The sequence below is a fragment of the Nomascus leucogenys genome, chromosome 5 (genome assembly GCF_006542625.1).
Source record: "Nomascus leucogenys isolate Asia chromosome 5, Asia_NLE_v1, whole genome shotgun sequence".
Classification (NCBI taxonomy): Eukaryota; Metazoa; Chordata; class Mammalia; order Primates; family Hylobatidae; genus Nomascus; species Nomascus leucogenys.
In genome coordinates, this window is record NC_044385.1 from 95,408,349 (window position 1) to 95,985,064 (window position 576,716).

A 576,716-nucleotide genomic window follows, 5' to 3' on the forward strand; every position below is an offset into this window, starting at 1 on the left:
AGAAGATGCTCAATTTGAAAGCAAAATATATGAAGGCAGAATTTTTTGTCTTTTTTTTTCATTGCTGTATTCCCACTGCCTAGAACAGTGCCTGGTATTTGGAAGACACGTAAAAAAGTGTTTTTCGGAGTGAATACATGAATGAGAAAAAGGGGGAAATTATTGAGGAAATACTGAAAATTATATATTAACCAAATTACTTATAGTACATATTAGTATATTAAAGTCTTTGAAGATTCTTACATCAAATAAAACTTCTTTTGATTACATTTTAACAACTCTATTAACTGACAAATAAAACTTTTTATCTAATGTTTTATACCTAATTTCTTACAGAAACTTTCAATACCCAGAAAATTCAGTTGGAATATATTTTCCAATGGATATATTTTTGAAAACCACATTGTTTACAAAATTCAATTTATGGCTGGGTGTGGTGGCTCACACCTGTAATCCCAGCACTTTCGGAGGCCAAGGCAAGAGGATCATGAGGTCATGAGATTGAGACCATCCTGGCCAACATGGTGAAACCCCGTCTCTACTAAAAATACAAAAAATTAACCAGGTGTGGTGGCAGGCACCTGTAATCCCAGCTACTTGGGAGGGCTGAGGCAGGAGAATTGCTTGAACCTGGGAGGCAGTTGTTGCAGTGAGCCAAGATCGCACCATTGCGCTCCAGCCTGGGCAAAAAGAGCAAAACTCCGTCTCAAAAAAAAAAAAAAAAAAAATTGCAAAATTCAATTTACATAAAGTGATCCAATTGCCCAAGAATGACTTTTAAATACAAGTTTTTTTGTTTTATGTTGTTTAGAATGCCAAATTTTAATCTTAATATATATACATTCAATAGCACCATCTTCTCACCCTAAAAATGCACTATTATAGATCAATGAAATGAGTTACATCTCACCGGCTACTTTCCTGTCATCCTTATTTTATATTGACAAGGTTGTCTGAATTTCTCTTTTGTGATCCCAACTCATTTATCTTTTCTGATTGTTTCCTTTGCAAGAATTGTCATTTCTGTTTCTACAAAGAGATCTATTAATATTTGTTCAACATTCAGTTTGCTAAAGTCTCCTCCTCTTCTTACTATTCTTAGAACAGCTAGTTACAGGCCCACAACTCTTCTGAAACTGCATTTTAAGTCTAGTTCTTGGCTTCTAGTCATCTTGCCATTCTTCTTCTTTTCTCCCATGCTATTCTTTTTTCTGATTTGGAGGAACCTAACTGAAAATGGCACACACAAATTGACATTGACTGGTTACTCTATTAGGCTTTATAATGGACTTCAAAAGAGAGGTATAATCTCTAATTCAACTGTTACCACTTAATAACAAAGGAGATTCATTGATTCTGCAGAGACAAAACACCAAGCACTCAGAAAAACCCAATTCACTTAAAAAATTAAGGCTGTATTATTTTTCAGTAAATCTTCATTATATTCTGAAATAAGACAATATTTTACAACTCCTTTGCAAGCACCTTAATGAAATGATTTGTACATTGACAAATTAAGTTATTCTTCCTTTCCTACTTTATTTCTTGGCTTTCCTTTCACTTGATTTCTTTATTATATATTGTAATAAAATAATAAGCACATCTGGAGTCTATTGTTTTAGTTCAACAGTTCATATAAAGATTTTAAAGTCAGTCAAATTATTTCTTAAATACAAAATATTTCTCAACAATTTATCAATTATTTTCTTCGTATGTCAAAAGTTTAAGTGCATCAATTATGCAGGCTGTAATCTTAGTCCATTTTAGCTACCATAACAAAAATAGCATAGACTTTATGGATTAAACAACAAACACTATTTCTCGCAGTTCTGAAGGCTGAGAAGTCCAAGGTCAAGGTGTCAGGAGATTTGGTGTCTGATGGGGGCCCACGTCCTCGTTCGTAGATGGTGGTTTTCTTGGATAGTGGAGATTTAAAAGATATATACAACCACACACAGATACAGTTCCAACTATACATATATATGATCCTATTCATATGTAAAGAAATTCTTAGTAAAATATATATGCAATTGTGTCTATAAAGGTATACACACACATTTATCCAGATTTAACAACAAAGATAGGAATTCTGTTATAAAAGGAATAATAGCTTGTCAAAGTAATAAACCCAGAAAGCTTCACCTCCTCATAAGCAGAGAGGATCTGTTGATATTCAAGGTTAAAGATAAAGTCTTTTTCTCCAGAAGGAAAAACAGGCAGATATACTGGCTGTCCCTGTATAAGCACTGAGTGGCATAACTTTGGAGTTCCTCTCCTGTGATGCAAACCCACTGCATGCCCAGATATCTGGTTCTCACTGTTTGAAGACTGGGATTCAATAAATGTGTACTAAGATGCTACTCTGGCTTGGTGTTTTTGGTGTGTAAAATAATACACGGTATGTTTCTCTGATCCAGCAGTCTGAAATATCTCTCAATATATATAACGCTATGGCAGACTAATTTATTAGCTTGCAACTAGAAAAAGACCTCAAGCCCTTAATACTTTATTATTTCACATATAATACTTACGATATTCTACCCCTCAAAAAAAAAAAAAAAAACAGAAGAATCTGTTCTCAAAACAGATGTATCTGTTCTCAAAACAGTATTACTTAACATCACACATCACTCTAAATAATATAATTAAGTAATTAATTTATTTTTCGAGACAGGGTTTTGCTATTTTTGCCCAGGCTAAATTTGAACTCCTAGATTCAAGTGATCCTCCTGCCTTAGCCTTCCAAGTAGCTGGGCCTATAGGAATGCACCACTGTACCCAGTTTATAGTTAATATTTAGAGTTTTTCAAATCTTTTAAAATATCCAGGTGTGCATGGGTATAGTTTATGATAATATCCAAAAAACAAGCATCTATTCTGGTGTAAAAAATCAATAAGCTGTAATGAAATTAAAACGTCATAACCTAGGATGATAATGATGCAAATATGCAATGACTTCTACTACTGACTATTCAGAAGCAGGCCAAGCTTTATGATTAAAAACACAATCTTTCACAAGACTGACCTCACTTAAGACAATAGTCACAAATGTAAGAGTTCTCAGGCTACATTCAGTTTTAACCATTGGCTACAAATCTGTAGGTAGCTGCAACAATTTCAAATTCAATACTTTGTTAGAATAACTCACAGGATTCAGAAAAGTGCTGTACTTATTATTCTGATTTTATTGTAGCAAAAATCACAACCAGTCAAAGGGAGAGACTCAGAGGGAGAGGTCTGGGAGAGTGCCACTTGCAAAGCTTCCATCATCACTAGGATCATTAATCACTTGGCACATCAATACATGACAGTATGCAGAGTATAGCCAACTAGGGAACTGCCTATAAGCCTCAATGTCCAGGGCTTCTCTTGGGGTTTCATTATGTAGGAATGATTGAATCATAGACTGGGAGATTAAAGTCAATCACTAGCCTTTTCTTTTCCTGAGATTAGGCTGACCCTCTAATTACATAGTTGGTCCTTCTGGTGGTCTGCCCTCATTCTGACTCATTTTGTTAGCATAAACTTTGTAGAGGCCCACCATGACTCAGCTCATCAGCAAAATAGTTTGAGGGGCCCAGCATAAACAACAAATATCCTTAGGCAATCCCATGGATTTAGAGGCTACCTTCTAGAAACTAGGAAAAAAGATCATCCAATTATTTTTGTTTACAGAGTATATTTTACATTTTATAAAATATAAGATATTTTACATTTTATAAAATATAAGATATTTTACATTTTAATAAGAAATAAACATACAGAAAAATGTTTTATAGTATATGTTTAATAAATGTTTTATTGAGAAATGTTAATATCATCTTGAACAGGTAAAGTTCTATAGAACTCTACTTTTTACATCAATATATTATTCAAAGAGGCAGATGTGGCCCTATCATAAGCAGAATATCAAAAACTGATGTATGTTTTAAAAAGTATACTCCTCTATTTGTAAAGCTAAGAGAATATTATCATTTGAAGTATCCAAGCAGAAACAGTATAACTGTCACTATCTGAGATGGCAGATTAGATGACTTCTAAGTTATTTTTCTATATTCCAAGAATGTTATTTTGAATTTGTGTGGTATATTGTTCTGTGTGTTACACCCATTCTGAAACTGTTTGCATCACTGATTTCAAAACATACTCCTTTTTACTTCCAATATTTCAATGAATGATACCAGTATCTGATTAGTTTCACGAACCTAGAAACCTAGGAATCACCCAAGACTCTCTCCCAACTGCAATCCATCATCGAGGGCTTTGAGGTACACTCCAAAAAATAACTTCAAATTTTTCACATTTGTTCAGTGTTACTATCACTGACTTCATCCAAGATCTAATAATCTCTGAGATAGACTGCTAAACTACCTCATTCTGAGCTCCAAATGTGACTCAAATATTAAGGCCACAAAGTGAGAAAATGAATAATTAACACGAAACTGCCAGTCTCAGAAAAACAAAAGTGTTATAGAGACTCATTTATTCTAGTACATAAATATTTATATAATCAAGTGTCCCGTCCTAATAAATGTAATCTCAATAGTGCCCTCAAGTATATTCTAAGCCAAACCATCTTTCTTTTATTCCTTTTTTTGTCCTTGGTGTGGGCACTGAAGAAGAAAATGTTTAGAGCAAAGCAGAAATTACTGGGCAAGCTACTTAACAAAGTCCAAAAGAGTCAAATATCTCTTTTATCAATAAGTTTCATCTTCACATACTTCAAAACAAATATGAGTATTCTGTTCTTTATGGTGTACCATTTGGAGTAGTAAATTCCATTGACAGTGACTTTAGGCAATGTGACTGAATAAACGTTATTAGGAAAAAAGCACTCTAGGTGTGTTTAAGCACTATACTTTTGTATTAGTTCCTTAAAGGGCATATGTTACAAAAGTTCTACCTGAAATATCTAAAGTGACCATGAAAATTTCCATGGCAGAACTTAATCCATCCCAGAAGTGATATGCTCTTGTGAAAGCTAAAATGATAACATCGTATCTTCCTTTTGTCTCTTCAGTAAATGACACTGTTAGGGAAATGATTGTCCAGTTATGTCAAAGTCACTGAGGCAATAAAATGAACTTTATCATTCACATCTAAAAAAGAGAGTCACTGAACTGTACTAAAATTAAATCCACATTTTATTTTTTGGAATGGACAGAATATGAACAGAAACTGAGCTCCAGTAATTCCAATTTTGGAACAGAAGGTTACTTCTCTACTATTTCAGAAGTTTTGAAGAACAAATAAACTTTAGATAGAAATTTCTGAAATAATGAATCAAATGCATAATTGCTGAAAATTCTTACAAACATAAAATTTTGTCTATTTAATGATTTAACATTCTGGTTTGCAGTTTTTTCTTCCCTACTTTGGAAGTAATCAAACTCCCCAGGATAAAGACCACAGTTCTTCTACATATATATATATATATATATACTTTAAGTTCTAGGGTACATGTGCACAATGTGCAGATTTGTTACATATGCATATATGTGCCATGTTGGTGTGCTGCACCCATTAACTCGTCATTTACATTAGGTATATCTCCTAACACAATCCCTCCCCCCTCCTCTCACCCCACAACAGGCCCCAGTGTGTGATGTCCCCCTTCCTGTGTCCAAGGGTTCTCATTGTTCATTTCCCACCTATGAGTGAGAACATGCAGTGTTTGGTTTTTTGTCCTTGCAATAGTTTGCTGAGAATGATGGTTTCCAACTTCATCCATGTCCCTACAAAGGACATGAACTCATCCTTTTTTATGGCTGCATAGTATTCCATGGTGTATATGTGCCACATTTTCTTAATCCAGTCTATCATTGTTGGACATTTGGGTTGGTTCCAGGTCTTTGCTATTGTGAATAGTGCTACAATAAACATACATGTGCATGTGTCTTTATAGCAGCATGATTTATAATGCTTTGGGTATATACCCAGTAATGGGATGGCTGGGTCAAATGGTATTTCTAGTTCTAGATCCCTGAGGAATTGCCACACTGTCTTCCACAATGGTTGAACCAGTTTACAATCCCACCAACAGTGTAAAAGTGTTCCTATTTCTCCACCTTCTCTCCAGCACCTGTTGTTTCCAGACTTTTTAATGATTGCCATTCTAACTGGTGTGAGATGGTAACTCATTGTGGTTTTGATTTGCATTTCTCTGATGGCCAGTGATGATGAGCATTTTTTCATGTGTCTGTTGGCTGCATAAATGTCTTCTTTTGAGAAGTGTCTGTTCATATCCTTCACCCACTTTTTCATGGGGTTGTTTTTTTCTTGTAAATTTGTTTGAGTTCCTTGTAGATTCTGGATATTAGCCCTTTGTAAGATGAGTACATTGCAAAAATTTTCTCCCATTCTGTAGGTTGCCTGTTCACTCTGATGGTAGTTTCTTTTGCTGTGCAGAAGCTCTTTAGTTTAATTAGATCCCATTTGTTACTTTTGGCTTTTGAAAATGGCCATACTGCCCAAGGTAATTTATAGATTCAATGCCATCCCCATCAAGCTACCAATGACTTTCTCCACAGAATTGGAAAAAACTACTTTAAAGTTCATATGGAACCAAAAAAGAGCCCACATTGCGAGGTCAATCCTAAGTCAAAAGAACAAAGCTGGAGGCATCACACTACCTGACTTCAAACTATACTACAAGGCTACAGTAACCAAAACAGCATGGTACTGGTACCAAAACAGAGATATAGACCAATGGAACAGAACAGAGCCTTCAGAAATAATACCACACATCTACAACTGTCTGATCTTTGACAAATCTGACAAAAACAAGAAATGGGGAAAGGATTCCCTATTTAACAAATGGTGCTGGGAAAACTGGCTAGCCATATATAGAAAGCTGAAACTGGATCCCTTCCTTACACCTTATACAAAAATTAATTCAAGATGGATTAAAGACTTAAATGCTAGAGCTAAAAGGATAAAAACCCTAGAAGAAAACCTAGGCAATACCATTCAGGACATAGGCATGGGCAAGGACTTCATGGCTAAAACCCCAAAAGCAATGGCTACAAAAGACCATATTTCACAAACTCTCTTATTGTTAGGTGTGGCCACGTGGTTAATTTTTGGCTAATAGGATGAAAAGAGGAGTGCCATGGGTCAGCTTCAAATTTCTTCAAAAGACAGCTGATATGGGGGTTTTCCTGGTTGAATTTGTTCTTTCCTCACTCCTGCTGCCTTTATACAGATGTGATGACAAGTGCTAAAATCCTAATGTACCCCATAGAGAAAACTGATGGAGTTCAGGTATATCAGTGATGGAGTGAAAGGGTCTTGGGGTCTCCATGAGGAAGAGTTGCCATACCAGCCCTGGTACGCATACCTTCAGACTTTATGTGAAATAGAAATATACTCTTATCATCTCTCATTTATGACACTCTTAATTTGGTCCTCCCAGTAAAATCTAGTCCCACTAGATACTGTGACATTTCTGTGGGAATAAAGATATTCAGGGCAGTACTACTCAAAGTGTGGTCTGCTGTGAATTATTTGTTATAGGTCTTTGATAGGCTAAGTACAGAAATAGGCAATAAACATTTAGAAACTTTTTGAGGACTTGACAATGACATATTTTTATTTTTTTTTTAAAGTAGTAATCTGTAGTCGCTTGGATTTTTAAGGTATGTTTATCACAGATAATTTGAGACTGCTTAGGTGATATGTATTGTTTATCTGTTATTTCCATTCATAAATAAAGGTTGCATGGATGAATTGTGGGCTTTATCTAGAAAAACTAAAATGGCTAAACAGATATGGAAAGTCATTCTTTGTCTGCTCTATTTAGATTGATCCTGAAAAACAATCATGGAACTCACTTCAGCTATTTTTAAAATTATATTTCTTGCATTAAACATGTTCTAAAAACCTAATATGAAACTCTTATATGATATTCTAGAGACTCTAATAGAGATGATGACAGGTTCTTTGCTGAAATATTCGTCCTGGGATTTCTCCAAGTTAATGACATGAGTGTGTATAGTGATAGGTCCAACTATGGAAAAGTATCTACCATAGAACAGGTTAACTTTGGCCAAGAAAACAAGTCAATATTCGTTGCAGTTCTTGAATAACCTGGAGGGAGGGAGGGCGAGGAGGAAAGGGTAAAATGGAGAGAGAGAGAGAAAGAAGAAGGACTGAAAGTTGTTATGCTTCCTATAGCTCCTGTACATGTGTGGTAGTAGTGGGATTTTATAGTGGAATCAGTTTATGGCCCAACAGTCAAGCTACTAAATAATTACATCATACTTTAGAAAAAAGTAAAATGAAACTTGAAGACAATAATTACTACTTTTCTATAAAAATATATATATGTAGAAATGTAAATATTTCTCTCCCAAATGGCTTCTGTGAAACAAAAAAGAAAAGCAAGCAATGCGTGCTTCACAAACAGAATTTTCTTATTTTGTGTCTTTATGATTTTCCAGGCAATGTGCAATTCATTTCAATTTGTAGCTTTATTTATTGCTCAGTTTTGTTTCTTTATTTGCTATCGAAGATTACTTTATAAAGTCTATCAAATATACAACTTAATGAGTACTTTGGATTCTCTTTTTACTGCTGACCATGAACAATGCTGGAAAAAAAATAAAGAAACAGCTTTATTATTACCTACTGCCACTAAAAGATAAAGCATGGCTTTGTTATTAGGGGGAATTGGATGTCTTTTCCAATCAGATATGAAGAGAATATAAATATTGAGGGTAAACAGCATTTAAGAGAGAAGTGTAGATATAATTAAATTACAATTCTCAAAACAAAACACTAATGCCTTTACTATGAACAAGATAAAAACATCTTGAAACAGCAGTGATGTATAGCCAAGATATTTTCACAAGGAGTACAATTAAATTACATTTCATTAAAAAGTAGCTAACACTATAATTATTGGATGTGTCTTATAGAGAAATGACTAATCTTTTTTATGTATTTACTTCATCCCAGGTACTATATAAAATCATATTAAAGAGTAACAACCCCATTTCACAGATAGGAACTGGCACCTATTTAGTATGGCTTTCAAGAATAAACAATTTTATATTACAATAAAAACAAAAGAAGAAAAATAGAACTAAATAAAAAATAATAATGACAATTACAGCAAACAAATGCAACAATAACAAAAAGTATTTTAAAAAAACTAAAAATGAAGATTGTATTCTTCCTAGTTTTAGATAGATGTTCAGCACTGGGAAAGGTATCATTGGATTTGTTTTTTTCTAATTGAAATACAGCTATACTGTTGGCAGTCATTAACTTCAATAAACTTCTCAGGCAACTATGAATTTTTTAAAAAATTTAAAGTTCTGAAAGAATAATCAGAGTTTGCTAATAAGAAACATTATGCCTAAATTTAACATTCACCTAAATTGTATTGTAACAAAATGAAAATGTTAACTCACCTTCTTAAATACAAAACATCACAATGTGTAACAGAAATTTCAAACTCCTTATCCCCTTTAAAGAGTACCCTTAAAAAACATCAGGATGAAAAAATTAGAAATAAAAACATGAATTTAGAAGATCTATACTATTCAGAAATGAAAAATTTGGAAAACCTCACTGTATCAAATCTGTAAATATTATGGTTGCTTTCACATAGACTATTTTTAGAGTTTAAAGCATAAGATCATGCTTAATGCCTTAATAATTAAAAACAATCATCTTGACTTTTTTCTCCTTTGATCTGCATTGCAATAAAAAAGTGATTTGGATAGAAAAATAAAGTCTGTAAAGAAATACATTTAATTTGTATATTAGTATTCAGTAATTAACAAATGAATGTTAGAAATCACTTTTCACTGGGAAAATTAAATTTGTTTACATTTTGTGGAAAAACCAAACTGAAATTTTTGGATTAGCTAAAATATTTTAGAGACAATGTCCACTCTTTCAAAAAGAGTAAAGAATCTACCAAGGTCTGTAACCTACATCTTAAAGATAGTATCTGAGTTTTGAGCCTCAAATTATCCTGTGTTCATATATTGGAACAGGAATAGTTTGGTTTTCTGAAACTGGCTATAAATGTCAGAGTTAATTCTTGTCCTTGGAAATATGTATTATCTACTCTAGTTAACCTTTCATTCAAAGAGGTAGTATAAAAAGACAAATAACTAGAATTCATTGAGCCTACAAAAAATAGATGAATTGTTTCATACCTGTATGGATGTAACCTTTTGCTTAAGAAATTCTCAACATGTGGCAGCATTCACTTTTAAGACTTGCTTCTTTTATAATATCATAGCGACATTATGGCAGGTTAGTTAACATTCACCTAACTCAAATTTCTATTTTGCTACCATTATTTACAAAACAAACAAAAAACCCAAGCATTGTACCTCATCAGATTAACAGAGTAGTTCTCAAGAATCCAATTTATAACTTTTGCTTGTATTTTTGATTCAGGGTTTTAACTAGAAAACAGTAAGATAGTTTTGCTGAGTTATACAGAATATTTAAATGTATGAGATAACTGGCCTTACTATATTTATCCTATTTTTTATTTTCCTGCTTCCATCTCAGTGCCAACCAGATGACAGTGGAAAAACTAACCAAAGTCTGCCAAATATTTAAAGAGGTATATTTGAGCCAACACTAGTGACCACAGCCCAAGGTTGGAATGGAAGTTTAATAAACGAAAGATAAAAGCTCTCTGCAACAGAGAGGGTAGCCCGAGTGGGTTGCTGTTTTTACAGTTGAATTCAAAAGCTTTTATAAAAAACTCTTCTCATCTCTGTGGCTGTTTGAATAACTTCCCTTACCTGGAAGGCTGTCTGTATGATTCCCCCTTATGTATGTAGTTGTGGGTATGTCTCTAGGTAGGCACAACGCACAGCTTCTCTTGTTTGTATAACTGTGGATTTGCTTCGGTAAGCTCCCCTCCTCCCTGTGTAAGTTTCCACGGATCCCACTGTGTATATGGCTGAAAAGGGGAGGAAACTTTTTCCTGAGAGCTCACTGATCACACAAAGAGCAAAAGGCTCCTGTGCTGGACTCTGCCTGCTTATCTGTGCAGGTGCAGCTTGAGTTTTCCCCAGGCTGCTCTATTTTTGCCTGTAGCTGTGATTTTTCAGGCAGGCTACTTCTCCCAGCCTTAACTGTTTACCTAATTGAATTTTCCCTTTCTTTTTCCTCACTTTGAGTTTCCCTATCAATTTAATAACTTGCCATAAATAGTTATTGTTACATTTCTAAGGGCCTTTTGTATCTGATTTTTGTTTTGTTTCAATTTTAAATACTTTTCAAGTGTTTGCTAAGGGCTAGTCACTGAACTGTAGGGGCCAAGGGCAAACTTTCCCTTCACTCTCTGACGGTTTGCTGAACATCATCTGACAAAGGTCAGATTAATAGGAGAAATGGCATACGCATTTATTTGATCATAATTTCACATGACATGAAAGCCTTCAGAATGAAGACTCAAAGATACTGGGGAAACTGTTTTTATGCTTAGGTTAAACATATTATGAAAAGCCATGGAGAAATATTATTGGAGGACAAGGGTATAATCTAATGCTAAAAGACTGGGTAGTGAAACACAACAAGGTCTGTTTGTTTAGATTTTTCTTGGCCTCTGTGTGCCACATTCTTTCCTTCTGGATATGGGGCAAGGCCCTCTCTGGAATGGGGTTTTTATGACCTACAATCAAATAAGTTAGGCCAGACTATTTCTCTTTTTTCTCTTTTACTTTCAGCTTTTTTTGTTTTTAGAGATGAGGTTTCACTCTGTCAACCAGGCTGGAGCTCAGTGGGCTTAAGGGATCCTCCTACCTCAGCCTGCCAACTATCTGAGACAACAGGCATGCACCACCATACCTGGCTAATTTTTTAATTTTTTTTTTTTGGAGAAAAGGTCTCATTATATTGCCCAGGCTGGTCTTGAACTTCTGAGCTCAAGCAATATTCCTGTCTCTGCCTCCCAAAATACTGGGATTACAGACCTGAGCCACCACACCTGATGAGATAATTTATTTACAGCCAATTTTTACATAAAAAGGTGGGGGAAAGTAAAGATCATATTTAATGACTGGCTTTAGAGGAAAGGGGTTCTGATTTCTGTGATCTGTCTTGGACAAGAGGGATTCTAGTTACCTTGGTGAGCCCAGCAGGAGAATGAGAGGCCAGACCAGAGAGCAGGAGAAGGTCAGAGAGAGCTGCTTCTGCGGCCTTTATGTGGTGGTGTTGTTTCCTGAAACACTGAAGGGCTAAGCCATTTAAATATTTTTTACAATTAACCCTATCAATGTATTCACAGATGATTTTGACAATTAAACCTCTCAATGTAATTATAGATTAGGAAACTCAGAAACAAAGAAATAAGGTTTCTAAAGTTCTATGTCTGGAAAAAGGCAGAACCTCAGCACAAGGTTCACATAATAGTTAGGGGATGTTGATCTCTTAGGTTTTGGAAAAATTAGCATCACATTACATATTTATATGTTAAAACATGATACCTCTTTTACTCTGGAATCACCTTAGCTTTTCTTTTCGTATATTCTTTGTGTGATCTGAATTCAAATTATAATTTTTTAGCTACCAAGAAAAATTTCTGAATATATAAGAAAATGTTTTTGTTGAAACATATATTATTGAACTTGCTACAAATGAAAGGAAAATATAAACTGACTGGTAGTTCATCCAGTAATTACTACTATTTGAATTTTGATCTACAATTTATAGTTCCAAAGAAAATAAAAGTAGATTAATTGATGCATATAGTTTCTTTTTCTGAAAGACTTACAGTAAAAAGGCACCCTAAATTTTTCCAAATATAAACTACTTAATACTGTTAACATAAAAATTCAATGACATTAAATGGTTTGCATTTCCTAGGCTATATTAATCAGAGTTCTCCAGAGAAACAGAACCAGGTTCTGCTTCTAGATATATCGTTTTCTAAACAGAACGTGTGTGTGTGTGTGTGTGTGTGTGTGTGTGTGTGTATGTGTGTGCATGTATGTGTGTGTATATATATATACACACACATATATATATACACACACATATATATATACACACACACACACACACACATATATATATATATACACACACATATATATTCCCAGAAGAAATTCTGGGAATTTCTTCACTGGCATTTTATATATAATCTCTTTAATATAATCTCTCTATATTATATATAGAGAGATAAATATATATATTTCATTGATTCATATGTATCATATATATGGGAGCTTTGTTTTATGAATTAGCTCACTTGATTATGGAGGCCTAAAATCCCTTGATCAGCCATCTTCAATCTGGAGAGCCAGAGGAATCCGTGGTATAAGTCCCAATCAAATCCTGAAGGCGCGAGAACCAAGAAAGCCAATGTTTGAGGTCAAGAGATAATGGATGTCTCAGCGTAAGCAGAGAAAGCAAATTTGTTCTTTCTCTCCCTTTTTGTTCTATTCAGGACCTCAGTGGATTTGATGATGGCCACATATGTTGGTGAGGGCAATCTCCTTTACTGTTTACTCAGCCTACAGACTCAAATACTAATCTCTTTCAGAAACACTGCCACAAACACACCCGGAAATAATGTTTTACTAGCTATCTGGGCATCCTTTGATTCGTTCTTGTTGACACATAAAATTAAACCTCACAGAGCGCTTCATTAGAAAACAATTTGGGATTTATTTCTGAGCTTCTGAAGAAAGGAACTAGCAGAAATATCTTCCTCTTACCAAGAGTTAGTGGTGGTAGGCTTGCAGAGGAGAGGGGGAAGTTGCTTAGAGAAAAATATATATAATTGCTTTTTATTTCTTTCTCCAACCTGCCTCAGATGTCTCCTCCAAGCCTTTCTATTCTTATAAATGAGACTTTCCTTAGTAAATTTATCTTTATCTCCCAAAGTAATTTGATGTTCCCTCATCAACCTCTTTTATATCTGGCACTTAAATCCATCATAGAACTTACACAAGCTACAGAAATTATTATCTACATATGTTTTCCTTCTCACTGTTATCCTCGATGTAAAGAATGATGCATTTAAGATGATGCCTTCAACACTGATTTGGATTCCTGGCATTATAGAAGGAATCAATAAATATTTGCCAGATGAATATATTGCATTATGAATATATTACATTTATCTTTATTCTGTAAATAATACAGAATTATTCATTTTAATATGGCTCTGTAATTTGTACATGCTTATATAATTTCAAAGCCAATTTTTTCCTGAAAATTTCTGAATTGTTATGATAGATATTCTGTTTAAATTAATAGCATAATATATGAATAGTAGCATTAGACTAATGAAGTTTTTCTATTACTAATATCTTTTACAGCCAGAGATACAATTAATTCAGACTGTAAATGTACATCTAAGAATGTGAAGCATTTATTAAAGAAATGTAGTTATATAAGCTAAACTACTGAACAGGAAACACATAGGAAATTAAAGACTAACCACCTAAACAGAAACATTTTGTTGACCTCTAAATCTGCTCATCTGTTTCTATGCTTCCTCATAATACTTAGGGGCTGTTAACTTCTTAGGTTTTAGAAAAATTAACATCATATCACATATTTAGATGTTAAAAGATGACACCTCTTTGACCCTGAAATCACCTTAGCTTTTCTTTTACTACATTATTTGGCATTGTTTTGTTACGTCAATTCAACAGTCAAGGTTTTCGTCTCCATGATTACTTTTGCAAATGTAATTTGGTGAGAAGATCAGAGCAAAAATCAATCAAAGCAGTACTTGGACAGGCAATTTAACTATTCTCCTGAATATTACACTTCATGGACTGTTTTCTAGAGTCCTTTAGGAAGTCAGTTTTTTAAACTGACATCAAATTAGCTTTCATGTAATTTCCTTCTTCAAATATTTAAATTAAAAGTGAATTCCTGACAAGGATCTTTTACATGCATTGTCTAAGTATGTCATTAATATAATCTAATTATTGCATATCACTTATATCTGGTATTAGAAGTGAGGAAAAGGAAAAGGTTTTCGAACATTTGAGAAACTATAGGTATTCAAACATATTATTTTTAAAAGAACATCATTTGTATCTGTGTGCATGGAAAGTATGGGGTATGACTTGTAAAAATTGTAAACAGTCTAAGCTCAACTTTCTAAATTACAACTAAGCAGAAATTGACATTCAAAATTATGTTTAGCTATCTTAACTAGCAAAGATTATCTGTCCTAAATTGGGGAATAATGTGATAGAGTAGAAATGTACTAGTTTTTGCAAAAATATCAAGTTATAATTGATGTAGCAATTTTATATACAATTAAATACATTATATATTTTACTGTAAGTAATCTGGTATCCAAAAATAAGCATAATAGTTTAAGCTAATATGAAGCATTTTTCTCACAATTATGTTAGAAAAATAGATTGACAGATATATACCATAAAATTGTTTTTAGTTCTACAAAGTGTAGAGTGTATCTCTGAAAAAAACAGTATTTTTAATAGACAGATAATAATTAATAATACATACAAGAGTAATTTACAAATATCAAATGTATTTTTATATTTTTGAGTGGGTGTGTTATGTGCTTGAGGAAAAAGAGTATTAGTGTTTTTTTCATAGAATAAAAATCAACTTTTAAAGTACTTATATCAAAAAATAATATTTTTCCTAAGTTTGCAAATATAACTTTCAAAGTCTTAGTGCTTTAGTTATAAATCTAGGAAATATTGATAATCTGTTTTAGGGAAACCTTGATTAATATGTGCTTATGTAAATTTAAATACATTAAAATTCCTTAAAAAGTCTCATTTACAGCTTATTTTAACTCCTTGAAACCTTTTAATCTACATTCATAAATACAACCTACTTTTATTTTAAGCTTTTGAAGTACTTATCCTAAGACAGAAACTTCAAAACATTAGTGAACTCTAAAACTACAACATATTAAAATTATATATTAAATGGTCACTTTGTAATATTCAAAATTATTTGTAAATGTTGCCATTTTTAACTTTTCTGCATACAATTTTAAATTTAAAATTACTTTCTAAATTAGAATATCAGGTCAATTTTGATTGAACTTCTAACATCACAATCTGATGATACACCATTTTAAATATAATCCCTCAGTTTAGTACCAAATTGTGGTCGCTATGAGTTTGATCTACTTCATCATCTATATATCAATCCTAAACCTTTCAGATTTCGAAAACACAAGTTCATCACTAGGCAGTAAAATAGGTTTGCCTCTCTAAGCAAGCTGGGTTTTAATTCTCACATAAACTGAACTTACTATCTCAATAACTGAAGTTGGTGAGAGGTGCTGATTGATAAAAGTTAAGAGATTTGACTGTGAGACCAAGCCTACTTGTGTTGTCTCCAGTCTCAGTGGGCTAAAAGAGACAGTAAAACAATGGGTGTAGGAAGAATATAAAATCTACTTTTTCTTGCATCTTCCTTTTTAAAAATTGTACCTTTTGGAGCTGTAACTTTCTGCTTATCATATATCCCATTTTATCTAGCTAATTACTATTTCTCTGCTGAGGCTTGGGAGAAATCCAAGCAGTCCTCTTCTTCCCCATCTATTTTCAGAACCAATTAAAAAATAAAAAAGGAAAAAGCAGTTGAGAACTAAAACATTAATCTTATTCCTGATAGAGCTGACACTGAGGTGCATAAATTACATGAGAGAGCTAAGCAAGGTTGCCAACTCTTCATCTGATGCTTTCATTGAGAAAACCAGAAACTAGAGTTTGCAGAGAAATAATTACTGAAATTGGTGTTTCACAAAGTTTAATAAGCTACACTAGGGTATCTGTTAAAAAACGAGATCTCATTTAGTAGCTCTGATTGGGCCCTCAGATGCAGCATTTCTAATAAGCTCCTAGGACTTCGGTTAGTAAGGACCTAGTCCGAATTTTAGGAAACTTTCTCTGTAAAGGACCAGACAGTAAATATTTTAGACTTTGTGGGTCATGGTGGTCTCTTCTGCAATTCTTCAATTCTGCTAGTGTAGCTCAAAAGTAACCACAGCCAATGCAATGTAAAGGAGTTGGAATGACTGTGCTTAAATAATACTTTGCAGGCATAGATATTTGAGTTTCAAACAATTTTCATGTGTCATAAAATATCTTTCTTTTGATATTTTTGTCAACTATTAAAGAGGTGAATACCCGTTCTTAGCTCATAGATAAGATAACATGCACTAGGATTTTACCTGTGCGCCTATATTGCAAACCCGCAACCTAGATTTTTGTCTTAAGGTGGCCTTAGTAGAGCCGGATAGAGAAAAAGAGCAAATGTCCCAAAGCTTTCATAGAGAAACAACTGGAAAAATAGAGTAATGTCGATTGTAAGAAGAAATACAAATTAAAAATCAGAGGCTTAATTCTCCCTGTTAAGAATAAGAGACAAAATGTTCTGTCCCCTCCGTTTTCTCAGAGTTTTTACTTTTAAAAAATGTCAAATTCGAAGTAATTTTACTATCATTGAAATATATAAAAATCCTTTTGAAATCTAAATAGGCCTTTGGTGAGTTTTATAATCTAAGGATGTCTCTCTCAAAGACCTGTGAGCCGTTCCTTTGAAATGTAAGACATAAGGAAGAGAGCATCCCTAGTTCCCAGTTTCTGTGGGAGGTTAGGAGACTAACTTCCCTTAGCACATTGCTTCAAATTGCCAAATTACTGGCTGTCATAAAGTTTTGAAAAATTTGCTTTTCTTGTGGGTAAAGCTAATTGGCTAACACAGATGGTCACTCCAACTACCAGATAAAGCTACAATGAATTATGTGTTACAAATGGTGTTGTCAAGTCCTCTTACTTAACTAGATACACTGGCTAGATTTCTTTCTGGTTTTTGTAGTGTCTTAGTGATTGCCTATGATGTGCATCCCATTCTAGTTAAATCTCATTCAATAATAAAATAGATTTATCAACTAACTTTGTAGAGAGAATTTCTTGGTTCGGAGGTGATTTTGAGAATTAAAATAATAGTCTATGCAACTTTATTAATTTGTCTCCTACAAAGATGTAACTTTCCCTTATAAATATTCCACTATTACTCTTTGAGATAATTTTAAAAGGCTATGAGATAATTTCAAAAGGCTATGAGATAATTTCAAAAGGCCTAAAATTGTGCCATCTTATGAAGTACAGCTGCCTCATTTGTAAAACTAATATCTTGAGATTAGCCAAATTTTGTATACATATTTTGCTGTATGTGTCTAGAATTTGATAGGCATGATAATTAGATACTTCACATATACACAGATATTAATTCAAACTACATTCACAGATCATGTACATGGATATAGTTGGAGCATTTTAAATTTATCATTTTATATTAACTTATGGCTTTTGGTAATTGAAAAAATTATTGACAATTCCATATTATCATACTTGGAAAAATATAAAATATCTATATATTCAGAATATATAAACATAAATAGTGAAAATGTAACCATTTATTTTATTTATTCAGAACAGATATTGAGTCCTATACGTACCAGGCACTGCGCACAGCACACATTGCCTGTACCCAAGAGGCTCACAGATGTAAGAGAAGACAAGCTAATACATGTGTGATTACATCATGCATCAATAATGTTGGAAAAATCATTCCCAGGTTACTATGGAAACACATGTCAGGGGCATCTGGCTTAATTTTGTGGATGTTATGTCTGAATCCTTAAAAATGATGTTAATAGAATACATCTTTTGTATGTTCCTAGTAATGTGAAGAGAGATTTTTCCCTAGACACTCCTGGTCTGGGAAGATACTCTTCTGAAATTCATTTATTATCCCTCTAAATGATAGTAAAATCAAAAAGTTGTTGTCAGAGACTTCTTTGGCTTATTGACTTCTGCACCCTTAGGACTAATTCAATGGAAGGAGAAACTTAAATCCAAAATGTCCTTAAAGGCATAAACCCTCTGAAAATTCACAAAAATTTCAAGGAAGATATGGTAACATCTAGCTTGGGCTGGGCTGGTGTGATCTGGGTCTTGCAAAACAATATTTTTCAATAGACAGATGATAGGTAGGTAGACAGATAAACTCAGCTTATCCCATATAAATTGATAGAACTTTGAGGTCAAGTAGAAACTTAGCATATATTAAAGAGGCCACATATTGGCACATATTAAAGAGGGAGTGAGTAAATAGCATCAAAGAGACAATGATGCAGGGAGTCTCCACTGAAATGGCAGTGACAGAATCTACCTATAATGCAGTAGGGGTAAGGTCGTAGAAATTAAGGCTGAGAAAAGGGATTAAGGAAGTTTAAGAGATCTAAGAAATGTTGCTCTCATTATCTATAGGACAAAATCCAAAGCAGTCTCCTGAGATAAAACATAGGAATATGAAATTAATTTGTTAATAAAGATGGAATGGTCTTTTTAAAGGTATTTAACACTTAGGGATTAATTTCTTACTGGGAAAGTTTTATAATTTATGTCACAATAAACAATAAGTGTAACTTTCTCAATGTACAATTGCCATCACAGGTTGCCTGTCTTGTAATTGAGTAAAGCTTTATCTTTTTATTATTTTTGTTAGTAAACTTTATATTTTTACAGTTAGTGAGATTAAATGTTTTATATTTTGGACACTATTATTTTAAAAAGTCTGTTTACATAATTTGCCTACTTATAAATAGATTTTAGTTTTGTTTCCTTTTCAAATTTCAGGGCAAATGTTATCTATTACTGAGTTAAATTTTAAGGGGGCATCGCCTTTCTTAAATTAAAAACTCCTAAATTTAACAGAAGGAAATCAAGGCTTGTAGGTTCTTATAAATTTTACAATTAGGCACTAAGCTTGTAATTAAACTAAGTCTGAATAATGAGATTAATATGATAATAAATTCAAACCCAAGTAATATGTTCTATTGTCATTTAGCCTCATATATAAAGAATCACAACTCTTTTTTAATAAACATCTTTTTGTCAGTTTCTTAGTTACCTATTTTTGGAAATTTATATTTTTGTGCAGTACAGTTTGTTGAGTTTTCCTTTGTGATTTCTAAAGTATACTTTTCTTATTAGTACAAGTTATGTTCTTACATTCACATTTTAATTCCTTTGGAAGATTTAAGAGTTTATTCCAACAAAACTTACTTTTCTCTCCATATTTGTGATATCACATTGACAGTATACTAAATATGTGCATCCTGTTTTCATTGATCTTTTGCATGTAATTTTTACACAGTAATTGCTCATGAATTTGCATAGGCCACTTATACTTTTTTGTATCCTTTATTAAAATTTTGTTTTTTATTTTATTGATTAAATGTGCCATAAAAGCTCAGGATAAAAAGAAATGTTTTTTAAGCTACAAGGATGGTGTACTCTTAAAACTGAAGCTATTTATTTGTCGTTTGAAATCTCATATGTATTTTTAAATCTAGTTAATTTGTCAAAGACATATTCACTCAGCCATTTAGTCTGCACAGCTTTCTCAGAATACTATTTTGTGCAATGGAAATGCAACTACTAGGAAGGCAGATAGGTTGCCTGTCAAAAGTTTTACATTCTCCTGGGCACAATAAGAAGATAAACCTGTAAACACACAAAAGATTTGTAATAATCATTACAAGGTAGTTGAGTTGTTTTTTTCTGTTTTGTAATGTTTAAATGTTCTGATATTAATATTATAATTACATTTGTTTATGAGATAATTTGACTTGATAGCCCAGATTTTTTTTATTGGTTTGTTTTACTTCTGGGTTTGTTCTTGGAAATTATATGTATATTTCTCTATGGCTTTCTGATACAATTTAAGAATTATTTTCATTAGTAATGTATTCAATTGAGTTTAAATACTAATTATGCATTATTCTCTTTAGACTTCAGAGAATAAGTGCAGGAGAAAAACCAGGGTAGTGAGAATGAAACAATGAAATTTTCATTAGCATCTTCGAAAAGTATTATGAGGGTTCTAAACGTTTTGTGAATGTATCAGTCTGCTGGGTCTGCTGTAACAAAATATCACAGGCTGGGTGGCTTAAACAACAGAAATTTATTTCCCACAGTTCTGGAGGCTGGATATCCAAGATCAAGGGACTGCATGGTTGAATTTCTGGTGAGGGTTCTCTTCCTGCCTTATCGATGTCCACTTTGTCTTCACATGGCCTTTCTTATAGTGCATGCCAGCAGAGAGAAAGGAAACAAGCCCTCTGGTGTCTCTTCTAAAAATGACTGTAATTCCATTAGGTTAGGGCCTTTAGTTATGATTCTCTTTTAATAAAAATTATGTCCTTATAGTGCCCAGCTCCAAATGCAGCCACAGTGACATTTAAGGCTTCAACATATGAATTTGGAAAGACATGAACATTCAATTCATAACAGTGGTATAGGACCTAAATTTGGGGAGAACTTTTCTAATGATTAAGGCAAAAATAAAATATGATTATTTACATAATTCACAATAATCCTAAAAATATAACAGTGACTTAGTCAAATTAAAACTATTCCATATACTGTAGCCATTGAACTGTCATTTAAGACCACAGCATTTGATACAGTGAAGTAATGCTGAAATCAGAATTAGCCAGGAATGCTTTTAGAATACCCATTTCAAATTCTCAATTTAGTCTCCAGAGTAATCTCATTAAAAGTATATGCATAGTGCCTGAATGAATTAAATGTTTGTGTTCAAAGTATAATAGAGAAAGTCTACCATGGATTGCCTTTAAAAAATTGTCAATTGATTTTGTAGATGATAGGACTTATTATCTATTAATAAGCAGTTCAAAATAAAACTGTATTTTTTAATATCAAACATAATTCTTAATTTTTGAACTCTGGGTAAATGAAGAGAGGAAGAAGTGTGATTTATAATTATTTACATATATAGTTTTCTTTTGAAACCATCTTTAATGTATTTGTAAATATCTTTTTATTTAGAATACTATCAGAATAGTTAAAACTAGATTTTTTTTTTTACATGTATTCATGAAAAACACAGGCACACACACCAGGATTAGAGATTTACTAAGGTGGGAAATCATGTTCACACATATAACTTTTACTTTATATAAGGTATTAAAAGACAATGGCTTTCACATTCTATATCTATAGTTATAAAATGTTAATTTAATTACTGGCACATTAATTAAATTAACATTTTGTGGTACTGAAATTTCAGTATTGGCACATCCAGTAACTCTTAGTTAACTAAAGTATTTGATTACATATAATTCACATTTTTCACTAACAATATAAGTTAAATAATACATGAGAGACAGAGAAAGGAATATGATAAATGTCATTATTAATTATATTATGTCAATTTTGATGAAATTCCTTTGAATTTATCAGGAAGTAAAATAGTGAATTCCACCCTAATACATCACATTTAAAAAATTTACAATTAATGTATTGAAAATGTTGTTAGTTAAATTTTAGTTTAGTTTATTTTGTCCTAGAAAAACACTTCATAATGGCTCTGAATTCATTATTCAAACTACTCCTTGTGGTCTCCATATGATAAATTTTTATATACACAATTACTGCATGCAATATAAGCAGAATTTGATTAACAATCTGTATACAAAAAATGATTGAATGTAGCAAATTAGTTTGGAGAAATTCTCAGGAAAATAAAACCATTTATAAAAATGTTAATGTTAACTTTTTGAATATGACCACTACAAAATTTTACTGTTTTTTTAAAAAAGAAAGAGATCAACTTATCTTTTCCTCTATTCTTTAAAATTTGAAAATTAATTTATCCATTTCAGACTGCTAATATTATCTATATGCTCTGTCTGTTGGAGAAAATATGTGAGTAGGATAAATGGTGTACACTGGGAGGACAGTGCAAAGGGATGCAAGCCGATGCTATCAGAACCAACCGGAAAAGGCCAAGATCCTATAAAATATAATGTACTAAAACAAAGGTGTACTTAATTATGGCTACGTGATACCACTCGGTGTACTGCATACCTATGATCATGAAAATAATGCAACATATTTTACCTGACATAAATTTACTATTTTTTATCACTGTTAACTAGATGTTTTAATTACAAATTGAATAGATGAGAAAAGTAGACTCTTTATAAATAGGAATTTTAAGATTCAAATTTTTTTTTTTTTTTTTTTTTGAGACGGAGTCTTGCTCTGTCACCCAGGCTGGAGTGCAGTGGCGCAATCTCGGCTCACTGCAAGCTCCGCCTCCCGGGTTCATGCCATTCTCCCGCATCAGCCTCTCCGAGTAGCTGGGACTACAGGCGCCCGCCACCACGCCTGGCTAATTTTTTTTTGTATTTTTTAGTAGAGACGGGGTTTCACCGTGGTCTCGATCTCCTGACCTCGTGATCCGCCCGCCTCGGCCTCCCAAAGTGCTGAGATTACAAGTGTGAGCCACCGCGCCCGGCCGATTCAAATTTTTTAAATGTATACAATAGTAAAATGTTATCAGTACTCTTTTGATCACATGACAGTTTCTAGAATATAATGACATAAATAAATTTACTTAGTTGATTGTTCTATAAAATGTTATCTTTTAAATTTCTTTAGTTAAAAAATATTTTAAGTTTTTAAATAATGATTTTTAATGCCTGTAATAGTTAAATGGTATCAGTACTATTTTGAACACATGTAATTGTAGAGTATCAATGGAATGAATAAATTTATTCAGTTGCTTCGTTCATCTTATAAAATGTTATAATTTTTATTTCATTTATAATGTTTCCATATTTTCAGGCGAAAACTAAGTTATCACCTTTTATCTAAATTTTAAATTAAAAGAAATGTTTTAATTTCATTTTGAAAGGTTTTTGATAGTTTAGTTTTTTGTTTGTTTTTGATGGATAATAGTTAATAGTTTACACTGTTCATTAAATCATATCATATTAGCCATCTCTAAAATTATATCTGAGTATAGGGAGAAAAATTTACAAAATAAAGATGGGAAATAAATAAGTTAAAATTAGTTTTTCACAATTACATTGAGCTTAGGAAAAATATTCTGTCATAAATATAGGTCTTAAAATACACAAATCATATACTATATTTAAGAACACATGAGTACAATCTTCATTTAGGATGCACCAAGTAATATTAACACATGAGAATGTATGTCCCTTTTATGCTGATTTTGCTGAGGGTTTTAATCATAAAGGGATGCTGAATTGTTTCAAAAGATTTTTCTGCATCTATTGAGATGATTATGTGATTTTTGTTTTTAATTCTGTTTATGTGGTGTATCATATTTATTGACTTGCAAATACAACAAAAACAATGATAAATAGGTGGGACTTAAACTAAAAAGTTTCTGCACAGCTAAAGAAACAAGGAGCAGAGTAAACAGACAACTCACAGAGGGGGAGAAAATCTTCACAATCTATACATCTGACAATGGACTAATATCCAGAATCTACAAGGAACTCAAACAAATTAGCAAGAAAAAAATGAATGATCCCATCAAAAAATGGGTGAAGGACATGGATAGACAGTCTCAAAAGGACATATACAAATGGCCAACAACCATATGAAAAAATGCTCAACATCACTAATGATCAGGGAAATGCAAATCAAAACTACATTGTGATACCACCTTACTCCTGCAAGAATGGCCATAATAAAAAAATTAAAAAATAATAGATGTGGCAGGGATACTGTGAAAAGGGAACACTTTTACACTGCTGGTGGGAATTTCAACTAGTACAACTACTATGGAGAACAGTGTGGATATTTCTTAAAGAACTAAAAGTAGAACTACTATTTGATCAAGCAATCTCAGTACTGGGTATTTACTCAGGAAAAGAAGTCATTATACAAAAAAGATACTTGCACACATGTTTATAGAAGTACAATTAGCAATTGCAAATATATGAAACCAGCCCAAATGCTCATCGATCAATTAGTGGATAAAAAATTGTGATATATATATATATATATATATCTCATATATAGTATTCCATTTGTGTGTGTGTGTGTGTGTATATATAATGGAATGTATGTATATATGCACACATACACAATGGAATACTATATATGATATACACATTGTGTATGTGTGCATATATATGATATATATACTATATAAAAAAACAAGCCTTTGGTAACTCTAGTTATTGTATGCTATAATACAAAACAAATTACCAATAACCATTCCCGAACAACATATGGCCAGACATTGTTCCTGTATAAGTTTAATGTTTTGTTTCCTACTATTCTGTTTGATCTACTAACTCTTTCAAGATATATATATAGTATTCCATTGCGTATGTGTGCATATATATGATATATATACACACACACAGACACACACACACACAATGGAATACTATTCAGCCATAAGAAGGAATGAAATAACATCATTTGCAGCAATCTGGATGGAATTGGAGACCATTATTCTAAGTGAAGTAATTCATTAATGGGAAACCAAATATTGTATGTTCTCACTCATAAGTGGGAGTTAAGCTATGAGGATACAAAGGTATAAGAATAATACAATGGACTCTGGGGACCTGGGAGAAAGGATCGGAGGTGGGTGAGGGATAAAGGACTACAAATTGGGTACAGTGTATACCACTCCGGTGACGGGTGCACCAAAATCTAACAAATCACCACTAAAGAGCTTAATCATTAACCAAACACCACCTGTTCCCCTAAAGCCTAGGAAAATAAAATAGAAGAATAAAAATAAAAAAATAAAAAATAAAAAATGGGCAAACGACTTGAATAGACATTTCTCCAAAGATTGTATAAAAATAGCCAGCAAGCAATGATTGGGGAAATGCAAATTAAAATCACAAAGCAATAGCTATCATCTTATGCCCATTATGAAGACTACTTTCAGAAAAGAAAAAAAATCGTTGACAAGGATATTCTGCACACAGTTGGTGGGCATGCTAAATGGTGTGACCATTATGGAAAACAGTATGGTGCTTCCTAAGAAAAATCCAAAAACAATTTCAATTACCACATAACCCAGCAATTCCACTTTTGTTATATATCGTTAAAAGGATTAAAAGCAGGATCTTGAAGAGATATTTGCACATCAATATTTGTAGCAGCATTATTCACAAAAGAAGTGAAAACAACCAGTGTCCATGCATAGATGAATGGATTAAAAAATATTGCACACACATCCAATACAATTTTGCTCAGCCTTAAAACAGGACATTCTGTCATATACTACAACATAGATTAACTTGGAGGCATTATGTGAAGTAAAATATAGTAGTTACAAAAATTACTGTATAATTCCAGTTACATGTAGCCTCTACAGTAATCAAACTCATAGAAACAAAAAGTAGAATGTGGTTGCCAGGGGCTGGAGGGAGAGGAAGAAAGGGAGTTGTTTAATGAGTATAGAGGTTCAGCTTTGCAAATCAGTTGGCTGCACAACAGTGTGAATGTGCTTAACACTACTGAATGTACACTTGGAAATACTGAAGATCGTAAATTTGATGTTACACATTTTTCACCAGAATGTAAAAATAATCATTGATATTACCCTATTATTTTTTAGCTATAATGGCATCTTTTTTCTGAAATAAACTGTGTCTAATACATTTGACCATGAGTTCATTTTGAGAAAATTCAAATTTCCTAATGTTTCCTTAAGACAAACTGTTTCTTAATATTTTCATTGGTTGTTAGGTTTCAAATATTTTTGGCCACCTAACAATAAAAGTCAATTCCATAGTTTTCATTGATTTTTTTATAAAAGAGGGTTGTCTTGCCTCTTCTAGCTCCTATACTAGTCTCAGCACTCTTATTAAGCAATGTGTGTTTTCTGGGCACCAGTGATAACTGTCTCAAGTGGGTGAATACAGAAGAAACAATAATTAAAATTACATTTGGTATCAGGATAGTATTATGTTTTTATGGAGATAAATACTTCTTTAAATTTGAAAATCGGACAATATAATTGCCTGTCTCTGCAAGTATATAGCTTGTTGACTTTATCCTTACATTTGATTTAAAATTTATTAAAAATACACTGATAAATGCAAATTTTTTGATCATTTATTAATTGTAATTAAAACTTACATGGACCTATTTATTAAGGACATTGTGTAATGTTTCCACTTTATATTTTAAACAATTACAAACATGTGGCTTAAAATAATGTACAGATCAATGTAACAAGTTTGAAAAATGGGTGATGATAATATGAAGTCTGCCTTCTTTCTAGCAATAATCATAAACACTCCAACTTAATGGATCATGTATTTTTCTTTTGAAATTCTAAGTTTGTTTAAGAACAAAATTCTAAAGGAGTTCAACATGCAATGGATATATATATCATTCAGAATCACTAGCTTCCATGCTTACACTGAACTCAACATAAGGCAAAAGCCCAATAGTTATACTGAATCTTTGGCTCAGTGTGTTAAAAAAGCAAAGCAACATGGTAAGCCTAATGAAAACAATCCTTTGTGTTTGCCAGTTTCAGATTGCCAATATGGTTGCAATAAAATTCAACCATTATCTCTGATAAGATATGCAGCTTTGATTAGTAGGACAGTTTGTTTTCCGAATGCAAGATACAAGCATGAATCTGTTTCTCTAATTGTTCTCATAGCTTAGGAAAATGAGGCAGAAGCAGGTTTGTTTTAATAAAGCATAATTCTGCTTCCTGGTATGACCACATATGATTAGAAGAACAGTAAACCAATCAGATTCTGTCAGATGAAATATTCTGTCTTCTACTCTTGGCAATCTCTTGGATATTGCCATAGACTATAAAATGATTGAATGAGTTGTGGTCATGAAATTATCCATGTCACAAATATTGGTCTCTCCTTTCAACTGCTCAAGAAAAAACAAGCCTTTGGTAACTCTAGTTATTGTATGCTATAATACAAAACAAATTACCAATAACCATTCCCGAACAACTAACATATGGCCAGACATTGTTCCTGTATAAGTTTAATGTTTTCTTGTTTCCTACTATTCTGTTTGATCTACTAACTCTTTCAACATCAGTAGGTAATGCTACAGAGATCCTTGTTCTTGAAGAGTTTTCATCTCTGGAAGTTCTCATTCTTGCCATTCAATATAAAAATAACCACTCCAGCAAGTAAAATCTTTCCAAGTAAAGTATCAATAAGTCAAGGTTGCTTGATGACTACTACACAGGCACCTGCTCTCCCAATATTCAAGGAAGCCATCTGTTAAAAAAGATGAAACACAAGAAAGTTTTCATAGAAAAATATAAAACTTATAATATATTTTAAAAGATTATCTACATGAAAATAATAAATAAATGTGCTTGTTTTCCCATTTTAGCCAGAAGTAGTACAATAAAAATGAAAACACTGAAAATGGCATTTTAAAAAAGCAATGATTTGTATATTGAAAATTTTTAAGCCTACAATTTTTATGGAGTTTTTAAAAACAGTAATAGAACATTTAATGATTTTTATTGAAATTAACCTGCTATAGAAAAGTTTCCATCAAAGCTCTATTCTGGAGTTTGCATGGACACATTTGTGATAATATTTCATAGTGATAGCTTGGAGTATATTTTAGATGAAATAGCTATTACACTTACTGCAATGATTTTGAAGTTATTTCCCCAGATATTGTATTGAATTAAATGTGTTATTCATTCATTCTAGACAGAGACATACAATGAAATAAATTCAATATTTTGTCATAAATAGGCCATAATTATAATTGCTATATGCTTATTAAAAATTTTCCATCTTATGACAATCACTGAAATGAGAACTATTTTTTTAATAATGCTGAATATGAAAATGGTTAGAAATATATTTAAAACAATAATTTTTACAGAGTTTGTAATGAAAATTTATTCTTTGGAGACAAGCCAACATTTTGATAATTTGAGCTTTTTGATATCAATAATTTTTATTACAGCTTTCTAAGAATATCAGGGTAGACTAGAAATTACATGATATTATTTCAGAGTGAAAAGAAAGTGTATAAAATGTAAGAAATAAAATAGCTGCAGACAAGCCTCAAATCACATACATTATCTTATTGATTGAAAAAGGACATATTCTTACACTCTAAATATGAAAATTACCTCCATTTTCTACCAGTTATTTTGAATGTATTTATTGTTACCCATCATCCCACTGTAGGTTAAAAAAATCCACATATTTATTTTTTATCCTTTTAATGGGTTATTTGTAAAAGCTAATTTAATGTAACATCATTTGTCTTCCTCATAGAATTATTGCATAAAATGAGAGTAGGGAAGGAGCATGTGAATATATTCGTGACATAGTTGTGTGAAGAATAATTTTTATAGGTCACCACTCTTATCTTCGTAATCACATCTTGTACTGTTATCTCCATGAGAGAGATGAGTGAATACAGTATCAGGAGACAATATGTTAATCCCACAGCATCAATGTATGCAAACCTAAGTTTACCTGACTCCAAAATGCATGTACTTTCCCTGGTCTTTCTTTTATTATCTAATGATTTTCATGGATTGTTTCACATCAGAGTAATTTAAAAAGCATTTACAAAATACAGTCATGCACTGCATAGCTGTATTTTCATCCTTGAGGTTCTGGTCATGGATGAACTACATATACAATGGTGGTCCCATAAGATTATAATGGAGCTGAAAAATTGCATCGTCTGGTAATGTCATAGCCCTCTTAACATCAAAGCACAATGCATTGCTCAAATGTTTGTATTAAAACTGGTGTAAACAAACCTTGTTGTACCACTTTTTTGAAAATAGAGAAAAGCTCATAGAGTAAGGATATAAAGAAAAAAAATTATACAGCTGGACAATGTGTTTGTGCTTTAATGTAACTATTACTATAAAAGAATCAAAAAGTTTTTAAAAATTTAAGAGTTTAAAAAGTAAAAAAAATTACAGTAAGCTAAGGTTATTATTAAAGAAAGAAAAATATTTTAAAATACGTTTAGTGTAGCCTAAGTGTAGAGTGTTTTTCAAGTCTATAGTAGCGTATAGTAATGTCCAAGGCCCTCACATTCACTCATCACCCCATCACTGACTCACCCAGGGCAATTTCTAGTCCTGCAAGTTCTATTCAGGTTAAATGCCTTATACAGGTGTGTACCACTTTTTATCTTTTATACCGTATTTCTACAATACCTTTACTATGTTTAGATACACAAACACCATTCTGTTACAATAACCTAGAATACTCATTATGGTAACATACTATACAGCTTTGTAGCCTAGGAGCAATAGGCTATATCATACAGCCTCAGTGTGTAGTAGACCATACCATCTGGGTTGGTCTAAGTATGCTCTGTAATATGTGCACAATGATGAAATTGCCTAAGGATGAATTTCTCAGATTGTATTTCATTTTTAAGTAATGCATGACTGTATATGATCACAAGCCCTATCACTAAATGGAAATGAGATTAATATTGGGTAATTGTATTTTTGGAAACTTTCCCAAAGGCTCCCTGATGTCCATTCAATACTCAGTACTGTGTACTAGACTACATATAGAGTGAGTAGCTTAACTTTATATCTTCATCTACATCTATACCTCTATATATATGCATGTGTGTATGTGTGCATGTGAAAATGAATCCTTTTTGTTTACAAAAAACAAAATGTGATATTTCCCTTGTGTTTCTTATGTCAGTGAATGACACCCCTCTCCACCCAGTTGTTCAAGACAGAATCCTTGACCCTTCTTTTTACCTCACTCAACTCTAAATCTGAATCATCAAGCCCTCTAAATATATCTCCAACAAGTTTAATTCTATCCATTTATTCAGTCTTCCACATAGCTCAGGTTACATAATGTAAACCACATCTATCTCTCAAAACTTAACGATTCTGTTTCTTGCTCAGTGAGACACACCACGTTTTCTTCCTCTGGCTCTTACAAATAATGTTCCTTAAGCCAAAGCACTCCCCATATTTTCATCTGGTTAGCTATTTCTCATTTGTCAGGCCTCATTCCACATATTTTCTGAAAGAAGATTTCTCTGCCCAGTGCACTTGAGTTCTATCATAGTGCTATTCTCTTACCAAATAATTAATCATGCTATTTTAAACATTTGGTATTTTTCTACATAAGTACATTTTAAATGTTTAAGAAAAGTTTTCTTTCCTTTCTCTTGGTCCAGATTTATTTAATATATATTTTTAAAAATCTGCCTTTGCTCTCCCTCCAGGGGTTGTACCTTTCAGCATGAGTAATATGATAACCTGAAAAGGTTGGCCACAGAACCAATGAAATAAAAGTAACGCTGAATGTAGATATTTCACCAGGCTTCTCTGTAACAGAATTCTCAATATATCATTCTCAATATATCTTATGTATCTATTGTCTACAAATAAATGAAATGCATACACAAAAAGTATACTTAGTTGCAACAATAGTTCTCAATTTATTTGAGAAACATTCATATTACCTCATACTCCCAGCCAGCAACTATGCTAGTCTGTAGAGACAGGATAATAAATGACACATTGTCTTTGATTCCTTACAACCTGTAGATGAATGCAGCATGATAGTACTATGACAGTATACCAAGATAATACATTATTAAAGGGCAATTTTACTTAGGCTAAGAGAAATGGGATAAAGTTCTCTTTATGTCTTGAAGCACGTGCATTATTTTTTCAAATCAAACACAAAAAATAAGCCCAGTGTTAAATGACAAAAGTCAAATTTATTTAAAACATAGATACACACGTGTATCTATACATATGGTGTGTGCATGCAATCTCTGTAAAACAAAGGCACAAAACTGTTAATCGATTCCTAATCTATTTCCAACTCAAGCTAACCTGAGTATTTTTCCAAATATTCACATATTTGGATATTTTAATATATTTTGCTTATTTAATAATCAGCCATTTGAGGCTGCTAATATTATATGGAATAAGCAATTTAGTCCACTTATAGGACATATAGAGTGAAAGTGACAGGTATTTAGCAAATATGGGAAACTTTTCAAGTAGGCTAGAATCCTGAAAATTTTTAAAGGGATTTTGTGTGGGTCTGCTGCTCATCCCCTTGAGAATCTTAAAAATATAAATAATGAGAAGATATGGAAGCAAAATCTTAAAGTAACTTAATAGTTTTAAATTTAATGTTTATTGTATTAAAATAAAGTTGTTATAAAATATTTTAAATGCCACTTTGCTGTTTGTAAAATACTGTATGATCCAAAAAAATATAATAAAATACAGATGAAGGACAATAGTCTTTAGAAGTCTTTTACCTATTATTACTACATATATTTACCTATTATTGCTACATATATTTACCTATTATTACTACATATATTGTTTTGATTTCAATTTTAGAGGAATGATAAGCATAATGTCTCTGTATTATAAATATGTATTCAGATATTATATTACATCATTTATATAAACATAAACTTCCTTTATTTAATGTTCTTTTAAGTGGAACATTTAAAATACACATCATTTAACTAGTACATTTCCTTAGCAAATGAACAATCAATTAATGCATGTAGGGTTTGCTTTGGAAACACTAGGGACTCAGAAAGGTACAGAGTCAAAATATATCCTTCAAAATTTTAGTGCAATAATGTGAAAAGCAATCATTACTTGCTTTTTTTTTTTTTTTTTTACATACAGTGCTCTCAATAAGAAATGCTTCTTCTCTAGCAATTAAAGTAAAATGTAGAAAATAACAAGACTTAGATCTCTTGATATTTCCCCTTCTTTTCTCTACTCCTCCTTCTTTTTTACTTACTTGGCTAAATGTACGTATTTTTGTTGAAGTCAAGAGTTTTCCTTTAGAGGAGAAGAAATTCATAATGTAGGTACCTTAGTCTAGCCATTAGGAATTTGGTTTTGTACTCTGAAGTTAGTCTGACTAAATATTGTTGCTGAACGCATACCATCAAAACTGGCAAAATCATGGAAATCATGTTTCGTTAAAAGAAAATATCTTTAAAACAAATGTACTTTAATCAGGTTTTCAAGTTCTTTAGATAAACTGTAGTCAATTTCTTTGACCAAAATCAGATCCTTCCACCCACTAAGGCAATATGAGGAGATGTGGTTATCATTCTGCTTCAATTAAATAAAGCTTTAGAGCTGCACTGCACTCCTAGATGGAAACTATTTATTTGAACAGTATCTTACTTTTAGATTTCTGGTAAAAGTGAGAAACAATAGAAATATTGAGAGATTTGGAGAAGAATGAAAGTAAAGAGAAATCAAATATGTAAGGACACAAGTCAGAATGTATCGATTCCCTCCATCATAAGCAAGGCCACAGTAGCTATGCAGCTAAGATGTTTTTCACTATAATTAGTTTGCCCTGGCCTCATCTTCCCATCACACTCACACACACCAACATGCATCCTCTAGTTATGTGATTACAATTGGAGCTGCTTCATTCTAGCATGATCCTGAGTCTCTAACTACAGTGTGTATGTAAGGCATAATGCCTCACCTAAGATAAACCAGTCATTTTACTCCAACTTCCTGGACAAAATGATTGACAAGGAGTGGGCACTCACTACATGACAGGCTATGCAAAGCCCTTTCCTGTTTATTCTTTTAATTGAACTGGGATTTTTAAAAGGTTATTTTTCTGTTTTAAGGCTGTGGGGATTATTACTTGGACTTTCCAGCAGCACCACCAGGTGAAAAATTCTCTCTGCAACAGATAAAAATGGACCTAATAAGCAGTAACAAAAATGAATGCCAGGAAGGTTGATTTCTGCAGCCTTTATATTGTTCCTAAAACCAAACATTATAAGTTAGGGTTTTGTGAACCAATATATTACACTTTTATTTTTTGCTTCAGGTAACTTAAATTCAGATTCTGTTTCTTGTTGTGGAAAATGGAAATCTTATTAAGTATGTATGTCACTTTTTACTATACATTTTATTGGTATTGTAGTAATAAAAGTACACAAGAATGTATAATTTAATGAACTTTTTACAAAATCAACCCAATATTGGATAAAAACAATCATTTTTGGTTTAGGGTAATTAGACTAGATTACTGTTTGTATACCCCTCCTCCACAGAAAGTAAATGAAATACATTCTTACCCTTGAGGTGAATTATGCTGATGACAATCTTACCTGTGTCCACTCATTAGTTTGTGGGTCATAGGATTCCATAGTGTTGAGGTATGTCTGTCCATCATAGCCACCAACAGCATATAATCTGTCACCAAGGAGACAGACCCCAACAGCATCTCTGGGCATACTCAAAGGAGCCACCATGGTCCAAGTGTCTGTTTTGGGATCATATCTAAAATCCAATGACAATAGTACATAACATATTCTAATCACATTCAACTTTTACTATAAAAGTTTTACTTTTTACAAAGCCTGTCATGAAAAAGGAAACTTTTTTTTTCTCTAAAGCTCAAATATTTGAGCAGGTATTCTAGAACGAACATCCATTATGTCTAGCTTTCTAAACTTTAAGGTATTTTAAAAATGCATCCAGACTCAGATGAATGCAGATTCATTCAACAAAAATAAATGTCATGTCTTTCTACAAAAAAGTGTTGGATATATAAATAACTATTATCCACAGTAGAATTAGGGTATTTAAAACAGATGTATGCAGACTCCTATGGTAATGAAGCAGAAGAAATCATTAAAAATCTGGGAGAATTGTGGAATACTCGATAGATGAAGTTTCCTTTAAACCAGTTCTGAAAGTCTAGCGTAAATTTGCTAGAAAAAAAAAGGAAAAATTTGTGCAAAAATAACTGTAGTGTTTTGTTGTTGTTTTTTTTTTTTTTTTTTTTTTTTTTTTCTTTTTTTTTTTTTTTTTTTATTATACTTTAGGGTTTTAGGGTACATGTGCACAATGTGCAGGTTTGTTACATATGTATCCATGTGCCGTGTTGGTTTGCTGCACCCATTAACTTGTCATTTAGCATTAGGTATATCTCCTAATGCTGTCCCTCCCCCCTCCCCCCACCCCACAGCATGTTTTTTGTTTTAATGTATGTTCAGCTTTGAGGACACAGATAAGTAGTGTGACTAAGTTCAAGAAAGACTGAGGAAGTGGTGTGCCTCAAGATGTAAGTTTTGATTAGCTTATGGGATGTTTGATTCCCTGCCTAAGAAGGTACTTTCAGTTTACTCAATTGAAAAATAGCCTTTGAAACTTGGGGAAATAATTATAACATGAACACAGCTGGGTTTAGTGACATTGCTCAGGATTCACAGTGAGGGAGAGACCAGAAATTCAAGAGATCAAAGTCAGAAGACTGAAGTTATTGTTTTTAAATTTAAACAAAAAATTTATTTTCAAGAAAATTTGATAACCATATACTACATACAGATATTTTATATTTTGAGTAGCAAAACCCTGAAGACTCCTTTAATGAATACTCTGAATGAATGAAGAAATCGTACCTTTGCCTTTGGCCCACAATTGCAGGTTCTGATACAAAAACAAAAAGGGTGGTAAGAACCCAGAAGAATGAATATAAAATAAAACTGTGAGAAAGGATTTTCTGACAAACACAGCAAATAAATTATTAGTTTGTTTTCCTGCTCCAATTTTTTTCACCCATTCAATATTTAACTCGTAGACTCCTAAAACAAATGAAGAAACAAAAATACCTATACTTTACTGAAAATAAGGTTGCTACAGAAGATCTGGAATTTATATTTCACAGAGAATATTCATATTACCCACAATGTTATGTGATTTTGCACACTGTGGTTGGGGGGTTTGTGCATTGCCAAGATGATGTGTAAAACGAGGTGTTGGTCGAATGCTAGAAAACCAGGATCACCTTGAAACATAGGCTGCCCAGCACATAAAAATTTAATTTTTAGTTCTGTATTTAATAAACACAAAACATCGCAGATAGACGCAGACATACATAGACACACACACCAACACAAGTACACAATCTATGCCATCAAAATCTCCTTTTAAAATATTTAAACCTTTTCCACAAACATTTTGAAATATGCAAAGATTTTTAAACATGAGAAAATAAAAGATACCACAAGGGAGAAAATAGTTCAATCCAGAATGTGGAATATTTTATAAAGTAACTGACTGAATATTTAATAACCAATAGCAAAAGATAAAAAGTAAATAATTAGGAAGAAGTAACTGTTCTAAGTTAAATACGAGTTAGAAATATAACAAAATATAGTGAGTAGCCCTTACTGAGATCCTAATTCAAACAGACCAACTGTTAAAAAATGTTTGAGACTTTTTGGAATATCAGTGAGAACCCAAGCATTACCTTTTAATAAGCAATTATTGAAGTTTTTATTAGCGGAATAATAACATTAGAGTTACATTAAAAAATAAAGTCCTTATTTTTTTTTTGTTTCTGGAATAATTCAATAATGTTTTGGGTTGAAAACATGTTTGGAAATTTCTCTACAAAACTTTAGGGAAAAAGGGAAGGACAGAGGGCAGAAAAATGGATGAAACAATAAGAACAAATTTTTGATAGTTGTTGAAGCAGGGTAATGATTATAGGGGAGTTAATTGTATCAGTTGCTTTTTGTTTGTCAGAAAATTTTTCTAGTACAAATAACTTTAAGGTGAATAATTTGTATAGAATACAGTCTGGATTTTGTCACCATCCTGTCACACAAGCAGTTTTTCTGAATTCATATTATCCTCATTTAATTATTATTCAACTCTATAGAATTATGTTAAATATTGTCTGCAAAGCAGACTTTATCATGTTGCAAATATATATATATACACTTAATAGGTCATGGGAACTGAGAAAATAGCAAATGTTAGTGTGCTAAGCAATAATAAACTAATTTCCAGAGGTTTAGTTCTTCAAGTAAAACTCAAATGTTGCAGTGGAAATTTTAAAAATATTCATTTGTCCTACATTTTGATACATATTTAAAAAATACTAACCTGTAATCAGAAATATATACACATATATTTTAAATTTTCTAAAAAGTAATTCTATAATTTTATTGCATTTGTTGGAAAATACAAATCTTTGAATTAGATGTGCCTGTTTTCAGTAGTAGGTAACATATCTGAAATGTGTAATAACAATCTTTTAATTAATATCTGGTAATGGTAATAATATTTAAGTTTATATTTTACCAGTAAAACCAAACTAAAACAAAATCTGAGTCACCTGACATAGACACACTCTCTCAGATATTTAGGAAGAGATCACACAAATTTAAAATCTCCCAGTAGCCATTGTTCTTGTTCTCAAAATGATGACTTTAAATTGATTTTTCTATATTCAGGAACTCAGAGATTTACCTCTCAGCCTGGGACATACAAAGTTATTATCCCCAAAATGAAATAAGCAATCTACAGATGTATAAGCATTGTCCAAACATTTACTAATAGTGAACTCTGTCATTTTCAGGTTATGTTTCTGAAAATCTTGAATTCTAAGCAGCCATTTTTTGCCTCTAGTTGCCAGTTTTTTTTTTTTGTTTGTTTTTTAAATAAAGTGGTGGGTGTGGGGTCTTACTGTATTTAGGCTGTCTGCCTTTCCTGCATCTTACCTTGGCCTTCCTGGTCAGAGTGTGAGCGCCGTATCAGAGACTCTATTAAAGTTTATAGCCCTCAGGCAAAAGAAGTGCCAGTATACAGTGGTTGAAATTAGCTACAAAATGAAAACTTGTTAAAGGCATATGATAGTCACAGAAGAAAAGTTAATTTCTCTTTGTAAAACCAAACTGAATTTTTTAAGAAACCATTAATTTTTCAAGCATAAGTGTCATTTTCATACTTTAAGGATAATAATTGGCCTTAACATTTTTGAGGAAAATTGTTTTAAATATAAAAGCATTATTTTGTTAACAAATAGAATTGAGAATGTTTCTTTTCCCAAGTTTGTACAGGAGATATTTAGATAGAGAGCAAATTAAACAATAAAGAAGTGATTTATAGTCCAGTAGGTTTGCCTGTAAAACAAACAAACGAAATCAAATTAAAAACCAAAGAAACAAAAAAAGAAATAAATGAAGGTCCATGCTGTGAGAATGGATAGCCTGCTTCAAAAGAGTGGCACATAGATTTCAAGTATATTAATCACAAAATCTATATATTAATTAATTTTAAGAAATTAGATGTGACTTGAGCAATAGAGAGTGACAATAGTGTTGGCTAAAAATAAATATTTTTATTTTTTCCTGTAAAGAAAACCAACATTTACCAGGTTTCATGACATTATCAAAAGAAATGTTTCTAGACTTTAAAAACTATTTATATTCTGAAAATATGAAACAATTAATTTCAATACAAATTATTTGTTTAGAACTGCATAACGGTAATAATGTTCCTAATGAACATTTTCATTCAGATGTTTTTGTATGTATGCATTTCTAATGGATATTAGCAATGGGATTTCTGGGTCGAAGAGAGTGTATACTTTGAAATGTGGTAAATGTTGACAATTGGTATTACAAAGAGGCTGTGTTAATTTACACTCCACTCCTACCATCAGTGTAATGAGCGTGTCAGTTGTTCTGTTTTCTCTCCAACATGCAGTATTATGTGTGTTATGTGCTTTTTCATTTTAGACTTTCTGGTGGGTAGGTGATGGTATAATATTATAATTTTAATTTGCATTTCCCTGATGACTAATGCCATCCAATCATTTTTTTTCCCAGTAGTCATTGCCTACCTGGATATCACCTCTTGAAGAGTTCTTGTTCAAATCTTCTGCCTAGTTTTTCTGTTCTTTTAGAAATGATATCTAGAATTTACCTATATATTGGAAACAATGCCTTTGTTGGTATATGTATTGCAAATAGTTTCTCTCCAACACTCTTTACCCTCTAAATGCACTCCCAGCACTCTCCAGCAACTCTTTACCCTCTAAATGGTATCTTCTGAAAACGTTTTACTGTAATATTTTCTTTATAGATGATCCTATGTAGGTCCAGGTTAAGAAGTCTTTCACACCTCATTTTTTTTGAAGGTGATCTCCTGTGTTGTATTCTAACAGCTTTATTGCTTTATGGGTCATATTTAAATCTAAAATCTAGCATGAGTTGATATTTAATGTGATATGCAATAGAGGGTAAGACTACAATTTTCCACATGAGATATCCAAATCACCCAGCCACATTTGTCATACTGGCGGCCTTTCCTCGCTCCTCTTTGGTTTCTCCTTTGCCATAATCAAGATTCTTTGTATGTGTGATTTTGTTTCTGAGCACAAATCTATTCCATTTGTCTACTTATTTATAGTGTATTGTTACTACAATGTCTAGTTAAAATAATTTAATAATAAGCCTTTATATATAGTTTTTCAAGGTTGTCTTGGAACTTAGGACCCTTTTCACTTTTATTTAAATTTTAGGATCATATTTCCAATATACACACAACCACAATCAAACTATACGAAAAAATTTTAATTTAAAAAAGACTGCATTAAATTTATAAATTTTTTGTTTGTTTTTTGTTTTTTTTTTGGGGGGGGTTTTGTTTGTTTGTTTGTTTTTGAGACAAGGCCTCAGTCTGTCACCCAGACAGTGGTGCAATCTCGGCTCACCACAACCTCTACCTCTGGTGCTCAAGCAAACCTTCCACCTTAACCTCCAGAGTAGCTGGGACTACAGGCACGTGCCACCATGCCTGGCTAATTTTTTATTTTTCTTATTACTGTTTTTAAATTTTAGTGAGATGAGATCTCACTATGTCACCCAGTCTGGTCACAAACTCCTGGGCTCAAGTGATCCACCTGACTTGGCTTCCCAAAGAGCTGGAATTAAAGGCATAACCCATCATGCCCAGCCCAGTTAATTTTTTATATTGACTGAGTATATAGCAATCTTATTAATTCAATCTAACAGTTTCTAGTTTGATTCATATGAAATGATTCGATATTTATCACATAATCTTGAATACTGGCATTTTTATTTATTCCTTTCCAATTGTTGGCAATTTGCTTTCTTTTTATTGCCTAACACTGGCTAGTTGTTCTGTTAACATGTCTAATAAAAATGGTATTAGCAGTCATTTTTCGCTTCTCATTCTAATGAAAATCACAAAACATTTCAATATTTGACTATGAATATTTTGTAGATTCTCATGATCAAATTAACAACATTAGTTTATTTTTCAAGTTTGGTGAGCATTTTCTATAATGACTAGATATTGACTTTTATCATTTTTTCACTTATTCAGATATTCATTTAATTGTCAATGTATTAAGTTACATTTATTACTCTTTTCAATAGTAAACCAAATGTGCCTTTATGTGATAAACTCACATTGGATTTATATACATGCTTTATCAAACCGATTCTGTCCTAAGAGAACTCTAAGAATTAAAGTTTTAGGGTAGATCCTAATATATTTGAAATGAAAATTTTTTTTTCACATTTTAGTTTATAACATATAACTTTCTAAAAAACATATAAATAATGGTAGTGGTATAATGGTTACCCTTATAGACAATATTTGTTGGTATACATGGTATTTCTACCAAATTTTACGCTATTCTGGGTCATAGAGTAAACCTCAAATGATTACAAAACCTTGAAATGGTTTTGAGTTCACTGTTAATCTTAACCCCAAGACAGAGGAGAAAGCAGTCAGCACAATGTTAGAAAAAATCTCCTCAATATATTCAGGGTGTTTCAGGCTCTTATGCTGATGATGTGCTTAATGTCTATTTTAAATGTGTAGTCTTTTCTGATGTACTTGTTGATATTCTCCCAACTTTTTAAATCCCCTTCTTAAAAATATAATGGGCATAGAAAGAAAGACGGAAAAAATAAATTTCTGCTTCCCTTCTCAATATCTGTTGTTCATTTTCAATGCAAATAAATTTTAAAGTTAATTTGATTTCAACTACTGTATAATGATGGATGAAAAGTTCTATTTTGACTTACGTCATATTTTATTACATCAATTTTTCAAGGTTGAGGAAAGGAGAAATGAGTTGTTGACAGAACAAAAAGAAAACAAGAAAAAGCTAAACAACTCTTTGACTCCTTTCAGATGCAGTTGTCACAATAAACACAAAATAAATAGTTAAAAATTATTTTAACTATTGTCAGTCAGCAGAACATGGATTATACCCAGGAAATCTGAATGCCAGTTTAAACAAATTTTAAAAATTTGATACACTTAACAGTTCAAAACTAAAGAACAATAGATTATTTATATAATCACTTCCTCTACTAATATGACAGAAAACCATAATTAGCAATATAAATCCAAATTATTTTTATTTTGTTTATTTATTTATGTATTTTTTGAGACAGAGTCTCACTCTGTTGCCCAGGCTGGAGTGCAGTGGCAAATGATGGCTCACCTTAGCCTCAACCTCCCCAGGCTCAAGTGATCCTCCCGCCTCAGCCTCCCAAGTAGCTGGGGCTCCGGGCATGTGCCACCACACCTCACTAATTTTTGTTATTTCTAGTACAGATGGGATTTTGCTATGTTGTCCAGGCTGGTCTCAAATCCCTGAGCTCAAGCAATCCACCGTTCTCAGCCTCCAAACGTGCCAGTATTACAGGTGCGAGCCACTGCACCTGGCCGGTATCCTTCTATCTATATAGAATAATGCATGTTTCATTTATTCATGCATATTTGTATTTCCACAGAATCCTTCTTCCTCAAAACATGCAGATAAATTATCATGATGCCAGAAGAATTCTGGGCAGCATATCTAAGGACAGCAGGTTATTCTGTCACCTCCTTTCTCTGTTGCTCCTCCTAAGCCATTGAGGGAAATAGCAAATCACTATTCACTATTGGTATAGCTATTGTATCAACTAACAATTGCTGTATCTACTTATAAAGCAGGGCTCCTAAATACTTAGGTTAGCATAGAATCCTTGATATGGTTAGGCTTTGTGTCCCCGCCCAAATTTCATTTTGAATTGTAATGCCCAGGTGCTGAGGGAGAAACTTGGTAGGAGGTGATTGGATAATGGGGGTGGTTTCCCCCACGCTATTCTTGTGACAGTGAGTGAGTTTCCATGAGATCTGGTGGTTTTATAACTGTTTGGCAAATTCCTCCTTCGTGCACTCTCTCTCTTGCCTGCTGCCATATAAGACATGCCCGCTTCCCCTTTTCCCATGATGGTAAGTTTCCTGAGGCCTCATCAGCCATGTGGAGCTATGAGTCAATTATACCTCTTTTCTTTATAAATTACCCAGTCTAAGGCAGTTTTATTTTATTTTTTTGAGACGGAATCTTGCTCTGTTGCCCAGGCTGGAGTGCAGTGGCGTGATCTCGGTGCACTCTAAGGCAGTTATTTATAGCAATATGAAAATGGACTAATATAATCCTCATATTAACATAGTCTATCCAAAATTTGAGCATAATTTGCTAGCCATTAGCAAACATTATGAATGCACAGTAACAGAAAAACAATGACAACAACAGACTAGCTAGTTCTTTCACGCTGCACTCATGCAGCTGACTCCAGCAATAACATATTGAATGAGAAAGGGTTTGGGGGCGGAAGGGGAAGGGGGAAAGGGAGAAGCAGCACATCACAATAATACATCAAAATTGTTTTGATATTCATTTGTTAATAGTGTTTAGATAAGATATAAGGATATACTTTTCAATTAGTATTTGAACAATTGCTTACCTCTTGAGGCCCTATCTATCTCAAAAATTTTCTGCTTAAAGTATATGGAAATAATACTCTGCCAAGTTGAGGCAAATGCACATCTGGATTTACAATACCAAACAAATTTCTACCAAATTTTATGATATTCTGGGTCATAAAGTAAACCTCAAATGATTACATTTGCCTTTCCATGAATCCATCTCAACATCCACCCATCCTTCTGCTCTATCAGTCTATCCATTTATCTTCTATAATTTCTCTATCAATTCATTTGTCTGTATAACAACCTATTTACAGTTTATCTCAAGAAAGTTTTCCTTGTGGAAATACTGAGGTTCATTTTTCTTAGTGTCTGATTGATTCAATACATTCTTGTTATGTGCCTATTCTGTGCCAGAAATTGTACCAAGCACAAGAATATAGAGGTGGGTGGAAAGCTATCTTGGGCAGTATCAGCACATGGCACACAGTTTAGTTAAAAAAAAAAATGATGTAAAAAGAATTTTAATTATAATGTTAATAATTGGTACAAAGAAATAAAACTCAATTTTTCTTTCTGGTCAAATTTGCAATATGAAATGATCCCTCTGGCAACTATAAGAAGAATGAATTAGAAGATGCAGAAGTGGGTATTACAAAGTCTGGTATAGAAGGTTCCTATTATCTTGACACCCTTCTTTCACCAGCCCTCATTACCGGGATGCAGATGTGAGGGCAAAGGTGGTTCTGATCTATTATTACTCAGCAGTGGGACTGATGCCTTTGAGCATATTTTCTGATCTGTTGCCTAGCTTCCAATTTTGTTTGGTATCTTAAAGGTTTACTTATTTATTTGTCTCTTTCTTCTAATACTGTAAGCTCTGTATAGCATAGTGCCAAATACATGAAAAACAATAGTTGCTGACTAAATAGGTAAATGAATGAATGTTCTTTGCCTAATAGATCACATCTTCTGGACCTAACTTCTCCTGAAACTCAATGCACATTTTGGACACTGATTTTGTCCACCAAGATGCTCTTACTAGGGCGAGGCTCAGTCACAAAATTAGTTTTCATCTGTTCCATAAACTATTCTAAAGTCCTCATTCTCATTCAGTCCCTGCCTTCTACCTTCTCTGATTTGAGGTGCCAGTATTATTTGTGCTTAAGACATCCTGAGTGCAAACAATTTTTGATAAACATTATATAACTGTACTTAACACCACCATTATATAATAGTTTACATTTCTATAGGAAATCATTGTGATATAATAAAATGTGATCTATCCATCTCTCTACAAATTCTTCCTATTTCTAATGATGTTTGCCTATGATTATATACTACAAAACATTTTTACATTCTATGTGCAAAATGGTTCCACAGAGGCACAGTTGCATATCTTGATTTATTGAGGAGTTACATGTGAAATCAATATAGACAATATGTTATAAAAAGTGCAAAAGTGCTACTAATCTGACGGGTAGTATGAGCTAGGATAAGAATCGTGATAATGCTGTGTGCTTCTGCATTACTTAAGCTGCTCATATCCACTGCACTCCTATAACTCAAAATAGCCATGCTTATTTAAATGTAATTTTCCAACATAAATGTATTCCTAGACTGAATTATTTATGCCTCTGTTCACAAACAACATTTCAATACATTATAAAGTCAAGTTGGATGAGAATATTTGGATGAAATATCATTTCATTAGCAGCATTTATATGAGATATTCAAGGTAAAAGTAGGAAGCTCATCATATTCATCTCTTCATTTACTCAAGAATTTAGCAGAGAAAATGTAAATGAGTCAGTTGTCAGTCTATTAGCAGCATTTTAAAAATAAACGATTGTACATTTGTGAGTATAAAAGTATAAACCTATTAGGACTCTGGCCACTGTCTTCATTGTGACACGTGTAGTTCCTGATTTCCGTGGACTAGAAAATATTAAAGTGAAAATGCAATGAACTTAATGCCTTTCTCAACGTGTATACAGCCATAAAGCTACAGTCCATTTCACAGAGTAGCAATATTGGTAAATATTGTTTCTGTATTTTATTCAATTTGAACACAGCCTGCTTACCAAAAACCATCTCTTGCCAATGGACTTATCCTCAGTAAAAATAATTACACATCCTTAGGAAAAATTTCATATATGGGAAAGAATATCCTTTTTCTACCATCTATAGCACTTACAGGCCTCAATCAGGATACAGACTGTGTTTTCCTAACGTAAAAAGGAAAATTTTTCTGCTGTCAGTGCTATCAGCCAGACATCTCGCTTTTCTCCCAGATACAAGTTGGGACACTGCTCTCCCACTCCCATAAAGCTTTCTGTGGCCATGTTACTGGTTTGTCATTGTAGTACAAACAAAAGAGAATTCTACTACTTGCAGTTGAAAGCTTTAAGGACCAGTGAAAAATTTACTACTCTCTGGCTTTTTCCTTTTGACATAGAGACCAGCAATGATCAATATTCTAGGTTATTTTTCATTTTGAGTACCAGAGTGGTAATATCACGGATATGTAGCACGAATGAGGAAGAAAAGCATCATGGTATTAAACCACTGAGGGTTTTAAAGTTATTTGTTACAGTAGAGTTACTTATCTTGTACCAATTGATAAACCAATTGACCTAAATATTCCCTATCCTCATTTCCCCATGGATCATTATGTATCCTATGTAATAGGAAATATTACCATGCATCTTACTAAGGACTCCAGTCCTTACTGCACACCAAATAATAGTTCTAAGTAACAAACAGCCCAAAGAGAACTCAGCGATAGCTGTGCCAGAAGTCTCTGCATTGCATTCCTAGGCCTGAAGCCAAGGTGTCATCCTACTCTAGCTTCTATGCACCTGGTCAATTTTAGAAAGAGTTATAAGAGAACCTATGTTTCCTTCATACACCAGGATTATTAAAAATATAGCTCCAATCAGTCTGTCTTATGTTAAAAATGGTATGTCATAAAATAAGAACTTAATAATTCACCCTTGAGAGTTTGAAAGGGTAGTAAAACAAACGAACAGAAGAATAGAACACAGAAGCAAAATATCCAATATTTTTAAAAGCGTTAACAAATATTCACGTTTCATAAATCACTCAAAACTTCGTTTTACTGTGTGTTTTAAAAGTATATCAAGAAGAAATTTAAAGATTATTTAAGGACTTGTGAAAAATCATTGTAGGAATTTAAATAAATATTAGTTGAAGGGAGGAAGCAAGGAATAAAAGAATAAGAAAATAAAAGAAAGTACGTATGTGTGTGTGTGTGTGTGTGTGTGTGAGAGAGAGAGAGAGAGAGAGGGACAGAGAGAGGGAGAGAGAGGGAGAGAGAGAAAGGAGTTAAAAATGTATCTCTAGGTGTTGAATTTACCCTTCCTAAATAATGCAATTTTTCCAATCATTTGAATCAGGCATCAATGTGATTTGCACTGTCTCTTTTGCTATAACAGTATCCTTGGGGTCTTACCTTTCTACATAATCCAGTAGCCGGGAACAGTGATTTGAAGCAGGAGCATCATGACCTCCTACTGCATAAAGAAAACCGTCACATGTGGCCACTCCGACACCCCCTCTCCTCTTACACATGGGAGCACACATGTTCCACTTATTTGTATGAGGATCATAATATTCCATTGAACTCAAACAGGAACTTCCATCACGACCTCCAACTGAATACAACCTAAAAACACAATTGGAAAGATGTGATTTAATATTATGGTCTGGATGACAAAATATAGAAAAGAAAAGGTCCTTTAAAATAAATTTTCACAGTATGAGGCTCAAATGTGTTGGAAATATATTACTTTGCAGGGAGATTTTTTTAAAGATAATAAATGATCACATATACTAGAAACTTCTATTTTTGTATAGAAATTGCAGTATACTAGATGAAATTAAGACAATTATAATTTTAGCCTCTATTTCTAGAAACTTGGATAGATTTAAATTGCATATTGCAAAAATAAGTATTAGTATATTAGTTTAATAAATATTAATGGTTATTAAAATACAGAATAAAATATAAGACAATGAACATAAACAGGAAAAAGGCATTATCCTACTTGTTGATAAGCAAGTGATTTGGCAGTATGTAACACATGCCTGTACCCTGTGTTCCATCCTCACAGTTTAGAACAATAAATAAATGTAATAAACTAAAAGTATTATCTTAACAACAACTTTCTTACTCAGTGCCTATACTATAGCTAAAGACAAGACTTTACAGGAAAAAAGAATGCAACAATGTTAGTATGATTGAAAATTGCTGAAGTTTACTTGATACACTCATCTTGCTATAATTATTTTATTAATGAGAAGTATGATAGAACCCCCCAAAATAAGTTATGCATCATAAATGATACTAACATGATTTGAATACATTGTCTAATCCTAATAAAATAGTCCTTCCCCATTTAATCATACTCATGATTTCATCACAGTAAGGCACAGCGTTGTATTTATTTACATATCCATTTGCTCACTACATATTTTTGAGTGTTTAGTCTGTGCCACACATTGTTAAAACTGTTATTGATACGTCCATGAACAAAACAGGAAAAAAAATCCATGCATTCAATTCTACTGAAGCAGGGACAGACATAATATACAAAGTAAACATAAATATCATTTACTGCTGGGGAAGGTTCAAAGTGCAAGGGACATAGAATCCAGAAGCAGGATCAGTAATGCAACTGGTGAGGGTAGAGATTGTGGATACAATTTAAATAAGTAACCAGAAAAGGTCTCACTGAAACCTTTTGCAAAAAAAACCTGGAAGAGAGTGGTAGTGATTGGAGGTGAGTTCAGGAATATCCGGGGAAGGAAGATTTGAGGATGACTAAATACTGAGTGAAAAGTTTCAGAAGCAGGAAGGAAGCCAGAGTGGCTGGGGCAGAGACTGAGGTGAGAGTGGTGGTTGAAGGTGAATGGCAGCTTACAAAGTGCATGTAGACTTTTCTCCTGAGTACAACAGGAAGCCATAGTGGTTTTTGAATAGAGGGAGAATATGATTTGTTTGTGTTTTAATGAGATTAGATGTGTGAAAGGAAAATAAATCCTGGGACTCCCAAATCACTAAAGCCAAAGGGAAGTCAAGCTGGGAACTCCTTAGGGCAAACCTGCCTCCCATTCTATTCCTAGAAAAGATAGCTACTAAGATAAAAAAAAAAAAAAAAAAAAAAAAAGCTATGTACCTCCCTCACAAGGAATTTCCTTGTGGACAAAGGACAGCAGACAGAACTCAAAGTCATCCCTCTGCTCACAGAGATAAGTGAATAACTGAGTGCCTCCTTTGGAAAGGCTAGTCAGAAACTCAAAAGAATGGAACCACTTGTCTCTTACCTACCTATGACCTGGAAGCCTCCTCCCCATTTCAATTTGTTCCACCTTTCCGGAAGGAACCAATGTATATCTTGCACATATTGATTGATGTCTCGTATCTCCCTAAAATGTATAAAATCAAGCTGTGCCCCAACCACCTTTGGCACACATTGTCAGGTCTCCTGAGGCTGTGTAATGGTCATGAGCCCTTAACTTTGGCAAAAAAAACTTCTTAAATTGACTGAGACCTGTCTCAGATATTTTGGGTTCGCAGATGAAATTTTTTCTTTACGGCCAGGCGCAGTGGCTCACGCCTGTAATCCCAGCACTTTGGGAGGCCGAGGCGGGTGGATCATGAGGTCAGGAGATCGAGACCATCCTGGCTAACACGGTGAAACCCCGTCTCTACTAAAAATACAAAAAATAATTAGCCGGGTGTGTTGGCGGGCGCCTGTAGTCCCAGCTACTTGGGAGGCTGAGGCAGGAGAATGGCGTGAACCCGGGAGGTGGAGCTTGCAGTGAGCAGAGATCGCGCCACCGCACTCCAGCCTGGAAGACAGTGAGACTCTGTTTCAAAAAAAAAAAAAAAAAAAAAAAAAAATTTTTTTTCTACTATGGACAATATATCCAATATAATATATTTATAAGTAGACTTAAATCTATAATATTCAATCTCTAAATACATGCATAGGAAGATAGTATTACTTAGCTTATAAATCAATCAGGATGTAGATTTACAAATTCATGCTCTAATATATAATAACTCTAAAATGTGGTACGTAAAATTATTTTAAGTCCTGGGAATGTTTTTCTAAAGCTGTTTATGTTTCTCATAATAGCTGCCATAGTGAAATATATCTGATTGCCCAAGTGTTGCCTTTATGTGTGTAATACCTCTTTGCTTGATTACTCGCAAGTAGTCTGCTAACTCTCAATCTTGTGGTATGCTAAAATTAACCAATAGGAACATTTTAAAAAACAAGTATTGAACAATTTAGCTTGCAAAAGCACCCAGAAGTGAAATAATTATTCACTTACAAGTTTTTAATCATTCTAAACACCTTATGAAATCTGAACCTCACTTATTTCTGTTTCATTTAAATTGATGATTTAACTCAAAAGAAGTATGGAATAACCCTAAGATATTAAAATGTAACTAAATGTATTTTGCAGGGACTTTACTTATGGGCATCTTTCTGTGAGACACCTAGTACAGCCCTCGTACATAGTTTATAAATAAACATGATATGAACTTCTTATTCTCTATTGTTTTAAAGGAAATGTTTACTTCAAGCTGCTTTATTCATAAACATTACTCTGATAAATTATACTATTGAGTTATTTGAACCAAATATTGTTGATAATTAATAATAAAATAGTTCTAGGCAATAATAGATCACACATTTTCTGTTTCTGAAATTATTTCAAAAATTATATGTAAACATATACATAAATTTTCATTAAAAAGTAGTGATGACATACAACCTACCAAGACTAAATCATGAAGAAATATGAAATATGAACAGACCTATATCTATCTAATCTAGTATCAAACTACACATAGGTCTGTTCAGATTTTGGATATTGAATCGGAAATCAAACTTCCCAACAAAGAAAAGTCCAAGAGCAAACAGATATATGAATAAATTCTCAACAGCACCAACCATCAGAGAAATGCAAATCATAACTACAATGAGATATCACCTCACTCCAGTTGGAGAAGCTATTACCCAAAAAAAAAAAAAAAAAATGCTGATGAGGATGTGAAAAAGGAGAAACTTTTATACATTGTTTATGGCAATGTAAATTAGTAAAACCATTACTAAAAACAATATGATAGTCCCTCAAAAAATTACAAGTAGATTCACCATATGATCCAGCAGTCTCACTATTTGGTATATATTCAAAGGAAATGAAACCAGTATATAAAAGAGACAGCTGCACTTCCATGTTTATTGCAGCACTATTCACAATAGCCAAAATACGGAATCAACTAAATGGTCAACAATGGATAAATAGATAATGGAAATGTGCTCCATTTGTTGGAACACAACGGAATACTATTCAGCCATAAAAATAATAAAATCCTAATATTTTCCATAACATGGATGAGCCTGAAGGGACATTACGTTAAGCAAAATAAGCCAGGCACAGAAAGACAAATACCACATTATCTCACTCACATGTATATTCTAAAAAGAATGTCTCATAGAATTTGAGAGTAAAATGGTGGTTATCAGAGACTGGAGAGAACTAGTGGTGGGGTAGATGGAGAGAGGTTGGTCAATGGGTACAATTTTGCAGTTAGGAGAAATAACTTTTGGTACTCTATTGCACATTAGAGTGACTACAACTAACAATAATGCATTGCATAGTTTGAATAGCTAGAAGAGAGGATTTGAATGTTCTCACAACAAAGTAATGATATATGTTTAAGGTGATTAATATACTAATTACCTAATTTGTTCATTAGACAATATATACAAGTATCAAAACATAGCATTATAACCCACGAATATGTATAATTATTAGGTGTCAATAACAAAAAATAAAGCAAGCCCAGGACCAGATGACTTTACTGGTACATTCTCACTGTAAATCAAAAATAAAATTCTAAGGCTCCCAGTGATATGAATAGACCCTTCCTCTTGGCCAAGGGCACTCCCGAGTTAACCTGAAAATCTCATTCAGGCCATGATGGAAGAGGAGGTTGGACATGCCTCATTAAACCCCTCCAGCATTAACATCAACATACCTCAAGTCTGATATGAAACATTTACAATCTATTCTCTCTGAATGCTGCTACTTGGATATTTCATCTACATGATAAAACCTAGGTCTTCACAACCCCTTATCATAATCCAGACATTCCTTACTGCTGATAATAACTCTTTCAGCCAGTTGCCAGTCAGAATTTTTTTTTTTTTTTTCGAGACGGAGTCTTACTTTTTGCCCAGGCTGGAATGCAGCAGCATGATCTTGGCTCACTGCAACCTCTGCCTCCTGGGTTCAAGCGATTCTCCTGCCTCAGCCTCCCAAGTAGCTGGGACTACAGGTGCCCATGACCATGCCTGGATAATTTTTGTATTTGTAGTAAAGACAGGGTTTCACCATATTGACCAGGCTGGTCTCAAACTCCTGACCTTGTGATCCATCTGCCTCAGCCTCCCAAAGTGCTGGGATTACAGGCATGAGATACTGTGCCTGGCTGCCTGTCAGAAAAATGGAAAGCCTGCATATGACTTGGAAGTCCCCAACCCTGCCTTGGAGTAGCCCACCCTTCCAGATTGAACCAATGTAAATCTTGCATGTAATGGTTGATGTATTATGTCTCCATAAAATACATAAAGCAAGCTGTACCCCTGATCACCTTGGGCACATGTTGTCAGGACCTCCTGAGGGTGTGTTATGAGTGTGTCCTTAACCTTGGCAATGTAAACTTTCTAAATTGACTGACACCTGTCTGAGAAATTTTGGGTTCACATCACAAACACTTAAAGAAGAATTAATGCTAATTCTTCTCAAATTCTTTCATATACTGAAGACAGAACACTTCTGAACACATTCTGTGAGGTTAGCATTGCCCTAATACAAAAGCCAGACAAAGACACTACCAAAAACAAACAAACAAACAAAAACAAAAAAAACTAGAGGGTAACATCCCTATGAATATACATACAAAAATTATCATCATAATACCTGCAAACTGAATCCAACAGTACATAAACCATGACCAAATAGAATTTATACCTAGGATGCAAGGATAGTTCAACAGAAAAATCTTGATTAAAGCCATACATACACCACATGAATAGAATAAAGGATAAAAATCACATGATCATCTCAATAGATGCAGAAAACGCATTTCACAAAATTCAGCACACTTTCATGATAAAAACTCAACAAATTCGGATAGGAAGAAATGGCCTCAATAAGAAAATTAAGATGCTATATATTAAACCAAATTTGCCCAGTAAAAAATCTATTATGCAGGAGGAATAAGTGAATTAATAAATATTCCACGTATTTTTTTTGAACTCCAGAATATAAAAACATGTTATTGATACATGCAGGAGGGAGAAAGGGGGAAGGTCCCTTGAGAATCTCCAGCCTGTTCACTGTGTGGATGGGGTGGAGGCTTGGGAAGCTCTTACATTTGCAGGGGGGAAGAGCCTGGACTCTCCTGTTCCTGGGTGGGGACTTGGGATTCAATCTGTGAGATGGGGACCTGTTAACAGAAACCCCCCTTGCTTTGCTGAGTTTTTTTCCTTTTCACCCAATAAATTCCATTGCCTTTCATCCTTCAAGGTGTCTACGTGCCTAACTTTCCTGGCTGTGTGATAAGAACCCATTTTTTTTCTACATTTTGATTATTAAATTTACTGGTTACATTAAAGAAGTTAAACACTTAGCCTGTCAGCATATTTTTTCACTAATAGCATATATAAACATATATTTTATTTGCAAATAGCAAAGTTCACAGGTTATAATATAACTTATTTCTTTGATGTAAGTACACATTTTATGAATCCTCCCCCAATAAAAATCCAGTAACATAGGGATTTTAACACACAAGAAGTTTATGTAATGCCTTGGTAAATATGAAATAATATTTGGCAGTTCTTTTTGTAAAATAAATGCTTTATATCTGCTGTTATTTTATAAATTACTAACTAAAGCTCCATTGTCAGTGGTGTCTTTCATTTAGTATATGGTGTGTCCTATGGTGTGTTCTTTTCATGTCATTCATAAATTGATATGTCCTCAGATTAAAAGTGTAATTATAATTTTAATAACATAAAAAATAACAATACTAAGACAGTTAATACTATCAAGGCAAAATTACTTGAAAATACACTGAATTTTTTCTCAAGAAAGACCTTCGAAAAAGACATGAGAAAATAGGAATTTGTGTAAAAGAAATAATATTGTTATTTTGGACTACTTCATGGATCCATTATTAAAACCAATAGATTTCAATACTTTCAAAAAAATTAAAATATGTACTTTTGAATATATGCTACCAACCAGCATTGTCTGCAATCCATTTATTTGTGAATATAAATTAAGTGTGAATTAGGCCAAGAACGAGAATGTAAAAATAAGTAACAATACCTATTACTATAATTATTCTTAAAAGCATAAAAATAACCAAGGCATTTAAATAATGAACTCTGAGCAGTTCAAATCTATGCTACAATATACACACAAGTCTTCAGGAATAATTATCAGGTCAAACACAGTGGCTCACGCTTATAATCCCAGCACTTTGGGAGGCCAAAGTGGAAGGATGACTTTAACCCAGGAGTTCAAGACCAGCCTGGGCAACACGGCGAAACCCCATCTCTACAAAAATTACAAAAATTAGCTGGGCATGTTAGCACATGCCTGTAGTCCCAGCTACTCAGAGGCTGAGGCAGGAGGAACACTTGAACCCAGGAGGTCAAGGCTACAGTGGGCTGGAATCATGTCACTGCACTCCAGCCTGGGCGACCGAGCCAGACCCTGTCTCAAAACACAAAAACAGAAACAATCATCAAAGGTAATCTTCTTAGATCTCCCCCTCACCATCTATTTACTCATAGTTTAAACTGATTCCCTGCTTCTTTCACTGAAATGACAAATTAGATGTTGGGAATTTGAAGAGCATAGAATAATCTGATGATGGAAGTCAATGCACTGGCAGCATAGGAAGTGACAGCTGACAGTTTCACAGCAAGAAAGGCAATGTGACATTTCCACTTTGAGTTGAAAGATGAGTAAAAATCTGTAAGATTAAAAAAAACGGGGGAAGCTTTACATACAAGGAAAGCATTATATGTAAGGACCAGGGGCATGAAAGGTCATAGCAGTTGATGAATGAAGAGTGACAGGTACGTCATCTAGATGGAAGGGGTGGTAGTAAAGGAGGGGATGAAAGAGATGCAGCTTGTAGGATAAGCAAGTTAGATTTAAAATGAAGGGAGTTGCATGCCATGTTATGGAGTTAAGATTTCATTACAAGGCAGTGAGTTAAGGACAGAAAAGTAACATTCTTCAAAACCATCAGCTTCATAGTTCCATTTATTATAAATGTTGACCAGTATATCCTTGCATGCCAGGAATTGATAGGAGATCCAGAAATATTGTTGACTAAGTGCACTTTTCTAGGACCTTGCTGAGAATTGCAAGAATCTGAGTCTTCCCTGCTATTTTGCCTATTTATGTGTTTACCAGCATACAGATAAGTTTTACCTAACGTTCAGCCACCAGGTTTCAATGTCTTGAGGCCTAGTTAGCAGGTGCTCCTCTAAGTTAGTGCCATACATTTTATATTTTATTACATACAATACAGCAGCTCAACAAAACAAATCCTGTATTGATTAGGATATGTGTTTGAATGTGTGTAAACATAGTTTTACAAGTGATGAGACCCAGGCTGCATTGCTAGAGTATGAGCATTGTCAAGAACTGTGAAGAATCAGAAATTCTTTTATTTTTACTTTTATTTTTATTTTTATTATTATTTTTTATTATACTTTAGGTTTTAGGGTACATGTGTACAATGTGCAGGTTCGTTACATATGTATCCATGTGCCATGTTGGTTTGCTGCACCCATTAACTCGTCATTTAGCATTAGGTATATCTCCTAATGCTGTCTCTCCCCCCTCCCCCTACCCCACAACAGTCCCCAGAGTGTGATGTTCCCCTTCCTGTGTCCATGTGTTCTCATTGTTCAATTCCCACCTATGAGTGAGAACATGTGGTGTTTGGTTTTTTGTCCTTGTGATAGTTTACTGAGAATGATGTTTTCCAGTTTCATCCATGTCCCTACAAAGGACATGAACTCATCATTTTTTATGGCTGCATAGTATTCCATGGTGTATATGTGCCACATTTTCTTAATCCAGTCTATCGTTGTTGGACATTTGCGTTGGTTCCAACTCTTTGCTATTGTGAATAGTGCCACAATAAACATACGTGTGCATGTCTTTATAGCAGCATGATTTATAGTCCTTTGGGTATATACCCAGTAATGGGATGGCTGGGTCAAATGGTATTTCTAGTTCTAGATCCCTGAGGAATCGCCACACTGACTTCCACAATGGTTGAACTAGTTTACAGTCCCACCAACAGTGTAAAAGTGTTCCTATTTCTCCCCATCCTCTCCAGCACCTGTTGTTTCCTGACTTTTTAATGATTGCCATTCTAACTTGTGTGAGATGGTATCTCATTGTGGTTTTGATTTGCATTTCTCTGATGGCCAGTGATGATGAGCATTTTTGCATGTGTTTTTTGGCTGCATAAATGTCTTCTTTTGAGAAGTGTCTGTTCATGTCCTTTGCCCACTTTTTGATGGGGTTGTTTGTTTTTTTCTTGTCAATTTGTTTGAGTCCATTGTAGATTCTGGATATGGTACTTTTTAAAGTTCTTTACAGGACAGTGAGTGGGATTTCACTAAGCTACAGCAATACATTGGTGACTGCTTTTCTTTCTACTTGCTAAGAAATGATGGTGTCTATTGCAAACTCCTCTTGACACTTGCTACTATTATAACACACAGCTGGTAAATGAGGTTATGAAGCCTGATAGGGTCTACCTACCTCTATTTATTAAAACATACCCAAATTTATGAAAAGAATCTGACAATTTTAAATATGTGAATTAATTTAGATCAATTCATCACATATCCAAACTTGGCAGAGTTCACCAACCCAAAACTGTCAGTTCAACCTTAATCCCTCCATATTTCCTCTGCTCCCACTCTATGTGTTTTATAATGCTGCAACTTATTTGTTATTGTTTTCTAGTTCCTTTTAGTATAATGTAAGCTCTCTGAGGGCAGAATTTATCTATCTTCCTTGATACATCATCATGACCAGTACATGTTTGTGAAATTTTTTAAAAAATGAATGAAGCACTTGTTTTTAATTCTAGAAAAAATAGTGATTTATCTGTGGAAACTTATCAATGAAAAAGCACCTGTTTAAGTTCCACTGAAGCAAGACTTTGATAAATGGCAGGGAAAATTATTAATTATGTGTCTCAGGAACACAAAAGTAGGGAAGAAAGAAAGATTAATTTTAACTGAGTGGATTCAAAAAGGGTTCACAGGAAAGGTACAGATTAAACTATGCTTTGGATGGTAGAAAATATAAATAATCTTATTTTGGTTTTAAGCAAAAGCAGATCTTAATATATTTTAACATTTCTTGACACTATTGTTTTCAAGTACAATAAACTCAGTCCTGTTAATACTGATCTTGCCACACAAATCTTGCACATAGAGAGCTAGACTTGGGTTTGTTTATCAATCTAGAGAGTTTTCAAATGTATTCAAAGACCAAGTGAATATTGACCAGGAAACTAAGTGGACAGTGAATAGTGGACAGTCACAAGTTAATAAGAAAAAGCAATGAAAGGGGAATCTAGATAGAAACATGAGTAAGTGAAAAGGCAAAGGGGTGTGGACAATCTAGGTAGGTTCAGGGAACTGGAATGATTTGGTACGGCTGAGACATCAGGTGGTTGTAAGGCAGGTGTCAAGAAAAGAGAATGGAGAAAGAAAGTGAAGTCTAAGCCATTAAAACCACTATATTCCAGAATGAAGAACCTGGAAGTGACCATGCTCAAATATGGCACCAAAATGAATTGTTGAAATATATTTTAATTCTGAGGCATAATTTATTAAATAATACATTTCAACAACTGGCATATATCTTAGCCAGTCAACTATTGTGATGAAATTCTACTAATTGTACAGTTTCCTTGAGCAATTAGAAACAATTCTTCAACCAGAGTGAGTATTTATAAAATTGAAATGAAAACACATCACTGCTCTTTTTTTAAAAAATATTTGCAATATTTTTACCTCAGCCAAGTTACTATATGATCTCTTTGGGGCCACTCCCTTTCATTATGTTCCTGCCAAACTTAAATTTTGCATTTTATATTCAAGGACTTGATACAAATTTTTCTTTCTTATTAGAATGATTCCCCCCATTAAATATCCATTCTGGATATCTGATAAATCAATCAGGTCCCTTAAAAATCATCTCTTTCAGTATGTGAATTAAAATTCTCCTGAGCTTATTAGTAGCCCCAACTGAGATTCAGTAAACAGCAATTTCTTTTGTCTTTCTTTCTTTTTTAATGTATGAGTCTAAGATTAATTAAAACATATACAATTTTGGGTGCCACCTTTGAGAAGAAGAATACCAAAATTTGAATAAAAAATAGAAACAGAATATTGGAAGGCATTATTCAAGTGATGGACCTTGAGGCTTAAGGCACTGTGCTAGATATTAGGACATAATAGAAAAACAACAGACAATGAATCCTGCTTTCAGGATGCTTTAAGCCATCTGTGCTTCAGACTGAACAGAAATTACAACTGCCTTGTAAAAATTATATTTTTGTTTGTTTGATACAGAGTCTCTGTCGCCCAGGCTGGAGTGTGCAGTGGCGCGATCTCAGCTCACTGCAGCCTCCGCCTCCTGGGTTCCAGAATTATTAACATGAAGCTTTGCATGCCTGTAATTCTAGCATTTTGGGAAGCCAAAGTGGGCAGATCACCTGAGGTCAGAAGTTGGAGACCAACCTGGCCAACATGGTGAAACCCCGTCTCTACTAAAAATGCCAAAAAAAAAAAAAAAAAAGCAAAGCATGGTGATGCATGCCTGTAATCCCAGCTACTTGGGAGGCTGAGGCAGAATAATTGCTTGAACCCGGGAGGCAGAGGTTGTAGTGAGCTGAGATTGCGCCCCTGCACTCCAGCTTGGGTGACAGAGCGAGACTCCATCTCAAAAAAAAAAAAAAAAATAACATGAAGATTTGAATGAATAAATGAATGAATGAATGAATCCATTTTGCCATAGTAAATCATGAAATAAACTCTGTTTTTATATGTTTTGCAGATTCTTAAGGGGGTGGTACTACATAGTTATTAAAATTCAAGCCTACTTATAAGATGTGTTCAGGCAGAATCAGTGTCTGTTTGTGAGCTAAGAAAATTTTTTAAAAATCACAAAAAGACATCTTAGCTAGTAAAAGAATCAAGCCAAGACAGCTACCAAAGAAGAAACAAAAAGAACCACTAATGTATATATTGTTTGGGGAATCTGAGGTTATATTTGGCCAAGCACCACACATCCACGTTTATTCACTTTTTTTTGTATTTTCTTTATTCACCAAGTAAGTCTGGCTGTGCTGGCATATGTACCCCTTAGCTTAATCTGTCTTACTAGAGGACTCACTAAATTTGTTATATGAAATTAATGCAATTTTGGTCTTGAATCCGTCAGAACACACTCATTAATTTTAAGCCATAAGCCAATTTCTTGTTTTTTTTTCCACAACAAATAATATCATAAATAACCTAAACTTAAGATAAGTGTTCATTGTTTTTTATTACTCTTAATTGGAAAAAGTGTTGAAAATAATATTTAGGGAAACAACAGCCAGGTTAGAATGACACATTAGTGTTATGTGATAGTGAAACAAGGCGAAAAAAATCACGTCAGCAGAGGTGAGGGAAAAAACAAAAAAAAAATGTAAGAGGGTGGTGTTAAAACAATTTTCTGCTATGGGTCTGAAGTAAAAGGTCATTTTCTAATGATTATGTTTCTGTCTGAGTAACACAGGAAAAGTACCCAGACATTAACAGCCAGTCATCAAACCACAGAATTTTAAAACCGTTAAATCACACCCAGGGGGAGGAAAAAGATGCCAAGTAAAAGCTCTACTAATTCAATTTAAAGGAAAAAAAATTCAAGTAAAAAATGGTACCATTCAAAACATTTTCACAGAATAGAATTAAAATTCATATTTAATTAAAATGTAAGCAATTTTGGCAATGTAAGAATTAAAAACTTCAAAAAGTATTGATATCACACTCTGATATTTTTTACGAAGAATGATACTAGAGCAAAACAGGATTTCTTAATATATGATGTATGCTAGCTGACCAAAAAATACAAGGACAGGAAAAGTAATCTGAATAGTGATTTCTATGTATAGTCAATTTAAAAGGGGCAGTAGAAGAAACTGGATAGACAATTTAGTCATAACAATGTGTAAGAAATTGCCACAAGACTCTGCATTAAATATTTTCTCCATTTATTTCTGATTAAGATTGGAGAATATTTACAACAAAATACATATTTTAAGGTGATTCAAAGTAAAGTCATAAAGAAGGTCACAAAGCTATAATGCAAGCTAATTATCCAAAAAATATGGATAAGTAATGTACTAACACTTTAATATGTGTGTGTGTGTGTGTGTGTTTTCATTACAAAATAATGTAACAAGTGAATAAGATAATGAAAGGACAGGATACTTCTCACCCATATGGGGCAAATTTGCTGTGTTAATGAGATACCCATTTTAAAAACAATACCAGGAATAAATCTATTGCTGTCAATGTAAATGGTAAGAAAAAGCACTAAATAACTGACTGTTACTTATAAATAGCGATTAGAAAACATAAAAAGGCAAAAAGGATTACACTTTCCTCTATTATCCTCTATTAGAATTATAAAAATTAACATCCAAGAGAACATCTATTTTTTTTTTAAGATAAAGGATCTTGCTCTATCACCCAGGCTATAGAGCAGGTGGCATAATCACAGCTCACTATAGCCTCGACCTCCTGATTCAAGTAATCCTCTCACCTCAGCCCCTCAGCCTCTCAAGTAGCTTTAACTACAGGAGCATGCCACCATGCCCAGTTATTTTTTAAAATTATTTGTAGAGATGGGGTCTCACTATGTTGCCCAGGCTGGTCTCAAACTGCTGGACTCAAGCAATCTTCTCACCTCGGCCTCCCAAAGTGTTGGAATGACAGGGGTGAGCCACTGTGCCTGGATGGAGAACATTCATTCTATTATCGTAAGTTTTACTATCCATGAATAGATATACCCACTGGATAGTTTTACTTTTAATATTTAATATTGAAGAATGTTAAACTTTATCACTGACTTCCAAACTGTTTTTAAAGAAAAATATTGTAATGCTTAAGAAAAATTCATTTTCAAGAGAAAATGTGAATATAAGAAAAAGTAGTATTAATAAATGTATATATTTACATGTTATACAAATTGGTGTTAATAAAATGTATGTATTATTAAATATATACATTTTCTATTGAGTAAAGTGACAACATTAACACAAATGAAAATATTTTTTTCTATGAATGTCATTAAAAGGCACAAAAGAATAAAAATTGTATTGAGAGGAGTGAGAGGCAGAAGGTAACTATTTCATATAGAAACAATTCCAAGAAATTTCTTTTAGAAAATGTGCAGATAGGACTGAAAGTTGGTAATAAAATATTTTAATTCCTTCTCCTAGAAGTCTCAGTATTCCTCAGAAGGTAATGGAAGAACAATCAACCACTTTTTATGCAAGCAGCCCATTACTATAGGCTGTGTATGATTTTAACTTCTTCTCACTTCTACACAGCAGCCTTCCAAAGCAGGGGTGATAGTAGGATTTGGAGTTTTTCTCAGCAACTATAGCCAAAAGAAGTCTAGCAGAAGTGTTTACAGATATTTTTTGATATTGAGAGTGATTATAGTGTAAAGTTTGATAGCGAACACTTTATACATTACTGCAGAAGAAAGCTTTACCAAATACAAAAAAGAGATTGAATTGACAAGTAGCTATTTGCTTTAGCTTTTTGTGATTCTGGTTCACCTTTTCTTTCTTATCTAATAGCTTTTTAAAAATAATAATGGATAGCGACACTAATGAAACTTCTAGCTAAACATTTGAGAGCAGGATTTTGAGAGCAAATAAATGTACCTTGAAAAAAATTAAGAGACTTAAATATTATGTGACAGGGAAAATCACAAGTAGTAAATAGAAAAACAAAATAAAGTAAAACAAAGCATGTAGAAGTTTTTCCATCATATAAAAGTATTTTATTTTTTGACCTAAAAATGTATACTTTAAAGACTTTAAAGATGATAAAAAGACTTTAAAGATGATAAAGACTTGAAAGATGACAAGATAACACACTCGAAATGAGGTGGTTATAAAGGTGATTTGAAGGAGGGGAGTCAAATAAAGATATCGTGTAAGAAAAGTTAAAATGCAAAACTTTTGTTTTTTTTTTGAGGCGGAGTCTCGCTCTGTCGCCCAGGCTGGAGTGCAGTGGCGCAATCTCGGTTCACTGCAAGCTCCGCCTCCCGGGTTCACGCCATTCTCCTGCCTCAGCCTCTCCGAGTAGCTGGGACTACAGGCGCCCGCCACCACGCCCGGCTAATTTTTTTGTATTTTTAGTAGAGACGGGGTTTCACTGTGGTCTCGATCTCCTGACCTCGTGATCCGCCTGCCTCGGCCTCCCAAAGTGCTGGGATTACAAGCATGAGCCACTGCGCCCGGCCTAAAATGCAAAACTTTTAAGTCTGCATTGGAGATACAAACGATCATAAACAAATTGGCATTGATTGAATTCATTTAATTTTTTTTAACTGGCGAAGGAGACTTATGGCAAAGAAATCAGTCTTAAAACACACATAGGACCATTAACATAAGTATGTACTAAAATATATCTCAAATCAGAGAACTAGAATAATGGGAAAAGGAACAATTAAACAAACAAGTCTCAATAGATTAAAAACTTTTCTAAGCAGAAGAAAGAGTTGAGATTGTTAAAATAAATCTCCGAGTAGTAATTTAAAAGAATGAGAAGTAGGCTTCAGATTGTACCCCCAGAAACATTCTGATTTTTGAGGAGGAAGTACAAACTTTTTAAGCTGTTGTCTCTCAGGTCTACATCCTCTCCTGTATTTTCTGCTTTTGAAATAAGGGCTAAATCTCTGAAAACCGCTTTTCTGAAAACCTGGTTCCCTGTTAGGATCTGACATCAGTGGGTGGCAGAGACTGAAAGAGTAGAGGAGAGTAAAGGGTCTTGGTTTTTTGTTTGTTTGTTTGCTTTTTTTTTTTTTCTCACTGTAGCAGCACTGTAGCAAGAGTTGTTCTGTAGCACCAGACACACTTAGTTTGCAGTTTTTCTAAGACACGCCATCGGCTTCATTGAGACTACTCTAAGCCATTGACACCAGCAGATTGACATCCTCTTCTCAGAGCTCTGGGTCCCAGGTCTTTCCTGCTGAGACTAGCTCCAGCTAAGCAGTGGCCCAAATAGCAGTTGACTGAATTTCCGTGCATAGGGCCCTTCCCCAAGCTTCTAAATCGTAATCATTTTAACCATGTCTTTTAGTTCTCCAGCCCCAGGAGAGGTAGCTATTATTGTGAGTTAATTAAATTACAATATAGTGTTATTTTGTTGATTTTTGGTTAACTAGTAAGTTTTTTTACTTACTCAACAAAACTTTATATTTAATATTAAAATACCTTTATTTAGAATGACTGATAAATGACTGTTCTGATTTCTGGCTCTTGACTGAATGTTAACTAATATAAACATAGTAAAAACATCTATAAGAATAAAAGCTTGGGTTATAAAAACACATATGAAAGATAAAAAAAATCACTGAACTTACATATCTCCCCCACTCCCCCAAAAAGATAGAATATAAGTAAATAATATCTATTGAATTTTAAAAATACAAGGCAGAGATATTAAATTACTTAAGCTAATTTGCAAATAATGTGAGAAGACACAGGAAAGTCCCTTTCAGACATAGAATCTAATAAATTACATAATCAACACATACTTCCTGGAAAGTAATAATAATAAAGTGAGATGCATTCACTTGGAAATGATTAATTTTCAGAATACATGAAGAACTCCATAAATCCAAATGAAAAAGAGAACACACAGAAACAGAAACAGAGAAAATTTTGAAAATAAACTTCAACAGAAGATATACAAATGACTAATACATATATTAAAGATGTTTGATCACATCAGACATCTTTAATATATGTATTAGTCATCTGTAGATCAAAGTAGAGAATGTGATAGCATTAGTCATCAGAATGGATAAAGATAAATAAAAGACGAGTCGGATGTTACCAAGTCAGTAGGGCATATGGAGCACTCAGAATTTAAAAATCTGTTAGTGTGTGGACAAATTAGGAAAACCACTCATAAACACGTTTGAGCAGTATCTACTAAAGCTGAGCACAAGAATAAGTAAAGCCTAGTAATTTAAGTTCTAGGTCTACAGCCAGCTAAAATGTGTATGTACATTCACCAAAAGATATACATAAGAATATTCATAACTGCATTATTCTTAATAGTCAAGAAGAGGAAACAACTGAAATATCCAACTACACTCAGTAGTTGAGTGTAGGAGAATGAATAAATTAAATTGTAGTATAATAGTTGATATAGTTTGGATATGTGTCTCCACCCAAATCTCATATTGGAATGTACAGCCCAGTGCTGGAGGTGGGGCCTGGTGGGGGTAATTGGGTCATGGGGGCAGATTTCTCATGAATGGTTTAGCACCATCCCTCTTGGTACTGTCCTTACAATAATGAGTGAGTGCTCATGAGATCTGGTTGTTTAAAAGTGTGTAGCACCTCCCACCTGGATCTTTTGCTCCTCCTTTCACCACGTGATGTGCCTGCTCCCCCTTGGCCTTTTGCCGCAATTGTAAGTTTCCTGAGGCCTCCCCAGAAGCCGAGCAGATGCCAGATCATGCTTCCTACATAGCCTGAAGAAGTGAGAGCCAAGTAAAGCTTTTTCTTTATAAATTTCCCAGTCTCAGGTATTTCTTTATAGCAATGTGAGAATGGGCTAGCACAGTAATAAAGAAAAATAACCTCCAAGAACAACTATTAATACTATAATTTGTTAAATTCTGAATTTAAAGACAAGAGTAAGCAGAACTAAGTCAAATGAAAATTATTAAGAAAATAAGAAAGAAAATAAACATAGCCTCTGTGTATGCTTGTTTGACTAAAAAACAAAACCATATAATGACACTGGCAAATGCTATGACAAGATGAAATTAGTGATAATACTAACAGAGAAAAATAACAAATTAGGACAATCACAATATAGAATGAAGATATAGCAATACTAAATAAATGATTTGTGGCAGTGATGAAATTAGAAGTGATATGTGACTGCCATCTGTTAAATTTTAGAGTATCGGTAAAATAGAATATTAAAGGTACCATATATAATAGTGTACATAAAACTTCTACTGTCATTTCTTTCTCATGCTCAAGAAAATACACTTCTCATGATTAAAGTCAATTATAGCAGATAAACTGTACAAAGCTTCTTCATGCCATGATGTTATGCTAAAATAAGATATCACAAAAATGTGAAATCATTTATAAGCAACTTTGATGCAAAATCACAGCTAGAATATGGAATTCAAAAATTAAAGAATTAATGCAATATGAGCAAGTAGGAATTACTTAGATGTGTAATATGATTTATAGTTAGAGTATTTATGCAAATTACCACATAAACAAATCAAATAAGAAAACAATCATCATCTTGACAAATTCATAAAATGTATGCTAATTTTAGAAAATAAAATTTCCACTATGGAAACTACAGACAATAAAATACTGCCTTTAACCTTAATCAACATATGTATCTCAAATAACAACTGATATCAGAAACGATAAAGCACTATAAAGGTTTTCCAATTAAAATAGATAAGGATGCCTGATATCACTACTATTTAGGTAATCATTCTAAAAATATAAACAACACCATAAAAAGGAAATGTATACTAAGAAAACAGAGAAAAAGTTTCCTTACTAGTTTATTAAATGTTTATCTTTCTAGGAAACCTATTATTATAAATTGAATAGTAAATATAACAAACATATGCATTTGTTAAATGGTTATATATAAATTATCTTTTATAATTTAATTATGTAATAATGTATAAATAGATATAAACACATAATATGTAAAATATTAAAAAATATAAACATGAATAACCTCAGAAAGAAAGAATAACCATGCCAAATTTAAACAGCATTAAAATACAAGGAGAGTAATTTTGAAAGATAAAAGTACAACTATCTTCTCAAAAGAAAATATTAATATTTCAAATTTAGAGATCCCACATCTTTCTCAAATTAATCTGTAAATGTTTATTTACAGGGAAAATTCTAAAGGGATGTTTAAGAGTGACTTTTTAAAATCTGAGAAATGTATACCAAAGTTTAAATAAAATAATTGAGAGGATAACGAACCAAAAGAAATTTTGAAAATTATTATAAGGAATATGCCTTACCTTTGCATTAAACAAAATATATAATGTGAATATGTATTCACTGTATATGTGTATCTGTGTGTATGCACGTATACAGTGTTAAGTCACTTTTTATGAGCAAATTCGACAAAAACAAAGATAAATAAATGGGACTTAATTAAACTAAAAAAGTTCTGCACAGCAAAAGATACAATCAGCAGAATAAACAGACAACCCACAGAGCAGAAGAAAATATTCCCAATCTATACCTCCAACAAACGACTAATATCCAGAATCTACAAGGAACTCAAACAAATTAACAAGAAAAAAACAAACAACCCCATTAAAAAGTGGGCTAAGGACATGAATAGACAATTCTCAAAAGAATGTATACAAATGAGCAACAAACATATGAAAAAATTCTCAATATCACTACTGATCAGGGAAATGTAAATCAAAACCACAATGGATTTAACCACCTTTCTCTTGCAAGAATGGTCATAATCCAAAAATAAAATAGATTTTGGCATGGATGTGGTGAAAAGGAAACACCTTTACACTGCTGGTGGGAATGTAAACTAGTACAACTTCTGTGGAAAACAGTGTGGAGATTCCTTAAAGAACTAACAGTAGGATTACCATTTGATCCAGCAATCCCACTGCTGGGCCTCTACCCAGAGGAAAGAAGTCATTATACGAAAAAGATACTTACACATGCATGTTTATAGCAGCACAATTTGCAATTGCAGAAATATGGAACCAGCCCAAATTCCTATCAATTAGTGATTGGATAAAGAGATTGTGAGATATATATATATATATATATATATATATATATATATATATATATACACACACACACACACACACACACACATACCATGGAATACTATGCAGCCATAAAAAGAAATGAAATAATGGGATTTGCAGTAACCTGGTTGGAACTGGCGATCATTATTCTAAGAGAATTAATTCAGGAATGGAAAACCAAACATAGTATATTCTCACTCATAAGTGGGAGCTGAACTGTGAGGATGCAAAGGCATAAGAATGATACAATAAGAGGGAGTAGCCAATATGGCCAAATAGAAACAGCTCTGCAATCGGCTCCCAGTGAGAAGAAAAATGGCAAGTGAATTCTGTATCTTCAATTGAGGTACCAATTTTCTCTTATTAGGACTTACTAGGTGGTTGGCTCAACCCACGGAGAGTGAGGAAAAGCAGGGTGGAGCAAAGGTCCACTGGGAGATGTACAGGGCACTGGGAGCTTCCTCTCCTAGCCAAAGAAGGCAGTGAGGGATTGTGGTAGCCCTCTTTGAAAACCATGCTTTTCCCATGGGTCCTTGCAATCCACAGATCAGTAGGTGCCCTTGTGAGCCCATACCACCAGGGCCTTCAGTCACAAGCACAAAGCTATGCAGACTCATGGTGGCTGCTCGGGTGGGCAGCTGCTGGAGCAGGCACTGGACGCAGGAGTATTTGCATACTTATGCTTTTGGAAACTCCCATGAGGCAGGAGATCTGTCCACTCCTGTGGGAAGGAGGCTGATGCCAGGGAGCCAAGTGGCCTCGCTCCCACGGAACCCCACAAGCTAAAATGTACTGGCTTGGAATCTCTGGCAGCCAGCACAGCAGGCTAGAGACTGCCTAAGAAGATGGGTTCCCAGAGAGGGAAGGGCTGCTGCCATCACTGTGGCTCCAGTCAGCTATTTCTCTCTGCTGCTGGTGACAGCAAGGCTGGGCGGTCTGGACTGGGAGCAGTTTCTCACAGGGGAACACAGTGACTGGGTCAGTTCGTGGCCAGACTGCTTCTTTAAGCAGGACCCTGATCCACTCTTGCTCACTAGAGGGGGCCTCCCCATGGGAATTTCAGCATCCCCAGCCAGGGATTTATGAAGAGAACTCTGATATCCCTGAGAGGAGCCCGTAGGAGGAGGGGCAGCTGCAGTATCATGCATCAGTGGTCTTAGTCTTTTCTGGCTGCTGGCTCTGGAGAGTAAGGGCAGCCCAGACGAGGGGGATGTTCCCCAGCACAGCACACCTGCCCCACCAAGCTGCAGTCAGACTGCTTATTTAAGTGGGTCCTTGATCCTGCTCCTCCTGACTGGGTAAGACCTCCAAACAGAAGTCTCCAGACACTTCATACAGGAGTATTCAGGCTGGCATCAGGTTGGCGCCCCTCTGGGACAGCTCCATGAAGAAGGAGCAAGCTGCCATCTTTGCTGGTCTGCCACCTCCAATGATGGTATCTCCAGGGGCAGGAGGGACCCAGGCAAAGAGCGTCTGGAGTGGACTCCCACCAAACTGTAGCATTCCTATGGAAAAGGGGCCTGACTGCTAAAAGAAAAACAAACAGAAAGCAACAATGACGACATCAATGAAAAAGACCCCATAAAAACCCCATCCAACAGTCAGCAGCTTCAAAAATCAAAGGTAGATAAACCCATGAAGATGAGAAAGAATCTACACACAAAAATGCTGAAAACTCAAAAAGCCAGAGTGCTGCTTCTTCTCCAAATGATAGCAACATGTCTCCAGCAAGTGCACAGAACTGGGCTGAGGCTGAAATGGACGAATTGACAGAAGCAGGCTTCAGAAGATGGGTAACAACAAACTTCACTGAGCTAAAGGATTGTGTCCTAACTCATTGCAAAGAAACTAAGGACCATGATAAAACACTACAGGAGCTGTTAACCAGAATAACCAATTTAGAGAGAAACATAAATTACCTGATAGAGCTGAAAGTCACAACAGAACTTTACAATGCAAACACAAGTATCAGTAGTTGGATAAGCCAAGCAGAAGAAAGAATATTGTAACTTGAAGACTATCTTGTTGAAATAAGGCAGGCAGATAAGATTAGAGAAAAAATAATAAAAAGGAATCAACAAAACCTCTGAGAACTATGAGACTGTGTCTAAAGACCAAACCTACATCTGATAGGGGTACCTGAAACAGATGGGCAGAACAGAACCAAGTTGGAAAACACACTTCAGGATATCATCCAGGAGAACTTTTCCAACTTACCAAGACAGGCCAAAATCCAAATTCAGGAAATCCAGAGAACCCCAGTAAGATATTCCACAAGAAGACCAACCCCTATACACATAATCATCAGATTCACCAAGGTCGAATTGAAGAAAACAATGCAAAGGGCAGCCAGAGAGAAAGGCCAGGTCACCTATAAAGGGAAGCCCATCAGACTAATAGCAGACCTCTCAGCAGAAACCCTATAAACCAGAAGAGATTGGGGGCCAGTATTCAACAGTCTTAAAGACAATAATTTCCAACCTAGAATTTCATAGCTGGCCTAACTAAGCTTCATAAGTGAAGGAGAAATAAAATATTTTTCAGACAAGCAAATGCTGAGGGAATTTGTCACCACCAAGCCTGCTTTGCAAGAGCTCCTGAAGGAAGCAGTAAATATGAAAAGGACAAACTGTTACCAGCCACTACGAAAACACACTTAACTATACAGACCAGTGACACTATGAAGCTACTACATAGACAAGTCTGTAAAATAACCAGATAGCATTATGATGTCAGGATCAAATTCACACAACAATATTAACCTTGAATGTAAATGGGCTAAATGCCCCAATTAAAAGACACAGAATGGAAAGCTGGATAAAGAGTCAAGATTCATTGGTGTGCGGTATTAAACAGACCTATCTCACGTGTAAAGACATACACAGACACAAAATAAAAGGATGGAGTAAAATTTATTGAGCAAATGGAAAACAGAAAAAAGCAGGGGTTGCAATCCTAGTTTCTGACAAAATAGACTTTAAATCAACAGAGATCATAAAAGACAAGTCCTTGAAGAGGATTGACATATTGTTTGCATTTGTAAAAGGATTTCTCTGGAAGCCTTCATAAATAAGACTGAAGAGAAAATAATTAAAAAGATCAGACTAGAAGCTGTTACAGTTTTCTAGGCAAGAGGTGATACTAGCTTTGTTTAGATCTGTGGTTCTCATGGGGAAGACAGGGCCTGTATTTTGCCACTTCCCAGGAGATAGTAGACAATGTCTGGAGATATTTTTTCGTGTCACAATGAGGTGATGGGTGAGGGGCAGCTAATGGGTGGAAACCCAGGACACTTCTAAACACTCTGAAATGCATAGGACAGAAGACTTCTTTCAACAAAGACTCATCTAGCCTCAAATATCAATAGTGTTGAGGTTGAGAATTCTTGATTTAGAGGGATAGGAATGAAGATGCTTGGAAAGTAAACTAGTGTAATTATGTACAGAGAGATATATTGAACACCAAACTTTTAGTAGTTTTTTGAAGGCTACTCAACTATTTATTCAAAAATGATATAAATATTCCTGTGAAATATATTTGATACTTCTTTAAACATCAGTTAATGTGAAGAAATTTTGGGTTCCATTGTCTATAGAGAGAGCACCAGTCTTTATTTGTCAATTTAAAAATATCAACAGCTTAAAACGTTTTAAAACAATTTTTACCAGCTTATTAAAACTTATCTTTCAAATAATATTTACTCAATAACTTTTTTTCCAAGATTAAAAAAATGAGAAAAAAATTTACTTACTTGCCATTCAATGCTGCTACACCAACTGTGCTCCGAGCAATTGACATACTGGCTACAAATGTCCATTGTTGACTCTGTGGATCCCACCTTTCCACTGTATTCAGATAGCTCCAGCCATCATGGCCTCCCACAGCATAAATAGGGCCTTCAAGTACTGTTACACCTAAAATATTAGATAAATGAATGTTGTGCCTATAGTTAATATCATATTGTGCATTTAAAAATCTGTTAAGTGGGTAGATCTCATGTCAAGTGTCCCTAACACAATAAAATGAAAAAATTTAAAAAATGGAATAGATTTATTTCACAGTGAGATTTTAAAAATCAAAGCAACAGTACAAAACTATGCATTCATTCAGCATAGACTTCAGTTGTTAAGAAACTATTCCAATCTCGTAGAAACTACCTATCATTAATTGAATCATTCCATTAAAGTGAAAACAAAATTGGGAGCCAAAAATAGTATTATGACCTAGATGCTTTATAAAATAATACTAATTCCCATATTTATGACCATATGAAGAAACAGATGCTAAAAATCAAAGGTAAGATGTCTTGGGCCTCTACTTTTAAAGAGCATTTCTACACTGCTATTTAAAATACTTTGTTACTTACAACAATGTTACCTTAAAGCAATGTAATATTACCAATTTGAATTTCAGAATAGTATTCTCTGTGCTTTGGCTTCCCAAAAAGGTTAAAATAAAGAAAATATGACATCTTTCATATTATTAGCTAAAATTACTAAACACAAGCAATTAAATACAATTAATAGAGAGCCATCCATGGGAAGATATATATAACTAGTACTCATTGCTTTTCTAGTAAACTCACATCTTCAAAAATAAATTTTCTTAAATGCTCAACAGTTGCTAAATATTTAAATATAATGTAAATATTGATGTGCTCTTTAGCTGTAGAGAAATTCTGATGAATATTTCCTAAAAGGGTACAATTTGAAGCCTGATTATAAAGAAGTCTGAAGCATCTGTGATTTTTACCCTATTACCAAGCTGACAAATTAGACTGCCACAAATTTATGCATATTGATTAAGACATGACTCCTAGATCAAAGAAGAAATACAGTTTATTACTCATAGCAACAGCAATAGTCAGAGTATCAACAATTTTTGTTTCTGTTGCTGGTTCCCCAAGCCTCAATTCCCATAGGGTGATCCAAAGAAGGTAATCAACGTGACCTTAATGTTTCCCTTCTCTTGATCAAACTTTAGACAGTTTCATCCTGTGTCTACAGCCTGACTTCATTTTCCTTAGAGCATTTACTTTAGAAAACTTATAACTGTAAATTATTTCTCTGCTTCTTTGAGATGTAAATCTTTGATAAAACCTCTTGCCAGTTTCACAACCCAGGACTGTCTTTCTCAAGGACTTGGGAGCTGCAGTTCCTTTGAAATTTAGTCATTAAGGTATTCTATCTCCCAGACTCCTGAAAGTATAGGAGCCTAATTTCAGTTGGTACCTTGCCACAGCTATAAAACTGCTTTTTGAAATAAAGATAGAAGAAAGTTAACCATTTTTTGAGTAAGGCCAATTAGCAAACACAGATTGCCTATGATCGAACTATCCAATCTAGTTCCCAAAAACTCTACCATCTTTGTTTTAGAAGAGTTGAGTTCAGTCACAGTTTTATCTTCTCTTCCTTATTGCAAGCCTTCAATAAAGTATTTCTTGCCTGTTTACAACTGCCTCATACAATTTTTGCTTTGAGAAGGGTTAATTGAAACCTGTACATGTAGTAGGTTGTATTATAGAAAAGAACTATAATTTATAACGAGCAATAAACATGCATACCCATTGCTCGGGAAGGAGATATTATCTTTATGCTTTTAAGCATGACTGCATTTTATTTTGGAGACAAGAACTATCTCTCTATTCTTAGTCTTTCTGTTAAAATAACCTCCTTTTAAATATATTCCACAACAAAAGACATTCAGTAACTTGACTTTAAAGATGTGCAGAAATATGAGAGACCCATGAAGAATTGTCTCCCAAAACTGATGTGAAAATAAAATGACAACTCATTTATACATTCATTCATTTACTATTATTCATTGAATGACCTTTATGTGTCAGGAATTATTATTGGCACCGAGGACACAGTGATGAATTAGGCAAAGTCTCTGCCCACAGTGAGCTCCTGTATCAGTCAATGAATCAACTAAAATGGAATAAGTGTATTGTTCCCAATAAGTAAGCATGCTTCACACATATTACACAATTATACAATTATAATTTAATAAAAAATAAATGTAGCCAAATAGCATTAAAAATGTTCTAAAACACACATTCAACTTAGGGATGTTATTTTACACAACTCTATTCATATAGAGGGATCGTGTTTTGAGTGCAGGCATAGTTAAAAAGCATAAACTTCAAATCTTGTTCTTTCATTAGGTAGCTTGACATAGGAAATGGGGATTAGAAAGGATGAGTAAATGTGAAGGTTGAGGTTATTTCAAAAGGATATGATATATCTCATAGGCTTTTTAGAGAAATATAGGTAGATATTCACATGTATCAACAATAATTAACTACATGGAGATCAAAGTGAAAACATCAGTGAAGTTTTCAAAGAGATCCTGAAATCAACTTTTTACTGAGCACCAATTAGATACAGAGTAGACTTTAGAATACGTGTGTGCCTTGGGTTGGGTAGAAAATATTTTGATTGATTTATGCTCTTCTGGAGAATATGATATCTATCTGAAAGGACCAGATCACTAGGATAATTTAATAAACAATAAATTTGAAGTTTGTTATAAGAGCAACAGAAAATCACTGAGATATTTCATAATAGGGATGTTATAGCTGTGACAAATTTATTCTGGATGTTTTGTAGCAAATTGATTGGAGTCAGGTTAGGTGTAGGGAGATGATTAGAAGAAAATTTCAGAAATTCAAAAAGTACAAGGTGTTGGATTGAATTAACAGGTTTCAGTTCAAACAGATCAAAGTGAAAATATTTGAAATATACTCGCATATATTCTGGGAGTCTTGCTGTTGGAATTTACTAATAGAATGTATAGGGGTATATGAATAGAAAGAACAAATCAGGGCTGGACATGGTGGCTCACGCCAGTAATCCTGACACTTTGAGAGGCTGAGGTGGGCAAATCACTTGAGGCCAGGAGTTCGAGACCAGCCTGGCCAACAAGGCAAAATCTCGTCTCTACTAAAAATACAAAAATCAGCTGGGCATGGTGGCTCACGCCTGTAGTCCCAGCTACTTGGGAGGCTGAGGCAGGAGAATCACTTGAACCTGGGAGGCAGAGATTGCAGTGAGCCAAGATTGTGTCACTACACTCCAGCCTGGGCAGAAGAGTGAGATTTTGTCTCAAAAAAACCAAAAAACAAAAAACAAAACAAAAACAGAAAAAAAAAAAAAACAGAAGAAAGAAGAAATTAGGGATAAATAAATTGGTTAAATAATTGGGTAAATTTTAAGGGTAGAAAAGTTTGAAAATTATTTTTGGGGAAAGCTTGAGAACTCTATTTTGGATATATCATGTTTAAAGGGACTATTACACATTTAAGTGGGGCAAATAAATAGGTAGTTAAATATACATGCCTACAGTTCAAGACAATGTTAGAGGTATATGTAAAAATGTTGGAGTTATCAGCAATTATATGGCTTTTAAAGTCATAGTCCTAGATATAATCAGTTAGGAAGATACTATGAAGAGAGAATGTAACAGAGACCATAATCTAGCTTTAAGTAGCTCTAGTATTCGTTACATGAAAACAAAGAAAATAGAGAAGAAATGGCCAGATAGGTGAGAGGAAATTCAGAAGCTTCTAGGATTTGTAAAGTAAGAGTGGAGAAAGTTTCTAGGAGGATGGGCTACTCATTGGCTTTCGTATTTCTGACCAAGTGCATATTTCTGTAGGATTTGAAAATAGGTTCTGCACATGGTTTAATCTATTTTGGTTACTACTTAGTGATATATCCTGTAAACATCATCCATATGTGCCTTGTTTTTCTTAATTGCTGAGAGGTTACATGACTTTATAAAAATGTTTCACTCAAAGTATAATATATATGATATATTACATTAATATACAATATATAAATATATATTAAATTATATTGTATATGTAATGTAAAATATGTAAGTGTTCAGTTTGATGGTATTTTATCACAAGAATATCCCTGTATACCTACTATCACTTCCACTCCAAAACCTCTCATGCAACTTCCCAGTCAATATACCCCCCAAAAGGTAACAATATTTTTTTCAGTTAATTCCTCAAATAATAAGTTTTTCCTGATTTGAACTTATAAATTAAGTAATATAATTTAAAAAATTATTTAAAGTTATCTGTGACATTTTTAGTCAGAAATTAGGTGAGATAGTAACATTTTTAAATTACAAATATTATTACAGTGTATGATTATGCCACTTTTATAGCTCCATTCTATTGTTGATGAAAATTTGATGGTTTCCAGTTCTAATATTTTAAAAACAAAGCTGAAATGTACACTTTCTTGACGTACATATGAATTCATTTTACCCAGATGTAAAATTTCTGGGTCATAGAATATACTTACATTGAAATTGAGTAAATGCATCAAAAAAGTTTTCCAGGTTTTTTTTTTAACCGATTTTTATTTCCCCCAGTAAAGGAGAGGAACCCCGTTGTCTGATAATCTCTCCACAACTTGTCACTGTGAAACATTTTAATTTTAGTCATTCTGATGAGTGAGTAGTGGTATCTCATCATTCTGTTAGTTTTCACCAAGTTGATGACTGCTAACACTAAGCATTTGTTCATGTGTTTTTTGACCATTTGAATCTCCCTTTTTGTGAAAGCCTGTTAAAAACCTTTTCATTTTTAATTGGATGTCTCTTATTAATTATATCATTTTATCAATTTGTAGTAGTTCTTGTAATCAATTTTAACTATTATGGATATAAATTGTTAATTTTAAAAATTATTCTTTGTTAATATTTGCATTACAGATCTTTTTCCACTGTGAGGCTTGCATTTTCACTTTCTTGATCTTGTTTTTTGATGAAAAGGAGTTAAGTTTACTTGATTTAGGAAAAAGTAAAAATTTTCTGCAGTAGCAGAAAAAATAATTTTTAAAGAAATAATGTTGGTAGAATTGATATCCACAAATATAAAAATGGACCAGGACCAATACACAAAAGTCAATCTAGATGGATCATAGGATTAAATATAAAAATTAAAAAAATAAACTTTTCAGAATACAATGGACAAGCATAACTAAAATAGATAAGCATAACAATGACTATTGAGGAAGACAAATATTTCTCGAACAGAACATGAAAATACTTGTTCTAAATTTTAAAAAATTATAAACATAAAAATTAATATCCTTTTGCTATTTCATATGAATTTTTAATTTTTTTTGCAATTTTCCAAATTTTCCCCCAATATCCTAATGAAATATTGATTGAGATGGTATTGAATACACAAAATTTTTTAGATAATTAATATCTTTACAGCATTGTCTCTTCTAATCCCGAACATGGGATATAGCTTCATTTTATTAAGATTTTAACTTCCTGAGTAATGTTTGCTTGAAATTTTTATTAGAACGTTTTTATATCTATTACTGAAAAGATCACTTTGCATTTGATTTCCCTATGTTATTGCAATTGGCATTTTTAAATTTTCTATTCGTTTCATCAATCAATAAAAAGAAAATAGTTCTTATGTATTGACTATATTCAGTAGCCTTGTGAAATATTTGTAAATAGTTATCATAATAATCCACTTTTTTTGTATTTTCTATGTATACAATTATGTCATCCCTAAATAATACCAGTTGTATTTCTTTCAATATAATTACTATACATTTTAGCTCTCTATTTTGGCTTACTTCAGTGACATTATATGGATACATATTTGGCATTTAAAATTCTGCTTGCTGAATTGATTAAGTTGTCAAATATTTCCTTTTATTCAGTAATGCTTATTGCTCTAAAGTCTAATTTATCTAATTAATCTAATTAATCAGCTACACTAAGAATTATACAAACTCTAATTAATCTAATTAATCAGCTACACTAAGAATTATACAAACTCTAATTTATATAATTAATCAGCTACACTAAGAATTATACAAACTCTAATTTATATAATTAATCAGCTACACTAAGTTTCTTTCAGTTCCAATGTGCTAATCTTTGACTTTGGTTATTTAATCTATTTATACTCAATGTAATAACTGATTTTATTTGATATAATTTTAATATTTTCTTGTTTCATCAATTCTTTTTCTCATTTTCTTTCTCCAATATTTTTGTTGTTGTTATTGTTCTATAGGTAAAATATTTCATTTTTTTTTCCTTTTCCCCATGTGTCACCTTATTGTTGAGAGAACACAAATGATTGAGTTTGTCAAACAGGTAGTAAGATTATCACATAAGGCTCACACAAATGAGAGACCACAGTCATAATCAAGATTTACAATAATATCAAGGAAAAAAGGTATTCTGAAGCATATGAAAAACTGATAGATGTCTAGAACTTTTCTATCTAGGGAATTCCTTCCTTTCGTTCCAGGGTCTTGATGCATTTGTGTGAGCCTCCATAAAAGGGCTAAACTCTAATTACTGCCTCTGTCATTCAGAGACTGTAGCCAGCTCTAGCTGCCATATTTCACTTTGACTTTTTGACTGGAGAAGGAAGAAATAAATAAATTTCTCCATAAATGCATGGAGAAAGTCGAAACAAATGTTGAGTTAATCTTTGTACTCTTCCCATCCCTTTCACATCCTGTTCTCAAGTCCAGGCTTCTTTAGTTTCTCTCTGATGACTTCAAGAATTTGATTTGTGTGTTTTATTTAGCTGTTACAGTTATATATATTAGGAAGCTTACTCAGATAGCAGATACTGCATCAAGGCCAGAAGTTAAATTTGTGAGTTAGCTTTTAACTTTATTTTTAATGTAAAGATTAAATAATGTAATACAATCAACTGTATTGATTGTCATTAATGTTTTGGTTTTTGTTTATACGTCAGTAAGAGTTTCCTCCAGTGCTACCATTTATATAGGCAAGTTTCTATTTCTTTCTATATTGTAATTTATTTACTTTAAACTGGGGACAACTAGAATAATTATCTCATGGTGTTATGATGAAGATGATAAGAATTAATATGTAAGACACTTAGAACAGAATCTGATTCATTGCACTCACTCAATTTTTGCAAATCATTGTAATTGATATTGTTGTCTTCGTACTCAAGCCTCAGGGACAATATAAAAAAGAAATTCATGAAAGAGAATAAATATATATATATATATATATATATATATATATATATAAAGGTCCTATAAGCATATAAAAATGTTCAACAGAATTAGTAAGTAGAACAACCAGTATATTAAAATAAAACATCTTTAGGAGAAAGTTTTAGCCACCAAAAAAGTTTAAAGCATGACAATATCAAATGTTGCTAAGAACATTAGGAATTGAGAAGTCTTATCTATTGCTGATGAATTGAAACTTAGGAACACAATTATGAAGATAAATTTAACTATTCTTAGTGAAAATATTGTAATCTAGCTTTCATAGAAATATGAAATATTTTATAATTAAAAATATATTACTATACACAGCAAAATATACTAATTAAATACAAGGACTAGCAAATATTTAATATAATATGCCAAGGAACATTTATACTATCCATTAATCTTTCAACGCAGGTATCTATCCTTTGCTCTAAATACTAGAAAGTTTGCCATCTCTCTACTGGAAATACAATAGAGCCTATATTCTAGAGGAGAATATAGACAATAAACATACAAATATTGAAGGATTTATATATTACTATCTTTTAATTAACCAAGGTATTGCCAGTGAGACTATCAGAGGTGGGGACAGAGCAAAATGCAAATGAGTTCTGGTTTAGGAGTCTTCTTGGGCCCAAATCCCAATCCACTGTTACCACTTATATTAGTCCGTTTTCATGCTGCTGATAAAGACATACCCGAGATGGGGAAGAAAAAGAGGTTTAATTTGACTTACAGTTGCACATGGCTGAGGAGGCCACAGAATTATGGCGGGAGGTGAAAGGCACTTCTTACATGGTGGCAGCAAGAGAAAATTAGGAAAATGTAAAAGCGGAAACCCCTGATAAAACCATCAGATTTCGTGAGACTTTTTCACTACCATGAGAACAACATGGGGGAAACAGCCCCCATGATTCAAATTATCTCCCTCCCACAACATGTGAGAATTATGGGAGTACAATTCAAGATGAGATTTGGGTAGGAACACAGAGCCAAACCATATCACCACCAGTATGACATCAGAGAAAGATATTTAAATGTTTTGTGTCCTAGTATCCTCATCCTTAAAGAGTATGTAACTCATAGCATTTGTGTGAAGATTAAATAGAAAATGCATATAACAGTGCTTGGCAAATGATAAACTTTTAATAAATTTTAGTTGTCATATAAATCAAATAGTCAGGATGGTCTGTCTTAGGGGTGGTCACTAAATCTAAGAAATTAAGAATTGCGAGCAGAATGATAGAGCAAGTATAAAATATGTCACTACTCTAAAAACTTAAATTCCTCTCTCAAACATCTCTAACTATAATTAAATTAAATTGTTTAGCAAGTAACATGTTCCCAGGATTGTTGTTTATTTTAAATATCTATGTTTTGAAAGTATCCATGTTTTCCTGGAAAATACTCATACTTTATGCTTCCACATTATAAAGGAATATATTTTTGTAGATTACCACAATATTTTCAAACTCTAGCTGCCTTATGATGTGATTCTCATATTTCTTGCATCTGTAATGATTTCCTTGCAGAATGGGCTCATTAAGTAGGGTGAATAATTGGACTAGAATAATTTCAAAATCAAAATGATACATTCAACTACTTCCTAATGGTTACTAAAATATCTTTACAGATGCAGCAAGGTTATGAGTTTAAAAATATTTTTCTGTGTTATGTTCAGTATCAATATTAAAACTGCATTCTAAAAATAATTAATAGAAAGAAGAGAAACATCTGAAGTCATTTTTCATACAACTCAAGCTTAATAATTACATGATGACTTCTGATAATTTTTAAAATGTCTTTTAGATGTTTTATGTTGCCAAAATGTACTTTTTCCAGTACATATAATTATTTATAATTTTTGGACTGTAGCTTCTTGCATATATTCCCCTTGAGAATTCTGCAGCAAAATATTTACCAGAATTTTTCTATAGAAGTTTTTAAGATAGTTTATTGAAAGAAATAAACTATCGTTAATTTTCATGTAACATGGCACACATTAAAATCAAATACTTCCCATATGGGTTATAGAACACATAACTATATCCAATGAAGATGCTGGCCTTTGAATATGGAGAAGGAATTTAGGAAGATAATCTGTCTATACAGATCATTCCCCATAATGCTGTCACATTTTAGCAAAAGGTAGAGCCTCCATAATTTCTCTGAAACTGTTATTTCTGTATCAATGCAACCAAATTAATTTGTTCTGAAAAAGAAATTATTATTTTTCTTTACACTTGTTAATATTATCCATTCAGAATATTGCTAAATATATTCTAAGCTCTAAACTGTTTCAATAAAAAAGGGTTTTAATTATGCAAAATAATAACAATGAAAAGCTAATTTTTAGTATTGCTTTACTGTTTGCCTGTTAGCCATTAATTGTATCTTAATTTGAAAAGCATTAGCCTGTAAAATGTATTTCCTTTTGTCTAGGTAGAATGTATTCATTTTTAATAATAATGTATTTAAATTTATTTTGATTTAATCATTGTGTTAAATTACTAAATTATTATTCATCATATTAGTCACAAAATGTATCTAAGTCACCAGTGGCTTCATAATATATAAATGACCTTCCAGGTATAACTTATTTTAAATCTTCCTTTCAAAATTATTTGTAAAAATCCTCATCATGTATAAAGTATCACCCAGTAAATATGCATAATCAGTGATTAGGGTGACTGAATTCCAATGCTCTCAAATAGTTTTACTTCAGAAACAAGAAATAATTAAGTGATAGTTCATAAAATTGAACACTTCAGTGTTTTTCTGTGCAATGAATTAAACAAAATAACTTGCATATTAAGGAAAGAAGAAATGGATAAGTAAAATTATACACATTTTATATAAATTACTCTATAAAATTTTTCCAGTGAGAAATTAAATATCCACGTATGTGTGTATATATATGCATGTGTATATATATATGCATATTTTCATGAAAATTGCCCCCAAAATATATAAGCATATAATATACAATATATATAAATACGCTATATAAATTTCTATATCTGTGTAAGTACTATGGAAATATTAACAGATTGACTCATATACTATTTTAAAATGCTGATCATGGGCCTAACACAATGTAGAGTTTTGTATAGATAGTTTTCACATAATTCTTCTAAATTATGTAGCATTAAGATTTCTTTTTTACTTGAGCCATAGAAAAAAATATAATTTATAGCATTTATATATAATTTATTTCATTCTTTCTTTGGCTGACAATAGTGATTATCCGTCGTGGTTGCACATTGAAATCACCTGGGAACCTTTGAAAAATACATCTGGAATATGGTGATTCTAATTTAATTGAACTGGGATGAGGTCCAGACACAGAGATGTTTAAAAGTTCCCTGAGATGATTTTTATGTCATTCGCAATTGACAATAACTGCCACAGTGAAACATGACGATAGTACTAGTATCATTGCAGAATGTCCCCAACCAATAATGTGCCTACACTACAGGCCTCTAATATCTTTCATTCATGTCGTGTGTGTGTGTGTGTGTGTGTGTGTGTGTGTATCTGTGTCGGGAGCATGTGGGCATGTGTTATGTGTAGGTGTATGAAATTAAGGCTGTCAGGTAAGTTTAGCAGTTTGCTAACTTTTGATTTTATCGTTATGCAACTTGCATTTCATGGATTCATTCTTCATCAATCCATATTTCCAATACTTATGATATACCTTCCATAAGTTCATACCCTCACAGAATGTACAGGTGGATATGAAGGGGAAAGACAGGCCTTGCTGAAGGACACAAATAGGTGCTACCTTATACCTGTCCATGTAATAAAAGGAATGGTTCTTGTCCAAGGTGAAAAGTGATGACTGAGCTAATATCTGGGGGAAGATTAAGATTTATGTGGGGATGAGGAATTCTTGGCAGAAGAAACACTCGTGTTGTGATAAGAAGAATTAGAGTATTTCTGAGGAACTGAAAGAAGGCCTATGTGGCAAGAAAACTGGAGAGTCAAGGAAGAGGCAGAATGATGTACGATAAGGCTAAATGGTTAAAAGACCATACAGTGTGGGGCCTTGTATGCCAATATGACTTTTTTTATCCTAAGAGTAATGTGAAGTTACTAACATGTTTTAAACAGACATGACGTATCCGTCTGTATTTTTCAAAAAATGTCACACTGGCTGTGGTGTGGAAAAATGAGAATAGATGTGGCCATGCCAAATAATGTATGTGAGAGGTGATAGTGTCTTGCTTGTCCTGATGTGATGCAAGTTGATTAAGGAAAAATGAAGGACTCAGGAAATATTTGCAAATTAAGAGGATGTATTTATGAATTTCTTTGCTTACACTCCTCCCTCATCTATCCATCAACACAGCCTGTTATTCAAAATTACAACCTGGCAATGTGACCTTGGAATCATTATTTAGCTTCTTGTGCTTCAGTTTCTTATCTGCACAATGGAGTAGTTATGGTATCTAACCCATAGGGTTGTTACAAGGATTTAATGAAGCGATACATACAAAGCACTTAGAAAAGTGCTTGGCACATCTTTAACATTATATCAGTATTCAATATGTTGAAGATTATCATAGCAATGTATCAAGACCCTGTATCTTCTAACTAGACTGCAGTTTATAGTATCACTGTAGAGATATGGGAAGAGACTATTGAAGGAATCAGTTAAAGATTTAACTATTGCTAATGCACCCCATTGCCTCTATTTCTGAGAACTCTATGTTTGGTTTATCTAAGCAATTAGAAATATTGTACCAGAATCTTCCACAATATTGTCCTGTCAAAAATATTTTAATAAGTAAATTAGCAAAATATATTTTGTTAATTATATTAATATGTCTCATGAAAATCTCAAGGATGATTTCATGTGGTACATAGACATTGTTTTAAAGTGGAATGTTATAACATGAAAATAATACAAATCACAATTGTTTGCAGCTTTGGGATTCTAGCTCTAAATGTCGGCTTTCCATGTAGCTAAGTGTTGTTTTCTTTTAAAACAAAAATCACAGTTGAGGTGACATTGGTAAGTGCTGTAGGGCTTACAAGCTCAAATGGGAGGTATCTCAGAAGATGAGGCCACTGCCCTGGGGGTTTAAAGGTTGGGTAGAATTTTGACAACCATAGATGCAAGCCATTTTAAGTGTAAAGGAATCACTTGAGTGGAACATAGAAAAAACTCAGGCTATGTATGGCCATAAGCGAATAGGTACTTTATAACTGGCTGTTGTAACAACCATTTAAATGTGCTCACTCATAACTGAATACAGCCTCTCCACATCCACTGCTGCCTTTGCACCAAAGCCACACTTCTTACTAACCATTCCTGGAGAGTGACTATGCATGGTGGAATTACCAATACAGGCCCATTCTTTTAAGACATGGGTCTTCCTGAACTGGAGACTTTGCCTCTAGGATGCCTGGCTGAACTTTTCTTGGAAGTGTATTGCAGTCTGAGATTCTTCCTACCCAATCCTCCTTCCTCCCATTTTGCCTTCATAGGAGTTAGTTCTAAAGTTTCTCCCCACTTTCTCCAGCTCTCTTCCTTTTTGTCTTTCAGGAGTGTTTACTCTAATAAATCTCAGGGACTCTTCTGCTCAGTGAACCCAAACCTTCATAGCTTTTAAAATAAAAAGGCTGTAAAAAAGGCTGAAAGAAATATGTTTAGTACTAGGATATAGAGGCTTTGATAACCAATTGAAGTAAAGATTTTATGTGAGACTGAGGAATTGAGTCTGGAATTTTCACAAGAGGATGACATCATTAGAACTGAACTTTCATTCATTTAACCTGGCTCCAGCCTTTAGGATCACTGTAGGGAATATGTGAGGAGACAAGTGATGATGCTGTTACAAACAAAAACAACTGTTCTGTTTAAATGAATGAATGAAGATGACAAAGTGTAAATGGAATCACTGCTATTAAAATGATACAGATGGGAGACAAATCATAAAGATAGTATTAGTAGGGCCAGATCTAGATTTTATTTTTCAATATGACAGATAAATCAAAATGAGAATATTTGTTATTTTTTTCCACAACAGAAATTGAGTTTAAGCTATTCTATTCAATCATTGGCAAAAGCATTAAAAATTCAGTAGGTGTAATGTTAATGTCTAGGCAATTGTCCTTCTTGAAGATTATTGTCTAGTGCATGATAGCAGGGTTCCGTTACATACACAGGATTCTGTGTATGCCAATATTAGCATCTTGACATTCCATGTTCATTCCATAATGGCATAGAAATAATTGAAAAAAAATTTTTGAGACAAGAGTCTCACTTTGTCACCCAGGCTGGAGTACAGTGGTGCAATCACAGTTCACTGCATCCTTGACCTCCCAGGCTCAGGCGATCTTCCCACTTCAGCCTCCCAGGCAGCTGGGACTAGGGGCATGTGCCACCATGCCTGGCTAATTTTTTGTGTGTTTTTAGTAGAGATGGGGGTGTCCCTATGTTACCCAAGATGGTCTTGAACTCCTGGGCTCAAGCAATCCACCTGCCTCAGCCTCCCAAAATGCTAGGATTACAGGTGTGAGTCATTGCACCCAGCCAAAAATTAATATTCTGAATGTACTTCAGTAGGGGTTACCCTTTAAGAAATGATAGGATTATTAATAAAATTAATGAGACTCAATATAATTTTTAGGACAACCAACTCTCTGAGAGTTGTAGTAATTATTCTCAAAAATATATTATTACATATTGATGTTATTCAGGGATGTTAAAAATGTCCAAAATACATGAAATGCAGCTATACTTCTTTTCTCATTTGTTTACAATTTAATAAGGGACAAGGACATATCCTTTTTGTATATACAAATATCCGAACTTACCATAACACCTACCAAACATTTGAAGCTCAATAAATTTTGGCAAATAAATGCACAAAGTTTGTGTCATATGAAAATCGTTATCCTTATATATTTTCCAAATTTTAATATTTTACTTTCCCAACTGGATTGTAAGGTTTTTAAGAACAGGGACTGTGTTTTACACTATGCACTCCTCATAGCACCTAATAAACTCTCCTAACTCCAATTCATTCTTCATATTGCCACTAGAAAAAAAAAAAATCATCCTAATACAAATGCCATCAGGCACCTTCCTGCTCATACCCATGTTTTACATTCTCTCTGTTGTTGCACAATGGCTTTTTTTTAACCTGGCCTTACACCATTGTTCGAGTCTTATTTTTGTTACATTTCTAAATCCTTTATCATTTGGTGTATTTTGCTATTACCTGAATGTTCCCTGAATTTTAACACTCTGAACCTCAGCTCATCTGATGAAATTCCACTGTTCTTTCAGATCTAACTCAAATGGGCAGTTTTCTGTAAGGTTTTACATCGTTTTAGTAAGATTTTCCTCTTCCTGTATCTATGACCCTGCAATACTTTGCTTACTTGAATCCTTATTATGAGATGTTACAGACTGAAATGATTTGGATATTTGTGTCCTCCAAATCTTATGTTGAAATGTGATTCCTCATGTTGGAGGTGGGGCCTGGTGGGAAGCGATTGGGTCATGGGGGTGGATCCCTCAAGGGCTTAGAGCCATCCTCTTGGTTATGAGTGAGTTCTAGCTCCTTGAGTTCACAAGAGATCTGTTTGTTTAAAATAGTGTGGCACCTCCCATTTCTCTCTCTTGATCCCACTCTTGCCACGTGATACACCAGCTTCTGCTTTGGGATGAAGGAAAAGAGGAAGCTGGTATATCACGTGACAAGAGCTTCCTGAGGCTTCACTAAAAGGTTTGTGGATGCCAGCATCATGCTTCCTGTGCAGCCTGCAGAACCATGAGCCAATTAAACATCTTTTGTTTATAGATTACTCAGTCTCTGGTATTTCTTTATAGCAATTGAAAAGTGAAATAACACACAGGAACATTGGATAATTTGTAAACACATGGTATTAAAATATTACTTACGTAGCAACATTTTACAAGCTTCTACTTTATATTTGTTATATATTTCAAATATGATGGACCTGAATTAGTAGATATTATTTTAATGTAACTAATACATCTTTATATTTGAATTAATCTCCAAAGTAATTTTAAAAAAAAAGCACTGCAGGAAAAAGTTAATTACATAATGCATTTAACGTTAAAAAGTCATTCAACAAGATTATCTTGCCTCAGTCAGATGTACAGCCCATTGCTTACACTTTTATTGTATTTCAATAATTGCTAAATTAGATAAAATTGAGGAAATTACTCTGCATTTATAGTAAATAAAATGAAACATGTGGGTAGTGGAAAAATCATAGGTTTTGAAAGCTGACTGTTTGCATTCAGCCTAATCACCATTAGCTGTGGGATTTTGTGAAAATTTCTTAATCTCTTTGATTCTCGCTGTGTGAATCTTGTTTGTCCCAGGGGCCTCACTGTTTTTCCTTGCCATTGGGCCGTTAGTGGAATTTATTTAGTTTGCCTCAGTGTATTCCCCTTACTTCAGATCTGGATGATTTCCATCCCTTCACTTCAAAAGGAACTTGAGCCACATAAGTAAGTTGTCCCCACCCTTCCCAGGAAGCATCTTTCACCAAATGAGGCAGCTGTTAATAGTCTTTGTCACACCCTTACTCTGAGACCATAATATCTACATCTATTGAGGTTGGATAACTCTGTGGTGCTTATTGATAATTTATGTAGCCATACCTGATACAGAAAGGGATAATACTAGTGCAAAATATTGGGGGATAAAATGGAATGAGTTTGAAGACTTCTATATATTTTTATATTAGATTTTGTGACTAAAATGAATTTCTGCTCCATATTTTATTGATTGTCTCTTTAAATTCTTTATGGTCATCATTAACAAAAAACTTTGCCCTCCAATAGTAGCAATTTGCAGAAACTACTTTTTCGTTATTAACCAGACTCTGACAATTAATTTGTTTAAATGGAGCTTTTAAAACTTGCTGTATATATAAACACCAAAGTAATAATCACTAAATTCAGAAAGATTTTAGCAGAAAAAAATTGAAAAATTAGAAAAATAGAAAACTTAAGATTCAACATGCTAAATTAACATGGTAAATTAAGAAACTAAGAATCAAACTATCTGGGATGATTCAACGGGAGTGTCAGCTGAGGATTCCATGATGTGGCCACTGTGGTGTTCTCCAGCAGTTTGGATAAATCCGTATTGACAAAAACAATTCTAACTAAATGTATTAAATATCAGAGAACCATGAAAATAATTCAAAGATAATCCACATGTGAATAGTTAATAAACCCCCTTTGTTCTGCACTGGCTAGGAATCTTTAGCAAAGACAAAATTGTCACTAAGGTTATCCTACGCAAATATCATCAACTTTTTTTGTAATTAAACAGAAACAAAAAAAAACTCCAGTTATTAGGCAAAGTATCTGGCAAAGTATTTTCTTGGTATTCAATTAATTCTTGTCATGCTTTGGTTAGCATTGTTTATAAACCAGTCAGTCCCTTCATTAGAATTCTGAGGATTTTTACCCAGTCCAAGTGACATGATCCTAGATCTTTTAGAAACCTACATTCAAGAATACTTATCAGAGTCCTTTTTTATCATTTCCATGAACCTCCTTGAAGACACAAAACTTTAGGATTTTACTCACTAGTAAGTAACTTACAGAAAATGCATAAGAATGTGAACAAGACCAAATATGGTCATTGTTAAAGATGCAATTAAGACAATTTCATTATTTCTGTGGCCAAGATAATTTAACATAATAATCAAAATTTTGACTGATAAAATATATCAAGATGTATTCAAATTTTAGGAATCTTATAAAATTTTGGAACACATATTAATAATATATCCATAAAAATATAACTCAAAGGTTAAGCATCATTTATTATTTGACAATAGTCCCCATATAACTTAATATGTCAAATACGAGTGTTTATTATTTCTATTTTGGATGCTTCACTGGCCTGTGGGGCAACCCCAATAATGTTAGTTTGAAATCAAGAAGACTTAATTTTAGAATTTGAAATTTGATTTGCAGAAGGCTGTCAAATAGGTTAAAGGTTTAAAGCACTTAATCAAATAAGATCACATGTCAGCCTGGCAGTGGCTTATGCCTGTAATCCCAGCATTTTGGGAGGCTGAGGCCAGAGGATCACCAGAGGTCAGGAGGTTAAGATCAGCCTGGCCAAACCCCCTGGTGAAACCTCGTCTCTACTAAAAATGCAAAAAATTAGCTGGGCATGGTGGCAGGTGCCTGTAATCCCAGCTATTCAGGAAGCTGAGGCAGGAGAATCGCCTGAACTCAGGAGGTGGAGGTTGCAGTGAGCCAAGATCATGCCACTGCACTGCAGCCTGAGTAACAACAGCGAAACTCCATCTCAAAAAAAAAAAAAAAAAAAAAAAAATCATAGGTCATTGCAATAATTATCATTCTTTTAGCTAAAGTGGTAATAAAAGGATTTTAAAAGTAAAAACCTTTATTTCTTGATGGAGATATTTAGTTTTTCAAACCATCAAACTATAAAAAGATCTGAGATAGCATGAAAGTATCCATCTCTTCTCTCTCTTTTTTTTGGAGTTTACTCAAAAGGTGAACAAAAATCTTTTACTATCTCTTATGAATGATACATTAAATTCTTGTTCAAAAGATAAACCAATTTTTACTTTTATATTAGTGTATTATCAATACAAAAGCTAATTTTAATAATCCTATAAACCAATTCATTTAATCATGGTCAGCTTTTGACCACACAAGATAAGATTTCCATAAACCTTTTATAAGCTCGTATAATTTTTTTCTGTTTTCCTCAACTTTTTAGATCCATTTTATCTGTAGCATTTTTCCTTCATTTTGAAACATTTAAATAATCTCTAAACCAGACAAAATGACTTTTTCTTACACAAAAATCACATCTTCATACCTTTTAAAATAAACTTTTTCACTAAAATCACATCTTTTTTTAATAAAGTCTGTATATAGAATTGTCATATCTAGTAGTTTTAATTACATATATTAAGTATAATTTTCACTGTTAGTAATCCTAATTTCCAGTGAAAAATTTAGGAAGTAATTTTGAACTGTTTTATAAGATCATTTATAGAAAAGAACCATCTCGTAATTTTTTTAGAAAGCTATTTCCTCAATTTTTTTAATGACAGATCTAATTATATTTAGCTTTTCCATACCATATAAAAATAAGATGACTGAGTAATAAACCTAAACTATGTTTAATAATTAATGTTTCAGTACTTTTATTTACCTAGAAAATACTCATTTTATGATTATTAATTAAATATAACATGACTTAAATAATTTAAATTGCTGAAAATAAGTTTGAAAGGATGACACAGGTACCCTCCCTAATGTTTCCCCTAGGTGTTCTGGGTACCAAGAACTTACATGGTACCCACAGATGGAAACTAAGGACAGGGCTTGTCTATGTCCAGAATTTACATACCAGGTGTAGAACTCAGGAAAGAGAACACCTCCCAGCAGGGAGGCAAATCTGGGCCGAGGAAGATGGGTCTATATTAAGATTCAGTCTGCCATGTAGCTGTTGACCAAAGCACAGAGTACATGTTTCCAAACCTCACCATGGCCAACTGTCCAGACCTCAGAATCTAGAGACTCAAAACTAAAGACGTAAGCTCACAGTAAGATGTGTGCAAGGCTTTGGGGGTGCCCAGCAGCCATCTTTGACCGCATTAGCACATAAACAAATCAAGCAGGTATCAAAAATATTACAGAACCAGTAGTTTTATAGCCTAAGAACATGTAGCAGACACTGTATAAACCTAACCAGAAGACACAGACAAAAATGTCTAAATTATATTTAATAATGATAATTTGGAGACATTTCTATTTTATTTTACCAATTTTACAGCTAGTTTTATTTACTAAACATTACCTTAGATCACATAGAAATATTACATACACAGAACATAAAGACATATAGACAGAGAAAAAGTAGATCTTATAACTTTCACTAAGATTTTTATTTGCCAGCTTACAGATAGTCCGAATGTGGAAAAGAAAACTACCTATCTTCTAGTTACCTGCTTCATTGCTCTACTCAATTGTTAGGTAGGCAACCTTAAATTCACATTTCTAAAAGGATGACTTTTAGGTGAAATAAGATAGAAAATTTATATCTCAAAAACTCAGAGCTGAGACTTCATGCCTAAATATTGTATCGTCATTTGCCCAAACCAAGGAAAAAGACCACAGGTAAAGGCCCAGTTAAGACAAGATTGCCAGGCAAAGCACCTGAAACAAAGAGAAGACTGGTTAGGCAAACTTAACAAATTGTCATTAATTGTTATTAAACTTAATAGTGAGAGTTTCTAGTGACTCAAACCCTCCTCTCTTCCAGTGTACATAGGCAAAAAGACACCCTTACGAATGGAGGTTTTCTTTAAACCTCTTCTTTTACAGAAGGTTTCTAAATAGTCTGGTAAATGTCAAAAAGGTAAATTTTGAATACCAATTTAGTTCAATAATCAGACTTTTTAACTTAGCTTCTGATTCTTAGCTAAAACTACTACATTCAGTGCTCAGCCTATTAAGGAGCAAGGCAAAGAAAGCATACTCTCTGCCTAGACTCAGTATGGATAACTGAAAAAGAAACCAGGGATTGACAGCCTTAGCTGAGGACCTACCTTTTATAAACACCTTATCCAGAATTATTTTCATCTTTGGGGCAGGATAGTAACTAAATCAAAAGGTTAGGAGATTTTATTATTATTATCATTATTATTATTATTTTGAGACAGAATTTCACTCGTTTTCCCCAGGCTGGAGTGCAAGGGTGCAATCTTGCCTCACTGCAACCTAGGCCTCCCAGGTTCAAGTGATTCTCCTGCCTCAGCCTCCTGAGTAGCTGGGATCACAGGCATGTACCACCACACTCGGCTAATTTTTTATTTTTAGCAGAGACAGGGTTTCATCATATTTCCCAGGCTGGTCTCGATCTTCTGACCTCAGGTGATCCACCTGTCTCAGCCTCCCAAACTGCTGGGATTACAGGCATAAGCCACTGCACCCTGCCACAAGATTTAATTTTTATCATCAATTAGTCACTTAAGCAGTTTATCTGCTTTTTATAAAAACTTTTTTTAAGAGGCAATACAAATACTGAAATATTTTTAGATGTTTCTGCCCATCAATAAGCATCGCTGGATGAGCCTAAGGGGCGAGTCCTCAATTTTAAATGCACTTTTTAAAATACAATATAGTTTATTTTGAATGTCCCACTGTAATTTTAAATTATCTTTCGTAAGATTCTGCCATTTTTGTGATTGCTGCTTCTGGGGCCTAATTCTGGGAGCTTTGGAATCAGAGAGAAAGTTTACCCACAACAGAATCTCCCATTGTTGCCGGAGAGCAATGAACAAAAGGGGCCCAGTTGACACCTCACTTGGTCACTCAATGTTCCTGGGAGTTGCCAGAAAAAGCTTAACTTTAAATCCCACTTCTGGCACCATCTGTTAAAAGAAAACCTTAAGACAAATTAAATTTGAAAATGTTTAATTGAACAGAGAATAATTTAAGAATCTGGCAGCATAATGAACCAGAATAGGTTCAGAGTGACTCCGGGGCTGCCACATGGTCAGATAATACTTGTAGACAGAAAGGAAAATGATATACAGAAAACAGAAATTGAGATGCAGAAATAGCTGGATTGGTTACAGGTCAGCATTTATACTTTATTTGAACACAGTTTGAACAGTTGGCTGCCTGTGGTTGGCTGAAACTATTTATTAGTACAAAAATAAGCTACAGCCTGTTTACACCTCCAGTTAGGTTACAGTTTACTAGGTATGATGGAACCTTAGGCTAAACTTGATGTAAGGAGGCAGATTTAGGTTAAACTTAGGCTAAACTTGATGTAAGGAGGCAGATTTGGGTTAAACTTCATTTAACAGTATATATAAGGTTGGTGGACAAGAATTAATTGAATACCAGGAAAATACTTTGCCAGATTTTCATGCTACATCAGTCAGTACTGAAATTGTTAAGATATGCCCTTTGGATAAACTCCATGGTCCAAGTCAAATTACCAATGATAACGCATTTAATAAAGAGTGCTATGCACTGGAATTGGAGAAACAAAATTTGTCCTTGAAAGGATATAAGTCAAATGTTAAGTGTTGACTCATGGGGAGTCTGAATGGCTGTCTGTTTTTCCTGAATCCTTTAAGCTTCCATTATTAAAAGTTCTGCACTCAATGACTCATCATGGAATAGATAAAATGATCCAAATTATATTAAAATATATGTTGATGGGTGACTGTTCTAAATTGCTAAGATGGTTTATGATCAATCTTTAGTTTGTCAAACCCATAATTGTTGAAAGATAATCACAACTTCAAGTATATTTCTGTTACCATTTGATCATTTAGACAGATTTCATTCAATTACCATTTCTCAATGCACCTTTTCTGGTTGTTTAGAAACTTTCCCATGCAAGAGGCCCAATGCTAACAGTAGCTAAAAGGTTAGTAGAAAATACATTTCCCTCATGGGGCATTTCTAAAGAAATCTTCAGCAATAGAAGTACTTATCTCACTAGACAAGGTGCAAAATCTGTAAATAAGGTATTACAGACACAATGACATTAGGCAAAGCTAACTGAATTTTCTTGGTCAAAGGTATTGATGATTGATGACAATCAATCCACTTCCCATGGAAAACATAAACTGATCCTTTATGAGATAGCCATTGGAAGGCCTATTCCCTAAAATTAGATCAGCTTCTCAATTCTGACATGACTAAATGCTGCAAGGCTTTAAAGCATTATGCCAAAGTGTATTTTCACTACGTAAAGGATGCTTTTCATGATTCACCAACTGAGGACAATCAAACTCTTCATGATCTAAAATCCATGCCTTCTGGAAACAACATCAGGTAGAGTGTCCTTGAGGTCCACACTGCAGGAAAACTTCAGAACTTTGAACATTGGGCTCATAATCTCACAAATCAGAAGGGCTGCTCCAGACTCTTGGAACTGTGCACCCATTGAAGACCTTAAGGTAAAGCTAATCAGGGAAGTTTCTCCCCAGAAGCAGACAGCATCCTAGATTGACAGCTTTCCCAAGATCATAAATTAAGACTTCTCTGCTATCATGAGACTCTTACCTCAATTTTTTCTTATGTCTCTATGAACAATAGAACTGGAAAAGGGGTCATGTGTGCACCCATGGGGTATATCTTTATTTGTGGAGGATTTTGTGTCCAACCTTATGCATAGGCAAAATTATGCTTTTGATTGATGGGAAATGAAGGACTAATTTGGATGAGGAAGTTTAATGATAATTTTCTTGTTCCATAATCAGTCAGAAGCAGAACATTTGTCCCGTCCTCTTAACCTACATGGTAAGTTTAAGAGAAATTGCCAGGAAACATTTACTCTTCTGGATGGGCATCCTTTGTTAGGTTTCTTTTTCCATGATTTGGAATAAATGAGGCAAGAATTAGAAATGCGTCCCTCATAAAAGGCTCTATAGCAGATTCTACCTCAAAGGCCACGGTTGCACAACAGACTTCGTTAAATTTTCTTACTAGAGTTGTGCTAGGTAACAGAATTGACCTAGATTACTTACTGACTGAATAGAAAACAATCTGTGCAGTTGCTGACACTTCTTGCTGTACATGGATGACTAGTTTGGGTATTATAGACTCAGTTGCAGAAGGTTAATAAACTAGCTCCTAGATCTGGCTCATTCTTTGATCTATTTTAATTAGTTGGTTTGGTTCATGGAGACTTTTGCTAAGGAGCATCCTCTAAACTCTTGATAGTATCTTCCTGATGGTCACAATAGTAGTGTCCCTGGGGCACTGTTTTCTCTCAAAAGTTGTTAATGTTTACATGTATGCATGTGTAGAATATCAAATGTTCTGTCTTTGACTGAGATGACAAAAACTCAAATAAATGTGTGATCATGAGGACACTTTAACCTATGACCTGAAACCATAAATGACAGTAATTGGTAGTAGCACTAAAGCCCCGTTTTGGTCACACTCTCACCTAGGTGAGAACCTGACCAAAAATGTAGAATTGTTAAACAAAATGATGGGAAGCCAATGTTCTGAACTGAGCTCTTGCACTAGGCCCCCACAGACCAAATTAAAATGGAGTCACTCATGCTAAATTCTATGTAATCAAACAGAAATGTTAAAGAAGATACAGAACAGAGCAGTGTTTTATTTTTCTCCAGAAAATAGGAGATTCCAGCATAATAAGAAAGTCTCCTCTGTTGTAACCCTTACAAAAAGTAAACTAAAGTAACCATTTTATTTTCTCTATTGTTCTGTTTTCCTGTTTCCACCTTACAAAACCCACTGCTCTATTGCCTAGCGGGATTTGATACCCAATAAGTCCACTTTCTATCATAACGGAATGACATCTATGCCTGAAGTTTTGATCAATCCCTCAAAATTGAGAGGTTGACAAAATGGGGGAAATCGTTAAATTAAATATGCTGCTTCCGTGCATATTTTAAGTTTGCCCTAAAGGTTTCTTTATTCGTAGTGAACTGTATAAATCACAGAATTTCAGCCAATCACAGGTGATCAACTGTTAAAACCATGTTTAAATAAAGCAAATGTCCAGCTGTCACCAATCAAGTTGTTTCCATACACTGTTATCTGTACATCACTTTCCTTTTTCTTTCCATAAATATTATCCAACCACATGGCAGAATTGCTCTGAATCTATTCTGGTTCGAAGGGAGGCCCAATTTTCAAATCATTCTTTATTCAGTTAAACTCTTAAAATTTTTGTCTTAAGTTTTACTGATTTCTACTCAGTAGAAGAGATATGACCTTATCTCATCTATAAATGAATAAAGTCCTAAATTCATACCATTCTACTAAAAAGTGGCACAAAGAAAAAATACTTTGCATCACTATCATAAGTAAGTATGTAAGAGTTCCAAGAAACAAAAGATTGAAGCCAATGTAAGTCTTTGGGAGAAAGTCTTCCAGACACTTGCTGCTCAATGAGTGATCCTGGCACCAAGAACATCAGCATCATTTGGGAACATGTTAGAAATGCAGAATACCTCTAAACTCGATCGAATCAATTCTAATCTGCATTTTAAGAAGATTCCAAGGTAATCATATGCACATTAAAGAAGTATCTATGTTCTTCAAAGAGGAAAACCTATAACCTAGAAGATGCATAATGCAATCATTTGGGATATGCAAATAAAATATTAGAAGTTATCTTTTCTCCTTTTCTCATGCTTTCATGTATATATTTGCTTTTTTTTTTTTTTTTTTTTTTTTTTTTTGAGACCGAGTCTTGCTTTGTCGCCCAGGCTGGAGTGCAGTGGCGCGATCTCAGCTCACTGCAGCCTCTGCCTCCCAGGTTAAAGTGATTCTCCTGCCTCAAACTCCTGAGTACCTGGGATTGTAGGCATGTGACACCATGCCTGGCTAATTATTATTTTTCAAGTAGAGACGGGATTTTGCCATGTTGGCCAGGATGTTCTTGAACTCTCGGTCTCAGATTATCCACCCTCCTCAGCCTCCCAAAGTGCTGAGATTACAGGCATGAGCCACCACACCTAGCCTATCTATCTTTGCATGTTTTATAGTGATGGTAATCTTAGTTCATTAATACATTAATATACTTTATGAATAATATGAAACACATATTGACGTAAAAGCTCAAGATTTGTATACTAATAGATACCTTATACAAAATGTTAAAGACCATGTCTCGGACCATCCTTTGCTTTGCTATCACATAAGTACATACTAATTTCAGGTAAGATAATGAGAGCTTGATTCAAAATTAAAATTGTTTTATAATGAGAGTCAATACTAGGTAATATTAAAAAGAAAAAACTATTTAACTCCTAGAATGTCCATGTCACAATGTCCATGTCACAGAGACTGATAATTGGCCACCACACTTTCTCTCCTTGTCCTATCCTAATAGAGCCACTAATTTTTAGCTGGCTATATAGCCATATAGGAAGATAAAAGATAGAATTTTTAGTCTTTTACAGCTAGATAGAGTGATTTGACCAGAGCAGAGGTACACTTTGGAATGGCATCCAATGGATAGAATTGAAGCAACCACCCAGGCAATAAGCTACCCTCCCATGTGTTGCTAAACAGAGGAGGAACAAGCGAGAAGACCTCTGATGCTCTAAGGGCTTTAAGCTGAATGGTGGTTTTGTTCCACAGAGGCTCATCACAGAAGCTCATCTCCTGACTTTACCACAGGGAAAAATTTGTTTCACTTAAGTTATTGCTATTTTGGATTTTACTCTTAGCCTTAGCTGACTAACAGATTCTAACAGATTCACCTGGGGAAGAACATTAAACTTCTTTGCTTTTGTAGATGATACCCAAATCTTCAGCAATCTCTATCACATGTACTAATCTGCTTTGGAAAAAATCCTATATTCCAAACACGTCTCAAAACTGATACAAATAATCTGTAAACAGTAAACTGCCTCATGAATTTAACATTTCCTATATATATGAATATTATCGACCATGAAATAAGATTTCAAATTTAGCTTGGAGGACACACACCATATGGAAAAGATCAATCAAATATAGGAGGAATTAACCCTCAAAGGTATAAATTTTTCATAAACTGCAAGAGTTGTTTTTCATTACTATACATTAGCTGTTTCAAATATGCAAATGTTGAGTTCCTGTATTTGTCTAAAGAAAGTAGGTTCTCTCTTTCTCTCTGTGTGTGTGTGTGTGTGCATATACTATGGAAAATAGAGTAAAAAATGCATTTCACATATTTTTAAACTCCCAATTTTTATCTTTATATTAAGTTTATTTCACCTAATTTTATATATATATATATATATATATATATATATATATATATTTAGAGTGCTTGACTCTGTTTATAACTAAACGAGCAAAAAATAATAATGATACTTCAGTTACTTAAGAAATATGAATGGAAAAGAAGGTGGGAGAGAAAAGGCAGTATGTATAAATATCCTCTGTCTTGTCAAGGAGGAAATTCTGAAAAATATCCCCAGTAGATTTTCCCATATTTCATTGCCTAAAGCTCAGTCACAAGTCTGTCTTTAGGCTACTGACTGGCAAATGGATTAGATTCTCTTAATGACATTTTTGGGTTATAATATTGCATTAGGTAAAAATGGGGTTATTGTAGAAAAGATAAAATGAGGTAACTAGCTGGTAGATTGGCAATTAGCAGTGTCTGGCCTAAAGATTGCAAACCTAGACAAGCCTGACTGGAATAAAACAGTTATGGATAGTAGCAATGTTAGTACAAACTAATTTTCTGGGAAATAATTAATATACTTTTACATATTTGGTTTTCTTCTATAAATTGACAATGAACAGCACAGACAATTTTGGTATACATTACCCGTATCAAAGGGGCAATTGGTATTTTTGTAGAGTTTTTCTCCCTACTTCAGAAAAGAAACAAAAAAGGTACTAGGTGTGGATATATCCTACTTTAACTTAATTATTGCTATATTTATTAATGGCTTAATTACTAAAAAAAGTTGGAAATAAAAGACAGATATATTCCATGACTTTTTGTTTCAGGCCAACCTAGAATTATTTGCTTAAAGCAAAATATATTTTAACTGATGTAAAAATTCAAAAAAATTAAAAACATGTACACAAATTTTGAGTAACAGAAGGATCATTAGGAAAAACGTAAGTTTGTTATACAGGACTTGCACACTACAAATTTTACACTTTTACAAATAAAAACTCTGTTTTAGCAATCTCTCTTCTCTTTTAAGAAATATCATTTTTCCAGGCATGGTAACTCATGCCTATAATCCCAGCACTTTGGGAGGCTGAGGTGGGAGAATTGCTTGAGGCCAGGAGTTTGAGAACAGCCTGGGCAACATACTGAGAACCTGTTCCTACAAAAATAAAACTTTTAAAAACAGGAAATATCAGTCTATACTAACATAATCACTATATTAAATCCTTACATTAAAATTAATTTTGCAGAATTTTAACAGATTGATCACCCATATAATGATAACATCAATAGATTATATTTCAAGAATAGCTTTGAGAGCTCGTTCTTTCCTTTCGTTTTCTCAGTATTTTGTCTTAATTAATTCTGACATCATATTCTTCAGTAGCCTTCTAATTCAACTTACTACCTCCATATCCACGCTCTTCAATGATTATTGATGTGTCTATCAGATTAGTCTTCTAGTGGCATAGGCTACTGCTACTCAAAAACTTCAAAGATTTTCCACTCTCCAGGAAATATTAAAGAGAAAATCTCATAATATGACAGAATATTTTAATCAATATCTGGCCTCAAACTTTTTTCAAATTAGATCAAGGATAATTTGTAAAGTAGTATATTTACAAAATATCTAAGTTAGTAAAATACAATTGTTTGTATGTTTCATCTATGTTCCATACATCATATTTTACATGATATTTCTTATGTTGCACTCTGTGCTGAGAAAGATCTTCTATGGTAATACCTAAATATCACCCATCATTCAAATACCTACCCAAATATCCATAGATCAAGCTTTCTTTAACTTACCAGGCTGCAAAGAATGCAACCATGGTTTGATAATTTTTTGTAAAGCTTGTATTTTTTCTAGATTGTATTAAAAGAATTTAGAGTATGGAGTATGTGTCTTCTAAGAGACTACAGAATCTGTGAAATATTTCTTTTTGAAATATGTGAAACTATTACATTTCACAAAGCATCTACATCTGTGATTTGGACCTAGTGGACATTCAATTAATGCATGTCCACTAGAGGTATGAGTGAACAAAGCATGGAGGAATAAAGGAAGAATGAAAGAATTGACCAATCAGGGAAACTTAAGCTTAGAATACCAAATTAATCCTCTTTACTGTTTTTAAATGATGCATGTAATGTTAAAGATGTGGAAAGGGTTGTACAATAGTTTGAAAGAAAATTAAAAGATAAAGCATTGAGAAAATTTCCTCCGTGAAAAAATTATACTGATTCTGCATTGTATTTAATTTAATTTAATTTACTTTTGACTATATTTAAATCTCTTATACATTGATGTTGAGCAGATATGAATAAAAACCTAGTAATTATTAATAACTTCATTAGTGAATACACTGTTTATGTTTTTATAGATTACTAGTTATTTCTTGACTGAATTGAGATTTTTTGAGTTTATTCTAGATCCTCCTCACTAAAAGCAAAAATAATGCTTGAAATTTAGGTGCTTATAGAAATTGAACAAGTGTGGTTCTTATCTTTACAGGGAACTAACATTCTTTCCAATGTTTCTATTTATGATTTTACACCATCAATGATATTTTACTTTCACGTAATGCAGTTTTTATACAAGCTAGCAATGTTTAGGAACTCATGGAAAGTTAAATAAAAATGAATATGACAAAGTCTCATTCTAGAAGCTAATAGGATAAGTGTGAAAAATTGCTTAATTTTTATCTACAATGATCTGTGCTAAAACATACCCACTATGTACCAGGGGTACGGAGGAGAGAATCACTATCAATCATTGCACAGGGTTGTAAGTCCAGGAAGACTTTAGCAAGGAAATGACATTAGGCCCAACTGCTAAGGTTTGAAAAAGATTTTTTCTCTAGGCAGGGACTAAAAGAAGAGTGAGTCTGGGTAGAGGCAACAGCTTTTACAAAGTAGGTTATAAAACTGCTTTGTGGTGTTTCCAGCTTGGTAAAATATTTCATGATCCAAATCTCTGTGTATAATAGTAGAGGGGAGTGGCAGAGTAGGATAGCATAAAAGGCAAAGGAAAAATACTGATGACAGTGACAGGAGACAGACAAATTCCTAGGCAGACAGGAGTGGGTCCCTGGTGAAACCCAACCTTCAAGCCAATGAGAGCCAGAAGCCCGAAAACCAGGCTGCTGGTTCTAGATAGCATCTGTGACTGGAGTGAGAACGTCTATTCCTGTTTGCCACTCTTTCCAGATTGTATTTTTCTGAAAAATGCTTTTTAACTCATCAAATGCTGCCGTTTCCAAGGCTACCTGCAGCCTGTGCCTCCTCATTCCAAACATATAAAAGCCCGGGACTCAGTCACACACACAGCTACCCTCTTTTGTGCCCCCTTTCACAAAAAAGAGGGCTGCCCACTTCAGGTCTCCTTTTGTTGTTGAGAGCTATTCTGTCACTCAGTAAAATTCTTCCCTGCCTTGCTCACTCTCCAGTATTCACATACCCTCATTCTTCTTGGTCATGGGAGAAGAACCCAGAACCTGCTGAATGGCAGGAACGAAAAGGGGTGGAACACATTCTTAGCTGGCTTGCCAAGCTGTGGGCAGTGACACACTCCTGTTTGCCAGACTATGGGAGTGAACAGTGGTGACCCTTCTGGAGGCCCAGACCCCAGGCCTCTCTGAGCCAGAGCTGTGACATGCCCTTGTTCACTGGGCTGTGAACAGTGGGAATGAGATAGAATTGTTGGACTTCTTCGGGGGTCAGACCTTGGGACTCCTCAAGAGAGAGCTATAACACCCCCTTGGGACTCCACGATTGCAGGAGTCTGAGTTTTCAGGCACCACTGCATTTCCCTCAGCCAGATGCCAGCACCCAAGGTGAAAGCCAGTCATGGCATGCCTGGTCCAGATGTGGGCTAAGCCCGGATCCCAAGGTGATCACAGAATCTGGGCCAGGGAGCAAGCCAAGTGCAGCCTGCTGGCCTGAGTGGGCAGAGTGAGCCAAGCAGGTGTGAACAAAACTCATGCAGAAGCTTTGCTGGCCACAGAGGTTTCTGGCTTGCGAAGTGGCACTAAAAGTATCCTATGTCATTGATAAGCTGTGAATGCATTGTTAAGGAGTTTATAGTTTCTGGACAGGTAAACAATGTTTTAAGACATTAACTTTGTTTTTATGTATTTTTTAAATTTTTTTTGTTGAAAAATGAAGTCTTACTATGTTGCTTAGGCTGGTCTTGGGCTCCTGGCCTCAGGCAATCCTCCTGCCTTGGCCTCCAAAAGTGCTAACATTACAGGTGTGAGTCACTGTCCTAAGACATTAATCTTTCTATTGTGGAAATGAACTGAATGAGAGAGATGAGAGTCTAAAGTAATAAATATCTCTGCTCTACAATAGAACGATAAATAAGATCCTAATCATTCTATTTTTTACTACTATTATTTTTGACATGGAGTCTCACTCTGTTGCCCAGACTGGAGTGCAGTGGCACAAGCTCAGCTCACTGCAACCTCCGCCTCCTGAGTTCAAACAATTCTGCCTCAGCCTCCCAAGTAGCTGGGATTACAGGTGCACACCACCATGCCCAGCTAAGTTTTTGTATTTTTAGTATATGCTAGTCTATTTCTTGTTTATATATCACAAGTATGAATGGCATAAGCAAATGTGAAACATATTATCTTTGTAGTGTTCTTTGGGAGCTGTGATCTGCTAATCCCACTACTGTAATATGTGGTCAAGACAATGCTGGTCTGCTGCCGTATATACTTTTGGGCTTTACCAACCTTTTCTTCTCTGCCTGGTAAGTCTTCAGATCAAGACTTCTCCAACTAATCACCGCTATCTTCACCTTAATCTGAGTTTACTACCTCTTCCATGCCTTGCAGACTTTTGTTCTGTGTTGCCTATTCTCTCTCTACAACCCATCGTCTAACACCATGTGCCTTTAGCAACTTAAAAAAAAAAAAAAAAAAAAAAAAAGCACATGCTCTTCCTCTTTGGTTTCTTAGAATAATGGTAACTTTTTTATCTATTATGTTTAAAGTTGGCTTAAGCAATAAGAATCAACTACCACAACTTACTTTTAATGAGCTACTTATCTTTATCTCCTCATTTTAAAATTTTTTAGAGGGATGCTGAAAGGTTAATATACCTCTAGAAATTTCTAGATGTAAGGGGCAAGGTTAGAAATTCCATCTATAGACTTTTCAACTAAGGTCTCTTGTCTGTCATTTCATGCTTTCCTTACACTTCTAGCAGCAACTGACCTTTGTTAGCATAGATTCACTTTAGCCGCTTCTAGTAAGAAGTAGTTATGAAAGTCTAACTTGAGAAACAGATATTCTTTTTTTCCTTTATTGCCAAGAGATACTAACAGTGAAGATATGTGGGTGCATATTGTCCTAGAATAAAAATATATTTGTAATAGAACAGCAAATTTTTTCTCATTATTGTTGGGGAAAAATAAATTAAGCATTACCTATATAAAAAACAGAAGTACATAAATTTGACAAATTTTTCTATTATTTCTCAGTGATATAGTTACACCTCAAATCACACCTCGTTAAATCTCAACAATTTAAGGCTGTTTATTTCTCAATGAACTAAATTGAATTAAACTGTGCTCCTGTTTTCTAAATCTACTCTAGTTTGTCCATAATATTTCAAATATTATGTTGATCAACACTAATGCTCTAAAAAGTGTATTACTTTTAGAATTTTTCTTTTAGAATATTTTCTTATACCTACTATGTATAAAGTATCTTGTAGGTAATAGGATTTGGTTCCAATGGTAGCTGTTTTTAGTTGTTTCTGGATAAACAAAGTGTTGTTTCTGAATAAAATGCCTTAAAAAGAGCCTGTGTCATCAACCAGCTTCCAGTAACACAGAAAAAAATTAAACATTAATAAACGTCAATATGAGATAACCTTCATTTGATAAATATAAACAAAGCACTAGAGTGTTTGATTCAAGAGATGGAGAGAATTTTTTAACAAAGTTGATCAAAAAAGGTTTCATTAAGAGGAATATTCTTGGATTCTTGAAAAGCAACAACAATTTCAGGAAGTAGAACTGGATGAGAAAGTGTTTGATGTTTTGTAGGCCATTACATGGGCAGAAAACAGAATAAGCAAAGGAAAAACAATAAAACCCTAAGGTTTGGAAAGTGGTGTGCAATGTCCTCTGATGGAAGCATTTGTTTTATTTTTGTACATGCATAATAGATATATTAATTTATTTTTCTTAAACTAAAAAGGTAATATCTGCTATACACTTTAAGGGAATATAATGTAGGTAAAGTTTTGTAATAATGTAAAGTCCTCTGGAAATTTTTTATGTTCATCATGTGTAATGACATTTACTATTGGCTCTTATTTGCACATGAAAATTGATGAATAGTCAGAAAGTCTGATCAAGCATCAGTACTCTGTGAATTCACTTTGCTCTCTCCTCTATGTCCCAGTTAGAAGAGAATAGAACTTCCTATATTTTTCCTCTATGAGATATGATTGCATATTTAGTATTATTGTTAGAGTACGTTTCTTAAGGATGTCTATCAAATAGTGAGCACTCAGTAATAAATGGTAATAAGAGAACATGTAGAATTGCCAATCTAAATATATAATTTTTCTTTTATTTATGATAATTAAATTTGCAGAGATAATTTCATTGTGCACCCTCTAGCTCCTACATTATTAGGTGATTCTACAATTTAGTCAAGGTCTTTTGAGTATGGAACACAGAACCTAAATTAGTCAATGATACTCTACAATTAAATTTAATAAAATTTTTGAAAATTTCCTATATTTCAGGCCAAGAGTTACTAAATATATAGTGTTCTGTTACTCTATTACATGCAAAGCAATGTGAAGGCAATATCATGTTTATCATGTCCACAATTTTCTCTCTGGCACCCAGAGAAGTCCTTGGCTATATATATATAGAATAAAATTTACTGTGGGAGTTTCAATCTAATATAATAAAATATCAAGTTGAGCTTAAATTATCTGTAAGTACCATAACAAATTCAGTGTTATTTGCTAATTATTTTTCACAAATACAATTGTGGTAACTAATTTTGTTGTAAAAATAACAAAAATAATGTTAACCTTTCTTAAAAAGTTTGTACCAAGCAACGAAAAAATCCAGTTGAGTGCTCAAAAGAATAGTAACACAGCAGCATTACTCTTTTTAAACATATTTAGAATCCTAATAATCAGGCCTTTTCAGTAAAGGAGAAAAATTGATCATAATAAACTATTTTTTGTAACAATATACAAATTCACGGATACAAATAGAGTTCAAGATGAAATAAAATGTTTCAAAAGGTTTTCATAAAATTTATGACATAAAAGTACAAATACATAGTTGCAAAACTACATGCATGGATATAAAGTATTGTGATTGATTTTAACTTGTTAAACTTTAATATATTGTATTTTTGTATATTACTTATAACAATATTAATCTTCCTATGCTTTTGCTATTCTTTCAGAATCTTAAGTAGTACAATTTGGCAGAATAATGGAAATGACTTTTGCCATATCCTCTGTCTCTTCTCAGTTGTGAAAAATGGTATGAGTTAATTTTTTCATTGTTCTTTCCTTTTATCTCAAAGTTTAAAATGCAGTGTGAATCTGAATGATTAAAACACAAGCACAGCTCTGCTTTAGGAGTAGACATTCTTTTATTCCTTTATTTTCCTAATAAACTTGCCTTCACTTAATAAAAAACACACACACAAGCAAGTAGAAATAGCCTATAGTATTCTGTTCAATTGTAATAAAATAATGCAATAATATTTTCCTGTATATTAACTTTGCAGAATCTGTTGCTTCTGAGGAAATCATTGAACTGACTACCTGTGTGTTATCTTTTATTGTACAAGTCAGCTTACCATTAAAACTGCTACTGAATTCTATTTGAACTTCTACATTGAAAACTGTGTTCTAACTGAAACCATCATGAAATGAAAAGTTGCTGAGATACCATTTTTCATTTTTAATATTTCTTGAACAGAGGCTTCATGTCTTGTGGAAGGGGAAATGCTTTTTGGAACAAAGTTTAATCTGTATTAAATCTGACAATCTAATCTGTATTTCTGAGCTAACAGGAAAAAAAATACCAATGCTTTTTTTAAAGTCGTTTCCTGGGAGTGCTGAATGAAAAAACATGTCTAATGAAACTAATAGATAAGACACTACTACAGGCAGATGGAGTTGCTAATGCATTCCTGCCTAAATATATGATGCATTGGAAAGTTTGCTACCTTTCACAAATGACATCTAAAGAGATGCAGCAAGGTTACACTGTTGGTCAGTTGTCATAAAAAAAAAAAAAGAGGTACTAGTGACTCAAACGTCTGAATATTTGAATAAAAAATTTATATTATATATATCTTGTAAAAATAAGCATCTATTAATATAATAATATTCACCCAAATAACTGGTAACTATCAAGGTCAATACCTTTCAATTTATAGCGTATACTCTTTTAATTAAAAATTATTAATGTATTCACAAATATTTGATTTTCTATATATGACAATTGTTTAAGATAACAGACCACAAAAAACAAGAAGAGTTTTCTATTAGGGCTTACATTCTAGCCAGGGTTATTGGAGTAAAGATTTGGAGAAGGGTCATTTGATTTCACTTAAAATTCAAAAATATTATCTTTTGTTTTACTTTCATAAAGGGTTATTTTTTGAGAAATTATGTGAACTGTATTTTTCCTGAATGCCTAAGGGTTTTTTTTTTTTTTTTTTTTTTTTGAGACAGTGTCATGCTCTGTTACCAGGACTGGAGTGCAGTGGCGCCATCTTAGCTCACCACAATCTCTGCCTCCCGGGTTCAAGCAATTCTCCTTCCAGGGCCTGGAAAGGGGCTCTCCCAATTTTAGGTGGTAACTGCATTTTTAAAAAATTATTATTCTAGGCCAAGCATGGTGGCTCACGCCTGTAATTACAGCACTTTGAGAGGCCGAGGTGGGAGGATCACAAGGTCAGGAGATCAAGAACATCCTGGCTAACATGGTGAAACCCCGTCTCTACTAAAATACAAAAAAAAAATTAGCCAGGCGTAGTGGTGGGTGCTTGTATTCCCAGCTACTAGGGAGGCTGAGGCAGGAGAATGGCGTGAACCCTGGAGGCGGAGCTTGCAGTGACCTGAGATCGCGCCACTGCACTCCAGCCTGGGCGACAGAGTGAGACTCTGTCTCAGAAAAAAAAATAAATAAAAAAGTAATAATTGTTCTTATGGAGAATCTCATATTTAACCTCCACAAAACATAGCTCTGCCCCAGGCTCGTTTAGCTTACTATGAAAAATGAACTTGATATATTGCTAGAAATATTTATACACAAATAATCAAAAGGGGGTAGAAAATGCAAAAAGCAAAGCAAAATGAAGCAAAGCAAAACCACCTCAAATCTGCAGAGAATTCTAGAACAAGCTTTGCCACTAATGAGCTGTATGAACTTAAACAAACTAATTAATCTTTCTAGTTCTCAGTTTTCTCATTTGTAAAATTAAGATTCTGAAGTAAATATTCTCTTAGGTACCCTCTAGGTTTTAATGTCTATTATTCTAAATTATATTTTTGTTTGATTGCTTTAGCATTCCATTACCACATGCACATAGAGTTGGCAACTATTAGGGCTGAGAAATTTTCTATTAAATGTAAGTTTAGCATGCACTTTAAGTAGACAAATGAAATATTTACATGACTATGCAGGTTAAAGGCATTTATAAAAAAATATATATAAAATAAGATAAATTTCCCCAGAAAAACTTACAAAAACAAAAGCAAGCAATAAATTAGCATTCAAAATTGGAATAACAGGAATCGAGGTGGTAACTTCTGTAAATTAATATTTTTTCTCTTCTGTTAATAGCTCTGTGTGATTTACCCAAATGACTAGATTGTCCTCATGTTTTCTAAAATCAAATCTCAAAGCTTTTTAATTCAATAATAAAAGGTTATCAGGTAGTTTGTACCTTTTGATATGGTTTGGCTATGTCTCCACCCAAATCTCATCTTGAATTGTAGCTCCCATAATCCCCACGTGTCATAGGAGGGACAGGGTGGGTGATAATTGAATCATGGGGTGGGTATTTCCCATGCTGTTCTCGTGATAGTAAGTCACACGAGATCTGACGGTATTATAAAGGGCAGTTTCCCTGCACATACTCTCTTGTCTGCCATCATGTAAGATGTGCCTTTGCTCCTCCTTCACCTTCCACCATGACTCTGAGCCTCCCCAGCCATGTGGAACTGTAAGTCTATTAAACCTCTTTTTCTTTCTAAATTACCCACTCTCAGGTATTTCTTCATAGCAATATGAAAATAGACTAATACACCTTTATTATTTGAAATTTGGGCTAACTTTAAGTATATAGGGCCAGACATAGACAAGAAATTACCCCAAATTAATATTTGGTTATTAAATTTAAAATTCTAATTGAATTATTATCTTAAATGGGATTATAGAGGTCATATTAGATATTATCCTTGTATCTCTTGTACTGCAAAAGGATATTTGTGATATTTTAAAATATTTTCATGAGATAATCCAATATCATTTAAATTAATTTATTTTCCAATAAAATTTGTGGTTTGCTCCCCAAATATGCTATCCTCTCTTTCACATTTGTGTTTTTACACATTTCACTTTTTTGGCTGAAATGTAATTTTTCCTTTTATATTTGCCTAACTATTCTTCATAGTTCAGCTTATGCATCATTTCTTTTTGGAAATCATTCCTAATTATCTATTCTGACTTGAAACAATATGATCAGAGCACCCTTACTCATTGTAAGTATAACTCTTTATTTAAATTGTTCATTAACTAATCTGGACTTCCTACTCATGTGTAAAGTCCTTGAATACAATACCTTACTTATCTTTTTATTCTGAGTATTATAGTGTGCAGCAGTAGCATTTTACTGGTAGTTGAATGCAGGAATAACTTAACAAGTAAACATTCTTAGACAAATGTTCCTCATATTTAACTTGACTACTTCTACTAGTCTAAATTTCTTTAGTGTAATATTTATAATTCATATTATAATTAAAAATTAAGATAATTATAAAAATGTATAAAATAGAGATGGATATATCTGATTAAAAATAGACACTAAAGAAGATAGTAAAACAATTAGAGAGATTTAAAATGCAGCCAAGGATGAGGTTGCTATAAAATTTGCAGATATTTGTTATTATCAGACTGAAAATTTCATTCTAGACTTTTAAACCACAGAGGAAAACCTAGGCTAGTTATATAATCTACAATGTCCTTGGGCTAAAAACTGACCAATTACTCAGGAAGATAAAATTAATACTGTGACTCAGATCAAACTGATATATGTCTCAAGGTATATAAAAGGAAAACCGTTAGTATTCAAAACCAGTTTCTAGTTTAAAGGGCCAGTTTTCTAAAAGGTATGCTATAGGCCTTTAGCATCGTATGAAAGCACAATATAGAAAAAGAAATCATTTCTATTCAGTCCACAAATTCTTAACATCATTGCCAAATATAGTATCTTATATTCCTTAATAGAAAATTATCAAGATGGATAAGACATAGTTCTTGATTCTACAAGAGATATCTATGGATTTCAGAGAAATTGTGTTGAAGATTACTCATACATTTTGTGGTATAAAATTTTGCCTCTGGAAATGAGTAACAGGTTATGAAAAAGCTTGATTAGTGAATAAGAAACAAGGCACAAAATCTCTATAACTGAATAATTTTATGTGTAAGAGAATGTTTGCAACAAGTGTATAAAACTAGTGTTTGTATCTACTGTATATAATATTGAAGGCAGGTATTCCTTCTTTTTTTTTTTTTTTCTGAGATGGAGTCTCGCTCTGTCACTGAGGCTGGAGTACAGTGGTGCAATCTTGGCTTATCACAACCTCTGCCTCCCGAATTCAAGCAATTCTCCTGCCTCAGCCTCCCGAGTAGTTGGGACTACAGGCGCATGCCACCATACCCAGATTTTTTTTGTATTTTTAGTAGAGACAGGGTTTCACCGTGTTAGTCAGGATGGTCTCAATCTCCTGACCTCATGATCAGCCCACCTCGGCTTCCAAAGTGCTGGGATTACAGGTCTAAGCCACCACACCCGGCCAGTTATTCTTTCTTATTCTTCTTTTCTGCAACACCTGATGGGATTCCTAGCATTAAAAAATCTTCAATAAATGTTTATTTGAAAAAGTACATAATGCACTGAAAAGACACCAGGGAATACCTAACTTACGAATTCAAAAGGCCACAGAAGACCAAGTATATAATGAGGGTTTTCCTAAGTTTTACAATTTATAAATCAGAGTATATAAGATTGCATTCTGTTAAAAAAGGTCTTCCTTCCTTCCTTCCTTCCTTTTTTCCTTCCCTTCCTTCCCTCCTTTCTCCTCCCCTCCCCTCTCCTCTCCTCCTGTCCTCCCCTCTTCCCTCCTTTCCTTCCCTCTTCCCTCCTTTCCTTCCCTTTTTCCTTCTCTCCTTTCCTTTTACCTTCTTTCCTGTCCTTTTTCCTTTTCTTTCCCCCCCTTTTTTTTTATTTCTCTTTTTCTGGGATTACTAATGGTGTCTATAATATTTCTAACAGAAACTGATAAAATGAGAGAAAATGAATAATAATTCCAAAATATTCGAAATTGTAAACACATATGTCTATATCTTTATCAAATCTGCATTAGTAGTAAGAAATGTAACATTATTATGATTTTCTGTGCAGTCAATATTTATGCTGGAAGTAAAGATGGTAAAGCTATCTGCTCTAAAAACTTGTTTTATTTCCTATGCAAAATCTCCATTCCATTCCATCCCATCCCCTCCCCTCCCATCCTATCCCATCGTATTTATACTATTTTTTGAGACGGAGTCTTGCTGTTGCCCCAGGCTGGAGTGCAATGGTGCGATCTTGGCTCACTGCAACCTCCACCTCCCAGGTTCAAGCGATTCTCCGGCCACAGCCTCCTGAGTATTACTGACGCCCACCACCACACCCAACTAATTTTCGTATTTTTAGTAGAGACAGGGTTTCACCATGTTGGCCAGGCTTGTCTCTATCTATCTCCTGATCTCAGGTGATCTACCCGCCTCGGCCTTCCAAAGTGCTGGGATGACAGGCATGAGCCACTATGCCCGGCCATTTTTTCTATTTTATCAATCAGATATCCGTAAGTATAGAAAACTGTGTGTCAGTGTGTGTATTTGTGTATGGGATTTGAGTATGTGGATACAAGCATGCATTATTGAGAGACTTAACTTTTTATTTGCATCTCTAACTTACCTCCTTTTTGTTGTTTTCACTGTGTCATTATTTTTAAAATGTTTGATACCTTGTATTGAGTGGATATATTTAAATTTTGTTTCCTTGTGAAAACTTACAAAACTTTGAAGAGAGAATCCTTTTAAAGAAACATATTGTCTTGGTTGAGTAAGAAATGTGATTTCTTAAGTAAAAGAGACATGAAGAGGGCATACACATATGATATATTTAGAGAAATAGTGTCTGCACTAAGACAAGTGCTCAAGACAATGAAAGCTGACAGCCTAAAATTTGATTTTCTAGTCTAATGAGTTATATTACAAATATATACAAGGATTGTATTATGCTGATTTTTTTTCAGTCCATTCATTACTCGTTGTTATATATATGGTTTCTAAAAGCCAAGGAAAAGACTGATGATAAATTTCACTCTGAATTCTCTTTCTTCATATATATATATACACACACACACACACACACACACATTTATATATATTACATATATATTTAAGAAATATTATTTCAAGTACTTCATATTGTCTTGAAAATACTATTTCATATTTTAACATCACATTTCCCCCATGTGGTTTATGAAACCTCATTGATTCTGTTTCACTGCCACATAAGCATTTCTGGATACAAAGCGGCAGATTTCTCCGCTCCACCTTTGTCGCACCCCCTGATCTAACTGGAGCATCCCCAGATTGTAAGTTTCTTCCGGCATAATATAATGGACCAGAAGTGGAATCAGACTTCTTTTAAGCAATGAGGATGAGGGCAATTTTGTGATACGTTAGGACTGCCCAAATCTTTCTTTGCAGGGGGAGACAGTCCGTGTTTGCTTTTTGGCAGAGACCATATACTGACTGACTATGTGTCCCATAAGGTCAAGAACTCTGTGAATGTACAACAGTTTATCTTCTACCTTTCCTGAAAGGGAAAGGAGGTCTTTGAATCCTAACACTAGAATATGCTTTTTGAGATACTCCTTTTTTTCTTTGTTTTTGTCAAATATCAAGTTCATGAGAAGGAATTTTGAGGTTCATATTCTTGCTAAGATTGGCAGAACCCACAACGCATGAAAATGTCTTTTTGTTTCTTCATACTTGAGAAATAGCTTGACTAGGAAGTAAGTTGAAAACCTTTGCCTGTCAGAAGTTTGAAGTATGCTTTCATTATTTTCTAGCATCTAGGATTGATACTCAAAAGCCTGATACCAGTCTGATTCTCATTCCTTTTAGCTGACAGGAATTTCATTGCTGTTCATTCATGCTTGTTGTTCTCATTACCTTAGGTTTTGTTTTCTTTTCCCTCACTATGGGAGATATTGTAATCATCATTTTACCCATGATATTCTGAAATAGGATACAAAATTTGAAACACATAAAATCCTTTTTCTTTGTCACTCATTGTTTTTCTGATTGCTTTCTAGGAGAATCATTTTAGAAGTTCTGTGTTGTACTTTAGATTAATTTTCTCAAATTATTTTTTATTTTTCTTTCTGACTTTCACTTTACTTCTCTACTATAATGGCTATAAACAGGATATTAACTTTCTAATTATTGCTTTTTAATCTCATCTATTTTCCCATAATTTTAATATTTAGTCATTTTATTGATTTTAAAGAGATATCAATTTTATATTTTTCTAAAACTTTTATTCAATACTCAATTGCAGCAAACATTTTAAATTTGAAGAGAAATTTCTTACACTTTTCTCTCTTTTGATAACTTCTTGTTTTCAAGGGTGAATATCTTATGGCATCTACTTGGAGACACCAAATAAATTTGTGTTCTTTTTCTGTTTTAAGCTCTCTCTTGGAAGATGAATTATGTCTGGTTTTTAAGAAAATATAGTATTGGCTGGGGAGCCAAGATGGCCGAATAGGAAGAGCTCCAGTCTACAGCTCCCAGAGTGAGCGACGCAGAAGACGGGTGATTTCTGCATTTCCATCTGAGGTACCGGGTTCATCTCACTAGGGAGTGCCAGAGAGTGGGTGCAGGACAGTGGGTGCAGCGCACTGTGCATGAGCTGAAGCAGGGTGAGGCATTGCCTCACTCGGGAAGCGCAAGGGGTCAGGGAGTTCCCTTTCCTAGACAAAGAAAAGGGTGACAGATGGCACCTGGAAAATCAGGTCACGCCCACCCTAATACTGCGCTTTTTCAACAGGCTTAAAAAACGGCACACCAGGAGATTATATCCTGCACCTGGCTCAGAGGGTCCTACACCCATGGAGACTTGCTGATTGCTAGCACAGCAGTCTGAGATCAAACTGCAAGGCGGCAGCGAGGCTGTGGGAGGGGTGCCTGCCATTGCCCAGGCTTGCTTAGGTAAACAAAGCAGCTGGGAAGCTCGAACTTGGTGGAGCCCACCACAGCTCAAGGAGGCCTGCCTGCCTCTGTAGGCTCCACCTCTGGGGGCAGGGCACAGACAAATGAAAAGACAGCAGTAACCTCTGCAGACTTAAATGTCCCTGTCTGACAGCTTTGAAGAGAGTAGTGCTTCTCCCAGCACGCAGCTGGAGACCTGAGAATGGGCAGACTGCCTCCTCAAGTGGGTCCCTGACCCCCGAGCAGCCTAACTGGGAGGCACCCCCAAGTAGGGGCAGACTGACACCTCACACGGCCGGGTACTCCTCTGAGACAAAACTTCCAGAGGAACAATCAGGCAGCAGCCTTTGCGGTTCACCAAGATCCGCTGTTCTCCAGCCACCGCTGTTCTCCAGCCACTGCTGTTCTCCAGCCACTGCTGTAGATACCCAGGTAAACAGGGTCTGGAGTGGACCTCTAGCAAACTCCAACAGACCTGCAGCTGAGGGTCCTGACTGTTAGAAGGAAAACTAACAAACAGAAAGGACATCCACACCAAAAACCCTTCTATACGGCACCATCATCAAAGACCAAAAGTAGATAAAACCACAAAGATGGAGAAAAAACAGCAGAAACTCTAAAAAGCAGAGTGCCTCTCCTCCTCCAAAGGAACACAGCTCCTCACCAGCAATGGAACAAAGCTGGATGGAGAATGACTTTGACGAGTTGAGAGAAGAAGAAAGCTCCAGATGATCAAACTACTCCGAGCTACAGGAGGAAATTCAAACCAATGGCAAAGGAGTTAAAAACTGTGAAAAAAAAATTAGATGAATGGATAACTAGAATAACCAACACAGAGAAGTCCTTAAAGGAGCTGATGGAGCTGAAAGCCAAGGCTTGAGAACTACGTGAAGAATGCAGGAGCCTCAGGAGCCGATGTGATCAACTGGAAGAAAGGGTATCAGTGATGGAAGATGAAATGAAGTGAGAAGGGAAGTTTAGAGAAAAAAGAATAAAAAGAAATGAACAAAGCCTCCAAGAAATATGGGACTATGTGATAAGACCAAAGCTATGTCTGATTGATGTATCTGAAAGTGATGGGGAGAATGGAACCAAGTTGGAAAACACTCTGCAAGATATTATCCAGGAGAACTTCCCCAATCTAGCAAGGCAGGCCAACATTCAGATTCAGGAAATACAGAGAATGCCAAAAAGATACTCCTCGAGAACAGCAACCCCAAGACACATAATTGTCAGATTCACCAAAGTTGAAATGAAGGAAAAAATGTTAAGGGCAGCCAGAGAGAAAGGTTGGGTTACCCACAAAGGGAAGCCCATCAGACTAACAGCAGATCTCTCGGCAGAGAGAGTGGGGGCCAATATTCAACATTCTTAAAGAAAAGAATTTTCAACCCAAATTTCATATCCAGCCAAACTAAGCTTCATAAGTGAAGGAGAAATAAAATACCTTACAGACAAGCAAATGCTAAGAGATTTTGTCACCACCAGGCCTACCCTAAAAGAGCTCCTGAAGGAAGTGCTAAACACGGAAAGGAACAACCGGTACCAGCCACTGCAAAAACGTGCCAAAATGTAAAGACCATCGAGGCTAGGAAGAAACTGCATCAACTTACTTACGAGCAAAATAACCAGCTAACATCATAATGACAGGATCAAATTCACACACAACAATATTAACTTTAAATGTAAATGGGCTAAATGCTCCAATTAAAAGACACAGACTGGCAAATTGGATAAAGAGTCAAGACCCATCAGTGTGCTGTATTCAGGAAACCCATCTCACGTGCAGAGACACACATAGGCTCAAAATAAAGGGAAGGAGGAAGATCTACCAAGCAAATGGAAAACAAAAAAAGGCAGGGGTTGCAATCCTAGTCTCTGATAAAACAGACGTTATACCAACAAAGATCAAAAGAGACAAAGAAGGCCATTACATAATGGTAAAGGGATCAATTCAACAAGAAGAGCTAACTATCTTAAATATATATGCACCCAATACGGGAGCACCCAGATTCATAAAGCAAGTCCTTAGTGATCTACAAAGAGACTTAGACTCCCACATAATAATAATGGGAGACTTTAACACCCCACTGTCAATATTAGACAGATCAACGAGACAGAAAGTTAACAAGGATACCCAGGAATTGAACTCAGCTCTGCACCAAGCAGGCCTAATAGACATCTACAGAACTCTCCACCCAAAATCAACAGAATATATATTCTTCTCAGCACCACACCACACCTATTCCAAAATTGACCACGTAGTTGGAAGTAAAGCACTCCTCAGCAAATGTAAAAGAACAGAAATTATAACAAACTGTCTCTCAGACCACAGTGCAATCAAACTAGAACTCAGGATTAAGAAACTCACTCAAAACCGCTCAACTACATGGAAACTGAACAACCTGCTCCTGAATGACTATTGGGTACATAATGAAATGAAGGCAGAAATAAAGATGTTCTTTGAAACCAACGAGAACAAAGACACAACATACCAGAATCTCTGGGACACATTCAAAGCAGTGTGTAGAGGGAAATTTATAGCACTAAATGCCCACAAGAGAAAGCAGGAAAGATCCAAAATTGACACCCTAACATCACAATTAAAAGAACTAGAAAATCAAGAGCAAACACATTCAAAAGCTAGCAGAAGGCAAGAAATAACTAAAATTGGAGCAGAACTGAAGGAAATAATAGAGACACAAAGAAACCCTTCAAAAAAATTAATGAACCAGGAGCTGGTTTTTTGAAAAGATCAACAAAATTGATAGACTGCTAGCAAGACTAATAAAGAAGAAAGAGAAGAATCAAATAGACACAATAAAAAGTGATAAAGAGGATATCACCAACGATCCCACAGAAATACAAACTACCATCAGAGAATAGTACAAACACCTCTATGCAAATAAACTAGAAAATCTAGAAGAAATGGATAAATTCGACAATACACCTGCCCAAGACTGAACCAGGAAGAAGTTGAATCTCTGAATAGACCAATAACAGGCTCTGAAATTGTGGCAATAATCAATAGCTTACCAACCAAAAAAAGTCCAGGACCAGATGAATTCACAGCTGAATTCTACCAGAAGTACAAGGAGGAGCTGGTACCATTCCTTCTGAAACTATTCCAATCAATAGAAAAAGAGGGAATCCTCCCTAACTCATTTTATGAGGCCAGCATCATCCTGATACCAAAGCCTGGCAGAGACACAACCAAAAAAGAGAATTTTAGACCAATATCCTTGATGAACATTGATGCAAAAATCCTCAGTAAAATACTGGCAAACCAAATCCAGCAGCACATCAAAAAGCGTATCCACCATGATCAAGTGGGCTTCATCCCTGGGATGCAAGGCTGGTTCAACATATGCAAATCAGTAAATGTAATCCAGCATATAAACAGAACCAAAGACAAAAACCACATGTCAATAGATGCAGAAAAGGGCTTTGACAAAATTCAACAACACTTCATGCTAAAAACTCTCAATAAATTAGGTACTGATGGGACATACCTCAAAATAATAAGAGCTATCTATGACAGACCTACAGCCAATATCATACTGAATGGGCAAAAACTGGAAGCATTCCCTTTGAAAACTGGCACAAGTCAGGGATGCCCTCTCTCACCACTCCTATTCAACATAGTGTTGGAAGTTCTGGCCAGGGCAATCAGGCAGGAGAAGGAAATAAAGGGTATTCAATTAAGAAAAGAGGAAGTCAAATTGTCCCTGTTTGCACATGACATGATTGTATATCTAGAAAACTCCATCATCTCAGCCCAAAATCTCCTTAAGCTGATTGATAAGCAACTTCAGCAAAGTCTCAGGATACAAAATCAATGTACAAAAATCACAAGTATTCTTATACACCAATAACAGACAAACAAACAGAGAGCCAAATCATGAGTGAACTCCCATTCACAATTGCTTCAAAGAGAATAAAATACCTAGGAATCCAACTTACAAGGGATGTGAAGGACCTCTTCAAGGAGAACTACAAACCACTGCTCAATGAAATAAAACAAGATACAAACAAATGGAAGAACATTCCGTGCTCATGGGTAGGAAGAATCAATATTGTGAAAATGGCCATACTGCCCAAGGTAATTTATAGATTCAATGCCATCCCCACCAAGCTACCAATGCCTTTCTTCACAGAATTGGAAAAAACTAATTTAAAGTTCATATGGAACCAAAAAAGAGCCTGCATTGCCAAGTCAATCCTAAGCCAAAAGAACAAAGTTGGAGGCATCACGCTACCTGACTTCAAACTATACTACAAGACTACAGTAACCAAAACAGCATGGTACTGGTACCAAACCAGAGATATAGATCACTGGAACACAACAGAGTCCTCAGAAATAATCCTGCATATCTACAACCATGTGATCTTTGACAAACATGGCAAAAACAAGAAATGGGGAAAGGATTCCCTATTTAATAAATGGTGCTGGGAAAACTGGCTAGCCATGTGTACAAAGCTGAAACTGGATCCTTTCCTTACACCTTATACAAAAATTAATTCAAGATGGATTAAAGACTTACCTGTTAGACCTAAAACCATAAAAACCCTAGAAGAAAACCTAGGCAATACCATTCAGGACATAGGCATGGGCAAGGACTTCATGTCTAAAACACCAAAAGCAATGGCAACAAAAGCCAAAATTGACAAATAGGATCTAATTAAACTAAAGAGCTTCTGCACAGCAAAAGAAACTACCATCAGAGTGAACAGGCAACCTACAGAATGGGAGAAAATTTTTGCAACCTACTCATCTGACAAAGGGCTAATATCCAGAATCTACAATGAACTCAAACAAATTGACAAGAAAAAAAACAACCCCATCAAAAAGTGGGCAAACGATATGAACAGACACTTCTCAAAAGAAGACATTTATACAGCCAAAAAACACACGAAAACATGCTCATCATCACTGGCCATCAGAGAAATGCAAATCAAAACCACAATGAGATACCATCTCACACCAGTTAGAATGGCCATCATTAAAAAGTCAGGAAACAACAGGTGCTGGAGAGGATGTGGAGAAATAGGAACACTTTTACACTGTTGGTGGGACTGTAAACTAAACTAGTTCAACCATTGTGGAAGTCAGTGTGGCCATTCCTCAGGGATCTAGAACTAGAAATACCATTTGACCCAGCCATCCCATTACTGGGTATATACCCAAAGGATTATAAATCAATCATGCTGCTGTAAAGACACATGCACACGTATGTTTACAGCGGCACTATTCACAATAGCAAAGACCTGGAACCATCCGAAATGTGTAACAACGATAGACTGGATTAAGAAAATGTGGCACATATACGCCATGGAATACTATGCAGCCATAAAAAATGAAGAGTTCATGTCATTTGTATGGTCATGAGTGAAACTGGAAACCATCATTCTCAGCAAACTATTGCAAGGACGAAAAACCAAACACTGCATGTTCTCACTCATAGGTGGGAACTGAACAATGAGAACACATGGACACAGGAAGGGGAACATCACACTTCGGGGACTGTTTTGGGGTGGGGGGAGGGGGGAGGGACAGCATTAGGACATATACCTAATGCTAAATGATGAGTTATTGGGTGTAGCATACCAACATGGCACATGGATACATATGTAACAAACCCGCACATTGGGCACATGTACCCTAAAACTTAAAGTATAATAATAATAAAAAAAAGAAAATATAGTATTTATGTATATCTTAACTCATAGCCTAGGAATCTTGATAGATGGTATATAAATAATAAATATTAAGCAATAAATACTTGGAGCTCCAAGTACATAGAAGTGATGAACAAAATGAAGATTTTAGAAAGACTTGATCAGAGATCAGCCTATAAGACAGGTAATCTTTAAATTGCAGAATACAGGGGACCTTTTTCTCATTTATTAGTTATAAACTCTATTATTCTAATGATATTACAATGGCTATTAGAAAAATGACAGTCATAGTTCTAGCACTGTTTTCCTCTTTTTGCCTCTCAGGAGAATTCAGAAGAAAAAGATAAACACTTGACTCCACAGTACTCTATCTATCTATCTTATCTATCCATCTATCTGTCTGTCTGTCTGTCTACTTATTTACTTACTTACATATCCATCTGTCTATATCTATGCCTATATTAAAATCTGTATCTATCCTCTAAATTTAAAATACTTTGATTAAATCATTCCATGAATTTATTCCACAGGAATCTTTAGGATTGATCGTCTATGCTATCAATTTCACTCAAGACGTTGAATTTCAGAATTTTTTTTAAATTAATTTTTAAAATTGTTTTACATGTCTGTCTTTTATTTTGTATGGGTACGTTGACAGAATAAGTCTTATTTAATAAATTAAAAATATAAAAAATCAAAATATTACATTATTATTATTACTTACTTATTTTTTTGGCAGTAGCATGTTAGAAAAAATATGACTATTGAGTCAAGGAATCTGAGATTAAACCCAAAGTTTTCCTTGTAAAGTGATGTAAAATAGGGAAAGTTAGTTGACTACTTCTTTCATCACTTTTTGTACAATTAAAATGACATAAACAGTATTTGTATTATAGGGTAGTTGTGAGAATTTAATCAGTTAACAAATAAATAGTAGAACGAACAAATGACCATTTTTTCCCTCTACTGTCCTAATATCTGATCATTCTTACTTTGGAAACATATATACACATCAGTGTTCTTGGAAAGCAAGGCTTGCTATTTCTCTACTGATGACAATAAGTTGAGCTACTTCTGTTTCCTCACCTTGAAAACGTAAGGCCAATAGTGTGCTTCCAACAAGAGACTTTAAATCTGGAATGACCAAAGCAAAGAAGGAAAGAAAGATTTTGTTTTGTATTTGTTTTGCGTTGTCAATGGTTGAAGCAACATTAAGTTTGGAAGAGAATGTAACTTAGAGCTACCTAATACATCTAGAGTAGGTAGAGGCAGAGACGCCAGCTGAAGCATCCAGCATCTTTCCATAGAAATGTCTTTGTCCTCACCAGGCATTCACCGAGATGTAACTGTGGTCTCTATTTAACTATCAAGCTTCTTTTGGTTTTAGCCAGTTGTGACACATTTGGTCAATTTTCTAAGCTAACCATTATGTTTTCAAAAGATTCCTGTTATTTATGCATCACTTAGTTTATCGTTGCTGTACCCATATGAAAACAACCTCTTATAGTGACATTGTCAGGAATTGCATGAATAACAACCTTCAAATATCTACTAATAATAAGAACACTGGCAAAAATATTAAAATCAAACTCTGGAAACTAAAAATAAGGCTGGGAACAATATAGGAAGCATGTATTCAAGAAAAACAATGAAATCTAGAGAACAGTGAGGTTTAAATATGCTTATTTTTATCTCCTTCTCTGTAATGTTGTGGTTGCCACCAATCCTCTACAAAATATTTCACAAAACTTAATATGAGAAAACATTTCCCAGTTCATCCATGATGCCAATATTACCTTGATACCTAAACCAGACAGAGACGTGATAACTCTAGACCAGTATCTCTTGTGAATATAGATATGAAATCTTCCACAAAATACTAACAAATAAAATACAGCAAAATATAAAAAGGGTTCTACACTGTGACTAAGTGTAATGTATTTGAAAAAGACAATGTGTATTAACACCTGAAAATTATTAATTTAATATACTCTACTAATTGAAAAAAGACAAAAATCACATGCATATTTCAATAGATAGATACAGGAAAATCCAATACCTTTTTCATGATAAAAACATTCATTGAACTAGGGGCCGGGCAAGGTGGCTCACGCCTGTAATCCCAGCATTTTGGGAGGCCAAGGCAGGTGGATCACCTGAGGTCAGGAGTTCAAGACCAGCCTGGTCAACATGGGGAAATCCCATTTCTAAACGCAAAAACAACAGCAAGAACAAATAAAACATTCATTGAACTAGGAATATAAGGGACCTTTCTTAGCCTGATAAAAACATCTCTTTATTTTAAAAAAAGGAGAAACATATTTAATAGTGAAAGTCACTTGTATAGTGAGTGCTGGAGGGTCAAGCCAGTGCCATGGGGGAAGCATACACACACAGACACACACACACACACACATAAAAAAGAAAAAATAATAAATACAAAGAAATATATTAATCTATTAAATATGTTCAGCCAGATTTCAGGATACAAGTTAAATATACAAATACAAACTGTATTTCTATCCACTAGCAATAAAAAATCTGAAAATGAGATGAAGAAAACAATCACATTGATAATAATATCAAAATAAATTATTTAGGAATAAATTTAGCAAAATAGGTACAAGACTAGGGACCTAACTCAACAGAATGACATCTCATATACAGGATTGGAAGATTTTTTTTTTTTTTTTTATGTGGCAATACTCACAAATTGATCTGGAGATTCAATGCAGTCAATATTTAAATCCCAGGTACCAATTTGTAGAAATTGATAAGCTGATCTTTTTAAAAAAAAATATGGAAATACAAGGGATCCAGAATATCCAAAAATTCTTAAAATAAAAACCAAAGACAGTGTGATCACACTACATGATTTTAAAAACTACTACAAAGCTTCAGTAAACAAGAAAATGTGGGAATGGCATAAAGATATACACATAGACTAATGTAATAGAATTGAAAAATACAAAAATAAACCCTCACAGTTATGGCCAATTGATTTTTGACAAGGGTGCCAAGAATTCAATGGGAAAGAAAGGTCCTTTCAACAAAAGAAGCTAGGACAACGTGCAAAAGAATGAAGTAGAACTGCTATATCATGACAAATACAAAATTAACTCAAAGCGCAGATGATATTTCTTAATTTAAGATCTTAAATGTTTGAAATCTAAAACTTTAAAAAGACAACATAGGCATAAATCTTCATGAACATAGATTAGAAAATAATTTCTTAGATATATCAATAAAACCACAAGCAAAATAAATAAATAGTATTTCATGAAGTTAATAACTTCCGTGCTTCAAAAGGCACTATTAAGAAAATTGCAGAGTGTCAGGAAAAATAGCAAATGCATGCTGGGCTTAATACCTAGGTGATGGGTTGATAGGCACAGCAAATCGCCATGGCACATGTTTACCTATGTAACAAACCTGCACACCCTACACATGTACTCCAGAACTTAAAACTAAAAAAAAATAAAATTCATAGAATGGGAGAAAATATTTAAAATTCTTAGTCTGATAGAGGCCTTCTAACCAGAGTATCAAAATGTAAAAGGAACACTTATAACTCAACAATAAAAAGAAAAATAACCCAAGACAAGAATGGGAAAATATTTCAATAGAGCTTTCTTCAAAGAAGGTATACAAAAAAGATTCTCAAAAATAATTAGAAATGAGAAACTAGAGAAATGCTTATAAACCCACAATGAGATACTACTTCAAATATACTGGGATTATTTAAATAAAATCACAATTTTCGGCAAAAATGTGAAGAAACTGGTACCCTTATACATTGCTGGTGTGAATAGAAAATGGTGCAGCCACCTTGGAAAACAGTTTTGCAGTTTCCCCAAAAGTGAAACCAAGAATTAACCACAGGACTCAATAATCCCACACCTAGATATATACCAAAAACAATTGAAAACATGTGTTCAAACAAAAAGGCATATATAGTAGAAGTCATAACAGCCAAACTACAGAAACAACCCAAATGTCCTTCTATTGATGATGTATTAACAAATGTGGTAAAGCTTAATAATGGAATATTGTTCATCCATAAAAGGAATGAAATATTGATATACACTACCTGGAATTGACTTTAAAACATTGTGCTACATGAAAGAAGCCATACACAAAAGGCCAGAAATCATATAATTATTTTTACATGAAATATTCAGAATGAGCAAATCCACAGAGATAAAAAGCAGATTAATTGCTGCTAAGGAAAGACTGGGTTATTAAGACTGACAATGTGTTGGGTATAGGATTTCTTTTCAGGATGACAAAAATGTTTTGGAATTTGCTAGTGGTGATGTCTGCTCATCTCAGTATATTCAAACACACTGATTTCTGTACTTTAAAATATAATTAACTTTATGATATGTGAACCAAACTAAAAGCAGAAACAACCCCTACCATATATTTAACATATAAGATATTGGATAGCATATAAAAAATCCATAATAAACAATCAGTTATGCTTTACCAATTTCTCCTCAAAACACTTAACTGAAATAGTGCATTGTAGTAATGTCTTATTCAATTTTATACGATATAAAATATCATGAAAAAAGATAATATATAGAATTATATGCTTAAAGACTTAAGTGATAAAATAAAAATTCATAGCATATTGAGAAAAGTGTGGTCTTAATTTGTTTAATTCCCTGGGCAGATCTTTGCTCCCTTGATGTCACAGAATTTAAATGAATATAATTTTTATATGTTACTTTATCCAGCAGAATGATCATTTATTGATAGCCGTGAAACATTTTAAACCACGTAGTTTTAGCAACTACAGAACTCAGGTGACTTTCTTATAAAATCATGTAAGATTTTTTTTTTTTACGTAAATCAAAGAGAAAAAAGCTGGATAAGTCAAAATACATTTTGAGGTTTCACTTTTTTCAATTTTTAAAATTTTACTTTAGACTCTAGCTTCTTTTCACTTGAATGTATAATATGTTATTATATATTCAATTTTGTAAAACCTCTGCATACTACACATAGATACAAATTCATGGTGTGGCAAATAAAATGATACATTTTAGTTTCTGAACAAGTAGAAAACTAGCACAAACTGTTGGTTTCACACTCAAACCCAATCCTGCCGATTATACTGAAGAGAGAGTAATCGTATATATTTGAGAGCCTAACATCATTTGTGACATTCTGAGTGAGACAAAAATTTAGAGCACTGCCTTGAGAGAATATCTGGGAGGAAAACTTGTTATGTTCTTTTTTACTACCCCATATTGTTCCCTTAGGAAGAGTTACTGCATGTTTCATATCGCTGAAGTGATGATACGTCAGTGTCGGTGCAGAACTTGCCAGAATTGGATTGTTAACATCACAATGCCATCAGAGCCCAGCTTGAATGAGGAATTTTGAATAGCAGAGGCAAACAGACTTGCTGGTCAGGAATATTACCTTCTCATTTAAGCTACGAGCTCTAAGGTTAAGGCATCCTCAGATAAGAAAGAACATCTTAAGAAGATTTATGTGCAAATGGAAGTAAACAGATGCAACGCCTGAGGCCTACATACCAGGGATAACAGCAAATAGGTTGAGCGAAGTCAGCTTACAGGGTTAGGGCTTCATGCCCAGCTGTAATTCCCCCAGCTACTCCTGATTGTTTTAGTAAGATACAAAAACATATCATATGCCTTAGCCCTTCATACAGTTACCCAAAATATCTGATACTGGCCACATGAGTACTCAGATAAAAGAATTATGTATTTCAGAGGCCGCAACTACCATTAACCAGCATTAGAAGAGAAAGAGAAAGAAACAGAGGGTTAAGAAATGGTGGGAGAGAGGAATAGAAAGAAGAACAGGAAAGAAACAGTAGGAAAAAAAAAGAGAAAAAGGATGAACAACAGAGAAAGAGGAGAGAGAGCTAAAAAAAAAAAGAGCTGAGGGAAGGAGAGAGAAGGAAGATGAATCTACAATAAAGAAGAGTTAAAGAAGCAGGTAGGAATTTGAAATAGGAACAGTACGTAGCCTAACAGAGATAAGGGAGAATATGAAAACCACTAAGAAGAAAAAAGCAATTATAATGAATTACCAATTAGGGATACCAAGAATGTAAAAAACAAATTTAATTGACATTAAGATACCAATACATGAAATATATACCATGATGCACACAGATTAAGAACAATACAGAAGGCTGAATATTAAAGTTATCTATCAGGAAAGGATAAAGACAAAAATATAAAATAAAACTTAATAATATGATAGATTAAGGAATATCAACATCTATGCAATGAAAATCCCTGGAAGACGAAAGAAGGTTAAATCAAAGGCTGAAACTTTACATTAGAAGATCAGCAATCTTAGGCCAAGGATGTTTATTGTATTTGAGTATGATACATAATACCGAACTTCCTATGATTCAACTGACCATAAAGGAATATGACTGATTATAAAGGAAGCACTCTGCCTCATCAGGGGAACACAGATATCTTGTGCCCCCATCAATCTGGCTTCAACTGACTGAATCTTTTATACTGGCATGTAAATCAAAGGCAGTCTTCTACCAGGGCATTGTCAGCCATCTTTCCTTCTCTCTTTCTTTCCTTTTCTCCCTCTTCCCCCATCAATATGTGTATATTTAATTTCTTTAAATTTTACTTTGGATTGATGGTGGAGTAGACATGAATGCAAAATACAGTGCTGGGAACATGAACATTGAACAAGTATTAATTTTGCTTACCTGTGAATGTCTAAATCTGTGGATTTGCAATTAAACTCTGTTATCTGTCTAATATGTATATTCTAAATACAGGAAAGGAAGCACTTAGTCAATTTGCTGGCATATTTTAGATCTTCAAAAAAATGTAATTTGTACTTCTCCTTACAATCTTCATAAGACAAAGTGTAAATTCAAGAACTGTTAGTCTTTATTCAATTGCTCTTTATAATATGTATATAGGACTTTACAATTTACAAAATGATTTCATAGTGATTTTAATTATTATATTTTTGTCTACTTAATAACCTTGAATTGGTGGCAAATCACGAAACGAAGGCTGAGTTTAAATGCTGGCCCCAAATCATGCAAATAGAAAGTGATAAATTCAAGATGCACATCGAGATCTGAATCCAGGTATAGTTCTCTCTAGTTCCTGGTTACCCCATAGCAGGGAACAGATAAATCCTATCACAATGACTTATGGTGCCAGCGAATGTGTTGCTCTTTCTCTAAACCTTTATTGTCCAGATTTTTCAAGGTGGAATCAATTAGGTGCAAAGACGTAGATGTGCTTATTCAATAATGTGAGAGAAAGCTACCTTAAGTTTCACTCAACCCACATGAACTGTTTTTCCTTCTGGGTTGCACTACTTCAGCCTTTCCATGGTACTTCATTTTTCCATATTCAACTGTACATATCGTATGATCTTTGAGGACAGCTTGAGGTCTACTTTGAGGATGGCTTGGAGTCTACTCTTTTAGAGAACTTTAATATGTATCTCAACAGTTTAAATTAAGATTAGTAAACACAGGAAGATGTCAAGAAATTTAAGTAAAAATTATGCTTCAAATAAGCCCATAATTTACTTAATGATAATGATAATTGATGACATTGTCATAGTTTGGATGTTTGTCCCCCCAAAACTCATGTTGAAATTTGATCTCCAGTGTCGGAGGTGGGGTCTACTGGGAGATGTTTGGACCATGGGAGCAGATTGCTCATGAGTGGCTTGGTGCTGTCCTCATGGTAATGAGGTCTTGTTCTATTAGTTCCCTCAAGAGCTAGTTGTTAAAAAGAGCCTGACACCTGCTCCCGTCTCTCTTGCTTCCTGTGTAACCATGTGATCTCTGAATGCATGGCCTCCCTTTGCCTTCTGTCATGAGTGGAAACTTTGAAACTTTCACTAAAGGCCCAATATTCCAGCTGGAAGAACAGTGAGCCAAGAAACTTTTCTATGTTAATTACCCAGGTTCAGGTATTCCTTTATCACAACACAAATTTACTAAGACAGGCATCTATAATATATTTTACCATATAGTTACATTATCACTAACATGTTTCTAAAAGTAATACCAATAAAGTAAGAGATCTTACCTAGACCATGTCTATGTGTTGACATTGGTGGTAAGACAGTCCATGTCTTGGTTTTGGGATTGTAACATTCAACCGTGTTCAATGTCTTTAAGCCATCTCGACCTCCAATTACGAAGAGTTTGTCATCAATAACAGCCACACCAAACTGCAACCTTCTGCCGTTCATCATCCCTGCCTGGATCCACAGATTTGTTCTCAGATCATACTTCTCTATAGTTGTAGCTCCTGATAAAACATAAAATCAAAAAGTCACCAATTGCTATAAATCCAACAAACAGCCTGCCAAAGCAGGGTACAAATGAGGATGTGAAAACACTCTTGTCATATTCATTTTTTTTTTAAAAGAAAAAGTGGCAGAAAAACAAAAGGAGTAGTAATTCAACTACTTTATTTTCTCTTCTTGGGAGACATGAATGATCAAAATAGACACAAATGTTCATCTTGTTTGAATTACATAATGGTCTCATGCTAAACTATTGAGTCTATAGAAACATTGGTGAGCATGACCCAGTTCTTTCAGTGGATTTTACAACTTCCCTCTATCACCTTTGTCATTTAAAAATGTAGCATAATACCAGCTTGAAAAATATTTATGAAAGCCCTTTTAAGTAATTAAGCTATGCATGTTATTTGGATAATTTCTGAAAGTTAGTTCAATAAACTATTACCATATTTTTCTTTAAATTTGTCATACACCTTAAATAACTGAAGGTTTTAAAAGTCAGTTGTAAGATATATAAGCAAATATTTGCTATGCTTTTTAAACCAGCTTTTAAAAAATAATCTGGGGAATAGCTTAGGCCGGGCACAATGGCTCACGCCTGTAATCCCAGCACTTTGGTAGGCCAAGACGGGCGGATCACAAGGTCAGGAGATCGAGACCATCCTGGCTAATTAACAGTGAAACCCCGTCTCTACTAAAAATAAAAAAAAAAAAAAATTAGCCGGGCATGGTGGCAGGCGCCTGTAGTCCCAGCTACTCAGGAGGCTGAGGCAGGAGAATGGCATGAACCCGGGAGGCGAAGCTTGCAGTGAGCCGAGATCACGCCACTGCACTCCAGCCTGGGCGACAGAGCGAGACTCCATCTCAAAAAAAAAAAAAAAAAACAAAAATTCTGGGGAATAGCTTAATAGAATTTTATAAAATGATCCTCTATCCTGAACAATCCTGTTAGAATCTCTAAATAATGTAGCTTATATTTCTTAAAAGCTTTTTACATAAGTTTGAGAAATGCAATAACTCTGACTAATAAAATAGAAATTGAAAGAAGAAGCTAAATTGCTGGTGAGATTTGTTTTAATGGGTTTAATTACCCAATTCTCATTAAAAATGCCTGTGTAGAACAAGCTCGCAAATGTTTATATGATATAAGCTAACAGACACTGATCTTGATGTAGTGTTTGACTTAATGCTCAGACTCACCTTCACCAATGTTACACCTTCAATCATGAAACATTTCTACAAAGCAAATTAACATTCTTGTGTACTTTCACTTAAGCACTGATGATCTATTTTACTTGTAATAAAAGTTTGCAAATCTAGGGAATATATTCCTCTGGGGACTCATTTACTCTTTAGAACCTAACTAGTAATGAACTAAATGAACATAAACACTTTCATAACAGAAGTTTTGCTAATTAAAGTAGAAATGATACAATTTATGCTCAATTTTTACTTAAAGGTAATAGCAATAATTAGATATGTCAAATCTGCTTTCTGATATTGCTAAAAATATAGGTTCATTCCAATATATAACTAATTTTGAACTATTAGGAAATTATTGTTATTGTTAGGATAAAAATAAATTGCAATGTTCACAAAAGTTATTCAATACTGTTCATTAACATGTATAATATTTTAAACAAATGTATTTATTTTATATTTTAATATATTTATTATATTGGATATTGAATGTTTTATTCATTTGCCTTCAAATCAAAATTCTAAAGCAAACTACATAGTTGAATAACTTCAAAGTCATCTGGATTCTGAAAGTTTGATAACTTTTATATTATATGAATGCATAACTAAAAATTAAGAGTTATACACAGGTGGCCTGGTGCGTGGCTCACGCCTGTAATCCCAGCACTTTGGGAGGACGAGGAAGGTGAATCATCTGAGGTCAGGAGATTGAGACCAGCCTGGCCTCAAACTCTGTTGAAGCCCCATCTCTACTAAAAATACAAAAAATTAAAAAAAAAAATAGCCGGGCATGGTGGCTCATGCCTGTAGTCTCAGCTACTCAGGAGGCTAAGGCAAGAGAATCTGTTGAACTGGGAGGCAGAGGTTGCAGTGAGTCCAGCCTGTGCAACAGAGTAAGACTCAGTTGCATAAAGAAAAAAAAAATGGTTTACACAGGTATCTGTCTCTTGTGACTATTTGACGGACGATGGCAGAAGAAAGTAATCTAATCCTAATTAACACAATCTCATTAGGCTCATATTTTCTGGTATGAGTGGACAAGGAAGAAAGTATTTGAACAACTGTACTTCCCACAGACTCCAAAGCCTTGCTCAAAACCTTTGCAGGGAATTTGAGGTCCAGTTACCTTCCTCAGAGGAAATAGTTAGGAGTGAGTGAAATTAAGACTTCTGAGCAAGCAAAGGGGTTGCAATTCAAAAAAGAAAAGTCAGGAATTGATTTGGATTTCAAAGCCTCATTCAAATAAGCTAGGTAAGTCTTAAATCTCAATACGTGACAGGATTTTTAACCGTCACAGTTTTTCCTGTAACTTCAGTCTTCAGAAGTGACCTACTCACCTATCCTAGTAGCTACAGCAGAAATAGGAGCTCATTTCCATCTTCATTATTCAAATTAGAGTTTATATTAACTTACTATGGCTACTGTTAAAAATATTTCCAATTTAGTGACAAATAACACAGATATGTTATCCTACAGTTCAGGAGGTCAGAAATTTGGAATGGTTCTTTCTGCACTAAAATCAAAATGTTGCCAGGGCTCCGTTCCTTTCTGGAGGCTCCAGGAGAAAATCAGTTCTCTTGCCTTTTCTATCTTCTAGAACAGGTGTCCCCAACTTCCAGGATGTGGACCAGTAGTGGTCCGTGGTCTGTTGGGAACCAGGACGCACAGCTGGAGGTGAGCAGCACCCTGAGCTTCACCTTCTGTCAGACCAGCCACGGCATTAGATTCTCATAGGAGCGCAAACCCTATCGTGAACTGTGCATGGGAGGGATCTAGGTTGCTCATACCGTATGAGAATCTAATGCCTGATGACCTGAGGTGGAACAGTTTCACCCTGAAACCAACCTCCACTCCCCGACTCCGTCCATGGAAAAATATTCTTCCACCAAACTAGTCCCTGGTGCCCCAAAGGTTGGGGACTACTATTCTAGAGGCCACCACATTTCTTGTTGCTCCATCTTCTATCCCCAAAGTCAGCAACATTGCATTTCTCTGACATTGACCCTTGTGATTACAATGGGCTCATACCAGTTTAATCAGACATAATGTAGAATAATCTGTTTATGTTAAATTCAGCTGCTTAACAACTTTAATTCCTTTACAAGCTTTATCCCACTCCTTCTGTGTAACATAACATATTCACAGGTTCCAGGGTTTAGGATATGGACATTTTTCTGGGTGGTGGGGAGGTGCATTATTCAGCTTACCTCAGAAACCAAGGCCTATTTATACACCAGTCTTCAATCTTGCTTAGTTATACAAAGTTAAGCGACACAAAATGAAAAAGGATATTTTATGTTTGTAGAGCTTACTCATATAAGCCAATACAATTGTTTTTCTTATTCAAATGTCAGCAGGTATTGTAAATGTTTTATCTTCTTTTTAAGAATAATAAAATTAAGGTATGCTTTCTCTTTTTTAAGGAAAATTATTAATAATAATATCCTTTATGGAATTTCCTCACCAATGTACTTTATTAGCTGTCTGTCTAAGCCACCTAATTCTATAATTATTATTAATTTATCAGTTTGTGAGTTCTGTTGTTTTCTTTTGTTTATAATACTGTATGTCTTCTAAACATGATATATTTATGTGCAATTTTATAAACTTGATAATTTATTACAGACTATATGTTAGTTAAGAGATAGGTGTGTAGCATTTGTAGTAATAACAAATTTTGACACTGAGTTACTAGAAATAATTCCTACAATGCCCATTGATTATTTTCTTTTTTTATTTTTATTATTTTTTTATTTTACTTTAAGTTCTGGGATACATGAAAGAACATGCAGGTTTATTACATAGGTGTACCTGTGCCTTGGTGGTTTGCTGCACCCATCAACCCGTTATCTAGGTTTTAAGCCCCACATGCATTAAGTATTTGTCCCCTTGCCCCCCTACTCCCTGACAGGCCCTGGGTGTGTGATGTTCCCCTCCCTGTGTCCATGTGTTCTCATTGTTCAACTCCCACTTATGAGTGAGAACACGCAGTGTTTGATTTTCTGTTCCTGTGTTAGTTTGCTGAGAATGATGGTTTCCAGCTTCATCCATGTCTCTGCAAAGGACATGAACTCATTCCTTTTTATGGCTGCATAGTATTCCATGGTGTATATGTGCCCCATTTTCTTTATCCAGTCTATCATTGGTAAGTATTTGGGTTGGTTCCAAATCTTTGCTATTGTAAACAGCACTGCAAAAAACATACGTATCCATGTGTCTTTATAGTGAAATGATTTATAATCCTTTGGGTATATACCCCAGAACTCCCACTATTGAGTGAGATTCTCAAAGTGGGGGGGATAAGGGAGGAAACCATCCCTTATATTGTCTTATGCCCAATTTCTGCCTCCATAGGAAAAAGAAGTAAAAACTAAAAGGCAGAAATGAAATCCACAAGCAGACAGCCTGGCGTCACACCCTGGGCCTGGTAGTTAAAGATCGACCCCTGACCTAATCGGTTATGTTATCTATAGATTACAGACATTGTATAGAAAAGCACTGTGAAAATCCCTGTCCTGTTTTGTTCCGATCTAATTACCAGTGCATGCAGCCCCCAGTCACGTACCCCCTGCTTGCTCAATCGATCACGACCCTCTCACATGCACCCCCTTAGAGTTGTGAGCCCATAAACAGGACAGGAATTGCTCACTCAGGGAGCTCAGCTCTTGAGACAGGAGTCTTGCCGATGCTCCCAGCTGAATAAACTGCTTCCTTCTTTAACTCAGTGTCTGAGGGGTTTTGTCTGTGGCTTGTCCTGCTACATTTCTTGTTTCCTACAATGTCCATTGATTATTTTCTATAAAAAGTATTTATAAGGCTGGTCTGAGTGCAATTGTGTTTACAACTAATCGATCATAACCAATTACAGATTTCTTTGTTCATTCTCCATTCCCACTGCTTCACTCGACTAGCCCTAAACAGAAGTATTCATATAACCAAGAGAATTCATGATACATATATTATTAAGAGCTACTTGACACTTTAGGGATATTTTAATTGAAATATTATTCTTAAATAAATATTGAGTAAAGGTGTTTTGTGTAGGGAGTTTTAAATAAGATATTAATAAATAATATTTAGTGAATATTTCCTTTGCTCTAAGAGCTTTACCTACATTACTACATTTCATTTTATAAAAGCCTGATGAGATACATATTATTATTGTGTCAGTTTTACATAATAAAAAACAAATTACAGAAAACTTTAATTACTTGCACAGCATCTCTCAGTTAACACCTGGTACACCCACAATATTGACCTGGCTCTAGACCCCACTCTGAGAAACCCTTCTTTTTATGACTTCATCCCACATGTAAAAAGAGTTAATTGCAATTAATATATGCAGTGGGTAGAATTTTAAAAATTTCCCTTCCTGAGATTGCATGACCTATTTTCCAGAACCTGTGCCTACATTGAAATATCAGCCCATGAACTGCTACACTATATAGCATTGTTGACTTTACAATGGGAATAATATCTCGCTGGCCCTGATGACGTGATCCCTTGAAAGTGAGAGATTTTTTTCAGGCTAGTGGTAGAAGGGGAAGGAGAGCTTTCTCCAGTTAGTGGCAGAAGGGAAAATCAGAGAGTTTGAAGCATGAGCAGGACTTGACTTACTGTTCCTGGCTTGAAGATGGGTCATATAAGAAGGAATGCAAGTGGTCTCTAGAAGCTGAGAGTGATTCTGACCTGACAACCAGCAAGAAAACAGTACCTCAGTTCTACAACCACAAGGAATACATTTTGTTAACAATCAAAATAAATTTGGAAAAGCTCCAGATAAGAGTATAGCCTAGGTAACACCTTGATTTCAGCCTTTTGTGACCTTGAGCAGAGAATTCAGACATGCCATCCCAGGCTTCGAACCTACAGAACTCTGAGGTAATAGATGGCAGTTGTTTTAAGCCACTTTTTCTGTGGTAATTTGTTACAGCAGCAGTACAGTATAGTTCTTTCAAATGTGCATTTTTACAATTTATAAAGTATTGGTTTTTCAAGTTCAATAATTTAACCAGAAGATATTATATATAATACAAATACGAAACTACTTTTCTCATGACAAAACAAACAGTAGACTCCTTTCTCAAAATATAAAACTGAGAAAAAATGGTCAAGATGTTATCCAAAGTGCAGTTCTGGGTCTCTCAGGAGATATTCACTTATATAGACAAATATAATTTTTTTTTGGGGGGGAAATAGTAATTAATATTTGTACACTCTAGTTTGGCAATACAGACAGCAGAATTTGTCCCTACATCTATAATTCAAACAAATAGCAACCTCGCTTATCTTGCATACAGCACAGAATTCAGTGATAAAAAGTTTTCTCAACTGACAAAAGAGATGTCACAAAAAAGCTCCTAAAAAGAAAATAAAGCGCTCTTATCCAACTCACCAGAGAGATCTTTACCTGTTCTCACAATGACTTTTTACTGCAATTTTAATGCAATATTAATAACTGGACTTCCAAGCCATTTTACAAACTCATAAAGTAGAATGATTTAGGACAATTTAAAGCAGCAATGGGTGGCAGAGAGAAAATAACCAGGAAAAAAGAATGCATCGACTTAAGTAGAACAATCACTTATGGTTATTAAACAACAGCAACAAACGATAAAACCCATATTATATAATACCTAAAGGACAGCTTGGCCTAACACTTTGGTGACCTTGATGCCATCAAATCATTAGGAAGAAGTTGTCAATGTTTGATGTATTGTCTTTTAAAAAGCAGGAAATAGTGAGACTCATTTTGGAATAGTTTAAAATCAAAAAAATTTTTATGATCCATAAAACATAAGACTTCAAGCTTTAAAAAATATTATTATAAAGAATTACTTATTTTTTCAATGTTTTATAGTATAAGCATTTCATTGACTTTCATGTATTCATATTTCTATGAAGAATAAAGCTTTAGTATAACATTTTGATACTTATATAAAAGGTATCATTGCAGGAGAAATATTTTTCCAGCACAAATAAAAGTCTTTATTTTTTAAGTAATTTGTTATACCAGTGGCTTTGAAAACATTTCTCAATCATTATAATAATTCCAAATTTGCCAAATAAGCAACCAAAATATTCCATATCAATCCCTGATAAAATATTAATAGAGTGACACATAGCTATGTATAGACATATAAATTTAAGTTTACCGTTAAACTTAATGCTAGATGTTGAAGTAGATCTATAAATTTCGAAAATCCAGCATTTTGCTTGCTATTAAACTAATCTCATTGAAATGAGGAAGTACAAAAAGAAGTCTACTTCTTGGCTCATAACCAAGGAAATGAAGAATATAGACCACATTTCTACTGTATGTATTACATGTAATAGTCCACCTTAATAGCTAATAATTTTAACCTTTAAAATGTTAGAAAAAAGAAAACACTTCTGGAAGTAGGTAAATCAGAGAAGCAGAATACGAGTCAATACAATATTTAAATAAAAATTTAAACCATTTAGATAGTGGAAAGAAGATAATAACCTATTTAAGGTAGCACCATTAAGAGCAAATAACCTAAAAATAAAATTAGCAAGGTCAGTGCCAGCTCTACATGAAAAAAACAAAAACAAAAACAAAACAACACTAAAATTCTGTTGAGAGATGTTTGTTGAATGAATGGAAAAAAAGAAAAAAAACAAAACTACACTGATTCTGAATGATATTACTTATTTCACAATTAATTATATAACATTTAATATATTAATAATGATATTTGTACAAGGAATTTATAAAATTATACTGGCATTTCTTTGGAAACTTAACTGTGCAATACTAGGAAGTAAATTCTTTAAAGCCAGACAATTTCTAATAGGATGCTCGAGGGGAAAAAGCCCTATCAGACATTAAAAAGTATATAACTATAGAGTTTTCTTTAAACAAAATTACTGATGAAGAAGAATAGCTACATTAATGAATCTGAAAGACAGCCAGAAATAACCCTAATACATATGAGTATTTTTAATGTAATAAAAGTGGTTATACACATCAATGGAAAACATCTTATTATATAAAAAACTAAGATAATTTTTTATTCTTTTGAGAAAAATAAGTAAATCTTACTCCTTATACCAGAATGAATTTCAGATGAATTGATTACTCAAGCACAGTTCACATGGCCACAACTTGATAAATGTTTGCTTCTGTTCTCTGGGTCCTCATGTATTAACCAAGAGAGAGTTTAAGTTACCTTCCAGGATAATAGTCACAGTCTAATAAAAGCTTAAGAGAACTACAGATCAAGATGGCTGACTAGACTCAAGTAGTATGTACCTCCTCCACAGAGACAAACCAGAGTAATAAGTATATACTCACACTGTACAGGTCATCTAGGAGAGAACACTTGGATTCATCAGAGAAGAGATGGAAAGTGCCAGAAGTAAGTAAAGATAGTGTTCCAGGCAGCTTACCCAGCTGGGAACCAACTGAGATCCTGGACGTGGGGAAACCGTAAGATAGAAACCCACAGAGCTCAGAAATCGGCTTTAACAATCTGGGCCATGGGAGAAACCCTTGACCAACCACTAGGGCCTCATGTCTGATACATGGAGCTACCTAAAGATTCTCAGAAATGTTGCTCCAGAAAGGGAACCCACACAGAAACTCAGAGGCATTTGAGCCTGGAGTAACCTCAGTGGGAAGCCATTTTGAGAGTGCAGATACTGGGGACCTACAGACATGACTATAGCCGCTGCAATGATCCAAGGAGGAACTGGGGAGAATAAGCACACCCACGCAACCTCTGGTAGGGTACTTGCCACTCTGCTACAAGTTGCTGATCAGATTAAGACACAAGTGGACCATACACTCTACAGCTTCTTGTTCACGCTACGTGCCTTGGTGGTGCTCTGACCCTGTCTAGTTCCAGGCCCAAGATGTCATTTTGGGAGTTTAATACCGGGCCGAGCCTTGCCTTTGGCCTGAGTTCAGGCTGACATGAGTGCAACTGTCACCTGACCAAGGACTGACAGAGAAACCATGTCATCCCACGCATATCTAGGACAATACTCACTGCTCTGCAAGGGGCTGATGTGAGATCCAGTTGTAATTGGACTGCACTCCCCATGGCTTCTTGTTCACACTGCTTAGTTGGATGGTGCCCTACCCTCTCCAGGCCCAAGATACCATTTTGAGAGTTTAATGCTGGACCGAGCCCACCCTTGGCCTGAGCTTGGGAAGATATGGCAGCAGCTGCTGCCTAGCCAAGAAGGGACAGGGAAATAAGGCCGTCCTAGGTATGCCTAGGACAATGCCCACTGCTCTGCAGGGAGAGTGCTTTTCTCCCTTCTCTGTTGCTTCTGCTCCCACAGCTACCTACTGCCTCTTACTCTTCAGGACCACCTCCTAGACTGCTGTTGTTAGAATGAAACATGAGCAAACCACGCTCCCGATGTAGCTCACCTGAGAGGGCCCCCACTCTCTCCAATTATAATCCCACACCTGGCACCATTCTGAGTGTTTAGAGATGTTGTTTGGTGACTGGTGGAAATGGCAGGCATTTTATTCTCAAGACTAAAGAGACTGGAGAGCTTGCTCTGGAATGGGGAGAAGGACTTCCAGAGCTGCAATGAGTGGTGGGTGTGGAGAGTGCCCCAGCAGTTGGCACTGGAATTAGACTCTCTCCCATTACAGGACTGGAGTGCAAGGAGTGTTGCTGAAGCTGAGGTTTCTTGCAGACGGCAAGACTGCAGTCAGGGCAGCTTTGGAACCTGAAACCTGTCTGTGTGGGTCATTGCTGGGTGTCCCAGCCTGCTCTTTTGGTCACTTGGGGTACAGTGCTCCTTAGCTCTGAAGAATAAGAAGGAGGCAGATGTTGCCCTCCTGGAGATCTAAACCTTTGTGTGGTTTGACCCTAAGGGAGGATAGAGTGCAGCCACTCAAAGACCACCATGGGTTGATGAAAATGCAAGTATAACACCAGCTGCTGAAGGGAACACCACCGAAGCCCAGGAATGGATATGGAAAGTGGGTCACCTCTTTCCCCCCACACCCCACCTCAGTGTACTGCTGCAGACTCAGCAGTGGCCCTTCCCACTGGGCCCAGGAAGTGTGGGTTGAAAGAGACTGTTTCTTGGGCTTCTTTAGCAGCTCTACCCTGACTAAAGGTGAACATATCCTGAGGGAGGGTGCTTTTCTTCCTCTCTGTTGCTTCTGTTCTCACCACTGCCTACTGCCTCTTACTCTTAAGGACCACCTAGTAGACTGCAGCCTGAATTACATCACCAGACAAAATTACATTACTACAACCAACAACATCTTAGAAAGCCACTACACAAATCTTTCTGCAACTAAGGAACCCCTACAGAGGCCTGGCACTCTGAAAGCACCCAGAAATTAAGTTAATAAATGAAACACCATATATGGCACAGTCATATCCCCAAGGTAAAAAATAGAATAAAAAATCAGGAAGTCACATCCAAATGATAGCAAATTAAAAAAAAAAAATACAAAGTGTCAGCTCTCAGAAGAGAAACAACCAGCACGAAAACTCCAGCAATACAAAAAGCCAGTGTTTTGTCACTTCCAGAGGATTTCAGTAGCTTCCAAGCAATGGATCCTAACCAGAATGAAATGTCTGTAATGACAGATATAGAATTAAGAATATGGATGGCAAAAAAACTCAATAAGATCTGAGAGAAAGTTGAAATTCAACACAAAGAAGCTGGAAAATAATTCAAAATTTAAAAGATGACATAGTTGTATTGGAAAGAACCAAACAGATTTTCTGCAATTAAAAAGTTTACTACAGACAAACAGAGAGCCAAATCATGAGTGAACTCCCATTCACAATTGCTTCAAAGAGAATAAAATACCTAGGAATCCAACTTTCAAGGGATGTGAAGGACCTCTTCAAGGAGAACTACTCAATGAAATAAAAGAGGATACAAACAAATGGAAGAACATTCCATGCTCATGGGTTGGAAGAATCAATATCGTGAAAATGGCCATACTGCCCAAGGTAATTTATAGATTCAATGCCATCTCCATCAAGCTACCAATGACTTTCTTCACAGAATTGGAAAAAACTACTTTAAAGTTCATATGGAACCAAAAAAGAGCCTGCATCACCAAGTCAATCCTAAGCCAAAAGAACAAAGCTGGAGGCATCATGCTACCTGACTTCAAACTATACTACAAGGCTACAGTAACCAAAACAGCATGGTACTGGTACCACAAGAGAGACATAGATCAATGGAACAGAACAGAGCCCTCAGAAATGATGCCGCATATCTACAACTATCTGATCTTTGACAAACCCGACAAAAACAAGCAATGGGGAAAGGATTCGCTATTTAATAAATGGTGCTGGGAAAACTGGCTAGCCATATGTAGAAAGCTGAAACTGGATCCCTTCCTTACACCTTATACAAAAATTAATTCAAGATGGATTAAAGACTTACATGTTAGACCTAAAACCATTAAAATCCTACAAGAAAGCCTAGGCAATACCATTCAGGACACAGGCATGGGCAAGGACTTCGTGTCTAAAACACCAAAAGCAATGGCAACAAAAGCCAAAATTGACAAATGGGATCTAATTAAACTAAAGAGCTTCTGCACAGCAAAAGAAACTACCATCAGAGTGAACAGGCAACCTACAGAATGGGAGAAAATTTTTGCAACCTACTCATCTGACAAAGGGCTAATATCCAGAATCTACAATGAACTCAAACAAATTTACAAGAAAAAAACAAACAACCCCATCAAAAAGTGGGCGAAGGACATGAACAGACACTTCTCAAAAGAAGACATTTATGCAGCCAAAAAACACATGAAGAAATGCTCATCATCACTGGCCATCAGAGAAATGCAAATCAAAACCACAGTGAGATACCATCTCACACCAGTTAGAATGGCCATCATTAAAAAGTCAGGAAAAAACAGGTGCTGGAGAGGATGTGGAGAAATAGGAACACTTTCACACTGTTGGTGGGACTGTAAACTAGTTCAACCATTGTGGAAGTGAGTGTGGCGATTCCTCAGGGATCTAGAACTAGAAATACCATTTGACCCAGCCATTCCATTACTGGGTATATACCCAAAGGACTATAAATCATGCTGCTATGAAGACACATGCACACGTATGTTTATTGAGGCACTATTCACAATAGCAAAGACTTGGAACCAACCCAAATGTCCAACAACGATAGACTGGATTAAGAAAATGTGGCACATATACACCATGGAATACTATGCAGCCATAGAAAATGATGAGTTCATGTCCTTTGTAGGGACATGGATGAAACTGGAAAACATCATTCTCAGTAAACTATCACAAGGACAAAAAACCAAACACCACATGTTCTCACTCATAGGTGGGAATTGAACAATGAGAACTCATGGACACAGGAAGGGGAACATCACACTCCGGGGACTGTTGTGGGGTGGGGGGAGGGGGGAGGGACAGCATTAGGAGATATACCTAATGCTAAATGACGAGTTAATGGGTGCAGGAAATCAACATGGCATATGGATACATATGTAACAAACCTGCACATTGTGCACATGTACCCTAAAACCTAAAGTATAATAATAAAAAAAGAAAAAAAAAGTTTACTACAAAAATTTCAAAATACAATTGGAAGCCTTAACAGCAGACTAGACCAAGCAAAAAAAAGAATTTCAGAGATCAAAGACTAATCCTCTAAATCTACCTAGTCAGACAAAAATAAAGTAAAAAGAATTTCAAAACATGACCAAATCCTTCAAGAAATATGGGATCATGTAAAACAACAAAATCTACGATATTAGCATATCTGAGAGAGAAGAGGAAGCAAGCAGCTTGGAAGACATATTTGAGGATATAACTCGGGAATAGTTCCCCAATCTTCCTGAAGAGGTACACATGCAAATACAAGAAATCCAGAGAACTCCCGCGAGATACTATGCAAGACTATAAGTCCCAAGGCACATAGTCATCAGACTATGCAAGGTCAATGCAAAAGAAAAAAATATTGAAGGCAACTAAGAAAAAGGGTCATATTACCTATAAAAGGAAACCTGTCAGACTAATAACAACATACTTCTCAGCAGAAATCTTACAAGCCAAAAGATATTGAGGGCCCATTTTTAGCATTCTTAAAGCAAAGAAATGCCAGCCAAGAATTTCATATTCTCCCAAACCAAGCTTCATAAATAAAGGAGAGATAAAGTCTTTCCCAGTCAAGCAATCAATAAGAGAATTAATCAGCACCAGATTGGCTCTATGAGAGATGCTTAAGGGAATTCTAGACATGGAAATGAAAGAATTATACTTGCTATCACAAAAGCACACAGCCCATAGACCCTATAAAGCAACTACACAACTGAGACTACAAAGCAACTAGCTAACAACATGACAGGGATAAAATCTCAGATATCAATATCAACATTGAACATAAACAGCCTAAACACTCAATTTAAAAGACACAGAGAAGTAAATTGGATTAAAAAAAAAAAAAAAAAAAACCAAGACCTATCCTTCCACTGTCTTCCAGAGACCCATCTGATGTGTAATGAGACCCATAGGCTCAAAGTAAAGGGATAAAGAAAGATATACCATGCAAATGGAAACAAACAAACACAAAAATGAGCAGAATCACTATTCATTTATCAGATAAAATAGAGTTTAACAACAGAAAACAGGAAAATGAAGGGCATTAGATAATTATAAACGGTTCAATTTAAAGAGAAGACTCAACTATTCTAAATATACATGCCCCCAACATTAAGGTACCCAGATTTATAAAACAATTAATTCTAGACCTAAGAAAGGACTTTGACAGCCACAAAATAATAGTGGCAGACTGCAACACCTTACTGACAGCATTAGACCGATCGTTGAGGCAGAAAACTAACGAAGAAATTCTGGACTTAAATTCAAGACTTGAACAATTGGACTTAATAGACATTTACAGAATACCCAACAGCCACAGAATATATATTCCTCTTGTCTTCATATGAAACATATGCTAAAATTTACCACATGCTTAGCCATAAAGCAAGTATTGATAAATTAAAAACAAATTTTAATTATATGAAGCATCTTCTTGGATCACAGTGGAATAAAAATAGACATAAACACTGGGAGAGTTCTCAAACCATACGGATACATGTATTTTAAACAACTTGCTCCTGAATGAATTTTGGTTAAAAAACAAAATTAGGGTGGAAATTAATTTTTTTAAAAACAAATGAAAATAGAGACAACATTCCACAACCTCTGAGGTGTGGCAAAAGCAAGGTTAACAGCATCTACATCAAGAAGATAGAAATATCTCAAATTAGCAACCTAACCAAACATCCAAAGGAACAAAAAAAACAAGAACAAACTAAACAAAGCTAGCAGAATAAAATAAATAATTAAAATCAGAAAACAACTAAATGTAATTGAACTGTATGAAGAATCAATGAAACTAAAAGTTGGTTAACAGAAAAAAAAGAGAGAAGATCCAATCAAACACAGTCAGAAATGACAAAGTTGACATCACAGCCAATTCCATATGAACACAAAGGCTCCTCAGATAGTGCTATGAACACCTCTATGCACACAAACAAGAAAATCTGTAAGAAACAGATAAATTTGTGGAAACACTACCTCCCAAGACTGAGCTAGGAAGAAACATTAATCCAGAACAGACTAATAAGTAATGAAACTGAATCAGTATTAAGAAACCTATCAAATAAAAAAGCCCTATACCAGATGGATTCACAGCAGAATTCTATCAGACATACAAAGAAGCGCTGGTACCAATCTTACTGAAACAATTCCAAAAAATCAAGGAGGGAGGCCTCCTCCATAACTCATTTTAGGAAACCCATGTCATCCTGATAGCAAAATCTGGTAAAGACACAACAGTAACAACAACGAAACTACAGGCTAACATACCTGATGAGCATAGACACAAAAATCCTCAACAGAATACTAGCAAATCTGAATCCAGCACCAGACCCAAAAGTTAATTCATCACAATTAAGGAGGTTTTATTACTGGGATACAAGGATAATTTAACACATGCTTATCAATAAATGTGATTCACCACATAAACAGAATTAAAACCAATAACCATATGGTCATCGTAATAGATAAAAAAAAAAAGCATTACATAAAATCCAACATCCCTTCCTGATAACAATCCTAAACAAACTAGGCATTGAAGGAATATTTCTCAAAATAATAAGAGCCATCTAAGACAAAAACGCAGTCAATACCATATTGAATATGCAAAAGCTTAAAGCATTCTTCCTAAAACCTGGAACAAGACAAGGATGTTCACTATAAACCCTCTATTCAACACAATACTGGACATCCTGGCTAGAGCAGTTACGCAAGTTACAGAAATAAAAGACATCCAAGTAGGAAAAAAAAGTCACATTATCTCTCTTCACTGATGATATGATTCTATGCCTAGACAACCATAAAGATTCTATCAAAAGACCCTAGACTTACCAGTTTTTATTGCATCTCTTTGATTCTTCTCTCTTTTCTTCTTTATTAGTCTTATTAGCGGTCTTTCAATTTTGTTGATCTTTTCAAAAAACCAGCTCCTGGATTCATTGATTTTTTGAAGGGTTTTTTATGTCTCTATCTCCTTCAGTTCTGTTCTGATCTTAGTTATTTCTTGCCTTCTGCTAGCTTTTGAATGTGTTTGCTCTTGCTTCTCTAGTTCTTTTAATTGTGATGTTAGGGTGTCAATTTTAGATCTTTCCTGCTTTCTCTTGTGGGCATTTAGTGCTATAAATTTCCCTCTACACACTGCTTTAAATGTGTCCCAGAGATACTGATATGTTGTGTCTTTGTTCTTGTTGGTTTCAAAGAACATATTTATTTCTGCCTTCATTTCGTTATGTACCCAGTAGTCATTCAGGAGCAGTTTGTTCAGTTTCCATGTAGTTGAGCAGTTTTGCGTGAGTTTCTTAATCCTGAGTTCTAGTTTGATTGCACTGTGGTCTGAGAGACAGTTTGTTATAATTTCTGTTCTTTTACTTCCTTACACCTTATACAAAAATTAATTCAAGATGGATTAAAGACTTAAATGTTAGACCTAAAACCATAAAAACCCTAGAAGAAAACCTAGGCAATACCATTCAGGACATAAGCATGGGCAAGGACTTCATGTCTAAAACACCAAAAGCAATGGCAACAAAAGGCAACACTGACAAATGGGATCTAATTAAACTGAAGAGCTTCTGCACAGCAAAAGAAACTACCATCAGAGTGAACAGGCAACCTACAGAATGGGAGAAAATTTTTGCAATCTACCCATCTGACAAAGGGCTAATATCCAGACTCTACAATGAACTCCAACAAATTTTCAAGAAAAATACAAACAACCCCATCAACAAGTGGGCAAAGGATATGAACAGACACTTCTCAAAAGAAGACATTTATGCAGCCAACAGACACATGAAAAAATGCTCATCATCACTGGCATCAGAGAAATGCAAATCAAAACCACAGTGAGATACCATCTCACACCAGTTAGAATGGCCATCATTAAAAAGTCAGGAAACAACAGGTGCTGGAGAGGATGTGGAGAAATAGGAACACTTTTACACTGTTGATGGGACTGTAAACTAGTTACACCATTGTGGAAGTCATTGTGGCGATTCCTCAGGGATCTAGAACTAGAAATACCATTTGACCCAGCCATCCCATTACTGGGTATATACCCAAAGGATTATAAATCACGCTGCTATAAAGACACATGCACACATATGTGTATTGCGGCACTATTCACAATAGCAAAGACTTGGTACCAACCGAAATGTCCAACAATGATAGACTGGATTAAGAAAATGTGGCACATATGCACTATGGAATACTATGCAGCCATGAAAAATGATGAGTTCATATCTTCTGTAGGGACATGGATGAAGCTGGAAACCATCATTCTCAGCAAACTATCACAAGGACAAAAAACCAAACACTGCATGTTCCCACTCATAGGTGGGAACTGAACAATGAGAACACTTGGACATAGGAAGGGGAACATCACACACTGGGGCCTGTTGTGGGGTTGGGGAAGGGGGGAGGGATAGCATTAGGAGATATACCTAATACTAAATGAAGAGTTAACGGGTGCAGCACAACAACATGACACATGTATACATATGTAACAAACCTGCACATTGTGCACATATAAAAAATATACACACACACATATATATACATATATATACACATATGTATGTATATATACACATGTATATACACATGTATATACATATGTGTATATGTATACACATGTATATACATATGTGTATATGTATACATATGTATATGTATACATATGTATATATACACATATGTATACATATACACATATATGTATGTGTGTATATATACATATATATGCATGTGTATATATGTATATATGTGTATATATGTGTATATGTGTATATATATATATATATATAAATATATGTGTATATATATATATAAAGACCCTAGACTTGATAAACAACTGTGGCAAAATTTCTGCATACAGAATCAATGTACAAGAATAAGTGGCATTTCTATACACAAATAATGTTCAAGGTGAGAACAGAATCAAGAATCCAATCTCATTTACAATATCCACAAAAAATAAAATACCTAGGAATAAATCTAACAAAGGAGATGAAAGATATGTACAAGAACTACAAAACACTGCTGAAAGAAATCATGGATGATACAAATGGAAAAGCATTCCATGCTCATGGATTGGAAGAATCAATATCATTAAAATGTCCATACTGCTCAAAGCAATCTACAGATTTAACTCTATTCCTATCAAATTTCCAATGTTGTTTTTCACAGACTTAGAAGAACTTTTCTAAAATTCATATGGAACCAAAAAAGAGTCCTAGCATCCAAGGAAATCCTAAACAAAAAGAATAAAGTTGGAGGCATCACATTACTTGACTTCAAATTATACTATAAAGCTACAGTAACCAAAACAGCATGGCACTAGTAAAATATAAACACATGGACAAATGGAAAAGAATAGAGATCCCTGAAATAAAACCACACATCTACAGCCAGCTGATCTTTGACAATGACAACTAAAAAAACAATAGGGAAAGAATACCCTAATCAATAAATGGTTTCGGGAACACAGGCTTACCATAAGCAGAAAAATGAAATTGCACTCCTACCCCTCCACACATACAAAAATTAACTCAAGATGGACTAAAAACTTAAATGTAAAACCTCAAACCATAAAAATCATAGAACAATACCTATAAAACACCCTTCTAGACATTTGCCAATATTGGCAAATAAAAAAAAATACTATGTCCTGAAAAGCAAATGAAGCCAAAACAGAAATTGACAATTGGGAGGTAATTAAACTGAAGAGCTCTGGCAAAGCAAAATAAACTATCAACAGAGTAAACAGATAACCTAACCTACAAAATGGAGAAAATATTTGCAAACTATGCTTCTGACAAAAGGCTAACATTCAGAATCTTGAAGACACTTAAAAAAATCAACAAGTAAAATTAAAAAATGGACAAAAGACATGAACAGATACATCTCAATAGAAGACATACACGTGACCAAGAAACATAAAAAATACTCAACATCACTAACCATCAGAGAGATGCAAATCAAAATCACAATGAGATACCATCTCATACCAGTCAGAATGGCTATTATTAAAAACTCAAAAAAGGCTGGGTGTGGTGACTCACGCCTGTAATCCCAGCAATTTGGGAGGGCAAGGCAGATGGATCACGAGGTCAAGAGATCAAGACCATCCTGGCTAACATGGTGAAACCCCATCTCTACTAAAAATACAAAAATTAGCTGGGCGTGGTGGGGTGCGCCTGTAGTCCCAGCTACTTGGGAGGCTGAGGCAGGAGAATTGCTTGAACCCAGGAGGTGGAGGTTGCAGTGAGCCGAGATCCCACCACTGCACTCCAGCCTGGCAACAGAGTGAGACTCCGTCTCTAAAAAAATAAATAAATAAAATAAATAAAATTAAATTTAAAAAGTCAAAAAATAACATATTGACAAGATTGTGAAGAGAAGGGAATGCTTATATACTGTTGGAGGGAATACAAATAACTTTAGTCCTTACAGAAAGCAGTTAAGAGATTTCTCAAGGAACTAAAAACAGAATTAGTATTTAACCAAGTAATCTCATTACTGGGTATACACCCAAAGGAAAAGAAATCATTCTACTAAAATGACACCTGCACTCATATGTTTACTGCAGCACTATTCACAATAGCAAAGACATGGAACCAACCCAGGTGCCGACCAGTGGTTGAATAAAGAAAATGTGGTACATATACACCATGGACTACTATGCAGCCATAATAAAGAATGAAATCACGTCCTTTGCAGCAACATTGATGCAGCTGTAGGCCATTATCCTAAGCAAATTATTACAGAAACAGAAAACCAAATACCACATGTTCTCGCTCATACGTGGGAGGTAAACACTGGGTACAAAAGGATAGAGAAATGGAAACGAGTAACACTGGGGATTCCAAAACTGGGGAGGGAGGAAAGTGGGAAAGTGTTGAAAAACTATCATCCATCAGGTACTATGTTTACTTTTTGGGCAAGGGGATCATTAGAAGCTCAGACCTCAGCATCACACAATATACCCATGTAACAAACCTGCACATGTATCTGTGGAATCTAAAATTTTTTAAAAAGCCATAAATGAACTAGAATATTAAAAAGTAGGTGATTAACTTTTACTTCTAGGTGGCCCAAGATGAAAGATTTGTGAGGGAAAGCCACAAAACCCAGAAGTTATAAAGTACATTTTAGTAAATATATAACCACCAACCATCTAAATATAAAATATATCTACATCAAAAATATACAAATAGAAAAACAAAAAACTGAAAGATAAAGAAATTAACTATACCTTTTAAGAAATATGGAAAGGCTGTATTTTGTTGGTATCTAAAACACATTAATCAAGAAGAAAAATAGAAACATCAAAATAAAAAAATATGCTAATTACATAAGCAGGCAATTAATGTGAATGCAATAGGTAAATACCAGAAGATGTACTTAGGCTTTCCTAATAATTAAATAATTTTATATATTTTCAGTAGAAGATATATGATTTTGATGTTCACATCTAAATCAGCTGGTTGACATTAAATCAATGCAACATTTTAGGACAGCTGTGTGTGAATGCAATTAAATACGTAGTAAATTTAGAGAATGGATAATTTTTTTTTTCTTTTTTTTTTTTTTGGAGACCGTCTCCCTCTGTCACCCAGGCTGGAGTGCAGTAGCACAATCTCGGCTCACTGCAACCTCTGCCTCCCAGGCTCAAGTGATTCTTCTGCCTCAGCCTCCTGAGTAGCTGGGATTATAGGCATGTGCCGCCATGCCTGGCTAATTTTTTTTCCTTTAGTAGAGATGGGGTTTCACCATGTTGGGCAGGCTGGTCTTGAACTCCTGCCCTGAAATGATCCACCCGCCTAGACCTCCTAAAGTGCTGGGATTACAGGCACCGTGCCTGGACTGGAAGTTGAATTTTTTATATGTAGCTACCTATTTTAAATGTTCTACCATAAATATTTCTTAACGCTATAATTAAAGTTGTAGTTCATTATTTTTAAAAGCAGCTTTTGTTGCTGATAATGATGACACAACAAAGAGACTTTTAACAAGGTAAGCCAAAACTTAAACTTATTATTTCTATCATTATTAGTTAGCTACATTTTTATGGCAAAGAGCTCATATTTAAAACAACTTTACAACAAAATTAAAAAACTAGCCGAGAGTGGTGGCACATGCCTGCAGTCCCAGCTATTCCGGAGGCTGAGGCAGCAGAATCGCTTGAACCCAGGAGGCGGAGGTTGTAGTGGGCCAAGATGGCGCCACTGCACTCCAGCCTGGGTAACAAAGCGAGGCTCCATCTCGGAAAAGTAAAAAAAATAAAAATAAAAATAAACAAAAAAAGCTTTACAACAAATCAACACTCAAACATTATTGTGAGACTATTTTACGTTTTCATCTTAAAAATGCTTACTGAACATAAACTCATGCTACTTGACATTTTCAAATAAAATATTTATTTTTATAACATCATTTGCCAAAAATAAGCAAGTCCTTGTTATTTATGTTATTAAAATGCCCTATGCCCCAGTAAATGTCTTCCATATAATATGTGAATTTTTCTAGCTTTCATTGAAAATGTAGACACTGGAATGAAAGAAAAAGATGGCAATCATGACAATTAGGTTCTAGTATTCCTGATTGTATGGCAAAAAGAGAAGTCAGGAAATGTCTTTGCAGACATGTAGTAAAAGAATATGAGGTTCCAGTGATCTCCACCTAAACTATAAGCCTGTAAAAAATACATGTTTTCCTTTTTCGTAAATGAGCACCCGACCTCACTAAGATACTCTAATTGAAGGCTTTCTGTGATTCATTGAGATTTACTCATTTTAAAATGCAAGATTACATTAGTGCCACATTAGGTGACTTCTATTTATCTCTAAATCTTTTACTTATTGTCTGCAAGTCTGTATCATAGAAGTAATTTAATTTTGCCCTAGGGAGACTATTTCTCTTTTCCAGAGAATAGCCACACGCTGGAGAATTAAGATCAGGTATTCATGAAATATATGCAAAGCACACTCAGACTTATTAACCCATGGATCTACTAAAGGAGATTTAGTGTGGAGGAAAGATATGTTTATTATCATTTGCTGTACATTCACAGGGAGATTGACCAAAAAGAATGTACTGAGTACTCAAGAATTTATAATTATGGTAGGCCTTTTATTATAACACATGAATTTTTTATTCAGTCTGCATTCATACAGTCTCCATTCCTAGAAAGACCTACAGAATATACAATGATGAGGTTCAAACCCTCTATTAAGAGGCAAAATATAGCTGTTAGTCTGAATTTAGAAATATTTGACCCCTAAGTTTTACTCTGAACCACCCTCAGAAGAGGACCCAGAAATATTTACAGCTGAATGAGTCACTGAGATTTGTCTCTTTCTGGTGAAGATAAGACTGTAAAAGAAAACTTTGCTTTTCATCTGACAGCCTTATTTTATTCTTGGATTAAGAACATGGCTTCTGGGGGCTAGAAGTCCCTTGTCCAAACACTCACAGGGGATGACATAAATAAGAATTTAACTTAACTCATAGGCATCTTTTTTAATTCTAAAGATGGATGCAAACGCAGATACCCTGTCTTAATTTAGTTCTTCCCTTGGGATGCTTGGGGAAGTATGGTTCTCCTCTACAATATCCCTTAGCAAGACAGTAAGTGGCTATGTATTTCAGAATAAAATTCTTTGTGTGTGAAATGGAACTGAGCTTTGGCTGACATGATTTTATTCATAGTTTTGAGTTGTTTCTATAGCTGTGTGCAAACTGATGACCTTGAACAAGTAATCTCCGGTGATATACTTCAAGTTCAAAGAAAAAATGTTGAAGTGGAACCAAAGTGACTGAATGTAGTCACTGAGGCAAACATCAAGTAGGGCAGTACTCAGAAGGGCAAATATGAAAAAATAACGCTTCTTTTATTATATTGCTTTTCTTCAGAAAAAGTCATACAGTATTGTAATGTTATTTCTTCAACCTAATTGCAAATGGTCGGGTTTCTCTGACAGAGAATTGTAAGTGAATCATTTTCTTTCTCAAAGCCATAGGATGATTACTATTAATTAAATGCTGCAAAAATTATCCAGTTACAGAATTGCTGTATAAAAGGCTGTTCTTTAAAAGTTCCTGATAGTGTAGCTTGTCCAGTTCAAGCCAAGAGAGTAAAAATAAGGTCAAGATATCTCATTTTCCATTTTTGCCTTGCAACAATACAGATAATAATGCAAAGAATGATGAGATGAATTCAGGATAAATGATCTGGCCAAGTCCTTTGAACACAAAGAGACAAATATCAGGTGTTTAATCCTTAAAGTTATATAACTTATTAATTTAAATTATATGAAAATTCGAGGCATGCATAAAACATTAAAAGACTATAATACACTCTCCATAATAAAATGATTCAATAGAAAATCTCTGGGAAATTAAGCTTTTATTTATACTCAAGAATTAAAGCTTCTCACTTGCTTATATTTTTCTTCATCACCTTCCCACCACATTCTTATTGTTAGGCAGACTGAGAACATTTGCTTTGAGTTCACATGAAAGATTTAGTGCTATCTGAACAGACACCTGCCTGTTAATCAGAATCAGTAATTGACCTATGGCTGTAAGTAGTCATTCAACAAGGAGGTAATTCCAAAAAAAAAAAAATGTAGAAATAAAAGAGGCTTTTAATTCTCCTTCACTTGTCCACTCAGTTAATCAGTACCTGAAGGACCGATCACTGCTACTGTGGCCTTAACATGCCATCAGCATGCTTAGGATTTCTTTACCTAGGCTCTGCTTTTTGTTCACAGCTATCATGTATAAGGTGATAAACAGAACAATGTGATAACAAAATTTTATTATTATTTTCTCTGCTTTGGCTCCAAAGATCAGTTTGAGAGCGTCAGCTTTTTACTTGGCTTACTCTTGCTTTAGAATGAAATAATCTGTTATAAATGCCTTTGTCAATGCCAGAGGGCTCTCTGCTTGCCAGCTGTCATTCAGTATGTAGGAAAGTTCACTTGGCATTGTTTTCCCCTGTCAAGAAGAGAGCAGGCCCTCTAAGAATCTTGATTCTCCTTTAGCCAAATCAAAAGAGGGCTGCTCCTTCATGGGCTTGTATCTATTAAGTAGGATCTTGCAGGGCCCATCAGCCCCATACCCTGTCATTCTAGTTCTATTTCTCTATATTAAACTGTGTAATTTTATATTGTCTCCTCAAACACAGATAGTCCTCACTTCGTTCTGACATATATGAATTTCAGTTACTTATGGTTTAGTTAAGTAACACCAGTCCACCAATAACAGGGTTCACATATCGGTTATCATAATGTATTCACTGTGAGTAATTACATTAAGCACAAATTTTACTACTAACTATTCAGTCCACAAGTCATTACTTAACAGATGCACATCACCATCAGTAACTCATCGTGTCAATTCTGTCAAAGTCTGGAGGTGATCATTATCAAGTTCATGCACAGGCTTTTGTGTTTACTCTCTGTCTCCTAGTGATAAGCTTGCTATCATTTTACAAAAAATAAAAAGGATAATTGAAAAAGGGAATTGGCCAACAGAGACGTAAGCGTAGTATAAAAAGGGAAAGTGATAATACTAGAAGTGAAATTTGAATAGCATAACAGACTTTCATACCAAGTTAGTTGAGAAACGCCTCTGGAGATTCAACCTCATCTTTTACTGCCACTACAGGGATGCCTGTTCAAGAGACATGCAGGCCGAATTTGCTCTGACTACATCAAAGAATGCTCTTAGGTAGAAAAGCAGGTAGAACAGGAGGTTGCCCGTGCTGTGACACTGCAAACTTGCACAGAAACTGCCCACTCCAGCTGCTGATAAATTAGATTTGGGTCAAACAAATGTGACGTTTGGCACTAGAAATTTTCAAGAAAAATACAGTAGAGGTTTATTTTCTTCTATAATAACAGTCCTAAAACTCTTTTTTTTTTGGAAAGGGCAATAGTAAAAGTCATAAGCTCTGTGGATCACCTTGTGTGTTTCCTTCTTGCAACCACATGACCACTAGAGAGTGAACACAGCCATAGACAACAGGTAAACGAATAGGTGAAACCCAATGAAAGTTTATGAACAATAAAATTTGAATTTTAAAAAATAAAAATTTCATTATGAATTTTTTTTCCAATCATTGTAATGTACAAACTATTCTTAGTACATAAACCATACAAAACAAATGGTAGGCTAGATATGGTCATAGATTGACAAACCCTGCTTTTAAAATATCCATAAATCATAAATTATTAGGAGAAAATAAAAATTAAAAAGCTTAACAAATGTTCCCTCGTCATAATAATTTGCTTATTTATGTCTTCTTTTTTTTTTTCTTTTTTTGAGATAGAGTCTCACTCTGTCGCCCAGGCCGGAGTGCAGTGGCATGATCTTGGCTCACTACAACCTACGCCTCCCAGGTTCAAGCAATTCTCATGCCTCAGCCTCCCAAGTAGCTGGGATTACAGGTGTGTGCCACCATGCCTGGCTGATTTTTGCATTTTTAGTAGAAATGTGGTTTCATCATGTTGGCCAGGCTGGTCTCGAACTCCTGACCTCAGCTGATCCACCCTCCTTGGCCTCCAAATGTGCTGGGATTACAGGGGCGTGCCACCACACCTGGCCTTGGTCATAATACTTTAAAGAGCTCTTCATTTTTAGAAAGAAATTAATTAAATTTTCAGATAGCAACTTGTATATCTGATTTAACTTACCAAAGTGGCCTTCCTCTCTACATAAAATATCAGCACTGTCCCCTCATTTTGTACTCTCCATTCCCCCATTTTTACTTTATACTTCTGCACAAATAATCATCACATAAACTATTTTTTACTAACATTTTTGCTTATGGCCCTATTAATAGAACTTAGGCTAACACATGGCAGAGATTTCTATAGTTTTGTTCACTAGCACTAAAAACAGTGACTAGGCCGGGCCCAGTGGCTCATGCCTGTAATCCCAGCACTTTGGGAGGCCAAAGCAGGAAAATCACAAGGTCAGGAGTTCGAGACCAGCCTGGCCAACGTGGTGAAACCCCACCTCTACCAAGAATTTAAAAAATTAGCTGGGTGTAGTGGTAGGCACTTGTAATCCCAGCTACTTGGGAGGGTGAGACAGGAGAATCGCTTGAACCCTGGAGGCGGAGGTTGCAGTGAGCCGAGATCATGCCACTGCACTCCAGCCTGGGCGACAGAGGGAGACTCTGTTTCAAAAAGAAAAAAAAAAAAAAAGAACAGTGACTAGAAATTAGTAGGCACTCAATGAATATTTGTAGCAGATTTAGATAATCCCAAAAGAATGAGTTTATAATCTGGAAACCCAAGAAACATATAAGGAGCAGACAGAAAGGATACCATTTTAATTATATTTCAAAATTAATAATTTCTAATTACTGAAACAAACATTTTTAAAAGGTCATGTTTCTGATTTGGGAGAAAATACCAGCAGCATTATCAGAAAGTGACATTGTCTATTCAACACATGAGCACCTAAACAAATAATTGTATGATACGATTATAATTAGTCAGACTTCCAAATATATGAAGTAATTACTTATTTCTACCCACGCTTCAGAGGTGGGCATTGCAATGGTCACCAGTAGAAATTCTTGAGTCACTTAAAAGGAATAGCTCCAATAGAGCCAGTTACAAAAATATTACAAGTTATGTGCAACAAAAATACCTCAAATTACAACCTTATAACAATAGGCCAACTATCTATTAAGAATAGCATAATATTTGTGAAAATAATGATGTGTATAATTGCTATAAAATATACTCAATTATATTAACCTTATAATATAGAATAACTGGTTTAATATAATTACCTGATAAAGATTAAATTGATATTGATATTACATTTCTAATAAATTCATATTAGAAACTGGACTAGATATATATACATGCATATATAGCACCATCTATTAAAACATTAAATCTAGTGTGGAAATCTAGTTTTAGCTCAGTGTTTTGTTTATGATACAAAATAAAATACTTTGTTTTCTTTTGTATAATTCACTTTTATACAAAATACAAAATAAGTAATTAACTGTATTACTCTATTCCCCACACTACATGGATACTGGGACTTTCTGAAGCATTAGCATTTTCACTTCTCTTACCTCTTGCTTGCTTACTCCAGATAAACTGAGCTTGGCATCTCTCTAATCATTGAAATTGTCTCTCTCTCTCTCTCATATGGTTGGGTTCCTTGAGTAATGTGAACAGTTGATATGACTCCAGTGTAATAGAGTAAATTAAATGTTCTTATCCATTTGGGTATTTATTAATAAATTTTGCTCTCAGTATTAAGTCACCTTTTGGTGTGTATATCATTATGTGTGTATATATATATATATGCATATATATGTATGTATATAAGTCTACAAGTGTATGTTTGTATTTCTGAACCACATTAAGTGCTGCATGTTCATAGAAGCATCCTTTAAAAGTCAGACATCAAGACTACTTGAGTGTGAAACAGTGCTAACATAAAACTTTTCAAAAGCTTTGACGTTAAATAAAAATACATCCTATAATTCTGGTATAGCAAAGAATGTTTCTATGTATAAAATTTCCCAAAAGTCCAGGTTGTTACACAATATATGAAATGTTATTAGTAGAAAAGACCACGAAAAAGCAAATAGATTTATTAATAAATAGCCATAATGAAAATAACACTATGTTGTAATTCACTCAGTGACATATTGACACAGTTCCCAAAAAGTAAGACAATATTTTCTCTGATGTTTTTCATGAATACGTTTTTTACAAGGTGAATGACTTATAATCAGCATATATGTGCAGTGACCACAAAAATACTTGTACATGACTGTTTACATCAGCTTTATTTATAATAGCTAAAAGTGAAAATATTTCAGGTTTTCATCAACAGGAGAATGGATAAACAGATTACTATTAATTAATTAAAAAGAAGATAGGGATATGCACAACATAAATGAATTCCAAAAATAATACGCTAATTGAAAAAATGTTAGATAAAAGAATACAAAATGTGTGATTTCCATTTATATGAAGTCTACAAATAGGAAAAACTAACATAGGTCGAAAAAATATTCAAAGGAGTAGTTGTCTTTGGAGATGTGGAAGGTGAAATTGACTGGGAAGGAATATGAGTGTGCTTTCTGGGGTAGTGGTAATGCTCTATCATGTTTGGTGTTTGGTTTAAATACCTGTATGCATTGTGAAAACTCACTTAAAGGACCACTTAAGATTTGCACATCTCAATGAATGTAAATTTTGCCAAAAATATCTTTAAAAAATTGAAATCTAATGATAATATGTATCCAGATGTGTTTAGGATCAAGTTCATTCATGTTTTCAATTTTGAAATGCATTAAAAAATTGATGAGTGATAGAAAAATGATAGATGGATACGTATGTGATAAAGCCATGTTGCATACTAGTAACAATATAATTTAGATGAGAATATGGATGTTAACTATATGATTGTTTCTCACTTTTTTATGTTCAGAAATTCTATAATAATATGTTGATAAAATAAACATGATTAAAAACAGCTTTTTTCTACATAATTGAATTGGTCAGGCTACTGAGAAGCCAGGGATGGGAGGATTTTAAAGCAGGGTGAGATAAGCAAAGACAAAGGGGATAAAAGAAGATAAAGCAATGTATGCGTATGAGTAGTACTGGGAGCGGAAGGGAGCTTCAGATCTGGGGTGGTGAGTGGTAAAATATGATAAAGTTTAGAAGTATACTGGCAAGAAATTTTTGAGGGAAAGAAAATAGGAAAAACCTGCCAGTTAAATTACGTGATGAAGAATAGTTTTGTCATGGGCAAAGAATATTAGTCCTTACCTGGGGAATGGGGATCTAATGAAGGTTTTTATTGTATTTTATTTATATTTATATTTTGTATTTTAATGATCATGCTAAAAGTCATGATAAATTAATTTGATAGTAGAGAGCTGGGTGGATGGGACTGGAGAGAGAGACTGGAGATAGGGAGATCACTATCTAACGTATTTCTGTGTTGTAAGAACAAATAAATCCATTTAAGAAGCACATGTTTTATCCCAGGACTACAGGGCTGAGGTGATAAAGTTTCAACTAAGGTAGTAGAAATGTGGACGTAAATCAGACAGCCCTTGATAACTGATTAGCTACAGAGGGCAGAGCAAATCTGATAACTGAAGTCTGAAGCCAAGTTAGATGGAAATATTACTGATAGGGTATATCCCAGATAGTATATTAATAGTTCTCTAACAGTAGGAAATATAATGACCTTGTATTGAATTATAGAAGTTTTATTTGACATTTATACAATATGGCCTAGAAATACTTACTTACAGAAAAATAAGATTTATTTATTTTGTGTCTAAAAGCTGCTTTTGTTAAGTGAACATTATGTTAAGTGAACTAAACCAGGAACAGAAAGGCAAATATAGAATGATCTTACTTTTGCATAGGAGCTAAAAAAGTCAAACTCATAGAAGCAGAGAGTAGAAGGGTGGTTACTAGGAGCTGGAATCTAGTGGTGAAGACTGGAGAAATGTTGGTCAAGGAACACAACATTTTAGTTTGGAAAAAGGAATAAGTTAGAGATCTATTATATAATAGTTCTCTACGACATGACTATAGTTAATAACAATGTATTGTCTATTTGAAAGTTGGTGAGATCATGCCTGTAATCTCAGCACTTTGGCAGGCCAAGGCAGGCAGATCGCATGACCTCAGGAGTTGAAGACCAGCCTGTCCAACAGGGTAAAATTTTGTGTCTACTAAAAACACAAAAATCAGCTGGCCATGGTCATGGGTACCTGTAATCCCAGCTACTCAGGAGTCTGAGGCAGGAGAATCGCTTGAACCTGGGAGGCAGAGGTTGCAGTTAGCCAAGATTGTGCCATTGCACTCCAGCCTAGGCAACGAGAGCAAAACTCTGTCTCAAAAAAACCCCTAGCTGTTCTCAGCAGGGAAAAATATTTGAGGCAATTTATATGTTAGTTATCTTGATTGATAACTGAGTCGATCTCAATCAAGATAACTTAATCAACTGAGTTATCTTAGTTACCTCAAGATCAACTTAGTTGATCTCAATCAAGATAACTTAGTTGATCTCAATCAAGATAACTTAATCAACTTAGTTATCTTGATTGAGCCATTCCACAATATACACATATTCAAAGTATCATGTTTTAAACCTTAAATATATAAAACCCTTATTTTTAAATTGAAAAATAAGTAAAAGTTTTTTTTTCACTTAAATAATGTGTTCTTTTAAGAGAATATATGGCCATGAAATTTAAATTTTAAAAAAAGAGTGTTTTGGATACTTATAGTAAGATTTTTATTTTAATAAGAATATATTAATTGAGACCTTTATAAACTTGTATTCATTTTTCTGGACAAAATGAATTTCGTCTAGAAAAATTTTCTGGACATTCATATGTACATTTTTGGACATTTAAAGATACTAATTTCATGGTTCTTCATGCTTATAATTAGAATAAAATTTTAAAATGTGGGCTGAATTTTAATGTAATATCTGTTACATTAGAGTTTGAAAGCATGTTATTAAAAGGTAAATCTCAATGGAAATTAATAAAACAGAATTTGAAAATAAGGTAAAATTATAATATATTTATAATTTTGGTGTATAAAATTAATTTATAAAACATGAAATGGAAATAAATACAATAGAGCATATTTAATTTTTTCAATTATATAATTTCTTATATTTCAAATATGTTTTCTAAAATCATAAGATAAGGTTTATTTAACTGGCCTGAGATTTTTTCCTTCACACACTGCACTTGAGAACTGATTCTAATCTTCAGTAAAATTTTAAATAAAAATAATATAGTAAGAATTAATGTATGTCAAGTATTTAGCAGGCCTTTTTAAAAAGTCATTCTTAGTGTCAGGGCATGGTGGCTCACGCCTGTAAGCCCAGCCCTTTGGGAAGCCAAGGCGGGCGGATCATGAGGTCAGGAGATAGAGACCATCCTTGGTGAAAACCCGTCTCTACTAAAAATACAAAAATTAGCTGGGTGTGGTGGTGCATGGCTGTAATCCCAGCTACTCGGGAGGCTGAGGCAGGGGAATCTCTTGAACCCCAGGAGTCGGAGGTTGCAGTGAGCCAAGATCGTGCCACTGCACTCCAGCCTGGTGACAGAGCGAGACCCTGTCTCAAAAAAAAAAAAAAAAAAAAAAAAAGTTATTCTTAGCACATCTCATCATTAACAGGTTAAATGTGAGCAAAAGAGAAGAAGAAATAATAGAAATTTTGGAATTACACACAATCCTAGATTAAAACTCTACTTACTAAATGGTAGAAACTAAGAAAGCTTCTTAATCTCTTCAAATTCAAAATGAGCTTGGAAAACACTCGCAAGATAAGTTTGTTGTTGGAAGTAAATAAAATTTTGTATATGGTGGTGTTTGGAAGGAGGTATTTATAATATATGTCATTGATGTGAAAATGGCAGATAGGATACAGGACTAACTTGCAGCTCCCACTTGGATGGACAGAACAGCAGAAAAAACATAATGAATTTTTGCTTGAAGAACTAATGCAGAAACATAACAGGAAAACCAAAGGAATTCACAGACCATTTGAAAGAAGTGGCTTGCCACAGCACACTCCGTGAACAGCTAGAAAACTGAGTGCCCAAAATGCGAGAGGGGAAAGTCCGCCTCCAAGCACATACGCTCACCTGACTGAGGGAACCTGAAGATCCAGATCACAAAGGAAGTATTTAACCTTATTTAGAGCTGAAACAAATGTAGAGAGCCAAGTGAAATATAAAAATAGAAGAAGAAGTAGGATGAACCTTGTAGGCACACTCGGTACCCAGAGAAACCATTTCTAACTTCATCTCACAGGGGTTCTTGGGGAAAGCAGCCAGTGGAATTGGGAAAGGACCACAGGGAGAAGGAAACCTCCAGCTGAACTTTCTAATAATTTTGACTGAACACCAATATTCCTGGGTACAATCCAGGGCGGAGTGCAAATGGGAAGTACAGGCCATAGGAACACAGAGGCTAAAGCAAGTGGGGAGGGATGAGGCCTAAAAACCTTGCTGGCTTTCTCAGCAGGGAGGTTTGTAGCCTGGGGCAAGATCTCAGCCCTGCTTATCAGCTGCCTGGATATAAACTCCATGCTGATGGTGGGGCAAGATGGGAATAAGGCTGGCCTTGCTGGCTGTGTAGGACCTGGGTGAGGCCTGTCATTGCCAGCTTTCCACCACTTCCCTGGCAACCTGTATGACACAGCAGAAGCAGCCATAATCCCCCTGGGAAAGTAACTCCATTGGCCACAGTGGCCACAGCAAGCCCTGCCCAAGGAGAGTCTGAGCTCAGATATGCCTAACCCTGCACCCACCAAGCCTTTCTCTACCTGCTTTGGTAGTCGAAATGAAAGATATAATCTCTTAGGAGCTCTAAGGCCTCGCCCATTGCCTGAGAAACCCAAAGTATACTTATCCAAGAAATCTTAGGGCAAGCTTGTATCAGCTGATGCTCTCTTGAAAGTGCCACCTCCTTGCTGGAGGCCAAGAAACTGCTAGCACAACCAGCATTTGAGGAAACCAGCACACTAAACACAACTACAACCAAGGACCCTCACACAATTCACTTCACTCCCCTACTACCTCCGCTGGAGCAGGTGCTGGTGTGTATGTCTGAGAGACCTGAAGACAGATCACATTACAGGACTCCACAGACACTCCCCAGTACCACCCCAGAGTACAGTAGCTCTGCTGGGTGGCTAGACTCAGAAGAGCAAAAACAACCACTGCAGTCCAGCTCTCAGGAAGCTCCATCCCAAGGGGAAGGAGGAGAGCACCATATCAAGGAATCATTGTGCAGGACAAAACAATCTGAACGCAGCCCTCGAGCCCCAGATCTTTCCTCTGACATAGTCTATCCAAATAAGAAGGAAGCAGAAAAACAATTCTAGTAATATGACAAAGCAAGGAGCCATAACACCATCAGAAGATCACACTAGCTCACCAACGATGGATCCAAACCAAGAAGAAATCTCTGAATTTCCAGAAAAAGAATTCAGAAGGTTGGTTATTAAGCTACTCAAGAAGGCACCAGAGAAAGGTGAAAAACAAGGTAAAACAATTAAAGAGCTGTGAGGCAAAGCATCAGATAACCTATGAAGAAAAATCTATCAAATTAACATCAGATGTCTCAACAGAAACCCTACAAGCTAGAAACTACTGGGGTCTTATCTTTAGCCTCCTTAAACAAAACAATTATCGGCCAAGAATTTTGTAACCAGTGAAACTAAGCTTCATAAATGAAGAAAAGATATAATAATATTTAGACAAAGAAATGCTGAGAGAATTTGGCACTGCCAAGCCAGCACTACAAGAACTGCTAAAAGGAGTTCTAAATCTTGAAACAAAACCTCAAAATACACCAAAATAGAACCTCCTTAAAGCATAAATTTCACCAGGCTTATAAAACAATAAGACAGTGGGAAAAAAAAAAGAAGGTATTCAGGCAAAAACTAGCATGATGAAAAGAATAGTACCTCACATCTCAATATTAACATTGAATGTAAATGGCCTAAATGCCCCACATAAAAAATACAGAATGGATAATAATTCACCAACCAAGTATCTGCTATCTTCAAGAGACTCACTTAACACATAAAGACTCACATAAACTTAAGGTAAATGGGTGGAAAAAGATATTCCATGCAAATGGACACCAAAAGTGAACAGGAGTAGCTATTCTTATATCAGACAAACAGACTTTAAAGCAATGACAGTTTAAAAAGGTAAAGAGGGACATTAAATAATGATAAAAGGACTTGTGCACCAGGAAAATGTCACAATCTTAAATATATATGCACCTAACACTGGAGCTCACAAATTTATAAAACAATTACTACTAGACCTAAGAAATGATATAGATGGCAACACAATAATTGTGGGGAACTTTAATACTCCACTGACAGCACTAGACAGTCATCAAGACAGAAAGTCAACAAAGAAACAATGAACTTAAACTATACCCTGGAACAAATGGACTTAACAGATATTTAGAGAACATTCTACCCAACAGCTGCAGAATATACATTCTATTAATCAGCACATGGAACATTCTCCAAGATAGACTGTATGGTAACCCACAAAACAAGTCTTATCAAATTTAAGACAATTGAAATTATATCAAGTACTCTCTCAGACCACAGTGGAATAAAATTGGAAATCTACTGCAAAAGAAACCCTCAAAATCATGCACATACACGGAAATTAAGTAATCTGATCCTGAATGATTGTTGGTTCAACAGTGAAGTTAAGATAGAAATTTTAAAAATTATATAAACTGAATGATAATAGTGACACAACTTATTAAAACTTTTGGGATACAGCAAAATCAATGAAAAAGGAAAGTTCATAGCATTAAATGCCTATATCAAAAAGTCTAAAGAGCACAAACAGACCATCAAAGGTCACACTTCAAGGAGCTAAAGAAACAAGAACAAACCAAACACAAACCCCAGCAGAAGGAAAAAAAATGACAAAGATCAGAGAAAAACTAAATAAAATTGAAAAAGAAAATACAATAGATAAGTAAAACAAAAAGCTGGTTCTTTGAAAAGATAAACATAACTCATAAACCATTACTGAGATTAACCAAGAAAAGAAGAGATAAGATCCAAATAGGCTCAATTAGAAATGAAACAGGAGATATTACAACTGATAACACAAAAATAGAAAAGGTCAGACAGGACTACTATGATCACCTTTACACGCACAAGCTAGAAAAGCTAGCAGATTTGGAGAAATTCCTGGAAATATACCACTGTCCTATATTAAACCAGGAAGAAATAGAAACTCTGAATAGACCAATAACAAGGAGCAAGATTGAAATGGTAATAAAAAAAGTGTCAAGAAAACAGAATTCCAGGACCCAGTGGATTCACAGCTGAATTATATCATATATTCAAAGAAGAATTGGTACCAATTCTATTGAAACTATTCCAAAAGATAGAGAAGGAGAGAATCATCTGTAAATCATTCTACGAAACTGCTATCACCCTAATACCAAAACCAGGAAAGGACATAACAAAAAAGAAAACTACAGACAAATATCCCTAATACACATACATGCAAAAATCCTCAGCAAAATACTAGCTAACTGAATCCAACAGTATATCGAAAAGATAATCCACCATGATCAAGTTGATTTCACACCAGGGACACATGGATGGTTTCAGATATGTAAGTCAATAGATGTGCTACACAACATAAACAGAATTAAAAACAAAAAATCACATCATCATCCCAAGAGATGCAGAAAAAGCATTTAACAAAATCCAACATCCCTTTATGATTAAAACCCTCAGCAAAACTGGCATAGAGGGGACATAAAAGCCATCTATGACAAACCCACAGTCAACATTATACTGGATGAGGAAAAGTTGAAAGCATTCGCCCTGAGAAGTGGAACAAGGCAAGGATGCCCACTTTTACCACTTCTATTCAACATGATGCTGGACATCCTAGCCAGAACAATCGGACAAAAGAAAGAAATAAAGGGCATCAAAACTGGTAAAAAGGAAGTCAAACTGTCGCTCTTCACTGATGACATGACTGTATACCTAGAATACTCTATAAACTCATGCAAAAAGCTCCTAGAGCTGATAAAATAATTCAGTAAAGTTTCAGGATACAAAATCAATGTACACAAATCAGTAGCACCATTATAAACCAACAGCGACCAAGCTGAGAATTAAATCAAGAAATCAATTCTTTTTAAAATAGCTGCCAAAAAATACTATAATATATTTAGGAATACACCTAAGCAAGGAGGTGAAAGACTCTGCATGGAAAACTACAAAACACTGCTGAAAAAAATCATTGATGACAGAAACAAATGGAAACACATCCCGTGTTCATGGATGGGTAGAATCATTGGGAAAATAATCATACTGCCAAAAGCAATATAAAAATTCAATGCAATTCCCATCAAAATATTGTCATTCTTCATAGAACTTAAAAAAAAAATTCTAAACCTCACATGGAATCAAAAAAGAGCCTGCCTAGCCAAAGTGAGACTAAACAACGACAAATCTAGAGGCATCACATCACCCAACTTCAAACTATATGATAAGACTATAGCCACCAAAACAGCATCGTACTGGTATAAAAATAGGCACACAGACAAATAGAACAGAATAGAAAACCCAGAAAGAAAGCCAAACCCAGAAAGAAAGCCAACTGATCTTTGACAAAGGAAACAAAAACATAGAGTGGGGAAAGGACACCCTATTCAACAAATTTCGTTGGGATAATTGGCAAGCCACATGGCAAAAAACTGGATCCTCGTCTCTCACTTTGTACAAAAATCAACTCAATATGAATCAAAGACTTAAATCTAAGACCTAGTCACTAAAAATGTAGAAGATAGCTTCAGAAAAATTATTCTAAACATTGTCTTTGGCAAAGACTTTATGTCCAAGAGCTCCAAAGCAAATGCAACAACAACAAAAAAGATAAATAGATAGGACTTAATTAAACTCAATAAGTTTCTGCACACCAAAGGAAATAATCAGCAGAGTAAACAGACAACCCACAGAGGGGGAGAAAATCTTCACAAACTATGCATCTGATAAAGGACAAATGTCCAGAATCTACAAAGAACTCAAACATATCAGCCAGAAAAAATAAATAATCCCATCAAAAAGTGAGATAAGGACATGAACAGACAATTCTCAAAAGAACATAAATAAATAGCCAACAAACATATGAAAAAGTGCTCAACATCACTAATGATCAGGGAAATGCAAATCAAAACCACAATGCGATACCAGTTTACTCCTCCAAGAATGGCCATTATGAAAAAATAAAAAAAAATAGATGTTGACAAGGATGTGGTGAAAAGGGGAACACTTTTACACTGCTGGTGGGAATGTAAACTAGTACGACCGCTATATAAAAAGCAGTATGGAAATTCTTTAAAAAATAAAACTAGATCCACCATTGTATCCAGCAATCCCAATACTGGATATCTACCTAGATGGAAAGAAGTCATTATATGAAAAAGATATTTGCACATATGTGTGTTTATAGCAATACAATTTGCAATTGCAAAAATATGGAACTGGCCCAAATGCCCATCAATCAATGAGTGGATAAAGAAATAATGGTATATATATACACTTGCAGTTCTGGATATATATATATATATATATATATACACACACACACACACACACACACATATATATACACATATATATACACACACACAAACACACACACACACATATATATATATATATAGATAGCTACACACACACATACATGTCATGGAATACTACTCGGCAACAAAAAGCAACTAAATAACGGCATTTGCAGCAACCTGGATGGAGTTAAAGACCATTACTCCCAGTGAAGTAACCCAGCAATGGAAAACCTAACATCATATGTTCTCATTTATAAGTGGGAGCTAAGCTATGAGGACACAAAGTCATAAGAACAATACAATGGACTTTGGGGACTTGGGAGGGATGAAAGGGTGGGGGTTGAGGGACAAAAGACTACACATTGGGTACAGTGTACACTGCTCAGGTGATGGGTGCACCAAAATCTCAGAAATCATCACTAAAGAACTTATCTATGTAAACCAAACACACCTGTTTCCCACAAACCTATTGAAATAAAAATAAATAAATAAGTACATAAATTGGGGGGGAGAAAAAATGAAATTACAATTAGTTAAATATATATATATGTATGTATTTATGTCATTGATGTAACATCTATTACTTAAAAATAATCAGTTAATGAGGAAAAGTATCCTAGATTCATAAAATTGTTTTCTGCTTGAAGGGTCCTATGGGAAGAGTTGTGTAGGTAACAACAATCTTCTAATTACATTTTGCTTTTCACATCTTCAAAATATTACAAAGGTGAATTTCATATTATCACAAAGTTTATATTGATAAATAGTATATTATACTTCAAAGTGAATTTATAATTCATAAATACATGTGCGAATTGTCCATTTTGGATATGCATTTAGATCAGTTAAATTAGTTGCAATTTAAATTTAGTAGATGTTTACTGAAAGTCTACAATTGATAACAAATGTTATCACAATTAATAGTGTTTCTAAAATTAGAAAGTTTCTGTTGCCAAGTTGTCTATCATTTGAAAAAGAGAATGTATAACAGGAGAACAAATGAGTATTCAGTAATTTGTACTTGTAGTTTTGAATATTTGCTAATAATCCCTCAGTTCTAAGGCATGTATCAATTCCTGTTTAGGTTCCAGATTTTGAATTACACTCACTATTAGAAGTGTGGGATTTGATCAAATTGTTAACGAATAGTCATTTACATTGTAATTAGAGATGTTCTAATTTAATACATGATATAATTTAAAATTTGAGGTGGGATTATTATTTGCATTTTAGAGATGTAGAAGTTATAACTGAAAATAGTACTATTAAATTTGTGAATACTCCAAAATTAATTGACTATGACAATGTCAATGAGTCTACCTTACAAATATCCAAAATGTTTGAAAAATTTCAGAGTGTTAATGGTTTAGTAATAGACAAAATACCTATGTTTCAAAAATTATAGGACATAAATCAAGTGAAATAATCTATGGAGAAAACTTTAGAATAAAAGAGAAATAGGATGCTTCTGACTGTTGGAGAATAGAAGACTCAGGCTGAAATGCCCTCTAATTCTAATACCACCCCACCTGGGCAAATTACAAAAAAAATTATTTGCATTTCTCGTCTTACATGAAAATAAGAGAAATTTTCAAGGGCATAGTCAAATGGCTGAAGGAACAGTGAGGTGAAACGAGGGAGAGAGCTAAAGGAATACAAAAGCCAGCATCTCTTGTGGACAGAGGTTTCCAACAATAAGATCTGGAGCATCTGCCTTGGGCCAAACACAAGGTGGGAGAACAAGGAACCAGAGATGCTGCATTAAGCCTGGATGGTTAAAGGGGGCCGGCATGGCTCTAAGTTAGTGATGCCTTTGGTTCTGGGTTGAAGCAGATTCAGGCTCATTAGAGGAAGGCATCTGCAAAATTTAGGCCCCTAAGAAGTCCCAGAGAGTAAAGAAAATTAATTATGACTTTAAAATAATATTACCTAACACAGAAGGAATCAAACTAACATGAGTGAGAGTTGTCAGAAACAACAAACAACAGATTTAGACCCCAATCTTTCAGATGTTGAAATTATTAGCCACAGGATATAAAATAAAATGTGTAATTGTTAAGAAATAACGGACAGAATGAAAAAAAAAAGTGAAGTAGGAACATTAAAATTCATAAATATATAAATCTGAAAAAATTCAAGAAGTTTCAGAAGTAGACAACCTCAAAATTACAAATACACAGGGGCTTCTTTTAAACATGATGGAGTAGTTTGTGTCAGACAAACTGTTCCCACATGAGTAACTATAAAGCTTTAGTTCATAGTACAAAATTTAGCTGTTTTAAGACATTAGAGACTAAAAAATACAGCTGATACTTAAAAGCCTGAAGTCCCAGAAAGAGGGGATGTGAATGGAAATGAGCCTGACATTCTTTGCCATTTTTGCCTTTAGAAATGATTGATTCACAAGCAGCTCTAGGCTTAGAGACCTTGCAATACATGTGGGTTGAGGCCTCTGGGCAGTCTGATGGGGCCGAAAAGACACAAATTGCAGCTCAGGGCAATCAAGGCAGTCAAGACCTGAGACTCCTGTCCCTCAGAAAAGAGAATGGCAGGGCCACACGCTTGTCTTCTCTGGGCATTTGCTGATTTCGAAGATGTACACAGCAAGAGGCAGAAATCCAGGCAGAAAATGGAAGCTAAGATGCTAAACTTAGCTTATAAATAGTTGTAAGGCATAGATTTATCTCAGAACCAGGCAAAGCTATTGAAAGCCAAACAAGAGTAAGGCAGTCCTCACAAACGCTAACTCTTAGTCTCAAATCATCCAATTCTTGTTTGGAAGAAGGCAATTTTCTCTTACTCTAAGTGTCTGCGTAAAATAAAGTAAATTATGTCTTAGAAAACTTAATGTTATTCAAAGCATCTATATATTTTCTTATACAATATCCATCATTCTTTCAAACATTGCCAGGTGTGTTATGCTACCTACTAGATATTTACAGCAGACTTCTGAAGTATTAACATTATTTCCTTTAAAATAAAGAAAATGACAGGATTGTACCATAGGCTGTTACTACTGACCAAACTATGATCAAGAAACTGCAAAAAAAATGCAATAATTAGAAGAGAGGTATTAATATATCAGTATTCATTATTATATATGTGACTAAATGCATAAAAAATGAAAATACAAAAATTTCAATTTCACTACTAAGAAGGGAAATATAAATGTAATGACGAACACTTGGGGATCGATTATACGATTCTTTATATTTTGTTATGTTAAAACTTACTCATATAAAAAGGTTTTTTAAGACAAAATTTTTTTGACAAGACAGTAAAACTGGCACTCTGTATAACTTGGTAATATTATAAATTCTTATATATTTTTGAAAAATAAATAAGCTTATATATCACAACGGCTTTTCTTTCCCACCCGCTAATTTTTCATCTAGGTGTATATTTAAGGAAATACTCAGAGATTAGGATAAACTTTTATGAATGTGGGTGCTAATGGTGGTATTATTTATATAAAAAATAATTGAATACCAGCAAAGTGTTCAATAATAGGGTTAAGCTCAAGTAAACTGTGACATTTCCATGTGAATAATAATTAGAAAGCAATTTGAAATGTCTTTCAAAAATTTAATAACATAATTTCACACATACAATGTAAGTAATGACTACAAGCAACAAAAGTAACAACTTCAAGAATGTTAGTAAATCTAAATATACCTATACTTAGGTACCTAGCTATGTAATGTCTGAGAGAGGAAATTGAATACAATAATAAATAGGTATATTTCTATATAAATAATATGTATGGATATATAGTTATACTATATATATAGACATACATCTCTCTCTCTCTTTCTCTCTCTCTCTCTCTCTCTCTCTCTCTCTCTATATATATATATATATATATATATATAAAATATTTTTTGAAGTAAACATCAAAATCACTATCCGGATTCTGTCTTTTGGGAAAGAGACTATCCCAGATGGAAGATATTATATTGTGTTTTAAGGAAGTTTCTAAGGCTTTCCTACTTCAATAATAGTGTATTCGAAGCTTTAGTACCTTCTCCCAGGACCAATATTCTCTTTTATGAGTGCCTATATTCATCCATGTGATGACAAACATTTTGCCCTTTTATTCTCTTGATTTGCTATGTACTTGTAAAATAAATCTCATTTCTTTAGGCTTCTGCATTTTCATATTTACAGGAGTTGCTCTTTTCTAAAAATAAACTATGAAAACCATCTAACAGCCATAGGATATCTTTTTGACAGACAACAAATGAGAATGTGTCATTTTCTATTGATTACATAAGTTTTTTCCCTTCAGCTACAATTTTGAAATCTCAGTTCACAGTGATTGAAATAAGTTTTTTTTTTGTTCTGATTTATCTTAATAACAATTTTAAAAAATATGTTGGATATTTGGTCATATTCTATTATTGCCAATTCCAGCTTTTTAAATAAATACTTGAAATATCTTATGGTTAATTATATCATTTATTAGAAACAAACATGAAAATTACACTTTTTGCGTATTATTTTTCTTGTGTACTTATTCATGAAAATTAAGACAGACATAAGAAAATCTGAAGAGGACAAATTTTTGGAGATTTTTCCAATAACTCTAAAAATGTAGGAATAAAATCTTCAAATGCGTATGTTTAGTTTTTAAACAAATGATTCATTTTCTTTTGAAGGACTAAATTAGTAAACACAATTAAACTTATAAATTATAACTTTCACCATTCTTATACTTCTTTATAATTGTCTATTTATTTATCTGGCTTCTACATGAGATTCTCAGCTTCTCAAAGACAGAGATTCTTTTCATAATTGAGATCCCAGCAAGAATTTGCCTTGCATTTCACATTTCTTAGCATTGAAATAGCATTCTCAGTATATCCAACAAATTGTTTGGCTTGTGTTAAGTGATTCAAATCTCTTTTTTATTTTATATGAACTCTTGTACATAATGCACAAGAAATGAATAAGGAACTTAAAGATGAATAAGAAGCAGAAAGCAACTACAATTAAAGAGATATTTAATTTCTCCCTTAATCTTAAATTACAACAATTAAAGCTGAGTTTACGTAATTTTTTGTGGTATAACCATTACAATATTAAAGCTGCATCACGGTATAACACAGGATGTATAGTTATATAAATCCAAAATTATATACCTTTGTTGTTATCCATTCCTCCTACGGCATACAAAGTTCCAACTGTAGATTTTCTGGGTTTGGTTCTCGGACTTTGCATTAAAGTTCTTCTTTCTGGCAATAGATGGTATTTCATTGCTTCTAGAATCAGCTTTTGACATTCCAGATCATTCTTAAATAATGCATGATTTTCTAGGTCAGCCAATATCTGTGAATAATACACAATAGCTGTTAATAATGTTTTCAAAGAGATGAACATTATGTCATTCCTTAAAATTAGAAGTTGAATGTCTGTGATATTATCCTTATATTGAGCAGGATGCAAGGTGTAGTAAGAATTCATTACAGTAACAAATAAAAATGTGTAAAATGAATGGCTTTCAACAGAGACAGAATGGATATTATTTTTGATTCAATATTATTTATCATTTTACCACACAGAGTAAAAAAAACACTTATAGTGATCAGCTTTTCCATTCATTTTCTTTTTATGAAAGCTGTCTGAAAATCAAGTATAGTTACTTGTGTTGGCCATAAACATGTCAGGTGAAAGACATTTAATTTGTTGAAAATAGACTTCAACAAATTAAGCCATTACAAGCTTATCATAAGTGTTCATATATTTAATTTAAAATGTTTCAAATATAGTTTAAATCTCTTTTAAATTCAAAATAACTCAATAAAGATGAAAAAAATTTCCTCATAACATCTCTTTAATTATATAAGGAATTTAAAAGTTGTGTATCAGGCAAAGTGATAGTTTCCAATAGTGAAAAATTTATACCAAAATTCAGCACCCAAGAGACCAATAGAGTGAGACTAGTAGTTTTAAAGTATATTGTGTCTATTTTTTTGCTATAATAGGTTATTGTCTCTGCAAATTATTTTGTGTACATTTATTTGCACACATCCAAAGTATCTTTTATTTTCCTCTTTCTCGCTCTTTAGATTATTTTTCTCCTTGATTCTTTCAGTCTCTCCTTTTCTTTTTTAATGGATCCTGTTTAACTTTGAGTGACAATAAAATGTGTCCCATAGATTTAGAAAATAAATAAGTAGAAAATTTGGCATTTACTCACTGATCTTTTCTTGTACATTGATAAAAATATTGTACCACATCTGTACACATTCATTCATTGAATGAATAAAAATGGTAGCATGTGACTAATTAAACACTATAATTATGACTTTAATTAAAATGTTTAAGCCTACCTAATATATAAAACTATTAGAGGTGCCACAAAGAGTATAGAAACACGTAAGATACACAGTATAATTTTTTTTCCAGACAGAGTCTCACTCCGTCACCCAGGCTGGAGTGCAGTGGTGTGATCTCGGCTCACTGCAACCTCTGCCTCCTGGGTTCAAGCAATTCTCCTGCCTCAGTCTCCTGAGTAGTTGGGATTACAGGTATGCACCACCATGCCCAGCTTATTTTTGTATTTTTAGTAGAGACAGAGTTTCACCATGTCGGCCAGGCTAGTCTCGAACTCCTGACCTCAGGTGATCCACCCGTCTCTGTCTCCCAGATTGCTGGGATTACAGGTGTGAGCCACTATGCCTGGCCCAGAACAGTTTTAATCTGAATAAGAAGCGTAATATTAGTTACTAGATGCTTTGGAATTACATAAGTGAAGATGATTAATTACATTCTTAGCTCAGTTTCCTTTTGTCGTATACTAACACCTTAGCCGCCTTTCTACCCACTTTTATTTTGAACATTAACTTATATATATGTATATATATACGCATATATATATACGTATATATACATATACGTATATACATATATATGTATATACGTGTGTGTGTGTGTGTGTATATATATATATATATATATATATGTATAGAAGATCTCCAATGGAAAGTTTTGAAAGGACTACTATTTTTAGTAAAATTTTTTGTTTTTATTCACCAAAGGGACTATTTCTAACAAGGGCCCAGCGATGTTCATAAACTTTATGTTTCTATCTATCTTCAATGACTCTTGACCATCTGTGTGTCAAATATACAGTTTCTTGTGTCTGACTCTTCATTGCCACAGAAGAAAAATAATTAACCTCTACAGTACTAAATTTATGTATATGTAAAGCTGGCTCTCATGAATTCTCATTTTTCTTCTCTCCTTTTCATCTCTTTTGGGAACATTTGGGATTAGTTGATCATAAAGATACTATTCTTTCATTTGGAACACACATTAGGAATAGCTTAACTAGATAAATAGTTAAAACATTACAAATAAAAAATAAAAATCTTTAAACTTTTCCCCTTAAATATCACCTCTCATATTCAACATAGTATTGGAAGTCTTAGTCAGAACAATCAGGCAAGAGAAGGAAATAAAAGGCATCCAATCAAGGCATCCATCCAGTCAAGTTTCTCCTCTTTACTGATTATATAGTCTTATATCTAGAAAAACCAAAAGACTCAACAAAAAACTGGTAGGTTTGATAAATAAAGTTGCAAGACATGAAATCAATATACAAAAGTCAGTAGTGTTTCTTGTTTCTATATGCCAATAACAATCTAGTTGAGAAAAAGAATCAAGTAGTCCATTTTATTTACAATGACTAAAAATAAAACTAGGAATAAATGTAACTAAGGAAGTGAAAGATCTCTACAGGGAAAATTACAAAACACTAACGAAAGAAATTGAAGATAACACAAACAAATAAAAAAAATCCCATGCTCACAGATCAGAAGAATTAATATCATTAAAATGACCGCATTGCTCAAATCATTCTATAGGCTCAACACAACCACTTTCAAATTACCAAATTCATTTTTTCACAGAATTGGATAAAACAATTCTAAAATATATATAAAATATCAAACCAAAAAAGAGCCCAAATGTCAAAGCAATCCTGATCAAAAAGAACAAAACTGGAGGTATCACATTACCTGACTTAACCCAAGCAGCACGGTATTTCTCTAAAGATAGATATATAGGCCAAGGGAACAGAATAGAGAGGCCAGAAATAAAGCCACATATTTACTGCTAACTGATCTTTGAGAAAGTCAACAAGAACTTACACTTGGGAAAGGACACCATCTTCAATAAATGGTGCTGAGAAAATTGGATAGCCACATGCAGAAGAATGAAACTAGACTCCTGTCACCATATACAAAAATCATGTCAAAATGAATTAAATGCACAAATGTAAGTTGCAAAACCATTAATATAAAAACACTAGAAGAAAACCTAGGGAAAGTTTTCATAAATAGTGGTCTAAGCAAAGGATTTATGACTAAGACATCAAAAGCACAGGCAAAAACAATAAAAAGACAAATGGGACTATATCAAATTAAAAAGCTTCTGCACAACAAAGGAAAAAAATCAACACAGTGAAAAGACAATCTGCTTAATGGGGGAAATATTAGCAAATTATTTATCCAACAGAGGACAAATGTACAGGAAACAAAAAACAACTCAACAAGAAAAAACTAATCCCATGAAAAAGTGGGCGAAGGACATGACTAGGTATTTCTCAAAAGAAAACATACAAATGGCCCAACAGGTATGTGCTAAAATGCTCAACATCATTAATCATCAGAGAAATATAAATCAAAACCATAATGAAATACTATCTTATCCCAGTCAGAATGACTATTTAAAAAGACAAAAAATAACATGATGGTATGAATGAGGAGAAAACGGAACTTACATAGTGTTCGTTGGAAGGTAAACTAGTAAAGCCACTATGGAAAACAATGTGGAGATTTCTCAAAAAACTAAAAGTAGAATTACCATTTGATCCAGCAATTCTACTACCGGATATCTACCCAAAGGAAAAGAAATCAGTATATCAAAGGATACTTGCATTCACATGTTTATTGCAGCACTATTTATAATAGCAAAGATATGGAATCAACCTACGTGTCCATCAATGGGTTAATGAATAAAGAAAATGTGGTATATATACACAATAGAATGCTACTTCGCCATAAGAAAGAATAAAATCATGCCGTTTATAGCAACATGTATGGAACTGGAGGTCATTATCTTAAGTGAAATAAGCCAGGCACTAAAAGACAAATATCACATGTTCTCACTTTTATGTGGGAGCTAAGAAAATTCATTATATGGAGGTAGAGAGTTGAAAGACAGATAACAGAGACTGTAACGGGTGAGTGGGAGATACGCAGGACAAGGAAGCCAACTGAGTTAAAGGGTAAAACTCTCAGTAAGAAGGATTACATTCAATGTATGATAGCAGAGTAGAGTGACTATACCTAACAAAAATGTATTGTTCTTGGGTGACAGACACTCCAAATACCCTGCCTTGATCACAACACACTATATGCATGTAACAAAATTTCTCATGTACTTCATAAATTTGTACAAATAAGCAAAAAACAAAAAAATAGAAAAAAAATTAGAAATGTACTCCTTTTTCATGTTTCTTTTTGCAAAATTATAACAGAATAAAAAAGTGAATCCAAGAGTTTGGAAACAGCTTAGGTTTTAGAAAAGTAGATTCATGACATAGATTCAAATATCTTTAAATTTTGGCATATGAATGCAGAGAATAATTTATATTAAAACGAGTTTATATGCTATGCCTAGTATTTTGATGACTCTTTTAACTAATTAGGGTGGATTAATTTTAGCTTACAAGTAACCGTAGGCCTTCTTGACTTTAGTACCGTGTAAAAATAATTTTAGCATAGTATTTTTACATAAATAGGACTTGAGTTTAATTTCTCATATTTTACACTTAAAAATTATATGTTAGTGGTACAGTAAAAGTAATTTTAAAAATGATTTATGATGTCCAAAGTACAAGATTGATTAAATGAAATTTCAATAAGTGGTATCTTCTACTGAGGTTTAATCTTGTGAATTCTTGTACAGCTACAAATCAAAAAAGGCTTACTGTGTTAGCTTATACTTTTTTTTTTATATACTTTAAGTTCCAGGGTACATGTGCACAACGTGCAGGTTTGTTGCATATGTACACATGGGCCATGTCGGTGCGCTGCACCTATTAACTCGTCATTTACATTTACTTGGACAACTTTAAGGCAATAGACTAATGTTATTGATTAATTAATGATAATTTGTGAATAACTTCAATTTCTAAGAAAATGTTACAAATACATGCAAAGACATATAAGGATTATATCAAATTTTATAAATAATGGATAATTATAAAAGAAAAAATAAATTCTATAAAAATAAAGTATTGAAAGATCATCAACTCTATGTGCCTAGGTTTATAATATTTTAAAGTAATAAATTTAAAAAAAATACAATGTTCAATGTCCATAGATATACACGTAAAAACATATTATGAATTATTTGTTTCAATATATGACATGGCAAATAAAAATAAATAAGAATAAAATTAAATTAAATTAAAATGTGTCTTGTATTTAATAAAATGACCAAGGTATTCTGTATTCAAATACTATTTTCCTTTTTATGAATAAAATATTGTGTAAAATGTAACTTTGGCCTACTCCTACGCATTTTGACAAACTATTTATAACCACTGTAACCTATTGTTGTATATTTTTAAATTATTACTTGTAACAGTTTCTTGCTTATAAACACCATAGCCTGTGTTTGCATTTCATCTCTGACAACACTAATGACTTCATCTAAACCTAATTACCTTTAAAGGCCCTACCTCCTAATAGCATTACTGGGGGAGGTTAGGACAACCACATGTGAGTTTGGGTAGGACAGAAATATCAGCCCATAACAGATCCTACTAGGTGCGATTGATCATAATTTTATTATGAGTACTACCCAGCTTCCTATTGCCAGTTTGTTATAAAATGTTCATTTTCTGAGTAATTTGATTCAAGCAATAAGGTTTTTCTTCTGGGTTTTTTATTTATTTTTTAAGACAACAAACATCGCAGTGTATAAGAACCAGAAATCTAAATCCCTTCACTTCATACGGACAAAAGAAATTTCTGTTTTCTTAGCACACATCTTGGAACTGGTACAGGACATGCTTCTTTGTTCCTATGTCAATTTATGGTGAAAACTAAAAAAAAAATAAGTATTTGATCCAGGAAATATTTGCTCCCACAGGATGAGACATCTGTGAACCCACAAAAATAGCTAGCAAGACTAGAACTTGACCTTCAACACTTGCTTCAAGAGCCTAACCTTGCTGTGCACACTAATCCTAAGCTATTATGATATAAACTGTACATAAGCCCCACCATTTTACCACAGTGCAAAGGCTGCTTTAAAATAACCCAGGCCAAGCACTGGAATCATAAATATCTTCTTGTGACTTATAGAGGATACACAAAGGCTTTGTATAGGCAATATTCTTTCATAGTGGAATAGGTATAATAAAGTCTCCTTGCTTATTACAAAACACATTTTGTTGTCTTATAGGAATCAACACTGAACACATTTCACCAATAATAGTTACAAATAAATTGCAAATTCAATGAATGTACTTCTCAGAGAAGAAAATCAAACAGAATGAAAACTTACCCACTTTGTCATTCTGCTGTACCTTTTAGTGTTACAAAAATATGTTTCAACTATTTATATTATGCAAAAAATTTAGCAGAAATAAAAGTTAGCTAGTTTTTGGTATTGTTTACTCTGTGAGCAATTTCAACTTAAATATGAAACCATATTATGTAGTTGAAATTAAAAGTATCTATTATTTTATTTCATGTATATTGTTTCTGTATACCTGGCAAAATTTCAAGTACATTTTATAAACACAGAAAAAATGAGATACTGTCTTTCTATAACTTATACTAGCACTTGCTCTTTGGAAAATGATGATAAAATTGAATACTAACACGAATATTTCTATGAAGGTAACGAACAAAATATCTTGAAATCATGTGGAGTATCAAGGTAAAACATAATTAAGTGGAGTTACAATGGAATACTCTATTTCTGTTTTAAATTCTCATTTCTAATATTACTGCTTCAAGATCCTGTGGGCTCGGAGATGTAGATTTTTGAAAGAAAAATAGATCTTAAAAAGTCAATATTTGAGGTTTGCCTCGTTAAATGTAGTAAACGATAACATAATACTTTACTATAATACATACAGGACAATATCTCTTTGCAAGAGAAAGAAAAACATTAATAAGTTGCTTTATAACCTAATTAGGTAACCTGGAGATAATAATATACTTCTATCATATAAGAGAACAAACTAAATAACAAGTTTTTAAAATCCTGTTCTATGCTATCCAAATGAATTAAACATTTCCAGTGTTCTGGTTTATGCATATACAAATTTTAGGATAAAAGGTACAGAGCATAAGACTTTTCTACAGGCAATGTGTTCTTTCGTTAATAACTCTGTTAGCTAGGTGGTCACTTTGCAGATATGCCCTATCTCCTTATAACCTTGTCAGTTTTCTTTGTGATTAAATAATAACTGATGTGCTATATGGCAAGCCAGTAGCTTTAGGATCAAACATGACCAGGAATCGTATAGGATAATCTCACTTTTCAGAATTTACCAATATGAAAAATCAGAATAATTTAGCCATTTATAGCTAGAGCTTCTGACAATACATTTGTTAGAGCATTCCAGCTGCCAGAAATGTCATGCACTTTTAATTAGAATAAATATTTTCCCTTCAGTTACCTGTTTGAAAACATTATTTTCTTTCACATACTCTTCTAAAGTTCTATTGGCTTTATTAACAAGTTCATTTTGGTTAGAAAAATATATATATATATATATATGAATAAATACATTTGTTTAAATATTATTCATTGTAAATAACCATTAAATTTGTTACTATAATACACCATAATTTACTTGTTGATGGTTTCATACATTGAACCACATGATCAAAATAGTCATATGTTTAGCCACATCAAAGCAGTGTTGAGTGTTTTAATCCTGTGTGCACACTCTTCAAATTGCAGCTTTCCAAGAGTATTATATGATTTTATTTGAAATGTTTGTAATAATACATAAATTATGATGCTAAATGTATTTCAAATAATCTTCTGAAAGTATTGCTTCATAAAAATAGGATGCATCATTCAAATATCTAGATTTTGCACTGTTTTTGCAATCTCTCAAACAAAAAAATAGAATCAATTTTCGTGTCTTTTTAAAAAAACTGTCGTCTTTCTGTAAAAATTATCTAACGTGTCAAGAAAAATACCCTCTTGTCTGGAATCCTTGTCATGATTCTCTGCACTATATTGCATGCATAGATGCTGCTTGACATTATAAATAACTTTTACAATACTATCATAAGTAAACAAAACAAGATACATGAATTTATTCTTGCTGGATGACCTACTTTTATTACATAAATGACACACACTCTAATTTTATAGTAAAAGTCAGAAAACATTTACATTATAAAAACTTGCATTACAGACAACCTTCTAAAATATCATTTAAGAAATATAAATTATAGCAACACCCTACTATACAGTTTGTGTCTAGAAATAAGAAAAGACCTACATCATAAGCTATTCCTTAAGTAAGAGTAATACTGCATTAACAAAAAAAACCACATAATTCAAAGGCAAGAAAATAGGAGCTGTACCAAGCATAGCAATCACACCTATACCTTTCATCTGGTCATAGAGTCTGCTGCAAAATAGAAGGCAATATTGAATACATACTTAGAGAAAAATAAGTTTAAACATATTATAGACCAAAGAAAAAGTACTAACTCTCCTAAAACTATATCCTTGAGCTATCATAGTTATGAAAACATTCTCACATTCATGATAAAGTGACAAAATTTCATGTACTTCATCTTATTTCATAATATCTCAAAATTTTGTTTTCCTACTGGATCTTGTGCTAAAAAATAAACTCATAGAATTTGAATCTATAAAACAAAATTGATTCCTATTAGAAGTGACAGTCCTTAGAGAATAAATGACAGTTTCATATCTTGCCTTTCAAGTTTTGTGCCTGACAAAATGAAAGCCATGAATAATAAAATACTATCTCATAAGCTGCAGAAAAATGATTTTTATTTCAATGTCTTATAAATATATCTAATACAAATAAAATAATTTTATGTATTTGCTTTGAAGAAGTCTAAGACATTCCACAGGGAAACAATGATCATACTCAGTGCTAAATGAACCCTGAGCCTATTTAAGGTGCTGGTGAAAGGAAAGAGTTCAGTCATCACAGAACTTTCCAGGAACACAATAAATCGTGAGCCATGGCTAGGACTGTCAAACTGTACAAGTGAAAACAGAAAGTGCCTCATACCTAGAGAGCTTTGTTTGACCCTTCCCCACCTTTCAGACTTTATGTTCAAAGACATACAGAGAGAAAAATGGACAATTATGCTGAAAACTTGGCAGTATGAGATAGTTTGTTCACCAAAGCTCGTAGCACTTCATTAGTTACTATTTGAGTAGATGTGATTGCCAACAGCCTTAGTTTCCACAAGTGGGACTTACTCTACCATTGTCAGTATCAGCCTGCAGCCTGAAAGAGTATACCACCCAGGAGTAGATAGTTCCTCCTCTTACATTTAAAGTCCCTTTTAGCTTCAGTTAAAAATAACTTTGGCAAAGAATTGAATCTTGAAATTTTAAGAGACTGTAGTATTTCCCAATCCATCCTACTGACATAACTACTATTCTGGCCAAATTATTTGAGAATATTATTTATATTTAAAAATGAAAGAAAAGTAGATACAACAGAGCATTCAAAATCATCTTCCATGGCTGTCATTTCAAAATGAAAACACAAATTAATGACATGCTAAAACTTACATCAGATACATCTGAATGATTCCTCCTCAAGCATTTGAGGAAACAAGAAAAAAATGCATATGAAATAAGTAGCAGCTTCATTAATTTTATTCTGAATACAGAAATAGTTGATTGCCCTAACATGAATGATAATTGGTAAGCTGACAGTATAAGTACAGAAGAATAATGACATAATCAAAATAAGTAGAGCTCACAAAATTAACCCAAATGAAAGTTCTTATTAGCAACAAGTAAAATGGGTTTTGTGATGCTATACTTTTTGATTAACTTTTATTTATTTAACATGGGTTTACTGTTCCATATTTTGAAAGCTCAGAATTTCTAAAAGTAAAATAAGTTAACCTTCCACCCTGTATGAACATCACCTTCATCCTTAACAATTTAATTGCACCGATTTGGGCTCAGGGCTTTTCCTTCCTTCATTCCTTCCTTCATTCATTCATCAAATATTTAGTCAGTGCTTATTTTGTCCAAGGTGCTATAATAGTTCTCGAATAACATCATTTTCACTCATCACTAATCTATTTTACTCAAGTCCAACCTTCTCTCTGTTTCCCTAAAACATCTTAATTCTTTAATGTTTAGGCTATATTTAGGAGTATACATTAGTTTGTTATTGTTTGTAAGACATTATTCAACAAATTTAGATGAGTATGCCAAAAATTCTATAATATAACTCTTTTTAATCTATAGTCACTTTCCCCAATATGCTGAAGCACATTATTCTACATTTTATATGTTAGCTCTTCTGATCTCTTTCTTCTCATTGGAATAGATCATGCTATATTCTTAAGCCAAGCACACTCATGCTCTCTTTCTATCCTACTGTCCTTAATGCCTTTTTCCTCCAGGGCTTCTATTAAAATATGACCCGTATCTTCAGAGTCTAGTTTAAGGTCCTATTACTTTCATGAGGATTTACTTCATCACTCAGGTTATGGTCAACATTTAGTTTTATCAGTCATATCAGATTTTGAACAGTTACCATATATGTAGTCACTTAAAGGCTTCAAAATATGCTAAATTATAATCTTGCAGAAAATCAGAAAAAAATGTTATTTATTGTTGGTACCACTAAGAGAGCTAAAGGCCCCATGATTTGCTCAAGAACTATTTAAGTGATTGATCATTTACTATCATTCATGAATCTATTAATTTATTTTAAATAATTTATTCATTACCAAAGTTTGAAAATATATAATACATAAGCAGAAATATGTTCAATATCACATCTCAAATTCAATGCATAAGTTAATAATAATTATATTTATGTCTATTAGAAAACTCTTTGCTAAACAACCAACCAAATATCTATATTACTAAATGATTTATTCCAGACCCAGTTGATAGCATGTTTATTTTCAGTCACATTCAATAGCAAAAATCCGTTACAGAAATAATTTGGGCTCAAGGATATCACTGTAAGATGATTTGACCCTTAACTAGGAAACATTAACCTGAATATTCCACTAACAATTCAAACTCATATATTTAAATCTGAACTTATTTTTCCTATTACTCTTCTTCTTCCTGTAATTGACTTTGTCTTCTATTTTTATTGATGATTTAGGGTACTTAATTACCTGCACTTCATTTTTAAGCTTCAACTATTTAAGCTACTTCAAACTTCTTTTGAGAATATGATATATGAATACATATTTCCAAAATTTGTTTTCCTTCCTGAGATCACTGGCTCATTGATAATTCCACTTTGCAAAGTTCTTTATCTCTTTGGTCAACCTCACATCCAAACAGTCACCAAATACTGTTGATTACTGTAATATTGTCTATGACCCTTCAATTTCACTACTCCCAAATACTGTTGATTACTATGAAACTGTCTATGACCCTTCCATTTCACTACTTGCTTTCCATTCCAAAAGCCGCTTCCCTAGTTGAAATTCTCATTAACACTTTTCCAAATTTTTGAGAAAGATCAATCATTTAAATTCTTATCTTTGATACTAGATATCATATACAGAATTCAAACTACTCCCAAAGCATCCTAAAACATACACATTGATCATTCACTGTCCTGCTGTCTTGTTTTAATTCCATGTACTACAACTGAAAGTATTTCCTAATGTAACTTTAAGCACCTTGTTTAGGCTCATTTGTCACTGTGCCTCCAGATCAACCTTCTACATTGTCAAGGCTGTTCTATGCACTATCCTTCACAATAACAATTTTCGCACTTTGTCTTTAATGTGGCTTTTTCCTTCTTTTGAACTATCTGACTGACTCCTAGTTTTACCCTGTGTTTCTAAATGGCGTTTGAAGGTTATCTTTATTTTATCTATAAACAAATCTCCACAGGACTAGGCCTTATCTTCTACATGTTCTGTAATTTCTTCAATTCACAATTTATTACTGTATTGTTCATACTTAGTCACCAACTGAAAAACATACATATATACTACTTTTTATTTTTTATGCTTTTATAGGTAGCTGTCCCTTTTTTAAGTACTAGCTGTGTTTACTTAAATTTAATGCTTGAAATTGAAAGAGTATATTTTTATAAAATTCTGTTACTTATAATCACATTTTGCAAGAAGATAATTAGAAAAGGATGTATTCAAACATATGCAGATTTATCATGAGAAACTACTACGCTTCCTTTAGTTCTTTTACAAAATTATTTCTGACCGGGCAACACAGACTATAAGAATTTGTAGGCCATCTTTGCAAACTCACTGAGGAGCCTGATGCAGACTCAAAATCAAAAGAATGTAAGTTGCACATTCATGCTTTTTGAGGACAGTATGAGTCTTTTGAAAGAAACACTTACTTGATCTGTAGCACCAGATTAATTGGAGACATTTTTGACTTTAGAGTTGCATGAAGTAATAACTTTCAACATGTTAAATATGTATTGAGCTATTAACGTAGCATTTGATACATATTTTTGATGCATCAATACAATTAATCTTAGAATAAAAATATTAATAGATATTGGTATTTCCCTTGCTCCTTCCTTTTCTGGACTCCTCTCTCTTTCTAAATATGTCTAGCATGCTCCTATGTCCCTATTCTCTATTATAGACCTTTCCTGTCCCAGACAAGCTCCCAAGTTATCATTTATACTAAGTTTCTGGGTCAGCCTTTCTTGCAGAACTCATCTATCTGCAACTCATGAAGACTAAGATGATCACTATCATTAAGAAAAAAAATCTTAAAAACATTTACCTACTAGTAGTCAGATAGTTTTACTAATTAATAGTTTGTAGAAATAACTGCATTTCAATACTTGAAATTATTACTTGAAATTGATGAACTGTATTAGCTAAATGGAGTCTTAAATCATAACCTGGGTTCAAGCCATCTTGTTATGAGTAAAATGCTTGTAAAATAGAAAAATTATTGTAACATGCATCTATGCATATTATCCTGCATCTATTTTAGTTTTTCTTATAAGAAATTGCTGTGAATTAAGAGATAAGGGTAAGCACGCACAGCCTTAGACTGACTAGCTAACGAGAAAAATGTACTAATTTAATGGTCATCCTTAAGCATAGCTTCCTTGAGAGGGACAAATCTGCAAGACTCCTTCACACTCCATCCAGAATAGGTAATGGCCTCACGTCTGTAAAAAGCATCTGGAACTGTAAGAAATGTTGAGAATTCTTCCCTTACTTCTCCCACATTTTATTTCAGAAATGTTAACTCGGATGGTAGGACGGTCCCAGAAATACCTTGACACAAATCTTCAGGACAGCAATTGAAGAGACAGCATTCAGTTGATTAATTGGAAAAATGAATTTTCTGATTTCAACGATGATGTGGACCTAGTGTTAAACTTTGGTTTTGTTTTAGCCCTATTTCAATTATCTTTAACTAAAACCTTTTAATTTGACTCACACTAATTATAAGGTATCAGTCAGCATTTTGCTTCCTCATTTCACTAAGAGAAGATGGAGAAAAAATTTTAATCACTATATTTGCAGATTTCCAGCTTTCTTCAGATTTACTCTGATCAAAGCTCAACATACCTCTTTTGATCATCAGTGAAATAAGTTCCTGTGAAAACATCAAGGTAGATGCATCATGTAAGTCAATAAGGGATTAAAATAATTCTCCCAAGTAAAGAAAATTCCACTGGGCATATACTTTGTAGAGTTTCTAAAGTTTAGGTATGAAATGAGTTGTTCAAACATCTTTACTGAGAAAAAACTTCAGGAATAAATGAAAATATATTTATTAATCTTGATACCAAAGGCATTAATAGAATTTAGAATGTGTCAAACCCTATGCCAGACACTTTGGAGTGTGCAAAGATAATTTATTGGTTCCTAACTTAAAGTAATTTATAATATAATTGAGCAGATGGTTATTATTTTCTAGTACTTACAGTTAAGCCGCAGTATATTAGGCTGTGCTGAGAAAATTCATGCTATATCTTCATCTGACAACCTAGTTTTCAGTTGGTTGACTTTTTCAAAACAAGAATTGTTAAACTACTGATACGGTTTGACTGTGTCGCTACCCAAATTTCATCTTGAATTGTAGTTGCCCTAATCCCCACATGTCATGGGAGGGACCCAGTGGGAAGTAATTAAATAATGGGGGCGTTCACCCTCATGCTGTTTTCCTGATAGTGAGTGAGTTCTCAAGAGATAAGATGGTTTTATAAGGGGCTTTTCCCCCTTTTGCTTGGCACTTCTCCTTCCTGCCACCATATGAAGAAAGATGTTGTTGCTTCTCCTTCTACCATGATTGTAAGTTTCCAGAGGCCTCCCCAGCCATGCTGAACTGTGAGTCGACTAAGCCTCTTTCCTTTATAAATTACCCAGTCTTGGGTATGTCTTTATAGCAGCATGAGAATGAAGTAATACAACTACTTACACTTCTGTTCTTTACACATGGCCCTCCTGGACTTGCATATCAGTAGAAAGTCATTGCAAGCAGCTACTTTCATCAATTTAATGTGTAGATACATACTGGAAGATAAGTGTTTAAAGTGGTATTCACCAGTGAATGTGGTAATATAATAAGTTTCTTATCATGAGAACTTGCTGTATTCTTACCATGCCAGATACAGTGTAACTCTAGAAGAGCCCCACCTTGTTTTTCCTAGATATAACTGGATAAGGTATGTTGTTTTTGTTTTGTTTCATTTTTGCATCCATATTTCATTTGTAAAATGAAGACATTACATCTTCTTCAAAGTATGTGAGAGTAAATAGAATATGGAGACTTTGCTTAGCGTAAGGCTTAATAATAATTACTCAACCAATATTACTAACCCCCCTTTCCCTTTCCCTTCAGTGCTGTCTTCTCATAGATTTATAAAACCTATTCCAAATTAAATAAGGGAAATTACTTCCCATCTCAGCAAAAGATAATCCATCCTGATCCTAGAGGCAAAATTTAACTTTGGAAATGATTTTGATTTTGTAATCCATAAAGTCTTTGACTTCTAACTTGTAACACTATTAATTTATCAGGCGGTCTTAGTCCATTGTGTTGCTCGAATTGAATACCTGAGACTGGGTAATTACAAAGAAAAGAGGTTTATTTGGCTCATAGTTCTGCAGGCTGTACAAGAAGCATGGCACCAACATCTGCTTATGTTGAGGACTTCAGGCTGTTTCTACTCATTGAGGAAGATGAAGGCGGGCCAGTGTGTGCGGAGATCACACAGCAAGAAACAAAGAAAGAGAGAGAGTGTGGAGGTGCCAGGCTGTTTTTAACATCCAGCTCTCCCAGGAAAGCATAGAGTGAAAACTAACTTGCTACCACAAGGAGAGCACCATGCTACTCATGAGGGATCCTCTATCATGACCCAAACACATCCCACATTGGTTACCATGAAGTTTGGAGAGACCAAATATCCAAACCACAGCACAGGCACATAAGAAAGGCTAAGGACTTAAGGAGATTTATGATTTTCTTGGCAAACTACAGTAATTAGATAAATAGAAGTTTATATAATATTATTCCTATGCATAATATTATCAGTTTCTCTGAAATTATAAATGCTGCTTATTAATTAATGCCATTTGCATTTATGAGTTTCTGTTACTAACAATTTTCCTCCAGTTTCTAGAACACAAAATTATAATTGGTTCTTAAATAGTCTTTTGAATACATTAAGGTGATCCATTTTTACCACAAAACACTGTTATATGTGAAGGCCATAACTGCCAGAGGTAGAATGAGAATTCCAGGAAAATTCTTAATTGTAACACCCAGTTTTTCATCTCTCAAGTAACTATTTTTGAAATGGCACCAACTGGAAATATTGGAAATATATTTTTATAAGAAAAAAATTGTTGGCTATGAATATTTAATGAAAACACTTATTTGTATTAATAAATATATGTATAGGAATGTAAGTATTACATATAGGAATTACATATATGTAATACTCTATCATATATATGAAAGCATTTATAATTATAGCAGAGAGTGTTAGAAAATAATATGCTAAAGTTGAAATCTATATTGAGAACTGAGGAATTGTTCATCAGTGGAACTAGGTACTAGTCAAGAACCATAAAACAGACTGTCTACTAGTTAGAGTGTAGAGAGACTTTGTGTCAGAGAGTGATGCCAGAATAGCTGCTAGACTAAGTATTTTATCACTAGTACTAATTTTAGAGAGATAGATAGATTGATCTATAGATAGATAGAGATGGAGATAGACAGAGATAGAGATACAGGTAGAGATAGAGACAGAGCTAGAGATATGATACGATATGGTTTGGTTGTGTCCCCACCAAAAATCTCATCTTGAATTCTAATCCCCATAATTTCCACATATCAAGGGAGAGGAAAGAGACCAGGTGGAAATAATGGAATCATGGGGGTGGTTTTTCTGCTCATGATAGTGAGTTCTCACGAGATCTGATGATTTTATAGGGCTCTCTCCGCTTCACTCAGCAATTTTCCTTCCTGCCGCCTTATAAAGAAGGTCCCTGCTTCCCCTTCACCTTCTGCCATGATTGTAAGTTTCCTGAGGCCTCCCCAGCCATGCTGAACTGTGAGTCAATTAAACCTCTTTCATTTATAAATTACCCAGTCTTGGGCAGTTCTTTATAGCAGTGTGAAAACGGACTAATAATATATATATATATATATAATATTATATATATTATGTATTATATATGTTATATAATATATATGTGTATTGTATATATTATGTTTTATAATATATGTGTATCATATATATAACATATATAAGCTTTATATATGTTATATATATAATTATTGCTATTACTTTCTGTTGGCAGAGAGTTCTTCATGGGCCTGTCATGTCTCTGCCCAGTTTGTGAGCAGAGGCATTCACTGCATTTCTTCTGGACTATCTTTTCAGGAATGTTTGAATACTATGCAACTTTGGAAGCTAGAGATAGTATCTTCTTCTGAAGCAAAGGACAGATTTGTTTATTGTTCAGTTGAAAAATAAATTTAAAAAAACTTCCTTCATTTCAAAGGGCAGGTATACTCACTGCCCATTCCAAAATATTCAGGTTCTTTAAGCTCAAGGTTCCTTTTTTGTAATGCATCCTGTTACACATACAGGTGTCACTTGGTCCTCTTCATGTCACAACGTGGTAATTGTCATGCTAATTGGCATTTGTGGAACTGAGGAAAATGCTGATTTTCTTGCTGCTACTATTGCCATGAATAACACAGTCTTTTGCTCTGATCCAGGAGTCTTCTATTTTCTGCCAGCATCCATTAAACCCTGGCAGGTTGATTGTTAGCTTGCAAGCAGGGTAAAATCGCAAATCCTTACAATTCTCAACACTACTCTAGGTCTCAGCCCTTCTCACATGAGTGGATAACAGTATGTTCTGAATTCCAGACATTCCAAATATTTTGCTCATCTGTCTGTTAAAAACTTTTATCTGCAATCACCTTACTTTGTTATTACACTATACTATAATCTTATATAATAAATACTTAGTGCATATTTCCCTAAACTTCTGTATTTTTTGTCCTTAATCAGTAAATTAAACTACAATGATAATTAATTAATTCCAGGAAAATGCTAGTAGGCATCAAGTTATATTTCTTGTCTTTATCGAATTTGCTACTTTCATTTCAAGATAAAATTTGGCCCATTTTATTCCTTACAATTTCATAGTAATCCTTTTTCCTCCCCAAGATCATGGCTGCTGTCTAAGGCCAGTCACTTCTCTTAGCATTTGATATAATGACCTAACTTGTCTACTGTTCCAACCTTCCTCATACAATCATGCTGTTTCCCTGAATAATAATACCTTTAATGGCTCCTCCAATGAACAATAGTAAATTCCGAACCTGATAGAACACCATATAAAACTCTCCGTTTTCTGTCTCCTAATTCTTATAGTGTATTCTTTCATTGTGCTTGCATGACTTCTATGCTGTAGATTTGCCAAACATCTTGTAATAATTTGACTATAACATGTATTTTATGCTGCACTGAATTTGTTCCCTTTACTTAAAAACCCTCCTTCCTGAGTCCCTGACAAACGTTTACTTCTCTTCCAAGAAACAACATACGTCACCTCCTTTATGAAGTCTTCTCTGATGCCTGGGCATATTGACTACTCCTCCTTTTGTGCTTCCTATTATCTTCCTACTTGCCTCAAATTTACCTTCAACATGTAGTTGCACATATTTATTTCTGTCTCTGTCTCCCCCTAGTGGACATATTACTTATTATTATATGCTCCATGACTAGCAAAAGGCCTGCCACAGAGTTCACATTAATGTGTGGTGATGAATAATTAATACATTTAAAACACATTATTGATAAAATACTCACAAGAATATGTATTTCCCTAGAATGTATCCCTATACTTGATTTAACTTTCCTATTCATTTGTATATGCTCAGTCAGAAAGGAATATTGGGCACTTAGCACAGTATTTTCTATAAAAGATATATCATAAGTTGAATGCTTGATCTCTGAAGTATTTCAGGGTTAAATTTAAGGTAAATCATTTAACTAACTATGCAGTAGAAAAATAGTTAATATAATTTTAATATTTGGAAAAGACTTATTGATATGGTTGGCTAGGAAACAACATTAGAATGAAATGTATTTTGCACATGTACCCTAGAACTTAAAGTATAATATAAAAAATATATATATATAAAATGAAATTCATTTTAGCATGAAAAATATACTCAACTGGGTGATTCCTAGTGCCACGGGTATATATTTTATACAATGCTTCTAATTAATTACAAGGAAAACAAAGGAAACATGCTATGTATTCTGAATTTGAACAATAACTGGTTTTCAACTGACTGCACCAGTTGTTAGATACATCAGCAGAAGCAGATGTAAATAAGGACAGAGGCCACGCCCTAAGGCCAGTTCTGACAAGTTTGATTTAGACACCAATGGGCACCAGCAGCTACCACAGAGGACACCCAGAGGAATTTCAGCCGTGTCGTCCAGGACCCAGAGAATAGTATGTGGAAGAAAAACATCTCCATCCACTACTGTTAAGACATACAAGCCTCTTCCTTCAACAGACACCCTCTTAGGGAGGAGAAAGACTGGGGGTTGGGTGAGACTCCTTGAGAGAGGAGAGATAGCCCTAATAAGGACTTTGAGCTTCCAGTTTAATGAAAGACATAACTGTTAACCACATGTAGTTGTTTCTAATTCTTCTAAATATTATGTATAAATCGTTCTGCCATTAGTACAAATGCAAGCTTCAAAACAAGATGACATTCATTATAAAAATTAAATTACTTTTCTCCTTGTAAAAATATTAGTTAAAGTGATTAATTCTAAAATCTAGAAGAGTGTATTTAATTAGTTGTTGAAATGAACATTTATCATGTTCCTGCCCATTATTTTAGAGGCATAGTCTTAAAAGCATAAACACAGATACAATTTTTTTTCTGAACTATCATAATTCACTAAAAAAAGACATGTAGCTATAAGAAAATAATGAAAATTTTTCTATTAGTGGAGATGACTATGATAAAGATATTCAATGTACTGAAGATAGGTGTTATGTGATAAACACTTTCAGCAGGAGGTCTTAAATAAACTTAAGCAATAATGATAAGTACAGGTTTGCCAAGCATGGAAAAGAGTAAGGCTATTTCAGAAAGAAAGAATACGTCCAGAGGAATGAAAGAAGGAAATCAACTAGAATACCAAGTAATAATACGTATTCAAAATAAGATATTCTATTCTTAAAACATTTCTCTTGTTCTTTCTCTGTCTATATCTATCTTGATTCACCTTTTCATATATGTGTCCATCCAAACTTCCATCTCATACATTAAATTACATAACCCTAAAGTCCCTCTTACTCTTTTCCTTTTCATTCAACACCATCAAAGCACTGTATAAAACTTGCAATTTTACCTTCAAAATATATCCAGAATATATTTAGACTGTAACTGTAGAACAAACTAAGATCACCACCGCCTCAATAATTGTAATACCTTTTGACTGGTGTATCTGCTCCCATCCTTCTTTTTAGGGTTGCTTATATTTCATTTCTTCCTCCTCATCCATTTTGCACTATTTTTTTTTTCCTGTTCAGTGCCTTTGGAGACTAAACTTTCTGGAACTGCATCACTTGACTTCCTCGCTGATTTGCTTTTGGCTGGGTCTAGCTAATGGGAATTATAAGCAGAAGGTCAGGGGGTGAGAGGAGAGGGAAGAATATTTTTTTTTCTTTACTCCCTGCAATACGTGGCTGTAGTGGTGTCTTTTTATGGGTTACAAGCTCCAGTAGGGCAGATGCTGTGACAGCTCTGGTCCTTCCCTCTAGGATATGCTAAAAATGTTCCCGCATTTTCTCCATAGTTCGAGTTCTCTGAGTCCTCAATATCCCTGTGAATGAATTGTTATATCAGGTTGCAATGTGAATGAATTATTGTATAAAAGGGATATGCTCAGTAAATCTATCTAAAAATTATTGACACTTTAGTGCCCTCAGAAAGGTTTAGAAACAGTACAAACAGAAACCAGTTAGATTTGCAACAATCAGAATTTTCTTAGCTAAATTTAACCAAGGAGAAGAAAAACATAAATTAGTAAACATGACCAATAAAACATTAATATGTCAGTAGAACATGTTTTTCATAGGCAAATCTAGTGTCAACTTCAGGTAAGTTTAATCTAACTGATCGTTGTCACATTGTAAGCATACAGAAGCAAGGACTCACCTCAGGAATAATAGAAGAAATTACAACAGAAAAGCTCCATCTATCATCTGAAGGCCTAAACAACAACTATTTAGTATGGTACCATCCCTGACTTATTCACCCATTACAGATTCACTCAGTTGTTAGGGATTAGAAACAATCTTATCATTAGTTTGAAGCTATTTAGCGTGTTTATATGTGTGATATAAATTTTGACTTAATGAAAGGCTCATCCACTAATAGCAGCCAGAAATATTACACAAAATATACGTTAAGTGTCTATTAATCTTCAGTACTACACTAGGTACAATTAAAGATACAGAGTGGTAGAATATATACTTTCTATACACAAGATATGAAAAATCTAAATGTTCACAAAAGCATTTTCAGGACAAACAAGTAGAAAACCAACATGTATGAGCGTGACAAGTATTCTTGTATTAAGCATGTAACTGACTCAATTTCTAATGGTAAGATTCTCAGAAAAAAAGAGAATGTTAGTGGCATAGTAAGATAGTTGCCTCTTTAAAAAAATGAACAAATTTGTCTGGATGATCTATGAATAATATAGTATAAAATTTTAGCATGTATTTAAAAATGAATACGTTGAAGGGAATGTTTATAGATTCATAAATCCAAAGTCTTAAATATAAGTCTGACTATAATCCTTTTAAGCTTAATAAACATCAACAAGTTATTCAGTTTCATTAGTTTTAATTCCTTTATGTATAATATAATTTTATTTTATTCCTCAAAACATTATATTAAAATGAGATCAAATATTTACAAATATTTTGTACATGTTTAAATCATGTATCATTGTTTAAAAATACTGTTCAAGGTTTACAAATTCTATTAAGATGAACAATAAATAAAAAATGTGCTTTTATTTTATCAGATTTATTGAACTCTTATTAATTCCTAATTATAATTAGATATCTTTAGAATTACATATTTAAAGGAAACTTACTAATAGAATTCTTACTAATAAAAACATATGAAGGAAATTTGGCTAAGTATAAGCTAACTTTCCATGTAAAATATTCATAAGGGTGTTTATAAAAATAATCAATTGATTATACCTCCTGTATGATATTGTCCATATGGTGAGTTATGATCACAATACACAGACAACAGTGAGACTCTAATCATCAGTAAAATAAAATATGTTTTTAATAGCATCTCTGAATTGTTTTAGAAATGGCCAAAGTAACGCTAACTGGTAAATATTATTTTATGTGATACTTTCTGATATTTTTAGTCTGCCCTGTCAACTGTTAAGTGAAATTACTTCATGAACCAATAATACAGCAAATTGCTTTTAAGCCTCTAGTATCCAGATTATCTGCTGAAAAAGTCTGTTTATTTTCTTTCCTTAACCCTTTCCTCTTTAAATTCTCCACCTTTTTGTGGCTTTTGCTTCAAAATTTTTATAGATACTTTATCTGTCTATGAACATTTTGCTAGTATTTCAAATTACCTCAATATTTTTATCAGTTTTTAAAATAGCATCAGTGATTTCCTACCACACATCTATATGCAATGTTTTACAAACAAGTTCATGATTTCATATTGATGTTTATCAGTTTTTAAAATAACATCAGTGATTTCCTTCTACATATATATCCAACGTTTTACGCATATATATGCATATGTATATATACACACACACATATATATGCAATGTTTTACCAACAAGTTTATGATTTCATATTTGGTCCACCTAATCTCTTATCCTGTCCTCAAAGACAAGAAAAATAAAAGCAAGGCCTGGTGCAGTGGCTCACACTTGTAATCCCAGCACTTTGGGAGGCCAAGGAGGGTGGATTACCTGAGGTCAGGAGTTTGAGATCAGCCTGACCAACATGGAGAAACCCCGCCTCTACTAAAAAAAAAAAAAAAAGTACAAAATTAGCCAGGCATGGTTGCGAATGCCTGTAATCCCAGCTACTTAGGAGTCTGAGGCAGGAGAATTGCCTGAACCTGGGAGGCGGAGGCTGTGGTGAGCCAAAATCGCACCATTGCACTCCAGCCTGGGCAACAAGAGCGAAACTCTATCTCAAAAATAAAATAAAATAAAATAAAAGCAAATACTTGAAGTTGATTAGCAATGAATATTATTGTTGTTTAGTTTTACAAAGTACAAAATATTTGAATTAGAATAAGGGACTCTAATATTTTAAAACATGAGTATCACATGATAACATAATAAAGATTTTGAACAAACTTTGTTAGAGAAGCAAATCACATATAAATTGTAATTAGAAGAAAAATCTTGAGGTGGATAGAGGGAATACAGTCCTCATTCATAATAAATGTATGTAATTATATTGTTTTTACACACACATACACACACACAGGAGAAGGAAGAGAGAGAGAAAGAGAGAGAGACAGAGAGAGAGAGAGAGAGAGAGACAAGCAAATATCAGAAAAAAGGCAGATCCAAGAATAAAATCTTGAACTTAGGATTCTGAGGTTCCATTTTACCAAAGGCACAGGGCAATGTGAAATGGTAAAACATATACTTTAATTCCTACACTTAAGGTATGTGAGAAATACTTTCAAAAGCATGTCTTAAATTTTGGTTTGCTGTCATTAAATGTTCTTTATTACCATTGGACCATCACAACTCACTAAAGTAAGTATAAGCCAAATATAACCTTAATAGAAAGTGAAAGTTTTATACCTGTTGTTATGTACTGAATTGCATCCCCTCAAAATTTATATGTTGAAGTGTTAACCTCAAGGTGAGTATTTTAGAGAAAGGGCCTTTAAGGAGACAATTAATACTAAATGAGGTAATATGGGTGAGGCCCTAATGCATTAAGACTGATGTTTCTATAGGAAGAGGAAGAGAGAGATCTCTCTCTGTTTCTTCAGAGGAAAGGCCATGTGAGGACACAGTGAGAAGGAAGCTGTCTGCAAGCCAGGAAGAAAGCCCTCACCAGCAACTAAATTTGCAGGCACCTTGATCTTGGATTTTAGCTTTCAGAACTGTGACAAAATAAATTTCTGATGTTTAAGCCACCAAGTCTATAAGATTTTATGTAAGCCGAAGCACACTAATACACTTGATTTACAACAATCTAAGCAAAAAGTATGTTTTTATGTTAAAATTTATCTTTTACTCTATGTGTATTGTTAGCTATCTTTGAAGATTATTCTCCAGCTTTGCAATGTAATTACTAAAATGTTTTTATTCCACTCTAGTGAAATGTCTTAAAGACCTTCTATAATGTTCATGGTAATTGTCAGTACTTAGTCTTATGTAGTTGTATTGGCATTTTGTATATGTTGTAATTATTCACTTTTATTTTTGTTTTTTCTCATATATTCCAATCAGTACTCAGAGATACTGAAATGATAAGATATTTAGTAGTTACATTTTAACTAGAGAAACTAAAATACTAGGAAATATTCTAAACCCAAGTCTTGGTCTAGGAAGCAAATAGAATAGAAAACTATAAATACAAAGTATGTCAAGTACAGAGAATTAAAACAAAAGAGGATCCTAGAAGGAGACTAGGCACCAGTAAAATATTAAGGTCTGAAAACATATGTCATTTGCTTCTCATTTTTTTTCTCCTAGGAGAATTTGGTGTTGAATGAATTCTGAATAGAGTCTATATGAAAAAAAAACATAAGAAATAAAAAATTTTGCATTTTTCATGATTGGTAAAACCTGGACTTCAGCTTGCAAAACTTCTTTTATATTTGAATTTATGATTTTTTTTTTTTTGCTTTCCATGATTCTTAAGAATAGTCTTAATACTGTGGAAGCACTGAATGAATGAATTCATCTGTATTTCTTTGTTTCAGTTGTCACTTTCTCAATACAAATATTTATGTTCAGTGTCTATTGGATGATGCAAAAAACAGATTCAGTTGTTCTTGCAACAGAAAATGTCTTTCCATACGGTTCCTCTCTGGACACCTGTATTCCAACATCTTGCATTCTTTTCAACTTAACTGTCAGTAATAATTCTTTCTCACTAATATTTTAATAATTTATTTAGGCTGATATTCTCTTTTCTTGAGCTATGAACCTTGCCTTGAAATTGTTTTATGTATTGTATATGATAAACAATTAGTTGTTAGTTATTAATAATATGTTGAAAAGCTCAAATTACATATGAAAACTGTAATAAGCAATATAATAATTTATACTTAGATTTGTCTCAAAGAATAGAGTCATGAAACACTCAAGTGTCACCCAGTCAATGTTATTCTGAAAAAAAAAATTCATTTTCTGAAAGAATATCATTTTTTACAGAATCTATCTCTTACTCTGGGGACTTTTATAAAAGCAAGAAGTAGGATGACCTTGTTTACTGGGTAAAAACTGGCATGGTCATAAAAAAGAGTAAAATGACTTCACTTCTATTCTTCTATGAAGAATAATAGTCTGTGCTATTAAAGCACTCATCTGAAAAAATACATTAAATTAAAATATTATAAGAAAAATCATTAAATAGGTATGTTATCTTCATAGGTAAACATATATGTGTAAATGTATCACATTGATATATATATATGTACATGAATGTATACTATATATACATATAAATATACACACAAAAGAAAAATCAAAACTCTGAAACTTAAATATGCCAAAATGATGAAATTTTAAAAGCCAAATTGTAATAACTTTCAGCATGTATTGCTGTGAATTAAGTTGTGTTTCATGTTCCCTGTTTTTTCAATATTTTATATAGCACTATATAAAAAATCAAATTCAATTTTTCAAATACAGTTACTGGTTCAAAAAAAATTCCATACTCACAAGGTAAAGACTACTAATAAAGTTCAAAGTCATCTGTTTAAAATTTAACTATACATTAATAAGCAACTGTTTTCAAAAATCCTTTACATTACAAGATGCAGCCAGTTATTAAGTGCCCAATGTATGCCAAATATTGGAGATGAAAATCTTAAGGAACTTACAACATATTAGGGCAAAAAGACACATACCTCTAAATGATCTAAATGAAATATTATCAATTCTAGAAAGGGTGTTAAAACAGAATGCTGTAAGAACCCTGAGGAAGAGCACCAGTAGTAGATAAGGAAGTCTTTCTTAGGAAAGTGAATCTTGAGTTTTTGTTTTGTTTCGTTTTGTTTTCAGATAAAGGACCTTGCTCTGCTGTCCAGGCTGGAGTGCAGTGGTGTGATCACAGATGACTGTAACCTTGAATTCCTGGCCTCAGGCAATCCTCCTGTCTCAGCCTCCTGAGTAGCTGGGGCCACAGGCATGCACCACCACATGCATGTATATTGTTTAATATTTTTGTAGAGACGGGTACTTGCTACATTGCTCAGGCTGATCTCAAACTCCTGGCCTCAAGCAGTCCTCTTGTCTCAGCCTTTCCAAGTGCAGAGATTGCAGGCCTGAGCCACTGCACTCGGCCCTGAGTTGAGCTTTTAATGGTAAACCAGGTGTTCATTAAGTGTATGCATGTCTGAGTATGAGGGCCAGAGTATGGAATTAGATGTAGGAAGACTTCTCATGTGCTAAACCAGAATTTTCAAAAGGCTATGTTGCTTTCTACAAGTAGTTTAATAACTACATTGAAAAAGGTTATATGCTAAATGACGAGTTAATGGGTGCAGGAAATCAACATGGCACATGGATACATATGTAACAAACCTGCACATTGTGCACATGTACCCTAAAACCTAAAGTATAATAAAAAAAAATTAAAAAAAAAGGTTGTAACTAAGAATAACATATATGATTCTAAGGATATGGTATGTTATCTACATGTAAATGATGTGTGCATTTCAAAGTCACTGAACATTAGGATTTAATTTGTGTTTTTAAAAAATTTACTCAAGAGGGAAGGCATCGTGAAGAATGAATACAGGTGGGAAAAAATGTCACAGGAGTTTGGCAATTTACATGGAGTCCGTTGCATAAAAATGATAAGGCCTAATCTAAAGGCAATAATATCGTACACAGAAAGTGGAGATTTAAAACATTTTAAAGGTGCACATTTTTAAAATTTCTTGGTGACACAGGGAGTAAGAAAACAATAGCTGTTGAGAAAACCTTTATTTAAAAAGAAAACACATTTCTAGGCATTGTTACTGGACATGGAATAAGGACAAAATATCATTCCACTCTCCTAAGAAATTGATCAGTCAGACGAAATGGGCATTTACTATTTAAATAGATCTTTATATTTCTGGCGTAATTTATTTATCTGCCCAATTTCATATGTATTTTAACATATTCTGAGAGTAACGAACATTAGCATGAATGTATATTACCATGAGGTAAAATCTAATGGTTAGGATAAAAATCCCATCTTTTATTTTTATAATAGATGAATAGTATAAGTAACTAATTGAAACAAGATTTCAGGTTTTATTGTGATTAAATATTAATCACTCCCTAAATTCTTACCTCATATTTGCCATCTCTTATTCTTAGCCTTCTTTTGAAAAGAGTACAGCACTTACACGCTGAACTGTGGCAAATTGAGAAGTTGTTTAATGGTTTGGAAAACCCGCACAGCTGAGTGAATCGAGAATAACACATTCATTATTATTTATGACTCTATTTCCAGGTCTTTTCAGGTCGGCTTATTGAATTCACTGAATATCTGGTTTTCCAGCTCAGCAAAGTCAATTTTATGATAGACAAACTCATATAAATTAAAGAAAGCTAATTTTAATAGAAAAAAACTAAAACACCACCAATTTAGGATCATTTACTCTAAATGAAAACCCATTACTTATTAAACTTTACCATTAAGAATCCCAAAGTTAAAATAAAAATCATCTAGGACAGTGATTCCCTAGTGTTTCTGTGGATCATCCTTTGCATTGGTCTTCAATAGATTTTACTTGGAATAAATGTTTTCCAGAAAAGCAAGGGATTCTGCGAGTTAGAGTTAAGTTCAGTTTTAATTAAAATTCTTGAGAGATGTTATGGAGACAATCTTCACTGTAAAATTTCAAAATGAGGATGTGGTGTAATGGGTTTATGGGTTTATAAACTATTGTTTTGACATGAAATGCCTTTGTAACGAATACCTTCAAATAATATTTGCCCAGGGACAAAGCATTGGGAAATGCTTATCTAGGGCAATTCACTGACCACATTTCAGACACAAATTTAGAGATAATAAGAGGGCTTTGTAATTCAAAACACCACGTTTTGTTGTTGTTTTTGTAATTTATAGTTTTAGCAGAAAAATGTGTCATTATTTTCTGAGGGAAACATTTTCTGACCTAAATTATCACATGTTTAATCATTACACATATATTTAATTTGTGTTTAATGTGTCTAAATATTGGACAATATTAACTCTAGGCTACTTCAAGTGACAAAAGAACAGCAAGAGATAAACTGTAGAATTATTAGGTTTTGAATTTTGGGAAAACTTTACAATAGGAATGGATAGCCTCAGAAGCATTATTTTATTAAAATCCAGGTGGAAATAAAAGCAAACAATTAAAGGTGTCCTTAACAGAGTCTATCACATAGTTTTCTTATATTATAAAGTATTTTAAGTATTTTGAGAAAATAATATGTACTTTTAAATATAGATTTGCTGGTCCTAAATTCTATGTATAATAATACATGACAATTTAAAAAGAGCAATCAAAACATTATCTTCCAATAAACCCTCTCTTCTAATTTTACTTTTGGCTTATCATTGATGAGCTCTGCCTCACCCGCAATCAGTATTTGTTTATATCAGTATGTGTATAATCAGAATGTGTATATATATATATATATATACATATATATATATATACGTATATATATATATATACGTATATATATATATATATGTATATATATATACATATATATATATGGAGAGAGAGAGAGAGAGAGAGGGAGAAAGATTGAATACCCAAAGGAATATAAATCATGTTGCTATAAAGACACATGCACACATATGTTTATTGCGGCACTAGTCACAATAGCAAAGACTCGGAACCAACCCAAATGTCCAACAATGATAGACTGGATTAAGAAAATATGGCACATATACACCATGGAATACTATGCAGCCATAAAAAGTGATGAGTTCACATCCTTTGTAGGGACATGGATGAAGCTGGAAACCATCCTCAGCAAACTATCTCAAGGACAAAAAACCAAACACATGTTCTCATTCATAGGTGGGAATTGAACAATGAGAACACTTGGACACAGGAAGGGGAACACACCAGGGCCTGTTGTGGGGTTGGGGGATGAGGGAGGGACAGCATTAGGAGATACATAATGTATATCTCCTAATGTATACATATGTATACATGTGCCATGTTGGTATGCTGCACTCATCAACTTGTAGGAGATACGAGTTGATGGGTGCAGCACACCAACATGGCACATGTGTATATATGTAACAAACCTGCACGTTGTGCACATGTACCCTAGAACTTAAAGTATAATAAAATATATATATATATATAAAAGAAATTATGTGATTACTTCAGTAGTATATAATACTTTGATTCATGGTACTTTTAACATTTCCACTCTCATTTATGCTATAATATTGCTGTGACATATTCTCAAAATAACTTCCCCTACCACTACAACTCTTTTCTATTTTTTTCCTATTTTTCTCTCATTCATCTAACATATTGTGTTTGAAATTCCACATATTCTATCTTCTCTTGGTAGCAACACACAGAAACGTCTCATGTGCATGTGTAAATACTCACAACATATGCACACAAATCACTTAAAGGTTATAAGCGACCTATATATTAATCATTTGAAAAAAAGCATGGACAAACCTTATGTTAATGAATCCAAGATCAGCAAAAAGTGTTTCCTGACCATTTTAATAGCTTTTCATAAGGACCCAAAGGTGTTTAGCAGCTTTGAAAGTCCGTTTGCAAGTCTGTAAAATCCTTTATTCAATTAAACTTTTGTTTTTCACTCTGGTTGGACATTGAGGCAAATATGAGACCAACCCTTAATAAAAAATTGTACTCTTTTCCCCTTAGTGAAAGAAGATCCACATTTCTGTCAGATCCAGTTGGAGTAAAATCTGATCTTTAAAACTAAAGAAGATGGTAATCACGCTGATTCTCAAAGTACTCATTTGTCAAATGGGAATAACAGTATCAACTACATGGGGATTTTGTAGAAATTAAATGAGATAAAATCATTTGGTAGCTAAATAAATAAATGCCTTTAAGTTCCTATCATACTGCTGTTCTTCCATCCTCAGTGTCTTTAAAGGAAGCTTCCAAATTGATTAATTCAGGATATTTTTATGATCTTCCAGGTTAGAGAGCAAACAGGGAAATGGCATTCATTATTGTAGAAATATCTCTGTGTATGTTCATATCTGGCCAACCTATGTTTGCAGGAAAACCTGATTTTCCACTAGCTCTATGAACTTCGAAAATCACTTAACCTCTTTGAGCGTAGTATTCCTCTGTGTAATAGAATTAATAATCTTTACTTTGCATCTGTTTTTAATATTAGAAATATATGTAATATGCTTATAATGACACATAATTCATTAACATTAGTTATAGAAGTGATAGCCCTTCTTTTATATGAAGACATTTTATAAACAGAAAATATTTTCATTCATTCCTCCTGCACATCTGTTGTGAAAGTACATATAAAGTTATAATGTGTGATAGCTCCAGTTTGAAAGACGAGGAATGGAGAATAGACATATGCTACATTTATGTCTATCGCCCACTGTTTGTTAATAGTGACATCAAAATAATATTTTATATCTTAATTTTAATAAATATTACTTCACTAAGCAAGATAAAGCAGCTGAACCAATAAGAAATAAAATTCCAGGTATAATGTATAGCCTTAGGAACAAACAAGCCAACAGGACATCTCTGATCTGATGTAACCATTTAATAACATGCACAGGTGGCAGCATCTCCCTATATCTGATGACAGAAGAGTTGGAACCGAGGGCATAAAAGAATGACATATCCTGAGAAGAGGCATCTGGTCACATTCTTGACCTACTCTAATATGTGTCCTACTATTTCTGATTTTGTGCACAATATAATTCCAAACTTCCCACATTTCAACCAACAGTAGAAATGGGTAGAGAGGAATGACTATGCCAGAGTCAAAGGTACCCACTGTCACAGCATCTGTCATTAATTGATAACTATCATTGGCTTTCTGGCTAATAGCGATCATTGGCTATTTCTTCCCCAAAAGATTACCCTCCCAGACTCTAATAGATACTAGCTGGCATTAGAATCCAAGCTGGGAGATTTGCAAAAATTCAGTACTTAGCAGCAAAATTTCTTTGTCTAGGTACGTGAATGCATGTTTCCACTTCTTTGTAAGAGCCTGTTGTTATGATATGCTCACATAATTTGAGTTCCATAAATTATTTTCCTGTTTTTTTCTCCTGTACTAATCTCAGCAGCCAAAGGATATATAATTATCACTTATTTATAAAGCTTCTCTTTTTTTCAATTATGGTAATGTGTTTCTAACTTTCCATTCTTAATATATGACCATAAATCCCACTTCTACACTTACTGTTAACACTTCATACTGCCTACTGTTCTTTTACTAAATGTCCTAATTCTCTGTTTTATATTTTTAGTAACATATGGATTAGTAAAAATGTTGATTGTGATTTGGATTCAAATGAGGAATCTGATGAATGAGATAAGCCTCCCATTTCCCTCACACAAATTATATATACAAACAAGTTTACCTATCAACTTAGAAGTTAGAGTCACCTTCAAGCTTATTTTTGGATAACTTTACCAGCCAGAAACTCTGAATTAACAATGCTGTACATAGAGAATTTTGTAGCAAATTAGTTTAAAGATACAAGACTCAGAATCAGAGAGAACTAGCCACTCTTCCTCTAAGTTGAGTGAACTTCACGTTCTTATTAATTTTTCTGTACCCTACTTAACTCATCAATAAAGTTAAGTTGGCTCACTTGGTGTCTAGAGGCTTCTAAGCTCCAATTATTACATATTCCATAATTCTAATTGCTAACTACTGTTAAATCAAAACTCTCTACTATTCAGGTATGTTTTATTCCTCTGCAGAGGTTGAAATACCATGCACTGAAGCTTTGAAAATCACACAAAATACGCATTTACATCAATGGATTATCACATTATTGCATCGTATGTCAAATAATTGATAGGAGACACTGTATTATGATTAGGCATTTACATATATTATCTAATTGATCTTCGCAAAACTTCTGTATGGCAGTATGATCACATTTTATAGATAAAGAGATTGAATATCTGAGAAATTAAGTGATATTATCATAATCATACAAGTGGCCATGAGTCAATAAGGGGCAGAGATAGGATTTAGATCCACGATCCATCCTCACACATCATTTTCCACCATCAAATTTAACTTAAAAATAGTATTTGATAAAAGCATTTAAAAATGTGAATACATAATTAAAAATGTGTTTTGATGTTTACTTTTAATATAGGGTTTTTCAGTACGTTGAATCTATTTAATCAGCATCACACATCATTACCTGTGGTGGAAGCAGTGGCAATCTTATAAAGGCAAGAAGCATGCTCAGGTCATTGCATCTACTCTGCATGTCATACTTGACCCACATCATCAATGCATGGAAGATGGTTTCTTCATCAGGAACATTGACATCATCACTGGCCAGTAGTTTATGGAGCTCCTCAGCTGGAAGGAGTAAAAACTCTTGATTTCTGATAACTTCCATTATGTTTTCCTGCAGGGAGAAAATATCTTGGCATAAATTCTGTTTCACTTTTATTTAGCTAGTAAAGCATTTCAGAAAGAAATAAGAAAAGTAGTCAATATCCTTTGTTCTCATTATAACATAATCCTTGAGACTCAATCCTTCAGAAACTGGAAGCTGTTAAGATGAAAGCATTGTAATTGTAATTGAAGTGTAAATGTATCCCAGACAGCACAGATCTTGTAATAAGTGGAGGATTATAATGCTAAGCTTTGTTATGCAGGCAGAATGTACTAAGTGATCAAATGTTCAAGTTTCAAGTGTACCGCTATATAAGATTTGGTGAACAGGAAAAAATAACATTTCACATTTTTAAAAGCTTGACTACATATGTAGACAAATATATGAGAATCAGAAAATGGCACTAAAATTGCACAGATAAAAGTAGCACTGTAAGATGCACCATTGTTTATTCAAAAGAGAAAGATAGGCCACTGAGGTCACAAAATCCAGCCAGTTCCACCCTGCTATTATCTCTTATTCCTCCCTCCTCTCATGACAATTTCTTTGGCTTAATTCCCATTTATTTTCTTATTCCCATTTATTTTCTTCCTGATTGCTCCCATAACCTCCTAATTACACTGCCTAACTCTATTCTTAGTTTCTCAGTTTCATCCTCTATCATGATGCCAGAATAATATTTCCAAAACATAGATGTGCTCATGGTTTTATTCTGAAGTTTTTGTTTTGTTTTGTTTTATTATTTCTCCTTATCTTTTGGTTCAAATTTCTTGTTTAAGCAAGCCGGTGTTCATAATCTGACCTTTTCTGGTTCTCTTTGTTTTTCAACTTGCCATCTTGTTTGACACGTCCTCCCTTATTTACTCCATTGCTTAAAATGATTTTTATCAACCTTGCTTTTCTAAATTTCTGTCACATTTCAAGATTCAATTCAAGAGCTACCTATTATATATGGCTCCTCAAGTTTCTATTGAGTCTCATTTGACCTGGCCACGCCTTCACTATCCCCTTGCAGTGTGTAGTGGGTATACCCCTGCCACAGCAGATAACACACTGCAGCCTAATCTTTGGTAAACTTAGAAATTTTTCACAAATTTTAAGCTGTAAGACCCTGATTTATGTAACCTTGTATATCTAGATCCCGGCACGAAGCCTGGAAAACAGCAGAGGAGCAGTACATATTTGCTGAATACATGAATTGATAATCTCTGTAGAGAAAAATAAAATTGTAGAAATGACACAGGATAGTCCAGTGTTTTAACAACATATTTTAAAAACGACTTGTCAAAAACTTTCTTACATTTTAAGCAAAAAGGCTTCTGTGGACGATACCTGTTTAGAGAAGACAAGAGATTCCACTGTTTGGCCTTCTGTGCTCCACCTCTCCCCATGTCTCCTGGGACAGCTCCAAGATATAGCAAAGGCTTCTCAGGTTCTAGTTTTAAAGTCACAGTGGTGGTAGCAATATCCACAGGACACATATTTTAGTATAAAAACTGCAGTAGAGTGACACTAAGACTCTTCCAAAGAAGGCATTGTGACTATGCTAAACAGAGTAGAGGATTTGGCAAGTGACCATTAATCTGTATGTTAGAGCAGTTTCAAATTTATTTTTTGAGGAGAAACCTGGCCTATGTTACAGTATATCCTTGGAGCTGAAGTAACTTCAGCTTTCACAAAAGGGCACTAACTTACTTTCTTTCAGGGCATCTGTCATACATTTACATTAATTGTATAATAATAATACAATTTGTAAATAATGCCTAATTGTATAATAATAATACAATTTGTAAATAATGCCTTTATTTATACTAATTGACTTCCCAGAATAACTGAAAGTAGTTATTTTGGTTCCAGGAAATTGTTTTGTTCCTTGTGTTTCCTTTGGGCACTATGTAAATTACAGATGCCCAATAACTATTCAGGTAATTAACAAATTAAGTGTTCTGAGATGTTTTGCCATCAGATATTTCAAAAAAAAACTACGTTAAGCTTAAGATGTTCTGAGGAATCTTTGAAAGATTTGTCCATCTGTTTTTCCAGTTACTAAAAAATCTATTCCTCCATTAAACCACACACAGAACTCTATAGCTAGGCCATCAGAATATAGTGAGGGATATCATAAAAAAACAGCTTTATGAAACTCCTAGTGGTGTCTATCATAAAGATACCGTTCAAGGCATATTTCATTATATTTTATAGTGTCCTCTTTATGATGACCCTTGGGAGAAGTTTCTTTCAGGTTTCAGTGGCAAGAATAATTGCACTTCTCCTGAGTAAATTGGTTTGCTTTTATCATGGATGTTGTAAATTATGAAATTGATCAGATTTCTCTTTTTATTTGGCCTCCAGAAAACTTAGAGTCAAATTGAAATCTATCTGGTAGGAAGGCTATAGACTTTAATAGTTTGATTTCTTTTTCAGACAGCTCTGATAATAGTTTCATTTAATACCACTACAGCATTTTTTCTTTTCTTTTTATTTCTGCATCTAACTTAAAGACTATTTCAATAATTTTGTATTTGTATAAGTTACACTAAATCTTTTGGTAACCAGCAGCATTGTTTGTACGAACTGCTATAAGGAAATCGGACCTTAGGAGCAGGTATCAGATCTTTCACACTTATGTACATATTATTATGTAGGTGTTATTTTTTTTCCTTTACATTTCGTTGAATTTCTCAAGTTCTCCTTGGTGTTTTCTTTTTCCATCAAGGCTCATTTTAATGATACTTTGTTTATGGTACCTACAAAGTAGGTTCTGGAAATTAATTGTTTTAACATCATTATGTGCTATTGCTAAAAGAGGAAATATCGATTCACATTGAGTTTGTAACATTGCTCTCATATGTTAGCAAACTCCTTATTGTCTATGAAGATCATATAACAAGAGGCCTGTTTGCCTTTTGTACAATCTCTTTCTTAGGTTTATTCAATCATCCGTTCAGCATAGGTTTATTGAAACCCTGATATATGGACCTGATAATCGTCGTGAGGACAAAATGGATTTGAATAAAAAAGCTCGCCATGTGGAGACAACTAGAAAAAGTGCAGTATCTGGAAAATGATAGCAGTCAACTCTCTAGAATCCAGCTTTTCAAGTGGACCTAGAATATTAGAAAGGAGTTTAAACCAGAAAATGGGAAATGGAGACATATGGTATTCTGGCCAGTGAAAACCATATAAAGACATAATAGCAGGGAGCATAATAGCACATACTATAGTATGTGATGCCATAGTTGTCAATTTGATTGACAACAAGCACAGGAAATTTGTGGGAAATAACATTGAAAGGGTAGTTTAGGTGAGATAATAACGGAATAGAGATAGTCTAAAACTTTGATGGTCTTATATGTATGATATTATCATTTAACTATATTGCATCTCATATGAACACACATACATACATACACACATTTTCTACATATGGCTTAAAAACGCTTATTATAAAGAAAGATTTTGGCAACAAATGTAAGTTGCCATTTCATAAGACAGGATAGTTACAAAAATAAAGACCAAACTATTATCTACTATGGCTACTTCATAATATTTTCAAATAATTTTTCTAGCTAAAAAACTGTAGTTTTGTTTTATCCTGAATAGACAGAAGTTTTGTACCAGTTTTTTTTTGTTGTTTGTTTAATTATTTCCTGGACTTAATATGAACATATTTTCTAATATTCATTTCTTCTGTGCATTAATTAAATGATGGTCTTCCCCCATTAATTATTGCTAATAATATAAATATAATTCTTTTGAAACTTTATTAGAAATACAACTTTTTATATGAAAATTAGCTGAAAACTAATGGTAATATTGTATCAAACAATATAAGTAAATCCCTTCAACTATCATCTTTTTGTTATTGAGTTTAAAATATGGATATTAAACTATAGCAACATATTTTATTATTGTTTAAATAACTTTAATTTTGTTTACTTCATGAGCAGCTAATATCAAACCAACACACTTTGTGTACTATATGGTTAACTCAAGAAATCTCTCTCTCATGGAAGTCTACTGAGTTAAGACTTATGTCTTGCTATCTTATACTCTGTGACCATTAGTCAATTACAGTAAACTCCTAGTCACGGTTCTAAGCATTATGGTAGGAAAATAAATCCTTTGTCAGACCACTACATAATCTCTGGCTAGATTTCAGTGCACCAGAGGATATAGAATTTATTTAATTATCCATCTAAACAGTTATTGGTTAGAAAGATGAGTTCTTAGGAGGCTCATAATGCCAAGTACCTGAAAAAAAAAATGGGGATCCTGGAATTTGGCTACATCCTCTGGTTGAGGTTGATTAGGTAAGTATGAAAAATGTAATCTTTGGGTCTAATGTTTTGGGTCTAAGATTTTAAAATTTCTAATTCTTTAAGCATCCTTTGCAAGCAAAGTTTTGAGAGTTTCATGATATGTGCATGGTTCTACTATTTTAAGGATTGAGATAGAAAAATTCATCTTTTGACTTCCGAGGCAATGTTTTTCCTGTTATGTTATGTACTAGATTGAAATGAAATTTTCAGTCTTCTATTTCGTTGGATATAAAGGTACAATGTAGGCCACAGTGGCTGTTTCCCCAGAGGGCACAGGTAAACCTTGACCACAGCTTTGGTGTTCTCTATCGAGCAGCTTTTTCATTTTTTACAACAGGGCCAGGCTGATAATTTTCTAAATCTTTAAGATCTGCTTCCCTTTTGACTTTAAATTCTGTCCTTGAATCATTTCCATTTTCTTGAAATTTACTATAAGCAGTTGATGGAAGCAACGCGGCTCGTTCGATACTTGGCTTAGAGATTTCTTCTGCCAAGTGTTTTGACACTCACAAGTTCTTCTTTCCACAAAATGCTGGGATGCAAACACAATTCAGCTAAGTTCTTTGCCACTTTATAACAAGGGTCACTTTTCCTTCAATTACCAAAAACCTATTCCTCATTTCAATCTGAGACCTCATCAGGATGACCTTTACTGTCATAGTTCTAGCAACATTCTGATCACAATGACTTAGATAATCTGAGACTTTCTCTACTGTTCTCTTCTGAGGTCTCACCTAAATTGCCCTTTACAGTTTGTTCAAGGCAGTATCAGCTTATTCTAGTATGCATTTCAAAACTCCTCCAGCCATTATTCATTATGTAGTTCCAAAGCCTCTTCTACATTTGTAGGGATTTGTTATAATAACTCCCTACCCCTCGGTATCGATTTCTGTCTTACTTATTTTCTGAGCTTCTATAAAAACCATCTTAGAATGGATAATTTATAAACTACAGAAAATTATTGCTCACAGTTCTAGAGACTGGAAAGTCCAAGATCAAGGCACCAGCAGATTTGCTGTCTGGCGAGGGCTCCTTCCTTACAGATGGCATTTTCTTGCTGTATTCTCATATGGCTGAAGGAGCAAAGAAGCTTCGGGCCTCTTACAATGGCACTAATCCCATTTATCAAGGCAGAGACCTTATGACCCAAATACCTCACAATGTCTTCCAGCTTTTAATATAACCACAATGGGGATAAGGTTTTAACATATGGAATTTAGGGGGGACACAAATCTTAGCAGCATCCCTTCCAAAGGTTATATTTAATATTAACCTAAGAATATGACCTTAGGTGGAAATAGGGTCATTGCAGATATAGTTGATTAAGTTAAGAAAAAGTCATACTGGATTGGGGTGGACCATAATCTAATGACTGTGGTCTTTCTAAGAGAAATTTTGAGATCCACAGATACACAGTGAGTAGAACTCAGGGTGAAGAAATGAGAGACACAAAGGGAAGAAGGCTATCTGAGACGGAGGCAGAGATTATGTGTAGTTATGCTACCACAAACTGAGGAATAACAAGGATTGTCAGTAACAGAAGCTGGAAGAAACAAGAAAGGATTCTTCCCCAGACACTTTAGGAAAAAACATGACACTGTGGATAATATGACTTTGAATTTCCAGTCATTAGAACTGCGATTAAGCCACCCATTTTGTGGAACTTTGTACAGCAGATCTAGGAAACTAACACACATCATTGGAGAGATCTATAAAAAGTATAATTTTAAAAAACTTACTTTAAAAATCTCAAATAAACTTAAGAAAGCATCACAAATGTTTCCAATCTTTAAAATAAGAATTTCTAAGTTATTTCTTTTATAGACTAATTCCCTTAAGAAATACTAGTTTTCCCATGTCCCTTATGGAGGATAGCAAATATCAAGAGTTGTAAGTAAAATCCAGGTGAGCACCTTAAGAGTAAGGCTGCATATATGTTGCATAGGTCATATATATCTCTCTATATAATTTTCTATTGCTTTTTAGAATTTAAACTTTCTAAAAATGCAGAGTTGAGAAAGGCATCTCCCTTCAAGTATCATGAGTTTTTAGTAATAATTACCTTAATGTTGCTGCACTGACATACTGCTGTCAAGATTCTAATTTTTTTCAGGGTTTAAGACGTATTTTACTGGGCTTTGCTTATTTGCCTTGCCTGAATTTTTAATCTCTGTGTCAAAGTTGCTGACGGAACTGTTGAACACTACCTTAGGATTTCAAAGGGAATGGAAACTCTTTATGAGATGGTCACAGCTTGTTATTTTACTGGGGAGAATGCTGAAGCTAAGAGGAGCTCACATATAGTCATACTCATGGTCAAGACAAGGCTGGGATTAGAAACTCAGCTTTTTGACCTTAAGCCTATGACACTTCCCATTATACTATGTGGCCTATTATTTGATTAATTTTTTTCTGGTTCTCCTCACCCATCTATTTTGAGCTTAATGTGTTACTTTGACCCATGTAACATATATGCACCCTTACTCTTAAGGTGCTCACCTGGATTTTATTCACGACTCTTGATATTTCTGGGTCGCACGACATGGCATGGTGATTATGACTGATTTAATTTGGAGAGTTGGACAGGATTTAGTGTCAACTCTGCTACTTACTAGCTGTGGAACATTAAGGAGTTGGGTTTCTTGTATGTAAATGAGGATGAAAATAGCATCCATGATAATGCATTCTTATCAGAATTAGGTATGAAGACTAAATTAAATTTACTATCCTTAGAGGAGTGCCTGTCTCATAGAAAGGAACACGTAAGTGTTAGTCATTACTATTCTGCATCTGATCCTACCCTTCACTTCAGCCTCCTCTCACTAGCTCTAGAGGCTACATTAACATCACTTTATTTATAATCTATATTTCTGATTATTCAGTCATTTAAGCAATAATATTTTATGGGATTCTTTCTCTATGCCTAGTATATGTTTAATATTGGGAATATAAAAATTAAAAAAAAGAAAGGCTCTGGCCTTAAGAATTTTACTTTCTAGTGAGGGGGACACTATAGTATTATAAGATAATTACATTCATTTTATAATAAGAAGAAAAATTTAGTGGTTTGAAGAGGGTGACAATGGAAGTGAAACAAAAGAGACCAGACTACATTTTTGTCCTTTCTGCAATAACAATTTCCAAAAAAATTGTTTGTAGTAGATCATGGATTCAGAAAGCACTAAGAAAATATTGGTGTCATCTGGTCCAATTCTCATTATCTAGACAGAATATCAAATAGGAATTACTGCTATCTAACATATTCTTAAATTGGAAACATTCTTTGAAATCACTTAATTTAATTTACATTCCATGCACTTTTACTGTGCACTGATTACCCAGTAATTATTTTCAGTGATGGGAAACCCACGACCCAGTGAGAAAGCCCGTATCACTGCTGAATAGCTCTATTAGAAAATTGTCCTATTTTTGAAGTAACATCTGCCTTCTTGTAATTTTCTTTCATCTAAGGGCAAATCAATTACTATTCTGTTTGTCACCTTTGTAAATCCTTGTAGATTAATATTTTTTCTTCCATATATATATATATCTATCTATCTATCTATCTCCTGGTAAAGGCTAAAGAACTACCATTCTTTAATCTGTATAAAAGGTCCCAATTTTCAAAACCAGGAAAGGATGCTAGAACTAAAGGTATAGTTTTAGTTGAACCTATATATGTCTCTGAATATACCTGCATTTTTCTCATTGCTTTAGAAATGATAAATAAAACAACAATCAGCAGATTTTTTTGACTCTATATTGCTTCTTTGCATTCATTTTAATCTTATATATACAAACATATACTTGTTTAATTAATATTATTCAAATTATACAATGAAGAAAAGTATTCAAAGAGCTGTTAATATGTACAGGTTTAACGGCATTTTCCTGTTTTCTCTATATTTTGTTATCAGCTCTTAGAAAATAAACATAGAATACAATTTCTTTAAGTAGTCAAATTATATGTTAGTTTCTTCCTTAATAATGGCAGTACACAGAAAAGTTACTAAATACCATACATGTTTTGTTATTATACACATAAACTCTCTGCCGAGTTTCCCTTACCTAGAGCAAAATTACCTAGATACAACTCTGCTGGACTGAAGTGAATGGCTGCCAGTTTTCTTTACTAATTCTATATCACCCACTAAGTGGTTGCTCCCTAATTCATAGTAATTATATTTTTATAAAATATGAGAGTATTAATTTTTTAAAAAGAAGCATTTTATAATTATCTCAAAACTGTAGTATCAGAAATAATTTCTGGTGACCATCTTTCAAGATTATCACACAGGAGAAAATAAAATTTTATTATTTTAAGTCCCTTAAATATATGATTCTGTGACTGGAAGTGGTCACAGACAAAATGTTGTTGAATAGATAAGAGGAGTTAGAAATTATAGTGGAAACAGCATTGACTTTTTCATAAAAAAGGAATGATATTCCAATTCTGATCCTTTCTAGTTATGATTTCCCAGGGAAATGCATTTAATAATTCTAAGACATCATCTCCTCACCTTGAATATAGATTTTATAACCACATCGAGTTAATAAACATTTTTTCTGGTTTGTTTTGAATATCAATTGATATTAAAAAATAATATTTAAACTTTGGAATGTTATGCAAAACATTTGCAATTATTTTGGGAAGATTCTTTAACTCTTGTAATCATTTGGTCTGCTTCTCATACTGGATATATATTGGTCAACAGTTTAATATGTGATACCTATTGTCTACTAATGTAGGAGAAAGGAGTCTATAGGAATAATTTATAAATTTTATTTAAAAAAAATACTCCAGTCAGCTAAACAACACTACTTCTATTTTTTTGATTTAACAAAACTAATAAACTTCTCAAATACGTTAATTATTTTGCAAAGTTTAAATATGCATGTGTAAATTATTAGAGTAGTAGTATTTATTTTTATAATTAGTAATATTAGGTACATTAATTTCCTGGTAGAGTCTAAACCTATCTTTTCTGCCTCCTTGATAAATTACCAAACATCAGCATTTGCCAATATTCTTTAGGTGTCTAGCAAAGTCATTGAGAATGACGGGAGCTAGAAAGTTTAGGAGAAAAGATAAATCTCTGTATAATCTTTATAAAAGCCATATGTTTTTGACAGCTTAGAAGAAAATAGTATCATTGAAAATTAAATCATGAGACAATAACATACCTATGTATTGAGGTCTGTTTCTTTTCATTGCAGTAAACTGTCCATGGCACCTGATCATATAATTTTTCTGAAATGATTTCCAGTGCTTGATGAAAGAATAAAAACAATGCTCCTCTACAACCTTACTAGAAAAAGAAACTTGTAATGCAAGATAGCATCTCTGCTTTTCCTGCTCTAGGACATCTTTCAGAAAAGTGGCTGGAAGAATCTACTTTGATCTGTAAGAAAGTATGTATATTGTGTCAGGTGGTGCTCATTCTGTACTTACAGAAAACTGAAAAAAAGTTTATACCTTATCTTCTCAGAAAATAAAAAAAAAACTTTCCAGGAACTAAAGAATTTTATTGTCAACCTAAGATTTATTTAGTCTTTTGTCCTTATGCTTATAAGCATAAATGATACTTCAGGAAAGCCTGTTATATGCATAATCAGAAACAGCTAGACAGTTGGGATAAAAAGTATGTGTAGAAAGAAAGAAGTCAGTACAGAAGTTACTTACATAACCACATTGACTATTTTGTAAAAAAGACAGCATTAGCATTATTCAATGAGGAATACATTACAATTTTGCAATTTAAGGTCTAAATGGTCTCCACAGAAGCATGTAAAATTTTAATTATGATTTTGCATTCATTTATTGCTTAATAAAAGGATTTAGATTATTTCCCTTCTGGGCTGAATAATTTACTAGTTGCTTACAACCAACATTAAAAAATCACAACACTATATATTCTTATATTAACCTATTTTTGAAGCTTTTCTTAACAGTAAAAATAATTATAATAATTGTCGAAGAAATTCAGGAGGAAATGAAAAGCAAACTATAAAAATTAACACCAACAAAACCCTAAAATGGAAACTAATGAAAGAATATACTCTACTTTATAAAAAAATTGGAATGAAGTGTGATGATCCTCTTGGTAGCTACACAAATTTATAAGAAATATTTTTCAAGAGTTTGTCAAATAATAATTTAGTACCTGCCTTTAATGTATCTCTCAGCAAACAAAAGAACCACCAGCTACATTACAACATATATTGTTATGTATGATGCACTAAATATGAAAGTTGCTACAAAACATAAATGCATGGAGCATTAATATATTTTGTAACTAAGATGCAGGAAAAATAAACAAGGACTGAAGTCCATACCTCACATTTTCATCCTGGACGGTTTCAATTCTGGAAATAGCTATTTATTATTTCTTCAAGCATTATAAATGTACAATTATTTACTTATGTATTTATAGGTATTTGTTGTGCATGAAAGAGCACCCTTCTTTGGGAAACACAGTGTTGGAGCATAGTGACCAACAGACAAAGGCTGCCCAGTGGCCATCTTACACATTACGCTCCAAAAGACACATAGGATGTTTGCTAATAAAAATCAACTGGAAAATGGATTTCTATGGGCAACCATTTTCCTGATGGCAACTGTGGTACATGAGATAGAGACCCTAAGGGATGCCTTCCTGTTTTTTATAAAGAACATGTATTTAGAATTTTTTGAAGTCATCGTGTTACTTTTATTCTATGTTCTTTTATGGCCACCAGACCAACTTCTATTCACATTGCCTTGAGGTCTGCACAAGAGAGGTCATCTTTAGCCATGATGGAGTTGTCCAGGATTATATCATTGGCCAGTGTAATCCTGCCTGTGCAAATCTGAAAGATGTGCTTCTTAGTTTTTCAATCAGGTAGGGGGAAATCACACTTCTAGTCAATACGATCTGGTCTAATAAGTGCTAGCTCCAAAGTTTCTATTTGGCTTGTGGCCACAATAACTTTTATATCTCCCCTTGAACCAAATCCATTCAACTGGTTCAACAGTTCCAACATTATTGGCTGAATTTATCTCTCACCACCAAAATTTGAGTCATATCTTTTTGTCCTAATGGCATAAATTTCATCTATAAACACAATGGAAGGTGCATGTTTTCAGCAACTTGAAACAATTCCCATAAGAAATTGGGAATTTCATCACTTCAGTACTTCTAAAAATGTTCAAAGCCAATCAATCTCCACAAAGTGGCTGAGGTTTGGTTTGCAACTAATTTGGTCAACAAGGTTTTAGCTGTGTCAGGTGGACCATAGAGAATGATCTCCTCAGGGGACTTGATGTTCACATTTTCGTAACATTCAGGATGTGTGAGAGGAAGCTCCACAAATTCCTTAATTTCCGAGATTTGACTGGCCAATCCTCCAAATTGGCATAGGTCTCCTTGGGGACCTTTTCCACCTTCTTCACACTAACTAGCACCTCTATCATGACATGCACCTTGCGGGTTAGCAGAACCAAGCAGCTTGGTTCCAGCAGATCCTTGTCTACAAATGACAGAATGCTGATGTAGTGTTCTGAGCTCACAAATGTAGACATGGTGGTATGATTGTCATCAATCATCTCTTCCAAGATTCCTACTGATGTCAGAGTCTCCCTCAGATCACCCACTTCTGATCTTGCTTTCTTCTTCTCGCTTTTCTTCTAATGGTTTCATTTGTTCCTTATATCTAATGAATTATTCCTCCATGAGAAGGTAGTCTTTAATTCTAACTTCAATAATTTTAACAGGCACTGAATGTGAGGTGTTACCAGTTGCAGTTTGCTGGCAGCATCTGGTCCCTTTGTTTTCTTATTTTTACCCACTCTAGTTGGTACAAGAGGTTCACCCTTCTTTTCTTGTCTGTGTTAGGATTCTTGCCTCCTCCAGTATCTTGACCACCACTCTGACTTTGACTCGTCTTGCCTTGGCCACTCAACCTGCCACTGTCACGGTGCATCTCTCACAGAAGCCCATCCCACTGGCACATTTAACAGAGCCATTAAATAACTTTGGTATTTTTCTGATTTTGTAATATAAACGGGTTGATTTGTATATTAGTTTCCTATTGGTGCTGTAACAAATCACCATAAATTGTGTGGCTTTAAAAAATACCTATTGATTAAACTGCAGTTCTGAAGGTCAGAAGTGCAGGCAGAGTGTAGCTCAGGTAGTTTTCTGCTTCAGGTTTCACCGACTGAAAATCAAGATGCTGGCAAGGTTCCTTAATTTTTGGAATATTTGGGAATAATCTGTTTCTTTCTTTCTTTTTTCTTCCTTTTTTTTTTTTTTTTCAAGGTCTTGCTCTGTCACCCAAGTTGAAGTTTGCAGTGGTGTGGTCTCGGCTCACTGCTGCTACCATCTCCCAGGTTCAAGTGATTCTCCTGACTCAGCCTCCATAGTAGCTGAGACTACATGTGTGTGCCACCATGCCTGGCTAATTATTGTATTTTTTAGTAGAGACAGGGTTTTGCCAGGTTAATCAGGCTGCTCTTGAACTTGTGACCTCAGGTGATCCACCCACCTCTGCCTCCCAAAGTGCTGGGATTACAGGCATGAGCCACCGTGCCCAGCCAGGAAAAATCTGTTTTCAAGCTCATTCACATTGTTGGTAGAATTTGCTTCTATGTGATTATAGTACTGAGGTCCCCTGTTTCTTGCTGCTGTTGGCTGGAGGTCACTCAACTTTTAGACACTTCTCACATTGGTTTGCCCCACTTCCTCCACCTTTACACACAGCAATGGCAGGTTGAATCTTTCTCATGCTTGGAATCTCTCTTGCAGCCCCTTCAGCCTCTTCTCTCCTTTCTTATTCTCCCATATCTCTGACTGGCACTTCTGGCTTCCTCTTCTGCTTTTGGAGACTTGTGCCATTACACTTGACTAATCCCGGATATTCACTCTATCTTAACTTTGGTTAATTAGTCATTCTAATTTCATCTGCAAAGTACCTACACAGTAATAGCTAGATAAGTATTTGAATAATCAGGACACCTTGACAGATGGGGGAATCTTTAGAATTTTTCATACCACAATGTGCCTGCTTTTCAAATTTATCAATTTTTCATGCTTGTTATTAAAAAAATAGTGCCTGAAGCTGATGGATGACCCTCAGTCACTCAATAAAATGTTTTAGTCATTCAATACAAATGTATCATATATGCTAGGTACTCTACTACAGAACATAAATACAAAGATGAAAAAGGGATGGCTTTACCCTCAAAGTATTAAAATACTTTATTTTTTGAGACAGAGTCTCACTCTGTTGCCCAGGCTGGAGTGCACTTGTGCAATCTCGGCTCACTGCAACCTCTGCTTCCTGAGTTCAAGCGATTCTCCTGCCTCAGCCTCCTGAGTAGCTGGGACTACAGGCACACACCACCACACCTGGCTAATTTTTGTATTTTTTAATAGAAACGGGGTTTCACCATATTGGCCAGGCTGGTCTCGACTCCTGACCTCGTGATCCGCCCTCAGCCTCCCAATGTGCTGGGATTACAGGTGTGAGCCACTGTGCCCGGCCTATTTAAATATTTTGTAAGGCTTTTTATAAACTGAAGATATGGAGAAGACAAACTTTGTCATTTGATCAATAGAATAGTACTGATAATATTAGTGGTATTATCTAGTCAACTGAACCCCTAGAAAGGATACCTGATAATTTATTTAAAAATCTAACAAGAAGACATTATTTAAGAAACATTATTTACAGAAAACTTTTTATTTTCAGGGGAACCTTGCTCTTTAGTAAGTGGCCCTGACTCCCTGGCCAAACTTAATCTCTGAGTCAAATTAGAAATCTGACAAAAAAGGCTGTAAAAAAGCTGTGGAAGCAGTTACCTGGCTATTATTCATGGTTCCCTGGCAATATGTCTTAAAATTTTTGGACACGCCAAGCACTGAATTGGATCAAATGATGCTTTCAGTTAGCCCTAGGCCAGACCTTGCCATCAACAGACATTCTGCAATGCAAACTAATTGAGACTTGTGACTTTATTGAAAAACTACACAGAACACTTAGAGATTTATTTGTCCAGTAGCCCAAAGATATCCTTGAAATGTAGTTAAATTTGCCTTCACAATAAATGAGAAAATATTGTCAAACCTAGCGAGGGACATTGGTTCCTTGCTAGGTGTGTCACTAAATGCCCCTTTCCTCCAGAGTGCGTTGACTGCCTAAGGAGGAGGTGAAAGGCAGGCTGTCAGAGGACATGAACACCTGATACCCTCACCATCCTCAGTTAATGACTATTTGAGTCCCAACAGGTTTGAGCCACCCATGGTAAGTCCACTGCTGCCACTGAATAACATGTCTCGTAGTGGATATAAAAGCCCTGCAAGCCACCTTGTTGTCCTTTGGGTCCACAAAGAAAGTATGAGAATAGCAGATGATGAGATCATTAAACGGATTTAGATTTACTGGTTTATCTGTACCATTCCCTGTGGTTACTGAGTCCAGTTAAACCTCAGGAACTCACGTCAATAGAACTTCAACATAACCCAAGTTTTAACTGACAAATTCCTCACCATGGAAAAAGTAGTCATAGTCAAATCAGCAAAGATTGACCAGTAGAAAGTGCAGCATAAAAGTGGTCATTGGGTGCCCTCTCCTGATCAGCCTAGGCAAGGGTCTTCCCCAAGAGATCTCAGAGTGTGGTTAATAATGAGATCTCCAAGGAGATTAATGTGCTCTCCACCAAATAATTCCTGCCTAGATGGCCCCCTAGGGCCTGCTCCAGGATAGCCTCTATTACTGACACAAATGCTACTCCTTCCTGCCCTCCCAGTAAGCCTAAGGATGAATTGTAGAGCCCTGCAAACTTTTACATGGACCTCAGGACTGGGCTTTAAAACCAAGACAAGGAGTTTGCCTGAGTTCCTGTGCACCCCAGAGGAGATCAGAGGTCTTATGCCAAGATCAGAGTCTAACGGAGAGGTGGAAAGAAGTGTACTGCTTGGACCTTTTGGCTAGGTGGTGCACAGGTGACAATGACACTTGGAACACTTGGCACTAGGATGCAGGGAAACAAATAATACTCTTTGCTTTTGGATCTGAGGTCAGCACCAATGAGACCCTTGTCAGGCCCAGATACGAGTGAGTTCTTTTGAACCTCTATAAACTTCAATGTTATGGCCCCACTATTGAATATGTTATTAATATATACGCATTGTTGATATATACTTCTGCCCATCTTTACCCCTAAACCCCAAAAGGACTTGCTGACATTAGGGATATCTTAGTGGGGCATGTGGAAAACTGCGAAACTATCCAACTAATAATGCCTAGTGCCATTGCCTCTCTAAAACAATATTAGTGGTCTGATGAATTAAAAAAAAAAAAAAACTATCCTTGAGATAATTTTTTCTATTCAATGCCACATGTGGCTTGTGCACAAGGCCTGGAGACTCACCATTGATTATAAGTGGTCCAATGCTGTATTCAGTCTTTGGTGCCAGAGACATCTGACATGTCTGTCATAAGGATTATTACTCAAGCCAAAGGAATTTGGTCAGCTGCAACTGACATCACAAATGCAATAAAAATTACACATTTTTTTTTTTTTGTGATTCCTCTACAAAGGGTGTCTAGAGTTAGCCAGAAGAAAGAAACACAAGCCAAACTCAGGAAGATTGTAAGGAGGAAGAATATATCCCCTCAGGCATGGAGCAACCCTCAGGTGATAATCCCAGGAATGAGAAGAGCCTCATAGTTGCCCAGGACTTTGGTATAAGACTGTTGATTGGACAAATGCTTTCTTCTCAATGTTCATTATCATAAAATTATCAGGGAAGCGCAAAAGCAGGTTGTTTTAATATACAAAGATGGCAGTAGACTTTCACAGAGCTCTTTCACTTTCTAAGAGCTGTTGTTCTTTTACATAATACAGTCTACAAAATCTTGATTGGCCTGACATTCTACAAAACTTCACAGGCATCCACTCTATTGATAATGTCACCATGGTAATTGGATTCACTCAGTAGAAGCTAGCAATTATTCTACGTAACCTAGTTATACACATGTATGCCAAAAGTTGAGAGATGAATTTTATGATTTTCAAGGATCTTCTGCATCTGTATACTTTCCACTGATTATCTAGTCTGGACCATAGCAGTAGACATCCTCTAGGTAAAGAGCAATGTTCAACCAGAAAAAAATGAGGCACAAAATTTATTGGATATCTTTGAATTTTGAAAGCACCTAGGAATGTGAACCAACTCGATTTGTTGCATGGCTCTTCAGACTATCCATTTCTAACAGGGCGAGGGCAAGCAAATCCAGGTGGTTTTGCAAGCTTCCCTGAAGTTTGCACAATATGATGTGCAAATCAGTTAGTTCTGGAAGTCTACATGGGGGTAAGAATGTTGGGAAAAGAAACAAGCTACTCTCATTGATAAAATCCTGGTTCACTCATCTAAAATGGTGTGGCAAGGTCATCCTCTGGATAAGAAGCACATGCCTATTCTTCACCTCAATCTTACGGTCTTAAGTAGGGCCCCTTACAACAAATTTGTGAAAAAGGAGAGAATTCAGTCCTAGGTGAGAAGCGCATTAGCATAATATATTGATGCTAGTCATAACAGTTATACAAGGAAATCCATCTTGTAGGCAAAGCTGTGAACAGCACACTTGGATGCCTACTCTGAAGAAAAAGTAAGACGGCCTTAGTTAGGAATATACATGGCTTTCTAGGCACTGGCAAATAGCTTTGCTAGCTGTTGAGACGCCGGAAACGAACAATAGAGAAAGATCAGTGGGAAGGAGGTCTGGGATAACCAAATGACAATACTGGAGTGATCACAAAGAATCTTTCTTGAGTGCTTAGCAGACAGTATCCATTAGAGAGAGGAGGCTTTCCACAATCTGGCAGACAGAATAATTTGTACTATGAACTACAGCTATTTTCACTCTTTAGCCATTTCAAAGTTGCTACAATAGGCCCACAAGCAGAGGACCATGACAGCAAAATGGAAGTTATGAATGGACTTAAAAATATGAGCTTTCCCTCACAAAGGCTGAACTTACTATAACATTGTTAATTCTTAATATGGCACGCTTCTTTAGGAGAGATAAGCCAGCTGTTGGAAGTAAACTACATAGGTCTCCTTCAACCTTGGAGCGGGGCAGACATTTATATATTCTGGAATAGATAAATACTCTGGATATGGGTTTGCCTCTATGCCCTTCAGTAACACTGAATTGCCTATAAAATTTCTGATTCATTGGTATCATATACTCAAAAATATTCCTTGGAAAAATGAACCTATTTTATGACAAATACAGTACAACAATGGGCTCATGAACATAATATTCATTGGTCTCACCATATACCTCATGAAACTTCACGTTAAACACCAGCTTTGAATATAGCTCAATGCATGCTGCAGCATGGTTCTCCAAGATACAGCATATGAATTGAACCAACAGCTGACATTTGGTTACGTATCCCCAGTTATTAGAATTTACGGGTAAGGGAAACAAAATGTGGATTTAGGATTAGCCTTTTTCACCATTGTTCCCAGTAATCCACTTATGAATATGTGCTTTCTTTACCCACACCTTTAGGATTTGTTGAGGAAGAGATGTCGAGTTTTAGTGGAAAGGGCACTTTTGCTGGTAGACACAGTAAGAGTTTTACTAAACTAGGATCCAGAATATAAACCAGCCAAACAGAGTTGGTTAACATAATTTGGAAGAGACAGGCATCATGGACAGAGGGAAACACTTTGATCTTTGAGAAAAAGAAGACAAGATTATTTGGCAGATAATTCCTTTCCTTTTATCCCATTGATTGACAGCTCTACATCACAGTAGTTCCACATGGCCTGTTTAGAAGACATCTGTCTTTATTAAACTACCAGTTCCATTTTCCTGTTAATTTGTGAACAGCTGAGAGATACATCACCTTGCATTTGGTTTCCCTACTTCCTGTCCTCCTTTCCTCTTCCGCCTCAAATTTGTAGTCCTGAGACTGCATATCCCAAAAAAACCTTGGTCCGTTAGCTTTGTCTTTGGTTCTGTTCTAGGGAAAACACACATCTTCCCTTTTGTGAAAGAATCAATTATTTATCTAATTATTACCATAAACAAAAACAAGAAACTCATGTCATATTTACATTTGTAAGACACTGTACATCCAAATAGATAGAATAGAATGGAAACAACATTTACAGAGCATTGGTTAAATGCAAAGGCTTATTTGGTTAATTTATATTATTTTGGTAAACATATTTCAATTCTTAATTGTGAAAACAGGAAAAAAAATGAAAAAGAACCCATATCACAAGAAAATGTCCTACCATTATCAAGAATATAAATGTAACTAATATTTATTTTACCGTGTAGGCACTTTAACCTAAGTCACCTTTACACTTAACTTTGTTTGTTGGGATAGTACTAAGGACTAGAGTAGGCAAATTAATTTCCAAGAATGAGTTGAGGGATAAATTAAATGTAACAATGAAGGAAGAGTTGCAGACAATTTGAAAGAAGTGTCTATGATATGCTTGGGTGACAATGATGACTCTGGTCAGGGATAGACAGATGACATATTTTTGGCAAAAGAGAACAAAAAATACAGCAGAATGGGTTTAGGGACAAGAGTACTTTCAGTCAAGTGATGTGTTTACAATCTTATTGTAACATTTTAAAGGGTAAATAATGATCAAGTTTTTGAATGCTGACCTAAATTTTGAAACAAATTTGCAATGTGGTTGCAAAATAAATTGATGATATCTGTTGCAGTAATGGAAAAGTTCAGGAGATAGTTAACATATTGTGGAGCACAATGAGTTTTTCATGTTCTTTCATTTTTTTTTTTTTTTTTCTTTTTTTGAGACAAGGTCTCGCTCTTGTTGCCCAGGCTGGAGTGCAATGGCGCCATCTCGGTTCAACGCAATCTCTGCCTCACAGGTTCAAGCGATTCTCCTGCCTCAGCCTTCCGAGCAGCTGGGGTTACAAGCATGTACCACCTTGCCTGGCTAATTTTTTTGTATTTTTAGTAGAGACAGGGTTTCTCCATCTTGGTCAGCCTGGTCTTGAACCCCCAACCTCAGGTGATCTGCCCGCCTCAGCCTCCCAGAGTGCTAGGATTACAGGCGTGAGCCACCGTGCCCAGCCCACAATGAGTTTTTTTTATAAGACTTGTCACTTTTGAAATGATAAGGCACAATATATTGGAAATATTTAACAGGAAGCCAGAAATGTAAGTTCATGAAAGGTAAGTATTGAACAGATATGATCTGGAGACTTTTTAATTGATGAAGTTTGAAATTTCTTTCATGTTTGTCCAACATGGGCTGGTCCCAGAACAGGAAGAAAAGGAGATTCTCATGAGATAGAGAAGGCAATGACAGGAACATTTTAAGGAGAGGTTAATTAACAAAATATAGAAAGCTCATGGACAATGAGAACTGAGATAAAGGATTTATCCTGGTATACTTGAAGAGTATTTTCAGTCAAGTGATGTGTTTACAATCTTATTGTAACATTTTAAAGGGTAAATAGTGAAGAATTAAAATAATTTTGGAGAACTACAGTACTGAAAGAGAGAATTCAATACCATAGCTTTTCCATTATTTATATAATGAAAAAGTATGTATGATTGCTTGTTAAATATTTCCAAAATAGTGTGCCTTATCATTTTAAAAGCAACAAGTCTTATTAAAGGATCTATTATGGAGGATCTATTCAAATAGATGGATCCTCAATGGACTCCCTGTGGCTAACTGACGTGAGTTGAAGCAGAAGCAAGCAGCCACGGCTGGGTGAGGGATTGGTCACGTACTCTAAGTTCTCAGAAAGATGTGGTAAAAGTATTACGGGACTTCTCTATAGTGAAGCCAAACCAGTTCCTGTTGCTGGTGCCAAGATAAACTGCAGCCAGAACCCACCATACCCCCACTTGCCTTTTGAAAGAAATATCTCACAGAGATTTCAGGTTTGAGGCTTGGAAACCAACCAATTCCAGCTCATTTGAACCAATCCACCAGAGCGCATCTGCCCCAGCCAATCAGAACTCAGCTGTGGTGGCCAGTCAGCACTTAGCAAGTTTGAATTACTTAATTGCATAAAAAAGCCTGATTGAAATCTGAGTGAGAACTTTTGCTATAAAACCCAAACCCTTTCTTCATTCTCCAGAAAGCACTTTCCTTTTATACCAGAGGGGCTGTGTCTCATTTGCAAACTGCTCACTGGAATAACATCTCTTTTTTGCAGATTCCTTTGCAGAAAACCCTTGTTCACAGTCTTTTTTTTTTTTTTTTTTTTTTTTTTGAGATGGAGTCTTGCTCTGTCGCCAGGCTGGACTGCAGTAGTGCAATCTCGGCTCACTGCAACCTCCGCCTCCCGAGTTCAAGCAAGTCTCCTGCCTCAGCCTCCCGAGTAGCTGGGATTACAGGCATGTGCCACCACGCCCAGCTAATTTTTGTATTTTTAGTAGAGACGGGGTTTCACCATGTTGGCCAGGATGGTCTTGATCTCTTGACCTCGTGATCCACTCACCTCAGCCTCCCAAAGACCTGGGATTACAGGCGTGAGCCACCACCGTGCCCGGCCCTCACATTCTTGATATATATTTTTTTTATGTTCATTGAAGAAATATTTACTATATGCCCTATGTATTTAAAGAGACACACTTGAAATGATCAGTAAAATAAATTTAACCTATATATTATATTAATATACAGACCAGAGAGATTTTCATTTTTTAATTTGAACACTAAAATGATCTTAAAGAAGATTCATGAAAATAATTTAATATTTATCATTTAATAATAAAAAAATGCATTAAGGTTAGAAGTTTAAACTTTGCTGAAGTCAAGAAATATGAAAGTAGAATTCCTGACAATATTACCTTGTTTAAATTTTATGAGTCTCAACCAGGGTATTATTAGGTACAGCTGAAGTTATCATTACAAAGATTCTCACCTTGAGAATAATAGAATATGAATATAAAAAAGTATATGTATTTCAGCGAGATTTCTATTGTGCAAATCCCTCTTCAATATCCTTATAAATCTCCAATGTTCTCTTTTCTCCTGGCAAAGCAAACTTTCTACCAACTGAAAGAGCTGAAGTTGACTAGTAACACAGTCTTTACACTAAATTGAAATTATTCTTTATGCATCTTATTCCCATTAGCCCTGGTACTATATAAAGATACAACTTTACACAATAATTAGTAACCCATTTTTTATACGTGCTATTCTCACAATTGCTCTTAAAAGTCAAAATCTATGTGGCCATTCATGATTGCCACTTGTGAAAACTCAAACGCAATTTAAGTAAATAATCCAACTTTACACAGTGTTATGAATGAGGAGGACTTCAAAGCCAGACAGTCTGGCTCCAGAATTTACGCTTAATCATTAAGTTATGTTGTCTTTCACTATGGCTTAAATAAAATGCTGCTGAACTATACTGAGTTTTTAAATCACTGCTCATAATATGATTCCTTTAATTGTCTTGGAATCTTCATTACCAATGATTTGTAGTTAATCTGTTATCTCTGTTGACTTCCATAACTGCATTTTCTACAATAATAATATGTCTTAATAAAATAACTAGAGAATGGAAAAACTGCAAATCTAACTATATCATGGCTACCCTGAAAGAGAAAATTAAGAGAGCATTGAAAACTGCTTTTCTTACAACCTTTCTGTTTTCTGTAAATTCAGTTTGCTTCCTACCTCCAAACCACATACAGAACATAGAAGTGATTATCTGGGTTGATTCAATTCCAAAGTTAGGATAGATTATGTTTGTCATAAATCTTCAAGCAATGGTTTTGCCTAGTCCAACAGAATGTGATGCAATCTACATGTTGGTTTTTAAAATGTGGTGTGAAGACCACTTGCTTATATGTAGTAACAATGCTGATAATACAGAAGTGCTGTTGGAATTGTATAAAGTTAAAATCATGCCTTTAATTTTGAACTAATTTTTTAAAATTGTATGTCAATAAGAGCACCATGCACTGAACTTGGGGTGTTCTTTCTTCTGTTTATAGTCTAAATTGACCAAATGCTGGCATTAGTTACATATCCCTTATTATTACTAATATTGAAAAATAATATGACAATTGCCCCTTTTCATGAATTAAATTATTGATAATCAACTCCATGATAGAAATGGATATTAAATTCTGGATGTTAAAAAGTAAGACCAAATTCAATTGATCTAGCCTATTGAGAAAGCCTTGAATTCCTGCCAACTGCAAAAGATTTGATATGGTTGCAAAAATAATAAACTTGTGATTTCATGCTTTAAGTTTTTAAGCTATTAATATATTACTTAATTCTAATAATTCAGTGAACAATAATATCATTATTTTCCTTTTTTAGATGAGGACAGTGAGGTACAATAAGGTTTCCTACTTTGAATAGCTTTTCTAAGTGGGCATATTAAAATTCAGGGAATCTACAAAAGTTTATGTTCAGGATCACATGACACACTCTCCTTGTCTAAAATAATCACTGATAAATGGTTTGGAATAGAGCTCTGGATGAAATAAGTCAAAGTTTTGAAAATGTACACATGAGAGATTCTTTGTAAATTATCACAGCAACCCAGGAGATCATTTAACATGATGACCATGCTAATCAATTGATGCCCCCAAATTAACCCAGTGTTTCAAAATCTCTCAAGGAAATAAAGTAACTGTAAAGAATGTTGATTAGCTAAGTGGCTTCACATTGGGAATTTTCAGTAGGTAAATACACTATACATTTTCTTTCCTTCTCAATACCCCATGAGAACTATTCACTTATTAAGCAATTACTGGGGTTCCAGAGGATTCACCTAATAAGTATTGGATAAGACTGGACATTTTAATTACAGAAGTGAAGCTATTTCTGTGGCTCAGGATTCCTGTGGGAATTTTTATTACCTAAAACTCATTAGAAAAATAATGGTCTTTGTCTTTGGTCTTTGATTTTATTCCATGGGCAAGGAAAGGCATAGGTTCACAGGGACAGTTACAAGAAGAATCTCTGTGTTTTTTTTTTCTGCACCCTTCAAGACCTACCTGATTAAGGTATCAGCTATATTTACAAACCAGGAAAACAGAGCTAGAACATATAAGTTAATATTAAAACTGTTATCCTTTAATGTTGTTATATTGTTTTCTTTAATTCTGCTTGTTTGTTTTGAATTTTCTAAATTTTATGGAACTTATTAATTATGAGAGAAAATACAATCTTAGGATTACATTTTTATTATTCTCATTTTATCTTGAATAACAATTTCTTTTAAATATGGTTTATTTAAAGCTTCATTCTTTCAGGCCTAGAATAGCATGCTAACAAAAGAGACAAAAATTTATATTCTGACTTTTCTACATGATCCTTTCTTCACTTATAATAAAAATTCATTTGACTGAATTTATTATGCATACTTTTGACATCTTGCTCCATCTTATCAAATCTACTGAAGACAGTATAACTCTCACTGGAATTGAAAAAATATAGTTTGAATTTTAGGTTACATTAGCAAGCTTTCTCAGTTTTTAGGAATATTACTAAATTACCATATTTTGAAATCATCTATGCTATTCTGCAAAGAAAATTGAGTTTTCACTTTTCTGATTAAAGTACTTATTTTCACATTAATAATATTGTCTATGATTTTCAAACTTTCCTTTAAATCTTAGAAGTATAAAACACTTTTGCAATCTGTGTCACTTATTTCTTAACAAAGTTTTTCCTTAATCCCTACCTCATTTAAAAACAGAGAAGCAGTTGGTAGGTTGGTAACATAGGTCCATTGGTGGCTTATGTTTGTGAGCAAAGCTCTAAAACACAATGTTAATTTTTAAAAACGATTTGACATTTAGGTGTATTAAATAAATATATCACCATTTATAGATGAACCATGGGTGTAAAAGAAAAAGTATGAATGTTAGATTGACAACTCAAATACCACAAGCAACACTGACATTGACACTGCAAGTGTGTCCAAAATGGCAAATGTCTATTGTAATATTCTGAAGTAGAATCTTTCCTCTATTTACATGATAGTTGTGTGCTTTGAGAAATTCTTAAAAATTGTAAGAATTTATATATTACTTATATATTAACGATTGTTAATAACGTTTGTGTTTATATGTAAATTTAGATTATGAATAGCTGTTTTACTTATATAAATACTTGGCTAGATATTGAAAGTCATGGGTAGAGATAGACAAGGCAGCAAGAAAGTTAACTGCAATATGGGTAATACAAACTCTATTCTGTGGGAAAAATTGGAGAGGATAGAAAAAGGGGATAACTAGAAACATGCTGACTGAACATAATAGAGCATGGTAAAAGAAGGTTTTGGTGGACTTGTAAGGCACTGGATCTTGATATCACAGAGAATGGGAAACCAATTCACAGAATTCTCAGGTTTTTAAATAGGACAATGATTAAGTTTATATAAAAAGAAGACTCTATTAGCAAGATGTGGGATACGTTAAAATGGAGCAACATAGATTAGAGGACATTTTAAAGACATTTCAAAATAAGATTTTTCACATATGGAAGTTACCTGGATGGTGGGAGTGAAGAAAAGGGAGAATCTATTGCAGTCACCAATTTATTAGCATAAGTTACCATGTAGATAGTGAAGCCAATATAGGAAACTTCAGGAGGTGGGATGAATGTGTTGGACAAGATAATTACTTTAATTAGAATATACTAAATATCAGTAGTTGTCATATACAGAGATTGAGATTGAGGAATGAGCTCTGGAACTCAGGACTGAGATTGTAGCTTGTGGTGTAGTTTGTAAATAACTGTTGAAGCCGTGGGCAATGGGTATACCAGCAGAGTATAGATTTGTAAGAGAAGAGAAGAGACGCCAGAATCATGGGGGTTGGTGTGGAATGGGTGAGTGAGAGGGATGGAGAGAGAGTAGCCAAGGAAAAACAGAAATAATTTCAAAGGGCCAAGAAGATGGGAAGATGCAGATTAAAGTGTAAGTTTCGCTTACTAGAGTAATTTATGTTTGAATACAATAAAGAAATGGTGTGAGAGAAGATTTGACAAAAAAAGTTCCTGAAATAGTTATTCTTTCTACATCTCAAATTAACATTTAAATAGTAAATTCTATAAACCCAGGATAACAATTATATAGTTTATTTACTGCCTAAATCTAGTATGCAAAAAACTTGAAGAGAAGACGTAAAAAACACTTTCACTAAAATATAAAAGATTCATTTATAGACAAAGGAAATATATGATATATTTCATTTATGAATTATTGCATATTTTTCAAATGTTATAGCTTGTACAATTATTGACCAAAAATAATGCCTATGAATTTCCACAGCTTATGTAGACATCAATTTCCAAAGTCACAGGGAACACTGGTTTATGTTATTTTTGTCTCCTTTGATAAATGAAGGCTGAGCAGAATAATAAATTCCTTTTTTATCAATATTTCCTTGGACTTCATCTAGTAATGTAGAGTTTATTATAGTATATGGTTCAACATTTTACAATGTTAAAAGAGTATTTTTCCTTTCTTAGGCTACATTATTTTCCATATATATTAAATATTCTATAATACTAATTTACTAGGTATAATAAATATGACTAATTTAATATTACTTATATAATTAAAGGCAAATTTAGTTCCTAAATATGGCTTCATCTAAATTAAAACAACTTCTAATTATTTACTTCATATATTTAGTATACATGTATATAGTATTTATGTAAAATAAATATATATATATCCTATCATATAATAGAATTCTATGTGAAAACGAGAACAAATCAGTGGATGTTCAAGACAGAAAGAGAGAGAGAGAAAGTGGAATATATTTGTAAGTTAGATGCTTACTTGTCATATTTTAGCCCAGAGGAAATCTTAACTGCCTCTACTTTATGGCAAAGCTTGCGCAGAATAAGCACACTTATAGATGCAGAGAGGATTTATGCCAAATGGACCTACATCCCTATAAATAATGTTTCTAGACTGAAGAAATAACCCAAGTGTAAAATATTTTACATTATACGATTCCAAAGAATTTTTTTAATCACAAAAGAGGCTAAAACTGCAAATATTTGAAATAAAGAAAAGAAAGCCCATTAAATCTAAATTAAATCATTATTGAGCAATCCAAAGCAAAACATTCAGATTTTTATTGTTTTTCTTTTGGGGATAATTATTTTTAAAAAATCAAAAGTCCAGATATTTTCTCATTACCTTCCAAATACTTTTTCAATAATTTATTACATAGTAATAATTTAGAGCAATAAAATTCTCCTATTCATTCCATGCATGAGTTTTGGGGTCTTAAAAATAATTTTTAGAAAAGACCCTATAATTTAAGATACAGCTATATGAAGATAATACACAAAATTGTATACTCTGAATGTATTAAAGATAAATAGAAAATCTAGTAAAAGCAATTTATTATACCCCAAAACGATCACTAATTAATATGTCATAAATGTTTTACTGTTTTTGCTGGTTTGGTTTTGTTTCCCTTTGTTTTTCCCCAGGCCTCCGTCAGGCATTCAGTCATCTGTGGAGTCTTCCTTAAGTTCCTCTTACAGCGTCAAGATCCTTCCCTTTGTTGTTTCTAAAAGGTTTGGCAAATCTCACTGTCTGTCTGAAACGTTTTTCAGTAGAAAAAATAATTGTCATATTCCACTTTGCTATCATCATCTATAAAATGAAGCATGTATGGCTAGTTCTTAAAGTATATTTACTGGACTTCCCTGGCCTCCAAAATTTAGTAGACTGCTTCACAAATTCCTTATGTTTGCACACCACTTGGTAAATGGTCAGTGCACCACAAATAATTTTATACTAAGTTAAAAATACATTCAAAGATCCATGACATCATTTAGATAAAAATGAAATATAATATTTAAAATGTATTAAATAATTAATTTATATCAGTCAAAAGTGTTATGTTGTTGAAGTCATTACAAATATAGACACCACTCTATGTAGAATGGTTTGCTTCTAGGTTAAGGCCCATGTCAATCATACTAGTCATTTCTTGTCTTACTTTGGACTGTTTGATGTATTAGTAATTCAGAGTTTACCTTACATGTTATTAGGAAAGGCAACAAGGGTTTTCAATTGTTTGTGTATTCATAGCACGGCCATCAAAATTCTTTATTAAGAAACCACCTACTATGTTTCAGGTATTGGATGGCTGTGGAGATAAATATTAAACAAAGCAGACAAGGTCAGAGAATGTTCTAGATTTCCTATCAAACATAGACTGAGTAATTATGGGAAAATTTCTTAAGGACCATTATAAATGGTTTATCAGACACAAAATTCATATAAAACACTCAAATACTGGAAAACCAAATATTTTCACTGGATAGACATGATGAAGTCCAATTTCATTAAAAAGATGAAATCATGACCCTCATACCCATATAAAATAGACATAAGTAAAATGGTTCATTTAACTAATTAAGAAGGGAACTGATAAGGTGTTAAAATTAGTTCAAAGGAGAAGCCAGAGGACACATATATAAGCAATCAGGAAATAAGCAATGAATTTGTTAGCATGTGAAAAAGTGACTTCTGAAGGAAACTTTACTTCCATTGTACAACATTTATTTACACCTCTATAGGCAAGAAAAATCTGCAGTACTATCAGCAATGCAATTACTTTGAGAGTAAAAGAGTTTAAAGATCAGTATAGAATCAGACAACCCAGAAGGTGCACTAGATAACTGCTAGCATTCCCAAGAATTGTTAGTAATCAGTCTGTCTTTCTCTCTGTCTCTCTCTTTCTTCTGTCTCCCTCTTTCTCTTTAATTCTCATTTTTTTCATTTTCCATTCCAATATTATTCACAATTTTTATAATAGATAACAATGAATGGATTCATAATACATTTTTCTTTTAAATTGTACTATTTGAATATTATTTTTAGTATGTCTAGTTAAACAATAATTTCTGAATGTTGGGAGAAAATCAATTGTTGAAAAAGCATCAAACTCACTTTTTTTAAATCAAAGAGTGATATTTTTGGAATTCCGGTATCAAAAATTTTGACCCTCTGGCTCTGAAGTGGATAGTTTACATTCTTCCAGATACGAAATATATTGCTGAGTAGCTCAATTTAAGCAAGCTATTAGGGGTTATGTTAACGGATTCTCTTTACAAGTATTCAGTACTTACATGAGTAGGCTCAAATCTACTTGGCTGCAGCTAGGTATAGGAATATCATCAAGAAAAAAAAAAAAGCCCAAAGCACTAATAGTAACTCAAACAATGCTAAGAAAATCAGTTCTACCATTTCCTAGTCCTGAATCTTCTGTGCACGAAGGACTAATTTATGTTGCGTATTACCACATCAACTGTGGAAATACATGGTTTATGGTATAAAGCATATAGTTGAGCCACTAAATGAAATATATTACATTTCATTGATTTGAAACCCAGTTTTTTTCTATTGTAATCTCTTTCTTGGTCAATTCTACAAAATCTCCCAAGTTTACTTGTGACATTCCTTCAAGGTAGATTAGGCTAGACAACAACCAATCTTCATTCCTAATTACTGCCCACAGTATGTAAAACAACTAATTTAAATAACAGGAAGAGTGGTCCCTAAACTGGGGCAATCTGAAGTATAAGCAGAAGTGTAAACCAGATCTCTGTTCTATTTGGTTGAACTTCCCCAACTAATTTTAGGAAATAATTAGAATGAAGAGTCTCAACTTGTTAAGATAAAGATGTGAAATTGCTCTTTGGAAATGGAACCTCAAAACAATGAGGGAAGAAAGCCTTAAAACTGGTGATCATCCATATATATAATATGGGGTCTTCTCTCCTTAGCTGTGGTCTTTACTCAAAGCTTCTCTTTGCCATGTCAATAGAGCAGAAAAAGTTGATAGTTTCTTCCTGTTTCATCCAAGCTCTGCTTGAAATCCACTGTCATAATGTAGTCCACTTTTACTAATAAACCGAGTACAGGTCTCTCTTCTGATATAATGGACTTCTGATCAATAATCTCAGAATAGAAGAGTAACACTCATTACTGGCAGTATCAGAAAAAACTGTATTGTATGTGATGGCTTTCTCTCTTTGCACTACTCCTTGCAATGACAAACTCAATAGCCATTATTCAATCATAATTTTCATAACTTCTTTCAACAATGTATCAGGAAGCAATCATTTTACAAAAGAAGCATCAGAAATCAACCATTCTGCGCAAATAAAATAGTATGGGTTTGACATTGAGAATTAACCACTCTTGATCTGTGTGACAGATTTTCCTGCATACGTATGAATGGATTTCATAAGTAATAATCCATCTGATAACACTTTTTCCCATCTATTATACTAGTCAAGACTATTAAACAAATGAATAATGGTTCTTTTTCAGCAAGAAATATTTGTGATAAGCTAAAGATACTTTTCTATCATATGAATATCACATAGGTGCCAAAATCTAATCCACACTCTGCACATTGCCTTATTTAATTACAAAAACAAATATCTAGAGTGTGTACATATAGTGGCAACTGCATTTTTACATCAGTTTCAGTGAAATAAAACTTAAATGCCATTTTGTAGGAAGAAAGTTGAAATTATAGAGTTGGCTCAATTTTTTAAAAAACAAGGAAATTAATTTTTACTTCAGGAGAACCATATCCATTCTATTCTAAGGCAACATGCTTCTTCTAAGAGAGCTGACATTACCTCTGGCTCCAGAAGAAGAGTGCGTGATGTAGACTAAACCCAGTCTATTTTATATGTCTGGCCACAGTGGTAGGTTCAGGAATGAATGTGTCCTAAATAAGGCCAAGGTGGACCAATCAGTATAGTTCTATGAATACCAGGGGACTATTGTGGAGGTAGGTTTGCTTTTCCAGGAAATTGATGTAATGATAACATGAGCCATGCTGAATTTGGGGTTGGAGTTAACTCAACAGAATACAAGTATGAGAGAGATAACTTAATCTCTAACAGAATAAAACATTAGGCCATACCTAAAGCTAAACTCACCCTTTCCCTTTTCAGTTAAGTGAGACAAATTTTAATTGGGTTTTTGCCTGTTTTAAAGGAATGACCTGCTACTTTTGGTACAGGAATTTTGCTAATAGCTCATGCCACTGTTTTTTTGAGATGCTCTTTTGCTATTTCCTACTAACTTTAAAGTTATTCATGAACTCCTTCACAACTTTTCTATGAGTAAGGCATGCAGCACTGAATTCTACTTTTTCAGTTTCTTTTTTAATATTATTTTATTAAAAGATTCCTGACTGATTTCCCCACAGTATTTCCATGCCAGTCATCTCCAGGTGCAACTATATTGGGAGGTAGCAGGTGGCTGAGTTTGTAAGAACGCAGCTGTTGTAGTGTTTCCCAGCTCCATTAGGCCAAGTCACCGCCAGACTCTGCCCCTTATCTCAACTCTGCTGGGATTTTCTGTCGTCTGGCCTTTTTTTTTTTCAGCTATAATCCACTGCCACAGTCCCTTAGCTGTTCCTGAAGAGGCCCCATGCTGCTTGGGTGCTGCTGGGAGACTACCTGCTTGCTGTCTGTGATCTCCCTTCAGTGGTCACCCCAGGACAGCAGCCCTCTCCTTGGGCAGACAAGGTTAGGTGCTGGTTGTGGGCAGCATCGTGAGCAACATGTGCTCCCAGTGGGGGGTCTCCTTTTGACCTCAAATGATATTTTTGTCATCAACAAGCAAGGCTCCTGACATCACCATCTAGCCCCTCATGGGATAATGCACTCCACAAACTGGAGTCCCAGGTGCTTCCACACCCAGCTGTGCCCCCTCCCTGACAGTGCTCATACCTTATCAGAGGTCTCGTACAGATTAAGACCTTTGTGTTTTTCGTGTCGTCAACTCACTCCCCCTATGCTCCCCCTTCAAACTGGACTCCAAGTCACTTTACCCACCAGGGCTTAGGGCAAGGAAGCCACAGCACTTCTCCAGCAAGCCCAAGTTTGGCTTCCCAGGAGGCAGGGAGCTACATCCAAAGCCCCTTGGAGACCACCTTCCAAGCTTGCCAGCATCTCCCAGGTCCACTAGTGCCTGCACTACCGTAGCCACTGCTCCTTGCTCAGCAGGGGAGGGGCACGGGGCAGGGTTTCATCCTCATAAGCAGGCACTTAGGGACCTCTGGGTCTGGCGGTGCACGCGATGGGGAGACAATTGAAAGATGCTGCCTGAACCTGCTGCTTCCTTCAGTTTTGTTGTTTCAATGATGTAAACAGAGCTATGTACCATTTTGTACTAGAAATGATTACTTTTCATATATTTTGGAAAATGTGATTCCCAGGGAAAAGGTGCAAAAGTTTATATGTGCAAAACTTTAACAGACAACCCATGTAACACTAGGAGGGAATGGATTACTTGTTCAATGAAATTGAATTACAAAACTACAATATTGTAGTTTCTATTTACACTATTCTTTTTAGGTGTAAATCAACGTGCAAGTGGCTACACATATAAATTCACTTATTCCAGAGTGTAATGGTTAATACTGAGTGTCAGCTTGATTAGATTGAAGGATGCAAAGAATTTTTCATGGGTGTGCCTGTGAGGGTGTTGCCAAAGGAGATTAACATTTGAGTCAGTGGACTGCGAAATGCAGACCCACCCTCAATCTGGGTGGGCACAATTTAATCAGCTGCCAGTGCAGCTAGAATATAAAGCAGGCAGAAGAACATGGAAAGACTAGACTAGTTTAGTCTTCTGGTCTACATTCTTTCCCCACTGCTGGATGCTTCCTGCCCTCAAACACGGGACTCCAACTTCTTCAGCTTTGGGACTCGGACTGGCTCTCTGCTCCTCAGCTTGCAGACCACCTATTGTGGGACCTCACCTTGTGATCCTGAGAGTGAACACTGCTTAATAAACTCCCCTTTATATATACATCTATCCTATTAGTTCTGTCCCCCTAGAGAACCTTGACTGAGACACAGAGCACACATCTTCACATTATACATTTCTACTGGAGTTTTATTCAACAATAAAATTTCTAAATTATGGTATATAACTTAATAATCATTATTATTATCATATGTTTAGTGATTTCCATGGATCCATTTGTCTCCATGGAATAGACACGCAAAAACTGTTTTCATTTTCTGTTTCCTCAGTGGCTTTCTATTGATACACAAGGAATAATCCAGGGGATTTTCTGCTAAGGCAACAAAATACAACAAGCTTAGAGAAAATAACTTGACAGCAGAATCCGCAGTATTTAAAAGCCAGGTGATCATTATTTATTAATTTTAGCTAAGCACTAAAATGTTATTTTGCCAGATAATGAAACATGATATCTGTAGTTATCAAACAGAATCAATTCAGCCAATCTGCACTGTATTCATGTGCTTTAGCTTATTGTTTTGTTTACTGTACAGCACTGTAACTCATTCAGAATTGTCATATATAAACTATATATATATATATATGTATACATGAAAACAATCTACAATCCTTTCCTAGAATTTAGGTAAGCATGGGTCATTTAGGATAGGAATTCTTAATCTAAAATCTATCAAGCTGGCAGCAAAATAGATAAAAGATATAAACAAATTTTCTACATTAAAATTAGGTGTAAATGGTACTAACCTTAAGAGAAAGCCTCATTAATACAGGAGAAATACACATGTAAACAACACTAACATATCACTTTTTGGACCTCAGAATGTCATCAATCCAAACATTTTTCAAAATCTCTCAAGAAGCAGGCACTCATGATACTGCTGATTGGAAGGCAAAAATGATATAACACTGCTCAATGAAATAAAAGAGCATACAAACAAATGGAAGAACATTCCACGCTCATGGGTAGGAAGAATCAATATCGTGAAAATGGCCATACTGCCCAAGGTAATCTATAGATTCAATGCCATCTCCATCAAGCTACCAATGACTTTCTTCACAGAATTGGAAAAAACTACTTTAAAGTTCATATGGAACCAAAAAAGAGCCCACATCGCCAAGTCAATCCTAAGCCAAAAGAACAAAGCCGGAGGCATCACGCTACCTGACTTCAAACTATACTACAAGGCTACAGTAACCAAAACAGCATGGTACTGGTAACAAAACAGAGATATAGACCAATGGAACAGAACAGACCCCTCAGAAATAATGCCATATATCTACAACTATCTGATCTTTGACAAACCTGACAAAAACAAGAAATGGGGAAAGGATTCCCTATTTAATAAATGGTGCTGGGAAAACTGACTAGCCATATGTACAAAGCTGAAACTGGATCCCTTCCTTACACCTTATACAAAAATTAATTCAAGATGGATTAAAGACTTAAATGTCAGACCTGAAACCATAAAACCCGTAGAAGAAAACCTAGGCAATACCATTCAGGACATAGGCATGGGCAAGGACTTCATGTCTCAAACACCAAAAGCAATGGCAACAAAAGCCAAAATTGACAAATGGGATCTAATTAAACTAAAGAGCTTCTGCACAGCAAAAGAAACTACCATCAGAGTGAACAGGCAACCTACAGAATGGGAGAAAATTTTTGCAATCTACTCATCTGACAAAGGGCTAATATCCAGAATCTACAATGAACTCCAACAAATTTACAAGAAAAAAACAAACAACCCCATCAAAAAGTGGGTGAAGGATATGAACAGACACTTCTCAAAAGAAGACATTTATGCAGCCAACAGACACATGAAAAAATGCTCATAATCAATGGCCATCAGAGAAATGCAAATCAAAACCACAATGAGATACCATCTCACACCAGTTAGAATGGCAATCATTAAAAAGTCAGGAAACAACAGGTGCTGGAGAGGATGTGGAAAAATAGGAACACTTTGACACTGTTGGTGGGACTGTAAACTAGTTCAACCATTGTGGAAGTCAGTGTGGCAATTCCTCAGGGATCTAGAACTAGAAATACCATTTGACCCAGCCATCCCATTACTGGGTATATACCCAAAGGATTACAAATCATGCTGCTACAAAGATACACGCACACATATGTTTACTGCGGCACTATTCACAATAGCAAAGACTTGGAACCAACCCAAATGTCCAACAATGATAGACTGGATCAAGAAAATGTGGCACATATACACCATGGAATACTATGCAGCCATAAAAAATGATGAGTTCATGTCCTTTGTAGGGACATGGATGATGCTGGAAACCATCATTCTCAGCAAACTATCACAAGGACAAAAGACCAAACACTGCAGGTTCTCACTCATAGGTGGGAATTGAACAATGAGAACACATGGACAGAGGAAGGGGAACATCACATACCGGGGCCTGTTGTGGGGTGGGAGGAGGGGGGAGGGATAGCATTAGGAGATATACGTAATGTTAAATGACGAGTTAATGGGTGCAGCAAACCAACATGGCACATGTATACATATGTAACAAACCTGCACGTTGTGCACATGTACCTAAAACTTAAAGTATAATAAAAATAATTAAAAAAGTGAAAAAAAAATAGTAAATGGATATACTTAACGACAGAATGATGTGAAACATATATAAATATAATTGGTAAATTTCTATATTGATAACAGAATATTAAAAAACAAAGAATCTTATCAGAATATTGGTATTTTTTAGAAGCCATATACACAATATAGTGCAAGCAAAAAGAACAACGTGCAGAAGAGTGTGTAGGCTATTTCTGAGTAAAATATAAGAAAAAATATGAAATAGAAACACGTATGTATACATATATGTGTGTATGCAAGTATATGTGTATTGTTTGCACATGTGCATGTGTAAGTGTATTTTATGCATAAATATATATGTATGCATATACACACAGATTTGTGGGGAGAGCTTGAAGAAAAAATAAAGTAATAAAAAGAGTAAGCTGCAGCAAGTCGAAGATTTTTATGAGAAGTAGAGTTATCTGAATATTCTTCTATGCCATTTTCACAATTAAATAATACAAATATTTACATTTTAAGTAAATAAAATGAAATGCTTAAAACCAAAAGGGATTCCTAAAAACTGAAATTAAAATCAACCAATTCACAAAATTATATATGAAGTGATAGGAGAGAATTTTATAAAATGTACAAAAGAAATTCCATATTACATTCATAATGATTGTAAATGTCTACTTTTTAAACTGCCTATAAAAGTGGCCTAGAATTAAGAACACGCCCGTCCCAATGAGCACATTAAGTAATCAGATCTTGACTTCTAAATACTATTTACTCAGTAACAGGAACAAGAAACCCTTGGAAGAATGGTTGATTTCGTTTTTGTGGCAAGGAAATTCCATAGTATTTTGTTGTGCCAGCAAACAAGGAAGTTCTCAAAAATTACAACTCACACACAAACACATAAGCATATACACACATGCAAATGTACACAGACTTTTATAAACAAACATAAACCACTTTGATAATAATTAAATGCATTCTTCCATATACAGGTCTTTGCAAGGTTTTTTTGGTTTGTTTTTTGAATTTTGGTATCACATAACATTCCACATATCTTTTGAAGTCAGTAAATTCTCAATTAAATTCATGGTGATAACCATAAAACACTGTATTTTCATTCACATGTGAAGCTTGCTGATAGCTTTGTCTTTTCAATTATTCACTATACTAAAATTGTTGAAAGGTACTTTACTGTCTACATATCTGTATTCATACATGTACTCCACAGCACTGATTCCTAAAATTGATATTGATATGTTGTAAGGCACCCCACACTTGCTATTTTGATCAAAAAGGCCAAATAACTTGCAGAATTTACATTCTCAATAATAAACGTGGTATTTCACTTTACCTTATATTTATTTATTTATTTTTGATAACCTAATAAGACAAAAGCAGAATTTCTTTGTGGTTTCGTGATTGTTTATCTGAAATAAATTTTGTTCATATGAAGTACTGCTAAAATAATTAAGCTTTAATAGTTTTGTAAATTTTATTTATTTTAAAATATAATTAAATTTTAGAATTATAGCTTCTTTAGTTTTTATGTATTGCCATATTTTAATTAGTCGATTTATCTTTAAAAATGATTTGTAAAACATTACAAAGAGTGATTTTTTTATTAAATACTACATATTTTCTCCCAAAATAGTACTCATATTTCATTTAATATAGTATAAACTTTTATATGCACTGTTTATTTTTTACCTGGACAACATCATCTATTGCAATGAAATTGAATTTTGCACATATAAAATAAACAAAGTAAATGCTTTTTTTTTTTCTTTACCACCCTTGCCAGCACTTCCTAATGGGATAACTTACACACTTAGTTAATGGCAGCTAACTGCAGATGTTTTCAATAACTGGACATGTTTCATCAAACAACAAACCAAATATAATTACAGTCTTCCTTAACAAGACAATGTAATAAAAGGTCAGGTTGAACTTAGTTTCCAATTTTCAACTGTTGCTTTTCACTCCTGTAAAATTTTTCAAATCCTTGTTCTTCCCAAAAGCCATTTTGTGAGATTACCACAATGGCCTACAACAATTATTCCAGTTTTTAGTGTGTCCTTTCTCTAGTCAATTAATTACATTCTCCTCTCCATCATTTTTATAAAACACAGGTTGTGTAATCCTCAACTAGAGCTTCTTTACTCTTCATCACCTCCCAATTTTCTAGATTTTTGTCCTTACACAACCTGTGATTAAACATATCAAACTCTTCCTAATTCTGACCAATATTTTGTATCCCTGTGAAATTTCAGAAAGTGATTTTGTGTCCTGGTTGTACGTATCTGAAAGATGAACTTTGAAGAAGTGGTCTACCTTGTCTAACATCATAATGGTCTAATTTGCCATTTTGCCTGATGAGCAGCAACAATCTGAGAGTTGGCTATTCTACTCTTTAATACTATACTTAATTAAAAGAAACATCGAAATGGTATTCTCTATTCTATACTGAGAAGAATGTTCTTTCAAAGCGTCTGTGTTTCCTATGCAATATTCGTTTCCTCCATTTATTTATAGAAATCTGTGCTTGTTATTAAGGCTTACTTTTATTATCATTATCATTATTTTGAATACAGAGATTTGTATCTGGGACTGATATGTATTAGGACAGACATAAATTTTTCTTTACTGGATCCTTCTTTTTAGCTGACATGGTTTGAATTCTATCCACAGAATTTAAACTGGATGCTTAGATATTGCTGATGTATGTTTCTTCTTGTTCAGCTCAGAAATGGTTGAGTGGAAAAGATTAATGAAACAGGTGGTAGAAAAATGTACTTTGGGTACATTAATGACACCAATTTTCTCTCCAAGCAAATGGAGTCCTTGATGCAACTAGCATGGCCAGCCTTGTCCAGAGGTCTAATAGGAAGTTAAGGATAGGGTTCTGAGATTTCAACCTTGCCCCATTACTGGACAAGCAAGTCACAACAGCCTGAAGCAATCCTCAGATCCCACCTACCAAAACAAGCTGCTCAGATATTTGGCATTCTGTTCTATACTTGGCCCTGTCTCGTATTTAGGTTTAGGTTATAATTTCTGGCAAAAAGTAAAACATAAAAATAAAAAAGGTCACATATATTTATTTCAGTTCTGACTATTCCATTATTCTAATTAGGCTGATGGAGAATAAATGGAATATACTCATTTATCTTATGGCCCAGCTGTGTCCTTTCATGTCTCCACATTAGAAGCCACTTCTTCACATAACTCACTTGCTTGCTTGTATCATGATGTAAAGAACATATATGTAAAATTATTACTTGTCTTTTTCATTTGGCCTAACTTTATTAGATTAGGCAGCTGTTTTTTCTTTGGAAAACAATTTACAATATTGTATTTTTATAATTCTCTGACTCAAATATAGATAACATTTGCTTTGTTTTTGGTTCTTTCTATTCATTTGAGTTTTTTTTTTAAAGGGTTCTGGAAACAGCTTACCACCTTTCCCAGAATGCCAACTTACTAAAATATATGTGAGATTGCCAGTTTCCAAATTTTGGAAAACAGTATATGATTACTATAATCTTATAGCATCATTTTAAAAGAAAAGTCGGGAAGAAAATGAATGTTAAAAGATCTGAAGAATTAATCCATTTGTGATTCACAGTGCTATTTTAAGAAATACTTAGTCAGTACCCAAAAAATGGTATAATAAAATGATATTCTGAAATTAAATGCGACCATGAAGAATTTGGCAAAGTTACTTAACACGTATCAGAAAAGGGGACAAAAACAATGTAAAATATATCCTTGGATTGAATTAATTAAGAAAACTATATTGAGGAGCAATATAACAATGTATAAATGGGCTTTTTTGATATTTATGTTTGTTTTCACACGTCCTTAGAAAGTGTTGGACTTTATATAAATTTATGGCAGCCTTGAAATCTTTATGCAGATATACCTTTTCACACTTAAAATGCCACAGAACAAAAAACTAAAAATCAGTGAAAAACGTTCTTGTTCAAAGAAGTTTTCCATTCACAATTGCTCTTAAGAAAAATAAGAAAAGGTCAGTAAAAATATGTGTTTACATATTATCTCAGACAAAAAACACCTCTAAACATTAATTCTCCTCTGTATGCACTCATAAAGATTGCACATGAAATAAACAGGGATATTAAATAAAAAATACATAAGCAGTCATAAATGCTAACTTCTATCCTGTTTTAATGTATCTATAAGGTCTATTTTTGCATAACAATTAACCAACTCATGCTGTTTTAGCACCAACTTGGCAGATAAAATGAAGAGCCTCTGTATGTTAAAATGTAAATGTTATTAATGACCAAATAACAAGGGACGACTATTTTTTCCAGAATAAAATTTGTCCAGTAGAGAGTTAAACAGTGTTGTAATTACAAGAGCATTTTCTTTAGAATAAACTAAAAACCTATTTGGCACAAAGAAACATTATAAACATCTTACTGGAATCTGATAAGATAAGGTTACACAGCAGGTCAAGTCACTCCTATTGTCTGCAACATCATTTATAATGAATGTCTCTCGTAGAAAATCTATTAATGCAGACATAATCCCTGTCCTCCATTGTGAGTGCCATAATGGGATTCTATCCAGCTGATCTCAGTCTTGCACAGCAGTGGTTCAGGTGTTTCGAATGAGCATTTGCTACATAAATGTTGTCATATATGGAAGGAGAGTTGCCTAGTCTAATTAATCCAGACTTATAATTATTTCTGAAGTGATTTATAGTGCTCCAGATCCATGCAATCAATCTTTCTTTACAACTGTGTCCTCCCTATTTAATAAAACGTGGCCATACCAATGCATTGTGAAGACAAACCTTCAAATCCTAACCCTCTTCCTGTTTCCAACTATTCTATATATTGTGGGGAAGCTTATTCCTCCGTTTCACTTTTACATGTCCTCACTCCAATAATCATTCATTTGTTCATTCAGTCAAAACAATATTTTTTCAAATTTTAGTTGAGGTGGATCAATAGCCTCTAGCTTTTAAAAAATTGGTGTCTAATGAAAATTCGGAATAAATAATATACAAAAGATGTAGTCAGTTCCGCATAGATAGAAGAACGAGGTTATACAAAAGCATAGTATAAAAAAGCCTCCCCCTTCTGGGAGGCTAAGGGATAAGGGAGCACTTAGGGAGTTATAGATTTTTGTTGAATGATTGATTTTTTTTTTAATTTTTAAAGAGATATGGTCTCACTGTCACCCAGGCTGGAGTACAGTGGTGCAATCATACCTCACTATAGCCTTGAACTACTGGGTTCAAGGCATTCTCTTGCCTCAGAATCCTGAGTAGCTGGGACTAAATGTGCACACCACAGTGCCTGGCTAAGTTTTAAAATTTATTTGCCTTCCTTTTTTTTTTTAATATAAAGAAGATCTCACCTTGTTACCCAGGCTGGTCTCTAACTGCTGGTCTCAAGGGATTTTCCTGCCTTGGCCTGCCAATGTGCTCGGATTACTTGTGTGAACCATCACACTGGCCTAGGAAGTTATCTTTCAGAGTTGAAAATTAAAATTTCAAGGGTACAGAGGAGGAAAAGATAAGGCATATTTGGTAGAAGAGAGAATAACATGTAAGGACACAAAGTGGTGAAGTATGAAATGGTGGAGAACAGTGAATATCTGGTATAGTAAAATAGCAGGTACTACAGGGAAATGTGATCACATAACTGGAAAAGTAGGTGCCAGTTTATAAAAAGACTGTTTGCTAATAGCTTATACTTATTATGTTTGACAGGAACTGCTTAAGATGTTAAGTTGGAAATAGATTTAATTAGATTTGGATTTAAGGAAAGTAATCTCCTAATTTAAGAAAAGTAAATAATAAAATGTTATTTCATTTTCATTGGAAAATGTATGATTTAATTCAGCTCCTGTGTAGCTCAATAACAAGCAAAATTAAAAAATATATTTATAGGGAATACAGATATATTTGGTAAATATACTACAAAGAACAAATTTCCAGAAAACACAAAACTCTCACTATTCTCAAAGGAGAGTTTCACCATTGAAAGAGAAGCAGAGAGGATTTCAAGGCATGCAGAGGTAGAACTCCCTATTCCTTAAGTTGGGTAGTACTTTCATAGAAAGTTACTAGAGTTTTATTCCTTATCACATTAATATATACTCTCAATTTCAAATATTATATAAAATATTCAAAAGTGAATAAATAATACATAAAGATGAAATATTTGAAAGCATTGCAAATGAATTTCAATATTACATAATGAATTATTTAAAGAATTAGGTGGGAGGAGACAGAAGATGGAAGCAAATGCAACCCTCTCTGTTGTTCCATCCTCCTTACCCTCCCCAGAATGAGACACTTAACAGAGAGGTGAACTCCAGATAGAATGGGAAGGAGTCAGGTTCATCAAATGGTAAAACAGAAAAAGTAGTAGTAAAGACTGTCCCCAAATTCAAGGTCAGAGGAACCCTCAAATAGACATAGTTCATTAACGTTAAATACTGATGAAAATTGGAACAGAAAAACAAAATTAAATATTTAAACCGTGGAGTCACTGGCCCACTTTGCCAGAAATAATTTTGTAGCTTGGTGGAGGGTGACTCTATGCTGCAAGGGGGATTCAAGTATGTCTCCGTTGGAGTAGCTTAGAGGTGGTAATCTGGTTTGGAGGGCAGGTGCTAAGGTTCTTGTCTTCTTGCAATTGCAGGGAAAGCACACAATACTAAAGAGTGTCTATTATAGATCAATCAAAAAATTACATTCTTAAGATGCTTTTATTTATACATATTATTTTTAAAGTGTCATCTTGAATAAAAATGATTATTATTACTACTATGTTATCTTTGAGGTGATTTTAGTAGGTGCTTCTGGGAAGGAAGACACATTTATAAGAATAAAATAGTTGAGGAAAAATTACAATATAAGGAGGAGAGTTAGTGAGAGACAATATAGTACTGATGAACATCTAGAACAGCTGCTGTGATGATGCCAGCTGCAGTGGAGGAGGTGCAGCCAGGGCTACATTTGCCATGGAGCTGGCAGAAGCCTGGAACAGGCAGAAGCCCTGCTGCCTTCTGAGTTGGCAGGGCAGGAGTTTGCACTTCCCAGGCGCAGCTGCAGCTGCCCAAGCTGCAGCTGTGGGCCCAGGCATTTCTGCACTCCTGGGGGCCTGGGAAGGCCCACCCTGTCACCACAGGCTTGAAAGTACCTGCCCCTGCTGCCTGGCCTCTTCCTACTCCCGGCACCTACTCTGATCTCGGAACAAAGTTGAGGCTAAGCCCGAGGGCTGTTGCAATTCAGCCAGGTGTGTGCATGCCTGCAGCAGTGCTGACATGCCAACTCCCTGCTGCCTCGACCCCCTCTGGACCTTGGGCACCAATAAGCATGGGAGGGAGGCCAAGGGAGGCGGAGCTTGGTGCTGGCTTGCAGGTGCTCCTCAGCACAAACAGCCTGGGCGCCATGGATGACAGCAGAAGGCAGACAGGCTTTTGTGTGGAAAGGGGTAGGTCCCTGGTGAAATCTCACCTTCAAACCGGGGATGCACTGAAGCCTGAGGGCTGTGCTGATGGAACAGAATGGAAACTTACTGTGCTTTTTCCAGGCCTGCCCACGGCTGCCCATGAAGCAATCAGCATTCACTTCTTCCCCTCTGAAGCCCGTAAAAACCCCCAGACTCAGCCAGACTCGAGAGTCATTTGGACGACCAGCTGCAGAAAGGAGCTACTCACTCCAGGGTCTCACCTCTTCTGAGAGCTGAACACTCATTGGGACACCCTAGCTGCAGAGTGGAGCTACCCACTGCAAGTCTCTTCTGAGCTGTTCTATCACTTAATAAAGCTCCTGTTTGTCTTGCTGACCCTCCACTGATCCACATACCTCCTTCTTCCTGGGCATGGGACAAGAACTCAGGACCCACCAAATGGTGGGGCTGAAAGCTGTAACACAAACAGAGCTGAAACACGCCCCTTGCTCATCACGTTGTATATAACAAGAAGGAGAGAAGAGCAGTGGCCCTTTAGGGAGCCCAGACATAAGAGCTCCCTGAGCCAGGGCTGTGACACCCTCTTTGGGGCTCTGTGATTCCTGGCATCTCCTAGCTTCCAGATACTACCATGTTCCCCAGTGCCAGCTGTGAAAGCTGTTTGTGGGACGCCCGGTCCAGCCACAGCCTTGCAGGGAGCTGGCACCTGTGCCAGCAACTAGAGCTGCCCACCCTGCTGCAGTCAGCATGTCCGGCTGTGCACAGTGGCCAGATCCTATGCTACCTCACTCACACACTCCTTGCCACTCTGCTCTCCCTTGGCAGGCATGGGTTCAGGCTGGTAGTGCAAGTTGGGGGCAGCCTACCAGGCTGAGTGGGCCCAGCAGGTTCAATCAAAACTCAGGCAAAGGCACCACCAGACACAGAGGTTTCCAGCTGGTGAAGCAACATCCCAGGTATCCCGTAATAGTATTATGGTTAAAACTTCAGATTTTTTGTCTAGTTTTCGTAATTCGAATTCTAGCTCCAACACTCATTGAGCACAGTTCAGTGAGCTAATGACCTTGTCTGTGCTTCAAAATTTTAGCTGTAAAGATGCTACTTACAGCACTATTAGGATGAAAACAGTTAATATATGTAAAACACTTAGAACATAGTCTGGCATATAATAATCCATTACTATAATTATTAATATTTTAGTGCAATCATGAAGAAATTGTAATTCTTTGCTTTTTCTTGCTCCTCTTTGTATTGTTAAGAAATATTATGCAGCACTTATAAATAAGACACATGTATGACAGTATCACTAATATCACATGTGAACATTGACACTTACTGCTGAAGGATTATTTAATTTACTAGAAGAATATGACTTTGTATGATTCACCGTATCTATCTGAAATTATATATTAATTTGCAGAAGACTGATAGTTGTAAATGATTTTTGCCCTCTGAAAAAAATAAACTCTAACATTTAAAGTTTTATTGCCTTATATGACATTAACTGGTTTTGTCTTTGCAAGTTTATTTCAACATTATTTTTTGTAGTGACTTCAGTCTCCTTAAACTTATATTACCATCATGTTGTTACTCTCATTCATGAGATAAATATGAGATAAATTATTTGCTTGTATACTGTGTGATTTACGGTTTTTACTTTGCAATAGAGTCATGTTTTAACTTCTTGAAAATGTATACCTAGTTGTTAATAAGTTCACCAGCTACATTTTCACCTCATATAGCAGCATATCAACAATAATCAAATACAATACATATGCATTCACTAATTAATGTTGGACCTCCTTTCAAGTCAGTCTATATAGCAAGTTCATTCTCTTTTAACCTTGCACAATATTCTGTAAGTTGTAAATATTATCCCAATAAACATTTCTAGTATTTTATTGTTAAAGTAACTTTAATCGTCTCAGCTGTTTGGTTTGATTTAGGGGAGATTCTGTCAAACATCCTGTAACATGTGTTTTCTGTGATGTGGATTGATCTGCAGAGTCAAAGGGTGGCATATTGCCCACACCTAACCAGTCAGAAGTGCAACTGATGGGAAATTCAAGGATTATTATATAGCTCAAGTTATTTAAAAAGCATATATTAAATGCCATGACTTTTAAAAAAATAAACATTATGGGAAGGCTAATTGCAAGTATGCTAATAGTTCAAGTTAGAATAAAATAATTATATCAGTATACCAACAAAGCACCTGAGTATCTATAAAATAAGAACCTCAATTTCCTCATAAAATATCTCATGTCCATAGATCAGTAAACCTAACATTTTTAAGATAGTAATACCCTCCAAATTACCTGTAGACTAAATGTAATGCCTATCAAAATCCCAGCTGGCTATTTGCAGAAATTGGCAAGATAATACCAATTTCATATGAAAATATAGGGAACCAAAAATAGTCAAAATATTGGAATAAGAATGCCAAGAATTCAGGCCAGGCGTGGTGGCTCATGCCTGTAATCCCAGCACTTTGGGAGGCTGAGGCAGGTAGATGGAGACCATCCTGGCAATCCCGTCTCTACTAAAAATACAAAAAATTAGCAGGGCGTGGTGGCGGGTGCCTGTAGTCCCAGCTACTCGGGAGGCTGAGGCAGGAGAATGGCGTGAACCCAGGAGGCGGAGCTTGCAGTGAGCCGAGATCACGCCACTGCACTCCAGTCTGGGCGACAGAGCAAGACTCCGTCTCAAAAAAAAAAAAAAAAAAGCAGAGAATTCACACTTCCCAATTTCAAAATTTTCACCAATTTGATTTACAGTAAATCAAGAAAGTGTGATACTGGCATAAAGACACGCATATTAATCAATGAAAAACAATTGAGTCCAGAAATAAAATCTCATATTTATAGTCAATTGATCTTGGTGAAAATTCCATGGAGAAAAATGTTATTTTCAACATGTGCTGTTACACATGCAAAATGTATACATGTGCACACATGATACACACATGCAAAATAATAAAATTACACCTTTACTTCACACCATATAAAAATTAACTCAAAATGAATCAAAGAGCTAAATAGAAGAGCCAAAGTCACAAAAGACAACATATGTGGGAATCTTTGTGACCTTGGATTGGTTAAAGTTTCCTTAACTGCAACACCAAAAGCACAAGCAATAAAAGAAAAATGGATAAATCTGACAACATTGAAATTTAAAACTTTGTCCTCATTGAGAAAACACTTTCTCATCAGGAAAGTGAGAAGCGACCTGTAAAATCTAAGAAAAGGTTTGCAAATCATATAGTTCACACGAGATTTATATCTAGAATATTTAAATAACTTTTACAACTAAGCAATTTTTCAAAACTCAATTAAAAATGGTCAAAAGTTCTAAGTGACATTTCTCCAAAGAGGATATACAAATGTTCAATAAATTCACAAAATTTACTCAGTTTCATTAGGCATAGGAAAATCACAAACAAAAACCAGGAAATACTATTTTACACATACTAGGATGGCTATAATCAATAAAAAACAACACAAATTATTGACAAGTATATAGTTCTTCATATACTGTTGAATGGATTATGGAAGGTACAGCTAGGTTGGAAAACAGTCTAGTAGTCCCTCAGAATATTAAATGTGGAGTTACTGTATAACCATATCACTCCCAGGCACATACACCCCCAAATGAAAATATTATGTTCACACAGTAACTTGCATATGAATGTTCATAGCGGTCAAGCTATACTCACAGGATTAACAAGAATGCCGGACAGAAATATAATTAAGCATTAATTAGGCTACAGTTTGGGCCACGTCCTTGTGGTTTCATAGAAAGTCACATAGCACTACATACTAACAATTGGCACCCCCATTGTTCCCATAGATAGAATTTCAGACATTAGAATCATTAGGCTTTTGTTTAAGAATTGCTTAAGATGTTTTTCAGATCCTGAATTCCAGTGGAAAAGCTGATGCCAACCTGTTTGAAGACTCTCATAGAGGAAAATCATCAGCTACAGAATAATTTCTTCATCTCCTTGTCCCATAACTTCACCTTGCACTTTCCCACCAACTGATAATCTCCACACTTTAGCCCATTCAAAAACTTAAACATCCTAGTCCCTAGCTTTTCAGGGAGACAGATTTGAGGGTTCCTCATATTTTCTCATATGTCAGCTGTATGAATAAACCTTTGTCTGCTGCAACCAGCTATCTCAGCATATTAACTTGCCATAGGCATTGGGCTACAAACCTATTAAAGTTACAGCAGCATTATTCATAAGGGGCCCAAAGTGTAAACAACTCAAATGTCCATCAACTGATGAATGGATAAATAAAACGAGGCATATCTATACAATGCAATAATATTTCACAATACAAATAAATAAATTATTGATACATGGTAAAACATAAATGAGTCTTGAGTATATTATGCTAAGGGAAATAAATCAGATCTCAAAAAACCACATATTGTATGATTCCACTTTTATTAAATGTCCATAAATTGAATATCTATATAGATGAAAGTAGATTATTCCTTGCGTAAGGAAGTAAATGGAGAGGGAATAGGTAGAGGTATCTTGGCGAGGTGATTGAAATGTTCTACAAGTGATGGTGACAGTTGCACAACTCTGAAAATACTAAAAGACATTAAATTGTACAATTTTAATTGGTGAATTGTATGGTATATGAGTCATATCTCCACGATGTATTATAAAAGATAGAAATTTGAAAGTAGAAAAATATTTATTCATTATTCACCAATTATTGATCACCTCTTATGCTCAAATAATGTTCTGTTTGTGGGGACAAAACAGTTTTATTACTTAATGACAATATGGCACTTATCAACATTATCCAGACATGCATTTGCATTTTATAAAATTTAAGATTTAACAAGTTATTTGGAGAATCATAAGGCTGCAAAGAACCACAAAGGACCATTTTGGCGATCTTAAACAAACTTCATTGCTTCACAGTTAATGATAAACATGTCAAGTGAGCTACTCAAAGACACCCAGTTGTATTAAACATTGTTAAGAAGTCAATCCTTCTAGTTTTCAAGAATTGAAATTATTCTGTGTTTTATCTCATTTTATATTCAAAGTAGGTATTGAAATCTCAAATGCCTTCAGTAATTGGGAAGATAATAAAAAAATTTAAATAATCGAGGTAAAAATAAGACTGTTGGCCTACATTAAAACAGAAGAGTAAAAACATATTCAGGGTAAAATTAATAAACAAATAAAAAGGGGTAGCCTAGGCTTTTGGCCTATGGTTTAAAGAAGGACTTGATAAGTTATCTAGTTTAGTCTATGTGTACCTAGTTGGAATTACTTGGATTATTTATGCCAAGATTTTGAACATGTTTTTCCTTTAATTTTGGTGGTGCTCTATCATCTCATATATTGTTTTAAAATTGAACTTCGATGAATGACATACATTCTAATATTTTATTAATTAAATTTTAGATCAATAATACTAAGAATATATTATGCTAGTTGTGAAATAATTTCATTATTAGTCATATTTTTGGGTTAAAACAGCAATGGCAACAAAACTATTTGCACGGGATTATGGACTTTTCAAAATCAAATTCTGATAATACATTACATTGCCTTTTCTAAATAAAATAATGGCAACTCTTGATTACCATATATACTTCATGGTTTTGTTCTTCAATCAATAAAATAAATATATTCTAATAATTTTTTTGATATTGAAGGCTACTATTAACAAAGAATTGATGGTTGGCTGGTGTTATCCTGCTCACTCAAGCTGATTGGGGAAGTTGGTAAAGTTTTCAGCTGTTAAAGTATCAGAAAAATTATTTATTTTAGGTTGGAAATAGTAGCATCACTGATTCACATCTCTTTTGCCTAGGTTTCCAAAGATACACTTTGAGAAATTTATAGATCTTGTTGTTTAACTTATGTTTATTAGCAAGTTTTATATGAAATAAATCACTCATATTTCTGCCTTCATGAGATAAAATAGGATAATAATCCTCAGAGAATTTTATGATGTAAAAAATGTGAAAGAAAAAGAAAGGGTATCCATTTACTATGATGGATTTCAAGTTAGTTCATCAAACTATTTTTTATTCTAAATGTTCTAGTAAAATAGTATTCTGCGCAAAGTGATGTTTCAGTCTATTGACAACTAAAACATTACAAAGTATCAAAAGCTTTTCAAATGCACACCACATCATTGGTCACTTAAAAACCAAGCTTTAGAGTACTTGGGAATAGTTGAGATTTTCAAGTTTTCAATATTTTATGACATACTCTCTCATAGTCTTTCTGAAAAATTAAGAAAATACAATTGGTGACTCTCCTTCCAAAGAGTACAAAACTATATAAATGCATCCTCAAATGATACTTTCCTGCACATACAACAAAGCAAACTTAACTAAAAAAGGCAATATGCCATTATTGTTTATATTTTATTTACACTTTTCTAGTTCTGTGTCAAATTTATAAGAGCATAAAATGTGAAAGTAGGATAACGATCACACAAGTGTAAAATATATGATCTGTGGAAAGTGTGAATTTTTAAAACAATTCAAACTAAGGCTGTTATAGAATTCACTCCTTAAAACTACAGCCTTTTTCTGATTAATATATTCAGGTGTCTATGTATGTAAATTTATGCATATATGAGTTAATCAGTGACTACATATAAAAAGCCTGAATTTTAACTTCATCAATTTTCTTCTGATACGGGTGTCTATTTATGTATGTAAATTTATGCATCTATGAGTTAATCAGTGACTACATATAAAAAGCCCGAATTTTAACTTCATCAATTTTCTTCTAGTTCAACTGCAATATATAATATTTACTTGTACAAGTACCTTCTACATTTCATGGTGTGTACTATTACCACCTTAATTAGTTAGTATCATTTATTCTTATCCATATATCAGACATCAAATTAGAAACACTACTTTGTAAAATGATAATTTACTTACTCTTTTTTCAAATATAACTGCAGAGAAGCTAATTTCCATCTCTGTATATATATTTGGCAACCTCTTCATGTAATTTTAATTTTAGATTCAATTAATGTGAAAATTGTCTTAAAAAATGGTTACTATAATATAATATCTGGCCTGAATATTTATTCAGTGTTAAATAAATCTACTAAGATTTACTATTGGTGAAATAGTTAATTTTGCTGAAAAGTGTTTGCTCTTCATTATCTTTAAGAAATCACCAAGGTAATTTATAGATTCAATGCCATCCCCATCAAGCTACCAATGACTTTCTTCACAGAACTGGAAAAAACTACTTTAAAGTTCATATGGAACCAAAAAAGAGCCCGCATCGCCAAGTCAATCCTAAGCCAAAAGAACAAAGCTGGAGGCATCACGCTACCTGACTTCAAACTATACTACAAGGCTACAGTAACCAAAACAGCATGGTACTGGTACCACAACAGAGACATAGATCAATGGAACAGAACAGAGCCCTCAGAAATAATGCCACATATCTACAACTATCTGATCTTTGACAAACCTGACAAAAACAAGCAATGGGGAAAGGATTCCCTATTTAATAAATGGTGCTGGGAAAACTGGCTAGCCATATGTAGAAAGCTGAAAATGGATCCCTTCCTTACACCTTATACAAAAATTAATTCAAGATGGATTAAAGACTTACATGTTAGACCTAAAACCATAAAAACCCTAGAAGAAAACCTAGGCAATACATTCAGGACATAGGTGTGGGCAAGGACTTCATGTCTCAAACACCAAAAGCAATGGCAACAAAAGCCAAAATTGACAAATGGGTTCTAATTAAACTAAAGAGCTTCTGCACAGCAAAAGAAACTACCATCAGAGTGAACAGGCAACCTACAGAATGGGAGAAAATTTTTGCAACCTACTCATCTGACAAAGGGCTAATATCCAGAATCTACAATGAACTCAAACAAATTTACAAGAAAAAAACAAACAACCCCATCAAAAAGTGGGCGAAGGACATGAACAGACACTTCTCAAAAGAAGACATTTATGCAGCCAAAAAACACATGAAAAAATGCTCATCATCACTGGCCATCAGAGAAATGCAAATCAAAACCACAATGAGATACCATCTCACACCAGTTAGAATGGCCATCATTAAAAAGTCAGGAAACAACAGGTGCTGGAGAGGATGGGGAGAAATAGGAACACTTTTACACTGTTGGTGGGACTGTCAACTAGTTCAACCATTGTGGAAGTCAGTGTGGCCATTCCTCAGGGATCTAGAACTAGAAATACCATTTGACCCAGCCATCCCATTACTGGGTATATACCCAAAGGACTATAAATCATGCTGCTATAAAGACACATGCACACGTATGTTTATTGCGGTACTATTCACAATAGCAAAGACTTGGAACCAACCCAAATGCCCAACAACGATAGACTGGATTAAGAAAATGTGGCACGTATACACCATGGAATAATATGCAGCCATAAAAAATGATGAGTTCATGTCCTTTGTAGGGACATGGATGAAACTGGAAAACATCATTCTCAGTAAACTATTGCAAGGACAAAACACCAAACACCGCATGTTCTCACTCATAGGTGGGAATTGAACAATGAGAACTCATGGACACAGGAAGGGGAACATCACACTCTGGGGACTGTTGTGGGGTGAGGGGAGGGGGGAGGGACAGCGTTGGGTGATATACCTAATGACGAGTTAATGGGTGCAGCAAACCAACATGGCACATGGATACATATGTAACAAACCTGCGCATTGTGCACATGTACCCTAAAACCTAAAGTATAATAATAAAATAAAAAAATAAAATAAAAAAAATCACCCATTTTGCTCATTGTAAATTGCACAATTTTAGTTGAGCTAAGGTTTCCCTATCATTACATTGCCCAAATTAACTTTGTCTTGCATAAAACATGACTGCTTATTGGAAATAAGCCCCCAACCTAAAGTATATTAGTCTGGCTTTGAATCCCATTCTTTAAAGTTTTATCCTCTTCTACTTACTATTATCCAGCAATTTTCTATTATGATGTGTTATTTTATATAATCTTCAATCATAGGAAAAGAAAACACATTTGGCTTAGTATTATTTCTTCCTCTAGTATGTGACCTCTTTGTTGGTTCACTAGGTTTTATATTTGTTCCTCAATAGTATGGTGATACTATTTCAATGAAACGAAATGAAAAGTTAACTAAGGATACAATTTATTTGAAATAAACAAAAATATTGAACACAGACATTGAGTAGAAAATAGATCCACTGACACTCATTTTAACTTAAAAACAGGAACACAAATTAGATGGGAAATTATGTTACCTGTTAAAAAGTTTTGAAATAAAAAAAAGTTAATGAATTTTAATCATCACAGATGCATCTTGTTATGCATTTATTTCTTATTAAATTTTCTAATGAGGAGGTACAAGAATAAAATTAGGCTCAAAATAAATATTTTAAATTATTGCAGGATGCAGAGAAAACATTTTACTACAAATTACTAATACTCATATTTTATTTAAGATTATGATATCTAATTGTATATTTCAAATTATTAATATGTGAAAGTACTTATTCATCTATTCCTTCTTTCAGATTCATTATTATGTGCCTAAAATGAGACAGGTGCTATACTAAGCATTAAGAATATGGCTGTGAACTGGACACCTGTGTATTGTCTTATATAGTCTAGCTCTATGCATAACTGATTTTTATCTGATCAGAAAATATAAATACTTTACAACATTAGTTCATGATAGGCAAATTATTATAATAAAGGGAGACTTTGTATGTAAAAAAACAGATTTTTTTCTCATTAAAAAAAGCAAATTATTGATTTTATTTGTGGAAGACTGTGTTTTTTAAGTTGAAAGGACCCTGGAGGACCCTGACATTTCTTCCTTCTGACATATCATAAGAAGTCCTTTTAGAATCACTCTAATATTGGAAGAATATTTCTTATCCAGAAGGGAATACTACATCTCAAATGATTGAAATCATTAAATATTTAGCCACTACTTATGAGGTTAAATGTGTGTTTACGGGATATTTTTAAATGTTAGTATTCCTTCTTGAAACTTTGTTAGTTAAATTGTTGTCCCAACATCAGCTTGAGACCTATGACAGCTCTTAAAAAATTTAACCTACTCTACCTAAGATATTTTTAATAGATCGTGCTTGTGTGTGTGTGTGTTGCAGTTTTATATAGCTATGTGCTATATCTTAATGTTTTAGAAATTGAAGCTCAGTAGAACAAATAAAATAAAATAAAAATATGCAAATAAGGACAATAATTTTACCAATGACTCCAATTTGTAACACAAGTACACACTGCCTGTAAAGAATAGTGAACAAGTTCTAGGGATCTAATGTACGTAACGGGTAGAGATTGAGGTATTAATTAATTTGATTTTGATAACCATAAAAAAAGAGTTATCCATCTAATTCAGGGACAAAGAATGCTAAGAAATACAAAAACAAAAACAGAGGAAGAAGAGAAATTTCCTTTGTACCCAGCCTGCCACACTTTTACTTAGTCCTTTTGAATATTAAACATCACTAGTCATTGTCCCTTAAATGCTCATTATACTCACGCTGACCTTTTCATTTTGTATGTATTTACAAAGACATGCTGAAAGTCAAATTTTGATAATTTTCAATTCGTCAATTGTATGTAACTTGTTATTAAGACCATGTAGGCATGTGAGACACTGAAAAAGAGTAACACAAAATGATAAATAAAATAAAGAAAACATTAAAAATCATTTAGTACTAATGTATCATATAATAGTCTTGAGAAAAATGTAAGTGAAGTAAACTTTATTTTTATGACTTATAAAACAAGAATATTTAAAGTTATACTCCAAATATTCTTCTAAGGCAAACTGTAATTTATGGTTTATTAGCAGGGTTATTGGTTAAGATTGAAAGCATGTAGCTAGCTAGAAACCATGAAACATGTCAGGCATTTTAAAACCATGATCACAAACCATATTGATATAGTTCGTTCTTTCTATCAGGTATTTTTTCCAGTGGCTCTGAAGGACAAGTGAAGGATGTATAGCACGTTTTTAGTACTACCAGATTCTGAAAGGGCAGCTACTCTTACACTGACTCTGGAAGGCTTTATGCTGCAGGTATGAGTCTTCTACCCTTCAAAGCTACTTATGAACAAGGTAGCCTCTAATTAGTCCTAGTGCCACTGCCTCTGCCTCCAACCTAAAACTAAATGAAATGTTCATACTGGTAGCACCGGACAGAAAACAGAAAAAGGGAAAAAAAAATACTTGAGAAAAAAAATCACAAAGTTCTTTGGTCTTATTTCTCTTTCAGGTTCATAATATCCATTTGTCTGAAGTAATTCATATTTTGTGTCTGGGTATCAGCAACCCGACATAATATTACGGGCAATATGTAATCATGGTATATTCATTAGCATATTGAATAGGGCATGAAATCTGTAGTGAGATAGTACTGGGTTTATTATCCCATTCTAGCATGTCTATCTATTGATCCTGAGTAAATTATTTAACAACCCTGAATCACAGTTTTATTGTTTTTAAAATGGATATAACACTTGCCTTGCAGGGATTTTGAAAGTAGTAAATTTAATAAATATTTTTAACACCTAGAATTAGAGTGGCAATAGGACAATATTTTAAACTTTACGTGTGCCATCACCAGCACCATTGGTGGTAAGACTCGCCATCAGTAAAGTTGCTGCTTATGTGCCAAACACAATGGCAGAAGGTAACGTTACTTCACTCTCTTTTTTCTTTTTCACTCTCCTAATATGTGGATGTGAGTATATATCACATCTTACATTACATCATATAATTTTTCTTTGTAAAATTTACCTATATGTATACACACACATATACACACATACCTATATAGGCATATATAATTGTCATTTATAATGATAATTTATCATTATAAACAAATTATGTGCATGAGTGTATACACCTCTAGGGTATACTAATCTCTATTCTTTGTTTCTCTTCTTGCCTTCCTTTTATGTCAGTCTGATGACTCATCTTAAAATTAAACCTTTGTCTTTACTTGTTCAAAATGTTCAATGGCATATTATTATATTCCAGATAAATCCCCAATTTTTACAAAGTCTCCATAACCCTGCACAATTGGTTCTGCCTAAATCTTCAGCCTCATAAACTACCTCTCTTCTTGTCCCTCTCCACCATCCCATCTACCTTGAATTTCATTAAGCAGAACAATTGCCTTCCCACTTCAGATCATTGGCACATCCATTTTCTTCTGTTATGAACATTCTTTAACCAAATCTACACCTGACTAATTCTACCTCATTTTTTACAATTCATATAAACATCATTTATTTAAAGAGTCTTTTTCTGGTTTATGGGAGGGTTACCATTGCATCTTATAATTTTTCTTTGTAAAATTTACCGTGTGAGTGTGTGTATGTGTATATATATACGCATTATCATTATAAAGTATCATTAACATTATGAAGTCTCATAAAGTATACACATACACATATATAGGCATAAATAGTTATACTTTATAATGATAATTTGTTTTCATTCAATATATTAACCTTGACTCTAAGGGCAATATCATTTCTGTTTTGTTCACCATTGCATTCCCTGTGCCACCTACTGGTAGCACCCAGTGAACTTGGTACATAGCAGTCAATATTCACTATACCTTCATTTATTCATTCAGTAATTAATAGTATATACAGAGATTTATCTAGGCACTTATGTTACAAAAGTTTTTTTATGTTATCAAGAAGCTACTATATTAATCGAGCAGATAGACAACAAAAACAACAATAACAAAAACAAATATATATTATAAAGCCAGGAACTAAATAAGGACTCTAAAAAATAAAAAGGAGTGTAAGGGAATAGAGAGCTTTGAAGGTACTGGCACATCATAAGGAGTTTTCAGAGAATGGGTCTCTATGGAAGTAACATTTGACAAAGATCTGAATGAGGTAGAGAAGAAACAGATATAAATATTTGGCAGAAGAGTATTTCCATCAGCGGGAAGAAAGAACAAGCACAAAACTCCACAATGAAGTTATGCTTAGTGTTGTCAAAAAACAGTAAGAAGGTCAGTGTGGCTAGAACTGTATGAACAGGGAAAATAATAGCAGAAAATGTGATTTAAAAAATGTCAAAGGCACACACTTATAGTCTTGTTGAATAAGTAAATTAAAGAAAGTTCTACAAAAGTACCCAAGGGAAACAGGGAATTGATGAATGTATTACAAGATGCTAGACACTTTGATGGAACAAAAAAATTCAATGGAGAATTCTTCTTCTCTTGTCATAAAGAAATCTGCAATATATTTGTAAAGACTAGTCACAACGAAATAAAAATAATTAATTGTATAAGAAAGTTTATGATATCACACGATCCTAAAGAAAGGAATACTAAGATTTCAATTGTGAAAGGTAATGCCATGAAAAGTTTAAAGATATATCTTGGGCATGAAAGAACTTGAACTAGAAACAGGGAGAGATGATTCAAAATTTGATAATGGATTCCAACAAGAGAAATATCTGAGTTAAGTAAGAGTGAAGGAACCATACAACACATATTTAGCAGGAATGACAGCAATTGCATCTAACATTGAGGAAAAATGCCTGGGTAGCAGCTTCGAAGCTAGGTGTGGAGGACTATGTATATCAGAATATGGAGGCCCGGTGTGATGGCTCATGCCTGTAATCCCAGCACTTTGGGAAGCCAAGGCAGGTGGATCACCTAAGGTCAGGAGTTTGAGATCAGTCTGACCAACAAGGTGAAACCCCGTCTCCACTAAAAATACAAAAATTAGCCAGGTGTGGTGGCAGGTGCCTGTAGTCCCAGTTACTTGGGAGGCTGGGTCAGGAGAATTGCCTGAACCTGGGAGGCAGAGGTTGCAGTGAGCAGAGATTATGCCACTGCACTCCAGCCTAGGCGACAGACAGAGCGAGACTCCGTCTCAAAAAAAAAAAAAAAAAAAGATTGAACATGCTATGATGCTATGTTGAAGCATGTTTTGAATTTTTTTTGAATTAAGAAAATAAAACACTGAGTGTTCTAAGTTTAAAAGATATGAATAGTGAATTGAAGGTTTAAATATCCATTGAAAAAACTATGAAGGTCAGGGAAGTTTCTACTAAAGATTTCAACCTTCATTTCAACATGAATTTTCTCAAAAGCACTCTGCAAAGACACTGCATTCCTCAAGGACCTCCAGAGGCCTCCCAACAATGGTGTCAGCCTACAACAGTGGGGTAAATAGCTTTGATCACTCGCTTGTAAGTTATTTTACTTTTCCATTTACCTACATATCTTCCTGCAACTGCCTGTGGAGAATAATGGCTGCTGCTTCTCTTCCAGCTTGCATATCTTACATGAATGCCTCTTATTGGCAAAATCTAACCAAGAACCATCTAGAGAAAGGATTACTGGATAAAAATCTTCCACGTGTGTCCTCCAAAAGGCAGAGCTGACTTTGGAGGGAAGTAGCAATGATGAGCAGTGGGAATTGACAACTCAGTAGGGAAGGAAAGATTGGGAGATGGAAGTCGACTCTGGACTTTCTGTCCATCTTTACCCAAAGCAGATCAATTCTAAAACTATATTTTGATATAATATTTAATTTGAACAGATAATTGCATTAGTAAAATAAATTTAAAAACATAATGAGAAACACTTAAAGACCACTGCTTTAAACACAAGTCCTTTCTATCAAATATATGACAGCTATTGTCATGCCTTAATTTTATTCTGGCATAGGCAGCCATTTTTTCAACTTTTCTTCATATTACATAATCACATAAAATTTACTATTCTTGTGACTCTAATCTGTCTCCGTTTGCCACTCTCTATTGCTTTTAAAATGTTATATCCAGAATTAAGCACAGATTTCATAATGTAATCTAAGAGAGTACAATGAGACTATTTCCTTCAGTGCTGCTATTTTGGTGCTGTCTCTATATTCATGCAGACACAGTTTACATTAATGTTTCAGAATTAATTTTACACTTCTACCTGATATTGAGCTTGCAATCAAAATTCTCCAGTATTTTGCATGATTCATTGCCAAGCTGAGTCACCTTCCCAAAAGATTTTGGAATTATTTGCACAAATTCAGTAGCTGAAGCCAAATACGTAAGTGAAATTTCCAAAGGAAAGATGACAAATAATAAATAAGAGAAATATAGGTAGCAAATTAAGGTCTGGGTAGACCAGACCTTTGGTCTTTGAAGATCAAGTTTACATCTAAAGAGTTTGGGCAAGAAATTTAAAAATTTTGAAAGTGTTACTTACGTATTAAGCAATCAGACAAATAATTACAGTCAAGAGAGAAGTTAATTCTATCCCACATGTAGTAGAAAAAATGGAATGATTTGCTGTTAAAGCAGTTAAGGAGGGGAAAAAAACCACAATATGTTTGCTTTCAAAGCACAGATTGGGTAGATTAGATGAGAACATATGCCTGATTGGACAAGGATCAGAGGCAAATATGTGATGAGAAATCACATTATCAGATGCAAAACACTCATTTTAAACTGCTGGAACTGAAGGGACAATATAGATGTGGGAAGACAACTGGTAAGTAATTTTTCCCTAAAATAGTTACCATAAACATCTATAGAATACCAGAGTGTCACATTTTCAAAATAATTTGAAATCATTTAAATTTCAGCAGATATTATATATCACAGTCTAAGAAACAAATTAATATAGAGTCATTTAGAATGTTGAGTACCTTAGAAATCTTCTGTATTTCTGTTTTAAATATATTTTCCTATGAAGCCTACCTTTTAAAGTCTCTGAAGAAAAAAATTTGTTACTATTGTGTGATAAATTGCAGAACAGTCCAAGCAGCTGCAAGGAAAATATTTTCATTATTAAATTAATAATTTGCAACTAGACCAGAAGGGACCATTATCCCTCTGGATATGGAGGCATATTGTTCTTTGGCTTAGTTAAGCCAGGAGCTCCTAAAGATAATGAAATGTGCCTAATTAAATGGTGGCAGTTGGACTTTGATATTTTGGTTGATGAATTATTTGTTTACTTTGATTTGCTATGGTTCATATAATTTCAAAGGTAGCATCGTGTATGTCATGGAAAATTTCTAAAGAAGGATTTGACAATAGAATTACAAATTGTGTACCTTCTTCCTTTTGTTTCTATATTTTCATTTAATTTAGTAATCTGCTTAAAGGATTAAAAAGGAAAAAGAAAATAATTTTGAAACTCTGTTTCAAAATGGCAATCGGAATACTTTTAAGTGGTTGACTCATTAGCAATTAGAAAAAGTGTTCAATTTGAAATAAATAGCAAACATAAAGCTTAACGATATTTATCTCATTTTAATTCTTTCTTTGAGTTGGAGAGAAAAATTTCCATAAGACTTTATTAGTTGTTTCAATAATAACAATGAAGACATTAATAGTATGAATAATAATATCACAGTAAAAATGGGTAGCATTGATATAGGGCCTCTATGCCAGGCACTCACTCTATTAAATGCTTTTAGAATGATTATTTCTAGGATAGGTAATATGATGGGTATGAGACTTGTAACTGTTTATTCTATCCTAGAATGGAATTAATATTTTTAAAATCCCATGCTATAAAGTACACAAATTTAAACTGTACAATTGAAATGGCTTTTAGATTCTCTACAAAGCTGTTAAATATACACACCTATATATATATATGCACACACACACACACACACACACATACAGGGAATAAAAGGGAAAAATATAAAATAGGCTTCAATTTTTTCCATAAAATCATACTGGCATAGCCACACCAAATATAATATGCTGTGATGGAGAGGTTTAAAAAATGCAGAAAAATGTATAAAAGGGCAGCTATGGAAGTGAATGTACAAAGGTAGATATGCCTGGGGCAATTTTGAAAATCAGTTTAAATAACTTTATTAATATCTATCAATATGTATATCTGTATTGCCTGTTAAGTGTGCATAAAGCCATAAAGAAGCTCCTGAATGCAACACGTGGAGGTTCCTGGAGGGTGGCGTGCCCAGGGAGGGCCTGGAACCTATGCACCCCTCTCCTCATACCTTGCCCTACACATCTCTTCATCTGTATCCTTTGCAATATCTTTTATAATAAACCAATAAATGTAAAATGAAATAAAAAAATAAATCCACAAAAGAACAATAAATCCAGTATATAATGTGTTTTTTAAAATTAGAAAATACATTATGGTACACTATAGTTCATAACAAAAAAATGTGCCAAGCATAGAAAACTCATTTTAAACTTAAAAAACTTGCTAATGCCATGACAGTAATTATTTTTACCTCTGACAACACAGAGTGTGTCTCCATTATTAAAACATTGTTCCCTTACCATTGTGTAGCTGTGGGCCACCTTCATTAATTCAATGCATCCTTGAGCATCTGCGAAGGCTCGAATTCCTAAACAGTTAGATGGATGCAAAAGCTTCATGAGGAAGTGGCAGCACACTTCCACCACCTGTGGAAGCTGAAGAAGGCACGCTGCAGCAAGAAGGTTCTCAATGGTGTCCTCTTTTAATTCCAAGCAGCCTAAACATAAGCAAAGATAATTATGAAACTCTTTTAAAAACATGAAATAATATGTATCATAATATTACTCAAAACATTAGGCCAATCTGCTAGAACAGATCTAAACTGAGATTGATAATCAAGACAAATATAACTCGGTAAAGGTCACCAATTGTTCTAAGAATTTTGCATTTCGTATTTCATTTAATATTCAAAATCACTCAGTAGATACAAACGCAGTTTCAATCAATATATCTGTATACACGTCAGCAGAAATGATAGTTCTTCCTTTGATTGTGAAATAAGGAAAATAGAAAAATAAGGTTCAGAATATATGCCTACAAAATTAGGAGAGCAGAGATTCTCTAAGTATCTGACAAGGTATATATATTTATATGAATATAAAATATCTATTTGTGGATATTTAACAAATGTATATACATTTATAAATGCATGTGTTGCAGGTTGGTAGTATTGTACTTAACCCACTGTACTCATGTTTAAAATTGTATAATTTTGACATAAAGATTGAGATTTTAATAATATTTGCATTTTGTCTTGATTATTAATTTCTTCAAATCCTACTCTGTCTTTATGTAATTTCATTTTAATAATAATTAGCCCAAAATATATATTTATGCTCTGAGTTCCAAATTAACCCAATCAGATGAAGCCAAAGCAAAAAAAAATTTTAAAAAATGAACAAAGCCTCCAAGAAATTTGGACTTACGTTAAATGGCTAAACCTAAGAATAACTGGTCTTTGTTGAGAGAAAGTCAACAAAGAAACAATGAACCTAAACTATACCCTAAAACAAATGGATTTAACAAATATTTACAGACCATTCTGCCCCTAAACTGCAGATTATATGTTCTTTTCATCAACACAGGGAACATTCTTCGAGATAGACCAGGAAGAAGTCTCAATCAATTTAAGAAAATCAAAATTGTACCAAGTATCCTCTCAGACCACAGTGGAATAAAACTCAAAATTAATTCCAAAAGGAAACCTCAAAACTATACAAATGCATGGAAATTAATACTCTGCTCTTGAATGATCTTAGGGTCAACAATGAAATCAAGGTGGAAATTAAAACATTCTTTGATCTGAATGATACTACTGACACAACTTATCAAAACCTGTGGTATACAGCAAAAGTGATGCTAAGAGGAAAGTTTATAGCAATAAATGCCTATATCAAAAGGTCCGAAAGAGCACAAATAGAGAATCTAGGGTCACACCTCAAGGAACTAGAGAAACAAGAACAAACCAATCCGAAACCCAGCAGAAGAAAATAAATAACAAAGATCAGAGCAGAACTAAATGAAATTAAAACAAATAAACAAAAGCAATCCAAAAGATAAATGAACCAATAACCTGGTTCTTTGAAAAGATAAACAAAATTGTTAGATCATTAGTGAGATTAACCAAGAAAAGTAGAGAGAAGATTCAAATAAACTCAATTAGAAATGAAATAGGAGACATTACAACCGATACTACAAAAACACAAAGGATCATTCAAGGCTGCTATGAACACCTTATGTGCACAAACTAGAAAATCTAGAGATGAATAAATCCCTGGAAATATATAATCCTCCTAGATTAAATCAGAAAGAAATAAAAACTCTGAACAGATCACCTAGATTGAAAGAGTAATTAAAAAAACTCCCCCAAAATTCCAGGACCAGAGGGAGTCAAAGCTCAATTCTATCAGACATTCAAAGAAGAGTTGGTGCCCATCTTACTGAAACTATTCTAAAAGGAAAATCTTAAGAATTTTAAACCTGAGAAAATAATATCCTATTTTATTCATTTTTCTGAATCTTCTAGATTTAAGTTTGAATTGTTTCATTTATATTTTCATTTATATACATATTTTTTGCCTGAGTAAAGCACACATTGCAGCTTTTAATAATCAATGGCAGCCTTTAGTGCCTACAAATAAGGAATATCTTAGTTTATTTGTGAACTTGGAAGGAAGGTTTCACTAAATTTGAAATTTGAATATAAGACTTTGGGAAAAATGTAATTTTATCTAACTCTAATTATGCTGTTCTTTAATTGAAATTTAAAAGTATATTATTGCCAGTTTGTGTATATTTTTTAACTTTGTGGTGTTACTACCATTTTTTCTTAGATTTCTCCTTTTCATCATGGTTTTATGACATAATAAAAAAGTTATCTACTTTCAAAACTTTTGGACGGAATATTTATTAAGAAAGTCCTTTATGCATAATAACTATTTTTTCATATCAAATTTTGGTTTCTGAAATTTTTTAAACCTATAATAATTTGCAAAACCTACCCATATACCCTTCATCTGGCTTCACCCAGTGTTAACATTTTGCCGTATGTATGTGTATGTGTGTATTTATGTTGTAGCTGCAAAATTACTTGAGAGCTACTTTCAGCCATCACGTCACCCCTAAATGCTTCAGCATGTATCATCTAAGAACAAAGGTATTCTCCAATGGAGTGGCAATATAATTATCATACATGAAATTGATATATTTGCTATGACATACACTTTCCCAAATGTTCAAATAGTTTGCTGTGTAGCTTTCTTTGATTTTTTAATTCAAGATCTCATCAAGGATTATATGTTACATTTACTTGTGGTGTTCCTTTAGATTCCTTTTATCTAGAACTGTTCTCCTGCCATTTTTCATCTATAAATTTATGTTGGTGAAGAATCCATACTAGTTGTTTTGCAGAATTCTTCCTTTTGGACTTATATTATTTCCCCTTTATTAGATTATGGTGAATTTTTTTTTTGCAAGGACACCATATAGGTGATCTTGTACCCTGCTCCATCATGATCAAAAGGCTCATGATGTCAGTGTGTCCCATTTTTGGTGGCTTTAAGTGTCATACAATGTTTTAGGCAGTATCTGACAGATTTCTTCATTTAATTTTTTTATAATTAAAGAAGAATTTGTTGGATGATAGATAGCTTTGCTTTCAAATATGACAACATGGTTAATAGATAAAAAAGATTATTTTATTTTATTTATGACTTTCACTGAAAGCAAGACAGTAAAGAAATCTAAAGCATGCCTCCAAGCATAAAAGTGAGTTGATGAAGGAAAAAGAAGAGCAGATACACTGCAGAAAACAGGTTGGAAAATACAGTGATTAGAGTAATATGAAAATATGTTTATTAGATATTAAAATATAGATTTGAATGAATTCAAGACTGATTACATCAGTACTATTGATATATATTTTAAGGTTTGTGAAATACCATAGCAAGCATGAGAAATAAGTATTCTATAGGTTACAGAAACCTATATTTGTATATCAATTTTTGTTTCTTTTTGAAACGTATACCTGCTGTGATAAAAATAAAGTTAAAATAGAGAAAATAATACGAACACATTAAAATCTGTTATTAATTTTAAACTGATTATGATACTTTTTTATTCATACATATCTTCAACATATTGTTTTGACTTAAAACTTCAGAGGAATTTTACCTAAATTGTTCAGTAAAGTTGTCAAGAAGACGGTTGCATGCTTCTTAGCATAGATCTTGAGAGAAGATCAGATGGAAAACCTACATGCTGATGGCATGGTTTCTATTGACTTCATTTTACTGTGATTTTAGAATATTGGGAGGGTGACATCCTGTAATCTAATTAACTATTTCTCTCAATATAATTTATGCAGAAAAGAATAAGCACAGCAGACCTGAACTACTACCATCCTCTGAAAGGCCTGCTTTCAAGGTTTGTTCCAGCTGGTATCTGAGAACTTAGATTTCAAGAGGATTCTCATCATTAACTGATAAAATTGACTCACTGTGCCTAAACTCTACAAACAATATGGTATATGAGGAACACTTTTTTCCCTTCTGGGAGTCTGAAATTTTGGTCTGTGTTAGATAGAGGCCTACGCGATCAACATCTAATAAAACTCCAGGCACTGAATCTCTAGTGAGCTTCCTTGGTTAACATTTCACACACTTTGTCACAACTCAAGGAAAGTAAAATTAAGTATGTTCAGTGAGACTTCACTGGAAGGGAACCCTTGGAAATCTGTACCTGGTTTCATTTGGGCTTCACCCCGTGGGTAGTTTACCTTTTCTGATTGTGTTATGTATTATTTTGCCGTAACAATTCATAGCCATTTGTAAAACTACATGCTGAGTCTTGTGAAGTATCCCAGTTCATCATCGAATGGGGCGTTAGTATTGGGGATCACTCAACATAGCATTCTAATCAGAAGTCCTGAGATGGTAGGGGAACGTAGAGATATGCTGTGCTCAGAAGCTCAAAGATCAATATTGCTAAGATTTCATTTCACACCAAATTAATCTATAGATGTACTACAATAACATTTAGAATCCCAGTAGACTTTCTGTGAAAATTGCAAAACTGATTATAAAATGCATATGGACATACAACGGACCTACAAGAATCCAAACAATTTTGAAAAATAACAAAGTGAGAATAAGAGCACTACCTGATTTTAAGACTGATTACAAAGTTTACGCAAAGGCACAAAAGTAAGTCATTTGAGAAAAGATTGTCTTTGAATGAGTCAGATATGTGTACAAAAACTTGTATTTGATGCATACCCCAAATGATATACAAAATTTACTCAAAATGGATCACAAATCTAAATTCAAACATTAAACTATAAAACTTTTTTTTTTGAGATGGAGTCTCACTCTGTCGCCCAGGCTGGAGTGCAGTGGCGCCATCTCCGATCACTGCAACCTCCACCTCCTGGGTTCAAGTGATTCTCCTGCCTCAGCCTCCCAGGTAGCTGGGATTACAGGCACCTGCCACCACGCCCAGCTACGTTTTTGTATGTTTAGAACAGATGGGGGTTTCACCATGTTGGCCAGGCTGGTCTCAAACTCCTGACCTCATGAACCACCTGTCTCAGCCTCCCAAAGTGCTGGGATTACATGAGTGAGCCACTGCGCCCGGCAGCTATAAAACTTCTATAAGCAAACTTTGTTAATTAAAATTTGATAAAATATCAAAAACATAATTTCTCGAAGAACAAATTGAGAAACTAGACTTCATATAATTCCCTGCAAGACTGAGCTAAGATCATGCCACTGCACTCCAGCCTGACTGACAGAATGAGACCCTGCCTCCAGTTAAAAGAAAGAAAGAAAAAAAAAGCCACTGTAAGAAATATTATAAAAGGAATAAAAAGATGAACCATAAACCAGGAAAAAAGTTTGTAAATCACATCTGATAAAATATTATATACAGAATATATAAAGAATTTTCAAACTAAATTTTTTAAAAACTGGGCAAATGATTTATACAGACATCCCACAAAAGAAAATATATGAACGAAAAATGCTCAATATTATCAGTGCTTCAGAAAATGCCCATTACAAACACAATGACATGCCACAACACCTATATTAGAACTACTTGTGGAAATGTGAAATGGTACAACTACTTTAGAAAACAATTTTGCAGTTTTATCTCTCCTATGACTCAGCCATTCTGCTCCCAGATATTTGCTCAAGAGTAAAGGAAGAATATGCTGATACAAAGTCTGTACATGAATGTTTGCAGAAAATTTATTTTGCAATGGCCAAGAACTATAAAGAACTAAAATGTTACTTGACAGGTAATTGGATAAACAAAATTAGAGTATGCTTATTCAATGGAATACTTCATAATAATAAAAATAAAATAATTATTGATTATGAAATATCTTGGTTCCTTATGTTGAGTGCAAAATAATTAGGCTGAGTGAAAGAAACCAGACAGAAAATAAACACAAACTCTATGATTAACTTCAAAATGCTTGAAAATCCCAAAAAACCTGGTATGTAAGGAGTCAGATCACTGATGCTTATGTACTAGGTGGGGATAAGGAACGACGACAAGATAGATTGCAAAAGGACATGAGAAAACATTTGACGATTATAGATATATTCATTACTTTGTGGTGAGTATATACATATGCCAAACTGATCAAATTGTACACTTCGTATATGTGCAGTTTATTATATCTCGATTATTCATCAATAAAGCTTTAAAAAAGAATACTCAACTGTATTTTCAAAATATGTTTAATAAATGATTTGAGTTGACAAGTAGATAGAAACATTTTCTGAGTGCTTAAATGCAAAGAAAAATCAAACAAATATACGATATTATAATTTACATTGAGGATTGTGTGATTTTTTTTCTTCTTTGTTCTTTTTTTTCTTTTTGAGACAAGGTCTCATTCTGTCATCCGGGCTGAAGGGCAGTGGCATGATCCTAGCTCACTGCATCCTTGAACTCCTGGGCTCAAGTTATCCTCTTGCCTCAGCCTCCCAAGTAGGTGAGATTACAGGCATGCACCACTAGTTTCGGCTATTTATTTTTATTTTTGTAGCAATTAGGTGTTGCTATGTTGCCCAGGCTAGTCTAGAACTCCTGGCCTCAAGCCATCCTCTTGCTCTGGCCTCTCAAGTTGTTGTGATTTACAGGCATGAGCTACCATGCCTGGCCAATAATTCTTCTGAATGTTTGCAATATATAAAACGTGATTATAGTCATGACAAGTCACATATGCTATTATTAGGTTGGTACAAAAGTAATTGTGAGTTTTGTCATTACTTTCAACGGGAAAATTGCAATTACTTTTGCACCAACATATCATATGAAAAACATATTCTTAATATAATCTTAAAAACTTGAGCCTGCCATACAAAATTGTGTGTTTGTGTGTGTGTGTGTGTGAAGATCTTCCTACTCCGTCACTGTGGCTAATTCTTGTGTGTTTCCATCACCCCTTGTGAACATTCTGAACTCTGTTGATGTCTCTATTATACTCTCTTCCTTTAAGCTCTTTCAGTGTTTCATTTGTTTTCTTCTGGGACTCTGAGTGATAAAGTGAATATTGGATATGGACAGTGAGGAATAAAATCTCAGAGGATTCCACATAGTTTGGCTTGGGTGTTCAGGCAAATGGTGTATAATTGACCATTTATATTGGAAAAGTATATTACTATATTTCTTTATATGCGTGTGTATTTTTACCTTCCCAGATAAACACTTGAAAAAAGATTCAGAGGCAGTATGTCAACGTAATAACTTACAGGGTTTTTAAGACATTTTCTTGAAACATATTTATTCAGTCTAAATTCAAACCCCTGATAATAATACACTTCATAATAATTCAGACAGATTTTTTCAGAGCATCTCTCATTTCCCCAAAAAAGAAAAAAAAAAAGAATTTTCACAAGATATATGTAGAATAATATTTTTATTTATTGTTAGCTTTAGAGGTTAAGTATTATAACCATTGTTTTTTTCAAAGAGTTTTAATATTTTATTTTCTAAAACTTGGACTATATCCAATGAAAGAATCTATTTGTTAAAGTCAGAAGGCACAAATGGCATATTAGCCAGTGTCAAGCTTCAATGCACACAAATTAAGCTACCTCATGCATGCTGTATTTCTTTATATCTATAACCTAGCCATTGCTCGGCCAGACCTAGATGTAAAAAGGCAAAAAGTAGCCAAGTATTTGACTTAAAAGTTAACTTTTAAAAAAGCATGAAAACTGCTAATGGAAAGAAAAGTAATTCTACATTTTCATTCACAGTTGATTTCAAGGCATAACTGTTCTCAAATAAGCTTACAAAAAGGGAAAACCTACATGTTTTTAGTTAGATGCCATAGAAAACTGGCTTAAAAATACATGATAGCCATATTAAACTTGATATATGTAAGAAGTCGTTGTTTCTAATAAAAGCCAACTTTTAGAGATTGTTTTCAAATAAAAATGAAATGTTTATAATCTCTATTAGCAAGTCCAGAGGAACTTGGTCTCCAGAGTTAATTAATTGAGAGGGTCAACACATCATCAGGAAACAGCCATCTCCTCAAGTGACTTCCTCAATTTCTCTCATAGTTGCCATAGTTTCAGATTTCAGATTCAGACAGGAAAGCACGTAGCAGAAGAGGAACTATTTCTTTATGTATCTATCTCTTACATCAGTGAAGAAACTTTTACCAAAGAATCCCCAGAAATTTTTCTCCATGCTGCCTTGGCAAAAATTGTGTCACATAATCATGCCTAACTCAATCATCATGAAAGGGGTGAAATACAAATAATTGGTTTTGATCCTATAAACTGCTTATAAAATTGGAGTCACCCTCTGATTCAACTGGGGGACTAAATGGGGAATACTTTTTAAATAGAGTTCCCATAAGGTGTGCTACATTTATCTACAATTACACCTTAAGTAAATGCTAAGGCCACTAAATCTTCCAAGTATGTATGAGTAGACTTAAACTCTGTTTTTCTATAAGATACTTGAATTTATACTGCATTGACATAAAATATGTAAAATAGAATGGGAAGGAAAAAGTGAAGTTTATAGAAGAATATGTATCAATGTGGTTCTATTTCTTATTAGACACATCGTCCCCTATTAACAAATGCACAGAGTATCCATATTTCATCTACAAAATCTATTATATTGAAAATGTATATTTCCAAAGGTATTGTTTTAGAAATGTGCATTCTACCAGAAAAGTGCAAAAACTGCCTATAAAATTCACAAAGTAAATTAAATTTTATCTGCCATCATTCTGTTACATTGAAGAAGAAACAGTATCAATGTCACTCTAGAAATTCAAACCTTAAAATTGACATTTTTAGTAACTCATAGGTATTTTAAAAATATAGTTTTATATGAAAATACTTCTAGATTTACAGAAAATTGCAAAGCCAGTACAGCGATTTTCCATATAACATATAACTGTTTCCCCCATTATTAAATCTTACATTTGTATGATATATGTGTTATATTAATGAATATTGTTACATTATTATTAACTAAAATGTGTACTTCCTTCACATCCCTTAGATTTCTTTTCTTTGCTTACCTAATGTCCTTTTACTGTTCCAGGATCCCATTCAGAATAGTACATCTCATTTACTCATTCTGTCTCTTTAGGCAACTCTTGGCTGTGGAAGTTTTCGGACTTTCCTTTTTTTAATGACTTTGACAGTTTTGAGGCGTACTAATTTAATATTTCATAAAATGTTCTTCAATTGATATTTTGCTGGTTATTATTAGACTAGGGTTATGAATAAAGTTTCTGTCTCATCACATGCTATTTAAGAAACATTATCAACATGACTTATCACTGGTGATAGTCATCTTCATCACTTGCAGAGGTAGTGTATGTCAGGTTTCTCCACTGTAATGTTATTCTTTAGTACCTTTACATACTGTACTCTCTGGAAGAAAGTCCCTATGCACAGCCTACACTTACGGAGGGGGAAGTTGTACTCTATCTCCATGACGGTGGAATAGCTGGCATAAATACTTTTGAATTCTTCTACGTGGGAAATTTGTCTATTCTCCATCATTTATTGGTGTATTCAATTATTTATATCAGTCATTTCACAGGATTTTTTTGAATAAATGTTTCAAAAAAGGAAGGAGAGTTAAAGGGATTTTAGTTTAGGCAATTTACACATATTTTTAACAGTTAACAATGAAATTTAAATTTTACTGCAATTTAGAATTTTGCTGTCAAAATTATTCCTTATTGCCAATTTGTACCACTTTATTGGCACTCTGGCCTCCTCTCTCTCGTCAGAGAGAAAATCCTAGTTGTCTTCTAAAAATAACAGCAAACTGATTTTAGAAAACAGAATACAAGTTCTACCCATGAAATTCTATAATCCTAGAGCTAATTAATCTGTAAACCATGTCATACATGCCTTCCAGCCACAAGAAAGACATGGTTATATTTTTTGAGTACTAATTACATCTCAGAGTTCAAGAGAAACTCTTAGAAAAGTCAGAAAAAGCTATGCAAAGAGCAGTTCAAAAGTAGCTGTGACAATACAAGCCATTATTCGTTCTATTTCTCTCTGTCCACCTTATTCCTATAAAAGTCCACTGCATGATAGGTAAGAACTAAACATTCCAGTAGCTCAAATTTACTTAAATTGCTTTAAAGCTACTCTAATTACATATCCATCATTTGAAGAGAACAAGGTATTGTTTTCAGAGTAAAAGCAACATTCCCTTGACTCACATCGATGCACAGGTGTTAAGCTCCCTCAACTTTAACAATAGAGTACATGTCTTATCTTCAAATTTATTATAGTTTATGACTGTCCCTAATCAACTCCATAGATTTTTTCTACTGTCACTAATTTCCATGGAGTTTAACCTAAAATAGCATGTCATGCAACACTCGAGGAAATTTTGATTGTAAGAACAGTGTAAAAAAAAATGATTAACTCATGGTCATAGAAGTTATTTAAATCTTTACTTTAGTAACATAATTTGAATATCTAAGCACCAGACTTATCACAGATATGTTCTTTTGGTCATTATTTTAATTTAGGATACCTTTATGTAGAACATATACTCTTGAATTCGGCAGAGATAATTCAATTTCCTTTAAATTAATTGTACCTTGAACCCATTTGAGTTTGATCTTCAGATTTAAATGTTCTGTTGCTTAATGCATGAAAGTATTAGAGACTTGTGCTCCTGGACAAAATAATTTGAACTTGAATCAGCCCACAGAAGCAACAGTTCTATAATTCGTTGTTACATCCACTTTTGGCTAAATACTGAAGATGTCTAAAGTAGCTCATACAGTGTTATATGTATATTTAGAATATTTTGAATACTCAAATGAAATATTTGTCTCAGATTTTAATATAACAACACCCATGTTTATGGTGAGGAAAATGTTTGCCTTTAGTTTATAATATAACTGATTATGCTTACCCCTTTGTCTTGGTGACTGAGAAGAAAAACTAATTGGTATGTCATTTCTATGAATACAAACAGAGTTTTAAGACATTTGCTTATTGTGAAAATTATACTATAGTTGTTTTGATTTGAATTTGAATGCCTTTCCAAGTATTTTTTATTTGACTTATAAAATCTCATACATCATGGATATTTAGAAATAAAACTAAGATAAAAGCTATAACTTGGTGGCTTATGTAAGTGGCTTAATTTTTTTTTTCTTCCTCTATATTCTACATCATCAGGAAACTAGAAGGGAGATAGAAAGGGGTAAGTATAAAAGAAGGCAACTTCTGCTGGCCAGATGTTAACAAGTTAGTAGGAACACGTTTCTGTAGAACCAGGTTATATTGAAGTTATCTGCAGAGCTCTTCCATCTTGAGATGTTTAAATATTTTATTCAGTAACTCTGGTGGATTTGATGTAGAAAGAAAAAAGTTGGCAGTTTTAATAGTTTATCTCACATTCTGCCCAGATTGGGAGTTCTACCATCCTACCCTCTGTGAGGCCACCATACCCACTTCCTCTTTATTCTTGAGGTTCTGTGTTGACAGAGATTTTGTATTTTTGTTTAACAGGTAATTTTTTATGAGGCTCCATCTTGGTTTCCAAAATACGCTTCATATGTTACCTCCTTACCTTGCTGCTACCATTATGGGTCATTTTTAAAGACCACCACTTTTATTTTCTGACTGCAAAAACATTCATGCCTTTCTTGAAATCTTCACATCTCACAATCCATATTTAAAATCAATATTTCTTAGCCCCAGTGAACTGTAAGTGCAATAGTTACAGAGTGCTGCCGAGGGAGCATACGGATACAGAATTTCTGGTAAGTATGAAATTCTTTCTGAAAACACTATCCAAGCACATTGAGTTATGCCATAGGTTATGTGACTGTTATTTCCCCTGTTGGATAGTGCAATTTGAAGCCATCTTAAGATGTGGAAAACTTAAGTGAAATAAATGTAAGCAAGGGGGTTTGGTTACAAGGTTCTAAATATGTTTTGTTTAACTGAATTTGGCAAATAAAATAGTAATTTGTAAAAATTATTCAAAAATGTCCTATTACATCATTTTTGAATTAGTCAAATTTGTCAGTTAACCAAAATGCTCATTAATCAGAAAGCAGAGTGCATAACCCAGGAAAACACATGAAAATAATCAATGGCATATATTTCCAAGTAGTATTTACATTTTTCAGGCATGGATCTATCGGGAATAAACTTATATTTTAGACAAATGCAAAACAGTTTTTACATTTTTTTCTTGTAAGACTGAATCCCATTACCAGTCTTTAGAATTTCTTTATTGACTTTTATCCTGCATTATCCTCTCCTCTCACCACACCTAAACATTTCTTTAGAGAAGAAAATATGGGGTGGGACAGATTCATCAGACTCATGTAAGTGCCATTTGGCTAGGACATTTTCTCTGGTTGAGTATTGTGACAGGAGTGAAATAATAGCTATAATATGCAGAGATGAAAACTCAAGTTCACAGTCCAAAGGAATCAGTGATCAAGGTATTCCTTCAGAACAACTTCAGCATGCAGTTCGCTTCCAGCTAAAATGTGTTTTCCTGGTTGGATTGCACTTAGCATCCTTCAACCGAGGGAGACAAAGTGTTTAAAATTAAAGTGCTTCGCGTTCCCATTATAAGTATCCTTTCCCAAGCATAATAGGAAAGTGGACTCTTCATTAAAAATGGCTAAGTGGTAATTTACAGAAGTCTTAAGAAGGGTGCAATGACAGGGTTGTTTTGCTTGTTTTTATTTGCTTGTTTTCCCCCCGTACTATCAGCAAATCATATCAGCTCTACCAAATTTTAAATGGAAGATATAAACAAATAGTCAAAACTGAAGTAAAATAATGTTTTCAAAGATAGGTATTATTTAAAAACATTTAGGAAATCGGTGCTTCAGTTGATTCAATTTAGTTGATTGTAAGATAAAGTTTAATATTGCGAGGCATAGCTAAGATTTGCATGGAAAGCTCTTGAAAATGTTAATAATTGAATGTTGTAATATTTTTATGATTCTTCTTCAGATTAATATAATAAAATAAAATTAGACTTAAAATTATGAAATTATGAATGTGCAAGTCTGAGGATGACATTTTAAATAGTGCTAAGAAGCATCAATCACAATTCTCCATTTGGGTATCATCTATATAACTTCCTCAGGCTACTCATGATTTGATATACAACAATATTAATTGTAAGAAAAAAATATATGATGTCAGTTGTTACTAGGTCAATGGAAGGTCATGCTTTTCACTCAATGTGACAATGACATAAGTAATTATGAGCAGCGCTGCCTCTCATATTAAGCAGACAGAATGTTGAATAACTCAAGATCTAGTAGAGAAGATGTCAAAATGTCCATGGAAAAATTAGGCCATGATTTTACATCTTATAATAATTTTGTTGACATGTAAGCTAAGATGCCATTTCTGTATCTGGCAGTATGATATTGACTACCTACCTTTCTCAGAATGTTGCTGTAAGGACTAATTAAGATAAAACATGATAAAATCATGAATATAATACACAATAAAAATCCATCTCAAATACACAAGGTAGCAAAATTATAAGCTAGTTGTTTAAAAAATGCACCATTATACATGTATACCAAATCATACATCTGAATTAAAAAACATATTATAATGCTGAAACATATAATAAATTGGACTCGAAATTAATAAATGATTGATAAGCAAAGTGAATATCCTCTCCCAGTTCTCAGAGGTTATTTTTATTCTTATGAAGGATTGTGAAAAAGATTTGAAAAAACTTATAAAATCACACATTATGAATAATCATCATAATTGAGTGTTTGCTGCATGCTAAACTTTATGCTAAACTAGCTTAATTATACAAGTTTGCTCCTTAAAATAACCCTCTCACTTAAAGACTATTATTTTCCCTTTTTACATTTAAGGAATCTTAAGACTTCATAAAGTTAAGTAATTTGACCAAGATCCATAACTGTAAAATGGAGAAGCCCAAGAGATATTTCAAGTACTTAATGAGAAGCAAGAAATAGGTGCATGCCAATTAGAATAAATGTCCAAGGATCAGAATGAACACTGGGCTGCCCACATTACACTGAGTGGTAGTTGCGTATCAATTCAAGTGAAGGACAAAATAAGTCCTGGATATCTAGTGTTAAGTTCTACACACTACACTTACAAATACAAAGGAATAAGGTGTATAAGTATTTTGAAAGTACAGGTGGAAAAATCCTAAGAAAATATAGTGAACCTTACGATTAAAGTAGGAAAATACATAGCAGGCACCCGGAACACTTGGAAAAATGGTGATTGAATTCAATTCCATAATTCAATTCTTAGCTTCTCACAAAGTAAAGGAAAATGAAACCAATTATAAGACTGAGAGCAACAATAAAATAAAATCCAAACAGATTGTTTAAGGCAGTAAAGTTGGTTATGGGACCCAAGAGATTTTTCTTACTTCAAAACCCAGAAAATGACTGTAACTTACACTGTGGTAGATACATAACCCTTACTCCTAAATATTAAAAGTCACCTAGCTATTTCTTTTGCAGTCTCTCTATTAAGCCCCATGGCACAAAGCCAAAACACTGTTCAATAACAACAACAAAGAGCTGCATAACAGTCACAAAATTGAAATCGTTTTTATTGTCTATTTTGGCACAATACTTTTTCCCAAAGTAGTTTCATACGATAGTACTAAATGTTTTACACACACACACACACACATTTTAAACATATATATGCACAAATGAAACAAGGTTTCTTGCTAAAATGATGGAAAGGTAAGGATTTGATGGTGATATAAAATTATATTATTTATTTTATTTTTATTACTTTTATTTTGTTACTGAGTATACAGGTTGTTTAAATATCCCCTGAAAATTGCTTAAATCAACACTTTTAAATAATGGGCAATAATAATACATAAAACCAGTCTTTGAAGGCTCAGTTTCTTAAATCGAGAATAGAATTTTCCATCTAGTAAAAGCCTTAAGTTTAAAACTAATAATGTACTAATGTGCTTGCATAATTCATGCCACTTGAATTAAACCAGTAATAAAAATGAAACAATAATTTACTTTTAATTACAATAAAAATTCTGAAGGGAGTTTAAATGGTAAAGTCCAGGCTGATCTACACTTTTTAATATTAAAGAAGGACATTAAACATCTCAGCCCCTATGTATGTGTATTTATTTCATTCAAATGTTTGGCAGCAAGCAGAAGCTATCTTAACATTTCTTAGCATGTACAAAGACTTTAACTTCAGTGGCACACAACATTTTTTTACAAGGAAGTTAACACTTCAATATGATTAAAGGTCTGCCATTGGCAGTTTAATTTCCTAACCCTCTTCTTAATATCACTACTAGATGGACAGTTTCCTTTATTTAAACCTTGTCCTTTTCAGTTCTCTACAGGACCTGACACTTTGTTAGTAACTCTGCAATTCCATCTCCCATATTTGTTAGAACTCTATTTTCTTATACATCAATGAACACAGTATATTTTCAAGTATGTCACGATAGTAGAGACTATGTAAGAGATAAACTAGGAGGAAATTTCTATCAGTCTAAGAGCAGCTTTAAAATATAGTGAACCTCAGTGCATCCTTTCCAAATATATTATAGTTTTTCTTTTCCTTTCAAAATGTGAGCATCCATTTTTGGCTGTGATTGAAATCCTAATGTGTGTGCAAGTGGATTCAAAATCAATATTTGTTGTTATCAAAAATTGTTTTGCTCCATTCTTAAATGAGAAAATACTAGGAGATATATATATTTATATATATATATATGTATTTGAGATATATATATATACATATATATAAAACAAAAAAATGTTTAAACCAAAATAAGATAACAAAAAGTTGTATTTAGTGCTAAATTTGAAGGCTCTTAAAGGTAAGGAACATGTATAATTCAGCATATTGTTTTTCAGACCCCATCATAAGGCATAGTACATAGTAGACATATATATATATATATATAGTAAAACTTGAGAGTTGCTCCATGCATTCACAGGACAAAGACCATTAGGCATTAATATGCTTAAATTGTGAGGCACCATTGCCACCTAAAGGGAACTAGCATTAGATGGGGAGAAACTATGAACCAAACCTGCACTGAACCACTATATAGCAATATGATAGTCAGTTTAAGCTACTCAAACTATTTTGAGAGCAAGACAGCTATGAGTCACTTCAAGGAACTCCTATCATAACTGATACCCTATAAAAGTACACAAATCTGGTAGAGACAATACCAGTCAATTTAAGTTCTGATGTTCCTAATCCAGTAACAGAGTTAACAACTTACTATTGATCATTTCAAGGTTACTTTTACCTCATTGATTGGGCAGCATTAAGAAATTTAGAGGCTTTGAATATATATCTGTGTCCTCATATTAATTTAAAACAGACCAACACATTTGTGATCTATCTCAAGAAGATTTTACAAATGCTTATTTGAAATATGAAGTATGTAATTTTCAAAAAATATTTTGGTGTTTCTGCTTTGTACATGCTTAGCATAGAAAAATGTTCGTCTGTAAAATGTATAATGTTCAGGACGGAATATCTGAAGTTCTAGACATTGCTACTTCTCTAGGTGATTTGAACATATAGTGATAAGATATTGTATGGCCTAATTATCTTTTCATCTCTGACCTCATGCTTCTGAGGATGACTCATACAATAACTCCTGAATAACATTAACTTCACCCTGCCAAATCAAAGGCTTATTGAAGATTAAATGATAATATCTCAGTTTTCATTTCTATTCAACCTAATAGAAAAACGGAACTGCAGAACAGGAGCTGCATTAGGCACAGGAAAATGCTCACAAAGCTGTTTTTAAGTCAATTTGACACATCTAAACTGAGAATGCCAACAAGTGGATAGTGATACATAGATTTTACTACTTTTAAAAACAAAAGTAAAGAGCTTTTGCATTATGCCCTGCTCCATATAATCCTGTGCATTGCCAGATTTGTTTAAAGGTTTATGACATTTTAAGCTGTATTCTATCAGTTTTTTATACAGATGGTTCCTGACTTATCAGGGTTTGACTTTCAATTTTTGGTCATTATGATGGCATGAAAGTGATACGCATTCACTATATTCCTTGATTTACAAAGAGGATAGCACATCCAGATAAATCCATTGTAAGCTAAGGAGCATTGATATATATAGTTTACATTGTGTCTTTTTCTAATACACACTGTGACCCTCTTCATGCCATAAGTGCTCAAATATTGTTAGCAGAATTATGATTTGGTTTTGAAAAACTGATATACAATTTTATAAGTACTGATATATAATCTGAATTCCAGCTAAGTATTTTATTTACAATTTAAGATACCAATTATAAAACAGCACTTTATAACACACACTGTTGCTAAAATGGGCCTTTGCTCTTTACAAATGGCTAAGATCACAAGCAGATTTTCCAGTAGAAAACGGTGAAGAAAACCCAACTGAAAATCTTAAAAGAAAAAAAAATTGAAATTGCTTATACTGCTAATTAAGAATTTAGAAAAATGACATGAACTTCATATTAAGTTATAATTATTTCTCTAACACCAGTGTAAATTTTCTTTCCATTTCTGTGCTGTTAAAATGTGGGAAAAACTGACCTTATGTTGTCTTTTATTTTAAGTAAAGAAACTAACTTCATACCTTAAAAGTAGTCATCATTTTTTCACAACCTCATCATTATCCTAAATAGTTCCAAGAATTATTATTTTTTTAAAATTCTTTTTACACGAAGACCTTACTGGGTTTTTACTCTATTGTACATATTGCTAAGTATTAACCTTTTCATGAGTATATTTTTTTCTTTTAAGAAACTTCTTTTGAACTGTTATCACCATTGCTGTCTCTCAGTGATACCAAGGCCATTCTTACCGGTTACCAAATAATAATAATAATAATAATAATAATAATAATAATAATAATAATGAGTCTACATGTTTGCTTTAGTTCTTACTGAATTTCTCTGAAAAACTTGATCTCATTGCTTCTCATCTAATTTTTTACTGCAGGTAACAAATGTTGGATGAGTTAAATAGGGAGAGTGTTTCCCATATCTTAATATGTACAACTTTTTACTATATAAAATTCTATAAAAGTTATTTTTTCAATCAAAGATTATAAACTACAATCATTGAAGCTTATCTCAAACATTCATTCTAAGCCTGCTTTATCCATGTACTTTGCCCTTAATTTCTAAGTTAATAAGATAAATTACCTACATCTGGTTCCTTCAAATCTTACATATTTTTCAGAGTTCATAAAATGTTATATGTTGAAATCATTTAAAAGCACTCTGACCTATCTCTATTAAACACATTGCTTCTACAGCTAATAATTAACTATCAGTCATTGGCATAGTTGATCCTCCTTAGTTTCACCAAACCCTCTCAAACCTTAATATTAAAAAAATACATATTCTCAAATGGCTGGACTTTTACATCTATTCCCACTCATTCATTTTTTTCCTGTTTTCTGGAATATATTTATTTTTAGCTTTCTTTAAAGAAAAGTCTTAGATATCAGTTAGCTGGTGAGTTAGGTAGATAGTGCAGTTTTACCTCCTATGCTTCCCTTTCTGTACAACTGATCACTTGTTCTTTTCTATGGTTATAATTCGTTACACTGTATATGACAAAAAGCAAGATACTTGCCTTATGTCATGCCTGCAATTTTTCCAATAATACCTGATAAATATTTTCCTCATCTAACACATTTCTGTAAACTTACAACTAAAAGTTTAAGGTATTGGAGCACAGGCCAAAGTGGCAGTGGCAGCTGAGAGGCATTTTTATATCTTGTCCGCCCTCTACAAGCAGAGCCAAATCTGGGTCATTACATTCAGCAGGGAGCTTTGAAACACCTTCCAACTTTGTACAGCAGGATGCTGAGTGTCTTTTGACCTAGTTTTGCACACAGGAAATGCAAGACTGCCAGACCATGGAGCCTGGAAGTGTTAGGTTGTTACATCTATGTCTTTTAGTTGCTGGAAGGATTCCTAAAATGTTAGCTTTATGATTCTTCCCTTTCCAGGAAACAATAATGTAATTATGCTGGCTACCTCTTGGCTCAGAGGTCAATATTCCTCCATATGACTGTTTCAGGTTGTATGCAAATTGAAATTGACCCATATGGTCTTAATATTGGCCTCAGTTTCACTAAACTTTGGACAGAATTCTTCCTGACTCTATGCTGACCGTTCTTTTTTCAGACTACTCATTTAAAAGAAAACATGGAATTGTAATTTTTTCTCTAATCCTTTGAGATGTTAAGTCTTTTTAAAAAACCTCTTGCTAGTTTGCTAGTTTTATAACCCAGTAACTTTTTTTTCCCCCAAAGGCCTGAACATTGTATCTTTGAAATATAAACATCAAGGGAAATACCTCTTCTATGCCCCAGTTTCTGGAGGAGAGTAGAAGTCTAACTTGGGTGAACAAATTGCTTCAAGTCGTAAAACTATCCTCTCGCAAAGATGAGAAAGTTTACTTTTTCTTTAGTAAAACCAATTAACAAACACAGATGGGCCTGTGCTCTCCCTCTGACCTTGACACTTAAAAATCCTCCCTTCCTTCGTTTCAGTAAACTTCAGACTGAGTTTGGGTCTCTCTCCTAACGCAATATCCTTGAATAAAGTCTTCTTTACCTGTTTAATTTTGCCTAGTACGATTTTCTCTTTATCAAGATATTACTCTAAAACTATTAAGACCAAAAAATGTGTAAGTGTTTTCTTCACATTCCTGCTTTGAGATTAAGCAGCCAGAGCATGTGTACTTTTTTTTTTTTTTTCAGGAAGGTTTTTTTACTGAGTGTTATCTTAGTGTTAGCAAATCCTTCTCCAATACAAGTGAAATCCTAAAAGAGGACAGAGTCCTTCTAGTTTCCAGGTGTTTGGACTCCAGGGGCTGATCTTCACAATGTCACCTCTTGTTTTTCTATTAGCAGAAATGCTGTAAAAATAAAACTCCTTAAACTACATTCCTGCTGCTTTGATAACTAGGCCAGAGCCTGCCTTTCTTCATCTCACACCAGTATTAAGAATTTAGGTAAAATCAACCACATTCCATTTATAAGAAATAATACACAAACCAAACCATCAATGTATACTGTCTGCCTTGGTTTCTTTCACAAGGTTTTATGTCCTCCTCTTCTTGCTAAATGTAAATAATTATTAAAAAGTGTAAACCCTGATAATGCTCTGTGTGTTTTATGCCTTCTAACTCTCTTAACATTTGGCATTATATCACATTTATGTCCTCATCTACATCTTCTGTTCATTTGGTCTGTGAGCTTCATGAGGGCAATACACAGATTTATTAGTTTATTCTCTACATATACAATTAATACTTGTATATTGAGTAACAGTCAACAAATGTTTGCTACAATGGCAAAATTATTTGAATGCACTAATAACATGATAAAAAGATTAATAGAAAATGTCAACATAGTAGATCAAAAAAAAACTTCAAAAATGTCATTTGCACAACTCTAAGTATTTTTATTGTCCATTTCAAATGATTTGTCAAGTCCACATTAAAGATTCTGTGAAAATTTTTACATTAAAGTAACACATTCCAGGGAAAAAACTTATTTGAACCCATCATTTCCAAAAGAAAAGACAATTAGAATCTCTTTTCTTTCCTAAGCAAACATGGACATAAACAAATTATTATTCAATAATTTGTATCCACCCTGTTTCTCTCCCAGGTTCTACTTATTTACTTATTTATGTAAGCCAGTTTAAATCATTTGTGGAAGAACGAAATGTATATGTATACATATGTACATTTGTAATTTCAGTGACAATAAAAAGTTAGTCTGATTTTTGATCTACTAAATAGTTTTCAACTGAAAAAATACAGAAATTTTTTTTAAAAAAGCTTTAAATCTTGTACTTAAAGGAAATGAGCTAAAATTTATAAGACATCAGTATGATGTTATAATTATTTTGCCATACCTGTATATGCAAATTGGACAAGGTCCCAGAGAGCATTGGGGTCTATGCCTTCCATTTTGATCTCCTCTTGCTTGGCTTCACAAACATCACTTGTAAACATGGCCGCAAAATAGTCGGAGACTGAACTCAGAACAAGCCTGAAAGAGTCACAGGTTCTAATTTAGGTCTTGAATGTAAGGGAGAAAATCACTGTGTCAACCAGAATGCAACGCAGAGCACAAAATCAATCTATTGATCAATCAATTAATGCATTTTATTTATTGCCTCATGAGTTGTACTTTACAAAACTGATTCAAAAAATCCCCTAACTTTTCATAATAGAGCATTCTCATACATTTTCTTCTATCACTTCAACAATATTTTGTCTTTCACATTTAGGGCTTCAGGCCTCTTAAATAATACATTATAGTCTTCTTTATGTAATGACCCACTTTTCACCATGCTAACTTTCCCTATTGAACTATCGTGAATTTGAACGCATAACATATATTGATCTGTTGGTGAGATTTCTATTATGTTTTGTTTATTTGCCTGTTCTTGTGCCAATAAAATAGTATTTTTAAATTATAAATATGTCTTTATAACCGATAAGGCAAATCCCTTTCTTTAATATTTTAAATTTAACTATTAGCAACATTTTATTCTTTCATAAGTAGAGTTTTAGGCTTTCAAGTCTTAAGTAACTTTTTAAGTTTTAAAAATAATTCCTAAAGCATTTTGATTTAAAAATGCATTAATTTTCTATTCTATTTGGGGAGATTTGACATAATTTTCATATAAATTCATTCCATCTAAAAGTATAAAATATCTATCCCTATATTCAGGATACTTTGTTTCCTTTTCAATTTTAAAGTTTTCCTGAAAATTGCTATATAGATTCTTAGTTGATTCTTATATTGTTACAATTTTGTTGGCTTTCTGTATACTATCTACTTTTTATTCTATTTTTGTTGGTTTTTCTGTTAGAATTTATTAATTGAGAAATTCATAGATTCATCCTTTATCTGGTACATCTGGTGAATTATGTTTGCTAGTTCTTTTGATTCTGCTATTTCTTTTTACATTTAGGTAGATGACTACATCATCTGCAAGTTATATTCTTTTGACTTATTCCTGTTCATTCTGTATGACTCCTCTTCTTTCTCTTTCCTTACAGCTGTGTTAAACAGTTCCTCTGTCCCAGAGGCATTTTGTGTTTTTTTTCTGTGTTAAGAGGAATGCATCTAAAGTTTCTCTCTTCAGTATGATGCCTGCTGAATATACTTGGAATATAAGCTTTACTAAGTCAGATAAACCTCTTTAATTTCTAATTTTGCAAACAATTTTTATAATATTTGTGTATTAAAATTTATAATGTTGTTAATTATATTTTAGAATGAAAAAAATTATGATATTTTCAAGTATAATTATGAGATAAATAAATCTCAAATTTTATTTTCTTGTATTTTCCTGATCTGATTTTTATCAAGGCTATAGTAGACTCATAATATGAGCTGGGAGCTACAACTCTTTCATTTTGTGTAACAACTTTTAGAATAAAGCAATTACTTTTTTCTTTAAGATCTTTCAGAAATTATGTGAAAAACCATTTACATTCAGCTATTTTGAAGAAGACTTTCCTAATATCATTTCCATTATTTACTAAGTCACAAGGGTTATTCAAGTTCTTTATTTCTTCATATATTCAGTTTTGCATCTTAAATTTTCCAAAGTTTTTTTCACTTTACTTAGAGCCTAACATTTATTTATTTGTTTATAATTTCAACTTTTTTTTTAGAGACAGTATCTCATTCTGTTGTCTAGGATATTGTGCAGTGGCATGATCATAGCTCATTGCAGCCTTGAACCCCAGGGCTCAAAGTGATCTGCTTGCCTCAGCCTCCTGTGTAGCTGGGACAACATGCACAAGCCACCTCACCCAGCATGGGTTCTAAAATGTCTAATTTATGTTTTTCACAAAATTACATTTGGGTTTAATTGTACCAATTTATATTTGTTTTTATTCTATTTGTTCTTTGGATTAATCTTTGTACAGTAATTATTTCATGTCATTCATTATGTTGACATGTTTTTCACATGTGTGTATGCACACATATGTGTGTTTAAAGTGGTTGCTCTATGGCAGCAACCAGAATTTTGTTTTCCATAAGGAACCAAATAGTAAATATTTTACACGTTGAAAATTCTACACATAGTCTTTGTTGCATATTCTCCTTGAAAACAAACTCAATCAATTGAAAATTCTAAAATGAATTTTAGCTTATGGTCTACACAAAAACAAGCTGCACAGCAGATTTGGCCCCTGCACGGATATTTGCTAAATTTGTCTAGAGATCACATTAACCAATAACACTCTACCTTCATGGATATCATACGAAATTTGCAACATAAAACACCCCTTCTGCTCAGTCAAAAATCTAAAAGAACATAAAATGTATTTAAATTTACTGCCTTTTCCACCATATTTGATGCTCTCCATTCATTTTTGAAGTTGGCTTTAATCTGGTATCAATATTGGAAGAAATATCTTTAGTTATTTCTTGTACTGTAAGTCTGAAGGCAAAAAATAAAAAAAATACAGCTTTCATTTATCTGAAGACTTATTTAGTTGCATGTCTAGTATCTTTTAAAAGTTATTTACACATGATATACAATTCTAGGGTGATTTTTTTTGAACTTGAAATATAGAATTTCATTATCAATTAGGCACCACTGTTGGAATTTTTTTTGTTTGGCAGTTTGTTTGTTTGTTTGTTTGTTTTAAAAATAGGCTCTTGCTTTGTCACCCAGGCTGGAGTCCAATGGCATGATCTTAGCTCACTGGCACCTCAAACTTCTGGGCCCAAACAATTCTTCTGCCTCCACCTCTCAAGCAGCTAGGACCACAAGTATGTGCTACCATGCCTAGCTAGTTTTTGAATTTTTTGTAGACAGCATCTTGCTATGTTGCCCAGGCTGGTTTGGAGCTCCTGGCCTTGAGTAATCCTTCTGCCTCAGCCTACCAAAGTATTGGGGTTATGGGCATGAGACACTGCACCCAGACCACCTTGTTTGTTATAGAAAACTAGCTTTCATTCTTACAGCTGTTTTTCTGATGTAATCTGTCCTTTATTTTTAACTTTTTTCTCTTGATCTTAGGGTTTTAGTTATTTAGCTATAAGTGGGACTTAATATTTACTCAGCATATGTTTTTCTGAGCTTCCTGGAGCAGTGGATGGATCTTTTTAAATCAAATTCTGAAAATTATCTGCAAATAATTACTCATATTTTCACCAAATTAACTCTGATACATTCTAGGACTCAAATTGCATATATGGTTCAACAACTGAGAATGCTACAGAGACTGTTCAATCTTAATTCATTTTACACTCAATTTTTGTTTTACTCTCTGCTTTACCTTAGGTAATTTCTAATCACTTGAATTTTCTCGAATGTCTTTATATTCCCGATTGCTTTATTCATTGTTACCTATCTTTTCCTATAAATATTTTGAATTATTTATGATAGTTACTTTTTTCCCTTTTCTAATACTTTAAACAACTGGGTCATCTCTTGGTCAATTTCCATTGGCTGATTTTTGTTTGAACCGTCAAACAAAACATTCTCCTGCATTTTCCATCTACAGTAAAATTTGATTGCATAACAGATATTATACTTCTCCAACAAAAAAAATAGAGGCTAAGAAGGGAGCTGGCCTTTAGTTCTTAGGCGTTGTTATTTGTTCTCTGTTTTGTTTTGGTTTGGTTGTTATTGGTATATTCACAGCTTTTTGATGGCTTTAAAAATAAAATATAATTATTTGGTTTATCTCATGGAAAATGGAATTACAAATACAAGCATGCCTTATTTTATTGCATTTCACTTTACTGTGCTTTGCAGATACTGTAGTTTTTTTAAAATAATTGAAGGCTTATAGCAACTCATTATCTAGCAATTCCATCAGCACCATTTTTCCAACAGCATATGCTCACTTCATGTATCTTCGTCACATTTTGGTAATTCTGGCAATATTTCAAATATTTTATTGTTATTACGTCTGTTACAGTAATTTATGAACAGTGATCTTTGATGTTACAATTGTCCTTGTTTGGGGGTGGGTGTCATAAACTATACCCATATCAGACAATAAACTCAGTAAGTATTATTCTGACTGCTTCACTAACTGGCCACCCCCTCATTTCTCCCCTTCTCCATGGGTCTCCCTATTCCCTGAGGCACAATATTAAAACTAGGCCTACTAATAACCCTGCAATGCCTTCTGAGTGTCCAAATGAATAGAAGTGTTGCATGTCTCTCACTTTAAATCAAAAGCTAGAAATGATTAAGTTTAGTGAGGGAGACATGTAGAAAGTGGAATGAGAACAAAAGCTGGGCCTCTTTTGCCAAACACTTAGTCAAGTTGTGAATGCAAAGGAAAAATTCTTGAAGTGAATTAAAAGTGCTACTCTAGTGAACACGCAAATAATAAGCACAACAGACTTATTTCTGAAATGGAGAAAGTGAGTGGTCTGGGCAGAAGATGAAACCTGCCACAACATTTCCTTGAGCCAAAGCCTAATCCAGAGCAAGGCCCTAACTCTCTTCAATTTCATGAAGGCTGAGAGAGGTGAGGAAACTGCAGAAGAAAAGTACAAAGTTGGCAGAAGTTAGCTTATGAAGTTTAAGGAAAGAAGTCTTCTCCATAACATAAAAGTGCAAAGTGAAGCAGCAACTGGGTTTGTGCAAAAGTTATTATGGTTTTTGCCATTACTTTTAATGTCAAAAATAGCAATTAATTTTGTCCCAACCTAATAGAAGCTGCAGCTTCTATGATCACTGATGAAAGTGGCTATACTAAACAGTAAATTTTCAATGTTGACCATATATATAAAGAAGATCTCATCTAGGATTTTCATAGTTAGATAGAAGTCAATGGCTGGCTTCTAAGCGTCAAAGGACAGGCTCTTTTTTTTTTTTTTTTTTTTTTTTTTTGAGACGGAGTCTCGCTCTGTCACCCAGGCTGGAGTGCAGTGGTGCAATCTCAGCTCACTGCAAGTTCCGCTTCCTGGGCTCATGCCATTCTCCTGCCTCCGCCTCCCAAGTAGCTGGGACTACAGGCAACTGCCACCACACCCGGCCAATTTTTTGTATATTTAGTAGAGACAGGGTTTCACCATGTTGGCCAGGATGGTCTCGATCTCTTGACCTCATGATCCACCTGCCTCGGCCTCCCAAAGCGCTGGGATTACAGGCGTGAGCCACCGCGCCCGGTCGCAGGACAGGCTAACTCTCTTTTTAAGGACTAATGCACCAGTGAGTTTAAATTGAAGCCAATTCTCATTACCATTCTGAAAATCCTAGGTCTCTTAAGAATTACACTAAGTGTACTCAGCCAGTGCTTTAGAAATGGAACAATAAAGCCTAGACGACAGCACATCGTTTGCAGAATGGCTTACTATTTTAAGCCCATAGTTGAGACTTACTGCTCATTGACAATGTTCCTCGTTGCTCAAGAGCTCTAATAGAGATGTACAAGGAGATTAATGTCTTTAGGCCTGCTAACACATCCATTGTACAGTTCATTAAGAAATAATTTTGACTTTCAAGTCATATTATTTTAAAAAAGTGTATTTCATTTTTTTCTTTTTATTTGTACAGATTTTTGCATACATGTGCAATTTGTTACATGTATAGACTGTGTAATGGTCAAGACAGGGTTTTTAGGGTATCCATCCTCTAAATAATGTACATTGTACCCATTCATCATTTTTTCACCTTCCTTCTCCTTCCCACCTCCTCACTCTTCTGGATCTCCATTATCTATTATTCAAATCTCTATGTCCATGTAATCACAGTTTTTAGCAACTACTTATGAGTGAAGATATATGACATTTGTCTTTCTGTGCCTGGCTTGTTTCACTTAAGAAAATGACCTCTAAGTCCATCCATGTGACCATGAATGACATGATTTCATTTTTTTTATGGCTGAATAGTATTCCATGTATATCTATATCATATTTTATTTATCCACTCATCAACTGATGAACAATTAGTTTGATTCCATATATTTGATATTGCAAATAGTGGTGCAATAAATATACAAGCACAGGTTTTTTGATACATTGATTTTGTTTCCTTTGGATAGACACTCAGTAGCTGGATTGCTGGACTGAATGGTAGTTTTAATTTTAGTTCTTTGTCTCTTGATGCTGTAAATACTGATTCCTTTGAAGCATCAATTTAAAACTTTCTGGAAAATTTCACTCTCCTACATACCATTAAGTACATTCATAAGTCATGGGAGGAAGTAAAAATATCAACTAGTTTGGAAAAAGAGAAGATTCCAACCCTCATATATGACTTTGAAGGGTTTAAGACATCAGTGGAGGAAGTAACCTTACTAGAAGTAACCTCTAAGACTGGGCGCGGTGGCTCACGCTTGTAATCCCAGCACTTTGGGAGGCCGAGGCGGGCGGATCATGAGGTCAGGAGATCGAGACCACGGTGAAACCCCTCTCTACTAAAAATACAAAAAATTAGCCGGGCATGGTGGCGGGTGGCTGTAGTCCCAGCTACTAGGAGAGGCTGAGGCAGGAGAATGGCGTGAACCCGGGAGGCGGAGCTTGCAGTGAGCCGAGATCGCGCCACTGCACTCCAGCCTGGGTGACAGAGCAAGACTCCGTCTCAAAAAAAAAAAAAAAAAAAAAAGAAGTAACCTCTAACCAAAGAACTACAATTAGAAGTAGAGTCTGAAGATGTAACTGAATCACTGCAATGTCATGATCAAATTTGAACGGATAAAGAGTTGCTTCTAATGGATGAGCAAAGAAAGTGATTCTTGAGATGGTATCTACTCCTGGTGAAAATTCTGTAAAGATCATTGAAATGACAAGAAAGGATTTAGAATATTATATAAACTGGCAGGGCATTGTGGCTCACGCCTGTAATCTAAACGTTTTGGTAGGTGGCTGGTGGATCACCTGAGGCCAGGAGTTCAAGGCCAGCCTGGCTAGGATGGCAAAACCCTGTCTCTACTAAAAATACAAAAATTAGATGGGTGTGGTGTGCGTGCTTGTAATCCCAGCTACTCAGGTGGCTGAGGCATGAGAATTGCTTGAACCCGAGAAGTGGAGATTGCAGTGAGCCAAGATTGCACCACTGTGTCCCAGCCTGGGGCCACAGAGCAAGATGCTGAATTAAAAAAAAAAAAAAAAAGCAAAAAAAGAATATTACACAAACTTAATTGACAGAGCAGCAGTAGGGTTGAAGAGAAAATTGATTCCAATTTTGAAAGAAGTTATACCGTGGGTAGAATGCTATCAAACAGCATCCCATGCTACATATATATATATGTATATATATATATATATAAATTGTGAAAGGAGAATCAATTGTTGCAATGTATCTTATTATCATCCTATTTTAAAAATTGCCACAGATACCCCAACCTTCTGCCACCACTACCCTGATCAATAAGAAGCCGTCAACAGAGAGTTAAGACCCATCACTAGCAAAAAGATTAACACTCCCAGAAGGCTGAGATGACTGTTAGTATTTATTAGCAATAAAGCATTTTTTAAATAACTGTATATACACATACATACATGATGATGTAATGCTATTGCACACTTATTAGACCTATGGTATCATGTAAATAGAACTGATATATTTGCTAAGAAACAAACATATATTTATAAACAAATAAATATATATTATATATATATGCACACATATATATAATATATATTTTGGTGACTTGCTTAATTGCGATATTCACTTATGGTAGTCTAGAATCCAATCTGCAATATCTTCAAGGTGTGCCTGTATGGAAAGGGAGAAGACTTAAAAAAAATCAAAACTGCTGCATATCTACAACTATTTGATCTTTGACAAACCTGACAAAAACAAGCAATGGGAAAAGGATTCCCTATTTAATAAATGGTGCTGGGAAAACTGGCTAGCCATCTGTAGAAAGCTGAAACTGGATCCCTTCCTTACACCTTATACAAAAATTAATTCAAGATGGATTAAAGACTTACATGTTAGACCTAAAACCATAAAAACCCTAGAAGAAAACCTAGGCAATATCATTCAGGACATAGGCATGGACAAGGACTTCATGTCTAAAATACCAAAAGCAATGGCAACAAAAGCCAAAATTGACAAATGGGATCTAATTAAACTAAAGAGCTTCTGCACAGCAAAAGAAACTACCATCAGAGTGAACAGGCAACCTACAGAATGGGAGAAAATTTTTGCAACCTACTCATCTGACAAAGGGCTAACATCCAGAATCTATAATGAACTCAAACAAATTTACAAGAAAAAAACAAACAACCCCATCAAAAAGTGGGTGAAGGACATGAACAGACACTTCTCAAAAGAGGACATTTATTCAGCCAAAAAACACATGAAAAAATGCTCATCATCACTGGCCATCAGAGAAATGCAAATCAAAACCACAGTGAGATACCATCTCACACCAGTTAGAATGGCCATCATTAAAAAGTCAGGAAACAACAGGTGCTGGAGAGGATGTGGAGAAATAGGAACACTTTTACACTGTTGGTGGGACTGTAAACTAGTTCAACCATTGTGGAAGTCAGTGTGGCGATTCCTCAGGGATCTAGAACTAGAAATACCATTTGATCCAGCCATCCCATTACTGGGTATATACCCAAAGGACTATAAATCATGCTGTTATAAAGACACATGCACACGTATGTTTCTTGCAGCACTATTCACAATAGCAAAGTCTTGGAACCAACCCAAATGTCCAACAACGATAGACTGGATTAAGAAAATGTGGCACATATACACCATGGAATACTATGCAGCCATAAAAAATGATGAGTTCATGTCCTTTGTAGGGACATGGATGAAACTGGAAATCATCATTCTCAGTAAACTATCGCAAGGACAAAAAACCAAACACCGCATGTTCTCACTCACAGGTGGGAATTGAACAATGAGAACACATGGACACAGGAAGGGGAACATCACACTGCGGGGACTGTTGTGGGGTGGGGGAGGGGGGAGGGACAGCATTAGGAGATATACCTAATGCTAAATGACGAGTTAATGGGTGCAGCATACCAACATGGCACATGGATACATATGTAACAAACCTGCACATTGTGCACATGTACCCTAAAACTTAAAGTATAATAATAATAATAATAAAAAACCTATGAAATTGAAGGTATTATGGATTGAAATGGAAGGTATTAATATAAATTATTTGTTTTAAACATAAAATATATGAATTCTTATTTGTGTTTGTGCATATGTATGTATGTGTGCATGTCTGTCAAAGACTCCTTAGAAAAACGACAGACTGCAGAATGGAGCAGGGTAAGCATAAAATCAGCCTGGAATACCTTTTGTTGCAGAGAGTAAAGAAGTACTCAAAACAATTGGGGAGATGTCAAAAGAATTATAGTGATGCTTACATCTATAAGCAAAACAACAGTAAAATTTGAATGCATGTTTTTCCTAAGAACACTATAAGAGAAAAGAAAGGAAGTGAGATCAATACAGGAAATTATTACCTGAAACTTTTCAGGAGATTTTTTTTCATTTATTTATTTTGAAGTTTTATCTGCTATATATTTTATCTTATATATAAGATAAGTGGAAGGGCATGGTATAATTTAACTTGAACACAAAATACGTTATTTTAACTGGAAAACATGACTTAACTACGTAATTCATGCATTTAAGAAATGCCTTATAAGATTCATGGTTTTAAATATTTTATTAATATTAATGCTGAGGATGGTAACATGTTAGATATATTTAAGGTTCTCACTTCCCTATGCATTTGTTTTGGGCAGTTAGTAACTAAAATGTCAACTCTTTATAATCTCAGAATTCGACAAAATGATTAAGACACAGATATCTTCAAATACTTATTACACACCAGTTAGATAAATTAGTGTCAGATGGTCAGTTTTATCAAAAGCATTAATTAAAACATTGTATGATACAAACTATAATAAACTAGAGGATAAATACATTTCCTATGCATAAAAAAAATATCAACATAAAGTCAACGAGCTTAATCTTATATATAAAACGTATATAGTTGCAGCAAGGCCACATCTCCATAGAGAAAAATATTGTATAACCTATATTATTCAATTTTAAATAATTACATAATATCTTCTCTATCAACTATAACATACTAAATACTGCTAACTCAGTAAAAAAAAAACTGCAGAAAAGTTTATACTGCATTTAGATTTGGTGACATAAGATATGGATTAAATTTTAGAAGAGGGATTTAATGCATAACAGAAATTAATATTTTTATATGTACATATTTAGTTCTATTAATGCTAGAGAAGCAGGAGTAAAACATGCATAAAGAAGTATATGCCTGCAACCACACTAGAAAATCTCTTATTGAGGTCACTACAAAGTTATTTCCTTCAGATCTATTAAATTTTGTAACTTCCACTTCAATTTATTATGGTGTTTGATATTGTTAACCTCCCATTCCTTTTTTAAATCTATTTTTTAGCAAAAGCCATGCAGACTTCTTATCCCAGCTTACCTGTGATTCATTGACTTATCTTCCTGGGTCTACTCTTTAACCCTCTCACTGTCATAGGTTTTGTTCAGGCCTCTACATTTTGCCTTGATGCTCACTGTTTCAGAATCATTCTTGAGCACCGCCTTAATTATTATTTTTACAGTGGTTTTAAACATAACCCTGAGTCTCAAATGCCTGTGGAACTGCTCATCACATATCCCAGGAGCATTTCATTATAACTAAATTAAACTCAAAGCTTTCCCACTGATATTTTCTTTCATTTGTGCTTCTTTGTTTCTAATTGGTACACTTCCAGAGTTGAATTTATGAACTTCCAGAGTCAAAATTGTGAAAGTATCACTATGTTTCTTTCTACTTTGTTTCCTATATCAAATATGATGTAAAATCCATCTTTCTCTTTGAATGTGTTCTTGCCCTCTTTATGAGGCCTGCCCATGTCCCAGGGGCAGTGATGTTAGTACCTAACAGCACCAAGATGCTCCTTTTTTCAAGAACTGGACTTGGCCTAATAGGAGCTCCTTATTCCCTGGAAGTCTATATGTTCCTGCTTCTCACACTGTATCCTTCAACTGCCACCACCTCTCCTGACTCTCAATCTGTGGATGGATCTTAAAGCACTGACTAAGAATCAGGATAAATCCTTGCTTCGGAGTGTGACTCATTCTGCAGGAAGTCATATGCAGAGCTTCCGGAGAGATAAAGATAAAGCAAGTCTTCATCCTTGATTTGTTCCTTCCTCTGCCCTATCCTGCTTCTGGTTCTTCTGAGGCCAGCCTTTAAATCCATCATGAACACCTGAATTCCAGGCTCAGGCTCTAATATGAGGGAATCTGGCTTATGACACCATCCTTCAAAATACTGCTCAGTTCATCCTTCATGTTCATATAGTCTTCATTTCATGCCTGGATGAACCGAAACAGCTTCTCAGATCATTAGTTTCTGCTGTGCCTGTCTTTTATACATTTTCTAAAACCATACCATATTTCAAAACTACCTTTCTAAATTATGATAGTCAGTCTATTGTGGTTGTTAAAGTCATTATTTCAGTACCCAGATTGTCTGGGTTTGAGTTCTAATGTCACCAATTATTGAGTGAATAACTTGGGTAAATTTTAAATTTTTTCCATGCCTCCGTTTTCTATATTATAGAGAAAAGTGAGAAATTAAGAATTTTCTGTTTCTTAAAGACAAAATGATTTGTAAATGCAAACCACTTTAAACAAGGCCTGGAACATAATCAATGCAGTGAGTGTTAACTATCATCATCATCATCATCATCATCATCGACTCAGTTATGTTATTCCTCTCCTCAAGAACCTACATTATCTTCTAATTAAACATACTGTTTCAAGTAAAAAACTTATCTACTGGCTCCTAAGGTCTATCATAATCATCTTTGTCCTATTTTTATGGTTTAATTTCCCAGTTATTTCCAACATAAACTCTATTTTCACCAACTCATTATCCTTGTAATTTTTGCAAACAGAAATTCTTTAGTTCTCTATTTTTTCCATAGTATTATCTCTACTTAAAATAGTATGCCATGTCTTTTCTACTAGGCTTACCTCACACTCAATTTCTCTGAAAAACTTTCATAATACTCTATCATATGCTACTCATTTCCTTATTTGACTATGTCTTGAAATTGGAATTAGAACCATATATTCTACCTTGCAGTTATTTGCAACTATAACAATTTCCTTAATTATCTTATGGTTTATCTTTAACTCCTCAAGTATATTGAAAACTCTACAAGGAAAAACATTTTGTTTTATAATCATCATGCCTCACCAACAGGGCATAGGTCAATGCTAGAGTATTTTTGATAATTGTTTGTTTTAATTAGTGCAAAGAAAGATGCTTCATGGACTGCTGACAATCTACTATAGACATAAGCAAAACATTAAAATGATATCCAAGTGATTAAGAAAACAAAAGTTTTTCAGCTTTACTAATTATTTTTTTCTGAAGTTGCTACAGAGCTATTTTAAACTATCAAACCGAGTGAAGATTTAGGTGGATGAATGATTTAGTAAAATGAAAGAAATATTATTCCTCTTCTATTAAAGATAATCTATGTAAATAAATTTTCCATCAACACAGAGAAGCAATACTATTTGCCTACTCCTGGGTATTAATATATGTTGTTTATGTAAGTAATTTCTTTTTAATGTATTTAATGTGGTTTAAGTGCTACTAAATGCATCATTTCAATTGTCACTTCAGCCTCAACTGTCTACATACTAGTGCACTGTAAAGAACATTAAAATAATAAATACTTTCTTGAAATAACTAAATTTATTGTCAAATATGTACAAACAGTGAAAACAGAATATAACACATTTTTAAATGCCAAGTGTTTTAGTCTGTAGAATAAGATACTTTTCTATCAAATATCATCATTTTATTCTTCATTTAAGTTTTCATTTGATCATGAACATACTGCATGCTTGCTGTAAAAATGTAAATAATACATCAGTTTATACATTTCAGAAAAAAGTTAGCCACCTCTTCTTTCCTCCTTATGAGCCCTAACTCACAGGAATAAGATTTGTTAAGTTTTTGGCGTATATCCTTCAACACTGTTTCGATGAACATAAAATGATAAATAACATTATTTCCAACTCAAGACTAAGTATGTTAATTACATAAGATTTCCCCATTTATGTCTGCAAAATGCTCTTACTCTTAATAATGGCTAAGGGGGAAGAAAACTTTCACAAGCTCAATCATATTTCATTTCATATCTGTACATTATATCAGACAAGGCCGTGAACACCTCCTAATTTTCTTACCATTGATAATTCAAATATCCAATTTTTAATATTGATGTGTCAACCTAATTTTCCTCATCTGAACCTCAGATTAAAGGTAGCCTACCTATAAAAAATTTTTCATGTTTGAAATTCAAGGATTTACATTCAAATATTCTGGTTTACCTGCTGCTGATCAATTATCTTGGGCAATTTGTGAGAAAGTTATATTCATCTTAGGATTTCCTTCAAGGCCTAAAGCACAAATGAATTCAGAATTTTGATTATTTTTCATGCAAAAATATATTAATGTGTCATCTGAAATCTTATTAGACTTTCAGACCTTACCTACTTAAAAATATGCCTAACAGTAAACAAAACTATCTACATAAACATGGCCTTTCATAAAACTATTGATAGTTGTGACCAGTATCAAGTTAAAAACATACACAATATAACCAGCACATAAATAAATGATTTTATGTAAAGTCCTTCAATGAGGGTAATATGTTAACTAAAAACAAAATTTATTTGACAGTTTGGAATGATGATATAATGAATATAAACATACATAATTATGAATGAATACTGAGCAAGTGCTAATAACATTAGCTAGCAATGCTTTTACTGAAAGAGCTATAAATCTTCATAAAAATTATTTATTTTCTATATTATTCGAAATTATTATAATAGCCCCACAAGTTTTAGTGGTAATGATTCCAACACCACATATATTTTGCTTAAAGACAGTATTTAGTTGTACTAACTAAAATATACTAAAAGTATTAAAATGTATTAGTTTATTACTGATGATTATTCATTTTAAGTCAAGAGCTAGTTTTGCGTTAATTACAACTGTTTCATCATGCAAAAGTATCAGTAAAGTAGTATCAAATACCTGCAATGATTCACAACAATGCTTGTTCTTTTCATGTGTCACACAATATTTATTTATATTTATTAATATTTGTTTAACTTAGAGTCCTAAGATGTACATTACCTGTAAAATAATTAGTACTAAAGTTTTAAACTATAGTGTTAAAAAATTAATTGGGAGGTCATTAGGCTGAGACAGCTCCAGGTTTTAATTTCTACATAAGCCAAGCAAAAACCAACTCAGAGTAATTTAGCCAATCAGAAACCACCAACCAACCTCTAACTAGGCTCTTGCACCGCTTTAACCAATCAAATATTTTCTTTGTCTTGTTTCCACAAGCGTCTTATGAAAACTTTCCCCTGGTCTTCTTTAGGTGGGGCTCTGAACAGCTTGTGGTCTCGTGCTACCTGATCATGAGTTGCTGTTTGCTCACATAAACTCTTTAAAATAGTAATGTACCTAACTAAGTTTACCACTTAACAGTGCAAAGAAAATATAAAATTTTATTTGAATTGAGTTAGCCATAATGATTTTTAAAAACTAATTTTTCATATCCTACTTAAGAAACACATCAATGATTGATAATAATGTATTTAATGTATTATAAATATATTAAATATTTATTTAATATGTGTTCAGAATAATACCTATAAAAGTAATACATTGCTCAGATGTTTTACAATAATATAAACCAAGAAGAATTTTGATTTCTCATCCAATAGGAATATTGTAAACAATTTGCATAACTAAATAATTTAGAAAATAACTAATGTATATGAAGAGTAATAAAGAAAACAATATAGAATATTATGAATATAGAATAATTGCTCAACAGATTGGTAAAAAATGTTTCAAATGAAAAAGAAAATGTTGAATTAAGATGAATAAAAGAATACAAGATTGTAGAAATTATAGGAAACACCCATCTTTTTAAAAACTTAATGAGCATTTGATGTGTTGATATATTTTTGAGTTGATTGACACCTCCTGTCTTCTTAAAATATACATACAATATTATTTAATTTATAAGTTAAATGAAGTAAATTTAATTACACTCTCAAGGATAGTCTTACTCTGAAGAATATAATTGAATTATTAACTAGATGCTATTTAGATGCTAGCTCAGGATAATTTGTGGTTTTGCCACACATGTTATTACATTGAATAATTCTCTCAATAATAATGACTATTTGTGAATTCTCTTGCAAATGGTAACTCAATTTCGTAGTTATATTTGAAAAAATAAAATCAATAATATAAAAATGCTTTCAATAGTTAGCTGACAGATTGAACTCTAAATCACCTACAGTAGTTATTCAGTGTCAAATGTCCTTCCCCGTGTATTCCAAGACACTGACTTAAATTCAACATCCATATTGTAATATTTCTATCATGGTAGAAATACAGCCATGTTTTTCTGGAATCATTTTAATGCATAAAACTGTTAGCTTTCAAATGCATTATGTCTTTAAAAATAATATCAGTATGACACAATTTAATTTTAAATACATATAAAATAAAATGTCAATATGAAATACCTTAATTTATTAGTTGATATAAATATATATCCAAGATAACCTTTCTTTAGTTTCTGATGGAATAGCATATTTCATTTCAGATTTTAGGCATAATTCCCAAATTAGTGTGCCTAAAATTAGTATGATTGTGAATCCCACAGTCCTAGATAATGGAATTTTTCCTCCATAGTTATCAACCCTAGTTACATGGAGCTCTATTTTTGAACACCTTATAACTGTTTTGTTTTTCAAAAAATTATTACCTAAAATAGCATTTCAACTTTTCCACAAAAGAAAAATAAGAAAAAAACAAGTATAAACAAAACAAACAACAACAACAAAATCTCTTAAAAATGTGAATCCCTTCATGAGGTCAGGAGATCGAGACCATCCTGGCTAACACGTGAAACCCCGTCTCTACTAAAAATACAAATATTTGCCGGGCATGGTGGCGAGCAGGTGTAGTCCCAGCTACTCGGGAGGCTGAGGCAGGAGAATGGCGTGAACCCGGGAGGCGGAGCTTGCAGTGAGCCGAGATGGCGCCACTGCACTCCAGCCTGGGCGACAGCGCAAGACTCCGTCTCAAAAAAAAAAAAAAAATGTGAATCCTTATTTCTGTAATCATGTAATATTTGTAATCTGCATGCCAGTCTGTCACTTTTAAACATGTGAATGCATGTTTCCAGTAGAGGCACACTACCGTACCTATGTGCAGGTATCTTTCGGTTCCCAACAATCAGGATAACATCACAAAGTTGCTGCTGCTTCAAATAACTTTCCATCTTTCTGAAGGTTTGCTCAGCATGATGAACAGCTTGATAGAATTCTTCAGAGCTACTGGAGTCCAAATCACTTTGAGGTGTCATCGAATGGCCGGTTGATGACAGCCTATAAACCACGCACACACACACAAAAATAATAATAAAGGGATTTATAAAGAGCCAATTATCTAGAATAACATACAGGTTTTTATCATTTTCTTAAGAAAACTAATATATCTGTGTTTATTTTTATATTTTAATACAAGTTCAATAAATAAAGGTCAAATAATCTATTGTGGGTTAAGTGATTTGCTCTAGGGAATGATAAATAAATGGAAAAGTTCTTTTTTCTTGTTTAAAAAAGGTTTAAAAATATGTTGTCTGTATTATTCGGACATTAAGTTAGTAAACCTGAAATATCACGGAAATAGTAAATTATTTACATGCCTATTCTAAAATTAATTAGCAATGAAATGTTAATTTCATTCATTTGATATTGAGGAAGATAGCTTAATTATACTATTCTAAATAGAATTCTTGACATGTCATAGTAAATGTTGCTTTGCAGAAATAGGTGATTTTTATTATGAAAAAATATGAAACCTGGTTTTTAAGTAATATTGACAATTAAATTTGTAAGTAAATTATTGAGTTTCATGTTCTGTACCCCACTATTAAACAAAAAAATAGAATGTATTAACTCATAATAATACTTATAATAACTTTAATCATTAATAGATATTTTAATAAACTGTATGATTTTGCAAAGTCCATGATACTTAAGTTTTGTTACTTCATGTACTAATAGTATAGACTGTTTCAAAAAAAATAACTTTAATAAATGCCATACTCCATCATAGGGAAGACTCTTAATATTCAAGTTACATGATAGACACATGATAAAGCCTAGCAGACCCAATCAAGTGTTCTGATGACAATTCCTTAAATAACCTAAAATTAAATCTTAATTACATTCATAAAATTAATACTAAAATTGCTTACTTCATGATAAACATCTTAGAAAGTAACATGGAGAATTCTGGTTCCAACTGCTAAGTAGTAATTTGCAGCTGACTAAATCCCTCTCCACGAAAACCAGAAAAAAGTTACATACAATATCAAAATAATTATTTGCATTCAATAAGCTCTAATGAGGCAATCAGGACTTAGAAAGCCAAGATCCTGAAATACAGATAAATTAGAGTTATCTCAAAATTATTCACTGCGTATTCTTTCCCTCTCAAATTATTATAATAGCCCCACAATTTTTACTGGTAATGATTCCAACAGCACATACATTTTGCTTAAAGACAATATTTAGTTGTACTAACCAAAATAAACTAAAAGTATCAAAATGTATTAGTTTGTTTATTACTAATGAGTAATAATGAGAGTGAGAGTCCAAGGAACTCAACATAATATGGCAGCTAAGCAGATCTTCTGAGGATAATACAAAGACTGAAACCTAGAGTTGTATCAGTGAAAATCTCTGATTTCATTAAGCTGAACTTTTAATTGAAGTACCAGCAAACAATATAGTTTATATTTAGAAAAAGACATTCTTATATGGACTCTGTGATTTCTTATATACAATGCCTGACATTAAAGGAAAAAAATAGTAGGTCTGTACAGAAACTGGACACAGTGAGAAAAACAGACAACAGAAACAGTCTCCTAGGTGCTACAGATATGTTCAAATATGTGGATCACAATTATTATGTAATAGACATAAAAATAACTTTCATTAACCTTTTAATATAGATAATAAGCTGGATAATTTCAAGTCATATAAAAATCAAACAGAAACAAATAAGGCAATACAATAATTTAAGATTTTGATGTGCAAAATTAACTAGTCGATAAAAGGCAAACAAATGATGTTATGAAAAATAAATTAATAGAAAATACTCAAAGTTACCGAGATAAAAATATAGAAAACAAAAAACGGTAAAATTATATTCCTGTAATTACTCAAACTAAGTTACTGAGATAAAAGTATAGAAAACAAAAAACGGTAAAATTATTATATGCATGTAATTACTATATTTTGTAATCTTAAAAGTAGAGGGGAGAGATGATGGGACAAAAGCCATCTGAGGAAATAACAGACAAGAATTTTCAAAAATTTGTTAGATACTTCAGGAAAGAGATTCCAGTGAAATTGGACTTAAACACATTTTAATCATATAGAAACACCTAATACACTGATTCGGAAAACATTATGTTTTATTGAACCTCTTCCTCTTGAGATGCAGAACCACAGTTATGCAAAATAAAAAATTTGGAGAGCCTTACCAGTAAAATGTAAACAACAAAAAAAATTATTTTTGAATAAGAAAATATGTAATTGATATTATTTCCAGAAGATGTGTTTGTGCACATAGAAAATCCGAAAAAATTGACAGAGAAGCTTACAAAATTCTATATCCGCTGATATTACGTGTGTTTTCTGTTATCTGCAATATTTATCTATACAATATGTTATTTTCATCAGACTTTTCAAGTTCTCCTTTAAATATTTGAAATTAATACAAATATTGCTGTACCATATGTTTGCCTTTCACAAGTTTGCAAATTACAACCCCAGAATATGGCCACTTCTCAGCATATATTTTAAGAATTCAGGCTCAAGCACATATAGCAAGAACAGCAGAATTCTTCTACATGTTAACACATTGAATAGAAAAGTCACAATATGCATTGCAGGGTGCATTGGAAGATTTAGAATGAACATATTATTGACTCTCAGGTACAAAGGATAATTAAGTCAGGATTTGTAGCCTGCCAAATAGACCAAAACTGTTCCAAAAGGAAACCCTGATGCTTCTGGTCAGGTACTCAGACTGCATGATTAGGGTTTAAAATTCAAGATATGAGAAACACCTCTAAAGAATGGCTGCAGATTAATTTAAATAGGGTTTGGGATAAAAGCTCTACATACATTCTTATATTAATTAAACACAGGTTAAATGAAATATTCTGGTCAGAAACTTTTTTTTTTCTTGAGACAGTCTCACTCTGTCACCCAGGCTGGGATGCAGTGGCACGATCTTGGCTCACTGCAACCTCCGTCTCCTGAGTTCAAGTGATTCTCCTGCCTCAGCCTCTTGAGTAGCTGGGATTACAGGCGTGCACCACCATTCCCGGCTCATTTTTGTATTTTTAGTGGAGACGGGGTTTCACCATATTTGTCAGGCTGGTCTCGAACTCCCGACCTCAGGTGATCTGCCCGCCTTGGCCTCCCAAAGTGCTGGGATTACAGGCGTGAGCCACCGTGCCCAGCCTGGGCAGAAATTTTTATACCTGATAAAGATTTCATAATCTAGGAAAAGTTATTACGATGATTATTTAATTTACTTCATCTTTAGTTGTTGTCCAAGTTGTGGTGGGTGTATTATTAAAGAAAAGAGTGAGATAAGTAGAATAGAAAGAAACAGAGCTTGGTGAGACCCTGGTTTGGGAGTGAGGGGGACATAGTATTTGAAAAGAGTTATTCAAAATCAAAAAGTTAACTACTGTCAAGATAGTACCTTCTTTTATCTAATCTAGTTAAAATAATCAATCTCAAATACAATATAGACTTGGACTTTTTTTCAAATTTGAAAGCAATTTGAAAGAATGGGATTAAAAAAACAGAAAGTTAGATAAGAGGCTCAAAAAAAAAATAAGTTCCAGTTCTTTCCTAGATTTTTTCCTAAAAGTTCTTATGCATTTAGTCTCTTCATATTGTATCTGAGAACATATTACTTCTCTTCAAGGTCATTAATCTTTCAGATAAATGGTTATGTTTGTTTCACTTGATTTTCTCTCACACATTTCCTTATGTATCATTTCATGATCTAAGACTTTAGTAGGATTCTTTCTCCTCAACTTTATACTTAATATAGAATTTTAAAATGGATTTTCACATCAGAATACTTATAATTTTTAAGATAATATTTATTATTTAACCTTCTTCCCATCACATATCCAACCTACTAATTTAAACAGGAGACTTTAACATTTTAGTAAATTTACATTATTTATCATGTTTTCTATAGGTATTAAATAAACACCAGGCATTGGACTACTTCATTGTATTGTCCAATGTTGTACATCAGTTGAAAAAACTTTACAGTCTCTTTCCAATCGAAGAGTCCATTATACAATGATCTGAAACTCTAACATTTGTCTCTATTTTGGCCCAAGAATACAAAGCTTGAAGTTACAAGAAATGCAATTTTAAAAGTACAATATGAGTTTTTATCAAATTTAAAGACATGTTTAAGTCTTCTTCAACCTAACGTATATAAAAATAAAATGAATAAAATTGTTTTGATCTCTTGAACTCCTCAAACCATAGCTATACTATTCTATTTCCTTTCATACCCATATGTCTTGAAAGAATTGTCTTCACGTCTTAACTTCAGTTCCTGACTCTCCAAATACTCCTTAATCTATTGCAATTTGACTTCCATAACTACCTATCAAACGGAACTACTCTTGACAAGGACATTAGTGTCTTTCTTGTGGCTATCTTTAGCATTTAGCTTCCTATCATTAACTGCTGAAAATTGACCAGTATACTTTACTGTTCTTGTGCCAAACAGTTCAGGACTCAATATTCTTTACTCTCTCTGTACCAAATGATTCTGAGGTAAAACCTGTTTCCCTATTTCTTTGTTAAACGACATTGGAATCACACAGAAATAACTTAGTTACTTCCTCAAGGAAATATTTACTTCTGTAAGAATAGATTGTTAACTAATAAGAAAAAAATGTAAAACAAATAATTACTCATGTGTTTTTTACTTTATGACCTACCTACTGAGTGCAAATCTAAAGCTGTTTTTATTTCTTCCCATTGCCAACCAGTTCCTCAATCTTCAATGGCTTCTTGGTTGCAAATCCATATCACACATTATAAGTTCCTGTATGATCTGATGCTTTCTACAATTTGTATGATCCTTCAAACCAAGCTCTAATTTCAGCTACACTAAATAATTCCAGTTTCTGCAATATGTCACACCACTTTCTTCTATAGCATTCCGCACACATATTTTTCTGTACCTGGAACCTGCACAACACACTGACATTCCCATAGCTAACTACTCCTTCAGAATTCAGTTTAAATATCACTACCTTCAGAAAGCCTTATTTTTTTTTCAGTGAATTGTTTTTTATTTTACTTTAAAAAATAGATTCAGGGGATATATGTGCATTTGTTACATGAGTATATTGTGTGGTGGTGAGGGGAAAGCCGTATCTCAATCCTTACTGCCTGTGGGGTGGGCTTACCCTAACATGTAGTAAATATGGTTTAAATACATTTCTGCCATGTCAAACATTTTAGGAGTTCAACAACTATTTGTTGAATAAATGCATAAATATATTCTATGACAAGATGGTTTGGTCAGATACTAATTTTAGTTTGTTATGTGTTTTTGTTTACTTTTGGTTTTAGTTTCCATAGACCACACAAATGTGTTGCTTAGAATAGCTACCACTAAATAAACAAGCAATAGAATTTATATCCCAAAACCTAACAGAATGCCTGGCACACAGATTTAGTAAATGTTTGTGGCATAAATTGTAATTTTTGAATATCAAATAGTTTCCAGAGCTCATGAGAAACAAACAAACAAAACATAAAAGAACTGCTGTAACCAGAATACATACTTTCTTGTATTTCTCTGGCAGTACAATTGTGTACATTATGACGATACTAAACATTACACTAAATATAGTAAATAAAATACATTTAAAATCATTTAAATAAATAAGATATATTAATTGCAAACAAGAATTTCTGGATGACTAGATTCAATATTTTTTCTTAATGTGAGTCACTAAGAGAGTAATGAAAATGGCAAAATAAACTTGAAAGCAGTTTTTTTCTAAATGATAAGGGTTAGCTTTTGTTTTGAGGAAAATATTTTAAAAAACATTTTGTAATATCAGATAAAGAAATCACTCTTACATACATAGTTCTTAGACAAAGACCTGAATGTAGTAAAAGATGACCTTATTTAAGGGAAAAAATTTAACTATTTGTTTGAGCCCAGAACATTTAGTGTGTATTTCAGGCAATGTATATGCCTTTAGATTATATTTGCATTAGAGATATATGTATTTTAATTTTTAAAAAATATTTTTGAGTAGTGGGAAATTGAACATTTGCTATTTTCTACCTTTTAAAAAATGCTCACATATTTTATATCAGGCACACATTATTTTAAACAACATAAAGTCATTTTTACAAAAAAATTCAAAGTTCAAAAAGTGCCCAAAATAAAAAAAAATCTAAAAAAACACTAACAAGAGTTCTTCAAACCAAAAGAATGCAGATGTGACTGTGATTCTGAAACTGTAATTATGATAGATAAACCACATATATCTTTAAAATAAAAAGATTAAAAGAGGATACTATTAAAATAATAACTTATTTTTCAGAAATAGGCAATATAAATTTGTGAATAGTGACATAAAAAGTTTTAAAGGTTGGGAGAGAATAAAGTGTACCATGTTTTTGCTTGTTCCTTTACTTTGCAATGAAAGTTAAGTGGTTATCCATTTAAAATAACTTGTTAATATAAGGTGTATTTTGTAACCCTTACGGTAACTAAAAAGCAAAAACCTATTATACATACGTTAAAAATCAAAAGTGGCTTACGCCTGTAATCCTAGCACTTTGGGAGGCCGAGGCGGGTGGATTACCTGAGCTCAGGAGTTCGAGACCAGCCTGGGCAACACGGTGAAACCCTGTCTCTGCTAAAAATACTAAAAAATTAGCTAGGTGTGGTGGTGTGCGTCTGTAGTCCCAGCTAACTGGGAGACTGAGGCAGAAGAATTGCTTGAACCCGAAAGGTGGAGGGTGCAGTGAGCCAAGATTGCACAACTCCACTCCAGCCTGGGCGACAGAGCAAGACTCCGTCTCCAAAAAATCATCATAATAATAATAATAAATAAAATAAAAACAGGAAATCAAAACATGTTACTAAAGAAAAATAACTTAACCTCAAAGGAAGACTGAAAGAGAGAACGAAAGTAAGAAAGAATCTACCAAACAACCAGAAAACAATAAGCAAAATGGCAGTAGTAAATTCTTCTCTGTCAATAATTACCTTTAATGAAAATAAATTAAATTATTCAATTAAAAGACATGGACTAGCTGAATGGATACACTTATGCAACTAGAAACCAAAAAAGAACACTACCAACTATAATAGTTATATCAGATAAAATAGATTTTAAGACAAAAAGGAAGAAAATACAAAGATGGTCATTATATGATGATAAAGGGGTCAATTCAGCAAGATTAAATAAAAGTTTTCATACTGGAAATCCTAGCCAGAGCATTTAGGCAAGAGAAGAAAGGATATTCAAACAGAAAAGGGAAAAATTAAATTGTCCCTGTTTGCAGATGTTGTGATTTTGTATGTAGAAAACCTTAAAGAGTCCACCTAAAATCTGTTAGAAATAATAAATACAGTAAAGTTTCAAGATATAAAATCAAAAGTAAAAATCAGTAGTATTCTTCTACCTCAACAGCAAACTATCTGAAAAAGAAATCAATAAAGCAATCCCATTTACAATATCTATTTTAAAGACCCTAAATATAAAGATAGTACAGAGGGTGCAAGATTTCTACAATGAAAACCACAAAATACTGATGAAAGCAATTGAAGAGAATATTAATAAATGAAAAGTTATCCTATGTTCATTGGTTGGAATAATAATTTTTTAAAATGCTCATACCACCTACAGTGATCTGCAGATTCAATAAAATCACTATCAAAATACTAATGACAGTTTTCAAATAAATGGTAAAAGCAATCTTGAAGTTTGTATGAAATTTATATGGAAAAGATCCCAAATATCCAAAGCCATTTTAAGTAAAAAAATAAACTAGCTGGAGGCATTACACTACATGACTTGAAAATATACTGTGCTTGGTGTGGTGGTTCCCACCTGTAGTCCTAGCACTTTGGGAGGTCAAAGCAGGAAGATTTCTTGAAGCCAGGAGTTTGAGACCAGCCTGGCAACAATGTGAGACCCCATCTTCAAAAAAAAGGAAGAAGAAGAAGAAGAAGAGAAAAAAACAAAACAAAACTGTGTGTGATGGTAAACTCCTGGAATCCTAGCTACTCTGGAGGCTATGGCAGGAGGGTCCCTTGAGCCCAGGAGTTAAGAGTCAGCAATGACCTGTAGTCACATCACTGCACTCTAGCCCTGGTGACAGAGCAAGCCCCTATTTCAAAAATAAATAAATAAAAAGAGCTATACTACAAAGCAATATTAACCAAAACAGCATGGTGCAGGCATAAAAATAGATACATAGACCAATGGAACAGACTAGAGAACCAATAAATAAATCTATGCATTTACGGCTAACTGATTTTTGACAAGGGCACAAAGATCCCACAATAAATGATGCTTGGAAAACTGGATATTCACATGCAGAAGAGTGAAACAACATCCCTATCTCTCACTACTTAAAATCAACCAAAAATAGATTAAAGTCTTAAATGTAAGACCTAAAACTATAAAATTACTAGAGGTAAACATAGGGAAAATGGTTTGTCACATTCTGGGCAAGGACTTTTTTGGACGAGATCTCAAAAAGCACAGGAAACATGTAAAAATAGACAAGTGGGAATAGTATAGGAGTTAAAAAGAAATTATTTAGGCAGATAGTGAGGGTAAGGATGTCCTTGGTAAGGTTTCTCTTTTAATAAAAAGCAGCCCCCAAATCATTTTTCTGAAAAAAAGCAGCCTGTAGAATTGAGCTGCAGACATAGATAAGCAAACTGGAATCTTGCACAGGTGAATGTTGGCAACAGTGACAATAGGAAAAGACTACCTAGAGGCCAGGCATGTTCAACATGGCAGCTCCATCTTCCATTTTCATTGCCAACCACGTGTACAGTAAGGAGCAGACAACATGATGCCTGCCAGATAGAAAACCTATTTGCATAATAAAAGATTAGGGTGGGGCAGCCAGCTTCTTTGAGCTAGGTAAATGTCACACCTGGTCCAACCAATCTTTGGGCCCTATGTAAATCAGATACCGCCTCCTCTAGCTAGTCTATAAAACCCACCCATTTCACCACGGGACTGGAAGACCCACTTGGGCACTCCTCTCTCTTCAGGAGAGAGAGTTATTATCTTTTCTCTTTCTTTTGCCTATTAAACCTCCACTCTTAACTTCACTCCACGTGTGTCTATGTCCTTGATTTCCTTGGCATGAGGCAAGGGACCTCGAGTATTACCCCAGACAATGCTACTTCAGTTTTATATCAACCTAAAAACTTCTGTGCAGTCTGGGCGTGGTGGCTCACACCTGTAATCCCAGCACTTCGGGAGGCCAAGGTAGGTGGATCACATGAGGTCAGGAGTTCAAGACCAGCCTGGCCAACATGGCAAAACCTGGTCTCTACTAAAAAAATACAAAAATTAGCCAGGCGTGGTGGTGGGTGCCTGTAATACCAGCTACTCAGGAGGTTGAGGCAGGGAGAATCGCTTGACCCTGGGAGGCAGAGTTTGCAGTGAGCCGAGATTGCACCACTGCACTCCAGACTGGGTGACAGAGCGAGACTCTGTCTCAAAACAAACAAAGAAGCAAACAACAACAACAAATTCTCTGTGCAAAAAAAAGATCAAAAAGTGAAGAGACAGCTTACCGTGTGGGCGAAAAGATTTGCAAACTATGCATCTGACAAGGAGATAACATTCAGAACATATAAGAAACTCAAACAAGTCAATAGTAGAAAACAAACAAAGGAAAAACCAATCTGAGTTTAAAATAGGCAAAAGAACTTAATAGACATTACTCAATGGAAGACATACAAATGGCCAATAGATATATGAAGAAAAAGGAAAAATGCTCAACTTCATTAATCATCAGATAAATGCAAATCAAAATCACAATAAAATATCACCTTATAACTGTTAGAATGGTTGTTATCAAAAAGAAAAAATATATATAACAAATACTGGTGAGAATATAGAGAAAGGGAAACTCTTATGTTGGTGGGAATGTAAATTAGTACAGCCATTATAGACCAGTATGGAGACTCTTAAGAAAAAACAGACTACCATACGATCCAGCAATTCCACTATAGGGTATATGCCCAAAGGAAATGAGATGAATATGTTGAAAATATATTTGCAACCCCATTTTATTACAGCACTAATAACAATAGACAAAATTGCTAATCAGCCTAAGTGTTCATCAAAGGCTGAATGGATAAACAAAAATGTGATCCATATATAATATATGAAACATATTATATAATATATAAAACATATTATACAATATATAAAACATATTATATAATATATAAAACATATAATATATAAAATATATAATATAATATATAATATAAAAATATATATTATATAATATATATTACATATAATATAAAAAATATATAAATATATAATATATAAATATATATTAAATATATATAAATATATAAAAATATATAAATATTATATATAAATATATATAATATATAAAAATATATAATATACATTTCATATATATTTATATATATTTATATATATATCTTGTATGTGTGTATATATATATACATAGTATTCCACTGTGTGTGTATATATATAAGTATACATATGTAAGTTCTATATATATGTAAATGTATATATATATTATTTAAAGTAATATCCTCCAGGATCATTCATGTTGCAAATGACAGAATTTCATTGTTTTTTATTGATGAATAGTATTCCATTGTGTGGAATACTATTCATATCCTCCAGGATATTACTTTAAGTAAAATAAACCAAGTACTGAAGGACTAGTATTACTATGTTCTCACTCATGTGTAGAATCTAAAGAATTGGTGTCATGTAAGTAAAAAGTAGAATAGTGGTTACCAGAGGCTGAGGAGACTGTGGGGAGAGAAGAATAGGAAGAGATTGATCAATTGATACAAAGTTAAAGGCAGGAGGAATAAGTTCTGTTGTTCTGTTGCACAGTATGTTGACTATAGTTAATAGTAATTTATTGCATATTTCAAAATAGCAAGAAGAGAGGGTTTTGAATGTTCTCATCACAAAGAAATGACAAGTGTTTGAAGGATATGGTTGGATATGTTAATTGTCCTTATTTTATCATTGCACGTTGTATACATATATGGAAATATCACACCATACTCCAGAAATATGTACAATTATTATGTATCAATTAAAAACAAAAACTTCAAACATCAAGTGAATCTAACTCTATAGTTGATATTAAACCATTTTTATTTCAACATATAATTACCATAAATTTAGAAAACTATGCGAATTATATTCTGCTACTTGTTTTATTCTTATGGAGTGTTGCCAAAAAAAGTTCTATTATGAAAATAAGATACGCTGATGTTTGGTAAGAAATTTTGAATGTTATCCAAATATGTATATTCAGAAAAAGATTTTTCCTAGCAAAGTTTTGCTTACATAATTCTATACTCTTAGAGATGACTTAGTGTTGAGGGGACAGGAAATCAAAGGAAAAGAAATTGAAATGATGTCAAGATACTTGATGTGTTTAATAACCTAAACTTCTGACATACTTATTATTTGTAAACATTAATATTCAAAATTGATGAGATTCCAACTTAATGATTATTATAATAGTGATCTTTTCATAATAGGCAAGAAGTCTTTGTATTAGGTATTCAACAGTAAATAATATTTTATGATAAATTAACTGTACATTTTTTGATCATGAATAACAAGATAAAAATATATGTTTATACATATATAGCTGTACACCAAACTATTTGAAATTATCATAAAATATTTCTTATATATCATCTAAAATACCATTTCCTTTAAAATATCTTAATGTTTGCCAGAAATGAAACACATTTGCTCTATTCAAGTTTGCCATTTGCAATGTATCTCTGACTATACTAAAAATACTAATTAAACCCATGGTATTATTTCTGTTTTTCAAATAAACCAGAATAGAGTGAAAAGGTAGTTCCTTTCTTTTTAAAGCAGAAACTCTTTGAGCTATGAGTATTGCTTCATACGTTCTCTAATACAATAATAAAAGAAAACTATTTTCTTGTAGCAATTACTTTGGAGAGAGAAACTCAGTTGAACCTCAAAATGGATACTGAAAATTACAAATGAACTTAATGTCCTTTAAATAAATATTTTCAGCTATTCAATAAAAATCAGCTTTTTTTCTGCCTTCCTGGTGAAGTATCACAAAATAAAAACATTTAAATAACTTTAGGTCAAAGGAAAGAAAAAAGGAAGTGAAAAGGAAGGGAGGGTGGAGTAAAGGGAATGAGGGAAGGAGGGACAGTGGAAGTAAAGAAGGTTGGAAGGAAGGAAAGAAGGACTACTAAAGAACTCTTTTCCATTGTTTTACTTAATGATAACAACTGTCGTGATTTCTTACACTAAAGATTTGTTTTGACTCTCTTTGAAATTTATATGAATGACTCAGGGTAAAATATACAGATAAAAATAGAAACATATAAATATCTATAATAATATGCATAATATACATATAGATAGTTATACATATATAGGTATCCTTAGTACAAAAGTTTCAGAATAATGGAACTAAAATAACAATTACTATGAAAAGATACATTAAATGTAGAATAAAGTGCTACTTACAAACAAGTGCAAAGCCTGTTTTATTTCAATTTTCTTTTTTTAAATTTATCTTTTTAGGTTCAGTGGTACATGTTCAGGTTTGTTATAGAGGCGAACTCGTGACTCAACGGTTTTGTGTACAGATTATTTTCTCACCCAGGTACAAGCATAATACTAAATAGCTATTTTTGGGGGGGAACCTCCCCTTCCTCCCACCCTACACCCTCAAGTTGGCCCCAGTGTCTGTTGTTCTGTTTCTGTCCATGTGTTCGCATTACTTAGCTCCTACTTAATAAGTGAGAGTGTGTGGTGGTGTTTGGTTTTCTCTTCCTGTGTTAGTTTGCTAAGAGTAATGGCCTACAGTTCCACCCATGTTCCTGCAAGGACATGATCTCATTCTTTTTTATGGTTGCATAGTATTCAATGGTGTATGTGTACCACATTGTCTTCATCCAGCCTATGGTTGTTAGGCATTTAGGTCGATTCCATGTCTTTGCTATTGTGAATAGTGCTGCAATAAACATATGCATGCATGTGTCTTTATGGTAGAATAATTCATATTCCTTTGGGTATATACTCAGTAGTGGAATTGCTGGGTTGAATGTTAGTTCAGTTTTTAGTTCTTTGAGGAATCACACTGTCTTCCACAACAGATGAAGTAATTTACACTCCCCACCAGTAGAGTATAAGCATTCCCTTTCCTCTGCAACCTTGCTAGCATGTGTTATTTTTTGACTTTTTAATAATAGCCATTCTGACTGGTGTGAGATAATATCTCATTGTGATTTTGATTAGTATTTCTCTAATGGTTAGTGATATTGAATATTTTTTTCATAAGCGTATTGGCTGCAAGTATGTCTTCCTTTGAAAAGCATCTTCATGTCTACTTTTTAATGGTGTTGTTTGATTTGTGTGTGTGTGTTTATGTTCCTTACAGATTGTGGATATTAGAGCTTTTGCCCTTTTGTCAGATGTATAATTTGCAAATATTTTCTCCAATTCTGTAGGTTGTCTGTTTGTTCTGTTGATAGTTTCTTTTGTTGTGCAGAGGCTGTTTAATTAGATCTCATTTGTCAATTTTTGCTTTTGTTGAATTTGCTTTTAGCATTTTAATGATGAAATCTTTGAGAGTTTCTATGTCCAAAATAGTATTTTCTAGGTCATCTTCCAGGATTTTCATAGTTTTATGCTTTACATTTAGGTCTATAATCCGTCTTGAAATGATTTTTGTATACAGTGTAAGGAAGGGGTCCAGTGTCCGTTTTCTGCATGTAGCTATCTAGTTATTCCAGCACCATTTATTGAATAGGGAATCCTTTCCCCTTTGCTTGTTTTTGTCACCTTTGTCAAAAGTCATGGTTGTAGGTATGTGGCTTTATTTCATGGCTCTATTCTGTTCCATTGGTCTATGTGTCTCTTTTTGTACTAGTATCATGTTGTTTTGCTTACTGTAGCATTGTAGTACAGTTTGAAGTCAGGCAGTGTGATTCCTCTAGCTTTGTTCTTTTTGCTTAGAATAGTTTTGGGTATTCAGGCTCCTTGGTTCCATATGAATTTGAGAATTAGTTTTTTTAGTTCTGTGAAGAATATCATTGGTAGTTTGATGGGAATAGCATTGAATCTATAAATTGCTTTGGGCAGTATGGCCTTTTTAATAATATTGATTCTTCCTATCCAAGGATATGAAATATTCTTCCATTTGTTTATGCAATTTATGATTTCTTTGAGGAGTGTTTTGTAATTCTCATTGTAGAGATCTTTCACTACCCTGGTTAGCTGTATTTCTAGGTATTTTATTCTTTTTTGGCAACTGTGAATGAGATTGCCTTCCTGATTTGACTGTTGGCATGGGTGCTGTTAGTGTATAGGAATGCTACTGATTTTTGTATATTGATTTTGTATTCTGAAGCTTTGCTGAAGTTGCTTATCAGCTCAAGGAACTTTGAGGCAGAGACTATGGGGTTTCCTAGATACAGAATCATGTAACTTGCAAACAGGGATAGTTTGATTTCCTCTTTTCCTATTTGGATGCCTTTTATTTCTTTCTCTTGACTGACTGCTCAATCAGCAGAAACCCTACAAGCCAGAGGAGATTTGAGGTCTATATTCAATATTCTTAAAGAAGATAAATTCCAACCAATAATTTCACATCTGGCCAAACTAAGCTTCATAAGCAAAGGATAAATAAGATCCTTTATAGACAAGCAAATGCTGAGGGAATTTGTTATCAACAGAACTGCCTTACAAGAGCTCCTGAAAGCAGCACTAAATATGGAAAGACCATTACCAGCCACTATGAAACACACTTAAGTACACAGACAGTGACCTTATGAAGCAACTACACAGGCAAGTCTGCATAATAACCAGCTAACAACACAATGCCTGGATAAAATCCACACATATCAATACTACCCTTGAATGTAAATGGGATAAATGTTCCAATTAAAAGGCAAAGAGTGGCAAGCTGGATATAAAAGCAAGAGCCAGGGGTATGCTGTCTTGAAGAGACCCATCTCATCTGCAATGACATGCATAGTCTCAAAATAAAGAGATGAAGAAAAATCTACCAAGAAAATGGAAAACAGAAAAAAGCAGTTGTAATCCTAATTTCAAACACAAAAGACTTTAAACCAACAAAGATCAAACAAGGCAAAGAAGGGCATTACATAATGGTAAAGAGTTCAGTTGAACAAGAAGACCTAACTATCTTAATTCTATATGCACCCAACACAGGTGCACTGATTCATAAAACAAGTTATTAGAGTCTTAGATTCACACATAGTAATGATGGGGGACTTCAACACCCCACTGACAGTATTAGACAGATCACTGAGGCAGAAAATGAACAAAGAGATTCAGGACCTGAACTCAACACTTGACCAAATGGACCTAATAAACATCTCCAGAACTCTCCACTCAAAGATGACAGAATATATCCTTTTTGTTGCCACATGGTACATGCTCTAAAGTCAACCATGCAATTGGACATAAAACAACCCTCAACAAACTCAAAAAAACTGAAATCATACCAACCACACTCTTGGACCACAGGGCATCGAAATAGAAATGAAGGTCAAGAAAATTGCTCAAAACCATACAATTACATGGGTATTAAACAACATGCATCTGAAAGATTCTTGAGTAAATTAGGAAATTAAAGCAGAAATGAAGAAGTTATTTGAAAGTAATGAGAACAAAGATACAACATACTAGAATCTCTGGGACACAGCTAAGGCATTGTTAAGAGGAAACTTTATAGCACTAAACACCTATATATAAAAGTTAGAAAGGTCTCAAATTAACAACCTAACATCACAACTAGGAGAACTAGAAAAACAAGAGCAAACCAACCCAATGGCTAGCAGAAGACAAGAAACAACCCAAATCAGAGCTGAACTGAAGAATATAGAGACACACCAAAAAAGCATACAAAAGAACAGATCCAGGATTTGGTTCGTTGAAAACAACAACAATGACAACAACAACAACAAACAAGATAGACTGCTAGCTAGACTAATAAAGCAGAAAAGAGAGAAGATCCAAATAAACACAATAAAAAATGACACAAGAGGCATTATCACTGACCCCAAGAAATACAAATAACCATTAGAGACTACTGTGAACATCTCTATGCACACAAACTAGAAAAGGTAGAAAAAAATGGTTAAATTCCTGGACATATACATTGATTGAATCCCTGAACAGACCAATAATGAGCTCTGAAATGGAATCAGTAATAAATAGCCTACCAACCAAAAAAAAAGCCTGGGACTAGATGGATTCACAGCCAAATTCTACCAGATGTGCAAAAAGGAGCATTCCTACTGATGCTATTCCAAAAAATTGAGGCGGAGGGACTCCTCCTCAACTCATTCTATGAAGCCACTCAAGTGAGAGCCAGAGATAAACATGACAGGAGTATTTATTATTATAAAGCATAAGGGCATTTTATATATGAATTGTTTTAAATTATTTTACCCACTTCTGCACAAAATGTACTTTCCATTTTGTTAATATTAAAGCTATAGTTCTTGAAGTGTTGTCCTTGAACATCAACAACACCTGTGAACTTGCTAGGAATGCAAAGTACTAGGCACCACCTGAGACCTAATGAATCAAGCCCTCTAGGAGGTTCTGTTGGATGCTCAAGTTTGAGAATCACTGACACAGAATATTAGTATATCTCCTGGCCAGAAACTTTGAAATCTACTGAAACACTTCATTTTACTAAATTATTTTAAACTTATGTTATTTTATAATTGAAATATTTGTGTCATTTTTTTTTCTAATAATCCATTCAGTTTAATTTACCACAAATGTATTGAGTGCCTACTCTCAGGGCTGATATTCTAGGACTGAAAGACCTAAAGATAAACATATTACAATCTCCTTTGAACAACTCAGGGCAACTAGTTGTTTGGAGAATACTAATAATGACCAAAAGAACTAACTGATAAGTGCTGACATAATATAATTTGGGCTCTGAATTAAGAAAGGAAGCTGAACTATCTGAATTTCTATACAGATTGTGTAACTAGAAAGAAGGCTGTGTGGAGAAATATGTGCCTTAGCTAGACTTAGAGTATAAGTGGATGGTTGATGTTACTACAATCTACTTTATAGATGAGGAGACCGAAACCCAGAAGGCCAAAAAATTCATGAGACCATAAAATTAGAAAATAACTAGTTTGGAATTCAAGTCAATATTTCTGGATACAGATTGATCCTTTATCTTTCCTTATTTTACTTCATTATTCTAAAAGGTAAAGAAACCAGCTAAAGAAACATTATTAGTGAAAGCCTGAACTGAGAACTACATTTAGACTCCCTCATTCTTATACTAAAGCTCTTCCTTTGATCCAATATGTCATTGCAAGACAACTCACAAAATAAGATATAAAATGAATTACTTAAATAAATTAGTGAAGAAAGGCATATAGTCAATATGAGATAATATGTTTTTCTTTTTTTACTCTTTCTATAGAAATATGCTGCAGAGGGAAAAAAAAACCACATACCTTTCTTAGAGTGTCAGTAACTTAGCTGAAATTTTAAAATCATATTGATTAGTAAATCATCCCAGATAAAAATTAAACTGCCATGAGCAGGCCTAATCACTTTGTGTCAACTACCACTTTATTTGCTTATATATACATATATACTTTTTCAATCTTATATTGAATGAATGTCATGTTGGATCCCTATTGACTTCAATAGGAATAACACTGCGTTCTGGAGGCTGAAGAAGAGACCAAGAACCAATGAATGAGATATAGGTTTTATCAGGGGGAACTTACAAACAAGGATGGTCCAGTGGCAGGGAGATATATAGCAGAACCACCACGCTTGTAAACAGCATGCAATTTATATAGCATTTTCACTTAGCAATCTTCACCTAATAACCTCCACCTGGAAATCTTCATTTAACTCCAAATGAAAGGCCTTCATCCCCTGCACAGCCTGCATTCCATGGGATTGGATGGGGTTCCTCATAGATAAGGAACCAATCTCCAGGCTGATCACTCCTGGATTCTTTAGCTCGGAACTCTAAACACACTTCTGAACAACGAAGAATGAAAAAGACGTCGGTGTATTATTTTTCCCATTCCCTTAATCATATGAAACTTTCCCTTCATCTATTCCTCCAAGAGCTAGTCCATCCAACACAGTCACTCCATGTTGCCATGCTGACTGTGAATTCCAGGCATATTATTTCTTCCCCTTCTCCCTTCAGGCCTAGAGGTAGTAATGGACTCTACTTTTCTCATCTGGATGCCTTATCATTTAATTTGTTCCCCAAATATTGCAATACCTAAGTAAATAATTTCTTCATTAATTATGTTCATTGGAAACAACCATGATGAATTTTATCAATGTAAATACATTTTCCGAATTGAGTGTTTAGTACTAGGGATGACCCCAAGATACTGGCATCAGAATGGGAATTTGAAAGCCTAACATGTTTGAGAAATATAGAGATCACATTTATTCAAAATATCCAGAGTAGAGACATGGAATATAGAGCTGATAAAAGAGAAAGATTTGGGTCATTAACTAGATGTTAAAAAAATGCTTTAGCAACAATGGAAGTTATGAAGAGTGTAGGTTGGGCTCGAGAATGTACAAAGGACTAATGATAAGCTTAGGGCCTATGACTCCAAACTCAAGGCACAGACAAAGAACTGGGAAGCTTTTATGACCTAAAATATCTTTTATCTCTAGTAGCATCAGGACAAGCATATGGAAGAATCAGGCCCCAAATCTAATTGTGATATACAACATAATGCCTGTTTACTACACAAGATCATAAAATTATGCTATTAATGAGGCCTAGTTGGGTAGGAGTGGAACTCTGAGACTTGGAGACAATTAGAAGGCATGAACAAAGCCAAGAAACTTGAACTCTTTCCTTAAGCCTTCTTTGATTGCAGAAGCATCACCTCCTCCAATGAGGAAACCTGCTTACTCTTGAAGCAAATCTCTTCAAAACCCTCAGCAGGATTTTACCAGGAGCAGATACTTTGCAATATGATGCCTATTTTTCCTTAGGACCTGTCCTCCTATGCTTTATTCTCTCCAGGCTTACTCCTTCTATTTATGCCCAAAGGGAAAATCACAAGTTCTGCACTTACAAGACAAATCACACATCAAATAAATTACAGTATTTTACTAATGTATATGGAAAAGTACATTGAGAGTACCTATAGGAAAAGATTCAAAGGGTATCAGATTAAGGTTGAATTGCGTGAAATGAATTGGTATGGTTCTACTTACCAAGAATCCAGAGGAGTGGATCTAAATCTTTTAGGGGTTAATGTAAGCCTCTATTAATAGGAGTTCTAGAATCTGTAATGCTAATATTTCCCAGGAATACTGTAGAGGAAAAATCTTTTAAAAAATACTCATATATATATGGCAATTATGCGGTGAGTCTAACAAGGCCAAACTATTATGACATTTGAAGACATTCACTGACAAGAAAACCTATAGCGAAATTTTAAAGCTCTCTGCTAAGCAAACTATAGACTCTGATGACACACTACTGAATTGAGATCTTTGGTATGTATATCAACATTGTACCAAAGACAGTGTGGACACTAGTGTCACTACAGATCCCGCCAGTAGCCCAGTTAAGCCGGTCGCCTTTTAAGGATAAAGAAAGTTTTATTGTAATATAGCCGCATTCGTTTGATTATGCATTATTTATTTTTGGTTTCTTTTCACAACAACAAAGTCAAGTAATTATGACAGAGACCATATACCCCACACTCCCAAGGCCTACACTATTATTTACTATCTGGTATTTTACCCAAAAAAGTTTGGTGGTTCCTGTTATGATTCTAAGGGTAGAGTGTTGATTTACATGTGTATATACAACTCTGGAGGTAAAAAAATTGATCATGAGGTATGAATGTATGAAGGTATCATGTATGAAACAGCTGAACAGTCCACTGAGTTATTACTTGGTCTATTTAATTAGAAAATATATAGATCTTTTGTGTAGAAATCTGCATTGAGTCATCATGTATTATCATGCTCTCTCTCCAAGTTATTTTATTTAAATTAGTTCAGAAATTCAGAAGCTTCACTGATTATAAGGCTGGATTCTTTAAGAAAGAATGCTGTAAAATTGCTGCAAATCTATAATGGAAATATTTATCCATACTTTTCACAAGTATTAGATATCGGAAAATGAAAAATACCAAAAACATTCCAGGAGTAAATGAGATCCCTGAATTAAAGTAAGTACCTCACAATCCTAAAATGCCACAATATCCACCAGCAGAGACTAAACCTTTGAAAGCCAGGTAAAAAATTGTATATTTGCTCACACCCATACCCTGGTGTGTTCCACTAGATGGATAGGCTAAACCTAGTTATTTCCTCAGTCTCAGAATGCATAGTTGGAAAAGATATATCAGAAACTGTTAACAATTCTCATATTGAGGTCTTGACCCACACAGAGTCAGGTGTATTAAGAAAGAAATGTGTCAATTGAACTATTACCAGGCACCTAACAGTGCTACACAAAAAGCTATACTGCATTCATAAGGAATTTTCAGATATCAGCATCACATTCAAAACTTGAAATAGGCCAGACGTGGTAGCTCACGCCTGTAATCCCAGCACTTTGGGAGGTTGGTGCGGGCAGATCACGAGGTCAGGAGATTGAGACCATCCTGGCCAACGTGGTAAAACCCCGTCTCCACTAAAAATACAAAAATTAGCTGTGCGTCGTAGCACTTCCCTATAATCCCAGCTACTCAGGAGGCTGAGGCAGGAGAATCACTTGAATCAGGTAGTCAGAGGTTGCAGCGAGCCAAGATCGCGCCACTGCACTTCAGCATGGTGACAGAGCGAGACTCCATTTAAAAAAATAAAAATAAAAATAAAAATAAAAAACCTTGAAATATTAAAGAGTAGAGATTCAATTATATTACAAATTAATTTATTTGGAAGATAAAAATGCCAGATGGATTTCAGACAATAACTAGATTACCACTAATAAAATCAGGCAATGAAGATAATTGAAGCTGATACTCCAAATATGATATTTTTACATCAGAAAATCCATATATCCCATGAAACTTAGTATGAAGCTGTCAACTTCCTATATTTCAGTGTTTTGCTACAGAAGAATCACAACTCTCCTTTTCTATATACTTAGGAAGAACTTTAATTACTTTGATAATGCATATACCAACACATTTTTCCATATGTGATATTGTGATTATTAAATGTAGAGGGCAAAAAACAGCAAATATGCTAGATGTCTTCATTGTCAGAGGGTAGGAGATAAATCTTACAAACTTTAAGTGGCCTATGACATTGGTTAAAATAAGTATACAAGTTTGACCGTGTTAAGAAATTGCCTTTATGAAAATCATTAAAACTTTTTATTTTGGCTGGCACAGTGACTCATGCCTGTAATCCCAGCACTTTGGAAGGCAAAGGTAGGTGGATCACCTGAGGTCAGGAGTTCGAGACCAAACTGGTCAACGTGGTGAAACCCCGTCTCTACTAAAAGTACAAAAATTAGCTGGATGTGGTGGCACATGTCTGTAGTCCCAGCTACTCTGGAGACTGAGGCATGAGAATCACTTGAAACTGGTAGGCAGAAGTTGCAGTGAGCCAATATCATGCCACTGCATTCCAGCCTGGGCTACAGAGTGAGATTCTGTCTCAAAAATAAATGAATAAATAAGAAAATTAATTGTTATTCTATTCAAATTTTATTTTTTCTTTTTTATTTTTAATTAGTTAATATTTTGGTAAGAATATTCAAGATGAAATACGTCTTTCATCAAATTTTTTAATGCACAATGCAGTGTTTGGTAACTATAGGCACGACATTGCACAGCAGAGGTCTAGAACATGTTCATCTTGCATAACTAAATACTTATGTCCATTAAACAGCTATTCCCCATTTTCTCTCCCTTCTAGCCACTGGAAACCACCACTTTACTCTCTGTTTCTATGAGTTTTACTGCTTTAAATCCCACTTATAAGTAAAATTATGTAGTACTTCTCCATCTGTGATTGGCTTATTTCACTTAACATAATGTCTTCCAGGTTCATCTATGTTGTTGTATATGCCAGGATTTCCTTTTCTTAGCTGACTAAATATTATATATTATCTATTATATATATTATTTATTATTATATATAATTTATAATATAAATATATTATTTATTATTATATATTATATAGTATATATTATATATAACATATATAATATATATAATAAAATATGTATTATATATAAATTATATATGCTTTATAAAATTTATATATAATATATATTATATATTATTTATATAATATATATTATATGTTATTTATATAATATATATTATATATTATTTACATATAATATATAATATATAAATAATATATATTATATATTATTTATATATAATATATATTATATATATTATTTATATAATATATTATATATTATTTATATATAATATATATTATATATATTATTTATATAATATATATTATTTATATAATATATATTATATATTATTTACATAATATATATTATGTATATAATATATAATATATATTATTTATATATATACATAATATATATTATTTATATAATATATATTATTTATATATAATATATATATTATATATTATATATTATATATTATTTATATATATTATTTATATAATATATATTATTTATATATATTATATATTATTTATATATAATATATATTATACATATTATTTATATAATATATATTATTTATATATAATATATATTATACATATTATTTATATAATATATATTATTTATATATAATATATATTATATATATTATTTATATAATATATATTATTTATATAATATATATTATATATATTATATATATAATATATATTATATATATTATTTATATAATATATATTATTTATATAATATATATTATATATATTATATATATAATATATAATATATATATAATTTATATAATATATATTATATAAATTATTTATATATTATATATTATATAAATTATTTATATAATATATATTATATAAATACATTTATATACATAAGCATATTATGTATTATATAAACATGTTTATTTTATATCAATATAAATACATAAATGTATAATATAATATATGATATATATTAAATATCTCACATATTCTTTATTTTATATATATATATCACATATTCTTTATTTATTATTCTGTCAATAGATATTTAGGTTGTTTCCATATCTTGACTGCTGAAAATAATAGTGCAATAAACATAGGAGTGCATATGTCTCTTCAAGATCCTCATTTCAATTCTTTTGGATATATACACAGAAGTGGGATCACTGAATTACATGATAGTTCTACTTTAATGTTGTAAAGAACTGCAATACTGTTTTCTATGGTGATTGTACAATTTTACACTAAGAAAAAGGCACAAGTTTTGATAGGTCCTTTTACTGAAGACATTGCATGTCAAATGTAAGTGTTCTCCACCCACCAATTTACCAATAAGCTCACTGGTCTACCAGTTTGGCCTCAGGTCCAAAGCAAGAGAAGCCTCTGCTTTAGGTCTGAGGTTTTGGACACAGTGTTCTGCAACTTTGGCATTAGGAGGCAGAAGATCAAATAGTAGTAGAAATATGAATGACTGATAGGAATGATCTATTGATTCTCCGGCTAGCCCATTTGGAGAATTAGAGCCCAGAAAGTCATTGTGTTTATTGGAAGTTAAAGTACAATTGTGCTCCATGGGAGCACAATTATACTTTTCCTTCCAATAAACATTATCTGAGAGTGATCTCCTAAGAAAGAATGGGGACTAGGAATCAACTGTGACCCCATTAACTGACTATGGCTCACAAAATCTTAAAATAGAATATGTACATCTGCATTCCATCATTACATACAAATTGTATATCTGAGAAAGCGTGAACAGGTCTAGAAGTAAATCACATTGAAATGTAACTCAATTCCCTTGGTACTTATTTCTCCTGTTTCATCACTTCTACCTCAGTCAATAACTAGGACCTTAATTAGTTTGTTATTAATAGTAATGGATGACTATAGACTTACTGACTTTAAACAACTAATTTCTGTAGGTCAGTAGTTCAGAAATCAGTTATCTGATGGCTTGGGTTGTCCAATCATAGTCTCAGAAGGCTGCAGTAAGGTTGTTGGCCAGACTACATTCTAGTCTGAAGGCTCAACTGCAAAAGAATATGCACCCAAGCTCACCCATCTTGTTGGAAAAGTCATTTTTTTGTGTCTCTAGAGCTGAGGACTCTGGCTTCTTAGTGGCTTTCATCTGGAGGATGCTTTGGCTCCCCACATGACGTCTTCAGGTCTTGGATGACACTCTCACCTACACTTCTAGAGGTCCTAGAGGTCACTGACACTTCTTTACCATATAGGCTTCCTGAACATGGCTGTTTTCTCCATCAAGTAAGCACAGAGGATCTCTAGAGTGAGTGAGTCTAATAACAGGATGTATTATGTACATGTATTATGTAATGTAACATATGTATTATGTAGCATATGTATATGTATTATGTACATGTATTATATAATGTAACATAATCACAGGATTGTCACTGTAATATCTTTGTCATGTTATATGGGTTAGAATCATGTCTCAGGTCCTGCCCATACTTAAGCAGAGGGCTTAGATGAGAGCGTGATTACCAGAAGGCAAAGATCATCAGTGGTCACCTAGGTCTATGTCTTCATGAGAAGATCTCAATGACTTATTGAAAGGTAAAATCATAGATCTACTTTATGCACGGGCCTGGCATCAGCATTCCCTCTCATTATTACGATAATACATAAAATTTTTGCTTAAAATTATAAAAACTTTGAGCTTGAAAGCTTTGACGGACCTAATTTCAAGTATAAACTTTCCCTTCTGCATTTTGGGCTCCCCAAGCCACTGAATCAATAGGTAAGTAAGAGATTGGGATGATTAAACCCAACAACAAAAGCCAAAATTGACAAATGGGATCTAATTAAACTAAAGAAACTTCCTGCACAGCAAAAGAAACTACCATCAGAGTGAACAGGCAACCTACAGAATAGGAGAAAATTTTTGCAACCTACTCATCTGACAAAGGGCTAATATCCAGAATCTACAATGAACTCAAATTTACAAGAAAAAAACAAACAACCCCATCAAAGAGTGGGCAAAGGACATGAACAGACACTTCTCAAAAGAAGACATTTATGCAGCCAAAAAACACATGAAAAAATGCTCATCATCACTGGCCATCAGAGAAATGCAAATCAAAACCACAGTGAGATACCATCTCACACCAGTTAGAATGGCCATCATTAAAAAGTCAGGAAACAACAGGTGCTGGAGAGGATGTGGAGAAATAGGAACACTTTTACACTGTTGGTGGGACTGTAAACTAGTTCAACCATTGTGGAAGTCAGTGTGGCGATTCCTCAGGGATCTAGAACTAGAAATACCATTTGACCCAGCCATCCCATTACTGGGTATATACCCAAAGGACTATAAATCATGCTGCTATAAAGACACATGCACGTGTATGTTTATTGTGGCACTATTCACAATAGCAAAGACTTGGAACCAACCCAAATGTCCAACAACGCTAGAATGGATTAAGAAAATGTGGCATATATACACCATGGAATACTATGCAGCCATAAAAAATGATGAGTTCGTGTCCTTTGTAGGGACATGGATGAGACTGGAAATCATCATTCTCCGTAAACTATCTCAAGGACAAAAAACCAACCACCACATGTCCTCACTCATAGGTGGGAATTGAACAATGAGAACTCATGGACACAGGAAGGGGAACATCACACTGCGGGGACTGTTGTGGGGTGGGGGGAGGGGGGAGGGACAGCATTAGGAGATATACCTAATGCTAAATGACGAGTTAATGGGTGCAGCAAACCAACATGGCACATGGATACATATGTAACAAACCTGCACATTGTGCACATGTACCCTAAAAACCTAAAGTATAATAATGAAATTAAAAAAAAAAAAAGAAGTAAAGATTGGGAAAGGGCATGAGGGGGTGGTAGGAATGTTATATTTCTTTTTTTTTGAGACGGAGTCTTGCTCTGTCCCCCAGGCTGGAGTGTGGTGGCATGATCTCCGCCCACTGCAAGCTCCGCCTCCCGGGTTCACGCCATTCTCCTGCCTCAGCCTCCCGAGGAGCTGGGACTACAGGCGCCCGCCACCACGCCCGGCTAATTTTTTGTATTTTTAGAAGAGATGGGGTTTCACCGTGTTAGCCAGGATGGTCTTGATCTCCTGACCTCGTGATCCGCCCTCCTCGGCCTCCCAAAGTGCTGGGATTACAGGCCTGAGCCACCGCGCCTGGCCACGGAATGTTATATTTCTTGCTGGTGGCTTGGCTTACACAGGCATATACATATGCCAAAGTTCATTAAATAGTAAACTTTAAATTTGTTTCCTTGTTTGAAAATTTTACCTCAAATAAAAAAATAGAACTGTAAACAAAACAAACAAACAAAAAATAAACCCAATAACTACGGAAAAATCAGGTTGTTTGTAAGATGTAGCTAAAGAAGTTTCTGTCTGGAAACCAGGAGACTGACTGGGATGGCACCTAGCAATCCTATATCGAGTAATGAAGACCAGTGTGGAACTGTGGTAGAACTTTCAGAAACAAAGATTTGGCTCACCCTAGCAGATAAGTATCTCTGACAAAATATGGTATCATCGGAGGGCAAGATGTATACGGAATGGATGGTTGTCTAAAAAGGTTAGGATTATTAACCCAGGTCGCTGAACAGACATGAAATTTACCTTCTTTCACTTTCCTTTTATGGATACTAATATAGTCGGGATGTTTGTTACCTCCAAATCTCATATTAAACTCTGATCCCCTATGTTGGTGTTGGGGTTGGTGAGAGGTATTTGGGTCATGGGGACACATTCCTCATGAATGGCTTGCTGCCATCCTTACAATAATGTGTGAATTCTGGGTCTGTTAGTTCCCATGAGATCTGATTGTTTAGAAGAGCTTGGCACCTCTTTCTCTGTCTCCTGTTTCCTCTGTTGCCATGTGACAGGCTGGTTCCACTTGTCTTCCACCAAGAGATGAAATTATAAAAAGGGAAAAACATTCATGAGGCAAACTGTAACAAAATAAAGAGATGATGGAACCACTAATATTAGACACAAAGAACTTATGGTAAGAACCATTAATAAAGACAAAAAAGAATAGCTCAAATTTATCAAACAGTCTGTCAGGAAGAAATTGTGAAAATGAAAGTAGCTAAAATGTTTTTAAATTCATAACCTCCAAATTGGTAGAAGTATAAAAAATTATGAAAAATCCACAAAGTTTCTTCCCAAAACTAATAAAACAAGAAAAAAGCATATATACATTCATTATGTAATACCGTTAGTAAGCCTGATTTACTAAATATATAGAGAACTATTGCATATCAAAGCTTGATTGATCTTTTCACACATATTTGGAATATTAATACGAACTACCTTACGTTACATAACAAACAAGTGACATGAAATGCATTCTCTGACCACAGTGCAAAATCACTGGAAATTAAGAATATATAGCTAACATATTTGTCTAATAGGAAGTTCTAAAAATATAATTTAAATAATTACTGAACCTAGAAGTCACAGATGACAACAAAATTTACAAATAACAGCATCACATTTAAAGGGACTGTAAAATACAGCAAAAATGTTACATTAAATAAAGTGTGCAGACATATATGTTTTTTAAAAAAAAGAAAAGTAAATATTAACAAATTTTAAGTTCCAAAATCAAATAAAAAGAATGAAGATAACAAGATCAAATAAAATAGAAAAAAATAGCAAAGATAAAATATGACTTACAGAAACAAAAAAATAAATGAAAAAGTAAACGCCAGAATATTAATAAGATCAATGATGACAGGAAAGTAATTGGCAAATAAAATTTAGAAAATATAGATAAGATAGAAATAGCAGATATTAGAGACAAAAAGTAAAGAAATGGTATATGTATTTAATGATTTGTTGTGTAAATAATTATAAGTAGTATTTAATTATTTGTTTAGTAATTTATTTTAGAGATATTATTGTTATGGGAATCAGATAAATTTCAATGTTTGCTGAAATGGCAAATTTTCTAAGAAAATATGAAACAGGAAACATTCAGGAAATAGAAATAAGCTAAGAATAATTAAAAATAAAAATGTAGCTGGGCGCGGTGGCTCACGCTTGTAATCCCAGCACTTTGGGAGGCCGAGCCGGGCGGATCACGAGGTCAGGAGATCGAGACCACGGTGAAACCCCGTCTCTACAAAAAATACAAAAAATTAGCCGGGCGTGGTGGCGGCCGCCTGTACTCCCAGCTACTCGGAGAGGCTGAGGCAGGAGAATGGCGTGAACCCGGGAGGCGGAGCTTGCAGTGAGCCGAGATCGCGCCACTGCACTCCAGCCTGGGCAACGGAGCGAGACTCCGTCTCAAAAAAAAAAAAAAAAAAAAATGTAGTCAAATATTTACCTTATAAAAAATAACAATTCAAAATTATTTGACTTATGAATTCTGCAAACATTTAAAAACCATAGAGGTCATATGTTATATGAATTATCCTCATTAAAGAAAAAAATGGAAGTATTTCCCCTCATTATGAACCTAGTATAATTCAATTTCAACAACAAAAGACAAAATGAGAGAAGTAAAGTATAAGCTAAATCGCACATATAAAATGGATTATACAACTTGTACTTAAAAAGAATACATTATTCCAAGTATGATTTATTTCAGGTTTGCAAGAACATTTAAACATTGGGATATCTATCTGTCCTCTATCTCTCTATCTGTCTACCTATCTATCATTTCTCTACTATCTTCCTATCTATCTTAAATAGATCACATTAGTGTATTCTAATATCCATATAATAAAACTATGTCAGTAGACCATGAAATAAAATATTATTTGATAAAAATGTAGTGCTCATTAAATTTACTTGGCTAACATTGTCTATCAGAAACTAGAGAAAGTATTATATTTAATTAAGGCTTAACATCTAATTTACAGCTAAAGTTAGCAACAAAGGACTGGAAAACCTTATAAGAGCTGGCATTCTACTGAGACTAGAAAGACCATATCTTAGAAGAACTAAAAAATAAAGTAAGAGCTAATCTACATCCACCTTAACAGAGCCTATAATCAATCTTCAATGACATTAAAGCAGGCTATTAGTAAAATAACCGGTTCTGCTTGATAGAACAAAATTCAGCACTCTTTATAAGATATCAACATACTCCTTATGGATTACTCCATCTGTACTCCTTAACACATAAAATCAATGTTTACAATGCAGTTAAAATTACCATACATGCAAAGAAGAAGAAAATATGACAATATTTTTAAGTATAAAAAAAGATTCCAAAATGGCCCACATGTTTGAACAGCAGACAAGGTCTTTGAAGAATTATTAATGTGTTCAATAATTTAGAGATAATTAGAATCTTAATGTATGAATAGATTAGGAAAATAAAATCGATTGGATTGGTTGGAGTTGGCAGAAGCAAGGGCCAGGAAAAAATAGAAAGGGAGAAAAAAATTTTAAAAATGAATGGAGCCTCAAAAGCATATTGGAAAATATCAAGTGATCTACAGTTTTGTCATTGTAGTCCCAGGAGGCAAGATGAGAGGGAAAGGGACAGAGAAAATATTTAAATAAACAATAATAATAAAAGTTCCAAAATTTAATTTATACTTTAATCTACACATCCAAAAATCTCAGTGAACCCCAATCAGGATATATACAACGTAAACCTCAATTAGGCACATCATGTCAATGACAAAAGCGTAGGTTGTTCAAGAAGTGATCTTAAAATGACTTGCTTTACTGTTAAAATAACTTGAGTCACTACTTGATGTCATAAACTTCAAATATGGAAAGTGCTAAACATAAAAAGCAAAACTATTAACAAGTAGAAGAAAAACCAGTGGGAGAATGGGCATACTTTTACATGATCTGGTTGAAATACATTCTTAAGCAAGTTACAAATTCCAGATGTCCAAAAGGAAAAATAACAACATAAGAATTTTCATTATTTTTTTAGGGAAAATAAGATACACACATTTAAATACTATCTACATACTTGGAGAATATATTGAGCTTGTAGATATGCAAACAAATAATACCTAGATTTTACAAAGCACTTTAAAAAAGTAACAATTAAAAGACTAATAGAAAAGTGAACAAAATATATTTTTATTCAATTCAAAAGAGTAAAAAGGAAAACAAATATGTGAAAATATGTTCAAACTGAAATAACAATTATGAGCATAGAAACTACAAATAAATCTTTTCTCCATAATATTGCAAATATTTTAAAGATTGATAATCAAATCATATTCAAGCTTTTCCTTGAAACATGATGAAAACTTTGATGAATAAGGGAATTAATCAAACTTCAAGGGAAAATATAAAAGAATCAGAGAAAAGTGGATACTTTTTTCACATAAGAAGAAGCAATCAGATGCCTGATTCCTATAGAGATGTGTGGAGTTTAGAGGAGAAAAATATTTTCAATGACATGTTAAATACATTCAATTGATATTTTAAGGTGAATCAAATGAGGTGTGCATCATGGAATATTTGTATCATGAGATCAAACCAGAGAGAGAGAATCCACATGCAAAATGCCATATTCACTGCCTCCCTTTAGAGATTCTTGTTATGCTTGAAAACAACAAAGGATATAAAAGAAAAAAAATGAGTGTAATTGTGTTTAGCTTCATTCTCCCAAATGCATTTATCATTGAAACAATATTTAATTTTTATTATATTTGTTTATTGTCCAGGGAAGAGGGTGGCACAAAGGATAACCCCTATTAATATTTCATGAAATTTTATACTACATAACACATGGAAAAGAGCTGTTTTAAGCATTTAACTATTAAAAAGTAAACGAATGAGATAATTAACAGTAAGGAATATAAGTAGAAGAGACTGTAGACAGGGTGATATAATACGAGACTATTGTAGTAAACAAAGGAAGAGATGATGAAAACCTGAATCACATCAGATTTAATATATGGACACTGTTAAGAGAAGGGACAAGAAGAGATATAAGCAGGATAAAAATCTACGAAATCTGAAGGTCAATATATATTTGTATGAACTCATCTTCAGTTGTTAAATCATACGCAATACCTCTTAGACATGGTTACTAGTTTATTCATACTGGGTATAATTTTATCTGAGGGCTACCTTTAAGGCCAACTAATGGCCGATAGGTGGTATGTATGAGAAGTTTTTAACTGATACTCTAAACAGAAATTTATTATCTAATGATTGGTGAATATAAATGGAAGGTCAGTCCTGAAAGGTTGGAAATAGAGCTAAAGTTGAGGATGGGGAAGATGAAAACTACTGTGTTACATTAGAAATTGAGAAAAAAGTAGAACCTCAAATAAATAAAGACCCCCATGACACATGACAACAGGAAAGAGGAACATAAAAACATTTCACTAATAATCTATTTGGTAACCCATGAAATGCTAAGCATCCAAGATTATGTTGCTTTTAGCCATGTCATGTCCCTTTCTTTGATCATGAAAACTGTCTTAGAAGGTTATACCTTGATCCTACGGCAATTGCAATCTAATTGGAAGATACCACAATTACTAGTTTTATCCTGCCATCTCCCTTAACTAGTCCATGTTTTCTTTTTTGTATTATATTCTTTGTTGATTATTTAATGCAATTAATAAAGGTAATATTATCAGTATATTCCTGCATCACATTTAAATATGTACAAAGACGTTACATGACATATTTTAAAGTTGTCTGATAATTCTTAAAGGTAAACAATTTCTGCATTAAAATTACTTTTGTTAAAATGTTTTTACATTTTTATTACACCCAAATAACTTTATTATATAAAATTGAATGTCACTCTGGGGTTAAATAAAACAACGTTACTGTACTAATTAAGATACTACTAGCTGAAAACCATGAAATTTGAATTATTACTTTGAAAATTATATTTATAATTGTTATTAATACATTTTAATATTTTATAGAAAACTATACATTTATGTTTATATCTATTACCTATCTACAAATATTATAAGTAATTTTAATTAAGACAGTAAAACCAGTTAATGCAATGTCATAATTATAAAATAAATCCTAGTTTTGTAGGATTTTATGATTTTAGAATACAGGTTTTTGTATTGCAAAATGACAACACCCCACACAAAACTAAAATAGTAAAGATTACCTCTAAAACAAGTACATACATATAAACTCACTATAAATATCTCAATTTAAATTATGTGTTTACCAGAGAAAATAAACATTTATATCTAAAATAAATAAGTATTTTATTTCTTTGAAGCAATTGTGAATGGGAGTTCACTCATGATTTGGCTCTCTGTTTGTCTGTGATTGGTATACAAGAATGCTTGTGATTTTTGTACATTGATTTTGTATCCTGAGACTTTGCTGAAGTTGCTAATCAGCTTAAGGAGATTTTGGGCTGAGACAATGGGGTTTTCTAGATATACGATCATGTCATCTGCAAACAGGGACAATTTGACTTCCTCTTTTCCTAATTGAATACCCTTTATTTCCTTCTCCTGCCTGATTGCTCTGGCCACAACTTCCAACACTATGTTGAATAGGAGTGGTGAGAGAGGGCATCCCTGTCTTGTGCCAGTTTTCAGAGGGAATGCTTCCAGTTTTTGCCCATTCAGTATGATATTGGCTGTGGGTTTGTCATAGATAGCTCTCATTATTTTGAGATACATCCCATCAATACCTAATTTATTGAGAGTTTTTAGCATGAAGGGTTGTTGAATTTTGTCAAAGGCCTTTTCTGCATCTATTGAGATAATCATGTGGTTTTTGTCTTTGGTTCTGTTTATATGCTGGATTACATTTATTGATTTGCGTATGTTGAACCAGCCTTGCATCCCAGGGATGAAGCCCACTTGATCATGGTGGATAAGCTTTTTGATGTGCTGCTGGATTCGGTTTGCCAGTATTTTATTGAGGATTTTTGCATCAATGTTCATCAAGGATATTGGTCTGAAATTCTCTTTTTTGGTTATGTCTCTGCCAGGCTTTGCCATTAAAATCCTTCAAGAAAGCCTAGGCAATACCATTCAGGACATAGGCGTGGGCAAGGACTTCATGTCTAAAACACCAAAAGCAATGGCAAGAAAAGCCAAAATTGAAAAATGGGATCTAATTAAACTAACGAGCTTCTGCACAGCAAAAGAAACTACCATCAGAGTGAACAGGCAACCTACAGAATGGGAGAAAATTTTTGCAACCTACTCATCTGACAAAGGGCTAATATCCAGAATCTACAATGAACTCAAACAAATTTACAAGAAAAAAACAAACAACCCCATCAAAAAGTGGGCAAAGGACATGAACAGACACCTCTCAAAAGAAGACATTTATGCAGCTAAAATACACATGAAGAAATGCTCATCGTCACTGGCCATCAGAGAAATGCAAATTAAAACCACAGTGAGATACCATCTCACACCAGTTAGAATGGCCATCATTAAAAAATCAGGAAACAACAGGTGCTGGAGAGGATGTGGAGAAATAGGAACACTTTTACACTGTTGGTGGGACTGTAAACTAGTTCAACCAGTGTGGAAGTCAGTGTGGCGATTCCTCAGGGATCTAGAACTAGAAATACCATTTGACCCAGCCATACCATTACTGGGTATATACCCAAAGGACTAGAAATCATGCTGCTATAAAGACACATGCACACGTATGTTTATTGTGGCACTATTCACAATAGCAAAGACTTGGAACCAACCCAAATATCCAACAATGATAGACTGGATTAAGAAAATGTGGCACATATACACCATGGAATACTATGCAGCCATAAAAGATGATGAGTTCATGCCTTTGTAGGACATGGATGAAACTGGAAAACATCATTCTCAGTAAACTATGCAAGGAAAAAACCAAACACCGCATGTTCCACTCATAGGTGGAATTGAACAATGAAACTCATGACACAGGAAGGGAACATCACATCTGGGACTGTTGTGGGTTGGGGAGGGGGAGGATAGCATTAGGAATATACCTAATGCTAAATGACGAGTTAATGGGTGCAGGAAATCAACATGGCACATGGATACATATGTAACAAACCTGCACATTGTGCACATGTACCCTAAAACCTAAAGTATAATAATAAAAACAAAAAACAAAAAAAAATAAATAAATAAAATAAATTAGTAAATTCAGAAGACTAAATTTTAAGAAAAACTTCCATGAGCAATAGTAAAAAAAATGCAAATACTTATCTTACCAAATTAAATTGATTAAGATTAATATATCCCTGCTGTGCAAAATAGTCTAGGAAAACAATTCATTTTCTATCAAGCTTGTCCAACCTGCAGCCTGCAAGCCACATGCAGCCCAAGATCGCTTAGAACGTGGCCCAACACAACTTCACGCAAACTTTCTTAAAACATGATGAGATTATTTTTGCAATTTTTTTTTAGCTCATCAACTATAATTAGTGTTTGTGCATTGTATGAGGGACTCAACACAATTATTTTTCTTCCAGTGTGGCCCAGGGTAGCCAAAAGATTAGACATCCTTATTTTAGATATATGTTAATATATCTAGTATTAATCACATGTACAAATAAACACTGCATGTTTTAGTAATTAGAATCAAATGTATTGCTTATTTCACTTTAAAATATCTTACATTTTAAATGAAATAAATGCCCAAGTATAGCAGAGAAAATTGTCAAAACAAGAATAAAGACATTGTTTTATTTGTATCTCAAGCTGTTCCCATTAAATCAATAAATTATTGTCATATATTAGTAAAAATAAGAAAAATCACTGTTGTAAGAACTCTTGTCATGAGATCTACTCTCTTTAGCAAATTTTGAAGTTCTCATTATTGTATTAATTATCGGACTATGTTGTACTGCAGATCTCCAGAACATTTTCATCTTGCATACCTAAAACTTTACTTCTATTTAGCAACGATACTCCATTTTTCTTCTTTCCCTCAGCCACTGGCAACCACCATTTCATTCTTTGCTATTATAAGTTTGACTATTTTAGATTCATCAAATAAATGATTTTATGTAGTATTTGTCCCTCTTTGTCTTGCTTATTTCACTTAGAATAATGTCCTGCAGTTTCATCTATATTGTTGCAAATGACAAGAATTTCCATCTTTATTTTTAAGGCTGAATAATATTCTGTTGTATGCATATACAATATTTTCTTTATCTATTTGCCTACAGATGGACATTTGGGTTTATCTCATAGCTTGGCACTTGTGGATAATGCTGTAAGAAACATGGGAATGCATATGCCCTTTTAAGATCGTGGCTTCAGTTCTTTTAGATATACCCAGAAGTGGGAATGCTGAATTACATGGTATTTTTATTTTTAACTTTTTGTAAAACATTCTTGGTATTTTCCATAGTACATCAACCATATTACATTCCCACCAAGAGTGTACAAGTGTTTCTATTTCTCCACATTGTCACCAGCACTTATCTTTTCATTTTATAATAGGATTACTAACAAGTGGAAGTAATATTTCATTGTGGTTTTGACTTGCATTTCCTTCATGATTAGTGATGTTGGGCACCATTCTGTATATCTGTTGGGCATTTATATGTCTTATTTGGAGAAAAAGCAATTCAAATCCATTGCCCATTTGTGATCAGGTTATTCATTGATTCTTTGCTATTTAATTGTAAAAGTTTCATATTTGTTTTGGATGATACCCCTTCTTAGATAATGGTTTACGGCCATCCTCTTGCAATCTGTAGTTTATCTATTTCCTCTGTTGATTGTTTTCTTTGCTCTACAGAAGATTTTTAGTTTTACATAATTTCATTGGTTTGTTTTTGATTTTGTTGCTTGTTGTTGTGGGGTTATATTCATTATATCATTACAAAGATCAATGTCAATAAGATTTTCCTGTATGTTTTCTTATAAAACCTGCAGATTCAGGTTTTATATTTAAGTCTAATCATTTTTGAGATGATTTTTGTGTTCAGTGGTACACAAAGATAAAGGTTTAGCTTCATTCTTTTGCATGTGAATATCGAGTTTTTCAAACATTTGTTGCAGACACTACCTTTTCTCCATTGTGTATTCTTGGTACCCTTGTCAAAGACGAGTTAACTATAAATGCATGGAATTATTTCTAGGATATTTATTGTTTTTTTTGCCAGTACCATGCTTTTTTGATTACTATAGCTTTGTAGAGTATTTTGAAGTCAGATAGTGTGATCTCCCCAGTTGTGTTTCTTTTTCCTCAAGATTGCTTTTTCTATTTGGGGTATTTTGTGTTTCCATATTTATTTAGAATTTCTTTTCCTATGTATGTAAAAAAATGCCATTGGGATTTTGTTGAGTATACCATTGAATCTATGGATTGTTTTTAGTAGCATAGACATTTTAACAATGTTAATTCTTCTAATTCGTGAAAACGGGATAAAGATATCTTTCCATTTATTTGTGTCTTAATTTTCTCATTAATGTTTTGTAGTTTTTATTGTAAAAAATTTTTACAATTCTTAATTGTATTTTTTTTAACAATTCTTAAGTGTATTTTTAAGTGTGTTATTCCTTTCGATGATATTATAAATGGGATTGTTTTCTGGATTTCTTTCTGGATAGTTCTTTATTAGTTTATAAAAATATAACTGATTTTTGCATGTTATTTTTTATCATGTATCTTTACTGAATTTGTTTATTAGTTTTAAGAGTTTGGTGGAGTCTTTAGGGCTTTCTAAGTATGAGATCATGTCATTTTCAAACATAGACAATTTTACTTCACCTTTCCAATTTGGAGTCCCTCCTCCTCTTTTCCTTTCCTCCTCCTCCTCCTCCTTTTTCTTTCCTCCTCCTTCTCCTCCTCCTCCTCCTCTTCCTCCTCTTCCTCCTTCTCCTTCTTCTTCCTCCCTTCTCTGTCCCCCTGTCCCTCCCTCCTTCTCCTTCTCCTTTTCTTCATCTCCTTTCTTTCTATTTTTTATTTTTGCCTAATTTTTCTGGCTAGGTTTTTCAGTCCTATGTTGAATATTGTTCTGGCTAGGATTTTCAATCCTATGTTGAATAGAAGAACTTGGAGTGGCAACCTCATCTTACTCCTTATTTAAGAGGAAAAGCTTTCAGTTTGTCACTGTTTAGTTTGATGTTAGCTGTGGACTGGTGGCATACAGTCTTAATTATCTTGAGATATATCCTTCCTATGCCTCATTTGTTGGGTTGATTTTTTTTTTTTAAATGCTTTTACTGTGTCAGTTCAGGTGATCATATGAATTTTGTCATTCATTCTATTAATGTGGTGTATCATTGAACAATTATTCTATTCCTGGGATAAACCCCGCTTCATCAAGGTGAATGAATCTTTTATTCTGTTATTGAATTTGGTTTGCTAGTAATTAGTTGAGGATTTTTGTATCTTTATTTGGGGATATTGGTCTGTAATTTTTCTTTCTTGTATTGTCTTTGCCTGGCTTTGGCTTTAGGTTTTACTTTACACAATACATTTGAAAGTATTCCCCCCTCAAGTTTTTTTTTTTTTCAAAGAGTTTGAGAGGGATTTGTATTAGTTATTTGTTAAAAGTTTGATAGACTCCACCAGTGAAGCCATTTGTCCTGGGGCTTTCATTGTTAGGGGGTTTTTGTTCATCAGGTATTTTATAAGAATCCCCTTACTGGAAATTGGTTGAATGTTTCTCTCATGGACATGTTGGGGTTATTACCAGTTTTAGGGAGAAAGATCCCAAAGGCAAAGTCACATGGCAAAGGTAAACGCTGACAGCATTAGATTACTGTTGACATCAACCTGGATTGCTGGGCTGAGGTCGTATTTTTCAGGTTTATTCACTGTAAAGTTTCTTTTTATTCCTCCTTGATGAATTAGTTTTAATTTTGGTTTGCAACTGTGCTTATTTTCACAAGCCCAGGTAGATACCTGATCATTTTCCTATACACATATACAGTGATCATTTTCATATATACAGAGTATTTATTTCTCTCCTCTGACTGGGGAAAGGGAAAGTGTGGCAAGACTACAAGCTCTATTATTCCTTTAGCTTAACTGTTATCTGTAGGCGGATCTCTTCATCATTATTTAGCATTTAAGGATAGAACAATATTTTATGTCATTGATGGGTGAAAAAGGAGCTATTCTATTTATATGCCTGTTAGCACTTTCTGAGTAGCCCAAACAAAACATTCTAGTATAAAAACCATTTCAGGAAGATATAGAAGCTTCACAGCTCTTCATTCAAAAATTTGTTTAATAAAACTAAATATTATTTTTAAAAATAGGGAAGATCATAAAGACTTTTGAATAGCTTGAGTTCTAGTTAATCAACAAGTTGTCTTAGATTATTATTATTATTTAAATGATGCAACTTCACAATTCATCCTTTAAGTAAATCCCCTTTAGAAAGTCTTTAGTTTTTTGAAAATGCGTCTCACTTTTCAAAAATCTTTATTACATCACACCTTTTTAATTCCCTCAAGAAATGCTATTCTTTTAGCTCTTTGAACTCCATTCACCAATATCTAACCAGGGCTGTTTTTCTAGGCTCTTTACTCTTCTTTTTAAACATTAACAAGTTTTAATTTTCCCATTAAAAATCATATATATATATATACTGGTTAAAGTCAATGGGAAAGATACGGATTTGAATCTGAAGGTAGAACAGAAAACAAGGTAATCATCCACTTTAGAATACAGGTAGCTTTTTCCTCCTCTTGATTATGTGAGATAAATAATGTTAGGAACCGATGAAGACAAACAAACAAAAAACAATAATAACAAACTTAAAACCCCCCAAAATATATTATTGCTCCCATAGTACTTTAGTGGAAGAAACAAATATTCTTTTCTTTTCTTCCCCAAAACAGTAGAAAGGGGAGAGAGAATATATTTGGCTCATAACTGAAAATAAGAGTGTCAATACTGATGAGATACATCAAGAGACTTGAGCTTGCTAAATTGCGAAGGAAGTTTTGTGAATGAAGTTTAATGGGCCAAGGAAAACAAGAGAGGGACTTCAGGAAAAATAAAGTTCTTAAAAGGACAGAAAGTCCTTGAGAAGTGGTTGTGAGAAAAAGGGAGAGAAGGAAGAAAGGAGACAGCACTTACCTTGGGCACTGTTTTTCAGCCGATTGAACTTCCATGGATTGACAACCTGAGATGTTGTCAGTGAGATCCATACTCTTATAAAGTTGTAAGTTTAAGAAAAAAGACTAATGATCATAGGATTATCAAACCTACTCACCCAACATGTATGGCTTAGTTTCACTACTACAGACCTTGAAAAGAATTAATTTAATCTCTTTTCAAGATCATATGTGCATATTTAGATCAGTGCTCAGGAAAATAATAGATGTGGGAAAGAAAATAATGATTTTCCCCAATAGCAGGCAATGAGGGCTTGTCTACAGTGAGCTATGGGACTGAGAGAGTATCTACTTGAAGATACAAATGAAAATATAGAGATTAATCGAAAGCCACTGTCTCCAGAAAAGAGTTACAAATGTTAAAGGGTTAAGAGATAAGGGACCATTATATGCATTAAGAAAGTTCCTTGAATCTTACGAATGTGGTCAGGATTAGAGTTCCCTGATTAATTCCAAAGCCAACATATGACATTCTTCACGTTTGGTTAATTAGACAAACTTTTGTAAAGTACTTACATTTTTCAGGTAGCTAGACTAAATAACAAGTATATCAAGACCAACCAATGTGTTCCATGTCTCATCACCCCCGTTTAAGCCAAAACAGTGTGACATTAATATTATTCCAGATGAAGTTATGCTTTATTCACTCAACACAAAACATCTTATCCTTTCTATGAATCACAAATTAGTTCATTCAATTACTATTCAGTGAAATTATATTAAAATGTCTTACAGTTACTGCAGAACATACATTTACAGAGCTTATAGTTCAATGAAGGCAAACAGGCACTAAAGTAATAAAAAAATGTGTGTTGTATTTTGGGGAAACGTGGGCTAAGGAATAAAATAAAGGGAGAAGGGGGCCATAGGAAACATTTGAGAAAATGAATGCCACAATTTTACCATCAATTATTTTGCTAAAAAATATTCCCTCAATGACTAAATGTATTTGTCTTGGAAAAAATGAGATTGTCTTTCATCTTGGCCCTCAGAATATTTCCCAAGTACTTTTTTATTCCATGATAAGATATTTTCTCGGTGTACTACTCATAAACAATTATTTTTAATGTACATAAAGAATTCACTGGGTCCGTTAATATGGGGTTAACCTTTCTACAATATTTTCTGTGCATTTATCTTATTTGAAAAAAATTATGAGGACCAAAGTGGAAATTTCTTTTCATGGGTAAAGATTAATTGGAAGTACATGATAGAAAATTACTTTCGCAGTTATTCCTAAAGCAGCTTTAATTTTATGGCTATACTAAATTTCATTTTCAGTTATTTAATAAGCTTATGTATTCCTTTAAGCATTATGTATAATCATCTTTAAGATGTTCATTTTTATTATACTTTAAATACAATTTTTACCTTAACAAATAATAATTTATTTATGCAGTCATAATTCTCAAGTTTAAATGTTAAATCAAATGAAATCAATTACTTCTATGTGTAATAACATTTTAAATGGCTCCCATCACTTTGATTTGTGAATCATCAGGACATATTGGTCTCCAATGAATTTTTTATATTGAAGTCCTGTATAAAAGTAAAAATAAATAGGTGTGGTGGCTCACGCCTGTAACCCCAGCACTTTGGGAGGCCGAGGCAGGCAGACCACTTGCGGTTGGGAGTTCCAGACCAGCCTGGCCAATATAGTGAAACCCCATCTCTACATAAAATACAAAAATTAGCCAGGTGTGGTGGTGCGCACCTGTAATCCCAGCTACTCAGGAAGCCGAGGCGGGAGAATCGCTTGAATCGGGGAGGTGGAGGTTAGAGTGAGCCGAGATTGTGCCCCTGCACTCCAGCCTGGGCAAGAGAGGGAGACCCTGTCTCAAACAACAACAACAAAAAGAGATAAATATGGACATTTTCTAATTTCAAATCTATTTCTAACTGAGCAATGTCAAAGTATCTATACAACTAATCTGCCACTAGATATTATTATTCCATTTATTCTATTAAAATTCAGATAAATAGAATAATAGTTCCCTTAATAACATGAAATTTGGAAGACAGCTTTGATGTAACATAATTTATACCAGAATTAAGCAAGATAAATACACATTTGGAAACCCATATGCTCTTTAAATCTGTAAATACGATAACTAGAGTTTCGTAATACATGCCTATATGTAGCCTAGTGGAAACGCCAAAGGAGAGTTCCCTATGCCCTGGGGATTCAGGATAATCTTCAAAAAAATGATGAGCCTTGAATTAAGGCTCAAAAAGATGTGCAACTATGTGTGATAGAAGGGACAGTACAATGGGATATTTCAGGTCGAGGAATGCCCATAAGCAGGGACAGAGAAACATTAATACAATAAACTTTTGAGGAAGGACCTGCAATTAATTTGACATGGAAAACAGTGTAGGAAGTGATAAGTTCTGCAAAATAAGCAGAATCATGAAGTCTCTCTTGCTTCCATAGTTATCCTGTGGGTGAACTGGAGCCATTCAAAGATTTAATGCTCTCTCAAACTTCATTTTAAAATTATGCTAAATATCTCTGAATTCAGTGACAGTGAGTAGAATCTGAATCCTTGATCTGTTACACTTTTTGCTACACTGCAGCTCATCTAGCCCATAAGCCATAGGTATAACACATGAGGAGAAAATAGAGTATAAATTTGTGTTCTTGCTTTTGATATATTTTGTACCAAATTTTGAGTCTTGGATTTTACAATTTTTGCAATCACATCTTGTTATTCCATTTTAATGGTTCTACATTGTATTCTCAATATATTGGCATGAATGACACATATTTTATTTTACTTACTTGTTTTAGATCTCAAGTTTTAAAATTTTTTTACATTAATGAACATTTGCCATTTGATAGAAAAAAATATTATGTCACAGCACTGAGTGACTGTTCTCAAGATGAATTTCAAAAGTACATTTTGCCATTGGTAATTTTTCCTGTCAATTTAGAAAAGAGAAAATGTCTGTCAGTTTTTTTGTTTTTTTTTTTAAGTTCCAAGGTACATGTGCAAGATGTACAGGTTTGTTACATAGGTAAATGTATGCTGTGGTAGTTTACTGAACCTATCAACCCATCACCTAAGTATTAATCCAAGTATGCATTAGCTATTTTTCCTGATGCTCTCTGCCTCCCTGCACCCTGCCCTCAACAGGCCCCAGTGTGTGTTGTTCCCCTCTCTGTGTCCACATGTTCTCATTGTTCAGCTAGCAATTATAAGTAAAAACATCTGATGTTTGGCTTTCTGTTCCTGTGTTAGTTTGCTGAAGATAATGGCTCCCAGCTCCATCCATGTCCCTGCAAAGGACATGATCTCATTCTTTTTTATGGCTGCATAGTATTCCATGCAAATGGTGTATATGTGCCACATTTTCTTTATCCAGTCTATCATTGATGGCCATTTGGGTTGATTCCATGTCTTTGCTATTGCAAATAGTGTTGCAATGAGTACACATGCATGAATTTTTATAGTATAATTATTTATATTCCTTTGGGTATATACCCAGTAATGGGATAGCTGGGTCAAATGGTATTTCCGCTTCTAAATTTTTGAGTAATTGACACAATGACTTCCACAATGGTTGAACTAATTTATATTCCCATCAACAGTGTAAGTGTTCTTATTTCTCCACAACCTCACCAGCATCTGTTGTTTCTTGACTTTTTAATAATTGCCATCCTGACTGTCATGAGATGGTATCTCATTGTAGTTTTGATTTGCCCTTCTCTAATGATCAGTGATGCTGAGCTCTTTTCATATGTTTGTTAGCCGTATAAAAAACTATCATCAGAGTGAACAGACAACCTACAGAGTGGGAGAAAAATTTTGCAATCTATACATCTGACAAAGGTTTAATATCTGGAATCTACAAGGAACTTAAGCAAATTTACAAGAGGAAAACAAACAACCCCATTAAAAAGGGGGCAAAAGCCATGAACATACACTTTTCAAAAGAAGACATTTATGTCTGTCAGTTTTAAATTGATCACCGTGGGAGTGAGCTACATAAGAATGGCAAAATAGATATTTCCATTCTGTTTTGTATGTGATTTTAGAAAACTATGATAGAACTACAAATAATAATAAAAAGGAACAATATTAAGAAAAATTATCATAAGTAGATATATATGATATATATATAATGTGATAATTATGCCACATGTTTCAATGCGTGTAAACTTATCTAATTCATACATCTGAATAAGCTTAAAGTCACTTTTTCTATATCATCGATAAATACCTTGAGTATTCTACTGTCAGATACCAATTAAAGATTTCTACTGATAAAACAAGAAGGAAACTGTACAGTGTTCTATTGATCCTACAGAAGGATCTTAGAATCTGTGGCAGATGATTTGGTGGGAAACAAGAAGAAACAGGCAAGCTCATATGCAAAATACAATTAGAAAAAAAGTTAAATAATTTAACATTTAAAAATGTATAATAGTCTATATCACATGTCTTAGATTTTATATATTTCTTAATTTACATTAATATGTAGGTTGATGAAGAGTAATAAACTATAACAATTTAATAATTAAACTATTTTATTGCTTTGTGTAAACTCAAAATACATGTGTCTAAATTAAGCCAATGTATCATTTGTGTTTTAGAAGATTCTGACTTCACAGATGAAGAATTGGTGTATTGTACAGAAGTAGAAAAATAGAAAGTGCTACATAAAAGGGTAAATGTGTTTAAATATGTTTACATTTAATCTGTTCAATTTATTTAATCTGAAATGCACCTGTTTGTCATGAAAGACCTGTAATTATATCATATAATGTTTAAATGATATTCTCTGAAACATAATAGTTCACATTTGTACTCAGATGCTGATGTTTGTAATGTTACCAATTTTAACATAGTTTATTAATAAGAAGCTCATAACATCACACAATAACTTTCATCACCTCATTTCCTATTGTTTGAAGAAAAATAAAAAAATCTTAACAAAATTAATTAATAATGTTAAATTATTTCCTTGAAAGGTGTGCTAGAAGAATAATAGCTTTCAGGCTCAAAATCTAGAACTCTAAGTAAAAATTAATTGCAAAGAATATATGTTTTCTTAATTAGAAAACTATAAATAATCATACGATGTTTTTAAGTTACTCTTGCATATGTACAAATTATTTTTCATTTTGTTTTCATATCAAAATACATTAGTATTATATTTGATTATAGTTAAAAAAGTTGATAACATTATTGATGATAGCCATAAGAGCTATGATGCTATTGTTGGTGTTCAGAGAAAACAACCGGATTGAAATTATGAATCCACTGTTTTGTCATTTTTTTTTTTTTTTTTTTTTGAGACGGAGTCTCGCTCTGTCGCCCAGGCTGGAGTGCAGTGGTGCAATCTCGGCTCACTGCAAGCTCCGCCTCCCGGGTTCACGTCATTCTCCTGCCTCAGCCGCTCTGAGTAGCTGGGACTACAGGCGCCCGCCACCACGCCCGGCTAATTTTTTGTATTTTTTTTTTTTTTTTTAGTAGAGACGGGGTTTCACCGTGGTCTCTATCTCCTGACCTCGTGATCCGCCCGCCTCGGCCTCCCGAAGTGCTGGGATTACAAGCGTGAGCCACCGTGCCCGGCCTGTGTTGTCATCTTTCATAGGTTTCAAGGGAAATGCTGTTGGAAAATTAATCTGAAAACAATATGAGAACCTATCAACAAACTGTGATAATACAAATCAGAAATGGAAAAAGTTTATTTGGAATGTGTCATATTGCAATAAATCAAACGTGTATTTTTATTTGAAAAATATTTACTTTCAAGACTCACAACAAAATTCTAGAAGTTGGACATTTTATAAGTTTCTTCCAGTAATTTTATTCTGCTCAAAATACAATTTCCCAGCAATTGCTCATACACACAAATACATATACATCTATGTAGGTATATATTGATACATATTATTGTGTGCCACTGCACTCCATCCTGGGGAACTAAGCAATATTTCATCTCAAAAAAAAATAAAAACCCACAAGTAAACTTATTAAAGTGAAATTCAAACCTTGAGTTCCTGGCATACATAGGATAAATATCTAGGTAAAAGCAGTATAGCCTGGAATAGATAATACTGAGACTTGAAGAGTTAGATATACTTTTAAATAATATAAAGGGAAATGCTAAAAATAGTCATGGGAAATAGGATCTGTCTTTACCTGTAAGGTATCTATTTAAGCTTTGTTGGTGAACCATTATATAGAAAATAATTTCAACTTTCCTAGTACTGTATTACTTTACAAATTAAATTAAAAAAATTCATAAACTATAATTATTCACTAAAACACAGAACAAGAAAACAAATACAAACACAGAGGTCTCTGTACCCACATGTTTCTCTCAAGGAGTGAGTATTTTCTTAGTGAGAGTAATTTTACAGGCTAAGACATATTTTTTGCACTGCCTGATTCCTATAGATAATTTATAGATAACTAATCTGGTGTTGATCAAAAGCAGCCCCAAAAATGCCACATTAGCTTTCTTGTAAGATTATAAAGTTTATAATTTTATATTGAAAATTAATGTAGTATGGCGTGAATAGATATTGATCTATTTTGATGATTGGCTCTTACTATTCGGTTTTCTGGAGTATCATGGTATACACTTTTTACAAGATTTCTAGCTGTAAATTTTTCGATTTCTAAATCTTTTAGAGTATTATTTTCTACAGGACATATGAGATAGTTTATTTGTATTTTAATTTTCTTGTAAGGAAAATCAGGTTGTCATAATTGTATTTATAGGTTTCTTTTGGAATATTTACATTAAAACTAATTATTGTTATTCTCTGATCCATAGAGAATACTACTTATGAAAAAGTTCAAGTTGTTTCATTGACTGAGAACATGCACTTTTGCCTCATAGCTTAATTTCATGCATGCCTTGGGCCATATCTTTTCAGGTCATATAAGTTTTTGTCATTCTATGAACATAAAGTGTGTATGTATCTATTTACTATGCCTGGTAGTATGCGCCCCCATATGTGGTACACGCGTGCATCATTGGCTATGCACCCAAATATGCATGTTTTTAACCATTTGATATATACATTCAAAAGCTATCAGGACAGTAATATTGGTCATTTATCTTAGTATCTCTCCCATATTTCCTATAGTTTTCCCATCCACAATAGTGTGGTTTTCATTTACAATTCACGATTATTCTCCTCACATCGTTTTCCTCTTTTCTCTCACTCAAATGCTGAAAACAATTGATCATTTATATTTTTGTAGTGACTTGAAGACAAAACTCTATTAATTATTTGAATTACACTGAATATATATGCCAAAACAAAGACAGCAATTTAATTATTCACTAGTATGAATCTGCCATTTTGATGTGATCAAATTAATTAATTTTCATTGATTTAGAAAGTTGTACACTTGTAATAGAAAGCAACCTCAAAAATGGATCAATATTATTATAATTCTTGTCACAATACAATGCACTTCTCTTTCCTTCTGGATTTTATATTTGTCATTAAATTTGTCATTAATGTTCTTGCTTATATGATGCTTCAATAAAAGTAAAGATGAGATTATAACATTCACTACTTTTTAAACATTTAGAATACTTGGAGGATTTTGAAAAACCTAATGTATTTATACCATAAGCACGTGAATTATTAGGTAGTGAAAATAAAAATAGTAAAAAATTTACATAAGTCACAACTCCTTCTATTAACAAGTCTTATGGGAAGATAGAGAAACCAAGGACAACAGTGTCATAATGCTTTGAATAAAGACTACACAGTGCAATGAAATCATAGGGGTGAAATTTAACTCAATTCAGACTCTGGGCATGAGGGCAGTGGATGCCATTCAAAGCTTCTTGGAGGAGAGTATTCATGAACTGTGTTTTAAGAAAACACTAGGTGTTGCATAGGTAAAGGGCAGGGAAGACATAGGTTTCTCAACAAGAAGAGCATGTTTAAAGGCTTACAAGCTGTACAAAATATGTGGGAAACCCAATTTATTTCCCTATGACTTTAAAAAGTGGGTTTTATGGCAGAAACTCAGGAGATGGACCCTGAACACTAACATAAGGACTTATATTCTACCACCTTCTAGCAATGCGACTATAGGCTTCTTTGTTATTGGGTAGCGAGAGTTGGAAAAGAAGTATGAATGTTGAAATATTGGCTGTGTTACTTAAAGGATATGTAAATGTGGTCAAGACAACCTGTCTCCATCTAAGCTTCAATTTTTTCATCTGTAATGTGAAACTAATATGTATATTTCATTGCTATTCATTAATCCATTTATTTATCAAATACATGTTAAATACTACTATGTGTCTAGATTTATTGCCAATTCGGATCCATAGTAACAAACAAAAGACAAATTCCTATTCCCATGTAACATATTTTTGGGTTCAAAATAAGTCAGAAAAAAAAATCCAAGTTGTGAATAATGTTAATCAATAGAAAAAAATCTGGATAAAAGAGAGAAGATACCATTGTATAATAAAGTCACATTTTAAGAGTAACCAAAGGAAATGAGTAAGGAGGAAATATGTATATCTATGGATAGTGCATTACAAGAAGGAGAAAAAAAAAGCAAGGCATGAGAATTCTTGGTAGTTTCAAAACAAGGAAGCAAGTGTAGCTAGAGTGGAAGAACAAAAGAGAGTGCAATAGAAGACAAAGTCAAGAAAACAGCCGGAAACTTTTTTCTGTAATGTCTTTAAGGCCTAGGTAAGAATTTGAGATTTTATTCCATGTAAGATGGAAAGCTATTAACAGATTGCTTTAGAAGTATCACTAGTGTTGTGTATAGAATAGATTACTTAGACAAAGGTGGAATGAAGAAGATCAATCAGAAGCCTGTTGTAAAAGACCACTGTAAGTAATGATGGTGATTTGAAATCAGAGAAAGAAAAGGATTTAAAAAAAAGTTTGCTTTGGGGCATTTTCCAAAGGTACTGCTGAGAGAGTATGGTTGTTCTAAATACGGAATATGACTGAAAGAGAGGAAAAGACAAACTCAAAATTACTCAAAGGTTTTTGAATTTAGCAACTTGTAAATCTTGTGAGGCCTCCCCAGCCACGTGGGGGTACATAGTAAATATGATACAAAGAGATAGAGAAAAAATAGGAGAAGTAGATATATAAACAAGAGTTCAGGCTGGGTGTGGTGGCTCACGCCTGTAATCCCAGCACTTGGGAGGCCAACGTGGTTGGATCACCTGAGGTCAGGATTTCGAGACCAGCCTGGCCAATATGGTGAAACCCAATCTCTACTAAAAATATAAAAAATTAGCTGGGCATGGTGGTGGGTGCTTGTAATCCCAGCTACTAGGGAGGCTGAGGCAGGAGAACTGCTGGAACCCAGGAGGCAGAGGTTGCAGTGAGCCAAGATTGCACCATTGCACTCCAGCCTGGGCAACAAAAGCGAAACTCCATCTCAAAAAATAATAATAATAATAATAAAGAGCTCAGTATCAGTAGACACCCAAATGGAGATGTCAGTTAGGCTACTGGATAAACATTCTTGAGTTCTGGGGCAAGTTAAGATGTTGAGTAATAAATTCAAGTTTCATAATTGTTATTGACAGTATTTAAGCTATCAGTTTTAATTGTCATTGGGTCAGATCACCCAATGACTACCAGTACCAAAACTAAAATGTCCAAGAACAAAGTCCAGAGAAAATTTGGCAAATGAAGCTAAGAAGACTTTGCCAGTGAGAAATGAGGGAAACCAAGAGATATTGTTGTCTCAAATGCCAAGTAAAGAAAATGTGAAGAGATAAACTGCATTAAATGCTTTGGAAGTATCCATTAATTCAAGGAAAGAAGCATGACCATGAAACCTGTCAACACAGACATTATAAATTATACAAAATAAAATATGATTAATATAGAAAGCTTAGTATTTTAATACAATATGCCCGGACCAGATAGTAACTCATTTTGAGTAGTTATTTATGCCCTTTTCTTCCTTATTGACATTTTGTTTGCCGTAGATAATAAATTTTATGCTCTTCCATTTTGAAGGGCATTTCTTTTGGCAAAGAAGAAAGAATAAATGGAAATTAGAAGTTTGATTTTCTCTATCAGCCATCAACCTTGGCTATTTGTTTCAAGAGATAGTTATCCCTATCTTGATAGTATTGCTCTGAAAGTCACTGTACTGAAATTAGTTTTACAGATGCAGACACCTATTTGAAAGAAAAGACCAGGTAGGTGATGTTGCTACAATATTTCTGGTTAGGAAGATAGAGTTCTTAGAAAAGTCAGGCTTAGAAATCAGCTTTTCCTCTTCAAAATATTTGTTACTCTATTCAGGCAATTTTGAGTTAAATTTGGGGGTTCTGTATTAGTCCATTTTCATGCCATTGATAAAGATATACCTGAGACTGAGCAATTTACCAAAGAAAGATATTTAATGGACTTAGAGTTCCACGTGGCTGGGGAGGCTTCACAATCATGGTGGAAGGCAAGGAGGAGCCAGTCATGTCTTACATAGATGGCAGCAGGCAAAGAGAGAGAGCTTGTGCAGGGGAACTCCTCCTTATAAAACCATCAGATCTCATGAGACTTATTCACTATCATGAGAACAGCATGAGAAAGACCCACCCCCATGATTCCATTATCTCCCATCGAGTGCCTCCCACAACATGTGGAAATTAAAGATGAGATTTGGGTGGGGACACAGCCAAATCATATAGGGTCTCTTATTATTAAATTGTCTCACAGCATTCTTCAACTTTCTGAAAACAAAAGTTTGCTCTCTGTCTTCCTTCCTTTCAGTTTTTATTTTTATTTTTATTGCTTCAAGTTCATATTCCCTTTACTATTTTCACCCTCTAATGTCTACCGTGCAGGCTGGAAACTTGAAATTGTATTTACCTGTATTTTCCACTTTCAATTTTATTAACATATTCATAGATTTTTACTTAATTTTATTGACACAAATTTAACTTATTTGTTCCCAAGGTAGCTTTTGTCTGAGGAACTTTCTCCTTCCCATGAACTCCAGGAATGCCATTTAAGGGGGCTTGTTTGGCAGTCTTTGAAGAGGGAGAGGGGGACTAGAAGACACTATTTGAATGGTAGTACCTATTATTAAACTTGTGATTATATTATACTAGAAACTCATAGAGCTTTAAAAATCAAACTCTAAGGCCAGGCACGGTGGCTTACGCCTGTAATCTCAGTACTTTGGGAGGCCGAGGCAGGCGGATTATGAGGTCAGGAGATCGAGACCATCCTGGCTAACACAGTGAAACCCCATCTCTACTAAAAATACAGAAAAATTAGCCAGGCATGGTGGTGGGCGCCTGTAGTCCTGGGAGGCTGAGGCAGGAGAATGGCATGAACCTGGGAAGTGGAGCTTGCAGTGAGCCAAGATCTCGCCACTGCACTCCAGCCTGGGCGACAGAGCAAGATTCTGTATCAAATAATAATAATAAAATAATAATAAATAAATAAATATCAAACTCTCTAATATACTTTTAATATTTTGAACCTAAACCTATTTATCACTTGTCTTTTAATTTTTCAATTCAAGTAGTATTTTCACATAAGTTTCTTGTATTTACACAATAGTTTATCTTCCATGAAGAATTCTAGATACTGAAACAAAACATTTAAAAATATCAGGGAATGATGGCCAAGTACATCAAATTCTGGCACTCTATTAATTTAGAAGGAAATGAATAGAAACTCACACTATAAAGAAGAAATATAAACAAGCAAAGAATCACAAAAGTAAAGGACACTTCAAAGTACAACACTGAAAGCAATTCTATACATTCAAAAAATACTTTCAAAAATACTTCCAACAAGAAAGAGAAAACAAAGGGAATGGAGAGCACCCGTCAGCAAATACCAGTGGTAATGATATATTACATGGCTACTCTAATTGACTGCAGAGTTTTTCCGTATCTCTTTTAAACTAGCTCAGACAATACCCAAAGCTTCCATCTCCCACCACAGGTTTCTTTCCTTGTTGCTAACTTGGAGAAAGGGCAAGGTGATAGCGTAACCGTAGGTTGTTTCTAGCTTAATTGCATCAGGGTAGAAAATACCTCATGAAGTTAAAGCATTGTTCTTTGTATTTTAATAGACTGCAACTGTTTCTTGATTTTTAATACTTATTTTTTTTTTCTGAGTTGGTGAACAAAATGAATCATGTTTCCTTAGAATTGCTTAATAAAAATTCAGTGTCATATTTGCATTTTAAATACTATAAAATATTTGATAGCTGTTCAAAAACCAATTTCTAGGATGCATTATTTTAGCTCTAGTGGAGTACAAGCTTGTTATCTCAAGATGCCTCTGATACAGTTTGAACTATATTAAAAAACAAATTCCATGCCCACAAACTATGAGCTTTTACATGTAGTAAAATCAAATTTTATAAAGCACTTTCTCACTACTTGTTATAGACTCAAAGCAGTGATTTCTGATTATTTTATTATACCTTAATGTTTACAACTGCAAAAATATACAAACAATTCTCTGTAGAACAGGTTGCATTTACTTGGTGGCTAATAAAAGCGTTGCTGGAAAACAAATTTGAGGACAGAGAAAATATATTCAATTTTATGTGGTTTCTAAGGGCATAAACTCCACAAAATAGAATACTAACAAGAAGTATTAATATACAATAAAAATAATAAAATTTATGCTTCTCAGGTACTTATGTGGAGTAACACATTGAATGAGAAAAAGAATTGATTTTTCTTCCTGAAGAACTAAGACAAGAAAAATGAGCTGAAATGAATTTGTTATTTCTAGTGCTTATATTAATTTTCTGTTTAAATAATAGGAAAGAAGCATTCCACAGTAAGAAAAGCGAATAATGATCTCTGCAGGGAAAAAGGAGAGTAAACACTGAAGCTAAAATGAATGTACAACTTTGTCAAAAATCAATACATTTATGTGGCTATACAATTCACTGTTGTTTGTTTAAAGAATATCAGAATACTTTTGGTGCAGTCCATAATAAGTATTCCCATAGCATTTATCAGATGATAAAAAGTAGAGGGGAAAGAATATAGAAATGACAGTTAAGAAAATCATCACTGAGTCTGTCAAATTGAAGCTACTGAAAATGATAAGAAAGTGCAAAATAAAGTCTGTGTGTTTTTCATACTTTTCATATTATCATCCATGCATGTATAATGAAAATCTCCAAGATTCAAAATGTTATTCCAATTGCTGTAGGATCTTTATGTAATATCAATGTACTTAAAGTATAGCACTTATAATGATGTAGTATATGAATGATGAGATAATGTTAGTGGCTTATAAATTTTGAGTGAGCTTCTAGGGATGAAATATAGTAGACTTAAACAGACAAACAGACGCTTGCTTTTGTGGGAAAAACATGCTAGAAAACCATAGGTTAGCTCACTTTTCCTCTTTAATTGGAGTAGGTATCTAGAAGTATGTATTGCTGTTACACACTATGTTAAACAATTTTAAAATAACACATATATTATAATACGTAACATATGGTTTATTAAAAATTAAGCAAAACAAAACATTAAGCAAACATGCAAAAATTATTTAAAATGTAGGAAGTTAAAGTGATTTACACTAATGAAAAGTGATTTACAAACATGATCAGAATTCATATTGAACTGAAAGTAGATTATGTACAAACACACACATATACACATATTGTCATGTGCCACTTAATGGTGGGGATATGTTCAAAGAAATATGTTTTTAGGCAATTTCATCCACGTGTGAACAACATAGAGTGGACTTATGCAAACCTATTGTGTATAGCCTACTGCACACCTAGACATATGATATAACCTACTGCTCCTAGGGTACAAACCTGTACAGTATGTTACTATACTGAATACTGTGGGCAATTTTAATATAAAGGTAAGTATTTGTGTATCTAAACATAAAAATAGTAAACATATGTATTATAGCCTTATGTGACCACCATCACCTATGAGGTCTGTCATTGACCAAAACATTGTTATGCAGCACGTAACTGTGCATGCACATAAAAATGGCCCATGACTTAAGATGGTTTGAGTTAAAATTTTTCAATTTTTTGACAGTGCAAAAGCAATGCATATTTAGCATAACCCATAGTTTGAATATACATATGACTCTTCTGTTTTTCATTTTTAGTATAGTATTCAATAAATTACATGAGATGTTGAACATTTCATTATAAAATAGGCTTTACACTGGATGATTTTGCCCGGCTATAGGGTGATGTAATTGTTCTGAGCACCTTTAAGGTAGGCTAGCCTAAGCTGTGAGGTTTGATGGGTTAGATGTATTAAATGAATTTTCAATTGACGATATTTCAAATTTATGATAGGTTTACTGGACATAATCCCATTATATGTCAAGGCATATCTGTACAAACTGTATACATATGATAGGGTTGAAATATATTATTACCATAACATAACTGAATATATTTTTATTCCTTCAAGAATATTTTCTTGTGTGCATTGCATCATTTCACTTTGACTACATTTCTATGGTGTAGACCCTTAAGTTTTAAATTATTTTATTTAGACATCAAGAAAAATAATGTATAAAAAGATTAAAGGTTTTATAGCACATTTTAATGAAAATATCAATTTCAGAACTCAAACACATTTGTAAATAAAGCATTCATCTCTATATGAGAAAGAACACCCTCAAAAACATAGGCCAGTACTAATCAATCTTGTCCTCAAAAAGTGTTATATGCTTAAGCCCAGCAAAATCTCCAATAGTTCTCCAATTTAACCTAACTGATGTTTGCAGCAGCCACTGACACACACCAGCTGCAGTGAGGGCTGTGTGCTCCAGAGCTGGCCTGGGCCAGGAACAAGCAGGAGCCCTGCCCCCTACTGAGTTAAAAGGGTGGGAATCCCACACTCCCAGGCACATCTGCAGCAGCCCAGCCCAGACTCTGGACCAGGACGAGGGAATCCATGCACTCTTGGAGGCCCAGGAAGATGCCCTGTCCCCGTAGGCTCATAAGTGCCTGCTCTAGCTCCCTGGCCTCTCCCTGCTCCTGGTGCCAACTATGATTTTGGAGCAAAGTTGTGGCTAAGCCTGGGTGCTGTCACAACCCCACCAGGTGTGCCTGTGCTTGGGGCAGTGCTGGCATGCCAGTCCCCTTCTGTTTCAGCCCCCTCTGAATTTTGGGCACCGATGAGCATCGAAGCGAGGCTGAGAGTGGCTCAGCACAGGCCTGCAGGTGCCCCTCAGTACAAACAGCTTGGGCACCATGGATGACCCATTGATGGAAGCAGGAGGCAGACAGGCTCCTGGACAGAAAGGGGCGGGTCCCAGGTGAAGCCTCACCTTCAAGCCAGGGGGCCAGATTTTTAGTTCTGGGTAGAGTCTGCGGCCTGAAGTGAGAACTTATGGTGCTTTTTCTAGGCCCACCCATGGCCACCCGTGGACAAATCAGCATGTACTTCCTCCTTTCTGAGCCCATAAAAACCCCAGACTCTGCTGGACTCACACAGACCTGGGGGCCACCTGCCTGTGGAAAGAAGCTACCCACGGTGGGTCTACTCTCCACTAATAGCTGAACACTCATAGGGACAACCTGCCTGCAGAAAAGAGCTGCCCATTTTGGTTCTCCTGAGAACTGTTCTGCCGCTCAGTGAAGCTCTTCTCCGCCTTGCTCACCCTCTGGTTTTCTGCATTCCTCATTCCTCCTGGACATAGGACAAGAACTCAGGACCTGCCAAATGGCAACACTGAAAGAACTGTTACACAAACAGATCTGAAACACACCTCCTACTTGCCATGTTGCCAGTGATGAGGAGAGAAGAGCTGTGGCCCTTTGGGAAGCCCAAATATAGGGGTTCCCTGAGCCAGGGCTGTGACACCCTCTTTGGGGCTCTATGGTTCATGGTGTCTCCCAACTTCTGGACGCCACTGCATTCTCCTCATTCCAGACACAATTGCCCACATCGGAAGCTGCATACAATACATCTGGTCCAGCTGCAACCTCAAAAAGAGTCAACACCTGTGCTGGCACCTGGAGCTGCCCACTCTGCTGCAGCAGCTAGTGTGCCTGGCTGTGATCAGTGGCCGGACCCAACACTCACTCATCCACACACCCCTCACTGCTCCGCACCTGGATTGCCCTTGGCAGGTGTGGGATCTGTGCTGGGAGCAAGAGCTGAGTGCAGCCTGCAAGGCAGAGTGGGCAGAATGAGCCCAGCAGGTATGAGCAATACTTAGGCAGAAGGTGCATACACATACAAATGTGCATAAGCTCACTACTATCACTACCACAAAATCCTAATGTTAAAAAGCAAAGAAAGCAGAAGTCAAGCTTTATAAATAAAACAAAAACACAAAAAAATTATGTAGAGCTTAAGTGAAATATTGTGGCTAAACCTTGGAGTTCTTGCTGGATAGGGCAAGAGATAATTCCAAAACTTTAAGGGTGAGGGCACTATCAAACAAGTCTTATCCAATACTATTAACTTTGTATTTAAATAAGAGTGTAATTTTAAAAGTTAAAGAAATGTGAAAATAAGCGCTAATCTCCATTTAAAGTTCTCAATAATGGTTTAATTGAATTCTGTTAATTTTCTTCTCTAAGATTAAATAGAACTAGCGCAAAAAAAAAGAAAAAAATGTGGAAAATTTATCTTTAAATCTATGAAAATGCTGTTAGATAGAAAGAACAAGATATTGAAATCTATGAGCGAATAACTTAAGGGAAGCTAAATAACAACTAATCCTAATATAGCATTTACCACATGCCCAGCATGATTTTGCATATGTTAATACAATCGTTACTCACAAGTACCCTATAATATTGATTTTATTACTATCCTAATTTTATAAATTAGGAAGCTGATAAATGGAAGATAAAATAAATTGTCCAATGTCATAAAAGTATAAAGTGGCAAAGCTGAGACTTGAACTCAAATAGTGGGGTTATGTCTGGTCTCTGACTCTCCATACCACCCTTGCCCTTAGAGTTAATTCAGTAGCTGTTCTAACAGTACACACCAAAATAAGGACCGTATCTAAACAGATGGACAGCTGAAATCTATGAAGATTAGTACCTGATTTAGAGACTGATGCAGACAGACACGTTTCTAGTGATTTTGAAGTTTAGGGCCTAGGTGACTTGTTGGATGACTGTGCTGTTTAGTGAGACTGAAAGCAAAGCTCAAAGAAACAGATTGGAAAAATACACTTAGTGCAGTTGTTAAAACGTGGAGTTAAAGGCACATGTGAATAACCCAAAGAGATGTTTCCAAAAGGCAAACAACTAAAGGGTTTAAAGATTTACAGAGAGGTCTAGATTTTTCCTTAAAGTAGATAATTGGGGCTCAATAGTATACAGTTAGAAGTTGAATCAATGGTTAGAACAAAGTTACTTCTCAAGTGAGACAAATATAGGAAATGTAAAGTATAGGTAAACATATAGGAAATGAAACGTTATTGAAGCCAAAAGGACAGGAGGAAACAGAAGAGATTAATGCCACTGAGGCAACTTAATGAGATCATTTCAAAAATACTGGAGATATCTGCTAATCAAGTGCTATAGTAAGTCCATGTAACATTTCAAATTAAATACTCACTGTATTTTTTATGTCGTTGATCATTTAATGTCAATTATTTCAACAGAATATCCTGACTTGACGTCAGAGTCCAAGAAATGATGATACTTGAGTGTAGATCATTCTTTCAAGGCTCTTAAACCATAAATTGCCTTGAGGGCTAGGCAGAAAGAAGCTTCTAATTCAGGAAAGGTTATTTGTCTCTGTGTTATGAGGCAGCAGAAGTGTTTGCAAGTTGAAAGAAGAGAACAAGTGGAAACATAATATATTGAAAAGTCTAAAGGAAAACTCGGGTGAGGCTGGAGAGATGGACTAACAGGAAGAAAAAGATACTGAATGCGGGAGGAAGAAGAATCACAGAACTGAGTAAGCTATAAGGAATTAATGAAGGTCCACTCAGCAAGGAAGTAAGAGGAAGTTGAGTACTTTTTCACCAGCTAGCTTCACTTATCTCAGTGAAGAGGCAGGTACTATTATCTGCTGATAGTGAGGGGCTAGTGGGAGGGCAGAGGCTTTGCTCAAATAACAATAGTACCATTTAACACTTATTACATACTCCATGCCAGACGATATGCTAAATTCTTTGCATATATTATCACTTTAATCTTCACGACTATTTTAAGTAGTTGCTATTACTACCTCTATTTTACAAATGATGAAATTGAGCAAAAGAAAGGTAAATAATTTGCCCAAAGTTACACAGTTTATAAATGATAGTGGTGTGAATTTGACTTCATGCCTTTATCCATATATTATACTGTCTCTTGAATATTAAAAATCTTTAATGATTTAAATGGTGTTATGTTCTGAATATGTCCCAAAATTAATGTGTTGGGAACTTTATCTCAAATGCAACAGTGTTAAGATGTGTATATGGCTTTTGGGAGGTGTTTAGGTCATGAAGGCTCCATCCTTATGAATAATTAATCCTTTCATAAAAAGGAATTTCGGGAGTGAATTCACTCTCTTCTGCTATTCTGCCTTTTGAAAACAGAATTTGTTCCTTTTTGCCCTTCTGCCTTCTGTCACATGAGGAAGTAGCAAAAAGGCCCTCACCTAATGCCATATGCCATCGCCTTGATCTTGGACTTCACGGCCTTCATAAATGTGAGAAATAAATTTCTGTTCTTTATAAATTACTCAGTTTCAGGTTTTCTGTTATAGTAGCACAAAATGGACTAGGATAAATGGACAAAAAGATCTGTTTAAGGAAAACCAAAGTTATATTCTAACAGCACCAATACATAAACTGAGGTTGGAAACACTTATAGTGGCATCAATATGCAAATATGGCATAATATTTTCCAGAATGGTTCACTAGCAGAGTGAACCATGCTCAAAGAATTACCTATATATATATATAGCTAATTCTTATATAGAAACATGTATGTATATTTTGCTCTTCTTCTGCCACTTCATGTATTTTACATTATTTCTTCATGCCTCACAGAATCACACTTCATTAAAAAGTCTCTTGTCGTCCCCTTTTCTCTGCCTTCATGTTGAGTTAAGCATTTTCCTCAGCATGCTACATCATAGATATAGATCTACCAGCGTACTTAGCTGTGCTCTTATCATTGGCCAACTGGGCTGTCTTCCTCTGTATCATGAGACTACCTGGAGAGCAGAAGCTGTACCTTTTATCTATGATTCCCAGGGCACAGATAACTCAGGTACCTAAAGGCAGTCATCACAAGTCGGCTGAATGCATTAAGTGGAATTTCCTTTTTACATATACTGAAGTGACAATACTGGTATATCAATAGAATATTGGCTAAAACATTTTGTCTTCATATTGTGAGATATATATATATATGCATACATATACACACACATATATATTCATTTTTGTATGTATTTTCTATTTTTTACTTTATATATACATACTTTATTTTTAGAGCACTGCATGCAATACAAAGCTGAGTAGAAGGTATAGAGTTTTTCCACATATCCCCTGCTTCTGTGTATGTATAGCCTCCCCTATTATCAACATACCCCACCAGAGTGATACATTCACTGTAATTGGTGAAACTATGTTGATACCTTATTATTACCTAAAGTCCATAGTTTACATTTGGACTCACTCTCAGTGTTGTCCATTCTGTGGGTCTGAACAGATGTATAATGACATGTATCCACCATTATGATATTATACAGAGTAGTTCCACTGCCCTAAAAATCTTCGGCCCTCCTCCTATTCAATCCTGCCTCCCTCATCTTCTGAAACTTTTTAGTGTTTCCATAGTTTTGCCTTTTCCAGAATGTCATATGGTTGTATGTATGATTTTCAGATTGACCTTTTCCACTCAGTAATACGCATTAAAGTGTCTTGCATGGCTTTTCACGGCTTGATAGGCCACTTCTTTATAACACTGAATACTATCCTATTGGTTGGATATACCAATGTTTATTAATCCATTCACCTACTGAAGGGCATTTTCATAGCTTCCAGGTTTTGGTAATTATTAATAAAGCTGCTATAAACATACCTCTGCTGGTTTTTGTGTAGTCATAAATTTTCAGCTCCTGGCCGGGCGCGGTGGCTCACGCTTGTAATCCCAGCACTTTGGGAGGCCGAGGCGGGCGGATCACGAGGTCAGGAGATCGAGACCATGGTGAAACCCCGTCTCTACTAAAAAATACAAAATTAGCCTTCGCTGTAGTATGAAGTAGCAGAAATGCGTAACCAGAGGCGAAGCTTGCAGTGAGGAATGCCACTGCACTCACTGGCGAAGAGGAATCTAAAAAAAAAAAAAAAAAAAAAAAAAAAATACCTTGAGTAAAACAAAAGCATGATTGCTGAATCTCATGGTAAGTGTATATCTAGTTTTGTAGGCATCTGCCAAACTGTTTCCCAAAGTAACTGTGCTATTTTGTGTTCCCATCAGCAATGAATAAGAATTCTTCTTCTTCCACATCCTTGCCAGCATTAGAATTCTAGATTTGGGGCATCCTAATAGGTGCCCCAAGTGAAGCCCCAAAGACGCTTCACATCAAGTGAAGCACCTTTTCATTTGGTTGGTTTTCATCTGCATATCTTTTTTGGTGAGGCATTTTTTAAGGTCTTTGGCCCATTTTTAAGAAATCAGTTTTTGTTTTGTTTTGTTTTTTATTGTTGAGCTTTAAGGGTTCTTTGTATATTTTAAAAACTGTCCTTTATGGAATATGTCTTTGGCAAGTGTTTTATCCCAGTCTGTGACTTGTCTTTTCATTCCCTTCTCTGTTGCAGAGCAGAAACTTTATTTTAATGAAGTCTCGTTTATCAATTTTTTCAGAGATCATTCCTTTGGTGTTATAGATACAGACGTTGCCAAACCCAAAGTCACTTGGATTTTCTCCTTTTTTCTTCTAGGAGATTTCAAGTTTTGCCTTTTACAACTAGACCTGTGATTCATTATGTATCAATTTTGGGGGAGGGTATAAGGTTTGTTTATATTCTTTTCTTTAGATGTGGCTATCCACTTGTTCTAGCACTGTTTGTTGAAAACACTTTTTCCCTCTTTTCTCTGTTTTCAAAGGTACGTTGATTACGTGTGTGTGTGTGTGTGTGTGTGTGTGTGTGTGTGTTTGGTTGTAAGATCTCTATTCTATTCCATTGACCTAGTTCCTATATGTTTTCTTTTTGTCACAACTGTGACTAATGATACTCACCATTCTGGGGGATGGAGTGAGAAAAAATGTTATATACAAAACACATCAAAATGTTCTGCGGCATGGTCTTCATTGTACTCTAAATATTATGTAAGAAATGAAAAAAATTATATACACTTAATACAATATGGTGTTCAAACAGGAATATAATGAAAAATATAAAGAATGATAAAATGATGAATTATTTTTAGATTTGTTTTTAAATTACTATTTACATGATTTTATAGGTATAATCCAACTACACAATGCAAACAAATATCCTTGATTTCTTATGTATGCAAATCAGTGGGCTACACGGTGAGGTTGGATGAATTTAGCAAAACATAGAGCTAGCTATTTTATATGCTTCCATCTGAAAAGGAAATATGTCAAGTTATTCTCCAAGCATAAGTTGAAGTCTAAGCCTTTTTTTATGCCTTAATCTCATGCTTTCTTTGATGCATAGTTTATAAGGCAAGCAATCTGGCAAACTTTAACTGTATTAAGAGTTTCCAAGAAAGATAAAATTTACACTGAGAAAAACTATACATTGCAAAGCCCAGAACTATATCATGAGTTATTTATGTTGAAGTTTGGATCATGTCTTCCATATGGATAACACATTCATATCCTCTTAAAGAGTTCCTCTGGTTAAAGAATGTTCTTCCATGTTTTTCAGTCACACAGACCTTTATTCACTATACCTAGAGTGCTGGAAAATCAATATACCTTTCTTTATGATTTTCTGAGTAGTTACAGATAACATTATACCCAGGTTTTCATTTAGAAAATATTCAAACATATCAGCTCTAGAAAATCTATCAAAAAGTTATAAAAATACTATCCTCATATACCGATCACTATATTCATTATCAAATTTTTGTCACGTTTTATTGCTCTATACCTCTCTCTACGTGTGTGTACCTGAGTGTCCTCTTCCCTACTCAAATATTTGTTATTTTCTGAAACACTTGGTAGTGTGTTGACACCATCATAACATTTCACCTAAAAATATAGTATAAGTTCCTTAAGAACAAAGACATTCTGTAATGTATTATCAATACTATTTTCACCACCAATAAAATTAATAATAATTCCATAACATCATTTAAGTTCATACACACATTTTTCTAACTGCCACAAAATATTTTATTATGTTGTTATTTTTAAATCTAGGAACCAGCAAGTTCACAAAGTGTCGATTTTTTGTTATATCTGTTTGGACTCCTTTAAAAGCCTGAAGCCTCATTTACATCCTTCAAACTTTCCTTTCTTGTTTTGTCCCTGGTTAACTTTGTTGAATCAATCATGACAGTGCTTTTTAGAAAATCTCACAATATGGCTTTGTTTGACTGCTTTCTCATGGTTGTTTTCTAGCTTTCTAGCTTGTTTGTATATCCTTTATATTGCCAGTAAATGGCTATCCAGATTTAAAAACTTAACATTTTTGGCAACTCTGTGGATAACTTGCCTCAAACAAGTGTCATAACATGTCAGGTTGTCCCCTCTTAGTTATAGTAAGTTTAATAACTTACTAAAGGGGTGATTACCATATGACTCCATTAGAAACGTATATAGTTTTTCCTTAGTAATTAGCCTCCTTAAGCATTTTCTCTTGATGTCTGTCAGTCAAAAATGTTTATCATGAGTTTAATTAGCTGCAAAAAAAATGTGTTAGGGTGTTTTAAAGATTGTTGATATGTTTTACGAGATCAGAGGAGATCGGGCGCGTTCAAGATGGTATGGCATAGACGATTGTTGGTATGTTTTAAACACATTTTCTCAAAACCTTGAACCAAACAAAATAGCTTATTTAGTATATGGAAAATATTTCTCACTTAACTGAATTAGCAAATGGCCCAGCTAAATTAAATTGAACTTTAATTTTTAAAGTTTTGACAATTTCTTAATTCAAAGAAATCTAGTAGTTTATATTTTCATGATGACCATAACACTTCTGAATTGTAAGACCTAGATAGAAAGATAGAGAGTGAGAAAGGGGGAAGAGAGAGAGATTGAGGAAAAAAGTCAGGGGACTTGCCATGAGTGTTTTTCACCAGGATAAAACCGAGTGCCGTTGTTATTTTTTTCTTACAGAAGTCCCCCTTGCTCTGCTTTGCTTTGCTCTCTAGAAGTTTCTCCTCAGCATAAGTTTTTTCTAGAATTGTCTTTTTAGTTAGTATTCAGGAGGTTATTCCCCCAATGCCCCATTGCAAGATTCTGGTTAAGGGTGAGGAGAAAAGATTTCGCTCTCTCTCTCTCTCTCTCTCTCTTGCTCTGGTTTTCTCTCTCTTTATTTCTTTCTTTCTCTTTCAATTTAGGAGGCAACAATTATGAATGGAAGTTGAAGAGGAGAACTCACACAGCACAAATGCATTGTTATACAGATCAAATTTAGGAAGGGGTACTCAATAAAGTTGAGGAGCTACAATTTGATTCCCTTAAAGACAGTACAACATTTTTAGCACCAGAAGAGTCTTCCTGTGCCTCTAAGGATATGCAGACACCAGTGTGAAAAATTCTTGTCTGAAGGACAATCCCAGGAATAATAATAGCTAAACCTTTATAAGCTCCTAATATGTGCCAGACACTTTAGATATTTTTTATCAGCCTCACAACAGTCTCATGAAGGAGATACTATATTTCTAATGCGTAAGTTTAGGTTTACATTCGCATGAATTTTATGTGATCCTACAAAAATATAACCAGGTCAGAGGATTCCAAGCCCTCCATTATCTCCACTTTTTGAAGCTGCCACTCATTTAAATTATAGTTAAGGTGTTTGGACTAATTTTCCTAAATTTGGTCCAGAATTGAGTACAGTGGTAAATAAATGCTTTCAATGTATGTTTTAAATATAATCTACGAGTATAATATGCTGAAGAGGATCAAGGTGTCTACTTAACCAAAACATAGACTGCAATTCTCAGTGGTGATCGCATTTAGTTGACTTTGAGGTGGAATTATTTTATGCATCAGTATAGATTCTCTGATATTTTACTTATTTGTTATCTTAAAAAATTCTGGCATTTGTCATGTAATGGGAGTTAGTCTTGTTTTGTTTTTTATGCACTTTTCCTAGTGTACAGAACATCTAGACAAGAACATGCATGAAATATCTAACTTGTAGGCTCTAGGGTAATTGATTATGTTTTTTGAGAAAGTTGTTTCCCCCAAAGTATTTGTATTAAACTCCTATATATGTATAAGCTAAGAAAAAGTAAACTAGGAGATGCTATTTGAATTCAGAAGATATTCACAATTTGTAAATATGTGGCTTTCACAAACTATTTTTACTGTATATATAATATATATAATATACATATGATATACATGTATTAAAATATACATGTTTTAAAAATATGTACAGACATACATATTTTTATACTTGTTCAATTTTAAAAGCAATTTTGAGTGAATAAATTGCCCTACGTATGTAAACCACCTCTGATCATCTTTATGCCTACCATTGACTGCTCAGCTGTTAAAATAACAGAGACAAAACATTCTCAGTGGAAGCGCTAGAGCTAATAAAGCACCAATCCCCAAAGCATTGACTCAGGTGAAACATTTTGAAGGTTCAGGAAAGGCAGCAAAAGCCTTGTCTCCTCACATTGACCTTCCATTTGAGGTAATCTAATATTCCCTGCTCATGGCAGGGACATCCTGAAGTTAAAGGCAAAGAGGATATCCTTCTGGCTGCTCCATTTTTGTGTGTGTTAAAAGAGCTTCTTTGTCTAACCATAACAAGATCAGCAATAAATAAATAATCTAGGTAAATGGACATTTGATAGCACCAAAGAGAGCTCTATATAGAAATTTAAAACAATCACAAATCACTATTGCTCCTTCATGTTATAAAAGGTATATTTATAACTTAATTTTTTTAAAAAAGGCCCTGGATGATATAAAATTACTACTACTATACCCATTGTTTTTAGACATTATTAGTTCAACTCTAAAAATAGTACTACATATAGTTAACTTAGGAAAGATAACACAATTTTTAGCAATTCAGTTTTAAGAGTTCAGAAATACAGTGTGACTTTACAAGGTTCTAATTTGTATTTATACATTACATTTATTTATATATTACATAAGAAACAACACTGGATTGAGTGTAATGTATTTGGATTCTTATCCTAAAGCTGTCACTAGTTTACTCTGCTATTGAATACATTACTTAACCCATTTGGGTCTGTTCCCTCATGAGTAAAAGTAAGACAACATATATTTATAAGGCTACTAATAAAGGCCCAGAATTTTGCAATGGCTAGAAATTCAAAGGTGATTGAGAAAGAGTTGCTGTCAATTTAAGAACTGTGTGTGTGTGTGTGTGTGTGTGTGTGTGTGTGTGTGTGTGTGTGCGGGTAACAGAGGGGGGAAGAGAGAGAGAGACAATGCAAATGATGAAGAGGCAAAATCTGAACCATATGCTAAAGGATAAAATCTAGTGAAAAGGGAAAGCAAAGTACACATTAAAAAAAGGCAAATAGAGGACTAAAAGTTGTTAGAAAACTATGCAGTTGGACTATTTTTCTATGATTTATCAATGTTATAAAATGTGTATGCTCCTTCAATTTTATGCTTAAAAGTGTTCTAAATAAAAATAGTTATTGACTTTATGCCCTGAATTGTGAGCTTCAGGTGCATCACAATGTGACTCAACAAATTCTGAGTTTAGAGCTTAGTAAAGATACATTCTCAAATACAAAAACAAATATGAAATACTAAATGCAGAATGAGAACAGAATGATTTAGGATTTTTTTAAAATATTAAAATAAAATATTATCGTATTTTTGGCTGTTTTTAAAAGTATAACATTTTAAAAGTAGATAAACAGAATTAATTCTCCTTTACAAACATTATATTTCTGAGCACTGATCTGGAAAAAGATAGACAAAGTAAGAAGCCATGGAGATACAGTGACCACTTTGGTGCCAATAAAATATATCACTAAAGAGAACCACAGGAGCGTAAATCCCTTTAGAACCAGTTAAAAGTGAATGTTGTTTTTTTCCCTTCATCCATGAGTCCCAACACAGCCTACCTTTCTTCCAGATAGAACTATGCAGTCACAAAACCAAGGCAAGATATGAATACAAATATAACTTCTATATTGTAGTAGTGTGATGTGATTGCATTTCATACAGCAAAGGGGGAGAAAACTATAACAAAAGGTGATATTGCTTTTCTACCATGACAATTACTACCATCTCAAATGTCCTTTAATGTCACCTAACAGAGGGCATTTTTGAAGCGCAAAATATAAGTTTTTTTTTTATGAACTGAACAAAAACGTTGCTTGTCAGCTTGGAGCATAACCTCTTTATGCAGCTTGCATCCTGTGAGTGAGAAACAAATGTTTATTGTCTTAAGCCTCTGAGATTTGGGGATTTATTAAGTAGCTTTATCACTGAACAAGCTGACTACAGACAACCTGAAATATTTAGAATTGGTTCTGGAGCCACTCCATGCACAGTGAATTTTTAGAGGCTGGAGTTATTGTGGCCATGTTACACAGCGGCAAAGGATTTGGTAAACCTATTGTCTGAGAAAAGTTGAGAGGCCAAACATATTTAATGAATTCATACCCATGGTTGAAGAAATTCCTAAAAGAAAGTTCCTTGAAGTAGTTGTGTTTTATTAATTCCATTGCATAAGGTAGTGCAAGGTGTAGGTAAGGTCAGAAAAATAAATTGCTCTTTGATGAAGTGAAAGGGGTAGGAAATAATCCAGAAAGTCCTGGATTTGGAGAAATAAGAAATAAAACCATTGCCCTTCTCTACAAGTAAAGGATAAAAATTCAGATACGCTTTGAGATGTAATAACTTTGTTAAGAATTATAATTTGATTAATATGGCCCCAGCGAATACTTTTTTTGGACAAAATCACTCAATAAAGGGAGATTACTTTGTGGCCCATGGAAAACCAAAAATATGAAAGCACTTATAATTCAGTATATATATATAAAGAGAGAGGTATGTTTTGAAATTAATTGTTGGTGGGATTATGAGCACATAGAACTGTTCAGAATGAATTTTTAAAAATCTCATGTTGTTGTTTTGTGTTTTTATAGCGGTAGCCTGGATTAAAAGAGACCCATGGCAATTCAAAATGTGATACATTTTTCAGGCAAAAAGCAGTCTAGGAATTCTGCCTGGTCATAAGGAATGAATATTTCCCAATTCTATCATTCAAGGTGGCCAACGAGGATAATGGAAATGCAATGTTGTCTCAGAGAAATCAAGAGATATTAATGGAGAAACAACTTTTCAGGGAGCATTAGTGGGTGTAATCAAGGAATATTCACAGGCTGGGCATGGTAGTTTATGCCTGTAATCCCAGCACTTTGAGAGGCCGAAGTAGGTGAATTGCTTGAGCCCAGGAGATTGAGATCAACCTGCGCAATGTGGCGAAACCTCATCTCTACAGAAAAGACACCAATTAGCCAAGCTTGGGGGCACATACCTGTAGGCTCAACTACCTACAAGATTGAGGTGGGAGGATCGCTTGAACCTGGGAAGTAGAGGCTGCAGTGAGCTGTGACTGCGCCACTGCACTGCACTCCAGCTTGGATGGCAGAGTGAGAACTTGTTAAAAAAAAAAATCACTATTCCTGATTAGGGACCATTTGCATTATTAGAACAAAAACAAGGATTGTTATGATCAGTAACCGCTATATTATGACTGTTTATTGCAATTATTTTCACTTTTTGTCACCATTCTATGTTGAGTGTGTGAATGTGTGTTTGTGGTTGGGGGACCAATAACGCACATCCGGAATGAAGTGGAGAATACTATGAGATTCTGAACTTGTGGCCTGTGATAGGTTTGGATAACAGTTTTAGGGTGTTTTCACTGGGAATGGCTGAATATATAGGCAGAAGAAAGAAATTTGAACAGTGACTTTCCATGGCATTGAAAAGGCTGGTCATGGTAGAATATAGTATTGCTACGCAAACATTGACTCTCCACTTTACACTCCAACCTGATGAAGGTGAAGCCTGATATTTGAAATTTCAGATGTTAGCTTCAGCCAGAAGAGAGTGGGGGCCGATATTCAACATTCTTAAAGAAAAGAATTTTCAACTCAGAATTTCATATCCAGCCAAACTAAGCTTCATAAGTGAAGGAGAAATAAAATCCTTACAGACAAGCAAATGCTGAGAGATTTTGTCACCACGAGGCCTGCCCTACAAGAGCTCCTGAAGGAAGCACTAAACATGGAAAGGAACAACTGGTACCAGCCACTGCAAAAACATGCCAAATTGTAAAGACCATCGATGCTAGGAAGAAATGGCATCAACTAATGAGCAAAATAACCAGCTAACATCATAATGACAGGATCATATTCACACATAACAATATTAACCTTAAATGTAAATGGGCTAAGTGCTCCAATTAAAAGACACAGACTGGCAAATTGGATAAAGAATCAAGACCCATCAGTGTGCTGTATTCAGGAGACCCATCTCACGTGCAGAGACACACATAGGCTCAAAATAAAGGGATGGAGGAAGATCTACCAAGCAAATGGAAAACAAAAAAAGGCAGGGGTTGCAATCCTAGTCTCTGATAAAACAGACTTTAAACCAGCAAAGATCAAAAGAGACAAAGAAGGCCATTACATAATGGTAAAGGGATCAATTCAACAAGAAGAGCTAACTATCCTAAATATATATGCACCCAATACAGGAGCACCCAGATTCATACAGCAAGTCCTTAGAGACCTACAATGAGACTTAGACTCCCACACAATAATAATGGGAGACTTTAACACCCCACTGTCAACATTAGACAGATCCATGAGACAGAAAGTTAACAAGGATATCCAGGAATTGAACTCAGCTCTGCACCAAGTGGACCTAATAGACATCTACAGAATTCTCCACCCCAAGTCAACAGAATACACATTCTTCTCAGCACCACATCATACTTATTCCAAAATTGACCACATAGTTGGAAGTAATGCACTCCTCAGCAAACGTAAAAAAAGAGAAGTTATAACAAACTGTCTCTCAGACCACAGTGCAATCAAACTAGAACTCAGGATTAAGAAACTCACTCAAAACCACTCAACTACTTGGAAACTAAACAACCTGCTCCTGAATGACTACTGGGTACATAACGAAATGAAGGCAGAAATAAAGATGTTCTTTGAAACCAACCAGAACAAAGACACAACATACCAGAATCTCTGGGACACATTTAAAGCAGCGTGTAGAGGGAAATTTATAGCACTAAATGCCCACAAGAGAAAGCAGGAAAGATCTAAAATTGACACCCTAACATCACAATTAAAAGAACTAGAGAAGCAAGAGCAAACACATTCAAAAGCTAGCAGAGGCAAGAAATAACTAAGATCAGAGCAGAACTGAAGGAGACAGAGGTATAAAAAACCCTTCAAAAAATCAATGAATCCAGGAGCTGGTTTTTTGAAAAGTTCAACAAAATTGATAGACACCTAGCAAGACTAATAAAGAAGAAAAGAGAGAAGAATCAAATAGACACAATAAAAAATGATAAAGGGGATATCACCACCGATCCCACAAAAATACAAACTACCATCAGAGAATACTATAAACACCTCTATGCAAATAAACTGGAAAATCTAGAAGAAATGGATAAATTCCTGGACACATATACCCTCCCAAGACTAAACCAGGAAGAAATTGAATCCCTGAATAGACCAATAACAGGCTCTGAAATTGAGGTAAAAATTAATAGCCCACCAACCCAAAAAAGTCCAGATGTTAGCTTTATCCAATAAATTGCATTGGCCAATGTAATGAAGGCAGAAATGGGAGTGTTGCAATTCTATGCAGAAGCTTTAAGAAGCATTGCAAGGATCATTCAGCTCTCCAAAGCGCCTATACACACCACCTTGCAAACATCACATCTCACATTCGAGGTGTTCTTTCAGCTTGTAACACAGAATCTGAAGATACATGGGGATGACCTGATCCTAACCCTCAACCTGCAGCAGAACTACTTCAAGAGATCCCTAAGTCTCTGGATGAGAAAAAAAAAATAATGTTTATAAAAGTAACTGAGATGCAGAGGTTAACAGTTACTCAAAATCTGCATTAAATGTTATACTATGAAGTAAAATGGCCTAGAGAAAAATATTTTTTCTTCCCTTAGGCATTGTCTAAAATATTGTTAAAGACAAAGTGGGGTCTAAAATTGTGGTTCCCAAATACCAGCCAAAGACAGGTTATGGTTCCTCATGCTATTTATAAATCTGTGTTGAGGTAACAGGATCCTGAGTAGGATGGGGGTAAGCTACTCTCAGTGGCAATAAACTTAACTATTGCTTTTTGACAGAGAAACAGGCACAAAGGCTGTTTGATTGGAAGCTGTATTTCCTCCAGTTGTTCTAGAGTGATAGTATATGCTAACTGCAGGAAAGTTATTAAGCAAAGAAATGCAAAATATAAAACAAATTAATAATATGATTGTTCTGACTCCATCTAGAATGGGTTAACAAAATGTAAACCTGACAATAGCAGGGAAAAGAGCAAGTGAACTATTATGAGTCAAAGTACCTAGAGTTTCCAGGGAAAGAAAGATGTGTAGAGAAGAAAGAAGATGATATTTAGGATGAGAAAGCCCTGGGGGTAAATCCTAATTATATCACTTAGGTGTTAAAAGGCATGGGCAAGTCAATAATTTTACCTTTGTGCACTTCAGTGACCAGTCTGTAAATTATGGATACTTACGGATATCTTAAAGTTTTATTGTAAACATTTAAAAAGATATCATCTGCTTAGTGCTAAGGATAGAATCTAGCACACTTAATAGATGCTATGACTATGGAGTGGTGAAGTGGAGCAAGGACATAAAAAGACTTGATGGGAGAGACTAGCAATTGTTGTGACAATGTGTGAAACACAAAATCCCCAAAGTCCAAAAGCTTGGATAGGAGAGAGTGTTCTTCCTTCAGCATAAAAAAGAGAAAATCTGAAGCCAATGTGCTTAAATATCAACCCTTAGATTTTGACAATATTCTATTAGATCTTATTTCAGGATAAAACTTGACAGAAAATACAATGACAGAGCAAACTGAAGAAATGAGTATAGTGGATTCCAACATCATAAAAAAGAAATCAGTATAATACCATACAATGTCTGTATGTTTCTCTGTCAAACAAGCTATATAAACGTTCCCTGTAAAATTTTAGTATCTTATTCTTACTTAGGACATTAGTTAAACATGAATCCTATACCTCCACAACCATTAAATGATTAAATGTTCCTTATTTTTAAATGTATAGTTTTGAAAAATTCTTCAGAAAATTAAAATAATTTTGAAATAATCCCTAAGTATTATTTTATGCATTTAGAAACACATCAAATATATGCATGCAAAAGTTATTTATCTATGTTGATTTGAATTCCACGCAAAATCATGAGCAAAATAAATCACCTTTCAAATGTCATAGTTGAAATTTTAGATCTTTTTAAGGTAACTATTTGGTTGGTGCAAACGTAATTGCAGTTTTGCCATTTTTTTACGGTCATTAAATATCATTATTACTTTTCAATTTACTTAAAAGTCAATTGCAGCTCTTAGTTTTTGATCATAGATATTTTGAATTCAATGGGATTGCTTTTTGACTATTAGCATTTACTAATCTGAGTCTGTAAATACAATTTTTCAAGCTGATATTTATTTAAATGTGCACTTCACTACATCTTAATTATCTTTTTCTCCCTGAAATAAAAGCTTCTTCTGAATGGTTTATTTCCAATTTTGGTAAACCTTGAATACTTGCATTTTATTGACCTATGTTGAAAGAAAAGATATTATCTGCTTTATTACCTAAGTAAGTAATGAGGGAAAAGTCCCATTTGTAATTACTAAGCCTAGTAGTAGGGACTGCTGTTAGGCTTCTAATAATTTTTTGTTTTGTTTTGGATTTGTTTGAGACGGAGTCTCACTGTCGCCCAGGCTGGAGTGCAGTGGCGCGATCTTGGCTCACTGCAAGCTCCGCCTCCCGGGTTCATGCCATTCTCCTGCCTCAGCCTCCCTAGTAGCTGGGACTACAGGCGCCCGCCACCACGCCCGGCTTTTTTTTTTTTTATTTTTTTTTATTTTTAGTAGAGACGGGGTTTCACTGTGTTAGCCAGGATGGTCTCGATCTCCTGACCTTGTGATCCACCCGCCTCGGCCTCCCAAAGTGCTGGGATTACAGGCGTGAGTCACCGCAACCAGCATTTTTTTTTTTTTTTTTGAGACAGAGTCTTGCTCTGTTGTTCAGGCTGGCATGCAGTGGCACCATCTTGACTCACTGCAGCCTCCACTTCCCGGGTTCAAGCTGTTCTCATGCCTCAGCCACTGGAGCAGCTGGGATTACAGGCGCGCACCACCACAGCCGGCTAATTTTTTTATTTGTAGTAGAAACGGGTTTCACCATGTTGGCCAGGCTGGTCTCGAATTCCTGACCTCAGGTGATCTGCCTGCCCCCACCTCCCAAAGTTCTGGGATTACAGGCATGAGCCACTGCGCCTGGCCTCTAATAAATTATTGATTGATGAAAATCCAGTCCTCAAGCCCTAATACGGACTAAATATAAAATCATCAGGCACATTCTCTACCAGAAACATCCCATGACATTCCTGGGAATCACAGCACTTCCCTAAATAGAGTCAAAAAATAACACTGCTTTAGTAGTTGAAGTTCTAAGAATCACCTCAAGTGCACCACTGGAATGCAGCCAAGTTTTCAAAAACTTTCCGGAACTTACATACCATGAATTCATTAGTAACTCAAAATTTTACTGTTGTCTATTAATCTACATTTATTCTAAATGAGTTAGTATTGCTATCTCATTGAACTTTCCCCAAATGCTTTACAACAAAATTATTCATACAACTGACGAATTTTGACTGTAGAAAGTACTCTACTATTGAATGCAATTTGAAAAATAAAAACACAGCAATTCTCTTCTCTATTCCAAACTATGTTCTTTAGGTCAGAGGAGTGAGAAAAAAATGAAGGATATGAACCTGGGATCTCCATCTGTCTGCTGAGCATGTTGCTATTCATTGACCAATGGGACTCAGCAGTTAGTGCCCATATGGGTTTGCCTTAAGTTTGTGGAACAGTTGTCATGGCAACTGCATTTATATGCATCACTGGCTGTATCAGATCAGAAGCAGGACTGAGAAAAAAGTTCTCTTGTCAGAAACAAAACACAGAAAAATATAATTCTGAAATCTTTTTTATCAGAAGAATATAATATGCAGTGTATCTACGTGTTTGTGTAGAGGCTAAGAGGTGCATGTGTATTTTGAGGAAGAGGGAAAGTTGCAATCATTTAGGAAATTATACACCATCATTCTTTTCTCCAGACATACATATATCTAGATTTCTTAAACAGCTATGTAAGGTTTAGAATGAGATTAATATATTTTACATCTTAATTGACTTATCGAAATTGAATCAGATTATCAGGTTAGTCAACAGTTAAATACATCTCTAATGTTTTTATGTGTATTTGAAAATAAATATTACAATAGGGTCATGGAATTAAAATGAAGAGATGTGTCCTTCACAAAATCCATTGTACAATTTAAATAAAGTGTTTTGTGTAGTTACAAGTATTAATATTTGTGGTACTTATAGAATAATTAAGCACACTTCTTGGCATCATAACTAAATAAAATAACATTATTAAATATGTTATTATATTAATAACCCTTGAAGGAGGATCATTACTGGTAACTTTTGAGTTAAGAGTACTTTGTTTATCCCATGTTTATTGCAGCATTATTCACAAGAGCCAAAATTTGGAAGCAATCTAAGTGTCTATCAACAGACGAATTGCAGTACACATACACAGTGGAGTACTATTCAGCCATAAAAAATGAGATCTTGTCATTTACAACAACATGGATGGAACTGGAGATCATGATATTGAGTGAAATAAGACAGGCACAGAAAAACAAACTTCATATGTTCTCAATCGTTTGTGGGAACTAAAAATAAAAATAATTGAAAACATGACGATAGAGAGTAGAACGATGGTTTCCAGAGCCTGGGAAGGGTAGTGAGGGATTGGGAGGGAAGTGGTGATGGTTAACGGGTACAAAAAATAATTAGAAAAAAACATGAATAAGATCTAGTATTTGACAGTGAAACAAAGTAAATAAGATAATTTTTTTAAAAGAGTACTTTGTTTACCAATGGATCTTTTTATGAAAGTTTGGAAAGACGTGGATAAAACAACCATTTCCCTCAAAAAACAGATGAAAGATTTAGAAAATTAGGGAAAGGAGACTGACGTAGTTTTGGTAATCTAGCAGCAGGAGCACATGTGCCTGAGTTTACTGATGGAAGGGCAAAAGCTTTTATGTTAACTTTTCATTTTGAGAGAATCAAATGAGAGTATGAGGCCTCTATCAAGCCTGATACAAAATTAAACCAGGAATAATGCTAACAAAATGGATATGTCTAATATTTTAATTAACAATAATTCTCATCTGTAGATGTAGAAATAAAAAAAAGTGTCAAAAAACACGATTGGTGAAGGATTTAATTTTACAATATCATTGCTTTAGCAATTATGTAGTACATTATTATTTAATAATGTTTACTTTATAAATGCTTCAATGATGAATATCAACACACTGAATAATTTCAGTGATTACACAGAATCTTACATTTGAGGAAATAATCATACTTCTGAAGTAGTTATAGTGACCATTCATTTTGTTTTTATACTTTCATTTTACTTGAGAATAAATGACACACTGAATTGACTGCCAGTAATGACACACACCAGTGGTATCTAGGTAGATATAGAGATTTTTAGAAACATTGCTGCTAGGGTTACTAGTTTTATTTTTATTTATTATTTATTATTCCCTCCCCCTGTAAGTTTTATTATAAACAAACACAACATATGTGCAAAAGAGGACATATAATGTACATGTAAATATAAGAAATTCATGTTCATATATGAAGAAAATCAGTATATTTCAGAACTTTTAAATTATCTTTTGTAGTTTATTCCAATTAAATCCCCGTTTTGTCCCAAATATAACTATCCTGATAAGTTTTGTAACAATTAGTTTTGCAATCAATCAATGCTTTCCTTTATAGTTTTAGTACACATATGCATGTGTGTATGGGTGTATATATGAAATGTCACACAAACAGTATCATATAATACGTATTTACCTTCAACTTACTTTTTTACTCAATGTGATTTTTTTTTGAGTTTAATGGATGTTGATGTTATGTGTAGCAGTATATTGTTCATTTTCAATGATGTAGGATATTCCCTTATTTAAATTTCCTTGTTTAAATTTGTGTTCATTTCTCTCATTAGACTTTGAAACTTTTATTCATCCCACTTTTCTTGTTTCCTTTTGTGTTTTTCTTTCTAGCCCACCTTGGGTTTGATTTTAATGCCATAGTCCTTTTTTTTCTGTCTCAGTTTTTAAAGCTAAGCATTCAATTCCTGTTCTTTAGTGTTACCCCAAAATTAACGTTTGTAATTATGTTAAGAAATTATAAAGTTAATCAAGATAATAATCCATTTCCCAAACCAGAGAAGAACCTTAGAATTGTCTCATTCTAGTCACTCTCTCCTGGTTTATATTCTAGTCTGGTTTACAATTTGAGTATAACCTTAGGGTATTTTCACTACATATTAATCACTGTTGATTGTTGTAATGCCAATTTTACTTAGTAAGATATTTTTCATATGTTTTGCTCACAAATACATTTTTCATCACAGGACTTCTTTTTAGGAAGATGTTCCTTCATGCATTCTTGATAAAGTTTTGGTGGTGACAGTTTGTGGTAAAGTCCCTCAGCTTTTATCTCAAAATGGCTTTATTTATTATCTTTTTGAAATGTAATGACACTGGAGAGGCTGCTAGGTTTTTAGTTTTCATGCTATAAGCACGTCGAATATATAATTTCAGTATCTCTTGGCTTTTGCTGTTGCAGTTGAGAACTCGACATCAGTATTGCAATTCTGGCCTGAACATTTGGTTGAATCAGGGTCTTCTTTCTGTCTTTGATATTCTGTTATATACCCGGCTTTATTTCAATATGACTTTCTTCTCACTTATTTTATTTGTAATTTGTTATCTAAAATATAAGAATGTATATCTTTATTTCTAAATAACTTTTACCTTGGCATCATTTTGTCTCTTCTTTAGTTTCCTTTTTTTTCTTGTAATTCAATTAAATATGTTAGAACTTAACCCTCCATTCTCAGTTGCTTAACTTTAGTTTGTTTTAAATATCTTCTTCATTCTTCTGTTGTGTTGCATGAAATAGATTCATAACTATTTCCAGTTCATAAGTTTTTTCATCAGTCCTAAAATACACACATTAGTTGGGCTTTCTAACTTCAATTATTTTCTTCACTTCTTAAAGTTACATGTTGAGGGTTTTTTTTTTTGCCAATATGTGTAGTATTTTTTGACAGACTCATATTTCTTCATTATATGTATAATTCCCTTTTACCACTTTAGACTTTTTTATATACATTTTATATATTTGGTATGATAATTCCAATGACTGTCATCTGTGAGTACATTTTTTTCTGTACTTTCATTCCACTAACAAAGCTCTCATTTTCTACTGCTTTGTAATTACACTTACCTTTTCTCTGCAGGACTACCTCCCTGCAATCTCTCACCTTTGACCAACACTAACTTGTTTTCCATCTTCACGTTTAAGTAATTTTGAGAATGCTATGCGTAAATTTAATCATATAGTAAAGTGACCTCTGAGATTTTATTGTTTTCACTCAGCATTATGCCCTTCAGATCCATCCAAGCTGTTGCATCTGTCAATAGTTTGTTCCTTTTTACTGCTGAGCAGTATTCTGTGGTATGAATGTACTATGGCTTTTTAATACCTGTTGAAGGGTATCTGGACTCTTCCATGTTTCGCCTATTACAAATAATGCTGTTATGAACAACGGTGCACAGGTTTTTATGCAGATGTGAGTATTCAGTTATCACTGATAAATGTCCCAGAGGGCAATTGCTGGGTCATATGCTAATTGTATATTTACTAATTTTTTAAAGAAACTGCCAAATTATTTTCCAGAGTGGTTGTGCTATTTTACATGTCCAACAACAATGTAAAAGAGATTTGTTTTTTTTTCACATCCTTGCCAGCATTTGGTATTGTCATTATTTAAAATTGTTTTTTTGTTTTTTTCGCTTTTTTGTTTTTTGAGATGGAGTTTCACTCTTGTCACCCAGGCTGGAGTGTGCGGTGATGCGATCTCAGCTCACTGCAACCTCTGCCTCCTGGGTACAAGTGATTCTCCTGCCTCAGCCTCTAGAGTAGCTGGGATTACAGGTGCCCACCACCATGCCTGGCTAATTTTTGTATTTTTAGCAGAGACAGGGTTTCACCACGTTGGCCAGGCTTGTCTCAAACTCCTGACTTCAGGTGATCCACACACCTCGGCCTCCCATAGCGCCGGGATTACAGGCGTGAGCCACTGCGCCCGGCCCCAAATTTGGTTGTTCTAATACACATATCTTCATATCCAATCATGGTCTAAATTTCTATTTCCCTAATTACTACTATTGTGGAACATCTTTTCATGTAATTTTTGGCCATTTTTATATCTTTTCATGTTAACTGTGTTAACTCTTATTCCATATCCTTTGCACATTTTTTTTTTTTTTTTGTAATGGACAGGGTGTTACTCTATTGCCCAAGCTGGAGTGCAGTTGCAGTGGAGCAGTAATAGCTCACTGTAAACTTGAATTCCTAGGCTGAAGAGATCCTCCAACCTCAGCTCCCCAAGCATCTGGGACTACAGGTGCACACCAGCATGCCCAGCTGATTTTTTGTTTGTTTGTTTGTTTTTTGTAGAGACAGGGTTACACTATGTTGCCCAGACTGATCTCAAACCCCTGGCCTTAAGCAATCCTCCTGTCATGGCCTCTCAAAGTGCTGGGATTACAGGAATGAGTCACCAGACCTGGTCCCTTTGATCATTTTCTATTTTGACTTTTTGTTTATGATTGAGTTTTCAGTGTCCTTTCATTAATGTGGTATAAATAATTTTTTGGCCAATATATGATTGGCAAAGATTTTCTCCAAAATTAACTTGTTATCGCTCATCTTTTTAGCGATCTTTTTCAAAAGGCAAAAGATTTTAATTGCCATTTTATTTAGTTTTTTTTCCCTCTGATTTTTATTTCTCTGTTTTGTTAATACTGCCTGACTTTGGATTCCTTGAACCTTTTTTTTTTTTTTTTTTTTGAGACAGAGTCTTGCTTTGTCACCCAGGCTAGAGAGTAGTGGTGCCATCTCTGCTCACTGCAACCTCTGCCGCCTGGACTCAAGAGATTCTCAAGCCTCAGCCTCCTGAGTAGCTGGAACCATAGGTAGGCACCATCATGCCTAGCTAATTTTTAAAATTTTTAGTACAGATGCGTTTTCACCATATTGGCCAGGCTGGTCTAGAAATTCTGACCTCAAGTGATCTATGTGGCTGGGCCTCCCAAACTGCTTGGATTATTTGAACTTTAAAAAAAAAAATTATATTTTGATTTATCTTCAGGGTTTTCCAGTGTAAATCTTTCTGTAACTCTCTTTTAGTGTTTGCTCTGTTTCATTATATAACAAAACTTAAAGTCTCCTTATGTTAACATTTCACCAGTTGTAATGAAATGTCAAAATCATACCTCCCTTATGTCTCTTTACCCCCCTTCATTTATCTACATGCATCGGTAACCACACTAGATGAAGTTATAATTTTTAGCTTAACCATCAAACATATTTAAGGAAACTCAAGGGTCAATGGAATGTTTTTGCTTACTGATAATTTTACTTTCTCTGTTGTCTTTCTTCCTAATATTTTAATATTTCTCCTTTTAGATGAGAATAATAAACACTGGGGATGCCAAAAGGGAGAAAGAAGAGAGGGAGTGGGGCAAGGGTTGAAAACTACCTATCGGGCATTATGTTGACTACTTGGGTGTCAGGATCATTAGAAGCCCAAACCTCAGCATCATGCAGTATACACATGTAATAAACCTGCACATGTACCTGTGAATCCAATATTTTAAAAAATTATTCTTATTCCATATAGAATTCTGGAATCACAATTCTTTCTTGAAAACTATTGTGCTGCTTGCTTCTGACTTCCATGATTTCTGATGGGAAATAACTATCATCCGAATTGTTTTTCCTCTATAGCTAATACTTTGTTCCTCTCTGGTTGCTTTCACAAATTTTCTGTTTGTCTTTAGTATTCGTAAGTTTCATTATAATGTGCCATAATTTGGATTTTGGGGGGTTATTTTTAGATTCACTCACCTTGAATTTGTGGGTATAATTTTGGTATTGTGATCTTTGTTTTGTTTGCCAAATTTGGGGGAATTTTCAGTCATTATTTGTTGGAAAACTTTTAAAGACTTACCCCAATTTTCACCAATTTATGGAACCCCAAAGGCACAAATATTTGATATATCATTGTATCCTACATGTCCCTGAGGCCATGTTCAGTTTTGTTTTCCAGTCTATTTTCTCTGTTTTACAGATTGTGTGACTTATACTCATTTATTTTCATGTTCAGAATTTCTTCATTTGACATCTCCACTTTGTTAGTCAATTGAGTTTTACTTTGGATATTATATTTTTAATTGTATATTGTATAATTTCTCTTTGGTTCTTCATTGTCTCTTCTATACCTTTGCTCTTTTTTAAAATTTTTTGTTTGTAGTAGGCATGTTTATCATGCTCCTTGGAATATTTTTATAATAACTGTTTTAAAATTTAAGATAACTCTAACACCTGCGTCACCTCATAGCTGGTCTATGATGACTATTTTTCTTCATTCAGTTGGAGGTCTTCCTGATTATCAGTATAATGAGTGACTGTCAATTGCAACCCAGGTGTTACAAATTTTCTATTACAATAGTATGGATTTAATTTAAATCTGTGCTTTAGCACAAGACATTGCTCTTTGGGTGGAGGTGGCACCAACTTTTTATTTCCAGATTGGGCTGTTCCCAATTCTCCAGTCAGCCTCCAAGGACAAGATAAGGAATAGGAAGGAAAGAGACTCTTTGTTACTGCTGGGTAGGGCTAAAGTGGGAGTTCAGGCTCTCTAATTTTGTTTCTACTAGGTCTACACTACTGTGCCTGGAAGGGGAAGGGGAAGGTATAACTGCTTCCCATCTGGCATCCACTGACACAGTGGAGGAGTGGCCTTATCACACTGAATGGTGGTGAAAATCCTGACTTTCCACTAGTGCCACTCTGACACCACCCTAGTGGAGTGGGGTAGAAATGCCTTGTCACTCCTTGGTGGGCCTAGAAATCCAGGCTCCCCACATGGTCTCCACTGATTGATGGGGAGTGGGAGGGCTTGGCCAGGGACCTTGTTATTGCCACACTGGGATAGAATACCAGGCTTGCTACTTGGCCTTCTCTGAACACCACAGTTGGATAGATGTCTCAGCTCCATTTGCTGGCAGGAGGGGAAATAAGAGTGGGCTGCAGGTTTTTTGTTGTTTATTTGTTTGTTTTCTGTTGTGTTTATTTAAAGTAGATTGTTTATCATCTAAAAGTTTTCTGTCTTGTTAGACTTTCTCATTTCTAGTCTTGGTCCAGAAAAAGCAGGCTTATCTTAGGGCTTTTTTTTTTCCCCCTTCTTGTTGGCATTTCTATGTTAGTGACTTCTCCATAATGTAGTTTGGGATATATAAGGAAAAAAATGAAACCAAGAGAAAGTACCACTGTGTCATTGCTTGGGACTCTCAACCTGGAATCGTAATCTGCCTTCCTAAATACCCTAACCAATCTGCCTTCATTTCTTTACATATCTGTGTGTGTGTGTGTGTGTGTGTGCGCGCGCGCGTGTGTGGGTGGGTGTGTATTTTTAACTGGGGCTTTAGTAATAATTAACTTTAATAATAGGTAGGAGTATGTGTATATTCTTAGAAGTCTGGCTACGTTTTGAAAACACAGTCATATCACATTTTTAGTCAACAATGTATCACATATACGTGGTGAGCTCAGAAGATAATAATGGAGCTGAAAAACTGCTATCACCTGGTGACATTGAAGCCACCCAAAAGTAATTGCACAATGTATTACCTACATGTTTTTGGTGATGCTGTATAAACAAACATACTGCACCGCCAGCTCTATGAAAAATACAATTCATACAATTATGTACAGTACATAATACTTGATAATTATAATCAATGACTATGTCACTATTTGATGTATTTACAATATTATAATTTTTATTATTCTTTGAGCATGTACTCCTATGTTTATTTAAAAATAAGTTAACTGTAAAACAGCCTCAGGCAGGTCCTTTAGGAGGTATTCCAGAAGAAGGCATTGCTATCCTAGGAGATGACAGCTCCATGCTTGTCATTGCCCCTGAAGACTCTCCAGTGGGACAAGATACGGAGATATGAAGGTGGAAGACAGTGATATTGATGATCTTGCCCTTGTGTATATATATGAGACTGAGTCTCATTCTGTCGCCCAGGCTGGAGTGCAGTGGCATAATCCCAGCTCACTGCAAACTCTGCCTCCCAGATTCAAGCGGTTCTCCTGTCTCAGCTTACTGAGTAGCTGGGATTATAGGCGTGAGCCACCATGCCCAGCTAATTCTGTATGTTTAGTGGAGACCGGGTTTCACCATGTTAGCCAGGCTGATCTCGAACTCCTGACCTCTGGTGATCCACCTGCTTGGCTTCCCAAAATGCTGGGATTACAGGCATGAGCCACTGCACACAGCCATGTGTCTTATATTTTAACAAACAAGTTTAAATAGTAAAAAAATAAAAATAAAAATGAAAAAAGTTACATAATAAGAAAAAATATACTTTTGTACAGCTGAAAAATGTGTATTTTAAGCTCAGTGTTATTACTAAGGAGTCAAAATGTTAAAAAAGTTAAAAGGTTATAAGTTAAGAAAGTTATAGAAAGTTAAGATCAATTTATTATTGAAGAAAGAAAAATAAATAAATTTAGTGTAGCCAAAATATACAGCATTTATATAGTCTATGGTAGTGTACAGTAATGTTCTTGGCCTTCACATTCACTGACCACTTACTCATTGACTCATCCAGAGCAACTTTCAGTTGTGGAAGCTCCATTCATGGTAAGTGCTCTATACAGGTATACCATTTTTTATCTTTTATATCATTTTTACTGTACCATTTCTATGTTTAGATACACAAATAACATTGTGTTACAATTGCCTACAATATTCTGTAAAGTAACTAGCTATACAGGTTTGTGGCCTAGAAGCAATAGACTATACCATGTAGCCTAAGTGTGTAGGAGGCTGTACCATCTCAGTTTATACAATTATACTCTCTGATGTTGCACAAGGGCAACATTGCCCAAAGACGCATTTCTCAGAATCTATGCCCATTGTTAAACAGCACACGACTGTACTTCAAGAATCTGACCATTGTCAGCAACTTCACTACTTCTACTCTGACTCATCATCTCTCAATTGCACTTCTGCAATTGTTCCCTACTGGTGTCTTCACTGCAATTCTTACTCATGCTCACAACATTTTTGTTCCATAGCAGTAGAAATCCTATAAAAAGTAAATTCCCATCGTCCTATTTTCAACACTTTTCAATTGTTTCCCATGGTACTCAGAATAACATCATAATTTGTTATTATGATCCATAGAGCCCTATGTTACCTAGCTTCCTTCTTTTCTTATCTCTTCTCTTGCTACTTCTCACAGCCCAGTTCATACTGGCCTTTTGGATTCTGTTTGTATTTTTAGAACTCTACATTTGCTCCCACGTACATGCACTTCACTTGCTCTTCACTCTCTATTACTTTCTCAGTAATTGACATTGCATATCCCCTTCTTGAATTTATATCTCTGCTCAAATGAAATCTCACAGATAGGTTTCTAATCAGCCAGTCTGTCTAGAATAGTACTATTTAGCCATTTCTTATCACCATATGTTGTATATTTTGTAATAGAAACAACAGAATAGTATTCACTCAATAAATATTTGTATTTAATTATTTAAATTAAATAAACAAGTTTACATGAAAAAATACAGATAACATTTTAATGTTTTTTTTTTTCCTATCAGTTTATGGAAATTTTCTTTTAGAATACCCTATACCAAGATACAAGCTTGGTGTGAGATATATTATTTTGATGAAGAGCATCCACATTCTCCAATGTATAAATAAATGACCTTTGCATTAGAAAAACTGTATCCATTTCCATACATTAATTTAAATGAAATTGTTGGTATTATTTTGACTTACTACGAATTCTCACTTAGTACTTTAATTTGTAATTATATTTTAGGATTAAAGTAAGACTAGACAATTTACCTCTATTATTAAGAAGAAATCTTCCTGCATCCTTGGCACTCCAGACAACACAGCTGATCTGTCAGTTTTTCAATGGTCAGCACACCAGGAGTTATAGAACTGAACTGGACTCCTGGGCTCTATTTCCAGCATTGCTTATGGCTCACAGAATAACCTTGGGAAAGTCATTTAACCTTCTATGACCAAGTTATCTTGTCATGAAAAGGAAGTAGCAACACCTAACTCGCGTGGGTGCTATGTATAATATTCATATAGGAAGTCATTTTGAAGATCTTTATATACACATAGTACTAATTGCTATTTGAACTGTTACCCCAAAGTCAAGACACAACTCAAGGAATGTCACCTTGACTTATACATCCATCACCTGAAAAGTTATATGGTTTTTCTAAGAAAAAAATAGATTACTTTCTAAAATCCTTAAGTCAAACATATTACAATCAGCAACAAAACAATCTATGATTAATCCAATACATTAATCACAAATACACCCTTTTTTGCTTTTATCTTGATTTTTAAGTCTTTACTTTTTGTTGTACAATTTCTCAATTGCAAGCACACTCATCATTTAGCAAACAGATTCTACAGGTATTTTTTTAGTTTGTCCTAAAAACAAACCACTATTCTTTTATTCCACATTTATGGAAAAAATACCATCTGTCAGAAAGAGTGCTAGAAGTAGAAGCCACATAGATGAGTGTGTCATTCTATGAAACAAAAAAGTGGGGAAAAGAACTAATAAATACATATTATAGTTTGGTATTATTTATTTTAAAAACACACAACACACACACACACACACAAGGAATCCTCTTTGGACTTCTAAAGATGACTGGTAGTAGTATATGTACAAGTATCTGAAAGCTTGCTGGATTTATTCTTATAAACACATATGGAGTTTTAAAGAAATATTTTTTTCCTAAGTAACTAAAGGATATTCCTGTAACATTTGTCTCTTTACTTAATAAAAGCAAATGTTTCATATTAATTCTTTGAAGTATAGGGATGCTGCCCCACCTCCACTCTTTCATAAGATTAAGAGTATCTGCATAGTTCCCACATTAACAGAGCACCTTCCTCTATCTGTTTTGTCAAAGCTTTTAATCACATTTAAACTCTACGCCTGAAAATTGCCTCATCCTGGTAAAGGTTTCCTTTGTAATCAAGTTTTCAACTGATTTCATTACACAACTATATTCTAGTTAAGTTGTTTTTTGTAATTTATTTATCTACTCTCTTTCTCTAAAATGCAAAGTGGACATCATGTTGAATCTCCTTTGGGTACCAGGTCAAATTGGCTATGGAAAATTTTAAGTTGGCCAAGAAGCCAGTGGAATAGACCATTGTAGGCGGAGGATACAACCAGTGAAAATACAGGCAAAGGACCAGTAACATTTCTTATGTTTGTCACTGGGGCATAAGTGTGAGAAAAAAAAATGTCATAAAGCGGAAGATGGGAAATACAGTCAGGAGGACTACAGTGGCAGACTTTGGGATGGCATGAATTGCTGCTTTTAATCCTCATACATCCTCTGGAAGGTAAGGATAATTCCTCCAATTTTACAAGTGAAGAACATGTCACTCAGAAGATCAATCAAAGGCTAAAATCCCACAGGTACAGAGTGACAGATTCTAGACTTGGACCCGTATTCATCTCACTTCATGGTCTATTGTTTTTGTTTGTTTTGTTTCATTTTGTTTTGTTTTTGAGACAGAATCTCGGTCTGTTGCCCAGGCTGGAGCGCAATGGTACAATCTCTGCTCATTGCAACCTGCGCCTCCCAGGCTCAAGCGATTCCCGTGCTTCAGCTTCCCTAGTAGCTGGGATTACAGGAGTGCACCACCATACCTGGCTAATTTTAACTTTTTTTTTTTTTTTTTTTTTTTTTTTTTTTAATAGAGACGGGGTTTCACCATGTTGGCCAGGCTGGTATCAAACTCCTGGCCTCAAGTGATCTGCCTGCCTCGGCCTTCCAAAGTGCTGGAATTAAAGGCCCTTACTCCCGGCCTCTAGCTCATGTGTTTATACCTTACCCCACCAAGTACCGAAGCTGCAATCAGGACCCTCTTCCTCTCTCCAAAGCATTAAGGAAATCATTTTGCTTGAGATCATTGGTATTTGATCCTCCTTTCACAGTAACAAACATAGGTTACATGGACTGCTTTTAATAAACTTATTCTGCAAATACTTATCTTGTACTAGAAGTGTTGAATAGTGTGCTCAATACAATGCTTATCATTGTATTGAGATAATACAACCAAACCAACCAAACCTTGCAAACAAACCAATCTAATGTGAACACAATAGCATTATTGTGGACTGACCACTGCAGAATACAGGAATAGGCTTAGGGTCTAAAATGTGTGCCTACATTGAATCTTTTCATAAAAACACAGTATTGTAGATATGAAACATAAGAAAACTTATAAAACTTGGTTTGACCAGCTTGATTAAAAAAAAAAAAATCACAAGGTTTTGGTTAACTGAAAAAAAAAAAAAAACCAAAGACAAAAACAAAAACGGAGACTGTATTCCAGTAGAGAAATGAGTGTTTGTTCACAGATATCCTATTACTTCTGAATTAGTGCAAAATGGAAATCTGTTTGTGTGTGTGTGTGTGTGTGTGTGTGTGTGTGTGTGTGTATGTATAAATATAAATATATAACTGTATGGGTGGAAAGTTTGTCCCATATAATAGAAAACTTCAGTGGCCATGTTCTTTAGAGACACATTACTTACCCCACTCACTGTTTCTCAGTAATAATGTAGACAACCCATTCCTTGAGAATAAAACTCTGATTTCATTGAAAAGATAAATTCTTCTAACCTTTCTAAGCCAGTATTTTCATTGTCACATTTTAGTGATTTCAGTTTAGTAAAATTTCTGAACACGGTGCTTTAAACTCACAGCTAAATACACAAATTGAATTGTTTTTAAAAAAACACAATTACATTCTTAATTTCAAAATGTAACTTTCCTCCTTCCTTGCGTGTCTGCAATTATATCCTATTTCTTGTTCCCTACCTGCTTCTAAACTTTTAAGCGGAAGCAAGTTAGTGTTGAAAGGTAGCATGAAGAAACACCACATATAAAGCGGGAAGTGCAGTTTTGGTGCTTTTAGGTGCTCAGTTTTAAAATCTTGGATATGACATTTAGTATCTCTGAGCCTGAGTCCCTTAGAACAAGACAGAACTATTTAAATAAGTCATGGATGAGATATTTTTTCAAAGCCTAAGATATGTTTTCATTACTTTTTCTGTGCATAAGGTGGTGGGACTTTAGCTCTGAATCACTAGTATAGGTCACTCCAAAATTTGACATGCTGTCTCAAGGAAATTCTTAAAAAAATGATATTATTGCACAAGTCACATTTTTAGCAACTTATTTCAAATATGCTTTCCCCAGATTTTCAAAAAGGCTGATACTCCTGACAAGAAATGAGAACTTTGAAAATCCTGAACATCGTGCTGTGTGAGTCTCCATCTGTCAAAAATGTTGATGCTGCTTAGAATATATAACTACCTAAATTCTGTGTAATTCAGAACACAATTTAGGATCCATATTAAATTTTGTGATGGTCTCTACACTTATCTTTAACTACATTTGAATGATGAGAACAGATTGGTTTGGTTCATATTCTTTGGTAAGCAAGGACATCATTCAATATCTATAGGTAGATACAACATCAACCTGTCTGGCAAGGCAGCCACTTAGAAAGATTTTGAAACCTGTAGACCAGCAGTCTCCAACCTTTTTGACAACAGGGACCAGTTTCGTGGAAGGCAATTTTTCCACAGATGGCAGGCTAGGGTAGAGGAGGGGGGCGGTTTCATCAGGCATTGATTTCTCATAAGGAGCATGCAAGATCCCTCACATGCACAGTTCACAGTAGGGTTCCCCCTTCTATGAGAATCTAATGCAGCCTCTGATCTGGCAGGAGGAAGAGCTCAGGCAGTGATGCCAGCGATGGAGAGCGGTTGTCAATACAGATGAAGCTTTACTTACTAGCCCACTACTCACCTCTTGTTATGTGGCCTGGCTCCTAACAGACCATGGACCAGTACTGGTCTGTGGGCCAGGGGTTGGGGACCCCTGCTATAAACAATACTTTGAAAGGGGCAGAAAGTAGGCAAAATGAAGCCAGGTATAATGTTAGGCTCGAAAAATCATTTTATCTACTTTTGTTTTGCTTAGAGTTAGTCTACATCATTGCTATAAGTATGCTTTCTCCTGAACAGAAATTCATTTGTGATAGCTTAGCCATGTTTCATTGAATGCAATATCTTTAGTACTAATAATAAATATTTAAATAGCAATTTATAATTTAGAAAATACTTTTTTAACTATTAATTTTATTTTTCCTATAACTTTTTTTCCTGGAAGAGACTATTAAAACTCATTTGATAGATATGAAAAATTGAGGCCAAGAAAGTTTAGATGAGTAAATATCATAGAGCTAAGTGAAAAAAAAAAGCAATTCTTTTACATAAACCAAACCTAATTCTTTTATTTATTGTTGCTTGAAGTTGAAGAAAAAATAATTAATTAGTTCCTGATCAAACTACATTTGTCCTTTTAAAATTTTACTACCCATATTTAAAAATACTTAAGTAACACTTTATGAGATTTCAGAGTTCTTCTCGCATGTACTACCTGACCTCGATCTGAATTACAAAGAAAAAACATCAGCATGCTTCTAAATCAGCCCACAAATGGACTGCAGCTATTTCACTTGTGCTCCTGTCATCTGTTGAAGGGTATAATTATTATCACCATAAACAAGCATTTATAATTTATTACATACTAATATAGGCTATGTCCTATAAACTTATAATAGTTTATTTACATAGATTTTATAATTTATGATGCATTTTAATATGCAGCACATTATCCTATTTTAACTCCATAATAAACTTAGAAGTAAAACGAAAGGGCATTTTGGTGGCTATTTTTTAATATGAGGAAAATGAGGCCAAGATAAACAATGTGGTATTTCAAGAACATCATGTTAGAAATTCAAACTTAGTATTTTTCAAACTTGTTTTGGCTTACCACAAAACAAAACAAAACAAAACAAAACATTTACTTTCACTCTTCCAGCAGAAAATTAATATTGACAGCAATCTAAATTATTCCCAGATACGTCTAAAACCGCAAAATATTAAACTAGGAGAAAAAAATGAAAAATGAATTAGACTAATAGATAATTTATATAGAAAGAACAAAAAATTGATAATGTAAAATACAGAATTAAAAGAATCAATTTACTGCCTTAACTTTTCTACTGTAAAAATATTGCTACCTTTCATTATTTAAATTGAGCAGATGACACTGTAAAAAACAGCCTCTAATTTTATAATATTCATATTAGTAATTGAATCCACTCAAAGTTTAACATTATTTTTGATGCTCTATATGTCATCAAAAGGAAACCTTTTGATCAAAACTGGCTTGTGTTACATAAAATATTTACGTATTTCTGATGCCTTCTTCCTTCTTAAGAAATCTACCCAGAAAATTTTTCTTCAGAAGCAGCTTCTACCTTTGTATTAAACATTTATCTAGAAGGTTAAAGTTTTATAAGGTTTAAGATTATAAAATATTAAAATTAAGTTTGAATTTCTGATATGTTCAGTTAAAAAAAAAGTGAGCTGAGGTTTTCCTTTTTAAAAAACCCTTACTCATTTCTTCATAAAGAATATGAGAATTGAAATATATTGCACTTCAGAAATTCCCCTCAGGACAAGAGTGGATGACTGATTTCCCTTTTATGTGTCATAATTTGTATTCATTCTAAAAATCAGATAAAATAAATATTAATCTGGCCATTTTCTACACAGATTTTGACTACTTTTTTTATATCTGAGTTTAATTATGGTGATGCAAACTTCTGCTTCTGCATTCAAAAAATATTTTAAATCATGATCAAAATATAAGTGTTAACCTGGTAATTGTAACCTATCATAACAAAAATATAACGTTTTTATGAGAGCAATTTTGCGATATTATTTGTCATATAATTGTTAACACTTGAGTGACACTTTACCATTTTGTAAGTTTTTTTATATGCATTAACTAATTTTGTGGTGATAATTATGATCCCTAGGAAATTAAATTGAATCTCATATTTGTCATAGCTAATTGGAGCAGATAAATACCTCTTTCTCTAATTTCATACTTAGAATTTTAAAAAGAAATTAGCATTACTGACTAGAAGGAGGTCATTTGGGCTTTAATGCCAGGTTTGGTTGGAATATAAAATGTGTCCCCGGGAAAGATATTGGAAATGTCTAAATCACAGATTTCTACAAAAATAGATGTGTGGGGTGCAAAGTTAGATTACTCTACAAAATATTCATTAAGAAATGTTTTCACATAAAATTTTGAGAACTTGTAAATTTTTCTTAATATTGTATAATGTTGAGATTTTATGAAATTTTATTTAATCATAATTAGTAATATCATGTGTTTCCAGTAACAAAAACCTCACAGGATGACCATTTGATCACAATTCTTTTTCTGTGTATACTTTGCACATGAAAATGAATGGCAGATGGTTACATCTATTATTGATAATTGCCTTCAGCTTATCAGGTTTTACTTGCAATGAGAGAAAATCTTAGTGTTATTCTAGAGTTCTTGATGCATAGTGTTCATATACATTAATGTTTACTTTGGAAAAAACAATGCAGCACATAATTGATATTCACCATAAAGAAGTGCATGGATATTTCCTATTAAAAGACAAGCACTTTATCCAGACCATCTATAAATCAAATTTAATTCAATAGAAGGAAGAAATGTCCAACACTGATATTGTCTAAAGGAGGTAGTGAGTTACACATGAATTGAAATGTTCAAATGTAAGTTTATGTGGCACATGATAAAGCAGCTGCAGGAAAATTACTAAGACTAGATGTGTGGATGATTCAATTATATTGTGGGTCATTCCAAACTGTGATTTATGATGCTATGGGTTCTTACTGACATTATGGATTGTTTACCAATTTGTTCTGCTAACTTTTCAGAGACTGATGGTAGACTGCTAAGGAAATACTTGATATCTACATTTGTTTTGTTGTGGACTACAAGAAAACAATGCTAAACAGAATTGAAAGTAAAGATTTTTTCCTATCTTTGGTTTTATAGAAAGCTTTTTCTTTCATTTGTCAAACTCTATTAAGATACCTTTCATAAAGTATTTCTTATTCTTAAATATGAGAAATATTTTAGTATTTCAGAAACCTAGATTTCCTAATATTTATCTTAGATCTTTACTTTCTTAGCTGTGCAATAGGCCATTGAAGTTCAATCCTGTTCCGATCAGAATCCAAACTCCTGGTAAGCGGCACAAATTCTGATGCACAGAAACTGTTAATCAGAACCGGAATTCAAAATTAATGAAGCCACAATGGTAATATGAGTTAGGTCTCCTGTCAGTGTAGTGTATTTATTACTCTTTTAAGGAACAAATCATCCTACTAACTATGAAACATCAAGATAAAACAATTACTTTGGCCCTATGTAAACTGATGAGAAAGAAAAAATATATTCAAGTTATTTCTATCATTTCTCCAGTATTTGTGACAAGTGTTTGGAGCAAGTATATACCAAAGAAAGAGAAATCTATTTTGATAATAGCTAAACTACAAGAAAATAAAAAAAACACATATATTTTATCTTCCAAATTTAGAAATCACTATCAAAATGAGGCCTTCTTAATTTTGAAGACATTACTTAAAATTTGATTTTAATAAAATGCCATATTTTAATATTAGTTAATTTTAAGTATATTTTGAATAGCTAATTTTATGTGCCCATATTTATTGATGAACTATTAAAATAAATTTTTAAAAATAATCTTTTTATTTCCCCTTAAAAGAGAAAACAAATCTAACTCAGATTTTTTTTGTTCCCTCTAAAACAGGCTCTCCTTCTCTCTCTCTCACATGCACATACATAGGCCTTAAGTTAATTTCAACATAATTGGGGTGGGAAACACACCAACAAGTGCAAAGGACTGTTCTCGAATACAGAGAATATAAGAAGATGAATTAGACATTTTGAATATTATCTTCTAAATAATTTATTATTTTATTCTTTACATTTATATCTATGATAAATCTATTGTGATATTCACAATTTCCATGATATGGACTCATGAAAAAATTCTTGAGTGGGGAAAAAATAGATAAGTACACAATTGCCAGACATCCAAACAAGGCAGAAAGTAATTGCTGCAATAAATCTACCAGACAAAAATTTTTTGCATGCAGAGAAATAGACTGAAAGATTGAAGGAAAAATGAAAAAGCAATGTGTAAATGGTGAAATTTAAGTGTAGTCTTAAAAAAACATACAGAATTTCAAAAAATAAGATATAGGGTCAAGAAAACACAAAATATAGTAGATTTTATGAATAGAACATATAGAATGAATTCTTTAACAGCAAGACTTTTCCAGGAAATATAACACTTAGATGTGAGGGAGTCTTAAATGGCAGATGAGTAATATAAGATGTGAAAGATAAGTTGGGGCCAGATCTAGAGAGCATAATATGTGGCATCAAGGAATTTACTCTTAGGAATATAGGCAATGTGAGAGACGGACAGCTCTGTGAGGAAGTGAAAATGATACATGTGATTTAGAAACAACTCAAGAGACTTCTTGTCAATAAAATATTTTAGCAGAGAAAGAGTTTGTTAAAGACAGAGAAATAAGGAAATTAATTATAATATTCTTACGGAAGTCTATTTACAACAATTGATCAAAGAAGAATTAAAAAAAAAACAGTGGTAAGACATTTCTGTGATAAAAGGAATTAATCATGAATTTAGTATGAGGGTAAAAGAAGGAGACTCAACAAATTATCTTCCAAGGTTTTGTACCAAATATGTTTTTAGACTGCGTATTGGCTACTTGATTTCTATTGTTGTAAACCTCTACGTGAAATTGCTGAATAAAATGACCAGACTAATTGCCTACACTTGTTTATGCTTTCCTTCCAAGCTAGTTTTGGCGGGCACAAGAAAGTCATACTATATTACAATTTCCCCAAGTACCAACCCCGACCTGCCTACTTCTTCTTACTGTCCAATAGGGAATGCGTCTACCTACTTTCTTGCTGCTACCATAGTCACAAAGGCATAAAGTCCCAGTTCTTCTGTCTGCTTCCTGATCCTGAATGTGACAGGTTTTGTGTGGCCTTTGACGGCATTTTGCTCCTCTCATTTCTGGGAGAAATGTGAGTATTAAAAACATTCTTTTAATGGCATTAGCTCCTCTGTCACTTTGCTCAGTTACATTTATAAATCAAGAAAAAGCCAGGGAAGAAACTTCCTTGACATTTACTACACATTACACACTGTGCTAGTCACATAGATTGTCTCATTTTCATTTAGTGATAATGCTAAGAGACAGTAATAAAATAGGTATTATTATCTAAATTTTATGTAGGAAAAATTATAAGAAATATCTACCTTGGTAAACTTTAAATAATACAAATCGAATTTTTACAGATTAAATAAACCCATCTCTGTTTTGGACTTTAATGTGATACAAGTGTCCAGTATACACTATTATGTTTCTAGAGGTTTGTTATGTCTGTGAGATTCATCCTCTGCATGTAGCAGTGGTTAAGTTTTTATTGCATTATAGTAGCCCAATGGATATATATGTAACATTGATTTTATCCATTTTATTGTTAATGGATATTTGTTTCCAGTTTAAGTTATTACAAATAATATTGTCATGAACATTCTTTTTTATGTGTCTGGGTTCACAAATACTAGTGACCAACCCCAAGTGACATAAACATGTAACCTTTCAGACAGAGAGTTTAAAATAGCTATTTTGATAAAGCCAAACAAAATTCAAGATAACCCAGAGAAGGAATTCACAATCCTCTCAGATAAATTTAAAAAGTGACTGCAATATTAAAAAAAATCAAACAAATTCTGGAGCTGAAAAATTCAAATGAAAAACTGAAGCATGCATCAGAGTCTCTTAACAGTAAAATTGATCAAGCATAAGAGAGAATTAGTGAGCTTGGAGACAAGTTATTTGAATATACACAGTCAAAGGAGACAAAAGAAAAAAAATAATGAAAAAAGGAAACATATGTGAAAGAACTAGAAAACAACCTCAAAAGGGCAAATCTAAGTTATTGGCCTTAGGGAGGAGATAGAGACATAAATTGGGGTTAAAAAGTTTATTCAAAGAGGTAATAACAGAAATCTTTCCAAACCTCGAGAAAGATACCAGTATTAAACAACAAGAAAGTTATAGGACATCAAACAGACTTAACCCAAAGAAATTATCTCAAGACATTTATTAACCACACTCCCAAAGGTCAAGGATAAAGAGAGGGTCATAAAATCAGCAAAAGGAAAGAAACTTTAAAATAAACTTAAAAATAAAAAGGAGCTGCAATACATCTGGCAGCTGACTTATCAGTGAGAACCTCACAGTCCAAAAGAGCCCAATATGTCAAATGACACATATTTGATGTGCTGAAGGAAAAAATATTTTATCCTAAAAAAGTATATAATTTCCTTCAAACATTAAGGAAAAATAAGGACTTTTCCAGACAAATAAAAGCTGAGGGATTTCAACACCAGACCTGTCCTACAAGAAATGTTAAAGGGGTTCTTCAATTTGAAAAACAGGATGTTAACAAGCAATAAGAAATCCTCAGAAGATACAAAAGTCAATGGTAACAGTAAATACACAGACAAATACAAAATATTGTAACACTAAGATTGTGTTGTGTTAACTAGTAGTATCTTGGGTAGGAAGAGTAAAAGACAATCCTATAAAATAATGACTACAACAACTTTTTAAGACATAGGTGGAATAATAAGATATAAATGGAAACAACAAAATTTAAAAAGTGGCGAGTATGTAGTGAAAGTGTAGAGTTTTTAACAGGTTTCTCTTTGTTAATTGGTTTGTTTTCACAATGAGAGTTGTCATCAGTTTAAAATGGAGTATAAGATTTTGTTTGCAAGTCACATTGTAACCTCACATAAAAAATAACTTACCACATGTGCACAAAAAAATAAAAAGCAAGAAATTAAATCATACTACCAGATAAAAATCACTTTCAGAAAAAGGAAGACAGAAAGAAAGGGGGAAAAAAGACCACAAAACAACCAGAAAACCAATAACAAAACAAACTAGCACTAATAAGTCCTTACTTATCAATAATAACATTAAATATAAATGGACTGAACTCTAATCAAAAGACATCCTGTGGCTAAATGGATAAAAAACAGACAAACAAACATAAAAAACTAGAACCAACCATCTGCTGCCTACAATAAATACACTTCACCTATAAAGACACATGCAGACTGAAAATAAAGCAATGGAAAAAAGATATCCCATGGAAATGGAAACCAAAAAAGGACCAGGAGTAGATATACTTGTGTCAAGTAAAATATAAGACAAAAGTGATACAAGGAGACAAAGAAGTTCATTATAAATGATGAAGGGTTCAATTCAGGAAGAGGAGATAACGATTGTAAATATATATGCACTGAATACTGGGACACCCAGATAAATAAACAAATATTATTAGAGCTAGAGAAAGAGACAGACCCCAAAATAATAATAGCTGGTGACTTCAACATTTCACTTTCAGCATTGGAAAGACCATCCAGAAAGAAAATCAACAAAGAAACATCAAGCTTAATCTGCATTACAGACCAAATGGAACTAATGTATTTCATTCAATGGCTGCAGAATACACATTCTTTTCCTCAGCACATGAATCATTATCAAAGATAGACCATATGACTGGCCACAAAACAAGTCTTAAAACATTTAAAAATTGAAACTCTATCAAGTATCTTCTCTGATCTCAACAGAATAAAATAAGAAATAAGTAACAAGAGGTACTTTGGAAACTACAAACACATGGAAATTAAACAATATGCTCCTGAATGACCAATGGGTTAATGAGGAAATTAAGAGAGAAATTTTTTAAATTTCATGAAACAAATGAAAATGGAAACACAACATACAAAAAAACTATGAAATATAACAAAGCCAGTCCTAAGAGGAAATTTTATTTTAATAAACAACTGCATTTAAAAGGAAAAAAACTAAACAACTTATCAGTTCATTTTAAAGAACTAGAAAATGAGGAGCAAACCAAACCCAAAATTAGTAGAGGAAAATAAATAATATCAGCACAGAAATAAATTGTAACAAAAATATCAAAAAATTGAAAAGTTCATTGTGTGAAAAGACAAACTAAATCAACAAACCTTTAGCCATGTAAGACTCAAATAAATAAAATTCGAGATAAAAAAGAAAACATTACAACTGATACTGCAGAAAGCAAAAGATCATTAGAGACTGCTGAGAGCAACTATATGCCAATAACTCTGAAAACATAGAAGTAATGAATAAATTTCTAGACCCATACAACTTACCAAGATTGAACCATGAAGGAATCCAAAACCTCAACAGACCATTAACAAGTAATGAGATTGGGGCTGTAATAAAATGTTTCCCAGCAAATAAAAGCTTAGAACCTTATAGCTTCACTGCTGATTTCTACAAAACATTTAAATAGTTAATATTAATTCTACTCAAATAATTCCAAAAACTATAAGGAGGGAATACTTCCAAACTCATTCTATGAGGCCATTATGCCCTGATACCATACACAAAGACACATCAAAAAAAATAAATAAATAAGAAAAAAAGGAAAAGAAAAACAAAGAAAAGGCCAATATCTCTGATGAATATTGATGCAAAAATCCTCAATAAATTATGAGCAAACCAAATGTGACAACACATTAAAATGATCATTCACTATGATCAAGTAATATTTATCCCAACATGTACAAATCAATTATATCCACAGAATAAAGGACAAAAACCGTATCATAATTTCAACTGATGCTGACAATGCATTTGATAAAATTCACGTCCCTTCATGAAAAAAAAAAACACTTAAAAATCAGATTATAGAAGGAATATGCCTCAACACAGAGCCATATATGACAGTCCCACAGCTAGTATCATACTGAATGCAGAAGAGCTGAAAGTCTTTCCTCTAAGATCTGGAACAAGACAACAACACCAACTTTCACCACTGTTATTCAACATGGTATTAGAAGTGCTCTCTAGAGCAATCAGACAATAAAGAATATGCAAATTAGAAAGGAAGAAGTCAAATTATCCTTGTTTGCAGATAATACGATTTTATACTTGTAAAAACCTAAAGCCTCCACCAAAAAAAAAGCTATTATAATTGATAAATTCAGTAAAGTTATAGGATACAAAATCAGCATACAAAAATCATTAGCATTTATGTATGCCAAGAGTGAACAGTCTGAAAAAGAAATAAAAATAGTAATCCCACATATAGTAGCCACAAATAAAATAGTTATGAAGAAACTTAACCAAAGAAATGGAAGATCTCTATAAAGTATAGACTAGACTATTGATTAAAGAAATTGAGGACCTCCAATATGGAAAAATATTGCACATCCATGGATTGGAAGAATTAATATTTTTAAAATGTACTACACAAGCAATCTTTAGATTCAACATGATTCCTATAAAATACCAGTGATATTCACAGAAACAGAAAAAATAATCCTAAAATTTTTATGGAACCATAAAATAGCCAGAATAGCTAAAGTCATCCTAAGCAAAAAGAACAAAACTGGAGGAATCACATTACCTGATTTCAAATTATACTACAGAGCTATAGTAACCAAAACAATATAGTACTATCATAAAAACAGACACATAGACCAATGGGACAGAATAGAGAACCCAGAAACAAATCCATATGTCTACAGTGAACTCATTTTTATCAAAGGTGCCAATAATATACAATGGGGAGAAGCCAGTCTCTTCAATAAATGGTGATGGGAAAACTGGATATTCATGTGCAGAATAATAAAGCTAGACTCCTATCTCTCACCATATATTAAAATAAAATAAAAATGGATTAAATACTAAAACCTCAAACCATGAAACTACTACAAGAAAACATTGGGGGAAATCTCCAGGACATTGGAATGGACAAATATTTCTCTCTCTCTTTTTTTTTTTTTTTCCTGAGATGGAATCTCACTCTGTCAGCCAGGCTGGAGTACAGTGGCACAACCTTGGCTTACTGCAACCTCTGCCTACTGGGTTCAAATGATTGTCCTGGCTCAGACTCCCAAGTATCTAGGATTACAGGCATGCCTCACTATGCCCAGCTAATTGTTTTTGGTTTTTTCAAATTTTTAGTAGAGATGGGTTTTGATCACCTTGGCCAGGCTGGTCTCAAACTCCTGACCTCAAGTGATCCACCTGCCTTGGCCTCCCAAACTGCTGAGATTATAAGCGTGAGCCACCGCGCCTGGCTGGGCAAATATTTCATGAGTAATACCTCATAAGCACAGGAAATCAAAGCAAAAATGGAGAAAGGGGATCATATTGAGTTAAAATGTTTTTGCACAGCAAAGGAAACAATCTACAAAATTAAGAGACAACCCACAGAATGGGAGAAAATATTTGCAAATTATCCATATTAGTCCATTCTCTCATTGCTATAAATAACTACCTGAGACTGAGTAACCTGTAAAGAATAGAAGTTTAATTGACTCACAGTTCCACAGGCTGTACAGGAAGCACGGCTGAGGAGGCCTCAGGAAACTTAAAATCATGGCAGAAGGCAAAGAGGAAGTAGGCAAGTCTTACACGGAGGACGAGACTTAAAAGGAGGAAGAGAGAGCAGCAGGAGGTGCTACACACTTTGCAACAACTAATCTCATGAGAACCCACTCACTATCATGGGAACAGCAAGGGAGAAATCCACCCCCATAAGTCAATCACATCCCACTAGGCCCCTCCTCCATTACTGGGAATTATAATTCGGCATGAGATTTGGGCAGGGACACAAATCCAAACCATATCACTCTCCATCAGATAAAGGATTAACAAGACAGAGAATACAAAAGGAACTCAGAAAACTCAATAGGAAAAATCCAATAATCTGATCAAATATGGGCAAAAAATCTGAATAGACATTTTATGGAAGAAAATATACAAATGGAAACAGGTGTATGAAAAGGTGCTTAACATCATTGATCATAAGAGAAATAATGAGACATCATCTCTCCCCAGTTAAAATGGCTTTTATCCAAAATACAGGCAATAACAAATGCTGGTGAGAATGTGTAGAAAGAGGAACCAGTGTACACTGTTGTGGGAATGTAAATTAGTACAATCACTATGGAGAACAGTATGCAGGTACTGCAAAAACCTAAAAGTAGAACTAGAATATGATCTAGCAATCCCACTGCCAGATATGTACCAAAAAGGAAGAAAATCAATATTTTAAAGACACATCTGCCCTCCCATGTTTATTGCTGCACTATTTACAATAGCCAAAATTTGGAAGCAAAACCTATTTGTTAACAGACAAATAGACAAAAAAAAAAATGTGGTATATATAGGCCAGGTGCATGGCTCATGCCTGCAATCCAAGCACTTTGGGAGGCTGAGGCGGGTGGATCACTTGAGGTTAGGAGTTCGAGACCAGCCTGGCCAACATGGTGAAACCTGTCTTGACTACAGATACAAAAAATTAGCTGGGCATGGTGGTACGCGCCTGTAATCCCAGCTACTTGGGAGGCTGAGGCGAGAGAATCGCTTGAACCTGGGAGGCAGAGGTTGTAGTGAGCCGAGATGGCACCACTGCACTCCAACCTGGGCAACAAGAGTGAAACTTCATCTCAAAAGAAAAAAAATGTGGTATATATAAACAACAGAGTACTCTTCAGCTATAAAAAAAGAACAAGATCCTGTCATTTGTTACAACATGGATGGAACTGAGGGACACTATGTTAACAGAAATACGCCAGGCACACAAAGACTAAGTTCAGATGTTCTCACTCATTTGTGGGAGCTAAAATTAAAACAATTGATCTCAGGGAGATAGAGAATAGAATGAGGGTACCACAGGCTGGGAAGGGTCATTGGGGGAGGGAGAAGTGAGGATGGTTATCTCCATCCCCACCTCTGTGGTATATTCTCTACTCACTTAATGTTTTAATCAAATTTTCTGTTAGTAATCATCACAGTTTACAGTGTAGAATTCTTGCACATCTTTTGTTAGATTGATTATCATTTAATCTACTGGAATTTGTCTTAGAATGTAGCTACACAGGAGTCACAATTAAAAGCCTTGGGTTTTGTCCTTACTGCCTTCTCTTTGGCAGTCCTGAATTCCATTTTTTTTTTTCTGACTAGTAACATGAGGTTTCTAAAATTTTCTTTTATTTTGGGTTTAAGTGGATTTTTACTGCTTTATTGGAGTCACTTCCAGTACATATACAGTATATTAATCAGCAATTCCCTTAAGTTAGTAAGTGTGGGCAGCATATTAGGCTCACCCTCTTTATTTCCCTTTATCCAAGGACTTGGATCCTCAAGTCGTGCCTGAGTTAGTAGCCTTAAGTCAGATTTTCTCTTCACAGTGAGGCTGCCACAATCCAATTTGTAGCTTTTTCCTTAGAGTCCATTCCCCGCCCTGTGAATTGGCAAAGGACTTGAGAGTAAAAATTAGCAGCAAATATGAAGGCTTATCTCAATTCCCTTCTCTCCACTCCAGGTTCTTGCATTTTCCAATTCCTTGCTATCATGGTTTCTCCTTTTTTGTGTGTTTATTTATTTTTGGCTTACCTTTTTTACCTTTTATATTTAGTTGACACATAATCATTGTACATATTTATTGGCTAGAGAGTGATGTTTTGATACATGTATACAACATGTAATGATCAAATCAGGGTAATCAGCATGTATATCAACTCAAACATTTTTCACTTCTTTGTGTTATGAACATTCAAGATCTTCTCTTCTAGGCTTTTGAAAATGTACAATAAAGTAAAGTTAGCCATATTCACCCTGCAGTGCTGAAGAACACCAGAATTCATTCCTCTTGTCTAGTTGTAATTTTGTATTCTTTAACCAGCCTCTCCCCATCTTCTTGTCTCTGTTACCTTTCCCATCCGCTAGGTATCTGATTCCAGCTACTGCAATACAATCGGAAGCACACTTGTGTTTTTTGAAACATAACAAATTTGAATGGCAGCAGAAAATTCATATAGAATTCCCTATCTTGAGCTCATGAGAAATTTTGAGGTAAATATGAACAATTTATATTTGAGATTTGTTTACCTGTATTTACCAGTATCTACATTTACATCTAAACTATTGGATAATTTAGATGTAAAAGTGAAATGATGATTCTTTAAGTATATTTGAATTGCATGCAACCTATTAAGTAAATTATTTATGGTGCATAAGTATTTGAGCTAGAAATGCAGATAAAACTTCTCAACACAAGGTACACAACTTATTTTCTGCCATTCTATTTAAATAAAACTTCAAATGTTCACATATGATTCATGCACAGTAACATGTATACCTATGTAACAAACCTGCACATTCTGCACATGTACCCCAGAGCTTAAAGTATAATAAAAATATTAGTGCACAATAAAAAGTGGATACTCAGTAAGTTGTGTATAAATTAATAAATTGATGAGTAAATATCGTACCTGTCCATGCCTATATAATCAGACTTTTATCTGCTTAGTTATCATTCTTGCTTCTTAACATATTAAACTTGCCTCTGTGGACAAGCATACTATTTTTATCAGTTTCAATAATTTCATTCCAATTCATGTTCGTTTAACAAAATTATATTTTAGTTATATGAACATAGTTAACATTTGTTAGAAAAGAAAAAAGTGAAAAATTAAATGTATTTGCCTTTTCAGTTAATTTTTTTCATGTTCAAAGTTATGTGAAACTTCCCTGGATTTTTTGTTTACCTTAATTAAGAATTGTATTTTCTCATCTAAAGTTCCTTTTTCACTTAACCTTTCCCATTCACATCATAGTTGCCTCCATGAAATACTTAGGACTGTTAAATTTGGCCACAGATTCTGACTTTTCATAATTGCAATTCAGATTCCCCTGAACAGAACCCAGCTTTAATTCCACAGTGGTTCCAAACCTTTTACCTAAAACTCTAAGTATGCAGATCCAGCTCTGATTACTTCTCTAAATAGACTATGCTAGGTGACATGCATAAGGCCCTTAAGAGATACAAGTGTTTTCCATATTCCAAAACTGTCTTTTTTTCTAAGAGTGATTTTATTTCAGGGAGCCACTCCACAGACTGCATGAATAACAAGTGCATAATTTTTACATTCATGAAGTATAAATTTTATGTTCTTTATAAAAACTGCAATTACAGCTTTTACAGATTTTAACATTTACTAAAACTTCATTGGCATCATTACATGGCTTCTGACTTGATCACTAGTATATAGTATATAGTGTATAATAGTGTTTACATTATTAATTTCACTCATACTCTAATATGCCATGTTATTTTGTTATTTAAAATTATAATCTAATAAACATGATGATAATTTTCAACTTCCACTCATTTAGTATTATATGATATCAGAAACTTCAATATAAGTAAAATATGATTGCAAAATTTCTGATTTTACAAGGTGGTAATCTCACCTTTTAACTCCAAGGAAATCCAAGAAAGAAGGAAAAGTATCAGGATAATATTGAACTTACTATAATATTTTTTAAAATGCATTTTAAAATGTTTAGTACTTCACTGGTGATAATACATTGTTTACAAGCTACTGCACAATGGACTCTAATTGCTTATCTGTATTTGAACCATGCTGCTTTGGAAAATAATTTGGCAAATATCAAGTTTTTCCTTACATTATATTTATAGGTGTGTTTATATGACTGAATGCTTTTTCTCCCTAGGGTTTAAGTCATTTTTAAACTCTGCAGGGCTAATTCAAAATTAACCAAAACATCAAAATTATACAATGTTGTTTTCATCAGAAAAACACCCACTGAAGTATAGGTTATAGAAAATACTTATCATCAGAATTGATTATCAAGCTTTAGTTAGAGGACAGATTAATGGACACAGAGACAGGCTGAACAAATCAATAATTATCTATGAGGACTAATCAACCAGCGTGGAAAGAGAATGAACAAAGCAACAAGTATTTATTTTGGCCAGTTAGAACAACAAAAACAAAAAAAACCTGGCTATATTTCTTGGATAAAAGATTAATAAGACACCATTTGCCCTTGGGGATTGCAATGTCTTTTAGAAATATAATTTCAGCCATAACATACAAATTTTTAAAATGGGTTAAATTTCACAAATGTAAGTGTGAATAGGGAAATCAATAAAGATATTGTGTACTTACCTCACCATAAATATAGTAAGTTGGGGATGAGGTGAAATGACCTTTTGAGAAGTGAATATTAAATAAATACAAATTCTGTAGTGTGTTTTATGTTAACATTTACAGAGTTGTTATAACTTGTCATTCAAAAGCTGCTGCTTCATGTTAGCTCACTCACCTGTTGTGATAAACCTCATTGTCATGGTTGTAATGTTTCATATTTTCCATTTTTTTATTAATATTCACTTAACTATAAACTTCACAGGGTAAGTGACTATTGCATACCATTGTACTTGTAGTGCCTAACACAGTATCTGGTACAATACATATATTCTGAAAAAAATACAGAAATACAATAAATAATTAACTAAGCCACCTGCTAATGCTAATGTGCCACAGATTTGGCTGGCCATCCATGACTAAAGACTAAAGCAGGGTGAGAGAAACTGAATACTAGAAAATGTCTCCTTGGCACAGTTGCCTGGGCACTAAGTCTACAGTTTGATAAATTTTGACTAATGTGTACATGTATGAAACTACCACCCCATCTTACATTTTATTTCTATCATCTATGAAAGTTTCCTTGAACCCCTTTGCAGTCAACCCTCCTTCAGATTATTATTTAATTATAGTAATGAAGAGTGCATTTATAAGAATAATTCAGGGATTAAAAAGATAGAGAGGGTGATTTTGGCAAGTAGATAGGTCATAATCTTATCATCCAGACTTGATATTCTAACCCTGTTTATTTCAAGACCAGAGCCCCCAGGAACAATGATACTTGAATATTGGCCTAACCACAGTTCTTCCTTCAGTGCTTCTTTTGTGACTGTAGAAAAAAATATTTTAACTATGCTACATACATTACCAAAGGCCAAATTAAATATTATGTAAGTTACTAAAAATTGACCATACTTTTTCTGCAGGATTTCATATCCCTGGGTGACTGAGGGTCAAGCCCTTGCCTATAGGAGATGACAATGGCATCATAGCCAACTCTAGATTCTTAGTCAAATCACCCTAGATCATGGCATGCTAGCCAATTCTCCTACACTTTGAGACATATTAGGGAAAGCACAATAGGGTGGGGAGATATGGAAAGCATTTGATTAACAGTGGAAGGCTGAATGATGAGGTGTTTACCTATTCTTACTACAATCAGTGACAAGAAAACAGCTATTCTTTCATGTAACTTCACCTTTTATTAACACTGGAAAAGACATCTTGCAGCAGCAATTACCATTTAAAACAAATTTTTAAGGACAGCAGAAAATTTTAGGGAACAAAACATTTCCCTTTGGATTTTATTCTTTTAGTATATGTGCTTGGAGACAACAAACTGTAAAGAAGAGTAATGTAAATCTGTCCAGACCAGAACATTTACAGTTTTACTTTAATGCCAAAAACAGTGCCTTTGTTCAATGACACCTGAACATCAGTTTATGTAAAGGCTTAGCAGGTGGATAAGCAGATGGTAGTCAGAATTCCCAAGTTTACCACTAATATTCATTGCTTCATCAAAACCAAGATAAAGCAAAAACTATTTAAAAGACAAGGCTAAGCATATATCAAGTCCTATTATGTAGACTAGTGAGCTAAATTTTGCATTCTACAGTGATTATCTGGGGGAAATTAAGGCATTAACTAAAGACATTGATAAATATTTCTATCAATTTGCTCAGACAAAAATGTTTTTTAAACTACAGACTATAGCATAATTATTCAAAATAAACAGTAATTAACTGAACTAAATCAAGCAACACAAGGGTTTGCAAATTTGCCCTGTGGTTTACCAGCTGTGCTTTTTACTGTCTGCACTGTGAATTTACACTCATGCTTCGAGTTCTCAGGAGGTGGTAGAAAATTGAAGTGTGTTTTAGAAGCATATTAAGCAAGGGTAAAATTACTAATTTAGTCTATCTAAATCATCTAGCAATGAGAGATTTACTTTTTTAGAAATCAGTATGAATCAAGTTTAACAAGCCTTTATTGAACACCTACTATATGCTGAGAGCTATGTGAAACCTAGAGATAAGAACTTAAGTACGACATGTAGAGTGCAAATAGAATAAAAATAGAGACAGAATAAAAATTTTGATGGGTGATTTATATACAGGTCAATGATGTATGACATCAGAAAAACGAGCAGAATTTCTCTTCAGTGCTACATTAAACACTGCTTTGGGAATCAGAAACTCTGTTTACTACCTCCATTTTGGCCATGGATACATAACCCTTCCTCGGTAGTGAGAAACATTTATTCCAGAGACTGATAATGCTGGGAGAATTTTCTCTTGTTTGATTCTTCTTATCATTAGAAACTGGCCTTACCAACCCTGCTGCCAAGAGTCCTTGTCAATGTCAAATCTGGAATTATAATGGGTAATTTGCCTAGCACGTCATGGCCTATGCTAAGCTCTTAGATTTTTATTTGTAACCACAATCCATCCATGTTTTACTTTTGATGAAAGTGGCCAAATTTTATCATAACAGAATGAAAAATAGTCATTTTATATAACAGCTCTAAAATAATAATCTATTTGCCTATCTAGACATATTCGCTTATTCATAGAGTTGTGTTTTTTTTTAAGATTCCAGGAGCATAGTCTTTAGTGTTTTAAGTATAAAATAAAATTTATCAAGCACTTTGTAAGCTCTAGGCACTCGCTAGGCTCTTGGGAAATAACATTAAAGAACCAAGTCCTGTACTCTAGTTTCCACAAGATTCACATGATCTTGTGAATCTAGTTTCCACATGATTACATGATCATCCAAACAGTTACTGAACAAGTATTCAGTGTCAACCTAAAACACACTAATAAAAACTGAGAAAACATGTTCCAGCATTTAAAAATTATACTTTGGAAAGAAAAAGGTAACATGTAAAAGTACCCTCTACTCATTGTTTATTGTATGTAATACATTGAACTAATAGCATTAATTCATTTAATTTCCACAACACCCTGTGAGGTAGGTACTATTTTTTACTATTTTTATTTTATATTGATATCTATGTTTTATGTAGAATATTAATGATACGTGAAGGGGAAAGAATTGTCAAATGTCACACAGCCATTAAGGGTTACATAGGGACTTGGACCTTGTATGGGGAAAGCTGGTGGAGAATGAAGGGTAAGCATGACATGCAGATGATCTCATGCACAGGCTGTGGTTTAAATAAGGCAGATCACTCAAGTGGAATTCCTTTGGCCAGGAAGGATAAAAGGGCAGGCGGTCTTAGTATACGGGCTCAGATGACATATTTCTACAACAACAACAACAACAACAACAAAAAGCTTCTTGATGTGGCTTTGAAGTCCGTATCTCTTTGAAAGAATCTGAAATAAACAATCAATGAGACTTTCTAAGAGCTGCTGGAATCCAGAACTGGCAATGAGACCAGTGAGAGCCGCCATCTTTTCCTGTTTCCTCCACCGTAACCATTATGCCATCATAACCATTGATCCAATAATATGACAACCAGTGGAGCAAAATTTTACCCAAACATAGAAGGATGTATTGAAGAACTGGGAAGCTACAATTGTCACCTCACAAAGTCTAGTAAGAAGGAAAATTCCAGAAATATTGGCAAGTCTATAGTATACACTGTTGCTTTTCAAATGTTTATTTGATCATGGTAAACCACATGTTGTTCACTAACGTTTTAGTATAAGTAAAAAAAAAAAAAAAAAAAAAAGGCTGGACGCAGTTGCTCACGCCTGTAATCCCAGCACTTTGGGAGGCTGAGGCGGGCGCATCATGAGGTCAGGAGATCGAGACTATCCTGGCTAACATGGTGAAACCCTGTCTCTACTAAAAATACAAAAAATTAGCCAAGCGTGGTGCTGGGCGCCTGTAGTCCCAGCTACTAGGGAGGCTGAGGCGGGAGAATGGCGTGAACCCGGGAGGCGGAGCTTGCAGTGAGCCAACAACGCGCCTCTGCACTCCAGCCTGGGAGACAGTGCGAGACTCTGTCTCAGAAAAAAAAAAAAAAAAAAAAAAGGATTTTTAAAATTATATTTACAGTGACACTGATTAATACATTATGCTTTTATTAGGACCTGTATACAATTTATTGGATACATTAAATTACTTATTTCTTATACAGTGGCACATATTTGAGTTTCAGACCGAAAGTTAAGTTTCACAAATGTTACCTCAGCTACAATGAACTTCCAATATTATATTTCCAGTAATTTTATACAGTGGGTATGCACATGCTACAGTGTGTAAAAATGTGCCTATTTTGTGAGTAGAAATAGAGCTGTTTCTGTTTATCCCTAAAAATCTAAATCGCTTGTGGCTTTATGTTAATTCTGATATGTTAGTTTAGTAATAAATTAATGTAAATAATTTAATAGATTATCTTGTTTGCTAATGCTATCAGTTTTTCCTCCACATAAAAATAACAAACATGCAGTTTAAAATTTAAGAACTTAGCTTATGGGTGAAAAATGTCTTAGGGGCTCAGTCTTGTCGGGTGGGAGGAGGCACACTTTCCTGATTTTTACCTCCAGGAGCCCTACAAGTTTCTTACTGTAAAGATCTGAGGAAAAAGCCTTCTTGCTTCTGGCAGAGAAAGAAGAAAAAAAGCAACTATATCAAAATACCTTAGGAGCACTCTGTTCTCCTTAACAAGGCCTGACCTCAAGGCAAACTATTAAACTATTTTGCCAGAACTAACCTATTGAGATTTTATCAAAATCTAACTGACCTGAAGGAAGTGAAAAATACTCAGCTCTGGCTCACTAAAAGACTGAGACCTAGTCATAAGGCTCTAGAAAGCTCTCACAAGCCCCATACGCTACCATCACATCAATAGTGGTCCTGTATAATAAAAAGGAGATTACAGCTAACAAACACGGAAAGCCTTTGACACTATTTAAGTAAGTTCTAGGAACATCCAAAGATAATAGGTCAGACAAAAACAGGGGCACCAGAAGGAGTCTTAGCCTGTGAAACCATAACTACAGCAAATAGTAAACACATATCAACTCCTATCAAGAGAAACATAAAGCTTCAGTTTCTTTTAACTGATAAATCATGTATGGCTTTTAACAAAAAATTACAAGGCATGCTAAACAGACAAAAACAAACAACCAAAACCACAAAGGGACAAAGTAAGCATCATAACCAGACTCAGATATGGCAGAGAATTCAGAATTATAAGACCAAGAATTTAAAAGGATTAAATGGTAATAGCAGACAACATGCAAGAGCACATGGATAATACAAGCACAGTGAAGGGAACTCTAAGAAAGAATGAAGGAAATGCTAGAAATGAAAAACTCTGTAAAAGAAATGAAGAATTCCTTTAATAGGCTCATCGGAAGACTGAACAAAACCAAGGAAATAATCAGCAAGCCTGAAGATATGTCGATATAATCTTCCAGATTAAAATGAAAAGATTAAAAAAATATAAAATCCAAAGCTGTGGGACAATTATAAAAGATGTGGCATATGTATAATGGAAAAACAAGGAGAAAAGTGAGAGAAAGAAACAGAAGAAGCCGAGCATGGTGGCTCATGCCTGTAATGCCAGTACTTTGGGAGGCCGAGGTGGGTAGATCACGAGGTCGGTAGATCACGAGGTCAGTAGATCAACACCATCCTGGCTAACACAGTGAAACCCCGTCTCTACTAAAAATACAAAAAATTAGCTGGGTGTGGTGGCGGGCACCTATAGTCCCAGGTACTTGGGAGGCTGAGGCATGAGAATGATGTGAACCCAGGAGGCAGAGGTTGCAGTGAGCCGAGTCCAGCCTGAGTGACAGAGCGAGACTCCATCTCAAAAAAAAAAAAAAAAGAAAGAAACAGAAGAAATAATTGTAGTAATAATTATTGCAAATTTTCTAAAGTTAATGGCAGACACCAAACCACAGATCGAGGCATATAAGAGAAAAGCAAATAGGATAAATATCCAAGATTCTTCACCTAGGCATATCATTCATAATAAAACTTCAGAAAATCAAGGAGAAAGAGGACATATTGGAAGAAGCCAGGAAGAAGGGGGAAGCATGTATCTATAGAAGAACAAAGATAAGAATTACATTGAACCTTCACTCAGAAACCATGCAGGCAAAAAGAGAGTAGAGTAAAATATTCAAAATGTTAAAAGACAGAAAGAAAAACCCACCAATGTAGAATTCTGTGCCTAGAGAAATTATCCTTCAAACATTAAGGCAAAATAAAGAAATTCTCAGACAAACAAAAATAGAAAGAATTTGTTGCTAGTAGGTCTACCTCATAAGAATGTGAAAGAAGTTATTCAGAATAAAGAAAAATAATATAGATCATAAATTCAGGCCTACATAAAGAAAGGAAGAATGTGGGAGAAGAAATAAAAGTTAAATAAAAACTATTAATAACAGCAACACTGTATTTGTTGGTTCTAGCTCATGGATAAGCTAACTAACTGATAGTGATGTTATAAGTAACGGGAGAAAGGACATGAAAAGGTACTTCTACTACCTGTGAAGCAGTAGAGTGTTACTGCAATGGGGACTTGAATTACTTATAAACATAAATTGCAAAACCTAGGGCAACCATTTTTTTTTAAAGAACTATAATTCATAGACTAATAGAGGAGAAAATTGAATTATATAAAAATATCAAAATAAAGGGAAGGTACAAAAAATTGGAAGACAAAAAAGTAATACGGGAAATATATAGAATACAGTTACAAACATGGTAGGTAGAAATTAAATTATTAATAATCATTTTAAATATGAATATTCTAAATCCAGCAATTAAAAGGCAGAGACTCTGAGACTTGAAAAAATTAATAAATAAAATAAATCCATTTTAAGTAAAATGACACATAGAGATTAGAAGTAAGCAATGGGGAAAGATATACCAGGCTGGAGTAGCTATATTACTTTCACACTAAACAGACTTAAAAATTAGAAGATATAAAGAGCAGCATTACATCATAAAAGGGTGAAATTTCTAAGAAGACACAACAGTCCTTTATATATATGTACCTAACAGCAGTGTCAAATATGTGAGGCAAAAACTGACAGAACTCCAAGGAAAAATAGATAAACCCCCTATGTTACAGACTTCAACACACCTCTGTAATGGACAGATACAGCAGGCAGAAAATATGTAAAATAGTGGTTGAACTAAATAACAGCATCTAACTGACATTTGTAGAACAGCAGAATATGCGATCTTCTCAAGCTCACATGAAACACTCACCAAGACACATCACATTGCAGGCCATAAAACTGACCTTAACGAATCAAAAAAAGAAAAAAATCAGACATCATGAAAAGTATGCTCTCAGACAACAATGTAATTAAAATAAAAATCAATAAAAAATGATAGCTGGAAAATCTCCAAATATTTGGAGTTATTGGAGACTCGTAACTAACATATAGATCAATAAGAAATTTTAAGGTAAACCTAAAAATATTTTGGGCTAAATGAAAATAAAAATTCAACCAATCAATATATGTTCAAAGCATGGAATGCAGTACGTACGGCAAAATTGGAAGTATGTCTATAAAGACATAAAATTAATAATCTGTTCTTCAGCCCCCCCCAAAACTGGAAACAGAAGAGAAAATTAAGCCTGAAGTAAACAGAAGAAAATGAATAATAAAATTCCCAACAGAAATCAATTTAATTGAAACCAGGAAAACAAAAACAGGGAAGATCAAGGAAACCAAGAGCTAGTTGTTTGAAGATTTATAAAGTCCTACTCAGACTATCCAAGATGAAACAGAGAAGGTACAAATTACTAATATCAGAAATAAAAGAGGGGCCATCACTACTGATCCTATAGATATTAACTGTATAGCTAAGAAATATTATGCACAACTCTGCCCACAAATTTGGTAACTTAGATAAAATGGACCATTTTCTTGAAGGACACAATTGACCAAAACTCACCCAAGGAAAAATAAATAATCTGTGTAGTTTTTACATAAATTGAATAAAAAACTATTAACATTCCACAATGGAAGGTATAGAATGCCCAGATGTTTTTACTGGTGAATTCAACTAAACATTTAAGATAGAAATGATGCCATTTTTCTACAATTCATTTTTGAAAATTGAAGAAATATTTTCTAACCATTCTGTGAAGTCAAGAGGTCAGTATGCCAGTAAAACCAAAACCAGACAATGATGTTACGAAAAAGAAAACCACAGATCAATATCTCTCTTGTAGATATGTGCGAAATCCTCAATGAAATATGAGCAAATCAAATAGAAAAATGTATAACAATAATTATACACCTATGGCCAGGTAGAACCTATCCCAGGCATGCAAAGATGCTTCCTCATTCAGAAAACAATTTGTGGAATACATCAATCACATCAACAAACTGAAGAAGAAAAATTGTGTGATTATATCAATAGATGCAGAAAAGCATGTGACAAAATCTGTCATCTATTTATGATAAAAGCGCTCAGCTAGTACTAAGCATTGATGGAAACTTTTTCAACTTGGTAAAGAACATTTATTAAAAAAAAAATTACACCTAGGATCATACTAATGGATTAAGGGTGAGAAACTAGATGCTTTCTCCCTAAGAAACAAATCAAGGATTTCCCCTCTCACCATCCCTATGCAACATCAAACCAGAAGTTCCAGCTAATGAAATAAGAGAAGAAAAAAACTAGTTCAACCATGTGGAAGACAGTGTGGCGATTCCTCAGGGATCTAGAACTAGAAATACCATTTGACCCAGCCATCCCATTACTGGGTATATACCCAAAGGATTATAAATCATGCTGCTATAAAGACACATGCACACGTATGTTTATTGCGGCACTATTCACAATAGCAGACTTGGAACCAACCCAAATGTCCATCAATGATAGACTGGATTAAGAAAATGTGGCACATATACACCATGGAATACTATGTGGCCATAAAAAAGGATGAGTTCATGTCCTTTGTAGGGACATGGATGAAAGTGGAAACCATCATTCTCAGTAAACTATCACAAGGACAAAAAACCAAAGACCACATGTTCTCACTTATAGGTGGGAACTGAACAATGAGAACACATGGACACAGGAAGGGGAATATCACACACTGGGGCCTGTTGTGGGGTGGGGGGAGGGGGGAGGTACAGCATTAGGAGATATACCTAATGTAAATGATGAGTTACTGGGTGCAGCACACCAACATGGCACATGTATACATATGTAACAAGCCTGCATGTTGTGCACATGTACCCTAAAACCTAAAGTATAATAAAAAAATGTAGGAGATAGCCCAGGCCATCACAGTGAGACCTTGTCTTTACAAAAAATTCTTTTAAAAAGCTGGGTGTGGTGGTGTGCACCTGTGTTCTTAGCTGCTTGGGATGTTGAGGTAGGAGGATTGCTTGGGCCTGGGAGCTAGAGGCTGCGGTGAGCCATGATTGTGCCACTGCACTTTAGCCTGGGTGAGAGGGTAAGACCTTGTCTCAAAATAAATAAAAAGAAAAATAAAAATTGAAATGCAGGAGAGCAAACATAATTTTTTTTTTTTTTTGAGATGGAGTCTCGCTTTTGTTGCCCAGGCTGGAGGGCAGTGGTGTGATCTCAGCTGACCGCAGCCTCCGCCTCCTGGGTTCAAGCGATTCTCCTGCCTCAGCCTCCAGAGTAACTGGGATTACGGGCATGAGACACCATACCCGGCTAATTTTTGTATTCTTACTAGAGATGGGGTTTCTCCATGTTGGTCAGGCTTGTTCTCAAACTCCCGACCTCAGGTGATCTGCCCACCTTGGCCTCCCAAAGTGCTGGGATTACAGGTGTGAGCCACCTTGCCCAGCACCTTGAACCTCCGCACCTGGCCCATAAAAATTTTGGTATTCAGCATGACTTGAAGAATTAGGAGATTTGGCCATAGTGGGCCCATTATATCTCCATAGCCACATGAGCTGAGACTGAGCAGGACTGTTTCATGTAGAAGTACTACCATCTCTCAGCATCACTACAGTTACCACTCCTTTCTGTTGTCTGTCTGGTCCCTCTATAATCTCGGATCTAAGGTGATGTCATTTGCGCTTTTCAGTTATGACAGGTATGGTTAGTTAGGAGGCCTAAGTATATTTACCATCTCCTCTTAGATAACTTAAAAGTGGTACTCCCCACCCCCCACATCTACCTCATCTCACTCATATCCCACTGCTGATTGATTGTAGTCCACCTAAGAGATTCCAAGAGGGCATTCCAAAGGGGACACAGGTATTAGATGCAAAAAAGAGATCCTTCATCAAATAAATTTAAGAAATGTGGGGTTAAACAATGATAAACATGTTTCCTTGACACAGAATTTCTCAGAGCCTTTAATATTCTAATGTAGTAGGCAACATTTTCCAAAATTATTCGACCACCCAACTTTTGTTTGGAGAGCATTTTCAACAAGCCGTATTCAGTGAAACTTTAACCCAAGCAAGCAAGTAAAAAAAAAAAATTGTGCTGTTGATCATAGCCAGTACAATAAAGCAATAAATTAAAATAAAAAAACCTAAGAACTCAAAAAATAAACAAATTTATCGGTATTCACAGCATGATTGTGTAGATAAAAAATTTTAAACTCTGTAGACAAATTCCTAGAAAAAGTAATTTTAGTAAAACATCAATATATGCTCCAGCTACAAATATTTAGAAAATGAAAATTTAAAATATCATTTATAATAATGGAGGGGCCAGGGGAAAGCTTACCCTCTACCCTCCAAAGATTCACTGAAAATGAACTGACAAAAGTCAGATTAATAGGAAGAAAAGGCATACAAAATTTATGTTAACATGTGTATGTACATGGGGGCCATACACAAATTATGAGACTTGAAGAGGCGCTAGATGATTGAGACTTAAATACTCTCTTCATGGGGAAGAGATGTATGGATTTGGGAGGCATACTTTATTTTTTAAATGGTTCTCTTTGGAAGCTGGACGAGACAAGTAAAGGGGAAGGCAAGGGGTAGAACTGCACAAGAGCAAAGGTAATTTCTTAGAACTGCTCTCAGAATAAATTAAAAATTTGTCTGGAAAAAAATAAAATAAAAAAATAAAAGCTATAAAAATTGAAAAGGAAGCAATAAATCTATCTTTGCTCGCAGATAACATAATTTGCTGTATAGAAAATTCCCACAAAATTTTATTAAAAAAACCTTTTTGTTAAAAGTTATTCGCTCCAAAACAACTGGAGCAAATAACAATTAATATATATATATAATTATTGTGTACTTATATATTGTGTACATATATATACACCTATGTGTGTGTGTATATATACATATATATAGGACTTTTATATATATACCTATGTGTGTGTGTGTATATATATACATGTGTATATATGAAAATTAAACCTGAATTACATACACATAGGTGTATATATATATATAGCAGGATATGATTTTGACTAATGAAAGTCAATTGCTTTCCTATACACCAGCAGTGAACAATTGTAATTATAAATTTGAAACACAACACAATGTAATTTTCATTAACACAAAATGAAATATTTAGGTCAAAATCTAAAAAATTACATACAAGATCCATATGAGAAAACCTACAAAACTGAGGACAAATGTCAAAGCTCTAAATAAAGGGAGACATTCTATATTCATATATGGAAGGCTCAAATAATGTTAAGATGCGAGTTCTTCCAAACTTGATCTGTAAATTAAATGAGATGCTGATCATAAATCAAGCATATTGTTTTGTGGAAATTGACAAATTTATTCTAAAGTTTATATGGAATTGCAAAATACACAGAAGATTCAATGCAATGGTTAAGAAAAAAGTAAAGTTGGAGGATTGACACTACCCAACTTCCAGACTTGCTAAAATCTGTTGTAATCAAGAGAGTGTAGTACTGGTGAAATAACAAACATATGGATCAATGGAAAGAAATAATCAGAAACAGACCCACACAAACATAGTCAACTGATCTTTCACAATGCCACAATGGCATGCCAGTGAGGAAAGGATAATCTTTTTTTTTTTTTAATGGTTTTGGATCAACTGGATTGCCATATGCAGAAAAAAAAAATCAAGACACTGACTTTACAGTTTTCACAAAAGGGGCATAGACAGATATGTACCATGAAAAATTATAAAACACTAGCAAATAATATAGGAGAAAATCTACATGACCTCGGGTTTGACAATGTGACAATGAGTTTTTAGACACAACACCAAAAGCCCAATCCATGAAAGAAAACAAAACAAAACAAATCAAAAATTTTGTAAGTTGGACTTAATTAAAATTAAAACTTTCTCTCTGTAAAAGAATCAACAGAATGTAAAGCCACAGACCAGGAGAAAATTTTTATAAAATATATATCTGATAAAGGAACTGTATCTAAAATACACAAAGAACTCCAAAACACAACAATGAGAAAAAGAAACAACTCAGTTAAAAAGTTAACAAAAGATTTGAACCAACACTTCAGCAAGTAGGGTATACAGATAGGAAAATAGATTCAATATTATGTTATTAGGGAAATGTAAATTAATACTACAATGATATACCACTATATATTTATTAAAATTGCCAAGATGCTAAATACTTAGAAAACCAAATTCTGGTAATGGTGTGGAGAAACTGGAACTGTCATTCATCGTTGGTGGAAATGCAAAATGGTAAAGCCACCTTGGAAGAATGTTTGGAAGCTCCTTAAAAAGCTTGACGTAATTCTACCAAATGAAACTGCAATTGAGCTTTTAGATATTTACTCAAACGAGTTGAAAACATGGATTCATGCACATTTTTGCACAGGTTTATTCATAATTTCTTAAAACTAGAAGCAGTCAAGATGTTCTTCAAAGGTGAAATGGGTACAAAAGCAGTGGTACACCCATCCAAAAACTATAATTCAACAATAAAAAGATATGAGCTCTTAAGTCTCAAAAATGCATGAAGCAAACTTAAATGTATACTGCTAAATGGAATAAGCTGGTCCACAAAGGCTACATATTCTATGACTATCGCTATAAGCCATTCTGGAAAAGGCAAAACTACAGAGATTCAAAAAAATTAATTGTTGAAGAGTATGGTGGGAATAATGAATATGTGGGGCACAGGATTTGGGGGAAGTGAAATTATTATGTACAATACTAAAATAATAGATACATGAAATTATGCATTTGTCAAAATACATAAAACCATATTTCTCAAAGTGCAAACCCATAGATTTTGGATAATAACAATGTATCAATATGGTTTCATCAATTGTAATAAGTGTACCGTAACAAAATGATGTGTAATAGGGGAAACTGGAGGATAATGGGAAGGAGTATATGGGAACCCTCTGTAGTTTCTTCTTAAATTTTCTGTAAAAATCTAACTTCTTTTAAAAATGTATTAATTTCAAAATTGATAATAAGCTGAACATTTTAGAAACATATTATATACACAAAAAGTTAAGAAAAATAATATCCAATAAAATCGAAGTCATGCAAAACCTCTGGATATGTTCTGTGCCCTTTCTGTGATATTTACCTTGTTAGGTTTTGTGTTCTTTTGAAAGTCTTTCTTCTTATTAAATAAAAGGTCAAGTAAAATTCAGTCCATATTTATCATTCTTTTAAAAATTCTGTACTGGAAAATATTCTATTAACCTGTTCTCTACAGGTGCCTTTCTAAATGGTCTTTTTTCTTTTTCTTTTTTATTTTTTCTGCATTAGTTTTACCTGGCCTTAGCTGAGAAAGGAAGGATTTACAGAGCTGACAAAGCTTAGCTCCTCATGTCTGTCTAGCATGCTCTAATGAAGGGAATTAACTCAATTCGGGCAAAAAAAAAAAAAAAGTATAATAGAGATTCTTAGACCACTTAAGTACCAACCAACCACCTTCTTATTACAACATTTGCAGTCAGAAAAGTAGATTCAATTTCATATGTTTATATTAAAAAGGTCATATTAAATAGAATTCTCATCCACAAAAATAAGGTATTTTGAATTACAAAATTAATGATGTTCAAAGACTTATTTAAATACCCCATTAGTTTTTTAATGAGAAATTTAACCATAGAAAACCTTCATTTGTATAACTTCCAAATTTTCTCTTTAAATATTAATGAAACACTCAACAAAAAAATATGAACTTAGAGTTATTTGAAGGCCACAGAGCTCAGTGAAGGGTATTAGTTGGCAGTCAAACAGTTTTCTAGAATTTGAAAAGCCACTAATAAGATCTGAGATCTTGTAAAGATCAACTAACACTTGAGAGTCTTAGCCTCTTTGCCTTCAAATCTATAAAAGGAGAATGTAGGTCCAGCTGATCTTTGCAGCCACTGCCAGCTTCACAGTTATTTCAATACCATCACACTATTTAGTCCAATGGCACAAATGTGGTTTTTAAAAATTATAACTATATTTCAACTGGAATTATTTCACCAAAATGAAAACAAATACATAAGTATACAAAGTGACTTAATATAATTCATTAAGTATTTAACAAAAGCATGAAAAGTGAGTATGTTGAAATGAACCCACTTAAACAACCAGTCCTCTAAAATGATCTATCTCAAGGCTTGCACACTGGTTTTCTCATTAGCATCAAACTCAGCTCTTCCATTTGATTAGCTGGGCAGTTTTATTGCTAACAGAGGAATGGAATTGTTTTAAGACATTCAAGCAAGTAATTAAACGTGGAGTGCTTCAGAGTATTTGACAGAAATGCAAACTAGACAATCATCAACCAAGTCATACTTAACTGCAGTTAATACAGACTATCTAAGGCTTCCTGGCATGTAGACCTGGACCAAGGTAGGTTCAATATCTTCAGTAATTTTTTTTTTCCAGATCCATGGTAGTTATACCTGGTTGACCCTGAGACTCACCTAAGAAGCTTCTTAATAATCCCTATTCCTGAAACTCAACCCAGATTCACTGAATCAAAATCTCCCAGCATGGCATTTACCAATTGTTATAGTTCAAAGTTCCCCAGGTAATTCTCCTGTATGCTGAAGTTTGTAACCCATGGCATGTATGCTATGGTAAGTACCTACTTAAATACCAAGATATACAGCTCACTAAATCTATTCATGATGCCTATTTCATTTTCCATTTTATCATTTCTCAAAAATTACTTATCTTGATAATATCCCATCTAAAAATAAATAGCGGTAATGCCTTTTCTTTTAGTTTCATCAGTTTTCAAGAACAGACTAATGTTTTTGAGACCACTTATATATCTGTGTTTTCAACATTTTCAATGAAGGAATAGCAATAATCATGATTATTATAATGATTATAATATTCTGGATGTTCTTATCAGTGCTTTAAGCATATTAATTCATTTAGTCTTTAAAACAACCCAGTGAACTAGGTAATATTATTCCTTCTCTTTCATGAATGAGGAAACAAAGCATTAGTGATGTTAATTAATATGTTCATGGATATATATCTCTAGGTGTTAGAGCTTGGATTTGAACTGGGCATACTGAGCTCTCAATCCACACCTTGTATGATTATTTTAACTTATTTCACTCTTTAGAAGTGAAGAGTTTTTAGAAGTGAATCATTTTTTAGAATGGTTTCTTGCTGATCACCAGTGCAGGTTCACACCAGGACGTGATGGCGAATCCCATAGTTCTTGATTCAATCTCTGGCTCAGTAGGTAAAAGAAGGGATTTGTGGATAGGTACCAAAATGTGTTTTCTTGTAGCAGTTACTTCGAGCCATACAGCATACTGTTCATTAGACAACATGCAGCCTAGTGTAAGAATCTGGCAGAGTCTGAAAGGATACGTGTTGGCATGAATCTCGGTCTGTCTTTGTGTGTGTCTGCTAGTCTGAGTGCTATCTGATTGGACCAGGGAACGAATTTGAGGAGCATGCCAACATGGCTTGGCTCTTTTTAAAAGGGACACCTGTCAACACTTGGCAAAGGCTCAGAGAGTGCAGCCGTTAAGTGACCACAGGATCGTTTATACCTCCGAAAATGAAATCATAAATGCAGAAAAATGTATGATAATTAGAGGAACGGTCTTTAAAATTAAGTCATTTTTTTAAACAAGTCATCTTTCTGTATATACCAGATAAATCTAGAGGCTACATTTCCTCTTTGCTGGATGTTCTGTTTTCACAAGGTTCATATTAATTTTATAAATATGCTGACAAAATAATATATTGGCCAGTTACAATCATGTTAGATTTAGTTGTTTCTTGTTCTATCATTTTACTCTATTTATTTTATCATTTTATTATTTTTGAGAGGGAGCCTTGTTCTGTCGCCAGGCTGGAGTGCAGTGTCGCGATCTTGGCTCACTGCAACCTCCACCTCCCGGGTTCATGCAATTCTCCTTCCTCAGCCTCCTGAGTGGCTGGGACTACACATGTGCACCATCACACCTGGCTAATTTTTGACATTTTTAGTAGAGACAGGGTGTTGCCACATTGATCAGGCTGTTCATCTGAACCTCCTGACCTCAAGCAATCCTCCTGCCTCAGCCTCCCAAAGTGCTGGGACGTGAGCCACCATGCCTGGCTCTTCTACCATTTTAAAAGATGATTTTCTGGTCGTATTATTCTTTGGAATATAGCAGCTTATATTCCTTTAAATCCAGCTCGATTCAGGGACTTCTCTTCCCCAAAAACATTGCAAAGTGCATATCATAAAAATAACTCTTTGCGTAAAATCCTTAGAAATTTTGGGGAAACATTATGCCATGTCCTTTAAAACACACATTTGATTTAACAAGGAAGTAGGAGGATTTTAAGATGACCAATTTGTCCCAGTTTGTTCAAGACTGTCCAAATGTTAAAACTGAAAGCCCCATGTCTTGGGAACTGCTTCAGCTCTAGGTAACTGGTACCTCTGGCTTATTAACTTTCTACTGTTGTATAGTGCATTACTACAAATTTAACAACTTAAAACCATACACATATTTATTATATCTCAGTTTTTTTAAGTCAGAAGTCTGGGCATGTCTCAGCTGTGAGTCCTCTAATTAGGGAATTACATGGTTGCAATCAAGATTTTGTGTCCGCTGCTTTTTCATCTATAGGCTCAATTGGAGAATATACTTGGTAACTTATTCCAGTGCATCACAAAATTCATTTCCTTGCTAATGCAGGACTGAGGTCCTCATTTTCCTGTTGGTTGTCAGCCAGAGGCTGCTCTCGATTCCTGGAGGTCATCAACAGATCCATGCCATGGAGATCTCTCCGTTGTTCTTCTTAAAAGTTGGCAGCTCATTTCTTCTAAGCTACAAATGGAGAGAGACACTCTCTCTATTAAGATAAATTCTTTCAATGATCAATAGACTTTAAACAGGAATTTCCATTGTCAAGCTTTTTATAGAATGGCAGTGTCCAACAAATACCTGGATCGTGGCCTAGTGAAACTTCGAAGCAGAAGACCTAGGTAAGCTACACTTAGACTTCCAATCAATAGAATTGTTTGATTTAAAAATGTGTGTTGTTTTGAACTTATGGGTTTGTGGTAATTTGTTATGCAGGAATGGAAAACTAATAGAGTTGGTCACTGATATTGTTTGGATTTATGTCCTCACTAAATCTCATGTCGAATTGTAATCCCCAATGTGGGAGGAAGAGGCTGGCGGGAGGTGATTGGATCATGGGGATGCACTTCTTGCTTGCTGATTTTGTGATACTGACTGAGTTCTTAGGAGGTCAGGTTGTTTAAAATTTGTAGCACTTCCCCCTTTGCTCTCTCTTCCTCCTGCTCCAGCCATGGAGGATGTGCCGGCTTCCCCTTTGCCTTCCTCCGTAATTGTAAGTTTCCTGAGAGCTCCCTCGCCATGCCTCCTGTACAGCCTGCAGAAATTTGAGCCAATTAAACATCTTTTCTTTATAAATTACCCAATTTCAAGTATTTCTTTATACCAGTGCAAGAATGGAATAATATAGTCACTCTAGAGTTTAACCAGGAGCCCTTCCTCCTTGGCCCTGCCACACACACAGACACACACACACACACACACACACACAAAGGAACCATAGTAGGTGGTTGCTCTAGGTGGATATAGACGTGGGATTTAAGGTCCAGGCTGGGGAAAGGGATCAAAATTAGGCTTTTCCAAAGGGGGATGTAGAACTAAGACACATTCCAAATTTTTTTCATAATTTTCATATTTCAGCTGAAGCCAAAAACAGTAGAAAAACGCATACAACTTACTGAGAGAAAACAATTCCCCATGAACATTTTATAGCCAGTTAAACTATTTTTTAAAAATAATTTCAATTTTTATTTAAATACAGGTACATGTGCAGGTTTGTTACCTGGGTATATTATGTGATGCTGAAGTTTGGGGTACCAAAGACACAGAATCAACCCAGGTACCCATGCCCATCAACAGTGGATTGAATAAAGAAAATGTGGTACATATACTCCATGGAACACTATGCAGCTATAACAAAAGAAGAGCGGAATCGCGTTCTTTGCCACAGCATGGGTGCAGCTGGAGCCAATAATCTAAGCAAATTAGCATAGAAACAGAAAACCAAATACTGTATGTTCTTACTTATAAGTGGGAGCTAAACATGGAGCACCTGTGGACATAAATGTGCGAACAATAGATACTAGAAACTAATGGGGAGGGAAGGAGGGGCCCAGGGTTGAAAAACTATTTTAAAATATAAAAGATATTAAACAGTGTTAAGAAAAATAAAAAATGAATTTGGTCTATAACAACAGACTCCTCACTAAAGGAACTTCTCAAAGGTGAACATAAGAAGTAAAAAAAAAAAAAAAAAATCCTAGAGTTCTTACATGAAGGAAGTAATAGTGAGCATTTAAACTGCTAAGCACAGAAACGAATCTCAATAAATATTCATCAAAATTACAAATTGTCGTCACTACTAATTTGGAAGGCATAATAATGATGTAGGAGTAAAATATTCAACAGTAATATCATGTAAGATGGGAAAGGCCACCAAAGTCAAATGCATGTTCTTCTTTCTTTCTTTCTTTTTTAGAGACAGAGTCTTGCTATGTTGCCCAAGCTGAACTAACTCCTGGTCTCAAGCAATCCTCCCACCTTAGCTAAGTAGCTAGGACTGCAAGCATAGCTCAATGCACCTGGCCTTGTTTATTTCTGAAGCAGAATGAGATACTTATTAATTTTAGACCAGTGATATACTTATTAATTTTAGACTTTGTGCAAATCTTAATATTGTGAAGATAACCACAAAAGATCATAAATAGGGTATATGCTGTCTAAATTATGTGAGAAAAAGGTAAAAACTTTAATCAAAGAAAATAATTGCCTAAATTAAGCATAGAAAATTTGACAATTGTTTTTAAAAGATGATGTAATTATATACAAATAAATTAATATTTACAATAAATATGTTTATTGCACTAACTACTCCACTTATAAAATTTGTAAGTCTGAATTAAAAAGAAATCATTTTATTCTACATTGTATACATATATTTAAACATCACATTATACCCCATACATGTATACAATTTTGATTTTTCAATTAATATAATATTAATCAAACATAATAAAATAAAATACAGGAAGTGTGGCTTGACTATTCACCACAAAATAATAATAAAATTTTAAAAACCCTTTTATATACACTCTAGAAGATAGTCACTCAAAACACAAAAATGATAGAGGAAGTAGATAACATGTGCTTTATGAAAAGTAGTTAATAAAAGCAAAAACTACAGTTAATATTAAAGTAGATTTTAATGCAAAAATTTAAAGTCTAGTGCAACATTGTATGGCACTTCATAATTATGCATTTCCAATCATGAAGAAGGTACTTTAAATTACACACACACGTACACATACAGTAAATTAATCTGTTGAGAATTTAAGGAAAAATGTATCAACAATTTTAGAACTGTGCCTAGTGTATACTAAGTACTTTATAACTATACCCAGCATAGGGGATATACGTGAACAGATCATTAAACCTTTCCCTCTTAATCTGATCCTTTTCGAGTTGAGTACTTATGTCTCCAAGCACAAAGTAAAACTGAAAGCATGAAATACATTTCTGCTTTATTATTGACATTCCAAGTGATATTTTCTAGTCTATTTCTTCTTTTCTTTTTTTTTGAGACGGAGTCTCACTCTGTCCCCAGGCTGGAGTGCAGTGGCGTGATCTCTGCTCACTGCAAGCTCCACCTTCCGGGTTCATGCCATTCTCCTACCTCAGCCTCCCGAGTAGCTGGGACTACAGGCACCTGCCACCACACCAGGCTATTTTTTTTTTTTTTGAATTTTTAGTAGAGACGGGGTTTCACCGTGTTAGCCAGGATGGTCTCAATATCCTGACCTCATGATCCACCTGCCTCGGCCTCCCAAAGTGCTGGAATTACAGGCGTGAGCCACGACGCCCAGCCATCTATTTCTTATTTTCTACAGCCACTTCAAACCATAATTAAAATTCTAAAGAATACCAAAACTATTTTTGTTCACAGATTCTGTTTTCTTATAATGAATATAATATTCTTAAAAGAAAACAAGACCTAAAACACGCAGAATTTTGAAGCAAATTCTTCAGGTACTTTTTGGAAATAAAACGTAGGAGAGTTCAATTCAGTTAATGGATGAATTGAGTTTGTGGAAATCAAAATCATACCATCCATTGATGATATGAATATGGTAAATGAAGATGCTAAAATCATATATCCGTATGTGACCATAAATATGATGTATAAAGACAAGTATCTGAGTGTGTATGGATATATGTATGTGCATGTATGTATGAATGTGGGAAAGTATGCATATCTCTTGAAAAAGAAAGACAGCAATACAGACAGAAAAGCTAAACAAAAAAAGAGAGATAGAGAGAGAACGGGAAGTGAGGAAAAGAGTTATTATACAATTAGGTTATAGACCTTGAAGTGATAGCAGTTGAACATCATTTTTATTGCATCTTAAAAAGATGTTTCATTACAAGAGCTGATGTACTGTATGAAACTTCCAGATGGTCTTTAACAGAGCAGAACTTAAGCATACTTTTGAGATTTAATCTACCTTGAAAAAGAAACATGTAAGTCAAAGAAAGATGAACAAAGATTGCCACAGAATAAGACAGTGCTTATTTTAAACGTTTAATTCTTTTATATTTGCATTGCTATTTTCAATATTTAGACACCCTGAAATTATTAATCAATATTTTACAAACACTGAATGGGCTGGGCACAGTGGCTCATGCTTGTAATCTCAGCACTTTGGGAGGCCGAGGCTGGCAGATCACCTGAGGTCAGGAGTTCCAGATCAGCCTGGCCAAATAGGTGAAACCCTGTCTCTATTAAAAATACAAAAATTAGCCGGGTGTGGTGGAAGGCATCTGTAATCCCAGCTACTCAGGAAGCTGAGGCAAGAGAATCGCTTGAACCCGGGAGGTGGAGGTTGCAGTGAGCCGAGATCACACTAGTGCACTCCAGCCATGGCAACAGAGCAAGACTCTGTCTCAAAAACAAACAAACAAATAAAACAAACAAACAAAAAACACTGAATGGAGAGCATTATGTGAGTCTGTCTATCCATGTATATGGTGACAGACATTTTATATTGCTAAGTAAATTTGCTTTACTTCTCGTTACGTATGTTTTAAATTATATAACTTACACAATTATTTCTACTAATAGGAATACAAGTAAGTACAGGTAGGATGCCATATTACTATTCCCATCTTATCTAATGGAAATGTACCTACAATGGAGTCTCCACATACTGAGAGGCAGAAGTCTCCGTTGAGAAAAGAGGTAGAGGGTAGAAAGAACAACATGGCCTGTCAGGGAGCCAGGAAAAGAGTAGGTTAAAATTATGTTGTGAGAGAGATGTTCTGAAGTTCTTATCTCAGCCCCAGAATGAAGGATTAAAGAAAAAGTTTCCAAACAAACAAAAAAAAAAAAAAAGTGGACCTGGCTGGGCGTGGAGGCTTATGCCTGTAATCCCAGCACTTTGGGAGGCCTAGGTGCTTGGATCACCTGAAGTCAAGAGTTCGAGACTGGCCTGCCCAACATGGCGAAACTCCATCTCTATCAAAAATACAAAAATTAGCCTGGTGGTGGCGGGTACCTATAATCCCAGCTACTTGGAAGGCTGAGGAAGGAGAATCTCTTTAGCCTGGGAGGCGGAGGTTGTATTGAACCCAGATCCTACCATTGCACTGTAGCCTGGGTGACAGAGGGAAGCTCTGTCTCAAAAAAAAAAAAAAAAAAAAAGAAAAGAAAAAAGAAAAAGAAAACAATACCTATTCATTTTGTTTTCTAGATATTAATCACAGCTCATGATTGTCCTTTTCAATCTTTTTTTTTTTTTTCAAATCTTACCTCCTATACGTAGTGCCTGCAGTAGGCAAACTACAGCGTGATGAGTAGTATGCTAATATACCTTGATATCTTTCTTAAATTTTGCTGAAATAAATATCATTTTGACTTCATCTTTCCTGAATCCCTTTAACACCAGTGTCAGCAGGTGTCGAATAGGATACAGCTACAGGAAGAGCAAGAGATGAGAGTGGAGCCCAAAAATTGTTTGGTAAAGCAATATGGGTCAGGGAGGGGGAATGGCATGATTGATTTTGAGTCTGGAAAGATAATCATGATTTGTGTGAATCACGGACCGATATGTGGCAAGACTAGAACCAGAGAAAATTACCAGTGTTTGCGTATAGTCCAGTGAGAGTGTCTTGCACTGAAGTATTGTCACCGAGGAAGGAAAAACATACAGAGACTACTATAAGTGAAAGAAACAACTGGTAACTGACCAGCTCTTAGTGGAATAGGAAAAGTCAGGTTTCAGGATGATGCCTAGGTTTCTAGTTTTGTCAACTGTGTGAATGTTTAGACTATTTATATTAAAATTGGAAATGAAAAAATATAGTAAATTTGAGGGTAAAATAACAAATTCACTGTCCAAACAGCCGCATCCAGACCACATAATGGGTAAAAATACATAATCACTGGGGCAGGCTGAGGCATGTAGAGAACGTAACAGTTAACCAGGAGTAGTAAAAATGGCATAGTCACATATTACAACTATAATACGAACAATGCCCGAAGGATTAACGGGAGTTTCACATGGAGATTCTCCAACTTTCCCTGAAGACACTGCACAGATGAAAAGATTTTTAAAGGGACATAAACAAAAATAGAAACTTAGTTGTGATAAGAACATTGCAAATCCAATGACCAAACCCAGTGCTTTGTCTTGGCCCAGCAAACACAAAGTCCACTGTTTCTTTAGAGATATCCTTTGAGCTGGGGCCACTGGGATTTAAAACGATGGAGAAAAACAACCAGAGCTTTTGGAAACAAGGCCTTCTGATGGAGTAATAAAATAGATGCTCCTTCCCTGAACTTCTTAGTGAGAAGATGTGGGAACTACAGGACAAAAGAAGAATCAAGATAGCTGTTATCTGTCTCTGAACCTCCACCTTCTGGAAGGAAGTAGGATTACAAATAGATGCTCTTTGGACAGAGAGAGGGGAACAACACACACTGGGGCCTGTTGGGGTTGGGGGCATAGGGAAGGGAGAGCATCACGATAAATAGCTAATGCATGTGGGGGCTTCATATCTAGGTGATGGGTTGATAGGTGCAGCAAATCACCATAGCACATGTTTATCTATGTAATAAACCACATGTCCTAGAATTTAAAATAAAACAAAATTTTTTAAAAGAAGCTCAAACACTTCTAAGTAAATAATGAGTGCTACAGACTTTCAGTTCTGCTGATTTTTTTCCAGCTTTATGGAAGTAAGATTGATAAATACAAAATTGTATTATAAAACAACAACAAAAAAAACAAAAAATAGATGCTCTGTAAATGTAGCCTGGAGAAGTTACTTTACCTCCATGAGTCTCAATCAACAGATGTCTAAAGTGGTGATGATGATAATGATACCTTCCTCATAGGAGACCTTTGATAATGGATGATAATTCATTTTATCCAAAATATATACAAATATAAAAAAGAAAGGCCAGGTGTGGTGGCTCACACCTGTAATTTCAACACTTGGGGAGATAGAGGATGGAGGGTCGCTTGAGGTCAGGAGTTCAAGACCAACCTGCACAATGCAACAAGACCTCAATTGTATATAAAAAAAAAAACTTTTGAAACTAGCTGGGCATGTTGGTGTATGCCTACATCTCCAGCTATTTAGGATGCTGAGGCAAGAGGATCGCCTGAGCCCAGGAGTTGGACGTTATAGTCAGCTACAAGCACGCCACTGCACTCTAGCCTGGGGTAACAGAGCAAGACCCTGTCTCATAAACAAACAAATAAAATAAAGTAAAAAACAATTTGAAATGAGCTTTTGCATTTAACTATAATATTAAAGTTTTAAACATATTAGACATTTTTCTCATTTATACTTTTATATTCATGTACATATGAAAAAGAACATTTTTCCCTTAAAACTCATCAGAAAAAGAAAAAAAAACTCATCGGGGCTATTTATGTATTTTTTATTTGGGAAAACAACCTTGGCTCATAAATCTATTTACATACGTAGTTTGGCTCTTCTATTTGAAATCATGTATTTATTTTATTGTTTCTCATCAGTACTTTCTAGAAAATCAGAAAACCCAGCAGGGCAGTAATCATGTCAGTTTACTAGCCAGTGACTAACTATGGCATGCTAGCCTAGAGACACTTGCGTGGGAGGCCACGATCCATATTGTTAATGAATGTAAGAATGGGTGGGGGGTGGAATCTGTTGCTATTACTTCCCAGTTTTCCTGAACTTTACAGCTACAATTGCTTCTCTACATCTTATCTATTCTCATCTTCTCATGCTGACTAATGCCAGATGCTTCTTTACAATACTTGGGCAACATTAGTTTCGCTGTTGTTGCCGTCAGTTGTTTTGTTTTTGTTGTTGTTGTTTTGCCTTTTGTTATTATTTTTAATGTGTCACTAGAAGATCCTCAGAACAGGTAGCATATTAAAAATAGAAAGCCTATTTTAGAGAATGTTAATAGCAGGAATATAATATTCAAAGCATGTTGGCTAATTTCTTGGTCAACATATCCAATTTAATTTTAATCTTATTGGCAATGACACAAAATACACACCTCCAGATTGTTAAAATAGCTTGCGTGATACAACACTAAGGTACATCTTTAATATCTATTTTATTCTTTACACAATTACATATTATGTATATATAAGTTTTATAGATGGATATTTAAGTGTATAATTCTATCAATTTATACATTGTGCTGAAGTGTTAACATAAATCTAGGTCCTGCAGATTTAACTCATGGTTTTCTAAAACATATATTTTTGGCTTTAAAAACAATATTAGGTATATTTCACAAGAGACCATGTACTTGCCTCCATTTTTAAGTTATGGAAGCAAACTGTAGAAAAGAAGTGTGAAACAAGTCATATTTCTACTTCCTACTTATAGCCAAGACAGTACTCGAGGGTTGGTAGAATGGTGAGAGAGAAATTGCTAATGCCTCCATGTTGAAAATGTAATGTATTACATTGAAGTAACCAATGCTAGTTATGATATGTTGGTATGCCCGACCCATAAACCCCATTCATATTTTTACTGGCTTAATCCCCTCTGAAAAGCCCATTTAATCAATAGTATTGCTAATAGAATTAATCATCATTGAATCCTAACTGTATTTGTTTTTATATGGGAAATGAATTGTGATTTCTAAATAAGAACTTACTGAATGCATTTGTGAACTAAATCTATTTATATGTTGGAGTTTCTCAGTGAAACTCCTGACCCACAGGAAATGGCAATGTAACTAAATACAGAAGACATATCAAACAGTAACTAATTATAAAAGCAGAATGTGACAAATGCCAAACTAGTGATCTGCCTAGTGAGTGTTTCTGAGGCTCAAAAGAGTAAAATTACTGAAGTGAGAACAGGCTTCATAGAAGTACTGAGTTTGAGGGCTTTTTAATAATGAGTAACAAGATTTGGGGAAAGAGACACTCTACAAAAGTACAAAGGTGCAGATGTCCAAATCTATAAGCCTCTCTTAAAGCTAACTCAGAAAAATATAATATTCAAGGTTTATTGAAAAAAACAAACAGAGAAGTTAAGAGTATTATTGATTGACAGGTCATTATCCTCTGCTCTCTTTCTCTTGCTTTCTTTGACAGATGTGAGGCACACAATTTAAAGCTGGCTATAATCCTTTTCTCACGATGATATAGGGAGCAGAAGTCAGAAAGGTCTTTGTGCAAGGCACAGAAAGAAGATGTAAAACTTTCTATTTCCTCCTAAGTCAGTCCTGCACCATGGATAGTATTATATAGTAATCACATAACTACAACTTAAGCAAACCAAGCAGATTACTGGGAAACATCCATGTTGAATAAATGGAATATCAAGGTTAAGGTAGAAGTACAGCTTTCGACTGCAGCTTGTGACAACCTTCGATTACATTTAGTAAACCATAGCTATAGAAATTAAAAATAATCAATATGATGGAAAAACACATCTATGAAATATAATATCATGAACTTTGGTGTTATGTGTAATCACAGTCCTTTCCTTGACTGCTGAACTTCACACTACTCCTTCCTTTCTCTTTCTGTCATCAGATCACCTTTTATTTTTACTTGGATTTTCTATCTTATTCTCTGATCCAAGTTTTATTCCCGTGCTTATGATTTTCAACCTCAGCTTTTTTATCTTCTTTGATCCTGAATAGGAGTACTCTGTTTTCTATCATCCTTCTCCTTTATTCGTCTCTACTTCTGCTTCAGCCTTTTTTTTCTCTATCTTGTGATGTGTTGGGGTTTTGGGAGCTGGTTCATCTTCATTCACAAGTTCGGATTGTGTACCTACTTTGTCACTGTCTTCTTTCTCTATCTTGAACCCTTTCTTTTCATTTCTTCCCTTTCTCCAACTTTTTTCTCTTTCACCTTGTTCCTTCTTTTTACAATTCTTCTTATGATCAGTCTTTTCGATTGTTTTTCTTAACTTTTGTTTCTTCACCAGTAGCTTTAATTCTACATAACTCATGTGTTGTTCTCTCAGCAAATAGTCATCTACCTAGGACTGGCCATCTCCTACTCTCTAAAGGAGTCCATCCATATCACAAATTTTCATTTGTTTTTCTTGGGCAGCAAAATTTTCAATTGTGAAGTTTGTGGATCTAAAATTCACTCTCTCAACAGTCCAACTAATTTCTTCTTCTACCTTTCCTTCAAATCCTAATTCATCAATCTGCTGCAGGAGTACATCAGTTTTACATGTTAGAACCTTTTTCATTTTTATTTATTTTGTCTTTTGGACCACCAGTTCCAGGAGACCACTGGTTTTGAAATAATGGCTGAGTTTAATTCTACATTCTACTTCTACAAGTAAGCTCTGTAGGTGCCCTCTAAACTCTCTTAGAGCTAACTTTCATAAAATCAAAACTCTTCAGTTTTCATAGACTTTCATTCTGAAATTTTTCACATGGATGTGTAGATCAATTTTTTGCAACTGTTCACTTCCTCTAGAGAAGAAGCCTCTTATCTTCTGCCTGGCAGCAGGGTGTGGTGGGGAACATCTACCTATATATTTCTGGTGCCTCTAAATCCAGCTTCCAGGTGACAGCCAATAAGAAGCCAGACCTTCAGTCATACAGCCACCAAGGAAACGAATTTTATCAATAATCTGAGTGAGACTAGAAGTGGTTTCCACCAGGTGAGAAATAAACCAGCTGGCACCTTGATTTCAGCCTATGCGATTGAGCAGAGGACACAACTCCTTGCTCATGGAAACAGAAATAACGTGTTTGTTGATTTAAGCCACAAATTTTATAGTAACTGGGTATGTAGCAATAAAAAATGAACACAACTTTCTAAACTATTATACCACCCAAATCTACTATTTTTATTGTCAGCTATCACTCATCTCTTCTACTCTGAATTCTACCTATATGACTTTGTTCATGTTGCTTACTCCATTTAGAATGTTTGATTCACTGCTCTATGCATTCCCAAAATCTTACTCTCTCTTTAAAATAATATATTAAACTCTGTCTTCTTTGCTTAGGTATAGCAATAAATTAAAAGCATATATTTCATAACAAAAGTAATATTTTTGCTTATACTTTATAACACACAGCTTTTATATTATCAGATACAGTTTAATTAATGAAAAATAGCACTTGATATTAAATAATGATTTGTACAATGTAAAGCATTCAACGGATTATATATACATATAAAACTTTATAATCATACCTGTAATTAGTTTTATGAGCTAAGTTATTGCTTTCTTAATTTGATCATGATGTTATACTAAAAACATAGAGAAATTGCTCATGTTTTACAGTATAGGAGTGTGATTGTGAAACATGGTTGTAACTGTCTACATGTGGTTGTTTTCATTTATATTTAGAATATTTAAAATTAAACAAATTTTAAAATTTAGTTCCTCAGAGGAGTAGCCACTCTTTAAGTGCTTGATTATCACTCACAGCTAGAATCTACAGTATTGAACAGTGCAGCCATGAAATAATTGCATCATCACAGCATAATTTTTAATGTAGAATAATACTGATGAAACTTGATATCCAAAATGTATAAATTTTAAATAAAATATAATTTTAAATAATAAATTATGATTTTATTTTTAAAGATATTGAATAGCATTAATGACTTCCACTTTTATTTCAGCATTTATAATTATTTAACCTTATAACATGAAAATAAGCTATATGATGCTCTATTACGTAATTATGTGATTGTCTAGAATTGAATACCTTAGAAGAGGTGAAAATATGATTGGAGGACAAGGGAAGAGAGAAAAGGGGAAGGCAATAAAGGCAAGATGAAGTGAGGGAAACAGGAGAATCAAGAACCCATCATCACAGTGGAGTGGACTTTTTCTCCAGGATGCCCATCTGCAAGATTTCGTACCTCCTCTGATACATACCTTCAAAGACCAAACCAGATGGGCCATCTCTGAAGTACTTTTAGGTAACCAAAGACTCTTAGTTAGAGATAGAGAAAGGAAATAGTAGTAACAAAATAGTAATAAAAGAGTAATACATTTTTAATAGCAATAAAATAGTAGTAACAAAATCTATGTAATTCCTAAGCACTTTAGAGAATGAAAAAATATCATATTCTATTTTTCCATTATCTTTCTCTTGATGTCTTGAAATATCTTCCTAATCATAAGAAAAATATATTTATAGAAATATTTTGACACATAAATTGTGTATATGGGAGGATATTACTTAATTTGGCAAATTATTTTTTTTCTCTAAATTTGTTTGTATTTGACATTTGTTTTGACAAAGTATTTTACGACTTGGTTCTCTCATGGTATTTTGAACCAAGTACATCATATGTAAAGACCTGTGCCACAGATGGATAGCTCATCTCCAGGAGATTGAGAAATGGAGTATGAACCTTAGTTTTAAATCCATTTGGCAATTAGAACTGGAGTTTTACTGTGAACTGTCTTATTATACACTTTATCAAGATCATATGCATATAAAGTTAATTAACATGTTTGAATAATTAATCAAGTAAGAATTTCTTGATGATATCATTTTAGGATAATATATATTTGATTATGAAATTATATATTTGCTAAAAGTAGTATATAGTAAAGGGCTATGTTTAATTTAACCAATCATGAAAACTAAGATTGCTTTAACTTACCAGTAGTTCTTTTTAACACAAGAAAGTTAGATTCTTCAAACAAGATATTATGTGAAAATTACCCTCTTATCAGAGATGAAGAGTTAGTCTTAAAGCATCTAGAAACATCTAAAATTTATGTAAGCCAGATGTGGCAGCATGCATCTGCAGTTGCAGCTACTCGGCTGAGGGGGGAGGGTAACTTGAGCTCAGGAGTTTGAGGCTGCAGTGAGCTAGGATCACACCACTGCACTCCAGTCTGCATGACAGAGTGAGACCCCATCTCTCAGAAACAGTATAAAAATTAAAATTAAAAAATAAAATTCACATAAAACAAATACAATGCAATCATCTTTTTATATATATATAAGAATATATTGGCTCAATCATTGATGACTGGATTGAATTTTGAAAAGGAATGCTGCTTGGGAAAAAGCAAAAAGTGTGTCTCATAAAATTATGTAGTCTCATGTAGACCGAAATAAAAAACTCCTATTCTTTCAAGTTGGTAAGCTTTTGGGTAGATTATACTTAGAAGAGCACAGAATTAATCTGTAAACCACCACATTGCATATCTCCAACTAAAGCAAGAGGAGCCATTTTACTTTGGATGTGCTTTGATTTACTCAGGAGAAGATTACAGAAATTCAATGCTTTTGTGGCAATTTCAATATGGCTTCCTTAGCTGGCCAAGTGATCCTAAGACATTCTATTGATACCCATCACATCTTCCACTGCCACTCCATTGCAATTCCATCACTATCAGCCTTTTTTCTACCTACCTGTGTTTCCTCTCATCCTCTCCAGATAGGCTAAGAATCATCCCTGTCTTTCAACTTGCCTAAAACCTAAGATAGTGAAGGAAATTAATGACAAGAGAAGTGAGAAACTAGCCAGTAGAATAAATACCAGTGGCTATCTCCTATACCCAGTCCCCATTGCTACCAAAAAGTAGTTTCTTCCTCATGTCTGAGCCTGGGTATCTCTCTTTTTACAGCTACTGTTGTAGCTCCTCCAACATAGAATTGATTTATACAGTCTGAAGAGTGATTGAAAGAACAATTTCTGCTCCAAATACTGGGTATTGCTTCAGTCATTGATCTACCCAGGATAATCAATGGTATCAGTTATAGATCTAAGTGAAATTTGGGAAAGTCATGGGATTTTGAGACCCTCTATAAAAGAGGCTTTTGCACCACTTCCAGAATAAAATGTTTTACAGTGATTGGCAGAGTTTTCAAGAGGAAATGTAATGACATGCAAGAAAGAGAAATTTTTGTTCTATTTAGATTCTTAGGACTATCAGGAATTGACTACATAATTGTGGAACCTATTGGAAAATAAAATTACATGGAATCTTATTTAATGTCATTAAGAGTTTCAAAAATGACACACTAGAGGATTAAACCAACTGTGGGATTCATGTATGTCCCTGGCAGTGAGACTGGGCCAATTGCTTGCCCATGAAGTCAGTTCTGGCAAGAACATTTAAGTTTTTATTTCAAATTGTTATGGATACATGACAGTTGTACATATTTATGAGGTACATAAGATACTTTAATACAATCATATATATAATATGTAATGATCAAATCAGGGTAATTGAGATATTCATTACATTAAGCATTTATCATTTATTTGTGTTAGAAACATTCCAGTTCCACTCTTTTAGTTATTTTGAGATGAACAGTAAGTTATTGTTAACTATAGTCATCCGATTGGGCTATTTAACACAACATCTTATTCCTTCTATCTAACTGTATTTTTGTATCGAATAACTGTCCCTTCTCCCTCCACCCAACCCACCATTCTCTCTAATATTCTTTCCAGATGTTGGTAACCATCATTATACACTATCTCCATTAGTTCAATTTTTTTTTAGTTCCCAGATATGAGTGAGAACAAACAATATTTGTCTTTCTGTGTCTGGCTTATTTCACTTAACATAAGGCCATCCAGTTCCACCCGTGTTGTTGCAATTAACATGATTGCGTTCGTTTTTATAACCAAATAATGCTTTATTGCATATATGTACCACATTTTTTATCCATTTGTCCAGTGATCAACACTTAGGTTGATTCCATATTTTAGCTATTGTTAATTGTGCTGCAATAAACACAGGAGAGCAGATGTTTCTTCAATAAACTGCTTTCCTTCCTTTTGTATATATACCCAGTAGAGGGATTGCTGGATTATATGGTAGTTCTATTTTTAGTTTTCTGAGGAACCTCCATACTGTTCTTCAAAGTGGTTGTACTAATTTACATTCCCACAAACAGCGTATGAGGGCCCCCCTTTCTCTGCATCCTCACCAGCATCCTCTATTTCCTGTCTCTTTAATAAATGTCACTTTAACTGGGGTGAGATTATATCTCATTATAGCTTTGATTTATATTTCTCTGATGATTAATGATGGTGAGAATTTTTACATATACCTTTTGGCCATTTGTATGTCTTCTTTTGAAAATGTCTATTGATAACTTTGCCCATTTTAAGTTAGACTAATTTGATTATTAATATTACTTCTGGCAGAAGTTTGTTTTACTTGTCTTTTATTTCTTCTTATCGAGTCCTTTGAGCTTGTCAGGAATATTTTTTAAATTTAGCTGTTTTTTTTTTTTAAGAAATCTTAGCAATTTTTGACTTTTCAAAAATATCATGTCATTTTCTCTCTTTTCTTTTTGCTGCCAGAAGTAATATCCCTTAAAAAATATGACACTATTTTGTGATTGTTTCCAGATAGTCTTAAAGGAGAGAAATCACAACATAGCTGGCTACCTCCTATTGCAGGGAAAGCATAGAGGGAATCTTCTCAGCAAAAGACAGTAGCAAGAAAAAAGGAAGAAATCACCAACAGAAGGCTCCTAGAAAGAACATCAAGAGTATAATCTAGATTCCACAGCTCATAGCTGACTCCAAGGTGATGTGAAGCTAGATTAGATTCTGCTCCAAATGCTGTGTAAAATGAATCCATGATCCAATGTAAAGGAGGTTATTGGAGGAAAAATACTTAAGTGAGTTGGAACTTTAAAGGCACATCCAATATCATGGCTCAGTTCTGGGGTAATTAGCATACATTATGGGACTTTGAGAACTTTTCCCCACTATCTTTAGTAAAAATCTTAACATGACATTTTGCAACCATTCCATTTTGAGAGTTGGCAAGAGTTTGTACTTAACAAGAAAAATCTTACAAATGTAAGTCCTATAAGGCATTTGCTATATCAAGAATAGATTTTAAAATAAATAAAATTGAAACAACGAAAACAAATCCTCAAAGCAGAGGAAAACTTCTTTTCTTTGCGCAGTATAATTTGTCTTCATGTGCAAGGTAGGAGAAATATGTATTTAGCAGATTTTCAGTTTAGAATCTCTTCTGTAATAAACAGTAAAGAAAAGAACCAGCTGTCTAACATCACCTAATCTGAATGAAGGTAAAACTTAATTTGAATTATTTAAGCAACAATTAGCTAAATAAGAATAGTCTAGTTGTGTCTCATCCAGCACCCTTTCTCATCTCAGCCTGCAATGTAATCTTGCACCTGTTTATGTAGAATCTATACTTTCTTGAGTTTCATTCAGAGTATAAGCAGATATAAATTTTCTGTTTTAATTCTGTTCAGAAATAAGCTTTTCTTTTTAAGTCTCACAGTCTATATGTATTTTACTACCACAATTGCAAAATACAAGGCAAGGTGGTCTCAAGATGGAATTAGCCTTTCAAACATGTTGGTGATGTAAAAACTCTGAAGAGTTCCCCTGATATTGTTCTTCAAAAATTGTACTTAAAAATTCAAAAAAACATTCAGAGAATTAGTTTAAAGAGGGCTTAGTGTTTGATTTCCTTTCTGGTTTTTTTTTTCAATTTTAATAGGCTAGGTATCGTTGTGAAAAATATTGTCAGATTATTAAATAATATTAGTTGCAAGGTTACATGTCAGAATAATGATGCTGTATGTAAGTATTTTCTAGCTAATTAAACTTGAAAATATTAAAGCCTAGATAAAGCTCTGTCTAATGGAGACTTGTCACATGCTGCAAGCATTTTCTATCTAGTTTCATTAACTCTGGTATTATAGATCATACTATGATATTGTTAGCTCAACTGTTATGGTATGATGTTTTAAACTCTCAAAGTGTTTTCAGATACTCTTCTATGATTATCTCAATAAATATTCAGGTGAGGTAAGTAAGGCCGACTTGGTGACCTCGTGTTCTTCATGCAGACATAAACTTAGAGTAATTTAGAAAAGCTATAAGAGTGTCACATCTATTTTTGCTCTAATTTTTGCTAATTATCTAGATTCCATAAATGTTGCCTGTGTAATTTGCATGTATATTCTTTTGAAAACAGCAAAAATTTATTTGAAACACAGGTAGTACCATTTTAAATCTATACTTATACATTATACTAATGCATGATAGTAAGTCATTGAAATTTACTACAATTTATGAGACATTCTTAATTATCTTTCAATTTAAAAAAGTAAGTAAATATTGATAATATTTGAAAAGTTGAGGATTAAAGACTTATTTAAAGTATAAGTTTCAAAAGTTCCATGAAATAGCAGGACATTTAGTAATTATTAATAAAGTATATTCAATTAAATAAAGTAGCTTCCAGAGATGCCCTTTTAAATTGTCATCAAGAAGTGGGGTTGTTTCATGTTTAGGGTAGTGAAAATTGGATATAAGAAATGGAATTAAAGGATTTCACAGAGCATTTGTTACTATCATAGGATATCTTAATGTTCCTATATACCTGCTATATTATATTATAGTTTTAATTGCTGATCATCTCTTGTTACATTTTTTTCAAGGCACCATGTAGCTTCAATGTGAATAAACAACCACTAGATGGCAAATTTTCTATTTTTTTAGAGCACCTATAGATGGTATATCTAATTTTGAGATGCACTACATGCTTTATACTTAGTCAATATTTAATAAATTTACTTGTTTTGTAACTTTTAGCTTCTTACTCAAAAAATAATAGCAATAAAGTTCAGTGTAACATATCAAGAATGCAGAAAACAGTCTTATAATTTTCTGGTAATAAATATTAAAAATATGGAATTTTACTTACACTATTCTCTCTAATATAAACACATATGAGAAGTTTTTTAAGTTTTACTACAATTTAATCATATAATACAAATTTTTGTAAATTGCACTATACAGTGAACCCTACTATTATTCAAGACATTCTATATAAGTAAAAATTCACTCATTTTCTTCCCTCTATCACAGAATTTACATTGTAAAATTCTGCCCCATTAACGTAAAGCCTATGAGCAGTATTCATACTTCCCATTGTTCATCTAGTATTGGCAATGAAGATAAAATAAAAAAGTTTCCTATGGTTACACAGTGAAGCCTTCTGTGCAGAGATGCTTTCTAGAAAACTATTTTGACTTCCCTCCTTCTCATCTCCTATCAAGAAGAAGGCAACAAGACTCAATGTACATTATTTCAGCATCAAATTCTGTAAAGTAAGTGTAATGGATAACTCCTTGGGCCATATAACAAACTCAAGAAGTATTTGGCCCCAACATATGATTCAAGGCAAGTGAGATTTACATTTTTATGCAAAGTAAGGATAATAAATACGATAGATAAGTTTATGTGATTTATAATAAACATTAAAAATAAATACACCATACAGTAAGCTTTTTGTCTCATAATAACATTTTTTCATTTAATCTTAGTTTAATGAAAGTTGTTAATTAAACTAAGATTAAACATTAGTTTAAACATTAAATTAATAAGCAGCTTTCATTAAACTAAAGTTTAATTAAAAAGTTGTTAAATTTTTTATATGGCAGAATAGTATTTCATTATATGACTATTAACAAATTTATTCTTTCTTAATCTATTTATGTATTCTGACACTTATACAACACTATCTTGATTAGTGTAGCTTCATAACAAGTCTGGAAATCAGGAATGTTAGTTCCCAAATTTTTTAATTTTTCAAAAAATTATTTTGTTTATTCTAGTTCCTTTGAATTTTTATATAAATTTTTAGAATAAACTCGTCAATTTGTAACAAAAAAGCATGCAAAGATTTTCTTCAGTGATATGTTCATTTTATAGATCAACTGGAGAAGAATTAACCACATTAGTAGTGAGTCTTCTGATCTATGACTATTACATATTCATATTTCTTCATTATGTGGCTCTTTCTTCTCAGCATGGTTTTTCAGTGTATGAGTCTTTCACATCTTTTCTCATTTTTATTATTTCATAATTATAAAACGTATCATCTTTACATTTCAATTTCCAATTATTCATTGTTAATATATAGAAATCTAATTGCATTTTGTATGTTTATTCTGTATCCTGCCACTTTGTTAAACTTGCTACATTTCTTTGTCAATTTCATCAATTTTTTATAGACAATTGTATCTGCAAAAAGTTTTATTTCTTAATTTTTACAGAGATGATCAATTTGTATTCAAATAAAAAGTTTTGTATTTTTAGTAGAGATGGGGTTTCACTAAGTTGGCCAGGCTGCTCTTGAACTCTTGACCTCACAATCCACCAACCTTGGCCTCCCAAAGTGCTGGAATTACAGGCATCAAGCCTTTTTAGTACAACAGGATTTTTGCCTATATTTGTATTTCAAGATCTTCAAAACCATCTTTAATTTTGCTCAGATTATCTGTATCTTCATCAGATCTTTTCTTTAAAGTTTTAAATAACTATCTTAAATGAAGAAAAGTAAACTAATCCTTATCTGACCTAAATCAATATGAAAATTTCAGACCATTTGTTTTTTACAACTACCACAAACATACCTAAAGTTATTTTAGATGGTACAATAAAATCAATAATGTGATGTATTGGTCATGACATTGAGACTCTGATTAAAATGCTGCCCGTTTTTATGCTCAGAAACTTGATTCAATTCCAACATATGCTACAGACAACAGTTTTCTGTATATTCTATAAGTGTTCTTGGTCAAAAATAACCAAAATTTGACTTAAAATGTAGACATGAGAAGCATAATACCTGAGGATACATAAATTATCTTTGGAGACTTGTAAAAAGAAACCAACAAACACAAATATCTGATTAATATTATATTCTGTGTTAGCCAGATACCAATTTCGATTACATATGTAGGCTTTATTTTTCTAAACAATTTGAAATAGTACCATAGAAAGGCTAATCATACAGTTTACAGAATATTTATTAAAAATTTATAGAAGAAAAATACAATATTGTCCTTCAACTCGCATGTTTCATTGTTGTAATTTAAAAATTCCTATTGCATCTTGTACTTATATGTAAGTACATTGTAGTATAAACTATAGTTTATACTACCTTTCTCACAGGTAGTTCTGGAGTTTTGGGTACCTGCAAATCCAATTCAATAGCCATATATATATATATATATATATATATCTGTCTATATATATAGCTATATGTAGACAGATATATATATATATATATATTTTTTTTTAACACGAAGTCTCGCTCTTGTCCCCCAAGCTGGAGTGCAGTGGTGTCATCTCGGCTTACTGTAACATCTGCCTCCAGGGTTCAAGCAATTACCCTGCCTCAGCCTCCCAAGGAGCTGGGATTACAGGCACTTGCCACCATGCTTGGCTAATTTTTATATTTTTAGTAGAGATGGGGTTTCACCATGTTGGCCAGGCTGGTCTCAAACTCCTGACCTCAGGCAATCCACCCACCTCAGCCTCCCAAAGTGCTGGGATTACAGGCGTGAGCCACCACGCCTGGCCAACAGCCCTATTTTTTACGATCGTTTTAGTTTCTCTAAAGCATACTTGCTCAGAGAGTAGGGTGCCTAGATATTGTGAGCTCCTGGGTAGAACACCATGTAACATTTATAAATTCATCCTAACATAGATAAAGTAAGCTTTCCCCAAATAAGGTATTATTTTTGCTAGTTTTGGTTTAAATAATAGTAAACTATGTAACACAGAAACCTAGGATAAATTAGCAAAAAAAAAAAAAAGGTAAAATTGAGTAAGTTTGTTCCATTATATTATTTTTTCTTTAAAATTTGGGGTGGTAAATAAGATGAATATTATTTCACATTAGTTTCATAAAAGTATAGTCTGAGAACCACATTCCTGAGAAAGTAGTCCTTTATCATTTTCAAAGTTGGTTATCCCCTTGACTGAAGCAGAGACGATTATTATTTTAAACAAGTGCCAGGTACATGTCCCACTAACCTCCATGAGATTTTTAATGGTGTGTGCTCTCTTTCAGTGACAATACTTTATCAATAGTTCCAACATTCATAAGCAGATTGTCTATCCTAAAGCCCTAATTTGGTCTCCAAAATAATTATTTCTTTCCATTTCTAGGTTATATTTGCATATTGTTTATTAATTATAAAATAAAATACACTGAATGAACTAGAATTTAGAAAATAGTAAAGTGTTTTCCAACTTGGGCTAAGAAGTCATCTTTGAGTAAGACTTACCTAGAATTTTTCCATCACTGTCAATTTAAGAAGTCTATTTAAACATTCAAACACAATCTCCACCAAGGGAAAAAGAAAATTATTTCTGCATAACCTCAGATGCTGCCTCTCTCTTTTCTTTTGTTCTGTTTGTTTGTCTAAGCATAGAGAAATAAGATTGGGCAAAATGGCCAATATAGCATCTGGAGTCAGATAGAAAGGGTTAAAGTCCAGCCTTATTACTATCAAGTCTGTGATTCTAGGAAAATTAATTACCCTCTTTATATTTCAGTCTCCTTATCTATGTAATCATTATACCAGAGGGATACATAAATGTAGCAGGATTATAAGATGTTATGAATTTTAACTTACACATATAAATATTCAACATGCTAACTGGCAAAAAGCAAGTTCTTAACCAATGCCACTCAATATGATTATATCAAATATTTATTCATTTGACAGTATTTCTTAACTACCTGCTCCATGATAGGGGTAGAATGATGAGTAAAACAGACATACTCCTCTCCACTTGGAAATTCACTTACAGACAAACAAAATCAACACAGATATTAATATATGGTTACAAGCTTCAATAAGAAATTTTTTAAAAAGTAAAGAACAGTTACTCCAAGAAGACAAAACACACGATATGAATTTGTTTGGGTGATCAAAAATTCCTTTCCTGGGAAAGGTACAGCACGTTTCTGCATGACATCTCTGTGATGAATAGGGATGAACTCAGGAAGGGAGCAGTTAAGGAAAGGATAGTCTCTATGCAAAGAAGGAAAACAACTTTGTGAGTTCCGGAGGCAGTGAAAAATTATAGGGAAGGATATTAAGCCTGGAAAACGGAGGGTAAGGGGAAGGTTGGTAAGTGAATGGCCTACATAGCAAAGGACAGATCATTCAGAACCAGGTAATCCATGGTATAGATTGTAATCAGTTGGCGTCCATAGCATAAACTGTGATCAGCGAGTGTTGGAAGTCCTTTGGTGGGGAAAAAGGAGAATGATGGAGTGAGGGACATGGAAAAATAGTTTACCATTCTTAATTTTTATTGACTTCAGTGTAGAGAATGGACTTGAGGAGGCAAAGATAATGAGGGGAGGTGATAAGAGATGGAAGTTGCAAATCTGGAGTTGAAAGAAGATCATAGCTTAGATTAGGTGCAGACTGGCTGTGAAGAGATGTGGGACATGTATAGGAAAGATTTTCTAAGCAAAAGCAGCAATTCTTGAAAGAATAGTGAAATTGAGGGGAAAGAAGATATTGACCAATGTGACCCTGGAATTCTGGCTTGCACAAACTAATTCGTAGAAAGCTATTCTCTGAAATACAGTAGAAGGAAATTGAGCAAGACAGAATAAGAATTATAAGCTCAATTTTGTACATGTTATGTTTGAATGGACTCTATGACATCTATCAAAGAGGTCAAGAAGAGAGGTGGCTGTGTAAGACAACAGTTCGGAGAGGGGAGGGCTAGATTTAGAGATGCAAATCTGAAAAGACAGTTTATGGATGGTAGCTAAAACCATGGGATAAAATGACTGCACTCTGTAAGAATTCAGAATCTAAAAAAGCAAGCAGTTAAAACATGACATGTCTTCTCCCACTCACATCACTATAAAATGCAAGAATATAAATATTGCTCTTTGGTGTTTTAGTTTACTACATATGGAATCTTGGGCAGAAATATCCACAACAAAAATATATGGTTATTTGAATATCCAGGAAATCATATACTTTCTAATGTATATTTAGACGGGGAAGTAGAGAAACTAACGATTAATATGCCAGTGAACAATTATAGAAAAAGTATTGTTTATGTGGTGAAGGTAGTAGAGCACTGAGATTTATTTAGGGTGGGATGCAGGTAGTGAGCATTTAATTTAGTAAGATAAGAAAAAGGTTGGGTTTTGGCCCTAAATTGGTTTACCACAATATTTCCCACTACCTTTATGTTTCAAATCTGTGATAATTTGACCTTTCCAGAATTCTGAGATTGTGAGCAACTTTCCCCAAATGTCCTCCATCTGCTGTTCTAACCAGTTTACTCAACTGAGCTAGTCATACTTGTCTAAAGCAATGTTCTAACTAGTATAAAACTAAATGAATAAAGAGAAGATCAATAAAATGAATAAAGATAATGTCAGAGAAAGGGCCAACTCATGTTTTATATGCAAGGATTAATTTAGCAGAAAAGTCAGAATTTATAAAACACAATGCTCATTATTAAATATGACATCATTGTTTGGTGATATAATAATTACCTAAGTGATAAAAATTGTCATACAGTGTTCATATAGTTTATGTAGTCACTGATCATCATAAACACTATGTAGCTTTTCTGGATGTGCTGTCACAGAAAAAAATTAAATCCACATTACCCATGATTTTGCATACATTTCTAAAGCATAATAAAATTTCCATTCAGTATTTGACTTTGGAAATGCTGTCTCTTCTAGGCAGTGACTCCTACTTTTACTGCATATTAAAATATTATATACTGATAATGATTAATTGCTAGTTTTACTAGTGTGGTTTTCAATCAATCATGAGCACAGAACCAATTCTCTGTGAAAGTTTAAGAACATATAAGTCCATCAAATACATACAGTGCTAACTGATTTGTCTAGTAAGAAACTAGACTGAAAATAAAATTGGACCTGATTTTCAATAGTTTACACATGCCTAATCTCATAAGATGATTCCAACAATAAAGATGATTTTGGTTGGTAGATGGGTTAATTTAGGAATTCTTATCACTCACAACTCTTTGTGAATAAAAGTAATAAACTATTTTCAAAAGAAACTTGTTAAGTCTGGTGTTTTTTTCCTAACTAAGCTGTTTGTTCTGTTATTAGTTTTAATTTATTATAATTTCTTAAGTCACTACTCCATTAATGTTTTCAAAACTCCAAATTACATGAAAGTCTCTATAAACTACTAATGCTGAATATGCCTTGTTTATTTTAAAATGTATTTGGTCTAAAGTAAACTTTAAGAAAATATGAAACATTAATATTTCTAGAAGCTTATTCAAAGAATTTAAAAATTGACAAACACAAATAATGTTTAAATTTCTTCCTGAGCTGTTAGAGTCTCAAAACTATCAGTTTTAATAAAATAGTAATTGATAAATACTTAACCTAGTTTCCTTTTAAATATATAAGGTGAATTGCTTAATGTTTCTGGATAATTCCTCCCAAAAGGTGTTTATATTTACTCAACAAAAGGGTATAAAAATTTCAGCACATTTGATTTTTTAAATTATAAAATTATAGGTAACTAGCATATTAAATAACTTTTAGTAACATTTAATAACTTCATAGTATTCATAGTACCTAATGTTATAATTCTTTTTCATAAAATATTTCACTTAATGGAATAATAGATAAACTTATATTTAGGTCTTCTATATAGGGAAAAACCATTGACACAATTGATAATTCCAGATTATACTTCTCCCTCATTAAAATTATCTTACATTATAGTACATGTCTTAATATAACATTAGAATATGTTCAATCTCTGAAAATTAAAATTAAAATATATATAATGCATAAAATTGAAAAATTTTAAGGATATTTTTAAATCTATAACCACATATGTCAGCATAATTAGGGAACACATATATATACATGCACACATATATATACACATATAGGTTATACATATATAATTTTATCTATTCTTTTTGATACTTAATCAATTTTATAAGAAACTGATTCAATCAACCAAAAGATTAAAAAAGATGCTTCTGTTACTAATTTGTTACTGTGTAGTACTTAAAATTTCTTAATATATTCATTATCATTTTCCTATATTTCTCCTGTAGTTCTTCTTTAATAACGTATTCTGATATCACATGAATCTAAATGCAAATCATTTCATATCCTGACTATATTCCAAAACCAGTAATGATGTGGTTTAGAATAGTAATGAGTCAATTCTCTTAAAATGTAAAACTCAGGAGTTTTATGTCTATGAAGGATTTTCTGTAAGTCTTCAAAGTAGCAGAACTCTACACAAAGAAGCATACTATTAGAAATAAACTAGAAATAAATATTGAGCTGCTTACCAAGGAGACAAAATTTCAATACTGAGCCAACAAATCACAACAGCTAAATGCAACGGGACTCTACGACAGTTTAATTCACAGACTTACTCTGAGCAAGGCAAGAGTGAACACAAAGTAAAAGGACCAGAAGAGAAGTTGGGACAGAGAATAAGACAACTGCATTTCAGGAGCAAAAAGAGAGGTAAAATAATGCTGCTGTCCAGTGGCCTCATTTTGTCCACCTCATTACTCCTGGAATAGATTCAAGCCACAGGCACCTTAGATAATATGCTAAGTCAGTTACTAGGCCAATATATGAGATGCATTCTGATGATGTGTAAAGCAAAATTTCACCTTCAGATAATGGAAAAACTGATATAATTTAATGACGGTAGATGACAGAAGAACACCATAATCTCAGGAATATGAGAACCATTCCACTTGAAGACTTACAAAAATGCATGTAAGTTCAATTGGTGGCTACAACTTCGAAAACTTCCAAAAAGAAAAGTGATGTGTCTGAACCAATAGAAAATAATGAACAAACTTGTAATAAAATTAGAACTTGAGTAATCAAAACCAGGGTGGCATCTTTTAACCCACATTTTCAACCCGAAACATTTTAGACTTAGTAGCCACATATGCACACGCGGTGAAATGAGTGGAAATTGAGAGATGCTTGGAAGCCCCATGGGGACTTACTGTACCTGTGTCCACATCCTTCACCTGTTGCCTGGCTGGAGTTGTCTGGCTCCACTTTGAGCTCTTGCAGAACCAGCCCTTTTTCGTGTGGTCCAGGAAAGTCCATGCCTGGCACCACCTCCTCCTCTAGGGACTCCACGTAGAAGAGAGTCCTGGCTGGCTGCTGGGTTCCCTGCCCAGGAGCCCCTTGCTGCAGCCTCGTGGCAACTGGAAGCAGGGTGCCATTCAGCGGATTGAAGGAAGAGGAGGAAGAGGACGGGGAGGACGACGAAGAGGAAGAGGAGGAAGGCTTCTTCCAGAAAGTGCTCACACTGCTTCTCTCTTGGCTTTTGAGCAGGCGGCTCTGGCTGGGTCCCCAGTGCTCAAAGCTGCCACTGCCGTCCTGTTGCAGGCAGCCTCCCCCCGCCGGGCCGCCAGTGGACGGGGACGGGTGGCTGAAGAGTTTCCAGCGGAGTCGCAGAATGTGCTTCACATCGAAGTCTTTTCGCCCAGAGCCTGACATGCTTTAAGCACAGAAGGCAAAAGGCTGGCAGCTCACGCAGGAGTAGGCTGGTCAGCAGGTAGGGGAGGACAGCGGGGCCCGGGGGCGGAGGAAGAGGTGGGATGCGCCCTCTGCACCCCTAGAGCCAGAAGACGCGAGGCGGGCTGCGCGCCTTGCCAGGCGAAGGCTGGAGCGCAGACGGCAAAGCCGCGCGTTTCAGCCACGGTAGGGTCCGCAGGACCTGGGCGTGGGGACACCACCAGGCAGGAGCAGAGGCAGGACTGGGACGCCAAAAGCTGAGAATCCTCGATGCCCTCGCGAGAGCCCCGTGGTTATGGCGAGGTGGGACGACCCTTAGGCTGGAGATGCGCGAGGGGGGGAGGTCTGAGCGCTCCGAAGCTCCGGAGGCGGCTGCAGCTGGATAAACCTCACTGGGATGCGCTTGTGGCAGAGCCTTAGTAGGGAAGGTGGTGGCGTTCTTGTCCTTGCAGCTCGGAGTTCAGTGTCTGGAAAGCGCAGAGAGAAAGAGCCCCAAGTCCCGAGGAAGCGTACCCCTCGCCAGATCTCTTGGTGCACCTGCTCCCCTGTCCCTGGCCTTTTCAAGGATGCCCTGATAGCCTGCCGGGTGGCTCTGAGAAAGTCAATTGCTTTCTGCAATGCCAGAAGAGGTGGTTTTATATAGTCAGTTTGTAAAAGAGAAAAATAGATATTCTAGCGCATATAGGGAGGCAAAAGAAAAAGCCCGCCTGTGAAGCTGTCAAGGTCCTCACAGTACAATTTTCTCTCTGCCTCAGCGCCTCCTCCTCCCCCGTAAGTGACGCAGATGTGCACTGGGGCCTATACGGAGAGATGGAGGGAGGGAGGGAAGGCTTCAATCTTCTTTATGCAAGTGAGACTGCTGCTCTTATTGTCCCCTTGCGTGAGTCTCATCACCTTTTTTCGTCCTCCTTCCTCACTACATTACTGTGTAGCAATACAAGGAAAGAAAACAGGCATTATGGTTTTGTATCAGTAAACACCACACATGAATCATGGCAGTGTAAACTTGATAGGCTGCCATCAGTTTGCAGGTTGCAGGTTAATGGCTTGATTATTTAATAAACCGAATCTTTTAACCTTTAGCCTTAGTCTCTCTGTAGTGAGATACAGAAGAAACAGATGCTGGCGTCAAAGTGTGATGATGCCACCATCCTGACACTTACGTTGTGATTCTACTATTAAGGCACCCAGGCAGTGCTTCACTCCTGGGGCCAGAGGCGTACGGTAGAAATTTGAAGATGGGCATCTGAACACGGGGGACGGGTTTTGCGAAATCAGTGCATTTGGTGTGTAGCCTCGGAATAAAAGCTGTTATCAGTGTAAATCAAGAATGGAATAAAATGATAAAAGAGAATTGCAAGGCATAACCTTCTAGTACATAAATCATTGTATACTATGCATGGAAGAGTTTAGGCAATAAATGACAATAGCCGAAGGCTACTTACTATTTTGCAAATAGATGTTTGGAAAAGACGTGTTTTTCCCTTATATCTATATTTAGAATGGTGAGGATTGCGATCACTTTCAGTGCATGACTACTTGGAATGTTTTAACCTTTCCTTTAATGAACCATTAAAATAGAACCCGGTAGTCTTTGTTGAAGGCAAAGGGACCAGAGGTGCAATGTGTTCCCTAACTCAACCAGGAATATGGTTGTTGTCCATTCATGAAATTCACAGTTTCAGTAACCCCCAACAGAGCATAGGAATCAACCACTGAAGTGCAGTTAGACTACTCTCAGTTACCCCCAAGGTTGAACTGTAAACATAACCGGAAACCAAAGCTAAATTTGGAGTCCTCAGGCAAAGCTGGACGCTTTAATAAAATAAGAAATTAAGTACACAAAAGATCTATTTTTAGGGGAATAAAAATCACTATAGTGCTTTTAAAATATTGATTTATGCCACAACAGCTGGACTGCAATCCCTTGTGCCTTGATTTTTCTCTCAGTATTCAGTGATTTTTGTTTGTTTTTTGTTTATTAAGCAAAAAACACTTTAAAGCCAACAATGGTGACAGATCATTTTTATCCAACAATGAAATCAAGTAAGTATTTCCCTTAGGGAAGAAAATAGTTTATGGAATTACACATCACAAACAGGACAGAGGGAAATTTCCATCAGAAGTAATGTTGAAAGTTGAAGTGCATGTAATTAATTTATATAGAAATTAGTGCTTCATAGATTATCTCACTTGATTTATTTAAAATAATATAAAATAACATAAGGCAAGTCTCTGTATCTATATTTTTCATTCACTATTCAAAAACTGTAATATAAAATCTATTTGTTATTGTAAAATTTAATTTTGCAGTTCCTTTTTCTCTGCAATACTAATAAGAATATTCCACAGTTAAAAGTTATATGTTTAAAGGACAATATTTTATATGACCCAAAGGAGATGTAACATTAATTTGTGGTATAAAGGAACATGAATTAAAAATATTGTCACATTTAGCAGATGATGAATAATGCCTATTTATTAGTCTTATAGTAATATTTAGTATGTTTAAAGCACCGCCAGAGCCTATTATGTAAATATAAGTACCTTTCTATATTTGTCAATCTGAATACAACATATACATTTGAAAAAATCACTCTTCCTGGAAATGTATTTAAATAAAATTCAACTTAATTATCAAATGAAAATATTTCGCATTTAAGAATTAAACTGCATGAAGTTATGTTAAACTGAAATGATTGACAAAGATGATTATATTATTTTCACTTGATTGTTACCATACTACAGTATTGTAGAAAAGGAAGGAGAAATTAAAATAAGAAAAAAATGGAAGAAAGAGAGGAAAGTGAGAAGGATGAGAAGAGAAGGCGAAAAAAAAAAGAGGGAGAGATTGCGAGAGAGGGAAAGACAGAGAGAGGAAAGGAGGAAGGAAAATAATTTGGTTGGATGTTATGGCTTAACTTGGCATATTAGATAAAATCCTTGAAAAATATACTTTGTAAAATACTGCACTAATTAATTTATCTATTATTTAAAAATAAAAAAACTTTGATTGATCACTTAGGTCCAATGCAAACTAGTAACAAATATGAAGGAATTGGTCCCATGCAGCTTGCTGGAAGAACTCACAAAAGAGGATTGTTTAACCAGCCATAATTAATAATTGACTTATGAGTCAATTAAATTAAGATTTAAGATAACCAAGCTTATAGGCAAGAAGACATTGACATAATAAAGACCACTTTTAACAATCCCAACAAACACACTTTGTTTTAAAGACAGAAACTATTTAATTATTCTAACACTATTGAATTAAATTGAACTGTCAGTTGAATCAATCAGAGTCTTTCAAATGAATGTCCATATGGTTGCCATAGTTTCCTGAAACAGTGTAAGCAAAAAGCTTAATCAGGATACGGAAAATCTGTAGAATGCTCAAGTATTTACTGTAATACACAAATACAAAACTCTTCGCATAATTATTAAGTCAAGCATGGGCGTAAAATATATCACACTGAAAGTTTCTACAACTCAAATATTTAAACAATAAGCAAAATTGGCTTTGGATCTGTTTTAGTCCATTATCTGTTACTTGTAATAGAATACCTGAAGGTGGGTAACTTATAAAGAAAAGGAATTTATTTATTATAGTTATGGAGGCTGAGAAGTCTAAGCTCTAGGGGCTGCATATGGTGAAGGTCTTCTTCCTGGTGGGGACTCTCTGCAGAGTCCTGGAGCTGCACAGGCATCATATGGCAATGGGGTTAAGCATGCTATCTCAGGTCCCTCTTCCTTTTCTTATAAAGCCACTAATCCCACTTCCATGATAACCCGTTAATCCACTAATTCATGAGGTTCTGCCCTCAAGACCCAATCACCTCCTAAATGCCCCTATCTCAGTATTCCATAAGAGAGATTAATTTTCAACATGAATTTTGGAGGGGACAAAAATGCATACCACAGCAGAATTCAAGAATTTTCTAGACTGAAAGCTTCTCACTTTTAGTGACTATTTTATAAACAAACACAATTAAATGTATACTTTTCTAGGAAAAATGATTTTTTGTATCTTTTTGGCAGGCCTTCTACAATGTCTAGAAATTTGCTTCTACATGATAAAACTCAACGAAAACATTTGAATGGCTAATTATGGTCCAATTTGAAAGTTCATGCCTTATAATGGCTCCTGTGATTTTGTCTTTGATTAATTTTAACAGGATGTATTTATATACATTTTATTAGTCCATTATTGCACTGCTATAAAGACATTCCTGAGACTGGGTAATTTATAAAGAAAATAAGTTTAATCAGCTCACAGTTCTGCAGAGTGTACAGCCTTCTGCTTCTGGGGAGGCCTGAGGAACCTTATAATCATGGCAGAAGGCAAAGGGGAAGCAGGCATGTCCTACATGGCTGGAGCAGGAAGAAGAGAGAGCTAATGTAAAGGTGCCACACACTTTCAAACAACCAGATCTCATGAGAATTCTATCATGAGAACAGAAAGATGGACGTCCACCCTCATGATTCAATCACCTCACACTAGGATCTTACTCTAGCACGGGGATTACAATTCGACATGAGATTTGGGTGGGGACACAGAGCCAAACCATATCATACATTAATATAAAATATTATTTAAAATTAGAGAATACCATTTAAAATAATTATATAGAACTCTTGATGTATACTTTAAATAAAAATTGTTTTGCAGTGACTTTTTTCCCCAAAATGATTGAAACATAATACCGTATAGCACTAATGTTAAGTTATCCCATGCATAATCAAGGGTTCCTACCTCTTAAAACAAATACACATAACCATTCAGGGTCTATTAATCTTCATTACAGTATAGTTATAGTTTACTTAAGTGGCAATTAAGTGACTGCTTAATAAACATTTGTAGGTATTCATTAATCCCCAGGGGCCATTCTAATCCACTCAACCTCCTTGGTTTATTTGACCTTTTGATTTAGATCTGGCAATACATTTGTATAGTTGAGGAATTCTTATATAAATTGCTGAGTTAATTTCATTAGTATGTGAATTCAAAATGGCATTAAAATGATGAATTTCTATTAATGATGAGCGAGGTTTTATTTGTGTGCCTTTTTATTTCCCAAAATTCTGTGCAGAATATTGACAGTGGTTTATGAACATTCATTATTTTCACTTTTATGCCAGGTCCTGTCTGGTTAATCACACTGCTGAGGGACTTATGATATGATATTTTATATATATATATATATATATATATATATATATATTTTTTTTTTTTTTTTTTTTTTTTTTTTTGAGACGGAATCTCACTCTGTCGCCCAGGCTGGAGTGCAGTGGTGCGATTCCTGCTCACTGCAAACTTCACCTCCTGGATTCAAGCGATTCTCCTGCCTCAGCCTCCCAAGTAGCTGGGACTACAGGCACCACCACCACACCCAGCTAATTTTCATATTTTTAGTAGAAACGGGGTTTCACCATATTGGCCAGGTTGGTCTTAAACTCCTAACACTGTGATCCTCACATCTCGGCCTCCCAAAGTGCTGGGATTACAGGCATGAGCCACAGCGCCTGGCCTATGAAGTGATTTTTAAAACACTTTCTATCTCTTTTATTTTCATAAAAGAATATTTATAGATTGAATATTGAAAAAATATTTATAGATTGAAAACAAATATATAAATATAGACATATAGATATAGATAAATGTAATATATATACATTTAATATGTAATTATATTTCAAGAATATTTTCTAATGAGTAAAACACATTTGGTGGCATGATATCCTATTTTGTATAACACTAGAGTCTTTAAAAAAGAAAACTGCTTAATACTTATTTACAAAGGGTTAAGATTTCCCTAGTATTAAAAAAGTAATTTCATTATTTTGCATATTGCACTGAAATTTGCCTGTATCACTATGGGGTAAGGTGAGTCCCCTGAAACTTTAATCAGTATGATCAAAATAAAATAGTAAGATTATAGTTTATAAAGTACAGATTTGGAAGTTATAGGAGTGTAAGATATTCATATAAATATAGATAAAATAGCATAACTTTGTGGATATTTTATTTTCTGTGGTCTCTTTTGAGACATGGGCTTTTGGAGACTTTATTTTCTCAAATCAGGTTACTACATTTCTCTTTTCATCTTGAGACGTATTTGCCAAAACTTTATATTTTCATTCACCTGCATTATTGCCAGATCTTTTAAAAATCTAGGACAAAAATGCATGGCTTTAAAAGCTAAGACCTAGTTTGTCTTAACATAATTCTAATTATGGATATAACATAAATTACAAATAGTTTTCAAATGCTCTTTTTTCCACAAGTTTATGTGTAAGTAATAGGTGAAGTTATAATACCCCCAAAAAATTTTTTCAGTTAATCTGTTTTAGAAATAGTACTGTGATTTTTATTTCAAATAAATTATATATTCAGAGTATTGGGAAGATTATTCTAAGAAATCAAATTACTTTGAAACACTATTACTAGAAGTAAATTGGCTTCCAAAATCTAACTTGAAAATCACAACTTGACACTTAATATATTTTCCTGAGTTTTACACCCAGTCAGGATGCTTTTGGCTCAACAGTCCAAAAGAATATTACTTGTCAGCTCCATGGGAAGCTAACAAGATGACCCTTTGCCTTGAAGACTGTCTCCTGCAAATGTGGTGACCTCTCCCTTTCTGTACAACTCTAGTCACTGGCCATCAAGGCACATGTAAATTCTCATTCTTTATTGCTCAAAGGAAATATGACATGGACTTCACACAATAATATACCAAAGTCTAAAAAATATTAAAACAGATAAATCTGTAAATTAAAGCACTACATATAATTATTGAAATTGTAGCCTTCAGATTTCATGTGATGTCTAGGACAAAATTACAAGTAAAATAATAGCAGCAAAAGGAATGATGAGTTTTCAGATTATGTTACATTCTTTAAATTTCTTCACACTAGATAGATTCCCAGAATAAATATAGAGTATTTTCTTCAACGGTTATGTATGAAACATTTTATACGTCATATTATTATTTTCTTTTTAGTTGGATAATGACTCAAGAAACTAAGAAAGGAACTATTATGACATCCTACTAAGTGCCAGACAATGATTTCATTCCATCTTGATAAAAATCTTATTTAGGTAGGCATTATAAAACAGGCTTAATATGAAAAGAAGTAGAATCAACTGGCCACTAATATTTTCTTATATTAATTGTTTTAGACACTCCTCCACAAGCCGTACTTTTTCTCCTATTTTAAAATTAACGTATGAGAACTAAAAAAAATGACAAACTCATTAAAGGCAGGGATTCTTGATATCATTTCATGAGCCGTGTGAGCTCTGCTTGAACAGAAGAGAGACTCCTGGTATTCTCAAAATTGAGCTCTCTTTCTAACGTGTGTGTGTGTGTGTGTGTGTGCATGTGTGGGTGTGTTAGTCCCTTTTGTGCTGCAATAACAGAACACTACATACTGGGTAATTTATAAAGAACATAAATTTATTCTCTCACAGTTCTGGAGGCTGGGAAGTTCAAGACCAATGCACTAGAGTTTGGTCTAAAGAGAATCTTCTTGCTCTGAACACACAAAGTAGAAGGCAGAAGGGCAGGAGAGAGAACAAAGGCTGTGTCTCCACATGGCAGAAGAGCAGAAGAGACAGAACCTATTCCTATAAGTCCATTTTATAATGCCATTAATCCATTCACAGGGAGGGAGTCCTCATGACAGAAACACCTCCCAAAAGGCTCACTTCCCAACACTGTGGCATTATGGATTAAGTTTCCAACAGAAGAATGTGAAGAAATGCGTTCGGACCATAGCAGTGTGTATTGTTTTCAAGTCTATATGTATGTTTGTGTATTTGTGTAGATACATGGGTGGCTATATCTCTATAGAAACAAAAATAATGGTTGTTTTGTGGGGGCAACAAATTTTGGAAAATGAAGATGGTCTTACTAGACTAGGATGGTTCTGCAGGGCAAAGAACATGTCTTATTTAATTTTGAATTCACAGTGTCTGTCTATCATGGCATGAAACACCAGTAAATAATGGATGGTTTTGAGTTTATCATAATAAGAAATGGGATAAGAGTAATAACATTTTATAGTGGAGGAGAGGTCAGGAAACATATAATGCTTTTTTAAAAAGTATTGTGAAACTGTGGCTCTACAATTATTTAGTATGAAAACAAATAGAATTATAAAAATAGTGGTTTCCGAATATTTTGGTGCTCTCATTTGTATTTCTAAAGTACTATAAAATACTCAAGAAAAATTCAGCATATATTATGTATATTCATTTTATCAAACAGGAAATGCAATGTGCAAGTTAGGAAGTGCTTTATTGTAATTCTTAAAATTGTATTTTTAAATCAAGAAAGATTTAAATCTTCACATTTAAATCCATAAGCTTTAGTTACATTAAGAATTCAATCTCTGCATTATCATCCTTTCATTTATTCAAACATAGTTTTTATTGAGCACTTACTCTGTGCCAAGCCATGTTCAAGGTGATGGGGGTGTATCAGTTAAAAAAAAAAAAAGGTAGACCAAAATCTGTGTCCTCAAGGAGCTTACATTCTTGAGGTGAGAGATAGAAACTAGTATTCAACAAATAAATAAGTGTATCAGATAATGGAGACATCATCCATGGAGAGAAATAAACCATGGAAGAAATACAGGGAGTTTTGAAGGAAAGGGGGGCTGAGCTTCAAGTAATCTACGTGCTTAAGCTCCACTGATAAGGTGGTATTTCTCCTGTGTCCAACAATAAGTGAAAGCATGGACTGTTCGTGTATGAGCGACAGTGCCATAGCAGAGGGAATAGAAAAGCAAGGGCCTGGGGCCATGAAAAAGTCTGGTGTATTTAAGAGGTCATAAGTACTAGAGGCGAGTGAGCAGAAAGGAAAGGAGCTCTACTGGAGTTCAAGGGGGCAGCAGACAAGATACCAGATCACTTACAGGATCTTTTAAGCCAGTGCACAGATACTAGTTTTTATTCTGAATGAGATGGAAAGCCATTGGAGGATTTGGAGCACTGGAGTGATAGCATCTGACTTCCATTTTATAAGATCACTCTGGCAGATGTGATGGGAATAAACAGAAGAAAGCAAGGTAGAGAAAAGAAAAACAATGGACAGACTATAGAATAAAGAATCTAAGAGATGATGTAAATGCGGACCAGACATTGTGGCAAGGTCTAGCATTCATAGGGAACCGATTTTCCTTAGAGTTCGTGGTCTTTTTCTTCTCATTTTTAGATGGGAAGCTATGTTATAGATAGTCTTGTCTATCTTTCACTCCCCTAAAATAACTAATTTCTCTGTTTTTTTCTGCTCTTCACTGATGCAGGATGCTCAGATAAACCTAAAGCATGCTCAGGTCTTCCTGGGCTATATATTCCTACAAGATAAAGTAATTTATATTTTACCCTGATTTACAAAAGAGGGTATAAACTTGTACTTATGCAATCTGAATATGTTTTATACCTAATTTACAGCATAAGGACTATAGTTAACAATGTTCTATTACACTAGAAAGTTGCTAAGACAGCAGATTTGGATGCTCTCATCTCTCCCTGTCTCTCTCCTTCTCTCTCACACACATACACATATGCACACACAAAAGTAACCATGTTAGGTGATGAATATGTTGATTTGCTTAACTGTGGTAATCAGTTAACTATATATACCTATATCAAAACATCATTTTATATACTTTAAATATATACAATTATAAAAATGAAAAGAACTATGCTTTTTCCTGGTGCATCTCAAAGTTAGCTAGAGGGATAATCAAAGCTCTTCCTCACTCTTCAAGGATTGACAAAAATGCTATGGGCAGTGCAAGAAGTCACAGCCTGAGCAGTGCATCCTATAAATATATTTGCATAAAGCATTTAAATTATAACATTTGAAAAACGGTACGTGCATTATTCCTCCTAGTTGCCTGCTGACTGGAAAGCAACATTGTAGAATGGAACGTCACAGGCTTTGAAATCAAATCATGACCCACACCCTTCTCTGCTGCTTACAATTTGTATAACCTTGGGCAAAGCACTTGATTTCTTTGAGTCTCAGCTTTCTTATCTGAAAAATGGAAGTTAACGTGTAGGTCAAATAAAATAAAACCTGTTAAACAAGTAGCTCATTGTTGGTGCCTAAGTAAAGGTAGATATTGATGTTTACTTTGAAAATATTTGTATATTTAAATGACCTTTATATTATTGAAAAAAAAAGTTTAAAAATAAAGCTTTCAATACTTAGTTGGCTTTGCAACTTTCAAAGGCATTTTGTAAAATATCCAGATTACTATTCACTTGAGTATTCACAACATAGAATCACTGATTAATCACAACGTTGATTTTTTGGTGAGCTGGTAGTTTTGTAAGTCGATGACAAAAATTGAAAATCAATCTTTTACATAATTTTATTCTAGGAATAGTCAGAATTCATAGATGTCTGCATATTAGGGATATTCTAAAATCATTTCAAGTAGGAGAAATGTAATAAAATATTTGCTTCAGTTGACAAATCACTTAAGTTAATTTTATCCTCTCTTGTGAGTTGGGAGAATAATGAGAAGTTAATGAATAAGTAATTTAGATTACAAAAAAAATCTTGGCAATAGACTGTAAGGAACTTAACGGAAATGACATTTCACTAAGCAAATCTCTGATACTGTGAGTGAAACAATAAATTTTACTAGGAAAACTAGAGGTTATTTTGCCAGTTATGAAACCTGACCATTAATATTTATTGAACTGGGTATATGGAATTTATGGATATTATCTACCAGATATAATGCATTATAAAGCCATCACTGTGGGTTTTTTTGTAGAAAAAAAGTTTATTCAAATGAAATGCTTGTCATATTTCTGGTTTTGAGTAAGAATGCCATATATATATATATATATTTCATTTATATATATATATAGAGAGAGAGAGACTGGAAATTTTTTTTAAAATTACTTTATTTCAAAGAAACAGGCTATCAGTAAGCTAACTTTTCTGTACTTCTGTTATTTTTATGACTATCATAGAATGCTAGAATAATTTGTATTATAAAATAGACTTAAAATTTCCTCTGATTTTGTAGATTCCTGCCTGTGGAAACTAAAATTGACACTTATATTTAACAGAACAAGCTTACCAGAAGATTCATTTATTATTTCTGATATACTCTTACAGATATATACTTTTTTTTTTTTTAAGACAGAGTTTAGCTCTTGTTGCCCAGGCTGGAGTGCAGTGGCACAATCTTGGCTCAGATATATACTTTTATACGAGCATTGCAAACCCAGACTATAGATTTCTGGCACTCAAAAATATGTCAAGCCATGCAAAGCTAATTGAAACCACTGAATATTTCAATAAATCAATCAGTCAGTATTGAGAATCAGCTGCGTGCTCAGCACTGTGCAGTCAAGTGTACAGGGACATATCTTGGCAGAAGACACACACACACAAGAAGGATTTTAAAGTCTAACTAACCCCACAAAAAGATGTTTTAAACCCTTACTCTTGTAATGTACATACAGCTTATGCACCAGTTTTTGACAAGTATTTCTCTTGCTTGTCTCTCAAACTTACAAAAATGAGGTCAGAGAGGCCTAGTTAGCAATCACACAGTTCTCTAGCAATCACACAGTCAGCGCTACAGGAGTCCATTTTTTTAACAAGAGAGAATTTTACAGGCTATAGTTACAAAATTTTACTTTTCATATGCAACATAATAACTCTTAAAGTTGCTTACTTTCTCTTATAAGATTGTCTTTCTCTGACCCAGTTCTGAGCCCCATTTTCCTCTGCTCTGGGTTGTGATCTCTAATAAATCTTTAGAGTAAAGCTGTTATTCCAGTGTGAACTGATTGTTCTCTATTCAAATGATATCATGTGTGTATACATGCACATGGAGTTTGAAGGGATTCAAATTACAGTGAATAATAAAAATCAATAACTTTAAAGTGAAAAAAAATACAGGTTGAACATCTGTAATATGAAAATTCCAAACCCGAACAGCTCTAACATCTGGAACTTTTTGAGTGATGACCTGATGACATAAGTGAAACATTTAGCACCTGACTTCATGTGACAGGCAGAAGTCAAAACTCAGTCAAACCTTTTTTTCATGCTCAAAAAAACTTGAATATTATGTAAAATTATCTTCAGACTATGTGTATAAAGTCAGTGATTATGAAACATTAATGAATTTCATGTTGAAACTTGGGTTCCATCCACAAGATAGTTCATGATACATATGCAAATATTTCACAATAAAAAAATCCCAAATCTGAAAACATTTATGGTCCCAAGCATTTTGGAATATGTATATTTAACCTGCAGTTTACATTTACTTATTTTTGACAGACAGTAGTTCAACTCATGTGACAAGTAAGAATTGATAGGCATTAAAAAGGTAAATAATTTAAGTGGAATCAACTTATAGCAGACATTGAACTCCACAGATTTGCAATTTTTTCTTGTTATTTTATCATTGCCATGGAGGTTATGGGAGTTTTAAGGTGTCAGTGACCCACATTACCTTTCATATAGCCCTTTTCAATAGGATATCCCAAAAGAAAATAAAAAAGGAATTTTAAGAATGTTAAGATATAGTTGAGCAATGGTTTCAATGATGTCAAAGATTCAGGAGAATTACTATACAAAAAATAGAGAATTAATCAGTAAGGAGAAATCTGCTGATGGCCTTTAATTAAGTTAGTGATTTAACTAACATTTGGTTAGAACAAGACCATCCAATACAGACAGAGTTAAATTTTTAATAATGATTTAGACTGTTAGGAGGAGGTCATTAAATATTCGTCATTAAATTGTTGGAGTCTATTCAGTCATGGAACAAGTATTTACTGAACACTTGCTTTAGGCATATAACCATGCGCTATAAAGCAAGCTTCCACTATCTACACAGAGCTTGCATTTTCTTTAGTGAGAAAAACCATAAACAACTAAACAATAAAAATAACTCAATGTTTTGGTAAGTAACCATTTGGCGAGGTGGAAAATGACAATGCACTGACAGTTCCCTGCTTTAAATAAAATCTGCACCATCACACCATGGAATACTATGCAGCCATAAAAATGATGAGTTCATGTCCTTTGTAGGGACACGGATGAAGCTGGAAACCATCATTCTCAGCAAACCATCGCAAGGACAAAGAACCAAACACCGCATGTTCTCACTCATAGGTAGGAATTGAACAATGAGAACACATGGACACAGGAAGGGGAACATCACACACCGGGGCCTGTTGTAGGGTCGGGGGAGGGGGGAGGGATAGCATTAGGAGATATACCTAATGTAAATAATGAGTTAATGGGTGCAGCACACCAACATGGCACATGTATACATATGTAACTAACCTGCACATTGTGCACATGTACCCTAAAACTTAAAGTATAATAATAAAAAAAAGAGAAGACATCCTTGTGAACTTGAGGTTAGAACTGATCTAAAGGAGAGAAAAGATGAAAAATAGAATAAGAGACAGAAAAGACAAAGAGAATAAATAAATGGAATCTGAAAAATACAAGGAAATGATCAACATAAGAGCAGGCAACCTCACAACACGGAATGACTACTGAAAGCCACTTGGGTAGCAAAGAGGATGGGATATCAAAGGAACATAAAGATCACTGCTCATGATAGTGTGGGAGGAAAGGGAAGAGACAGTGTTAGAGAGTTTTATTTCATAGCATAGAGTTTGATTTTAATTCTATCTCCAATAGAAATTGAGTGAAGTGTTTTAAGGAGGGAAAGGGTGTATAATTTAAGATTTTAAGAAAGGTGACCTGTATTGGATTAGAGAAAGTAAGAGTCAAAAGAAAGAAATGAATCACCTGGAAATATTTTTTTCTCCACCCAAAGACTCAATAATGTAGCCAAGAATCATTCAGTAACAAGGTTCAGAAATAAGAAGCTGGAGGGTATTAATGCTTTCATTCATACAGATGAGCTCTCTTATTTTAGGAAATGTAGAACTAAAATTGATATTTCATAAATATATATAATTTACAGCACAAGAAATTGTATATTCTCAAGTACTTTAACATATATTATCTTGTGTTATAAACTGTGATGACTTCTAAAAGGAAAATAGCAATCTTTAGAAGTGAGAGTAAAGGTAAGATCTTGGAGATGAGAAGCAGTACACCATGCGAAAAGCAAGAAGGAGGAGGAATGATATGTGCAATTAATCTGGTCAGGAAAGAGATTGGTAGAATGAATGAATTGAAAGGATTTTGTGGGATGAAGTAAATTTGAAAGACAAGAGTGGCAGTTATTAATATTTTTAGATTATTAATCTAAAGATTTAAAAATTATAAAACCTATGCACATTTTTTATTTGCATCTTGCATTTTTAGAATTATGTTCTAGATATCCTGAAAGTACCATACCACACAAATCCCTTCTTGCACAAACTGAGGAAAGATGTTCATAATCCACAATGCTTTATCCCAAGAAAGAACAATAGATTTTAAATCTATATTGCCAATGTAGGAGTGCAACTGACATGTGTCCCAGAAATTGTGCCTGGGAAAACTCAAAAATTTTACTCTACCGCCAGTCTAGTCTCAATTCTTCTGAAGATTAACTCAATTTTATTGTTTTTTGTTCATCTAATATTGTATCTTTAACTTACAATTTAAACTTCCTAAATGCAAAGTTTTCTAACACTAAAGCATTAGTAGTCCATTTTGCCCTGCGATTTAACTTGAGAGTTATACAGCTCTAAATAAAATACGATTGTAAATACTTATAAATCCTTGAAAATTAACTGAATAAAACATGTAATGTCATTTATTATCTCCTGTCTTTCTTAGAGATCTACGTCAAAATTATCTCAGAGAAGAAAAGATTCATAAAACAAATGTGTACGGCTGAGAAATAAATAAACTGAAACTCTCCATGAGTCAAAATGACATTTCTTCTAATGTTTACAAAAGAAACATAAATATTTGTACATTTTTATAAAACCGTGGTAGGTATGTTTGAGGATTCTTTCAAAACAGTTTATGTAAAACATAATAGAATTCAACGAAGTCCAAAGATAAGAAATTGAAATAAGGAAGAGTTCAAGGAAATGATGCAAAGGGAGAGATACAAAGATAGGCATTTGGTCTTGGTTAATGAGAGGAATATTATAAAAAATCTACCAAAATCTGAAAATGATACAGATAGATCTTACTCTGAAAGCAACCAGACCTGGATTTTAATTCCAGCTCCAGAACTTACTAACTTGTGTAAACTTGAAATAATTCCAAATTCTCTTAGAGACTTTGTTTTCTAATTTGTAAAACTGAAGTTATAATACTTCACAAGCTTTTCCGGTAAAATAAATAGATATTTTATCATAAGGTTCAACATATAGAAGTTATTCAGCAAATATTAATCTAGGTCTTCCTATATCCTGTCTCTAAATCGAAATTCTCCATGATAAATACATTATTATGTAATGAGTAAATTGCAAAACTCTTACATTTTGCCAGATACTATAGATAGAAAATATTACTGCAGTTTAAATCTTGAAATAATTCACTGATGCCCATAAGTTGTAACTAATTGAAGTTGATGTCAAGGAATAATTGTGCATCTTAACAATAAACTCTTTAATGGCAATTTTAGATTATTACATTGATTAACTAATAGTAAAGTACAGCAAGATTTATGTTGTCAAAATCTTTGGTCATCATCTGTAGTCACTAGAGTGAATATTGAGAGTGAATGTGAAGAATGTTCAAAGTTGTATTTGCTATTGAAGATATTATCTATTTTTAGTGTAAACACACCTATGTTCCTACTAGATAGCCTAGGTGTAAAGGTCACCTTGTGAAGGCAGTGGACAGATGGTGAAGGCTTGTACCACTGTTACTCTGCTAAACTTAGAAAAGATCTGAAGATACCACTGATAGGTAAGATCCTATATTCTGCCCACAGGAAGCAAATGAAAACTATTTGGGTAAGGGAAAAAAATTCCAAATATATTATGTTAAGCCAATAACAATTCACCATTAAGTAATGAAAGATACATATCAAAAAGAGAAGTCTAGGAAGAAAGGAGTTGTTTGTACACAGAAAATTCTAATAAATATTTAACTCAGTGCCTGAGGTTGTCACCAAGGATCTCACTTTTTGAATTATTGTATTTATTTAAGATCAGAATATATAAAGAATATAAAACATTGGTGTTATTTGTAATTTACAGTTCAATTGCTAAAATGTCATTTCAGAGTATGTTAAATTTAAGATGTAGGCTTTTTGAAAATAAGATTTTCCTTGATGAAATACAAACAGGATTGAATTTATTTTGTTAATTTAGTTTGTACATAATAGATTTAGAGACACGACATTAAATCTAGTGAAAAGCATTTGTTATTAAATTTCACATGCCATTTTTCTTTATATTATTTCCTTAGCATTTAAAGAAAGTATAAAGAACATACAATCCTGTATTATTTTTTGCCTTTGTGTATTAGCAAGTAACCATCATTTCCCAAGCAAACATTGATGGGCTGTCTCAGCTCTTTCCTTCTCAAAACATTAAATAATTAATAATGTCACCTGCTTCACACTTTTGTGAAACCTATTCTAGATGCTTTATGGCACTTACATCCTTGTGGGAAAAGATACACAAGCAAATATATAAGTAAATAATGTCACAAGGTTGTGTGTAGAAAAATGAAGCAACCAAATAAATAGAGAATGCTGAGTGGAGCTGCAACAGTTACATTAGATAATATGGTTAAACAAAGCCTCTCTGATAATATGACAATCAAGAAAAAGCCTGAATAAATAGGTAGGAGAGTGGACGGGAGTTTAGCAGTTACCAACAGGTATGAAGGAAGCAATTGAAAGGACTTTAGCCATGTGTTTGGTACCTTAGAAAAACAATAAAAGGGAGGGAAAGTAATTAAATGAATGACTCAGTTAACTGTGAACTCTAGTGATAGAAAATCTCAGTAGCACTCAGTCCCCTTGTTTTTTTGTTTGTTTGGTTGTTGTTATTGTTTTATTTTTTTCCCCTGAAATCTGGTTTTCCCCAAGCCTCGCCAATCAATTCAGTATTTTTTTCAACCACTAATTACTAAAGATATGTCGTCATCTCCTTTGTACACTAATAGTCTAGCTTTAAAATACAGATGTATATACTTGCTTGCATAGCCAATCTTCTATTTAATTACCTTTAAAGGATTTTTAATTTCTTCTTTATTCTCTTTCATTTAATGTTATTCTACAATGTGTGTAATCTGAGGGTTTTTTTTTTTTTTTTTTTTTTGGCTTGCATTCATTCTAACTTAACTCAATGGGCTGTGCTGAAGTTCTTAGTGGTTGTTTCTGGTTTCAGCTCTTTTTAAAAACCGCATATATTTTACTCCCTCCTCTTCGAATATCAATTACACTAAGTTGTAAATTATGGAGGTTTCATTCACCACTGAATTTTTAGGGTATATCTGTCACCCTAATTTTTTAAAATCTTTTCTGTAACTCATTACCTTTGTATCCTCTGCTATTTCTCAATATAAACTATATGCAAAATACAGACAATGGTATTATTAGGTCTTATGTACCCTTCATCCAAACTTTATTTTCTTTTTATGGACAATCTTCTTAAATTTCTACTTCTATCCACATCACTCAACTACTTGTCGATATATTTTGAAGAAAATCCCAGAATTTACGTCATTTTAGATACAAATGTATTAATGTGCATCCAAAGAATAGGAGATCTTTTCCTTACCAGGTAAATGCCATACCATAATCAGACAAAAATTACAATGATTTCACAACATCATCAAGTATTCAATGGGTACTCAAATTTCCCTATCTAACTGATATTTCTCCAGGTTTGTTTGTTCGAATTGACACTCAAATAGGATCTCTACCATATTGTTTTTTTTTTGATGCCCATATTTTAAATTCCTAAAACCACTATTTTACACATGAACTGGAATACTTGTTTTTCCTTGGGTGAGCTTTTGTTTTCTTTTAAGCAGTGTTGAGTTTTCTGAAATGTTTGATGACGTTTGGTTGCCTGCTCGTCTTTGCTATGAGAATTTCTGCTTGCATCTCTATCAATCAGTTGCAGATATTGATGCCAGGGATGTTTCACTGATGTATAGTCAGCTGGTCTGTGCTAGCTTCTGAATGTCAGGTCTCCACATTCCTCCTAGACTTTACGTATAACCTAGAATACCTGCTCTTCTTCTCTTACTCCCAAACCCCACCACCAGGGGTTGGGAAGGGAGGGCAGAGGGACAGGGGTACAAGTATGCCTGTTTACTTTAGCTAAAGGCAAGTGGTTTAATGCAAAGGAGAAGGGGCCAAATCAACTGGTGCTACTAATGCAGGCTCGCAATTGCCATCCTGACTATTACAAGAAGGACCTCCCTGGTTTTATTTTACCTTTAAAATCTGTGCTTGTAGCATGCTTAGGAGTGTCCCCATTTCCGCAATTATATATTTGTACAAGTGTTAACATCTGACTTTCTCTGGCCATTGTAAGCTCGTCATCTTTCTACCTTTTCAATATTTCCAAAAGTTTATTTCCTGTTTGTGATACACTGCAAGCAAAGTAATAGATATGTATATATAAATACAAAGATACAAGTTTCATAAATAGATATATGGACAGCTAATGTTCCCTCACTTTCTCATGGTACAAAAAAAGCTAAACACATACATTTCCTCTAATACCAAGGAATTCATGGTAGGATATGTGGTGGGTAAGGTGCTTAATCTGACTGATAGTTTCGATACATGGCCTATTTATTTCTAACCATAAATTAGGCAAAGTTGTGCTCTCTCTTTCTCCATATAGGTAGATGAATAGATATAGACATATGAGTAAACCATGTATCTCTCTATACCTATCTGTATATATATTATATACATAAATAAATCGATGTAAACTATTTCTATCTATCTAGACATATCTATTATATATATATATATGAAATCTTACATGGACAGGTAGATAGATATATCTATAGGCAGATAGCTATATCTAGGTAGATAGATACATTACAGTTTAGATATATACAGTTTACGCATCTATAAATAGACATCTATAAATAGATATAAATGGATATCTAGGTCTACAGATTTCTACAGATATCTAGATCTATATCTACAAATAAAGATAACTTTATATCTGTATATCTGTATCTATATATCAATAGATATAGAGTTTACACATTTATAGAGTTTTCTATAGATAACTCTGTTATCTGTAACTCTGTATATCTATATGTACCTATCTATATATACACTATATATCTATCTATAAATACATATATAAACTATAATATGTTTTGGATTTATATACAGTTTTGGATTATGAATCTTAAACTCTGTCACTCTATCTCTCTCTCTTTCTCTATGTCTCTATTTCTGTGTCACTCAGAGACAGAGAGAGACAGAAATAGAAAGTTTAAAATCAAAAACTGTAAATAAATTCAAATTGTATAACAGCTCAATAATTTATCTCATTTTTATGTCACTTAATTCTTTCTATTATTTGGATATGCATCAATCCTTAAAATAGCTATGACCTAATGAGATGTAAATTGCTCAAGGTAGGAGATCTAGATCCTATTAACTTTGTGATTTTAGTAAGAGTATTGCTAGCTGTTCTTTAATAATGAGGTTAAAATTAAACTTTTAATATGAAGATTTCTAAGCATAATAAAATGTTGTTATCCTTTATTCTAGTTTTAATTAGATATCATTGAAAGAATATTAAGAATTATGCACATAATTAATTGAAATAAATTAACTTAGTGTTCTAAAAATAAACTAACAGAGAGGTATATATGTAAATATTAAGAGATATGACCATGATTTTTATAATCATGTATTTCATAAAAATAAAATTTCAAAGGCATTGAGAATATTGACATTAGAAACCAGATTGAAGAAAAAAGCCGTGATGCTACCTGCCTACAACACATACTTTCACCAAATGTCTGGAGGCCTGACATATGAAAACAAACATTTTTTTTTCTTTGCCTCATAGAGTATAGTGAAAATTTTGTGGGGGTAGTTAGAGAGTACAGACATCGAATCATTAATCATAAGTTATTAAAAAGCAATACTGTCTAATAAAAATTAAGCAGGTCATTTCAGTTTTCAGAGTTATCCAAGCAGAGGCTAACTTATTCAAGCAGAGGCTAAACAGATGACAATTTATTCACCTGTTTACTTAATCGTAGATAGAATTCATGATTTAAGAGAATGTGTGATAAATGAGTGAGCTAGTTTTCACTAACACTCCTTCCTGCTTTGAGGTACTTTCATTTTTTGTTGTTATATAATGAACAATGTCGTTATATATTTATTTTACTACTTTATTAAATTACGTATAATTCATATAATTACATATGAATTTTACTAGGGACAGGTTAGTATGAAAAACAGTTTATAGAAGGTTTACATTAATTGAAAAATAACCTTTTGTCATACTTTTGTTTATTTCACCTTACAAGCTTAGGCATTTAAAACTTGATTTACCTGACAGTTGTTTCTTACATTACAGACATCCACTAATGGCTTTATTGCCTGTCTAATGGTCGTTAAGTGAAAATGGGCATCTGGAATAACACAGCTGGGGTCCACTTTACCAAGATTCTTTTTAACAGCTGGATATCTACATGATGTTCATACCCACTGTTTTTTCTGAACATTAGTGCCCCATAGCTGTCTTTTACAATGTAATTCATTTTCTTTCTTCACTTAACTCTGTTGAAGGAATCAAAAGGCTGAACCCGTAGTTGTACTAAGAAGGGGAGGGCAGATGGTCTTGAAGAGTAGAAACACCTTACTTTAGAGGTAGCATTAAGATGAGCTTCTATTTACTTCAGCTTAAAAATTAAAAAAAAAATTACAATCTCAGTAGTGCATTTCAAAGGCTCAGAATTATTGATTCAGATATAAATCCACGTTTAAAAATGCTAACACATATGCAGTATAACTAGTGTTACCAACTGGTATACTGTTTCCTATAATGCAAAATTTACTCTTGTGTTTATTATTTTTATATACTAAAATATTGAGATTCTTCCCCCCAGTGTCCTGAAGCCCTCAATGTTCGTATATTTCTTTAAGGTATCTTATGTGTATGAAATATGGCTCTAAAATGCTAGATTTGGCCAACAACAACAACAAAAAATCCCACCTTTTTTTTTTGTTTGTTTTTTGAGATGGAGTTTTGCTTTTGCTCTTGTTGCCCAGGCTGGAGTGCAGTGGCGCAATCCTGGCTCACTGCAACCTCCACCTCCCAGGTTCAAGCGATTCTCCTACCTCAGCCTCCCAAGTAGCTGGGATTACAGGCATGCACCACCACGCCAGACTAATTTTTTGTATTTAGTAGAGACAGGGTTTCACCATGTTGGTCAGGCTAGTCACAAACTCCTGACCTCAGACGATCCACCTGCCTCGGCCTCCCAAAGTGCTGGGATTACAGGCGTGAGCCACCATGCTGGGCCCACAAAAATCAATTCTTAGAGCTGTTTAGTTCATTATGTTTAGAAGAACAGATAAATTGTATACAACAATAATATCGGTATATGTTACAGTTATTGTGTTTTTCAACATAATAGTTTATTTGAAGGATTGGTATGTTAACAGATTTCTTAAATAAAATCACACTTGGATTATGAACTGTCAGATTAAAAATAATATTAGTGCTTGTATTTTTCTCTCTCTCTCTCTCTGTGTGTGTGTGTGTGTGTGTGTGTGTGTGTGTGTTATGTTTTCACTAATCGAAGAAGCTTGCTGGTATTTCTTTCTTGGTCCTTGGATACACTCAGGCTTTCTTTCTAATACTACTTCCTCTATGCAGATATACTCAAGATGAGTCCCCCCTATCTTGTGTTTAATACAAGGTCATGGAATGCAATATATTTAGTTAACTGTACGTAACTTTTAAAAAGTCCTTTACCTGAACCTATAATTATATGTATTTTTATATGTTAATATGTGCTAAAGGTGTTTGATGTTTAAAATTCATTTAGAAATGTTCTTATAAGCAGAATTACTTCAACCATCTGTACAGACTAGCAAAATATTATTCTAAGTGTCTCCTTATGTTTTAACCTGAATTCTCTCTCTGCTTTAATTGCAATAGCTATGGCAACCAACCCATCAATGACAAAAATCCTAGAAGGATGTAGGTATAGTAAGTTGAAGTGTTGAGAAGAGCATGGCTCAGAGTCAAGCGGGGAACATGGTAAAAACATCAAAAAGTTGTACTGGCGATAATGGCCAGGTGTGTGCCATTAGTGCCTACTTGATATTAAAAAAAATACAGTGGATCAACTACATGTTAGTCAGTTCCAGCCTAGTAATCAAGAAGATATTGAAAGTGAACTTTTCAACAAGATAGCAAATAAGTGCATGGACCATGGACTATCTCTCCAATCTACTTGATAGCTAAGCTTTACTAAGTATCCAGATGCCATCTCTTGAAGAAAGAAAATGATATACTTAGTAAGAGGAAAGACATAATTACACCACACATGTTGCGATATACTAAACACATTTCATTTTTTTATTACATGTAAATTTAACTTCTCCTACCTTTTCCAGCTTTGAATCATTAAATCCTGTGTAGGTCAAATGCAGTTAAAAACAAATAGGTCTTTACTCAACCATGACTTTAAAATTAAGGATTAATTTGTATATATGGAAAAATGTTTATCTTAAAATTCAGGTTTTGTAGAAATGAGCAAAGGCTTACTAATAACAAAAGTTCATATTAACATATTAAGAAGGCTTGAGGAATATAAAATACATTTGGAGAGACTAAAATATAAACTTTATTGTGATAAGCCTATTGCAGGAAGAATGCGTGATACAGATATGCATAATGTGATGTAGGGGAAGTATTTTAAAACAAAAAGAAACAACTTTTGAGATACCAATGGTGGGTGTGAGTTGTGGGAGAGATGGGTAAGTAATGCGGAGCAACAAAAATGTCTAGGAATGCACAAATAAGCATACTGGTTTCCATTTCAGATTCAAACTTCAGAGAGAGAGGGAAGAAAAACATTTCAATATACTTGGCATATCCAAGACTGTTTACAACAAGTGTTCTGTGTTTCTAATAATAAAACAGACTTCACCTTGGAGTACCTGCAGAACTGGGACCCCAGTGACCAGGCAGAATGAAGAACAACTTGTTGAAGGTATAGAGAAGGGAGCAAATCATACAAGAGGGTCCGTCCCAAACCAGAGATAGTATAGATAAACCTCTCATGTTAACTATGGAAAAAATAAAGGAAGATAACGTATTTTAATAGAAGGGAAATTGCGCTTATTGGGAGTAAGAACACTGAATTGACTGAATATCTTAAAGAGAGTTAGGAAGTGAAATTCTCAATAGGTGATTATTCTTTGATCAATTTTGTCTTATCTCTTATCCACATTCTTCCCTGCTCTTCCCAATACATGTGTAAGAATATCCAAGGGCACAGACATACCATAAGCAGGAATGGTGTCCTAAGGAAAGTCAATATAGAGAGTAAGAAGTATATCTGTCACAATGTATACATGTACACATCCTAAATATTTGTACAATTAATTTACTTCTCTTCATTTCCAACACTCCTAGTCTATGCTATGAACATCTCTTACCTAAAATACTACAGATGTCCCCTAAATTTGTCCATAAATCAGTTTTTTCCTCTCCAAGCTGTAAGCAGAAATTCATTTTTAAATTGCAGATATGACCGTGACACATATCTGTCTCAGTATACAGAACAGGTCTCTAACACGGCCAGTAGCTTCCAGTCACTTCTGTCCCTTACCTTTTCTCCAGTCTCATTTTACATATTTTTTACATGTTCTCTATATTCCTGTAATTAAATATTACTTTCCCCCCAATGCCTTTGGACTGCTTCTTTCCTCCACACTAAATACTTTTTACCACTTCCCTCGGTTCAGCTAATTCTGCTCAGTGTTTAGATCTCAGCTCAGATATCCTTTTCTCATGGAGACATTCTTTGGCCAACCCAGACTAGATAATTTTCCCTTGCTGTATACTTTCATACCTCCCTCTGTATTTCCTTCATAACACTTCTGTAAGTGTGCACAACTGCATCCTAGTTTTTATTTAATTTCCTCTCTCTGCCATGTTCTGTAAACTCAATGCAAGCTGAGTCTGCCTATTTATTTCACTATGCGATACCTAACTCCTAACAAAGTATTAAACAAAATAGATGCCAAAATATCTGTTAAGCCATTGTGTGAATGTATAAATGAATAAAGATGTGAATACAGATACACTAGTCTAAACATGTTTGCATAGCACATACCTATATGTGTTCCAAATAGATAACAAGGAGAATCACAATTGATCGCTGCCAGAAGAAAAATCTGGTAAAACTTTTACTTTCCAGATATTTAAATAGCATTCATGTTAAAATTATTAGTTCACTTTTATAATGCATTGAAAATACTTAGGGATGTATTTACTTATCACAAGTTTATTTTACTCTTTGAAAATATATTGCTCACTGGACTATTCACAATAGCAAAGACATGGAATCAACCTGAGTGTCCTTCAATGGGGGACTAAATAAAGAAAATGTATATATACACCATGGAATACTACACAGCCATAAAAAAAACAAAATTATGATTTTTTTTTTTTTTTTGCAGCAACATAGATGCAGCTGGAGGCCATTATCCTAAGTGAAATAATGCAGGAACAGAAAACCAAATACTGCTTATAAGTGAGAGCTAAACATTTCTCATAGAAATAAAGATGGCAACAACAGACATTGGAGACTACTAGATGGGGAAGGGATGGATTAAAAGGGTTGAAAAACTAACTCTTGGGTACTATGCTCACCTCCTGGGTTACAGGATCATTCTTATCCTAAACCTTATCATACATAATATACCCAGGTAACAAACTTGCACATGTACCCCCGAATCTAAAATAAAAGTTGAAAATTAAAAATATACGCATATTGCTCATTGAGATAGACTACATACTGAGAGATTAGCTCTATGAATATAACATGAACCCTAACTTGTGTGATTGAGAGAATTCTACACATTTATTGGCCTTCATTTTAGATAACATGTTAAATAATTCAATAATGAACATTTGACAGTGCAACCTCTTCATATAAATGTGCATATTAGTCAAGGGAGGCTGTCTTATTAGCTTAACAACTAAAGTCTATTTTTTTTTTTGCATGTGCAAAGTCCAATGCAGAGGTGTCTTGAAGCTCTTTCCTAAATGTGGCTCTGTCACCTAAGCGGATTGCATTGTCATGGAAGCCACTATTTCAAGCTGTAGCCTCTAAAATCTCTACAGCCAGAGTTGGGACTAATATTCAACCCTTTAACTATCATTGCATTGATCAGTAATCAATCATCTAGTTGTGCCTTCGATAGAGCTAGGAGAGGCAGTTTATGGGTGTATCAGAAATAGGATGAAGGTGGCTGGGCATGGAGGCTCACGCCTGTAATCCTAGAACTTTGTGGGGCTGAGGCAGAAGGACTGCCTGAAGCCAGGATTTCGAGAGCAGCCTTGGTAACATAGTGAGACCCTGTGTCTACAAAAAGTAAAAATAATAAAATTTTAAAAATACCCAGATGTGATGGTGTGCGCCTGTAGTCCTAGCTACTTGGGAAGCTGAGGTAGGAAGATTGCTTGAACCTAGGAGTTCAAAGCTGCAGTGAGCTATGACTATGCCACTTAAACAGTGAAACAGTGAAAAAAAAAATAGCATCAAGGAATATGTACTGTAATATTTAAGTATTGGATTTTAGTAACGAAAAGTTTCTAATGGTTAACTCTGTTTCCCCACAAAGATACGTTTAATTCCTAATGCCATGTACCTGTGAATGTAACAATATTTGGAAATTAGGTCTTTGCAGATATAATCAGTTAATATGAGGTCCTAATAATTTGTGGTAGGTTCCAATTCCATATGACTGCTATTCTTATAAGATGAGAAAACAGAAACACAGAAAAAAGGCTTGAAAAAATACAGACATAGAAAGGCAGAGACTGGAGTTGTGTTGCTATAGCCAAGGAATGGTTGCGGCTCCCAGCCATTGGAAGAGTCGGGGAGGTGCTTCCCTAGAGGATTAGAAAATATATGGTCCTGCTCACATATTCATTCTGGACTTGTAGCCTCCACAACTACAACTATGAGACAATAGAGCTATGTTGTTTTAAGCCACCCACTTTCTGGTACGGTGTTACGGCAGTCCTCTAAGGCGAGAACAATATAGAAAGTCAGTCATATCCTTCAAGAAATTAAACAAGCTGGAATCACATTTTATTCATTGGCCCAGTAAATTCCTTTGCCATTCTCAGTATTTCTAGAAAAATATCAGGTTGTTGTGTTTTATTTTTATTTTTTTATTTTTTGTCCGATAATGAAAAGGATAAAGAATCAGCTAAATAACAGGATTTTTGTCATTTGAGGATATCACTTACTAACAGGAGCTTACATATTTGAATGGACCAACAGGTAAATAACAGGTACCTGTAGGCCATCCATATTGTCAAACTAAGTGTAAGTTACAAAACATAGAAGACATACTTAGGGTTCAAAGAATAAAGATCCAGAGAAGAGCAACTGCAATCTCTCTCCTATGCACAGAAAACTGAGTGAAGCATTTTATATTTTCATTTGTGTTTAGTGGTGATAGCAAGCTCATCAAAAAATGGAACATTGTTGCCTCTGCATTATAGGAAACATAATCTTCACAGCCCTAAATGCTGCACAGGCAGGTACAGAATTGGTCGCATGTCTCGTGGTGGCCAGCAGCTTGCCTTCATAGAAAGGATACTTGTTGAGCAGAACTCCATGCACTGGTTACCATGCCAGGGAAGGACTCCAACTACACGGAGGATAGCAAAGCTCATCCCAAAGCCAGCCGATGGGAAGATAAATCTAAACATGTCTACTCAGTGCAACTTCCTATGGCAATTGCCAAGGAAAAAATGATAGAGGCAAGCACTGGATGCAACCATGTGTTTCCTGTACAGAGAAGAGGCAGAGCTAGATTAGCTCCAGTGGCGTGCCTCAGTCCACCATGGCTAGTGGCTGCTCTTGGAAAGCAACACAGGGCAACTGGCTTACATGTACCAGAATAGAAGGACCACAATCTGTCCCCTATGGAGTCTGAAGTACCAAAATCTGAGGGTATACCTGAGGGCCATTGACACACACGCTTGGCCTGGATAAAGGAGGAGCACACCTTGAGTCTGAAACGGGAAAAGATATCCCCACACGAGGTGATAAGCCCAGCACAGGCTGTGTTGACTCTTGTTCCCTTGGGATGGAAGTGTTTCAGGCCCAGGGCCCGTTCCTATTCTTATGTGGCTGAGCAGAAATCAAAGACGGCAAGTACGAGACTCCCCATCCCAACAATCATAAACTTCAGTTCTGAGCAAGTCTACTCGATCCATTTTTCCTCAATTTCCTTTTCTTTGCCTGACTTTTTCTTTATTATTATTTTGAGTATTCCAGAAACCCATTATAAGTCATTACTTTACTGCAGTCACAAGGTCCCTAAGGGAAGAACTTGCCCCTCCTTTTTTGGGCCCCTATGTGACACGTCAGACCTTTAGTTCAGGTTTGTCAATACCATTTATCCACTTCTTTTATAAGCTACTAATTCAGTTTCCATGACACCAAACTCCTTATCCTATTTCATTGACCACATGGTTACTGTTCTCATTAATTATTATGTCTTTCACTTGATGGCTCTCTCTCTCTCTCTCTCTTTAATTTTATCTTCTCACTCTACACTCCTTTTTTTGATAAACTATTCCTATGGTATACTTGGCCATCTTAATTGTGATAATGTCCAGATTTCTATTTCTAATATCACCTTCTTCCTTGAGTATGGACTCATGCTTCTGCTTCCTACTGGGAAGTTCTGACATCTATAATTTATGTGGGTCGATATTGAACATTTTTTTCTTACATCCCTTTCCCTTAATAACAGCATTTTTTTATCTGCACTACTATGTACAAATTTCATGATAGGAAATCCAAAGCAGAATTATGTTGGTGACACTCATGGGTGTACCACTATTAAGATTCTTCTGTCACTTATTTTTCGATCATGAATTTATATTGATTACCCAGATATATAGTACAAGACATTAAATTGAATCAATTATCTAAAAAACAAAACAAAACTACCAGTGGTAAATGGATGATTTTCAAATATGGCATTTCAGGCCGTTATAAGAAAACTTTTACATGAATTAAATTAATGATATTTATCTGAGCAAGAACAATTGATAAATTAGGCCGCACTCTAAAACAGAACAGATGCAGAGAGTTCTGCTGAGCAGTGTGAGCAGTGGGTTTTTAGAGGCCAAACATAGAAGCAAATTAAAAAATCCTCTGACTGGCTACAGCTAGGTGTCTGCCTTATTTGATGGTGCAAACAGGCATTTGTTTTGCGGGGGCAAGTCTGATCAGTTGTTTGCCTGTGATTGGCTGAAGCTCAGTTGTATATAATTGGTAGAAACCTGGCTATTTGTTATGAAATAATATTCTCCTAAGTTAGATTTTGGTTTATGTACTAATTTAGGTTGCAGTTCATTATATAGCAACTCAAAGTACAGAGAGCCTCAGACATTAACTGAGGTCTCCTATTTTTTAATTTAATAATACAAAAGCAGTCTTCCAAGATCCAAATACACATTTTAAAATTCTGTACATCTGCGTCTTCACCACATCATATCCAAATTGTATCCTACTTTTTTGCCTTTTATATTAATATTTATAATAAAATTTGTATAATATTAAGTATAATTATTTCATTTAATAGTATTCACTTAATGGTACTCATGCCACTCATTTGCTAAATCTTACAGTCATTCCGGTTCTTACAATTTTAAAATCTCCTCATATTCAGGAAATCATCAAGACCACTAGCAGGAGAATTCCCTTACAGACTTAGACCTCCCACTTCTAGACTCATATATGAGAGAGAGAGAAAGTTTTGCTTTTCTCAAGACACAGTCCTTTTGAGTGCTTCTTTTACTTTCAGCCAAACTTAGTTCCAGTTAATAGGTTTTAATATATACTTAAACAAATTATTATATTAAAAGTAATGAAGTAAAATTATTTCAACTTACAACAGTATAAAACATACGTTTCGTAGGGAAATGAACAGAACTACTTAAAACTTCAGAACACAAGACTATTTTACTAGATTTTGTTCAGTTTAATAGAAGGATGTTCCACATCACAGACAAGATTCCAGTGTTTAGTTGCAATACTGGCCAGAAGGAGGGTCCCTTCTGAGATGCGATCACTGTCAAGAAAGACTTAACACATGAGAGAGATCTGCAATTCCCTTGCCAATCATTCAAAGTTCCTTGAAGATCAACAATTTCACCAAGAAAGACTTGTTCTTCGAAATTTAGAATATCCAGAACTTTTCTTACATAATAGCCTATAAACTTCAGTATAAAACAATAATCATTAATAGTCACTGGTTTATTTCTTTAAAAATCTTATCAAACAATTTTAAAATTCAGTGGAATCACTCCTTAAAGCAATTAAGACGTTCAGCAGCTTTAAGTAGTTATCTTAACACTTCTGTATCTCCAGGGTCAAAGTGTCATATTCATGGCTAGATTTTGTAGCAAGAGCAGCAGTTTATCTATGTGAAACACCTCTTATTGGTTCAGCTTATCTCAGTGTTATTTCTATGCCATGCTGATATTTGCTATGAAAGCACTGATATATTTTAAAAGATATTCTCCATTCATATGGGTCCTTCTAGTTTGGCAGAGCTAAATGGACTTCGTTATTTATCTTTCATCTGACAAAATGGATAAGTTTAGGTGAACTGACATGACCAGATTTTGTTTGTAGTAAACTATTTTGATTTGAATTATTATAGATAATTTACATTTCTAAATGCATCTCTAATTCCAAAATGAAGAACTACTGCACTTCAGCAATGATACTGTTTTTCTGGGTCCAGATCATTTTAAAGCAGGTTTAATAAGGACCCTGAGAATTATCTCAACTGTGATAATTGCTGTGATATTTGCAATTAAATGTTATAAAATAACTACTTAATACTTACTGTATTAGTCAATTCTTACATGGCTATAAAGAACAACCTGAGACTGGATAATTTATGAAAAAAAGAGGTTTAATTGACTCACAGTTCCATGGTCTGTACAGGAAGCATGGCTGGTAAGCCTCAGGAAACTTACCATCATGGCAGAAAGTGAAGGAGAAGAAAGCACATTTTATCATGGTGGAGCAGGGGAGAGCGAGAACAAAGGGGGAAGTGCTACACACTTTTAAACAACCAGACCTTGAGAGAACTTACTATCACAAGAACAACATGGGGGAAATCTGCCCCCGTGATCCAATCACTTTCCACCAAATCCCTCCTCCAACACTGGGGCTTACATGCCCCCGTGATCCAATCACTTTCCACCAAATCCCTCCTCCAACATTGGGGCTTACAATTCAACATGAGATTTGGGTGCCGACACTGAGCCAGACCATATCACTTGCAATGTTTCCCCCTGTTGTGCTACATCTTGTTTATCAGGACTATTGCAATTTTAGACTTGGCTTTAACAATACATTAAATTTAATTCAGTTACTTGTTGTACCTTCAAGAGATTTTTCAGGCTGGGTAGCTCTGATCCTGAAGATGAGACCAGATTTAAATTAAAAAAAATAATAAGTTAACTTTCATTACCAAGCTGCTAAAATCTAAATTTTAAATGTTAAATTTTTATCAAATTTGTGTTATTTTATTTCATTTAAAGCTGAAAATTTTAAAACGCAAAAAATAGGTTCTATTGTCATTGTTTTTTGATCTGGGTTTTATAAACCTATCTAATTATAGTTATTCATTCAGAAAATATTTATTGAGTGTCTCAGTTCTAGGTGCTATGGATTCATCAATAAACTCAACAGACACAAATATTTGGCAGTTTTGTTCACAGTCACCAATAATATTCATTATTTCAATATTTAGCTATTAAAAAAATTAATCACTAATATAGTATGCATTCCAAAATTAAAGAGGAGAGAGGAAGGGAACATAACTAAATACCAATCTATACTTTCTATATTTATACAAATTTCATACACTAAACAATTATTAGTAATTAGAGGTAACATTTTAACCTTTAATTTAAAATAATGTAAAAATTTATAATGAAGTCCAGTACATGATAATTCTCATTAATAATTTAAATAATTTATACCAAGTAGTTATAGTGGTTGGTTCAATGAGAGACTTATGGGAACGCATGCCTATAATTTATAAGATCTGCCACCCTACCAGCCTTACTGTTTTTCTCATTGGTAATATTTATGAAGTCACTGGTAATTTTACATTTTAAAATATGCAGTATGAGTTGCATATATAGTACTTCTTAAATGTCTACACATTTATCTTAAATCATTTATTGAAGTATGAGAAGTACGTATCATATTTTGGTAAATAATACCTTTACTTTTTTCCTAGTTCTTGGTTCCAGACTAACCATCTTGACCTGTCACTCTAGTTTTTACTTCTGAGACATTCTATAGTCTGTGTCTTATATTCTCTACTATTTCCTCATTTGTCCTAGCATTCAGATCGCCTTTTCTGACTCCCAGCTTCCACGGAGAGATTAACTCTGTTGGCTGCAGCCCTATTCCCAATTCCTTGGCTAGACCCTGGGTCCTTCATGTTAGAAAACCTGGCTTTACTACTACTACTACTACTGCTGCTGCATTTTTAAAAAATATATTATCTTATTTTACTATTTGGTGTTATAATTATTATATATTTTTTTCCACATTTCCTCATACTGCTTATCTCTTAAGAATTTATGAATAAAAATTGATTTTTCAATACATCCTCCCAAAAATTATCTGATGTTGAGTTAGTTGCTCTCTCTTGTGCATTCTCAATCCTCACAAGCCTTTCTCAAACACAATATTTATCAAAGAAAATTGTAGCAACCAATATACTTAGCGGAATTTCTCACAGAGTTTGAGTGTAGGAAACAGTATTCACTGTATATTAGTCATTTTGCTCCCAGTAGAAGGTGCATAACATAAATTATTTAAGTGGATGAATGCTTTATTTTCCTTTATAAAAGTACCTTCTTGCTTCACTGACATTTCTATACAACTGTTCTTTACTAGAGTAAGCAAGGAATGAATTCCCAGCTCTATTTTTTAATCACAATTTTTGAAAGTTTTGGATATTTTCAAGGTTTATGATCTTTTAATGTAGACATATTATAATCTGCTGGAACCTAAACCCATATAGTTCTCCCTATATACCAAAAAATAAAAAATAACACACTCTAACTTTTAAATTTAGTAGCTAGTAATTAGGGCTGCAAGTCTTCATAAAAAATTCTCTGACTGAATCAAGGAAAAGTCAGAGACTAATTATTACTCTGCACTAAAAGTGGGAGCAGTGGTAGAAACTGATGGAATTAGTGTATTACAAGTACATACTGAGTCATACTATGCTAAGTGCTTTGAATTTATTATTTCCATGTGGAAATTATAATAAAATATGACCAAAATGTTCCTCTGGCAACAATAAGTTTTTTTTTGTATTTTCTGACCATCTTAAAAAGTTACTGGAATAAGTATTCGATAAATTTGAAGAATTTATTTTTATTCTTGTAATAACAATGTCCACTCTACTTCTTCACTAGGTGAGCCTATCTCTATCTTAAATACTTTCATTCTGTATATGCACTGAGTTATTGTAACTAATAATGCCAAAATTTAGGGTATGTGTTTCAAACAATGTGTAGATTTACTAATTTCACTTCCCCTAGAATTTGCTTACCATAACACACACACACAAAAAAAAAATCTGAGAAGAAATGTTAAAGTCATAAATAAAAGTAATTCAATGGTTCATAGCTATGATAACACTCATAGAATGTCTTCACCCAATTATGTATAATTCAGGAATCCTCTGAATGTGTATTCCTCTTTAGGCATTTTATTTATCTCTTTTGCAGATGAACTTTCTTTGTTTTTCTATGCATGTGGTGAAATATGGTTTTATATCATTTTCCTGATTTAATGCCACCTAACCCTGTTTTAGTCATCTCAAATTCAAATTATTTGAAAGAAAAAAAAAAAAGACACTGAGTGTTCCAGCTTATTCTATGAACTGGTCTTTGTGGGCCAGGTTTCCACTTGAGATCAAATAAGCTATGGTCAGTAGAGACAAGGCTGTCTACTATGGACATAGTTGTAGAGGTCCACTCCTGTTTGTGTTGGGATTAGTGATTACAGTGGATAAAATGACTCTCATTCCTACGATAGTGGAGCCATTTACTTGTAGTCTGAACAATAAGATATTATATTTAGTTTTTATATTTAGTGATGAGTTTGAAGCCTTGATAAGCCTTCTCAGGCACTATATTTTCTTGCTGTACATCCTCAAGGCTTCCCTAGTTCTTACGGTAATTTTATGTGAATGGGAAAAAGTTGATCCTTCCTCAAGTTTCTTTGCTCTTATCTATTAAGACTATCATAACAAATACCCCTTTCTTCATCAATATATTTTACTGCTATCTCCTCGAAGTATGTTGTAATACATATTAAATCTATAGTGTCTATAGTTTGAATAACACCTCCTTACATATTGCACAGTGTTCAACTTGCCCAACTGCATGTGGCACCCCCTACAGATTCTTACCATATATTTTTTGTTTGAGTGGACATTTGGCATAATGAAAGTATTTATAACTGCAAAATATTTTAATCTTTCAAAAATATTTTTGGAACATCATTATTTTATGTGTATGGAACTTATTATTTGCAGAATACAAAGAGGATATAGTATTCCCTGGGGAAAAGAAAACTTACAATGCCTTAACCAATCTGTAAGAAATTTATATATACAAATATGTGTGTATATATACATATGTGTGTGTGTATATATATATATATATAAAACCATTTCACTGTCTTAACTTTAAAGTGTTGTTTTGTTATTTTTTTGCCCCACTCAAACTCCAAAAAAAAAAACAGGAAACTGATTATAACATTTCTATTCATTCATCAAAATGGCGAAAACAGTATTCTATTTATAAGGAATACTGGTTATTAAATATTACTTATACTATATTAAAAATAGAATGTTTCAGAAGGTCAGTACGATAAAACCAACAGCAGGGTTGAGTCCTCTCAATATACACACACACACACATATATATATACAATTTTCGTTGTTGTTGTTGAAACAGAGTTTTTTGCTCTTGTTCCCCAGGCTGGAACACAATGGCGGGGTCTTGGCTCACTGCAACCTCCACCTCCCGGGTTCAAGCGATTCTCCTGCCTCAGACTTCCGAGTGGCTGGGAGGACAGGCACATACCACTAAACCTGGCCGATTTTTGTATTTTTACAAGAGACAGGGTTTCTCCATATTGACCAGGCTGGTCTCAAACTCCTGACCTCAGGTGATCCACCTGCCTCGGCCTCCCAATGTGCTGGGATTACAGGCATGAGTCACGGTGCTCTGAATATATTTTAACATGCACAGAATATGGGTATTTGTGTGTTTCTAGTATGTTTGTGAAAGACGAATCTGACTAAAACTTTGTGATAAACAAATTTATTTATAACTTGGGGTTATGAGTCCACTGGGCTTTAGGCTAAAGCTTTTCTTCCAAGGTTCTTAACATTTCATTTGCATTTAAAGTTATTAATTTACCTTTAAAGGGGTAGAGAGTGTCACCTCTTTTTATAATGCTGAATACAGTTGATTCGAAACCTTTCCCTCAGGAAGGATGTAGATTTTCTTTAAGTCCACATTAGAGCTATGTTTTAGCAATTGTGTAGTATGATGTTTGTATTACTTTATATGTGTTAGCCTGCAAGGTGTGCCCTCAAACTTTCTTTGTATGTCTATGGTTTCATAACTGCACCATGGAAATAGTAATTACTTGTTGTGATCACCATTAGACAGTGTTCTTGACTAACTAGATAGCATAGATCTTAGGAGAAAAGTCCTTTACATTCTTTCGATTTTTTTTCGGAGAATAATACTTATAAAGGCAATCAATATGAATAGATATTAGACTGCAATGTAAATTCATAAATGGGGCTGGCCGCAGGGCTCATGCCGGTAATCCCAGCACTTTGGGAGCCCGAGGCGGGAGGATCACCTGAGGTCGGGATTTTGAGACCAGCCTGACCAACACGGAGAAACCTCCTCTCTACTAAAAATACAAAATTAGTCTGGTGTGGTGGCACACGCCTGTAATCCCAGCTACTCAAGAGGCTAAGGCAGGAGAATCCCTTGAACCCGGGAGGCAGAGGTTGCTGTGAGCCGAGATCATGCCATTGCACTCCAGCAACAACAGTGAAACTCCGTCTAAAAAAAAAAAAATGTAAATGCACACGACATTTACAAATACGGAATGTTCATGTTACTACATTTAATCTCCTTCTAAATAGTTTACCAACTTGCTGATAAAATAATTAAAACAAGTTTGCATTTGAAATATTAGATTCTATTTTTCTATTTACATCCTTCTTTTTCATGTTCTTGGATTTAATCTAAATTTCCTCAAATGACTTTCCCTCTCCTTTTCCTTTCCTCCGAAATGCTTGTTGTCCTGAGGTATCACCCAGAGAAATTTACCTATTGGTGATGATGAGAGTCTTCTTTCAAATTTGAAGCATCAGTAATAAATCTAAAAAAAAAGGTACTGAGTTTATTTAAATTAGTTCGTTATTATAAACTGATTTCTCTACCTCTGCTGGTGTTCCGTGCTCATGTCAAATGAAAATTAAGGTTTTTTTCCTTACTATGATATATACTTTCTGCAAATTCAAAATAAGTTCGTACATAAGTGAGGCTAATTATATTATCTTAGTGTACCTATGTGTGTACCTATATGTGTGTACCTGTGCTTAATTAGAGAGAACTTAGGTTGAGAGGTGGGTACCTCACCTCTGTTTTATATTTGCTGGACATAAATGTTTTTTACTGTATTGCAGCAAATCTAAATAATACATATACTACTGGAACTTTATGAAGACTTTTGTAGCAGAAATCGTGTTTAAGTGCTTGATCTCTCTAGAAATAAGTTTTTATATTGGAAGACTTCCATTTAAGTTTGGAAGTATGGAAATTAGTTATTTTTCACAAAGTGTGTTGACATGGAAATTCATAGCTATATTTTAAAATGATTTAATGATATATTGAGATTAAAATAAATTCTTATTTACAAATTTTTGTTTTTATGTATAGCCAAAGTGGTATTTAAATTAAAAGATTAGATCATTTGATTCTATACCTTTATTGGTTTTTATCAGAAAATAAAATTGTCACAGAATGGTTTTGAGAAAATAAATTGGGACTACTGTGGTGAAGCATATAATCCAGTGTCTGACACAAAATCTTGGTATATATTAAATTTTAATATTTTTATTTTTCTTATTGCCCAGAAATATTTGTCTGTGTGGCTTTCACATTCTTCATCCCATTATTAAAATGGCTTATCACATACGCACTGTCTCTTATTAAGTACAATTTTCTCCATCTGTTTACATTTCGCATAAATACTTCCCATCTCATAGGTTACCTGGAATTCTCCCTCTTTGTGTGACCCGTAATGTGGCTGTAATTGTCATTACTATTTTTTTGAACTTCTCTAATTTTACATATATCACCTGTTTTTTGTCCTAGTAACCTCGTTGAGTAATTATTTTTCTTATTTTTATTTTCTGAATTGAAGTTGCAAAGTGTCTATTCATTTTTATACCCAATAACCTGGCATAGAGTCTAATATATAATATTCAACTGAATTAAATCAATGTTTTCAGTATGTATGCAAATGGAATACTTCTTGTTGTTGAGTTTTAAGAGTTCTTTTTATATTTTTAGATAACAGTCCTTTAATATATCTTTCCCAAATGTTTTCTACCAGTCTGTGCCTTGTTTTTTATTCTCTTGGCAATGTCATTCTCATAGCAGAAATTTTTAATTATAATGAAATTCATCTTATCAATTTATTATTTCATGGATTGTGCCTTTGGTATTGCTAAAAAGACATCACCAAACTTAAATCATCTAAGTGACCCTCTCCTATGTTTTATTCCAGGACTTTAATAGTTTTCCACCTTACATTTAGATCTGTGATACATTTTGATTTATTTTTTCAAGGGTATAGTATTGCCTTGATTTTTGGCTAGGTAGATTTGTAAAGCAAATTTCTAAGTGTCTAATCCAATTTCTTTCTATGTCAAGGTGTCACACCTCGCCTAAAAAGTGTCATAGACATAATATATCTTAATTTATTAGTAAGACATGTTTATTAAGTCTAAAATACAGTATTTTCAATGATTTTTCATATGAAATTAAGTATGTGTTTTGGCAAATGGGAATGACTGTGTTGTGTGCCTTCTTCTGGATATGTTTCTGAAAAGCTATAAGTAGATTCCAAAAGAGTGAAAATAAGTAAGTCAAAATACAATGTATTGTCTGAAGACAATGAATTATATAAAAATAATACAACTAACTTCCAAAAGGGACTTGCATTTTAGAAAAGAAATATTGTTCACTGTTTTAAAAACTAATATAAGAATGCTAATTAAACTTTCCATGATATGAATTTATAAGACCTGCCAAAGTTATAGAGAAAATAAATATAATTTGAAAGGACTGTGACTAATTGGAATTTTCTTTTTTTTTTTCCTAGTTCTATATCTGGATGAAGTGCGAAGGAGCTTAAATTTGTTGAAACCCAAAATTTGCCTCCATTTAATGGCTTAGCTGGGTCTGTCATTATACAGATGGAGCATATGTTACTCTCTTCAGTGTTTTCTTCACTGCCAATCCTGTCTCAAATTGCATGAGTGATTGAAATTGAGCCCGATGACATTCTAATCAAGAGAAAAGAAGTACATATGGTGCCCAATTACCTGAATCAAATTGAATTATTTACTTATTTACTCTTCCTTACGTTTCAAAAATAAAGATGTCACTAATCCAGATTTTAAATACCAGAATGTATAATATTTCAGTAGTAAACCAACAAATATCTGAGACAGGTCTCTACCAAGTTAGAGGTTTATTTTGCCAAGGTTAAGGACCATGGCCTGTGACACAGCCTCGGGAGGTCCTGAGAACATGTGCCCAAGATGATACAGCCTCGGGAGGTTCTAAGAACATGTACCCAAGATGGCTGGGATACAGTTTGATTTTATACATTTTAGGGAGACAGAAATTACAGGCAAAACATAATACATGTAAAGCATATATTCATTTGGCCCAGAAAGGTGCAACATCTTGAAGCGGTGGCTTCCAGGTCATAGATGGATTCAGGTTTCTGATTGGCAATTTATTGAAGGAGCTAAGGTCTGTCTGAAGAGTTGAAGTCAGCTTGAGTTAAGGTAAGACTGGAAGAGTTGTGGAAGCCAAGGTTCTTATCATGTGGATGAAGCCTCCAGGTAGCAGGCTTCAGATAGAATAGAAGGTGAATGTCTCTTATCTGACCTTAGAAGATGTCAGACTCTTATTGAAATCTTTTCTGGATCAGGAAAAGACCTGGAAAGGGAAGGGGATTCTCTACAGAGTATAAAATTTCCCCACAAAAGATGGCATTGCAGGGGCATTTCAAAATATGCCAGTGAAATACATTTTGTTGCAAAATACTTTGATTTCCTTTAGGGCCTGTTATCCATCAAGAGTCGGGTTGGACTTGGCATCTTATTAATACAACAAATCTCTTCTGTCAGTCTTAGGATCTCTCTTTTAATGTTAATATCATTCAGTTTTGTTGAAACTCCAAAAGAGAAAGGATATGAGGCATGTTCAACACCACCTGTCTCATCGTGGCCTGAATTAATTTTTCAGGTTTCTTAAGAATCTCCTAGGCTGAGAGATGGGTCCATTCAGTAAGTTGGAAGGGGGTATAATTTTAATTTAGATTCATAAATAAAAAGAAAAATTATTTTTCTACATTCCTTTTTCTTTAATAAGAATATTTTTATTTTGTTTTACCATTTGAAATTCTATGGTCAAAAATTTTGTAAACTAAAATTTCTCCTGAAATTCATTTTAGAAGAATTTTTTAGGCAAGAGTTTTTAGTCTCTATCAAGAATTTGTAGCTGTTTTTATTATTTAAGAAAACAAGCAAATGGAAATATGTGATTTTTAAGGGCCAACATAATATTTTATTCTATCAATAGGCTTATGTAGAACTGATTTTGGTAAAGATACCAGGGTATAGTTTTAGAATTTCTGTCTCAAATGCAAGTTGCAATAACATTGTATAATTTGCTTTTAACACACACACTTAATGAATGTAAATATTAATCTCAACTAATGAAAGAATAAAAAGGAACATATTTTTCTTAGATGCCTTACTTCAGAAACATGAAAAACCCTCACACTAGTTTTTGGTCTGAATTAGAGATAGTCTATTTAATGTTGATGCCACTGTGTGAACATTTTAGAATAATTTAATATTAATTGTTTTGCTGTTTCTTCTTTCTAATGGTAACTGGAATTTCCCTTTCTAATTGTGTATTGAAGAATGAGAAAGACTCATGTTGAAGTGTTAGATGTAAGTCATTTCATGATTACTCCTGCACTTCAAAAACAACAAAAATAAAATCAAAATCATAGATTATAAGGAAAGCTCAATTCAAAATTTGTAGAATATACCATTTTATTGCATTTTATAGGAAAACATAGGTATTGTAATAACATTAAATTATGTATATATTTTTACTCTTCATTAAATGAAATTTAGAGACATCATCAATCATTAAGTTGCATTTAGTGAGGTGTTAACAGAAATTAATTCGTTGTAAACATAGTAATAAAATGAATGGAGCAGAATTGCCAAAGAAACTGTTTCCTGGAATCCTTATTTTACACACATAATAAGAAAATAGCTATAAAAATGTTGATTTTATAATATTGTGTCATAACTATAGACTAGCAGTCAGAAGACATTTAAATATTTACTGAATATCACTATTATCATGATCTATAATAGATTAGCAGTAGGCAATCTGGAATAACAACAGCATGCCATCGGGGAAAAGGCTGGAAATCTTTCAGCTACTGCTGGGGCTAGGGACATTATCTGACTAAAATTTGGCATGCAAGGAATGATTAGCCATTCCAATTAAAACAACCACTGTGGATATTAGTGAGGGTTGAGGGATACATCAAATAAACAAAACAAAAACTTTTTTTTTCCTTGTGGAGACTATTGCTTATGTCAGTTAAAAAAAGACAGAGAAATTAAAGAGGAAACAATGAAGGCAGTGAGGAAGTGAGGAAGGAAGGAATAGTTTTCCTAGTACAGAATTCCTGAACTAGACAGACTTTCTTACTTTCTCACAGATAGCCTTCTATGGCTTCTGTAGGAACATCTCAGGTCTTCCCTTAAACACGAATGATGTTAAGAACAGAGAAAAAGGAACGATTTCTGCAGTAGCTAAGCTCCCAAGTAAAAGAAGAATTGAAAGAGCACAACCATTCTTGTCAGGCTTCTTATCCTAAATTCATACTCAATAAAGTTACTCCTCCTATTCACGAGTGAGGAAGTGACAGAGAAGGGCTAAGACTACTATGATAATGGATGGGCCTACTCAAGGAAGATAATACCAAGAGGGGAGATTGTTTTCCCCAATAACTTCTCTATCCTAAGAAGAAGTATGGTCAAGTTTGTTTGAAGACAGTGATGAGCTTGGGTTTGAACAAGGGTAACAATTGCCTAGGAATATATTACAGGGTGTAACAAGAAAGACTTCATGAGCTTTCCAGGCTTCCAAGTCTATAATAGAAGATGTTAGACCAGAAAGAGATTATTGTTTTCTATGTGTAAGGTAGGAGACTGCAGGCTACTGAAAAATGATGTAGACCCAGCTCCCAATGTCTGGGTATATATACTCTAGGAGAAGTGGTAAGACATAAACAGACATTCCTTCTCTCTAGATTGACTTTGGCCCCATTTGATGTAAATACTCTAATGTCTGTTGAAAGGCCTAATAAGCACATCTTTCTAAAGTAATTACTGAACCCTCTAGGAAGTATTTAGTGATTCCTCTTTGAGCTCACACATTGATGGAGTATATTTCTACTATAGGAGTTATCAAATTATAACACTACATTGCACACTATTCACCTAGGTGCAAAGCCATGCTTCACTACCACAAAACTTGTCATATTCATTTTATTTAAAAAACTATGTGCATTTCACATTAAAAGAAAGAAAAATAGAGTTGGCATTTTACTAAGTTGCTCAAAAAAGGTTCCTGGCAAAGCAGGCCTTGGCATTATATTTTTTAAAAAACAGCTTTATCAAGGTGTGACTGATACTCAAAAATTGGCACATATTTAGTGTATACAATTTGATGAGTTTGGACATGTGCTTGCACTGGTGAAACCATCACTACAATCAAGGTAATAAATATATCTATCATTTCCAAACATTTGCTTGGGCTTATTTGTTTTTTGCTTTTGTTTGTTGTTGCTGTAAAAGCACAACATGAGAGCTACACTTTTAAATTTTTCAGTGCACTATACAGTATTATTAACTTATAGACACCATGTTGAACAGCAGATCTCCAGAAATTATTTCTCTTGCGTAACTGAAACTTTCTATACATTGCACAACTCTTCATGTCTTCTTCCACCTTTCCCCTGGCAACTGACATTCTATTGTCTGCTTTTGAGTTAGACTATTTTAAGTATCTAAAAGAAATCATACAGTATTTGTCTTTCTGTGACTGGCTTATTTCACACAACATAATATCCCCCAGGTTCATCTATTTTTGCTGTAAATGGGGCTATATATTCCTTTGGAGAGAAAAATGAACGTATAGAGAAGAATGAAGTAAAGGCACAAGAAACAGCTTGAACAAAAAGATAGGAAGGTTAGCTGCAAGTCAATAATGTGTAGAAAATTACAAGATGTTCAAGATGATTACTACATAAGCTGGAATGTAAAACAAAAAAGAAAACCAGCAATAGACAGCTTTGAAAGTCAACCTAAGAAATAGGGTAACATATATTTTAGTTAATTGGAAGCCACTGAATAGGAGGGAGAGATGATTAAAGTTGTATTTCAACAAGAATTTAATTTGATATATCTTTTAGAAGTCATGTGTAACAATTCCAGTGAAAAGTGATAACGACCTGAATTAGTGGATTTGTTAGAACTCTACACGTGGTCATCACTAGAATGGTGAACATAGAATCATTTTGAGATATATTATTGAGGTAAAATCAGTAAATATAACATTAATTGATCATTTCACTCATCAGTTTAAAACCCTTCAATGGTTTTCACCTACTACACTTAGCATACATTTCAGACTCTTTATCTTGACCTACAAAATCCTTAATAACTTAAACCTTTCTTACCTGTTTCCCTCTTGTCATCTTATGTCACTTACTTCTGCCCTTTGTGCACTGCTCCATTCATAATTTCCTTATAACTTCTCTAAAGCTCTTGGTTTCTTTTCCCTAAGTGCTTTCACCGAGACAATAAATTCACATGGGATGCTCCTGGTTCTTTCCACCTGGCCAATTTCTACATATCCTTGAAGTTCCAACTTGAAGTCTCAGAAAGGACTCTCTGAGCTTCCCATCTGAGTACCCTATACTTTGACCTTTTAGCACTATGTTTTCTTTATATCTTCTATCCCAGCTGTATACTCTGTACCTGTATATATATACATACATATATATACGTGTGTGTGTGTGTGTGTGTGTGTGTGTTTAATTGTTGTATTGAAGTTATTTGGGTCTCCCTTTGCTCCTATAGCACCATTGATGTAGGTCTTTGTTCATTTAATTCATCATGCATGATGCCCGTATGCCTAGTATAGCATCTGGCATGGAGGAGATGATCAATAAACGTCTTATGATAAACAAGTAAGATTGAGGAAGCCTCTCACATCTTTTAATTTAGCAGTAGTAATTATCTCTGTTTCAAATGTGCTGGGTTTCATCTCCAGAAGTGATTACTTATCATTGAGTAATCAGAAAGATTAAGTAGTTGGTTTATTTATGTATTTGCATATTATTTACTCATTTATTTTTCCCAGCAGCATAGAAGTCCTTTTTATACGGAGTCAAAGGAAGAGATTACTAGATTACTAAGCACATGCAAACAGAGAAAAGGGAAAACCAACCAATAAACACATTTATAAAATAATATGAGCGAGCCTAATCAGAAGCCATAAGAAGGACAAATAGAGAGTTAGAGAATGAATAAGAACAAAATATGTGTGTGTGTGTGTGGGGGGGTGGGTATTATAAGGCATACGAATGCTTAAGAGAGAGGTAGAGGGGGAGAGAGAGAAAAAGTGAGTTTGGCACATCTCTGAGAGCAGAGACATTACTGGAAATTAGTAGCTAAATAGTGAATACAGTAGGCAAGCATGTAATGTAATACAATTTTTTGGCTTCCTTTTTGTCAAAAGGGAGATAAAGCTTGAAATCACATTGAATATAAATCATGCTGCTATAAAGACACATGCACACGTATGTTTATTGCGGCACTATTCACAATAGCAAAGAGTTGGAACCAACCCAAATGTCCGACAACAATAGACTGGATTAAGAAAATGTGGCACATATACACCATGGAATACTATGCAGCCATAAAAAATGATGAGTTCGTGTCCTTTGTAGGGACATGGATGAAACTGGAAAACATCATTCTCAGTAAACTATCGCAAGGACAAAAAACCAAACACCACATGTTCTCACTCATAGGTGGGAATTGAACAATGAGAACTCATGGACACAGGAAGGGGAACATCACACTCTGGGGACTGTTGTGGGGTGCGGGGAGGGGGGAGGGACAGCAGTAGGAGATATACCTAATGCTAAATGACAAGTCAATGGGTGCAGGAAATCAACATGGCACATGGATACATATGTAACAAACCTGCACATTGTGCACATGTACCCTAAAACCTAAAGTATAATTAAAAAAAAAAAAAAAAAGAAATCACATTGAAAACTATCCTGTCTTGGTGTGGTGGCTCATGCCTATAATCTCAGCACTTTGGGAGGCTGAGGCAGGCGGATCATGAGATCAGGACTTCAAGACCAGTCTGGCCAACATAGTGAAACCCCATCTCTACTAAAAATACAAAAACTTAGCCGGGCATGGTGGTGTGCGCCTGTGATCCCAGCTACTCGGGAGGCTGAGGCAGAAGAATCACGTGAACCTGGGAGGCAGAGGTTGCAGCCAGCCAACATCCCAACATCGCACCACTGCACTCCAGCCTGGGCAACAGTGCCCAGAGACTCCAAAAAAAAAAAAAAAAAAAAAAAAAAAAAAAAAAAAAAACAGAAAAAGAAAACAATTCTTATTCAAAATTTTGGAATTAGTGTAATGCATTGTCAATATGTATAGATTACTCTTCTTTATTGTTGTTGGTTTTCTTTTTTGTTTGTTTGTTTTATTCACACAGGGTCTCGCTCTGTGACCTAGGCTGGAGTGCAGGGGCACAGTCACAGCTAACTGCAGCCTCGACTTCCAGGCTCCCGCAATCCACCCACCTCAACCTCCCAAGCAGCTAGGACCACAGGCACCTGCCACTACGCCCGTCCAATTTTTTTTCTTTCTTTTTATTTTTTGTAGAGACATGGTTTTGCCATGTTGCCCAAGCTGATCTCAAACTCCTAGACTCAAGCAATCTGCCCACCTCGGCCTCACAAAGTGTTGGGATTACAGGCATGAGCCACTGCACCTGGCCTGTACTTATTACTCTTCTAATTGTCCCCTTACATTCGTTCAATTTCATTCTCAAATGGTATCTAGGGTCTCATTTATTTGTCATGTGACACCCTAGGCATTACATTTTAACCATATTGAACAAGTGAGGCTTAATCGAGGGTCAGCACACACAGTTTTATTTCTCCACATTTTTAAAACAATGCTCTAAATTTTTGAGAGGCGTGTGGGGGTGGGGAATTGAATAAAGTTTTGTTCCCAGTACATGTCAATCACAAGTAGAATCTCTTTCCAGTAATTAAATAAACCTTTTTTGTTTGCTGTTAAAGCTTCGTTTTAAAATTCAAGTTAACATTTCTACCCAATTCCAACTCCATCTTACCTCAGGTCATAAAGCCTGCAGAGGGGCTGGCTACTTCTTCTTTCTTTCCTTCTCTTTCTACCTAATTCTGCATCTGCTATTTTTGGCTCATCAGGGTTGGAGGAGGGGGGATAAGAGATTGTGGAATAATAAAGTGCTGAATGGTTCTCATATGACTGAAGACATGTCTTTTGGTGTTGGTACTGAGGCGGGAAATTAAAGAAAAATAAAATTAAAAAGAAAGAAATAAGTGTTCCTGTATGAGGCTGACTTGTCCCAGAGGCAGCAATAGGCACAGCCCAGACCCAGGAAAAGCCTTGATAATATTATCTAACGTGCTCTGGAGACTCTCCCAGCACTCCCTCAACATAGAGAGAAGAAAAACAAATTTTTCTTTGTTTTATGAAATGAGTTTATAGATTCCTGTTCTCTGTAACTAGTGACTTCAAGTATTGTTTTATCTAAGAAGTACAATAAAGGTCATGAGACCCCTGAGTAGGCCTGAACTACAGCTGCCTGGGCACCATAGTGAAGGTTATAGGATAAGCCCGTGCCCAGGCAAACCTAGATAATGGACATCTGGGTTGCTTGGCAGTGGTCATGTGCAATCCTGTCTTTGTCTTGCCTCTGTATCCCTGCTTTCACCCCACTGTAAGCTTGCTTCAAGCTAGCCCACCCCCTTTTGTGAAGTGTGTATAGAAGTCAAGTACTGTCTTTGTTCTGGGCCCAGTCTTTTGAACGTAAGTCAGCTGGGCTTGAGTGCACTCAATAAAGATTCTCCTATTTCAACCCAAGGTCTCTCTCGTCCTCCTGAATCCAGCAACAGTACCTTCTCGTGGTAATTGTGCAATTGATGGGTCTTGCTCTCTAATTTCTGATCCAATCATAGTTTCCTTGCTACAAACAAGTTCCTTGTGGTGGACAGTTTCTGCTATCTTCTCAGCCCTCAAGCTTCAATAAATCTGCCCCTCTTTTAAGCCTCTAGGCATTTTTTAAGGTGAGATCTTTTTTAGGATAACCCTAGATAGATTGCCCAATTCTCAATTTGGTCCATAAGAAACATACCTAATATATAGGACATAGAAACACACCATCCTTGTGCTGCCGGTTTACATTCCATTGCCATATTAAGAGTTCTCCTGGCCAGAATCAACTAGTATTCCAGTGTCTCTTGAACTTCAGGGAACACACAAAAGCCTGTTAAATGGTTATCATAAAGCTTCTCTATTTGCTTTACGAAAAGGGAGAAACACCCTTCTCCATTCCCAAAAAGAAGATCAAAGCCAGAATTCTGAAATTATCTCTCCTAACAGAATGTTTCAGTCTTTGATTTTCATGCAAACCAAAGATAGCAGAACCTATTTCATGGTCATAATATGCTTCTCATAGTTGGGTCACCTCTTCGGTTTAGGATCTGAGGGTACTTTACAATATTTTAATTTTTTTTTTTTTTTTTTGCCAAAACTGAGATAAAAAAAAAAAAGAAAAGAAAAAAAGAATTCCATCTTAACTTTCTGTCATATATTGTACCACCAGAAAAAAAAGTATGTTTTATTTCTTGCTACTCCTCATTTTTCTGCTTCTTTCTCTTATATAAATGCTTACACATGCTATTTTAAAAATTATATTTGTGTCTTGCTATATGCCTTTTTGTTTTATGCTTGTTTTTCCCTGTCAATGCAATATATAGGTTATTAAATGAGATTGCCATATTTTAACTAACAATAAAAAAACTGGTTTTCCTAACTTTATGAATAGAAAGAAATTTTTTGATATTTATTTGCTCATAAATAGCCTGGACTATGCAATAATACAAAAAATGATTTTTTTCAGCATCTATAACTGGCACTTTTTTCTTACTCTTTCGATTTTCTCTCAAGAGCAGACTTGAGTAAGCACAGGTGGGTATGGGTGGGTATGAGTGTGTGTGTGTGTATGTGTTCATATTGGTTAAATTAACTTTCCAGATAAATTACTCTGTTCTGTGTTTCAAATTCTAGCAGATCTGAGAAGTGATTTGGAAATTAGATGCATAATTTTCTGGAAATCTACCACTAAAATGTTTCATATACTAAAATTATTTTACTTTTATTCCATATTGTATATGGTTAAACATTTCTGAAGATTAAAACTATAAGAAATAATATTGTATTTTATGATAATTTCTACATATACAGAAAATAAGCTCTTAATATATTTATATATTTTCTGAGAAGATAAATTCCTAAGTATATAAAGTAAAATTGAGGTGTATTAATCATTCACAACACGTTACTCTTTTTTTTGAAAACTAGAGCCAGTGAAATAAATATTATTAGTATTCTGAAGAAGTGACAAATTCAAGCTTTGTTATAATGTTTTCTATGAGAAGCATGAGTTTTCATCAACTATCCTGATAAGTGAAGCATCATTGAAAAAGGACATACCACACTATCATATTAGCTTCAAATTTTTTTCCAAGGTCTTCAACATTTTTTTATTTGATTTACCAATAACCTATCTCTGCTTTTACTTTCAGCTGCCTACTTAAACCCAAGGAAATTTCCATCAATAGTCATGGAAGACAGGAAATCAGGGGGCCAACAGCATGATATTGTGATGCCCTTTGTGTGTTACATTTTTCTAGTTACCAGTAAATGAAAAAAAGTCTCAAAACACACTTTAAAATTAGGAAATAACGTACCATAGATATAAATATAATAAAAAATTAGAGACAAAAGAATTGTCACTTTAATAAACCAATGAAAATGCTAAAGCAGTCTGATGAATTGTTCTACCTTTCTAAAAGTTTTCATACCGATTTTTTGATTAAAGGCTCATAACAACATTATTTTAAAATTTAGAAACTGGATCAGATATATATTTTACCATATCATGAATGAGGATAAAAAACAAAGGAAAGCCTTTACATGAACTATATTATTAAAACAGAACGTTGTGTCTCAAGAAGCAGTTTTCACAAACTGATAGGAGGAGCTCTTTCTGTTTAAAAATAAAGAGCATAATTTTTTTCATATTCATTAAATCATAAAAGGAGAAAATCCTGAAAAAGTAAATACAAATCTAGAATGTGACTCTTTCAGCAGGGATACATTGTTTACAAGAATTAAACCACGAATTGCAACTAGATTATCCTAAGGAAAGAAGACAGCCAATTAACTGGACTCACATGACTAAGCTATCCAGAGATTTGCTTGTTTCCTGCACTTCTTGTACCAGCGGTTTAAAAAAAAACAAAAAACAAACAAAAAACAAAAAAAAAAAACGCTCTTAGATCTCTCACTCTTTATTTTCTGACTTCCAGCATTTCTGAGTGTGGAGCTCATTCTCTCTTATTGAACGCAGCTTAACACATAGTTGGGGAATACTGGTACATGGAGAACCTTATATTGTGCTCAGAAGTCAAGATCCTAAACAGATTTAAAAAAGAAAAATTCCACCTGACAACAGACAGTTCCCTGACTCCAACTGGCCTGACTTAATTGTTGATCCTCTGCATGGAATAGAGGAAGCATGGATCCCTAAAGAAAGCCTACAGGGAAGACAAAAAATATATATTTTCACTAAATTAATAAAATGGAGTATGGATGCAAACTATCCATGATTTAAAATTTCCAGTTAGTACATGCATGAAATAAGCTTGCAAAAAATCATTTGAGCCATGAGAATCCCATTCAGTAAGCAAAATGTGCATTAATCACAGATGCATTCATTCAATAAGAGAGTTAATCTGTATGATACTACCAGATTCTCTAAAGAGGAGATCGTGTGTAAAGCCACTAGGAAAAGCCTCGAGATAGGCTTACTCTACACTTACTATGGTGAAACCCCGTCTCTACTAAAAATACAAAAATTAGCCAGGCGTGGTGGCCCTTGCCTGTAACAGCTACTCGGGAAGCTGAGGCAGGAGAATCGCTTGAACCTGGGAGGCGGAGCTTGCAATGAGCCCAGATTATGCCACTGCACTCCAGCCTGGGCGACAGAGCGAGACTCCATCTCGAACAAACAAACAAACAAACAAACAAACAAACAACAAAAATAACAAGAGCAGAAATATGTAATAGGACAGTAGAAAATATTAGAATCCTTCAGCTGCCTCCATCAGTCCCTTTCAACAATATGCCTAGATGGCAATGCTATCTTCTTTCAGTGCACTATGTGCTAAAACGCAGGTCAGAAAACTTTTTCTGTAAAGGGTCAGATAGTAAATATTTTGGGTATTGCATTCCGTATAGTCTCTGTCTCAAACACTCAACGCTACAGTTTAGCATGAAAGAAGCCACAGACAATATATAAACAAATGAGCATGGTTGTGCTCTGATACAACATTATTTATTGGCACTGGATTTTGAATATCATATATTTTCATATATCATGCAATATCTTTTGATTTTTGCCCTGACCATTTAAAAACATTAAAACCAGTCTTGACTATGGACTGTAAAATAGGCAGAGGGCCAGATTTAGTTCATGGGCCATAGTTTGTCTACCTCTGTGTTATAGGACTGCTCTTAAGAGCTCAAGCCTTTAATTTATGAAAGGAGGAAATTAGTTCAAATATAAATTCAAATATTTTACTTTGTAATTATTGTTATGAATTTCCATGTATTTTATCATATATATCATATATATGTGTGTGTGTGTGTGTGTGTGTGTGTATATATATAATTTTTTTTTTGAGTCTGAGTCTCGCTCTGTCACTGAGGCTGAAGTGCAATGGCACAATCTTGGCTCACTGCAACCTCTGCCTCCCAGGTCAAGCGATTCTCCTGCCTCAGCCTCCCAAGTAGCTGGGACTACAGGCACCTGCCACCATGCCCAGCCAATTTTTTTAGTAAAGATGGTGTTTCACCATGTTGGCCAGGCTGGCCTCGAACTCCTGACTTCAAGTGATCTGCCCACCTCGGCCTCCCAAAGTGCTGAGATTACAGGTGTGAACCACCGCGCCCAGTCTTATATTTATATATTTATATTTGGGTAGCATTTTATTGCTAAAAAGCATTTGCTTGTATATTTTCATGTATTTATCTGTATAAGAACTGTTATTAAATGTTGCCAGGCATATATTAAATATCAAAAAAATTGTTGACCGAAAGGCAGACTTTCAATAAGAAAACCAGGAGAAAGCTGATATTCCCTCTTAACACATCATATTTCATAGTGTTGTGATTTTAATGAAAAAAAAAGATAAAGCATAGAGCTAGATTTACAGAACTTAAAAATTATATTAATACATTCTCCTAAGCTCTGTCAATAATTGCAGTTAAACATACTTATACACATTTATTTACCTTAAAGTTTTTTTCTCTTATTTCTAACTTTTTCTCTTCTATGCTTTGAGTTTTAGAGAGGATGCTTTTTATAAATCAGTCGCTGCCTTGAATAACTTTTCAGTTGTGTTCTCTAAGAGTGATAGCTTTAGCCTGGTGCGGTGGTTCACGCCTGTAATCCCAGTACTTGGGAGGCCGAGGCGGGCAGATCACGAGGTCAGGAGATTTAGACCATCCTGGCTAACACGGTGAAACCCTGTCTCTACTAAAAATACAAAAAATTAGCCGGGCATGGTGGGGGGCACCTGTAGTCCTAGCTACTTGGGAGGCTGAGGCAGGAGAATGGCATGAACCCGGGAGGCGGAGCTTGCAGTGAGCTGAGATCGCGCCACTGCACTCCAGCCTGGGCAACAGAGCAAGACTCCGTCTCACAAAAAAAAAAAAAAGTGATTACTTTGTTCCATATGTGTACATGTGCAACAAATACAAAAAAAAAAAAAGAAAAAAAAAGAGTGATGGCTTTGCTCTTAGATCTGGCACTTGGAATTCCATTTATTTCAGTGACTTTTATAAATGACTTTTTTTCTGTAGTTCATTCAAATCTCTGTGCATTTAACATAGGCTATAGCTTTAATGAAACAGATTTAGAAGTAAACTATGAATATTATGAACAAAAATTCAAACCTTCATTTATTGCATTTTCCCTCAATGAGAAAATTTTGATTTCTTCTACCTTCCTTCATGCTTTATCCTGGATAATGATTCATTTCATTTTCTCAAGATTAAAATCTGATTACTAGATAATACTATATTTCAACATATTTTAGATCTCCCTACAAATTACTAATTAATTTTCTCTCCTTCCCTCCACCACTTCCGTTCTCTGTCTCTCTCTCTTACTTTTTATTAAACATACAGAAGAATTAAATTATATTCATATATGAGAGGTAATAGTTATTCAGTAGTTATTCTATATTTTCTATGTTCAAAATCATGTCACTGGCAATAATAAAAGTTTTATTTATTTCCAATTTTTATACTGATGAGGACCTTTAGTATAATGCTTTACAGAAGTAGTACTACTAGACACTCTTGTCTCATTAGCAGGGGATGTTTTTATGAATTGTCTATTGAATATGACATTCTACTTTTTGGTTTTCTTTATCGAATTAAATTTTTTTATTCCTAGTTTATCATGAACTTTATGATTATTATGGATTCCCATGTACATACCACACAATTTACTTTATTGGTGTATGGTTCCAGGGACATTAGCATATATATACATTTGTATAACCACCACCACAATCAGCATACAGAGCAATTCTATAATTCCAAGATATTCCATGGCACTGTCTTTGTTCTAGCCAAAACTTTCCCTGATCCCAATTCCTGGCAACAACTAACCTGTTCTTCTTTCCTATCGTTTTACCTTTTCCAGAATATCACACGGAATCATACAGTATATAACCTAACATTGGCTTCTTTCATCCAGAATAATGCGTTTGAAATTCATTCACAACATTGCATGTATAGCTAATTTATTCAGTTTTAGTAGTAATAAATTGAATGTGTATGTATGGTGTGTTTGTCCATTCATCTATTGATGTGCATTTGGGTTGTTTCTAATTTTAGTCAATTATAAATAGACCTGCTATAAACTCACATGTACAGATTATTGCATGAACATAAGATGTTATTTATCTAGGGTGGATACCTATTAGTGGGATTGCTGGGTCTTATGGTTAATTGCATATTTAACTTAAAATAGAATATGCCAGAATGGCTGTACCATTTTGCATTCCCACCAGCATTGAATGAAGGTATCATTTTTGTTGAGTTTTTGTGAGCACTCGGTCTGTTGACTTATTGGATTTGCATATATTGTATTTGTATATTATATATTTTTCAAATTATAATAGGTATGTTATTTGTATCTCGTTGTTATCCTAATGTTTCATGATATTGAGCATTATTTTATAAATTTTGGTTTATCATTATGACGTGTAGAATCTAATATATGAGTGGCTTATATCAACAGAAATGTATTTCTCACAGCTCCAGAAGCTAGGCAGTCCAAGATCAAAGTGCCCATAGATGCAGTGTCTGGTGACAACACTTTTCCTGGGTGAAGTTAATTTGGCATCAAGTTAGCATATTTCTTTCTATGGTAATTCATTTGGATAAAGTTTCTTGGTGTTTTAAATATTGTTACAGCCTTAATAAATTGTCATAATTACATTTTCAATATGGAAATGCAGTTTTACACATAAGTTATGCATGTTTATAGTCTTAGTTGATATCATAATAATGAAATCAGAGAAGTTTATATAAAACAAAATATTCTTGGTAGAGATGCCTCAGACAGCTGATTTAACTGAATTCTAGAAAGCTGAATTCTATATATATATAGAATTTTATATATAATTTTATATTTATTTATTTATATATTTATATAATATGTAAATATATTTATATTTATAAATACATATTTAATTATAAATAAATATATATTTGTATTTTATTTGTCTCTTTATACAAAATATACCTATTTAAGTGAATTCAATATAAAATAATTATAACACATAGTGAAATAATCTTAACTTTCAGGCGGACAGACACAATTTAAAGCAGTTTAGATGTGTTTAAGATGTTATTATGACACATCAAGACAAATCTACAGTTGAGATTTCTAAATATAACTGTTATTAGAAAATGTCCGAACTTACTTGCTATGCACTTTAATTATGTTAAAATTGTATTCTTCTAAAGTAAGCCAGTAAACTAAATACTGCAAGATTTAAATTTTTTTAATGATTGAATTGAAAAAAAAAATCTAAGATTAAACTGAAAAAATACCCACTGTCATACAGAGTGTTCCCATATAGCATCATTTAAAGTAGTATAGTTAGAAAACAAATATACTAAAGAGTAAAACACCAACTATTCTACTATTTTGCCTCATTTACTGTGTTTCCAGGAAGCATTGATTTTTGTAATTCATCAGATTAGCATAAATTTTTTTCACCTTAGCTACAAAGGCAGAAAGGGAAGCATCTATTTTTGTTAGCAGATGTCAGGACTTGCTTTTTTGTTTTTCTCTTTGGAACGCTCTTCTCCTAGGCAATCTATATGATCCACAGTTCCTCACTTAGCTCTACACCTTCTTTCTGTACTTAAGCATCATTTTTTCAGAACAACTTTTTCTGACTACTTTCTAAAATAGCCCAACCCACTAATTTGTTCCTTAACCCTGCTTTATTTTCCTTCAAAGTAGATATCATTGCCTAACACACTAAATCATTATTTGATTATTTTCTGTATTCTTGCATGAGAACTTAAGCTCCATGAAATCAGAGGCGGTCTCTGTTTCATTTTCTGCCTTTTGAATACCCAACATCTTGTAGTTATCGTGTAAGTATTTGTTGAGTGAAAAAAAATGAAAAAAAAAATCACAGGATGTACAATGCAAAGAATGAATCCTAATGTAGGTTATAGAATTTAATTAATAATAGTGTTTCAATATTGACATCAATTTTTACAAATGCACCATGCAAATGAGAGCTTTTAATAATAAGGAGAACTAGGGGGATGGAAGACAAGGTAATACAGAAATTCTGTACATTCAACTTACTTTTTCTGTAAAACTAAAATTTCTCTAAAAACATCTATAAATTAAAAGATGGAAGAGGTAGAGTAAGAGAAGGAGAAGAAAAAAGAGGAAAAGAAGAAAGGGAGATGGTGAGAGAATAAAGGAGAAGAAGGAAGAGATGGAGGGTGCACATTGAGTTAAAGTTGTGTTTGTTTATGAGTATAACCTCTACTAAGTACATACGCAAGCCTGACATTTGAAGACGTTGCATTTCTTAGGGTCTTACAGGAATCAGCTGGCACAATGAGATTGAAACTAAAGACAGTTAAAAATAAACAGACAATGTATAGGAAACCTGAGACGCAGAGTTCAGCACCTCAGGGCCAGTAACAGTAGGGCTGTGTCATCACTCCTAGGACTGAAGAACCTTTAGAGGAAGCTGAACAAACCCCCTAGAGGGATACAGACAGCCTGAACCAATCCCAGAGGGAGAAATCCAAGTGAGTGAGTAAGAACACTTCGTCTTTTTCCTCAATATTCTTCTGAGGCTCTTCTGTTTGTGCAACCCAAGCAGAAGCCAGAGAAGCAGGGAGGTTGTTGCAGGCTAGTTTCCTGATGAAAAATGGGAGGGGGAGAGAGAGTAGATCTGCTGGGGCTGATAGATACATTCATACTCATAGAACTGTCTTTGCAAATCCTGTACCCTAAATTCGATTTGACATAAGAAACTGTGGAAGCCTTAGCCAAAATATTAGGCCTCACAATCTCAAGTGAAATTTTCTTTTAGTCTCTTCTGATGTTTTGTCTCTGTAATTAGATTTTAAAAAATCTTTTTCTACCGCTTAAGTCTTATTTTGATTAACTGAATTTAAGTTATTGTTTCTCTTCCATGAATCTTTGAATCAGTAGCCTGCAAATTACACTAATTTTTTAGATCTGGCAAACTAATTTTCTTTTCTGTTTAGTTTTCTATGAATTAAAGGCAACTTTACCCAAACCTCTATCTTGTAGGTCTGAGCCCAGTACTTTGAATCATAGCAAGTTGATGTTGGCCACAGGCCTTCAAGACTCAGTGACACCACTGTCTTCACAACTTTCTGCTATTCTCTCCCTTTTTTTCCCATTTTTAAAATTAATTTTCTTCTTATAACTTTGGTTGTAAATTATTAGTGCTATTAATAATTATAATAACAATAATAGTAATTATGACAAACCCTGATAGTAATTACAATGTAACTGTTACGTTTCTAAATAATGTTAAGAGTTAGCTCATTTAATAATCCAACTGGCCCTATGCAGCAATTACCATTATCATATATTTACAGATGAGAAAATTGAGACAGAACATTTATGTATCTTGTTGATCTCACTGCTGGTGTGGAAGATAAAAGATTCTAACCACATTGGCTGGCATCTAAGTCCAGGATCTTAATTATTACACAAAATCATCTCCCTTGAATAGCATTTTCTTTCACTGCCCATTTGTTCACCCCATGAGACTGTCACCATGTCATGCTTAGTAGGTATTGTAACTTTATTAACATAAAGATTTCCCTGCTGGTCTTTTCTTTCCTCTACCCTTGATAGACTTACATCACATTCTAACAAATTACAAAATATTAAAATTATTTGATAGTAATTTCAAAGGGACTTGTAAAATATAGATGTAAAATGCTTGCTATTATTCTTTAAAATAAATCAAAGCAAATGGAGTTGCTTAAAAAGTCATTAAAACCTAGAACTTTCACCCAAATATCTCAATTTGTAGAGATTTGATTGAGGCTATTTTTTACAATATGTATCAGCATATACTTTTTTTGAACTTATTAGGTTAAAATTTATATAAATTTCAAAAATATTTGGCTTTCTAAATGAAATATCTTTGAATAGTTTAACTTTTGACTTTTTATTTCTTGCAGTCCACCACTCTTCTTGTTTTAGAACTTTAACATTCAAGGGAAATCATGGTTTTTTTTAATATTTTGCCTGATAGAATAAATATATGACAGATTTTTTTCCCCACTTAGTGGTATTTTACATACATCACTGAAAATGTGCTCAATGTGGATGTGTAGGGTGCTTGAATCAGTTTTAATTTTTTTTCTCCTAGAATTGTAAGCTGGAAGTTTTTATTAGTATTATTATTATTATCCTGTTTCTGAAACCTGGGAACAGGATAATAATAATAATAATAACCAAAGCACTATTCTGTCACTTATTTCTCAATTACCATTATCATTTTTTCCCATTCTAACTCTAGTTGAAAATTTAGGTTCCCAAGGTTAACTTTTTTTTGAAAGATATTAAAGATGATATTAAAATATAATTTCAAATAAAGTAGTCCTCTTTCACTCTTTTTATACCTCTCCCCTATTTACATCTTCCTTCTCCTCCTCTTTCTCTTTACAAGGCAGGCAAAGCACAGAGTTCTACCAAGCAGATAAGACACCGTGAAGATCAAAATAAAAATGTTGTATTTGCAACAAATGTGCATTCTGCAAGTGAAATTGAACTTGTCTTCTGAAAGTTAAAAAATTAAGATATTTCATCTTTATACAAAAATATATAAATATAAGGCAGGATAGAAGGAGAATATAGGGGAAAGACATTACCTATCTTTGTCATCTGAGCATAAGTGAAGGATAAAATGTTACAAACACAAATAATTTATCACAAATATGCTTTGGAGTGTTTTCAGTGTGTCAGGATTGATATTAACCCGCACAAGAATGCCTAAAAGCAAGATTGGGAATGAAAAATTGGCAAGACATTATAATGAAACACCAGTTTCCTTTGCTCAAGTTGCCTGGAGCCCTTTATCCATCTTCTGGCCTTACTTCCTCACTATATTTCTAGAAAATGATTGCTCCATGATGAGCTTCCTATATTCAACTATGTGCAATAACTGAAAAAAAAAATTATGGAAAGTTTCTAAAAATGTTGCACAGAAAATAGGAAAAAAGGAAGATAATAACAAGAATAAGAAATCACAGAAATATTACCAAATCAGAAAAGTGACACTCTAAAGGACTCTAAAAGGTAAATATTCTGATAAAAATTGTTTCCCATGAAATCTAAGAATATAGTTACAGTATGGCCTCTGGATTTACAGGCTTCAAAAAAGATCTACAGTGGCTTAAGAAATTACACAGTACTAGTAAGATCAATTTTGAGCTTTCAAAGTTTAGAAAATAAATTCAAGGAAAAAGAAAAGTTATCAGGAAAATGAAAGCATACTGTTAATTTAAGAGGAAGAGTGGAAATAAGAGCATAGAAGAGTAACAGAAAAAGAAAGAGAACTCCATTAATAAGAACTTAAATATAGTTATAGATAAGTTACACTAGGAGAGGAAATAGTGATGAAAATGAAAGAGACAAGAGCATGTAATTCAGATGAAAGAGATAAAGGTTATTCCTGCATAGTTGTATAATCAATATTTTTGAAGAAGAGAAAAGAATAAAAATATAGAAAAATATTTTTAAAAATCTTATTGGATACTATAATTTCAATAAAAACTTGAATGTAAATATTAAAAGCAGGCAACTGGACTTCTGGCAAACATTACTCAAATATATTTATACCAAGATCAATTTTTAAAATTTGTTAGGATTCATCAGTGAATAATTATCTAAGTATCCAAATCAGAAATCATACATATGAGGAAAAAAACTAAAAATAGAAATATCAGGCTAGATTAAGGTCTATCCATAGCAGCAATCACCGATAGAGCTCAGGGAAGCAAATTCTAAGAATTTAAGAAAATTTACATAAATTTTATTTCTAACCAAAACCTCATTCAACTTGGAAGATAACAGAAGATATGTGGAAATATTTAAATACAAATAGATTGTAGTCTCCAGAGTCCTTGAGAAAAATTAAAAGTAAAATATTTAAACAACAAAATAATAATACAATGGATAATGGTGGCTGCAGTAACAGCACAGAAAGTAAAATAATAATAGCACATCAGTTAGTTTAGAGCACAATGAGAAATTAGAATACTTCCTCAACACATTTTCCTTTGATTGTTGATATATTTCATTCTCTATTTCATCTTTATGTCTTTGCATAAATAGAAAAGAGTAAGAGTGAGATAGAGAAAAATCTCTCATCGTAATTAATGATGAAGCACATGAATATCTCATTAAGGATCAGGATAAGATGCTGACTGTTGTCAACCAATTCCTTTCAACTAAATTTAAAATAGTAGTTCATATGGAACCAAAAAAGAGCCCACATTGTCAAGACAATCCTAAGCCAAAAGAAACAAAGCTGGAGGCATCACGCTACCTGACTTCAAGCTATACTACAAGGCTACAGTAACCAAAACAGCATGGTACTGGTACCAAAACAGACATATAGACCAATGGAACAGAACAGAGCCCTCAGAAATAATGCCACATATCTACAACTATCTGATCTTTGACAAACCTGACAAAAACAAGAAATGGGGAAAGGATTCCCTATTTAATAAATGATGCTGGGAAAACTGGCTAGCCGTATGTAGAAAGCTGAAACTGGATCCCTTCCTTACACCTTATACAAAAATTAATTCAAGATGGATTAAAGACTTACATGTTAGACCTAAAACCATAAAAACCCTAGAAGAAAACCTAGGCAATACCATTCAGTACATAGGCATGGGCAAGGACTTCATGTCTAAAACACCAAAAGCAATGGCAACAAAAGTCAAAATTGGCAAATGGGATCTAATTAAACTAAAGAGCTTCTGCACAGCAAAAGAAACTACCATCAGAGTGAACAGGCAACCTACAGAATGGGAGAAAATTTTTGCAACCTACTCATCTGACAAAGGGCTAATATCCAGAATCTACAATGAACTCAAACAAATTTACAAGAAAAAAACAACCCCATCAAAAAGTGGGCAAAGGATATGAACAGACACTTCTCAAAAGAAGACATTTATGCAGCCAAAAAACACATGAAAAAATGCTCATCGTCACTGGCCATCAGAGAAATGCAAATAAAAACCACAATGAGATACCATCTCACACCAGTTAGAATGGTGATCATTAAAAAGTCAGGAAACAACAGGTGCTGGAGAGGATGTGGAGAAATAGGAACACTTTGACACTGTTGGTGGGATTGTAAACTAGTTCAACCATTGTGGAAGTCAGTGTGGCAATTCCTCAGGGATCTAGAACTGGAAATACCATTTGATCCAGCCATCCCATTACTGGGTATATACCCAAAGCATTATAAATCATGCTGCTATAAAGACACATGCACACGTATGTTTATTGCAGCACCATTCACAATAGGAAAGACTTGGAACCAACCTAAATGTCCAACAACGATAGACTAGATTAAGAAAATGTGGCACATATACACCATGGAATACTATGCAGCCATAAAAAATGATGAGTTCATGTCCTTTGTAGGGACATGGATGAAACTGGAAACCATCATTCTCAGCAAACTATGGCAAGGACAAAAAACCAAACACCGCATGTTCTCACTCATAGGTGGGAATTGAACAATAAGAACATATGGACACAGGAAGGGGAACATCACACACCTGGGACTGTTGTGGGGTGGGGGAAGGGGGGAGGGATAGTTTTTTTTAGCTCCCATTAGGAGAGAGAACATGTGACATTTGTCTTTCTGTTTCTGGCTTATTTCGCTTAACATAACAACCTTTAGTTCTATTCATGTTGCTACAAATGACAAACTTTTATTCCTTTTCATGTCCCAGTAATATCCCATTGTATATATATTTTCTTTCACCATTCATCCAGGCGATGAGTTGGCACCATAGTGTTAAGGTCTTCCTTCAGAAGACCCATGTTTTGTGAAGGTACAGTAGTCCATGCATCATTTTCTTTGTCAGTATGGATTTATTTTGTCTGCGCTGTTCTTTTGTATGTTTTTGCATTATAGTTTCAATTATATTGACTATCACATGGTTGTTTTGTTTGTTAACTATAGAAGAAATTGTAAACCAGTAATGTCACTGATGCTTATTGTTCTAATGATGAGAATAGACCTAGTTTTGTTTTTCCATGAATAGATTGCTATTTTAAGTGAGGGATAGACTAGATAATGCAGATGGATTATCACATACATAAGATAATAAAATGGAATTTAAATTCAGTAAATGGCTTGTTACATAATTAACAGACAAAATAAACAGTTTTCCTACATTGAAAATGTTTTAGAAAGTGTAAGGAAATAAATAACTGCATTATTTGTAGCAACGAAAGAATAGCATCCTAGAAATAAACCTCAGAAGAAATAGAAGAAAACGTTTAATCTTTTTGTTTGTTTTTTGAGACCGAGTCTTGCTCTGTCACCCAGGCTGGAGTGCAGTGGCAGGATCTCAGCTCACTGCAACCTCCACCTGCTGGGTTCAAACGATTCTCCTGCCTCAGCCTCCCGAGTAGCTGGGATTACAGGCTCCTGCCACCATGCCCAGGTAATTTTTGCATTTTTTGTAAAGACAGGATTTCGCCATGTTGGCCAGGCTGGTCTCAAACTCCTGACCTCGTGATCCACCCACTCGGCTTCCCAAGGTGTTGTGATTACAGGGGTGAGCCACCGTGCCTGGCCAGAAAACATTTAATCTTTGAAAGAGTATTGTCATAAGTAAACTGATGATCTATCTAAAGCTCTCTTTGAGGGGCAACACATCCATCCCTCTCCTAATAAACATATCATCTGTTGAATGCATGCTCCTGTGGCTCTCACTAAAACTTGCCTTTAGTGATAGGACAATGTCTTCCCAAGGTTACGCCACCTTCCAGAGGTCTGCCTACAGTCACTGGCTGGCTAATGTGAGAAGATTAAGTCCTGGTCCTTGCCTCTATTTGGGACAAATATGAAGAACCATCCCAGCTCCTAGAATCAATTGCATCCTTACTTGCAAATGCATTGCGAGGCAGGTTTTTCTGCCCAGACCTGACTTTCTTTCATGCCTTTACTGCTACTCTCTGAGGTGTACTTGGGATTGGCATTTCCTTGTTCTCTTGGCTAAAACTGTGGTTGTGAATAGCCAGAGAAAGCATTGACTACACTCACAAAGTAATTTTTACAGGTGTCCTGCCTTAGTTCCATTAGAGTTTACTGGAACATTCCTGTATTCAGAGCTATCACATGCTTGCCTAGATTAATAGAATATTTTGTTTTTCCTCTTTGGCAATTTATCCTTCAGTAAGAAGACCCAAATTATGGGATCTAGGATCTCAGATGCCATTCTGAATTCCTAACATATGAATGAGTTTATATAGAGAAATGTAACCTAAGTGTCTTCAAAACCTTAACGGTTTAAGGTCTTTATTCCTTTAATATCCAATAAAATAACTTCAACAAATGTCTATGAAGATCTGGGAAGTGTTTATATGCAATACATTTTCTAAGGCAGAATTAAGAATTTTGCTGCTGGAGCACAGATGAGTAGGCAATGCAGTCTGCTTTGGGAGCAGGGAATTACAAAAGGAAACACATAAATTAGATCCTGAAGGAATGTCAAAGAATAATCAAAGTTTTACATTGGCTTTTATACTTGGAAACTTTAGACAACCTAACAATCTCAAGGGAAAACAGCAAACTAAGCTTTTGTTTAAAATTCCAGAAAGCTGCAGGTTTTTATGGTATGTGAATAAATAAGTGTGAAAACAATTTTTAAAATTCAACTTTTAAATTTTTTTACATATAAAATGAATACAATACAGTCACGCATCATTTAACGACAATGATATGTTCTGAGAAATGCATTATTAAGCGATTGTGTCAGTGTAGGAACATCATAGAATCTACTTACAAGTAATAGCCTACTACACACCTATGCTTTGTGGTATAGCCTATTACTTCCAGGCTACAAACCGGCATAACATGTTACTGTGCTTAATACTGCAGGACGTGTAACACAGTGGTGACTGCATGTGTATCTAAATGTATGTAAACATACAGAATATACAGTAAAAATATGATATAAAAGATAAAAAATGGTACACCTGTATAGGGCACTGTTAAAAGAAGAGCCTTATACAAATTAAATTTAACAGAGTTTAATTGAGCAAAGAACAGTTCAGCCTCTGGACCAGAATAGGTTTAGAGTATGGTCGATTTATGGACAGAAAAAGGAAAGTGACATAGAGAAAATCGAAGTGAGGTACAGAAACTGCTAATTAGGTTACAACTTTGCATTTGCCTTTCTTCCAACATAGTTTGAAGATTTGGCTGGCGGAAGCCAGATGGGCACAAGAGTAGATTACAGTCTATTTACACATCCAGTTAGGTTACAGTTCACTATGTACAGAGAAACCTTTGGGCGTAACTTTAAGGAGGAAACTTTAGGCTAAACTTGATTTAATAGCACTTAGCATGAATAGAGCTAGCAGGACTGGAAATTACTCTGGGTGAGTCACTGAGTGAGTGAGTGGTGAGTGGATGTGAAGGCCTAGGATAATTGTGTACATTTTAATACGACTCGTGATGCAGTGTATTTGTTTCTGTCAGCATCACCGCAAACACACCAGAATGCACTGTGCTACAACATTACCATGACTATGTCACTAATTTTTCAGCTCCATCATAATCTTAGGGGACTACCCTGGTATGTGCAGTTTGTAGTTGACTGAAACATTGTGATGTGGAGGATGACTGTACATAAATAATATTATTTATTAACTTTCATTGACTTTTTCTTATGTGTAAAATAGACATAATATGCAAATGTTCTACATCTTAGCAATGATGCATAGATGAAAATAAGAAATAGAAAAAATGAATGTTTAACAGCATTTCAAAAAAATACCATCTTATGGAAATTCAAAGTATTATTATGGTAATTATTCCTTTAAATATTTATTATATTATTAACATTCCACTATTTGAGAATATATTTGTAACATGCTGTAAATATTGAGAGGTCTATGACTTAAAAATAAAAATTAAAAGGCAGCAAGTTCCTCGAGGATAAATACTGTCTTATTTGTCTTTGTGTTCTCCATATATTATACCGCGAGTACACTGTAGTTAGCCCTTAGTAAATATTGATTACAATACGACCAAATCAGATAGATATATATTTATATGATATAAGTGATATAAATAATAAAACATAAAGTATAATATATAGCATAAAATAGCATATCTTATATTTATTACATAATTAGTTTAAATATTTTTATCAGTATAAGCAATTACAAAATATTTTATGTAAATAGATTTTCCAAGCTAATATGACTATATGTAATACGTATGTGTATATATATGCATTTATGTATATATATGTATTTTATGCATATATGCATGTATCTATACATATGTTTTTTATTTTCAGTGCTACATCTCAGGTGGATGCTTTTGAAGAGTATTTTAGACCTTCAACACACTGTACTCCATTTGACCACAGAGAGGATTGTGATTTATAACACATTTTAAGTGTATTTTAATGAGAAACTGAATGATTGAAAGAAACAGACCAGCCTGCAGCTTTTATTCTCCTTAATGAAAATATAGAAACTTTGAGAACACATGGACACAGGAAGGGGAACATCACACTGTGGGGACGGTTGTGGGGTGGGGGGAGGGGGGAGGGACAGCATTAGGAGATACACCTAATGCTAAATGACGAGTTAATGGGTGCAGCACACCAACATGGCACATGGATACATATGTAACAAACCTGTACATTGTGCACATGTACCCTAAAACTTAAAGTACAATAATAAAAAAAAGAAAATATAGAAACTTAAAAATACCAGGCTTTCTAATCAACATTAAATCATACATATTGAATTCACATTGTATAGTTAGGCATTAAATAAAATATTTGCCTGTCTTGTGAAGTCAGAGGCTTAAAAGGCATCCATTTCTGCATGATAGAAACTTTGGAAATAAGTTTAACACTTTCTACTAACTGACATTTTGGAAAAAAAAATCTGATATTCTATTCACTGAAATTATTAAACAAGTCTCTCAAGGTGATATTTTAAAAAATAAATGGCATCTACTTAGTCAAAAAAAATATAGTGAGGGCCCACTGCATGGCTGGCCACTGTGTTAGACATTGTGGGCAGGTCAATTGCAGATAAGTACAGTTATAGAACATGCACTCATGCAGCTTTTATCATAGGGCAAGAGTGTACTCATCTAAGTCATGACTTGGATGACTTAGTCATCTAAGATGAGTCAAGAGTAACTCATCTAAGTCATGAAATTCATGTGACTCATCTAAGTCATGAAATTCATCTGGTTAGGTATTTGTCCACAAAAAGAGGAATATGGTGATGGGAAGAATTTAATTCATAATTGATTTAGTCTAAAGCAGTCTGTGAAACATATAGGCCAATTTTATCTCTTTGAAAGAGGGAAAACAAAATAGGTAACATTATTAAATGCTTACCAATGAAAATATTCCAAAGAATTTGCCTTTGCATCTGTGAATGACAAATAATTAACCAGGAATATGAATCAGTCATACTTGTTAGTAATATCTGTAGATTGACAGCACTCCAGCTACTGCTCACATCACAGAATGAAACCTGTGTTTCAGGGACCTAATCATGTTTGAAATTTAAAATTTAACTGTCACTTGATATGCACATCAGGCCATCAAATTAGTGATAGAGGCTTCTAAAAGTTTTTTGTATTGGATATTCAGCTTTTGTCTCTAAGCTCCAAATCCCTGCTTTCAGCCTCCACTTCATTGTACCAGGACTGAGATTTTACAAACCACATTTCTCCTTTGGTAGATCATTCCCTGTTGGATTTTGGCCAAATATATATCACCAGAGAGAGCCTGGAAGTGGAGAGAGAAAGAACTCATTCCTTTTGTGTTTACTAACTGTTCTGACAGCGTCATTGTAATGAAAATTATTTACCCCACCAGAAGCAGCTGGCCTATTCTCTAATGTATTTTCTGTTCTCTTAGAACCAGCTTCATTGGTGTCATCAGAGACAACAGCAAGGCACTGCCTCCTTCTCCAATGTTAGAATTCCAGATCAGTAGTCCTGCTTTGAATTCCCAATACACATGCCCTAGGTAGGTAATGCCTTATTATCAGAAGTCTGAGCCCCCTTCTGGAGGCCCTTTTCTAAGCTTCTCAGTTCTTACATACACCAACCTCTGGTCTTTTAACACAAAACCCTAGAGGCACTAGCTGCTTCCCATAAATATCATTTCTATTAGGCCTCTGTTTTACCCTCTGCCTTTCTGTCCTTCAATTACTGCTTAATTTCTTATATTAATTTTTCAGTGAAAATATTTGGCATAGTTTCTAATTTCCTGTCTGTATCTCATCTGCTATGGGTTACCTGTGTATTAGTTAGAAGAATCCAGCAGGTTGTGTTGAGATGAGGGTTGGATACAGTAGGGCACTTCATTGTGTAGCTGAGGGAATGACTGAGGACTTTTTTTCAAAATTGTAGTAATCAACAGATTTCTTTCTGCCTAAAAATCAGTCATTTCCTATATTGCTCAGCAGTGAAAGCAGTTGTACAGGTAATTTTTAGAGTATGAATTGGCTATGAGATGTATATCTAAGATTTGAAATTACCAATTTATCTGAGCAGTACTGAATTGGAAAACAATAATTGCCAGAACTAGAAAAATTTGGCTGTTGACATTTCTGCATTTTAATGTGTGAACTGTGGAAATTGAGAAGTCTCTTAATCCTTAATACAAGAAGACAATATCGGTCAAACTACATGAGAAAAAAACCAATCAACCATTGAAACAAACCACATGACAAAAGTAGATGCTCTAGAACAGAATCAAACAAGTTTGGGGTAAGAGATTGTTCAATGATTTTAAAAGAGACTATTAAATAGTTGTCTGTTAGTTTCACTCATTTATTGCTAGATTTGATTTACAAAGGGGTCAGGGAGTTCCCTTTCCTAGTCAAAGAAAGGGGTAACAGACAGCACCTGGAAAATTGGGTCAGTCCCACCCTAATACTGTGCTTTTCCAAAGGGCTTGGAAAACGGTACACCAGGAGATTATGTCCCGCACCTGGCTTGGAGGGTCCTATGCCCACGGAGTCTCACTGATTGCTAGCACAGCAGTCTGAGAGCAAACTGCAAGGTGGCAGCGAGGCTGGGGGATGGGCGCCCACCATTGCCCAGGCTTGCTTAGGTAAACAAAGCAGCCAGGAAGCTCGAACTGGGTGGTGCCCACCACAGCTCAAGGAGGCCTGCCTGCCTCTGTAGGCTCCACCTCTGGGGGCAGGGCACAGAAAAACAAAAAGTCAGCAGTAACCTCTGCAGACTTAAATGTCCCTGTCTGACAGCTTTGAAGTGAGTAGTGGTTCTCCCAGCATGCAGCTGGAGATCTGAGAATGGACAGACTGCCTCCTAAAGTGGGTCCCTGACCCCCGAACAGCCTGACTGGGAGGCATCCCCCAGTAGGGACAGACTGACACCTCACTCGGCCGGGTACTCCTCTGAGACAAAACTTCCAGAGGAACTATCAGACAGCTGAATTTGTGGTCTCATGAAAATCCGCTGTTCTGCAGCCACCGCTGCTGACACCCAGCCAAACAGGGTCTGGAGTGGACCTCTAGCAAACTCCAACAGACCTGCAGCTGAGGGTCCTGTCTGTTAGAAGGAAAACTAACAAACAGAAAGGACACCCACACCAAAAACCCATCTATACATCACCATCATCAAAGACCAAAAGTAGAAAAAACTACAAAGATGGGGAGAAAACAGAGCAGAAAAACAGGAAACTCTAAAAAACAGAGCGCTTCTCCTCCTCCAAAGGAATGCAGTTCCTCACCAGCAATGGAACAAAGCTGGACAGAGAATGACTTTGACGAGTTGAGAGAAGAAGGCTTCAGACGATCAAACTACTCCAAGCTACAGGAGGAAATTCAAATCAAGGACAAAGAAGTTAAAAACTTTGGAGAAAAGTTAGACGAATGTATAACTAAAATGCCCAATGCAGAGAAGTGCTTAAAGGAGCTGATGGAGCTGAAAGCCAAGTTTCGAGAACTACGCGAAGATTGCAGAAGCCTCAGTACCAGATGCGATCAACTGGAAGAAAGGGTATCGCTGATGGAAGATGAAATGAATGAAATGAAGCGAGAAGGGAAGTTTAGAGAAAAAAGAATAAAAAGAAACAAAGCCTCCAAGAAATATGGGACTATGGGAAAAGACCAAACCTACGTCTGATTGGTGTACCTGAAAGTGACGGGGAGAATGGAACCAAATTGGAAAACACTCTGCAGGATATTATCCAGGAGAACTTCCCCAATCTAGCAAGACAGGCCAACATTCAGATTCAGGAAATACAGAGAACGCCACAAAGATACTCCTCGAGAAAAGCAACTCCAAGACACATAATTGTCAGATTCACCAAAGTTGAAATGAAGGAAAAAATGTTAAGGACGGCCAGAGAGAAAAGTCGGGTTATCCACAAAGAGAAACCCATCAGACTAACAGCTGCTGTCTCGGCAGAAACTCTACAAGCAGGAAGAGAGTGGGGGCCAATATTCAACATTCTTAAAGAAAAGAATTTTCAACCCAGAATTTCATATCCAGCCAAACTAAGCTTCATAAGTGAAGGAGAAATAAAACACTTTACAGACAAGCAAATGCTGAGAGATTTTGTCACCACCAGGCCTGCCCTACAAGAGCTCCTGAAGGAAGCACTAAACATGGAAAGGAACAACCGGTACCAGCCACTGCAAAAACATGCCAAATTGTAAAGACCATCGAGGCTAAGAAGAAACTGCATCAACTAATGAGCAAAATAACCAACTAACATCATAATGACAGGATCAAATTCACACATAACAACATTAACTTTAAATGTAAATGGGCTAAGTGCTCCAATTAAAAGACACAGACTGGCAGATTGGATAAGGAGTCAAGACCCATCAGTGTGCTGTATTCAGGAGACCCATCTCACGTGCAGAGACACACATAGACTCAAAATAAAGGGTTGCAGGAAGATCTATCAAGCAAATGGAAAACAAAAAAAGGCAGGGGTTGCAATCCTAGTCTCTGATAAAGCAGACTTTAAACCAACAAAGATCAAAAGAGACAAAGAAGGCCATTACATAATGGTAAAGGGATCAATTAAACAAGAAGAGCTAACTATCCTAAATACATATGCACCCAATACAGGAGCACCCAGATTCATAAAGCAAGTCCTGAGTGACCTACAAAGAGACTTAGACTCCCACACAATAATAATGGGAGATTTTAACACCCCACTGTCAACATTAGACAGATGAACAAGACAGAAAGTTAACAAGGATACCCAGGAATTGAACCAGCTCTGCACCAAGTGGACCTAATAGACATCTACAGAACTCTCCACCCCAAATCTACAGAATATACACCTGTTTCAGCACCACACCACACCTATTCCAAAATTGACCACATAGTTGGAAGTAAAGCTCTCCTCAGCAAATGTAAAAGAATAGAAATTATAACAAACTGTCTCTCAGACCACAGTGCAATCAAACTAGAACTCAGGATTAAGAAACTCACTCAAAACCGCTCAACTACATGAAAACTGAACACCCTGCTCCTGAATGACTATTGGGTACACAATGAAATGCAGGCAGAAATAAAGATGTTCTTTGAAACCAACAAGAACAAAGACACAACATACCATAATATCTGGGACACATTTAAAGCAGTATGTAGAGGAAAATTTATAGCACTAAATGCCCACAAGAGAAAGCAGGAAAGATCCAAAATTGACACCCTAACATCACAATTAAAAGAACTAGAGAAGCAAGAGCAAACACATTCAAAAGCTAGCAGAAGGCTAGAAATCACTAAAATCAGAGCAGAACTGAAGGAAATAGAGACATAAAAAGCCCTTCAAAAAATTAATGAATCCAGGAGATGGTTTTTTGAAGAGATCAACAAAATTGATAGACCACTAGCAAGATTAATAAAGAAGAAAAGAGAGAAGAATCAAATAGACGCCATAAAAAATGATAAAGGGGATATCACCATCGATCCCACAGAAATACAAACTACCATCAGAGAATACCACAAATACCTCTATGCAAATAAACTAGAAAATCTAGAAGAAATGGATAAATTCCTCGACAAATACACCCTCCAAAGAATAAACCAGGAAGAAGTTGAATCTCTGAATAGACCAATAACAGGCTCTGAAATTGAGGCAATAATCAATAGCTTACCAACCAAAAAGAGTCCAGGACCTGAGGGATTCACAGCCGAATTCTACCAGAGGTACAAGGAGGAACTGGTACCATTCCTTCTGAAACTATTCCAATCGATAGAAAAAGAGGGAATCCTCCCTAACACATTTTATAAGGCCAGCATCATCCTGATACCAAAGCATGGAAGAGACACAACCAAAAAAGAGAATTTCAGACCAATGTCCCTGAAGGACATTGATGCAAAAATCCTCAATAAAATACTGGCAAACCGAATCCAGCAACACATCAAAAAGCTTATCCACCATGATCAAGTGGGCTTCACACCTGGGATGCAAGGCTGGTTCAACATATGCAAATCAATAAATGTAATCCAGCATATAAACAGAACCAAAGACAAAAACCACATGATTATCTCAATAGATGCAGAAAAGGCCTTTGACAAAATTCAACAACCCTTCATGCTAAAAACTCTCAATAAATTAGGTATTGATGGGACATATCTCAAAATAATAAGAGCTATATATGACAAACCCACAGCCAATATCATACTGAATGGGCAAAAACTGGAAGCATTCCCTCCGAAAACTGGCACAAGACGGGGATGCCCTCTCTCACCACTCCTATTCAACATAGTGCTGGAAGTTCTGGCCAGGGCAATCAGGCAGGAGAAGGAAATAAAGGGTATTCAATTAGGAAAAGAGGAAGTCAAACTGTCCCTGTTTGCACATGACATGATTGTATATCTAGAAAATCCCATTGTCTCAGCCCAAAATCTCCTTAAGCTGATTAGCAACTTCAGCAAAGTCTCAGGATACAAAATCAATGTACAAAAATCACAAGCATTCTTGTACACCAATCACAGACAAACAGAGAACCAAATCATGAGTGAACTCCCATTCACAATTGCTTCAAAGAGGATAAAATACCTAGGAATCCAACTTACAAGGGATGTGAAGGACCTCTTCAAGGAGAACTACAAACCACTGCTCAATGAAATAAAAGAGGATACAAACAAATGGAAGAACATTCCATGCTCATGGGTTGGAAGAATCAATATCGTGAAAATGGCCATACTGCCCAAGGTAATTTATAGATTCAATGCCATCCCCATCAAGCTACCAATGACTTTCTTCACAGAACTGGAAAAAACTACTTTAAAGTTCATATGGAACCAAAAAAGAGCCCGCATCGCCAAGTCAATCCTAAGCCAAAAGAACAAAGTTGGAGGCATCACGCTACCTAACTTCAAGCTATACTACAAGGCTATAGTAACCAAAACAGCATGGTACTGGTACCACAACAGAGACAAGATCAACAGAACAGAACAGAGCCCTTAGAAATAATGCCACATATCTACAACTATCTGATCTTTGACAAACCTGACAAAATCAAGAAATGGGATAAGGATTCCCTATCTAATAAATGGTGCTGGGAAAACTGGCTAGCCATATGTAGAAAGCTGAAACTGGATCCCTGCCTTACACCTTATACAAAAATTAATTCAAGATGGATTAAAGACTTACATGTTAGACCTAAAACCATAAAAACCCTAGAAGAAAACCTAGGCAATACCATTCAGGACATAGGCATGGGCAAGGACTTCATGTCTAAAACACCAAAAGCAATGGCAACAAAAGTCAAAATTGACAAATGGGATCTAATTAAACTAAAATGCTTCTGCACAGCAAAAGAAACTACCATCAGAGTGAACAGGCAACCTACAAAATGGGAGAAAATTTTCACAACCTACTCATCTGACAAAGGGCTAATATCTAGAATCTACAATGAACTCAAACAAATTTACAAGAAAAAAACAAACAATCCCATCAAAAAGTGGGCAAAGGACATGAACAGACACTTCTCAAAAGAAGACATTTATGCAGCCAAAAAACACATGAAAAAATGCTCATCATCACTGGCCATCAGGGAAATGCAAATAAAAACCACAATGAGATACCATCTCACACCAGTTAGAATGGCCATCATTCAAAAGTCAGGAAAAAACAGGTGCTAGAGAGGATATGGAGAAATAGGAACAATTTGACACTGTTGGTGGGACTGTAAACTAGTTCAACCAGTGTGGAAGTCAGTGTGGTGATTCCTCAGGGATCTAGAACTAGAAATACCATTTGACCCAGCCATCCCATTACTGGGTATATACCCAAAGGACTATAAATCATGCTGCTATAAAGACACATGCACACGTATGTTTATTGCGGCACTATTCACAATAGCAAAGACTTGGAACCAACCCAAATATCAAACAACGACAGACTGGATTAAGAAAATGTGGCACATATACACCATGGAACACTATGCAGCCATAAAAAAGGATGAGTTCATGTCCTTTGTAGGGACATGGATGAAACTGGAAACCATCATTCTCAGTAAACTATCACAAGGACAAAAAACCAAACACCGCATGTTCTCACTCATAGGTGGGAATTGAACAATGAGAACACATGGACACAGGAAGGGGAACATCACACTCCGGGGACTGTTGTGGGGTGGGGGGAAGGGGGAAGGACAGCATTAGGAGATATACCTAGTGCTAAATGACGTGTTAATGGGTGCAGCACACCAACATGACACATGGATACATATGTAACAAACCTGCACATTGTGCACATGTACCCTAAAACTTAAAGTATAATAATAATAATAATAAAATTTAAAAGAAAAAAAAGAATTCACTTCTGCTTATGGCAGCCACTGTGTAAGGCACTAGATTTACAGAAGTAAACAATCCACAATTCTTTACTTCGAAAAACTAGTCTAAAAAAGTAAAAAGTTGCCAAGCGCGGTGGCTTACACCTGTAATCCCAGCACTATGGGAGGCAGAGATGGGCAGATCAGGAGGTCAGGAGATCGAGACCATCCTGGCTAACATGGTGAAACCCCGTCTCTACTAAAAAATATTAAAAAATTAGCTGGGGGTGGTGGCGGGTGCCTGTAGTTCCAGCTACTTGGGAGGCTGAGGCAGGAGAATGGCATGAACCCGGGAGGCAGAGCTTGCAGTGAGCCAATGTCGCACCACTGCACTCCAGCCTGGGCGACAGAGCGAGACTCCTTCTCAAAACAAACAAACAAACAAAAAGATAAAGTTGCGTTCTAAGATTATTGCCCAGTGTAAGTGAAGTATTTAAACTATAAGTACAATGTTCACACATATTGCAGATAAGTTGGTGATTAATTGTGTCTGCTTGGAGAAAAGATGCTGGTCTTAGAGGTGGTGAAACTTCCAACAGAGTAAATAGAGTTAGTTTAATTCAGTCCCTTTGTTTTGAGCCTTAGAACTTCAATGAATTGAAAAAAATAAGTTTGTCAGGTAGACACAGAAAAAAGAGCATACTGCAAAAAGAAAGTTTTAAACATGGCAGGTGTAAAAACTACAAATTATTTTGACATTACTGTAGGATGTGGTGTCCTACAGAGTTAGGAGAATTGAATCTAGTTTGGAAGTAGATAACCTAAAAAGTTTAAAATTATTATAAAGATAATGAGAAATCATTGAAAGATGAAAGTACAGGAAGGATGAAAGTATAGGAGGATAGGATGAAAGAATCACATATAGGAGACACGTATCAGGATGTACAATAACAATAATCGCCTATGAAAAAAAAGATGGAGACAGAAAAAGTTATATAATTAGTTCAAGAGTCCATGTGAAAGATGAAGAAAACTGATGTTAGGAAGGTATTATCATAGATGGTGAGATGAGGGCAATTTAGAGAGGTCTTTATGTTCACCCATGGAAATAACTTTGTGAAAATGAAATCAGAGAAAGACAAGTGTCTTGGAGGTGTGGCAGTTTTCTGATTTAGATTAATGAGTGTCATCAACTGAAGTAGAGATTTAGTAGAAGATTTTATTTTGGAGAAATGGTATGAGAAAGAAAATTTTAGTATTCAATATGCAGTAAGCACTCGTGAACTATAATTTAGATAGGGGTATGAAGACTTGCAGCTTGGAAAATAGACTAGGGATATATATATATATTTACTTGGATACTAAACTAGGAAACTAAATGGAGATTAATAGGAACACATATAACGCTAGGAAAGAAGAGGATTGAGGAGACAATTCTAGGGAATCCCAATATTTATTAACTACCCAGAGCATTCATCCAGGCTATGCATCTAGTTGAGTAGATACATTTTTAAATACATTTACATTTTAAAATACATTTTAAATACATTTTTAAATACTTTTAAATACATTTATACAAATCTTAGTTGAAAAAAAGACCTTGATTGAGTAAATTTTGATGTATCTCTGTAAAAAATATTTATATAGCATTGAAAAATTTATGTGAAAATAATGTCATAATGTTATGTGTACACTAAAAGAGTGAAAATATAAGTAAAAACAGGTTCCCAAACTACATAAATAGTAGCATTTTGATTAAAATACATAAATATCTATAGAAGAAATGTCACTAAGATCAAACAGTACATTGTGATCTTTATGTGGTAGGATTTGTGTTGTTTCTTCATTGTATATTTAGCAATTTATGAAAGTATCTTTATTCAATGTATATACATAAAATTTACAATAATGTTTAATCTCAAAAATGTAAGTGATATGGTTTGGCTGCGTCCTCACTGGAATCTCATTTTGAATTGTAGTTCACATAACTCCCGCATGTTGTGCGAGGGACCCGGTGGGAGATAACTGAATCATGGGGGCAGTTTCCCTCATACTGTTCTCATGGTAGTAAGTCTCATGAGATCTGATGGTTTTATAAGGGGTTTCTCCTTTCACTTGGCTCTCATTCTCTTTTTACCTGCTGCCATGTAAGACATACCTTTGCTTCTCCTTTGCCTACCGCCGTGATTGTGAGACCTCCCATACCATGTCGAAATCTGAGTCCTTTAAACTTCTTTCCTTTATAAATGATCCAGTCTTTGGTATGTCTTCTTTGCAGTGTGAAAACAGACTAATACAGTAAGTATTTTTAAAACGTTATCTCAAATATTGCTGTTTAGATTTCCTAAAACTATAACTCAAATAGCACTGGCAGCCAAGCCTTTAATGCCTGTAGAAGGTAGATAATATAAGAACATAACCATTTTTATGACACCTTCACTTGTATCACTCCAGTCTAAGCCAACAGTATATCTGTCCTGGTCTTTTGCCACCACTGTCTAACTAGTCTCTTTTTTTCTGTACTGTTAATGTTTAGAGTTTTATTTTCTACACAGCAAAGCGTTATTTTAAAATTATAATTCAGGTTATGTTACTCCTTAGTATAAAATCTTAAGTCCTTATCTTGCTTTTAAAATAATTCTTTTTAGGCCGGGTGTGATGGCTCACACCTCTAATCCCAGCACTTTGGGAGGCAGAGGTGGGCAGGTCACCTGAGGTTGGGAGTTGGAGACCAGAGAAACCCCGTCTCTACTAAAAATACAAAAAATTAGTTGAGTGTGGTGGCTCATGCCTGTAATCCCAGCTACTCGGGAGTCTGAGGCAGAGGTTGTGGTGAGCAGAGATCGCACCATTGCACTCCAGCCTGGGCAACAAGAACGAAACTCTGTCTCAAAATAAATAAATAAATCAAGTAAATAATAATAATAATTATTTTTACAATTTGGCCCTCAATCTCCTCTCTGAAATTGATCCATACAACTGTCTCCCATGTTGAGTCTCTTCCATGGACATTAGTTACCTTCCTCGTCTGTGAATATTCTAAGCCCACTTTTATCCAGGTCCTTTGCTCTTTATGCTCTTGTTTTCTTTTTTCCTTGAAATGTTCTTCCCCTATATATCTGCTAGTACTTGCAGCAGATCCCTCAATTTATTTAAACTTCAGTATGGTACTACCTCCTCACAGATTACTTCCCTGACACTCTCATGTTAAATGTTAGTTCCTTCCATTCTGTATCTATCATGTTTGCTTTACCTTTATTACCTTTACCAGCTGGGATATTATGTATAAATAAATGTATACATGTTTGCATTTGTTGCTTCTCTCCCCTAACAGAATGTGAATTATGAGAGACAGACCTTTTCTGTCTGGTTCACTGTTGAATTATCAATCCTAGTAAAACAGGCTCTCTAATAAATATTTGCTGATCAAGTATACATGTGCCTATAGAAATACCTAAAGAAGACATGGTCCTTCTTGTTTATATAAGTACTTGATATTTTAAAAAATGCTAAGAAATTCAAAATAGAAATTGCTATAAATGCCAAAGAAAAAAGGATAGTTACCTACATGCAAGTTGTCTGTGAATCTGCAAAAACTACCCTCAGGCATTTGTTTCCCACATCCATGAAGACTTAGATTCACAAAGTCTATGTTGGGTAGATTTGTTTTGTTATGCTATTTTGTTGTGTGTGTGTGTTTTTAATGTTCCACAGGTGAAATAGTGGTGGTTCATCTTAGACACTCTTCATGGGATAATACTTTCTGGCATAAAATAACACCTTTTTTTCATCTTTTTATTATTTTTTTACTTTAGTAATTAATTCTAGCATTTTGAGAAGACAATTAATGTGCAAATATACGCAATTAATTTTAAATTATAAGTACCATTATAGATATGGGACTTTATAAAGTATAACCATAAATTCTAGTATCATATTGGAGAAATGTTTCTGAAGATTTAACATCATGTGCGTTGATTTTCATTTCATATTCATGGAAATTCATCACACAGCATAATGATAGCATCTAACAATGAATTTTAATGAATAATTAGAAATATGAATTCACAAACATTCATTAAAAATTCATGACTATGTGGAGTGTTACAAAAAGCTGCAACCGTCCAGGATTAACAGTACTTTTTTTTTTTTTTTTCATATTTTGGTTCTCTGACCACTTCTAAAGTTATCTTATTCACATAACACAAAAAATTAAGATTGTGTTCCAGTTGCTTAAGATAAATTTCAGAACCACCACATTAAATCCAAAGTATATTTTATGTGACAAAATATCAACATATACAAAATCTACTTCATAAGTATTTGATTAGGATAGGAAAATACAAACACATACTTCTGTTAGTTATTTCATGTGAAAGAAAAATTCATCACACTGGACTATAATCTATGGTAAACAGCGTTCGGATACGGGACAACTTAACCTCTGAAATGGTTTATCTTGCTTTTATTTCTCATGAATGGAGACACACTATAGAGTGAGGTGTCCACTTTCTAGGTAATGAGATAATATTGATAAATCCCTATTAAGACACAAAAAGATGGGATTTCACAACACACGAATTGGACTCGTAGACAACCAATACCAAATTTTGAATGACTTGACATTAGAGAGCAGGTGGGGCTATTTGGGTTGAGGTTCAGTGCTTGACCTCCATAGCCTTTGATTCATAATAACCTGAAAAGATAGAAAATCCCACGACCCTTCATTGCTTTATCTCAGAATTCCCGTAACTAAAAATCTCAGAAAGAGACTGAAAATCTAACAAAGAATAATTGGTCAGAAAATAGGTGAAAGAATACTTTCTATAGTCTCCTTGTGTTTAGTCAGGGTAAAGAATAGGAAAAAGTCTAATCAGGATTTAGGTTTGTTACTGGTTTTTAAGAGATAGTCTATATTGCTTTTGTTAAGCAAAGCAAAGTATTCAAACTTGTGTACAAGGCAAGAGGATGGACTAAATGTTTTTAAAATATCATTCCAGAGCATTATGTAACAAGTCCATGCAGGGAGTATTTAATTATCTAAGAAAAGCACTCTTGTTTTTTGGACTTGTTACTTACTATTGATAAGAGCCTAGATTCTGTGATGTTACACTTTTACTTGTCTATTTTTTCCCAATAAAAATTAAATTAAAATGATTTCTGTTTGGCAGACAATATACCTCCAAAGCTTTCAGTTTTGTCATACTACAGGACATTAACAATTTTGTCTCCAATTTAGCAGACTTATTATAGCATGCCTTTTCTGACTGACTATAAATCTTTCTCAAATCCTCCTTCAACCAGATTTACTGTCCTGCTGATTTTCTCATTAAATAAATCTTTAACACATATTCATTATATATATATATATATATATATATCAATCATACTTTGACTCTACCATAGTGGTGATAGGAAGATACTATCCATGTAGAGTGGAGATTCTCTAGGTTTCTGCTATAAATGAGGATGTGAACTAATTGCTGCATGTTCAACTTTCTCTTTGTTTGAAGATACACTCCTATCTAGATTTTCCTACTGTTATTAACTAAATGTTTGTGTTCACATCCCCAATTCTTATGTTGAAATCTAATCACCAATGTGATGGTATTTGGGGCCTTTGGGAGGTAATTAGGTCATGAGGTTGCGATAATGGAGCCCTCGTGAATGAGAATAGCACACTTAGAAAAGAGACCCCAAGGAGTGCTCTAGCTCTCTTTCCACAGTGGGAAGACACAATTACAAGTTGGCAATCTCAAACCTAGGAGAGAGCTCTCCCTAGAATGTGACCACACTGGCACCCTGATCTCAGACTTCCAATCTATGGCGTGTGAGAAATAAATTTCTGTTGGTTGTAAGCCACCAAGTCTATGATGCTTTTTTTTTTTGCTCTAGCAGCTTAACCTGACTAATCTACCTGTCTATACAGTTTGGCTTCCAATGCCTTTATCTAAAAACAAAAAACAAACAAAAAACCGTGCAAAGCCCTTCAACTTTCCTATTCCTTTGTTCTTTTAGCATTGAAATGAAACTGGAATCCTAGATGAACCTAACCATCTGCCCTTTTCATATCTGTAGATGTAGAGCATTCTGCCCTATATTATAAGGGTAATTGGTAGACTAGCACCAATACACACTCAGGGCTACCTAGATGTGGATAAAAATCCTTTTATGCTTATTCAATCTGCTCCCTATATACAAATAACCTTGTCTCTTAGTTCTCAGAGAAAGTAGAAGCAAAGAGATAGGAATGTTCACTACTTCTTGATATACAAACATATAAATGTATAAATCTGCCTGAACTGGCTTGAAATTATATCCATCCTATTGGTTAATGTTCAGTGACAGGAAAATACTTAATAATAAGTTTTGATGAAATATATAGAGTTAACAATATGTAATGAGAAATACATATGTTTAATAGTAAAAGTATGATATAAAATATATAGTAGTAGTTGATTTTTTAAAAAACAAGTTATGTAGGAATATTAAGTAAGAAATGAGATTGAAGTACAAAAATGCGTTAGAATGGTATTCTATCTGCTGTGGGGGTTTTATTAATTTTCTTTTTATTTCATGCACTTCAAGTTCTAGTTCTCTGGATTTCTCAAAAGGTAAATGTTGGGGCTTCCCAGTTCAATTCATGATTTGCTTTCTTGAAAGGATGTTATTATCCTTCTGCATACTATTGGTTCTATGTGAAATATTTCATTTCCTCAGGCTAAACCTATTTTTTTTTCACTTCAATATGTTTGTGTGTGTATGTGTTGTTCTGTTATTTCATTTTGATTTTTGTTTCATGTTTACTGAAAGATGAAAAATTTTTACTGATCTTTCCACAGAGTAGTTTCTAACCTAGTGATGAAATTGATTTCTAATAAGAAACAAGCTTCTTTCCGAGGGATATTAAGCTGAGTACATGTCAAAATTTTCTCTTCTGTCAAGTATCTTAACTCAATGATCCTATAACATACAAATTTTGTTCAAATTCACATGATAATTCAGACTGCCAACTGAGAGAAGTTTACCTTTACATTCAAGCTAACTTTCTCCCAAAGAATCATTCTTACCTAGTTACCTCTGAATTTAACATATAATTTGATATTAGGGGCAAATGTTACATAAATATACTAATTTATGAATACTCCTCTGTATTCTATACTGGGCATGAGAAAGGTTTTTACAAAGCAAAATAAAATTAGTAGGTATGGTTTTAAATTATTCACGTGCATGAGTTAATAGATTTCATAGCAACTTGTCTTTCTAGTGTGTCTATTTGAACATTAGTTATACAAAGAGCACTTGGCAGGGATTTTTATTTTAGAGCATGATGTTTAAACACTAGCAATAAATATTTTAGTAGATAATGAATGCTACAAAAAATCAAAACATTAATTTCAGTCTGAAATATAACTACTCTTTCTAACGTCTTCATTTAAATAATGCCACATAACAAGAAATAAGACTAAATGGTTTAATGATATTTTAAAACCACCAGGATTAATGGAGTAGAAACAATATAAGAAGAAGAAAATGGTTTGGAGACGCAGCAAAAGAAAAATCCCCAGGCTTCTAGAGATTATCGTGAATTGGGAAGCTATTGAATTTAAATAATATATTCCTTTGCATGCACTGAATTTAAGGATGTGTTACAGAATAGAATTTTAAAATAATAGCAAATTTTATAAAATAAGATCCATGAAATTTTCAGATGCTTGATTTCTATTTGGAATTTCATATACTTTGAAATTCTTTTCCTCTTGGGATTAAAAGAAGACGAAAGAGTGAACTTTTATTAGTTGATTCAGCCAGCCTATATTAAACACCTTATATGTGTATGCCATTACATATTCCAAAGCCTTCCTGTACAGTAATACAGAAAAAACACAATAATGTATTGAAAATGCCAAATACCCTTTTGGAAAAAGAAAAATCATTTCATAATCTAGAAATAAGAACTTTACTAGGACATTTTTTAAATTATTGGATGAGTCCAGATATAATTGCCTGACTAGGTAAAAATTATATGATGTTAATTTAGCAAGCTCATAATCATAAATTCAAAGTCATAATTTGCTATATATTGATTATTATGCTACATTCAAAATCAGAGCACAACCCTACAACAGAAAAAATAAATGTATCCTTTATAGGTTTATTATTTCATGTGTAAGCTTTATGCAATCCATCTTTAATGTATCCAAAAAGTTAGATTTTTAGAATTACCAGTATTTTTTAATAAACTTTTTAAGTTTAAAATACATTTAGATTTACAAAAAGCTGCAAAATAGTACAGAGAGCTTCAATATACACTTCAACTAGTTTCCACTAATGTTAAAATAATCAGGGTGCATTTATCAAAATCAAGAAGTTTTCATTGACACCTGACTATTAAGTAAACTCCAGATTTTATTTGGATTTTACTAGTTCATATATTATATGAATGCCCATTTTATGGTTCAGGACCCCATCCTGGATTCATGCTGTGTCTCAGTTTTATTTATCTCCTTATTCTCCTCTGGTTTGTGACAATTGCTCAGTATTTGTTTTTCACTGGCTTGACAGTTTCGAAGAGTGCTGGTCAGGCATTTTGTAAAATGGCTCCCATTTGGGGTTTGGTTAGATGCTTTCCTCATGACTGGAAAAGCGTTATTAGTCTGGGGAAAGAACACTACAGAGGGCAAATGCCTTTCTCATCGTATCATGTCAGAGGTATGTGATATCCACATGACATTCTTGGTGATATTAACTTTGATCGCTTGGTTAAGGTTATGTGTTTCAGACTTCCCTTTTAAAGTTGCCATTTTTCACTTTTCATACTTTGTTGTTTGGAAGTGAATTATAGTCCAGTCCACACTTCATAGGAGAGAAAATTAAGCTCTATCTCTTGGAGCTTGGAGTATCTAGAGATATTTAGAAGTTTTCTGACAGTAAGAAGCCTGGTTGTCATTATCTAACATTAATTTCTTAACTGTAAACCTGTGTTTCTTTGTAAATAGGTATTTTTTAAATTGTTATCCTATATGTCTATAAATTTACCGAGTACCATTTTTATGCGCAATGTTCTTTTTGTTGTGAACAATGTTTTCAGTTAAAATAATGCTAAGAATATTACTAATAGTATTAGGCATCTACTTACTGGTTATTACATAATAACCACCTTGCTCAATTCTGAGAATATAAAAATGTAAAATATAATTGGACTAATTACATGGATTATGTAATTTGTATTCAAAACAACAGGAATAGTAAATATTTTCATAATTATGGTTATTAGATAGATTTTACAGATAAACCACATGGGGCACAGAGAGGTTAAGCAACTTGTCCACCATCACAGAAATAATACATTGTGGAATCAGAATTCAACTAGATTTTTATAAATAAAAATCACCTTTTATCAGCTTAACCCAAAGACTATCTTTGACATGTCATATTTCATATCTTCACAAATTATTGAATAATTTTTGTGTCCACCAGACTTAGAACAATGGTAGAGGACACAGTAGTTAAGATAGTGGTTAAAGAAAAAATTAATAAAGTAAAATAAAATAATTAAAACCCCACCTAGATTTTTTATGGCTCTGGGCTAAGGAAATTTGTAAACTTGCACATTTTAATATTTACCTTATCATCTGGAAATAGCATTAATAAGAGTATTTATTTTATAAGGCACATAGAACAATACCATAAATGTGGGAGCACATAATAAGCTTCACCTCTTAACATTAGCGTTTGTTAACAATTGTTTGATATTATAAAAGTGAAGTGTGGGTAATATTCTGATAGTGTAGTTTTAAATATTATTACTAAGTGATTATCTGGATATTATCAAAATAAGACAGAAATCTAGAAACTCTTAAAGTATATTTCTCTTTTACATTTCATCCTTAAAAGAAAATAATATTTTTCCAGTTAAAACATGAAAGTTCCCCTTTCAAAAATTGTCACTTTATGAAGACAGAATATTCATGAGGTTCACAACCTAAACCTACATTGAAAGATGAAAGGTAGAAAGGTACCTCATTAAAGGTAAGCATATTATTGACTTTTATGAATGTTGTTGCAATTGGTTAATTATAATTTATGCACTTTCTACGAGTTTCATACAATGTTGGAGACCAGAGAATATTGATGCATATGGAACTGTCTTGTTTTGAAATATTAAACTTTCTTTTGAGTTTAATTCACATTGGAATCATTTGTTTAACTTGTAGAATCCTTGTTAAACTTATAAAGAGCCATAATTTAAATAAAAATTACTAATACATACATACAACTGAAAAATTAAGTTCAAGAGTCTGTGATATGCAAGCAGGAGACATTCCATTTAGCATAGTCCTAATATTATTAAACCTAGAAATCATATTTTAAGATAATAATACTGTAATATATTTGATCTTATAAGAGATGTTTCAGTGATGTTCATGTACATAACAAAATATTTATATATAAAGTAAATATAAACTTGCAAGTGTTACTATGAAATCCATTACACATATTGAAAAATATAATGATATCTAAACAGATCTAAAGTATTTTCTAAGTATGTCTTAGAAAACAGATACTTGGAAAAACATATCTTAAAAGTTAACTTAAAATTAAAAAATGATGTCGCATTCCAGATACCTTTATCTTCAGGTCTTCACTCACTTTTAGAAGGTGTGATGATTTTTTAGAATCTGTAATATAGTCATGCCTAGGCACACTTGAGAATCTGCTCTTTACTTGGGATTGGATTCTTATACTGTGAATTAGCTAAGCTGCTGAAGATGCAGTTCTTTCGTACCTCATTAATTTTAACTAGATTTTGTTCAATTGTAGAAGATAGTCATAGTACAGAGGTTACAAATAACACTGGTGATCAAGTTATACTGTAGACAGTCAAGCCTCCTATTCCCAGGATTTTACCAATCATGTTCCCCTTCAGTCAAAGTCAATTACCTGTCAGTTTAAAGAACTATTTGCAAAGACTTCTGTGTTCCAGTTGAATACACATTCTTATGATCAATGTAGAAAACAATTTATTCCCATCATATATAGATTTTTTAAGTCTTCCACTGTATTTTTTTCTCAGACAACTTTCCTAGTGTACCCCTGGAGTTGATGCAAAAATGCATGATATTTTTTAAGTCCTCAATTTTATTTATTTATCTTAAAAGTACAATTCTGGGTGTAAAATGAGTTATGAGTTGAACCAGACAGAGGTATTTTATGCCTTTTCCAGTGCTTTAGCCTATGCTATCTTCTAGAAAGGGAGAGTCGATAGGCAATTTAATTCTAATTTATCTCTCTGCCTCTAGCTTCACTCTGATATATTTTCCAATATTTTGCATTAATTCAAATGTGTTTCTTCTAAGATAATAAATTTGAAAAAAATATAGGTAGTACCATGTCATGTCACAATTAAAATAATTTCTTGTCAACCATGAATAAGCTTACCATGAAGCCATTACAGAACTTCTGACAGTGTCCATAATTAAGTCTATGGGCAGATATAAATCTTTTGCTCCTATATTCACTCAGAATTTAAGATGCTGATTTTAAAAATAAACAACTTCTAAAATTTTTTATTCCTGAATATTTTTCTTTCAATAGCCTAGACCAATGAGTACTAACTTTAGCCTTTCCAAATTACAGTATAGGGCTAAGATACATTTTCTATACCTTTTTTCACGCTTGTTTGCTTGACAGCAAGTTAAATTACTGCTAACTTTGAGGTGGTGTTTTATATGTTTTCTACTGTGTTTTCAGCACAAAGAGTAATGCAGTGAGCATAGAATATATTTTATATTTAATACATTTTTGATGGACAGCATATAATTAGGAATAAATACGAACAAATTGTAAAACTTTAATTTCAAATTCAGAAGAGTGTAATCAAAATATGCACAATTCTCAATTTGATATAAATAAATATAGATTTGCCTTATTCAAATCCAGACTTATTCATGGGTACTCAACTGACAGACATTCCTAAAGATTTCTTTTAAAGTTTATTTTTGTTAAGGGATAAATAATTTTTAATAGAAATGCAAAAATAATTATGCTGGTTGGTTTCCCAGGCTATAGTTTAGGTCAGAAAAGTTCATAGGTTTTTGTGACCAGGGATAACATTCTGTCATTTGCTCATGGTGGTTTTTGTGGGTATTCAGATTTTGAAAATACACAGCTCCATTTTTTTTCTCTCCTCTGCCCAAAATTCTGTGCACCACGGCTTCAATCCCACAGTAATCCTATGAAATAGCAAGTACACACACACACTTGCTTTCCTAGGATACTGTAGCTAGGATTGGACTTAGGACATTCCTTTACTCAATGTATTAATCTGGGTTCTTCAAAGAAACAGAACCAACAGTGTGTGTGTGGAGAGAGAAAAAGATTGATTATAGGAAACTGGCTCAGATGATTCTGAAGGCTTAGTGAGTCTAAGATCTTCAAGGTAGGCTGGCAGGCTGGAAATGTGGACAAAGTTCAGTGCTCAGGTGCAAGGGCAATCTGCTGGTGGAATTCTTCTTGCTCGGGAAGGTCAGTATTTTTCTAAGGCCTTCAACTGTTTGGATGAGGCTCACCTCATGGAGGGTAATCTGCTTCACTCAAAGTCCACCGATTTAAATCTTAATTTCAACCAAAGAAAACACCCTGATAGAAACATCCAGAATAACGTTTGACCATGGGCACCATGGCCCCGTGAAGTTGATTCATAAAATTAATCCTCACACTTACCACTATTTAAAGCTGGAATTTGGTAATGCTTATACCTATGATGTGGAGCATACCTACAGACAGCGACCAAGAGATCTATTAGTTGATCTTGATTAACCACGTTAGAAGTAGATAATTTTAAAAATCCATTTTAATGCTAACACTGTGAGAACCCGAATTTCTTCTTTTGAATAAATTTTACCATGAGAGAAATGAGAGCCTGCATAATGAAGGATTGAAAATGCATTTAAAGAGTAGGACAACAACTTTGCTGTAAAATGTTGCTGCAATAATTGTTAACAAGGCTTACCTTAAAAAGACATAAAAATTGTGTGTGTTTGTGTCCGTGTATAGGTAACTTACAGTCATATGATATTTATAAGTTATAAATACCTTAACCATTACTATAACAAATTGTTCTCCATTAACTGATAATAAGCTTAACAAATGGTAGAAAGTTCATCAATTGTTCCATTTTAGTGATAGCATTATTATTTTGAAAAACAAAATAATGGTGTTACAAGGGATAAAGAATACTAAATATAAGATATTCACATAGGATACTAAAATTCCATTTTCTCTGGAGTACTATCCTCCAATTCAAGTTTTGATTTTATTATCTAATGTTATAATCTGACTATACATACACATAGTTTTCCTCTGTAATAATGACATTCCCAAGATATCATTTGACTTCAAAAATGAGATCTGAACATTAATATATAGATATAATATCAGTGAAGGCATTGAGTTTTATGGTTAAATATGAATTAACTATACTATACAATTTTTAAATGTATTTAAGTTGAATATAGATAAGATTAATCTAGGCAAAATTGAGAATTAATAAAATATTTTAATAGTTGTTTTAATCACTCTTTTGTGTTTCTTTCCCTTCTTCACTACTAGTTTTGGAGACCTACAAAAAATCATTTTCGGAGTAAAGCTTCTTTGGAGGATAAGATTCCTAAGCAAAATCATGAACTGTGAATTGGAAGTTAGCCAGGTGCAGATGGAGAGAAGGCATTGAAGCCTAAGGAGCAGCATGTGCAAAGGCACAGAGGTGTGAGAAAGCATGACCTCACCAGGAAAGTGCCATTAGTCATGTTGTCACTGCTTGAAAGTGAAGAAATTGGCTGTATTTTTATGGGAGAGTTAATGATTATATAAAATTATCAAAGAAGGCAACCACAGAAGTATGTCCTGAGAGTTGAAATTCTACCAGTACTAGTTCTTCTGCTGCAGTTATTGTTATTTTGTTTAGGGATACATAATTTTAAAGCAGTGTATGTATGTGTGTGTGTGTGTGTGTGTGTGCGCGTATATATATATGTACAAATATATGTATATGTACATATATATAAACACATACATATGTATATATACACACACAGATATCTATATATATCTATATATATATAGATATATATATATATATCTATATATATATATATAGATAGATAGATAGATATATCTCCACAAGTCTGTGGTGGATGTGTTTCTAAACTCGTATTTCAAGCCAGCCAAAAAATAATGAACTTCTCTGTTTTCTTTGAAACAAAACAGATAGTAGGCTATTCATCTGACAATTTTACAAGTCCTGTATCCTACCTCCAGTCTAGTTGTCAAAAGTTCTGGAAATCTAATCCTTTTTTCATTTATTGACTAAATAAACATTTATCTAATGTCTACTAGAAGCAATGGTGGAGAGTATTTTCCTATTGTGCGTATGAAGTCAAGGCCCTAACCTAGAGGGTGACTTGAGGGCTTTGAAGCATTTGGGATTGAGTTTACCAATAGCTTATAGAAACAATAGTGATAAACAAGATTTGAACATGATATGAACAAGTCTTTAGGCATTCCAATGTTTACTTGCAAAGAGAAAAACTGATAATAATAGCTAACATTTTCACACCATTACTGTGAAATGTGCTAAGCACTAGTCTAGTAACTTTACATGTACTAATTTGTTTAACCTTCACAGTAATTTTCTGAGAGAGCTATTGTTATTATGTCCAACTTTTAGTTGAAGCAGATAAAGTACAGATTAGTAATATAAGTATTCTTTAATATTGCTGACTAAAGGACAAGTTTAGTATTCAATCCAACCTGGCAGTATGATTCAAGAGTATGTATTTTTTTTACTACTGTCCTATGCTATTGGAAGGAGAGAGTGCTTAAGATTCACAGCCTGCTAGTGATAAGAGAAAAATAGTCACTGAAACTAATGTCTGGTCTTGTACTCTCAGCTCGACTATGGTGTTCATCTGTTAAACATAGCATTTCACAAAATATTAACATCAGATAATATCAGTATGTAACCAGGATGAATTCAAACAAAACAAGGCCACTCCCTAATCCTGTCCAAACAGATAAAACATCAGCAATATCTAAGCAACAAAAATAACCCAATTTCATCAACCATGGCTAATTGGAACGACTGTTGCATCTTTACTAAATATGGCACTGCCTTTGTCCAACCTCCTCCTAGATAAGGTTGATAAAGAATCAAATACCCTTGCTTCTTGAAAGCATCTGATTACAGCAAAGTGTAACTTCTTTAATTCATTGTAACATGATCTAAATAAGCCCAAGTCCCATAATCCATCTCTTTCAACAGTCTTTTTTTGAGGCATCCAGTGGCGTGTCTTCTCCCTTTTGCCACAAACAATTAACCTAACTCATTCAACCACACATGTATTCCTGATGGTCTCTGTCTGGAGTAACTAAATTGTCATCCTAGCATTGGAAATGGAGTTCATTGTGATACTAAGTAGTGAAGTGGAATGAAGTGACTAGACACACGCACACAAAAAAAAAAGATAAAAAAAGAATAAATAAATAAAGAAGGACAAATGTAAAGATGAGAGAGGGATAAGAAGAAAGAGAGAGAGAGAGAATAATTCCTCAGGCTGCATTTAGTGCTAGGGGATGGAGGACAATTATTTTGCTAATTATAACACATTTTTTAACCATTGCTTCTCAAACCTTAGTATCCATAACTACATGTTATATGATCTCACTCTAAGGCAGGTGCTTTTTCAGTGACATAATTTAACATTTCTCCCTCATTGGAGAGACAATGATACTCTTCCAATAGAGAAATATATCATATTTCTGGGTAAGAAGTCTTTTCTGGAGTCAACAGAGTGTCACACAAACACAATTAACTCCACAAATACATGAAATAAGCCTTAATCAGTAAAATTGAGATACTAAATAAAACCCATTCCGAAAATATATATGTTATATATTGTATGGAAAAAATCAGAATTGGCTTAAATAATACAAAAGTTTAGAACCTCCCTTTCAAGTTGTATATGCCTATTTCTCAGTAAAATTATGTTGAAATATTTCAGTTATAGTTCAAGGTTAAAGCATAAAAAAGCTAATCATTATTAATATATGCATAGAACATAATTATATTATTACTTTCACATTAATAATTATGTCATATTGTAAGGCAGGAAAGGATATGTCCAAAAGTTCACAGTTGCCCATTTTTCTCCTTAAGAAAACACTGTTAATAAATACACAGCTCTTGCTCAAGAGAAAGGACTCTAAGGTCCTTTGCTAACCTAGCTTTCTCCAGTGATGAGATCACCAGGTCAGTTCATTGTCATCTCAAATAAAAGTCAAACTGAAACATCTGATGTAATTAGATCCACCGTAATTTTCATCAAGAATCGTTTTTAGTAAATCTTATTTTAAGAGGTGAAATGTACAGTGTATTGCCCTTTGCTCCTCCAGCTCAATACATAGGAGAAAGCAAATTGAACTGATCTGAAAATTTATAAATAACTTACTGATGTTACCCGACTCAACATAAAACACTCCAATTATATTTTAGCCTTTGAATGTGCAGTCTATAAGAAACAGCCCACCTGAGGTGATAAACAAAACACCCTGGGCACCAGCTCCTCCTTCGTCCATAATATTTGAGAGAAACAAATTCCACACAAAGCAAATCAGACCCTTCTCTAATGATTTCATGTAGAGATTTAATGGCAAAATGAGAAATATATCTTTGTTCTTCTAACACTCAATTCAATGACTCTTCTGCCACTTGTGTGTATGTGTGTGTGTGTGTGTGTGTGTGTCTACACACACATGTAGGGATACATGCATATATTTTGGTTGGACTTTTAAACAAAGTAATTTAATATGACTAAGTTATATACAATTATATGCTTTCTATGGAATATAATGCATACTAAAACATAGATTTGCAAATAAGTCATCAATTACATTCATTTAATAATTAAGAAGCCTCTCATGTAGACCTAGAAACATAGATTCAATTATAACGCCATCTATAATGACAGAAAACATCAAGTATTATCTGGAATTTAGCCTTTGGGCAACGATGTACTATGGATAAATGAAAAAGTGGGGTTCCACAGATATGGGCATTTAACTGGGAAAAGGAGAACAGTAAGATTTGACCTACATTTTTATTTTACCTAACGTACATCTTCTCTTGCTTTATGATTAGTGTGATACCAAAAAATGCATTATCAATGACATTTAAATACAGGTTGGGTTTCTTTGCATTCCAGCAAAGAGGGTATAAAATTTAAATTCAATATCAAGCTGAATTTTATAGAAAACTATGGAGAAGTCAGTTGACAGTCTATTTATTTTGAAAGTACATACATTATTTTTCTCTGATTGATGTAAGAATTTTTTCTCATATCTGCTTTTTCTCATTAATATGATTGACAAATTTAATTGTATACATTTATGAGATGCAACATGATATTTTCATATATGTATACTATATTGCGTGATTAAATCAAGCTAATCATTATATTCATCACCTCACTTACCTTTCATTTTTTATGGTGAGACATTGAAATGCACTCTCTTAGTTATTTTGTACATTAACTATAGTCACCCTGCTGTGCCATATATCTCAAAAACCATTTCTCCTATCTGAAACTGTATACCCGTTGATCATCAACTCCCCATTCCCTCCCAAATCTAGCTTTAAGTGTTATACATGAACTTAACGAATTGTGTACTTCACAATGTTAAAAGATTTTATATGTTCTTTACATATATTTATCCTACAAAAAATAAACAGAATCTTGGCCGGGCGCGGTGGCTCACGCTTGTAATCCCAGCACTTTGGGAGGCCGAGGCGGGCAGATCCCGAGGTCAGGAGATCGAGACCACGGTGAAACCCTGTCTCTACTAAAAATACAAAAAACTAGCTGGGCGTGGTGGCCGGCGCCTGTACTCCCAGCTACTCGGAGAGGCTGAGTCAGGAGAATGGCGTGAACCCGGGAGGTGGAGCTTGCAGTGAGCCGAGATTGCGCCACTGCACTCCAGCCTGGGCGACAGAGCGAGACTCTGTCTCAAATAAATAAATAAATAAAATAAACAGAATCTTTTCAATTATGTAGGTTGAAGTCTTCGACCAGTTTGGAAATGCTCAGCAAATATCATTTCAAATATTTCTTTTGATCTATTATTTCTTTTCTGTCACCTGTGACTACATTATCTGAGATTACAAATTCATATTTTTATTTTTTCTTATGTATTTTATGTTCTTGTTTAGTTTCTTCTATTCTTTTCTGTGTACGCACTTAAGTTTTTATATTCTCTGAAAACCTTTTCTTCAAAGTCACTAGTCACGTCTGTTATTCTTCTGAATTTATTAAAAGTAATGAGTTCTTAATTTTGCATATCAAGTTTTATAATACATAATTTCCATTTGAGTTTTAATAGATTCAGTTATCTCATCAGTCTCCACATATTGTCGTCTATTTTCCCACCTTTTGATTGCTTTCTAATACAAGTTTGTTACAGTTATGTTACAGTTATGTCTCTTTCATGTAACTCCAATAGCTGAATCAACTGTAGTTTTTTTTCTCTCTCTCTATTATTCTCTCTTTGTCTTTTATATTTAGGCCATGTAGATTTATTTCCTTTGTACACCTAATGTATGTTTCTAATGTTTAATACTGAAAATTATGTCTTAAAATCTTGTAGGTTCCCGATGCTATCATCTTTCTCCAGTGAGGGCTGATCCATCTCTGTGCTAGGCAGAGATTGTAATGGCTGCTCACCTTGATCGGGAACTGAGCTTACTAAAGAGTGAGGTGTAGCTCTGGTGAATTTCAGTGTACCTCTGGTGACTGCATGACCATCCATGGCTTTCAGATGAGAATCTGTTGTACCCCACAGCCTATCCTGCTAATATGTGTCTTAAGAGGTAACTCTGATTTTCAGACAATTTCCATCTTTGAAAAAAAAAAACTAGAATACAGACGAACTACGTTCTATGACAGAATTGAAGTAAATACATAACAAGAGTAAACTATTTTTGATAAAGAGGAAATAAAGGGCTGTGCAGGGAAGCATAGATAATTTATTTTCTGGAAACCTGAACTAAAAAATAGTTCTTTATTATTATTATACTGTAAGTTCTGGGATACATGTGCAGAATGTGCAGGTTTGTTACATAGATATGCATTTGCCATGGTGGTTTGCTGCACTCATCAACCTGTCATCTACATTAGGTATATCACCTAATGCTATCCCTCCTTTTGCCTCCCATGCCCCCAATAGGCCCCAATGTGTGATGTTCCCCTCCACGTGTCCATATGTTCTCATTGTTCAACTCCAACTTATGAGTGAGAACATGAGGTGTTTGGTTTTCTGTCCCCATGTTAGTTTGCTGAGAATGATGGCTTGCAGCTTCATCCATGTTCCTGCAAAGGAGATGAACTCATTCTTTTGTATGGCTGCATAGTATACCATGGTGTATATGTGCCACATTTTCTTTATCCAGTCTATCATTGATGGGCATTTGGGTTGGTTCCAAGTTTTTGCTACTGTAAACAGTGCTGCAATAAACATACATGTGTATGTGTCTTTATAGTAGAATGATTTATAATCCTTTGGGTGTATACCCAGTAATTGGGTTACTGGGTCAAATCATATTTCTGGTTCTAGATCCTTGAGGAATTGCCACACTGTCTTCCACAATGGTTGAACTAATTTACACTCCTACCAACAGTGTAAAAGTGTTCCTATTTCTCCACATCCTGTCCAGCATCTGTTGTTTCCTGACTTTTTAATTATCACCATTCTAACTGGTGTGAGATGGTATCTTATTGTGGTTTTGATTTGCATTTCTCTAATGACCAGTGATGATGAGCTTTTTTTCATATTTTTTGGCACATAAATGTCTTCTTTTGAGAAGTGTCTGTTCACATCCTTCACCCACTTTTTGATGGGGTTGTTAGTTTTTTTCTTGTAAATTTGTTTAAGTTCCTTGTAGATTCTGGGTATTACCCCTTGGTCAGATGGGTAGATTGCAAAAATTTTCTCCCATTCTGTAGGTTGCCTGTTCACTCTGATGATAGTTTCTTTTGCTGGGCAGAAGCTTTTTAGTTTAATTAGATCCCATTTGTCAATTTTGACTTCTGTTGCAATTGCTTTTGGTGTTTTACTCATGAAGTCTTTGCCCATGCCTATGTCCTGAATAGTATTGCCTAGGTTATCTTCTAGGGTTTGTATGGTTTTAGGTCTTACATTTAAGTCTTTATTCCGTCGAGTTAATTTTTGTGTAAGGTGTAAGGAAAGGGTCCAGTTTCAGTTTTCTGCATATGGCTAGCCAGTTTTCCCAACAACCTTTTATAAATATTGAATCCTTTCTCCATTGCTTGTTTTTGTCAGGTTTGTCAAAGATCAGATGTTTGTAGATGGGTGTTGCTATTTCTGAGGGCTCTGTTCTGTTCCATTGATCTGTATCTCTGTTTTGGTACCAGTACGCTGCTGTTTTAGTTACTGTAGCGTTGTAGTATAGTTAGAAGTCAGGTAGTTTGCTGCCTACAGCTTTGTTCTTTTTACTTAGAATTATCTTGGCTATACAGGCTCTTTTTGGTTCCATATGAAATTTAAAATAGTTTTTTTTCGACTTCTGTGAAGAAAATCAATGATTGCTTGATGGGAACAGCATTGAATCTATAAATTCCTTTGGCCATTATGGCCATTTTCACGATACTAATTCACACTATCAATGAACATGGAATGTTTTTCCATTTGTTTTGTCCTCTCTTATATCTTTGAGAAGTGGTTTGTAGTTCTCCTTGAAGAGGTCCTTCACATCCCTTGAAAGTTGTATTTCTAGGTATTTTATTCTCTTTGTAGCAATTATGAATGAAAGTTCATTCATGATTTGGCTCTATGTTTGTCTATAATTGCTGTATAGGAATGCTTGTGATTTTTACACATTGATTTTGTATGCTGAGACTTTGCTGAAGTTGCTTATCAGCTTAAGGAGTTTTTGGGCTGAGTCAATGGGGTTGTCTAAATATACCATTATGTCATCTGCAAACAGAGACAATTTGACTTCCTCTCTTCCTATTTGAATACCCTTTATTTCTTTCTCTTGCCTGACTGTCCTAAACAGAACTTCCAATATTATGTTGAATAGGGGTGGTGAGAGTGTATCCTTGTCTTGTGCTGGTTTTCAAAGGAATGCTTCCAGCTTTTGCCCATTCAGTATGATATTGGCTATGGGTTTGTCATAAATAGCTCTCATTATTTTGAGATCTGTTCAATCAATACCTAGTTTATTGTTTTTAACATGAAGGGGTGTTGAATTTTATCAAAGGCCTTTTCTGTATCTATTGAGATAATCATGTGGTTTTTGTCATTGGCTCTGTTTATGTGATGAATTATGTTTATTGATTTGCATATGTTGAACCAGCCTTGCATCCTAGAGATGAAGCCAACTTGATCGTGGTGGATAAGGTTTTTGATGTGCTGCTGGATTTGGTTTGCCAGCATTTTATTGAGGATTTTTGCATCATTGTTCATCAGGGATATTGAGCTGAAAGTTTCTTGTTTTCTTGTGTCTCTGCCAGGTTTTGGTATCAGGATGATGCTGGCCTCATAAAATGAGTTAGGGAGGAGTCCCTCTTTCTCTATTGTTTGGAATAGTTTCAGAAGGAATGGTACCAGCTCCTGTTTGTACTTGTGGTAGAATTCAGCTGTCAATCCATCTGTTCCTGAGCTTTTTTTGATTGATATGCTATTAATTACTGCCTCAATTTCAGAACTTGTTATCTATTCAGGGATTTGACTTCTTCCTGCTTTAGTCTTGGGAGGGTGTATGTATCCAGGAATTTATCAATTTCTTCTAGATATTCTAGTTTATTTGTGTAGAGGTGTTTATAGTATTCTCTGATGTTAGTTTGTATTTCTGTGGGATCAGTGGTGATAATCCTGCTTTCTCATGCAGGCATTTAGTGCTATAAATTTCTCTCTAAACACTGCTTTAGCTGTGCCCAGAGATTCTGGTACGTTTTGTCTTTGTTCTCATTGGTTTCAAAGAACTTATTTATTTCTGCCTTAATTTTGTTATTTACCCAGTAGTCATTCAGGAGCAGGTTGTTCAGTTTCCATGCAGTTGTGCAGTTTTGAGTGGGTTTCTTAATCCTGAGTTCTAATTTGATTGCTCTGTGGTCTGAGAGACTGTTATACTTTCCATTCTTTTGCATTTGCTGGAGTGTTTTACTTCCAATTATGCAGTCAATTTTAGAATAAGTGCTATGTGGTGCTGAGAAGAATGTACATTCTGTTGATTTGGGGTAGAGAGTTCTGTAGATATCTATTAGGTCTGCTTGGTCCAGAGCTGAGTTCAAGTCCTGAATATCCTTGTTAATTTTCTGTCTCATTGATCTGTCTAATATTGACAGTGGGGTGTTAAAGTCTCCCATTATTATAGTGTGGGAGTCTAAGTCTCTTTGTAGGTCTCTAAGAACTTGCTTTATGAATCTGGGTGCCCCTGTATTGGGTGCATATATATTTAGGATAGTTAGCTTTTCTTGTTGCATTGATCCCTTTATCATTATAAAATGCCCTTCTTTGTCTTTTTTGATCTTTGTTGGTTTAAAGTCTATTTTTTCAGAGACTAGAATTGCAACCCCTGCTTTTTTTTTTTTTTTTTTTTTTGCTTTCCATTTGCTTGGTAAATATTCCTCCATCCTTATTATTTTGAGCCTATATGTGTCTTAGCATGTGAGATGGGTCTCCTGAATACAGCACACTGATGGGTCTTGACTCTATCCAATTTGCCAGTCTGTGTCTTTTAATTGGGGCATTTAGCCCATTTACATTTAAGGTTAATATTGTTACGTGTGAATTCTTAGGTCAAATAAAAATCAGTATGTAATGTTCCAAGGCTAGTGGATTACAGCTAAATACATTTTTAGAGGGACATTTATAACTTAAAACATAGATTAGAAAAGAAGAAATCATGAATAATGCATGTCAATAATCAAAAACATAGTCATTTATTTGGAATCATCATTAAATTAATCAGGCAATTATACACATAAAAATAAGTGTATAATCAAGTAATTATACAGACAATAAATAAGAGTATGCTGTTGCTAATATTTGGAGTAAAAGAGGAGACATAATTATAGAACCAACATATAATAAACAAGGAGAATATGTTATGAATGACTGTATATAATTTGGAATATTTTGAGGAAAAACATAAACTTTTTAAAAAACACAACTTACCAAAATTAATACCAGAAAAAGTAGTTGCAAGCCTTCCATATGTATTTAAGAAAATTAACCTATAGATATGTTATTCCCACAAACAAAAATTCAGGTTAACTTGCTTCTCTAATAAATTATTTCTAATTGTGAAAGAAAGAACAACAATTTTACATGAACTTTTACAGAAAAGGAAGGAATAGTTCTCAAGTCAAAGGCCAGCATAACTGGCAATAATATAACAAGGGAAAAAAATACACATGATCCTTCTCATGCAAAGAGTCGTACATTCTTAAAAAAAAAAAGTTGAAAATTAGGTCCAGTAATAATTTTAAAAAGAGGAAAGTTAAGTGTATTCTGTGAATGCAAGTAAAGTTAAATATAAAAAATAAATCAGTTTAATCTACCACATAAAGAGAAATAAGGAAAAATGTATCATCATCACAATATATGAAGAATAAACTTTTAACAGTACTTCATATCCATTGATAGTTAAAATAAATGTTTGACTTAAAAGGAATAGAAAGAAAATCCCTTACTCTGACATATAGTATCCTCAACAGGACTAAAACTAGTATGATTAACACTCAGTTAACACTTTTACATGAGTTTAGGAAGAATCAGTATGCACACAGTCACAAATATAATAAATAAAATGGATGGTTCTCATTCACATAAAGTTGAGCAAAAGGACACAAAAGCAAAATTGTGTGTACGCTGTGACTTCATTGATATAAATCTTAAAAATGGACAAAATGAATCTTTGATAGAGAAGTTATAAAAGTAGATACATTTGAGTGTTCAGTGACTGAATGGGTCCTGGGAGCTGGGAATCTTCTGGGATGCTGCAGTGTTCTATATTTTGATCAGCATGCTGGTTACATGGATGTGTTCCCTGTAAAAATCATGACTTGTAGACTTTTCTATATGTATGTTATTCTTCAATACAACATAAGTATTAAAGGAAGAAGTATGTTTACTTCAAAAGAATAATTGTTACAGATGAAATCAAAATGTTGTTCCCCCTGTGTACACTCTGAATTTTTCAGCAGGTAACAGCTTGCTTACAAAAGAGATGATGAATCTTTTTGAAGAATTCAAGTTGTAGAAGTTTAAGTCTGTGACCTATGTCTTACTATCAGTAGGGAATATAATATTGAGTGCTAATTGAGTACTTAAAATGTCTATTTCAAGAAAGTGAAAATTGTTGCTTGTAGAGAATTAACCACAAAACAATACTGAGATATATGACAATGATATGCTAATTAGTAAATTATTTTCCTTTTCTTCTTTGTTGTTATTGATAAATGGCTCAAGATTTTTCTTAGATCTTCAACTTGTTTCCAATTTTCATAGATATAGCCATATGTCTATCAAAATTCAGTAGGGCTAAGTGCCTTGTTCTTAAAGCTTATTCTGTGGGCCCTTTGAAAAATAAAATTTACAATGTGGTCTCTCAAATTTTTCCGTTAATGAAACCGCTGGACAATATCTAGGATATATGCAATATGTATTAAATGCTTGTTATCATAAATTATATTTTGGGAAATGTGCAAGTATGAGTTTGCGTGTATAAGTATGTATGTGTTGGAAAGAGAAGAGAGTTAGAATAAGAAAGCAATGAAGCAAAAGGGTGACAGAATAAGTGACTGAGTAGAAGAATATAGTACTGTATTTAAAAATTTCAGTTTCTTCCATATGGGGGTAATTGATTTCCTCCCGTTAGTTTTACTGTAGGCCCAGTTAACAGAAATGAAATTCCAACTGTTTTGGAATAAACTTAGCCAATAATTTTTTTTAATGTATGAGAAAGACATATTAAAAGTATTATATTAGTAATAATTATTCTTTCTTAAATATAAGAAAATGTCATTCATTTGGTATTTTAAAGTTTTTGATCCACTTAGATTTATAGGACTATAATTTATATAATTATTAAATATTTATATAGTTACATGGTTATTAAAATAAATTCCCTTGGCATACAAGTGTTATGAAATGTCAACCAATGTCCTCTGCCATTAATAATGGATATCAATGGTGGTGCGTGCCTGTAGACCCAGCTACTCAGGAGGCTGAGGCAGGAGAATCGCTTGAACTCGGGAGGCGGAGGTTGCAGTGAGCCAAGATCGTGCTACTGCACTCCAGCCTGGGGACACAGCAAGACTCCATCTCAAAAAAAAAAAAAAAAAAAAGGATATCAGTAAACTTTTCTGAGTTACAAAAAATAAGTAGATAGACTTTTCTGAATTTTAATTTTTTCTGAAATACATTATTTATCAAAATTTTATTTCCTAAGGTATGCTAGAATATTTTAGTAGAGAGGGGGTTTCACCATGTTGCCCAGGCTGGTCTCAAACTCCTGAGCTCGAGAGATCCACCTGCCTCGGCCTTTCCAAGCGTTGGGATTACAGGCATGAGCTACTGCGCCCGGCCAGCATTCGTTGTTTCTCATTTTAACTCATTTATTTGAACATTTCAGTTTCTGTGTTTAAAACGTTATTAAATTATTTTTAATTTCTCCATATATTATTCTAAATACCTTGACCTTTCCACCACTGCCAGATACATTGTAATATGAAATTGAGAAATAAAGCATTTTTAATTCATATAAAATATATTAACATTGATTTCTTAAATTTAATTGAATAAAATTTTCATTTTTGAACTATGATAATTTTTAAATAAATTTTTAAATAGTATTTCTCAACGTGCACCTTTTAAAACATAGAATGAGTGTTAGTACTGAAATAATAATCATTTTTATTTAAGGGAAAGTCAAAGTTTAAAGGTTACCTATATTTTAAAAAGGACAGGTGAAGAAAAGGAGGCAACTAAATTGGAGAAGTTTAGAGTTAATTCTCCCTTTTATAGCACAATTTTCTATACACGATTATTTACTTACTCTTATATCAGTTTGAATTCTCCAGAAACGTTTCAAAAATTTCATATTATTTCCCACTAAAATTCAGGCAAAAATGTTGTCATTTTTTGAAGCCCAGATGGTGTACTAAATGATCTGTAAATTATTAACTTTTATTCAGTAGAGTATCATATTGCATATCATAAACATAACAATGTGGGCAATAGGGATAAACTGGTTTTTTCAATAGTTTTTATGAACATATCAAAGTTTCATAATAATTAAATAGCAAAAACTCTTTCCATAACACAGACATAAAAAACTAATTAGTGCATGAAGTATATGGAGGTGAAGCCATATTTGTGAGAGTTTTAAGAACTTACTGTTAACAATTTTATTTCTCTCATTCCTTTTATACTACAACAGTTACATCCCTTGGATTTTTCTTTTCCATGTCTAATATGCTGATGATGAAATGAAAAAAAAAAGTCCTGATTTGATTATTTTAACTCTTAGCCTCTCTTTGTAAGGTCTTCACCTCTGGTAATCAGCCAATACTTGTTAGCAACAGTTAAATCAGTTTATCATCATCTACCCCACATGCCTATTATGTTTTCATTTCAGAATTGCATATGAGATAATCCTGAGTATACTTCTTTATATCTTATTCCTTTGCACAAGTGAGGGGGAGAATAAGATCTATTTATTTTAGGCTGCTAAAATGCTCTGCATTAAATCACAGTTTTTTTCAAATTAAAATTATAAAGATAGTTCTTACATTTGGAAAACACATTGCAAGTTTAAATGTTTATTGATTACATAAGGCTGACTTAGCTCTCATCCATTGAGTTCTTAGCATGGGCCAGACACCGTGCTCTATATTTTGCTATGTATTAAATATAGTGCCTTTGATGAGGCAAGTATGATTATCCTCATTTTACATACAGTATACTAGGCTCCTGAATGCTATTTTAAGTTATCAAAGTAATGAGACTCAGAGCCAGCATTTAAACTCAAGGGCTTTAAAAGATATGCTGTATTGAGGCCTGAGCTTGTGCAGATTCAGGTTAACCTGAATTTTCTCTACACAGTTAAGTTCAAGTAATACAGATATGTGTCATATACCTTGATCTCTCAATTCTCAGAACAAATCAACAAGGTATTTTTACGATGATATTATATTCTGTATAGTTTCTTAAAGAACTACAAATTTCAGTTGACATGCCTACCATACTATCTGTTACACATCTTTTATGATAATAAAGATAGAAACAACTCAATTTATATATCGTGCCACAAAATTCATACAATTTGTAAAACTATTCTTACATATCTATCACAATAAAATGAAACTTAATGGAGTGTTATATGATGATGGCAGTGTAACCCGTTCAAGGCGTCTGGTTCAAGTCACCAATTCCAGTATGTTAATACGATATGCAGAGAGTCAACTAGAATGCTGTTATTTGTCTTTCTTTACTCTATACAAAACAAGAGCTTGGCACCCAGCATGGGTCATTTCCAGGACAAGTATCATAACATGACTTAGAGCACACCTGTCTCACACAGATCCCTGGTCCGAGAAAGGATGATAAGTAGAAACATGAAGGGTATGACAATTCTCCCTGAGCCTCAAAAATCAGAATGAATGGTCTCAGCCCATCCCAAACCAAGATGAGGAGAAATTCAGGAGACTGGCGAGTAAAGAGACCTTCTCCAGGTACTGTCATAAAGAACTGAAAAACTTCGTGCTGCAATACTTTACAAATACATCTTAGACTGTGTCTGGACTTTTTTCTGAGGACCCCTAGAAGGCAGTCCTGAACTCTTGTGAGTTTACATTCACAAGAATAGACTCCTGATCTTCAGAGTTCAGAGAACTTAAACATTTAAAAAATTCTTATTAAAAATACAAACAATAAAAGATAAAATATGATAAATATTTTAAATAAATAAGTGAATTTGGTTTTAAAAAACTGTAATTATCAAGAGCTGGGAGATCTGGTAGCAAAAATGGAAATAAAAGCCACTGCTGTAAAATAAGCAGGATCGGCCATGATTTAATCTAGGGGATCTAAAGTTGTAAGGATGAATAATAAAGGAGTAATATAACATTACTCACAAGCAATATGTTAAAATATCAATTGTCATATTGTATACACATCGTTTATAAGGGGAAGATTCAAAATATAAAGCCATGGAATTTTAAAAGCATTAAAAAAACTGAGGCAAACACTAATAAAAAGCTAATAATAACAGAGATATACATTCATTAGGCATATATGTATCAATGTGTGTGTATATACATAAATTAGTCTGGAAACAAGGAGAGCTGGCAGTGAAGTGGGACAGTAGCCATTCTCATACATTGCTGGTTGGTGTGTAGTTTGATAGCACTACTTTAGAGAGAAATTTGCCTGGCGATATCTAGTAAAGATTTTATGTACGAATTCTGTAATCCAACAACTGCCCTTCTAGATATAATGCACTGGAGAAACTCTCGTATAGAAAATGTTCTTTACAAAACTGTATTATCAAAACATTCGAAGCAGTCTACATTTGTAGGATACTGTGGTGATGACTGGTGAAAGCGTTAAAATTGCTGAAAGTAGAATTATATGCATCAACGTGTATACATCTCAACTTCCAAAAATAAAGTTAACAATGATATGTGTGCATTATAATACACACACTAATGCAAGAACACATCAGCACACATGTATATGATGAAAAAAAAAACAGGCAAAATTAGACCACATACTGTTTGTGGGTAACTAGTTATTTAATAAAATGATCTAATGATGTATGCAAATGGTAAACAACAACTTTTGGAGTGCTGTTACCTGTGCTTTAGGTCAAGAGATGACGGGGTTGAGACTAGGAACTGTAGGGAAAATGGCTATGTTTCAGTGAGGAGTAGGCTGAGTCAGACCTCCGGTACACCATGATGCAGCGGGTTTGGAGTGCAGGTGCGCAACCCCATGCATTATGTAGCCATTTAATGTAACCTGTTTGTGTGAGCTCATACTTGGCTTTGGGCCATTGTCTGTGAGTACTATAACTGCACTGCTGACTCTGTAGAAGGGGGATAGAAGAAGAGAGCCATGTCCCACCTGCCTACAGTCCCTCGACTGATCTTTCAGCTACCCGCCACCTGTCCACCAAATCCCCTGGGACCCCAGCTTGGTTTGGAACCTGACAGGAACAAGTATACATGCTACATTAATTTTACCCAGTATGTTTATTTCTTTAAAGAAAAATCAAGATCAGAAACTAACATGGCCCCCCCCAAAAAAAAAGTAAAAGAAAACAACAGAAGAGAATCCTGCAATCAAAGACAAGAATCAGGATAATTAGCCTCCTCCAGGTGATAACTTGAATAAATAAATTAAAAACACTCATAAGTTTTACGTACAGCTTGTTCATAAAGTTTCACTAGAATGTTTTTTTAAAAAGTGTCTCCATTCTGCAAGGAAAATAGTATCTAACAAGACTCAAAGTAGCAGACTGAAAAAACAAGTGGTAAAAATATTTAAATTAACAGAAAAAGAGAAAAAATATAAGAACCATGAGGCTTGAAAAAGTAGGTGACAAACTCAATGACTTAGCATGCACATGAAAACAATTATATCAGGAGATAAGAAAACAGACAAAAGGAGAGAGATATGTTAAGGAATTAACAGATGAAATTCCTCAGAGCTCATGAAATACCTAAGTCGGTGTGTTGAAGTGCTCATCTAATTCCAGGCAGGACTAATGAGAGAAAATACAAATCTTGGCAGATCCTAGAAAAATTCCTGACATAAAAAAAAAATTTAAGTAAAAATTTCCTGTTCTTAATGGCACATCAGATGCAAGTGAACTCTCATACATTTCTAGTGGATAGGTGAATTACTGTTGAATTTCTGGAAAGCAATATGTCAACGTCGCTTAAAATAAGACGCGCATCCCCACCCTTCTTCCCTGTAGTCCCATCCCTGGGAATCTATCACAAAGAACTTCAAAAAATACAAATGGCTGAGCATATAATTATGTTTATCACTTTATCACAGCACTGTATCTGTGGTATTCCAGTAAATCCATTGATAAAGAAATGATCAGAAACTAATGGTACATCAACATATTCGGATATTATGAAACTAATAGAAAAGTAGTATAAAATATACCAGTTGACTTCAAGGGTTATTCATGAGATATTAACTTAGAAAAAATTATATAAAAACAATTTTGTATATTGTATATTTTTAAAAGGCAAGTAACACTAAATTAGTATGTGTATATTAATATATTTGTTCCTATGTTTATAGATATTACAAAAATATATGCATACAAATTACTTATATGAGAGAGCATGAATAAAAGTGAAGGAAGGTAAACTTAAGCTGCTAATGTTGGTTGTGAGTTGTAATGCAATTTGAAAAGGACAGGAAAGGTTGAATGAATTGTGATGACAGAAGAAAAGAGATGCCTCTTGGAAAGGAAGCATGCGTAGTATAATACCTTTGGTATATACTTTCATACATGTGTATAGATCAAGAAATAGTATGTAAATATATAAATAATAGTTAATATTTATACTTATACACCATGATCAAGTGGGCTTCATCCCTGGGATGCAAGGCTGGTTCAACATATGCAAATCAATAAATGTAATCCAGCATATAAACAGAACCAAAGACAAAAACCACATGATTATCTCCATAGATGCAGAAAGGGCCTTTGACAAAATTCAACAACCTTCAAGCTAAAAACTCTCAATAAATTAGGTATTGACGGGACGTATCTCAAAATAATAAGAGCTATCTATGACAAACCCACAGCCAATATCATACTGAATGGGCAAAAACTGGAAGCATTCCCTTTGAAAACTGGCACAAGAGAGGGATGCCCTCTCTCACCACTCCTATTCAACACAGTGCTGGAAGTTCTGGCCAGGGCAATCAGGCAGGAGAAGGAAATAAAGGGTATTCAACTAGGAAAAGAGGAAGTCAAATTGTCCCTGTTTGCAGATGACATGATTGTATATGTAGAAAACCCCATTGTCTCAGCCCAAAATCTTAAGCTGATTAGCAACTTCAGCGAAGTCTCAGGATACAAAATCAATGTACAAAAATCACAAGCATTCTTGTACACCAATCACAGACAAACAGAGAGCCAAATCGTGAGTGAACTCCCATTCACAATTGCTTCAAAGAGAATAAAATACCTAGGAATTCAACTTACAAGGGATGTGAAGGACCTCTTCAAGGAGAACTACAAACCACTGCTCAATGAAATAAAAGAGGATACAAACAAATGGAAGAACATTCCATGCTCATGGGTTGGAAGAATCAATATTGTCAAAATGGCCATACTGCCCAAGGTAATTTATAGATTCAATGCCATCCCCATCAAGCTACCAATGACTTTCTTCACAGAGTTGGAAAAAACTACTTTAAAGTTCATATGGAACCAAAAAAGAGCCCGCATCGCCAAGTCAATCCTAAGCCAAAAGAACAAAGCTAGAGGCATCACACTACCTGACTTTAAACTATACTACAAGGCTATAGTAACCAAAACAGCATGGTACTGGTACCACAACAGAGACAAAGATCAATGGAACAGAACAGAGCCCTCAGAAATAATGCCATATATCTACAACTATCTGATCTTTGACAAACCTGACAAAAACAAGAAATGAGGAAAGGATTCCCTATTTAATAAATGGTGCTGGGAAAACTGGCTAGCCATATGTAGAAAGCTGAAACTGGATCCCTGCCTTACACCTTATACAAAAATTAATTCAAGATGGATTAAAGACTTACATGTTAGACCTAAAACCATAAAAACCCTAGAAGAAAACCTAGGCAATACCATTCAGGACGTAGGCATGGGCAAGGACTTCATGTCTAAAACACCAAAAACAATGGCAACAAAAGCCAAAATTGACAAATGGGATCGAATTAAACTAAAGAGCTTCTGTACAGCAAAAGAAACTACCATCAGAGTGAACAGGCAACCTACAGAATGGGAGAAAATTTTCGCAACCTACTTATCTGACAGAGGGCTAATATCCAGAATCTACAATGAACTCAAACAAATTTACAAGAAGAAAACAACCCCATCAAAAAGTGGGCAAAGGACATGAACAGACACTTCTCAAAAGATAACATTTATGCAGCCAAAAAACACATGAAAAAATGCTCATCATCACTGGCCATCAGAGAAATGCAAATCAAAACCACAATGAGATACCATCTCACACCAGTTAGAATGGCCATCATTAAAAAGTCATGAAACAACAGGTGCTGGAGAGGATGTGGAGAAATAGGAACACTTTTACACTGTTGGTGGGACTGTAAACTAGTTCAACCATTGTGGAAGTCAGTGTGGCGATTCCTCAGGGATCCAGAACTAGAAATACCATTTGACCTAGCCATCCCATTACTGGGTATATACCCAAAGGACTATAAATCATGCTGCTATAAAGACACATGCACGTGTATGTTTATTGCGGCACTATTCACAATAGCAAAGACTTGGAACCAACCCAAATGTCCAACAACGATAGACTGGATTAAGAAAATGTGGCACATATACACCATGGAATACTATGCAGCCATAAAAAATGATGAGTTCATGTCCTTTGTAGGGACATGGATGAAACTGGAAACCATCATTCTCAGTAAACTATCACAAGGACAAAAAACGAAACACCGCACGTTCTCACTCATAGGTGGGAACTGAACAATGAGAACACATGGACACAGGAAGGGGAACATCACACTCTGGGGACTGGTGTGGGGTGGGGGGAGGTGGGAGGGATGGCATTATAGGAGATATACCTAATGCTAAATGACGAGTTAATGGGTGCAGCAAACCAACATGGCACATGGATACATATGTAACAAACCTGCACATTGTGCACATGTACCCTAAAACCTAAAGTATAATAATAATAATTTAAAAAAAAGAAATAGTATGTAAATATATAAATAATAGTTAATATTTATAGAGATATATGTCTAAAAATAATCTGATAAAAATAAATTTAGATCTAAATCTATGAACTCTTAAGGGTAACAACATTAGGTGACGTAAGCAGATTGCATTTTTTTTTTTTTTTTTTTTTTTTAGCAAAACAGAAACAAATAATCTATGAGTCAGAGTTGTATTTATTTGCATTGGCAAGGATACGCTCAATGATATAAATGTGTGTTACCTCTAGACCAACATAAAGTGGGTCAGAAATGATTAGTTAGCTTTGCCAGTATTCATTTTGTTACTTCATTTTAAAGTACTGAAATGATAGTTTATAAAGTTTTTAACTTGAAAATCCTTATATTAAAAAAACTAAAATTACTCAAAAAATTTTTAAAGAGTTTAAACTTAAATGTTATCCAATTCCACTGTAACAAATGAGTTTATACTTAACTTGATAAACATATAGCCATTGTATTACAGGTGAAAAATCCTGAGAGGCATTATGACGCAATGATTCTGTGTTCAAGTTGTAGAATCAGAGGGGCTGAGATTAAATCAAATTTTTGTCATACACTACGTGTCTCTGGTCCATACTATCTGGGTGATCTTTCAAAACTATCCAATTGCTTTGTGGACCACTTTCCTTCTGTGTAAGATGAAACATGAGGATAATAATAGATGACTAATATAAGATAAATGAAACTCTCAAACAGACTGACACACATTAAATGCCAAATATAGGTTTGTTATTATAATTAAGAATAAATCTGCAGTAAAAATAGGGAAGAGGGACAACTAACAGTGGCTCAGTGCACATGACACGTGTATTACAAACTTCAGAAAACTCACAAACATTCTCTATGGTGTGTTCATTAGCTAAAGTGTTTTGGCATCTCAAATATATGTGTCATTAATATCATTTCATAAGAAAAATATTCAGATAGGCTAAGTGACTTACCATTGTCACTCAGATTGTCTGTCTCCAAATATGGATTATCCAATTTTTGGTCTAATGATCACACACCTGAGACATTTTTAAAATCGTTGGTTCAATGATCACACACCTGAGACATTTTTTAAAAGCCACATTACAGATGTTTATGAATATACATTAAGATGTGTCTTTTGCATGTTTGAATAAAGGAGTTTGAAAATATTTGGCCCTTGATTTCAAAAATTTGTACTATTGTTATTTATTGATTACATGTTTATATATAGTTTATCCTTTGCTTACAGTAGGCAGATGTCAATTTTAAATTGTTCAATTATTACTAATATTTTATTTTTAGTTATAATCTTCAAATATACAAATTATCTTCAAATATTGGTTGTAATAGAAACCAGGGCTTGTCAATGCAATTAAGTATTGGGAAAAGTAAATATACATCTGGCTGTGCTCATGGTGGCATCTTACCTAGACAGAGACAAACAGAGCTGATTTTACATTTAATCCTGTGTAAATCTACTTTGGTTATACAGAAGTAGTCAAGGTCATGTCCCTTGCCCTCAGCTAGCATTGACTTCTGAGATTGCTCTCATTCTCTTGCCTCTTAATTCCTATTGAACATAAGCCTCTGATATGGCATGTTACAATTTAATTATAAACAGTCTTCTCATTTTAATAATTATATACAAAGTATTTTACCTTCTCAATTACATAGTAAGGTCATTGAAATCAGGAATCATTCCTTTTATTTCCTTTATATCTCCCAAGTTTAGAACTGCTTAGAACTGCATTGATTATAACATAATCAAATAGTTTTTTTATATGACTTAAAGGAAATAAATCATCCTTCAACAGCATATATTATTAAAATCAAAACAAGTATTGCTATTCCTACTATATGTATCACATGTTCCACCTTTCTTGTATTTAGACAAAAAACACTAAATATTTAGGAAATAATTCTAAAATGTTTTAATAAAATTAGGTTAACAAAGATATTGGAACAATTTTAAGTTCACCATATGCCCCAGTTTCAAAAATACTAGGCCAAAAATAAGAGTTATTCTTAGACTTATAATTAAATACTTACGTACTTTGGGGATATGTTACAGTTTTCTATTAGGTTCAGTCATTTTTTTGAAAAAACTATTTTGTCAAAGAAAGACTACTACTCTGCCACCTCTCTCTTCATTATTCCATCAAGTGAGGCATAATTAAGTTCAAAGTTAGCAGCTAACCAGTTGAAACTGACTTTATCACGAATATCGGTGCTGGAATTATGATGCCATAGTTTACAAATCTTGTTTAGTTTCTAAACTGACTTTTCAGAAAACTTTTGTTATATGTGCAAGAATAGAAAGCACACAGAATCTGGATTCCCATGTCCAGGTTTGGCACTTCTGCTTTGTCACTTGCTAACTGTGCAGATTTGGGTACTCAGTCTTTTTGATGCTGTTTCTTGTCATCTGTAAAATGGGTACAAGAAACAAATAATCCAAAGTTTCTGAAAGCATCGAATGAACTAGTTTATGTTTGAAACATTTTTAAATTTTCAAATGACAAACACATCAATTATTCTTATCGTTGGTTTCTTTTTCCCCAAAATATGTAGATGAGTGACTTAGAAAAACCAAAAATTGTTTGGAAAACTGTTAGTATTTAATAAATTGCTTATGTCCATGTTGAGAAAAATGTAAATGAATTAATAATATAATATGAAGATTCTGGTATATTAGTTACACGCAGTTTATTTTCTAAAACCAAATACAACATATACATATATTTAAAGTTTTCAAATATATAAATGTTTTAATCTTACAAGCAATAATTTAATTACATTTTATTCTAGAGTTCTCAGTATTTATGTATAGATACCGATCTGAATTACTTTCAATTAGCATTAAAATTTACTTTAAACTTTCAGTTTTTCATCGAGGAGCTGCAAATGGCCTATTTATTTTTTGACATGGTATTATTTTACAAGAGAAAGGCATCTTAAGATATCAGTTAATCCAACTTTCTGCTACTCTCTCACTGCCACTGGGAATCCTACGTGTATATCAGCAGAGACAGTATTTGAGTGACAAAATTTCTTGTTCTTGTTCTAAAGATGCACACATATTACTTAATTAAACATAAGACTGAAAATTATTCACCATCAAATTCCTTATTATTTACAAATCAAATCTTAGTACTACTATTGTGGTTGCTGTTATCATTACTTTTACTACTATTAGGTTGAACTCTTCTTGGTTAAATATAGTACAATAATGGTAATTCAATGAACATTCACTCTTAATCTTGAAAGTGAATACAGTATAGAAATAGCTTACAAATTCTTATTTGCCATTTAAAAAATAATTCATATGTATTAAATGAATTCTATTCCTATCCCTCTACTAGATCTCACTGTCTAGAATATCCTCAACTAATATTCTCTTCTGTCTCTATAGCAACAGTCTTTCCATCTCTAACACTTCATCAAAGGAAAATACATGTTACTTCTCTCTTCAAAATTATTGTTCTCTTGAGCCCATCCCCCTATACTTATTGATAACTTCTTCTGCTATCCTTTAAAACAAAATGCCTTAACAGAATACACATGTGCACATGTACACTCACACACATACACACATTTGGTCAACAAAAATTGTGAGTAAAAAACACACACGAATAATTGACTACAATTTTTCCCTTTGTGTTTATGCAAAAATATTTTGTCATGATCATAAATGACTTTCATTTTATTTTTTAAAAAGAATAAACCTTTTCTCTTAATTTAACACTCATCACAATTTCACATATTTGGTCACATTCTTATTCTTGATGGACATTTTTCAGTTGGCTTCTGGGTCACCACTCTCTGCTGATTTCCCTCATACCCATCTGTTTGCTTCTTCTTGGTATCTTTTGCCAGTTCCTTCTCATCTTCCAGTTCAATAAATTTGACAGACCTAAAGGCTCTTCTCTGTCTGGACTCAGTCCTTCATTATTTAGCACTCTCTCCCAGTCCTGTGGTTTTAAATAACCATATATGCTCCTAATATAGTATTTCCGTATCAGATGTCTTTCATAAAATCTGGGCTGGCACTATATGGATTTGGTGACCATCAACATGAAGAGAATTGAAGGTATGCCAATGAGATAGTGAATTAAATTTGTAGCATAAATCCCTGCTAACCTCTATAAGCCCCATCTCATCATTGTTCCCCTTGTTCTTTCCAGATACGCTTAAAAAACACAATTTAGGACCTTTACAAAGTCTATGCTTTCCCATGGCATGCTGTCTGTCCTCCACCACAATTAACCTATAGCTGGGTTTTTCAAATCTGTTTCATCAGGTCCTTCCTAAAAAATATTGCCCTGAAAGTCACGAATGCATTCTCTATTATTCTCTGTCATCATAACTATGCTGTTTCCATCATTGTATCACAATTTATGTTTATACATTTATTTACTTCCTTATTTGATTTCTGTTATTTTCTTCAGTAAAGTGTAAGCTCCATGGGAGCAGAATCCACGACTGCTCTACTCGCAAAATACTCCCAGGTTCTTGGATATAGTAAATAGTCAATAAATACGTGTTTAATGTTTGAATGAACATAAACTTAGAAAAATAAACAACAGTTTATTTTTTAAAAAACAAAAACTATAAGAAAGGAGAGGCTAGTAAGGTAATAAGAAAACCAAGAGCATATAGTTTCATAAAACTAAAAGGAAGAGAATAATTTTGAGAGGGAGCATGTTGTTAAAAATGACACATGTTGAATAAAGTAACACAAAGACTGATGTGTCTAAATACTATGGTGGTGATTGATTCAAAGTGTCACTTTCAAGACAAGTTTTCAGTTTTTATAGTTCAGGGTGTTGAGATGTTAAGGAAAAGTTATAAAGTGGAGAATACAATCAAATATAAATTCTTCAAAAATATTTATTGCATCTGAAGATGAGGAGAAATTAGAGCAGATAATTTCAGCAAGTTATCTGCAAAGGATATGGTGATGACAAGATATTTTGTTTTGTTTAAATTGTTTTAAGGTGACATAGCCTGACTTCTTATTATTCTGAACTTGATTTACTCTAATTTAGGCAGACCTGTACATAGTGAGATACAGGAGGGGAGCCCACAGGTGGTAATTGTATAAAAACAAATATTTAATTATATTATGCAGGCATATTTTAATTTTTTAAGTAATAGCATGATTATAAAATCTGTTAGGTAGAATATCACCTTACACATACATCAATTTTCCCAAAAAAATCTGCACATAGCAGTTTTATTTAAGGCTTTAGTTTATAACAGGGCTTAAGGAATGACTTTTCAAGAATGTTGGTTATTCATAATACCTAGTTTTAACACTAATCTAGAGAAATTAGAGTATAATCTGTTTATCTTTGAACAGTATCCAATGAGAAATTTCTGATTTCATGTCTTAGGATACATGACCTTTGTATTTCATTTCTTAAGTATCCCGGATGCCATATATTCTTATCTATCTTTTTTATGATGGTACTGATGAAAAAAAAAAAACTATTGGTCAATTAAAAGGTGGCAAAAAAAGTACTCTTTAGCCTTTTCTTGCTGAAGGAACAAAAGGGAACAAAAGGATTTATTAAGAAATAAATTCTACATTTTCCCTTAAATACATAAAAGCATATGTCTGTGATATGTTGCCAGGAACTTCTCAAACAGGTATTTTTTCTCTAGAGGGTAGACAGGGTGGTTATAGGTCAGCTCATTAGGAGATATAAAGAAGAATCTGATTCCCATATGAGTTTTGATTTTGGCTTCTTGTGAGGCTTAAAAGACAAAGAAAAAAAACCAGTATTATCCTAAGATTGAAATTCTTTCTCTAGCTGACTAGTAGTGGTTTTTGTTTCTCTTTTTTTCTGTTTTCTTTTTCAAAAGTCAGTAAGCAAATCTCATTCTCTTAATAGTGAAATAAGAAAAATGCTGAAGTACATCAACTAAAATACATTTGATTAAGAAAAGTAATTTATTAAATGACTATTATGATATGCTAATTGTATTATAAACAAATCATGAATATTTTGTTGCCCCATAGCCTCTGTGTTTAATACATTTGTATTTATTTTAATTACCTGTACTCATTTTATGACCTTTTGCTTTATCTCTGTTGCAAAAATCTTGGAATGACCCACACAGTCTCATTCTAGACACCCAAAATAAATAAAATTCTCTTTAATCACAGATATAATAAAATATTTAGACATTTTAGTTTTTTTATAAGAAGTTGCTGAATTTGAGAGAGATGAGAAAACCTTTCAAACTGTATTTATTTAAAGATCTTTGTCTCTTTGAATGTTTTGGTAGAAATGCAACCAAGGATTCTTACAATTTGAATAGATGTGTGAACTGCATTGCTCACAATACCCTAACAATCTTTTATTTTCATGCACAAGATATCTTAGGGAGATTAAAAATAAAAGTATGTTTTAACTCTCGAAAAGTTTAAACACAATCATAAAACTCTCAATCTGTATTTTTATGACAGTTTTTATTGCAACTTTTTTTCTTACTCTTGCACTTTTCCAAATTTCTTGGCCACCTTCTAAAAGGTAGTAGAGTCTGAGCTTCCTTGTCCTAGGGAGATTTTTTGACAGGAAGTATGTATTACAGTTTTGAAAAGAATATGTGAGAAAAATACAAAAAAGAGTATTTCTAGATTAGGCAGACTGTTTTGAGGGGAGAAAGGTTGCCTCTCACAGTTTAAAAGAAATTCGTCTGGGTTAGGGTGCTGAGAGGAAAAAACAAGCAAAAAAACAAGATGTCTCTGGGTCAACAAAGGAGAGGGCATCAGTATTCTGATTCCATGTATTACTGCCTGAAAATAACTAGACAAAGTTGCAGCGTAGATTGGCTGCTTAGTGAACTGCACAATAAAGAAAGAACCACAGAGCTTGCAGGCATGAATGGAGGATGTGGACTTGGGCATTTTGTGAATAAGCTATACGCGTGAATGGATAACCAAGAACCGAATCTAACGCTTACCCATCATTCGCAGCCCATATGGTTTAAAGCCTCGTAAAATCCTAAAACTCAACCCCGATTTTAAAGAAGAAGCAAGAACATAGAAAGAACTGATATCATTACAATGCTCCAATCCACGAATGTGGTAATAACCTTTCCTTTATTTCAAGTTTCTAAATTTTATCTTAATAATTTTCCCTGTGTAGCAGAAATAAGCACATTTTTTTTCAGATTTATTCCAAAGTATTTGATGTTTTATGTTTTTTAAGTTTTAATTTTTGTATTTTAACTTTGTATCCAGCAACTTTACTAAATTCATGTATTAATTCTTATAGTGAGATTGCAGATCATCTTGGATTTTTATGCACAAACTCATGAACATTGTGAATATTGATGTTTTACTTACTTAGTTTTAATATTTCTATATAGCTCAGGGACTAATGAAGATACAGAACCTGCACCACTTACTTGAACAAAGAAAAGTTAATACATTGTAATTACACATAAAGTTGTTACATAGGTAACTGAAAAGAAAAGAAAACTAAGATATTATATAGGTAGCAAATGAGAAGCGGCATCTACCCTCTCCCTGAGTTTTATAAAACTTAGAAGACAGGCTGCATGGAACTGTTTCTACACAGTGGGCACAGGTCAGCTGGTTCTAGTATGTCTAAGTTCATAGGAGTGCTCCATGGGGCTGGGATAGATCTAAATATCTGAAAAGCAGAACTTGCTGCAGTTGCTGCTGATGTCTCTAATGTGGGGCACAATTAGTCCGGGACTTAAAGTTGTAAATGAGTTGCATACCGGAATCAGTAATAAACTGTTGCTCCTGGAATGAGAATCATTTAAAGCCTGATACTTCGAGTAAGAAAAGTAGTCAGGAAGCTTATAGAAAGCAACGAAATATAAGTTCCTGCGTCTTCCTCCAGTTTTGCACTGTCTTTATAGGTCCTCTTACTGGCACAACCTATAGGAAGCTGGCTGGCAAGTTAGAAATGTGGTTTTCCTATGCCCAAACCCGGAATCACAAAATGAAGTATAGATAAAGGTTTAGTACTTAAAGAAAAAAAAAAAGCTTAATAACTGGCAGATTTACATCTTTGTTTTTCTTATCCTGTTGCACCAATTACAAACTCCAGCACAATATTGAATACAAAAGATCATTGCCAATTTGTTCCTGAATCGAGTGGCATATTTTTCACTATTTCACAACTTTTTTGGCAGTTGAAGAACATTTTATTGCATGGTTGTACCTTTATATTCAGAGATGCTTACTACAAATCAATAGTAAAAAACCCAAATTTTACCTATTTTTATACTTGAAAAAATTTTCAAACAGTGCAATTTTTCCTCCTCTTTTTTTTTGTCTTGCTAGTCTCTTCTTCCTTTCTAAGAACCAACTATGATTTTCTGGATTCTATTTTATGTTTGCGATCTATTATTTAATTCTTGCCTCTATTATCATCATTTATTTGTTTTTGAGTTTAATTTTTATTTTTGTGATTTTGAGGTGTACACTGAGATTATTGTCTTTTTCAACCATTCTAATGTTCTCGTTTTTAGTGTAGCTTGTCCTCTAAGCGCTCCCTTATTAGCATTCCATGAATTTTGATAGACCACATGTTGACTATCACTCAGTCCAAACTATTTTCCAGTTTCCATTGTAATTACTTATTTAAAAAATGTTTAGCAATAATAAATATTTTTTAATGTTTCTAGTAAGTTTTTATTATCTTTTTTTTTTATTATACTTTAGGTTTTAGGGTACATGTGCACAATGTGCAGGTTTGTTACATATGTATCCATGTGCCATGTTGATTTCCTGCACCAACAACGATAGACTGGATTAAGAAAATGTGGCCCATATACACCATGGAATACTATGCAGCCATAAAAAATGATGAGTTCGTGTCCTTTGTAGGGACATGGATGAAACTGGAAACCATCATTCTCAGTAAACTATCGCAAGGACAAAAAACCAAACACCGCATGTTCTCACTCATAGGTGGGAATTGAACAATGAGAACTTATTATCTATTTTTACCTTAATTCCTCTCAGTTAATAGTTTGGAGCTGATCTGATGCTGGGTTTTATTCCTTAGGAGAGTCATTCTATCTGAATTTTATTATAATTGTGTAGTCCTTCAGAGTCTTAGCTGAAAACCTGGGGTTTATTCCTAGTTACCTCAACTTTTATAAGTCCTGAGCTACAACTTTTATGCCTTCAGCCCATGAAACTGTAGAATGTTCTGCTCAGCTTCTTCTCAGGTTTCAAACTGACCACTGACTCAATGAAACAGAAGTGCTAAATACCAAATATTTTTTTTTTTTTTTTGAGACAGAGTCTTGCTGTCGCCCAGGCTGGAGTGCAATGGCGCGATCTTGGCTCACTGCAGGCTCTGCACCCCCGGGGTTCACGCCATTCTCCTGCCTCAGCCTCCCGAGTAGCTGGGACTACAGGCGCCCGCCACTTCGCCCGGCTAATTTTTAGTATTTTTAGTAGAGACGGGGTTTCACTGTGTTAGCCAGGGTGATCTCGATCTCCTGACCTCGTGATCCGCCCGCCTCAGCCTCCTAAAGTGCTGGGATTACAAGCGTGAACCACCGCGCCCGGTCCAAATTCTTTTTTTCTGTTTTTGTTTTTGTTTTTCTGTCTGAGATCTTGGTATCCAAGTCCTCTCTACCATCTAAGAATTTGTTATTGTTGTTGTTGCTTTTTTTTATTGTTGTTAATTTTTTACAGATTTTTTTAGTTGTGCTCATAAATAGGCCTGATTCAAAGCAACCTACTACACTGTTGTCAAAAATACAGTAATCAGTAAATATTAATTTTTGAACACTGTTCTCCAATTTATGTATTTCTTCTCCATTACATTAAAACAAAACAAATTGAACTGATTCTGTTCAATAAACATGGGATTTATCTTAAAATTTAGTGCTTTTTTGTTCAAAATTTTTATTAATTGTCGCGTACTATCTGCTACATTTCACTCCTTCAGATGAGATTATAACGGCAACATATGGCATTACCACGACAGGAAAACTGTTACCCTATGTGCAGAGATGTTGACATTGCTGGAATGGACCATTATGTAATCATGTGAATCTTATGTCTTCAGCTTACATAGGACAAAATTAATTTTCCTAGGGAGAAATTTGTATAATGCTATTAGTAAATAATATAAAATTTTAGTATATGAGGTCAGAGCTTCTTTTGTCATTATTTTAACTTTTCATACCATATTGCCATGTACATGTGTTTAATTCTCTTACCATTTAGTATTAAAGAAAAAAAGAGCCAATAGGATACATACTGTGTAATAGGAAGGAGATTTTTGTTTTTGTGTATATGTTATGCAAAACTTTCTAAATAGTCATCAAAACTATGCTAAATCAAGTAAGTTGTAGCAGGAATATTAATTTGAAAATCTCCAGATAGATTTAATCTTAGCCAGAAAAAAAATGACACACCTTGATATACAGTCCTACTAAGACACATATTTGAAGTCTCTCAGGCTCATTTATACAAAGGATATTAGAATTTCCATACACAAAACTCAGGGATTATTTTCACATGTCATTTCAAAGGTTAAAATTTAATTGACTACCACAAAAGTAAACCATAGTGATTTATAGTGTTACCATAATTATCCCTAAAAATGAAAACTACATTATATGCGCATCATATACTAGAGCTAGGTATGCTAACATACTTTAGGAAATAAGTAAATAAATAAACATAATGTATATTGAGAACCTATTATGTGCTGGGCAATGTCATAAGAACTTTACATTTTGATATAATTAGATTCATGGTGCCTTGATTTTATTCTCCTAGAACTCAGGATAGTGATTATATAAATTGAGCATTTTTTGCCCACACCAGGTATGATCCCTGGCTTATTCCTGTAAAGGAAATGTAGGTAGTTTGAAAATAGGCAAAATTTGTCTTGCTTTAATTCTTACAAAGTGAGACGCAAAATCATATTGTAAATGCACTATATCAAGTGGAGTATTCGTTAGTCAATCAGAAACTGATTTTCAATTTCTTTCTAACCTTATTGTAAGTTTTATCTCCTACTACTACCGTATATTTTATGCCTCTCTAAAACTTGAAAGTGTGTGTGTGTGTGCCTACTAATACAAAGAGAGTAGAAGAAACATATTTCTGTTCAATAGCCTAAACAACTTACACCTATGAATGTTTAGAAGACATACCTTTGAAATTATTACAATTAAAGTGTTGCATTTATTTGTGGCACAAAGAACTGAGATATATTTTGATGGCATGACATTTTTATCAGTCAAAACTCCACCCTCCGCAGCCGCTGGCCTGGGTGCTAAGCCCCTCATTGTATATTTTGATGGCATGACATTTTTATCAGTCAAAACTCCACCAAGAAACAGAAACATTTTTTTCTATTAGAAATAGTTGATGCTGATTTCCACATATTGTAATTATCTTGGGCATAACACACCAAAAAGAACTGAGATTTGTTCAGCCAATGAATGTTTATTAAGCACTAAGCCTTTACTGGTTAGTGTTCTTAGTCCCCATAATACCAACCTAGCCTCCTTCTATACAATACTCTGTTCAGTTGTTAGGCTCTAACTGCATATGACTATTAAGCACTTGAAAAATGGCTTGTATGACCAAGGTGCATATTTTTTTGAGATACGAGAAGAGACAAGTAGAGAGTCATAAGAGATGAGGTGGGCCACATCATTCAGGGACTTGAAAGCTCTATTAGAATTACTGACTTTTATAGTAAGTAAAATAAAGAGTATTTTAAGCAGAGAGATGGCAGATATTACCTGAATAGTATACTGCAAAAACACAAAATTCATAATATTTAGTTGCATAAATCACAGAAATAGAAAATTCTACATTGAGCATGTTGCAAAGTAGCTTCCAGATACAAAAGAATGTTTCTTTATACGATACATAGTAAGTTTCCATTTGTCCTCAATCAGTATAACAAGGTTCTTCCTCTTTTGCTGCACCAATATTATCCACACATAGTGGTGATATTTTTAACTTATATAGCTATTTATTCTTACTTTTTATGGCAGGACACTGGGAAACAGAAATGATACAGAAAGTTGGAAATTCTAAACTTCTTGAGAAAAGAAGCAATGCTTTTTTATTCTTCCATTTCCCATTAGCAGTCACTGACAAAATGACTCCTCTAAAACTGTTTAATTCCAAGTCACTAATGACTTTCTAGTCAAATCCAAAAGACACACTCGTTTCCTTATTTTACTTGATCTCTTGGCATCATTTGGAACTGTCAGCCCCAGTGTTCCTCTTATAAAGCACGTTTTTGGCTTCTGATATAAAACCCCATCAGAATTTCCACCAAAAAGCTTTGACTGCTCACTTGCTGTCTCCAGTGTGGAATACTCCTCCCTTGCTCATGTCTTCAAAACTAAAATTCCGTGGGGCCTTGCATTGCATTTCTCATTCTTCTCAGTCTACACAATTTCCCTGTAATACTGCATCCCATAGCATCAGCTGATACTTCTGTGCCAAACACTTACAAACTGAAATTTCACATACACTCACTCACATACCTTGGTATTGCCTAAAATACGTCCCACCCCCAAAAAGATACACTTTCATTCTCCTCAGTTTTATCTATGTGAACAGCACCATCATATATCCAATTGTTTAAGCTAAAACTTAGTGCAGTTCCTGAGCCCTGACAACCTTCCTAATTACTAATTAGGTCTGAATTTTATGTTCCACACAGCATACATCAGAGTAGTTGCTATATTTCTAGAAAATATAAATTACAGACCTCAAAACCAGGTATCCAAGAGACTAAATATTTTACAAGGTGATTTAAATGTTAACTTCAGTTACTTCAGACAGCATGGAGGAGTATTTCACTGAGTTTGCCTTCCTCCTTCTACTGAAGTTTAGACTGTTTTGTTGAGAAGGGTTGACTTCTGTACCATCATGAGATTTGCAGGGTGTATCAGACCTTCATGGGAGGAGCTGAGATGGTCAATGTCCTGCTGGGTAATGGTCATAGTGTGTGGTAATTTTTTGCTTCACATTATGCCAGGCTTGAGAACAGAAACTCTGTAAAGACAGAATAGACTCATCTCCACGTATATATTTATATATTTTACACCTGTGCATACAATTATTTACATTTTTATTTTATTTATTTATTTTATTGTTTATGTATTTTGAGATGGAGTCTTTCTCTGTCACCAGGCTGGAGTGCAGTGGTGCAATCTCAGCTCACAGCAACCTCTGCCTCCTGGGTTCAAGTGATTCTCCTGCCTCAGCCTCCCAAGTAGGTGGGACTACAGGTGTGAGCCACCAAGCCCAGCTGGTTTTTGTAATTTTAGGAGAGATGAGGTTTCACCATGTTGGCCAGGGTGGTCTCGATCTCCTGACCTCGTGATCCACCCACCTCGGCCTCCCAAAGTGCTGGGATTAGAGGCGTGATCCACTGTGCCTGGCTTTATTTTATTACATAAAATATTTATTACATATTTATATGTATAATATACTTTATATATTTATATTTATATTTTTTTTCTCAAGGGTCTTGAGCTCTCCCAGATAATTTTGGTAGTCTAAGAGAACCCCATATTTTTCACTTTTCTCTTCTCCCTCATACTCAGAGTAGGTACCTTCTGATAATAGGGCAGGTGGTATCATATTCATACAAATGTTTATTCAAACGACTGTAGTCATGTGACTGGAATCTTAAACCCATGCCACAAAAACACTAAACTTTCCTAAGGGCTTAGACTTTTAAAATGAAAAACTAAAGAGGTATTAAGGCTATTTCTGTATTATTTCTTTTTCACTCTCTCCTCTCAAAGGCAAGGAAATCTGAAGATGATTGAATAGGAAGACAGAAAAAATTAAGATGTGTGTGTGTATATATGCGTGTGTGTGTGTGTAAATATATATATATGCAAACTTAGACAAGCATCTCAAAATAGTATCTTATCATGCCATATATTGTAATATTCCATATATGTTCTAGATTTTCTACTAACTCAAAACTCTATGAATGAAGAAATCACACATCTCCCTTGCCTTTATATTCCTAATGGTGTTGATGTCAGGGATACTGGAGATAAACATGTATTTGTTTATAATATAAATAGATAACTATTGTAGGAAAACCTTCTCTATCTTCCTCGTATGCATATACAACTCATTTTTCATGAGTTTCTGTTCAGAATTGCTTATTCCTGGTTTCAGATAGAAAGTAGAATTGAAAATAAAGAAGGTCATTACTCTAATTCCAAAATCTTCATAACAACAATAAAAAAAAAACTTAAGGTTACATTTCAAAATAAAGCCTTATTCAGAGATCACATTTAGATCCAAATGAGAATTTTTAGGAAACAAACAATCAAAAGCAAAGTAGGCAGCTAGCTTAATATCATTTTGAAGCCTTTGGCTTGTTTTATTGGAGATCTAATCTTTTGGATGTGCTACTGGGCACAAACCAAAGCCAAACATATTTAACTAGCAAAGCTTTACAGTTATTTCAGAATTGCTCAATGGAATGTGTTATTGCAGTTACAAAGTGATGTTTTAAATCTGCTAAAATGAATTTTTCTTAGAAACCGTAAATGTATTTAGAATAACAGAGGATATTTATTTGAAAAAGAAAATTACATTGCTAGAGCTATTTAATTCGAACATCAGTTCGCAGTTCACATGGATCAGTTAGTTTATGGTAATAGCACACCTGAAAGATAAACTAATTAATTCATATTTTTAGTTGGATATATTCCGAGTTACCTCAACTGAAGATTTACTGATTTCTCATTTTAAATACCAAATATCTACTTTTAAGACTGATATGATGCGTTCAGTCGTGAGTGATGAGCTTTCCCTTCATTTACTTAATAAACAGTTATTGGATGCCTAGTGTTTTCTACGAGCATTTTGGAATGTGGTGTTGAACAAAATTAAAAGCATGACTGTGTTCACTTACAACATCTATATTGTTATTATTTAGCCTATTTCTCATGTGTTTTTTTTAGTGTTGAAAACTTAAGAAAGCTAATTAAAATAAGTTGATATCAGTTGAGACATTTTTTGTCTCTTTTTGGCTTGCTCCCTCATTATAGTAAACCTCATGTTTATAATACATAGATTATGATACTGCAACTCAAAGGCAATAAAAGCACCTTATTTATTTGTTTTTAAAAAATATGATTGGAACACAGTCATACCTCCTTCTTCCTGTATTGTCTATGGCAGCTTTTGTGTTACAATTGTAGAGTTGAATAGTTATGACAGAGACGATATGGCCCATGAGCCTAAAATATTCACTAACTGAGTCTTTACAAAGTTTGCCAAACCCTGCTCTACAAAAATAATTAATTTTAAAAAATGGAAATCCATATGTTCCTGTGTAACAATTTTTCTTACTGTAAGAAGACCAAGAAATGTATACTGTCACACATTTTTTAAAACAGGACAAGGAAAGACTGCAGGCTTGAAAGGAAGATGGGGTGGAAAGAGGGGTACTGCCAAGAGGCAGTTTCAGAAGGAAGAATCTTCAAGACAAAATAGCGACGCAAATATAGGCAAGGGATGCAAAGGAGAAGCGAGCAGGAGGACGGTTTTATTCGTAGAGATTGGGAAGGAATGGTTTTATGAAAATACATTGAAACTTAGATCTGTCTTTTTTTGTGGCCATTTTGCAAAGGTGAAATATACTCTCGCACACACCCAAAACGTGACTGAACACACAGACTGATGATACCGCACATGAAAATGTTTATTACTCACATAGTGAAGATTCAAGATAAAAGCAGGGCAGTCTCTAAAGTTGGTCCAAAATTGGCTTGAGGAGAGAAGGGAAAGGCGACTGGCTTGGGTTTTGTTGTGACTTTGATGTGGGGCTTGGGTAAGGCATGGTTTGAACTTCCCTCCACCAGCACCTAGGGATAGTGCACTGGGGATTCCAATCAGCTTCCTATGGAGTGGGGCAGAAGGGAGGGAGGGGTGGTGGGGCTTCAAAGTTGTCAGCAAACAGCAAAAGTGGAGTCATTTGATACTTTAATGTTTTTAGGGAAATCTTACTAGAATATAAATATGGAAATTTAAGATTCAGTTTTGTTTAAATAATAGATATTTGGTCAAAGCTTTTAGCATCAAGTTCATACATGAGTAAAACGGTCACAATAATACTAGGTTTCCACACCTCATAAAAGAATTGTGACGTTCAGAAGAAATATTTGTGAAAGATTACTGACAAGTAAAAAGTACAGAGGAAAAAAGTGTGCTGTTATATATTAGTGTCTTGTATTGTGTGACTGAGGGCTGCTTGTTTTTAATATTCTTGTGTTTGAGTGCAAAAAAAACAGATTCTGGTTATTTGTAGGGTATTTTGTTTTTGTCTTTTTGGAGATGAGGTCTTGCTCTGTCACCCAGGATGGAGCACAGAGGTACAATCACAGCTCACTGCAGCCTTGACCTCCTGGGCTCAAGTGTTCTCCCACCTCAGTCTCTGAGTTGCTGGGACCACAGGCATGTGCCACCATGCCTGGCTAATTTTTGCATTTTTTATAGAGCTAGGGTCTCACCATGTTGCCCAGGCTGCTCTCAAACTCTTGGGCTCAAGTGATATGCCCACTTGAGCCTCTCAAAGTACTGGGATTACAGACCTGAGCCACCGCAGCTGGCCGATTCTTGTTATTTGAATGAACTTCTGTAGATGGATCTAAATATTTTTGAAAGTAATTGCAAGCTGCTTTTTGTTTAATTTTAGTAGCATTTTTCTGTCGAAAAATGTTATTTTGAAATGACTTGTGTAGTCACATCACCAGAAAGAAAGGCCAGTGTCATAGCCTGTTTATATTCTGACATTGTTAGATCATAAAAATCTTAAACAACAATAAAAGAAGTAAATAAACACTGTATCAGTTACACAACTAAAATAGACACTAAAAAATTCTTCACACAAATGTCCTGTTATTTGCAGGTGGATAGATGATAAATATCTTCTAATTGAAACATTTTATAGGCATTTCTTGAGTTTAATATATGTCTGAAAACATGCTATCCAACAGCAGCCCACTTGACATTTACAAGCTGAGAAAGATCATGCCTCGCTTATTGCTAGTGGTTATAAAAATGATAATAATAAGAGTGACTAGAAACTCTGAAAAACTATGTTAACCTCCAGGCTCACAAAAATGAAGCTTAAAAGATTCTCAACAGTAAATCACTACAGAGAATTTTCTAGCACATGTTAAAAATAAACAAACAACAACAGCAACATAAAACTACGTACCTGGATGTAAGAGCAAGATATACTAAATTTGAAACACTTAAATTCTACAGAGGTCTTATAGATAGTTTGTTTCTAGATATTTACTCTATTTCATCTAATTTTAATTTTACATTACCATGTAATTAACTAATAGCAATGCTATTTCAAGGGACACGTTTTATATTTAATGTTACTGTTTAATCACATCAGTAGAAGCCAAACATGACAGTGGTATGAACAGATTAATTATGCATTGTAATTGTCAATAAAATTAGTACTGCCAGACTATATCATCTCAATAATAAAAATATTTTAAATACTCTGTCTACTAAATTATCTAATTGAACTCACATATTAACTATATTCTTTATCAATTAGAAATTATATTTGATTTTATATTCTTGATAATTGTATTTTCATCATAGATAGATTTCTACCTTTTTGTGAATTAATGTCAAAAATTGGAAAATATACAAAATATTTTAAAAAATGTAGTCAAAGAAAACTACATTAAAGGTCAGCATTTTTTTCAAAATTTATTTATTTTTTAGATTTACCATCATTCTTTTTATTCTACATATCCTGGTGTAGTATAAGTTGTAAAAGCACTGATAGGAAATATATTCTAATATGCAATCTTCTTTTCTTCAGTGTCAATAGTTGTGAAAAATTTTATTATTTAGCATTTTATCAGAAAAGTCAAATACATTCATAGCTATTTCTTCTGGTCATATTGCAGACAGAACAAAAGGCATGGATTTATCTCAAATCTCTGGGAAAATAAATAAATTAATCCTAATGTTAACACTAATACCTTAATGTTGTGGTTAACATACTGAAATAAATGTCACTGACTGTGGTATTATAAATTTATTGCAGATACAGAAATGCAATATTTACTTTTCTCTGTCTCCATTTACTCTGTGATATAGATACCTGCATTTGTATACGATGGAAGTTGTTTTTTCCTTTTCTTCCATAAAGAGGTAGCATATTCTTAAAACAAGGTAAGATTCTACAATGATTCTATCTTAGTACTTCACAGACACATATAGTATCTGTTCAGGTCACAGGATTCATCTCCACGCTTGTGTAAATTCATGAATCAACCAATACATGGTTTAAAAAAAAAAAAAAACTATCCCAGAGAGAGTACTACATGACTAGAATGTATTAGAAAGGAAGGTGGAGTTCTAGAGCATTTCTATTACAATCTGTGCAACATGAATATTCATTACATCATATACTTTACAAGCCATTGACTTTATAACTGTTTCAGCAATAATGAAATTATATAGGACTATTGCTACAAGAGATGTTAAAAGATTTGGTTGCTGGAAACTTTCACCTGTCATTTTGCATCTCAATTTAAATTACAGTAAGGATACCAGCAATTCATAGATGACCTTGGAGAACATTGTACTATCACAATAGTTTAAACTTGGCTATGTGTATTCTTCACCTAATAAAGTTCTGTTTGTTCATAAGTGATTTCAAAGTAAGCTATGCATTTTATTATTTCTTATTTTACAATTTATAATCCACTCATGTAGTATGGCTAAACTGGACACCCTGAGTGCAAAAGTAACTTAGATGGACAGAATTTCTCTTTCATAACATTCGCAGTTTTGTGGGGAATATAAGTGAGTGAAAAAAATTAATTTAGTGCACTAAATTCTAGGTTGTGAGAATTACATGATTGATTGAAAGCTGTGAATACAGAAAATAGGGTGTTATAGAGTTGCTAAATACAACACACTGCCACTCCCCCTTGGTGTCCTTGGCAGGCATTGTTAATTGATCACAGCATTATGCTAAGATCCCAGGCATGACCTTGTGACTTTCAGCACAACAATCCATGTAGTTTCTGCCCATCAAAAGGAATTTGCTGGCAATTCATTTAGGCTATTTACACTCTGGCTAAATATTTTTACCCCAAATCCAGAGTCTTTAAAAAGTATATATATATATATATATTTTTTTTTTGAGACAGGGTTTCACTCTATCAACCCAGCTGGAGTACAGTGGTACAATCTCAGCTCACTGCAACCTCTGCCTCCAGGGCTCAAGTGATTCTCCCACCTCAGCCTCCCGAGTAGTTGGGATTATAGGCATACACCACCACACCTGGCTCATTTTTGTATTTTCTGGTAGAGATGAGGCTTCACCGTGTTGCTCAGACTGGTCTTGAACTCCTGACCTCAAGTGATCTGCCCACCTCGGCCTCCCAGAGAGCTGGTATTACAGGCATGAGCCACCACACCTGGCCAAAAATAGTATTTTAAAAAATAAAAAAAGTTCAGTTTTCCCCTTTGCCTTTCTGGTATGTATTTCTGCCTATCTGCAATTTGATCCCAACTCAAAACCATACTATGTTTAATGTCCAGCTGTTACTCCTCAGTGTTAATTAATCTTCTTAAATTTATTTTTCTTCATGTATAAAATGGGGTTAAGAATAGTACCCAGGCCGGGCGCGGTGGCTCACGCTTGTAATCCCAGCACTTTGGGAGGCCGAGGCGGGCAGATCACGAGGTCAGGAGATCAAGACCATGGTGAAACCCCGTCTCTACTAAAAATACAAAAAATTAGCCGGGCGCGGTGGCGGGCACCTGTAGTCCCAGCTACTCGGAGAGGCTGAGGCAGGAGAATAGCGTGAACCCAGGAGGCGGAGCTTGCAGTGAGCCGAGATTGTGCCACTGCACTCCAGCCTGGGCGACAGAGCGAGACTCCGTCTCAAAAAAAAAAAAAAAAAAAAAAAGATAGTGCCCACACCATAGAGTCTTTGTGAGGAATACATGAAATAAAATGTGGTTCATATAAGTGCATTCTATCAGAGGCATGTTTAAAAATATACAAATATGTTCAGCTTAAAATATGTACATTTGAATACATACAGAAATAATCATAGGCATATATATATAAATGTGTTAGCATATACATACAATTTTACCTAGTTCTATTTTCTAGAAGGCCAAGAAGCAATGATACTGCAAGATTATTAAGCATACTCAGTGCCTAGACTTGGGTTCTAAAGATAAATTTCAACAAAAAAGAATAAGGGCAATTAGAGAAAAGGTTGATTCTAGGCACTGGGAAAACAAATACAAAATAAGAGTGGATATCTTGTAGTGTCAGAAAGTAGGAAAGTAATGGCCAAAGCTAAAGCAATTCCAGCAATAAAGAACATAGTACTGGATTATAACCCACCATCATGCGTTCAATGAACATGAATCCATATTGATATAATAAACAGTGGAAAAAAAGAAATCTTTCTTTCAAATGGATGTCGAATAATTTACATAGATATTCCCCCCGCCCCCATGAAGTGAAACTTAATCTTCTCCATTCCATCTTGTGGGTGAGCTGGATTTAGTGAATCACTCACAAAGAACAGAATATAGAATGTGAAAAATAGTAAATTCACAGTGGAGAAATTGGGCTAAACCTACCTTAATCAAATGATCAAAGTTAATTTCACCATTGTTTTCATGTGGATATCACACATACACCCTGCTATAGTTTGGGCATTTGTCTCCCCAAACCTCATGTTGTTATTTGATCCCAATGTAGGAGGTGGAGGCCTAATAGGAGGTGTTTGGGTTATGGGAATGCATCCCTCATAAATAAATGCCCTGGCTGGTGGGTATGGGGGTGTGGGGGTGAGTGACTTATTCTGTTATTTCCTGGGATAGTTGGTTGTTAAAAAGAGCCTGGCACCTCCTCACTTTCTCTCTTCCTTCCTTTTTCAACATGTGATCTCTGCACATGCTGGTTCCCCTTACCTTTCCACCATGAGTGGAAGCACCTTGAGGCCCTCACCAAAAGCAGATGCCGGCACCATGCTTCTTGTAGAGCCTGCAGAACTATGGTTTTTATAAATCACACAGCCTCAGGTATTCCTTTATAGCAGTACAAATGGACTGAGACACATAGTAATATGATGTGAAGAGAAGAGCACTTAACCACTGTGATATGCAACCCTAAACCCTAACAACAGCCTACTGTGGAAAAAAAATCAACTAAAATGAAATTTAGAGATCTGCAAAATCTGCCCACTATATCTCAAAACTGTACATTTCACAGGAAAGAAAGGAATGACTGAGTAACTGTCAGATATCATAGGAGGTTAAAAACATAACAGCTCAATGCAACATGATACCCTGGATTGGATTATGAAGCAGAAAAAAAATTAGAATTTTTTTTTTTTTTGAGACAGAGTTTTGCTCTTGTCCAGGCTGGAGTGCAATGGCACGATCTTGGCTCACCGCAACCTCTGCCTCCCAGGTTCAAGTGATTCTCCTGCCTCAGCCTCCCTAGTAGCTGGGATTACAGGCATATGCCACCACACCCAGCTAATTTTGTATTTTTAGTAGATCCAGGGTTTCTCCATGTTGGTCAGGCTGGTCTCGAACTCCCAACCTCAGGTGATCCGCCCACCTCGGTCTCCCAGAGTGCTGGGATTACAGGCGTGAGCCACCGCGCCCAGTCTATTAGATCTCTTTATATTGAAGGTATAAAATTTTTGTCTCCTGCATCATTGCAAATACTTTTCTACTTTACTATTTAATTTATCTTCCAAGTCTACTTATAGCTTTTGTTTCTGGTAATAAATAAATATCTGCCTTCTCTCTACTTCTGTTCATCAGATTTCTACCTGATATTTAAGCCTCAATTCAAAATTTAATTGCCTATGAAATTTTTTATTCCCCTTAGCAAAATGTATTCTCATTCTACATTGCAATTCTACAATTTATTACATCTTATGCTATTATTTTTTAAGATCCTTTATAAGCTTTGGAAAGAATTCAGTTTTCTTCAAATTCCTTCAAAACAGGGAACTTCAGTTAATATTTTTCTGTATACAGCTTTCAAGTTGCTGTAGTTAGTCATCAAACTATTATAATATCAACTCAATAACAAAGTAAAAATATTAAGTAAGGTGAGGTGTAATTTACCAAAAATAATCATTATTATTGCATTATTCAAAATAAATTGAATCGGTTAACACTGAGATGAACAAATGAAGACAATTATTTTTAATGTCAGAAAAAATAGAAGAAAATTTACAGAGACTGGGACAGTGGAAAAAGAGAACAAACTGTTTAGCCAGGAACATCTCTCAGAATAAAGACTCAAAGACTCATCAAGAGCCCTTAAATCCAAATGATATCAACCAGTAGACAATTTTCCCCAACACAGGAAAGTAATGCAGTTTCTAAAACTAACAAAGTGTTATTAAACACAATATCTTTGTATGTTTTATGGAACTGACACATTAACTCTTTGCATAAAATATAAATTTGGGGAATGTCCATTAATGGATAAATACAAATAAGTACTTGTTTGCCTACCAGGAAAGACAATCTGGTAAAATCACAAATGTATAGCAAATATAAACTAAACATTGAAAAAAGAAAATATGTAGGATGATCATGTGGAAGTTATTTTCTAATAGTATACTTTTCTTGGACCCTTCACTCTGAAAATTATATCAGATGTTGATGGTGACAATACTGGTCTTAATGTTTACTTTTTTTTCTACTGAAGAGATTGTAATCATATGAGAAAACATAAAAGCAAATAAAATTAAATGTTTAAGTGAATGCTCAATATATGCTAAAAGATGATTTATTGTCATATATGTCTTAGTATAATTAGTTCCAGGAGTTCAGAGAAGAGATCACTTTAGGCTTTGGATTCTAGAGGCAGAGGTGCTAAGATGGCTACTATGTTGAGGAGAGGGCCAATGGTTAAGAATTGAGCAACATCATTTGTGCAAAGTAATATGAGGGGAGAGTTCCCTGGCCCCCAACACAGGATGGATGTGTGACAGGGGTGTGGCTCTGTTCAGCCGATGTGAGCTCAAACCCCTTACTGGAGGGGGAGGACACAGATGGTCAGGTGCAGGAGTCAAGGTGAGCACTTTGGGCTCTGGTCCCATGGTAGTGTCTAGGGGTGTGAAACTCACGAAGCCCAAGTGGGTTCAATGCAATCTTTCAGTTTTGCAGTCCATAGATGGCTTAAGTGTTAACCAGCTTAGTGTCCTCTCGGTACCCAGGTCCTTAATTGGCGTCCAGGAAGAATCAGGTCATACATGGACTTGAAGGGTAAATGTGAGGGTTTTGAGTAGTGGAGGTGGCTCTAGGTGGGATGGATGGGGAGTTGGAAGGGGGAAAGTGTGGGAAGATGATCTTCCCCTGGAGTTTGGCCATGGAGCAGCCAATCTCCTCTCCAAACATCCCCAGCCGAACTCCTCTTGGTGTTCAGATGCTCCTTCTCCTATTCTCTGTCGTGCCATGGTGCCATTCATCTGCTCATCCTCCTCTGGAGCCTGGGGTTCAGGGTTTATATGGGTACAGGATAGGGGTATGATGGGCCAAAAGGCAACTTTTTGGGCACAAAAACAGGAATGTCTGTTCTCATTTAGGGCTGGAGGTTTCCAGGCTAAAGGGTGGGGCCTCTGCCAGGAAACCACCCTCTTCTACCCAGTATTTTCCATTACCTGTCCATATCAGTAACAGAATGTAGAAAGTTAATGTATATAAGAATATATTTCTTTGAATATAGAAAATTATTTAAATAAGGTAACTGTGGAAAATTATACTGAAAAAAAGTTATTCCTCCTTCTCTTCCTATTACCAGTACTATTACATCTGTGTTTTTGCTTTAAAATATATAAAATGCTTTTGTGAATATAAAATTATTTGAAACTTGCAAAAATATGTAAGAATGCTTAATAATATTTATTTTAGGAAAAATTGCATGAAGGAATTTAAGTAAATTGGGCCAAACATATAATTTATAAAATTTTAGACAGTACTCATCTTTAAGTCGTCAATCTCACTGTTTCTATCAACCAGAAAACCAGATGCAGTTCAGGTTTGAAAAGGAGTTTAACACCAGATTTAGTCATGTATATTTTATTCCATGGGAAGTTAGAAGCCATTGTTTTAGAGCTACTAGTCTGTGTTGTATAAAAGTATCTGGAGAGACAGTGTAAGTATAGACACAAAAAGCATTATATCTGCACTCCCATGTTCATTGCCACATTAACAACCACCAAGATACGGAAACAACCTAAATTTCTATCAAAGATGAATGGATAAAAAAGTGGTGAATATACACCATGGAATATTATTCAGCCTTAAAAAGAAAATTCTGCTCTTTGCCACAATATTAATAAATATGAAGAACATTATGTTAAGGGAAATAAGGCAGGTACAGAAAGACAAATATGATATGATCCCACTTATATGTGAAATCTGAAGTAGGCCAACTCATAGAAGCAGAGAGGATATGGTTGCCAAGGTGAGTGAACGGGGAAATGAGAGATGTTGATCGAAGGGTACAAGAGTTTCAGTTACATGCATTCTGGAAACGTAATGTACAGCATGGTGACTATAGTAAAAATATTCTGTGAAATTTCCTGTGAGGGTAGATATTAAGTATTCCTTGAAAGACAAAAGAAAGAAATAGAGAAAGAAAGAATGAAAGAAGGAAGAAAGAGAGAGAGAGAAAGAAAGAAAAGAAAAAGGGAGAGAGAGAGAGAGAGAAAGAAAAAGAGAGAAGGAAGGAAAGAAGGAAAGAGGAAGGGAAGAAGGAAGGAAAAAATAAATCCTATGTGAGGTGATGGATAAGTTAATTAGCTTGATTATGGTGATCATCTCACTATGTATACATATATCAAAATGTCATATTTTATACCTTAAATATATACCAATCCTGTTTGTCCTCGTAATTCCATAAAGCCAAACGGGGGAAGGATGTTCTACATAGGAGTAGTTAGGAAGAAATAAAAAGGAAAGTTGTCAGAATGTTGGATGCAAGTAATGACTGGGAAATAATTTTTGATTGAAAGAGAGGATCAAAAGTGATATAAAACTTTTGTCATGGATGCATGTCTCCATTATGACATGGAGAATTGTGATTAACAGAAATGGATCTGTCAAGAAAAGAAAAGGACTTACAAAGCCCCAGACATATTTTTAGAGGTTTGCATGAGATCTGCAGATGGTTCCTGGTAAGCACAATTCTTTCCTATAGGGCATAGTAGTGCACTTTGGGGGTAAGTCCAGACATGGAAGAAAACAGTTAAAAATATCCTAGTAGACCATTATGAACCTAAACTTAGAAAGTTAATTATAGTTGACAAAGTAGTAGCAGCTGTATGAAGAGTTAAGGTGAAAAAAATTAAAGCAGAATAGATAGAAAAAAGTGCATTGACAACATACGGAAGCAAGATTTCAAACACAGGGTTTCCTTGTGAGCACCTTGCCACTGGGTCTTAAGAGATGGACCACATGCTGTGCCCCAAAGGACATTGTCACTAACTGTGCTTCTTTACTCACCTTTACATGTAATATCCTTTGATTTCATCTACCTCTGTGGGATTTGTTTTGTTTTCACAAAACAAGCCTGAACTCTCAGGCAGACAAATCTAGTCTTTCTAAGCATTTATGTATTATTTTGTATCTTATGATTAGCCATTATTTGTTGGTCAAGAATATTTAGAACTGAGTATACATATGAGCAGATTTTTCAAATATTAAAAATTATCTGAATGTACTTTTTCAAGTAGTTTTTTTAAAATATCAAACCTATTTAAGAAGCAATTGTTGCCTGCAATCCCAGCACTTTGGGAGGCCAAGGTGGGTGGATCACGAGGTCAGGAGTTCGAGACCAGCCTGGTCAAGATGGTGAAACCACATCTCTACTAAAAGTACAAAAATTAGCCAGGCGCAGTGGTGGGAGCCTGTAATCCCTGCTACTCAAGAGGCTGAGGCAGGAGAATTGTTTGAACCCAGGAGGTAGCAGTGAGCCAAGATCACACCACTGCTCTCTAGCCTGGGCGACAAGAGCAAGACACTGTCTCAAAAAAAAAAAAAAAAAAAAAAAAAAAGGAAAAAGGAATTGTTTCCACAACATACATTAGATTTTTCTGCTTTCTTCAGCAGAAAATAGTAAACACACATGAAATGTTTATTGAAGACTCAATGTTATCAACATATTATTGTCCTGACAAACAGAGTAAGCTGTTAACTCCTACCTTCTTTCATCAGTGTCACCCTGTCAGTGATAAACTGTCACTTTCTTGGCTGCCAGTGGCCCTGGCTCTAAATTCTCTACCATATTCTAATTTATTATTTTTTCCTCCTCTAAGAAAATAGGCAGGGAATAATGATAAAAAATATTCATTGAATTATTAACAATACTTACCAGAATAAAGGAGTTAGGAGTAAGTTACAGTGGCCTATTATAATACGCAATTTTTTTATTTTTGAAGCAGAAAAAAATTACTGTGCAAAGAAAAGGTTTCTGTCAACAAGAGAGATACAGTTTAAAATTAAAATATTTTCAACATTTGAGCATAAAAATGTTTAGGCTAAAAAGCATTAAATAGTAAAAATGAAGTAATGTATGTTCTATGTTTTTATGTGCTTTATCTTGCTCCTAGTGTTCATTACACTGTAAATATGGAGATAGACATAGAAATAATTTACTTTAAATTTCATTTTGAACCAAATAATCCTTAATATACTTATCCTTAATAAATTTTTGCTATTTTTAAAAGGGGTGTATTTATTTAGAGTATTATTAATTAGATCAGAAGACATACCAACATTTGTTTTAATTAGCTAAGCTATAGCAATGTAAGCCATTTTTTAAAAAAATCATGACACCACTCTTCATCCGGTGGCCTTTCATTAGGGATACAAACAAGAAAGACAATGTCAAATAGCCTCCTGATCCCTAATATTATAAACCCACATCTACTAATAGGCGGCATGACAACCACCACAACAAAAGATATAGTCATCATTAATGAATCTGAATTTATCTTTAAACATAACGAATAAGCATTGAGATTCAATTATACATAATAAAAAATGCACCTAGTATTTGAAAAATACTTTTGTACAATACTGTGTATGAAATATGCATTAAGCATAGTTCCTCATACAAAATAGGAGAGAAGATTAAAGACACAGCTTACTAAAATGTGACATGAAGATGATATGTGCTAAAAGAGAAGTTCTGTACAAATAAAGTATCATAAGAGTGTGAAGAGTGATTGAGACAGTGCTCTACTAGGATAGTGGTTCTCAACCAGGAGAAATTTTGCAGACAAAAGACAAACACCCTCCCCCTTTCACACACACACACACACACACACACACACACACACACAAACACACAATGAACATTTGAAAATGTCTGTAGACATTTCAGTTTTTCATAACTAGGGGAGCTGTGGCATACAACAAGTAGAAACCAGGGATGCTGTTAAACGTCTTACAATGCACAAGACAGCCCTTACAACAAGAAATTATTGGAGTCCAAAACTAAGTAGTTCTAAGCTTGATAACCCTTGTGGGAATTATGAAAAACTTCCTGAAAGAGGTCACATTTGAGTTTACCATAGAGAAGCACAGTAGTGCTTCCTTAACCAGCATTGCACTTTTCACAGTTTCAGTTACTCACGGTCAACTACGTTGGGAAAATATTAAGTAAAAATTTCTAGAAATAAACAATTTATATGTTTTTAATTTTGTGCAGTTCTAAGTAATGTGAGGAATTCTTGAACCAAGCCACTCCATCTAGCCTGGGACATTAATTATCTCTTTGTCCAATATATCCACTCATGATCGCTTAGGAGCCATTTCAATTATCAGATCTCTGGCTGTGGTATGCAGTGCTTATGTTCAAGTAACCTTTATCCTTACTTACTGATTCTATTATTACTTATTGTTGTTGGTCTCTTACTCTGCCTAATTTATAAATTAAACTTTATCATATGTAGGTATGTGTAGAAAAACTATATAGTATTTATAGGATCTGACACTATTTATGGGTTCAGGTTGGAAAGTATCATTCATGGATAAGAGGGGATTATGCTTCCAGGATTTCAAAAGGCAGACTTGGGGTAAAAATATAATAAATTTAGTATATTTATTGAACAGATCCCCACCAAAAATGAAAAAATTCATTATTTTTATAGTAAAAGTCATGCTTAAGGAATGGTTAGTAGCTGGAATGTATAGTACATCCCACGTATACAGGTAGAGAAGAGAGAGTGTTGAAAAATTAAGTGGAGGGGCAGTGGATGACATGCTATGTATATTTATAAGACAGGGAAAATACATTTATGTATAACACAATGTGTTGCATTTTATAAAAATTTATTATTCTGTAATTTTATTTTGCAATGAGTTCTTCAGATTGTTATTTTGCTTTGTTGCACTTTGCTTGGATTTCCATGCTAATTACCAGCTTTTTATCTAATGGTTGAATTATATTCTATTTTATTAATGTATCAGCATGTGCAAAACTGGTCCACCACCAATGGAAACTTATACTGCTTTATCATACTTTTATTACAGAAAATGCTGCAATTAACACATCTGAACTTACTTGCTGATGTTTTCCAACTAAATTTTCTAAGAAATGCTTGAGTAACAGGAAGAATTTTATGTAGAATCCTTTAGACACAGACATTTTTGCAAAAGCTGAAACAGATTGTAGAGACAGTAAACAGAAAAGAGGCAGTGGGGATGCAAATAAGTATACCTAGTCATATATTATTTAGCTGTAATGATACAGACCGGAGGCAGGGAACTACTGGGTAGAAGAGGGCAGTTCCTAAGCAAAAACCCCATCCTCAAGCCAGAAACTTGCGACCCTAAATGGAAACAGGCATTCCTGTTTTTCCACCCAGATGTTGACTTTTCCCACTCTACATCCCCCATCCTGTACCCATATAAACCCCAAAATCCAGGCTTCAAAAGTGGAAGAGCAGAAGAGCAGCAGAGCAGCGTGGCATAGATGGAGAGAAGAAAAGGAGTATCTGGACATTGAGAGGAATTCAGCTGAGGATGGTTGGAGAGGAAGTCAGCCGTGGGATGGCTGAACTCCAGAGGAGGAAGTCTTCCCACTGCATCCCCTTTCCAGCTCCTCGTCCATCCCACTGAGAGCCACCTCCACCACACAAGAAAATCTCTGAATTTACCATCTGTCAAGTTCGAGTGACCTGATTCTTCCTGTATGCCAGACAAGGACTCAGGTACCAAGAGGGCAGGGTGTAAAAAGCTGTCACCCTGACTGCCCATTGAGCTGGTTTAACACTTAGCCATCTATGGATGGCAACTGCTAAAAGAGCATTAATTGTAACACACCATTAGATGCTACCATGGGGTCAAAGCCCAAAAGCACTCACCCCATCTCCTGCACCTGCCTCTGTGCAGGCCCCCCTCTCATAAGGGATTTAAGCCTATGGCAGCTAAACAAACAAGCCACACCCCTGTTGCAAGTCCTATGACAGGATCAGGGAACTCCCTTCTTTCAGTAATATCTAGTGGTAATATATTTTACCATCATTGTAGCAAATATAGGTAACAATTGATTTATTTTTGGTTTTAAATAACTCTCCAGGATAATGATAGTTTCCATCTTTTCTCTGTCATTAAAATGTTTTGACAATTAAGGCATTCCTATTTTCTGATGAATTTTCAACCTTGTTCTCACCATTGGTGAGACCTTCTGCTTTTGCTGTGGAATATACTGAAGTTACAAAGTCACTAGTGCTGTTTGAGTGATTGCCATGCTATTTCTAACAATTTTCTCTGTTTATAAATATTTTTCTGCCTACTGTCATTGAAACTATGTAGAACATGAACTCTCTTTATCTTCGGAGATAAAATAATTTTTACTTGAATTGAAAATCATGTTATTGATACCCACTTGAAGAAATCTATATTCTCACAAGATAGAACAAATATCTATTGAAAAGAAAAATGTCAGTGAGAATACTAATGCTTATTTTCAGCTATTAAAATATTAATATATAATTTTTGAGAAAAAGTAATATGTAGATTTCCAATTTTCTCTTACACTTGTAATTGTGATTGGAAATATTATATATTTATTTATATAGCTTGTGGATCTAAGATGATGGTTCTGAAACTCAATATGCAGGAATGATTTGGGCAAAGGGGAACATTTTCATTTAATGCAAAAATTATTATTGCACACCTAGCTTTGCAGTCACTAGGGAT

The 576,716-nt window shown here is 34.1% G+C and overlaps 1 protein-coding gene and 1 pseudogene across 2 annotated transcripts; both read right to left on the minus strand.

Annotated features, from left to right (window-relative positions):
* Nucleotides 1-26,911: 26,911 nt before the first annotated feature.
* Nucleotides 26,912-442,479, minus strand: KLHL1 (kelch like family member 1). Of its 2 annotated transcripts, XM_003257427.3 has the most exons (11): nucleotides 441,188-442,479; nucleotides 296,336-296,518; nucleotides 279,947-280,083; nucleotides 259,006-259,202; nucleotides 199,320-199,532; nucleotides 167,025-167,211; nucleotides 124,688-124,912; nucleotides 69,404-69,566; nucleotides 45,869-46,081; nucleotides 33,969-34,140; nucleotides 26,916-28,081 (listed from the first exon to the last, which is right to left on the minus strand). In XM_003257427.3, the coding sequence occupies exons 1-11, from the start codon at nucleotides 441,682-441,684 to the stop codon at nucleotides 28,022-28,024; spliced, it is 2,247 nt and encodes a 748-aa protein (XP_003257475.1). In that variant the 5' UTR covers nucleotides 441,685-442,479; the 3' UTR covers nucleotides 26,916-28,021. The 2 variants fall into 2 exon arrangements, with proteins under 2 accessions (XP_003257476.1, XP_003257475.1); XM_003257428.3 differs by lacking the exon at nucleotides 296,336-296,518 and having other exon boundaries at nucleotides 26,912-28,081.
* Nucleotides 210,436-211,756, minus strand: LOC105739775 (annotated as a pseudogene).
* Nucleotides 442,480-576,716: the final 134,237 nt, after the last annotated feature.

Bases quoted from the DNA above. Each gene is read 5' to 3' on its own strand.
- KLHL1 (XM_003257427.3), bottom strand. From the start codon at position 441,684: ATGTCAGGCTCTGGGCGAAAAGACTTCGATGTGAAGCACATTCTGCGA. The intron at 259,203-279,946 runs GTATGGCAAAAT...GCTTATGTTTAG, and splicing joins TGTCCAATTTGCATATACAG to GCTGCTTGGAATTAAAAGAG. The intron at 28,082-33,968 runs GTAAGATTGTCA...CTTTTTTAACAG, and splicing joins AAACTAATGAGTGGACACAG to ATGGCTTCCTTGAATATTGG.